At 39.8% G+C, this 529,698-nt stretch overlaps 1 protein-coding gene across 13 annotated transcripts; it reads left to right on the forward strand.

The window, feature by feature from the left end:
- Window positions 1-209,857: 209,857 nt before the first annotated feature.
- On the forward strand, window positions 209,858-486,595 carry HDAC9 (histone deacetylase 9). 13 transcript variants are annotated; one of them, XM_086468227.1, is made up of 26 exons: window positions 209,858-209,963; window positions 262,360-262,601; window positions 263,557-263,707; window positions 266,280-266,406; window positions 268,499-268,620; window positions 283,633-283,761; window positions 286,504-286,619; window positions 292,263-292,385; window positions 294,307-294,354; window positions 294,788-294,998; window positions 295,414-295,631; window positions 304,055-304,324; window positions 343,869-344,046; window positions 350,434-350,567; window positions 358,316-358,436; window positions 363,992-364,041; window positions 377,977-378,084; window positions 390,330-390,385; window positions 390,628-390,715; window positions 395,073-395,192; window positions 395,523-395,620; window positions 430,771-430,889; window positions 462,507-462,640; window positions 471,980-472,064; window positions 477,210-477,363; window positions 486,556-486,595. In XM_086468227.1, exons 1-26 carry the CDS (start codon window positions 209,858-209,860, stop codon window positions 486,593-486,595), a joined length of 3,348 nt encoding a protein of 1,115 aa, XP_086324353.1. The 13 variants fall into 13 exon arrangements, with proteins under 13 accessions (XP_086324353.1, XP_086324354.1, XP_086324359.1 ...); XM_086468228.1 differs by lacking the exon at window positions 294,307-294,354; XM_086468230.1 differs by lacking the exons at window positions 209,858-209,963; window positions 294,307-294,354 and having other exon boundaries at window positions 262,416-262,601; window positions 263,566-263,707.
- Window positions 486,596-529,698: the final 43,103 nt, after the last annotated feature.

Genomic DNA, 529,698 nt, shown 5'->3' on the forward strand with positions numbered 1-529,698 from the left:
GGACAGACAATTGTCTGTGTGAGAAAGAATCAATAATGATCGTGATTTGAGTGTAAGAGAGCCTTCACTGGCACTTAAATAAAGAATATGGTGTAGAGGAGTCTTGCAATTAGGACTGAACAGCTGGAGAAAGTTACTTAATGCAAACTTGTGCCCTCACTTGTCCAGCAAATCTTTTTCTTGTGGCTTTTCCATTTCCAGGTCAAACTCCAGTCAAGAGGAAATGTTCAGTACATTTACTGACTCCTCTAGCCAACAGAGGAAGAGTTTACCATGTTCTTCCTCAAAAGGCCCACGGCAGCACAGCACAGACAGGCCAGGTGGCAAACACTTCTCACCAGCAGTGCACCTGGCAAGGGCAGGCCAGGCAAGCGCGAGTAGGTCTGGATCCGGGGACTCCTGTTCTTCGCACGCAGTCCTGCTTCTGTGTCCCTGCTGCATCCATCACGTACAAAAACGTTCCAGCTCTAGTACCAACGCTCTCCAAAGCGCAGATTGTTGCTTAATTTTGTGAACATTCCTGTGAATAAAATTTGATTGCTGGATGGTTTTCAGTAAATAAACACAGAAGAACCATGAATGCTGCCAGAGCAAATTAAAGCAATACTGCTGGGGAGTGTTCGCTCTAGTAGCGGTGACTTTCAGTGCTCCGTACGTCAAGAAAGCAATTAAGACATAAACTCTAAGGCCTGGGAAGAGTTTGTGTACTTCCGAACCATCAGGAGAGTTAATTGGTTATGCATTAGGTGCAGTCCCAACTATATAGACCGAGACAGGTCTTATTTCCCTCATCCATAATGTTCTTTCTGCTCTCATGCCAACAGCTCCCATCATGGGATCGGAGCAGACCGCCAACAGCTCCCACCTCCACCCTGCAGCAACATTTACATATGCACCAGACTAAAACTACGTAACATTTATTCAGAGTGACAAAATGGCAAACACTAGGATAGTCTTACCCCTTATTCACCTTGGTTCCTGTTGTGATATTGAGCAGAGAGCCTGTCAAAACCAGCTTGACATTCAGAAATTTTCAGTGGTGTCGGTATCTTAGTAGATGTCCTTACGGTATTTCTGTTAAATTGCTATTGGTTTCCTCAAGCTAATCATTCTTCTTTTAATCTGAAAAGTTCCAACTTCTGTCATTTAAAAATACTGAAAAGAAAAAAGGAACAACAACAACAAAAAAATCCTTAAATCTGACTTGCAACCCCTAATGAGAAAAGAAAAAAATAAAAATCTGTCATCTCATTCAGAAGAAAGAAAAAATGCTAGGTTTTTTTAAGTGAAATAAATGCTTTCCCTAAACATGATCGCAGTTGACAAAATGCTGGATGTTTAGGTGGCAATTATAGCTCTTTCAGAGACTGTCAAATCTTGTCACAACACATGTTATAAATGAGGACAGATTTAGACATCCTTTCTGACAGTTATGTGTAGGATGTGGATGGTTGGCAGTTAAATTTCAAATGCAGGGAAATTTTCCTTCCAATAGATCTTTGCTTGTTTATTAAGAGGGAGTTACCGTGCGCTGAATCTTGTATCTACCATGTGCAGCTTTTCATCCTTACAGCTTTTGACATTTCACTTCTACTGTCTTTGTGACAGCCATCTGAACATTGTTTTAGGTAAAAAGTAACCTATGGTGCTCTGGAGATGTGTGAAATTTTTAAAGCTCTGAGTGTTTTCATACCGCGATTGGAGCAGGAAAGGTGTCATATTATACATGGATGGATAGATAGCAAGAAAGCAAATAACAGAGCCTGCAACAATGCTGATGGAAGGGAGCAGCGTCATGATGCGCACAGAAAATGGGATAACGCACTAGCCCACGTTCATCATGTGAGACACGCAAAACGTTGACGAAGTGTTTGCAATAATAATGCGCATCACAAAGCACGGTTCATGGGACGATAAACTGCTCGGGTGTCATTGAAGGCCAAACCTGACATGGATTTCGAACCGATTCTGATGTTAAGAGGTCGAACGGCACGGGGAGAAGAGAGAGAAGAGGAATCGCACTACCATGGGCAAGAGTCCTGGCTGGGTCAGGCAGAACTTTTTTGGAAGCTCTGAGGGCGAGCATGCTGGAGCAGCCTCACTATCGCATTTGATGAGTGCAGCGTAAGCCTTTTGGACTGCAACAGCCTCAACCTGCTGACCAGCACAAGTAGTGACAAGCTTTGCATTCACCCTTTCTGCGAAGGTCACTAAAGAGGTGGGAAAGGGAGAGGCAGCACCTCCCCGTTAGGTGATGTCCCGCATACATCGCATTATATACAGCCAGTGGAGAGAGGGGAGCTACAGCTCCTTTGGCCCCTGCTCCAAAGTCTAGTAATCCCTTCAAGCTCCCAGAAGCATCTCCTCCTGGAAGAAACTGGCAAGAGTGAAAATAATCTGTTTACCCATTTTGTAGTCCTCTCAAATTTGAATACAGCAATTATAGACTAACTTTTATGAATGGTGGTGTATAAAACCCCAGTGAATTAGGTAAGTGTAATGCTAACATTTCGTAGAGATAGTGAAGAAGAGATGTCAACTATGATATCAGGACCTTGTGACTCTTCTATTTAGCTATAGTAGCAGTTTAGCATAGCAGAGGTATTCACGTGCCTACTGTTAAGCACATATTTGAGTAGTTTTCTGGACTGGGACCAAAGTGCTCGTTGCGTTGGAGGACTGAACCCACAAACTGGAACACTGTGGGCAGCTATACCTTTTGCGGAGCTGAAGTTTTTGTACTTTCTATTTTTGTAAGAGTGACAGTGTTATGTAACTAGCAGAGAGATGAACTTGTGTTCATTCCTAAAGATCATAAAATATTCAGAAATATTTGTGAAATTCTATCTTGAGTAATACAGCTTAAGCCCTTGAATTCTGAATGGGTAGCTCTCCTGTTTCTGTCTGGTTACAGACCATTCACTTAGGCCTAATGACATGCATCTAAATAAATGCTTGCTATTTCCCAAATGTGAAAATAAATGTACTGTTTCTGTGCTCCAAGACATCAGCATTTATTGCCTCATTTGGGAACGCAACAGACTTCTTTGGTTCAGTTATACTCTGTTCAAACACTGTTTTGAGAACAGGGGCTGGCATCTTGCATCTCGGAGCTCTTCGCGAATAGGGCTATCTATTCCCAGGCACCTCCCCTTCTATTCACTTGTATGGAAAAATCTTAAGGGGTAAAAGATTACAGATGTCTCAGGTACACAGAATTAATTTGCCCATAAACTACTAAAGTGTAACATATAGACAATTCTGTGTCTTATTTGTTCAGTTCCTTACCGAGCTGAGTTTTTATGTCTCTTCTTGATTTAGTGGTTGATTTCCTATGTGTGAATAAATTCTACCTGACAGTGTCTCATCTCTCCTCAATCACTTAACCAATGAAACCTTGCTGATAAAAAAAGATTACAAAATGTTTGTCTATTTGAGAAGTATTTTTGAGTATTTTTAACTTTAAGGAAATGTCATATTTGTGTGTATGCATTCAGAATAAAAAAAAAGAATTAGCTACTTCAAAAGTAATCTTCAGGTTACTGATTCGTTATGGGAGTGCACCATTTAATTTTACAGCTTTAGGCAATAATTCTGATTGTGATGGAGCCTATCAGAAGATTAGAAGCACCATCAATTTCAGCTCTTTTACTGTCAGAAAATTAGTCTTTGGGATTGTAATTGAGGTTTTGTTAGATTTGTTCTCCTATTTGTATTCACATATTTCTAATTACAGGAAAAAAAGGGAAGATATCCCCCTTAAGAATAAAATAAGCAACATATTCTCAGATACTATTTGTGAGGAAGACATTGACTGAACTTGAGAAAAATTAATATGCAATAACAAAACATCCACGCTTAGATGGAAGCACTTTAAGGCTCCTTGCAATAAACGGCTTTCCTTCAGGGCAAACAGAACTTTTGATGCCCAGGGATATAGGTATTTCTAAACTACACCCGTTCAAAATCCTGATCTCCAAATTCTTACGTTAAAGACACCTACATGTCCTAGATAACGGCACTGCCTTTGATGTTGGGGAGGGGAAAGGCTATCGTGCCATTCTGTCACTATTTCTGCTCTTAGTGTTACGGTGGTGACAGAGGCCATCTGGCACACAACGGTACTCTGCAATGACAAGGAGAAATTTAACCCACGTGGGCACAAGTTGCTTGAAGTTAGCGCTAAAGTAAGTGAAGACACAGATATCTGGAAGCCCCGTTATATTTTCAGGGTGCTGGGGGCGCTACCAAGCCTTACTGGCCCTGCCTGCCCTCCCCTAGGGCTCACCCCAGCCTGACCAGAACCCCATTTCAGCCCCCTTGGGGCTGTCAGTCCTTGCTCCAGCGAGGTGGTAGGGTGCAGTGCCGCCACAGCCCTGCCCTGCCCCCCTCCCGGGGAGTCCCTGAGGTCCCAGCCCCAGAGAGACCCTGGCTCACGTATCTGGAAGGTGCCCTGCATTAGGTAAAGAAACCTGAAAGGTGAAGAATCACATGAGGAATCACATCTGCTCTCTGGAAAGCTCTATATGAACTGCGTTGTGAAACCAGAGCAAAAATGATCTCATCTAAAGGCGCTGTATTTCATTGAAGTCAGACCGAAAAGCATGTAACTGTAGATTTGTCTGCTGAATTCTGTCTACCTGTATTTGAAAGGATTTGGTGTAAACCACAAGACTAGTGCTCCCTATAAGCAATGGCTGATTAACTCTTCACCCTCCAGCTGCCCACAGCTGGGATTTGGAGGTTGCTTTGTATTTCAGCTTCTCAGCCTACCACTAAAAACCACCTGCAATTGCTGATGATCTGCTTCTGCATCACTGGCCAAAGCGCTGGCCCAAAAATCCCCAGGATGGCTGTGAGATAGTCATGCCCAGTATGCAATCAAATCCCAACGAGTTGCTTGATAGTTTTCTTCAGGATCTGGGTGAAAATATAACAGCAGTGTATTGGGACAGGTTGACAACTTAAACTTCACAGGATGCTAGGTGATCTCAGTGAGACCGTAAAGAGCAATAGAGAAAACACCAGAAAACCAGATTTAGGAAGCTTGGTTTTAGACAGAACAATGGCAAAACAGTGAATTCTTTGGAACTTATGACTGCCAAAGATCACCATGTTTGAGCTGTTCTGTTCAGTCATCGTCTGAGGAGTCACAAGCAGACGTGACATATTCTGGGTATTTTTGCAAGGACTATTATTGATCACTTTTTCATTAATAATCAGAGGTAGCCACCAGTCAATAAAATGAAGAAGCACCGAGATGCTAAACTTGATACCAGTCCTCAGTTTCTGCTAAAAAAAAGTACTGTTCTGCTTTCAGAGTCCCAGTGTATGGACCAAAATAATCCTCATTCAGACGGTTTTATTGGCACTGGGGTTCTGATGGGGTTCTAAAGGAAATGATTTTTCCATGGACTGATAATAAGGATTTCCCATTCTTTATCATCCAACAAGGAACAATGCTTCATCATTCTGTTTCAATAGTGCTGACAATATTTAGCTTTGTACTAGAGCCTGCCAGACATTAGCCACGGGTACAGGCACAGACACAGAAGAGTAAGAGCATGACAATTTTTATAGGACACAATACTGAAAAAAACCTTTTAATTCCAGATTACCAAATGTTCAGTCATCACTGACCGTACAGCAATCCACACCGCCACCTCTGAAGACAAAACGGGTTTGAGTCATCATCATGAAATAGTTTCTTTACAGGTTCTTTTATTATGCTAAGAATTGTCTGTACTCTAAAATTTTAATGGTCTCATACTATCAGAACATAAAAATAATGTGACCATAAAACACATGTGTAAATACCTTTGTAAGGCTTTGAGAACTGGCCAAAATCTGGCTTGCTAGGGAATGGACAACTGTCCTTCCTTGTATCCTGGTCAAGAAACTGTACAAACCCAGACTTATTTGAGAAGGTGTGGAGGGAAACAACTGAGGACTGGAGTACTTTGATTTTCTCTCATATATATGCCACTGAAAATAAGTAAGATAATAATTGTTATATTTAGCTATAGCTTTGACAGTTTATGTGATACATAGGCTGAACACTCACATAGAAAAATCTATGTATCGGGTTTGTACAAATAGCAGTAAATGAATAGAAACTTTCCAGTCAATAAATCCTGGCTTAATACGAAACTTTACAGACGAGTTTAAGATTTTCTGGAGCTTTAGTCAGAGTGAAGTTACATGGTTGTATTCCTCAAGAAAAAAAAACACATAACACGTTTCATTTGAACAGGCTTACACAAATAAATGTGGTAAATGAATTCTGTAACAACTAATGCTACTGCTATTTTATTAGTGTTACTTTTTAAAAGACTGGACTATTCTCTAGTAGCTATATTGTATGCAGAAAAGATTTAGAGCAGAGAATAGGAGTTTCAAAGGTTATACACAGGTAAATGTTGTTATACTGCTGAATTCCTTTTTTCCTGGAAAAAAGACTCCAGGAAGTTGAGATAAAATCTCTCACTTCGTACTGGGGGCGGGGGGGGGCAGGGTGGAGAGAGACTTTCCAGCTCTCAGTTATAACCTGGAATACATCCATATGTGCATGCTTTAATATTATAAATACATTTTCATATACTTATGTATAAATATTATATATATACCTATATGGTAGAGATCACATATATGTTACATTATATATATGATATATATTATAAATCTTATATATAAGATTTTATGCACTGCGTAATTCTTTAATAATCATTAGCACAAAAAATACATAAGCCTCCAAAACCCAGAATATTTTACTCCTACAGAATAGGTAGCATTCAGTGAGCAAGTACATTTTTCTCTTCAGGGTACTAGACATTGCATGAAAGCTTTCAGAAACCGGGCATTCATGCAGTACAGCGAGTATGTGTGACCTCTACCAAGTTATTCACTTATGTGCAAAAGAAGTGGTAGGCCGATAAAGGCTAAACGTGGGCCTCTTGTGAGCAACGTTTCCTGAATTTCTTTAGCCGAGAGGCAATAATTGTGGCAAATGAGCAAAAAGAAAAGAACGAAACACAGTTGAGGACAGAAAAAAAATGGAATATTTAAAATCAAGTAATTCCTAATGGGATTTGTTTATATGTAAAAGCCACCCCTTGTTAATTCCCATTTCTGACTTTCCCCTGAAACCATTTTGGCCACTCTCAGATTTGTCAGGAGCCTGTCAATGTCTACTCTAAATCCACTGCATTAATACCGTCAGTGTCCACGTCACCCTGCAGTGTTAAAATTGCAAACGACTGCAACTGTAGAAAGCGTATCCCTTTGATAATCTCGAACACAATACATCGCCTCGCTGGCACGTGCATTTGTAAATGAGTATTAACTTCACAAATCCGGAATTTGTGTAAGAGCAGCCATGTCTCTCCTTGGCGGTCTGTAAACGAGATGGGCTTTTTTTCTGTCAGCTCGACTAATTAAAATTCCCCTGTAAGACTTCATGTAATATAAAGAAACCTCGTATAGAGTGACTAAAAGACAGCAGACACCTCGGGTGGGATCCATCCCACCTAATTTTCAGCACCTACATTTGAATGAAGAGTCGTTTTCTGGAGGTATTTCCCTCTGTCGCCTCAACAGGGAGCCGAGGGTAACGCAATCACCTAAGTTGGGGCAAATGAGTTTCTCCTCTTGTGTGAAAGCAGGATGCCGATACAGATTGCTGCTCGTGGGATGCATCTGTTGGAGGATGCTGGTACAGATAGAGAAAGAAACGTTTTTTGACATTCATTGGAGAAGGAAAGGCTTGATGCTGGAGGCACCAGAGCTCTGTGACTCCTGTTGCCTTGGACAAGCACTGATAGTGCTTTGTAGCTCACATGATTACAAGTTTAGCACGTCGCCTTCCTCCTGCGTGCCGAGTGCCTGCTGTGAGGTGCTGAGCAACCTCAAGCCTCATTAAAGTCGTTGGGTAGAGCCCTGAGCTATCTCATGAGATGAAGTTGCACTATTTATACTCTGAGAACATATGCATACTGTACTATTAGTGCTAATATTTTTGTCAGAACACTTTTTTAAAGGAAAATGTGAGAACATTTGTGGGCAGTAATCACAAAACAGAGTTGACAGCTCCTTCCTTCTCTTCCTCAGTCACAAACGTTTTTCCTTTCAACAGATTATGAAATGTAACTGGAACTGGTCATTTTCAGAAACTACTGTTACTTGGTTGGCAATACGTGAATACCAAAAGGGAGCTGCCAAGGTTATCGCCAAGTAGAACAGATAAAAGCAGGGTGCCTCCAGCCCTACCTCCAACTGAAAGAGGAGCTACACAGCCCGACAGCAATACCTCTGAGCGGGGAGCACGTACTGCATTTGCAAAAGTTCCCAGAAGACAAGGGGGTCTCAGCCCCTCTCTTCCATCGCCACCTGTCTAGCAGTTATACGTCAATTTTTATTTCACCAATAGCCTTCCATAGTCACGGAAGTCAATCAATGATAATAAATACATATTTCAGCGTTAATATCAAATGTTATTACTAAACTATCCCATGTCTGTGTAATTATCTGTTTCACAGTGGAGCGGCCATGACAATGGAATTTATCTTTAAGTCAACGAAGACAACAGAAACATCTGCAGCACAGCTCATCTACCCCAGTCGGAAAAGCCAAGACCAAGCCAATGATAACCTTTCCTCACGGCTGAGGACTGTGCAGGAAAAGCTCTTTCCATGGACGTCACGGTTCATACTGCCCTGGCACTAAGCTACGGGATCTCAGGGGAGAAAAACGACTGGATATTGACATTTCAGAACAAGAAGTAAGAAATGGAGGAAGGAATAATAATGTCACGAAATTGTTTTGTCCCCCAGAAGATGACTTGCTCGGATGCTCACATGGAGCTGTTCGTTGCACTTGATCATCAATGAATCATCGTCAGGCCCAAGCTGCCTGCATCAAGCTTACTGACAGAGGCTCCCAGCAGAAACTTCTGCCTGTTCTCCATCACAACTCTTGTCATCACTACAGAGCATGGGATAATAAAAAAAAAAGATAAAGCAGAAAGCAGAAAAAAACCCTACCTGATGAATCATTGTAGTGAGAAAGATTTGTGTCATTTCAGGCTCACTCTTTCATTCAGCATCACAGATTATCTGCTAATGCAGTTAACTGTAACAAGGGCATGACAAAAGGGGATGCAGCCATCCACCTGGACAAGCATGATCTGGTCAGGTTTAATGACAGGGTGTTCCTCAGAGAATTCTTCTTCTCAACTTAAACATAGCTTGTTTTTACAAGAGTAGTTGGGTTCACTAAAGAAATTCACCTATACCATTCTTTACCTTCTAACAGTGAATATGAGCAACAAATGACACACCAAGTGCAAAGGCCACGCATTTTACTTTTGTAATTATTAAGCACTTTTACAAGGACTAATGCATCTGGAATTTTGTAAGCTAGATATATTTATGATCTGTGGGCAGTCCTTGATATAGTTACGATCTATCCTTGTTTGGATAAAATCCATTTTCTATTCCGGGCAAGCGAAGGAATACTTTAGTGCCTGCTAACTTAGTAATGGCAGAGAATAGAAACTACCTTCCAAACAGTGGATCAGCATGACAAGGCTGAAAAAGGTGCTCAGTCCTGTAAGCTGAGGTTTGTACAACGAGCTGCGAATACAAATGCACTCCTTTGGTGGAACGGTGCGCCGCATGCCAGGAAGAAACAAGGACATCTGAAAATCAAGGAGACAGCGAGGAAACACCAGGAATATGTAAACAGGGCACAGAGCGAAGGAAGTTGCCGCTTGGCCGGAACAACCGCGGGGATCTCTCGTCAGATGACTTTGTGAAAGACACCTGGTTCAGAACGAGCAAAGGCCAAGTCAGAGATCCGAGCAGGGACACCTGAGGGGTCACTTGCACCAGTATAACGGGACATACCAATGTCTTCAACACAAAGTTCAGAAAATTTGGCACCTCAGCAACAAAAAAAATGGGAAAAAAGGATCCGGACAAAAACAGGGCAAGACTGCAACAGTCAGAGGCATTTAGGATCAGGACAGAGGAGGATTTGGGATCAAGAGTGAAGGGCAGTGTAGGAAAACAGGGACAAGGGCTCAGCTTCAGCTCCAGTTAGTCCAAAGCTAACGGGAAATCTTTCGACAGACATCCAAGCCTTGTACTTCGATCCCCCTTTTACAGGAGTGATTGTAAGTTCTGCACAATTCACCACAGCACGAGGGGGCACTTAAAAACCTTTGCTTCGTGTGGCTGAAAGAGCCACTTTGGGGGCGCAGTGCTGCTGCAGGACGGCTGTGGGCAGGCTCGGCATTAAAAGTGAGCAGCCCAGTCCGGTCACTCCTTTCACGGCTTACTGTGTTCAAGGAAACAAGATTTGTTTATGTTCTCTGCATACAAATAGGTCAGGATCAGAAACCACTTGACTCGTATCACGTTTCTGAGAAATAGCCCACACATTTCCAAATATTGGCTAACCACTGGCACTAAAAAAAAAGGGTAGTAACAGGTTTAATTTTAACCACCTGAATAATCCTATCAAATGTAGGTTCGTGTACCCATTCCTGAAAGCCCAGGCACTGAAAGAGCTCATCACACATGAAATTATCTCCAGTGTGCGGGAAATATATTTTCATAAGACATTAAAGTATATACAAAATATTCTCTTTTTCAGTGTTAGTACAAAAATCCCTATTATCTTTAAAATGTTGGCATATGTGTTGATTTATTTAGATTGCTTACTTCTGTAGCAATTAAGTGGTTATTTACAAATTGCGTAAAACTGTCTGATCAGCTAAACTGCTGATCTTTTTTCAGGAAAAAAGCAAACACTTTCTGTAAATAAAATCAACAATTATACCCAATCTGAAACATGTAAAATGTTAATGGTTATGAGCCACTGAGCAAGAGACTCACTAAAAGGCTAGCAGCTTTACCCAAAAGACCTTTTAACTAATCCTCAGTCAGACTAAGACATCGTGAATAAGTCACACCCTTCCCCCCACCAAATTTCAATGTTTTTCTTGAAGAAGACAAATCTTAAAATTTCAGAGAAGGATTTAATGCAAAGATTCTTAGTAAAACACAAATAATTGCAACAGCAGATACTCTTGCAAACATTAACACAGGTATAAAGCATACACAGGGAATTGCACACCACTGGTTAGAAGGGCCACATTTTTTACGTACGTGGTGCACGGATGATCCATGCAGCATGCTAGGTATCGGTCCATTAATGCCATTAAAAACCAGAAAGTGATCCAAAGCCTCGGAAAGATCTAGCCCTATAAGGTGACATGATGAGAGGCAGCTAATATTGATTTCTAGAGAGGAGTACAGCATGACTTGAACTTCTCTGAAGTCAAAGATATAAAGCAGAGCCACGAGTTCCATTGGAAACTGGACAGGAACTTAAGGAACAGACACCAGCTAAGTTTTGGGGTGTTTATTCATCTTACTGCCTCCTTGAACTCCAAGCTGAATTGAAGAATCATCTCTGTAAAGTACGTCCTGTCAGTCTGCTCTGGATGCGACTAGCAGCATAGGTGTGTCGCAAGATTACACCCGAGAAGAATAATTGAAGCCTCTTGACTGCCAGAGATAATGAAAAGGATCTGCTGTCTGGCAGCTGAGGAACAGAAATACATGCAGAAGGACTGAGGGCTTCAGCAAAGAGCTGGCATATACGTATCGGCAGCTAACGGGGCAGACCGAGGTTTTGTTCACTCCTCAACGGCTTCCGCGGACCAGCGCGACTTCCGCCCGATTCCGAGGCACAAGAGGACAGGCACGTGTGCGCTGGAAGTACAGTCTGGGCCTGGGAAACGTTACGGGGTTTTTCTGTTCATCTCAACGGTTTCCCTGCTTGTGAAACGATGGTTTGTGAACTGGACGGGAAAGGGACACGGCTGAGTATCACCTTAATTTTAACGGTCACACAGTACAGAACATCCCACACGTTTCCTTACGGTATCATAGTGAGGGAATTGCTCGCTGCCTGGTAAGTCTGAAGTACTGCTTGATGAGCTGTTACACCTCAGTGCCTTTTTAATACCTAAGCTAGTTTCCAGTGAAGGCACGGAACTTCTCAAAGCTATTTTTCCACAGTATTAACACTACTGAAACATGTGTCAATGTGAGAAATGGCTTCCTGAATGCTAGAGGTTTGTACGTATGAAGTTTTTACAATGTTTTCAATATTTTCAGTGTTTCTGTTTGACTGAGGAAAAAAGAAAAGAAAAAAAAAGTTTACATTTTTTCTCCCGGTGCCTTCACTAGGCACTACCTTACGTGAAGAACCATGGGGAAGACAATTTTTCTGTTCCAGTGTGTTTTCCAAAACCCTTTGTGGACCTCCCAAAAATGACTTTACTGATCTCCTCTGTGATAAACGTGCAAGCTTTCTCCATTCAAAAATCCAGTTATTGTAAACTAGAGAGTATGTGAAGGGCATCATAGCCCTAATGGGCAGCAGACACCACAACGTGGCAGAGATGAAGCTGCAACGATGATGCAAGTCTCTTTTTAGGGATAAAAATGCTTTAAGGGTTTCAGCACCTCATCTCAGGTTTTATAAATTAAACTTATAATGCAGGCACACCACATTCTTTTTTCACCCCCATGACTTTCAGTAAATGCTTGTAATAACTCAGAAAGACAGTGATAAAATGGGGAATGCTACATTTGAAAGAAGAGCTACACATATTCACTCCAGCAAATCAGCCAAGTCAATAAATCATATTTTGGTCAGTAGGATTAGGAGTAGATAATGCAGCAACAGAATAACAATAGCAGATCTAGCAAAAGCAAGATAAAGGCTGCCTGAATATTACCACCATGCACCACTTCATTATAGTTATTAGCACTGAGTCGAAAGGAGCAGGGCAAGCACAGCATCAAGTAAAACATAGAGGTGTCTGTTATTTTCCAGTATAAATTCAGGAGTTTCCAATAAAGCATTAGAACAGTAACTAGGTTTTTGGAATGTAATTATAACGCCAATGGTTCCTCTGAGTAGACAGAGGACAAGAGTACCTAACGAAACGAAAGTATGCAACAGTTTGAAGCGTATCGATCTGTCAGAGAAACAGCGCTGATTTCATTAGCCAATTTGGACTTAGATCTGTCACATGGCACTCCACGATTTAACATCCAGCAACACCACTGAAACTGACTCCCAAACTCAAACACAAACCAAACTAACTAGATTCCTCTCCAAGTTGAAACATATGCAGACACAGTTTTATTTTGAATTTTAAGGAGTGAGGTTTATTTTGAGGGTCACAAAAAACCACTACTTACCACAACTGAGTTTTCGTCCATTGTATCCCTAAAGCAATCAATGACATTCAGGCCCAAATTCCAAAAACCTCTTTCTTTAGCCACCAGCTTTTAGTCTTAACCAGTTCTTCACCAGTCTTGGAAACAACAGTTTAAACATTTGTTTCAGAAAAGCTTACATCTGAAAACAATACAGTGGAAATAAAAAGCACAATCAACAACAACAACAATAATAATAAAAACACAGCATGAAACTTCTATGCTAATAAGTGGAATATATATAAATACAAATGCAAACTCCAAAGCCTTTAGGTGGGAGACAGCTAACGATTTTTTTTTTTTTTTGATTGCTTAGATTTCCAAGAACTGAACTGCTTTGAGGCTAACCTTTACCTGGAAAGGGAGAAATAAAAGGAAGCACTACTCCCTTCCCTGCCAAGTAATGAAGAACTCCACCCATAAATTTAATTAGAAATAAATGTGGTTAAGATTCCATAGACTAAAGTGCTTCATACGCCTTATAAAACCGCATTAGGAAAGGGGAATCATGGAGACTTAATCACTCCTGAAGAGACCTAATGCGGGCTCAGGAAGCTGGGCATCCTCTAGTTGAAGATACTACGAAATACCAAGACTGGTAAGAAGACGAGGAGGGGAAAGCAGCGCTGGGGAAACGCGCAGTCCCCTGAGGACCTGGGGAACACAAACACCCACCACGCCAGGAGCACCCAGCACCTTGCACGCCCTCTCCCTGCAGCGAATGCCAGAGACCCGGCGGACTGTCTGTCTGTCCCCCGGGCCTGTGCTCACCCCACCCCGCCGGGCCTCTCCTCGGGGCCCGGCACTGCGCTCCCGCCGCTGGCGGGGAAGCCGGGTCAGAGGCAGGTGCACCCCCTGCCCTCAGAGCTGCCAGAGGGTACCGAGGGGTGGCAAGGGCCGCGGAACAACCGCACCCGCCCGCCAGCCCCGTCCCCGCGGGGAGGCGCCGAAAGCCCCGCGGGGGCCTAGGCCCAGCCCGGCGCTGCAGGGGCGCCGTGCGGGGCCCTCCCTTCCCCAGCCCGCGGCGAAGCCCTTCCGGCCGCCCCTGCCCGCCGCGCCGGGCTACCGGCACCCGCGCAGCCCCGAGGCGGCGCGGGGAGGCAGGGCTCCGGCGGGGGCCCGGGCACCGCCGTCCCCCCTCAGCGGGGCCGCGCCCTCCGGTCGCCGCAGCGCTGCCTGACCCCGCCCGCCCCGGGAAGCCGCAGTCCCTTGGGTTTCGTGCCCGAAACGCCCCCCGCGGAGCCTCCCTCGGCGCTGTCCCCCACCGCGGCACGGCCCGGCCCGCTCGGCCCCCAGCGGCCGCGGCGAGGAGCGCGGCGCAGCCCGGCCGCCGCCTCCCCCCGCCCCGCCACCCCCGCCGAGCGGAGCGGAGCGGAGCGGCTATTTTTAGTAAATCCTGCTCGCGTCGCCACGGGCTGCGATCGCAGCGCTCAGCCCCTCGCCAGCTGCCGCCGCCGCCGCCCCGCCCGCCGCTCACGGCAGAGGCTCGCCCCGCCGCCGGCTCCGCCGCCCGCCGGCGCTATGGCCACCTAATCCCCGCGGCAGCCGCCGTAACTTTTTTTTTCCCCCCCTCCCCGCTCCGCTCCTTCCCCACGCCGCTCCGGTGGAAGATGGCAGTTGGGGGAAGGACTGGAAGTTGCAGCCCGCGAGCGAAGAGATAAGGCGGAGGCGCGGGAAGGTGAGTGGCACCGGCCGGCAGCGAGCGCGGGGCCGGGGGTTGGGGGTGGACGGCCGGTCCCGCCGCCCGGCCCTCGGAGTCCTTGACTTGCTGGGGTGGGTTTGTTTTTGGTTGGTTTTTTTTTTTTTTTTTTTTTTTTTTTTTTTTGGTGGGACCTTTGGGAAGGTTTCGGGAAGTTGGGCCGTGTCAGGGCGGGCAAGGTGGCGGTGGGTGGGGGGGGCGGCAGCGCGCCCCCCGGCAAGTTTTGTTTCGCCGGGAGCGTGTGTGGCGGAGGAGTTTCCCGTGCGTCCGCCCTGCCTGGCCTGGGTGTGCGTTACTTGGCCCGGGAGGGGGGGTCCCTTTGCCACCCCCGCCTCCTGCGGGGGCCGTGTGGCGGGGTGCCGGGGGCACCCGCGGCGGCTCGAGGGCTGGCTGGAGCCTCAGGGGCGCTGGGGACGGTGCGAGCTACCGGTTGGGGAGCTGGGGGGGGAGGTTCGGGGGAGCTGCGCCCCGTGGGGGGCCGAGGAGGTGGGAGCGGAGCGGGGCGGGCGGCGAGGAGCTCCCCTCGGGCAGCGCCCGGTGTCCGAGGAGCAGGCGGTGGCCGGAGGGGCAGGTACGGGCGCGTCCCGCCCCGGGTGGGTGGCCGGAGTTTGGGGCGCTTGGATTTTGGGTGGCAAAGCGGTGTGTGCGCATCCCGGGGAGGCAGCTGGCGGATGAGCAGCGCTGGGCGTCGGACGGGTGGTTTCCAGTGAGGGTACGGTTGTTTTGACTTGCCTAAAATGTCTGAATTTTGATGTGAAATGGACTGTAATGTAGCCATCAGTAATCGTTCGTGCTTATCACTGTTAGAGAGGAAAAGCAGCTGTAACTTGTAATGCACAAAATGCGTGTTTATCTTTGACAGATTTACACTGAGCTCACGGCAGTTTGTGTTTTTAAGTGCTCTGAAGAGGTCTAAAACCACTGTTAAACTACGTGAGAATTAAAGAGGAGAGAAATGTTTAAAACAAGCTGAACATTGAGAAAGAAGTAGGGAAGCGAACTGTGGGGACCTTTTGACATATGAAAATGCATGAATGTTCATTTCTGATGCAAAAGCCGTTGAGAATCTCTGTCACAAACAGCCCAGAACAAGCACCGACACAGAAACGGAGGAATTTTAAACATATTTGTCTTTCAACATTGTCAGCTTTAGTTCCTTGACATTTTGTTTTGTGTGGCAGGAGAATAGTTTTGTGACAGTTACTCAGGATTTAATTTGCAAGCTCACAAAGGCCTGTAAGCTCTGCTGAGAACTTATGAACAAAAAAGGAAGGTATTTCACACTAAGGTTTTCCAAATGCCCTCTCCCTCTCCTATCTCCCCTCTCTCATCTCCCCCCTCCTCCCCTGCCCTGGCTCCCCAACAGCTTCCCTGAAGATATTTAAAATGATCTTTTGATTGAGTGTTTCTAAATTTTCTCTCGTGTCCAATGCATTCCTGTATCAGTGGCCCCAGCCCACACATGTTTTGTACCCAGAACGCCTACTTTGTTCAGAGAGAAGTGCAGGCTTGTTCTCTGTCATAATACCGGAGCAGTCTTGGAAGGCAATTCCATCCCTTCATACACTGAAGTTGCATCGTTATTTATGTAAAATAGATAGGTCTCAACTACATATAACTTTCCAGCATCGATGATGCAAATAATACGCTATTTTAACACTTCTTTTTCATTATGGTGGCAGAGACGTGATCCAAAACATTGGGAAAAACCATGTCACGGCCCCAGAGTAAAGGTGCAGTCAGTCATGTTTACCTACTACTGGTGCCAGCTTCTTCATGTAAATATTGAAATAGCTCTCTCTTGTATGAAATAGCTCTCTTTTGTACGAAAATACCGTTGTCTCAGTTCAGAATCCCAAAAAAGAGAAAAAACACACGCTTGTCCTTGGTTGACCAAGTTGAGGCAGGTGCAGCACGATAGTTGAGCCTACCCAAAACAGTGTTCTCGGTGTGGGATTCCTTTGTATTTTGGTGTCAAAGTCTATGTGAATGTGTAATACACCCAAATATTTTCAACCTGACATAAAAATGCCAGTTTTGAAAACAGCAGTGTTTGGTTTTCCATTAACCTGCTGTTCCACAAATGAGTAACAGTCTCCAGGATGAACGGGAATAGTAGTTTGTAAGCTGTTGTGTGTCTGCAAATGTTTCTGAATTTTTCTGGGAAAAAAAGATAAAATTGTGATTGAGTGGCATATGTATTTCCTAATTTCTTAATAGAAGATAACATGAAAAGAGAGTCAGTTATAAAAACGATGTACTTTCTGAAAAGCATTTAAAGTGGAAAATAATTTTGAGTTGTTTATCTCACTACTTGAGATAGTCCCACAGAAGTTGCTGTTAAAAATGTAGCTTGCGTACTGAAAATACTGATCAAATTAATGTTTACCCATCATGAAATGATACAAATCCCGGTATGAGTTACTGTGAATACTGAGGGTGCCTAAATGTAGTTGGAATAGTTAGTTTCTTAGTATTCAACTAGTGCTTAGTAGGAGAAATGTCGTTTTGAAAAGAATCAAATCCTGTCTTGCATGGACAGCTATAACCGATGAAAAATGGCAAAAAAGTTGGGATGTAGCCTAGTCATCTCCAAAATGGTAAATTAAGCACATATTTACCAGACTCCGTTACTATTGTCATTTTATTTTCATCAGTATTCAGACTAGCTAATTTAAAGCTACTTAGGGTATGTGTATACAAACTGCAACAGAAAATACTTCTGGTTTACAGTGTAGTCATAGCTGAATCATGCAGCTGAGAGAGCTTCGTATATTTCAGGAGTGAGGGTTTTTTCCCTTCTACAGAAGAGGTTTGGGCCAGATTTGCTCAGAATTATCTGCTACGTCCTGTATGTGTAACGTTTACGTGAAATTCACTTTCCGTAGAAATTCAAAGAATGAGTATTTGTCAGGGTTTTCCAGTCTCTTCGAGACTGTGTAAGAAAATGTTCTGTTGCTGCATTTAAGTAGGAAGGTACCTAATATATATTTGATGAGTTAAATTAAAGATAACTCTCATGTAAAGACAGAGCATTGGACTATTCCATGATAAAAGATACTTGTCATGCTTCAAGGTTTCAGCAAGGGTTTCCAGAGAAGTAAGCATTCTTTTCCAGAGAAAGTTGCGTTGCTGAATCACTTAAGGTTTAAGTCACTTAAACTGATTTGTGAGTAGGGCATTTTAGAGCTAATATTACTTGATGAAATCACCTTTCATTTGCTCCTTTTGCTTTTGAGTTTTTAGATTGGGATGATCATATATGACCCTGTATTTGATGTAGCTTACTTGGAATGAACACATTATATTGTGAAGGTCAGTGCATGCCGGGTAAGACTGCACTAGTGTTGACTTTATTATTACGACTTCTATAATATTATGAAGTTTATTTGTACCTGCCAATCCATAGCTGCTTCTTCAAGCACCTTAAAAATTTCAGTAAAACAGTGCTTAACTACTGTTCAAAAATAATGTTTTGATACTTTGAGGCCATCTTAAAATCCATTCAGCTACAAGGTATGATCTAACTTACCTGTGGGGACATGCCCAAACTTCTCCATGCTTCTCCGTGTTTATACAGTATGTAGTTATGCAAGTTTTTGCCAAAGACGTGTATTGATGCAAAAAGTTAACGTGAGTTCAAAAATTAGACAAATTCCTAGACAAAAAACATATAAAAGGCTAGAAAGCAGAGAGATAATGGTTCTGGATCAGGACTCCAACCTGCAGATATTCTGGAGACTTCAAAGTATTCCAAGGAGGTACCGTTACGTGGTTGCATTGCGCGTCCTCACTATTCCTTACTCATCTGCTGTTGGGCATCTGGGGACAAGATACTGGGCTATCTTTGATTTAAGTAGGTCTGGCTGTTCAAACATTCTTACACAGTCAAGATTGGCGAGGTGAAATTATGCAACTCAGAAATTCCTTTATGGGCAAAAGTGTTTGAAAACTTTTGTTACACAGCCTTCAAGATCAGATGTTTACTTGTCTTTTTAGCATTTATTCAATGTGTTACATAGATTATGATCTGGGAAAGTAGTAGGAAGCAAATACTTGTTCTTATTTTCCAGTAATTTCTTCTTAATGATGTTTTTCAATGTAAATGTTAACATCACTCACAAATCATGCTGCATTCTCGAAGTTTCTTTATAATATCTAATAACTATCAGGATAGTTTGGTTTTAAAGCTATAGCATAAATGTAAACTATTTTTGTTTAAGGAAATGAAACAATTTTCAGCAAAGGTGTTTCAGAAGTGCCTGTAAGAAGATGGCTGCTTACAGTATGGCTTCTATTTGTCCCTAGTTCTTCAGTCTTGGAGTAGAAGATGCTGGATTCTGTATCTCTTCATTCAATTTCTGCTCTGAGACTCTGAGTCTTTGTTTTAAGTTCATTGATGCAGCGTGCTCTTTCTCTAGAATGGATGACTGTCCCTCTTGGGGTTTTGTTCAGACTTGAGTCCTGTATCAGGCTCAGGCTGAGCAAGTGTGAGTCTCTACCATCGTGTTCACTGAGTCCAGCTTCTGTTGCCATGCTGTTTTAACCTGAAAGAGAAGGCCTTGTCTAATGAGCGTCTTGAAAGGGTGGTGCCTGGTCCCCTGGAGAAATTGGCAGCCCTGAAGGGTAAGTCGGTTTCGTGTGCTTGCGAGATAGGAGAAGACTTGAGCCTGACCTTACTTGTACAGAAGGTGGTGTGCTGCACAGTGCCTTTGGTGCCTTGACCTTTTGCGATGCCGGGGGTCTTTGCAGCTCTGTGCTCTGCCTTTCCCTTGCAGCTCCGTAACCTTTCACCAAAGGTGCTGGGGCGGTGTTTCCTTTGCTGTCCTCGTGCTGTCGTTCTTGTGCTGTTTTTCTCATGGCCTTGCAGCTTCCCACCCTGATACTACTGTTATGGCAGGATGGGAAGTGGTTGCCACTAGTGTAAGAATCACTGGTTTTCACCATCCTTTTCTTGCACCGTTTTTTGCAGCTTTTAGTTTGCACTAGGAGAAAGACAAGTATCTGGTAGGTGTTACCCCGTAACACATGCAAAGCTTAACAGCCAGTTCGCTTGCAACACCAGCCTCTCATCAAAGACTAGTCCAACCAGTGCTAATAGCATTGTAACTGGGGACAGGCAACAGGCAATTTGAACAGATCATGAGGAAATCTGCGTAGTTTCTATGGGAAAAGTGGTGTGGCAGACCTCGTGGTGCACTGGAGAGGACACCTGGGAGAGGGTGCTTGTTGGGGAGACCCTGTCAGTTCTCTTCCTGACTAGCCACTGGAGGGATGGAGGGAGTTTTGCCCTTTCCATTTTCTCCTTTCCAGTTCCCTTTCCCTGTGTTTTTATCTTTTTACCCCTCCCTTTTTGTTTTCCCCCAAATAAGCTTTTATTATTAGAGTTGATGCACGTCGTCAGCTATAATCTCTGCGAGTAAATCAAGAAGGGATGTAAAGATGCTTACAGACTTGTGATGAGAAGTCTAGGTAAGTGTGCTAATAGATTGGTACACGGTCAGTTTACACCCATTAAATACAAAGTATCTGGTAACTTGCCTGGGTTTACTTTTCGGTCAGACAGAAGTCGTACATCCCCTGAGTCTTCATTTACTCAGTCTGAGTTTACCCTTCTGGTTTATTTTCATGTAAGAATATCTGTATTTGTCCAGATACCTTTTTGCCCTTCTCTGTATCCTTTTCAATCTGAATTTATCTTTCTTCAGCAAATGTGACCAGAATGGTAGTCTGTGCACGTAGAAATCTCATTAGGGCCTTGTCCAAGGGTAGTAATACTCTCTTTCTTCTTTAAAAAGCTTGACTGATGTGTCCTAGGATATATTTGGGTTAAATGGGAAGTTTTATTTCCTGTTACTTTTTGTAGTGGTCATGATTACACTGAATCACAGAAGCGTTCAAGTTGGAAGGGACCTTAGGAGATCTGCAGTCCCGCCTCTTGGTAAAAGCATAGAATTCAGCCCATGTTGCTTAGGAATTTGTCCAGTTCTGTCTGGAAACCCTCCAAGGAAAGAAATTCCACAACCTTTCTGGACAAACAGACCCAGTACTTAATTATCCTCATAGCAATTTCTCTTCTTTTATGTTGAGTCATAACCTCCCAGTTTTGATTCGTGACTGTTGTCTCTTGCTTCTGTGCCATGCATGTCTGTGAAGAGCCTGGCTCCGTCTTGTTGGTAACCTCCTCATAGGCACTGGCAGGCTGACGTTAGGTCTGTGCTAGAGCCACCTCATCTCCAGGCTGAACAAGCTCGGCTCTCTCAGCTTTTCCTCGTAGGACAAGTGCTCCAGCCCCTGACTGTCTCCATGGGCTCAGGAGGAGGCATCTTTCTGGATGCAGTATTCCAGATGAGCTCTAGTGCTTGAGCAAAGGGGAACGCTAGAGCTTCATGTCGGTAAGTCTGCCAAATAGTAAATAGCACAAGAATCTGAAAAACCAGGAATAAGGGATTGAGCAGAACTGTACTGGCTTGAGACCATAAAATTAATACAAGCTATTATATGCTTTTAATAATGCTTTAGTGCAGCTTACATAGAAACACAGTTTATTCGATAGTTCTTTTCAGAAAAGTTCTTGAATCATGTTATTTTGGAGTAGAGAAGTAATGTGACATTGAAATCTTGTTTTAAAACACTTTACATGCATTAAAATGTCTCCTTTATAGAAGCATATGAAGAAAATGACATGACACAGACATTCTGTACGTCTGGGCCTTTAATTATACAAAACTCTAATTATTCAAGTTTTTGACAGTTATCATTAAGTCTCCAGGGTGCTTAACTATTGAACTGAAACTTGCTTTGACAAGAGGTGGGTGAACTGCAGGCGTGAATGTAAGATTTCCAAGGAAAAAAATTGAAGAACTAAGTTCCAAATGGAAAATAAGCAGCATGCACATAGTAACGGTGTTTAGTGTGTAAAATATATGAATTATTGGCATTTTACCTGATTCATAGATAGGTAGCTATTCAGTTGTTCATGTATAGCTTAAAATGAGAGGAATATGCAGACAATATGCATAGATACAGTTACCACTTTAATCTTTTACGTTTCCTGTTTTGGTAGACACTGCAACCAACATTGATTAATAAGCCATACTATTAGTTAAGTGGACTTTTGATATTTCATGTTGGAGTTGAAGCTCTTTTATTTGGGATATAGATAGTTACTCTGTATGTTCTCTGAAAACATATTATGAATTGAAAAGTCAGTGGCTTGAAATGGAAAATAACATTCAATAGATAAAACAGATCATAGAGAGTCTCTCATGTGGGTTAGGTCTGCCCTGCTGACCTCCATCATCCACACCAGGGTTCTAGCTGGAGGGTGCCATAGGATCCTTTTTGGCCTCTGTGTAATCAGTTTTCCTTCCGTAAAAATCAGAGTAAGTAGAGGACAGCGGGGAACTGAAGTTCAAGCTCATCAACAGCAAGAGAGTAAAGACGTGGTCAAGATGCAATCCTGGGCCACGTTGCTGACAAGAGTGAATAGTTTGGAGGGGAATCCAGACCAAGATAGGAGTCAGAGGAAAGTATTTTCATTTGTATGTGATACATGTAGGTTTAATTTATGGATATGGTCTGTAGTAGCAGCCTAGGAATCCATTCCTCTTGCATGTGTACGTTCCTTGCTGGAAGGTGGACATTTGCAATGAACACAGAGGCCTGTTGAACATAATAAAACAAATGAAGAGCTGAGTAAAATCTTTTAGAAGTGCTAGTTCTGTTTCCAACATGTTAGTCTCTTATGAAGATCTGGGAATGAAGTAAGCATCAGACAGAATATTCAACTGCTCTCAATAACTCAGAGTTTCTTACACAAAGTTTCTTGGAATACGGTGGTGTATCTGTGTTTGTTGTATGCTGTCACATACTCCTTATCCACCTTGTCTCCCACTCCATCTGAGTGGTTTTGGTTTGTTTTTTTTTTTTTTCACTCCCTGAAAGAAAGTTAGAGTACGGATATGAAAATATTACTGAATATTGTTACCTTCTAATTATTTGTCGCAAAAAGAGTTCAAAGCTTCCGTTTGATTGGAAAATGAAGTTAGTAAGTGCTTTTTTTGGTCAAGAAGCTTTCATCAGAAACTAGTGAAAAAGGTACAGGATTAAGGGGATCGATAGGTGTGTAACCCTAGGTTTTTGCTGCCTTTCAGTGAGATACGTATGACTGGAGCAATACCAGCCTATTAATGTGATAAGGCTTCTTTTAAGACTCAAGAGCTGATCAGCTGTTCTTTTCCCTTGTGCTAATACGTGTCATCCGCACTTATTCAGATTATGAAGAAAATGCAGGTTTCAAAAGAAGGTAATAGGAATGGGCATCTTCTAAGCAATTTGCTGAGGAGGACACTGATTTTAACAGTGTTAGGACCTTGATTCAAAAGATCAAGGATTTTACTTGCCTGTGAGGAGTTTTGCCCTTGACTATAGTGAGGACAAGGTGTCACTTGTGCTCATGAAATTTTCACCTCTTGATGGGCCATTTGTATTGAGAGAAACAGAGAAGATTACAAGGAGAGCTTGTGAAAGCCCTGTCCGAGGTTCAGATCTACTGAAGACATTCACTGTGGAAAGACTGTAGTATAGTCATCTCTTTCCTAGCCGGGTGCAGAAATGGCAGGGAGCAGGGAAGGTGGGATTGCAGCTGGCAGCAGGTAAGTGCTCATTTGGTCTTTAGGGCAATGCAGAGAGGCTGATACAGTTTAGACAGACTGTCAAAGCAGTGGAGGAGCTACAAAACTGTATCAAAAATAATTCCTGATGATTCTTTGTCATCTTTTGTTAATTACCTTTAAATAATTTTAACAGATTTTGGCATGTGCTCTAGGTACACTTTCCATACATCAAAATACCTGCATGCTTCTGTCCCCTCTATCGCTACTTTTCCTTAGTGATGCCTAAATATGGGTTTGTAGCTTCTTCAGTCTATTCCGATTACAGGCAAACAGAGTGTGCTGGTATGCGTAGGAGATTTTTTTGGGTGTCTGGCAAATGAAATCCTTTTTTCTTTAGGCCATGAAGTAGCAACAGAGCTGCTTCCAGAATTGCACAGCAAATTTTATGGAGAGTCTGTATACCTTGCAGGTGAGAGATGTGGAAGTGCTGATTGACGTTGTAGTGACAAACTGAGCGTTTTTTCTGACCCTGCTTCCCGTTTACTTACCCTCTGAATGGTCATCTGTACTTTTGGAGAGAGCTGCTGGGATGTTTGTCGCCTGTGAAGTCTGTGTGTGTCATTTCTCCTCACTCCTTTCGTTCCTGTGGAGTGTTTGTATCACTGTCTTTGTAGAAAAAGACTGGGCTGGGAGACAGGACAGGAGACACAATGGAGAGTCTGTCTTTTTCAGGTGACATTTGGACCATAACTTAGGTTGTATGCATAGAAATATCAGAAAGATCAAAATACACTTCTCTGTAGGTAATGAGGCAACATAATAAATCCATTGTTGTGTTAAGAAAAAAAGATACATATTCTTTGCAGTGATTTCAGTCAGAGTACTTCAGGAGAGAGAATGAAGAGGCATATTTTTCATATTTTAAGGCCACAGAAATATATTAAAAACAAATGAAAAGTAGGCGAGATTAAAAAAAAATAGTTTAAATTCTGCTTGCTTACTCTGATGGAGGGCGATTTTCTTCCACGAAATTGATTAACTATGTGATATGTAAGCTAAAGTATTTCTCTTAAAGCATCATGTGATAGCTTCTTTTTCAGGTCGCTATTGCTGTGGTATGTATCCAGTGATTTTATATTACTGTCCTTTGTGAAAAAGAACTCTGTATAGCTTCCTGCTACAGATGTGTTAAAATCAAGGTAATGAGAAGACTAAAATGTGTCATTTATGGTACATAGTTACATTCTAAAGTGAATAGGAGGTGCATAGATGCTAAGGCCAGAACTGGGATCTAATCTAATTACCTTGTTTTGTTCATATTTGCTTGTTTGTTTGTTTGTTTGTTTTTTTTTAAGTCATATATCACAAAGGGATGTGGAGTATGTGCTAAGCACACACAAACCAAAGCAAAGGCAATGACTCTTCATCCTTAAAGCACTTACTGAACATCAGTGCAATGATCCATCAGATTTTCATATGCAGGCTATTATTCTCTTATCTACGGACTTTTTCCACTAATGTTGCTGCTTCAGTTAGGCAAAGTAATAAACAACTATACTGATATTAATGGAGCTGATATTACTGCCACATACCAAGGTAAATAAAATGAGAATCTGACTTGCATCACATTGAAAATGTGTTAGCTAGCAACTCAGTCTAATTATACTGAATTAAATCTAATTGCATATCATCATCAAGAACCTAGAATGTTAATAGTGATCGGATTCTCATACTTTGGGTGATTTTTAAAGATCTGAAGCATAATATAAATTCCGTGGAACTTTTTATGTTAAATTTAAGGAAAAACGAAGCACTGCTTAACTAAAATTACCCATTTTGGTCAGGAAGCTTTTGTCAGAAACTGCGAATAAAGACATAGGATTAATGTGAATAATCAGTGTGTAACTCTGGGTTTTCCACCTGTTTTATTTTATTATATATTACAATACTTCATTATGTAATATGGAATTACAGAAGTTTCATATTTTGTTAGGAAGAGGGGGAACTACTGCTAATATTTCCGTTTTGAAAGATGATTGCTACATCTGAATTCTCTAGGTTTACCCTGGTGTAGAATAGTGTTGGTTGTGGCATCACTGGAACTACAAATGTAGGTATATTTTTTGTGTAGAGGATAGCTGAAGAAGTAATTGTCTCCGAGTCAGGAATTCATATGGTTCTAACTGTTTTCCAGCTGTTTAATTGCTTGAAGTCAAAGTTATGCTGCGTGTATGGGTGGTAAGCATTGATGCTGCATAGCAAATGGTACTTGAAACCAGTTATGTTTCATTCTGTTTCCTTTCAATCTTTAAAAGAGGTATTGATTAGACACCAAGAACAGTGCTGCCAGAAGAAATAAAGGGAAGCTGAAGTGAGTGAAAAATATTTTTTTTAGTCTGGAATAGATGAGGAAGCTCTTTGGTTTAGTAACTGCAAGGTTATTCAGTGCTGTGGTTCCCATTTCCTAATAGTAATAAATTGGAATTCTGTCATTTCACTTTACATCGATTTTTCCTTTTGCAATGCATCCGAAAATTAATAGAAGCTTTGCCTATTTTATTGCAGTTCTGTAGTAAAAGGAGAAAAAATAACTTTCATCCTAAGAATTGCATGTGAGAATAAAGCCAGTAAAATCTTAATGATTTAAATGGAATGAATATTTCTGGGAAGCAAATGGAGGCTTTGGACTTGGATATAAGGGCTGACACAGGCAACTGGTTTAGTCAAGATCATGTTGACTGATGACAACTAGAAAATACTCAGAGCCAACCAGTGTCGCTGGCAGAAAATATCATCTGGGAGCAATAGGAAGTGAATCTGTAATCAGGGAACTCTTCCTCTCCGTCCTGCGTCTAACCTCACCCTGGAAGCCGCAAGAAGAGGTCACTGCAGAACTGTTCTCTGTGGCATGGTATCTTGGATCTGGTCCAGAGAGTCTATTTTTTTTTTTTTTCTCTCTCTCACTCGATCAAGAGTCATAGCAAGGGTCATACCAACACCTTATACACCGCAGAAGGAAAGTGTCCTTTTCACATAGCTGTAAGGTACGTTATGAGTCAGGTAAATATTGAAAGAGATAATGAAGAGAGTCTCAAATAAAAAAAAAAACCAACACCCCACCATATTTTTCTTTGGTTTGAATACCCGTATTCCCATTGTGCTGGAAATATGTGGAATGTACAGAGCTGAATAGTTTATGTCTGGATAGGCAGTAGCATCAAATAATAGCGAAGGCTGATTGTTTCTTGATTTTTTTTGGAGGCCAACTCTATTTTGGTGCTGAGTTCTTGGACAGGAGGAGTCATCTTTCATGTCCCAGTGGAAATAAACTACATTTTATAATACAGTGGAATTTATTCACTATTCAGTCCACAATTCCTGGAACGAAAAAGAATCGATAGAAGAGCCCTCCATTCTGTATAAGATTGTAAAATCTGCCATTTTATGCCATTTTATTATAGAATGGGGTGTATTTTCCTTTTTTTTTTTTTTTTTTTTAGTTACTGACACACGGAAGGTAATTGCATAATTGCAGCTTTGTGTATAAGCACTGAAGACAATGTGGAGTCAATTGAATAACTGAAGTAAAGAAGCTGAAGGAAAGGCGGCACTTTCAACACCTCATTTTTTAGGATAATGAGCTATGAAGAAGCTGTGGCCTCACCTATCAGAGAAAGCGCTAAACTCTGCATTCTGCTCTACAATAAAGTTAAATCCAGTCGATTTCAGTCCACTGTTTCAGCAGCAAAGGAGGACATTTTCTGCATGATTCATGCAGAAAGAATGTTTGTTTCTTTATAATCTCTTATTCAAATTTCAGGAGCCATCTAATTATGGTGTCCAGTGGGCATAAATGCTGTTTAGATAAAGCAGAATACTGTGGCTATGTCTAAGCGCAGAGTTTTATCCATGATGGCTCATGAAGGCTGGGATTTGGCTTCCTGCACAGAGAAATGTTAGATGCCACTCTAAAACTATGAGTCTGATTTTCATTGTGGTGAAATTGCTCTTGATTATAGGACTAATTTCCCTATGTGTATAACTTCATATCCTCTAGATGCTCAGGCCTACATCCCAAGCCGTTGCATCTCTCTCTAGGCTCATCTAGATATCTAAGCATTCTTAAGCATGCAGGGTGCTGGCAAGGTTATCCAGCAATCCAGTCAATTTTCTACTTCTTTTCTTCTGTCTTCTGACTACTGCACTGTATCCCGTAGAGAAGAGTCTGGAGTCCAGGAAGATTGCAAAGTGCCTGTGTACATTGTCTCTTCTCAAGCCCATCGTAGACTAGCTGGTTGAAACAACAATGAGAGGGAGCATGTTGCCCAGGGGAAACAGCTGGCCAGTTTATTGGCCTAGTGGCTATGTAGTCATGGGTGATCACAAAGGTATTATCTATACACGCTAGAGGGCACATACTGAGCCAATATTGATACGTTCTGTGGTGGTACAAGACCTTCTTAAACTTGATGGTGCCTCCTCTTGTGAGTAAGGATGCTTTCTTTCCCTATATTTTTCCCCACAGCTTTTTCCCAGTCTCCATGGCAGCCTGAGTCCCAGTCTGTCTCGCAGCTCTAAACAGCAAGAAAGCCTTCTACCAACCGTGGACAAGTCTTACCCTATTTTTTTTTCCCTCTTCTTGGTCTGAACATTTGCAGAATTTTGGATTACAGGCCTCTTAGTGACTCAGAATCAAGACGGACAACTTGTTTTGGGAGGAGAAGTAAAAAAGAAGAGCTCATCTTTTCCTGAGACAAGTCCTGCCATACTCAGCGTCCAAATCACAGAAAGCCTCTGGATAATGAGTGAATTCTTCAAGTCACAAGACATGCAACAGCCACCTTTCATCTCTGCTTGAAACTTCTAATACTTCTTGTCCAGCTTTCATGGAACTCCAGCTATAGGCTAGGAGAATGTCTGTGTGTAGCCAACCTTTAATGATAGGAAGGAGATGACAACCAAAGCCCCACAGGCTTGACAGACTGAAAACAGCGAAGCTTGAGCAGCATCCCTCCATTGTTTAGCTTACAAGTGATTACTAGCTCATAGTACACAGTTCTGGACAAGCTGAATGCAAAACTTGGGAGACCATAGAGAGGCATGAGTGCCTTCTCAAGCATCTTCAGCACTTGGTGCTCTAAGCCTAACTAGAGATATCAGTGGAGTATGCTTAAGCAGTATGAGTATGTGCTCCTAGCATGGACAGTCAGCAGTTTTGGCCAGGTCCCACCCATGTTACACATGCAAAACCAGCTTAGGTTTACGATTTATTTCTCAAGTCTCTGGTTCTCCAGGTCAGTAACTTCCCACGTGATTCTGATCCTTTGTCTGCTCATGACTGGGAGAATGGGTCTAAACAATGTCTATTGTGTTTATGATACAGGGGAGTGAGCAGGTGTCTAGAGATAGTAGTTGTGATCTGTGGCTTTGCAGACTGTGAAATACATCCTGGATAGGGGACCTAGAGAAAAAGAATGGTTTAAAAGCAACTTGGTAATGCTCCATCTTTATTTTGCATGTTTCTAGATTGAGCTGAATAAGTGAATCAAGACACTCTTGATTCAAGTCTCCCTACTTCAGACTGGAGTGGACACTTGAAACTACCAGTCGTGTGCTCTCTCTGTTTATGACAATGCTGCTTCACTTGATGATCTGTCCCAGCCATATCCAGGAGAGAGCTGACATAGCAATGCTAGAAGTGGGACAGCTGTGCTTGGTCTGAAATCCAGCCTGGAGGTCCTGCTATGTTAGAAGTTTTCCTGTTTTGCATTTTTTAAGTAGTTAGGTGTCTAGTGAGCTGCGGGCAGGCACTTCCAGTAGAGAACAGGAATGCTGGGAGAACTGGGGTCTCTAGAGCTGTACTCGAGGTCACTTCAAGTGGTGCTTCAGTGCAAGGCTTTGTTGCCAGCCTTGCATGGTGAAGTTACAAGTCCTTCTTTCTCTCTTGTTCTGCAGCTGGAGGATGGTGGTATGTAAAAGCTCACATCATCTCCTCCTGTCAGATATGGGTAGTAAGAATGGTCTGAATTCCCCCAATCCTGGGGGCTGGCAGTTGGCTAGGATATATAGCCTATCACATCTGGCTTTCTCTTCAGCTTGAATCAGATTAAGGTACCTGTACATGTCTCTAGCCTAGAACTTTGGCTTCTTTGAGGTGATTTTCATGTCAGAGCAAGTTTTGGGGTGATGAGTGGGAAGAGACAGTTCTGACTTCTTCAGGTGTCAACTTCAGTGTTTGTACTGCTTGGGCAGGTTGTGTGGCAGATATCTAAAAGACCCTATGTCCTCTAGGCAGAACCTATATATCTTCATCCTTGAACTTCCTTTCTGTCCAACTGGCAAAATTAGTAGCTGTAAACACAAACTGAATCTGGTTCTTCCTCAGTACCTTAGGGGAAATCAGTGAGATCCAGGAAACTTGTCTGAGGGATCTGAGGATGTTTCTAGGCTGTGCCTCTGGTATGGGTCTGGGAGAAGGTCCTGAGACAGGAGAGGTTGTCTGGAAATCATTCTGATGCTTCACTGAAGGTGCCCCTAGGGTACACTACCAGGGTTGGTGGCAGCCTCTGCATGTTTTATATAGAGCTTCACCAAAGGGGCAGATGCTGCATGAAGCCCAGGATAGTGCTTGCAGTTTCTGGATACTGACCTTTTTTAAACTTCAACTTAGAATGTTTCCTTCTCCTGAAGTACCTGACATTGTTAGTGGTCCTGACGATTGACCACAAAATTTTACTGGTAGCACAGTTGGAGTCACATATGGCTCCCAGATCTCCCCATTGCTCTATAGGCTGTACCAACCTGACTTGTGCCAAGGGGTTTACTTTAGAAATGAAATGGCTGTTTCTCTTAATTTTCATGCATAAGCTTTGGTAGAGGCTTGCTGTGGGGAGGGTGAGATACGACGGCTTGGCGGTGTGGCAACAAACTTCTTTTAGCTTGTTCCTTGAATGTTTTTCCTAGAAAGTTGCCTTTTAAGTGAGTACAATGTATTTCTTCCCAAATTGAACATTTGAGGAAGTAGGTGAATGCAGAGTGTTCAGCAAGTGCTACAGAAAGTCTCACATCCATAAAGACATTAGTGAAAAACTTGTTAATAGCACTGCTGCGTCTCTGCAGCTCTAAAGGGAAGTACACTGCTATCGCTGGAAGAGGTCACTTTTCTGTGTTCACAGTGATCAGACCAATTCATCCTTCCTCCTGTGGCATTTATGGATCCCTTCTGTCAGATCTCATTTAGATTAGATACACCATCAAATGTAGACATGAAGACAAGTTATAATGTGAAAAATTTTGGATCTTGATAAGTGACAGCCCAAAGCTTTCTGGGCTTAAGACAGGCTTATGCATCTAAATCATTTAAGAATCTTAAAATAACCAGTAATTCATGATTGTTAACTGTTTTCACACATTTGTAAGGGAAAATTCACCTACAGTTGCTATGAAATGAACAGTAAGCATACAACCAGATGGAAAAAAAAGACGTGGTTCTTCACCTCTTTCCTCCAAGTGAGCTTTTAATTTTCTGGATGAATGCTTTTTCAAAAATATAATTTTGTCTTTAAAAATCTGCTTTAGAAATTCTCTTTCTTCCAACTCATTTCTCCTTCCCGCTGTGTAGTTTTTTGAATGGATTGTAAAAGCACTTGTGCTGTGGTCACTCTTCCCTAGAGCAGTTTCCACAGCATTTTGTCTTGATATCACAGTTGTACCTCTGATGGGTCCTTGTTGCACTGAGTGGGATTACTTTTTCGCTGTTTGTGGCTTAAATGCTCATAGAAATTGCTCTTTTCTCTCCAGGTGCTTCTATGAGCCATCAAGATTTTTTGTCTTAGAATCTTAAACACAGTATTTTCCACAGAAATGTTGATACCTGCAATTTTGAATATTACTCCTTTTTCACTTGATTTATTTCACAGGGCTTTAAACTGAACTTCTTTCTTTCTAAAATACCTGTCATACCCTTTTAAAATCAAGTTAATGTAATTGAAAGTCATGGATTCGGTACTAAAGTATACTTAAAACTGTTCAGCAAAGCCACTTTTGCTAAATAAAAATTGTAAGCTGCTATTTATTGAAGCATGTGGTGCGACAGTTTTGTTATTACAATACGTACATGCAATATTGTTGAGTACAATATATTTATATGTACGTACATACAGTATGTACAGAACTTTATTTCTTGTCTCTGCAATTTATTTTTCATTTATTTCTGCATTTGTTTTAAATGCTTACTAACGTAGAGGAAAGGTGTCACACACCTAGCGCCAGCAAATGGAATGTAGTAAGCAAGTTATAGTCAGGAGCTAAATTTCATATATAAATTCATACTATGAGTTGATGTTATCAGAAATACATATGTCTTAAATCTAGTCTTATACTTTGAGGTTTTTTCCTTTCAAATTTCAATTTTAGAAGACAGAACTTGGTCCTGCAAAACATATGCTGAAGTACTTCAAGTAAAACCAAGGACTGATACTTTCCAAAGTATCCGTGACAGATACTAGACTTGAGAGCTCTATAGAGCTAGTGCTGTACCTGCATGAATTTAAAGATGCTTACCCTGTGCTTTTGATCTTTTCCTGTCAGTTTGATTATAGTAGTATTCTTTGAACACTTATTCAGTGATTATTTCTTTTTTTATTTTTTTTTTTTTTAAAGTAGCGAGGTTAAATACATTTTCTTTAATAATCTTGGTAGAAAGCTGGGGTTTTAGCTCAAAGCAAAGATTGTCCAGATTGAGAATTTTATCTGTGCTTTCTATCCATAAAGACCTTTTGAAGAAAACAATGATGACACATTACCTAGATAGCAAAGCTCTTAGATTTATTTTGTGAGTTTCAATTTCCTTTTATGCCTTTTCTTTGAGTTTTAGCGATGAATATGACTCATATGAAATGAAGGAACCCTTTGACATTCTTGTGTTTCAGCAACAGTGGAAGTGCTGTAGTCAAAGAAAAAAAGATGTAGATGGGGGAAGGCAAATCATAGAATTTGATGATGTCAGTGGGCAGTGTTGAAAAGAGGATTTCTGACAATCAGAATAATTGGATGGGTGGCTGGGGAGCACATCGAAACAGGACCATCTTTGTTGTCTTATTAACAAATAAAAATAATTATACAGACAGATATCTGAAAAGAAATTACTATGAAAAAACTGTTTTTAAGTGCCAGCAAAATGTAATTGTGTTTAAGCATGGAATTATTTTAATTATTTTTGTGGTGTGTTTGGTTTGGTTTTTTTTTTTTTTTTTTTTTGATACTAGCTAAGTTCCTTTTTTGGTGTTGTTAGCCAGTATTTCAGATATAAAACTTGTCCTTCCTCTTCTTATGTAACACAACTGCGTCATCAATTACTTTTCTGTTTCCTTTTAGAAGCACTTAGGGGCAAAATGGGGGTCAAATAGTGCACTGTAACTGCGTAAGAGCCTGGCTTTTTTTCTTTTCTGTGATTATGCTGTGCCTTTTTTTTTTTTTGGTGAAGACTAAGGTAGGTGCCCAACTTCATGTTCATGATTAGTTTCATTGATTGTATTTTGAATGACTTGGAACAAAGTTCACTGTGCTAGATCAGGTCTTTAAGTCTTACAAAGAACGTGCATTGTAAGTGTGTTCACAGTTGCATACATGGAGCTAACGAGTCCCAAGAGGCAGATAAAGACCATACCACTGTGAACAGAATAAACTGTAATAAGCACACTGACCCTTTCCAAAAATTAGTCAAATTTGAAGTAACACTAGGCAAACTCCTTTGAAGGGCTAAAGTAAGTCAACACAACAGGCAGTATGTGTAGTATGGAAGATGATGTGGGAGGTAAAGCAAAATGGAGTACAAAAATAAAGAGATTGAGTTTAACTTACTGTGCTGCAAATGATTGGAGCTTGTAAGAGTAATGTAATTAACCAGTAATGTATGAAAAATGGATTTAGTGTGTCTGAACAGGAGAACCAGAGTGAAATCTTTCATTCCAGGCTGCTGCACTGTTTGTGCTTTTGGCACAATTCTAGTCCATCTGCTGTTCTACCGTAATCAAAGCAACCTGCATGACCAACCTGGTGTTCAGTTGGGTGACGTGGCAATCCCAGGCAGAGTGGGTTTGATCGCTGGAAGAAGTGGTGTTGAAAAAGCTTTGGAACTCTTGATAGCAGTCACTGAACACGAGCTACGTCTCGGAGTCTTAGCCATAGCTCCGGCTTCTGGAGCACCTGATGTGGCCAGTGAAAGGAACTCAGAGATCTCTATAAGCTATTGTTCAGTCATATTTGTGCAGATATTCCACTGAATATTCCTAATGGTATTTTCAGAGGAATTGGAGGTTGGAAGAGGGCTGTGACTGCAGCAGATTATCATGTAAGTGACAGGAGACTAGGAGGTATGGAATGAATGAAGAGGATTGAAAATCAAAAAGCCACTATGATTTTACAGTGGGTGAACTGGAGAGGAGACAATGCTACAGAAGAAGAGATGGTTAAGAAAAACTTCCTGAAAGTTGGCCTAAGTATGGCCAGTATTCTGTTGTGTTTAATCTCAAGAGGGCTTTTACGTAGTAAACTTGAAATGGCATTAGAACTATTTTCAGCTTCAAAACAAATGGATTGCTGCTGAATACCTGAAAGTCATACGAAAGCCGTATGTTACTGAAGACTGAAGGCTGCTATTCCCCGTAACCTTTTTTTTTCTTTTTCTGCCCCTCTTCTATTTTTTTAAGAAACTTGTATATAACACTCCTTTTCCTTGAAGACATGAGTTCCTCTTCCAGTCTTCAAGTTAATTAAGTATTGACTTGATGTAATGATATACTAAGAAATTTAGTATTTCAGATAGTTGACCCAAACCACAAGACACTTTTCAAAATACCAACAGTAAAATGTAACTCGTTCAGTGTATGGAACTTTTATTTTAGTGGTGGAAGTGTTTGAACAAGAGGTAGCTCTGCTGGTGTAAATGCTGCTTGCTCAGTGCTGCCCGCGTGTTTGAAGGGATGGCGGAAGGGAGCAGGCTGTAGCACAGGTGGAGGAATGGTGCCACTCAGTGTCCGAATTAACCAAGAAAACAAAAATCTAAATGGTGCTTTTTCTGGACCAAATTGTCCGAGGATGGTGTGCAAACCAGAGGGAGCATAATTTTTCTTTTTGGCGTCTCTTAACATGTCTTTGTAGATGGAAGATAGAAGTCTGTTAGACACACGTGCTGAAGGTTGATTTCCTTTGTGTGTCCTATTCTTGCATTCTTCTGCTTCTCAGCTTAACTATCCAGACCTGCTGCTTTCACCTCACCAGAGTTAGGTGATCAGCCTTCCTCCTGCTATGGGCTGCGCACCACAACATTCACGTGTCTAACAAGCACAAGATCTAGGCCACGGGTACTCTGGGAGTGGTTTGCAGGCAGGAGACAGTGCTGGTTGCGTTGGGTCCCACCTACCGCTTCACTGTAGGATGTGGCTGATTTGGAGAGGGTGTGCAGCTAGACTGCAAGCTCTGTGTCGGCAAACTGTGCTGTTCTGCTTTCTTCTATAGCTGGGGGATTCTGCTTGTGGGCGCAAGGACTTCTAGAAAATATGAGAAGACTCTTTAAATTTCTTTGCTCTCCACACCCCAGCTTTTCCACAGTGGGAACCTAGGGGCTTGAGTAGTGTCAGTGAAACCTTGGCTTGGTGTGAGTGAGGTTTGGTGTTAAAGTTTCCCAACTTTAATTTTTTGTCTTAGTATTTCACAGATTAATTTCCCATAAGCTGCATTTGCAGGTTGTGTTTTATATCTTTTATCATCAGGAATCCTCAATTTCCTTTTCTCTTAAATGTTACTGTAGTATTTTTTTTCTTGTGCAATCAATAAGAGACGCTGCAGATCACTTCTGACATAGTGTGTGGGTTAAATTTCCGATGTGGGGGGAACTCTCCGCCTCCAGCAACGTGGTCTTTGGAATTGCATGTTTTTAGTGTGCAACCTTAAAGCAATTCTTTTTGCTAGTTTGATGAATGCACCTTAAGGTATGTGTAGATGCAGCTTTTTGGTTTTATTGCTAATACCCGCACGCTCTATTATCACTGGGAAAACAGTGAGGGGAAAAAGATTAAAAAAATAAAGCAAGCATGTGAAAGAAGCAGACCACTGCAAACACTCGTTGGACAACACTTAACTGTCTGACAGGATTGCTGTCATCGTCCCTTCTATGTTTGTACAGGCACCAAAAGGAGTCTCTTGTTCTGGTGAGCAGCAGGAGGAGAGATGGCTTTTGCTCTTTGATCTGTTTTTTACCAGGAGGTGAACAGACAGTAGAGAGTTTTGTCCATCGAAGTTATTAATAGTAACAAGCTTTTGTGGTGATTAGTTTATGTCAGTGTGTATTGATAGGGTTCAGGTGTTGCTCTCTGGAAGTCTGAAGTGGGATGCAGGCAGGAGTGCATGCGCTGACACGTTAAACACAACTGTCGGGGTGAGGTTGAGAAGCACGTACCTTCCTCAGCCACATGCGTCTCTGACTGAAGTTTAGTATCCTCATTTGGAGGAAGAGAGGGGATTGACACATCTAAAAATGGCTTTTTTGACTTTTTTTAGTGGTGCCATTTAGTAATGAAGGTTATAACCAAAAGAAAATCTTTAAAGGTCTGCTTAGTGCAAGAGACTTCTGGCTTGGGAAATCCATAAACTGTGAATCACTGGTAAAGTAAACTTGGGAGACGTCAGCGTGCACTTTTATACACTTCGTGTAAGCATCAGATGCTGTGGGAGATGCAGTTCTGGCTGAGATAGACCCACAACATTTTTCCTTGTCTACAAAATGATTTAGAATTAAGAACTTGATGAGAATCTACGGAAGTTGTAGATCTACCAGAAATAAAATTGTGATGTCCCTTTTACTTTTCTGTCCTGAGTACACGGAGTGGCTGCATGTATTCAAGACCTACAGTTTGACATAAGGTAAGATGCAAATGCCCACTGAACAATGGGGGTTTTAGAGTGAGGTAGCGATCCAGAGATGACAAAGACAACCAGTGTCTTTCCATAGTATATACTGATAGAATCAGAAAGAGGTTATTTCTTACTCTAATATCCTAAAGGTAATAGTGGAAATCCCATTTCCACCAATGAAATAAGCTCTAGAATTCTGTATTGTATTTATTATGGGACTGACCGATCTCATGTTGAGAAAGCAGAGCTGTAGCTTTAAATGCCTCTCTTTCTTAACTGAGGTTTTGCTGTGGTAGGGAAACAGTAACAGTACATGTTTTTCACCAAAACAGCTGCTGTAATGCATTTTCTTTGGCAGATGCCTGCGTTTAATTGTGACTTCTGTGCCTAAACATAGGTACGCAAGCCTCTCCGTCCCGCGGAAAAGGTGTCTTTTTTACTGACAGTATTAGCAGATAGTCCTGACTTGAAAAAGGTACTGTATTATTTGAGAAAAGCCTATAATTTTTCTTTCTGAACCTCTTGCCTACTCCTCTTGCTATATGAAGTACGTAATGAAAAAACCCCAAATTTCTAGTGAATTATCAGTGATTTTCCCTATCACAGTTAGTCATAAGACTAGAAAAAGAGCAAAGATGGAACTTTTTCCTGGTCTTGGCACATTGACTTTTTTGCCTGCATTTGAAGATCTGTTATTTTTGTTAAGGATAAAAAAGCATGAAACTTTGAAAGAGGCAATAGATACCACTCTTTCGTTATTGTCCAGAACTTGAATCCTGTCAATAAATATTAAGTGTTGCAAAACTGAAGTGGTAGAATGTCAGAACATTAATATAGATTTCAACAGGATCAAATTTTTATTATTGCATTAATATATATATTTTCCACTTCCCCTGAAAATGCTGAAATGGAGATGTTTGCCATCTTGCTCTATTTAAACATCAAAAAAGTACATGAAACTGTGGGTTCTTTGATTTGCTTACTGCATGAGTTGCCTTGCACCTCTTTTTTAATTTTTTTTTTCCCCCCTGTGTTCCCCCCCCCCTGCAGCTGATGCTGTCATATTTCCATTTATTTCTGAATGGAAAAATCTGCATTTCTGAACACCATTATAACTTTTACTTACTGCTTCTTTTCCTTGTCTGTTTATCATAATGATTGACTATTTTAGCTGAAGACATATCTTGGGATGAAGCTCAATTTCTTAGATCATCTTCTGGCAGCCTAGCAAATTCTCGTAACCTTTTCCATGTCCTCTTCTGTCTCCTGTTCTGTTTCTCAGCTTCGAGGTTATTTTTTTTCTTGACTGGTTGCAACTGGGCCTTTTCACCTGCCTCTAAGAAATTTGATTTATTCCTAGTTATAATAAAACAAAAAAGAGGGGTTGAAAATGTAGCATAGCAGCTTTATAAGGCTTTGTCAGTGATAATGAGAGATGTGTCTTTTTGCTCTTTCTAGGCATTAAAAACCCCACCAACTTAGTAAGGTGATTAAACTGAACAATGTTAATGGACTAATGCAACACATATGTAGCTGCAGCATCTGCAGAGCTATTTCTTAGCCCTGAAAAGTCAAAAGGCTGCGTGCTGTTAACTTCCATCAGCAGAGGTTCAATTGTGTGCTTACTGTATTATTTATGGAGTTTTTTTGTAGTAGTATTAGAAATACTACAAATTACTGGTAAGGCTTTTCTTTGGTTCACACTGGTAGCTGTTCCATCAGTTTTTAGCTTTTTCACCAGTATTAAACCTCACACCAACATCTGTAACGACTCTTAAATTTTTAGCAGAAGTATCAACTAATCTTTCTTTTAGCATACTCAAAAAAAAATATGTAACTGTGAACTTGGAATCATCAAATGGTTTGGGTTGGAAGGGACCTTTAAAATTCCTCTAGAACAAGCCACCTGCCATGGGCAGGGACATCTTTCGCTAGATGAGGTTGCTCAAAGCCCCTTCCAAGCTGAGTTTGAACACTTCCAATGGCAGGGCATCTACAACTTCTCTGGGCAGCCTGTTCCAGCATCTCACCACCCTCATTGTAAAAAATTTCTTCCTTATGTCCAGTCTAAACCTACCCTCTTTCATTTCAAAACCATTGCCCCTTGTCCTGTCACTATAGGTCTTGGTTAAAAAGTTTCTCTCATCTTTTTTATAAGCCTTCTTATATACGTTGAAGGGCTGCGATAAGGTCTCTTAACTTCTTTGTACAAGATAATATCGATTCCATGAAACCAATTCTTTGTTTTACTGGGAGGTCAGGTTGTAGACTAGTGCTGAAGTAGCTGAACTATCTCTATGGCCAAGCAGAGGGTTACTTTTTATTTTTTTTTCAATCACTTAGCTACTTCACTTATTTTCTTAAATTTTATAATTGACATATTAATCAGAAAAATCTTCAGTCATGAATCCTGGATATTGCTTCTTAGCCTTACTCAATCTTCAGCTAGACTAGAGATCCCTGAAGAGAAGGCTTACGCTACATTCGCCTGGTTGTTGTTTTTTGAGCCTGAAATGACCTGAGATTTGGCTCACTCGGAATTTGAGTGGGTTTTGAAAGGAGATGACGTCACTACACTCATTTCTCGGGAGACCTCATCCGGTTTTGCACAGGGTATTTTAGCCACAGGTTTATGGTTAGGGATGTTTATGTTCATGAGGAAAGTAGCTTCTTCCAGCTGTGGGACAGTGTAGTTGTTCTATAATTACTAGTTTTAAGCTCGGATTTTATATTGCCAATAAAGCATAGTTGAGATCGAACAAAGAACTTTCTCATTGTGAATGCTGGTGCCTATATTTAAGGTCTCTGTGTCTTTATTAAATAATTTTAATTATTTAGTAATTAGTTAGGTTAGGCATTTTCCACTAGCTACGGCATATTTTTTTGCTGTTCTGCTTGCTTTCAAATTTTGTGTGAGGTTTTATTTTGCTGTAACTCTGTTTAGAGAAATGTAGCCACCATGTGTCCTAAAGTCAAGAGGGATTTGATTACCATGCTATTAAATTTTAAAAATAAAATAAAATAAAAAATATAGTAGCATCTTTATACTAAGTTGAAAAAAGCCCTGGATATACTGGAAAATATTTCACGCTGATGTTTGTTTACCAGTCTGTGGTATGGCGTGCATAATATCCTCCAACATAATGAGGCAGCTTCTGTTGAAACTTGTTTCCAGTTGAATTTGCAATATGGTTGGTGTTGTAACAAAACAAAAGGAGCTGGGTATCTGTGATGAGGAGTCTGCAGCAGGAAATCTGCAGCCATATGAGCCATCATGGACTGCGGACAGGTTGTTGGGACTCTGCCAGTAAAAATAACATAAAATCTATTCCTGTTTGTGCATCTGGATTTACTTGCTACAAGAGTTTGGCAGTAAATCCAAATGTTAACACTAAAAATTTTAATTATTTTCTCTTATGCTTCTTGCCTGTTGTGGGAAAAAAATCTGGGTCTGCTTTCATTAACTTTTCTTTTTCTATAGAAATTGGGTTGCCAAAGTCACATGCTTGAGTGGCAGCTGACAGTTTGGTTGGATGTATATGTAATTTTTATACAGAAAAAAAAAAAGATGCAAGTTATATTTCTATCAGTTTAAAACCTGAGTTTTCCTCAAAGTGGACTATTGACTTCTGTATTGAATATCTTTTAAACTCCTAAATACCCTTTCCTTTCTGGCGTACTCACAAACCCTGCATCTGTGCTTTTATCTTAATTCCAGTTTGTTCAGAATGTACTAATATATGTGTTAGGAATTACAATGTGCAACTCTGGATTTTTTTTTTTCTTTTTTTTTTTTTTTCTTCTTACTACTGGAAGATCCATCTTGCTGAAAGTTACACAGAAAAGTTGCTTGTCACATTGCTCCCCCCCCCCAGAAGTGTGCTGGAAACCTGGTTCTGTTCCACCTCCCCCATGTATTGTGTCCCTTCCTGCCTCTGTGCCTTTGCTAATCAGTCTGTGCACTTTTCTTTTGGGTCCCAAAGGCTTAAGAAATGTCCTATTTTGTTTGACATTAGTTTTGTTTACATTAGTTTGACAGGTGACGGTTTGATTTAGAATTGCTTCTGCAGCCTGAAAATCATTTTTTAACGATGACATATTTCCCTTCCAGTTTCAAATTCTATTGGCCTCTTAAAGTTATGCAGCAGTAATTAAAACCATTGCATTACCTAATGTTTGTGATTAACAAATAGATCTGGATAAATCACAGGGTAAGTGCTGCGTTACCTACCAGCTAATACAGTGATGAATACTCATTTTTATGGTGTAAGAAAATAGCTTTTGCTATTCTTTTACCTTATTTTAGAGGCAACAGCAAGAGGAATACAGTCTCATTGAAGCACAAAATGAATTCTGTGATTCACTTTGACTGGCTGACATCTGCATACCTGTTCACCTGTACAGAGTAACAAAAAAACCCAGACACCTCAAAACCTTCTTTCTCACCTGAGTGCTCCAAGTTCATATGCGTAACAAACTGAGGGGCACCAACTGAACTGAACATCTCTGTTCACAGATGCAGTCTCTTCCGTGGGTATTCAGTTTGCTAATTATGACAGAATAGGAAGGAAAAATTAAGCTTTTAATGCATTTAAACACCATCTTTTTTTTTAATTAAATTTTTTTTTTGGTGGCAGTTACAATGTTCTGCAGTGCTCCTTCTGAAGTGTTTGCCGAAACTGTTGAGTTTTAATCCAAACTGCTTTCATCCAGTCAGGGTTGGCTGTTTAAGTGTTGAGTTGTCTTTAGCTCTGGTTTTGCTTGTTGTGCTTTGGTTTTCACCTGAACCAAGTGGGATTTTCTTGCATGTGCATAGGCATTGTTTTGGTTGTTTTTGTTGTTGTGTTGTGTGTGTTCATTGCTTCTTCCCCCCCCCAAGTCTTCATGAAACTTGGTGGTTTTAGCTGTGATCTTTCTTGAGGTCTTGAATCTATTAAATCTGCAATTCAAACCTGAATTCTAGTGTTGAAAGAACAAGCCCACAGGGTTGAAACTGAAATGACTGGGCACTTGAAGTCTTTCAAATTAGAGTCCTTGCCACAGGTAATCCTAACAAGAAGGGAAACTGAGTAACTTGGTAAGAAGCCCATTGGGTTTTGTACATATGTAACTAGATGCAAAAGTGCGTGGATACAGAATTCATTTTGCTAAATGAGGAGATTTACCTGTAGCTTGTTGCTAGATAAGTTTTTTAAACTTTTTCCTTGGAACCGATACCTGAGCTGATACTTATATTTGAGATTTACAAATGTGTAAGCTTCCTTGTAGTTAAGTTGCTGTACAAAAATTAAAAATAGTTGCAAGTGTATGTGTATATCCATGTATATGAATTTTGTTAGCTTTTCCCATTATATTGCCCTAGTGCTATTGCTAAATGACAATATGCACCTGCAGCAGAGGCCAGAATTTTCTCTTAAGTTCTGCTTTATGAGTTCAGTTCATCAGCCAGGTGCATTAGTAAGTCTCTTGTATTGTGGCTGGCAAGTTCCTGTATGCAGGATGTGTTATAATACTGACTTACAATGTTTATTTTTTTTCCCCAGTGACATTGGTGAAATCATAGAAAACTAATCATGCATGAAAATAATTTTCAGACTTCTACCTGCAATGTGGTTTAACTGCCTGATGCAGAAAGTCTGTTTTCTTGGTTTGTATTTCACTGCTGAAAATGCCGCAGTATTAATCAAATTTCCGTGTATCGTTTAAGCCCTGCTGAACCGTACTCTTAACAAATGTCAGTTTTAATCCTGAACTTGTCTTGTGAAGACAAGTAAAGCTCTACTGTAAAGAAATCCACCGTCAAAGGACATTCAATGTAAATGTTCTTCAAAGCATCGGCTTTAGTGAAAGGGTTTTTTTTTTGTAATACAAGCTCTTCAAAATTTCTTACTTGTCAAACAATGCAAATAACTGCTTGCACAATTAAAGGCTCTGTGATAATAGTTCTTTAGCCATTGAAAAGCCAAAATTGAAGCCTAATGCATGTAGAAGCTAGTGTAAAAAAAAAATTGTCCAAGCTTTGATAAAATTCAATGACAGCAAATACAATTTTTTTTATGGTAAGCTTATATACAAAACCTCAGCTTATATCTTCTCTGGCCATCCATGTGCTTTTCTTGAGAAAATTGACCGAAACTTGTTTTCAATGACCAACAAAACACTTGGATGTTAATTAAGGAACAAAATCTGAAGGATTCCTGATGATAAAAACAACAAAAATCCTTCTGCTGCCAAGCAGATAAGTCCACTTTTCCGTCATAGATTTAAATGGAAAACTTTGACTCATCTCAGCTACTTTGGATGCATGAAATAATATCGGACAACACCTCATGTATCACAGCTATGAAAAAATTCCACGTAGAGGTTGCCTCTACTTCCTACTAAGCTTGTTCACAACTTTTATGTTCCTGTAGGCCCCCTCCTATGTTGATTCTCTCGTTAGTCTGACTGTATCACCTTATACAAATCTTTCTTAGAGTAAAGGTGTCAGTCGCCACTCATCATTGTGCTTGGTGCCTGTACCAAGCCCTGTGGTCCCCCTCTGCCTGGTTTGCTGGCACAGGTTCCAAGTTCCTTGCAGGAGGATCTCCTTCAGGTGCTACGTAAACACAAGACGGTCTTGTTCTCACCCGGGTCTCTCAGCTGACTGCTTCTGTGGGTGATTACTGTGGTTCTTGGCTTGTGTTTTACCTATCTGTGGATGCTTCTCTTTGTATTCTGGAGACTCTTGACCTACAATGAAGTTGTCATGAGTTTGTATTTTGCGTGCCTTACTCCTGTGTCATATTTATTTTTGTGGACAATTCTTTGCTAGTGAAAGTCAGAATTACCAGAGATCCAAGTATGCCTGCGGATTTGAAGTTCTCTGCTTTATTTTTTTTTTCAATTGCTCATTTCTCAGGTTAATATTTTAAGGCTAATAAGCGATAAAATTCAGAAACGATTTTCTTTAAATTGTATTTTATTTTTTCTAAAACAATATCTTGTATCATAAGTGGCTTAGACTTCCACAAAATCAGAAATAGATGTACGTATAGAAGAGGACAATAATTTAACTGTGAATAAGGTAACACTTGTACTGCTTTTGAATATGCCTGTGTCACTGAAGGAATGCATCCAACACTGGATGCTATTTCTTTAGGGGGGAAGGCAGTACCCATGAGACATCAGAAGGTCATGTTTGAGACCTGTGTTCCACAGTCCGCATGAATGTACAAATTCAAGACCATTGAGGCATGGTGTAAGAGCTTTCTCCATCTCTTGACATTTCAGAAAGGTTTTGATAACTTTTAAAGGTTCGTTAAATAACAGAGTACTGAATGCCTTATTAAGTGCTTTGAATCCTGGATGTGACATCTAGGTCCTAATTTAATGGAAGTAGCAACCGTGGTTCTGGAGAAACCATGGACGGCTTTGTAGCCTCTGTGGAAGGGCTGGAGAGCAGTAGAATATTGTGATGATTCACCTTGAGGTTTGTCTGGATTCATCCAAACAGCGTGTCAAAGCAAAGCTCACAGAGGCATATTGTGCTCTAAAAATACAAACTGTTTGCAAATCAGGTTCTGTTGAATATGATTATCTGTGCTAAACGTATCCCACATGAATTTGGATTTTTCAAGGGTATTTAGCTGGAACTTCACTCTAGCCTTTTTGAAGGCAGTGGTGATAATCCCAAGTGCTTGTCTGTATGATCATACCAAAGTGTTTAGTTGTTACATATTGAGGAGGGTTTCAGTGAGGGAGAGAATGTCCTTCTGTCTTAAAAACAGAAAAACTTTATTGCGGCAATAGTGTGTCTAAGGAAATGAATCCAAACAATTGTACTGAAAGTAAATTTCTGGTAGTTCCAAATAAAATTTTTAGAATGTCTGGGGGAGTTTATACATGAAGCTGCTCTTTTAAAATTTTATGTTATTTTTTTCCTTTTGACTTAACGAGCACATACCCTTATGCTTCCTTTAAGAACTGAGAAGGAAAGCAAGACCGATTCCTTCAGAGGCCATTTCAGAGCCCAGGTCAGCCGTCTGAGGTTCCCTTTGGAGGCTTTATCTTCTGGATAAGTAGTCTCTTTCTGTAGAGTCTGTCTAAGACAGGCAGACTCTCACAGGGAGGCTAATTCTTGTTGTGTCACAAGATGCATTCTGTTATTCTAAATAAGTATGATGTTGCAGAAATGCAAAAGTGCGTCTCTGTATGAAGCTTTGGTATTCTGACATGTTCTAATTACCGAGTCCCCCTGCTGTAAATGTTCAGGTGCTGTGCATCTCAGATTAAATTTTAAACACAATAAACTGCTTGTTATGCTGTCCTTTGCTTGACAAGATAGAGTCAATAAGGAATAGGGGAAAATGGTGTCACTGTCTAAAGTTCTGTGTCGGTAGCTATGTGTTAGTTACCACTCTGCAATAAGGTTCAACAGCAGCTGAAATATGGTTCAGTTTAAGAAAAAAGAAGGGGCAGTGGCTGAGAGAAATTTAGTTTTCAGCTCGTGAAAGGACAAATGTAAACCAAAGCTGAAATACTGTGGGCCACACGTTATAGGCTCAAGGGGTTTCAGAAGTGCTCTATTTACTGTCTATTTCTTGTTCTTTTGAAAGATTGTTTTTAGTTCTAATGCTCAGAACTAGGTTGGGTTACCTGAACCCATGGGAAAAGTCATATTGTAATGATATGAATGGTGAAAGTTTACATGTTTACTTTTTTCTTCTTGTGTAAGAATGTTTATTAAGAAGGTGTGTTGGAGTGGTTTTATTCTATGTGTATGCATACGTAGAATAAACAGACCATCATCTTCCCTCCTTCATTCTACTGTAAACAGTTCTTAATCATTTTCATGGGTTAAAATCACATTTAATCTCACACATATTTAGGGAAATGGATGTTCTTGGACACACAGCAGGCAGAGATGGGTGAGAGTGTGCTTTCCTGGTTTCAGCAGAGTTGTTTCCTCTCACATAACTCAAAAGGGTTTTTTGTGGTTTTTTTTTTTTCATTATCAATGAATAAGTTATTGATGATGATTGATAATAAATTATTGATTAATGAAGTCTTGCCTTCCTCAAATATCCCCTAAATAAAGCACATTTTAAGTCAGTAGTGCAGAGCTCACAGTCTCTGTACTGCTGTCATTTAAATTTGCCTTTGCTCTCCACAGAAATCTGCTTAAAACTTTTCAAAGGCAAATTTAAGAATTTTGGAAGCATTTCTAAATTAGGTGCTTGAGTCCTGTCTAACCTGGGCTCTGTAATTTCTTGTAGTGGCTCACCCACTTCAAACTACCTACAAGGGCTGTTCTTTGCGTGTTTTGGAGCAGAATGACTAAGGCTGGAGAGCATCTCTAGAGGTTGTCCAATTCAATCCCAATGCACAAAGCACAGTGAAGCAAGAGTGGGCTGGTCAAGGCCGCATCCACCTGGGTTTTGAGTATCTCCAGGGATGGATACTACACAGCCGTCCTGGGCAACCTGTTCCAGGGAAAAAAGGTTCTTGTTTCTTTCTTTCCTTCCTTATCTTTAACTGGATTTCTTCAGGTCTCTGGTGGTATTTTTTTTTCATTGCTAGCCACCGAACTTCAGTTTAGAAGTAGTGTCTTCCCTTGTGAGCTACCCTTAGGACACAGAGAAGCATTAACTTCTGATACATCCATCTTCAGGCTTTGTGAAGAATCTGAGAAGTCCATTACGTTTCCCTGGCTCCCACAGAGTGCATTGGCAGGACTCTGGGAATGCAGGAGAGAATTCTTCCTCTCTGGAAGTGCCTGTCTATGTTGATTAGTGATGCGGTCTCGGCAGTAGTTATGTTTCACAATGCTTCAGGTGGCAGAAGTGCGAGAGGTCAAATTTGTGCTTCAGTGACCTCCTACTTTTATGATTAATTTTTCCCTAGCAGAAGTTCTTTTTGTTTCCAAAATGTTTTTAAGCGATACTTATTAAAATCTGGCATAATTAAAAAAAAATAATAATCAGAATGTGGACATAAAGAGGCCAACCTGTCTCATATTTTTCTGGTCCTGCTATGAAAGTATCTTACAGGCCAGTCCCTCAGCTGGTGAGGTCCCTGCTACTGCCTGATAGTCACTTGATGCAGGCTGAGTCTTGCACCTCAGCTCTACTTTGTGAGGGCACAGCTTGATGTGCGCTCCTCCTGGCCCAGCCTAGTGGCTAGCATGGAGGAGGGAGACAGGACAACCTAAGCTGCAGCAGAAGTATTTCTGTAGCTGTGAACAAGTTCAAAAACCTGATGACGCTGAAAAAAAAGGTTGTGTTTAGCTAGATCGTATTTCCAGCTGCCTTCACTGGGAAATGGAGCAGAAGCTTGTGCCAATTTGTTGTAATTGGCATAGCAGAAGTCCAGCCACCTGCTTAGCAGCACGATATTGAAACTGATGACTGAGGTCTAAGATTCATTTTTGGTGGAAGGGGTCATCTCATCTTGCTTTTTAGACATCTTGTTTGCATCATCTCTGTAGTAGATGATGAGTGTAACAGAGATTGACCAAATGACTGCCTCTTTTGCTTGCTGAAGAAAGGTTCAGAAAGGAGGATTTGTCTTACTGGACAGAAGTCAGAGCCTTCCCTCTTACAACAGCGGGAGTAGCATGCTCATGGCAGGCATGAGGATAAATTATTAATGTTGTGTATGAGTCATTGTAAAAGTGCAGTGATGTAACTTGCTCTTCAAAAGAAATAGCTATGTGTTAGTAGCATAGCTATATGTTAGTAGTGTAGCTGAGGATTCCTTACAGACCCTGTAAGACATGCTCTTCTGTTAGGCCCTTGTCAAAAATTACTTTGGTGGGGAAGTATAAAGAGTGTGACAGTCCAGAACTTGTGGCTAGAGTAGTTCTTTACTGCCGAACCTTCAGAGATATGTACTGCAAAATTGTTACAGACTTCAAAAAGTTTTTAAGTAGATACCTAATTAAGAATCAGATACCTGAATACCTTACTGTAAAATACTTAGTCCTGCCCTGAGCTCTGGATACTGAAGGCTTTGCTGTGGAACAGCTAAATTCTCACTGAAAGCAGTTATATACTCCAATGTCTATTGGACTAGGCTTTGATAATGCTGCTAGTAGAGCTACACTGTACTTGCATACAAAGGTCACTGCATAATAGCATTATGCTGCAAAATGTCCTGATTTTAGTCTGGCTTATTCTTATTTTACATTTGTAAACCAAATAGAATGGAAAAGGAATAAAAGAGCACATAGCCATTTGCTGTTTGGGCTGACGTCTTTAAGTCCTTCGTCTTTAGAATTCACACCGATGTTTCTTAACAAGTCTGATCTTATTTTTCTCCTTTTCTGCATGCCAGCTCAATTCCTAATCGAATTTCAAAGGTTCATGTAAGGTTAGAAGGATTGGATTTGGCACTCTGGATTTGGCTTACGTGGGTGAAATTCACTTTAGTAAAAGTTCACTGTAATTTGTCTTCCAGTCTTCATGTTGTCATGCATTTATTATTTGTTTTTAGGATCTATAGCTTGATCATTTTTTTGTTTTGCATCTAATTTTCATCATATACAGTATGAATACCTATTCAAAATTTTTCCTGTAAAATTCCTTTCATTTGAAAGACGTATTCTTTTTAACCATCAAGTTTTTCATGTGCTGTAGAGAACAATTATTCTTGGGTTTTTTTTTTTTAATTTTTTTTTTTAACCTTTCAGATTTCTTTTAATTGTGCTTTTTGCTAAACTGCTCATTGGACAACAGAGTTTGTACCCATTCTGACAGCTGTTTCAGATGCTTAGTTTTTTAACACTCAAGCTGTTGTGAGAAGTGATTACTGTTCTTTTCTTGTGACACTTGAGGTGAAAGGCCTCCGACATTTTGATCTCAATTCCAAACAACAATCTTGTCAATAAGTAACTGAAAGCTATTTTAATACAATATATGCAGCAGAGAATTGACTAGATGTGTTATTAGGGGTGTCAGCCTGTCATGTTCAGAATTTATACGCAGTGTATCATTCTGTATTTTTATCTGCAAAATCTTTGCATAATGATTTTCTAAACCCCTTTACAAATAGAGATATTTTGGAGTTGGGTAAAAAATCCTTCTGGAAAAGATCTGGAAGATACCTCCAGGATGTAGTTTTGAAAAACGTGTGCCTATGGATTCATTTCAGAAGTTCTCATGAAAAATTCATCTTGGGGAAGGGGGAAATAGAAGTAGAAATATCTATTTCATCTGAATTCGGTTAATTTGTATTCATTGCGTCCTATTTCAGAAACTCAACTCCCAAAAGAATTTTGAAGTATAGGCACAAGACAGGAAAAAAAGGCAGTCGGTTAATATAGTCTTGGGACGTGTCGCACAGTGAGAGATGACAGTTTAAAGGCATGGTATTAACTTGAAATGCTTACTTCTGTTTGAAAATGTTGTACCTATTTATAGTCATGAGAAACGTAAGTTTTAGGGTGGCCAGTGGGGATGAAGACCTACATTCCATCTTGTGCTGTTTCTCTGTAGCAGTTTCAAAGATGCATCAGTCCTTGGAGCACATGAACTGTTGAATTCCCTTTGAAGAAAAAGAGGAAGGTTCATTGTTGCTGGGTGAGCAAATGCAAGTCACTGATGTGTAGCATCACCTCCAGTGATATATCTGAAGGTAGAAGTTAATTTGCTGTATATTGTGCTAAAGCCTAATATGCCAAGTTGATAACCAGTAAAGGATGAATTATCATCCAGTTAAAATGGAATGCCTTAGGAAGTGCAGAGAGTCTATACTAAATCCTGGAGACACTTGCTCTACCTTGGTATCTTCAAGATTTGACCAGGAACTGTCTGCTGGTTTTTGTGGGTGGAGGTCGAGTACAAATGCATCTCCTGAGGACCGTAGTACCCCACGTGAAATTAGAGTGTACTGTGGCCAGCACTATGCTTTTTTCCTTTGGTTCAGTGCTAACATTAAAAAATACGTAAAAAAAATAGTTCATAGTGTCTAATTTACACTATGACATTCCTTCAATAAAGGAAAGAAATTAAGCATGTCAGCTTATCAGTAGAAGTGTATTTGAATGAGAGTATCTGTGTTGTGAATATAATTCTGTATACGGTGATGTGGAATTTTTCGTGGTTCTAAATGTGAGCTTTGACAATATGAGCCTTGTATCGTATTTGCAAGGAGTTGTTAAAACTGAACCTGAACAACATCGTTCAGCTTAGTGAAAGCTTTGCATTTACAAGAAGTATATGGAAATAGAGTGTCAGGCAGGATGCCAACCGCCGCTTCATAAAATTTAAGACTACCAGTGTAGTTGAATTTACAAAATTCCTTAACAGAAATCTTTTTATGGGGATCCCAGCAGAATGCTTTCTTACACAGGAGTTATTCTCAGTAGGTTTAACCACAATGAATATTCAGTGCTGATGCTGTCTATGGTGATCTGGAAAGGGAAACCCCCTTATCTTCCACATCATGTGATCATGGAGTAGCTGAGGTTAGAAGGGTCCTCTGGAGATATCTAGTGCACACCCCTCTTCAAGGCTGGGTCAGCTACAGCAGGTTGCCCAAGGCAGTGTACAATCTCCAAGGATGGAGACTCAAGAAACTTGTTTGGCAGCCTGTTCCCGAGATGTTTGGCCTCAATAACAGTGAGAATGTGCCTTCTAATGTTTAAGTGGAATTTTCCATATTTCGGTTCGTGCACGTTGCCTCTTTTTCTGTCACTAGGTGTCACTGAGAAGAGTCTGTTTCTGTCTCCTTCACTGCTCTTTACCTGGTTGCTCTGCGATGGAGCACCTCATTTTCTGCTGACCTTGTTCTTTATGTTTCTCAGTTTTCTTTTCTTCCCCCACTTCTCCTCTCTCTGTCTAGTGATTTCTGCCCTTAAATATGTTTTGATGGAGGCTCCACAAACTTCTCTGATGGGCTAATAAGCTTTGGCCTGTGGTGGGGCCGTTGCAGGGCCAGCTGGACCAGCACATGGCAGCCCTTTGCCTTCTCCCACAGAGGCCACCTCTGCAGGCCCCCCACCCCTCCCAGACCTTGCCACGTACATTCAGTAGACCCATTTTCTCTAGCTCGTTGAAGTCCTTCTGAATGAATGGCAGCACAGCCATGTGCTCCATCAAACACTCCTCCTGATTTTGAATCTCTGTAGAATTGCTGAGGGTATGCTCTGCGCCATCAGCCAGCTCCTTAGCGAAAATCACTGATACTGACCCCTGGGTGCTCCATTGAAGTGGCTGGCCTCCAGCTGGACTTTGAGCTGCAGATCACAACCCTCTGAGCCTGGCAGCTCAGCTGATTTTCAGCCACCCTACTGTCCACTTACCTATCTGTATTTCACAATTTGTCTGTGAGGATGTTACAGGAGACAGTACTGAAAACCTTGCTAAAGTCAAGGTAAACAACGTTCCTTGATCTCCCGTCATCCTTATTGCTACTCATTTCATTGTAGAAGGCTATTAGGTTGGCCAAGCATGTTTCTCCTTCATAAATACATGCTGACTATTTCGCATCACCTTCCTGTCCTTCACGTAGTTGGAAATTGCTTTCAGGATTATCTGCTCCATCAGCTTCCTAGATACTGGGGTGAGGCTGACTGGCCTATAGTTCTCAGTATTCTTCTTCTTGTCCTTTCTGAAGACAGGAGTAATGTTTGCTTTCTTACAGCCTTTGTGAAGCTTTCTTGATGATCAAGGCCTTTCAAAGGTCATCTGAGAGTGGCCTTTCAGGGATACTGTCCAGCTCTCTCAGCACTCATGGAAGCATCTATCCTGTTGGGTCATGTGGACTTCTGTATGTCTAACTTATCTAAGTCTTCCATAACCTGATCCTCCTCCAGGGGTGAGTGTTCCTTGCTCCAGAAAAGCGTGGAAGAGCTATGAAGCAGCTTCTTTCTACAGAGTTTCAGCAAAGCCGGTGTTCATAACCCAGTAGTTCGGGATTGGTGGGACCATTGTTTTGATGGAGTGTGGAATGTCAGGATTTGCACTGACAGGAGCGTGCTGCTAATATTCGCCGATGTCTCTCTCTGTGTCACACACAACTATCGCAATTACTTGCAATTATCTTTACTGGGAAAAAATTGAAGATTGTGAGGTGAAAGCTTGGCCATTTGAGCATGCAGTCTGAACTGACTGCATGTTCTCTGGTCATACTAACTTCAAATATTCACTTAGATGGGAGGGTCTACCTGAAGTGAAATTAGACAAAATTACAATTTTAGCTATGGTGATCGTGTTTTCTTTAGAATACTGTCAAATCCTAATACCCAGAATTTTCTATTATGTTTATTTTAAATCTCTGCTGAAAATGCACTCTAGTGAAGTCCATAGTTAAGCATTAATAAGCATTTCTTTACTTTCTGTGAGATACCGCAAAGTCACAGCTGAGGTTGGATAGTGAATGAATGGACATTGGATCCACTGGAAAATGTTCTTCATGATCTGTGTAGCTAGATAACAATGATCTCTCTGAAATTAAGTAAAATCTTAAATCCCGTCTAGCCTGAGCTGTGCATGGGTTGTACTTATATTGATGAATCTTGGAGCTATATGGGAGAAGTAACTCAGTCAAGGTAAAGATGTGTCCAAATAGAGATTGTGGGTTAGATTAACAGTAGGGGCTGTTCAGTTTAATAGTGATTCCATCTGATATTTGATGAAATTTGATGCATGAGGTAAGCAAGGGAAGGTAATTAGGGTTTTCATGAAGTATCATGAATTTTGGTTTTACAGATGCTGTCTGCTGGAGTATTGAATATGTCCAAATATCATTTCTGTTTGAGCAAGCTTATTTAGTGGGCATAAAAGCAGAAGTTACTTATCTAAATGTGTGATTTCCCTTTCTTGAATGATAATGATGCTAAACTTAAATGATTATACTTGGTTAAAATATAATTTACTATCTGAAATTTGGCTGAGCTCAGCTTGAAACTAAATGTGCAGTTGGTGGTTTAAAAAAAGTGACAAAAGCTGCTAAAATATTCAGCACTAAGAATATCTTTGACTACTTAGATGCTTCAGGAGCAGTGGCTGAATAGAATATTCACAGTTGTTGTAATGCACCACAACCTTCTTCTCTCTCCCATTATGCTGTTTATATCATGCTTGAATGAAAATACATTTTAGTTCCCTGAAAGCCTCTTCTCTGCAACTTTAAACTTCCAGCAGAAGGGAGTATTAGAGGAACATTTTTGCCTCTGCTTCTGCATAGAACCGAGGATGCCCCAGGACTGCGAAAGGATTCAGCCAAATGGCAGAACCTTCCTTGCCCTACTCTGGAGCAGCCCACGCTATCTGCAGCTACCTTCGTGGTGTCAGAGATGTCATTAGCTAGTCGTGGGAGATCCATTCAAATATGCTAATTATTTCAGCAAGTTCTATTCAGGAACTGTGGAGAAGAAGGAAGTAGTAGCTATTCCAGAGAGGCTTTTGAATGCAGATCTCTTTCTGCACATTCATGTTTCATTGTCGACTGCAAATGTCTTCAGTAAGAGTAAAACTATGAATTGGCTGCTGCTTAGCCGTAAGGATATAATCCAGCTATTTCTTCCTCAAGTCTGTCCAACTCTAGTTCATACAATTCCCTGGTCTTAGCAGAAAGAGAAAGGATAATTTTGTCCTTTAATTTCTAGTACTGTTATGTGGCTACAGATGGGCTGTAATGCAGATTTGTCTCTGAATCTGGACTGCACTGAAGCTTGGGGATTTTTTAATTTTAGTCTTGTTTTCAGTGGTCATCAGCTTTTGAGTTTACAGGAAAAATGTACGTGAAAGAAAGAACCTTTAGTGTGGGAGATTTTAAATTATCTGTTTAAGTGTGCTTGACGTAACTATAATCTCTTAAAAAATAGTATGTTGTTAATGTATAGTCAAAGGTATTTTTTCTTCTTTATTTTATTCAGATTTACCCCACCTCTGGGAGAACGTCAAAATCTGAACAACTTCTGTCACAGTTTGGCTTTACACTGTCAACAAGTTACCATTCCATCAAGAGCAATGAGCTCCACAACACCAGGTCAGTTTGTTTATATCTATACCTCAACTCCTGCAGAACGCTGTCCTGTATTAGGATGTTGGTAATTTTTTGTGTTGATGAAATGGATTTGGCATTACGACTGATATGCCAGCTGCACTTCCTAAGATATAATTGTCTTATAAAACAGGATAGTGGCTATACAGGCAGAAAAGGCTATTTTGGGGATACTTTATCTCAGTTGAATTATAAAACCAGCATAATCCTACAGTGCTTTTAAAACATTTTCGTAGAGTTTATTAAGAAACTGAATAATTGTGATTGGACATGCATAGGCATCTTAAAACATTATAATTCTTAATATTTGTGTTCAGTCATTAATTTATCGTCTGCCTTTGCCCAATTGCTTCATTTAAAGAAAGACTGCAAATGATATTCTGTTGTTTGTTTTTTTATCTCCTAAGTGGCATTTGCCCACATTGGGCATCCTCTGCAGAGCTTCCTCCTTTAAGGATGAGTAATTAGCAGTGGTCTCTGAACCTGCTTTATCTGATGCCTGCAAAATGAGTTCCTGCAGGTTCACCTGATAGAAGGTGAACTATTAGTAGCTGTACCCGGTGTTCAGACTTCCAAGAAAACAGGGTGCTGCATATGGAACATGCCTTGACTTCAGTTCTTTTGAGGAGTGAGAGTCCCCAATTCAAATCTGTGGAACATCCCATATGGTTCGCACTTTGTTCACCCACACTTGAAGTATCTATTTCTAGTGCTGTTGGTAAAATAACCCTTTACAGGTGGCTTTTTGATGACTGCTGTGGTTTTGTGCAGTCAGCCTGTAAAAGCATCAGGGAAAACACTGTAAGAGTTAGAGAGCTGTATTTATCTGCTAGATGCCCTTACAGAATGTAATTCAGCGAGGGCTTTTTGAGAATCGTTGATTGTACTGTTGAAAACTGGCAGTAACTGCTTTTACATTAAACGGAGTCAGGCATAGCTGGGTTTCATACTCAGCCTCTTTTTCTTATAGCGCAGTTCGGTGCATGCCATGAATTATCCATACAAAGCACGATGGGGCACTCGGTCAGGCACGCCTTTGTTCTGTCTGTATTGCAGTGGTGACTAATATGAAATGATCTTGTACTTTTGTAAACATGCAGTTCAAATTCCAAGATACTCCAGTTGATTGGGCATCTTTCTAATGGTTCTTATCTTGCATTAGATATAGTCTGCAGAAATAGCCAAAAATTAAATTTGCTCTTACAAAAAGAAAGTAAATTTTCCAATACTCTTATTGCTGTGAAGAAACAGGTTGTAAATATGCATTCATGTTTGCTGTCTTTCCAAATCCAATAAAGGAGAAACATTCACTGTAATCAGATTACCTGTAAAGATATTTAGACACTTTAGAAACATTGCTTTCAGCAGGATGTAGGTGCCTAAATATCTTTAAATCTACTCCTTAGTGTCCCCCATCATTAGAGTTTGCTTATGAAAACTCTGAGTTGCTTCACCAACCATGTCAGAACATCTCTGTGGCACCTACAGAGTTTCAGTATTCAAGGATAACATCACCTATGGGATCCTCATTTTTCTGTCCCTCGGTGAAGGGGAAATGAGGCAGGATTTATTTGGATTTCAGTCTCGCATCCTGCTTAAAGTAAATGCTGTGGACTGAAGGAAGACGAGTGGCTCCTTGTGGCATCTCTTCTGTCCCCTGATCCAGGGAGTCCAAGATGTGTTTTGTGTAGTGTCCTGTCATCTTTTGGGAGTCACTCACATTTCTTTCAGTGCAGTCACTGTATTAGACTGGTAGGGAATAGAGTGGTAGGAAAGGCCTTCCATTTCTGTGAAGAGTTACACTTGATGATTTGAATTTTTTAGAAGATAGAAATTGCTGAATTTTCTTATTGCATCCATAGTAACTGAGTTCCCCCTTCCTGGTCTTTTTCAAGCGTGCGTGTCTATTCATTAGAGGCCAATATGTCTTTGTCCCGTTGCAATTGGTTTTGCTTCTTTTTGTTTCTCCTGGAGTTTCTTGCTATGAGATGAAGAGATAGAAGGGCAGTTCCGTCCAACCTTAAAGGTCCCTCCTGACCCAAACTATTCTATGATTCAACTTCTAATTTGAGGTTAGAAATATATGCCAAGATGTACTTGTTTCACTTGTAAGACACTGCAACAGTTGAGGAAGTACCCCTGGTATTCCAAAGGAAAACTAACTGGATTGGAACTGACATGAGCTGCTTGTTCCTGTGGTGGTGAGCCTGTGGAAGGTGGTTCTTGCATTTATGGTACATAATTTAAATGCAAAAGCCTGATGGATATGTGTCAAATAGTGTTAGAGTAAAAGCACTTGCTTTTTTACTTCTGAGAATCTTTTGCTTCTTCAGGGAATGGGTTGCTATACTCAGTTATAGCCAGTGGTTAGGGCAGTTGAAAATAATTTCTAAGCAGGAAATTTTAAGCATTCCCATTTACTACAGACAGTATTTAAAAACACTCTTTTTCTGTTGTGTAATATTAGGATGCTACCTCATTTGAATTCCAATCCGTGTGTCTTATACATAAGACCTGTGAAAAATTTCCAGAAGATATTGTAATTGTCAATATTTTAAATCACGGTTGTAGGTTACCGCAGGAAAAATGGGAGATGTGCTTTTCCATTTTACGGTTTATCTAGCCCACATATATATAGCTTGTGTATGTACGTTCATACATGCTGTTTACACAGAAGCTAAGTATACTTTAAAAAAAAAAAGGGAAGAAAGAAAACAAGAAGCAAACTGGTAAGGCAGTGCTACTCTGTAGATGAGTGATGTAGGCCAGCCCACTTCATGGGTAACTTGTTCTGTCAATGAAAAAATTCTGAAATGCTGTAGAAAACTTCAGGTATTGTGTGCTATGCTAAATTTCTCTGTACTTTTACAATGTGATATGCTAAGTGGAGAAAATACTTATTTCCTTAGAACTCATTTCCCTTTGTACCTAAATTGTCAGAAAGACCATTGAAAGACCTGATGTGGAACAAGCAAAAATGATGCATGTTTTATTCAAATACTATCTGAGGAACCTCTTTGGATGGGGTTTGTTTGCAGCACCAATGCACATAAGTATTTCCTTACGTTGCATGATGCAATGAACAAGTCTCCAGTGTAGCAACATCTACTTGCAACAACACTGTAACCTATTAAATTGATCTCAGCTCTTCGAACCTTAAGGGACCAGGCTCTTGCTAATTTGTAGAGCTATAAACTAAATGCTGAATCCCAACAGGGGAAGGTGCTGATGTTTGGTTGTTTGCTTTGCTTGTTATAAATTGTAAGATCATTACGGAAATGTTTACATCCTGTTGCCATTGCATGTTCTGAACTGATCTGTGTGCGTAAAAAGAATTGGAATGAAAAAGAAAATATTTAGTAGTTCTTATAGGGAACAGTTAAGCTATTGTTTTGAGTGAGACTTTTTTTTTTTTCCATACTATATACTACTAATGCCCAGTTGTGAATTAATACTCACAGACAGATTTTGGATTTATTTGTCTCTAACAGTCTAATACTTCGAAATACATCTTCTATTAACATGGTGGCATGGCTGGGGACTCTGTCTGTTGGGTGCCTACCAGCTCAGTTTCCAAGGGTTCCAACCCTTGCAAAGGATGTTACTCTTCTGAACAGGAGATCGCTTCATTTAGAGCATGTGTTGATTTAATACAGTATGCCTTACCTAGATTTTTTTGAAAGAGAAACAACACTTCTGGGGAAGGGTGGACTACAAATATTTACTCTAGAGATCATGGAGGCATGAAGACCCTAGGTTTTCTTTTTGTGACCTGAGAAGGGAAGTACGTCCAGAGAGATCTCGTCTTTTCTCCCTGTTGCCTCTCTTGCCACCCAGATCTTTCAGATTTTGTGCTTTGCTTTTCACCTTGAAATTAAAAGTAACAGTGGAACAGTTAAATGAAATCAAATCTATTAAAAACCAAAACAAAACGCCAAAACCTCCGAAGTTGTAGTCATTGCTGTTAGGGAAGAGGAGCAAGTGATATTAATAGATGATGAAGGAAGGTACCTGGAACTCTGACCTGTCCAGCAGGTTTCTAGATGCTGCAAAATGTTGCTAAATTAGCAGTGGTTGGTATCACAGTCTCCCAGTGGTAAACCACCAGTTTATCCAGTTTCTTTCTTTTACTGTTGCAGGCAGGTGAAACGCTGCTAGGGAAAGCTGCAGTGATTAGCGTGAGTGAGTTTTCACTGTCCTTCGTTTTCAAAAGCTTGTCAACGTGTCCCTGCTGCTGAAGAGAACAAGTTCAAAATGTGTGCAGTTTACTTACTTGCACCCAGGTGAAATCAGCTCTTCTATCTCTAATTACTGACTTAAAATGCCAGTCTAATATACCTTATTTTGGACATCCATATTCAAATTTCTTTCTGTTCTTCAGCAACATTGTTTATTTTTCCAGGTCTTTAGTATCTTGTAAGAGCTGCCTGTTGCGGTAGTCAACCAGAAAGTGATTTTTGTTTTCTTAATAAACTGAGTGGGAAGAGAGAGGAGCTGTGTGCTGAATTCTGCCAGTGCCCACTTTTGGATCTGTTTTCTGTCATCTTGATTCTGAATTTCTTTAATAGGCATTTGTTTGTTCCTCTTGAGGAATAGCTTGTTCTTCCTCTCTGCAAAGCTGACTCCGCCTGTTTTCTTGTTCTACTTTGCTCTGCTTTTTCTTAGGTTTTTTTCCTCATATTAGTAAAGACTAAGTATAGAAAATGCTCCAAAACAGTATTTCCACTACTGTTTTAAAATTAAAATGCAGTGAAAGTTGTGTTGCAGTCCAGTAACCATCTCTGCGCCAGCAGTAGATGCCGTGAGTAGGTCAATATTTTGATGAATGATCGTGTGTGTAGTTACTCTAAAATATATTTTGTCAGTCTCTTTGTAAAAAGATTTAGGAGAACTTTGAGTCCAAAACAAAGTAGTAAATGAGATACCAGAATGCTAAAACCTCTTCTTCATACAGCAATAGGTGTGTTTGGGTCGGTGTTTCAGTTCCATTGAAGCTAAGTGCATGAATGCTTTTCAGGCCTCTGACTGGAGACTGAAGGAATGAAATGCATTTGTTCCTTGTGATGGCTTTTTGATGAATTTTCCTTTGATTTAAAAAAAAAAAACAAACCCCACAACAAAAAACCACCCCAAAACACTTACAGAAAGGCTGGATTAGGTATATGTTTGGTGAATTCATGGAATGTGGCACAAGAATTTAGGATTAATAGGTATGTTATCTATTAATAGATATGTTATCTAAACCTATCTGTCTATGTGTGACAGAGTACTGCAGCTCTTTAAGATATGAGAAGGAAAAAATAATATCTATAAGCTCAGCTTTAACAAAATGTGTAAAAGAAGGATTCTTCCCCCACTGCACCCTCTGCTTTTTTTAACTTTCAGTGCAAAGCACGACTCAGATGTGCAGCTCAGATTTTGACCCGTTGAATCTCCCTACAGAAGTCCAAAATAGCCTCAGTCTGCTATAAATCTTGGTTTTGCCCTTATGAAAAGAAAAAGAAGTTGGTGTTTATAGACTCTCTTTCTGTTTCTCTGTATTTTTCTCATACTAGTTTAAGCCTGACATCCCTATCTGGGTGTTTCTAGTAAAATCTCAATAATTCACAAGCATGAATGAAAAATTCGGATGCAAAATGTATTCTGCCACGGGGGCTTTAATATACAAGACAACCAAATAATGAATAAAATGCTCTGTGCATGTATTAGATGAGAAAGGATCATCTTGTTCACTTGTTACTAAGTAAAGTTTGTAAGTACATTGAGCTACTTCCTATGTTCTTTTTTTTTTTTCCCTTCTTAGAAGTAATTTACGCCATTTACCATTCAAATTGATAATCAAAGCATCAAAGTGTCATGGTCCTGCTCTCATTTGTGTGTTTATACTTGCGCATGTTCAGGGAGGTCTGTCATTTTGTGTGCTAACTCCTCAAGTTTTAAGTAAATGACTAATGACAACACAAGTCACCTAGCCAGAGTGGTGTAGGATTAATTACTACTTACTGCAGATTCAGGTTAACTGAAGAGAACAATTCTGGAGAATGTTTTTTTGATATAACCTTGCGGTGCTTTGACGTCATATATGCATACAAACTTTAACCTACTCATACCTAAAAAAAATGCCTCTCTTCAAACAGATGCTGTACTTGAAAATTACAGTTGTATTGCTTTTTCCTTTCAGGAATCACTTGTTAATATTGGCTTCCAGATGTTTTTGCCTGGGAATTTCTCTTTCAAAATAACTGTTTTGTTGGTCTGTGTAGCCAAAGCACAGGTCTTGCCTTTTGAGCAGTAGCGCTTTTACAGCTAAACGAGATCTCTAGGAATAAATCTTGAAGGTTTTTTTTTTTTATTTCAATATGGTTTAAAAAACCTGTAAAGGTTCTTCAAAATGGCTTTTTTTAATTAGAGGTGCAAACTTTTTCTCATTTTAAGTATATAATTTATCCTCAGTGTTCACTTAGACACTTAAAACCTTTAGAAACAGCAATCACATTTATTGTCCATTGACAAAACAAAGTATTTCACTGTCCTGTCAGAATTATTAGAATTTTTACTTTGATTAGTTCCTTAAACCAAGGTGGCACAGTTACACTTTCACTGGAGTCTAGTGAACAAGCCCAGCTAAATTTAATTTAAGTCAATGTGGCAATATAAATTGAATAAATTACTTCAATGGCTTTTGGCTCCCCAGCCAGTATGCTTTGGTATATCCTGAAAAAAAAAACGAGTTTACTCACAGAACAAAGCTCTGAACAGCTCTCTTGTTATGGGAGATCGGGGCTTTCGATGCAGAAATATTCTGTGAACCATTTTCCATGCCTTAATTTTTGCTGCTTGCCAAAGGCTTTGTTTTCAGTGTACGTAAACTGAGACGTGCTGGTGGTTTGCTAGGTATCAGGATACAACTGGTTCTGGATAAGCATCTGATTCCACATGGGTGGGAGACCAGCGGTACAAAAAGACAATTCCAGACTGAAAGAATCATCCTCAATGAAATATGATTTATTCCCATTGTATCTTTTTCAATGGCATTGGCCTGGGGTGGTGTTCACTGTGCATAAAGGTGTTAACAGTGTGGAAGGGGCAATAAATGCTTCTCTGTTAGCTGTCGGGGGAAGTTAGGTTTTTGGTTTTGCATCTCAGAGCAACAACAACAAAAAGTTGTACTTCACCAATACTCAAATATTAAACATTAGGTGTTTATTAACACCTTATTAAATATTAAACATCAGGTGTAATGCTAAACATACAGACGTGGATAACTTGCATACAAGAATATTAATATAACCGGATAAACGGATTTTTAAATGTTCTAAACCTTATTTCAGAATGCTATAAAGTAACGCTAGTGCCCTATTTTATGTTTTAAGTGGGTGTCTATGTACTTTAAATAGGTAAATATATATATTTTGTGTGACCTTAGGAAAGGCAACTCAGAAGACTGCGTTCTCTATAGAGTGAAAATATGGTGTTAATAACTCATGTTGTCAGCTAAGACGGTTCTAAGAAAAAAGTTTTCAGACAAATGGTTACTGTTTTTCATGATAGAAGGCTTGTTTGATAAAGATAATTGTTGAGGAATATAATTAGACTTCTGTGGTATGTGACAATCTGTTAAAAATAACACTATCCAAAGTCATTACAGCCTTAAGTGAAATAAAAGCTGGTGAACAGGTTTCAGAAAGCATTGTACATGGGGAAAATTGTTATCCCCTGAAGTTTTTCCTAGTAGATATCTGTAGGAATTTATTATTAGTTTAACATTACTCAGTGTTTTTATCAGTTTTCTAGAGGAAAAGAAATATTAATTCTAAGATCAGTTATACTGGAATAAATTTTGTTATGTAAGGTTATATAACCCACTTGACAAAGTCAATTCTTATGAAAAATATGCATTTTAATCAAATAAAAGTAACAAAGAATGTAGCACTTAAGAAGACTCAGAATATTGATTAGAGGAGACCTCTAGAGGTGCCGTAGGGCTGTTGCCAACAGCAGATCAGGTTAGGCATGGAGTTCTGTACAAGAGTCTTGAAACCCTCGAGGGCTGGAGATTTGCAGAGCTTCCCTGGGCATCTTGCTGGAGACACCGTGCTGTCTTCCTGGTGAGAAGCCTGAGCCTCCACGTTAGAATTTGTGGCCTTTGAGCCTTTCACTGTCATCTAATGCTGTTGAGGAAAACGTGCCTGCATGATGTTTGTAACTCCCCTCGACCACCACCATAGTCATCTTCTCACCAAATTAAACAAGCTCTTCTTCCTCAGCTTCTCCTTGTACGTTGTGTGCTCTAAGGCCCTGACTCGATAGTCCTCTCTTGATAGCTCTCCACTGTCAGTTTTTCACTGTCTATCTGTACATGGGAATGCTTGATTATGACTTGTAAGTCATGATAAACACCCTGAATCACAAAGCGGGAAGCTCGTGCCCTGCGGTAGCTAATAAAGCACATGGGCTTCGTTATGACATGAGAGCTGAATGCCGAGAGTAAGTAATGCTTCTGCTTTGGTGGCCAGATCCAGTGTTGGGGATGGAGTAGACAGAAGCTTTGGGTTAGTCAGGAATGAATATGTTTTAGTCCCTTTCAGCGCAGAAAAGAGACGAGGTTAGGGTCAGGCAAAACTTTTCCTTCTGTCTCCATTTAGACTAAGTGAACAAAACTGTTCTTGGAGTAGTGGTTCTGATAGTGACACTTCAGAAAGGGCTTTGAAGAAGAGTTTACAGAAATAATACAAGGTCTAGAAAATACATCTTATTGAAAGAAGCTTCAGGAATTCAGTCATTCAGTCTCTTTGCTGAAGGTTAAGAGACAATGTGTTTGATGATTCTTTTTATATATATATGAGTGCCGATGTGCAAAAGATTTCTGGTGCATAAGATGCTTACTCCTAACAAGAAGATTTAATGCTATCCTGTGGCTGGAAGCTGAAGCTAGACAATTTCAGATTAGACATGGGGCTCCTTTTCCAACAGTGTTGGTAATTAACCATTGGAACATGCTAGATAATGATGGGAGGGCTAATTCCTCATGTGGCTCATCCTTACAAGCTATAAATCCCAACAGCCACCTAGAAGTTGCTTCGATTGTCACCAAAAGTATGACAAAATATTCGCATGTTTTTTACTGAATAGAAGTCTGCCATCACTCTGTGTGAATTTGGGAAGCCTCCAAACTTAGAAGTTTGGATTTAAGTCTCCCAGGAAATATTTAACCAACTCTACTTCCACTGCTTTACTGCCTGTAATCCTAAAGTCATTGTGCTTGCTGGAAGCTTACACAATGGGAGCATCCTGTGTTGCCTTAGAGAAGCTTGGCTTCACTTGGTGCAAACACTTTAGTATAACTTGTAAAGCCTTCCCTGAGTATACAGATTTGCTCTGGGAACAAAAAATATCCTGTAATTCCAAATCGAGTCAGGATCTGAAGCAGCTCAACCAAAAAAATGTCCCTGCTCCATCTAATTTCAGCAGTTGCCACACACCATCCTGTGCTCCAATTCCACCCGGTCCAGGGCTTAGATTTTTATGTTATTGGGAGCGGTGGGGGGTGTCACTACCATCTTTGAACTTCCTACCTATGCCGCTGGACTTCCACGTATACGTTACCGATGTCATTATTAGCAGGGTCCTTTATGTCTGAAAACAAGAGTGGTGTGGAAGGTGATGTGGTTCCTTGCATCCCTGCAAACTCCCTTTGCCTCCTGAGTGATTTTACTCATCAGATAGCAGTTTCGTTCCAGTCACTTACTAAATGAGGCGGTGTCAAGCCTCATTGCTGCGTGCCTGTCTTAGAGGGGGGAGAAGACAGGACAGAGCCACCTCTGGTGTGGATGAGCAGGTGGGAGGCTGTGAGCCAGGGAACTGCATGATTCAAAAAGCCACCAAGGGGAGGTGACATTTTGAGAAAGGGCTTTTCCAATGGCAGCGCCAGAATAAGCAGCTGTAGTGACTGCCTGCCTGTTGTTCTCACTCTTCTCGTTGGCTGCTTGGTCATGCCAGGTATATTTATTCGTGTGGCCACAGGGTGAAACAGATTTGGGAACTGATCCAGGCTCAGCTGTTCCCAGGGAAAAAAGGGTTGTTTTTAGCCTGGATCGGTTCCTCATTGTGGTTTACTACATAGCCACACAATCAATGGTATTGGCAAGGTGAGGAAGGAAGAGGGAAGAGAAAAGAGTGTTTAACTCATGTGCTCCCTTTGAAAGAAAGCATCACGAGTGGTCCTTGAGCAGGAGACCTGTGGTCAGCCTCCAGATCTGTGCGATTACTTAGCCCTAGGTAAGGCTGGAGAGAAATACCGAGGACTTCTTCACAAATCTTCGCTTCACTGGTCATTTCTGGTTTCCAGATGTTAAGAGTTCCTAGTTCTGTCCGTTCAGAATTTGGAGGCTCAGTGAACATTTTTGTTTTTCAACTCTATAGCTAAAAGAAATGACCAACAAGGTCACATCATCTGTCATACAGCATACTACTTTAAAAGTGATATTTCACCATCTGACCACCAGGCATCCTTTCATATTCATTAAGATACATGCAACACAAAGCAGTTAGAAGTATGTGAAATATGCTTTGTTGAAAGATCGTGCAATTAATATTTTCCTCTGTGAATTTGTAACATCTACATTTTTTTATTACAATCTGTTTCTGAAACGTTACATTATACAGAAAGTTAAATAAGACACAATGAATAAAAACTTTTTAATTTCTTCCTTCATTAGATTAGATACATGAATATTGATTATATTGAATACCCTAAAAAAAGATGTGTTTGCCAACTTTTAATTTTTTCACACCCCCACACCACCTCCTAATTTTGTCTCTAGCAGCCCAGATGTGTTTCTGCAGAATAAGTGTTTCTGCAGTGATAATTATAACATTTATAACTGGTAATTTTCAGATCAGGTGACTCACAAAAAGCAGGACTATTTTCTAGCACCTTAATTTTGAAGCTGGTGACAATATCAAAATGTCATTACAAAGTCTGAAATGTTATAGTGTGTAGAATATCTTAAACTAGGATTTAAATACTGCTTTGTAGCATTTAGCAAATGAAGGTCTAAAGGGACGTCAAAGTACGATTTAAATCAGGGGTGGGTGGGTGCAGACTTCACTTCAGGCAATGATGTGCATGTTATGGGGTGGATCCAAGTTCTGCTGAACTAATGAAACTCATGGTTTGAATGTGCCTCAGGGTGTATATTTAAAAAAAAAAAAATTATCTCCTAGAAGACTAGGCAAATGCCTGTTTTAAAAGCTAACAGCGGAATGAGTTCCACAGTCCCCCGTGGCGACCTGTTTCCATGTGTGATTATACTTAGAAACATAAGGTTCCTATTCTTTCTATTTATTATATCTATTTCTAGTTCACGTTGCAGTTTAGATATGCAAGATTTGTAAACTGAGAATTTTTTTCGAAGTTTAATGTAGTCTGAAACAGATTAACACCAAAGATCTGAAGATGTTACTTTGGACTGTTGCTCACTGTGGGGGAGGATTTTGAAATCATATAATACCTAGATGATGCTTTTTTTTTTTTTTTAATTTTCTTAGTTTTGACAAAGCTGTCAGAGCTCCTGGGGTAATGCCTAATATTGGTGAGGCCTGTAGTTGTTTGGGCAGTGATGTGTGATGTTGGTGTTGTCATCCTCAATGTCTGTTCCAGAGTTGAGTCTCCTACAAGTGTTGGCTAAATCTTTTCATATTTTCAGTTTTCTCTTAGATTCTTAAGGTGCCACCTGGAAGTGACCGGAAAATTGTTGTGTAAAAGTAAAATTATGCAAGTAATTATTGTTTATTACTCTCTCATTGCTTAGTAACCCTCAATTTGCAGACATAGCCACTCTTAAGTGTCTGGATTATGGATAACCATGTTCTGTGCCCTGTAGTACTTGGACTGTAGGACATTGCCATGGCAGAGTGATGTAGATGAGAACGGCTAGCACGTGGTTTCCTCTCTGTACTGCTGTTGAAGGCTGCATCTGTGCTGTGCAGAAATGAGTTTACAGGTTTTTCAAAAGCTGAATGTCCAGGTCATCCATTTCTAGAAGTTTCATGTTGTCTGTATTCTTGTTTTTTCCTATATTGGGTAACGGAGAATGATCTGACATGAGTGGGAAATTCAAAAAGGATTACTGATCTGGGGCGTGGTGGAGGAAAGAGATGCTTTCTGTAAGTATGGAGACCTGTGAGTTATTGCGTATGCTTTGTGTTGTGTGACTCGCATCACTTGCTAATCAGAGGGAGGAAAAGATATGTGAACCATTTCAGGAGATGGTCAGCTCTGACTCGGGAACAGCATTAGCAATCCTTTGTCTTGCTAGAACATGCAGCCCATATGCTGTCTGCCTTTACTCAGGTCAAGTTAACTCCTTGTAAAGGATAGAGGGAGTTGAGTCTCAGTAGGGATGCCAGTACTTTATTTCCAGAGAAGGTAATTAATAAGAAGAAGCAGAACAGAATGCCCGGAAAAGGCAAAACCAGTGTAAAAACATACAGCTACTCTGTATTTTGAGACAGTACTGTTTTGAGGGAATACTCTGCAATAAAGGCCAGTGCACGATACATACACTTTGAGCTGCATGAAGAAAACAGCCATCGGATATCTTTCACAGCTTCCCCTAAGGTGCTTGCAGCTGTTCCTCTAGCCTTGAGGTATATCTTTAGTGACTTAGAGTGAATACAGCTCATTTAGATATCCCCAACTCAGCTTTCAGTAGTTGCTGTGGGCACAGAGAGCACTCTTGTAATGAAATCATAGAATTGTTTAGGTTGGAAAAGACCTTTGAGATCGATGAATCCAACCGTTACTGCTCAAAAGCTCCCTCAGATCCTCTTTTGGTATTGAAACATTCAGTGGTTGCCCTCGACAATTTTTTTGTGGATGAATCCACAAGTAAGTGTGAGTTAAGACAGGAAAATCCCAAAACAGCCACTGAGTGCTTTGTCTTTTCTGTTCAGCTATTTTGTAAAACATAGAAGAAGAGGGGGGAACTCAAAACGTGGTGCTGCTGTATGAAATACTGCATCACCTTTCCCTGTGTTATTTCTGTGACTCCATCAATGTTTTACCTTTCCAAACTGGTATATTAAACCGTGCCTTTCATGCCATGTCCTTGGATGCGCTTGAGGGGTCTACTTGCCCTCCCTCAGCAAACGTGGAGGACAGGTTACTCCTGTGAGCACTCCTTAACCCATTGCCGTCCAGGGAGTCTGTGGTAGATGACAAATACTGTTTTGGTTTCACTTAGCTGATTAGGAGTACCTATAGACTTATGGCAGCACCATTCATTTCTCTCACAGGGAGACACTAACAAACGGCAGCAGTAGCTGTCTTTGGGGTGCAGGTCTGTCTATACATGGGAATTTCATAGTATGGTTCTTTCAGTGATAGTAAGAAACTCCTCAGCCAATCATCTGAATAATGAAACTAGCGTTTGCATGTAGAGGAGGAAGAAGGACACTGACACAGTGACTTGAAAGCAACATAGAGTAGGGAAAATGCGATAGAATGGAGGCCTTAGAAGCTGTGGAGGGAGGGGAGAGATGAATACTGGACTTGGCTTAAAAGAACAAGGAATAAGGGCATAAACAAAAAAGGTATGGAGACAAGACATACACAGAAACGTAGGAATACATGAGACTAAGTGTGTCTAAAGAGCGAGTAAGGAAAAGAAATTTTTTACAAGAACTTCCTGGGGAAATAGCCTCCCTTCCGCTCGGCACTGGTCCTCAGTGTCATGAGGGAACTGGAACCAGCTTCTCTGGTGCTCTGCATGCCTAGCTGCTGAAATGGAGATTTATTTCAAAGTTAACTAACACTTCACAGCTAGTCAGGACTTTACGGTGCTGAAAACATTCCAGCTGATGGGATTCTAAGGTATTTAACTACCACTAGTTTCAAAGTCTGTTACATTACTGAGGTAGCTCAGTGGATATGGACTGGAATACCAATTCCTTTAATTGCATGTTCAAGGGATATCTGGATTACTTTTGTTATGTTTTGTATTTTCTTACCTTTGGGAGGGGTTTCTGGAAGCAGTTAAAACCTTTGGCTTTCAGGATTAGTAGTCCTTTCTGTATAAGTTTATCCAGAAGCAAACTCTGGCGGCACACCCTCCCAAACAGTGCTAGCGGCTCCCTTTGCCAACTCATGCTTTGGTTCAGAAGAGTAAGGGACCAGAGGTGGAGGAGGTCCATGTACTGCACACAGTGGTCTATGCAATAGAATAAGTGGCAAGTCTATGCTAAATGGAATTCATGTTATAAAATTGTAGCGTGGATTAGCTTAGCTTAACTATGTTTAACTTAATTATAATTATAGCTGGTTACTGGTCTCTCCCTGCCCAAGAATGATGTTGCAGTTCAGTTGTACCGTGGAATGAAAAACTGTGGACCTTAAATAACTCCCAAAACAACCTCCACAAAAAAACCCGACAAAAAACCACACCCCAAAACGTGTCCTACCTTTAACCTTTCTGGTGCGTGTATTCAACATCCTTGTGAAAGGGATGTTTTGATGGTACAGGAGTGAGCTGGTATTTTACAACCAAAGATCATGTGTAAAACTGTGTGTGTCTGTCTGTGTATAAAAAAAAACATAAATCAGCAAATAGGTCTGCTAATGCTTCCTGGACTTGCAACATCCACTGTTCTGACAGTTTCAGGGCTTCAGTAACAGATTTCAGTCATTCCAAATGGTGCACTGTTTCCCTGTTCAGCATTAATGCTCTTAGATGACAAGGGTGGTATTTCCACTACCTTATATGTGTCACTGCGTAACATACAGAGAAAAGCTGTCTGGGCAAACTATAGGTTCCATATGGAAAAAACCCAAAAAACGACTTTTCTGCGGCAAGACTGGGCCAGGAGATATGTACTGACCTCCTAGGACATGCCACCCAATGTCACATCTGAAGTGAATCATCCTGTTGTCTAGCACCTTCTTCTTCCTGCCATTCAAGCTCTCCGGAGATGCTTTCTGCAGTCCCGTAAGGACCCGGGAGGTGGGTAAGGTCTCTTTAATTAGTACATACGATGTTTTATTTAACCATCCATCTATGTTGCGCAGTGACTGTGCCACAAGAATTGCACAAAGCTTTTCTTAACTGTAGGCGGTTGTTCATTTATTAATGTAAACACCATGTGCCTTGGATGTGTGAGCCCTAAAAATAAACTTGCAGAGTTAAAAATAGCTCTCTGGGAGTACTGAGATGCTGCTTAATCAGAACCAGCTGCAAGCTGTCTAGAAAATCTAAGTTATATGGAGCCAGATGGCTTTTGCCCTTTTTGCTTTAGACAGCATGTAATTTGGGTAACTACAGCTACAGTGATGTATTTTCTCAGTCAAACTGTTTGATAAACATTTTTGTTTCAAACAGACACTTCCAATTAGAGAACCAGTGAAATGTTAATTTATTTTAATATTTCTCCACGTGGGTAAGCCGAGGGAAGGTTACATAATACTAAACTCAAAGGCACGCACAATAACTGCTCGCAGCTGTATTCGGCTGGAACTAGATTATGACTATGCATCTTTGTACAACGGGGCTCCTTCTCGGGCAACAATCCCCCTGAAAGCAAGGGAAGAACGATTTAAATGAAATTAATGACCTAATGATCAGTGGGACTTGTGTGGAGTAAGTTTGCCGGGGTAAAGCATTGCACAAAGTATAGGAAATGTGTCAGATTGATACCTGGCAAGTGCACATCTAAACAACAGCCGGTGTGATTTCAGGAAGGCTTCCTTGCAGCTCGTTTGCTGAACTGATGGTATTAAAACCAAACGCTGTTCTGAGGCTTGGCAGTTTCTGCAGTTCACCAGCCTGCTGCTGGGGACTTGTGTTCAGGCTGTATTTAGGAGTCTCGGTGACTAGTCTAGGAAGTGGGAAACTGAAGCTGCAGTCTACTTGATTTGATTTGGAGCTGCCTGGGACCAGGAATTCTTCTTTGACTGAGAGGCTTGAAGGTGAATATCTCAACCTGCAGTATCATCCTGACTCTGATTTGAATCATAGAATCCTAGAATCCCAGGTTGGAAGGAATGTCAAGGATCATCTGATCCAACCTTTCTTGGGAAAACCATGGTCTAGATAAGATGGCCCAGCACCCTGTCCAACTGTATCTTAAAAGTGTCCCATGTTGGGGAATCCACCGCTTCCCTGGGGAGATTATTCCAATGGCTGGTTGTTCTTGTGGTGAATAATTTTCCTCTTGTGTCTGATTGGAATCTCCCCAGGATTAACTTGTACCCGTTACCCTTGTCTTTTCCGTGTGATTCCTTGTAAAAAGGGAGTCTCCATCTTCTTTGTAGCCACCCTTTAAATACTGGAGCATGCTGATAAGGTCTCCTCTAAGCTGCCTTTTCTCAAGGCTGAACAAATCTCCGCGTCTGAGGGAGCGTAGTGTGGAATTGCACAGCCTCTGGACCACTGTAGCTGTGTGCATATAAATTGCTGTTCAATCTAGTACTTACCTAATGAGACTTGTGTTACGATTATATAGAGAAACCTGGGGGAAAGAGGTGGAAGTGTCCTCTGTTAGGCACTGCAGTAACAAAAGCCAAGCTCTACAAACCTGAAGGGCAGTGGTCAGGTTTTAAAGCAATGATGTCAGATGAAGACTGTTGTGCAGAAGATCCAGAAATGAGGCTTGGTTTAAGCAAAGGCTTTTGAAAACCAGAATAGGTTAAAGGGCCTACTTTACAGGCAGACGATACAAATTACATACAGCTGGCATGAAGCAGTCATCTTGAGTGATTAAATGTCTCCATGTCCTTCTCCCATCAGTGTTTTACATTTTCTGTGATAACTGGATTTAGTTAAGATTTCGATGTTCTATTAATATCTTAGCTGTGTTTTAAGCCTTAGCACTATTTCCTTTAATTAAATGAGTAATTACATTTTTCTGAATTAAATGCCTTTTTCTTAATAAAATTTGCTTTACATTCAATAAGGATTTTTCGTTCTCTGCTTCATCTACTCTCCCAGAATTCCTCAACTTCCATGTCTGCCATGCAAATTGTCATCATCTTAGAAATTTAAGCCTCCTATGAGAAACCACACAAAAATTCCAGCCTGTCTCTGAAGGTAGCACTAGCTACCTGAACTAGCTCAGTGATGGGTGGGTAAGATAAGGATTTGTTTTTCTTTTCCCTAAATGCTGATATTTAAATGCATTTACAATGCAAAGCTGTCTGAAATTGGTAGTGTGGCATTCTCTTCTTGGCTTTAATTCTTTTGCACCTGTCATGCTCATGAGTCATGAGATTTTTTTTTGAACTGCAGGAAGTAGATTAATCAGTCTTTTTGTGGCCTGTAATTTTTTATACTAATTGATTCCAAGCAGAGTTTTAGGTTACAAGCTTTTTTGGGGAAGCATTTCAATGTTAAAATAACTTTCAAGAGTGCTTTGAAAATGCTTTAATTTACTTTTTTTTTTTTTTTAAATTGCACTTGTTTGGTCTGTTTGATTATTGGCTGAAACAACTAGTGATTTAAGGACTTGCAAATCTGTCTTTGCCTGAACATGATTGCAGGTTCAATTTACAGGTGGATCTTAAAATAGTAACACTTGTAGTCAGGTTCTAAGGTGTTTTAGGTTGAAATCAAATTATAAGAATTTACTAGTTTTTGACAGCAGAAGTGATAAAGCTCTGCAGATGAATTTTTAAGTAGCTCTACACATGACATGCAGTCTTAAACTGATGAGTGTCTGGATTTAGATCATCCCAGCTGTAAGAAAAGCTCTGTGATGATTTGATTGCTCCAGGCTTTCACACTTAAAGACATTGTCAGTGACCTAAAAATGGTTCCCAGGCTATTTACCATAGGATAATTATGACCTGCTCCTAAACAGGAGAACAAGAAAGGAGGGGAAATGAGATCCTTCAGCTTCTTTGGTTGGGATTTCAGCATTTCCTTTACTAAGAATCTGGTAGAGGAGAGAAATAATGCATTGCATATCTACTGCTTATCTCCCTTTCCCACTGATCTGGTGAGGAGATTAACATGAGACATAGAATTAGCTTTACGTTGATTATGCTGTTCAGCAGGTCTGAATGTGTACAAGCCAAAAAGTATGCTGTACCAGTAAACGTATCTGCAGTAAATTATTTGGGCCACAGGAGCTGGTTACTTTTAAGGAAAAGAACAACAAGAAGGGATGATTTTGAGCTTTAGAGCAAACAATTGACTTCTGAATTTTGTGATTCTACTCAACTTTTAAAAATTCAAATAACTTCCTTCTCAAGCTCCACATGAAGTATCTAAATCTTTCACTTAAAAGGCATCACAAGAAAGATTTTCTCATTCCATGCATTTTTGCTGGAACAACTCAGTTTCGTTAAAATTCAGAGAAACATTTTAATTGAACTGGTTCTTGATTGTTTGAAACCTCTGTAGTTTTTGCTTAAATCCAGGTCTAACACTGACGGCGTTCAGATATAGACCAAGGTGCATTCAGCAGGAAGCTATGCTAGAAGAGGTTGCTCTCTCTTATCAGTCTTCAGCTCAGTGTTTTTTTCTTTCTGCCAGATACCTCTGAGTATACTGGTATCTCAAGTGCCTTCTCTAAATGCACTGGGGTCTATTACAGCAACCAGATTGCTGTCAATAGTTTAAATATCAGGGCTTTGCTAATCTGGTACATTTTGACTGAAATACCCTTGCAAGCATTTGCAGGAGCAGCTCAACGGGCAGCCTTTTAGAGGATGGAAGCTGTGAAAGGCCATGCTGATGCACAAGTGAGGCCAGGCTGGGAGAAGCAGCAATGCCCTACCTTGCAGGATTTCTTGTTAACTGAATTAAATGTGCTCATTACCAAATTTAAGAAATTAGGACCTGCTTACTGAGAAATACTCAGTATCTCCAAGTATTTAGGTATCCATTCAGGATCCTTCCTTGTTCCATTGTAGCAGAACCCAACCTCTCTTCGTGTTTTTAAGTGTGTTTTTCAGACACGGTTTCTACGGAATAAAGGCAGCTGAAGCTGAGAGAGTTGGGCCTTAGTTGTCCAGCAGTCAGGTCATGTCCGTAGACCTCTGTGTTTAGATCAGATTTTTGTTTCTCCTTTCCTTCTTGCTGTGCATGGCCTGAGAGTTACTGTAAGTGAGGTAGTCTTGGTGTTTCCTGTGAGTGATGGATAGTTCAGAGTATTTTACTACCTGCTTGAGTTTGGGCATGAAAGTCAGTTAACATGTTTCTTTGTAATGTTTCAGGTTGGTTTATGCCTAGGTATAGATAAGGTTAAACATTGAAAATAGCAAAATGACCAAAGGTTTCACGTAGTGCACTACTTTTTAGATTTTTTAGAATAGAAACCTGTGCTGTTCTGGAAAACGCTAAATTTCTTTCTTATATAAAAATAAATATTCACATATGTGGAAATGCCTGTTTATTTTGACTGTTTCTAGACTTAGCTGGGAATCTCCCTCTTTGATTACTTTTAGTATCAGTCTAAAAGTACATCCTTGTTCTCATTTTGACATCACCGCCAGAAAAGCTAAATTGATTTATTAAAGAGAAAAATAATCTAAATTTAATAATTTAAATGCAGATGTCCACTTTTAAAACAACATTAAGCAGGAAAAAAAGAGAAAGCTGTAATAAAGGCTAATACTTTTAATAGAGGGTTTTACATACATTATAGTGTGTGCTCTTACAACTATCCGGGTCTTTCTGCATGATGGCATTTCCAAGATCTTTGGGCATTTTTACACAAGGACACTCAAAAAATTAATCTGCGCTAACTAGACTTGAAGTGGATTAGTTAAATTGCATTAAATCCTTGTTCAGAATGCTTTCAAAATTGGTTTCTTTAATTAAATTTATATTAATTTATTTTGGAAGTGAACTAAACTGCGTGGAATTAATTTAATCCTGAATGAATATCCATAATAGAGTTGAACTGGTTTAGCCAATTGTCTTTAAGCATAAATCTGGATTGTTTTAATATATTTTGATTTTCCTCTGAATTTCTTCTTTATTTAAGATGAAATTTCTGAAAATGCTATTACACATGGATTTTTTGGGTTTGGGTTGTTTGGGTTTTTGTGGTTCTTTTATACTCACTGTGTTGACACAAGCAAAACCATTTGGTCACCCAAGTTTGGCTCTTACTCATGTCTCAGGAAATCCACAGTAACTAAAATCATTAAAATTACTCTGTTGTAGCCTCACTACAAAACCATCCTAAGCCACTTGAACTGATTATTTGTAATTCATAATCTTAACTAAATTATAGAACAGTCTGTAAATACAATTAAGAGCTGCCAAGTCTTTCCATCTTTTGGTAATAGGAAGTCAAGCTGAAGTGCTCCAAAAAAAGTGTTTTTCACTGTCTTAATAGATGTGGCAGAGCACTGGGAATATCAGGGCTTGCCTGGGGTGCATTTTTCATTGGGGTTCTGTGAGATCTGGCTCCTTTTCAGTTCCCCAAAAAGAGCCTCATTTGAATTGCACAGTGCTCCCGTATGTCCTTTTATTGAACATGATTTTCCAGTTCCTTTAAAGTGATTTGCATTTTCCTTGGAGATGGGTGTTTGCGAGATAGACTGCAACTATGATGTTTGTGATACACGGAAGAGCTGGATCCTCTTGTTTTTTCCCCTACTCTTGCAGCTGAACGCAGAGCAGTTTCATAACCTCTCTTGAAGATGATTGTTCCATTTGAAAATAGCTCTCAGACCTCGTATACCATCCTCTTCATGAATGTCAGCTGTGCTTTACAGTTGCTTAAGCAGTTTGTGCCACTCTTGCCTTGAAAGGTGTAGGCACGCAGGTCCTTCGTGTTGCTGTTGCTTTTGGTAGTAGAAGAAGGTCCAAAAGAAGAGGATCTTTCCTGTTGGAAGTTGTCCCCTCTTAGATCTATGTAGTTTTCTGGCTAGCTGTATTTTAAGCTAGATTTGTGAGATATGTTGGGTTTGTTTCTTTCTGTTTGACAGAAGCCAACACTTCTGGCAGTTTCCAAAAAGCTAGTCATTTCAGCCACCATGAGGAGGCAGGATGAGCCAGAACAAAGGAATGGAAGTGTCTAATGGTGGTTGGGGAAGCAACAAGTCACTGGGAATGGTGGGGAGAAGGGTATCTCTTATCAGATCTACCATTGATGGAATAGTAAATTTGAACTTTGGTCTTCTCTGTCAAATTAATCAGGTGTGACTGACAGGGTTTACATTCTGTGCAGACCTGCTTTCTCTCATCAAATTTGGGCTGGCCTGTTGTACCAGCAGAAGGATATTGTGACACAATTTGTACACGTTCAGGTTCCTTTCATGATGAACTGTGATATTAAGCCTTTCAAAAGAGTATTGTCATGTCACACCCAATCATATTGCATTTTAGAGTAAGCACGGCTCTTAATCAAAGCCTTTTTGTCTTTAGAAGATGGTAAAAGTCAGATACAGTGTTCTCTTTGGCATGCTTTTCTGATTTAAAGTATGTTGGTATTTGTAAGGGAGAGGACTCATTATATCTATTCATGTTTAGTGGCCAGAAATAAGTTTAGTCTCAGGCTAGTTCTCAGAAAAGAGCTGAGATTTTTATGCCATTTGGTAATATATTCCCTCCTTTTGAAGTGTACTGGTTACTTTTTTTCTAGCTTCCCTTACAACCTTTCAAGTGATAAATGTCCCTTTTTGTATTTGAAAGGATGTTGATCTTATGGCAGAGTTTGCTGAGGGATTTCTATATCATTTGCCACAATAAATTAAAGTTAAGGAAAAGGTCTATAAGCTTCAGTAAATAAAACTATTTTAATATTAATTAGGGTGGATGAGTAGCTATTAATTACTATTCAAACTAGTCAACTGGAACTGATTGTTAATGTAATTTGAGTTTTCTTTAAATATACATTTTTAAGCAGTATAAAAACTATTTTCTCCATTCTTCTTTAATACTGTTAAGTATTTTAAGTAGCAAAATGCTAAAAGAAATAAATGCAGATTATTTCTTTGTTACCTCTGAGAATCAAGGGATTATGATGACAACAGAAATGGAAGACAAAAGGGCCATCCCTTTTCTGGTCTTTTCTTATACATGATAAATAATTAAATTTTCAGTAGTTTTGTTTTGGTGAATATCTAGCTGATTTCATTAACTGTGATGGTCTATGTGGACATATTCATTCTGTGTGTACTCTGCAATAGTTTTTAGTGCTACATCTGATTATAAGTGCGTGCTTTTCCACTGTCCGTGTATGTATATAAAGCTTAATGTGTTTGAATAAGTATTTGTTGTCACTCTTCCTCCCAGACAGAAGTACCTGATAGAACTCTTTCCTATATTTAGATGAAATATCTTGGGGAGGAAAGAGGCAAAAAGAGGGTGTGTAAGAGAGAGAAAGATCAGACAGTTGTACCCGAAACAAGGTCTTCTGAGCCTCAAGTGACAGTAAGACATACTACTGGCTCTCATATTTCTTACATTATTATTATTTTTTTTTAAACTAACCTATGTTATTGGATATTGGCCTTTCCGATGAAAGAGTTGTATTATTTTGCTGGATTTTTCTGTTATTTGTTTGAAAATACTAGTTGCTACTCATCGATTGAAAGGCACTGTGAACCCTGTTAGTGCTTGTCTAACGGCTGTATCCTTAGAAGGTCACTTTTCCAAGCTGCCACACTAATACTTCTCGCCATTTCCTCCCATGTTATAATAATTATATTGAAGTCTCATTGCAATCTTCCGAACTCAGTATGTGTTTGAAAGATTTATTTGCATTTCTATCCTGAATAAATTAAAATAATTTTGTTGAAAATGGCTTCACAGGGCTTGAGCTTCCATATCTTTCAATTCCTGCATACTGATATTCTAGTCTTCTGGAAACGCTAACAATTTAAAGGTAAAAGAAATGCAAATACTTCTTATACATGCATTCAGCATGTCTCCTGGATGCTTGAAGAGATAAAACTACTTATTAAATTCAAAGAAGTTACTAAGATTCATAATCAAAGCTTAAAGTTCTGGATTTTGGTTCACTACTGTGTTTTATTTTCTATTGATAGAAGATTTCTTTACCAAAAAATGCAAAACTTGCAGGAGTTAACAATATCAATCAGGGTTATATAACAGTAGGCTGAATATGAATCAGGTTTGTTTTCTTGTAGCTGGAGAACTAGATCTGGTTTGTGACGTAGAAATACACACTTAATATGAAGATGTTCACATTTTACCAATAAATGTGGCATTCAAACTTCTTTGCATGTAAACTGTCTTTCTGGTATCTGCTGAATAGTTTGTGATTGTCAGATTCTTGGGTTATTTCAATATGAATGGAGGACTGTGAGAAAGATGCTTTCCTTAATAAGCAATATTAATTTCCTGAAGCATTTATTTTAAAGAGAAGCCACCTCTATAGCCCTCCTGCCACCAAAACCTTGCCACACAAATCCAATACACCATCGAAGAAGTGGACCCCGTGGAAACCAGTAGAAAAAATCCTCCCTCTACTGGACAAGTCAGCAGAGCCTGTGATGAAGAACAGAATGGAGGACACTAGCTAAAAAAGATGCTCTTGTAAGAAAGATAGCATGACTTTAATCAATTTAAGCCCTTTTGAAGGGTTCAGCGGTCGTGTGGAGGAGAGTCATTTGGGCACCATGGTCTGTTTGGATTTTCAGGAGGCCTTTGTGAAAGACAGCAGTGAAGGTTTGTAAGGAGACTAGGCCTGAAGTGATATAGGAGGGAACATTCTTTGTGAGTGAGATGGGTAGGAAAGGAAACTGGATAAAGGTAGGAAATAGGCTGAAATAAATGGTCAGCTGTAGTAGATGTTGAAGGTCAGAAGGGGAGTTCTGCAGGGAGCTCTGCTGAGACCTATGCTGTTCAGCATTTTATAATTAACCTGGAAAGGGGATGAGCTGTAAGGTAGGAAAGTTTGCTGATAATACTAAGCTCTTTAGGTTAGTCAGGGTGAGAGACAGCTGTAAAGAATTGGACAAAAAGTTTTTGACTTTGAGCAATGAAGTGGCAAATAAAATTCAGCACAGGTAGATGTGAAGCAATGCCCACGAGAAACAGCAATTGCAGGTTCATATAGGATGTGCTGGGCTCCAAAAATACTGCAATCACTCGGGAGTGAGATCTTGGGTTTTTAGTACTCCCACGCAAATACCTAATGAATAGCACTCAGTAAGGTGAGTTAAGTGTTTGGAATTATTAGGAAAGAAATAAAAAACAAACCCAAAGATATTATTGTGTTGTTATATAAATCCAAGGTTTTTCCTACACCTTGATACAGTGTGTGGCTTGGTTTCTTTCAGAAAGAATTTTGATATCTCAGAAATTTAGTAAAGATTGGAAGAATTTAAGTAGGGCAAGACCATGATCTGTGTTGTGGAAAAGGCTCAGTATCAAGGAAGAGAGAATTTAGTAGGACTTGGTAGAAGTCTGCAAAATAATAAATAGCATGGGAGAAGGTTGATTAATTGTTCTCTGTCTCTTCTGGAAGAACTAAAAGATATCAAATGAAGGTAGTAAGAGACAGGTTCAAAATAGAGAAAGGTTTCTTCTTCCTAGCAGCGGTGGTGGAATGCCTTGCTGAGGATTTTGGTGGTGCTGATTTTTTTAAATGTGGGTCTAAGTAGAGTCTGGTAAGTACATGGGGAGAAACGCATGAAGGTTTCTTCATGTACAGAGATCATGTCTGCCTTGGAAAGTTCCTTGAGTGGAAGGGATTTGGTGTCTGGAAGAGTTTTCAGGGGACTATCATATATGTCCTATTCTTACTTTTCCATGGACATTTGCTTCTGAATATTGATGAAGACAAGATATTGGTCTTACCTTATACTTCATCTAACAAACATGTTGTCGTGTGTTATCTTTGTTGACTTCCTAATTTTTAAATTAAGATATTTTTATAGTTCATTCCTGTTTAAAAAGAAAAAAAAAAAAGTAAACCGAGCTCAACTCATCATCACTTCATAGAGTGAAACTCCCAAATTAGAATCGAGAAATTTGAAGGCTCTCAGATGTACAGCTGTATTGCTTTTGAATAGTTTCAATAACTGAATGTTAGCTCTTTCAAACTGTGCACAAGGATGCTTTTAAACAACATGCAGTCTAAACTTTCTGTCCAGAATTTCTGTTGATTATGTTTTGAATTTTTTTAATCAAATGTACTAAATTCAAATCAAGCTTTGTTTCAAGCATACCCAATGTGTACAGAGGTCAGATTGCTTAATTGTTTTCCCTATTACTTTTTCTTCTATTATTTATTAATGTACAATTGGACCCATTTAAGGCTATGAGATCATTCACATCCATGTAGACAAACATCGTGCTCTTGTCTTGCTGCTAATTGTATTTTTGTTGGAGTTCCCTTTTGGTTGGTAAAGTATTTCTTCATCAGAATATGCCCAGCAAAGACACTACAATGTTAAAGAAGTTTTTCTTAACTATCCATTAATGTCCAATACTGAAAAGAATGTTTCTGGTAGCAAAACCATCTTGTGTAGGCTTGACTTCCATTTGAATTTGTGATTGTATTGTGCTTCTTTGAGAATGGAACATGCTAGTTTCCCAATATGAGATTGGTACAGAGAGGCAAAGAATACTCCAGTTAACCATGTCCACGTGGCTGCAACTGAGATGATGATGATGATGATGATGAAGTGAGAAGTGATAGTGGCCCTGCTGAGCAGCCGTTATCTGACTCGGAAGCAGATTAACTGTGTGTATAACTTGATAAGAGAGAGTGGATTTCTGATGACTAAACCAGCGTGGCAATTAGGCTTTTAGCTTTTGTTCTGCTCATTTTAAATAAGCCAAGTAATTTACTTACCAGTAGCACGTGGAATGCAGTAGAATATGGAAAAGGGAAAACAAAAGGTCAGTACGTTACTGGTGTTCTCTCCCTGCCTCTCAGTGAACAGCCGCAACTTCCTCCTTAGAGCTCTTTGCATCCTGCTGAGTTGTGTAACGTGGAGCAGTCCTTAGCAGGAGATGTGTAACAAATATGGAAAACTCTGCAGAAGTAGCTTACAGGGTAGTTAATGTTGACAGGGCAATGCTAACAGAAATATATTTCTAAAAGAGTAGTTTCATTTCTGTTAGCTAAATGTGGGACTAACACCCTAAACTGGTCAAGTCTTCTCTCTCGTGGTTCTGCCTGGAGCAGCTGAAGTTCTCAATTCTTTCGGTCCTCCTCAGCTAGAGGTTCCCTCACAACTCATTTGTGTCCTGGAAGTTTTACTTATGATGACAAACAGCTTAGGGTAATTTTTCTTAGGGTGATACTGTCAGCTGTGACAGGTGTAGGGACAATAAATAAAAACCCACAGAAATTAAGAAGTGGTAAGACTCATGTAAGGGAAAGTAAGTTCACAAAGTTTTGTAGATTGTTTATTCTTGTTGGATGTCCAGAAACTACCCAGTGAATTAGGACTCTACGGGACTGGAGCTGTGCAAACAGCATGTGATGCAATCGCTGTGTGATGAAGCAACTTTATTTGCACTCAGTTTTCAGAATTCTTGTGTCCAAGCCATTTTTTTCCCTGTGGCTTCAAGCAATTCTTGAAAGCAGTGTGTTTCCTCTTAGAACATCCCCAAACAGATGGAAAATTTCTGACGATTTAAATGTTAGTTCTTCAAAACGTGCTGAAGATCTATCAGGACAGAGAGTTAATAGCTTCCTCAGGGAGGAGTTAACAGAGGAAGATCAGTGGCCCAAAGTCACTATGGTTAGCAAGGCCTTTTTAGGCTTAGTGTTGTAAAATCAGGATTCAATAAATTACTTGGGTCAAAATTATTTTAAGTTGTAGAGTATAATTTTCTTTTTTTTAGATTAGCAACTACTTACATGCCTGTATGATAAATTTCTGGTTCTGTAGACTTTGGCAGTATCGAGTAGGATATGTATGAATTATGTGATTGAACAAATGAGATGTTTTGCATGAGGATGTATTATTTTATATGATTAAACTCCACATAATGTGGTCTAAAATAGTCACGTAAGACAGGAAAGAAAGCATATAGCTGGTGAGAAACGTAGGCATACTTAGAATAGAAAATAGTCACTGCCACAGGTTGCCCAGAGAAGCTGTGGCTGCCCCCTCCCTGGCAGTGCTCAAGGCCAGGCTGGATGGGGCTGGGAGCAACCTGGTCTGGTGGGAGGTGTCCCTGCCCCTGTAAATGAAGTGTGTGGGGTATCTGTTTTTAAAAAATACATGGCAAAACCCACATAGCTCTGAGTGCAATAAATTACTTGTAAAGATAAAATAAAACTTTTTGTTGCTGACATATATGTCTTGCACAGGCATATTTGTGACGGGGGGGGGTGTGTGTGTGTGAAATGGCAGTGATGTGCTAATACGACAGCTAGTGCAAAATGTTCTGGAAAAGGTAGTATGTGGTATGGCTATTAAATTCAAAGACTGTGTAGCATCTGAGTAGCAATTAGTGAAGCAATGTTCATTTATCGAAAATATTTGAAATTTACGTTGCTGTGGCTGAATATATCAAACGAAAGATTTAGAAAGATACTTAACAGATTGGTGAACAGTTTTATTAAGTCTTGTGGATGCTTAATGTTCTCATTCATCCACCCTTTAATGGGATAACCTTGCAATTTGAACCGCTACTGTTTTCCATTCAGAAACACTTAAAATAGCAGAAAATGTCATCAGAGTTACTAAGACATAGGATATGATACTGTTCCTGTCCGAAGGACTTCTACCAGAGGGGCAATGTGGAAGAATTTGTCCTTTTTCCACTCCTCCGTCCCCACCAGCCAACTGGGGACTGATAAAGAACTGATTTCGTTGCCCTTGCTCAAAGCAAACTCAGCCTTGGTGGAAGGGGTAGAGGAGCGTGCTTCATTAGGTAGTCTTTTTTCTGTCGTTAAAGTAACATGGAAACTAGCCAAAAAGCCGCTAAGTTTATCTGAAGTAACACTTGCAGCTTTGTGGAAGTATGCGGCTGAGTAATAGTACAAAAATAGCAAGTTATTTTGAGGAAGAGCATATGTTCTGTAACAATGAGAATTTGGTATACAGATAAAAGAAATTACAGATCTAAATATAAATTTCAGATGAGAAAGATCTGTGGCTTAGTGCCACAAAGTCTTCTGTAGACGCAGCCATTAAAAGTTGTTTCATGCTCATTCTTCTAACATAGTTATTTAAAGAAGCACCATCATTGGTAAATTGCTGTACTGCCTTGAAGGTGCACATTTTGTAGTCTGTAACGGTACAGATAATAGGCACTTTTTTTCGAGTGCACACTGATATGCAGGGTACCATACAGTGATAATTGCAGGCTTCCTTTTTTTTTTTTTTTTCTTACGAGAAAGGTACATTGCAGAGCTGTACTATTTGCTTATTATTTAAAGACCCTGACAGACAAATGCAGCCATCTCCTGTTAGAATTAAAAATGAAGACAACATTGGAACAGATTCTCAGGTTGCTTGAGAAAGCAGTTAGGTACGTGTGCTTAGAGACTGGAAAACAATTCCAGTACAATCTCTTGTGCAATATCGTTCAAAATTCTCCATGCTTCAGCAGATAATAGCAAAGTTTATTTTGCTTTATAAAAAAAAAAAAAACCAACCCCAAAAAAAGATATGAAGTACTGCTTTGAGGATTAAAACTTTCCCCTATAGAAGTTGCTCTGTTTCATGAAAGAGATTAGTTTCTATATAAATAGTGAGGAGTGCGAGTTGGCACAAAGTCCCTCAAAATCTCTGCCTTTAAATGTTTCTCCTTTGCTTCTTTTTTTTTTTTTTCCTTCTTTTAGGCTTCTCCTTAAACAATTAGGGATTGGCATACGTAAAAGTCATACTGATGAGCAGAACAAGAGATTAGAAGATTAAGCTGCAGTAACTAGAACCTAAGGCATTACCAAATAAAATCCACGTAGAGCTGCTCTGTTCGTCAAGCCCTGCCGTGTAAAGCTGACTGAGTAGACTGAGCTGACTGAGCTTTGAAAGCTTCAAGAGTAATTATGCAAAATAAAATCCTATTGTTATAATTTTATTTTTCAGGAGGTGCCAGTTTGAAAATATTAGACCTCAGGACAGTCTTGGCAAAACAAAAAGTCAGTTCTCATTTGATTTGTGGGTAAATATTTTTCTTTTCTGAACCACTTGCACTTCAAAACTCTACACAGCCCTTGCTGTCATTTGCTGTCTGTAAGAAAGCTGTGATTATGCAGGACTTCCCTTTCAGAAGAGGAATAAATGTTAGCAAAGGAGAGACATAAAGAATTTAGAGAGGAAAATCAGGAACAGGTTAAAGAATTCAACTGGCATTAGACATATAATTACTCAATATATATATTTTAAAACTATTTCTCTTTCTCTCTCTCTCTCCCTCTCTCCTAATCATTGAATAACCAGCCTGATCTCATTAGTGCCTGTATTATAAACTACCTGTGTTGCTACTGTTGGGGAGAAACAAGGAGAAAAAGAAGGTTCCAAAACTGAGATAGAAAATTATTGAGAAATTGGGAGAAAAGAGGAGAAAAAGAATCCTTATGACATTTTCCTCCTGTGTTCTTTCAGATATTTTCTCTGTAATGCTGAAAGTATGAGACAAAGTAAATATAGTAACTTTAGCTCTTGCATTTACCATTCCCTGAAAAAGGGAGGTCCCTTTCCTCTGAGCCAGCAGTCATCCCTGTATCTAAAGTAGTGCCAAAAAGGGAAGTGTAGGAGATAAGATAGTCTTTCTACTGTTAAAACTTTAATGCACAAGTGTGTATTTGGTGTTTGGAGGTGTCTTCTAGTAATAAAAGATAAAGTAAAAAAAAATAAATCCTTGTGAATTTAATGATCTTCCTGTATATCCAGGATCTGTTCCATGGGTACTTACTGGTACGTGCTGCAGTTCCTGGCTGGGCTACATACCCAGTTTTATTTTCTGTGAAAATAAGTGTGCAGAGGAATAGCTGATATGTGTCCAGATCTCATCCTAATAAAGATTTCAGATGCAGACTGGAAACTTAAATGATAGGTAAATTATTGTCAAAAAGGCAGGAGAATACAAAAATATCCCTAGGCATTATAGCTGTGGAATCTGGGCAGTTTGGGAGTAATCCTGTTGAGGTCTTCTGGCCAAAATCAACACTTGGAATGTGCTCTCTGACCATTTTGATACCTCATTTGGAGAGAAAATGGAAGATACTTTTCTTTGATAAGGGGGAGCAAAGTGTTCTATATGGTGTTCCCTCTGTAGAGACACTCCTAGTACTCTATTTTACTTGTTTATTCTTGTGATTTTAAAAAAAGCTTCATCCAAAATGCTCCTCGTTTGGAGCTTTGTGCATCCATGCCATATGTTAAAAACATGATGAAGAGTAGTTGTAGAATCTATGCGGCAACACTTGTCCTTTATCTCCCTTCCCACCCACACTAAAATAACAGACTTGGAGTCTGTTACCCTCTGCACCGTTTTTTCCTCCTGCAAATGTCATTTTCCAGCTATAACAGGTCAATGTTCTTCACATTGACCAGGGTTTTCAAATTTCTTTTTTTATTTTTCTGACTCATATTCTGAAGGTCTGTTTTTAGCTTCTTTTAAAACACTGGGCTGGTTTATCTGGAATATATAAGCTAAAAATTGAAACCTTAAAAGCGACTAAGGGCAAATACAAAACATTGCTATGAGTTTTTTGAAGTACTGCTGCAAGCACCCAATCTGTAGCATGTTTTATGCCATTTTTCATATTTTCAGTATATCATCTAGAAGTTAAAGGAAATTTGAAAAGGGTTTTGGAAGCCAACTTTGGTATTTTTGAACTCGTTTGAAGTGTGTCGTCTTCAATGAGGAATTATGCCCATTTCGACATCTACGTGCTAGTATTTTGGCTTATTTCCATAGCTGCTGCGTACTCTGAAATGTGCAGAGTGAGAGGGCAGAAGATCTCATCCTGTCTGATCTAATCTTGTTTAAAGTTTTTTCACTCTCAGCATCCTGTGGCAGTCATTTTTAGCAGTGGGATCATAAACAGCCTTTAATGCTTGATTTGTCTTCTTTCACACCAAGAGTAAAGGAAGCGTCTAGAATGTATCATGAAGTACAACGTGTGTGTAAGCATGGAGAGCACAGAGCTGTTACAAGAAATGTTACAAAAGGAGGTACCATTTCACACGCAGATGCCTGTGGACGAATGTGAAACTCATGGTTTTCGTGGCGTAAGCATTTTGCAAATGAAATATCAGAGCGTGTTAGATAGAAAACCGTTATGCTTTTGTCATCAGTGCTTTGATCTTGTGCAGAAGGTGCTGATCTCTCTGGGTTTTGACAGGTGTATGTAAGAAAATGTCAAAAAAAGGTATGTTTTAAAATGCATAGTAAATTTCACTTAAGAGTTTTACTTCAGATGTGCAGTCCTTTCCGACAGCTTCACATATCTTGCTTTGGTCGTCTTTTTTTTTTTTTTTTTTGAAGTCAAACTGTGGCCCAGATCATATAATCAAAGGTAATGGGATATTGGATCATAAGAGAAAACGTCATCTAGGAATACAACCTAAAATAGCTTTGGAAGTTCCAGCACGCTCAGAGTCTGGGGATCTGACGATATATAGAGTGAGGATCCATGATATAAGACCAAATATCTACAAAATACAGTTTCTTTTCTGGCTGTGGAATATGAGTAACATAAGAACATAGAGAGACGCTGACTTGTGACTGTGGCTGCTGGAGGAGACAGTGCTGAGCCTTCTTGGAGTGGCTCCATCCAGGAACAGCTTGAGGGACCCGGACCAACAGTCATGCAGACACAAGTTACATTTGTCTTCTAGACTCTGAAAATACCCTGTCTTTGTAAAGTAAATTTGCTCCTCATGTAACCTGAAACAGGATAAAGAGGGTTCTCATCTAATTTAGTGCTTGTTTAGTCTCAGAGGCTTCACGTGTTGGAGAAGCCTCAAGGTGGTCCGAAAAGGGAAAGCTGGGGCTGATTCCCCTGCAAGGTGAATAATTGTCAAGCTTTTCTCTGACAGAGCTCTCGGTCTCGGGAAGGGCTACTGCAGGCAGTGCTGCCTGGACCCTGGGAATGGGAAGAATGGAAGAGTTTTGGCCTTCAAAAAGTCTTCCAGAAAACCATAGCTGAGGGCTATGCTGCAGCACACACTCCACATGTTGGGATGCGCAGCCCTGGCATTCTAAAATTAATTAGGAGTTTTTTCAGGCCATTGAGCAGACCAAAACTTCGTAGTGAAAGGGCAATTTTAAAAAGACGCCATTTCTGGTTTGTGCATATGAACACCTTTTTCTAGATTCTGCTGGTTTTTCTTTCCCCGCCCTTTAGGCAAAGATATTATAAAAGAAACAGCTTAGGGAAATGAAACAAGCTGTCCAAATTTGTAAAAGTTGCACTTCCTCAAGGAATTTCAGTAATGCATAACAACTGGTCTAAATGGGGATTGGAACAGTTTAGGTTTTTTTAATTTGTTTTCATTTTAAATAAGAAGGAGAACTGTAATGATTTCTCAAGAGACCAAGGATGGTTTCTAGAAATTGGCTTGGTACTTGCAGTTAACAGTTACGCTGGAAGAAAAATAGATATTTAATATATAAACCAAAAGTTTTTCTACTTTATCATGTTTTGTCTTTCAAAATGAAACATGTAGCTATATTTTTCTGCTGTGGTGGTGTTACTGTAGTAGAACCATCTGAGCAAACACAGCAGTGTTCGCACATGTAGAAGTAGAATGAGTAGAGTAGTAGGCACTATAGTTAACTATACCTAGATGTGTGGGGTGCCCTGATGTCTGTTTGCCGTGTGACATACATACAAGTTACGTCTGTCGTGACTGATGAAGAAAGCTTTATGTTCCTGCACTATCTCCAGTACAGTAACTTGTATCTGCTGTCAGTTTTTAAAGTTTACTGTTTCTTGATCAGCCACTGTGCAAATGAATGCTGAAACTTCAGCAGATATTGAAAGGATTTTTTAATTTTCTTCTAGAGCAGAAGATAGTATCCTCTTTCTATGATGCAATCCCTAGCATTGGTAATTTAGCTCTGGTCTTGTTGTTTAAGTAACTGCTCTATCTCATGCTGTCTCATAATCTGTAGAAAAGCACAAGCAGATACACAGGAAAGTCACGCAGGGCATAGTGATAGGATCTCCAACTTTGTTTCTCTGATGAGAAGATGTTTCTCTGTTTATCTTTTTCCAGAGCCCCCAGATTTGTGGATCTTCAGAAAAATGTTGAAAGCTTTTCATGCAGATTTGAATAATAGTTTGTTTATTTAGTAGCGAGATAATCTGAGAGCTACTTTTTGGGGGGCAGTTCTAGTGTAGGTTTTTTCCCTTTGGGATATAGTTAGCGTGCATAAAGCACTGCTCTTGTGTGTTTATAGCAATTTTCAGTTGACTCTTTGATTTGTTCGAATAAACATAACTTGAAAGTGTGCAGTAGTGATGATGTTAATGTAGGTAAGCACTTATGTGGACTTCTGTGATGATTCCTCAGTTTTCTCCACCTAACACCTATTTTGAGTTAAATTGGGTGAGTTAATGTCTGCGTCTAAAAACTATGTTTATTATACTGACTAGTGAGTAGGTAAAAGTACTATAAGAGGTCATCTTCCCTATCCTTCATTGATGAGGCTGAATCTACTCAAGTCGGTAAAGGAGTACACATCTACTCCAGCTAAGGGTCTTACCCTTTGGTTAAACTGAATTCTCTTCCAGGTTCTACTATAGACAACTTTCTGTGATACATTACAGCTGAAATGTCTGGATCATCCACAGCTGGAAATCCAGGGAAGACTGTAAAGATGCCTAGGTGATTGTCTGAAGTAGAAAACTCCTGATTTGCTTGACTTCTTATATATGTAGAATGTTTGTAGTAGCACTGCACTGTAATTTAGCCAGTAGTAGAAAACCCAAGTGTAGAATCCTTGGGGCCATGCTATCACATCTAGCACTTGGTTACCTTTGGGTTTTTTATCTATATTTTAAACACCTGCTTGTCCAGCTGTCAGCTTGCACAATGGTTTTCTTGCTTTTTAAGCATGTGAGGTAAATGAAGCACCATTGTTAGAATATTTGACTTGCAGACAAGTGCCTGCACAGTAAGCATGACAAACTCTTGGAAAGTAGCAAGACAATGCGTCCTCAATAGAGCAGATACAAAAGGGAAACAACATAATTCTTTATTGGAATAACATAAATAATGTGCCATTCATTTCACAAATAATAAGCAGAATATGATGTTGTGCATAGCAAGGAGTTAACAATTTGGTATACTTTTAAATGATGATGAAAGTCTCCTACATTAGGAATTACTTGCATTCAGCAAGTCTATTAATTCAAATATATAGGTATATATTTTAAAGAACTAGGTTGACAGAAACTCTCTAAAGTGTGGAGGAGAGGAAAATTCTCCTCTTCAGTGGACATACAAAACTTCTAAATACCTTAGGGCATAAAGGAGAAAATTGTTTGTATGGATAATGGTAATTTTACAGAGTGCATATGGCACATAGGTATTGCAGTACATGCCGAAACATAACTTCGGCTTTGGATGAGATAGTGTAGAAATTCCTTCAGAAGTGACATGGAATAATTAAAAAGCCTTAAAAGAACACGTTTTCTTGACACGTGCAGCACGGCTAAAGACACACCCACCTGCCCACCCCCAGTTTCCCTGAATATGTGTAGTGGAAAGCCGTCAAAACTGCTCCAAACCCATCAGGCTCAGATTTCTTTGCACCAGTGAAGCCGTTACGAGGGAGGGAAAAACTGTCCTTGAGCTTTAGTGTTAAGAAGCAATGGTTACAGACCAGCTATGAGTACATGTATGTTAGAAATCCCATAAATGTTTTAACCATCAAGGAAATGAAACTATGGGACAGTATTTTAATAGGGAGATTGGGGGAATGCACAGCAGTTGTGTGATGTGTTTATGAAGGTGAAATATTTGCTTACTGTACGAAGAAATTGCTTCAAAACCAGGTACCATCCCTTAGTCCACATTTCTGCTCCTACTGAGTGAAATCCTTTTTCATAACCTCCACAAGTTATGTTTTCACCAGGTTCTGGAGGGTCTGTCTCTTTTCAGACCCTGTCGTCTTCTCCTCCCAGGAGAAGGGAAATGATTCCACAGAGGCTGTTTAGTAAGTAAATATGTAAGACGTTAATAGCACTATTATAAGGTCTTTTGCACTGTCACACTACAGCAAATGAGGCTTGGCAATATCCAACTGAACGCTACATTACTGGGAAGATGCAACCAGAATGCCATTAGAATTGTCCTGCCGTGAAAGAGGTTGGTGTTGTATGTGTGATGGACTTTTGGTGGGTACATTGAAAATTCTTAGGAAATGTAGATTCTCCGTTGTGTTAGATGGGCAATCCCTACGGATGGAAGAAAGAAAGAAGGAAACAAATGTTGGGGAAAGTGAAGTATGACAGTATCTCCGCTGGGTGGTGGCCAGGTCATTCTTTCCAGAGAGCAAGAGAGTTTCTGCCGGCTGCTGGCTTGGGCAGTGGTTGTGTTGCAGAGGGAGGGATGCAGAGAGCACAGTTCCTTGTCCTCAGTCAAGTGTTGTTTTTTTGGTGTAAGGGTTTTTTTTTTTTGGTAGGGAGAGAAGTTGAACATTGATCTGGTTTATAATTTAGCTGAAGTACTCAAAACACCCAAACCTCTGGATTGTTTAGGCATTAAATCTTTGATGTAATTTACGAATGCCAGAGGAAAGCATTGAGTAAACCATGAGACCACAAATGTAAAGATAAACTTGGGCTATTTCTGTGGCTTAGCTTTAACCAACTTGTCTTAATCTGTTTTCTATTATTTTAATGCACAAAACCAAAGGGAGATGTCTTGTTTTTTTCCAAATACTGTTGCTAAAAGTGGAAATTCTTTTGTGTTTAAAGGAGCTTACTAAATCAGGACACAGAGATTGTGTTAATTCTTTGAGTTCTTTTTATATGTGGTGGTAAACATTGTGTATTAGAAAAAATCATGGCTCAGCAGTGAAATAAATTCCAGAGAACCAAATTGTTACCTGAAATGAAGAAGTGTGTGTATGAAAATATGTTTACAAATGTGGCTTTAAGGCAGTAATTAAATATATTAATTAAAAAATATTTTTAAAATTTTTCATTCTTTTCTGTCTCTCGTTACCATTGGTCACTTTGACCTGTTGAATTGACTATACAATACTAATATTTTGTTAGATAGCATCCCCTGTTCATGTACAGATGCATAAACACCTGCATAAAAATTCCTGTCCGTTGACTCCAAATCAGCTAGATCGAGTCTGTTGGGTAACTTGACTGATGATAGAGAATTTATTCTTCCATCCCGACGAATGCAGAGTGGCTCACATTTTATTAGCTTCAGTTCAAAGCAGCAATGAGAACGGCTACTCTTAGGTAGATTTTTGATTCCTTTTTTTTTTTTTTACCACTGAGAATATCACTGCTTGGGTGTTGTGTCTAGTGTCTTTTGATGGCTATAGTTACTGAACAGCTGGTTTCAAACACTGTAATAATGCTGCAAAACTGGTGCAGCACTTCTTGTGTTGTTTTTTTGTTTTTTTGTTTTTTTTTAAAACAAACAAAAGGAAGAACTGGGATGGGAAGCTGAATTAGGAGCCCACAGAGTTTAGGTACTGCTGTAAGAAGTGGGAGGGAATAACAGAACCAGCTAGTTGACTAACCACTTCCCTTCATTGTTGCTTTTAATATCAGAACAGCCTTGCTAGCTTTCTGAACCACCATGAGTTATGTAAACGAGACCATGTACGCTCTCACTGGTAAGTTCCTCTCAATTAAGATCTAAATTGAAAATTGAATTGGAAGTGAACCTCAGTGATTAAAATTTGAATAAGATGTATTTATTTATGTTATTTTTTTCATAATCATAAAAAAATGTGATCCTGTGTGTTGTTCATTGTAAACAAATCTAGACATATTCCTGCCTTAGCAACTGACTTCGTGCAGGGTCAGAAGGGTATATTCCCTTGACAAATTAAAATTACAAGCTAACTACCAAAATAATAATAACAGTTGAAAAATCGATGTAAGCCTGTAATGTCTGAAAGGTGGTTTAATTGGTATTGTTTAACTGAGTTGAAAAATGAGCTTTGATTTCTTTCCCAAGTACTATATCGTATGCTATGCTGTCCGTCCTTCACAAGATAAACCATCTGTGCTGGTTGCTGTTACTGCTTGGTGGTTGGAAAATTCTTGTTTCAGGGTTTCTGTTGCAGGTCGTCTTAGTGATAATTATTATAGTTCAAAATCCTAAATAATAGGCTAAATAAGTAAGCACATACTTTTCAGTACCTTTACTTCTAAATACACTCAATAACCTGAAGTGGTGTTACAGTGGAGACGTATATAGCTACAATGAGCTGGTTTTATGCCTGCTGTGCTCAGAAAACTGTCAGTCAGCCATAAAGTCTGTATGAAGTTCAAGCCTTGTGTCTCAGCAGCAATTAAAGGCTCTAGCCTGTTTTTACTGATCTGAATGGGAGTTGGATTGGATTCTTAGTCTGCAGCCAATAGTCATAATAGGTTACAGCTAGTTCTCTTTGTCTCATCGATAATGTGTCTGTGATGTGGCTGAATAGACCCCAAAACTAGGGAAGGGCACATCAGTTCAGAATCTATTTTATGGCAGTGTTCATTTAGTGGGATGCGCTAACTCCTGTTGTCAGCATATTTCTGTACTTAATAGCTTTACTTGAAATATATTATTAGCAGCTTTTTAATGATACTTTTCCTAGCACCCTCCTCCCCCCCCCCCAACATAAAACAAACAAAAAAACCCAGAAATGGATGTTTTTCCTAGGGAAGGCATCATTAAAAGTTGACAATACATTTTAGGTTCTACATTCAAGAAATGATGTCAACACCTTTATTAATTTTATTTTATTGCAAGCTGTCTATTCACATTGATACTTCATATTTTCTACAAGATGTATTTCTGCAAGATGTATTTGCAAAGTGACTTCTATGTTTTCTGCTCATATTTGGATATTTACTTTTGAAAGACAAAAACATTCAGCCAGGTGTTTCAGGAGTTTCATGAGGTTGATAAAAATAAGGCTTTGAAATTATTATGTATTTATTTATATTCTCATACTGAAAAACAGTAGAAGTAATTCCATTTGAATCTTGCACAAGAAAACGTGCTGGACCTTGGAAAGTTCAGCTAGAAAAGACCTTGTGCTTGCCAGCCACTCTTGCCCTAAAATATGGGTGTACTGTAATGAAAAGGCTTTCACATAACTTACTTTTAATACTGATATTTTCTGGAGAGCTATGAAGGAAACCATCCAGTAAGTCCTGTAAGGAAAAAAAAATTAAAATCTAACAGTAGTGGATAAGTTGTGGAGTAGTAATAACGGCAGAATGTGTTGCTTTTTGAGGCCATCCATATTCTTCATCTGAGCAACGTGAAGGGAATTAGCAAGTAATATGTTCTTAGTGAATTGACACAATAAGCTTGTTTTGCAGACATCTTAACCCTTAATATTGCCCTCTGCTTCTTTACATTGAAGTTTATTATTATTGTATTTATTCTTTTACCCAGTTCTCCAGCTACAGGAGATCCTCTTGGAATCCTTCAGATTTTTCCCTCATTCACGTCAGTAACAAACCTCACCACTTCAGTCTTCATTGCAGCTTCTGATGCTGAATCCTCAGCAAATCTACATTGTTCCTAAAAGTTTTGGTGGATCTGTGACAAGATGAGTGAGGGATTTAGTCCATGCTGCTTTCATTTGCAACTGAACTGGAATTATGTAAATATATGATCATCCCAGCTTTCATTAAATCAAACAAGCCAATGAAACAAAACCAGCCTTATCCTTTCCCCCCTCTACCTAGACCCTTGCGCCACACAGCTGCAGCAGCCTGGTCTTGGAGATGGCAGGGAGAAGCTCCGGGGTGTTCTCCATGCCTAGCAAAGGCAACCCCACAGTGGGAGCACTAGTTAAATTCTCTTTCCTCTCCCAGCTGCCATTTTTGGGATCTTAACGTGTTTTACACCCTGTCAGACCTGGCAGAAATCATTCTATGAATTCAAAAGTTATTGTGATGAGGGCCTAACGGATAAGTTTCATTTCCTTAGGAAACGAGGCTAAAAATAAGTTTTTAGCTCTTCTGTGTGCAGAGGAAATTTTTCAAAATGTTACTACCAAATTCGTTGCAAAACGAGAGGCAAATGTGCTTGTTTTAAAAATACGACATTTAGCCAAATAGTGCAGGGGACCTGTTGTTTAATTGTTAAGGTATTGGGTTGTCAGTTCTTTTCCCTCTTCCCCCTAGCCCTCAGATATGCTTAGTGCTGTTCCTGAGGCCATCTCTTTTGGTCTTAGAAATAGACATTGTGGCTCAGAAGTCTTAGACTGTAATTATCTGTGTTACCAGAGCCTAACCTCCGGGACCTCAAAGCTGTCCAGTGTTTCAGACCAGTGTTCCCAACCCAGTATTACATCCATTACAGTTCCAGAATTTATGGTATTAATTATCATCACAAATGTAGACTTACTGTTCATATTAACTGTTCAATTGACCGTCACTGAAATTAAGGAACTTCACTGGATTCTGAATATTGGGGGGGGGGATGGGGGGGTGGGTTCTTTCAAGCCAAGGAACCTACTTTTTTGATATCTGTCTCCAAGTACAGCTTGCTGCTAGACAGTTTTCCTCCTCTAGTTCATTTTTTCTTTTCTTGCAGTTAGTTGTAATTGAAAGCGTGTGCAAACAAATGTAAAATAATTCCAGGATGACTTTTTCCGTGCCATTTCTGTGCTACGCAGTGTTAATCTTACGGAAAAGGTTGCTGCACACCCCCCACCCCCTCCCAAATACACTTTTCCAGTTTAAAACAGTACCGTTTCTGCATCCATAACACAGGCAAAATAAATAAAGTTACAAAAAGTCAGATCAGGTCTTAAAATCAAACTTATGACTAGGAAATATGTAGCACTCAAAGTATTCTTCAGTTACTGAGGTTTTTTTAATACATTAAATGTAATGCAAATACGTAGGATATTTTAAATAATGTTTCTAAATTCTGACCATGTGATACTTCTGTAGGTGGGAGGAGGTCAGAAGGAGGAATGGTGAGGGAGGGTCTTTATTATTGAACTATCCATGTAGTTGTTTCTGGAGGTAGGTGGAAGAAATGAAGCTCTCTAGGATTTCACAGTTCATAGGAGAAGATACTTAGGAGCTCCATCGGAATGTCTCTGTGGCAATTGCACATTCCTTTGCTTCATCAGTCTGTAATCTCCCTCCCCATCGTAGGTATTTGGAAAGTCCAGCTGGCATTTGTCATCTTCTGTAGTTGCTGTGGAGAGTGAATGACATGTGGGTCATGATTAGAGTTTTATACCATTCCCACCTTCCATGCCTGAGCATTGCAGGACATGTAACTTCAGTCGTGTTTAGAATAAAGGCGGGGTTTTGATAATTCCCAGCACTTTTTTTAATCCAAAAGGAAGGGATTGTGCTATGAAGCCCAAATCAGATTTGGAGCGTCTGTAGCTTGTAGGAAGTAGTAATGTTTTAAAGATTCTCTGAGCCTTCTAAGTAGCTTCCTCTATATCTGAGATAATGTCAGCACATCATTCTGGCAGTATAAGTTTCAAGAGTTAATAGTCAATTTTGAATAAAACAGTTCACTGAGTAATGTGATTGATTTTGTTGATCCAATTTTCTAGCCAGTGTTGGTGGAAGATGAAATGGAACAGAATTAGATTGAATAATATACAGGAATTCTGTAGGAACAGAGTTAAAATTGACAAGTAACGACTTGAGAATATTTTAGTAGAGGCTGGAAGACGTTTGAGTTTCTGTCTAGAATGGTACCACTATTGTCATAAATGTTGGTAACTCATTTTATTCTCAATCATAATTTTTTTTCATCAAATATTTCTGTATGAGACATGATCATTGCACATCTGAATTTGAAAGCAGAGGAAGCAGGAGAGTGTACAACTTGGTGAGAAAGCTTAAAAAGCCCTGTATTTATAGCTGGATTTGATGTACTATTGCAGTGAAATAGCAGGTGCTGAGAATTATTATCACTATGACCACTCTTCAGTGCTGTTACATTTTTCGAATTATGCTCAGCTCGCTATTTGATACTCCTAACCAAGGCTGTTAGAGCTGTCTTATTTCATTATTTGTAATTACTTTTGGCTTTGTAAATGACAACAATGCTGCTGCTGATTCTGTAATTTATAATCCTGGTAATTGTAGATTTTCATTAACTTCTTATTTGTCAAATCTTTGTTGTGGAAAAGATTGTTATTGCTGCTGTTCATTTAAGAAATAGTCATATGACTTGGGAGATTTCTTTTTCTTCCATTCACATGGGGTCTATTTGCAAATTGTATGCATTTTGTACAAGTAAGACACCGAGATTGCAGGACTTAATATGTTGGTTTTGTACAGCAGAAAATATTCACTGAATAAATCATTTGGAAGTAAACACTACAGTTGAATAACTGTGAACAGCATTATTCATTCCATGTTTGATATTATGATTCCAATTCGTTTCATCTCTGTCTTCATAGGGAGAGGAGCGAAGAAAAGAAGGTCCATAAGCCAACTATTTTAGGCAGATGAACGCAATATTTAAGAATAAACAAACCTACAAATTTTAAGGTGTGAGGTCATAAGTATGTTTTGGAGATTGCAGCCGTTTTTTACTCTCTTAGAGGTTTCTGTTTGCAGATATTCTAGCAAGATTACTAGCTTAGTCTAACATGATGATTTGAAAGGATGAACTTTTATATCAAAACGTATAGCAAAGTGGGAGTAAAGTTTTGAAGTTATGCCAGGAGAATCTTTGACTGACAGATGAAGATTTTTCTTATGAATTTTCTTCCCTGTTGTAGTATTTTCCCAGACTGTGAAGAAGATTTTAGACTGTGTGAACCAGATTTATCCTTTTATGTACTCACTTACTCCGAATTGCTGCTTTTAGAAATGTTACATACATTTGAATGAACAGTTGAATGCTGTTTAATAATAAATTGGCAAAAATTCTGAAGAATGTAATCTTTTCTCAGACGTGTATTTGCCTGAAAAGGCCATGCAATAGTTCCTTAAGGAATATTCATGGTTTAAAACCAAACCTCTCTCTGTCATGCATGTCTACTAAGAATACTTAGTGTGGAGATTGAATTGAGAGAGTTACTTTATTTTCCATGAAGGCATGACAAAGCTTGGAGAATGTCTGCTGAAGACTGTTCTTCCTTAAGTTAGTTATTTGCTAATTAACTTAGGTTATTTTTCATGCTTGAACGCATATTTGTAGACCAGAACAAATGTGTGGAAGCTTACATACTATTTTACAAAACCATGTTTGGTGCCTTGAATTAACTCAGAGTAAGTTAACTTGAGGGGGGAAATATGGAATCGTTCCAGAACTTGATTTGGGCTTAAAAATGTCATTTTATGTTAATGCTATGTGACTCTTACACATAGCAAACAGCCATGTATAGCCTACAGAAAATAAACAAAACAAACCTTCACTTGGACAGTAATGTTGTGTATGTAGGTAGGATCCTCTCATTGTTGAAGAACCCTCTTCCTTCAAGTACTCTTCACTGTCATAATCTGTTCCTTCTACAATACAGCATCCTAGACTCTCTCTTTGATTTTATGTAATTGTATAAGTGTCTTGGTTATCTACGGTCTCATTTGCAAGGAGTTACATTAACAATTCATAAGAAATGGTGCCCCTGCCATGGCAGGGGGGTTGGAACTAAGTGATCTTTGAGGTCCCTTCCAACCCAAACCATTCTATGATTCTCTGAACAGGAATGCAGGCTATATGCATGCAAGTACAGTATTTTATTACATTTTTCATAAGACACAGGAGCTTATTTGACAAGCTATTTTCTTTATTCCCTTTTAAACCAAAAACCCCTCCAAAATTATAGAGCAAACCCTCCAAATTATAGACCAAAAAAAAAAAAATGCTCAAAACCCATAAACGATTAAAAAATACCTTTCATTTATGTGAAGCTCTTGCTGAAGCACAGTGTGAAGCAGTTTGGCTATAGTGCATTACTAAGCTGGGTTTTTGGCTGGTAAAGCTGCAACTTCCCCTAGAGCCTTTCTAAATCTCACCCAGTTCAGGAAACTACTTTGGCTCTGTTTTCAAGTAGTGCACCCACATCAAGTTACCCACTTCTTTCCATCCCATTTTAATGAAAATAAGTCATATACCACATATTTTATCTGCTTTCAGATTTGATTCAGCTGCTTCCAGTCACCTTTCCCATACTTCAGCAAAAGTCATAATCCTAATTCTGCGCTTACAGCTGTAACATCAGTAAGTCAGTCTGTCCTTTTTAGACAGATGTGAGTTTACTGTTTCCGTGCTGCAAACAGCTGGAAGATGGTTCTTTCTGCATCCTGAGACTACAGAAAGCTGTGTTGGTACCGTGCCCAAGCTAATTGAGCCTATTTCTTAGCAACAAGGGTTCTGTGCTGTCCTAATTGCGGTTAAACAGCTTTCAGTTAGCCCAGGAGGCAGGCAGAGCTTTATTGCATATGCCTTCAGAGAAGTTAATAGTATTTCCATTTAAATAAATATTCTGTTAAAGAGATATTTAGTTTGTGAGCTTGCAAAGTCACGTGTGGTACAAGACAGTACATAAAGGACAGTGTGTGAGTGGTGTTTGCCTGGAATATGAAGTCAGAATTGTCTCTTCTGAAGTTTGGCAGTAAAGCTATTTCTCCTTAGTTTTGTTAGTACCTTCAGTCTTTCCCCATGATGCCTCATTCTCAGTCAAAGCTATTCCAAGATATAATATGCCTATTGTAAATAAAACCAGAAAAAAAACCCTATCTTGCCTTGTTGATTTTCTTCTAAAGAAAGAACATATTCCTAAAGTCTAAATATGCCTGACCGTTTGGAACTGGGGATGTTTTGATTTCAGAAAAAAAATTAAATGTTAAACAAGTCAATCTTTGTGAAGTTAAACAACTATATATGCAAATAAAGTCATTCATCTAATTAAAATTCAGTTGGTTATTAAAAACTGAATTAAAATGACAGTGAAAGAACAGCCTCAGGTGTATGACTGTGCATTTTAAAGTGCTACATTTAATGTTTATGCAGAGGGTTTTTTATATTTTAGACAGTGATTAGCACCTTGGCTCTACTGCTTTCAGGACTTTTAACAGTGCGTGAGATTTCGAGATTTTGTTTCAACATTTGACCTACTTAGAAAAAAAAGTTCTGATTAGTGCCGTGTAATATACTCCCTAAGTTTTGGAAGTGCCTTTGGGTAATGTATTGTAGAGAAAAGTAATCTCATCTAGGAGCGTAAATGGGCCCTATCACATTTTAAGATATAGATTTTTTTTCTTCCTTCTATTTCCCTATGCTTAATTTAGTCCTCAGATGCGGCCCTGTTTAATGAACCCACATTCAACTGGCTGCTTTACCGATAGCTTAATTCTGTTTGCATACAAATTCTTTCCTTCCTTGGCTGATTAAAAAGAATCCCTCCCTTTGAAGTCAGGTGGCACAAAGAGAGGCTAACAAGTTGTGTGTTACGAAATTAAGCTTTAGGTTATTACTCAATTTCTGAGTTCTGTAGAGCACTTCATAGGTAGCAGGGCCTAAATGTCCCCAAAAGGCAAGGGTGACTGATTGGTACGGGTGATGCTTCTAGTTAGGGAAAACCCGTGGGCAAGCAGAACACAAATTAGCAGTAGCCTTCCATCCAGGCTGCAGCAGGAGCAGGATAGTTTGGAAAGGACTCCACAGTTCCCATTTCTTTCCTTACCTGCCTTCCCGTGAAGTGGAGCGTTTGTTAGTGAGACAGTATCCATTCATCTGGGAATTGTTGAGTGGGTTCCTAAATATTTCTCATTCCAAGTAGTCAATAGCTGCAGGAAAGACAGTGCTTCTCTGAAGATAAATTTCAGCAGCAAAAGTTGGCAGTTTTTCCATTTCTTGCCTTGAATTTTGGGGCTGGCAAGAGGAATAGCTAATGTCTTAGGAAAAAAAAAAAAAAGAAATCCTCTGCACTGCTTCAGCTGGGACTTAGAGTGGTGTTGGTGGGTCAGACCTGTCTGTTACCACCAGAGTTTGCCTGAGATGAGGATGGATAAATCCCAGTTGGTGGGTAGATTAAGTAAAGAGTCATAAATATTTATGTAATAAATTCTTGATGGTACCTTTTGTAATTGAAAGTACCTTCATGGCTTTGTGGCTTTAGAGGCTTATGAAGGTACAAAAGTAAAACTAATTTTTAATGGTTTGGGATTCTGCCCAACACCTTTCTGAATTCAGGTGCCGGACTTGCTTACAGCAGTGTGACGCAAGGGTGGTAAATGATGAACGTGTTTAATACCAAAGCTAGACCGAAGGCTGGGCAAAATTGAATAAGCAGAAGTTGATGAAGTCAAATAAAATGCTGTCCTTGTAGAACAATGCTATCACTTCAGTCTTTGGTCTGTTTAGAGTAATGGTTCCCAGTTTTGCCTGAATCGTGACTACCAGTTCTGAATGAATAAAGCATTGTGGGCAGCCCTGTGCTTTATTCTCTGTGTTAAGCTGGTGTGTAACTTCACCAATTCCCCGGGTCCCCCACACGTCTTGGGTTTGTGTCCTGCTGACTGAGGTCTGTCTCTTTTCTTTGCAGCATCACTTTAAATGTATTTTCTTGTCTATTCAGTGTGGCACTTACGAACTTTTTCCATAAATATTTCAATGATAAGAAGTACCTTTTTAATGAGACATTAATTCTAATTTGTAACAGTTAAAAAAGGAAAGTATTTTCCAGTGCTGCAAACAGTAAATTTTTTTTTATTTTTTTTATTATCGAGTCAGAAAATTCAAAGTTGATTTATTTGTACTTTTGGTATGGCTGTGTATTTGTATGTGATGAAGAAATACTTTTAGGGGTTTCTAGATCATACTCCCTATGTGATGTTTCTAAGAGTGACATCTTTCAGGTTTTTAAAGGCGGTTGATAGCGATCATACATAGATATATTTTGCATTTTTTCCTCAAAGTTACTTCTTGCACTACTGTGAACAGAGTCAGATGGCAAATGATTGGGATGCATGCAGTTGGGCCTTATGAGAGCTGTCTTAATCACACCGAATGACTAGAAGCCAGCAGAGAAGTTTTTTTATTTTTTATTTGCCCTCTTTCTCCTTCATCCCTCCTCATGTATTTATGTAGATAAGGAAGGCAATACTGGATTACAGTTATTCATACATCTTAATATGTGTCATCTGTGTTTGACTAATACTTGCCTGCACTGCGTTTTATCTGCTCTGCAATCCGAGAACAGTATTACAAATTCGGTCATTGACACCACAGACCCATTCCCTGCTTGGTAACAACAAAGAACAGAATGCTCTTTCCTAAATAGGGCTGTTCTGGCATTTCACTGTGTCTTAATCATTTTTACCATACTTAAAAATACCACTTTGGGCATAACTACTTATGTTTTCTTCACCAATCTAATTGCCTTTAATGGAAATTTATATTGTAAATGATTGTTATTTGTTGATAAACTGGACAGGGAGCAACAAAAAATCTCTGATTTGGAGAAATAAATGAGCACAATGCTGAAGCATTTAAAATAATATTATTTGCTTCATATTTATATTACAAAAATATTCTGGACAATGCAACTGTTCCCTGGATTTTCCGAAATGGTTACTTTGGTGAAATAATTTGTCATTTAGTAAAACTGTACATTTTCCTTAATAGATTAACTAAGTCCAAGCCAACAACAGAGAAATATGTGAACTGGTGTCCAGGCCTCGAAGTACATCTGAAGAATTAGCTAATTAAATCTTGGCTCTTGTAAAATCATCTTCAGCCATAAATGTCTTAAGCGTCAGGCTTTATCAGAGAAAATTTTGCTGTAGCTAGAGATTCTTCTAAATGTGGATCCTTGCAGCTATTGCAGTCATTTGGGAAAAAAAAAAAAAAGTGCACACAAATTCCATAATTATTTATTATAATACTATTTCAACATTCAGGGTTGCAGTTTCATAAAGCAATTCACACAACTGAAGAGTTGAAATATTGCAAGAACCATCTCAGTGCTGTCAAAACCACTTATTTTTGATTTATTGGGGTTGTACAGTACAAGATAAAGATTATAGTGGAAGCAGGTAAAGAAATTGGAATTTACATAAAGATTTTCTTGACTGTATCAAATTTGTGCATCTTTGGGTTCAGTGTGTGTGAACAGTCATTTTTATTCCCTACAGTATTTCACAATGTAGGTAGTTGCACGTTTTTTACATATTTTTTTTGTCTATAATTTCTTTTCAGTTCAGGTTTGTAAAAGAAATGTTAAATTGATACCAAATTATTTCAATGAATATACTAACATTATCAAAAATAGATTACTACAATTAGACTCTCCTCAATTCTTTTGTAAACTAATTTATTACTCAGATATTTATTTGTCAGAAATGGAGACCTGAACTTTGTATGGAGGGCTTTTCAGTAACTTAAAACTTACTAATAATGAAATAAAATAACTTGGAAAGTCTAAATGGCCATGTATGGCAACCCATGCTGAAACCTGTCTATGTACTCTGCTGTCTTTTGTAAATACATGTAGAATGTTTACAGAATTATTTGTTATGCAACTTTTCTTATGTGTCAGCATTGTCAGGAGTAGAGAAAAGAAAAGGCTGGAAAGATGCGTTTGTAAAAGAAATGGCATGGTTTGCAGAATTGAGTACCTTTTATGTACATATTTGTGTAATAATTGCAGTGTTCCTCTAGTTACCTATTTTCTTCATGTAGTCACGTATCTATCAAGTTATTATTCCTGTCTCAACACAGATGCCAAGTCGGTGGCTCTCTATGAGGCTTTTTTATAAAGGCAGTGATCTGCTTAGGTCCTTTCATCGCAAAATGAGATTTGAAGTATTTGATTGTAAGTATATGCTTGAAGTGCTTTGTACGCATATCTTGTCAGAGTCATTTTTCAGATCTACATAATAGTGCAGCAGTATAAATACGTAATGCAGAAATAAGTGTTACGTTAATAGCAGGAATGCAATTAATTCATTATAGATGCAAATCCTGATCACATTAATTTTTTGGTCTGGCTTACTGACTGCACCTGTAGCATATGCCAACAGTAGCAGTTTCTGTATCAAGTGGCTGTATTTCGTTGGCTATGTTGACATTTCAGGTGCCTACAAAATACTGATACGAGTAAATAAACAGGAATCATAAATTATGAAGTGTCTGTGATTGATGATGGCTTTTGAAGGTATGGACTTAAACAGTGATAAGAAACAAATACAGTGTTGTAGTGTCCCATAGTAGAAGTATGTTGCACAGACTCCCGCAGCAATCGAATCTCTTGAACGAGGCCATTAGTTGCTGGGCTGAATGGGTGGGTCTTGCAACAGTGTCTTCATCTGGATTGCGTTGAGACTTCCCAAATCACAGTTCTACTGAATTCTTAGACCTCAGCTGACTCATGGTCTTGTGTGACCTCTTTAGCAGATCCGTTGCTCTAAAGTATCTTCAACCATGTACAAATCATCTCCTCAATAATCTTAACTACAGAGACTGTTGTATGTGACCATTTCTGCATCTGGAGGAACAGTTCACTATTTCCAAGTCTTTTTCTATGTACAGTTTGATTAATTCTGCTGCAGAAAGTGCCTCAGTGTCTCCCTGGAATGGCCAGAGACTCCAATCAAGATGTTAATCAGCACATTGAAGCAGATGAGTTTGTCAAGGCACAGCAGGACCTGCCTGGGGGAATCGTTAGAATCATGCAAAATTCCCATGTGGCAAGCTCCTTTAGCAATTAGTCGAATACTGAAGTATTTGCAACTGGAGTTGCAAATAAATCCTTTTATCTCATCTCTGTAGAGAACTACCTGGGGAGTTCCTGGGCCACCCAGGGAATTAATGACTTCTGTGCACTGAGTGTGCATGCAGGCACAGCCCTGATACCAAGCTACACCACAATTAAAATAGATACGGTCCTGGAGAGAAGAGGGATCAAGAAGAGCTGGTTGATTTCTCAAGGTTCTCCTCATCCAAGCTCAGGAACTATCCGTCCTGATGCGAGACAGTCAAACAAAAGTGCCGGGAGGCCTACAGGGAGGAACAAGGAGCTCCTAACAAAAATCTGCCATAAAAAGGAAGCACACAGGAAGCTGAGGCAGGGACAGATGACTGGAGGAATAGGGAGATACCGGGTTAGGAAAGCAAAAGCTCACTTGGAGTTGAATCTGGCAAGGGGTGTTAAGAACAAGAGCAGTGAGAAGGGCTTCTGCAGATATATCAGCTGCAAAAGGGAGACTGTGGGACACTACTGAATGGCACTGGGGATCTGGTGACAGGAAACATGGAGAAGGCTGAGGCACTCAATACCTTCTTCAACTCTGTCTTTATTGATAAGACTGACCTTCAGGAATTGCCAGCCCGTGGGACTAGTAGAGAGGTCTAGAGCACAGAAGAATGGCCTACAATAGAGGAAGATCAGGTAACAGAAAGTGGACACATACAGGTCTGTGGGAGCTGATGGGGTGCACCCATGAGCGTTAAGGGAGCTGGCTAATGTCATTGTGAAGGCTGCTCTTGATTATCCTTGAAAAACTGTGGTATTTGGGAGAAAACAAAAGTCACTCCTATCTTCATGAAGGACAAGGAGGAGAATATAGAGAACTACAGGCTGGTCATCTTCAACCATGGGGTTATTCCTCCCTAGGTAGAGGACCCTACACTTGCCCTTATTGAACCTCTTTAGGTTCCTCTCCGCCCAGGTCTCACTGAATAGCAGCAGAGCCTTCTGGTGTTTCGGCTGCGCCTCCCAGTTTAGTATCATCAGCAAACTTGCTGAGGGTGCACTCTGTCCCTTCATCCAGGTCGTTGATGAATATGTTGAATAGGACTGGACCCAGTACTGACCCCTGGGGAACACCGCTGGTTACAGGCCTCCAGCTGGACTGTGTGACATTGTTCACAACCCTCTGAGCTCTGTCTTTCAGCCAGTTCTCAGTCCATGTCAGTGTCCACTCATCTATCCCAAGCTTCCTAAGCTTACCTATGAGGTTGTGATGGGAGACAGTGTCAAAAGCCTTGCTGAAGTCAAGGTAGATAATATCCACTGCTCTTCTCTCATCCACCCAGACAGTCATGCCATCATAGAAGGCTATCAAATTGGTCAAGCACAATTTCCTCTTGGTGAACCCATGCTGGCTACTCTGGATAATCTTCTTTTCCTCCATATGCTTAGAGATGCCATCCAGAATGAGCTGTTCCATCACCTTTCTAGGGATGGAGGGGAGGCTGACTGGCCTGTAGCTTCCCAAGTCCTCCTTCTTGCCCTTTTTAAAGATTGGAGTGATATTGCTTTCCTCCAGTCCTCAGGCACCTCTCCTATCCTCCATGACCTTTCAAAGATGATGGAAAGCGGCTTAGCAATAGCATCTGCTAGCTCCCTCAGCACTCATGGGTGCATCCTGTCAGGGCTCATGGATTTGTGAGTGTCTAGTTTGCCTAACCCTATCCTCCTCGACCAAGGGAAAGTCTTTCTTTCCATAGACTTCTTCCCCTACCCCCAGGGTCTGGGATTCATGAGAGCGAGCCTTAGCAGTAAAGACTGAGGCAAAGAAGTCATTCAGTCTCCCCCCTTACCAGGGCACCCACCTCATTCATCAGCAGGTCCACATTTTTCCTGGTCTTACTTTTGCCACCAAATAACGTATTTGAAGAAGCCCTTCTTGTTGTGTTGGACATCCCTAGCCAGATTTAATTCCAAGTGGGCCTTAGCCTTCCTCGTTGCATCCCTGCATATGCTTCACAACATTCCTGTATTCCTTCCAAGTGGCTAGTGCATTTTTCCACTTGCTGTAAATTGCCTTCTTCCCTTTGAGGTTCTCCAGGCCTTCTGCCTCCCTTGCTCAATTTCTTCCTCATAGGGATGCACTGATCTTGATCTTGGAGGAAGTGCTGCTTGAATAGCAACCAGCTCTCTTGGGCCCCCCACCTTCTAGAACCCTGGCCCATGGGATTCCTCCAAGTAGGTCTTTGAAGAGGCTAAAGTTAGCTCTCTTGAAGTCCAGGGTTGCAATCCTGCTTACTGACCTGCTTCTTCTACGCAGGGTCCTGAACTCCACCATCACATGGTCACTACAGCCAAGGCTGCCCCCAACCTTCACATCTCCAACTAGTCCTTGAGGCACTTGGCCTTCTGGTTCTCATCTGGGGAAGTAGCTAAGGAACACTTGTTGCTGCTCTGCTTGACCTGGTTTGTTACCCATTGGGATGCAATGACATGATCATTGCCACCTTGGACCCCACACCCTGATTCCTTCATTTTAAAGCCCACCTCACCAAGTTGGCCACCCTGTTGCCAGATACCCTTGCCTTTTCCAGACAAGTGGATTCCATCCCTTCTTAACAGGTTACGGTCAAAGAATGTCTCTTTGTCACAAAATGCAAAATCCTCATGACGGCACCAGCGCCATAAGCAGAAGTTGATATGCATTATTCGTTGCTTTGTGGCTGTCTCCTTTCCTTCTGGTTGGTAAAATGGAGGAAAAGCTAACTTGGGCACCAGAATTTTTCACTTTCAACCCCAGGGATTTGTAGTCTTCCTTGATTCTACCCAGGTTGTGACTTGTAGCATCATTCATGCCCACATGAAAGAGTAACAGCGGATGGTAGTCCATGCTCTTAACAAGCTGTGGCACCCTCTCAGCTACATCTTGGATCTTAGCTCCTGGAAGGCAGCACACCTCTCATGACTGACTGTCAGGTTGGCAAATGGGCCCTTAGTGCCTTTTAACAGAGAATCACCCACTACAAGCACTCATTGTTTTTTCTTCCAGTACCCACTGTGTGCTGCTGCTGCAGTTTCTCCATGCAGACCTTGCTCGTGGGTGTCTATACCTGTTAAAGCTTCGTATCTGTTTTTTGTGGAAATGCTGGAAGGTGGAGACTGAAGGGGAATCCTGTGTTTGTGGGTCCCCAGGGTCCAAGGTTCCTCATTCTCAGTAGTGTCTGCTGGAACATGGTTCTGAAACCACTCATCAATCTCTCTGGGGATGCCCTTGCCCACCTCGGCCTGGGGTCAGCCTGGTGCTTACCTGCACCCTTGCCATGTTCCTCACCGACTGAGTGTCCTGGTGGACAGGTTGGAAGAGGAGCCAGCAATGTGCTGCTGCAGCAAGGAAGGCCAACAGCCCCTTAAGCTGCATTAGGCAGTTAGTTGTTCAGCTATCTGGCTCCCTTTTGAGAAGAGTTCAATGTATCGTATTTTAAAAAGCGTTTAAATGTCTACATAAGCAGATTTTTTTTTTTTAAATAGAGCTGAGACAAACGTGCTTGTCTCTATGTTGTTTTAGTCTCCTTAACTGCCTTTTTTTTTTTTTTTTTTTTTTTTAAATGAAATATATAGCTATAAGCAGCTTTTCCAAGAGCTTAAAAATCTGACCGCTTTCAGGGAAATGAAACATTTTAATTCAGTCAGTTATATTTCCCGTTTCTCTTCCTCCCTCAAATATAATTCTCAGAAATTAATGTGTAAGAATGAAAAGGTTTAACAGAAAAAGAAGTATTTGTTGGAAGTTGCAAAAACAGATTAGCTTTATTAAGTGTGTCTTTCAAAATCTGCTGTATTTGACAAGTTACAGTTCAGTAGCACAATCCATGTCATTTTTCGTGCTATTGTAATGATACATTGGGATAAGGCTCATCTGAAATATAGCTTCCATAGCTCAAAGGTCAAATCCTGCTTCTATGGACCTTATGGTGTGTACTACAGAGTCTGTCTTTCTACAGTTTCTGGAAATTAAAACACTGTTGAGCATGTACTGCTTTCACTGGGGTTCTCGGAGTACCTATTCCTATCCTAAGCCTTGTTTTGTCTGTCTTAACATCTTTCCCCCACCTCCTCAAATTAAAAAATAAAATACAGCACACCGTTGGCACAGAGGTTTTGTGGAATGGTGCATGTGGAGTCACGCACCGTTAGATGTGCTTCTGAAGAAGGGTGCTACATAAGTTGTATCATCCCAGGAGCTTCTTTTTGATAGTGCCATTAAAGAGGATTTCTCCTCGCTAGCATTTCTTAAGGCCAAACCTGAGAGTCGAGCCTTTTTTGTTGGCAGATATTTCTTTACCCTTCAGGTGCTTTCACAGCATGTTGCTAGAGAATCTGAGTATGTAACTATAGCGGGAAAATATAGGGGAAGTTAAAAACCCTATGCTTTTAAAAAGAAGAAAAAGATTATGTAGGAGATCTCGTATTGTACAAAATGGCTGGGAGCTCTCTGCATGGAGGTTCAGGGAATGACATTTACATCTATCCTGCCCTGCTCCTCTTGACACACGGTAGAAGCTTCTGCAAAGCCCAAACTTAAACGTGTGGCTGAGGATTTCTTTGTCTTTTACGAAGCATAAAAGCAGTTCTTCAAGGACTTTTTCAAGCTCCGGTTTAGTTCTGCGGCGAACTCAGATGAAGCGTACAGATCGAAAAGTGCTTCAAGAGGAGGTGGTGCAGGACTTTTATACAATTCTAAGATATATGAAATCAAGCGGGGAAGTTTCTATAGCTTGGAAAGGCTCTTGAGATCTTTTCAATTGCATGGAATAACTCCCAACCTTGCAGTGCTGTGCAGAAATGACAAAGTTCCTGCGGGACCCCAGGCTCCACACAGCACCCGCCTCAGGCAAGCTGGGCAGACGCCGAGGCGGGGGCCAGATCCAAGCAGGAGTTGTAAGGCAATGCCATGGTGACGAGACACGTCGTAGTTTTAGGGCTTTTGTTTCTTTTTTTTTCTAACGGATGGTATTTCCCAGCTTAGCAATGACTCACTGGGGAAGCAGTAGTCTGGGCTGAGTAGAATTTTAATTGAAAGACGGGCAGGTAAAGACACGGTATATTAACTTGACACGCTAACAGAGCATCCACAGGGGACTGAAGCAATACCAGACAGATGATAGGGGTGTTAGTTTTGGGAGTTGGACTGTTAGAGGTGCTGGCTAGGCAAGGAGATTGGCACAAAGGAGAAGTGTGGTGAAACTGGGGCTAGAGGTGAGGGGAGCTTATGGGCAAAAGGCCAGACTGGGAGAAAACTGGTCTGCGAAGGAAGCTGGTGACTCCGCTCAACATCGGTAGTGTAGAGGATTTTCTTGTACTGGAGGGATGTTGAAAAGTTCAAACGTGTTTCAGTGTGATTTTCTTCAACGTGTTAGGGAGCTCATTGAAGAAGTGAATAATGTTGATTTCAAAGGAGCCTGTAGATAATGTTCCTTAAACTGAGTTTGCAACCTTAGTCACTGAATAGGGGAAAAAGAACACCATAAAAGGTTTTTGTTAAATGAGTAACATTAATCTCTGATAAAAGGATCCTAAGTAACATACGAACACTTAATTAAAATTTGTGCTGTACTGCGTATAAGAACAGCAGCCAAATTAAAATGTCAAAGACAATCCTAATCCGAAATTTTGTAATTTCAGAGTGCTTAAGTTTGTAGCCTTAATATTCTTGAAGAGTTTTATGTTTGTAAAATATGTATATCAACAGCATGGAAATAGTCATGAAATGGTGTATTTCTGATTTTTGCGTTTTCATGGTGGATAGCTGTTGAAAATCTTAACGGATAAGTGTTTTTATTTGTTTTGTTTTCTGGGGCTTTTTGTTTGTTTTGCTGTTTTTTTTGGTGGTTTTTGCTGTCCTTTTTTGTTGCGGGTTTTTTTTGTTGTTTGTGGGTTTTTTTCTAAGGAGATGTAAATGAAGAAAGCAAGCCTGACTAGTGGTGTATATATAGTTTCCCTGGAGCACCTATTGTAATTTTTGTTATCTTAAGTTATCTATGGTAAACTGTAGCTTTAGACAAAAAATTAAAACTCAGTTTTCACTGTCTATATATTTTACTACTTGCATTAGTCTTTTGCTTCAACACTTCTATCATGAATATAGCAAAATCTTTCAGATTCTTCTGAAAACATTTTGTCTCTTTGACAGCTGATTCTAAGTAGCTCAAGGAATTGGGCTTGATTTTGAGATCATTTTTGCAATTAAATATTTTGACAAATTACTACCAGCTTTGTTCTGCTGGCAATATTTTGACAGATGGGAGAAAATGTTTCAAGCCCGGAAAAGTGTTTTAAGGTATAAAAAAATTAGAGAAACTTAGAGGTTACTTCTTTGAAAATACCACATTCAAACTGGAATGAACTGGAATTAGGACTCAGTGTGCTCATTATGTTGTAGGCATGTTTCGTTTATTCATGATAATTTAAAAAGAAAGAATGAAAAAATATTTCTAAAAACCTTAGATCTAAGTGAACAACTTCAGGATTTATAAAATCCCCTGTAGTTGTTGTTTATGTCTGTGCATTTGCTTTTATGTTACTTGAGCTAGACAGTGAAGTGTTACCCTAGAAGTATTACCCTGTTCTCACGCACATATTAATTATACATCACATGGTTTTAATTTTTTAATTAAAGAATCCTGTTATTCTAATATACCACTGTTGAAAGCTATGCTGAATTTATGCCTAGAAGTTCTTTAAAGAGGTCTAAAGCACCTTCTGCAGAGTGGATTTTTTTTTGGGTTGGTTAATTGGTTTGTTTTCAGACTTGCGATCATGTCTAGGGACCCTTACAAAGCCTGCACAAACAGAAATAAGCAATGTATTCTGATTTGATTGAAAGCTGGGGGAGAAGATGGGGCTGGGCCTTCATTTTTACATGATTAGCTGCTGGTACTTTTAACTATAAACAAAAAGACATGACCTATCATAATTTACTTTCCTGGATAATCTAAAGAATGAGAAAATCAGACTTTTTTTTCCTGTTCATTTGGTTTTTATTTGTTCTGACTGAGTAGTGCCTTGCTCTGGTGCAGTCCTTCGACCGCAGTGAAGTTACTCGTGCACCAGGACATGGTTCAGCTTGACAAGGGATGTCATAACTCTCTTCACGTAGTGCCGCTGTCTGCTGAAAGCGCTAGGGTCACACCAGCGTGCTGCTCTGCTGGGGTCGGGGTGTGCTGAACTGCCAAAAAAACCCAACCCCAGATGTTTGTTTTGCACGTTTTATTATTAAGGTGAAAGCTTGGCATGGGGAAAGCAGAGAAAGGAGAAAAAATTTATTGCTTTATAAGTGCTGAGACTTCTTTGTTCCTACTCAAGCTGATCTTTGCTTACTTCATAAAAAATTTGACCACTGCTGCTAAAGTAGCAGCAGAATAAATGCCCTTACTTGTGTATTCTAAGTTGTGAATGTTATTTCCTGTTTGCTAAAAAAATCAGGCTGAAAATGACATTTACTTATGACATACTTATTTTTAAACAGTTTTATTCCCCGCAGTTCGTGTACAGCTATTTCTGATGCATGCATTAGATTATCCAATGCAGTAATTGGATCTGTATTCCTTGTACACATTTTTCCTCTTCCTCCCCCCCCCCGCCTCGCCATGTGGATCTATCAGTATTTTGTCATAACAGGAAACTTGAGAAACTTCACCTGACTTTAGTTGCATGGATCCAAGGGAAGGTACAAGCTTGCAGTGACATGTTCTCTCTCTGCCCATGAGAAATACTGCCCTACGGTGGCTGCCCAGCAGAGGGGCCATGTTGCAGGCGCTGGAGCAGGCAGCGGTTGTCCTGCTCTGGAGGTGTATAGACCTCGTGAAGCGCGAGCATCCTCTCCCTACATCTGCTAGATTTGCACAACTGGCTCTGGTGTCTGAAACGTGTCAATATGTGCTTGTAGGACCAACTATTCTGCTACTCCCACAGTAAGTCCTGCTCAGAAATGGTCCCGTTTTGTGCGTGTGACTGGGGAAGACGTGTTTTAAGTGATGAACAGAAGTGTTTCGAGGACCAGTGTTTTAGATACGTAAATTCGTGGAAATTGAGTAACGCAGTTTTGTGAAACTTTGATGATTTTAAAACTATGAACACAAGAAAAGGAATCTGCCTGCAAAACCCCTTGACCTAAGGTGGGTTTTTTTCTTAAATAAAAGACCGTAGTTTTTTTAATGTTAGTAAAAAGTTTGTTAGTATAAAGAAAAAAATGCTGAATGCATTTTTACAGTTTTGAATCTCTTTTTATGTAGGATTCATCAAAAAGTAGGGTATATATGTAAACACTTCCAGTTCCAAGGGGTATTAGCCTAGTTTCTAAAGAGAAATTTAACATTTCTGGCTGGTAGGATTAGCATGTGTGTGTCTTTACACCTTGTCAAAGGCTAAAATTTTTCTTCAAGTTTTTGTTTGAAAACAGCACTTCACTTCTGGCTTTGTGCAGTGTCTTTAAGGATTGCAAGGCACTTACTTGGTTTTAATTACCAAAGTGATCAACTTACGTTAAACAAAGAGATGCTTTCCTGGCAGCAAGAAGATTTAAAAAAACCCCAAAACTAACAGACTAAACATATTAAGAACTGGCACAGTAGTAGTTCTCCAGCCACTTTTCTGCCTAATTCTAACTTCGTGTAATTAAACAAGTATGCAGGTGGTGGTGGCTAGCTGCGTTTCAGTTGCACCTAAAGATTTCGGTCGCAGGCCAGGACGTTGTTAAGCATGGTGTGAGGTGAACATAGAAATGAATGGTTTCCAAACAGTGAGCTCTGTAAGCACCTTTGGGCTCACAGGTCTGTAAGGAATGGCTGGAATTGCCATGTTGTCAGTGTTCCTATTTACCGAGGTGTGGAATAAGGAATCTGAAAGTGGTGTAAATGTACTACTGCTCTTTGATAAAAGTATTTGCTGTATTTCTTGCAGGTACATGCTGTATAAGTAGTTGGTATATCTACTTCTTTCCCATTCACGGTAGATATACTTTCCATCATGTATATATACTTCTCATTTATGTGGCAAAAAACAGCTGGAAGGAACCAAAGTTTTCTGTTATTGCTCCACACTGTGTCTCGCTGAGGGGGAAGAATTTTTAGGGTGCAAACTGGAACTATGTTAGGAACAGCAGAGCTCAGCAGTGCTGGCATTTTCCTTCAGCTGAGAACGTGAGAATGAAGAGACCAGCTCTGTATGGGATGCTTGCTCTGAGAAATCACAAACCAAATGGAATTCCCAATGCTTTGTATCCCTGTCTATTACTACCTTCAAGCAAGAGCAAGGCTACTGCATTTGTTACTGTGTAGTGACATGGTATGAAAGTCTTGGGGCTACGGCACTAGACAACCTGGGCGCAGATGTTCATGTGTGAGGTACGTTATCCCATGTGAATATCCTCCAGCAAGTGAATAATTCAGAAGAGATTAGATGTCATTCAAAGACAAATCTGTGCTCCTTTGGTCTTCCATTTGAAATTGGAGCCTCTAACGATGATGGTAGCATAACAAAGATGTAACAAAACAATTTGCACTTGGACTTTCAGGACAAAGACAGTAAAAGCGTATTATTTGGGATGTCAACAGTGGATACACTGCAATACTCAAATATGTCTGTCTGTATGTCTAACTTCAGTGTTACTCAAAACATTTTTTTTCTAGAAGTATCGTATGTGTCAGACAATCAGCTACTTACAATGACTTTTCAGATATGCAGACATTTTTATTTTTATACTGGTATGTCCAGCACTAATTTTTCAGTGGAAGAACCATTGTGTTGTTACATGAAAAAACACCTCTGCATATCAGCTTGTAAAATATTTGGATGTTATGAATTTTTACTCTTCCAGGTCCCAGCCTTATGTTTACTTACTCTGTGTTACAGAGAGACAGACCAACGTTGGATTATTTGGCACTAGTGACTGTTTCTCAGTATGATTTCTCTGAGCCTGTTGGCTGTTTTACTATCAACCTTCACATCCCAAATATTTGCAAAATAATAATAAAAATAATAATAATAATAATAATAATAATAATAATAATAATAATAATAATAATAATGATGATGAAGAGGCTGTTATAAAATTACAGCTTTTTTTTTGGGGTGCTGTTCTGATTTTGCAAGGAATGGTGGAACAAAAAAATGTCCCTCTCTGAAGAAATTTAGATTGTAGATGTTAAAGATAATATTGCAAGTTGTTGTGGACACGTGTATAGACCAGATACAAAAAAATGCCTTTGCTGCTCTTCGCACAGGTATCGCTATAGAAGCCATGTTAGTTTCTGTGTGTATTTGGTACACTGCTTCTATTATTAGAGCTGTCTTTTTATGTAGCACGTGGATTTTAACACTATGCTGTAAGCAGTCAGCTCGTGTAACAAAAGACAGATTGGATATTGTCTTTTAGTAAACTCCTTTTTCTCTGAAGGGAGACTTTGCCAACTTCTAGCCCTGAATTCAAGAGTCCTTTGAATCTCAGTTCTAATAGATGCCGTGTTCTTGAACTTGTTCTGTTCTTTGTTTTGAGATTGAGCTACCATGTTAGGACACAAGGTAACAGTTGAAAAATCTGTTTTCTGTGTCATGTCTAACTAGGCAGAGTTTTGTCAGCTTTTGCTGAGCATTGTGAAGTGCCTTGAGACTTGTAATATGACAGACCCCATTTGTGTTGTACTATATTGAAGAAGCATTGTTTGGAAAAAAAAAAAAGAAGAAAAAAAATCACATTTTTGTTCCAGAGCTGTTAGAATGCTTTTTTTTTTTGTCAGAAAGCAGACTAGAATTGTCTTCAATTTATTTTCTCAATTTAAAAGTCATAGTGCGTAAGCATTCAGTGCTGTCAAAAGACGTGCATGTTCTAGGAAGAGTGAAAGCTACTGAATGTGTCTCTGCCTCTAATGGGTGCTGTAGAAATATGTTGTGGTCACAGGAGTCTACATCATAATAGAGAAGAAAAGTGGATTATGAGTTTTGGGAGGGAAATAGGAGATGATAGTGAGGTCTGTTAACTGAGAGAGTAGCGTATTAGAGTGGAAAACCAAACTCGCTTTAGGAAATGAAGACTGGGAAATCATCTGGATGCGCTTTTTTCTCTGTTGTGTTTCTGTCGTTCGGTGAGGTATTTTCAGTATTTTATCAAAGGGTACAATTTAACATAAATGTGCTGTCCTGTATGTGTATAATTCGCTGTGTGTGTGATGAAGCTACATCTATATTCATTTATGCATTGTGCAGAAACAATTTCCATAGCTTATAATCGTTCACTAACCTCAGAAAACTGAAAAAAAAAAAACAAACCAGACTGACAGCTGTCAATTTTTACTTCCAACTTTCTCAGAGATTTAGTTTTTTTCTAAAAACCAGTCCTTTAACTGCCATAAATTTAATCCAGTTTAGAATAACTTGGCAAAATTAATCCTCTTCAGGCTGTTACAGCCTTAGACTAGAAACCTATACGTTTTTGCATTATCATTCTATCAAAGCACATTGCTTGTAGGACAAAGATTCTGTATGCTGACATGAAATCCAAAACAAAAAGACCATTTCTGTAATTTGTTAATAGTAGGTTAATTAGTTAATAGTAGCTAATTCATTAATAGTAGGATAATTTTACATAACTTGAATTTTTAATTTAAAACTCTTACTGATGAGGGTTAAAGACTAGGCAAAAATATAGTATTATTTAAAATAAAATATGTTTAATTTGGAGCACTAACAAAAATAATTCTGGCACAGTCTACGTACAGAAAAAGAAGCAAATTAATTGGTAAAAGGAAATATTTTCAAGCTTTGTTTTAATGATAATTCTAGTAATAACAATATCTATAAAAATAATAGTTAATTTCATAACTTAACCTAAGCATTTGAAATAATGAGGAGAGAAAATTAAACTGTAACATATTTTATATAGTATTAGTGAGACTCAGATTATATAGTCTGTCTTGATGCATTTAAAAAATAGGGTAGAAAGTATCAGATTGCTTCCAAAATCCTCCCAGAACTAAAACTCTCTTCCCGAGGCCGCACTGGGAAGCCAGACCTAAATGTTAGTGTAGCCTTGGCAGCTAATGGCTTCCTTTTGCTTGGACCCCTGCTTCCAATACCGGTGTGTAACCCTTACGTAAAAGCAAACACTGGAGCATCACCATTTCTTGATTTTTGTCCTTTGGTCTGGCCGGCGGGGAAGGTCTTGCCAAGCAGAATGAGCACACCTGGGGTTTGTGCGGCTGCATTAAGCCTTGGTGGCTGAGAACGGCAAGAACCTTTTCCACTAGCTGAGGTGACCCAGTGTGGCAGTAGGGGCAGGAGTCGAAGTAGACGTGTACAAGGTTGTTTCTTTGTTTATTAAAGCTGTGCCCAGAGGTACTGCCATACTGGGGGAGGTTATGCCTTGCTTGCATTTTTAGTTGTAAACGGTTTTCAGATCAGTTGCTAAAACTTCAGCTGAGTTCGCTCTTGCAAAGTAGTCTGTGTCACAGTTCCCTGAAATTTATTTGAATATTCAAACCTTTCAGACTGTCAGTTTAAGTCTGTTATCAGGGATTTCTTTTAGACATACAATTTTTACATGAGTAGAAAAAGGCATTCATGTGTCTGTGCAAAGACCTCAGTCCTGCATTTTTTAAAAGACTCAGGGGAACTTTTCTGTCCTAATTATTACAATATCAGTGGCTAAACAGTATATTCAGCAATCTGTAAATCTGCAATCTAGCTTACCCTGCTGTGGTGTGCACCTATGTCTGACTACCTAGAAACTGTCTGTTCCTTTGTGGCATTAAATACTTGAAAATTTTCCCCTGGGTATTTGATTTCAATCTTTCTGGCCTGAGGCTTTCCCATGTTCTGTTAGCTTTCCAGAAAATACATGCCTGAAATTGGTATGAGCTGTCACTTCCCTCCTTGGCCTAAGCAGTACTGCAGAAACACCAATAGGTAAGTAGGTGAAACATTTATTTTGAGGGCATTTTGAGTCCACGTGAGCTAGGAATATTTTTCTCTAATATCCAAGTATTGTACAGTTTATCCGTGAATGCTTACTGAAAAAAAAGTGATCACACAAAATTTAGTCTTCAGTTGTCTGGATATCTGTTGTAATACTAGGTTAACTGAGGAGACGCACGGTTGTTTTGTATGAAGCTGCTATACAGTCATGTTCTTATTACACAGAGAGAGATCTCTTGAGAGCCAGTTAGGTGTTATAAAATATTGTTTTCTTCACTTTTTTGTTTTTTTGGTGTGTGTTTCCAGAAGAGGTTTTGTTTGATGTGAAGAATCAAAATCCTTTGCACAAAATGAATTCCTGTCCTCAAAACAGAGAGCCTCTATCAGTGTGGAAGTCCTACCAAGAGGTTCCCTTGTACAAAGAAAAGGAAGAATAAACCCTTTGTGAGGAAAAATTTGTCAATAAAAATGGAGTACACCAGAGCATGGAAACAAACACTACAAAACTGTGCGTGCACTAGGAAATGCAAAGGAAGAGAGTTGTGCAGTACTAATTTAAAAGTTTGGCTTCAACGGTGAACAGCCAGAAAATGTATTTAGTACTGAAAGCTTTTTCTTAGTATACTGTGCTGCCAAATTCATAAAGTTACCTGCTTCTCAAAGAATCAGATATATTCCATTAACTGGTCTCAGTGGGATGGGGTGGTGAGTCTCGTTCTTTACAGTACTTCCTTTCTGATGTTTCATGTGCTAAACTCTTGCTGTTAAATAACTTTGTACTATGTTTTTCATACCTTCAACATTAAACTACATTTAAAACATCTTTACAAAGTTGTTGCTAGTGAGAAGGCTATTTACAAAGGGTGTGATATTGCGTTTAAAATCTCAGAGCTGGCAAACTTGCTTGCCAAATTTGAAGTAATATACTGTCTTGTGAAGTCAGGGTTATTAACTCAGACTTGACATCACACTGACGTAGTTCAGAAGCAGGGTGAGAAGGAGGTTTGTCCATATTATGCCATGTGAATGTAGCCTGGATTTGTAACAGAAACAGTTGTATCTTTGTAATATTTTAATTATACATTCTAAATGTGCAGGTTGCAATAATAGCTGAATTATTTACATCACATTTCTTTCAGCTTTCCCACTTTTTCCCTAGTCTGTGCAGCAAAATTCGTTATTGAAGCACACTGATTTTCTGCTTTGCCTTAGATACAGAGCTAGATCAAAGCCTATGAAAACCATAAGCAAAATTTAACTTTCAACCCTCAAGGTCGAGGGAGGGTAAGCATTTTATTTAGTCTTTCTCAGCGACAGAAAATGTCAGGGCCCTGAGCTCATTGCCCTCTCCTGGGGTCTGGCTACCTGGGCTCAGGGCCAGGGTTGATAAGGGGGTTGTCCAGCCTTGAGAAGTGCTAGTGAATCTGGAAGCCTCGCCAAGATGTGGGAGGAACGTGAGGTTGGTTGGTTTGTTCTTCTCAAGGAGTCTTTCTGGGCATGTTTCCTCTTCATTAAAGCTCACTCCTTTCAGTGGCAGCACTGGCGAGGGATTGGCGTGGACCATCTTCTCAGAGCGCAGAAGACCTTTGGGGGCTGATCAAGAATTAAGGGGCCCAAGTCACTTAAACCAGAGCCACAAAAGGGTTTTGGCATTTTAATCAGTGGAAGTTAGTTGCCCTGTGTGCCTGTTGAGTCTCAATTTCCCTGGTATTGAAGAAACACTTTTAAAGATTGTGAGGCATGAAGGTAATTCAGAAAGGGGTAGTATATAAGCGATAAACAATCTGTAGGTCCTTGCTCAGGTCTAGTGGCAATCAGGTCAGAAAGTATTCTTGTGACACTGATAGTATTTTAGATTTTATAATCTCATTAACAGGTGATCCTTGTGCTAGCAGCTCTGAAAACTAGGTGGTTTTTTGAATGGACAAAACCCTATAAAATAGCTCCATTTAAAAAAAAAAAAGTCCTGATGATGTCTTTACCCAGTATGTTAAGTCTGACATAGAAAATGAACCTTTCTATACACAGTATTAATTACCAGTTTCAGTTTTTAATTCTTAAGCATCCCAAACCCAAAGGCAAAATTCTACATTCATTATTGTCCTGAAAAACAAAACAAAACATAACAACAGATTGTTTATCTCTAAGAAATGCTCTAGATATCTCTATTTTCTGTTTGTGTTTTGAATTCCTATAGGTAACTATCACCAAACTGATTTTCCTCCTGATATTCTGTGAACCGAATTTCCTCCGAGGCATTGTTTTGTGATATATGCTGTATTTTAGCTCAGAGCAGATTTTTATATGCAAACTGTAACTCTCAGAAGCACATGCTGTTGACACTGCTTAAAGTACAGTTGCACTGGCGGTAATATATCTGCATGGGAAAGATCTGCTAAACAATAAAATTATGTAAATTAGACTATAGGAAGATTATTCATAACCAAATGCCTAGATATAAGCTTAGCATCATCTATGTGGTTCATGGATTTTGTTAAAGTATGACAAACAATCCTGGCAGAAATCACAAGAGAAATTAAGATCAAAGCCTAAACATAAACTAAAGAAATGAAGTATTTTCTGCTGATCAATTAATGATGTGCTTTGCTGCCAGCCTGCAGTCATAAACCAAATAGGAAATCATATTAGGCTGCTTTTATAATCAGGAATAGAAATGGCACTTACGGCTAAAAAGAGAAGAACTCACTGCATTTATCTCTGTGTTGTTTTTTAATTGTTTTTTTCATCATTGTTATTTTTCATCGTTCATATTCAGATTAGTTACCTAATTTTAGATGAGCAACCAAGTGTGTAATGAATGCATGAATTCCATTTGGTTTAAATATCCCCATCTAATTATCCTGTGCTTTTGTTATCAATCTCAGATGTTAAAGCCTAATGGCAAAAAGAGTTTTTAGTAATTAAATTGTTAGTAGAATTATTGTGGAGCACATTGACACACCAAACTCACTTAATTGTAACTATAAATAGTCTGTAAAGGCTCTTAGTAGGAATGACATTAAAAAGCAAAAGAGTAGCAATCTAATACTATATTTCCTGTCCTCTCTCTGTAGTTGGAACTGTCTTATCCTTGTCTCCGGCATTGTTTGCCATTTTATAGGGTGTTTTCCCTGTCTGTATTTGGTCAGCTACTCTTGGTTGCTGAAACCAGTACAGTACTGCTGGAAATCACATAGCAGAGCACCGGAACAGAAGACACTTTCCTGTTTGCTCCTGTAAACCCATGCTGCAGCAGTGGTAAATGCAAGTAGTAAATGACAGTTGCTTTCACAGTGTTGCTTTTTCCTTTCTCGGAAAGTATTTCATCGAAAGAAAGATGTGGGAAGCTATGCTGTTGAATGGACAGCCCTGGTGTCCTTTCATGTAGGACAGTGAGGTCAGTACGGGGTTTTGAATGACATGTGTGGAGTTGTGCCCAGTTATAAACTGTTGTGTTGGTTTCCACAGCAGGAGGGAAGGATGAATAGTGAACAAGATCATTCCTTCCCATCTTCAGAATGAATCTAGTCAGTTGCATTGTGTCTTAGTTTTTCAAGTAGGATGTGTAAGGAAGGAAAAAATAATTGTTTGAGTGTCTTCAGGACAAAGTAAATAGATTTTTTTATCCCCCCCCCCCCCCCCCCCCCCCTTCTTGCTGGGCTGTAGGCTGGCTTTTCTGCCTTCCCCAGAGTTAAAAACGAAGGAGAGGAATGGAGAAAAAGGGTAAACAAAGTGCCTGTGTTTCAAAGACTGATATAAAGCCACTTCCCCATCTGCTGCCGCTCCTTTGCCATGTAAAGGTTCTGTAGGTGGAACTGCGTGTCATCTTGAAGTGCAGTCTCGCTGCTGGTGTTTTGTTCTTCATGCCTCCCCCCATCCTGCACTGCCTCCCGCCGTGCCTCTTCTTTTCCTCCGAGGGTGTTGCCTCCTCGTGTCGCTTGCCCCTGACTCCCCTTCCCTGCTCTGACCTCAGTCCTTGCACCACCAGTAGCCCGAGTCAGAAGGCCCAGTTTAGCGGGCAGCCTCCACGGGGTCAGAACTGGGTAGGAGAGGTTAATGCCCAGGCTTTGTGCTGTGCCGTGTTTCATGGGATGGGAACTGGTGGTGTAAATCGCGTGGGGTCCAGAAACGTGGCGGTGGTTTGAGGCGCCGTGAAGCAGATACACCGAGGTGCTTTGCTGAAGCAGGGGAGGGGAGGAAGCGCCAGGATCTGAAGAGACTTGGCGAGTGGCACGTCGTGCCTGCATGTTCGGGTTAGAATAATGGTTTGATTTTTAGGATAGGAAGGAATTTTCCTCTGAGTCATATTGGCAGGAACGAATGCGGTTCTTTTTCCTTCCTCTACAGCATAGAGCCTTGTTCATTTGCAAGGGTCACCGGGCGTGTTTCACCAAGTAAAATTTCTGCAAGACTACTGCAGGGTTCCCCCCCGTCGCCCCACCTTGTCCCTCTTCCTGTATCTCTCTCTCCCACTTTCTTCTTTTCAGCGTACTGCTGCTTTTGAGGCTCATGGACTGTCGTCTGAAAAGTCTGACGCTTGTTCTAAGTATTTTGAGGAATATTCTGGAAAAAATTAGAAGAGATTAGAATTTTTTGGCTTTTGACATTCTGAAGGGCTGGTATCAGTTTTGGTGTGCACCTACTTGGGATTAAACTTCTGCCAAGTCTGTCTTTTTAATTGTGAAGAACTGAGCCAAGCGACCCAGGCAGAGTCTGTCTGTCTTGCATTCCTTTTAGGTACTTTTAGGCTCTTTCTTGCTCTCTGCACCAGTTTTGTGGTTTGTCCTCTGAGGTGACTAATTTTTCTGTGACCTGGAGTGCCCTATAATGGAAGCAGAGGTACTTAACATTGTATTTTGCATTGGAGTCTGTTTACCAGACAAAATTTAGCTGTTACAGCATTAATTTCCTTTATTGAGTTAGTCCTTGAATTTACTTGTATTTTCTGAAGTGCATGTGTAAAGTAACATTGGAGAGATGCTACATTACATACCCGAAATCACAGGCTTTTGATTTTGAAGATTTTGTTTCACAAAGAAATGCAAGGGCTACATTGCTACATTTTTGCCCTCTGTTTTTTTTCAATTTAAAAAATCTGGTGTATATTGTAGGAGTTGCTTGTGAGTATGTAGGAAATGTACTATAACATACACCAAGTCATAAATCTGTCATAAATCCTAAAATCACAACAGCTGTTGTTGTTGACCGTAATGTTCCCTCTGTTTTTATTAAATCTTCTTTAGTTTTGTATTTCCTAATTGTTCATCACTAATGAGGTTCTCACATCTTGTAGGGGTCACTTCTATGCCTGTATCAGAAGATATTCAAATGGAATTTGATCGTGCTTGTCAGTGGGCTTTGAAATCTAATTAGGCAATTATAGCTTAAATTCCACAGCTCAAAATAAACAGAGCTCCATCTTTCCTGTGAGCTATTTTCTAACAATGAAACCTGCTGAGTGCAGACTAACTACAACAGGCAACGCACAGATTTTGTTCATCAAGAATAAAAGTGATGCTGAAGAACGCTGTTACACTCTGAGAAATGTTACGGGCCATGTTTTGAAAAATTGGCATTTAGCAGTAAAATGTACTGTATATGTGCAGCATATATGGAAGCCACGTATTTTGTGCAGACTGCCGTTAATACTTGCAGGGGAATTACTGTTTGTCATGAAGAATGCACTTACAAGTTCAAAAGAGTGTTTTGCTTGCTCCAAGCAGGTCTTCAGAGGGATTCACTTAAGAAATTAACAGCTTTAAATGAAACAATCTGTCAGGAACGTGAAATAGTTGATTGTCACGCCTTGACCTATAAATACACAGAAACTTTTGCTTCTGACGATACTTCTTAGCATTTTTTTTTAAAGCTTACGCAGGTGCCAGGATAGGCATTGGTGTTCTGGCAAATGAAAAGCCTGTTAGGGTATCTTAGCACGTGTGAGTGTGTGTGTGCATTGCACATATAAAAGCACGTTGAGCCTTTGCTGGTTGCTGACTGGACAGTCACAGGCAGGCCTTACAATGAGCCCAAAAATTCTTGCGTACAGTTTGTACACGTAGAGAGACCTGCAGGTGAAAAGACATGCTGAACTCTGTGTTAAAGGAGGGGATCTGTCTGTGGCACAGTCCACTCCGAAAGGACTGCTCTGCAGCGAGGCCATACTGGTACAGGGTGTGAACACTCCAAGCTGGGCACCAGCTGCATTTCCACGCAGCAACACAAGGCTGGGCGTGCTTGCCTGTTGAGAAGCAGTAGCCTTTGGCACTGCCAAGCTGTTAATCAGAGCAGCCATTGCAACGAAGCGGTTTTTCAAGTAGAAATTTCCCCTCATCCTTTTGAATAATCTAACATCATTTCAAGGTGCACAGCATTAACATCAAAATGGAACTTGGGGGATAAATAATTTAAGTCTAGACTAGAGTTGCGTTGGCCCTGAAAAATCCTCGGATCTTTTTCCAGATGACCTTGTGCAAATTTTGAAGAGGAAGAGTTAACACAGACAGTTTTCTAAGCCCTCTTTTCCATATTTCTTTAATGTATTTATGAAGTGGTTCTTCGCTTGTTCCTTTGCTGGTGGGTGCCACTGAAAATGAGCAAAACCAACTTGGTGCAATTTTTGGCTTCTTCTAACCAAGCTAGTCTCTTCTCTGACAGCTCCTATTAGATTCAGCTGAATGCATTACGAAAGCGTATTTATTTCTAAAAAAAAAGTACATAGAGGAACAGATAGCATCTAATTCAGTGTTTCAGTATACTGTAAAGCTATGCCAGTCTGAGTAATGGCATTATCTGAGAGAAAGTAGAGTCGTGGTTTGTTATATTGCTTCTTACTAAAGGTGTTCCATGGGCTTTAGTTATATAAAAGTGGCTTAGCCCTTCTCATTCTGCCTAAGTGCTGTGGTCACATAAGCAGACTATTCATTTTGGGTGTAATAGCTTTTAAGGAGAAACTCTTCACACTTCTACACTCACCTGCATCTTTTGACCACCTTTGTCTTTCCCATCCTTAGTGTCTTTTTTTGTTTGTTTGTTTTCCTATGGTACGTCAAGCTCTCATTGAACTATCTGGGATGTCAAAGCAGCTCTGCCTCTTGATTCCTTTTTAGAGTATGTTGGTCCAGTCTGAGAAATTAGCATTTTATTCCAAATCTCTGATCATTGACTCGGTTGAAGTATGGCATCGTGTTGGACATAGTTTTGTGGATGACTGACTGGGAATTAATGCTTCTTCAGCCTTCAGCAAAATCACCAAATAACAGAGTGAAACCTACAGATGGAGCTTTAAATTAGTATCGATATGATATTGAAAAAAAATCTTGAGTATTTTTGAGGCTACTCATTATCACCTAAAATCTCTAAAATTACAAAAAGACACTTTCCTTTTCTTTTCCCCTTTTCTTCATAACAACATCTACACAGATGATCTAAAGGTGAAACTTAGTGCCCAAGTGGCCAAGAAGGCCAACAGCATCCTGGCCTGTATCAGCAATGGTGTGGCCAGCAGGAGCAGGGAGGTGATCGTGCCCCTGTACTCGGCACTGGTGAGACTGCACCTCGAATGCTGGGTGCAGTTTTGGGCCCCTCACTGCAAGAGGTGCTGGAGCGTGTCCAGAGAAGGGCAACGAAGCTGGTGAAGGGTCTGGAGAACAGGTCTGGTGAGGAACAGCTGAGGGAACTGGGCGTGTTCAGCCTGGAGAAGAGGAGGCTGAGGGGAGACCTTATCGCTCTCTACAGCTACCTGAAAGCACCTGATCTTGTGATTCTATGAAAGGAAGCTGTAGCGAGGTGGGTGCCGGTCTCTTTTTCCAAGTAATAAGTGATAGAACGAGAGCAAACAGCCTCAGTTTACGCCAGGAGAGGTTTAGATTGGGTATTAGGAAAAATTTCTTCACTGGAAGGGTTGTCAAGCGTTGGAAAAGGCTGCCCAGGGAAGTGGTGGAGTCGCCATCCCTGGAGGTATTTAAAAGACGTGCAGATGTGGGGCTTAGGGACACGGTTTAGTGGTGGGCGTGGCAGTGCTGGGTTAATGGTTGAACTTGATGATCTTAAAGGTCATTTGATCTTATGATTCTATGAAATATCCATCCCAGTAGGATGCTTTGATTTTAAATGTTTAAAAAGTTTTTGGATTAGTCCTTCTTACAGCATGAGTTGTATGTGTCACTTCAGTTATTCTGATAGAGTAAGTTAAGTAGTTTGGTGATGGCATATTTTAAGCTTCTTAAGAATGAGTGAGATGATGTTTGCTAGCTAGGATCTCGAATACTTAGCTTTAAGCCCACAGTGCCCTGTAAGCAAAGATAGTTTCTTTTTCTTATACAGTAAACTAAGCAACTGTCTTATTTCCCCCTTCCTGAGAAAATTCACAAACACTTTTCGTAAGTAGCTTTTCATATCATGAAATTTCGATCCCCTCTGAAATGACTACTGTGGACATAAATTCTTAGCATATCTCATCTTGCTTTGTTTAAAAGAGCTTAATCTATGGAGAAGGAAGCAAGAAGTCCTGAGGTTTTGTGAAGGCTCTTTCAGTAACTTTTAAATCCCTTTTCAAAATAAAGTCATAATATGGTAGTAATAAGTTAAGAAAATGCCTGTTCTTTATGAGACTGTATGTTTCAGCATATTTACATTTGAAAAACTTTTGCTGCATTAAGATGTTGCTGAAAATAAAAGTAGTTCCCCAGCTTTTTTAAGATCACCTCACTGAACCCTCTTGCTGCCAATACCAAGGTATTTGTTTGTTTATTTGGTAGTTTCATCTCTTTGGCTTCAGGACAGAGCGTTACTGTCAGGCCTTGTGCTCTCTGGTTATCACATTACACATTTAAGACCCCCGCCTGCCCCGGAGAAGCTGTGTTAGGTTTTGCCTGCTGGGCTCTGGCTGCTTGGGACCCTGGTAAGACCATGTAGCAGCACACTGCCACCGTGGTACACACTGTATCGAGAAGAAAAGCAAAGATATGATGGGCCCAGAGTGTTTGATGTCTTCTGCTAATTTTGGAAAATATTTGCTGAGGAAGACCTTGCCAGGCCTTGCAGCTGACTGTTTATTCCTTGGTTTTATTTCCATTGTTAACTTCTTGTCATCTGCCAAGATCTTCATATCCTAAAAGACAGATGAGATCCAATCTTCTCTTTTCATCCCTCTTATGTTTTTCTTTCCACATACCTTTTATTTCCAGACACTTTGGAAGATCTTTCCTAAACTGGTTTCCCAGCCAGTCCCCTGTGGTCCAAACATCTCCTGACTTCGCCGTCTTTATAGCCCAATGTAGATTTCTGTGCACTAAATAAAACAAAGCGAAATAACATAGTGCCCCCCTTGAAAGACTTCTCTGTTATCCCAGTGGTCAAATGCCATCCTGCTTTTCATCTTCCTTTCCTTGTAATTTGTTTCAAGAGATCGATGGCAAATACCATAATGTGGGGTTTTTTCCCCTCTTATCTCCAAAATCTCTTCTGATACAGACTCCATCCATGCCCTAGCTTCTTCTAAGGAAGGTCTCTTAATAGTGCCAGAAGTCTTTCACTTGCTTACTCTTCTGCCTGCTTTTTGGTGCTGTGATTACTCTTTTGGAATTCATTCTAGTATGTTTGTATGCAATGTTTTTTATTTTTTCTCCCTTTATTTTTTTAATGTCATTGAATATTAACTGAATGTTTACATTTTGCTTACATGTTATAATTACACCTGGTTTTCCTCCAAAATAAAATGGGTTAGATGCAGCTTCCAGTCTGAAAAAATGGCCTGAGTAGCATTGGATGGAAATGTTCTATTGCTAAGAACCCTCTTCAGGTAGTGCATTTTCAATACAGACCAGTCCCCTCTGCCACCTCCCTGGCAGCAGGGTCAAGTGAAGTGGCAGCAGCCGTAGCTGTGGTGATGGCGCTGCCAGATGGATAGTTTTCAGTCCTTACTCCAGAGAAGAGAGAATGCCGCTCCACGAGGAGTCCCAGTACGGCTTGGCCAGCCGGAGGAGTTGTATGATAGACTTCAGAGGGACCTCTCAGTAAAGAAGAAAGGAGGAGGGGTAGGAGAGTGGGACTGTACTGTGCTTTAAAGTAAAAATTTAAAAATCCCTTGCTTGTGCACTAAATGTCCTGAAGCCAAGTGGTAAAACGGCAGCCACGCTTACTATCTAGTAGTCATAGATTGCCATAGGAACCGTAAGTGTATCATCTCTTCTGTTCATTTCAATTGCCATTCATAGTGTTGGTTTAGCAGTGAGTATCAGAAACTACAAATGTAAGTGTAACTGTAAGTATTGTGACCTTGGAAAATGCCCTTTTTTTTTTTTTTTTTCCCCCTTCCAGTCTTTTTATATTTTTGTCAATGTTGACCTTAGGACGGTAAGAGCATCTACACAAAATAAATGAGGGGACCGCTGCAATCGTTCTGCCTGCTGCTGCCATCTCCCGGCTGCAGCCGACCCCACAGACGGACAGATTGCTTTTCCTTCTGTAGTGAGAGAAAGCTGAGACAGTGCAGACCCCTGTGTTTGAGGAGCTAAAGGCTTTTAAAGGTATTTCCATACCATATGGATCTGGGCCGTTGATGATCGTGGTGTAAGTACAGCCACAGATAGTTCAGTTGCATTGCTGTACATACAGACCACCCAATTCTGTGTTTTATTAAATATCCAAATGAAAAAAAAAAAAAAAAAGCCAGATCCTTCTGATTTGCTTGCATTGCTGTAGTCCTTTCTTTGAACATAAGCCCTGATTTAACAAAATGCTGTCTGCGCGGTTTTTCACTTCCACAGTTCACATTCCCACCGACAAACTTTCCCAATTCATTCTGCGGAGAAGGTCATCTTTATCAAATATACGTTTCTAGGATAAATATATATAACCTTCTGTGTATTTATAACTGGTATGTAGGAGTGTTTTTTTGAACAAAATCCTGTTGAGGCAGATGTCTGGAACTTTCTTTAGTTTTATGTCAAAGACACATGGCTCATATCTTGTCTAAATTTGCTCTATCCAATTTACACCGAGCAAGGATCTGGTCAGAAGTAGTTTGTTACTAGAACTCACAGTGGCATTACTCTGGGAAACTTCTGATGGGTATTAGTCCTGGGATCGCTATGGTGATTTAAGGCAGCCAGATAGATGTTACAGAAAAAAACTACAAATTGATTTCCAAACTGTCAGTATCACTTTAAAAAGAAATTAAGATCGATATTATTCAAGGATTGTACCAGGAAGTGTTTAATGTTAAACTCCACTAATGCTTGTGACAGTAAAAATGGTTAAGAGTGAATTACAAGTCAGTTACAAGAGGTTAAAATCACAAAATAGCCTGTACATCATTGCTCCCCTCTCTTTGTCATTTATCCCTCTTTTTGCACAAAATGGTGGAGTTTTCTCTAGTGTGTCCCGAAAATGCAAAATCACTTTGAACTGGCTGTCAGGTGCCCTAGTGTTTGCAGACTCTATTGGTAAAGTGCTCTGTGCATGGCTGTTTGGATAAATTCCAGTGTCCAGGTCAATTCCAGTGCAGGATGCTGTTTCAGTTGGTATTTGTTAACCCAAAACTTCTAAGAAGTGATATTGTCCTGAGATTAAAGGCTGGTTTTTAAAATACTGTGAAGATGTCATTGTTTCAAAAGGGTAGGAGCATGTTCTGGGCTGTGCTTGCAAGCAGGCAGCTAAAAAGTCTGTTCTGCCTCTGTAAGACTCCTTCCCTTAAACGGCTCATGTGGTGCTTTCGTAGTTTTATCAGCTGGCTTGTTATAAGCGTAATATATGGTTCTCATTCGGCATAAATATCTGTGAACATAATTGCTTTGATAGTGATTATTAAACAATTTTCTGTTACTTTTCAACAGTGTTCCAAGTCCAAGAGTGCCTTGAATTGAGTATCGTGCCAAAACAGGAGGACAGTAATTACGGGTACTCCATATGAAGCGCTGATATTTTTTTTCCCCCTAGCTGTGGTTATGTGCATAACATTGATATATGAAGAAAACACGGTGTTTAATAAGTGTCTCAGAATTCAAGTGTTTTATTTTGGTGGCAAGGTGGTTTCTGTACTTTCCTGATAATTCTGTTGACTAGAGGATTACCAGATGTTAAGGAACACTGTTTTTCAGGCCTGTGAAATTGTGGTTATGATGGCATATTTATGGGGTGGTTTTGTTTGTTGATTTGGGAGGAGTTGTTTTGGTTTTTTTTTTTTTATTGTGAATAAAGGAGGAAGTGTTGATCCTGATTTATAAAAGGTAGTGGTATTATAAAATTAAAGCACGTTAGTAACAATTAGGGGTGCAGGCTGAGAACTGAAGCAAAAAATGTTACCTAATACCTTGCACTGAATTTGTCACAGCGAGGTGACAGGTCTAACAGTGTGGCTAGAACTGCAGATTATAGCCCTTTGTTATGATACAGTAAGGGAGTATTGAGGTCGGTCTTCCTCATGCTTACCAGGATGTCTTAATAGCTTGATCTGATTCGTTGTTGCTTTGGCTTGACAGGCTTGTTGAGTCTTTGTGCTGTGTTTTTGCCTTCTCATTTGCTACGGAGCTGCTGTGAATGCATCAGGAGAAGGCTGCTGCCTTGTGAGACTGGTGTTACCCAGCTGCTCTCCTGCACTGACCTGTGCTTGAGGAACACCGGGGCTGATCAACGGAGATAACGGCGGTTAAGTTTGGTCATCCTTTCAAGAGCAGTTGGAACGGAGCTGGTTCAGAGTGGGTGACCGACTGCCTGACCTCTTCATCTCGTACAAGGCAGCCTGGGGAGGGGGCAGGCGCTTTGTCCTGTAGCCAAAACTGCCAGGGGCCAGCAAGTTGCCTTCCAGCCCTCCTCAGTCACCCTGCTTCCCAGGCTGGCTGGTGAAGCGGGAATGGCAGCAGCGAGGGAGAAGAAAAAACCCATCCCTCTTCAGGAAATAGAGTGCAAGGAGATCTCTGTGCTGGGCAGTGCACTGAAAGATCTGCACACAGTCTGTGGGAAGCCCTTGGGAAGAGGGCACACAGTGCAAAACTCTCCGTACCCATCCCAAAACTACTCTCTGAATGGAAATTTCTCGCGATTGTGTAGCTGCGCGACTATTTCTGCCTTGCGGGTCCCTCTGCTGGCCTCGCTTCTCGGTTGAGTATTTTCAAATACAGTTCCAGTTTGTCCTCCTGTGTGTTACCCTCGTTAGCGCCACAGGCATGGTGAGAACCAGCCCCAGCGTGCAGCTCCCCAGTCTCTTCTCCGGGTTCGGGTCCCTGGTAGTGCTGCAGAGCCTTTTGGGACTGGGGAAGGAGCAGCAGGTCCGAACTGGTCAGAGTGGTTGAGTGGTGGAGGTAACCTACTGAAACACATGAGGCTTTATTTAAGTACCTCTGTGTGTTAGGCCAGGAAGAAGATACAGTTTTCTCAAAGCAGTTCAAATGGGTTTCTCTACGGTTTAGAAAAAAATGTGAAATACATTGGAGTTATTGTTTATTATAGTTTAAGCGTATCATGTTTGCCAAATACGTATCTGTGTGAATGCACATAGAGTGTCTGTGGCAGAGAAGGATGGAAATACTCTTTTAGGGCTAATTAGATTCTGAAGATGAAAAAATGCAGTTCACAATCTGGAGTGTTTCTGATAGGTTTTGGGTGGGGTTTGGGGGTTTGTTTTTTTTTTTTTTTTTACTTCCTTTTGTTCTCTTTTTATACTGATGATTATTTATTGGTTTTACATCTCAGTTCAGGAGTTGTATGCTTCTTAATTTTATGTTTTTTATTATTTTGCAAGTTTATATCCAAAGCTTGCATCATAAATTCTGGAATCTTCAGTTTATGGAGTTTTGTTTACTCTTTTTTCACCATCAACCTGGATTGCATTCCTTCTTTTCTACAGCTGAGCAAACAGAAGGCCATATCCATCAAAAGCATAGTCTTGAACCAAATGAGCTCATATAAATTATATCCTAAACAGTAGTGAATTAAAATTGATTTGTACTTATGGAACAAGAAGTCGTCTCAGATTTTCTGCTCATCTTTTAGTTTAGTTTATGTTACCTAAATTTAGAATGGACGTAACAAACTAAGTTCTAAACAAGAAACTCCTGCAGGAATTAGTGGTGCTGTTCATTGTGGGTTTTGTTTGTTTGTGTTTTATTTTGGTGTTTTGTTTTGTTTTCTTTTAAATCTTTCTATAAAACTGGGGTGAGGGAATTGTGTGTCAGATTTATCTTCAAATAAGAGTACTAGGAAGAATCTGGTACTCAGTCCCACTGCTTTTGGCTTCAAAAACCTTTTGCGTGTCTATTACTTTTTTCATTTTTGTCAGTAAGTCTACCATCTGAGCATTTCAGTTGCCAAATTCTGGTTAAAACCCATTCACGCCTGAAGCTAGCTTGAGATTTTCAGGTTATCAGATATCCTTGTGCTTTTCGTTGTGCTAAACCAGATTTTTCTATCAAGTCTTTACTTTCAATCAAATTTAAAGGAAATGATGTAGAGGGAAAGAAGCAAAGTGGAAAGCAAAAAGCCTGTGACATGAAGTTGGTTTTGACTGAACAAGGTAGGTTTTAGTGAGGTAATGAAAGGTCATATTTTATATATACTGTTTATTTATCCTGTAAAATAGAAAAAACACGGCCTTGTGTTTAAATCCGAAAGTGCATTAGTGTTCCCACAAATGCTGCAGTCCGGTAGGATCTCAGACAAGTCATTTTACCTCTTCATACCAAATCTCTCGGAATTCTGGATCATGCACAGGTTCGGGCTCCCCTCCTTTGTTCTGCTTGCAGGGAGGATCTGGTCCCTTTCTATAAGCCATACACTGTCTGCTGCTTCTCTAATCCAAGGTATTGTGCAAGCGAACTTCGATAGTCCTGGAATTCAGGGTGGATTACTAAACTTCAAAGTGGAATTAAATCCCATGCACAAAAGAAACCTGGATATATTTTATTCCAGTCTTGTTTCACAGCTGTATTTTCATAAGAAAGCTGAATTTTTGTGGGTTAGTATGGGCGTTCAAATGCCTTGACTTTGAAATTAATTATAGCAATGTTACACTCACCTTGGTGGTACTTTGTGTCGTTTATGCACTTTTGTTTATGAAATTATATAGCATATTCAGTCTCTTTTTACAGCATAATTGTGTAGAAACAATAAATTACATTTTTTTCTCAATAGAGAGTTTTGTCAGTTTGAAAAGAAGCTAGAGTTAAACTTTTAAAGCAGCCTTTTAGCTTTATTTCTAATTCTTAAATAATTTTATTCTACTACCTAATATAATGTGTTAAGTATTTTCTATAATTTATATTTTAATGCCATAAATATTCTGGCTATGTGAGAAATACACTTGCATCAAAACATATTATTTGTTTATTAAACACCAATAGAACTGATTATTACAATTAATGGATTTTTTTTCCTGTTCCTTCCTGGTTAGATCGTCAGACCCTCTTAGTATTTGAGGTTGTTTAAAATCTCTTATATGTCATAAAAGGATTCTACAGTTAGCGAGGCACTACACCATGTCCTTACCATACACTGCAGTATGCATAACAGAAAAATAACAGGATAGTTATTTTGTGGACATACACCCAATTATTGTGTGGTTTCTTGAACAAGAAAAAAACCTAACCCCCTGCCAGCCCTGTCCCCCCACCCCTCCCAACCCCACGAGCTATTTTTCTAGATGCATGGCTCACAAGATAATGACTTACTGTAAAATTAGGGTTCAAAGAAAACAGATTATTTCAATGTGATGTGTTTGTTCTGTACTCCCCCCATTAAGATTAAGTATTTCTTCTTAAGACTGTCCTCTAAGGAGAGAAGCTATTTGAGAAACTATTGCCATTTTTATGGTCTGGTAAATAGTAAAGGGTTCTAGTAACAGTTCTGTCTGGTTAAGATAATTCCATATATTAAAAATACAGTGACTATGCAAACATGGCTATATATTTGGTATTTGCAAGTTTCTGGTAAAGAATAAGTAGCTGTTTTTATAGTGTTTTGCATAGAGACTGAACCTGTAACTGGGAGCTGAGCCTGGATTTAAATGAACTCTTGAGTAGACTTAGGAGCTGTGGCAGGCAAAAATTCATTCATCTCTGTCCTCGTATTATGAAATAAGATCAAAAGCTCATATGCTTCCTGAATCGGACTTATGGTTTGGACTTTTTCTTGTTTGTAAATGTCTTGCGAGGTGTTTCTTAACTGTAGTTCTTGCTGTATAGTCCATATATGGTCTACTATATCTTTTAAAATTTCCTTATTTCACACTTCTTAAGCTCCCTTCCACTTCTTAAGGATTAAAACCAAAAAATCTTTATGGCTGTAGCCGCTTTGAATTTCATTTCTGCTTAAAACAGCAGAGAGACACCCTGCCAGCAGTGGCTAGCTGAGCGTGGTCTATCGCCATAAAGATAAACTGCACAGGTTTCCCAGCAAGGAAGGTCAAAGGACACATGCACAGCTATTTATTTGCTTTTAAAACAGAAGGAATATGATTTATGCAGGATATTAGCTAATGTCATAGTGTTGAGCTTTGCAGGTGCGGCCATGGGAGCCTGACCCCCCACTAATCCCCCTAAGTGCAGCGGGCACGCATGCGATAGCTTTGTTGTTGCCGTGCTGCTTCTTGACTCGCTTTGTGCCGCGGTTGGAGAGGTGAGGCTGCGTTTCCCTGGGCAGCCTTCCAGATTTCTGGTTAGATTCGAATCAGGCAAGTTACAGACGTTTGGACGGAGTTTCTGACACCCGGGGTTGCTTTTATTCCTGTTGCACGTCTTAGCTTGCTTGGGTTTGACGTGGATTTTGCTCAGTTTTGTGTTAAACTTTTGCTGGAAGGGCTTCCTAGCTTCTCGCCCATCTGCCAGCGCGAAGCCTGCCGAGCGCCCAGGAAGGGATCCTTCTGCGAGGGGTTCACGCAGATGGGCCAGGCGTGACACGCACACGCCTCAGGGGAAGGAGCCAGGGCTGCCGTTCCCAGATCTGACCGTAATTGTTAAAAAAACCCTGATAATGCATCTTCATCGTTTCTTTTAATGATGCCCTGTCTTACCTGCATTCCCTAAGAGGCAAAATAGGGATTACCTGCCCAGTAAAGGCAATGGACACTGATTTTGAGGCCTTGTTACCTTGTTCTGCGTATGTGTAGAGAGCAGAAGTGTTTTCTAACAGAGTACGAACAGCAATCTTACTGCTTTTCTTTTTGCTGTTTTTTCTTATGTTACTGTTTGGCTTAATTTGAAGTGGTGAGCTTGTTCCTTGTGTGCTGGGAGTGTGTAAGATCCAGCTGACGTATAACTAGGTTACAATCTTTAGAGTAGGATTTACAACAAAGTCATTCATTCCTTTGCTTGATGTTGTTTGATAGGTTCCAAACTCAAATATAGGCTGTAATTTTAAAGAAGAAAAATTTAGATAAATAATGCTGGTTTAACATGGTGCTCCAATACTATTCAGACTAATAAGAACAAAACATGGAAGTGATGAGGTGCAGAAAAATGACAGATGATTGTACTTGAAGAAAAAATAATTAGTGATGGTTCACATTAGAGTTCGTCTGTGAGATTATTAGCTATGAAGTTGTGGACATAATTGCATATTTACTCACAAACAAGTAGGAGATTGTGGCGATTTAAGAACAAGTGCACTTGGAATTTTTGCTCTTAGGGTACAGAAAAGCAGGGCTTATTATACCTGTTAGCTTTTCGACACAGGGGGAAAAAAGCATCTCTTCCCCAAAATTGTAAAATGTATTATCGGCATGTCTCGTTAATCAGAATCACATAGTTCTTCTCCCTCACCAGGATGTATGAAAAATAAATGTTTTACAGGGTATGTTAAAGAAATATGTTTTGTAAGGGGCAGGTAGGAACCCCTAGAGGGAGCCAGAAGTCTTCCTTCCAGCTGAAATGGCACACTTACGTGGAGTTGAAACTGCTTGGTAAATTACTCTTTTTCCTGCTGGTATGGTATTTATTCCTACTTTTTTTAGGTTTAAACATACTGTCATGTGTACTACTCAAAAATGGATTTCACAATTGACATGTCTCTCCTGGTTTGGCTGGACAGAATCCCAGCCCAGCCATGCCAGGCAGGCCGTTAGCAGTTTGGTTCAGCCAGGGCAGCTGACCTGAGTGAGCTGCAGGGGTAGCCCATCCATCATGTCATGGTCATGATAGAGGGGGAAGGTTTGGTGAGGGGAGAGAGCTGCTGTGGGGTTCCTGCTTCTCTGGCTTCTCCCGAGGACTGCTCTCTGGTCAGTTGTGATGACTGGGTATTCGTTTGGCTGAGTCTAACTATGCTGGTATTGGTGGTGTTTCATAAAATCTGTTTCTTTTCAACCCATGGGTCTGCTCTCCTTTTTCTCCGATTCCCCTCCCTGGCTGGTGAGGGATTGTTGGGTGACAGAGCAACTGGTGTAGTTTAGCCCCAGGTACAGGCTAAATGTAGCCACTGTTAAACTCAGTGGCTGTTGCCCGTGATGTTTCCAGGAGGGAAGCGTGTAGGGGTGCTACGCAGGGGTGATGGTTGGGCTGTGAGTGTGTCCTGCTGCCTGCCACAGCGCTTGGAGAGGGGTGAGGGGGGGTGCCGCTTTGGGCAGTGCTCAGGGGAATGAGGAGATGTCCCCTCCCTACCACAAATCACAAATGTTTCAGTTTTGAAATACGGCATTAACAATTTTCCTTGATGCCTTACTTCTTCTTGAAAACGAAAGATACTACAATTGGTGAATGTTTCTATTTTCTGTTTAGTCAAATCAGGAAAAATCCTACTTTTCACCTTTTTTTCCCTCTCTCTTTAAGTAGAAACAGTGGGTGAGAAAGCAGTTTCATCCTTCTACTCCTCTCCACCCTTCCTCTTCTAGTCTTAGCACCCCAATCCCTACAACCTGTTCATACACCCTTCACTTTATAAGCACCAACCTTTTATCCCACAAGCAAATTTGTTGACAACTTCACTATAATGTATATCTCCTTCTGGGAATGTCATGCTACGCACTCAGCAAAATGTCTCCCAGTACCTTAGCAAATCAGCAAAATATTTTAAGAAACGCTTTCTTTCTATGAACCAAATACCCTGATGGTTATTGGATTTGTCACAGCGTATAGGGTTTCTCCTGTAGCCCTACTGACCTTCATAGGCTATTGTGTTGCAGACCAACTTTTTATGTAATCAAATCAGGAAAAGAATGCTTAGTTAACCATAAATGATCCCATTTTAAAAAACAAGTAACTAATTTTGTGCACTATCCTTAAAGCTTACTTTTTTAAAACTCTGCTGGCTTAGCAGTTTAACCCATGTTTTGAAAACACAGGAGCACACAGAATTGTTTTTAATCGAAAGGCTATCAAAATGCTTTCAGCTAGACTCCACACTTATGAGTGGACTTGGATCTGGTTAACTCTGGAGTGCCACAGAAATGAGCAGGTTAGGGGTTATGAAAGGCTTTCCTCCTGAGAAAAATATATGTGCTATTTAGCCATAAATCATGATATACTCTCATTATACCACAAAGAATTAAAGAACGCTAAGTGACTCGTCCCGTGTGCTCCTGAGTCATGTTGTAAATGCTGGATTCTGTTGCTGAGTGATGCAAAAGCTACCGTTGCAGCCTTTTATTCCCTGGGTGCAAATTAATCCTTTGGAATGGAATTGAAGGAAATCAATGACATTATTTGCTGTATCTTGGGTATTGAGAGCATGCAAGCACGAGGGAGTGCAGAGCCAGTCACCACTCAGAACTACCATTGTGTGAATGCTTAGGTCAGCAAAGATTTAAGTGATTATTTAGTTTGTGAACTCCCTTGCACTTTTTTAGTATTCTTCTAATTATCTTTATATGTTTTTCTTAACATTATACAGTGTGCTTCTGTGCTGTGTGAAAATAATCATGATGTAAGAGAGAAAAAGTTGTCCTAGCAGTTACTGCTAGTGCTGTGATACAGTTGACCCGTAGAAGTGAGCCAGAGCAATATGAATTCAACTGTATTTCATTGAACGAAGTTTAAACTTTATAATGGCTTTCAATATGATGAAACCATTAGTAATAATCTGAGTAACTGAAGTTCTGTCTCTTGCATTAATTGCTTCAAATGTTTGATACCAGCTTGGAATAAATACTGCCTTGTTTCAGTGGCTGGCCTCTGCTCTTTGGCAAACAAACTTGTAACAGTTGATGTGGATGTTAGAGGGGAAATAGTCGGATTTGAGGTATATGAAGGCAGATTAAAAACTACCATATAGTAAGGAAAAAACGCCGCACAAAACCAAATGAGAACAAAACGCTGTGATTTATAAAGTATGTGTCTTACAGCAGTGCTTCTGAGTTTCAAGTGCTAAACACCTATTCTTGACCTTGAATTGACCTCGGACTTTATAAGCTAAAGGTACCAATTATGCAGCAGCTAAAATATGCAGACAGGACTTCACTGCCTAAAAAGAACTGCTGTCCTGTGTTTTGTTTGAATTAACACACTCTGCTGTTTATGAAACTTAACTTTGCCCAGTTAGAAAGCAGGGGGAAAGGAGTGCCGGTAGCTAACGTGCCGAGATCTCAGAACAAAGTGAGGGGCGAGCGTAGGAGGGTGGCAGATGCATCGTGTTAGGTCAGTTCTGCAGAAGTTAGTGGCTCTTTCTTTGTGCCGTTTCTGAACGAAACGAATTTGCCTGGTGAATGTCTCTAGCCAGAAATTTAATGCTGAGAAAGCTCAGTTGCAATATAGGCTTTCAGCGAGGGTGAAATGAACCTTTGTCATCTAAAGCACTTGCTCAAAATAAAGTGGCCTTGTCATAGACTTGGTTTTATTAATTTTAATCATGTGTTACAGCCTCCACAGGGTGTCATCAAACTTTAGCCTTCCGGGCGTGGTGCATTCATGAGGCAGTAAGGTGACTGTATTGCATTGGCTGCACATTACAGCTCTTTTTCTGAAGACAGAAATGAAATGAGAGGGATAATGTGTTTAGACAGTAATCTGGAGAGCGATCTCAGGTGTCCTTTATAATTTTAATGCTATCTCCATTTCTTATCCTTCTGTAAACAAAACAGCCCCTGCCCTCCCCAAATCTATTGCATTGTTCTTGTATTCACTCCCTGAATGATGCAATAGACAATAATTCCAGGGCATAATGACATTTTGAAAGTAGAGGCACCCAGACATACTTTCTAGCAACATGGAATTTCAAAACAATACAGGTGGCTTGTGACATACGTTCAGGTCACTCATTTTGGCAATGAATGAAGCGTCGCTTGGAGCCTGTTTTACTCTTTGCATCGGCCACAATCTGCTTTTTCGTGAGAGAACTGCTGAAGGTGTAGTTTCAATTTTCCTCTTGGTTTTCATACACTATTACCTTGCTTGGAATGAATCACACAGTGTATGCATCAGGTGCACAGTGATATTTATATCTAATTGTCTTGCAGATGTTTTTAGGGAAGGTGCTGATGTTTGGAGAGTGTTTTTAAGATAAAAAGGCTGGAACCTTAAGCGTTCCTCTCAGACAAAATCAAATGTACTCTCTGTTGTGCTGTCCTATCTCTGCAGCAAGGACTGAGAAAACTAAGGGAATTCCAGGGCATTGCTTTGAACAGCAGGTGTTGGGGTTGCTGTGTCTTTCCCAAACAGATGTTTTAGCTGCAGAAGAAACAGACCAAATGCACATGCACCAGCTCTGGAAGCATTTAAATCTAAATGTTGAAATGCATGGACCTATTTCCTTTATATTAAAACTGCAGTGTTGTCATCATTATAATATTAGCTAATGATAAAACTGTTCTTTGGATGCCTTTTCACAACATAGAGGTAATGAATATGAATATCATGTGAAAACGGGGCACGTGTTCCCTTGAGAACTAGTTGTTATGGATGCTATGAACTCTCTTGGGCATAATACACATCTTTGGTGACAAACTTCTCTAAAAGCATCAGAAAATGTTTTCTTTTGTGTTTATGCTTTAATGGAGAGGCTTCTAATGACTACAAAATCCTCTAAGTAATAGTGAAACCCTGTCGTTTTATATTTTCTCCAAAATTAGGTGTGAATTCTGTTCTTCTTTTGGAAATTATAATAAAATGAGTTGCTTTGCCCAGCTGGCTTTACTGGGAGCTACAGGGATTTTTTCAGGCAGAACAAAACCAATCTCTTCAGCCAGTGTGAAGTACAGTTTGTCCTTCTTGCTACCTTAAAATTTGTTACACTGCTGTTCTAGGCTTCATGGGCCTTAAGGTAAATTATGACATCTCAGATATGATTCTTTTTCCCAATTTCTATAAAAATAGCTAGTTGTCTATGCATGAAAGAATTTCTAATGGGGGGGGGGGGGGGAAAGAGAAGTTTTTTCCCTGAGGCTTGTGTTGCAGTGTATTCTAATGAGCTGAGAGACCATTCCTGACCTTCCCAGGTTAAAGAGGCTCCTCGCAGTACGACGGGCATGCTTTACATCAAGCTGTGCGAGTCCATTTTGCTGTAATGGAGCACCTAGGAAATAATTTTCTTATTATGTAACATATATCTTAAGTGCTGTGATGATTCCCTGCGTGGTTTTCATGACGTTCTGCCTGTGATCTCATTTGGAAGATCCAGTAGGAGACTTTCCTCCAGAGCTTCGTAAGGTGCTCTGAGTGGATGCAGTAAAGAAGCTTTTTATTGCAAAAAAATTAATTTGACCCAAAACAAAACTTCAGTTGGAAAGTTTATGTAGCCTAGAGAACTGACACCTCCTGGAGCATCTGGGAGCCCACCTTTCCCTGACTCAGCTTTCACCCTGGTTACATCTGGGGCTGACAGCGGAGTATCCAGCTGTGCAGCTGCTCAGCAGTTTGAGGATGAGTCTCTTTCTTGTTTTCCTTTCAAATGCATCCATTTCATCCGCAGAACAAAGTGGGAAATTTTTTTGAAGTCTAATTATTTGGTAGTATGGCAAAAAAATCTTTTTCCCCAGGAGAAGGTCTGCAAGGCTCTTCTGGTTTGGAAAGGAACTGCCTTTCAGAGAGGACCCCAGAGCCCAGTAAGGCTTCAGTAAGGCTCAGAAGCTGTTCTGCTGAGCCTTGGTCCTGTAGTGTGTCACTCATGCTCTCTAAGGCAGTCTCAGAAATTAATAGTACACTGCATGTATGGGATGTTTCTTGTCCCTAAATCTTTAGGTCACTTACTGTACTGGCTCTCCAGAACACATCACATATTTTCAAACTCAAGAGTGGGAAACTTAGACGTGATACCAGTATGTTGTACTGAGTTTTATTAATATTGAAAAATTGATGTATGGCTTGGACTAAGAGTTTAAATTAGTACTATCTACGGCAAAACGCAGACCCCAGGAATTAAGAGCTGTTGCGTGTTCCACTTGAATGCTGCAGCCTTTCTTCACGAGGTCAGAAAATCTTTGCTGGCCCTGGGGGTAGCTCTGTCGGTTTGCTGAGCATGATGGTAATGAAACTCAACCTGCTGTCCCTTATTCAGAGTCCTGCCTCTTAGGGGAAGGTGCTAGGCAGTGGGATTTAAGATTATGAATGGTGTGTGAAAAAGATGCAACGGGCTGAATGAGGCACCGTCTTGCAGTGCATCACCTGCTCCAAGGTAAATTGTAGTGGTGTCTGCTTATCCTGGCGGGGAAAGGCAAGAAAGTGCACGTCGAGACACTACTGGGTAAGAACGTGTGCATAGGTGAATAACGTTCTGTTGGGTTTTGCTCTCATGCCCCGTGTTTTTCACAGTAGTGTTTTCATCTGCCAAGGAGCAATAATCTTAGTGCTTAAAATGGCATTTGTGATGATGAATATAGATGAGGGTTTTGGGGTTTTTTGCTGTGTGTGTCAACTTGCTTTCTCAGCTTCACATATAATATGGCCTCAGTTTCTACTGCATGTTAATATCACCATATGCAAGAAATAAAACACAGAGAGAGGGTAAGTACCTTTTCCAAGACCACACAACAAGTCAGTAGCAGAACTGGAATGAAACCACAAGAATTCCTGGCTCCTTATTAGATTTTTAAGGCATTTTGGAGGGCCTCATCCAGACATGTAGTTTCTGTAAAAAAGTAAACCTTAAACATGTCCGAAGGTTGATTTACACTAAGCTGTGTTCTATAGCACGGTATAAACAGGTGTTTGATGGCACTGCTCTACCTGCTGGCATTCTTCTGATTGATTTTTCCAGCCATTTGGTGGTACTGTGCTTCTGGTAATAAGGAATAGCTAAGGTAAAGAGGTCAGCAGTAGCTGCAGCAGATAGTTAAACCACATGTCTTGTCCTTAGTAGCATTCTTACAATTTGGTCCTTTAAGAGAGCGACTGTGAAAGTTAGGACAAAAAACCCAACCATGGTTTTGAGTAGATGCTATAGATAAAAAGTTCTTTTGTAACTAATTTCAGCAAGTAATGGGCATTGCCTCTCAGGGGCAGAACAGAATGTAGACGTTGCTGTGGGTACAGTTGCTCATTGAGACAAAAGATGATAAAACCAATTTATTGAAGGGTTTGTATCAATTCCTGTCTCCTTGGATGGGAATAATAGATTTGGGAGAGTGGGGAGGAGTGGAAGGAAATGCTCAGCATCATATGCTTTCAGAAAAATATTTATAGTGTCTTTAAAAGCCTGTTTATCTTTATCCTGAAACATTTGCATTCATTTACATCAGTACAAAATCATAAAAGTAGGTGTCTTTTACATTCACTCTCAAATGGTGTAAATGACAAAGGAGCATTAGCCCTATTATTGCTTTCTTTTCAGTATGTTCTTATAGCAATGGTATATGTTAGACTCCTCTAATTAAAACCAAATAAATACACAGAGAACTGAATTGATGGCATAATTTAGAGGACCCATGTGATTTGGAGAGCAGATTGTTTGTCACCTAATGGAAAGTTTAACAAGCTGGCCTCTTCCTCGGTCTGCTGCACCAGCAGCCTGGGAACTGGCAGGCTGTCATGACAGAACCTGGCACTTTTGAATGCTTGGCCAGATTCATTGAGTATTGAATTTATGCCTTACAGCTACGTTTCTTTTTGGTAACAGCAGCAAATTGAAACTGCATCTTTCAGTTCAAGACGCTTAAGCATGAGATTCTTCCTGCTGCACCTTTTGCAGACTCTCAACTCGGATTCCTTTGAACTGGGAAAAGGAAATCGTGTGTTGTTTCTGGCCTGGCCTACCTGGCAGCAATCAAAACGAGGTCAGAGAACCCAACAGTTATAATAATAGATTGATTTTTAAGTGGTTGATACCTACTTTTTGCTTTTCAGCTGAGTTTTGATTGTTAATAGGGCAAAAGAATTTATTCAAGCTACTAAAAGCAATACTGCCCCCAGGATTTCTAGTTATCTGCATTTCACATGGGCATTTTAATGTGCCACTTGCTTTGCGGTGCAGAGTGAGAGGATTTTTTTTGTCTGTGCCAGTCCTTTACTGGGAGAACTCCTAGCCAACTGTTCTTTATTCTTGAAAGACTGATTCCCTTCCCCAGCTGCTTTGGTCCTAGTGCAAATGCTAACTCAGCACTGGCAGGCTCCCTTAGCGGGAATGCATTCCTTCCTTTGCAGGATTTGACACCGGGAGAGCAACTGGCGCTCTGGGCAAGTCCCAGAGGATCGATAGCTCTTTCAGTGGGATGTACTTTGATGGTGAGAGAGTAGCCTGCTTTGTGAAGCCGTCCAGATGATCAGGTCGTAGTCTGGACTGCACAGCCCACTGTTGTTTGCCAGGCCAAATACCTGTTTCTCAAGACCCTGACCAACAAAGTGGAAGGATTTTTTCCTATCAGAAGAAAAATTGAGACACTTATGGGAAAGTTGCTATGAGAAGTAATTTGGTATTGGTGTGTATAAAGCTGAGCTTTATCATTTTCTCTTCAAGAGTTGCTTTTTTTTTTTTTTTCTGACATGTGCTGATCTTTTACAATTTTGAGATTTTGTGGGTTTTTTTCCTTTTTAAAACACCAACAGAAAATACTGTGAACTTCATGCTGGAGTTGTGGAATTATGTAGTCACTGAAATGACAAAGAGTTTGCTTTCATGAATTTGGGAAGTTTTTATAAATTTTAATCTAGAAATGAAAGGAAAATATAGGAACTATAAGGAACTGCTATAGCTGAAATGTCAGTTGTTCCAATTATTTCATCTTAGAAGAAGAAAATTCTGCACATCCTTCACTTAATACCAAAGTATGGCTCTGAAATGTTTTTTCTGTCACTTCTTTTTTTAATTGGAATGTCAAGTCAAGAGTCCCGTATGACTGGAACAAACTGTTTCAGTATAGTCACATTGCAAGCTATATTTATCAGCTTCTTTGACTGTTGAGATTTTATAGCAACCAAAGTTTCCCTGCCCAGAATCCTAACGCATGTTCAGAAGATGTGTGATACGGATGAAGAGTTTAAATTTGTGTTATAATAGGGCTGTGACTCTGGTTTTGAACTTCCTGTGAAACAGTAAAAATAAAAATAATCTTGAGGGCAGGCATCGGGACCTTGATCTTCCCTCTCACTGAGCCAGAGCAAGGTGCTTTCTTTTGCTTACTTTTTACCTCCTGCTGCCCTGACTGTCCAACCGTCTGAATTCAGGTGCCGCCTTGGAAAGCAGAAGTTACATTTGGGATGTCCTCCAGCTAGGAAGCGAACTGGATCTAGGTCTCCCACTTCCTTCTAAACTGTGCTTTCAGGGGAAAGTTGGCTGGGATCTTGAAGCCATACCACTTTTCTGGGACAGCTATGCTTTAAAAAGAAAGCCACCATGACTGTCTTTTGAGAGAAACCTAATTGTGTTGGTACAGGTTAGTTATGTACAGAGCCCAGCTACTGTTAGGGTGATTGGGGTGCCACTCTCCCTAGTTTCTAGGTTAGTCAGGGGTCAAGCTCAACCAAAGCACTGCATAGCTTGGACCTAAGAAGTTGTGGTTTACACAAAGACTGGCTTTTGGGCACCTACAGCATCCTCAGGCCCAAAGGAAAGCACTTGGTGAGTTGTGCTGCTTAGGCTGTCTGGGAGTTCAGGAAAACTTTCTTTGGAGATTTGGAGTTTGAAAAACTTTGGTTTATGTGTATTCAGGTTTGGATCTCGTCTGTGATGTGACCGAGTATTTGATTCCCTGTGTTATGCAGGAGAATTACTCATGGAAGTATTTCCTTATGTACTATGTACTCCCTTAACTCTTAAGTAGCTGATCTGTCAACCTGGGCATGAGTAGCTGCAATTGCTGTCTCTTCGTGACCTAACATCCTTTCCAATGATACCATCTACAGGTATCTGCTGAGTTCAGAAGTTGTGCTGTGCCACTGGAATGGCTTTTTGAAGCAGACTTGAAAATGTGTTATATGATTACTCCAGCTTTGTTTAATGCTAACATTTGGGAGATTTTTGTTCCATTCCTCATTTTCTATAGTTATGGAGTTTAAGACTAGGTGGGGCAAGCTAATGATCACGTTCAACTGCGGGAATATGAGAGTCAATAAATGTTGCTCTGAAGCATTTTCTCCAGCATTCCTATCATTTTCAGCACATACTGTGTACATATTGCCTTTCATCATGAGCTAATGCTGGTTTTGCTGTCAGGAAATTATGTGACCGAAATAAACAGAGGTAATCATTAGGTTGAGGACGGGTGTTCTGTTTCATAGGATGATCTCTGTCAGTATATTATTCACATTTTTAGAAGGAGAACATGGGAAATGTAAGTCATTGTGCATCGTGCCAGTTAGGACAGAAGTCACTACTGAAAGAAAAACCTTGGTCACGTTTTAATTCATGGCACACCTCTGCATTGTGGTCTTTAATGCTGCTGTAAACATGAATTGAGAAGGCAGGCTTGACTGTGGTGGGCTTTCTTGAGTGCAGAGTTGCTTTGATCTTTCTCGAGTGAAGCACACACAGACTTGCACTGTCAGTTCTTGCATCTAAGATAGGCTGGATAGAGCGCTGCTTCAAAGCAAGCAGAAGATGTTGTCTTGCAATCTGTTGGTAAGCCAGAAACGCCTTAGTTGACTTTTACTTTGCCTTTGCCGGCAGTGCACCTCAATGTTGCTTGGCCCATTTTGCATAAACATTGTATTTAGCCTGTAACGCTTCGCCTAACAAACCATTTGTCCTCTAGTAGCGTTAAAACCTTTAACGGGATGTCAGGTGAGTTGCAGTGGTTGGCACTGGTGGGTGGGGATACCAAAGTGCCGCTGCAGGGGCGCTAAGGTAAAGGGCTTGTTCACAGCTTCCTCTCGGTTAAGCAACCGAGCTGTAATTACATAAACAGAACCGCTTCAGCCAGCCCAATGTGTCATTATGGATTTTCCAGCTAATCTGTCCATTCATCTTAATGGTGCAGAACTTGTGCTTTGTGTCACTCTCTGCCTTTGTTCCACTCCTTCATCTCTTGAAACGTCTGTCATGAAGAAAGTGTTTATCTTGAATTATGTGTTGAAGAAGGTTAGAGTGCACACTTCTGAAGCTTGGCATGAAATTTCCTAAACAAACCTTGCTGGTTGCTTTGTGAAAATAACTGAGGTATGGATTTCAGATTAACATTGTGCATTAATGTTTTTGGAAGCACTTTTAAAATAACGGCTGTGGTGTTGGTGAAGAAAGGAATCCCGCTAAAGTGCATGTGACATCCACATTATTAACAAATCAGCTTATTCATTGTAATGAATATTATTATGATAAATGTTATCTTAATGCACAGTGATTAACAGTTATTACAGAGACTTTTTATTAGCTGAAACGTTTACTTGTATTACATTTTAACTTAATACAGCACAAGATTTAAACACTTTTCTACTTGGATGTTTTTGTATTGGGCTAATGCTGGTATTGTGTTGCTGTACAAACACTTGCAGGACGTACATATGGGGGGAAGTGGAGAGCACAACGTGAAGGCTCAGGGACCCGCCGGAGCTTGAGGCACTAAAAAGATTACACTAGGAACTGCAGAGGGTCTCTTGAGTCACAAGCAGCTCACTGCTGTGGAATGAAGTGATTTCACATCAGCCTCTCTGCTTTTTTTTTTTTTTCCCAATGGCTATCTTTAATTTAAGCTGTGATCTTTTCCGTACCCTTCAGTTAAGAGATGGTCTCTGATGGATTTCTAAAAGTTATGCATAATATTCCAATTCTATTCCTGTAGCCAGTTGTGCCTATTCTTATGTGACACTTGTTTTTCTGAATTTAATATTTTTTTTTAAAAAATCTGTATTAGCTGTAGTTCTGTGTCTTTATACGTATAGTATTAAGATCCCTGGAAAATTTCTTAGGGGGAATGAACAAACAGGCAAAGTACACTTTTAAGAAACCGAATATTTTCAGGAGGCTGTTGGGATTCTCAAGGTTTCCTTTCCCTAAGTTCATGTGTAGAAACAAAGAATAGAGGTTTATTAAATGCATCTGACTACTTTGCTTTCTTAGAAGTGAGGATGCTGCTTTGCCACTTCATTTAAAATCTTTGCTGTTTGATTTTCAGCAGCTTATGGGTGTATACTAAGTCTTAAGAATATGACTACTTCTGTATGAATCAATGGGATTACTCATACTCAAAACTGAGACTATGTCTGTGCACCGTTCTCGCTGAAGCCTAAAATGTGTTCTGTAATCCAATTAGCAATCCTCTACTCTTTTCCTCACTTCTTTTTTTTTTGTATTTCAGAAATTGCACATTGTTATTTTTCCTGTGGATTAAGGATTTCTGAATGGCTGATACCAATACTAAGGTGAATTTGGAAGTGCAGGTAGTACTCAGTAAAGCAGCTAGACATGGTGAAATTCATTTATGTGATTAAAACAACACTTCCAGTTTAAATTCAGTTAAAAATCTAGCTAGCAATTTCTGCTTTCAAATGAAATTCTTGCAATCCCATTAGGCTCAGTGGAATTGTCACCTTGTATTTGAACTAAGGGTTGGTTTTCTTGAAGGTCCAATATTAAATTGAGCAGAGTGTCTGTGGGTACTGCACCTATTCGAATGTTAAGGTCTTACAAAGCCTCTTTAAAAGTAAGTATAAACTTGCTTGAAATGTCCCCATTCTTTTCCAGTCTTGAAATGTGTTATATTTGTTGTAGCTTCTATTTATTCGAAGTGTGAAGTAGAATCCGCTGTTTTAAATCAACCTTCTCTTCTATGTAGCTTTATATGCATAAACAGCAGTGGAAGACACAAATAATTACACTCCTTCTGGCAAAGGAATGGTATTAAGGAAGACAGAACCCGAATGGTTGTCTGCAGTAGGTGTTAGTTAATACAATACCTAACAGCAGCGTCGCCGATATCTAGAGCTACACAGGAAGTGTAACGGTGTACCAGTTTGGGGATTTCAGGTTTATTCGGATGCTATTATGTGACTTCTGCTTTAGGAACTGGGAAGGGCAGGAACAGATGATTTATATGATGCTCAGGTGCTAACACTTGTTGAGACTTTGTAACACGATTGAATTTCTCACCAAAATTTATAGATCTTTGTCTTGTGCTATGTGATTATTTTTTTGCTTGTTATTTCTTCCAGGAAATCAGTGCGTTGTATAATTGCTTAGGAAATAAACTTCTGCTGTCGTATTTAAAATGCCAATTTGTGTTGCACTAGTTACTCTCATAACTGAAAAGTAAGAGAGAACTAGAGTTCCATAAATGGCATTTCAGTAACATAGGTCACTGTCACAGAACTAGCTCTGTGAAAGGGTTGTATTCGGTACGGCTCCCAAACTTTGAACTGTTCAAGTAAATCTCTTTTATTGATCATTAACATTCCTCAGCTGTTCCTTGAAATTCTGGTTATCTCTGGGTGACAATGTTAGGAAACACATTATTTCTATTTTAGGACCATGGAACTTGCAAATAAACTTCTAAAAATTTTAACAGATTTATTCATACTGTTAGTGTTTTCTGCTGAGATTCCGCTGGGCTACATTTTGGAATGGAATTTATTTTTCACTTTAAAAAGTGTGAAAAACTTCCTGGAATTTGACACTTGTCGGCTCCTTTCTTATTCTTAGTATGAAAATCATGCTAGTTACAAATGTGATATAAACTAAAACCTTAGAAATAAAAAAAAAAAAAAAAAAAAGAAAAGGAAGTCTTTGGCAGGCTTCATGCTGCAGAATTCTTCTCCGTTCTGCCTGCGTGTTGCAGCTCTTATCACTGAAATCCTTCTCTTGGCTGCCGTTGCATACCAGATTAGATCCTCAGCATAGCACTGAATTCAGTGTTTATTAGATGAGATTTTCGCCTAGGCAATTAAGCATTTGAGCTGAACTCCTGACTTTGTTAAAATTAAAGCCTGATTTTGAGTACATCTTAGAGTTGTTAGGTTTTTTTGCTTTCTATTTTAGTCCATTTTTTGTGGTACATAGTAAATATGCTGGTGGCAAGTGCCAAGTCTCTGTCACGAGGAGCGTGTGATGGAAGTGCCAAGTCCATGATGCTTACTTATTAAAATAGCTCTTGTACATGAAAGCAGTTCTGTTGAAAGCTAGATTATTAATAAAATCAGCCCCATTGATAACGGGTCTCTGACACTGGCTTTGCTACACCCTTGCCTGGCGCTGCTGCCTTCATTGACTCTCTCGGATGGGGAGTTCCTGTGTGTTTGGGAACGTATTTACATTGAATAGACATCTAGCTTTAAATTCAGGATTATGAATAGTAAAAGCTGTCCCCCACTGTTGACCTAGACTAATCATGCTCACGTAATTACCTATTGTGAAATCTTCTGGAATAAATTATATTTCACCAAAACATGAATGTCCAATTTAGTTTATGTTTTATCACAGGACAACAGATCATACCATCTGAAATGAATTTCGAGTTTTTAAAATGCTTTTGTTAATGAGAGAAAATCACTCTGAAAAGGGGTCATTACGCAGGTGCCTAATGGTGGTGGGCAGGGACTGAGCCGGGGGGACACGAAGGCGCAGCACGCTCGGGGGGGGCGGTGACAACGCTCTGTGGCAGTACCAGCAGTGACCCAAGCGCTGGCCATGCCTGTGCCCAGCACTGCCAAGGTGCCTGGCGTGAAAGCCACCAAAAGAAACCTCTCCCTAGGATGCCATGGGCTCTTAACAGGGTTATTGCCTGAGAGGTTATAGGACTTTACGTGGGTTCCTGCCGCCAGGGTGTTTTGGGATTGTATAAAATTTGTTTTAGGGTATTTTAATGGGATTGTGCGAATGTGCAAGGTTTGGTATGGGATATTTGGGGGAAGGATCAATGGTTGAAGAATATGGGGTCAGGGAAGAGAAAGCATGGGAAGATGGAGGGGAAAAGGGTATAGAAGGAGCTTGTCACTTGTAAGCAGGTTGCTAGTCGTGACACTCATCTGAGTGAGTGCTGTGCCTGATTGCTGCGGTCTATATTCTTATAACCTCCTATTTCCAGCCATCCCCGATGTACTCTCTCTGCCCTGGCCCTGCCTGTATGAACCCTAAGAAACTTGGAGGTGGGCTAGCAGGCCCGAGTGCCAGCCACTGGCCCGCGAGGCTGTGGGACTGGGGCTCCCAGCGCAGGGGCTGGCAGATCTGGGCTCCCAGGGGCAGCTGCTGGAGCCACCGAGTGCTGGGGCTGGTAGGGCTGCTGCTCTGCGCAGGACTTGGGGTGTTTGTGCTGTGGCTGGTTCTTGCTGCTGCTCATTCTTATTTGGTGTTTGGAAGTGGGGGATTGCAAATGAAACTGTACGGTTAGAGATGGTTAATTGTCTGCGTGTTTGGTGTATGAAAGTAACTAGCAGGTGACTAGTCAGAAAGAAATGTGTTCTGTCCCTCACATTAAGTTGATTTACTGTTATGATTTCCTCTCTTGTAGACTTGGTGCTTGAGACTGCACACAGGGTTTTGTACAGCATTCCTGAGATGCCTGAATAAGCATGTGGACTCTCCTGTGTAAATAGTCCACATACAGTAATACGTAGTATATAAGAATATTTTTTTGTTTGTTTGTTTAATTCTACACGGATTTTGTGAAAGACAAATAGAACATAATGCAAATGCTGGTGGAGAACTTTGCTTTTTTGGTGAAAGACTTTAAGAGCAAAAGGAGCAGAAGATAAAAGGGTGTCTAATCAGAACAGGAAAAATTTGTTGATGGTTTCTGCCCACAGTGGAGTTTGCCAAAAGATAAAGTAGATAGCATCTGTCTATCGATACATGATGAAATAACTATTTGTAGTTATATATAATATCTTCCTTATACTGTTAACAACTAGTGACTTGATAAAGGTTCTCACAGTAATTAGAAATGTTTTTTTCGAGGCGCTGCATTTGACCGATTTAGAAGCGTAAGTCAAAGTGCAGTAGGTTGTTGTCAAGTGTCTTTTGTGCCTGGAAAAGCTGAACTGTAACATCTATCAGTGATTCACTTATGTCAGTGAGGAAAAGGTTCTTTTCTTAACTGCACTTGAAATTGGAGATTTTCAAATGGTATGGTTTAGCCAACAACATCAATCAAAAATGTTGTGTGAGTTGAATGAGAAATGTAAGTTCTGCTTACAGGGAGTGTCTAACATGCAGCTCTACAAAGATGCTGCAGTACGTTGCTTTTCAGAGAAAAGAAAAAACAAGAAGTAAAAATGGGGTCTATTAAGCTGTTCATTCTCTCCAGGATGGCAACGTTGAACACTGCCTGTGCTTTTGCTGTGATGTGCTTGTGAAGGCAGCGATGCCTTGCACATACGTGGGAAGCCGGGAGTCGGTTCTTTTAGGGTTATAATTATGTGTCAGTCTATGTTGTATAGAAAAGGCATGTGGCAGTAAATGTGAATCCAGAATCTATGCACAGGATATCCAAGAGTTGTTTTGGAGCACAGGTTTCAGGTATAGGTATGCTTTTTACAAGAGGAAAAGCAACAAACAAATTATACTTTTTTTTTTTTTTTCCTTCTAGAGAGCTATTAAAAACTTTAAATCACTCCATTTCACAATTGAGTATTTTATATACTCACCAAGTATTAGGGAAACCAATAAACATTTTAGAGGGCTTTAAATGGTATTAGAGGTATTATTTTTTGTGCTTATATAAGGTATAAGTACTTTATTTCAAAGGTAGGGCTTAGAGAGTGTCATAAACATAATCCTAAATGAACTACAATAGATTTCTGACTCATAAGTATGTCACTTTTAGGATCACCATAGTGGATCTTCTTAAGTATTCAAAATATGTATTTAGATGTTTCACTGGGAATTTTGGGTATCTCATATTTTCAGATGTGAATTCATGTTCTAGGCCCGCTGCTGTTAAACTATACTATTAATGTACCCTTTAGAGTCAGGGGTATAACCATATGTGGGTGGGTAAGGGAGATGGTCAAAAACAGAGGAAAACATGTTGATTAAAAATTTCAGTGTTTTGTAGAGCTTTTTTGTTGATTTTTTGTTTTGTGGGTTTGTTTTTTTTAAGGAAGGAAAGCAAGTGGCTATTTGAAGCTGCTCCGAATGTTGAAAGCTGTTTAGGAAATGAAAATCGGTGCACAAATCACGGGTGAAATGCTTTCAAAATAAGAGATGCCCTGTTGGTATGCTGGCTAGATACGCGTGCACAAGGCAGGTGGATTTATCGCTGTGCTGTGTAACATGCATAAGCCAACTCGGATGTCTGGAGATGTCTGTGTGACTGATCACACAGCCTCATGATAAATGGGTTCATTCTGTGTGCGTAGCTGAATACGAACAATGTGCGTGCTGTGGGTCCAAGAAACATTGTAAGTTGCCCTTGAGACTTTGCTGTTAGTTGAATGGTTTTCACAAAGGTATGGCTAAGAGTGGGAATAGCAGCCTTCTGATATATCTCAGAGGATGTTGCCATGAAGGTGGAGCTAGGCTTTTTGTGGAGATGCCTAGCGAGATAACAAGAAACAGTTGTCATAAATTGGAAATAATAGGGGAAAAAGTCTATGTGAGGATACTTAAGCAAACGGATTACTTGAGGATGTTGTGGAGCCCTACCCCCTTGGAGGTTTTCAGTCCCCAAGGGGATAAAGCTGGAAATAACGTGATCCAAATTCAATGTTGATCTGACAGGGCAAGAGTCTGGATGGGAGATGTCCCAAGATCTCCTGGAACCAGAGTGCTTCTGCGAACATAGCGATGCTTGCGGTGATCTCTCTTAAATTCTGCCTTCAAGTGTATGCCAGTTCCTACTGCAGAAGTTGATGACTGTCATCATAGCTGTAGTAAAATTTGTCTCTCATTTTATAAAACAAAATAGAAACCCTTTTTCTTGTAGGTTTAAACATGGCATTACAGTTAAGTACAGTATTTTTTCAGTGACTTGCAAGATGCTCTCTGTGGTATAAAGTTCCTTGTCATCACAGAACTCTGAGCGTGAGCCTCTGTGCTTGTATTAAGATTTTCCTGCTGTCACTGGGAAACTTATCTTTTAGTTCACAGTGCCTTTGAAACCTAAACTTCACTTTTTGCTTCTCTTGATCCTCTCTGAATTGGCTGGTAGGGGGAGCTGTTGGTTGGAGTTCAGTCCATCCGGTTAATATTGTTTTTCTTCTTTATTATTATTCACTAGAGGACTGACTGTTTAAATGCTTGAGTGAAAAGACCATTTTTTCCAGTTACTGTGTTCAGAAAATATTCATTTGAGTACAGAAAAGGAGAAACCAGGAAGCATGAACAAGATTCTCTGATGTTCCGCTCCAAACTGCGACAACTTAATCCTTGGGAAGAAATAATTAGTAGCATGTATTTACCTAGTATTGCCACAGCTCTTTAAAGGCTTGAGTGCTGTATTTGTAAATAGGATGTAGCCTTGAAGTGATACTTTGATAAACTTCATTGTGCAGATCATAAAACCAGCAGGGTTCATTTCTATTTGGGATTGTGCTCTGTTCTAGCGTTTGGAAAGTGTTTGATTTGGCTGCAGTATCCGTCTCGGCTCCCCCCCTCCCCGGTTCAGATTGTGCTTTTTCTCTCTTCCTTTTCTGTGCTGGATGGTGTTGCTGAAGCAGTCCTTCGTTTTCCATGCTGGGCTAAGAGCAGAATGACAGAGTTGTTTCTTCCCTGGGGGCTGGTGTGGGAAGGAGTCCGAAATGTCTTTCAAAGAGTCTTTCCAAGTCAGGAGTAATTGATGTTTCTTGAATTCTCCAGACTGTGGTCTGTAGCTTACCAGTAGACGTGTTATGTGGTTTCGTCCCCATCTGCTTGTTCCTGGCAATTTTTAGGAGTCTGTACGATCTTCGCCACCAAGAAGAGTCTGATGTCTTTTAGGAAGACCTGGAAACCAGAAGGCGGCCAAGTAATGTCAATGTTCAGAACTTATAAAATAAAACTCTTGCTCGGCTCCTGTTCTGGTGCTGTTTCCAGCATCTCTCATGATTTAAAGGCAGGTCTGGAAGAAGCCCGAGAGCTATACTTGAGGAAGGCATCTAAACATGTGAGATGTGCCTCGCCAGGCTTTTGCTGTGGAGCGCGAAGGGGGAACAACCGGTTTTCAGGGGTGCTGTGGAAGGTAGCTCAGCATATTCATTTACAAACTGCTTGTGCCATAGTCAAGCCACCAACCTTTGTTTCAGGGTGCAGATACTTCTTAATGTACTCTCTCTTCTTTAGGGCAAGGATCCAAACTGCAGCCACAGTTGGACACTCAAAGCCTAGGCACATTATTTAAGATATTACACCTAGGTTAAAACAAACAAACAAACAAAACCCTGTTTCTCTTAGTCTTCTTTCCCAGCCATTAAAATGATCTGCCCACTTGCGCATTTGTTTCCCACTCAGACACAGAAATTACGTACAATGATAAGCTCCGAGGGTGAAATCTGCCCGCCAGGATTGCAGCCCGACCCCTGCAGAGGGAGCTGGCGCAGAGGAGTTCCCCTGCTCTCCTCCCTGCTACCTTGGGCTGCTGGAAAGATGTGGTCTGTGTACAGATGAGCCTTTTCTGTTCCCATTTCCTCAGTTTGAAATGTTGACTCTTTGCTTGCAGATGATCTTTGATCCTTCTTTGTCTGGCCCACAAACTTGTAAATCATGTCGTTCATGTCCTCATGGTTGCCAACAGTATTAATGTTTAAAAATAAAGCAAGCCAGTATATTTTCTTATGGCAGACATCCTGGAGCCCTCTGTTTTGGATGTTATAGGCATCATGCTACACAAGGGCCAACAGAAAATTCCTGAGCATAAAGTGATGGAAACAAATTTATATATTAGCTATCCAGTTTGGGGGGGAATAAAAAAAAAAAAAAAAAGGCTTTGCAAATTAGGAAACATTTTGGGGCAGCAGATTTTCAAATAAATGGCCCTGATTCAACCAAAACTGCAATGACTCATAATCGTATCAGTATAACATTTCTCCCTCCCACTGTGCTGTTTTGGCTTTTCCAACTGACTAATAAGAGTATCTGACAGTCGTCTTTATTTCTGATATACTGGAAGTGTACTCAAGGATTTCCAAAACATTTTTAATAACGGCATAGTATTATCGAAGAGCTCATGGGATCCAGGTGCTATTTGCTAGATTATTTCTTTTCCCCTACTGTTTAAAAAAAGTCAATAAAGTATTTGAAATTAATTTCAGTCACTTAAAAGCATTTGTTAGGCACTCTGCTGGTGAGACTCGGTTAATTAGTGATGGCTTATTTTCCAGGTACTGTTTCTCTTCAATTTGGCAACAGGTAGATATCAAAAAATAATCATAACAACACATTTCTCTGTATACCTGAATAGACACACGTGGTTTTAGATTTGTAGTTCTAGAGTGAACTGTTGCAACCTCTGTTGTTGGATTGCCGTACTCTCCCTGTTGTACACAATTCCACAATTACGTTTTGCTTTGAGAAGCTTATATTCTTCCCTTGCTTGTAACATGTTTTAAGCTGTGCCAGACACAAAGATTCTTGTTTTTATTGAGCATTATTGGGAAAACAAAGTATTAAAAATTACCACTTTCTTTATGCCAGCTGGGGAAAACTGTGGGTGATTGATTAAATGATAATTGCATGTGAGCATTCCAGAAGCTGCAGCTCAAACTGCTCAAGCAGCAGCAGAAAGAGCAATGGGAAGGCAGCGTTAGAAAAGTGTGGGAGCTTAGAGCAGCAGAAATGCTTGAGGAAAGGGAAAGACAGCTGGACAGCCCGCTTCTCTGACTACCCTCCATACCTGAGCGTATTAGAGATCTACCTCTTCTTAGAGGGGACCGCTCGGGGCATGAACTCTTCTGGGATGTGAGCAGAAAGCCATAATAGGCTTCCTGCTGATGGTCCCTTCCAATTCAGCAAGTCACAGATGTGGTGCCTCCTCTCAGCTCTGTCAAGGAATGGTTTTCGGGTGCAGGCCAGTTTTCTGTTCAGCAATGGTGCTGCTGCTTGGCGGTGCAGTGACGGGCTGAGCAATGTTTCTTCATTCAGCTGTGGTGATATTTGATGGGGTGGGACAAGCATGGCTGCATAAAACAGGAGTTACTTTTTATTTCTTTAAACACATTCTTACACACTCCATTTTGCTGCTTTAAAGTTGTGTTGTTTGCATTGTGAACTCATGCATGCAAATTCAGGATATGCAAGTTTTCAGGGGCTTGCAGAACCTTGTATGTGTAGTAGGTTGGTCTTTAGATGCATAAATATGCACTAAGATTTCCAGTGGAATTCTGCTCTATTCACAGCACAGAGGAATGTAAATAGCACTTACACGTCTTTGCACGTCCTGGTAATTTCACTTACATAAATATCTAGCAGTGGACTCATCATTAACAAGCTAAACTTTCCAAAGTGTGCAAGCTGTTCCTGCACAAGTGAATAATTGCAAAGCAAAATTAGCAAATGTGCATTTAATTTAACCACTATACGGTATGTGCACAATTGAGAATTACAGGAGAGGGGAATATCCCTGTGAAAGTTTGTTTCAGCAAGCTGGGATATGAAGCATAACTGGTTGGTTGAATCAGTCAGGAGTTCATCAGATCAAAACCGTACTTGTAGGATGTTTTAGTTCAAAGAGCACACAGTCCTGTACAAGAGAGGCTGGAGGAAAAATATTTCCTAAATTTACTGCAATTTTTGTTTTCATAATAGCTTACATTTGGATTTTGGTCTTATTTTCATGCTCCCAGAGTCAGAAAACTTTACCCTTAGGGAAGTTTTTACCCAGCTGTAAAAGGTGCTTTTTCTGAAGCAGCATCTTCCTGTCTGTGACACTGTGATATTTGGTTAGAGGATTGAAAATTGCAGGTTACTGAGTGTGATATTTTTAATTAAAACAGGAGCATAGTCTAGCCAGCTTCTGCTTCCAGGTTCTTTGCCTGGCATCAGTGGAAAACTTGGGCTGGCCCTTGGTAAAAGTGCCCCTCTGCCCACTGTAGATACTTAGTACTACTTTAGACAAGTTGCCTCATCTCGGTGTTTCCGTTCTTTATTTATATTGCAGAGCTAATATGCTGCTTCTCTCCTTCTTTGACTTTCACATCTGTTTTATCTACACCCAACAGAGCCCTGAGTTGGTCTTTTCCCTCCTGCCTCTGTTTAAAAAGAGCCTTGCTTGGTGATATTCCCATCTCAAGTGGGGCCCCTAACCATTGCCATAATAAATCAATCTAACAATAAATAATCATATTTTAAACCCACAATCTCCTATATTTCTAGAGGATTTTACACTGTATCTGTGCATCCTATAGTGACAAAAAGATCCTGCATGTAATATTTCAACTCACTCATAAACATTTAATCAAAATTTATTGCGATAACCATAACCCTGATGTAGTCTCAGACCTTTCTGCTGTGAATTCATTCTGTTCAGTAGTATTTCAATGTATGTTTTGCAGAAGTTTTATATTCTTTAGAAATGGAAGTTTTAAATTAAATATGAAAATAGAATAAGTTCAACATATTAAGGTTTTTTTTTTGGTTTAACTGCCTGTGCAGTTTCTGTTTCGAGTCTGTCGGTCTTTTCTCTGACTGTGCATAAGTACTTCAAACACGGTGTTGGAAGGCTAGATGCTTTGATGCTGTTGACAAAGCCTTGAGCGATGGACCAGCATCCGATCGGTACGGTAACTGAGGGCTGAGCCTGTCCGACAAAGCGACGCAGGGGGCCAGGTTTCAGGCCGCTGGCCATCTGCAGAGCGGGGCACCATGTCTGCCCCAACGGCTGCTGAAGGCCCACGTTGGCAGTGTTGCAATGAGAGCAGCTGCCCGGGGCTGCTCGAGTGCTCAATAACATGCCGGGGAGTTTCCAGCAAACTTTGAACAGGTGGGGCAAGCAAGCAAGTTAAAAATACTTAGGTTTTTGGTTCAACTCTGCATGTTCTGATGGGTCAAAGAATGCTCCCTACCAGCAGGGCTTTCCCCAAAGGACACTGACAAACGGCACGAGTGAAGGCAGGAGCTGAAGCGTACATAGCAGGTAGAGGAGCTTTGTCCTCCCATGGAGAAGGAAGGCACGTCGTTCCCCTAAGCTGGTTGTCATTCATGGTACTCCTGGTCAATCCCAGGAGCCTGCTGGCCCAAGATGGAGGCCTTGTGTAGATTCAGGATTCTTTGCTGGTCCAAAAGACCTGCATTATCAGGACTCTGAAGATGTCCTAGAGACTCCCTCTCCTCCTGCCATCAAAGGTGGTTCGGTTCCTCTTGAGCTCGAACCGGGGAGTAGCGCTACACCTGCTCCCTGCAGCAGTGCTTAGTGTTGTGGCACGATGGGGTGGACAGCTCTACTGAAGCAGTTCTGTGCACGATGATTTTATTAGAATTTGCTTTTCTGGTATTAGTTGCTGGGTGCTTATTCATTTCATTGTGCCGTGATGATGGCAGGTTGCATTTTTGCCAGTGCAAATCATTTTTAATAGCCTTCTGAAAGACATGTGGTGAAAAATAGCGTGATGACATCACCAAGGCTTGTTTGTTATCACTAAATAAATGAAAGAACAGCAAAACAGATTTTTTTTTCTTAATTAGTGATTTCTTTTTTCCACAGGCTTAATTAACCGATCAAATCTAACTGCCTTTTCATTTCTTGTTTAACCTCAAACAATGAGATGCAGATGCAATCTGTAGGGTAGATGAATTCTCGTTTCCACTGACATCAATGAACTTCTACTAATTTAGTGAAGACACCATATGGTCCATAGTTCTTTACTTTCCTTCTTAGAATAATGTCATTTCACAAAAACAATGGAGATTTCAAATGGATGGAAGACAGCTTAGAGAGCTGAAGGAGTAGTAAAGTGTTCAGTGAATTGTAATGTAGAACTGAAGAAAAATACTAAGTTGAGCATGCATTGAATATGGAATTCCTTTAAAAAAAATAGATGTTTTCCTAAATAGTAGCAAAAAGGTATCACGATGCTTAAAAACCTCTAGTCTTTTATTGTCAAGATTTGTAGGGCAACCAAACTACAGTTTTAAATCCAGGACTTTTGGCCTTCATTCCTGAGGCAAAGAGGCTAAAATGATAACACTCTCTGCCTTTCCCCCTCAAGCTTTAAAACACGTTGGAAAATTTCAGCCAGATTTAGCAGAAGAGCAGAAGTCTGGAATTCATGACAGACAGTCTGCTCTACAGGCAGTGACTGTGTGATAGCTTGGCTTGCTAATTGCTTACTAAAAGCATTAGCATTTGTAAAGCTATTAAGTATTAATTTTGCTATATGATTTCAATTTGTGTTTGTTTTTCAAACAGAAATTTATTTTCCCTGGGCTTTTTTAAAGTATGTCGGTACACACAAGCCAAAGTAGTATGTACTGTTCAGTACAATTAGAATAGAAACTAACCTTGAAAAAGAAAATGATTTATATATATTTTCTCACAAGTGGGGACCTGTGTTCCTGTTTGCTCACAGTGTTTGGAATATGTATATTTCAAAAGCTGAAAAAATACTTTTGAGGAGTCACATGTATGAAGAAAGTATTAATTCTGTCAATTTGGGTTTTTTTTTGAATTTTTGGTAGAGAATCGTGCTGCTGTCTGTTGACTCTGAAGTACACTTCAAACTCAGAAATTCAGACCAGTTAACAACCTGAATTAATCTTGCTTGCCTATATAAGTTCCCTCCTGCTACTTTCTGCTGCTGAGAGCGGTGTGCAGATGTTCTTTCATGCTAATCATTAAAGAGAAAATAATATGCTTCATTTCTTCTGACCTGGGTGTTTGTCAATTTGAATAGAAAATCACTATTGTATGCCTAGTTTCTAACTCAGTTTTAAGTGCTCCTCATTCTCATCCATAACAGTTGGGTTTTTTTTCTTGAAGGGCATTGCTTAGGTATTTTTTCTGATGTAGCGCCCTAGCTCAGTCTGCAAGGAGTTAATTTTAACGTCACTATTAATGAAAACTATGAAACAAAGGTTTTAAAGTATTTTTCTCAGATTTTAAGAATTTGCCTTTTTATTTAAAAATTTTTTTTTTTTTTTTACACAGTAGGTGTTCCACACAGCGTTTGTCATAAATATATCCCAGTACATCTAAACAGGCAGTCCCAGTCACTGATTTGCATCGCTGCAGCCAAAACATTTCCAAGTTTTGTACTGATATTACTAAGCAGTATCGCTCCCTCTTATAAAAAAATATTTTGTTGCTATCAGCTGACATGCTCCTTCTGCTGCACAGATTCCTTGTGGAAGCTTCTGTCTTTCTTACTTTCAGTTGTATGATGGTTTTTCTAAACTGTTGCTGATAAACTGGACAGTATTGAAGGATTAAATGACTGATATATAGTAAGATACAGTATTACTTTGTGTTAATGTACTTTAAACTAGATGATAGATGTAAATTTTTAATACCAGTGATGAACCGCAGGATAACTAGACTGATGCAAAACAATATACAGTATGAGGAAGTACTTACGCTTTATTTTTACTTCTTACACATGTTTCTCTAAAGCTCAAATTATCCCTTGACTAGTGGAAGACAATCTGTTAATTGAAACCTAGGCTGCTTTTTTCTTTCTCAAGACCCAATTTAGACTAGATTTCAAAAACTAAATAAACAGCAGTCTGCCTGCCCATTTAAAAGGAGTGTGTCAGGTTTCTGTGTAATTAAGTGTTTTAAATAATCTCCACTTAACTGTTCACAAGGGGCCATGTAATCTTTAAGGACTTACATTGCCGTCGCCTTTTGGCCCAGAATGATGGTGATATGCTTGGGTATTGCAGGGTGGGAAGGATTTGCTCACTGAAATACAGATGCAGGTAAATCACCAGCGTGTACTGTGCAGTATGTACATTTAAAAGTGGTGGGGGAAAGGTTTTGATCTACGCTGATGCTTTAGTTTATATGAAACCTGTAAGAGATGTGCTGACTAGTTAGATACAGGTTATAAGTGGAATAAGCTGTCCCTCTGCAGTTTGTATTGCAAAATTTACTTTAGTAAAGGCGTTTCAAAGGTTGGTATAGAGAAGATGTGCATGACCCCTCTGCGTTACAGCTTTGCACTGCTCTGGCCCCTGAACCCTCGTGTGGGCTCTCCTGCCCTTGTGCTCCCACTGCCTGTGGTGGCCATTCCTGGTTGTCTGGATCAAAACTGATACTGGAGGTTTACAGGTAGAAAAAACCAGTGCAGGGCGGGTTTCTGAGCACACTGGCACTTCTTGGGAAAAGAGCCCAGAGCAGGGAAGGTTAACAGACCTCACAGTGCACAAGGAGGAACCCAAAGAGTCAGTAGTAGCAAGATGTTTGAAGGAGGGGACCTACGTGGTGGTGTCACAGTGATCTCCTGGGCAGGGACACTGGCACTGTGACAGGAAGCTGTAGGATTGCAGCTTGGGGCTGGCTAGGTGAGGAGAGTGGGACAGGAGAGAAACCCACTGCAGCACTTTGCTGCAGGTGAAGCGTGGAGTAGCTGTGCTTGGATGGCTGCAAGTGCTGTGCAATGCTAACCACTGCCTAAGGACAAAGGTGATGTCTCGGGTAACGTCCCAGATTGGCAATGGAGAGGAATGGCTCCTCTCTACTTTTAGTCTTCTAGCACTGCACTTCTGCTTTGGTGGATCAGTAACCTGCTGCACGTCTTACCAGGCTTTGCAAGACTCAAAATCGAGCATGTGGCTGCAGTGTGAATCGGAGGAAAACCTGTAAGGAAATGTCAAGAACCTGGAAAGAAATGCCTTTATATCTGTTTTGCTATTTCATGCCAAGAATAAGGTGTGAGTGAAGACTACATAATGATTGAAGAGGCGAGTAGAAGATGTAGTAGAGCAGTCACTGCTGTAGGCAGGTATGTTTTGAGTTCTGTAGGGAAAAAAAAACCCAGCACATAGAGGTGTGGTTAAAGAGTCAGTTACAGCAACCGTGCACGAGGGTATTAAAATGAAAGTTGTGCTGTCAAGATTAATCTAGTATTTCCTGCCTTTTTAATCAGACCTTTTAAAGTTTGAGTTGCTCTGTGTGTGGTGTCACATACTGGTGCGCAGGCATGTATCATTCTATCGCTGCATTGAATCACTGTAAATCATTAGCATTTTATGTGCTAAACCCAAAGAATGTTCACAGTCTCAATCTCCAGAGAAAATTACAGAATTTCTACATGAAGTTTTTACCCTTGCAATGGTTTAAATTTATCGGAAGACGTGTCTGGCTCAAGATGTTGTTGAGCTGAAAATAGTTGGAGACTGGGAAAACAGTATGTTTGTTCTGTTCTTACTCTTTCCTAGGTACCTCTGCCTGAGTCATTGCATCAGGCTGGGTACAGAGATAAATGAACCTGTTCTCTGACCCAGGACATCCATTCCTATGTCACCAAAACTCAATAGTACAAAGTAAAATGCAAATTCATTCAAATATTTTTGAATTTTTAATACCAGCACTACTGATACCTTAAAAAAAAAAAACAACCCCGCCATGATAAAATAATTATTTATGCTTGTCAGTTAAGTGGAGCATCTTGCATTTCTTTTTCAGGAATCAAATGAGAAAATTATGTTTTAATTATAGTCTTGAAAAATATACACCTACTAGGAGGAAGATTTGAGAGAGCGTTCAAGTGCTCATGAAAGGGTGGAATGAGCAGTCTGAAGACAGCCCTATTGGTATTGCTGGCTCTGCTTTGCCATGGGGGAATACATGGGTTGGTCAGGCAGATGGTCAGTGAAGAGATTATATTTGGCATTTGGGGTCAGTACTTCAGATCCAGACTCAAATCTTTGCAGGTGTGGAGTTTCTTTGAATGGCATTTATTTAAAAATAGCTAACCAGAGGCTGGGTGTGTGGGTTGGGTTTTTTTTTTTTTCTTAAATGTTCATTGAAAAAAATGCTGCTGAACTGAGTCTTTACATGCCATATTTCAGCCCCAAGCAGATTTTTATGGCTGAGTAATAAAACCCTGGAAATGGGGTTTTATAATGGAAAATGCAACTTAACCTTAAGTAGAACAGCGCCTTACAATAACACATATTTGGAACCTACAAAATCCCTTGGTCCCAAGGGTGGTGTTATAGTGAAAAGGAGTGTAATAACAGTTTAATTTATCATAAATACATAACATATTTTATGATGATTTGATTGTGTTGAAAAATTTCACCTTATAGATTTTAATAAAGCAACCTACTGGTAAACTTATTGCAGTTGGCTTTCTTTTCCTTTGACTAGAGGTCTCGGCAGAGTGAAGCATGAATGACATAGTTTTAGAAGCTGGTTAATAAAAAATAGATTTCCTTTGCCTTTGACTTGTTTATGAAGCTGAAAAATGACTAGGCGGGTCACTGGTGTGTGGCAGAGCTTATTTCTACAGTTCTTCAACTGGCAATGAGTAAAACATTATGGTTAAGCTGAATAATCCATTTTCCTTTGTGAACATGAAATGCAATAAATGATCTAAGGTGCATATATCAAAACCAGGAATATTCCCATCTTCTGCAAAACGGAAGAAACAAATGTGGACTGTGCTATGGTTTGGGCAAACTGGTCACGAGGAGTGCCCCATACCAGGGATAGATCAGTCTTGCTTTCTTAGTTTGCAGTGGTATGGCGAAAGCTGAGTTTCTTGGCAATACTCTGCCTAAATTGAAGTGGCACCAAGGACTGCCACAGATCAAAGCAGAGTTCATGTAGACAGTTTCCTTGCCCAGTAACCAACCGAACATTCGTGATACCTTCCTAATGAAATAAGGATTTTTGAATTTTCAGCTTTGTTTATCTTCCCATCCTTCTATGAGAAGTAGAAGTTAGGTTCTTATTTTACTGTACATTGTTGTGTTTCACTATTGGTCTTAAGTAAGTTATGTAAATTAGAGAAAAAAATTATCGTTTGACTTAATTTTTTATTTGGGGATCACTAGGATTGTTTCAGTTAAACTTGAAAGGACTTTTGAATCAAGCATATGTTGTACACTGGCTCTATGTACTGATGGTGATGATGCTACTACTACTACTACTACTAAAATTGCTTTGTATGTAAAGTTATGGTGCTTATAGATGAAACTTAATACTGTATGTCACACCCTTAAAACTTGGAAAAAGTTATCTAAAATGACTTGAATAAACCTAATAGTTCTGAATTAAAACTCCTATTCTAGCGAACCAGAAATAAAGAGTATTGCTTGTTCCTTTTCAACCGTTCTTCAGAGAGCTCTTTCCTGAGAAGCCAGGAATCTCTCAAAGAGATTCTTAAAATGCCATTCCCAGAAAATGTGAATGCAAACTGATTTTTACTGTTTTTATTGGAATGTGAATTGGATTGATGACTAGGGATGGAGTATGTGCTTGATGATACAGTATAGAACTAGAACCAAGTGAATGATAAATTGGGTATTACCAGAATGTCCCATCTTTGCATTTTTGTTGTAAAATATTTAGGCTGCACTTGTAGATGATTTTGATCCCCTTTCCTCTATAATAATGAAATGAAAGTTACGGTAGATAAAAATAACGTGAAGTCAGAATGTTTCCAATTAGGGTTTATAGCCTATGTCTGAAAACGCTTGGCCTATGGGCTTTCATAGTGGTTTTTTGGTTTGTTTTGGTTGGTTGTTTTTGTCAGCATGGTGATCACGACCTTTCTCCCTTGACTCCTACAAATATTGATTTTATTGTCATTCTCACAAATAGAGACACAAGGAATTTACTGAGAAAACTGTGTGATTAGGCAGAAGCTGGATTTTTTTTTTTTTTTTTTGATAGGCTGACAGATGCTTTGAGTGTGCCATAAAGCCCACAGCTATTTCTTCAGTCAGTTTGTGATCAGGTGAGGGAGCACAAATGAGTCGCTGGGCAGTATTTCAGTTACTATTACTTTTCAGTGGTAATGGATGGCAGTATCCCAAAACATGATCTTTTAGAAGACACAGTTCACAGTAAACCTGCAGACCTAAATTGTAACTTGACAAAAATCGCAGCAGTTTGAAAAATGCTAATAATGCTTCTTTGAAATTGCCTGATGTTTCATCGTTGCCTAACACTTATCAAGTTCTAAAGCTTTTCATTACAGATTGCAGAGGCAGAAAGATGGGAAAAAGGGATAGACAGGGGAAAAAAACCCAAGTTGAGATTCCTGTACAGTAGAATCAGTTCAAAGCTAAGACTCTTAAGACAACTGCTTACCCTTGCACTGATACTGGACTTCGTGATACAAAACCCAGCTCTTCTATTATTAAAAAGTTGTTATTTTTTGATCAATAATATTCATATAAAATAAAACCTGTTGTCTCCGAATTCAGTGCACCTTCACTTCATCGAGTGGACTGGAGCATTAGAAATTACCTGAACCTGCAGTCAAGGTTTCCAGGACTTGTCTAGGGCTATTAATTAGCTCCTGTAAATTGCCTTCTTTTCTCTCTCTTAGCTCCCTTTTCCTTGTTTGCTCTCACCCTCTTCAGACTGACTATCTCTCCAAATAATTTGTTTGCTTTAATTCCATGATGTTCCAGGCTTGCAGTTCCAGCCGTGTCCCACTACCTTTGACTTTCTCCTTCTATTTTCTGCCGCTTATTCATGGCATCTGCTCACTGGTAGCGAAGATGTATTCTCACTATGTTTGCTCAACAGCTTGCTTTACCAACTTGTCACACTTTTTACATGGACATCTTTATGCTTTCTCATTATGTTTGTCCTATTTAGGAGATCTGTATTCACCTGCAAAGCTGTGTGGTGCCTACAAAACCTTAGCACTGGTTAATTTGATGGCTATGAGTTGGTGCCTGTTATAGTTGGTGGTTGATAATATCTATGATTTCTTTCCTGCCAATATATCTTAGACTTTCTTGCTTTATAATTAAATCTCTGCTCTCAGAGGTGGATATGTTTTTGTTGTTCTTTTTTTGTTGTTTGAGCCTTAATTGGGAGTATTGTCAGTGCCTAAGATCCATGATAATCAATGGTAAAGCCAAAAAAATGTATACTTCGGGGTGCACCTCCCAGTCCAGACCTACATAAATGTAACTGTTTTGCACATCGATTTGTGTATTCCTGAAAATGGTTTGAAAGCTCATCCACTCTTACCTAGTTTTCAAAGAATTACTGAAAACCAAGATAGTGTTATTTTACTTCATTATTTCTTTGACGCAGTATCATGAAATAAAATGAAAACTATTGCACCATGCTTTGTACCTTGATTAACCTATATTGAATAACTGAACTCTGCCCTTCCTTTCTGTGTCCCTTTTGAGAGGAAATACTAGAATAAAAGCCTTTTTTTTTTTTTCTCTTTATTTTTTCACCCCTTCCCTTAACAAGTAAGTGCTTTTTATCCAGAGTTGGACGGGTCTGCTGTCATGCATAAAAGTTGATGAATTTTTTTCATACACAATACATTTATATTTTTCTCCTACTACTCAACTTGTAATAGATCAGATCAAAACTTTGGCTAGCAATTTTGTGGAAATATTTGCTGTATTTTGTGAAAAGCTCTTGGAAGCAATGAAAATATTGTAGAAGGCTGGAACTTTACCTAGTTGTTAATTGGCAGGTTAAACTTTTATGGGTTTCTGGTACCCTGGCGATACACGACTATTAAAAATTGCAGGTGGTTCAGGGGAAAGGGGGAGGTGAGTTCCTGTGCTAGTAATATATCATAAAACTATATATTTCATGAGCCTGTTGTGAAAGTGGTGACTTTAATACTTTTTCACAGTATAAGCTGATTAAAGAATCTTTATGGATCTCATTAACTAAAGTTTTTCTCTGTGAACATTGAAAAATGTAATGCTTCTGGATAAGAACAGCAAAAATAATTAGCTTCTGTGGTGCCTCCTCTGGTTTAACAAAAGCAATGTGATATCAAAGGTGCTTATTTGTTCTGAGCTGAAGTTTGTCCTCTTGCACAGAATTCTGTTGATGATTTGGCCATTTTCCTTAGTTCTGGCATGATGGAGCATTGGAAGTGAAAGGGTATGACTGTTGCATACTCCAACTACAATAAAATACTACAGTGTGTTTCACAGAGTAACAAAATCGTGGAATTGTTGAGTTTGGAAAGGGCCTCTGGAGATCACATACTCTCACCTCTCTGCTGAAGGCAGGGCCAGCTACTGCAGGTTGGTCTGGGACAAGTTTAGTCAGGTTTTGAATGTGTCCAGAGGTGGGGACTCCACAACCTCTGTTCCAGTGTTTGACCACCCTCACAGTGAAAAAAGTATTTTCTTATGTTTAAAGGGAAGTTCCTGTATTGCAATTTGTGCCCATTGCCTCTTGTTGTTTCACTGGATACTATCGAGAAGAGTCTGTCTTGTGTCTTCTTTACAACACCATCCCCAGTCAGACATTTGTACACATTGATAAGATTTCCCCTGAGCCATCTCACCTCCAGGCTGAACCCTCTCGTGTGAGAGGCCCTAGTCCCTTCGCTGTCTTTTGTAGACCTTTGCTGGACTTACTCCAATATGTCCCTGTCTCCTCTACTTGGGGAGCTTTATCCCCAGAACTGGATGCAGCCTTCCAGACGTGTCTCAGCAGTGTGGAGCAGAGTGAAAGGATCACCTCCTTCAACATTGTCCAGCTCCCTCAGCACTCCTGGGTGCATCCCATCAGGTTTACCCTTTCCCTAATCTGATCCTCCTCTATGGATGGTCAGTGTTGAGTGCTCTGGACATCCCCACTGGTCTCAGTGGCCTGGAATTCTTGCAGATGAATGTGACCAGTGAAGACAGAGATGAAGAGGGCATTGAGTATCTTGGCCTTTTTCATGTCCTTTGATATCAGGTCCCCTGCACCATTCAGTTGTGGGCCCACATCTCCACAGATCTTCCTTTTGTGGCTGGTGTCTCAGTAGGCGGTCTTACTGTTGCCTTTCAGGTGCTGTGTCAGGTTCACCTCCAGGTGGGCTTTGGCTTTCCTAACCCCATCTGTGCGTGCTTGGATAGTATCTCTGTATTCCTCCAGGGTGTCCTCTCTTTGCTTTTGCCTCTGTTATGTTTCCTTTTTATGTTTGAGTTTTGTCAGGAGCTCCCTGTTTGTTGAAGGCCTCCTTTTGCCTTTGCTTGTCCTCCCTCAGCTGGACTGTTTCTGAGCATGGAGAAGTTGATTCTTGAAAATCAACAAGCTCTCTTGGACACCTCTTCTCTTTAGGACCATGCCCTATGGTTTCTTCCAGGCAATCCCCTGAACAGGCCAAAGTCTCCTCTTCTGAAGTCCAGGGTTGTGATTCTGCTTATTGGTCTTGTTCCCTCCTCTCAGAATCCTGAACTCCACCATGCCATGGTCACTGCAGCCAAGGCTGCCCATTACTTTCACCTTCCCAGCTAGTTCCTTCTTGTTTGTAAGTATGAGGTCCAGCAGAACACCTACCTTTATTCATTCCTCAATTGCCTGTGTTAGGAAGTCACTGCCAATGTCCTCCAGAAACCTGGATTGCTTGTGCTATGCTGTGTTGTCCTTCCAGCAGGGAACAAGTCGTTGGAAGTACCCCCTCCTTGAGGATTAGGGCACGTGAATTTGAGGCTTCTTGAGTTGTCCAAAGAAGGCTTCATCTACTTCTTCAACTGATGATTTTAGAAACTATTTTGTTCTGCTTGAAGTGGACAGAGACTTAAGGCTTCATTCAACTTTGTCTGTCACTCAGATTTTACATCACTTGGAGTGCTAAAGGAAGAATAAAAATACAATTTGCAATGACCTTACTGGACCTTCTTCCGAATAAAATGTTTTTTCTTAATACTGTTTAATAATGATGGTTTCCCATTAAGAGATAGTTTTGTGTCTGTTGCACCATCTTTAAGTCATTTAATATGTACTTTATTAGTAAAAAACATAATGACAATCAGTCAGATGTATTGATTTTAATTAAGATAGAACAAAGATAGGCATTCGTCTTTAAAAAAAGTAAGGATTTTTTGTTCTTCTCTAAAGTAAATAGCCTTAGAGATATTTCCTTTATTAGGTACCGTATATATGCAGTGAGAAATATCCCACACATTTTTTTAAAGACTTGCTTTTATTATCTTATCATTTAATATTTTATTATTTTCTAGTAATCATTTTGTGCTGGTATCAAAACCGGCAGAAGGACATGTGGAGGCTTGTTTGGAATAGTCCACAAAGGCCAGAATGGTTTTTCTAATATTAGCCAGACTTCAGAGGAAAGGTAGGTGGTTACTGGTAAAGGCAGAAGAGGTTTATGGTTGGATTTTCAGCACATTCTTGTTCTGTTGTGTTAGTCTTGGGGCTGCACAGTCTCTTTTGCAATACGCAGGATGTTTCTGCTTGTGAAGAAGGTGCACCAGGAAGTGAAACACAACACGGAGCTTTGGAGCTCAAAGCACTCTCATCGGGTCAGGGCTATGCTAAGCCCTGCTCATCTAACTTTATCCTTTTCCGAAACCCAGAGCAGGTCCTCCCTAAACTTTTTCACTGAGATGCTTTGCCTTCTTGGCATCCCTTCAGGGCTTTTGGGGTATAGAAGTACCCCAGACTATCTGAGATGGCTGAAAGAAAAGCAGTCTAGAGAAGTATAAGTGTTTTGGCTTGTATAGGGAAGATGTCTTCAAAGCCAGCAAAAGTGTTTCGTACATGTAATGTATAGGTGTGCATACGTATTCATCAGAACAGCCTTTTTAAAAAAATATTGAGCTTTGTACATGTATTTCTTTCCTCCCTCCCTAATGACATTGAAATAGGCACCCAAAATCCTAACATGAAAACTTAAAATCCTGGTTGTTGTTAGTACGTGTCACTCTGCCTGCCATAATTTCTAGGAATTAATTCACTTTTCTGATTACTCTAGAGACAGTGTCACTGGAAGTTTCTTACTGGGGAGACTTTTCGTGTCACTGGGCAGCTGTGAAATTCAGTCTGTTCCTTCTTGTCTGTACTGAAATTCTAACAATGAATATTGGAAACAACTAGGCAGGAACCTGGAATGTGAAGCATGGCAATTCAAGAATGAAATAAAAATATTTTGTTAGAAATATCAAAGTATTTTCTTATTGGAAAGATCTTGATTTTTCTCTCCTTTTCAAAGATTTTATTATTACGTATACATCAAGGAGTTGAACTGTGTGTATCCAAATACCCCTTGAAAACAGAAAAATTGATCATTTACATTTAACAAATAGCTTTATTTATAAAGCATAGCTTTATCTCATACAATTCAAATGCAAGATTAATACCTTGCATTCATCATTTTGATGTTACTTAGTAGTTTAAAATTCAATGGCTGCAAACCAAAAAGCAAAAGATTGGTTGAAACATGTCTGTTCTGTCACTGTACTGGAAGAAAAGATGAGTTCTTATGTGTTAGCACAAAGAATTTATACAAAGCATATCTACATATTATTTCTTCCTCTGTGATCTTCATAGAACTTCAGAAAAGCAAGTGCAAGGAATACAAGTAAAAAAAATAGAAAGATTTGAGGTCGAAAAACAACATCTCAGTACAGAATAATATGCTTGTTAACAACTATGAGGATACGAAAATATGCAGAATTATCTCAAAACAAAAATACTAGTTGCAAGGATGGCCCCCAAAGGTACCTGTTTCTTCATGCAAATAGAAATTTGAGCATGTTGGTTTTCCTTCAGTAAAGAAATTTTATACTTTTCATAGCATGGAAATAAGAACAACTCCCAATATTACACGAATGTGTTCCAGAAATTTCAAGGAGTGCCACCAACGAAGCACTGGCTTTCAGACACAGAAAGAATAAAATGGCTATTCAAAAACTGCATGCTCCTCAGCTATATTTAATACTAGAAAATAGAGTACCACTTTTACACTTATTCCATAGGGCCTCATTCCAGAAAACACTGCCATGAATAGAACTCAGAGGCACTGCTTATGTGCCTAAAGGTACTTATGGGCGAGAATGTTTCCAAGAATTTTATTTGCTATCTCTGTATTTGAAAAGTTGCAAGAGTTTAATTTATTGAGGTTTAAATTGCAGTTATAAAAGCCATGCAAATGCTCCTAAAGCCTGCTTAATTAAATAATTAGCAATGCAATTTTGAAGTATAAAAACTTTAAAATTAGCCTTAAATGAATATTTTATTTAAACAATTTAAGTAATTATTAAAGAAGTATTAAGTGAGAATGTGTTATCTATTATTTGCATGAGTTTCACCAGGCTTAATTTAAAAGACTTGTTTGTTTTGTTTTTTTCTGGTTATTTTTTATAAAATGGAAAATTTAATAAGAGATATGTATTCCATGTGTGCTCATTTTCACTTAATATATGTTGAAATTATAAGCCCTGTAAAAGGGATGCTGAGAATTTCAGATATGGCTGGTGTTGAAATGGGAGTTAAAGATCTAGGATCCTTGTAAGTGCTATTATTTGAGCAGTAAAATTTGCTCCTCAAATCATAAATGGCTGCATAGAATATGAAGAATGCATTCGGATCCTGTTCTTTCAGTATAGCTTTCAGCTTGTTGTCCTTCAGGTTCCCTGCAGCAGCATTATCATAATTTTAATAGTATGTACAGTCAGTCCTTGATTACAAGAAGGCTCTCGGGCAAGTGCAATGACATCTGCACATTACCAGCAATGAACACCAAGCAAATCTGTAATGAAGGAGAACTTCATGTGCTGCCACACATCAATGATCCTGGCTTGTTTCTCTGATTCGTTTTGCTGCTTAAATTTTCAGCATCGAGTCCTTTAATGCTCTTGTTTCCTCATACCCGTGCAGAAATGACTGCTGTTGTTTCACATCTCAGCGCTGTGAATTTAAATATGCTCTGAACTAAATTCTTAGCTCCTTTTGTCAGCTCACTCCATCCTGTGCCTAATGAACAGTGCCGTTTCTACGTGGTGGACTGCCATACTGGGGGACCAGGGGAAAAATAATGAAGATCATCAGGGTTTTCTGTCTCCTGTTTGGCCCTGCCACGCGTGAGTGTGGTGTGTGCACAACAGGTTGCGCATCTCACTTGTACATCTGCTGAGCCATCCAAGGAATAGGCAAAATTTTTGCTGAGACCTTATTATCTCCACGCTGCCCACTATTCCACCTGCTGCTTAAGTGTTGAAAATGGAGGGTCACGATTCTCCTTTTCTTTGGGAAAAGCTAGAAAAAGTAGACATGTAAGACACAGCTGATGTTCAGCTCATGTCACTGGGGTAGGCTCAGTCTGAATGTGCATTCGTCACGTGTAATGTCTTTCTCACTGCTCAGTTTTGGTTTTAATGTGGTTAAAAAGCAGAGTAAGCCTGGCCAGTGATACCTTTGTCTCCTGAATCAGAAGAATGAGTTAAAAGAAGTGGCATTGAGATGCACAGAGCATAAATCATCTCATGTCGCTTTATCCATCTAAAAATCCGGCATCTGCTCCAGGATAGTCCTCTATGTTTTCCAGCACTACTCAGTTGAAACTGGCGGTCTCCAGCCTGAGGGTGCCCGTCTCAGCTGTCTTTCCTCTAACTTGTGGAGGCATGCAGTCAGCTTTACGGTCACCCTTTTAAACTTTGTGTAATTCTCTGATAATATCTCCCTAATTGTCCTGTGATATGCTTTCATTCCCTTGATTTTCTGACAGTGCATGGTTCTTTGTTACCAGCACAAGAGATGCTCAGATCCTGACTCTAGAGATCAGTGTTTTAATTCTGTGCAATTCATTAATAAACACTGGCGCTTCTATGAAGAAAGTAAAGAAATTCTCCATGTTCACCGTACCTGTGCTAGGTCCTTAAAGAGATTTTTCGAGCAGATTGGAGTTGGTGGTCTGCTGAGGAAAGGCGAAGGGTCTCTGCACCATAGGTATGTTTGTTAGGGAGCGCTTGGAACAGAAGAACACTTTACAGGGACGTGGCTGTGATGGAGATCTCAGTCCTGAGTCTTGAGAGTCTCCAGATTTCCACAAGAAACTCGAGTCTAGCATTCCTGTTTATATCTTTAGAAAACCACCCGTCAATTGCTGCCTGTATTTTGGTACCTCCAGGCAGTTATGTATTATATTAAATGTTAGAACAAATGTTGGATAAAGCCATTGACATTCTGACAATCTTGGAAGAGGAGAGCTCTTGTGAAATTTAATATCCTCACCCCAGAACAGGAAAAATAACCTTACAGGTTTCAGTAGATGGATGGATGTATACACTATTTTATTTTTCTACATCAAGCTTAACAGTCCTAACTGTCATTAATCATTTCAGAATCTCTGCATTGCTATTTTTAGGAGCATAAAGAATTTCAGTATTATAACATGATCTGTGCTAGGAAGAGGTCAAATAAATGGTCTGCAGTGGAGATTTGCTGCTAGAAATACATTGGTATGAAGTCTAAAGTAACTTTATAGTGCAGGACTACTGGGTGGGTATACAGTAATTTACTAAATTACAACAGATTTAAGCTGCTGGAACATTTTTATTAATACTTCTATTTGTTTTTACAATCCAGTTACCTCAGAACACAGCAGTTTATTCAAAACAGGCATCTTGGATTTCATTTCTAAAAATATTTTGATATTTTTTATGAATGTTTAAAACCCAGAGGCTCTGTGGGCTAAAAACAGAACATAGACATTTTATGACTTTCTCACTTTTTGTCACCTATTATAAGACTGCACGTATGGTGCCAGATCACCGGATGGAGGCAGCTCTGGTTAGGAGCTGAGGGACCAAGTGCTGCTTCGTCTGTGGGAACTGGTCTTTGCAGGACCACGTACAAGATGTGAGGAGCTCAACTGATGTCCCTTATTTGCATGCAGATGTGTACGTTTCTTAAGAAATGAACATCAGCCAGAGACAAATTTAGAGCTCTTGCTTTTATGAACTTTCTGAAGAGTGTCATGTATGTAAAACACATTATATATAATAAGGTGAGACTAAGCATGTTCTGATGGTGTTGTAAGGCCAAGGTTAGTTCGTTAAAAACATCACCGGAGCTTAAGTTTGAGGATAAAGGCATCTTTGCAATGCAGAGATTCCATGCAGAAAACCTGATTTTAACTGAAGCATTGGCAAGTTGGCTGCATCTCTAGGTTCTTTTTGTGCAGTTTTAGCAGCAAATACAAAAACACCTCATAGAGATACAAAACATGCAGCCTAAATTTCTGGCTTGGTAACAGATGTCTTTTGGGTTTTGGCACAGCCCAGCTGACCTGCTTTCTGTCTCTTCTTTCAGTCCAACTTTTTTGCCTCAGTACCAATCCTGCTACTTCTGTCACGTTGCCGTAAGAGGCAGTGGAGTCTGCTAGACTTCAGTGGAGCTGGGTTCAGACTTATGCTTATGTGAGTTGAACGCACAAGATTGAGGGGAAAAAAACCCCAACACCCCCCCCCCCCCCAAAAATAATAATCTGTGCATATTGTTATTATCTTTATCAACTTTACTATATGAACGCTAGGTAAGCATACAGATGTACCTGTTTTCCTTAATAAGTAAATCAAAGGTATTTTCTCCTTGAACGCAGTCCTTGGAGATTCTATGTATTTTTGCTAATGTAATAAAAACTAGAACAATACTGGAAAGATGAACATGGATATAGACAGAGCTCTGTGTGTTGGAAGAGCATTTTCTTGACCAGTGTATATTCTGAACGACTGTGTAAAACATAAGTAAAGCAAAATGCAGCGATACACACTTGGGCCGTGATGCTGTTAGATGTCGTAAGTGGATGTGGCTTGGGACTGTACACAAGTTCAGGGGCTGATGTAGGAATTGTTTTTCTGGAAGATGGTATTTTTCTCTTTTGAGTACTCACTAAAGCAGTGTTTGGTCACGGCATTATGGCTGCAGTTCTGGTGAACATCCTTTTAGCTGTTCTGTAAAACAGAAACAAGGGGACAGATGTTTGTGACAATTAAACGATCTCAGGAGTTGAAATCCTGACACAAAAAAGTAAATAGCAGATCTCCCCTTAACTGTAATGGGGTCTGAATCATCATTTTGGAACTTTGATCAAGAGTCATGAGATTGAACCCTGTTTTCAGAGTAGGTAGAGTTACTGAGAAAGAAGGTGATTCCTTGTCAGTAATTGTGCAGAGCACTGTTCAAGTAAATGCTTATGGCTTGGGAAAGTACCAAGCGTAGGTGTTTCAAGGATCTCATTGAAGTCTTTATATATGTTCTCATGTTTTGAGATCTTTTGCTAAAAGGTCTTACAGGGGAAGAGACAGAAAGCGGTTCATTGTTCCCCGTATTGTTAGCAGCCTATAACTGCTATGATATATGTGCAGTAACATACAGAAATAGTATTTTAGAGTTAATGCGTGTGGGGTGGTTTCCCCCTGGAATCTCATGTATTACTGCTTTCAAGCTCAGATATTTTAAGTGGAAAAATAAAAATATGTCACCAAACCCTACTGAAATGGCAAATCATATGCTGCTAGAAGTTTTAAGATGCTGGGAGTTTTAGTTCTAAAAATAATAGAAAAAGTCTTACTATTCTCTTTGTTTACCACCCTTGTCTTTATTTCAAGCGTATACTTTGTGAATCTACAAATTATTGCCTTTATTGAAAAGTTTGTGTGTTATTCAAGATGACTTGTAAACTTGACTCAATCTTCCCTAGCAAGGGAGACAGGAAATACCAGAGAACACTAGACTCAGTAAACCTATAAAATTTGAGAATGCAGCCCATTATTTCTAGAGACTTTTCACATAACACTTTGGGAAGCAATGACTAATTAGTTTTTGGCTTTAACAATAACAGTTTGAGGGGTTTTTTTGTTTTGTTTTTATAGCTTTCATATTAGGTAGAGGAGGGAAAGTGGCTCTGAATGATGAAATATTGGCAGTGTATACACTTGCTTCTCAGTAGGAGCTCAGCTCTTTGATCCCTAGTACAATTACATTCATTGCCCAAGTTTTATTGCTATGCCAGAGAGTTAACAAGCAGCCGCTATGCTCACGACAGCATCCTAATAGATTTTTGCTCAATGGGTAATTGAATATTTAAAATTAATGTCTTAGATTCTCTGGATTCTTGGTAATAATTAAACGTTCACAGCATTTTTTCTTGACTACTTCACAGCAGTAAATAGAGTATTTACATTCATCTGATCTGTCAAACACTCCAACAATGCTTCTGAGTGTTAACCGTAGCTAGAACAATGTTTCAGTTATTGTTCCTTTTTCCTGCCTGAATACTTTGAGTGTTATTCTCTGAATTAATAAAATGGCAAAGTTTGACTGGCAGAAAGCTCCACAGCTTCCCGATGAATATGTAAATTTGTGCTCGCTTTGGGTTCTTACCATAAGAATGGACTTCTTATCAAGTACTAATGAAATTGAAAAGTTGCAAATATGATGGAGGCATATGTAAAATAACATTTCTTGTTTTCTTTTTTGTTATTCACTGCTATTATTCACTTATTCCTTAAAGATCCTTCGAGATTCTAGCTGGTGTTTCAGCTGATTATGGATAAGATATATTCTTTGCGTAGCTTTCTGAAAGGGAGTTGGGGAAAATGCTATTATCCAGTGATTAGAACAGGCGACAGGAAATCAGAATGGCCTGATTTCATTTGCATTTCCTCCACTTTTGCTAAGTGGCCTTGAAAAAGTGACTCTACTCATAAGTGCTTTAAGTGTTTCTCTTTATCCTTCTATCTTCTCTTTTTAGATTTAGGGTCTGATTTTTTATGTTTGAAAGGTATATTACATATCACTAGTAGAAGTACAGTCTCCAGCAATCAAACTACAGTCAACATGCAGTATTTTTTTTAAATATAGCTTCACATCACAGAGTATGTTAAAAAGTTCTAACGATTTTCATTTCTGTTACTAGCTCTTAATGGGATAGTGTAAGAACATGGACATGAGCTAAAATATAAATAATTACCCATGAACCTGAAGGGTGTCAAGAGGACAGGGGCCAGGCTCTTCTCAGTGGTGCCCAGCGACATGACAAGGGGCAACAGGCACAAGCTGGAGCACAGGAAGATCCACCTGAACATGAGGAAAAGCTTCTTTACTCTGAGGGTGACAGAGCCCTGGAACAGGCTCCCCAGGGAGGGTGTGGAGTCTCCTTCTCTGGAGACATTCAAAACCTGCCTGGATGCAATCCTATGTGACCTGCTCTAGGCTAACCTGCTTTGGTGGGGGAGTTGGACTAGATGATCTCCAGAGGTCTCTTCCAACCCCTGACATTCTGTGATTCCCATCTGCCAAGTAAATGGAATGCTAATTAACATCATACAGAATAAGGTGCTAGAATTTATGCCCGAAGTTATAACTTGTGCCATAAGCAGAAATGCAAACCAATACCTTTGTGACAGTAGGTTTTCACATCATCCTAAACCCACAAACCTTTCTTATTTTCAGGTTCAGCAGGCCTCACTAGTATAACCTTCTCTGCAGATAGTTTTCATTTTTGGGGTTAACTGGTAGTCTGAGACGTTTAAAACTAGTTTCTGATCAGTACCTAAATCGGTGACTTTAGTGCTGTACTATACAGTGGTTAGAGCAGAGCCTACCAGGTAGGGATGCCCTAAATCAGTGGTGCCTAAGCTCTGGTCTCCTGCAGAACCCCAGTGCACAGGTAACGAGCTCAAGCTATCACAGTTTCCTTTTCCTGTTGGCTTTGATTTTAAGGTCTTGATTTAAGCGATTTCTTGGTCAAGATATTGTCCATGTAGTATGACTGAGGTGTGTAAAATTCCCTGACAGTAGCACTGTGACAGGCCATATCAAAATTAATGTGTTCAGCCTCAATGATTGATATCTACCTTACACTCATTCCTCACCTCTATCTTACCCATTTAAAAATAAACACTTGTAGTGCAGCCCGAGCATCCCAATTACTGAAATGAGTAAGACTATTACAAATTGCAAGTGGTTTTGAAGTATTTTTTGAAGTTTGATAGTCACCTGGCATGGAAACATAGAAATAGCAATTTTGGGGATGACATATTTTCCGATTTAGGATATTGTCAAAACGAGGTTCTCTGGGTGACAGTAGAGGTAACTAAAGCAGTAATAAAACTTTAAAAGTGCCTGTTTAGAAGAACATTGAGGGAGAAAAATGATTAAAAGGCATTAGTTCTTCAAAGGATTTGTGGTTGTAATTTGCCCATAGAATTATAGGAACAAGAGTACAGGATAATTGAAAAGTCAGTATTTTTTTGGAACTACTTTGTTTGCAAGTGTGAGGTATCCCCAGTCCTGAGAGTAGGTCTGTCTTGTAATTCAAAACTTAAGTGGTTGAGTTTGATCTATGGATGTTGTCTAAAAATCCCTTCCTGTTTGCTGTATGAACTTGTTGAAATGCAGTATGTTCTTATGAAAGGTGCTATGTGTCTAGAGCAGTTTACTCAAGAAACCAGCGGGATTGGTTTGCAGTATTTATTTTTGTGGAAGGTGAAAGGTAAAGCTGATGTGATGGGAATGACTGGCTCCCTCACCCTGAAACCTTAGACCAGTTTGCGCTAATTCACTGATGTATGTGCCTAAACACATTAATAAGGCTAAAATAGACAGAGGCACTTAATGACGCATGCTGGGCTGGGGATAATGGACTAGCAGAGGGGTTTACTGAGGATCTGTTCCACTGGGAACAGAGCCTTTATATCCTAATTAAAGCCCTGTAAACCTCCATTTAGTACTGGAAATCCAGTATCAGGTTTACTGAGCTGATTTTAATTAAAGCTGATGTTAGCTTCAACTTCATGTCAGTTTGTGACCAAAATAGTCTTTTGTAAGTAATGCGTGTGTGCATATGTACGTATACATGTACGTGTGTCTGTTGGGGTGTACTTGTGCATGGGTTTGTATTCTGTTGTGCTTGAATCTTTGGCAGTTAAGAACAGATCAACCTTGTGTTTCAACCAGTAATTGTCTGACTTTGGAGGGAATACTGACAAGTTATTTTTGCTTCTATGTTATCACCTGTCATGTTAAATCTAGTACCAGGTGAGGGCTCTGTGACCCTTATGCTGGGGGAGGTGGGAGGGATGTTTGTGCTTCCCTGGTCTATAAATAACCATCTTTGTGTAGCCATTGCAGAACCAGATGTCATGTTGTAGAAGAATAAAGCACTACTCCTACATATAAATAGGACTGTAATATCCCAGTAATATAACAAAGGAAATAGGGCTTTTTAAAAAATTTTTAGCTTGATTTTAGAAACCTGGTGTATCAACTTAGATTTTAAAAAAAGTACATTATAAAATCTGAGGGAAGTCAGCCGCCTTTTATTTTCCGGTCAGGTGGAAAGAGATATTCTTAATTAGAAAACATATTACATATATTTCTGTATTTAAAGACTCTGGAAAAAAAAAAGGAGAGAGAAAGAGGTGGGATGCTAAAACAGAAGAGCTAAACTGTAATTTGATTGTTCATATACCCTTAATTTTCCTCCTTTCCCCATACGCATAGCCATTTAACTTTCATTATATGATTTTTTTTTCCCCTCTGTGCAGAATCTGGCTTGTTTGGTAATACTTGCTAGATGGTCTAGCTGTATAGGTTGCACTATAAAGATGTCTAATTCTTTCTCTTTTCAGAAAAGCTCTAACTTTATTTTCCACCTGCCCTCCAACCCTGTACTGGCCACAGATTTTTTTTGTGTCCTGTGGGATTTTTGTCACAGATTATTTTTTTCTCAAGATATCCTTAGAAGACAAGATGGTGTTGTTTTTATTTTATAACTAGACAACTCAAACTCAGGGCACTGCTGTGCTCAGTTACTTCATTTCAGCTTGAGCCAGGTAGTCTATTAGAAGCTGCATAATAAGATGCTCTGCATTGTGCTTCCCAAATTAGCCTGAGTGAAGCACTGTGGTTGTGCTATATTAAGACAGGATATCTCTGACTTGCAGAGCATTCTGCTGTTTAGACATATCCTCAGAGGTTATCTAAAATAGCAATATAGCTACCCAACTTTAAAAATTCTCTTTCTCAAAGTACTTAGTCATGTTATCACTGTGTATCGGGTAAGATCCATTCAACTTCAATTGCAAATATAACTCTTTCAGCAGAAAATCAACACTGAACCCCAGGCCAGTCATACCAGATCATTCAGTTAGAAAACAGCAAAAACACACAGGCTGCTTGGCATAAATTTGGCTTAGGCGCTGTATCCCAGAAAGGTCCCATGCACTTAAGGGTGATTACTCTTGGGCTTCTGCTCCCAGATATCCAGTAAGAAATACTGAGGATAGAAGTATGTGCAAAATCCTGTTCCTCTCTGCTGCATTAGGGGATTCAAGAGCCTGCCTCCAGACACTGGGCATCCGTGGTGCTAAGGTAGATGTCCAGGCTATGTCCTTCACACAACTGAGGAGAAACTGTTGTTCTTTCAAAGCATGGCCACAGGAAATGTGTGATGTTTTACATAGTGGAGTGGCAGCTTTCCTGGGGAAAAACGAGCTCCCTTCCTGCAAGCAGCGTGGATAATAAACCCAACACAAACCACGACAATTAACAGCTCAAAGGCAGTGCTGCTAGTTACTCCCTTCTTGCTGTGTGTTAATGGTTGTGCAAACAGCTAGCTTAAACCGCCTGTAATTTCTTCTAAGGGTAGGCATCCTCTCCATGATAGGGTGGAGAAGAGGTGCTGGTGGTGCCACCACCTGAGAGACAGTTGGCAACAGGGAGGAGAACTGGGCTCTTGATTGTCACGTCTTAGCTAGAGACTATTGTATGTTACATTAGATTTTCACTCCACTTGGTGTCATGCCAGTGTGAAGAGTTGATGGCTAATTTGGTTTCCTTTACCCTCAAGGGGGAGAAATTCTCACAGCTCGCTCCACTTGGCCGAAAGGCTGCAGGGAAGCAGCACAGGAGAGGCTCACCAAGCCCTGGGCATAGGCTTGGGCCAAATGAGCGGTTTGAACATGCCTTTAGTCTTTCACACAGAAGGAAAATGTCTCATGAAGGCTGTGACCCATAGCACTCATCTTCCTGGAGTCTTCAGGAATCATTGGTCAATCACTTTAGCTGCATAGAAAAATGAAGCAATAGCTAAGTATTGCTGTTTTATTGCTTCTGCCCTGCTGATGACCTCTCAGTTCCAGTCCAAATCTAGCTTGTAGTCACTTTGTGCCAGCCAGCACACCAGATGACTGGCCTGTGGGCATGCAGGTACTGTGTCAGGGCAAGGGGAGAATTCAGGTCTTGGGGAGCATTCAGCTTCTGTAATTGAGAGGAAGACTTTACTTACCTCATTCCTTTCCTCATTCACACAAAACTTCCTAACCCTGTGAAAACCAAAGAATTATTCCTGTGGGTGACAGTCTCCAAGCTGAGCATGCGTAATGTTGAAATGTTGAATGGAAAAGAAAAATACTGTCTGGCACGATGCACTTGCTTTAGACTGCCTAGACCATGCCAGGGTCAATCCCCTTAACTACATTAATTTACCCATGCTGAACTCCACTGGTTGACGGCCAGTAGACATTCTCATAGTCTGGTTCATATTTCTGGCAGAAATTTCTGGCGTTGTCAAATACTGAGGTTGAGGAGAGTCTCAGTCAGCTGTGGGCTGGATTGGCCTTTTTCAGGTAACAGAAACAGTGAAAATTACAGGTTGGAAGGGACCTCTAGAGGTCTTCTGGGCCAATACCCTTCTTAAAGCAGGTCTACCTTAGTATTTGATCAACAAGGAATTTTCTTATTAGTCCCTAGAAAACGTTTTTTCTTGCACAATATTTGAATGGTGCTCCTCAGATTCCTAATTCAACAAAAGATTTATTATGGGGAACAGTAAAAGGCACTTCTCTGGTCAAGTGATATCTTCTCTGGCAATTTTTGATACCTATGTAGAAGTCTGGATTCTAAGATACTGCAAGTGTTCGTGGTAGAAATTTTGCATGGGCAAAACCATTTTCCTCTCTGCCCAGATTTCCTCTCCAAAAGAGCTGTCTTAGCTGGCTCTGTTGTTTTACCTGCAACTTTGCTCCCCTGCACCTTGAAAATGATGGGAGGCGAACAGCCGAGCTGAGGAAGTGATTAAGTTACTTTGCAACTATGAGGAACCAATTACAGGATAATATAATGAAACCATTGGGTAACGTGAACGGTAGCTTCTTCTCTTGCTCCGTCCCTATTCCAAAAGGTGGAAAATCGTGGTTTGACTGGAGTTGTAGTCGTTTCCGGTGAAGTCATTGGGAGCTGAAAGGGCTGAAGCCTCTCTTTCTTGATATGGGATCACTTCACCAACAGCACTAGGCAGCTTCTCTGGTGTCGTTGTGGGAGTAGCAGTCTCACAGCTGTGGACAAAGAGTCGCCCACCTCATCTTGGCTTCCTCGATGTGACTTTGCTCTGGAAGGTTTGGCGTGCTGAAGTTGAGGAGGTCACGATGCCCACGCAGAAATTTTGTCGTTTTTTGCCTTTTCTAGTCCTGCCAGTGACAATTCAGCAGTGAGCCTGGCTGGGCACCAGGAGTGACACTTGGCATGTTTGGTAAAGGAGAGGTCTGGTTTTGTTCGCTGCAGTCTGCATCGTGCCTGTAAAACCGATCCTGAAATGTATGGCTCAAAGTACATTTTCACATGACACCAGTGCATACAGACTCTTTTACAGGAGGCTGCAAGGCGTATGGGTAGTATGCAACAATCTTACTCTGAAACTTGTTTTTGACACTTGTTTTTAAAACACAGAGGAAAATAACTAAGGGTCTGGACTCCATTATAGATGGATACATCTCAGGTAACTTCGTGTACTATTCTGGAGTGACTGACCGTGTGTTGTGAGAAAGGCTAGTGTTTGGACCAATAACTTTAATGCTTGTTTATTGAAGGGCCTGGAAGAATTTTATTTATTTGATATGGGATGCTGACCTAACCGCTATATCCATGATCAAAGCTTGCTTGCTGTGCTAGATCAACCTGATAAGAGTACAGTGTTCTTCATGATCACCTGATTATACATCTGATTTATTTTACATAACAATAATGTTTTCCTTGTGGTGGATTTCAAATGTTAGAGTATGGTATGTCAGGGTTTATATTGTCGGGCTCCAGCAGATGGCAGAGGAGGCAGGCTTTGAAAAGGTGAAGTTTTCAGGTACTGTTAAATTCGTAAAAGAAGTATTTTTTATTTGAGCTTCAGCAAATCTACCAGTTTCACTTCACTCTGTTTTACTGAAGTGGAACCAGCGTGTAGGGTTTATGGGGGCTCACGTGCCCTTCATGGTTGTTGGGCCTTAGTTTGTGAAAATAACACATGCTGTAATAGAGGTTGCCCATTTGGGATCTGAAAAGATTACAAAGGTCTTTTTCTCCTGTAAATTCAGTCATTGATTTTAGAATCAGCGCCTGAAGGGAAAGCAACCTATGGGGACAGTCCTGCTCTCTAACTTAAAAATGCTTCATAAAAGAGGCATAAATATAAAGGGCTCTGATGTTTGTAGGTAGGAGCCAAGGCCCGTCTCTGTTCTTATTTACATCACAGTAAACTCCAAATAATAAAACTGACATAGTCCATATGCATTATTAAGAGACTCAGTTTGGATCAAGATCCCCTGTGTAATCCCATAGAACACTCAATAAAGCAGCTGTAGAAATCTCTAGGTAAGTAAGAAAATGCCATGTGAACTAATAAGCCATGCACAGCCCTAGGTAAATCATAGTGAAGCTGTATTTTTCCTCTTCCAAAATGGTTTTGTAATATGCTCTGTGCTCACCTGAATGAGAACTACAGACCTCTCAGCTGTACCAAGAACAGCACAGGCATTCGTGTGAACATACAGCTTGTGAACTGTGGTTTAAATTCACTGAAACTTAACATAAGGAGATGTGAAAAAGGGGAACACAACGAAGGGAAAAGGAACAATATTGCAACAATCATCGTATTTTTGTGGAAGGGATGTGAACATTTGTTGGTGAGGTAAGGGGACCCATATTAGGCCATGCTGATACAGGAATTTACAGCCTCAGTGAATCTCCTGATGTACCTTCCCTTTCTCATTGAGCTTCCTCCAAACTAAATATAGATGGTTCTGGATCTCCTGTGATCCCTTTTGCAAAGCAACATCTGTGGCTGCAGCAGTGTTTCTCTGGCGAGGGAAATTTCTTTATGCATCAGCTTGACAGCAAAGTTAGTAAGTTTGTCCTTGAGAAATTCTGTGCTCCTTTAAGAGGAGATACCAGAGCACAAACCAGGCAAAGGTTGCTAATACTAACCCTGCCTTAATGGTAGCGAATTCCTGGTGATGTTTATCTGAAGAAATAGATGTGCCGCCTGTCACCATATAGTGAAAAAATATATGCATAGGTGAGGAATTTAGTCAAAAAATCAACAGCTACCACCTCCTTCAAGAGCATAGTATCTCGGTTTCTAAACTATTTAAAGTCTGTCTTTTCTGTGTTACCTCTGGCTAAACAAGCAAGGACAAAGGCTAAGTTGCTACATTTTTGCTAAATTTCTGTATATGAAAATTAATAAATTTTTGATCCTGTGATAGCAGGAAACAAAAAAGAGACTTTTCACTTTTTAATTATGATGAAGTTTCATTTCTCATTTCTCAGAAAAAAAAATTGGCCTCTTTTCTTTTGAAATAATAGTACCCATCACTAACATTTATCCAGTCCAGAATACAAATCAGAGTGTTCAAATAGATGTTTCAGGTCATGTTGTCGTTCTTTTACCGGATAACCTACAGTTCATATTCAGTGAGTGAGGCCACTTGTGAGGCACTTCGTTGGGTGTTCTCAATGGGGAATTGCTGTCTAGCCACTGTGGGATGTCAGGCGATTGTCAAGATCCATTGGACAACAGATGCCTTGTCAACCTCACCCGCACTGCTCCAAGTATCCAACTGTCTCCTATATCCTTCTGCTATGTCTAATCTTTATTTATGTTTCAGTCTAGGCAATCAAATAATTTGTCACGTGGGAATTAAATGGGAATTGTGGCTGGATAACTTCACCATTACCATATTTACCTACATCTTTAGCAATGTCTTAATATCAATGGAAGCCTGTGAAAGTTTTAAATTTAATGTATTTTTGTGGTATTATTGACTGGGACTGTGAGAAGTGTGAGTTCACTTTATAGTTATATCTCTCTTATCTCTGAGAACATAGATCCTAAACCCACAGTTTCTCAGTCCCTCACAGAATTCGGTGCATACGGAATGACAATAAAAGCTCCTGAATTCTACACAAGAGTCTTGCATGTTATAGGAGAGCTTAATAACATAGGAGAAATGGAATACTTGCAGTGTTGCAGACATGCCTGTTAAGGAGAAATTTGTAGCTGCAGCAAAACTAATAAGGCATTTTTTATAAGTCAATAATCGTGTCAGAGCCAGCAGATAACATACTTAATTCTAATCAGCTTTCACTAATCACGGAAGGTAAAATTAGTTATTAGTGTTGAGTCACAACTTTCTTTAAGTAGCAGTCTAAATCTAATTACCGTAAGTTACTTTACTTTCCACTTAATACTTTATTGTTGTCCACAAAGGTTTTGGTGAAGTGGAGGCTATTTATACCTGAGTTGAAGAAGTGCTGTCTTTTTCTTCAGTTTTTTTTGTACGATTGATATGGTGTGATCAGATACTTATTTGGATACTGATTTTGCTGCTGAAAAGTCCATGACTCTCATTAGAGCAAAGTCTGGTATCTTGATTAATCATATGATGGATGATGAAGCTGGTTTCAAATTTGTGTAAACTGACATGACTTCATGACCTTCCCAATTCTGTAAAAGTCATATCTACATTTGTAGGGAAAGAGGGTTAAGAGGAAAGAGAGGAAAAATAATTTGTTCTTACAGTAGGTTTTATTAAAATATAAACCAGTTTAATGTTAACAGTGTAGTTAATTTTTAACAAATCAAGGTGTCACAGTGTAGGATAGTATGTTGGCTTCTACCAGGTTCCCGTTGTCTTAAATGTATGACTGTAGAGTCTTTAGAATAGTAGAACTGAAATCACTGGGAATAGAATTAAACCAATGCTGAAGGCTTCCAAAAATTCTGTCCTAAAAATACGCATGCTGTCTTATGAGTTCATTCATGTGGTGAGGTCATACATTTGAACTTGAACTCATTGCTCGATGCCTTTAACTCTTTAACTGGGAACATCTGAGGCCCCAAGAAGTGACTGCCTGATGCACCTGCTGGTCTCCACCACACACACAGCCCGCAGGACGGGTGGCTCGCTCTGGCCTGGAGAAGCCACCATAGCTGCAGTCTGGAGGCTGGAGCATGGAGTTTGCAAAGGAGCATGAAAGGACTTGGGCTGTGGACTGTGCTGTCCCTGCCAGTATTTGGCGGTCAGCTGTAGTGATGAAGGCAGCTTTGCTATCTTGGGTGCTGCAGCGTGTGTGTTGGACTCCAAGTGGCATCCAAAGCCTGTAATCCCAGGGAGTGGAATTCAAATAGAGGTGTCTGCTGCCAGGTCTGTGTTCAGGTCTGTGAGAGCAGCTCCAGGCCCTTTAGCTGTGGTGGCTCTGGAGCAAAGTCAAGATCCCTGGTATGTAACAGAGCCAGGGCCTTGCATAACTCTGCTCCTGACACGTTCGGACACAGTGAACAGGTCCAGTTCTGACACTGAGGATTGGTGGGGCCAAGGGGCATGACCGCAATACTGAGGTTTTCAGTCTTCTCCCAATTTTCATTTCGCCTGTGTCACTTTAAAATAACCTCGTATGGATTTGTAGTTCTGACAGCAAGCGCATCATTTATCCCTGGATGTTGCAAAGCTATAAAGTAAATAAATGAGAAGAATTTTTCCGGCTCTTAGGATGACTATAGTAAATATTTGCTATGCAAAATTTAGAAAGAAATTAAATTTTAAGAAAAACAATTTTCTTTCCCCAAAATTGAATTGTATATAGAAGTTCCAAAACAATTTTTAATATTTCCCCAAGTATTTAATTGAAAATTGTTGGGTTTTGTTTTGTGTTTGTTGGGTTTTTTTCTAAAAAGCAATTTCCACTTTATTTTTGAAAACTATTGATGCCAGCACTTCTATAAATGAGGATTAATATTGCTTCTGAGCTGTGAGAGCAGATTCCCTGCATCAATTCAGAAAAACACCAAGCTTTTTTCCTCCATTGTTATTCGATTGTACATTGGTCAGGTAAGACAGCAAGCTCTGGTCCCCACACCTGGTTTATAAAAGCACATGTCCACCCAGCTCAGGAAAAGTGATTATCCCTGTGAGAACTTTTGCACTGAAGTGCTAAAGCTCTGTTTTTAAGGCAGTAGAGTTAAGCCTGTCTTTAAACCTGAACTTATCCTGAATTTAAACCTCTGAGCGATTATTCAGTTTGAATTGAGTTGGTTTTGGTGTAGCTGATGGCCGTGTCTGCTCTATGAGTAGCTGTGCTAGTTCAAGGCCTTATAATCTGTGCCGGTGGCTCGTTACTTTCCATCTGGGGCTTATTGTATCCAAAACTTTGCCAGAAGAATGGCTTATGCAACTTCTTCACTGAAGGCAAAAGCATCTAAGACATCCAGATAGGTCATCTGACTGGTGGTCTCTTTGAGTGAAAATGTCTCCCGCTGCCAGGGTTCTGCAGGCAGTGGACTCCGACTGCTGGATTGCAGTGGGAACACTAATACATTAAACGAGCAGAGCTAGATCTGGAGCAGGTAGTCTATTCATGGCTTGAATTTATTAGCTCTGTATTTAAATTAACCAAAATAGGCTGCTTATTAAATAAACCTGTCTATGCTTGACACCCACCATTGTAAATCACTTACAGAATAAATAAATAAAGTATAAACCCCATAAAGTTGTATGTGTAGATCTAAGGCCTAAGTCTTGCACTGAAAGGTGTTCAGGTGGTCTCCTTACTCATGTGAGGCACCACAAAAGATGGAGGATCTCTATGCAAGAACAAAGGGCCGTTCATGCATGATATGTTGCTGGGCTTGGTCTCAGTAAGTTCTGGCTTCTCCAAAAAAGCTTTATTTTTCCCATTGTTGGAAAAAAAAATGTTGTCAGCTACAGCAGGTTCCCTAGGAGCACATCCAGTCAGGTTTTGGGTATCTTCGCAGGCGGAAGCTCCACAAGCTCTTTTGCCGAACTGTCCTAGTGTTTGATAACCCTCACAGTAAACGAGGGATTATTTTTTTCTTATTTCTAGACAGAATTGGCTGTTTTTCAGTTTGTGCTTATTGCCTCTTATCCTTTTGCTGGGCACCACTGAGAAGACTGTCTCCTTCACTGTCAGGTATTTACACACATTCGTAAGATCCCCCTAAGCATTCTTTTTCTCCGGGCTAAACATTCTCAGCTCTCTCAGCCTTTCCCCATGTGACAGATGCTCCACTACATGACCCAAAATCTACTCGAGATAGCAGGCGGTCCCTTTAATCAGCTGCTAGGTAATTAAGCAGGCCAATGTGGTTTTACCTAAACTCTGCTTAGAGGACAAGGACTTGCTATTTAAAAATATTTAATTTAGTCAAAATAATTTACATTATTTGAAGAGCAGAAAACAGAGTCTCTGCGCTATTATTCCTCTCAAGGTTCTTTTGGTTTTGTTTTTTAAAGTTTTTATTTCATTTAGTTTTAGCTGTTGGTAAAAACCTACACTACATGGCAGGAAATTGTGTCCGTTTTGCTGGCCCTCACCCTTCATTCCTTGCAAAGTATGAAGAGTGTCTTACGTTGCTCAACTCTGACTTCATAGTCCAGTTAAGGAAATGCATGAGAGACAGTGAGGCTATATTGCCAACCCAGAAAAAAAATTGTGAGTCAGCCTTCAAAAACCAGTAAGCTCAGAAGCTATTTACTGAGTAATTATGTATTGTTTAAGTATCTTTAGGACAGCCCTATGTTTGCCTTCCGTTTTGGTTCTTTTTTAGTCTGAAGATTTATGTCACGTTCTCAAGCTTTCATGTGAACCTTGTGGGATAAAAATATTTATATATAAAAAGCACAAGTTTTATAAGCATTTCATTTTTCATTTATATATATTTATATATACATATGTATGTGCATACGAAAAGGTAAATTCTTTACTAAAGTTCTAACTATTGAATTCAGATACTTAGAGAAAAACAGAGGTGGTATACAAGGGATCTGTGATAAGCTTGTATGACATAGTAAGTACTGCACGATGGGTGCAATTCCATCAGCCAAAAGACAATAACCAGATGTAATTATTTTCCTTGGAGATTATTTGTGATGGGACATTCCATGGAAATTATCTTTGTCTCCGCTGTGGATTCAGTAATGCACCAAGTACAATTTTGTGCACTTTAGCCTTTGAGAATAGTTTTGTTTACTTCCATGTTCCTTAGATTTGATTATTTAGAGGTGTATATGAGGCATAATTCATCCCTCCAAACTCACTAGTACAGCTCTGAGCAGAATAAAAAGAAATGGTTTCTCTGTCGTAATCTGCACTATCTCCTTATCTCAGAATGTTAGAAAACACGCCAATACTTCACAACAAAGAAATGCAGGGTAAGAAGAGAATTCTTTACTACTGCCCTGTAGAAATCCAACAAGTTCCTAAATTACATTTAAAGGATCACAAAGGGGGGTTTTATTTGTTTTATTTTTCTCTGGCCTTTAATGTTTCCCCTGCAATTATTTTGCAGCAGGTGTGAGCATCCTTGCTACCAGGCAACTACTTTCCTGGCTAAAATGTGAATACATGATTCATTGTCCCTGTGGAGCCCTAAGCATAGGCCTTTAATGGCATCACAGTTAATTATTAGTGTAATGTTATGGGGACATATTTCTCCTTTAGCTGGCTGGGGATGCTATTAAATGAATGGCGATGGCTTGCTTAGCGAAACTTGTTAGCTATTAGCTCACGGTGTCTTAAGGCATAGCTTGTCTGAGAGATGACGTTGCAGGCATTTCATTCAGATTACATTAGATTTATTATATTCATGAGGTTTTGAATCTCTTGAAGATTTACAAATATTGACAAATAGGTTGAACAAACAATGTCAAATGTAGTTGAAATTCAGGGGGAAAAAAAGCATATTCCTTTCTTCTTTTCTTGGTATGCAATATATTTAAGGGTTTGCATTTTTTGTCACACTGTAAATGTTAAGTCATCAGTCCAGATGCTTTGGTTTTGGGGTTTTTTTTTGCAGCAGCAGCACTCCCTTCCCGCCCTATGGCTGGAGTGAGGGTGCCTGCGCAGTCCTGTTCTGTGCATTAGGCTGGTGCTTCCATGAAGTGGTTTTTACAGTGATGGGGCATTTCAGCTATAATGTTCATGTGCTGTAGGTTTGTTTTCTTGGCTCTAGCAGATTTTTGCTGCACGTAGACCTGTCCAGAGCCCACTGCCCACCTGTGAACAAGGATATAGGGCAGGTGGGAGTGGGCAGTCTCTACTGGGGTAAGTTATCTACTGAGAGGAGCTGCAACGAGCCCCTGGGGTGGAGAGAGGCTGAGCACATCTGACCTGGGATGTGTTGTATCTGTGTCTTTGCTTGCTTTGGTTGTGCTGAGGCACTGAAGCAATCACCCGAAAATAAGACTTGTAAGGAAGATATGATTTCTGTTTATTTTTGACTGAATACAAACCCCAGTGAACTCCACTCTGTTTCAACAAGATTCTTCTAACAGCTATAACGTGGCTTTGTCTGAAGGTCTTTAAATGCCTCGTTCAGATGTCACCCATCTAACCGAGACAATACTTTCCAGAACGGTGTTGGAAAGTATCCTGCTATAGTGTCATACACAGCTTCCTTGCTATGCCGTGGTGGTACACCTCCATGAAGAACTAGGTATCCTGTCTCCAGGACTGGCTGAAAACAGATGTCTGGGATGAACTTGGGGATACTTCTGCTCAGTAGTCTCACAACCTCCAGGTGTTTTCACCTCAGGGGCCTTGTTTTGGCATCCATAACATCTTTTTTCAAGGAGTTCCATGCGTCTGTTACCTAGTCTGTGAAAACCAGCATCATTTTGCATCATTTCAGGTGACTTTCTGTTGAGTTTCTTTTTGATGACATTTAGCTCTTCTACTTGAAGACACTGAACCATTGGTCCCTGTCTACCATCTCTATACTGCTCATGAATTTGCAGACCTTTATCATATCCTTCCTAGGATATGATACCCTTTTTATCCAGACTGAAGAGTTCTAAATTACTTAGTAGTTCCTCATCCAAAAGTCATTTTATATCCTTGCTGCTCTTCTCTGGACCTTTCACAATTCTACTGTATCCTTTTTGAAATGAGGGGACCCAAGCTGTACCAGGTACCAAGGTAAGCTGGGGATTTATTCAGTGGTGTAATGATGCTTTCAATTTTGTTCTCTGTGCCTTTCCTAACACAATTTTCAATTATTTGATACCCTTTTTCTGACCTCTGCTGAGCATTCAGCAGATGTTTTCTTGTGGAACTGTTTGCAAATCTAAGATGTCACTCCTGAGTGGTTGTGATTGTACCATGCAATTGTGTACGTGAAGCTAGGTTTGCTGTTCTTACGTGCATCACTTTCCCTTTCCCTTCCTTGAATTCATTTGCCATTTTATTGCCTGTTCAGTCTCAGAAATCTCTTTTGCAGTCCTGCATTGTTAGCTCTTGTCTTTACTATTGCAGAGTTACCGTTTCACCACTTACCCCTGTTTCTGAGCAAGCCAATGTTCACTGTGCACGCACAGTATTCATTTAGCATCACTGCAAAGGCCTTGTAAAGATGCTGTTATCACATCCTGAACATCAACTGCCCCTACAGAGTCTCTCTGACAGTCTTTTTGCACCTCACGTGTTTAAAGACAAAATTATTAGTTAATTTGATAGCTGATTCTTACACTTCTTGGGGTGGGATGGTGGGTTGTTGTCTTCCTGTATTTAATTTACTCCTCTCTGTGATTTTCATCTGGGCGCAACTTCAGCTTTCTGAAGGATGTCTTGTTCTCAAGCTCTCCTAACTAGGTGAGATTCATTAGTACTCTGTTTTCAGTTGGGTGTTTTTTCATGTAATCCCTCTAGACCCTCTGAGGATTTAGCACTTTCTAGTGTCCTGTTTCTGTTTCAGCTGTTCTCATCCTTTAACTTATATATAACTTTGAAAGTAAACAAAGGAAGAGTGAGAAAAAAAGAAATCAACTTCCTACTTTGTTGCCTTTGGCAGTAGTCTTGCTGGGTCAGGTCCAGCCGGGACCTGACTGCTCGGGTCAGACAATTACTGTTTGTAGTTACATCCATTTTTGCGAAGTTACGGTGTATTGGACTTTATACTTCTGTGTTTGCAAAAGCCACAGCTTTTTGTATTTAAGAGTTCATAATAACCTTACATGGTGTTCCTCAACAAGGGATTTCCGTGCAATGAAACAATTCATGTGTAAGCTCCAGCGGGACGTTTTTATGAGAGGTAAACTCTTAGATTACTCGAGTGAAAGGTGGACTTTTTTTGTAACACCAGTTAAAATGGTGCAACACCAGCTCCTACCTGACATTTGCATCTATGCTGCTTGTTACGCAGGGCTGAGAAAATAAGCAAAGCATGCAAAAAATGCTAGAAATAGAATATTCGATTCATATTATCATTAGGGATAGGGGAATGCATGAAGTTCAACAGATTGGTCAAACGGTGAGCAATCCTGGGCTTTAGAGGTCCTTTTCTCATGGTTGGGGAATGCTGAAAGCCTTTTGTGAAATTAGAGACTGCATTGTAAAAATATGAAGGAGATCTAGTTCTGCAGTTTGGCAGGTGCTGTAGGTCTTTGTCTCCTTTTCCCAGCTTCAGGGATCCACCTGGTAGTGAACTGGTGATATTGAGGTTTGCTCACCGGCTGTAGGTGACTTCCTTGGCTTCTGTGGCGCATCATGCCGACAAGTCTATCCAACCGACCGTGTAGCCACCCTTGAATTCGAGGCTGCAGGGCTGTTTACCCGAGCGGGTATCACAGCCCCCAGCAGTGTGGCACTAGGTGCAGGGTCACTCTGGCCGCTTGATAACAGAGCTCTGTGCGCTCCTTACGAGGGCCTGCCTGGCACCCCTGTGAGGTAGCACTGTTACGGAGATGGACCAAGAGCACTTGAGGGACACGACACCTTCATCTATCTTCTCTGTTAAAGCAAAATCAGACTGTTATTGCAGCGCTGTTTGAGCTAAGAAAACATACAAAATGAAATAACTTACAGCTTGTAGAGCAGTATAGTTTCAATAACTTAGAGCTTGTACAGCAGTATAGTTTCAATTACAAAAACAATGTAAAGATATGTTACGCCAAATAGAAAAGGAAATAAAGATCTGTAAGGTTAGAAGACTAGAATATATTCATTAGGTTAGTTTTAGATTGCATAAGTAACTGGTTATAGCTGGGATATAAAGACTGAAATTGTAAGTTCAGTACCAGTTCTCTGCCAAATACGAAAACCCATTTTCCGAGACACTGATGTAGATGTTGGTGTTTCTCCGTGGGTTGAGGCAACACTGCAGAAAATGATGAATATCATTTTAAGAAAATAATACATATTTGGGAATATGTGTTTCATATAACAAAGGAGCATTGTGCCTCATGCTTGTGTTATACTTTCTTGCAGTAAGAAGGCGATTATACCTGACACAAACAGCTGTTTCTACCCAGATGCATACTTTTCCCCAGTTGTCCTTTGTGGGATTTTGACATGTCATAGTATGGTAACACCGGGCTCATAATATGCTTTCTAATTAGTTGTGACAATAAGTTGCTAAGCCGCAACACTTAATTTAGCATAATGAAATTGGGTTTTAGTGGTTTTGATAAGCTTTTGAAACAGTAATAGACAATGCAGCTTTTCTTATTTATAACTGAACTGTTCATGGTGGCAGATTTTATTGAAGCAGTAATTCTGCTAACAATTACATTGTCAAGTCTTATCTCCAGGTGGGAAGACAAAAAACATTTCATATTTCATAGCTAAGCGATATGGGAATTTTGGTTTGTAACCTTTCAAAGGAAGTAAATAACTTTTTTCCCCTTTCTGTTTAATGATTTTTGCCCCCCTCTCTTAATCAATCAATTTTTCCCTTTGAGATCAATTTTACTCTATTTTTGGAGCTTATCAGTCGTAGGTGGCAGCAGGCAATTTCCTATGGATTGGACAGATGTGAAGTAAAGTCTTTATCCTTCAAATCAGATTGCAGGTGAGGGGAGAGGACTCTGAAGAATTTGCACCTTTGCCTTGGGAAACCTCCAATACTTGATGCTTGATTCTTCACTTGATCTTGTCTGTGCCCCTTTTAAGCTGGAGCAGAAACCTCTCTGCCGGAGCTTCTGTCCTGCAGGTGGTTCTTCCATAGCAGTGAACACCATGAGTTCAGATACCTTCTCAGCTGTAGTACCAGGAGCTTAATAGTTTGAATGAAAGCTCAGATCTTGCCGTAGCTGGAAGCCACATTCTTTGGAGAATAGATTTTGTATAACATAGCTGTATGAAATATGTATTCTGATTAGTAAGTTTGGTGATTTTTCAAGTTTTCATACTTTGTCTGTGTGGTTCATTGCACCAACTTTCAGGCACTTGTCTCAAATCGCTGTGGTAGCTGTTAACTTAAATGGCTCACTAAAGTAAAATAAAATAAGGAAGACGTATACTGATACATTTCACTGTACATTACACTGCGAGACAGACACCTATGTTTCACTTGGCTGTATTTTCTGTGTGCTCTTTTGGATGGGGTACAGGGGTGGACTCCAGAGCTGCTTGAGCCAGTGGCAGAAAATCCCATTGGCTCTACCAGGAAAAACAGCTCAGCCCATGTACTTTACTTTCTTGAGGAATATGATATACATTTGCAGCTCTCACAGTCCCTGTTGGAAGTCAGACATTCTGAGCTTTGGACACCTAATGTTCAGCGTTTGTCAGAAAGTCTATAATAATTACATTTGAAAGGTTTTGACGCAGTGTAATCTGAAGAAAACAAGCTTTTATAGATGGTAAAGTGTATGTTGCACATCTTATTTTGTAGAAATGTTGTCTGTCATAATTGCTCCATCGATGTGATATGTTTTCAAAAGAGATTTCATACTTCACGCAACCACATATCTTTGCCATGTTTCCAAACTTGAATGGAAATAAATCAGATTGTGTGCCAAATAGCTGTAGACAAGCTAACTTGCATAAAAATTGATACTGTTAATGATTTAAATTTAGAGTGACATACCGGTCTTCCTTGATTCATGACTTTGTTGTTATAAGTGATTATAATAATTTTTAATCTGATATATTGACCGTACTGAGTAACTTACAAATCAGGTTGGTTACTGAGCTGTTTGGAAAGTTTGCACTTGAAGTGGAAAGACAACACAAAAGAATGTAAATTGTAATTCAATAACTGGCAAAGAGGCAGGAATTAGGAAGTGTCTTGTTAGCTTCATAGTTTTCGCTTTGCCTTTTTTTCATATTCCAATTTTTTTTTTTTTTTTTTCCCACACACACACTTTCGTGGTCTGGGGCAATTTAGAAATAGCCAGTGATCTCATCGATCCCGTCAGGTGGTATACTGAAGTAAATAAGGTCATTTAAGGCTTATCTTTAAAATGCAATGTCGTTATTTTTTCTGTGGGTCTGATGACCCACAAACCTGCAGGGCTTAATATAATTTGAAGCAGGTTTAGTCCTGTCACCCACTGGCTTAGATTTTGAGTTGAACTTTAAAAATTAAGAGCATGATAGTCTTTAGAGAAATATTCTCCAAGTATTATATCTAAATGGATAGCATTAATCCTGCCACTTTCTATTCTGTTTTCCAGCACTACCTATTCTAAATCTATTTCTTTTTTCCTTATTTTGTTTTTTTTCCCCCCACTTTACTTTTGTCTTTTGATTTGCTGTTCTGCAATCAAAATCTGTATGTTGCTGAGAACCCTTGAATCTATTTTCCTGTACCTCTTGGAAGGCACTTAGCATTTCTCAAGGTTAGGCTCAGTGTTAAAATCATCACAGTTGAGCCTTGTTTCTAATTTTAGATGTGACACTATGTTTTGTGACATGATGTGACCATGTTTGTGGGGAAGGGGTTAGGACAGCAACAGTCATATCTTTAGCCATGTATTTAATAAAAAGGCAACAAAGATGAGGAAATCTCAAGGAGGCAATTTTGCTGGACTGCTGTCTTCTCACCCTCATATAAATAAGAAAATATAAAGCAACCCAGGAACTTTTGCGACTAAACTGTCAGAATATTTTTAAAATAAGGACAGAGTGGAAAATTGAGTTATAATATTTATTAATACATGTCAGGTGTGGAAAAGAAGGAAGCAGCTGGGGTGATGCAAGATTTTACTGATGATGCTCTTCTCAGCAGCTGTACTAGTGTATTTGTAGAGCTCATAAAGGAGATCTCAGGGCTGAAGGCAGTAAGTTGTAGGTGTGAGCTAACCTAGTTCATTGCATACCTCTAACATTAGCTCACAATGGTTATTTAAAGGTTTTCTTTTAATATAACCTAGTAATTTCGTTGCTATTTTTTGCTTAGTTGGTATAAAGCACCTGTAAACACCAGGGCTGAATGTCTTGGTAGAATGATAGATCTCACTCTGTTTTGTTATTATTACTTCTAGAAAGTCTGTTTTATCATGAAAACAGGTGTGAGTCACTCAGATGAGCTTTTTTAAAAATTTGCGTGCCGCTATTATGTCTTCTTTTTGAGTAGCTTAGCTTTCTACTGTTTGGCATAGTGCTTCATGATAGTTATCAATATTCAACTAATAAAGGAGGGCTGGTGCCAGTCTTGCAGATGCTCAGGTGATGAATTTTGCGATCTGTGTTCAGTCCTATGGGAGTGGAAGCGCAAGGCGGTAAAGTGCTTCCAAATAGAAGTGTCTTGTTTCTGTAGCACCATCCGTGTGCCTTGTTCCTAAAGAAACAAATGTGAAGTGCCCCTCCCCACGAGAACACCTTTTGAAATGAAGAGTAAGAATTTAGGAGATCCTTATCAGATTTAACGTGTAAGACTGTCAAGGCAGGACGTGCATGACTGATATGGATGTGGTCTGCCCAGCACGATGCAGACTGAGGGGAAGGAGAGGAATAGTGAAAGGATGGTAGTGAATTTGCAGATGCTATCCTGGTGATAGTCAGAAGATATGCTGAATTACCTAAATGAACAGTGTTACGGCATGCCGGGTTTATTTGCCTGCCTTGAGCCTGTTTTAAGCCAGGCACAGGAAAGGATCTATAGACAGCTGAAGAAACACTAGAGATTTGGTCATCTCTAATTTTATTATTATTTTTTTAAATGGATCCTAGGGATATTCGCAAAGCTTTGCAAGCCTGTCCTGTTTGATGACGTTGAACACATGCTTCTAAGTCGTTGTATCTTGATCCGTCTCAGACTGATAAACAGTGTGGTTTTACCCAAACTGCCATTTTTCTGTGTTTGTTTTTCTAGCAGGCTTCCAAGTTGCATGATAACTACCCTTCTTCTGCAACCACCTCCCCACTCCTCCTCCTTTTCTATTCAGGATGCAGCTCCCTTTCTGTGCACTGTGGGAAAGCAGTGTTTTCTCTCACGGAATAAAAAGACTATCTTTGTTTCATGTTGGCCAAAAATAGGGCTTTATACCTCTGTTTCCCATATAGCAAAGAATAAAACTGGCTCTGGAGAGATGATTACAAATGATGAATATTCAGTATACAAACCTCATAGTACATTGTCAGTGTCCTTACATCAGTTTTGACATGATGAGTCTTTGTAATCAAAAGGAAATGATGCTTTTTGGATGCTTCCCCTTTCACGTGCCTATCCATTAGTATTGCACCAATTTATAACATGAAACTGTTGACGTTAGCAGCAATGAAACTTAAAACATGATGTGGGATGATTTCTGAGTGCTATAACCACCACTGTCCTCTCCAAAAAAATGAAATAAGACTTGACAAAATTGGCTGTGTTTGAAGTTTTCTTTGAATTTGAGGATTCAAAGGAAGAATTTCAGTAGTTGAGAAAACAATTTCTGCAGCATCTCTATTGACAGAGGAAAGATGAGTTTGCAAGTACAATAAGAAAACAAGTGGTAAGGAGCACATTCTGAATTGTATTTGATGAAGAATGCTCAGGCTGTTAATAAGAATAAAGAAATTGCAGGGTACAATGTCTATTAAAGGATCAAAGAGTAAAAGACTGAGTTGTGAAATATAGTGATAAATATAGACAGAAGAAGATTAAAACAGAGAATTAGTGATCAGAAGCTTCTGGGAGGAGAGATTGTGGAGGGTTCTTTGTAGCAACTATAGAAAGCAAATACAAGAGAGAAACCAGTAAAAGAGAGAGGCATTTATTTATGCATGAAAAGAATGGGAGACCTGATAAATGTTTGACGTGAGCTGTTCTTTGAGGAGTGCTTTGCATCTGCTTTTTGAGTTCAACATTCAGCAGAGATTATGGCAGTTAAAACCCTGTGAAATGAAGTCTGGATTAATGTGTTTGGAAAAAATACCATTTCTAATGATTGCGGGATGTTTTCTTAGCTGGTAGCAGGTCAGTGGAAGAGCTTTTCTTGCAGGCGTCGGCTGTTCGCAAGTCTGTGGAGGGTCTCCAAGCCCCTGGAAGAACAGGAAAGCAGCAATGGCAATGGTAGTACAATTGTACTACGAAGCCACAAACTTCTTTTATCTGGTGGAAGGGGACATTTTATGTTCATCTTAGGACAACAAGGCCTCTTCCTAATATTTTTTTCAGCCTGGGTGGAAATATTTTGGCTGTATGTATAATCTCCATACCTATTCAGACATGGAAGAAAAGAACCATACCGCCTGGTGATGTTAGTGGTTTTCTGAGCACAGGAGCTCAATTCCTTGTGCTGACCTAAGGAGGAGGGTTTTAAGCCAGCTGGTGGAAGACCAGTCATGTGTGTGGAGACTTCTTCACAAACAAGAGACTAGCAGGGGAGAAACACCAGAAGTGTGTTTTGTCTGAGATTTTAGTAAGTAAAGCGTGGAGGGAGTCAAGGTTCCAGTAGTGGATGAAAAATGGAGTTAAAGGAGGAGAGCAGGACAGACAGTCGGTTGTCTGCAATGACTGAAATGAGACTAACAGCAAGAAAGGAAAGACATAGAAAAAATGGTTGTCGTTACTATTTTTCTCTTGGAAAACACCATCCTTTTTGGTGGGAGCAGTAAACAAAGAAGGAAAAAATGACATTTCTGAACACAGGCCCCACAACAATACGGACTGTGCTAGTGAGTTTAAAAAGGAAAATCCTACAGAAATATTTACCCCTATTTGCAAACAAGGTTTCCAGATTCATGGGAAAGGGTATAAAGAGGACTGGCTAGTTTCGTGTTGACTAGAGCAGTGGCAGTTTATCGTGGTCAATCATTGTTCAAATATCCTCACGCCAAAAATAGACCGAAAGCTAACTGACCGTGCCAGGTCTGTGCTGGAGATGAAATAAAGGGAGCAGGTGTGTGTGACCACAGCTTCAGCTGAATGGGGAAAAAAGTCCTTCAGCTGATCACAGTAATTCATCAGTGTACAACAGATTCAAAGACAAAAATGTTTGCCCAAAGGCATGTATTTGTTTTTTAGGTGGTGGGTTTTTTAATGCATTGTTTTGAGCTAAAGTAGAGAATTTTTTTCCTTAACATCAAGCACTTAGTGTCTATATGAGTGAGATTCACTGCTTGCCACAACTGTTGCTAAGCAGTCTTGTTTCTCCTTGTGAATAGAAATATCTCGAAGTTGTAAGCCTGGGAACCTAGAGAGAGACATAAGAAACTTTTTTTAGCCATGTTTTTTTGCAAGTGGCAATGTTCTGTTTACAGAACTGCATAAAATGTTCTGAAAAGAAGAACAAGATAAGGGACCAGGTATAAACAAAAAGCTTTTGAAATACGAAAGAAAGCACAGGCTTTTTGTGCTTGTCTCTAACTTTGGAGGGAAAACCAGCTTCTCTTGTGATTTGGGGAAATCGTATGCAATTTTATTTTGGTAATAATCAGCTATCAGAAATACTACAGGCTTTAAAAAGCATTGACAGTCATTGATAGTAATCAGTGTTGCCAGTCCCCTGAGGAAGGGGCAGGTTACCCGTTCCTAACTGACTGTGTGCTGTAGAAGTAGTTTGGCAAAAATATTTTGGCCTAAAGAAAGTGTGAGTTCTCCACTTCCACGATGTTTAAGCACCCTTTAAGCAATTGTCCCCTAAATAGTAATACTGTGAAATATCCCTTGTTTATTCCTGTTTGACAGATGGGTTGGAACACAGAGTGTTATGGGGTCTCTGGAAATCTGTGATTGGCAACTTCAGCTGAAGAGTGCTAAATCCCAAGTGCCCTAAAAACCAGCTAGACCATCTCTTTTTTTTTAAAAAAAAACCAACGTTCATTAACTATCTCTCACAGGCACTTTTAAGAAATATATGATGAATACTTAGACTGAAAAAATGCCACATGATCTTTTTCAGTGTTACCAGAGGAAAAGTAGAAACCTGTAAGCAAAAAAAACCAACCCACCACCCCAAACAAAAAAAAAGTACGCTCATGTTTTGTATGCATCTAGCGAATTTCCCTCTGCAGGTCTCACTTTCTGCCAGTGAAGAGTGACATTACTTCAGGTAGAGGGACAAATGTTACCTTGTCAAATATGGTAACAGGCCATCCGTCCAAGTCAGAAATAGATTTTTGGCTCCACATGACAGTGAATGGCACGAGGTGTGCTCAGGCTGGTTTGCTCCGTTGTATGTGAAATCATCTAATGACGCGGTACTTTCCCAGAGGACACGGATTCCATCCCCTTTCAGATTGGATAAGATATTATCTTATCTTGGCTTGAAAATGAAAATTTGAAAACTGTATTATTGTAATGAGCAAAATTAGTTCTCTTCAAGTCTGTGTGTCGAGCAGAATAACGTCTAACAAGCCTTACTGTGTTTCCTTTTTGTCTTGCGTGGATGATAAAAATAAATGGGGTGGCCAAATGATATGGATTGTTTCTCAGCCACTCCTGTGACACCCCAGAGTTGAGAACGTCCCTTTGCCCTGTCAGTGCACCTCTGGGTGCTGCCTCCACTAGGACAGGAAAATTACGGGGGGAGAGTTATGCACCTGAGCATTGAAAGATGGGGAGGAAGCAGAATCTGTTAGCTAGTCTTAGTCTTAAAGTAGCCTAAATTTAGTCTGAAATTTTCTGAAAAGTAAAGGCATCAGCTGAAGTCTAGTAGAAGCTACTTAACCCAATACTCCATTTGCTGCATCATCAGAAAATGCAGTTTGTACAGTACAGAAACTAATTGAAGAATGCAGTTCTCCTTTTCAAAGGAGACATTAATTTCTTTTTTAACTAATGCAATTTAGGTCTATAACATCATGACTACAAACTGTTAGAAACTTAAGTTTTAAAAAAACTTAGTTTATGGAGTTCTAAGACTTCTTTTTTCCCCTTAGTGTTCAAAATAGATCTGCTGTTGGCTTTGTGCATACCTTTAAATGATGTTGGCTCATTTGGGTAGTCAGTTTTGTTGATTATATGTATTGGCTTGGCCATATAGATTTTCTGTGATTTATCAATCTCTTCAAGATGCAAGTCCCCTTGAATACCTGTCATGCCACTGGTGAATAGAGTTCTGGGGTAGTATAGCACTGTCAGGAGTACCTTGAACTCCTGTCGCTGCACTTGTGGCTTGAGAAGGCAGAAGACCTCATGATGAGAAAACATAAAATGTACTTGCTTTTCTGGCTTGTGCTTTTGGGGTCTTGCTTTTTTCCTTGTGCTTTTTGAGCTGCATTGGGAAACTGATCTGATTTCCTTTAGAATGAATGAATAAATACACACAAAACTGTGCCGCGCGGGATGAGGACAGGAGAGGAGCGGGAGCACATCGGGAACTCCTTAACATGGTGTTGCCAGTGAAGCCCCTGTGTCCCATCCAGGCAAACATCATTCCACTGATCAGCAGTGCAGCAGTGCCAAGACTGCTGCAGTAGCTGTTTTGATTTAGACATTCCATAAATTTGTTGTTTAGTAAACATGGTCTTATTTAGGACCATTGCATATGTCCTAAATAAGAGCATTTGTGCTGGAGAAATGGCTGTCCTCGGATTCATGCTTTGCCTAGAAACACGGTGTTTCCCAATGCCACTTGAGAAGAAATGGCTGAAGGTGTTACCATGATCATTCAGTCCAGCCCTCCGCAGCTGCAGGTCTTTCTGTAGGGGATATGTAGCCACTAAGGGTCTACTGACCATCTCTACACCTTCTTTCTCTCCTCGCACTGCAGCAGTACACACAAACCCCTTTAGCATTCCGTGACAAGCTTATGGTCTTTGGATCAGAAGACGAAGTATCACAAAACAGATGAGTGCCAGAAAAAGAGCGTGAGAAACGAAAGCAGTTACCAAACTTGTTGGTTGCTGGTGTCTGCAGTGCTAAATAACTTGGCAAAAAACGAGATGGGAGCCACAGCTCTGTAAAAGACTGACTGATGAAATATTTCTGTTGGCAACCATCCTAGTGTATTTCTAGCCTGAAATTCTTGTTGGTAGGTATGCCTTGGAGATTTCCCCTTGCAAATATAGTTAGTTGCTCAACTTCTCAGCTCATTCATTTTCTGATGGGTCCCAGAATAGCATACTGCCTCTCTGAATTGCTGGAGGCTTTCTGCTGCATCCGAGAGGACACTAAATGAACAAAAGTGAATGTAATGATTTAGGCCCCAAGTCAATAAAATACTCGATCATCACATGTTTTAAGCTAGATGCTTGCTTGTGTACCTTTCAGCTTTATTTTTTTGTTTGCGTCAATGTATGTGCACTTTAGTATTTTCAGCTGTGGTGCGTGACATCAGTAGCTGGAGGTGCGTTGTTTACCTGTTTATATTTTATACACACACATGAGACGTATGCGTATGAGGTCTGTGAGATAAATACCCTTTGCATGCCTGTAAATAGTGATCGAAAGAGACTACTGTGATTAGAGAGCTTACAGTAGCATTTTCTTTGAAGTTGTCTAAACAAAACCAGCTCTGCTGTGTTACTCAAGCAAATTACTCCTTAAATGTAAAGTTGTCACGTTTGTGTATAGTCTGAAAATGGAGACAAGTGCTTGTTTAGAATGGTAAGCAAATTAATATTATAAAGCATGCGGGTGCTATTTATAGAAGCATTCTTTCTGGCAATTAAAAAAGAAAAAAATAAAGCTTGACCAAACATAAGCCTGTTTCATCACACTAGTAATTTACTTACATGGGGTTTTTTCACCCTTATTTTTACAGTACATCTATTTTTGGTTAAGGTGGTGCCCAATTTTGCTGCACGCCTTTATCAGATAACAACCACTCATAGCTTTAGCTGTCTTTCTTTGTCTTCTGAGACGTAGGATGCTGCTGTAGTCATGGCAAATAAACCATTTGCGAACCGTATGTGCACTTTTTAGTTGTCCAAGTTTTCTGTCTCCATCTTGTCAGCTTTTTCTTTTTTGCTGGAATTCTGGCAGAGGCAAGGAGAGGAGATGGAGAATACAATTAAGGTTTAAGGTAATCTAGGTCGTGATTTATTTATTCATTCCTGTCGATACACACAGGTAATACCTGCTACCTTGAAAAGTCTAGCTTTTGTCGCTGGTTACTTTTAGCCAAACCTGCCACATAGCCTGCCTACAGCATTATTTTGTGGGCTGCTGGAAACGCACTCAATTTTCCATTGACTAATGATGACACTTTAGTTGCATTAATTTCAGATTTAAAATTAAAAAAAATACATTCCAAACCTTATGGAAATGTTCTTAGCAGTTTATTTCATTGGCAAGTGCTTTAGCAAGTGCAGGAAGGGGCTGGAAATGAAGTGCAATCATAACATACACAGGCCAGTCCCTCCGTGATGGCTGACTTACGTGAGACCTGACTTGTGGTGGTGTAGAACCCCTGATTTGTTGACTGAAAGCTTTTGTTTTCCTTGCCATTATCACCTGTCCTGCCATACTGTTCTCTCGACTACCAATCAACAGAATATGAAGTGTGTAGATGAGTGCTGTAGAGCTACGCTATTTTTAGAGCAAGCCCTAAGCCCAAGTTTGATCCTACATTTTGAGCGCTCAGAAGCTTAAGCTCATCTAAAATAGTCTGTCATCTCTGCTGGTGGCATTGGGATTCCAGCATTTGTGAGTTACTTTTCATTTATTCATGCGTTTTCGGACTGCCCTTTCCCAGCAGCTTTTTGGGTGGAAGTGAATGTAAGAGCTTTCCCATCCCAGACTCTTGGCAAAATCTAAATATACCTGATTAGAGTTGATTAGAGTGTGAGTGTTGTCTGAACATGGGTTCAGTGTATGCTTTTCCTGGTTCCCCATGCTTTCAATGCAAATTTTCATTTCTGTCCTGTGCATTTTTTTAGCCATTGCAGAGCGGTTTGAGGCTCAGCACAACTTGGCAGGGTTTTTTTTGTCAACAGATCTCCTTCCAGAAAACTGTGGGGCTTGGGACCAACCTTGCCCCGTTGTCCTAGAGAGCTTGAGCACTCACCTCTTGCTCCTAAGAGCCAGAGATGGGGCAGTTGAGGGACACGTTGGAAGCAGCAGCTGCCCCCATCTGCCTGCTGAGGCGTGACTTTTCTGGGCACTTGCTGTAGCCGCCCTCTCCATTTCTTTCATTCCTTCTATGGGACAGACTGCCTAGCAAACTGAAGGTTGCATGATTTGGCTAAATGAGCTTGAACGATGGATAAAAGCCGTCTTGAGGCTGATTTTGGCCTTAGGAATACCCGTTGGATGCCTGTATTTACAGAAGTCAAGTTTGTGACGCATTTTGGCAGTATCATAGTATATTGTGAAGGTATTTTCACTTACAGTGAGTAACTGCATTAAAATTTTCAAGGTTGTTTACTTAGCTAAAGGGAGAGGTTCTATTTAGTTGAAATGGGTTGTGATTTTCCTTTCAGAATTGCAAAACCTTGCTTTCAATTGTATTTTGCCTTTTATTTTTCTCTTTTGCAGTCTATAAATTTGTTGCTTCCACAAGGCAAATTAAGATCATATTGCTCCTTGGGATAAATCCTGCTTCTACTGCAATTAGGCAAAATAATTACAGTTCACTCACTGAAGTCACAGTTTCATCCTTTAGCATTGCTCCAAATTCACCGGCACAGTAAAAACAACTCACGAGCTGGTGTATCGGTAACCTGTTGGTTTGTGGATCTGTTCCTTATCAGAGTTCAAGAGGAGGAAGAAAGATAGATGAAAACTGGATCTGGGTTCACTGAAACATTTTGAAAAAAAAAAGCAGGAGACGACTGGGACTGAACTTCGCGGCTGCCCTGGTCCAGCTGAGCAGGAAGGTTTTGTGTGCTTTCATAACAACGTTATTGACCGGCATGAGAGGTGACCTTTTCACAGCACGGTAGCGGTCACTTTGTTACTGCTCCCAGAGGCATGTTTGTGCATGTAATGCTGCTTCTCCGTGTGCTCGGATGCTCCCCAGTGAGGGCTGGAATTGCTGGGAGAGGAAGGAGATCCCAGCAGGCAGGGCAGCGGGAGAGACTGGCGTGTGCCCAGCACATGGCCTGGCATCTCAGGTCCATTCCTGGGCCCGCACGTTAAAGGCAGCCGTTTTACATGCTTTATGTAAAATATTTTTTCTCGCCCAAGCTTCCATTGGCTTGTAGTGGCAGTTCTCTAACTGTATCTGTTGTTTGGTATTTAGGAAAACATCTTTCTTGCTTCAAAATTTAACAAAGCGATTGTTGTCCCAGTCTACGTGGGTATTTATCTACTATAAATCTACTCTAGCTTTGTAGTGTGGTTGTAACACGTTATGTAAAGGTGCCTCTATCTCTGTGAATCCAAGCCTGGATTTAGAAGGACCTTGCTTTTGAGATCTAATTATTTGACTTAAAAGGGCAGCTTAGAACAGCAAAACAAAGCAAACACTTTGTGGTTTGTTTTTTCTCTTTCTCAAAGGGTTTTTTCCTCAAGATGTTTACAGTGCACTCCATTGTGCTACTCTTGTAAAAATTATGAACTGTCTTAGGAAAAGAAACGGATTTTGGATTAAAAAAATACCAAACAAAACCCCAAAAACACACCTCTGCTTTTAAGGAGAGGGTGATTTAAAAGAAGAAAACCATTTCTAATGTAAGAATAATGATTCTATTTAGTTCTTATTTTTCCTACCATGTAAGCAGTAATCCTTACTAGCTCATAGTAGCTTTGGAGGTACCTCCATGATCACTAGGTCTGACCTGTCTAACTTGGAGTCCTACAACAAAATTTGCCTTAAGTTTGCCCTGTAGAAGTGTTAGAGCTTTCTTTCCAGAGACATGGCCATATTGATGTAAAGCTCATTTGTAAGTTGCTGCAGTGGTTAAAAAGTGTTTAAAGTGTGTGCCCACTTCTGGCTTGAATTTTTCTGATAGATGGATTTTTCTTGAAGCCTTGTTTCTTAAAATAAAGAACATTTTACTACACCACTGGACATCTTGCCCTTTGTGTATCTAGATAGTGCCAAGTTACCCTTGAACTTCTTCACTAAATTTAATATCACAGGTCTTTGAGGTTCCAATTTCCAATGATTTTCCAAACCTATTTTATGCTTATGACATATCTGTTCATCCTCAGTTTTTCAGCATTCTTTTTCAGGTATCTATACTGGAACAACTTAACAGTATCCCAAAAATATTCTGTTTGGTATATGCATGTCACCTCACTACTGTTACTTGATATAACCTTGTTTATATGTCCAAGGATTTTATTAGCCTTTTTGGTCCCGGTGTAATCCTAGGAGCTCATATTTAGTTGGCTGTCTTCTGCTGTGATCCTAAATCCTTTGCATAGCCATTGGTTTTCACAGTGCAGTTCTTCAGACAGCAAGCATGGCCTACATTTCTTGGCTTAAATCCAAAAAAGCACTTAAACCTAGGTATATATTACAAGCTAGAGATGGTGTTCCTCTTGGTTCTCCAGCCACAGGGATTTAGTGGGCTGTCGTCCAGGAACTCTCAGTGTCCAGGTTGGTTGATCTGACCTGCCAGACTACCCAGCATCAGGAAATCCTGTGCAAAACGCTGTATGGAGGTATGGATCATCTCCTCAGTAGATGGGCACCAATGCCTGCAGTACGCTGAACGTGTTGCAAGCTGCCACAGGTAACACATAGGTTAAGTGCTCCAGGGTTCCTTTAGGTATGTCCACCCAGGTGGGGCTGGTGGGGCTGGACATGGCAGACGCGGTGCGCTCTGCACCAATGTCTCTAGGAAAGCTGGGCATAAACGTGGAAGACCCAGTAAATCTCGTATTGCTCCTATTTCTACTTGCCTCATCAATGGCATAAAAGGGGGCAAACTCCTTTCCTGGTCTGAGGTATTTATTTGTCAGTATCTGACTTTGCTTTTGGCTACGTGGCTTGTGTTGTTTGTGTGTGGCTTACCTCAGCCTTGCCACAAAATACGGAGATTTTGGTTCCAACCTGGTAAATCAACTGTGTCAACAGAGTAATTGAATTGTGTATGTATTTCCTAACCTAAATATTATTTATTTATTTGATAGCTCTCTGTGGTTTTTTTATTTGAGCTTTGTGATTCAGGAAAGTACCTTTGAATTTATGAAGCCCTTAAGCATATGCTTAGTTTAAGCCTTGTGCTTATAATCAAGTATGTGTTATTGAGGTGTTGTCCTGAATCTAGGACTTAATTTCAAGTAGACTTCCATGTGTGAATGGAAAGGCATATTTTAAGAGGAGAAAGGAGTGATAAGTCATCAGCTAGTTCCAAAAACTCTGAGATAATTTGCATGTGAAAGATGCAAGGCTCTCTGTATTGTCGTATGAGAGAGAGTAGAGACCCATACATTTATCTGGTGTAGTGCTCCTTATCCTCAAAGTGTAAAGTTTTATTCTCCCATTGTTTATCACAGAATCCCCTAAAGCTACAGATACGACTGACTTTCTTTGTCCCGTAAAATGCCTTTGAAGCTTGAATTGGGCTTAAACACATTTAGAATCACAGTTTTCTCCTCACTTAAAAAATGCTCATCACGTCGTTTCATGGCACTGCAAAGGAAAGGCAACATGTATTCCTGCACTGGCAACACCAAAGGCTTGCCCTACAGAAAACTGGTCAGCATTCCCGCACTACATCTTTCCAACCTGAGCACATGGATTAAACGATCCATTTTAACTCCAGGGGCTTGGAATATGGTCCTTTAGTACAAGGAGGGAGCAGACCAGACCACTTGAGCATCTCCCCTGATTTTTTTCTGCTCCCAAACCATCTGCTTCTCTGTGGTAATAGTCTTCTGCTGTTTATTAACCTACTTAATCCTTTAGCATAAGCTGTAGTAATTTATGCTGGCTGTTTGGGTTTCACATGGTACTAATGGTATCTAATGATCTGTGGCCACAGAAACATCTGTTCTATCAATAGTTAATTTTTTTTTTCCCTTTTTTTAATCCCAGTGATTAGATATACAAAAACTAGTTAGGAGCCTTTTAGGCTGCAAAGATTAGAACTCAAAACCTTTGGCACTGAAATAGGCCAGATTTAATACTACCCATGCAACCTTAATTTAGCTCCCACTTGTTTATGCATTGTTTGATATCGATGCACTTTATTACTTGCTGCCTTTTCACTTGCCAGATGAAAGTAGGACTGAAGGAAGGTTGAATGGGAGACCTGTAAGACCGCGGTATCCTCATATAAGCGTAGGACTAGAGCCTAGAGAACATCTCTTTATTTAATTTTGTATGTAGTGTTTTTATGATACAATTGAGCAATATGGTGGAAAAATCTATGCAAGAATTCATTTACAAGTAAGAAAACTGCAAAAGTTGAGACTAAGCTATTAATATGAACGAAGGCTATGCTCCAGAATAACATGAGTGAGAAATGGGATGTGCTAAAAACAACCAGTAATATACTGTTTGTACTTAAAAAGGAAAGCGAGAAAAGTGCTACTTAATTATAATGTTGCAGAGTTAATAATGCAGTAGAAATACTAGCTCTTTCTAATTTGAGTGCTTAATTTCTCAGTCTTAATGTTACAGTAATGTGGTTTCCAGATTTAATTTCCTTATATTTATTTGTTTTTAACAACTCAGAAGGAAAATAAGAGAAACACATTGTGAAACCCCTGTAATGAGATCTTAGTGCTACTAATGTGCCTTACATTTTCTATAAAGCTGCTGATTGCATTTAGATTCACCTCAGCAGCACTAAATCATTTCAACAGTTTACTCTTACCTCCAGTGTCATTAAAGTTCTCCAAGTTTAGGAAACACATTTGAAAAAAAAAAAAAAAAAAAGGAACCAGAACAAAAAAACTCATGTTCCTGTATGAAAATATCACCTTATAACATCCATAGCTTTCAAAATAAAAACCAGATTTTCTTAAGGCCTGAGCCCTTTATCCATCCCCTGCGGGACACTAAAGGAGCTATTTAAACTCATGCGATCATGCAGTTAAAGGCTGGGCTGACTCAGCAAAGTGTTTAACTGTGTGCTTAAATTCTATTGCGATCAATAGAACTTGAGCATGTGCTTAAATATTATGTTGAAAAGGGATGGATTTACACACGTGTTTTAAAGCTAAGCATGTACCAAAGTAGGCCCATAATACGTCGAAGCAATTCAGAAGAATTCAGGTTGTAAAAGCTCTACCTTTGGGCTGACTGACTTCATAAGTAAAAAATTTTGATACAATTTTTATATATCATCTAAAATATAAAGCATAATGCTGTAGTTATTATGGTCTGTGAATTAGCTAACACAGGATCGTTTATGTGTCTGTCAGTTTAAAATACGCACGCCAAGATTAAGAACGCTTGCAGCTAAATATTGGAATGTACATTTTCTACTCTTGAATATAGTTTGCTTTTATTTAGTTACTGAAGTATTTGAAGTCGGTTCGAGCTGTGAATGCTATCTTTAAAAATGCAGCTGCATATATAAGAAGTTATAAACACGTATGGGTACCCAATACCAGGATCCCACACTCCACGATTTTCCATGTTCTGACCTGTTTTTAACTTATTCCTCCAGTGTTTCCCTGTAATATGAGACTTGATTATTTTGAGGCACTGAATCACTAAACAGGTCATGTTCTGGTTGGCTCAAGGGCATACGCAATTCTACTTTTTTATTTACTCCTGTCTATAAAAAGCTTTTTCCGTGTTAGAGAAAATTTCTGTTTCTATTGATGATCTCCTTGCACTCGTGTTAAATGTCTTCTGCCCTGTACCGTGAAAGTGCCGCGTTATTTCCCACAAAACATGTGGGTATTTTTATTTTCAAGAGAAAATGTTCATGATACCAAATGGTCAGCTCTCAGATAGGATGTGTCATGCTCACCCCCTGTCTTGCACTGTAACACCCTACCTGTTGCTGCGCTGCCCCTGCCCCTTTGTGGAGCTGGGTGTATGCCGTCTGCGGAGCTTCGCCACTTCCCCGGGAGGAGTGCTCCTGGGGAAAACTGGGGGAGGGAAGAGAGAAGGCAGGGGGAAGGGGTGTCGAGCAGCGCCAAGTGCTAACTTGAGGATGCTGTAGGGAAAACGCTATTGTCAGAGATGCTGCAGTCTCCATCTGTCCAGGGGACAGATCCTAACTCTGAGCAGGACCAGGTCATTTGGCACCTGCAGGACGCAAAGGTCTGGGACGATGGAGGAGAGTTGAGCCACAGACCTCCCAGGTGCCATCGAGTATCCGAATGTCACTGGAGGGCCACAGTACCTTGTTATTGTGCATGTTCTCTTCAGGAACACAGTTGTGAGAAGTTTAAAATAAAAAATACTGCCCTTGGCTACCATCTGTCATGTTAGCTGAAGAGCAGACAGGTCATCCTTCACCAAAAGGCAGAACAGAGCCTCAAGTATTGGGCAGATTCTTGTGTCTTCAGGAGCAAAAAATGCTGGAGCTAGTTGAGAATTTGGTGGATTTCTAGAAAGCTCTGAGATGATCTCTGTGTTGGCTTCTTGATCAGAGTGAGTAGTCATGTCCCTGTGGCTGTTGTTGCTCCCCTAGAGCAGGGACAGGGACTTGTAATTTTGGTAGGTGAGTGGTCAGGCTGCTGTATCATATATGTGGGTAGTGTCAGGCTTTGGTCCCCTGTGTAACAAGTGCTCTGAGGCAGAGCAGGACCGAGAGAAGCAAAGTACCATCTGTAACAGTGAAATGAAACTTACCTACGTGTAGGTATATTAATCAGCAAAGAAGATGCACAACTTCTGAAATATCATTATGAAGAATGAACTTTACACAGCGTGTGTGAACGCTGCCAAGACACAGAGGGGCACAGCGCTCTGGTCTGATACACTGTCAAACGCTGCTCTTCTGAAACCACGTCGTCTTGTAAAACTGAGAAAGACGCCGCACAAATTGCCTAATGCTTCTAAAAATAAGCGTGAGCTGCTCAGCCCCTCTCCAAATTTTAGCAAGTCAACCGAACGGCGCAGAGCCGGTGAGCGTGTCTAACAGGCTGTGCCACAACTGGTGACTTACTATAAGAATTATATCACACGTGCTAAATACGGAAAGGCTGCTTATAACTGCACGCACAAAACCCGGTCCCTCATTAACATCTGCCCCCACCTCCTGCTCCCCCCCCTCCCCGACCCGATTAGCTTCAGAAATCGCCTCTCCCGAGGCGGCTGCAGGTCCTGCAGGGAGCGGGCAGCAGCCCGGCTCCCCTGCCAAAGCCAACTGCGGCGTAGCCAGAGAAACGGGCAGCAAAAATAGAACAGCAGGATGGCTGCGCGTGGGCGAGGCAGAAACCACACTGCCAGCGAAACCTCCCGGCGTTATTTTCGGAGCGATACAGAGGCCGTGGCGGTTGGCTCGCTTTTGACAAAATACTCCTGGGCCGGGGGGGAGGAGGGCAAGGAGGGAGAAGGGGCCCGAGTCCCAGGCCAGGAGCGTTTCTGTCCCGCTCCCTGCCTTCTCTCCCTCCCACCCTGGCTTCTCCCCACCGAAACGGGCCGGGCAGGGGGAAGGGGTTAATCACGCTCGAGGCTGAGCGGCGGTTTGAAAGACAGAGACTGGACAGCTGTGTTTGCTGTGGTATTTTTAAACGCATTAATGCAGGCTCCAATCACCCGGCCATGCTTGACCTATTTTTGGCTCAGGCCGGCCATTGTTCTATTTCTGCCGCCGCTGGGCCACGCGGGTGTCGATTCAAATGCAAATGAGTTATCGCTGCTGCTCCCGCCAACTTCGCCCGGCCGGGAGAGGAGAGGGACACGGGCACGGCCACACTGGTCCCGGGTTGGGGTAACTCGGACTCAAGGGGCTCCCGATCCCTGGAAAAAGGGGGCTTAATTCAGTTTGGTGGGTTGTAAGAGGCTGTGTTTCTCCCCCGCCCTGCCAGAAAGCCCGAAGCGCAGAGATATTTCTTCATTTCTTCTTCCACCTGCCGTTGGCTGCCCGAACGCAACTGCTCCAACTCGGCGGCACGCAGCCCCCCGCACGCTCCCGGCTCCCCTCTGGCAGGCGGGGGCTGCCGAGAGTGGATTTGGGGTGGTTTTTGTTTTTTTTTTCCTCTCCTCTGATAGATACTTGTGCAAACGCTTAAACGTTGCTAATTGTCGAAGCGTATTATCTTACAACCCTCGCTGGAGGAGGTAGGACCGCAGAGGGTCGTGCCCGACGCCCCTGTGCAAGTGCAGTGATGACTCTCTCGCGTAGCTGAAGTGCAGACCAGTTGGAATATGCTGCAGACAATTTACGAGAGTGAATCGTGTTTTTCCTCAGATGGGGTTTCTGGACGTGAACAGCTCTTGGCTCAGCAAAGAATGCACAGTATGATCAGCTCAGGTAAGAGACAGCTCCGTACCTCAGACTTCAGTGGCTGACTGGGAAAATACAGCCCAGCCCAACAAGAAAACACCCTTCCTTTAAAGAAGTGACTTTATTTTTTGTGAGCTATATGTGCGTTATTGTTAAATAATTATGGTAGTATGTTAGAGAGCAGCTGCTGCTTCTGCGAGGAGTTTGCCTCCTTCAGTCTGCTGCGTTCCAGCCAGAGCAAAATGCTCACAACCGAAATCGAGTTCGGGATTCCTTGTTTGTTTTGTTGCGTGGTTGCAAAATGGGGCTCGCGGTACAGGCGTATTCGCAGAGAGAGGCTTCCTTAGACAGACCTTGTCAGGAGGCTGCAGTCGGAGCCCCTCATGGGCAATTCTGGTCATACGTCTGTTGTAAACAGGATTTGGTCTTTCTGTGAGTTTCCTTTTCTCCAGTTTGCATACAAAGGGAGTTCAGTATTAATCCCTTTCTCTTTTCATTACAGTGTTACTTTAAAATGTCTTTAATATGCATGGCTTATTTTGTTACTTTAAAAGTATTTGTGAACCTGGTAATGCCTCACTGAGAGATAAATTGGGTGTGTTTTTTAATGAAGATATTTCAAAGCTGTTCTGAAACAACACTCGATGTTTCTTCATGTATTTGAAGCTACCCTTGTATTTTCTAGTTTCTTTGCTAGCTGTGTTTGAGACCTGCAAATGATGTACTGAGGATGAATTAAGTTGGAAGAATTGCTGCCATTCAGATAAAGTGTCAATTTCAGCTAAAAAAAGTCAAAATTGCACGGGTTTTTTGCCCATTCTCTCTTAAACTTTGTGAATTCCAGTTTTGTTTTTATTGGGCTGAAAACTCTGTCATTTGAGGCACAATGTTATCTGGTTTATATCTTTTTAATCCTAGGTTTCTGACTTTGTTTTTTGTAAAATTGGCTTTAATGAAGACCCATGTGCAGAATGTAGGGTGAATTGTTTACATGTACTTTAGTCTTAGTTTGCCCCTCTTTCTTTTTCTCTTCTTTTTCTCTTCTTTTTCTCTTTCTCTTCTTTTTCTCTTCTTTTTCTCTCTCAAACCTTGGCACTGCTTCTCAGTTTTTAAGATTAATTATGTGTGTAGACCACAGGTCTCTTCATGTATTCCTGTTTTGGTACACCTGTTGAGCCCATGTTTGTTTGTTTGTTTGTTAAAAATACCCACTGTTTCTTTTCCTGCTTTGCAGAAAAAGAACTTGAAGTTTTTCTTGTGTTTCTTTCATACAATTTTAGACCAGACTTCCAGTTTCAGATACGAAAATAAGTTGTGAGAGATTGTGTCAAATGGTAGTATCTTTCCTGTTAGAAAAGACTTAGATATGTCTTAATATGATGATTAGTGTTTTTCAATATAGAAAGCCAAGGCTACCTCATAATGATTATAGACTGAAGGAGGGAATGAGAGATTGAAAAGCTGTTATGTCCTGGTTCAAGAATTACTGTTTTTCTTTGGTTTTCCTGAACAGCTCAGCAGGTGTCCAGTGCTTTTGTATTGGTAAAAGAGATAAGACTGGCTGCTTCCCCTCCCTCCTTTTTTTTTTTTTTTTTTTTTAAATACTATGTCAAGTTCAAGTTAGCAGTACACAAGTGAAAATCTGGAGGTTTTTTAGCTCACTGTGCTACCTTGTAACTGCCAACTGATGTTGCTTGATTAATAGCAATTTTCTCATTTAAAACACAAGGAAGAGAGGTAATTTTCTGTAAGTTTATAGCTCTGCTTTTCTTTGCTGGAGACAAGAGTATCATGTAACAGTTGATTTTATCTGGTATTACATTAGGCCCATATAACATATACAATTTCCCCTGTAGTACCAAGTAGAATAGAGGGGGGGTTTAGACATAAAAAAACCCCCAAACAACAAAAAACCTTAGTCAAGAACATATCCAGGTAAAAGATATTTAAATCTATATTCTGTAGAACACAATATATTCCTCCTCAGTGTTTCTCTTGGCCTTTAAAATATATAACTACACTGCAAGTAGTTGACACTGTACATAGTCTGCAGTTTAATTCATGTCACATGAAACCAGAAAGCCTGGTGCTGCTGTTGATTACCTTCAGTTCCCTCGAGTTCAGGGTCTTGCGGGATGAGGCCTGGTAACTTTTCGGGTATTGTCTCCCTCTATGCTGCTTGTAGGGGAGAAAGAAATAGCTAGGGCGTGAAGATGGAATGGGCTCTAGTGTTTGGAGTAGCTAGAATCAGTCCTTTGAATTTTGCTTACGCAGTGTCCTTACTTTAAAGTTATGTTCACTTACATGTTTGTGACTTCTGCTCAGGTTGAAAAGTTGCACATGTTTAAGAGAAGAGCAGATCCCTGAGCATTTTACACTCTGCACCCTTGATATTCTTGAAGTCTTTGAAGCAAGCACAACTTAACACTCAATGGATTTTTAGGTTTGCTAGTTTCCAGATGCAATGGCCATGTATTATGCAACTCTGATTTTAAACTGGGCTGGTGTTCTCCCCAAAGAGGACAGATTCACTGGCCAGTGGATAGGTATTTGCAAAGCAAACCGTGTAAGGAAGTTCTGACAATAATAGCAGGCAGAAGAAATACGTGTCATGTGAAGCCATTCTTCTGGTATTCCCTCAATTACTGCTTTGCTTGTCTGTCTCCATCCCTGCTTGTAAGTCATACTATGAATGAGACGATCTGGATAGGTACCAATCAAAAGTCTAATTATGAATGGAGCAATCTAGATCGGCACTGACTCAAGAAGCTGTGTAATTTGCAGACACCTACACCTTACTGCAGAGAGCAGTTTCAGCTATCTTGAGAAGACTGAACTAGATTCTCCCATATGGTACTGTTGCTCTAAAATGCAGCGGTAAGTGCTGTGCATCTTTAAAAATTTAAGAAAATTATTCTCATATATTCTTATTTGATGCCATAAGGTTGGGGGTTTTTTTCATGTTTTAAAAAACAGATCTGGAGTCTAAAGCCTGTTACTTAGCTGGAATTACTATTTAACTATGCTGTTGCTTTTATTTTACCCCAAAAGTCTCAACTTTCATGTGTGTGCAATGCCACAGCGGACCCTAGCATTCAGCTGGCCTCTTATTTTACCACAATAAAAGTAATGAACTATAAGTCCTTGAAAAAAAGTGTTCGGTGCAGCACAGTCCATGGCAAGAACGCTCATTAAAATGTAGTCAATAAGTAACTAATGCAGGGTTGCATTACTCAAATAGACGTCAGTTTTGTGAAGGAGAAGAAAGAACCTACCCAGCCATGGTGTCTGTGTTTGTGGGACTTTAAGAAATAATGCTGAATTCATTAACTTCTGGTGATTTAATATATTGTGCTGTTTTCCCAAAGGGTAAAGTCGCTACGTTTCCTTTGCTTAGCTATATTTTGACACACAGGCTTTCACTGGCCTACCTAAATTCCACCTTGGCTTTTATCCGATAAGGCATCCTCTGCTTCCTGCCCAAAGCTGTTGTGTTGAAAAATCAAGAGTTCAAGGAGATCTTGAGCTTAAAGCTTTGGCTCGTCACCGAGTTGACAGGTGACCTGAGCAACTTACGCAATCCTGCTTACGTCGGCTAACCCTTCCGTGAAGTATGGAAAATGATACCTGTCAGGCTCAGGAATCTATAGAGCAAAACTATTCTAAAGGGAATATGATGATTCAGAATGATTAATTTGATTGACTTCATCTACCTACAGGCTTGCAAAACACCTGCAATTTCACAAATGTAGTAAGTGAATGTAGTCGCAGTATTTTATTCACTGCACCAGTCAGGAAATTCAAGCTGTGTCACTTGAATATAAATGACAGAATCAAATCTACACGCATCGTGTCGTGCGTGGGCTGACAGGTCCTCATGAGCTATCTTCCCTCAGTAAACCCCGATGTACGAAATTTATCTCTCGTGTTGCATCTGTCATGTGGCCGCGTGACCACCTGTACACGTTTGTACACATGCATTTATATTGCCTTTGGGGAAAATTCTTTGGTATTTGCTGTCCCATTTTTTTCTGCCCAAACAAAACTTTCACCTTCTCAACTGTTCCTGTGGAGAGATTACAGAAGGCAAATTAATTTAAAGGTTTGCTCTGATATTCATTAAAAACTTGACATATGTGGATATCTGAATCAGGTAGCGTGAACTTCTTTACAGATACAAAATGTTGCATATGTGGTATCTCAGGCAGTAACTCTTCAGAAGGAGTGAGAATAGATGTGCTGTGCTTTTGCTTTGTGTTTCTCTTCAGAGTAATGAAGAAAATTGAGTGTGAAAATTCAGTTCAGGGAAGTTCTGGATAATGGCCGGAGAGGCTTTTTTCAGTGGCTGTCATAAAGGCTAGGTAGAAAAAAATCTAGTGCTTCATGGTAGTAGCTGAACTATTTGAGTTAATTGTTGCAGAAGAGTAAGGCCTTAGCCTTAACAATTAATACAATGAGAAGAGATAAGCAACGCAGACCTGCAGGTCTTACGTAGTTAAAATCTCACTGGTTTTGAGTAGAGGCTCTGCCCAGTAATGTGTGCTGGACAAGACATTGGTTATGGATTCGGTTGAACGAAAACATGGAATTAAGCTGCTTTTTCTCTTTTACATTATTAAGACATTGAGTACAGACCAATGTTGCCAATTTCATGCATCCCCTAATGCTTGTAACATTGCTTTTTCTTTTCTTTTCTTTTTTTTTTTTTTTAATTTAAGACTCAGCTTCTGGAGCCATGTGATTACCTGACGGTCTTACTTTGTATTAGAAGATATATTTATAGATTGTGAGAAAAGCCTGGAATAAGAATTTCAGTCAAGATTGACAAGAATAGCAAGCTGCAAAAGCTGGAAAGTAAATAAAAAAGAACGTAGAACATAATTCTAAGACTTCTTTGAGCATCTTTCCTGATACCATTAAACACTGCATTTAATACAGAGGTTCACTAGTACTGGCACTAGGACACTAGCCCCCCTCTCTTTGGTGTGTTCAACTAAATCACTTTATTGGCAAAGAGCTTTTCACTTCAGCTGTTTATTATTTTAGCTGTTCAGTAAAACCCGTTGGTTTGTACTGCACTCACAAAGTTTCAGCCAGAGTCTTCCCTCCTGTAACGTTGTGTGTGGAATCCATTTACTTCATTAAGGTTTGCATTGTATATGCGCTTGTAACTCTCCTTATTACCAGAGCTTTGATCAGACCTGTGTTTCTGTTCCAGCTGCCCAGCCCCTTTCTTCTGCACAGCCTATGCAGAGAAAGCAAAAGCTGTGACAAAGCAGAATAGATACATAGATAGCCTGCAAACATTCCTGTGTATTCACGTGAATTTCAGGTTTTGGTGTAGGTGCTTGGGAACGTTTCAGGTGTCGTTGCATTTTAAACTTGCCCAGCCACTGTTGTGGATGGGTTTTGATATGGTGGGTACAATCCAAAATATTGTAGAGAAGCTAATTGGAAGATATTGTTGTTAAACACATGAAAATCTAAAATGCCCTGTTCTGTGGATCTCTTTAACAGGCTGGCTCCTCTGGGTCAGTTATTCTTAGCCTAGTTATTTTCATCTTATGGCATTACAGGTCTAAGATTAGCCTGTTAGGCGTTATCATGCCATCTGAGTTACCTCCTAATATAACTGTACACCGGAATGATTATTTATAGCCAGAGCATTCTGTCATTTTTGCTTTATTTCTGGTAGTTTAAATAAAGAAGAGCAACATTCAAGAAAAACCACGGATTCCTTCCTGCTGCCAAAACAACATGATAACTGCCTGCTGAGGGGCAGGGATATTTGTTCAAAATGTGTTCTAGAAGCAGATGCAAACATCCTCTCTATCTCCCCCATTCCTACTAAAACGAGGTACCTCAGGGTGCCACCGCTCCTGTCTCTTCTGGAGGAGGGAGAGAGGTGCCAGATCGATGCAGCAAACGACTGAGAAGACGGGGTTGTGGTGGTTGATGAGAACAAGGATATCCAGGTGCTATTTTAGGGGCCGGCACCATCAAGCTCCCTGTTCAGTGTGAACATGTCACATATGCACACGGCTCTTCCAAAATGGACCCCTCTAGTTTTGTTACATAAAGGTGATGTCTGCTGTTCGGTTAGCCTGCTAGGTGCTTTTCACAGATGTAGCAGGGAGCCTCAGCAAACTGACACATTTTAGGCAAACCATTCTTTATGGCTGCTTCACAACCATTTCTGCTCACCAGAGGAACTTGAATCCTAAAGCAGAGCTGGCATTCAGAAACACAGTGAGGCACATTCTCTTCCTAAGTAAGTTCACTGGGATCTTTGGGCTTGCATGCGTTTAACTAGGAGCAAGCTTTTAGTGGCAGTTTAGTAAAGTGCAGCAAAAGCAGTAAAGTGGCAGATCTTCAGCTGGACATCAGTGCAGCCTCTGACTGTAGTTGTTGCTCCAGCAGCTGGCAATTTATAAAGTAGTGAAATATTAATGGATTACAATTATCTAATGAACTCTAGCTTTTCTTGTTTACCTTTCTCCTCTAAAGAAATGTCTTTGTGCACATTCTGGGTGTAATCAGGGGATACCTGGTTTGTTCTACTTTAAAATGTTACCGCTGTAACAGGGCTTGCAGAATCAGTGGCGGCCTTTGCGTGGTTGAATGATGCAGTGCTGGTTTAACTCCCATTATATAATAAGCAGCTCGATTCTTCTTGTCAGGCTGGCAGTTCTGTGCATGACTGTAAAGGTACGTTGGCATTTAGTGTAATCTGAGCGTGGCCAGCACATCTGTTTTATTTGTTTTGTGTCTCCCGGTTGTAAACTCCTTCCAGCTTGTAGAGTATACAAACACAACGAGAGCTCCAAGAATTCAAGCCCTTTGTGGATGAATGTGCTTGAAATGCAGGATGCTTTATTCTAATGATAACACGTTCCTTCTAGTAATGAGACTGAGTATCATCAAAGGGAGACAAGAGAAGGAGCAGAATGAATTTTTTGAAAGTGAATCATGCTTTTACAATCAAAGACTATTGTTCTCTTTCATGGCCCCTGTGGTTGAAGGTATGCGTGCCACGGGGAGGAACCGCAGCTATTCAATTTCAGTGAAGTCTGGAATGGAATAATGAGGGAGCTTAATGTTAATTTAATAATTTCCCCCTATTGTTCTGTTCTCAATCCAAGTTTCCTTTTTCTTTCTTGGTGCCCAAGGCCACCACCTCGCTGATGTTGGGCAGTAACAGTATGAGAGGGAGTAGGGAAAACAGTCTGTTAGTGCTTCATCTTACGTAGAGATTCTCTGATGTTTGCTACTCCTGTTTACATTTAGTAAAATGATAGTGATGCCCTTCTGTTTACCTGTTCACAACTCCTTTTCTTGCAGAGACAGTAAGTTCTTAGTTCTCGTCATCTACTTGTTTGACCTCTAAGTTGACATCCCTATTGAAAACCATGTATTTTTCCTAAGCCTTGTGAAGTCTTTTTCCTATAGATACAGTAAAACTCCTGGACTGTTCAAGTTTTTGATATTCTAATTTGAATCTGACCTTGAAGTTCTAAAATACATAAAAGAATACACATATTACAGTATCATGAAGAAACATAAAATAAAATACCCAGATTTTTTGAGATTTCATGCTGACATGAATAGTGATGGAATTAGTATGAAGCGCAGAATGGTGTAAGAGATAGCAAAAGGAAATCATCAGTATGAGTCTTTATGTTAACATACCTACATTTATATGTAGATACATATTGTTAAAAGGACTGTATAGAAATTACTTAGATACCTCAAAATGCTTATCATCAAAATCCTTGCCCAGGAGCTGCTAAAATCTAGTGGGACCTCAATTCAGGAGAGCACTTTACCTTGGGAGTCCGGTAGCTGCTCCCCAGCCTGCGTCGTGCATATGCTCAAAGCTGTTCCAGGCTCCGAAGACAGATCCGCTCATTCCCACGCACACGTCAGAAAGTTGGCATCCTTTTATTTGCTGTCACTGTTTTTCCTACAGGATCTGTTTCAGAAGAAGAAGAAGAAGAAAAAAGTTTTACTGTGTTGTTTCTTTTAAGAATTGGCAATAGTTACCATAGAAGGAATTCCATAGGAAACCGTAAGTCTTACCTAGGTTTCTTCAAGTATGAGGGAAGGATGGCAGGAGGGAAAGAGGTTTGAAGAAAATATGAGAGCGCTTTGTAACTGGAGTAGTAGTGCAGAGATGAGCTATACAAACACTTCCTATGTTAAAATGGTGTTGTGAGGGAGGGTGAGGAAGGCACTGGAGATGCAAGAGAACTATGTGGGAGGTGGAAACCAGCGGAGTTTGGAGTGCAGTTCTAACTGTCCGTGAACAGAGGAAAAAATATAGGTGAAAACAGTTATGAAAACAATCAACTTCCCCTGAGATGAGAGAAGTTTCTGGCAAAAAAACCCTCCAAAGCCATGATGAAGAATTCATGGGGAAGTAGGACTATCTTAGAATCGACAAGAGTTGTTAAAAAGAACTTAGGACTGTGTTACTCTTGTAATCACACAGTAAGCTAGTATTCAGGGATTTCTTTCTCCATTGTACAGACTGTTTTTCTGGGGGTTTTTTGTCTGAGAATGAGTAATTTGTTTGGGAGAGGGAGGGGTGTAGGAAACAGTCTGTTTATGCACCAACTACAAATTCTGCTGCATCTCACCACCCCGAACTCCCCCGCCAAATGTAGCTCAGCTTTCCTGGAGAACCCGCAGAGCAATCTCACCAGAGCTTTGCCATAAATTCCCGTCACTGTGCCATCTGCACCATCCCTATCTTGCCTTTCCTGCTTGACCTAGTAGGCAGTTTTCTGAGCTCTGTGCTTATTTTCTGGGTTTTTTGTTTGTTTTTTTTTTTTCCTCTTGTGCTGGTGCATACAGGGTGATCATGGGGGCAGCTGGAGAACTTGCTAGGGAAGGAAGGGAAATTAAAAATGACAACATCAAAGGGCTATAGGCAAAGAAATAAAGAAGGAATGCTAATGCAGCAAAATTAAGTAATGATGGTGCTATGTATGATTAAGGATGCTAATACTGACACAGCTATTTTGTTTAAAAAATAAATGGTTAGAAATGGAAATATTTAGAAGAAATTGTCCTTGGGCTAAAATTCTCAAACCTCATCTAAGAGTGAATGCCTCTCTCTGGGCACTGGTCATGCATATGTGCTTGTCACTGGTATGAATATACAGTTATAGAAGATGTATATGCATAGACTTCTCACCAATCTTACTCTGTCCCCCCTCACTGAGGACATTTTGGTATGGCTATATTAAAACCTGTCAAAAATTTTAGGAACTCTGGGTTTCACAGGTTAGTTCAGGTAAGCTCGAATGAGTGCCTAAGGCAAAGTGGTTTTCCTCCTGCAGGCCTGGCAGCCCACAGGAGGTGGACGTGCATCCCATAAACCTCCCCGTCTGTCTGCCTCATCTGCAGATATCCAGAGGTCTGTGGCAGCACGCATTTATTCCCAAAGACCTCAGGGATTCATTCTTAAGGACTTGTTTTTGTTATTCACTCTAGGGAATACTATTGCTAGGTCTGTTCTGGCAGTGACTAGGAGCTCCAGGTGCAGGAATAGGCTTTAGTGTTCTGCAGATTCAGAAAGATGTGCGTGAGTGTAGAAATCTGGACTATTCCTTTCTTCATTTTCCTCTTTTTTTAAATTTATTTTTTAATTTTTCTTATCTGTGAATGCTACGTGTGTGGTCATACAGATGTAAGGCCTCAGTACACAGGGGTGAGGGAGGTCTGTAGAGACGGCAGCTGGGGTTGCTGGGAAGGAAGAGCTGGGGTCCCATCCTCTCCCGGGACCTGGGCTCTTACCCCTCTCCTGAACAGCCTCACCCCTTGTACCAACACAGGTATTCACGTCTCCGTTGGGACTGATGGAATGAACAGCCACCCTTGGTTGAAACGTCCCCCCCCGGCTCCCTGTGCCACCGCAGGTGTGTGCTGCGGTGTGGGGAAGGAGGGCGTCGTCCCGGGGGTTGGAGGGCCCACGGGTGGGGAAGGGACAACCGTTTCTCTCAATTTCAGCTATGGCATAGGGTGGCCTCAAATACATGTCAAACTGCTGCCTGGGAAATCTTTCGTGTCTGGAGAATACACCCCTTGCTCCTCTCAACATTTAAAGGACAGAGCCTAAAATTTCACACCCAATTAGCACCTTGTTAAACTCCAGTTAACTACATAGCACTTTACTGTTTAGTAGGTTTTATGCTAGTACTGTCCCTATGAAGCTGTCAATAATTACCTTTCATCATCCACAGGGCATATTTCATCTGTTAGTGTGAAAGGAAAATAACAACATACTGGAAGCAGTAGCCACCTGCACCTCTGAACCGTATCGGTCCTGGTGCAGTGCCACGTGAAGAATCTGCGCCGTGAAAGCCTTCATGGCTCTTGCATTCAGTTTCTGCTTCATTCTTTTTTGAATCTTTGTGGAGAAAATGTTTCGTCAGACTTTCTCACACTATAATCCCTCCTGTCCTCCTTTGTTTTTGTAAGCTAAGAGTGCTCCGGTATGCCCTTATCCTTCCTAGACAGCCTGGAAATCAGTAGAATTGAAGTTACTGGAGGAAGATTTGGTTTCATGTGATGGTGTGCCCTAATGGCTACCTAGGTAGTTGTATCAAATACTTACCTTTGTAAACCAAAACCGTAACATAACTCTGACTGATGCTGACATGCTAGCAAATGCAGGTCAAAAGGACCATATAGTTGTCACGGTTGCTGCTGTTCATTTCTTACCGAGTGCCGTTTCAAGCTGAAGACACAGTTTGACTCTCGTGGCTGGCACCGGGCCGTGCTGAGCCGGGTGACACGAAGTGCAGACGTTTTTTGGGTCAGAACCCTTCCAAACGCCTGTGTTCTCTACAGTAACACCCTAAGCAGAAGATGCCAGATCTGACTAGAGAGATTTTCATTGCTGTTCCTTTGCTGTGAAAGTCTGTACATCTGAACTGGGGACAGACACAGACTGTGTCCCCAGTGGGACAGAATGGAAAACCAGAAGCATTAGTAAAATTTATGTAGGAAATAACGAGTTGTGTCCAGCTGTCAGGACTTGGTATTTGACTAATTGTCCAAACCCCCAGTAGAGAGAAGAAAACTCAGCTTTCTCCTTAGGTAACATGTTCAGATGTTTGAACTTCATGACTATGAATGCAATTATAAAGTCTACCTGGAAAACAGTAGTTGCTTTCTGCAAAAGAGAAAGGCTGTATAGATTAATCTCACATTTCTGCACTAAATCTACTTTGTTGTTATATAACCCGTACTTGTACTCCCCAGAAGGCCCGTAGTTATGCAAATAATTCTCATTTATATATGGTTTTCTTCTTCCAATATAGATGGATGGATGCTTAGGTGGATATAAATAGTATGTGTTCCATGCAAAAAAACCTGTAGTAGTGCAAATGAAAATCAGACTCTGTACTTATGGAAGTCTTTCCAAGCTCTTAATCATCTTAAATCCAATTAGCCTTTTCCTGTTTCTGACATGGCTCCCTTTGAGATAGGATAACTGAACTGGAATATTCCTGATGACAAAGCCTCGTTGATGAATGTGAAGACTTACTTTTATCCTGCTTTCTGTACTGAAAACAGGAGTTTTAATTTTTGAATCTTGCTGTACATTGACCACATGTTGTCACTGAGCTGTCTGCAATGACAGCCATCTGGTTTTGAGGTTATATTAAGGTTAATGAAGCCCGGTAAGGTATATTCCCCTTATTCCTCCCGATAGAAATTACCGTGCACATACAAAAAATGAGTGAACTCTTTTATTTTTTTTCCCAATCACAAAGCTTTATGAGGACCTCTGGCATTCCTCAGAGCCTTCCATGAAATATCCTGAAGAGATTTGTTTCATCTGTGGTTTTAACCCAATCAATCTTTTCGCCATTATTCTTCTTTCCAGACCTCTATTAAAATAGCAATTACTGTTGCCTCGCTGCACTATCAACCTTTTCTAAAATTCAAAAAGAGTATTTATTTCCCTGCTGCTTTTTATCTTTAAAACTGTTTCTGATCAATGATAGAGTTCTTGTAACTTCACGTAAAGGCCAGAGCAGGACACGAACTCCAGTGAGGCACCTTGTGAAGGATATTTTGCAAGTCCAGATAAGTCTGTGGACCAGATCCTTAACTGGTACCAAGTGTCACAGCCTCACTGAAATCCAGACCCCTTTTTAGTCACCATTTTGTTAACCCTTTGAAAGGATTTGTTATGCTTTTTTGTCTCAAAATATTCATGCAATTATAATTCAAAGCTCATAACTGCATCCTACGAAGTCAGGTTGCATTAAACTTGATTTGTTTCGTAAATGTCGAATTTAAACAAAAATTGGCTCAGTTGTGGCTGTTAACAGAGGATATAGTTTCTGAGAGAACATATGGGGAAAGAATATCTCCCTGCCTTTTTTCTTTTAAAATTACATACATGGCTCTCATTTGGCTAAAATAATTTTTCCTACATCTTTTGTAAGATTAATCTGTAAGCTCAGACAAAACATTAGAAATTTTTTAAATTCGAAACAACTTAAAAAAATATCAGGAGATTAAAGCAATTATGATAGTTTATGCATTTCAACCTTGAATAGTGTGTTCATAATTGTAGTGATATAAACAGATCATATTTAAAATGAACAAAGTATTTTTGCTTCACCACTCATTTGCAATACTGGCTGTAATCGTGGTCCAAAGAGTTTAAAATGAAAAGAAAATATAAAGATTACAAATCTGATATAAATACTAGGGGATAAAACATACGAAGAGGGATTAAGGGAGCTATATTTATAGTCTATAACAGAGAGAGCTCGAGGGACATGGGCACAAGCTATAAATAACTTCAAGGTAACAATATAAATGAAGGAAGGGAATTATTTGTTCTCAAAAGATGGTGAAGCATGGAATAATAGCCTGAAGCAAAGAAAAGAAAAGTTTAGGTTAGATGTTAGAACTTTTTTCTAGCAGTAAGAGCTGTGGAGAGTAGAGACATAAATAACTAAGGTAGGAGGCTGAAGCAGTACCTAAAGCACCAACTACAGCTATTTGGCTGCAAATTAAATTACTGGTAGATGGAGTCATGTTACAAAATTCATAGGGCTAGACTTAGTGACACACTTTTTTTTTTTTTTTTACTTTCTTACCTGTTATGTGTTTATATTGCCCACATTTCATGGTGTGCTTTAATTTCTCATGAAGACCACAAAGATACAACATTCCTTCTAAGATTATTGTGCAGTTTTAACCAGATTAAGGGTAAAAAATATCAATTATAATCTCACTTAGTAGTGGGATTATAAAGTCGTATTATTTCAATCAAAGCGGTGGAATCTCCTGCTATTATTTGTTCTGGCGAGACGGAAGAAGTCCTCTATTCTCGTCAGTCCCTGGGTGAGATGGTGGCTTTTGAACACTGTAACCTTAGGTTACTGGTGAGGAAAATAGCTTGTGTGAATCGTACATGGTGATGTCATAACACTGGCCGATCGCGGGGTACTGCTGACTTCACTAGAATGAAAGGACTTATGTAGGTTGGGTGCTGGCCTGCTTCAAAGTGAGCCCCGGTACAGCCATGACAGAAGGCAAAGGGTGGAGAAAGGGCACGAAACCTGGAACAAATTGGAGTGTTGTAACCATCCCATTGCCCCCTGCCATAGACCTCTCAGAACATGGTTCTAGTCTAGGTCATGGCTTTGCTTTGTTCTTCCTTTAGTTCAGTGTCTGGGGGAGCTTCCTAACACTGGAAATTTTATTTTGCAATTTAAATTTTTTACAGAAAATGCTTTCATTGTAACCCAGCTAAGAGAGGTCATGTCACACCATGCCCTCGGGAGCAACAGAGAAGGTTTGGAAGACCAGAGTTCTTTCAAGGTGGTGTCAAATATGTTTAAGACTCTGTGTGTGTGAGAAAGGGAGAAATCAATTGAGTAAAGGTGAAAAACTGCGCAGATATATTTGGACACCTACAAACGACATACCACTTGGTCATTCAGCAGATGCGTGACTTTTTGCAGGCTTTTTATATGTCATGAAAGCAATACGACAAAAATGTTGCAGTATGACAGTGCAAATGTTGTGGTATTAAATTAATATGGCAACTGATTTTGTCTTTGCTTGTCTATCATGTAATCCATTGGGTAATAATAGTTTTAAGGGACTTTTGGCTTTAGTTGTTAACTAATATAGAAGTGTTCGGCTTGCATAGTTTCCAGAAGTATGTGTATTTGTACAAGGAGAGGGATACAATTTCTGCTTATTTCTGCCCAAGATTTCATGCTCAGTAGCTTTATACGCTTGAGCTGTTAGCACCATCAGACGTCTCTGCTGCTGTTAAATCAGGCAGGGTTTGCTCTTGAATTAGAGGCTTTGGGGCACACCTGAACCTGAGATTTTTAACCAGTAGTGGATTGGATCCACTGTATTGTAGCTCAGAACATAGACATTTAATCTCTCAGGCATTTAGTTAATACTTAGCTCTTTTCCCTGTCTTTCCTCTGTACCTCTTAGCTGTTAATTTTCTCAGCTTTCAAAAATCTCTGTCTTAATAAGATAGTTGATAATATTATTTCATGTGGATAGTAGACAAAAAATTAAAATCCAGTATGGCAGAGGACAGCAGTGGTAGGAATTTGATTTTATACTCACTGCCTCTTTTTGTCACCCCTTCTTGGCCACACTCAAAACCACGTTTCCTCTTCAGCCAGATGGCAACCCTGGAAGAACAAGTTCTTCTCACTCAATGGCCACTCTTTGAAAGACAGAGTGCCCCAAGTGCAAGGCGGCTCTGGTGGTATGGTCATGTTAGGTGGACTGGATACCTCTGGTCCTCCTGGATTTGAGGTGTATTTTTAAGAGAGTGCGGGTTGTAGCCTTGGAAATCAGCAGTAGTAGCCTGTTGTCTCTCTCTGCAGAGCAGGCACCGGCTACCTCCTGGAGTAATTTGCCTCATTTCACTCCACAGTCTTCAGATCTTACATGTTGGTGTCCAAATACTGATAATTTTTGAGGTACTGATAATGTCACTTACATGAAACAAATGGACTTTGGGAAAGCTCCAGTCTTAAAGAGATTAGACTGCTCAGAAATGAGACATCTGGTTTAATTTATGAAAGCTTTAATATAGAGCCGTGTGTTTGCAACCTGTATAAAGCATAGTATTTTTTATTTTTTCTTTCTTCACAGGGCTTGCCATGATCTTTTCCTCTGTCACCTGTGAGTTTGTTTTCCTCTAAGCTGGGGAGGTTGTGTCTCATGTGCCATAAAAGGCATTTCTCATGGGTTTCTTTTTAGGGATGATCCATACAATATACGGCAGAGCTTGCTGATGCTTCTTCTTGGAATTCCCTGAATTGCACTGCTTTTACACTGGCAGAAAAACTGAAGGGTGTTGGGACATCACCGCTACACAGTGGTCCTTGTACACACAAATGTACTCTTCCCGTCACGAAGGGAATAAGGTGAAAGTGTTTATAATCTGCCTGGCTTGGGATTCTTTGGCCTGAAAGATGTCTTATGTGTGTGAAGTTTGTTTATATTAGTTATGAGGCCCCCATGCATTAAAGGAATGAAGAACCTTGGGGCATGCTGAAAATTAAAATTGACTAAATTTAATTAAGAAAAATAACTGTTATTTCCCAAGATTATTAAGATGGCACTTGCATGTTTACTTTGACTTTTTAGATCAAAGAATAAAAAAAGCAATCTGCAGCCTACCAGTTTTCCAATGAGTGAAAATGGCACTATGGTGAAAAGTCTAGGTATTTGGCATGCATAGTGGCACATTTCACTATTTAATGCTTGTTATATTTTGAATGAGCTGTCCATAAATACTTTAATATATTTTTCTGCCAAGAGGCATCTGTCTTGTACTGTAAAAGTCCTTATCACTTCATTTATTTCACTTGCTTGACTGACAGCATCCTTGTTTCATATCGACCTTTCCCAAAGTTAAAGAAGAGCAAGTCAACTTTTTTCTTATTTTTTATTTCTATTGGCATTTTTCCCTTGTTCTTTCTCATTTCATGCAAAGCTATGGATTTAATCATAACACCTTTGGAATGCTTGATTTTTCCCTTGGTGTGGTGAAACCTGTCCTTGTGAGGGGAGAAAGCACTAAATAAAAAAAATTCAAAGACTTTAGAAAATAATTTATAGTTTTAAAAAAAAATTGCATTTTGTCTATGCAGATTTTAGCATTCATTCAAATTACATGGATAATGTATGACAAAATAGGAACAGCTCCAGTTATACTGATAACAGGCACTTTCTCAGTGTTCCTTAGGATGTGTTTGCTTACTTGATAAAATATATAGAAAAACTGTCTGTCTAGAAGGTTTTCTGTCCACTTCATGTTGTGACTTGGTCTCCTAAAGAATGCAAAACTTTGATCAGTTTTTCACAGTGATATGAACAGATATCCCACATGCCAAAATCTAAAAATTTATTGTGGTTCTAAAATTAATGATCTTAATTTACGTCTGATGTCAGCTGGTAAAGTCTGGGATTAAATTGCCATTTTTTTTCAATCGCTTGTCTTTATATATGGAAAAATATTCAGAAAAAGTTACCGTCTGATTTGAAATTTCGTTTGCTTGTACTTAGGCCAAAAGCAAATGCTGTGCATGCGTGAAGGCTTACATGCTTTCACAGACTTGAAAAGGGAAGCATGAAATTAAGTATTGTTCTTACTTATTATAGAATGGACAAAATCACGTGCTGACCTTCTTCAGTCTTTCAGGAAATATTTTATCTTTAGAACAGAGGCCCCAGGTCTGCCGTGCACAGCTGAGCCTGAAGCCTCTGCAAAACTACATATTTTAACGCATTTCTTCTGGCACCTGTGCCTACACTGCCGTTGTTGTTGCTTGAGAAGTGAGAAAATTATATAGGCGGTTAGGCTATGCTGAGCTCCCTACTGCTGAAGCTACTTTGCTGTAAGTAAGCAGAGAAGTAAATGAAAGCTGTTGTCCCAGTTTTATTACTGCAGTGTGATCACACCGTGGGTAAGAGCCTCAGGATGTGCACAGAGGTCATTGTGAGGAAAGAGCCATAGCTTATTCATTTTTCTAAGACTGGAAATAAATTCTCGATAAATCAAGTTACAGATAGAAAAATGTGTTATGCCTATTTAGCACTGTATGGACTGTCTTCTGCAAGCTGTTGAATATTCTGGTGCTGATCCAAGAAGGCAAGTACCCTGTGTTTAAAGCCTCTGATGTTGAGAGATCCATGAATTCTTCATCAATCTGAAATGGTATGCGTTATACCTGGACATCACTCCATAAGTCTATTATACAGAAAACCGTTTGTTGACAGATTCTGAGAACATCAGGTTAAGAAAAAGTTCTTTATGTTTAAAGAGTTAGGCGAAATTAAAAGACTGTATAATCATTTTTTATTATTACTTTCTATGAATGATTACAATTTTTATGGTAAAATGATGAAGTCCTAGACTTTCTGCTGTCTAGTAAATGTCACCAGATCTTTGACTCAGCAGATTGAAAAGTTTTGTGTCATAAGTATTTAAGACTTCAAATTAAGGAGGACTTAGCATTGCTAACTTGGTTGGGTGTTCATCGTCATCTTAAACTTGATTGTAGCCTTTGAAAGTGCTTTTTTAAAATGTGTTATCCTTAAAGCAGCGGCAAATGTTTTGAAGAAGTACCTTTGGTGGGAGGGGAAATGAATTTCTGGTTTCATGCTTACAAAGAACTTGGTGACATTATTTGAGTGTTTAGGAAACAACAGGACTCACAAGTTTAGAAGAGGTCTTACGTTGGATAGATAGTTGCCTGGAATTGTTATACCCGAGCTTTTCAACGGGCATGGGAAAATGCATTTTAGGGTAGCAAGGTGGAATGATTATCAAATCCCATAAGCGATATGTTACCCTTTATTTTTAACCATCTGTTAACAGGAAAGGACTAGTAGGTCCTTCCTTTCATTGCCAGTAACTGTTTCATTCTTACCGTTCAGCTTATCAGTGTATTGGTTTTTCTTACCTGTTAAAGCCACATTTTTTGTGCCAGATTAGAACAGAATCGTCATCGTAGCAGTGGTCAAAAATGGTGAGGCTTACTTGTAAACAAGTTTATCTTTGAGATTTTCAGACTAGGGTGATGTGCTACTAACAGTTATGGTTTAGAAGGAAATGACACTAGATATTTGTGAGGCTAGTGAAGGTGCCATTCAGCTGTCTGCTAAAATGTGACTTTTTTTTCCCCCCTCTGTTATTTTTGGCCAAAACACTTCAACCATTTTTGAGAAAGGAGGTAGACAAAAATAAACTATTCTGTCCTTGAAAAGTTCCGTCAGTCTGCCTTATTCTGGAGCACAAAACTCTGGTGCTTTTAGTCCTTTAGATCAGGAACTTGGCATGTGATATTTGTGGCTGAAAGGCGACTTTTCACTTTCACTGTACACGTCTATTTTTGTTGGCCAGATTTAAATCACAGATCAAGTTTTACTGTTGTGTTGTTGATAATGCGTCAAGGTATTCTGTTTGCAGTTAGCATGTTGTAATCTCTTTAGCAGTCTTGTTTTTCAAGGCAGGGCAGCTGAAAGCAGCCCTGGTGCAATTCCAGGTGCCTGAATTGAAGGCAGGAGCCTGTTGTATCCTTAACTGTCTTGCAAACCCCTCCCCCTCCATCACCAAGGGTGGAAAGGAGTAGACTTTGATGAAAGGCCGGTTGGAAACTGGAAGCGTAATGGAAAAGAAGGGGGAAAAAGAAAACTGAATGGGGAGGAAACCGACTGGTTGGCCAAGGAGACTGGGTCTGGTTGAGGACTGCTGAGAAGCTGGGGCATGTTGGAAAGGATGGGACTGGGTGAATGACAGGAGCCAGGGGCAGCTTGGATGGAAGTGGCAAACCATGGATAAAGAAGCTGAGAAGGGACAAAAGTGCGAGAAGTCTGTAGGAATAGGAACTGCATAATCGCATCACGTTTTCTTCCTACAGGACTTCTGCCTTATCTATCTCCAGAGTGGATGAAAGATGAAGATGTTTCTATAACTTCAATGCTCCATGCCTGGCTGCCGGCATTAACAACTTCACCCTGTTTGTACCCTAGTCGGTGGGCAAAATTTACTCATTTCTTCATGAGCTCACCTTTGGCAACTTTCCTAAATATTAAAATATTCACACAACACCTTTTGTGAAATGTGGGAGCCGGTTGTTGCTGTGTTATGGATGGCAACTAAAGCATAGAGCATCTAAGATACCAACATACCAAATATCTACAAATTCATGGTGCCCTCATTAAACAGAGAAGGGCTTGAGGTTTCAGCATGCTTTCTTTACATAGTACTGTTATTTAAGGCAGAATTTGGGGGGTTAATGTTGCAGTCTGAATAGAGTTCTATTAAAATAGTCAGTTAATATAAAGATATTTAACTCATCTTATTCATCTTTAAAAAGCCAAACATTTTTGTGAGGCAAAAGATGATTTATCTTTATCCAGAGTGAAGTGAGCTTCACTACAGGCAAGGAATAATTAACTGATCTTTCTGCTCTGCTTTGTGAAAACATTATATATGATTTCTCGGGGTGATAACATTTTCTTCCAACATAACACTGGTTTGGATTTTGCTAAAGCCTGTTTAGGTAAGAATTGTTGAGAGTGAGTGACTGGTACAAAAATAACTGCATAATATAATATTTTCAAGAAATGCTGTCAGTTCTTGTGAACTATCTTTAGTGGTTCTTTGTTTCCAGTGGCTTTTTTATAACATGCAAGCTGTTACTTTGCTGACTCACTGTTATGATCTCAGAAAAATACTGGAAGCAAATGTATCCCTCTGTATCCATTATCATGTTCTCCATTATTTTAGATTAGCTTTGGATATATTTTCAAAATGCCTATGGATATTTTACCTTTGAATCCATAATTAGCTGACAGTAGCAATGAAACCACCTAAAAAGGGTTCTTCAAGCTTCTGAAGATTGCAAAATTGGGAACTGGGGGTATGTCAGAATTAAGCTACTTGTGCAGGTGGTTATAAATCATACACTTGTTCTAGGGAACCCCTAGAGCTTGTATAAAGGAGAGAAAGCATTTGCTATGCTATGCAGTTTGAGCAACGCTTTGCACTTTGATTACAATGACCCCAGGCTTATTATTCCAAACCTGTTACCTCAGGATAACAAAAGCTGTCCTTTCCAGTGGTTTTGGGGTCACCACCGACTCTCTAAATCTTTCTACAAGAACATGGGAATTACAGAATTCCAGTCTGTCAGTGGCACTTCTTGGTGGCTTCTTAAGTTAGGACAAGAAGGAAAAGCAGCAGCTTAAGTATAGTATCTTGCTAGCTGACTCCAATAGCTGCCTGGGCAGAGCTCTAATGAACAGGATAACGCTGAAGCGGAATGGATGAGGAAGGGAGGAACAGAGGAGGAAGCTGTAATGTTTCTTCTGGGAGTCTTTGGGGAAAACTTCCACACAGTCATGAGGAAATGATTTACTGTCAGCCTCTCTCCGGTTAATCAACTTGGTTTTCAATGTAAGCCTGATTGTGTTCGTAACCATACGTGGTTCATGTCACTCATAGTCAAGAAAACTGAGAAACAGTGGTTCACTATGTGTGCAGGTCCAACAGGTAGGAGGATTTTTTTCTTCTTTAGTAAATTAATTGGCAGTTGCCTGCATTATAAAGATGTAGATGCTGTTTGTACATCTGAGTTAGAATCCCTGATCAATGGAAGTTGGACCCTCTTGAAATCTTCCTCTGATGCTCTGCAGTCACTTAGAGCGAGGCAGAGTGGAGGAACTTGGAGTGTTTCAGTGCTCCTCCCGAACGCCAAGCTGACACCTCGCTGTGCATCTCTCCCTGAGTGCTGTGGCAAGATCAGGCTTTCTCACAGCCAAAACATTGGGTACATTTAGTCTTGCATGTATAAATGTTAATGTGTTAAGGAGGGGTAAGGATAGAGAAGTGCATCCTCATTTTGCTTAGCTGTTCCTTTTTAAATACTTCTGCTCTGTCTCCTTAGCTTCTGTCTAGGAAGCAGAACTCATCGCCTTCAGCAATTGTCATCTCATGCAGAACATCGAAGCTTTGGGCTTATACAGGGCTTACCTAGAGCCAGGAATGTACTCATTTGAACGGGCTTGAGTGAGTGGAAACTCAGTGAAGTGTTTCGTATTGGTGGTGCTCGGATCAGGGATGACAAATCCATTTGCTTTATAGCCACAGTTTCTCTGTTGTGGTCACTGTTCGGAGCTGCTTTGCTTTCTGAATTAAAATGAGCCATGCAGTGAAGTTACCAAGTTAAATTCACCCCTCTAAATTCTCTGCTCACCTACTAAAAGCGTTAACCAAAGGCAGTGAAAGTGAGGCCTCTGATTAACCAAGTATATGATGTGCTGATACGGGAAGAGCCTTGGGTCACCATTTGCGCTTGCTTGCACTTAAAACGTTTGCATTGACACAGGGATTCCTGTAACGGGAGTGACATGAGAATGACTATTCCACATAACAAGCTTGAAATCAATGTAATATGCAAGTCTACATCTAACTTAAGCACACAAATAAGCAGTTTTGCAGGCCATATACTAAAGTGTCTTTCTGACACTTGGACTGTCTTTTGCAGGATATCTTATAGCCTCACATAGGTCAGCTTCATTTAGGGAGCATGCTACTCTTTTGAAGTAAAGCTATCATACTGATAGAGATCCTTTTTTGTAAGCTGGAGCTGGAATCATTCATGACTTGGGGAATGCATTCGTACCTTTATACCCCATCTCATTAGATTTTACAGTTTTCATTTTTGTAAGTCCCTGATTTTTGTAGTTTTAAAGAAAGGATTTCGAAAGTCAATTTGTGACATGAACTACGGTCATGATCCCTTACAATACCTACAGCTTCTGAGCTGCAAAGGGAGGGTGAGTGATATGGAGAGAAGGAAGCCAAATTTCTTATTTTCCTCCCTTTCGTGTTCAGGTAACTGCTAATAGGGATGTAATCTAGTTATTAGTTTATAAAGCTTTAGGAATATGCAACTATTTAGTAATAGTAATAATAACAATATTAATTACCACAAAAGTAATAGTAATAGAAGTAATAATAAATTCAGACTATGTTGCTTCTCCCAGTGGTAATAAGCCGCAGGTTTGAGAGCTAGATAGAAAAACAGGAGAAGAGCATTGTTAGATTCTCACTGGGAAGAGCAGTATTTTATTCCCAGAGCAGTAAGCAGTTCTGTTAACATCAGTTCCTTTTTGTTTACATGTTGGTACATGATGCAGAATGGAAAGGGAGCATGAAAGATATTAAAGGTTAAAAGATAAAACAAATGTTGGGAGACAAGTTTCATTAGTGGGGAAAAATGACAAAGGGGAAGTGGAGAGAAAGAAACACTGCAGAAAGTCGTGTGGTGTAGGTGGAGGTAACTGGTTAATGCTATAAGCAACCTCAGGCTCTTTTGAGGAGAGTGAGAAGACATTAAAGAAAAGCAGGAATGATATTCTATCGAATTACAAACAGCAAACTGGCAAAAAAGAGTTAATTAAGTTATATCCTGGTGATAGAAAAATCAAATGTGAGATGACATTTTAGCTGTGAGCTCCACTTTAGGCTGCTGAAAAGTAGTAGAGTACTAACCATGTTCTATTTTTTCCACAGCCTCAAGAAAACCTCATGGCTGCAGTGTCGCTGCTAATTTGCTTTTACATTTCATCACACGTTAGTTTTGTGAAGTTCATTGTGTGTCTTCTCATCTTCTCAAAGCTTTTGTTAGATTTTTTTTTTTTTTTTGCATTTTAAAGGTAGGCAGTTGTGAAGGATGATTGAACGTTCTTTATACTGTTAGTATAACAGCTTGCATCATGATTAAGTGTCTTAGAATTAAGAGTAAATAGTCTGCCTCCGCAGTATTAATTCTATAACCTACTGGAATTTTACTGAAACAAATGCTGCTAACAAAGCTGAAGAGCTGAATCGAAACACATGCTCTGAGCTTGCTGTTAGGTAGTTTGAGGGCATATCTCTGCTGTTACATTATCTCTTCTCTTTCATTTGGGTACAGGATTGTTATCCTTATTCATTTAAAAATGAATGAGAGAGAGAAGGAAGTGGCCACACTAAGCCTATATTGTTTCTACAAGGGTAGCTTATAAACAGATTATCAAAACAAACATTTGTGCCACTCTTCATTCCACAAATAGAGAGCTATCTGATAGTCGTCAGCATGGTGCATCTCGTAGAGAACTTGAATTCAATACCAGTGTTAGGCTTTATGTAAGAAGATAGCCTATAAAACTGGAGCCCTGCTTGCTGTGTCGACATGTCTGGAGCTCAGAATAAAATTGAGTTTCCTGCTTTAGCTGTAGCTTGGTCTTAAAATAACCTGAAGAAATTATAGTTCTGATTACAGAGAAAGTGAAGGACTTAGAACATTCTCCTAATAAAGCCACGGAATGACACAAGGCTTAGTCATCTGTAGTCTGTCTGTAATGGGCATTTCAGAGAGGGAAACAAGGCTTTGAAATTGGATAATTTGATTTGCAATCAGGCCTAATTATTTTAAGAACACAGAAAACCTTTGTTTTTGGCAAAAATAATCAACTGGAATCCAATTAGAGGAGAACAAGCCATTTTAAATATAATGGATGCCACACAGCATCCATAGGAAAACTGATGTCTTGAGGGAGAGAGCTATGTTTGAAATGGACTCCACCTCTCATTTTTCTTATTGCCTTTTCTGAAATAAACAATTGTGCTCAAAGGACACATCACCCTAAAGGATAAATAAAATGCTTGTGACTGAAAGTACATTCAAAACCAATGCATGACAGACAGTAATTTAAAAGTCCTAGGGAAGTCTTTCTGCCATCTTTTGAGTGTTATGTAACTCTACAGTGGCAGAAAACACTTCAGAAAAGTAATAACACCAGAAGAAAACATGTCCATCCTCTTAAAAAAATGTAGATTTGAGAGCACCACTAGTGAACTGAAAAACAGTGTATGATTCAGAATTAACACCGTTTGGGTTAGCTAATGTTATTAAAGGTCCTTCAGCTCTTCTCTGGGGTTTCTTTTTTGCATAATATAAGTTTGGTAAATCATTATAAATTACTAGTGATATTTAAAGGCTTTGTCGTTTAGAATATTGAGCTTGTAAATGAGTGTGTGTCATATGGAGAAGTAAGACAATGAACTGGTCAATTGATACTATTCTCTTCATTATTCACCATGTGAGAAAGCCAATACTACTTTGTGCCTATATAAGAGTCAGAGAATATCCAGAGCAAGCCTAAAAGTTTGTCGCCTATATAGTTTTGCTGGAGGGGGGCCAAAGACATACTGTCTTATTTACACAGTGAATAAGCTTTCCTCATTTGCTCCACTAAATGTGGATAATTATGACTCATTTTAGGTTTTTCTTTATAAATGACACAGATGTCCAGACAACATATTTATAATTTCACCCCATCTGTGCTAATTTTTCTATAAATGTCCTTTTAGTGCAGCAGTCATCCTGTTTTATCAACATTATCCGCAGTGTTGAACAACATGCAAAGATGTGACTAATATTCAGCCCTCATTAAAAGAAAACATACCGCCCCCACCCCCTCCCAGTGTCACAGCACAGTTGGAAATTTTCTGCGGTGTCTTGATTGGCTTTTCCTTCATAGGTTTCTGGGGCTGGCTGCCCTCAGTCCGGGGCATCCAAGGCTGACACGGTGGTGCCGGAGGGTAACAGACAACAAATCCCCCCAGCTTGTGTTCAAGGCATTATGCAGCTGCGTGCATCTGGTTATCCATAAAGAGCTCACAGAAGTATGTGTGTATCTCTTCTGAAATTAAGGACTTTGCTTTAGAGCCCCCTCCTTCTCACGTTGCTGGGTGGAGTGAGATAGCTAACTAGAGACTTTTTCTTTTTTAAATCTTCGAACTGGGACCCGACTTTGTATGGTACCAACAGGAAAAGAGCCTAGCATATGGGGACTGGTCTGCTGTCATTTGCTTCTGATGTGCTTGTCTACATTTAGCCCGTACCCAGGGCTAAGCTATAGGAGTTGCTCTGTCACCTGATGACCCCTCTTCAGCCAGGAAGGGGAATCAGAAAAAGGAGAGGAGACCCGTGGGCTGAAGTGAAAACAGTTTTAATGAAACAGCACCAATACTAACAAAGGTGCACAGAGCTATACGCAGCAGTCACAATTGACAGGAGAGCAGTCCTGAGAAGCCAGAAGAGGAGCAGGAAGAGGAGAAACACCAGCCAGAACCCCAGCAGGAATGCCCCAGGAGCTCTCATTGTGGTACGACGTTATGGGGTGGGCTACCCCTGTAGCTCACTCAGGTCAGCTGCCCTGGCTGACTCAAACCTGCCTAGCATGGCTGGGCTGGGATTCTATCCCAGCCAAACCAGGACACTGTTGTAGGTGGTTTGTTTCCCCCTCTTCTTAAAAATTCCCACAACTCGCCACTGCAGAGGCAAGCTTGCCTTGGAAAAGACCCCACAGTGTTTAGCATAAAAGCTTTTTGAGGACTGTTTCAATTAATCACCTCAAATTCATCAACTTTGCTCAGACTCACCCGTACAGATGTTGTGCGTATATAATTATTAGGAAATTTATGTGGTAAGTAATTAGTGGTCATTCAGAGAAAGTGTATTTCTAAATGAAACAACTTGGTCATTTATAATATGTCCTGTCATGTCCCCCAATTCCTGAAAGCCACCACTGCAATTTACAGTTTAATGACCCGGAAAAAAAAAAAAAAAAAATTTCCAGAAGCATGGTCATATTAAACGATAGGAGCAAAAGAAAATACTCCAGAATCATTAAACAGCTAGGTATTTCCAGTCTCAACCTCAAAACCTTTTCTGTTAAATTAGCAAAATCAATTGAGAAAATGGGGTCAAGACCTCCAAATTCAGTCTTATTTAAGAGCGAAATATTACCGCAATGGAAATTCTAAGTAGGGTAGAGTTTAAAATGGAAACAACGTTATTGGAATCACAGGCTTCTGAATGCCTTCGTACTTAACGACGTATTGAAGTACTTAAAAGTAGTATTAAAGTAAAATTTTCGAGAAAAGTAGTATCAAGCTTCAAAAGGTAAATTTCTTCTGCTTCTGGAATTTCTTGAGTTATTTGATCGATTGTGTATACTCCCAGGTTCACTATCACTAACTTCTGTTTCCTCAGGAAAGAGTAAACTGTATATGATAGTGTAGATCAATCTGGTAAATGATGACTACACACAAATGAAGAAGTAGCAAAGAAACCACTGACATTTTTCCAGTTTTGGAACCAAGGTTGTGCTTGTACGTTTCCAGTGTAATCCGAGCACTCGCAGAACTGTACCTGTACCACCTTTGAACAGTCCCTCTGGAAATGGAAGGTTGTAGGAATTCCTCCTCTAGATGTATAGGCAAGTGGACAGCTGACCTTATTGACGTAAAATAGCGTTTAAACACTGTAGTTTCTCCATTTCTTAAGATCCATATTTCAGAATTATTTAGACATGAAGGAACTTGTGCATGAATGAATTTAGGATTCGCAAAAGCACTTGGAACACCAATGGCTGCTGAGACCTGACACTGGGAGTCTAAGGTCTTTCTTAAGGAACTGAATGTTTCTAAAACCTTCCCCAAGTTCTAATATGTTTTCTCTGTTTTGCTGTCAGCGAGTTAAAAATCTTACTTCAGAGAATCAAACTTTTCCTACTATTTTTCTGTAACCTGGTAGGATTCCTGTATGCCAGTGTTTGTATACCAGTAAGATATGCAGCTTCTGCTCAATCTAGGTGCTAGAAACATATTGCTAGAAGGGTAAAACTGCTTCTTCCCATTTTATCAAGAAAATGAGAAAGTTTTGGTCTGTAACGGGGTCAGAGGAAATTAAAGTAGCCTTTCGTTCTGTGTTATAGGAACTTCCTCTGAAGTTTCAGACTACCAGACTAGCAGGCTAAATTCAGCAGCAGGGATGCCTTCAATTAACTGTATCTGTTCTATTTGTAGTACAAAGGATATGAACAGCCTACATAGCTTAAAAGAAAGGAGGCTAAATAGAACTTAAAGAGGTACCCTGCGTATAGCCCTCTCAAAGGAAAGCAATGGGATCTCTGCCAGTCAGCAGTTTAAGATCATAGCTAATGCAAAGACTTGGATTGAATTTGTACAGGTGTGCTGTCTAGTCAATAAGACATCCAGGAAAAATTCCTGTAGAAGAGGTTGCTCATTATGTAAAGCCCTCTGCTGAAAACAGTGGAAAAGTGAGCAATGCAAATGAGTTTTAGGCAGAATTAGCAAGTTCATTTTAGAGGAATGCATGGTTAGCTCAGGGGATTGGTAATAATCTTGAGATCTTCATCTCTAGAGCACCACTTTGAATTTAACCTGGTTGCTGATGCCAATCAAAATACATTGTCCTTGTTATTGATCTCTGTGAAATGACTTTCCAGTGTCCGTGGAAGAGAATCCAGAACCTGCAGTTAGCACATAAAAACAAAACAAAAAAAGAGATAAAAGAATTTGGCATGAAAATAATTGACATAAAAGAATTGAACAAGCATGATGATTAACTTACTGCTTACCTTCTTCAGACTGACTCAGCTGGAATTCTTTACAGGGAACCTGGCAGAGAGCATGGGGAATATCATATTCCTTGCCTCTCTCAACTAGCAGAGGTCTTCAAGCTGTAATGTGACAGTGGAGTGAAGTTACTGCTGAGCTCTCAATAACAGAAACAGGAATGAAAGGGGTAGCCGATATATTTTGTCATTGTTGGAATATCTAGAATCACCCAGAAGTGTGAAACTTCACTACATTTCTCCAGGCATTGGATTTGATCATCTCAGGCTGCGCTATCTTACAAGGCCAAATTCCTGAAGAATGAAATAGCTGGGATATGCCTCCATGAGACTGAAAGGATGGCATCATGGTCCCAGCCACATTATTTACACAGTCTGAATTTTAGCAATCAGTCTGCCTATCCCATCTACATGCACAGTTATTTACTCCCCATAGGCAGTGAGGAGACTTAATGAAGTATCTATCCTACTCAGAAAGCATAGATGATACGCACAGAGAACCAGTGGCTGGATTTGACTTTCAGTGACTTTTCAAAATCCCCTTGAAAGCGTCTCCAAATTTGAGACTCTGGGGGACTCTGTCCCTTTTCATATCAAGAGTGATTTTTGAAACAAAGTTCCTTGGCTTCCAATGGCATTAATACTTAGTGTAGTAAGGATATTAGTGTTCGACTGTCATCTAGCTTTCTTAAGAATGTGGCAGAAGTAATTTTTCATTATTTAATAGTGTTTGCTGGTGGTTAATGTAGATACGGAAGACAAGGGAAGAGATTCGTTTTCCTTGGCTACTATACCCCAGAAGGTCCAAAGAACAAGGAAAACTCTTAATTCGGAAAGCAGAGGAAAGGCTGGCATATAGTCAAAGCACTGTAGCACTCAAGCTTTGAATTTGTTTCGTATCGTTAGGAAATCGTGCACCAGCACTAGTGGTTTCACAATCAATCCATTTAATAGTGCTGGAAAGCACAGAGATTGTGGAATCCAGTTTGTTTTGCTTTATCTAGGAAACTGTTAAAGGTGGCACAGATTAGCAAAGTTTCTATTTCAGTCAGCGGAGCTACCCTGTCATCTGGCTCTAGGCAACTATATATTCACTGATGTCATTAGTTCAGACACATCATAAATATGCAGTAAATTTTCTGTGTATTCAGTAACTGAGTAAGGTAGGGTTTCACTCCAGGGAAGAATGAGCCAAGATCATATTAACTCCCTATCAGGAAAGGTAAACCACTTAACATTTCTATTAAAACAGGTTAATATGACTACATTTAAAACAATTTTGCTTAGGACAAATATTGGGAGTGTATTCCAAGCATAGTATCATGAAGGGAAACTAACATTGTGTGTCATCTTGGTAGAGAAACTGCCCCAGAAGAATTTTGTCCATAGGAGATGCTTACTCGTTCCAATTAGAACAATAATCTTCATTGGATTTTTCTGGATTGAAGGGCAAAGGACTTCTCCCAAAATTCTGTTTTTCACTAGGTCTCTGTTTTTCAGAAGTGCAGGACTTTCCTCTTTCCATAGGAGGAGGAAGGGATTATCCATATCTGCTGAAAATACAACCTCTTACTGTCAAAGTCTTAAAAAGCACTGATGCTGCAAACTTTCAAGTTTTGATAGAGGCTGATTCCAAAGATACATGCCAGCTAAATTCTCACTAGAAAAAATGAGAACTTTGGCATCATACATTGCCAAACATTTCATTCTTATAAACAAAATTGCATGTGGGAAGATTTTGTGCCTTAATGCCATGTATGAACTGTTGTACTCACAGAGCTCCTATAGATGTTTCTTAAGAGCAGCATTGCCTCAATTGTGTTACCACAGAACATCTCCTCTGTATTATTTTTTTTAGTATTAATGTTTGCTTTAGGAAAAAAAAAGCTTAGTTTTTCAGCTGAGGATCCTTGAAGCATTTAATTGTGTTCTAAATTAGTTCAAAAATATCTAATAATATTAAGGGAGAATATACATTGAGATTTTAATCATATTGGGTTGAGTTTCTCTGTATCATGCAGGAATATATTTTTTTTAACCAATGTCAAAGATTTGCCCAAAGGAATAAATTAATGTATCTTTCAAGACACTTTCAGGAATCATGCAAATTAGATTTACATCTAGATTAAGCACATCTACCTCCATATAACAATTACTAAATTCTGAAAAAAACAGCAAATATACTTCTTGGGTGTTCTCATCTCACCCCACTGCACAGTTCACCTCTCCCAGTGAAGGGATTTCACTGAATTCCATGAAGTGTAAGTTTTATAACCTGCATCCTTGCCAAACTGAAATCTCTGTGACAGCTGAATTATATTCTCGGCTCAGTTATTCTGAGCCTTCCAAGTTCTTGTATTCTATTCCTTGATTTCAGATCATCTGCTTAGTCAAGGACTCATTTACAGTAGCTCACTCCCACTGTTCAGGAATAGTACAAACCACAGATGAGCATAAATTATGATAAGCAGCTACTAGAGGTTGGCGATATTACATTGGCAGGGGAGAAATAAACAAACCTATAAAGGTTTTCCAGGGCTTTAATGTTTTACCTTTTTTGTTTTAGTTCCGGAAACTAAAATTAAAATATTGAAAAATCTCCTGTGTATTTAAAAAATGAGAAGATAAAAAAATACCTTTGTGTTACGCTTCAATACATGTAAGTGCACTGGAAATTTTAAGACTTGTAATTGTATGAAGTAATTACTCGGAGCTCACGGAGCTCTGTCTCAGTGGCAAATCGCCTTCCATCCTGAATTGAAAATTATTCCTCCATTTGACTGTTAAAATAGAAGTTAAGGAAACTTCCGTAATTCACTTCAATCGGAAGAGAGGGCCATGGATAACGAGATAAATCTGAAAAAACATTGAGTTCTTACAAGTGTGTGTAAAATTCATCCCTGTCAAAGTACATGTGAGATTTTATATTCGCTTCAGTGTACACAGAATGTCTCCCCAAATTTCCAAAGTCAGTGTTCACAGATGTGTGACCTGTGCTGCTTTGCCTATAGTACACCAGACTGGTAATGACCTTACCAGATTTTTCCTTTCCAGCTGAAGATTTTGAGGGTGAGTATCTTTTTTTTTGACCGTGTTTCTGATAAATTTCAGACATACGTAACAAAACCAAAAAAAAAACCCCAACACAGAAGGTCTGATGTCAGGCCTACTTGGTCGTTGCCATTCAGTGGGGTTTTATGTGCCGTCTCGTGGACGTTGGGTTCCTGAGGCTGACTGACTGTTTTATAGCTACTCAACTGAAGGTACGTTGAGCTTCCAACAAGGCATGCCCAGGTAGTCTTGTGCCTGTCACAGGGCACCTTACCTGCTTTGCTTCTCTGGCTGGTAGAGAGTGTTCACACAGTCATACTAGAAAAAAGCATTTTATTTACTTATTTTGGTAACCGTCTGGCCAATATAAAGCCTTTGGTAAAACTGCATGATAAAAGTTGTAGAACTGTGTAGATAACCTGAAGATTTCATCTGCAGTGAACGTCCTCCATTTCAGAGCTCAGCTGTTCTTGTTCTTGGCTGCTGTAGGATGAATCTGAACCTGGATCCAAGTACCGAAAGGACATCTGTCATTCCTGCGCTCAGTTACTCTTCCTGCTTTCCCAGGGTAGGATAGAGAAAAACCTGACAGGATAAACTGGAACGCTGAGCTTGTGTTGATGGCTAGGAGCTGAGACTTAGGAGCTGAGTGTAGGGACTGTGGCAGTGAGCTGGAGAACAGATGAGAGGGAAAAGCCGTTTGGGAAAAACAAGCATTTGTGATTCAATGTTTGATGTAGGCTAACAGCCATAAAACTACTTTTTCCTGTTCTTGGATGTCTACTTGAAGTTAGTGCCAATTTAAAATCTTAATTTAATAACCATATTCTATTTAAATATACATCTATGCAGTTGATTAACATTTTCTCTTAAATTCTGTAGACCAGTTCACTTCTTACGAAATAAAACGTTAAGACGATTAGCAGAGTTCTTAGTAGCAATAGCCAAAAAAGCCTATATATTGCATTAAATGGATTTATTACAGATGTCTAAGAATTCCGTTGAGGAAAAGGCTTTTAAAGCATGTCAGTTGGATTTTCTATGAATGAACAAACATTTCTGAAGGAATAGTTTGTCTTGCAACATTTTTCGACTAGCAATTGATCTGTGGTAATATTTATGGTTTCTGCATTTCCCTGCTTGGTTTCTGGCTGAAGAACATGGCTGTGGCATCCTGGCTAGTGACTGAAAACCACGTGGGGAATCTTTTTACTTCTTTAAGAGGTGTGTCTAGTGGGGACCTTTCTGTGAATGCGTATGAATCTTTACATATAGCAATCAATCTGGAACTGATTTCAACTGTTGATTAACAATTCGGGCTGTAAATTAGAAGTCTCTGTGAGATTCAGTTTTCCACAAAACACTGATTTCTTGACTTTCTGCATATACTCTCTGTGTTTTCTTCCTGACAAAACACAGCGGGGAATTAAGTTACGTTATACTTTGAGTCCTAATTTGAGCTTCAGTTTCTCCTCTGTAAATCTGTCTATGGATTTTCACAGTGGACATATTACCATGGTGGCAAGTGCTGTTTGGACAGGTTTTCCACTCTTCTCCATTTCTTTCTGCCTTATGGGCAGGACAGAAAGCAAAAGCAGAAGGAATGAGGAGTAAGTTGCTAGCTGCAAAGGAAGAGCTGCTATTTTGAAACTGTATGACTGAGAGAAGCAAGGGTTTGATACCTGTCATATATTCTGTGATAATTAATATATTGAACTTCATAAGATGGTAAGATTTTATTAAAATATTAAAGAAAGTGTCACCTGTATGAGGCTTGGCAGGTATGTGACTGCTTTCTTCTTGTTGATTTGAGTCCATGCTCTCTTATGTTTCCTTTAAAGAGAACTGGCAAGACAAGGACAGAACAATGATGTGTCCAAAAAATGCATCTTGGGAGGAGGTAGACAGGATGGTTCTTATTTTGTGCCTTTTAGGAAAGCGGTTAGGACTCTTTGGTGGATAGTGAGGTGGCCATAACCCACCTAGTGCCCATCCCACTCCAGATAGATGAGGAAAAGCTGTGCGGACAGGGTTCTCAAGAGCACCCAACCATACTGTGCTCTTTGCCATTCATAAACAAGGTTTCCCTGGGGAAATTTGCCTTAGAGGCATTGTATACCTGAATTGCCCTAGCTGTGACTGTGTTTTCTAGGAATGGCAAGTCTCTCTTGTCTGTGTAATTCTCTGTAGTCTCTCACCCAGTACCAGCAATCTTAGTTTATTATAGCACGCATCACAGGATTATTCACACAACCCACATTAAAAATGTTTCTGTTTTCTGACTTTTTACTCCCTTGAGATACAGAAAGATCTTACAGAAGGCAATAGAGCTGTGTCAAGGATGCATGCTGTGCTCTGCAGTGACATGAGCTCATTCAGCACTGGCGGCGGTGGATTTGTACTGATGGAACTTCCCACATGTTGAACACAGATGTGATCTGTACTTGTGCCAGAAATCGTTGTTTCCACCTGTACAGTATAATCTACTCCTAATGCCTATGACCTATTTTTAAATCTTTGTCTTTATAGCTGCTTATCTGCGATATTTATAGAAACACCACTGAAATGGTCAGTAGCAGAAGCGTAGATAACAGCGTGTAGCTCTCTCCATTTTGTATATTCTTAAAATAAACAGTGGTACAGCTATTTGTTCTGCATACTTACTACGCAGTGGAAGAAATCATACCTTTCATCATTTATCCACAAAGAGCTGTTGTGCTCTGAATTGTACACAGCTTCTACAGTCTTTTGCATGCCTGTCTGAGCAAAGGGTATCTGCTCTGTCTGCTTTCACAGTAGAGCTGACTGCTGTTATCTGTAGCTTGCCATCAAAACTGCAAACAAAAATATGGTGGGAAAATACTGTCTGCAGATGAAAGTGCTTATAAATTAAACATGCCATGCAACAGGACATTCAGATTACAGACCGTTTTTTAAGCTTTAAAAGAGTTTTGTAATGGAGATCATATTAAGTTGCACACAAATTACACTGAAGTTAGTAAGACCCAGCTGTTTGCTAACAGCATAACAAATAACAAACCTTAGCAGTTTAATCCAATGAGGGATTAATTAATATGATCTGAAAATACGGTGGTTTTCAGAAGGGAAACTGGCATTAGAGAAGACATTCATATGTATAACACTGCATTGTAGAATTTCTGACTAAGGCGTTATGCAATAGTCACAAAAACTGCTGAGGGATCACATTAATAGATTAAACTGGTAATTGAAAGGTGCAGTTTAAAACCCAGACAAACATTTCATAAGATCGTTTCCAGAGACTGCAAATTCTTGTTTGTCAGTCCAAATATTATGATGTAGTAGCAGGGAAATGTCCAGTGTAATCAATCAGTTTTTAGCGTGTATATGTGCAAAAACATACATGCTCAGATAAGAGAGACTGCAAAATGTCCGTTTGAGGGAGATTGCACTCTCGGTGTGAATAAATATGGCACTTGCCGGTAGATTTGTCACTGCCATTGCTCTGCTCTGTTCCTGCAGAGAGAGGGAGAGCAGAAAAAAGGCTCCAGCTCAGCCGTGTGGTACACGCCAGTCACCGTTTCTGAGCACGCCGAGTAGCGTTACTTTGAGGGGCCTGCCATAGCCTGGAAAGTATTGGCTGGCTGACTCTAAGCAGGACTCCACTGAAAGCGTGGGTCATTGGGGGAAGGAGAAAGGTTAGGAATTAACATGAAAGGCACAGATTTTCTTTGAAATGCTTTTTATCTCCGTAAATACTATAAAAACTTCCAGATCTTTGTACATCTGCTTGACTGAGGGCCTGCCCCATTTTTACATGAGATGGGGTTAAACGCATGACTTCCCTCAGTGCCTTTTCACCCATTTAAGCTTTTCTCTCAGAAGAAATGATCTGCTGTATGAAACTGTGCCTCTCACAGTAGAATCATAGATCAGCAAAACTGTGTGAAATGGCTATTGGGCTAAGAGGAGTGTTGTACTGGTGAGTACTCTGGTAAGGGTTAATAGCCAGCTGAAGCTGGCCAAAAGATGTGAGCAAAATCTGTAGGAATTTCAAGTGAAAGCAATAGGTATTTACCTGTGATCCTAATTTACGTCTTTAGGCTGAAGGGAGACTTCAACCTCATTGTCCTTTAAGATGTGTAACTGTCACATCGGAAGGATACTGGCAACAGGTACATCAGTATAGATAAATAGTTGGCAGACATGGGTTATTTCAGTCCACTTTACCCGGTCTGCCATTGTGCAGTGGTTCGTCAGAGCCGTCAGCCTTACACCAGCAGTTTGTAGTCCATTACCCTGTCTTTAATAAAAGTCTGAAAGTTCTCATGCTCTGTTCCTTCTTCTCCAGCTCACTTATGGGAACTGCTTCTACTATGTGCCCTTTATGGATCTCAAAGGAAGACATCATTTCAGTTATTCCCCTGTCTACTGTATGTGCTGGTGCCATGAAGCCAGCTGTAAGCAGGAAAGTACTGGCAAAGGACCTCAACCAGTCTTAGAGTCACTGCTCTTTCCTTACCTGACTGTTCCTGCTCCATACTGGGACGACTCATCCAGCAGGAACTGGCAGAAAAGAAGGTGCAACAGGGAAACTGGTGTGTCAGTGAGGGAGCAAAGGTTTGCCTAGCAGTGCAGACCCCCTCCTCACCCCATTGCCCCTAGCACACAACCCCAGTGGCAGCCAGCCTCAGCAAAGCAGTTTAACAGCCCTGTGGCCGGCTGGCTGAGATTTCTTGCCAGATGGTTTTCTTTACTTAGATTGAAACTAGCTAAAAACTATCAGCTTCATGTTGGTGGCTCGTGTCTTTCACAGGCTGCAAGAGCAGTCACTGAAGTGGCTGGGAGGTTGCTACTGGGAGTTGTCAATATCAGTTATCACGGGCTATTTTTTGATCTCAAGTGGTGCTCCTGTGCTGTAAGAGTTCTGCTTAATGTAAGAGTGGTTTTATCATTGCTGAATGAAGGCTGTTCCCAAGGCGCTAGGCAACCCAAGTTGACAAGTTTTAAAATAGTGTTCGTATGGTGTTAATTGGCTTAATTGTGTTAAATACAGGATTATGTTTTACTACCTAAGTGTTGGATGGAGGATTCATATTCATCCCTTACAAGAAATAATTCCTTGTGCTCACTGCTTACACAGCTCCTTCTTGTTTTGCAGCGCTCACACTTGCTTCTTACAGGCTCTGATAATACATATTGGTTTATTAAGGCAATCGGGGCTATCGCTGGGCGTATCTCACGTGACTGTCATTAAGACTACCGCCACATGTAGTCAGAGTGACTTCAGCCACCGCCTCACCTCACTTTTGTAAAACAAGACTGGGGAGCTCCTCCTTTTCTCCGGGGAGAGGATTACGACAGCAGATCTGTTATGGCCTGCACCCTGCTTGGGAGGGCTGGCGAGAACTGCTGGGAGAGGAGATGTGCAGCTTATGCGCAGCGTGAAGCAGCTTAGCTCCCCGAGGTGTAATTTTAAGCTCTTCTCAGATTTAGGAATAATGGTTGTACTTGAGCCATTTTTCCCTAGCTTTCCTTACTAACCATTGACTGGAACATGATGTAAGAAGAAATACTCTCTTCTAGTATGATCAAATGGTGCTTTGTTTTGCAACTCTTGGCATAGCCTTCCAGTGTCCATTTCTTAGTTCAACCCTCTTTTCATATAGGAAGTTAAAATGTAAACTTGAAATAAAGTTGCTGTTACTTTTTTCTTAGTTGCTCTTCCTTTTTAGCTTGATTGTTTTACGATAGCAGACCCCAATGCTTCTGCAGCTTTCAACTGAATTGTGTGCTTATAGTGTGTTTTCGTAGTAAAATAATATTTAAAATATTAAAATTAACATGAATATAAAATATGTATATTTATTAAAATATAACAAAATTGCAAGAATTTCATTTTTAAGTATACTTTTCAAATAATACTGCTTTCAAGTAGATTACTCGTTGCAATGGCACACAAAGACATGGTGGAGTTTATGTTACGGCCAAAAAAGTGTTTTGAGAACAAACCTTCATGGGCTTGTGTTTTTATTCTGTTCTTTTATGGTAGTGCAAGCTACAGATTCCAAAAAGCCTACGAAAACGGTTGAGAACATACTGTGCTAGCAAATACAGGTATTTCGATGCATTAATCATTTTACTCAGCAACTCCGGTAGCATGTTGATACTTCTGTACTCAAGAGACTGTGGTCAGTCCCTGGTGCCCAAGGTCGGGCTGAGGACTGGAACCACAGTCATTTAGCAGGAAGTTTATACTGGTTCAGCCTGTGCCTTGGAATATTGGGTAGCCTACTGTGGAAAAGGAAACCGCAGGGAAGGGATGAAAACAGCTCTGCGTGCCCAGGCCAACGTATACCACTGGTTCAATGACCCTACTGGTAGAGTTTCACCGTGGGAGGAGGTACCAGCAAATGTTACATAGTCAAGAGTAGTACCTGGAGGCGATGCTGAGGAACTTATAAAGAGCATGGGAAGGGAGCAAAATACACAGTATCTGTTCAAAACACACAAAAAAAAAGTAATCTGAATTTCACTACATAATCCCCTTAAATAGGGTTGTGTTTGGGTAGTTCTTTTCTGACGCAGCTCCTTTGCTCTTTTTGCTCTGTGCTGTGGTTCTCTGTATTCTTTCAGAAGGTTTATATGTATTTGAACATTTTTTTTCTGAAAATATTGCAGTATGAAATAGGACATAGGTGGGTTAGTTTGAGCAGAAAAATAATGAGACAAGAGTAATAACTATGCACAGAGTGAATTTGTGGGAAGTGGATTCCCCTTTGCTCTGCTGTTTAATTTATTTTTTTTTTCAGGGGCGGGGGGGAGTACATTATATTATCTTGAAATTACCTTAACATGGAATCCGCCATATTACAGGAAAGAAGTGAGTGGTGCTTGTAATCCAATGCGACAATAATAGGTGGACAATCGTTTATCATAAAATAGTTGCAGATCTGTTTCTTGGAAGAAGGTCAGTTTTGATGTTTATTTATGAACAGTAAATTGGAAACTGTTCATAGTGTAATACAATTATCTCCAATTATTCATTTTATCTTAAACACCTTTTTACTTCTCTCCTTTTTTGCCAAGTTCATGGTAGGATCAGTAGGTCTGGAAAGTGTAACTGCATTGATGCCAGTCTTCGAAGGTTCTGGGGTTTTTTCCCCCTCTGGAAATGACAGTGTACATACATCATAGAAATCAGTCTTGCTTTCTTAAGACATGTTTGTGTCTTTTTACTCTTTGTTAATATAATTCTCATTTAGAAACAGGAACTGTGAAATGTGCTGGGGAATAAATAGATCTTTTCTAAATAGACATTGTCAAGGAAGAACAAAGGAAGTGAATTGTGTGAAGTGTTAGAACCGAGTAACGTTTATTTCAGAAAAGACATATTTCTCAGGTCAGAATGGCTTTTGCTTTGCAAGTAAGTTACGTTTTCTCTCTCTGTGTAGTAATGGTAACTGGGAAATTTGTGATGGCAGTTTCTGCAGATGGGAGGTTGCAGAAGGTAGCTATTTGAGTGTATCCACCAGCCTGATATCAATATGGGAGAAGCCAGCAGAGTTTTAAGCCTAGATGGGCACTTCATTGAAACTTGTGTCATGTGAGCCTCTGGCATTATCAGGCTAATCTTATTGCTGTAGCAGTGTTTTGAACTCAGAAGCACATGGAACTGAACACACACATGGAAAAAAACATGCCCTGTAAGGTCTCCTCAGAGGGCTTTATTTAAAGGACTGGAAAGTTTGGTGGCTAATTTTACATCTAGTCTCCCTGTTTGGGGGAAAGATGATCAGCAGGTCCACGCTGGAAAGACAGAAGGTAGCCCTGAAGAGGATTAATGTTGCTCTGAGATCTCAGCAATAATTGAAGTGAGCACTAGTTTCTCTACCTGCCATGCTCTGGAGTAGTTACATGTGGGCAACCATTTTTCAGGAATCCACTGAATTCTGAAGATCTTTGGTGTAGTTTGCACGTAGGTACTTTCTTAGGACATTTATACTGTAGCAGATAACTGTACTGAGCTGCAGGACTTGGTCCACTCAGTCCTGGAAGTCTGGGGTCTTTAGTCAGATTTCTGAGTGATTGGGAAGATTTCGTGTGTGTCTTCAGATGGTTGTGAAAGGCCATCATTGGATGGAAGTTGTAAGGTGCTGTTTCAATGGGTTTCATTGAGGGTTTGAATGGTAGAAGAGCCGAGCTCACTGATTTTTTTTTTGTATTTAATTTGTTGTGGTATTAAACTGTGTATCTGGATATATATGTTGTGTCCTTTGGCTGGCATACAGGAATCAAAAGCTGCATATCTTCTTGTCAGAGATCATTTCCAGTCAAAAACTGCGCTTTTCAGTAAGCTAATTTCAAGTGGGTGGCAGCAAAAATTATGTCAGATGGTTAAAAAAAAGGGGGGATTTGAAGTGATCCCTAGTGATATTCTTGTTAACTGTTCACTCTGTTAGTTTGCCCCTGTCAACAAAAGGGTGATCCTACCCAGTAGCGTTGGTGAGATCTTCACTTTATGTTACAGTAACATGCTGTCAGTATAAATGTATTTGCACAAAATTGTATCGTGTGGCATACGGCTATGCATTTGGTTTCCATACCTTTTTAGTGGTGGGTGATAAATATAGCACAGCACTGTCTGAAATCAGCCTCCTTGTAATTAGTGGTGAGCTCTCGGCAACTTCATCCCAGTCTACAACTAGTCTCCTCTTTATCAGAATGTCCTCTGAGATGAGGTGAAGCAAGCTCTGTAAAAGATGGTGCAAGTTCTGGAAATGGATGAATTAAGAAGATAGTGGGGAGTGACCTTTGGTCATTTCCCATTTTTTAAAAAAGATCCTATGGTAGTTTTTTATCATCTCTGGCATGGAAGTTGAGCCATCCATTTTACCTGTATTCAAAAGGCATTTAAGGTAAATCCTTGAGAAGCTCTTTTGCATGTGTGTTGAGTATCGATTTCTTTTTTCTTTTTTCTTTTTTTTTTTTTTTTTTGTCTGGCAGATGTAGGTGTGATGGGAAACGAAATGGAATTTTATGGGTGTGTAAGCAACCTCTTTCTGAGCCAAAAGCTAGTCAGTTTGTCACTTTGGGACTCGAGTTGTGGAGAAAGTGAAAGGTAATAGTATTGAGTATCAGCTTTGCTTTGTGGTGTTTCATCAGGTGCCTAGCTCTCATTTGACAGAATAGGGCTCACATACTTGGAATGAGTGAAATCAGTGACCAATCTCCATTGCCTGTATTTCCAGACCTCCTTTCCTTCAGGTAGACTGACTCTTGGTCATTCTCTCCTTATTTATCCTACGTCCAGACCCTGCTATTCTTGTACTTTCTGCAGAGTGCTTCTGTTCACAGTGATGAGTAGCTAGTGGTTGTGTAGATTCTGTGGTAGTTCTAGGAAATGGTATTTTATGTTGGTGAGTGGAAGGAAGTCAGCTTTGCGCAGTATATTCATCACCTTCGGTTCCTAAGACATTGCATGAAACATGCTTTTTTGGATATACTACCATGGTCTCAGAGTTCATTTTAATTAACGAAACTTTACAGTCAGCGAGAGTGTGCTGTGCCAAGGCTGGCTACAGGGAAATCCATAACAGTGTAGAAGTTTCAGTTCAGGTATTAGCTATCAGATCCTAATTAAGGGGAGAAAACCAAACACAATCGATACCTAGAAATTAGTGTAAGTAGCCTCATTAGCCAAAATAAATTCCTGTTTCCTAACAGCATAACTCTAAGAAGTAGAAATATACATGGCATAAATATGAAAAGCTATATAGAAAATGAAGCTGTACTTTCTGGATGCATCAGAAATATTTTGCATTTTGTTCTTAATTGTTTTAATATGCTTCATTATACTATTTTGAATAAACTAAAACTATTGAAAATCACTTCCTGGTAGCTTTTGAAATACTTTCAGTAAGAAAGAGGAGAACTAGAAATTAGTCAGATTGCTTCAGTCAGGAAGAATTTTTAAATTTCTGAGAAAGACAACAGTTTGTTCTGAACAGAGGAACCAAGCAAGGGATGCTGCTGCTGCAACTAAGATGCTCTGTTGAAAATCTGGTCTTCTGCAGTGCATTGATAAGAAGGTTTCAGGCTGGATTCCAGTTTGTCTCTTGTTAAAGTGAACATGTTGATGACTTCTGTATGGTACCAAGCTCTCTCAGTGCTTTGCCTTAAAAACAGCTTTACCGCCTTTCCATGGAAAACCTTAAATTAGTTGCGTTGCCTTCTTTCCCAGTGCTTAATATGCAATAATTAATGAATACGCCAAATACGGTAATTCCATAACATATTGTTAATGCTGTCTCATTGGTCACAAAAAGTTCTGTTTAAAGTGCAGAAACTCGGCACTGACTTACATGTTACTTCTTGTATTGCAGAATTTTGTAGTGACATTTCCAGCCATGTTCAAAACCTCAGTCAACAGGACTGAATGCACATCTGCACATCTGACTGCAATGTGCTAAGATTTGTTCATCTTGGGTCTGATGAGAGGGAACTTCTAGTCTGAATGATTACTGTGTTAAGTGGGGGGCGGGGGTTTCAATATGACTAGGGTTTATTTAAATGATTAAGCTGAGATTCTCAAAGGAGCCAAAGAGTTTCTTGAAGAGTAATTTTGAGTGCTTAACTCCATTCAAGCAGTCAGTCTAGTGTGCGTGTTCCGGGCCTGATCTGCAGATTTATAGAACTTGAGTTTGAAATTTGAGAAGAGTTCCCACTGATTTTTGTAGGCTTCTTAATAGGAAATTTAATTTCTGGAAAAGCTTCCTTGAGAAAGAATCTCTTGTTTGAGGCTGAAGAAATGCCCACTGGCTTGAGAGACTTTCTGCGGGTCAGATGAGTTGAGATGAAGAAAGGAACAACCAACCCACTAGTAAGAAATGGACCTACTGAAATGCGGAAAACCAAAAATGGGTAATAACTTTTTGGATTTCCAGTTTTCTGAACAGCGCTTGCTAAGTGGCATCAGAATTGTGCAAAATTTTTCTATGGCTATTGTTTCTTTTGATGTAACAGATGAATTTCTTAGAAGTGTTTCGTTTCATTAGTTTCTGGATTATTGCAGAATTCAGAACCATTTTTCAGTATTTATTTAGAAGTATAAAAATGGAAAATATCTTCATCTAATGTACTGAGAAAGTTGCCATCATCTTGGTAATTCCTATAGTTTGCTTTTCCAATGCTGAAAAATTACAAATATTTGGCAGAGTGAGTAGAAATGTGGATTTCTTTCCTATACTCACCATCATAAGTTCATAGCTCTATTTGCTGGTTAACGTGATTAAATCATAAATAAATTGAAGAAAACCTGCTGTATTTACAGTTTCGAGTTGAGACAGCGTATGTCTGAAACAGACTTATGAGTATGGTAATGACTTGAACTCAGATAAAGAAAGAGTAGTAGATTGAAGTATCGTTCTGATTGTGCCAATTGTTATTTTTTGATTCCTTAAAATCTTATTATTGTGAAGCCATACAGGAAAAGTATAGTAATAGGGATTTTGTTAATGAACACTGAAAGCAAAAAGGGTGATTTTCTTATCTCAATGAACAGAATCCCGATTAAGCTTTGTTTCATTTTGTTTGGTATCCACATATATCTGGATATATACTGCGTTATTTGTTAGTGATTTCTTCCCTTCTCGGTGCTTTTTCTGTTCATTATGATTTTTTTAGTTGACCTGAAAAAAACAGATTGACCCCCTCTGGTGGTTGAAGTCATGTCTCTGCCTTCTGGAGGGAGCCCTTCAAAGATCCTTTTAGTCTGGAGAGCACAAATCATGAATAATATTTTCTAAGTTTAGTGTTACATCATTATCAAAAAATAGCAATAGCTTTTGTTTCTGTCGTACTGGGTGCAATGTTAGTGGTAAGTTGCTTTTGCTATCTGAAATCTGTTGAATTTAGGGCAGATATTTACAGCACATGTTTTCAAGTAGGTAGTCAAAAGAAAGTAAACACACATACGGACACGGTAGGGTTGAAGTCATTTGGTGTGGTGAAAAGAGAAAAAACAGGAAAGGAGGAATTTAGATAAATAGTGATGATGGTAGGTATGTCACAGAGTTACATGAACAAGATGTTATATACCTAGCTTGGGATTTTTTCAGCTCAAGAACTTTATTTGATTTCAGAAGTAAACATCTAAAAGTTTGCCTTTGCCAAGACACCCTTGTGTTATGAAATGGAAGAGTTCTGCAATATTTAGATTACAGCTGTGAAACTGAGACGTCTGTCTCCTTTTTTCAAGTAATCCCCCCAAATCCCAAATAGCAGAATATGAGAGAGAGACTTTTTGTGATTACTTACTGCAAATGATTATGGTTTGGATCTATATGCTGTAAAAACACAACTGTCTTTACATTAATGAGACCAAAATATAAGAAAGCATCCAGAAGATTGGCATTTCCTTGCTTGTGAGTTCATAATGCTTTTTGTATATTTTATGTAATCTCTTTTACTGGAGTGCCTGCCTTATGTAACGTCTTAGTAATGGAAATGAGGCCATCTGCATGGTAGTCAAGGTTGTTCCCTGAAAGACATACTCTGTCTGCAGCAGAAAAATAGATTAAATCAAGACCTTTAAAACCTTCACAACCCTGTATCAAGCTGAGAGAGGGATCTTCCTCAGAAACTCCTCCTGACTTTCTTCAGAGCAGCCCATCTTCTCTGCTTGGGGCTTGACTGCTGCGTAATATCCCTATCAGCTTTATTGCCATTGTTTGTCTCTTTTCATATTCTGACACCCCTAATTCAACTCTGCAGTCTGATAAACTCTACCTTCTTTCCTTTGCTTTGCATCATCTTTGGGACCATATCTTTCCCTTTCATTTTCCCTGCCTTACCCATAGTGTTTTCTCTATGCATGCTGTAATCTCTCCTGCTGCTAGGTATCAGTAATCCAACAGGAGGACTTCTGAAAAATGGCAAGCCAGCGATCTAGTATTATTTATTCATTTTATTTCAGTCACTATGCAAATATGCTAGGTGTTTTATGTGAGCAGAGGAAGACAGGCTCCCCTGAGTGTGCTGCAGTCCAAGGCAAGGTAGTACAAAGGGGATCAGAATAGGAAAAAAATATAATACAAACAAATACATCTTTGCTAATAAACATCTGCAATTGTTAATTTTGCATAGGATTTGTAAGACTTTTACTTCTGAGTTAATCTAGTAAGTAGTATTTTGTTGCCAGTCTCTGACTGGCATCTCGTTTACTCTATCATTAGAAAGATTCTTTAAAAGGTATTGTCATCCTTCTATTGGGTTTTTCCCCTCTGTGGGAGATTTCAGTTTGGTCCTCCCATTTTCCACACTTGGGCTTAAAACCATTTTTAGCCCCATGCTTGTCAAAGATCAGGACGTTCCATATTTATTACAAAAAGTGGAATAATAGAAAGTCTTTCTTGATTTCCTGGGTATAATAAAGAGGTTGAGAGCTTAGTAAGTAATGTGTTCTTGATAGTTTTTGCTGTGCAGTCAAAAAGAAGAAAAAAAGAAAACCCTGAATATTACAGCATCCTGGGGAGCACATACAGCTACAAAAATTAAAAAAAAAAAAAAAAACACTAGAAACCGGAAAATACTCTTTTCAATGCATTTTTAAGGTCAGTCATGTTTTTCCCTAAAATACAAAGTTGCCAATAGTTCCTTGAAAGACTTCTGCTGTATTGTGCCTTCCAAGGGTTTCGTTTGGAGCCCTGGCTGTGCACGCCTGAAATAGCAAAGCCATTTGGGGACAGTGGTTCAGCAAACCTCCACCCACTGTCTAATTTGCCTGGAGCATGCTGCCCCGTGGTACTTCAGGATATACCTGCTGGCATGTCCAAATGGCAGCTATTTACCTTTGATATCCTCACTTCAAGGAAGAGCTTTTCCCCCTCTCCTCTTTCTCTATGCCATCCACTTGGGATTAGAATAGTGGTATCCCCACTGTTGGGAATTATTCAGCAGGTGTAAACTCTTTGTTGCCACCAACGTGCCTGCAGCATTCACAGGAGGAGGAGAGAGGAAAGAAAAATAAGTGAAAATCGTATGTTCTGGATGTATTTGGGACCACTTGTAGCAGCCTCGTATTGTCTCTGGATGGGGGATGAGGCAAAGACTGTAGCAGGTCTCTAGAACCCCTCATGGTGCCCCTTTAGTCATCTGTAGCAACCTGGGGGACTTTGTACGCTGTCTTTTAATGTGTCATAAAACAGACACCGTTAAAAGCCTATTACCTTTCTCGTTTGTCTGTAGCATCTATCATATCTGTTTTAAAAAGGGAGGCGAGAGGAATCTGTTGTACCATGTCTGCTCTTTACTTTTCCTTAGCATTTCAGGATATGATGCAAGAAATAACGTGTGTATGCAAGCACAAGCACACAGATTTATATCACACATGCTTTCATGTTAATTAATTTTGAGGCTTTATTAAAGTGACCAGCAGATAGTGATAAGCTGACACCTGCTGATTTAGAGACATTGTACCTACTAGTTCTGCAACCGCTAAGTGGTGCTGCCACCAAATCAATTTGGCATCTTCGATAACGATCTCGCTGACAGTGGTACTGATCCGTGCACAGAAGATACACAGCCAAAAGAATGCTGGTTTACATTCTCCCCTGTCATTTCTTGTGCATGCCTGCCACGGGGTGGGCATATTGTGGTCAAGTAGGCTAACCTGATACCATGTATCAACAGCATAATTAACACTGATATATTATAATTATTAATAGCATCACCAGTATGTCATAGACTTTGGAACTGAGAAGAAAGTTACATAGAAATTCGAGGGTTTTAAGTGTATGTCCATTTATCTTTCTCCTGTTTTTGTCTTGCCTGCAGCAGTAGTATCCAGAATTGAGGATATTCTCATTCCTTATAGCAAAAGGGCATTTTCCAGAGAGTGAAAGTATGCCTGTGTGCGGATGGGTGTGGAGCGTGTGTAAGTAAGAGTTCTCCTAGCTGAAACAGAAATAAAGTAACTCAGAAACCCAAATAGAGCTCAGCTTGCATTTCTTGATAACAGATCACCCCAGGTTTGAGTTTAAAAGCATTTCACATTTTGATGTGATTTACTGGGCACATTTGCCTTTGTTCCTGCAACAGAAGTGGTTGGCCTGATATTTGCATGAACTCTGGCAGGCTCCTAAGTGGAACTTTTGCTCATGTATTCAGCAGAGAAGAAACAGCCAACACTATACCATTTAAAAACTTCTTCGCTATAACAAATTAGATGGCATTTATGTTTTTGTTTGTTGTGACTCTTTGACTCAAAAGCCTATTTGCAGAGAAGGAATCTGATTTTCGTAAATCAATGTAATAAAGCCTTTGATTTTTTACAAAAGCCAGCTAGCTGTAACTTCAGTGTTGGTATTTCAAGGCCTCTCACTGATATTTTAGAAGTTTGTGGTTGTTTGAGCTTCCTTTCCAGGCCCTGGGGAAATAAGAGAATGCTAAATCAAAGCCCAGATCGCTGTTTGCATTTATTTTACTTCTCATTATGACATGTATGCAAACACTTAAAAGAAATAGGGAAAAGGTATAATCAGAGTAAGATCCCTTTTATAGAACAAAGGGGAATACATTTCTAGTCTAATTTATTACACTTCTCCTTAATACTATAAATTCAATTGAGTGCTTCATCAGGTTTGACAGTTCACTTATACTTCTAATTCAGTGATAGTACTGTTTAAAATAATTACTGACTCTTGAAGGATAATCCAAGAAAATAACTGGGAAGTATTTTTTCTGATCTGAAATGTGTCTTAATTTCTTGTGCTTTTCCATTCCAAGCAACGAAATTTTAAAAGTACAAATTGCAGTCAAGTACTTAACTGCCATAAAAAGTCACCGTTTTGCCTTTGAAAAAAATCTTCCATTTGCATTTGTGGTCTTCTTTCTGCTTTCGTTGCCTGTGACAACCAAAATCCAGAGTATGATTGAGGATACATAATTAATCAAAAGTATTTAATAACATTCAGTGAAATCTTAAGTGACACTGTTTTCAGCTTGGATGCATCCTTCAGCGTAATTGTGAGAGTGGAAAAAAAGTGCTGCTGATTTTAAATATTGGAAAATAATTTTTGTGTCGTTCTAAATCTAGATGCTTTTGTCCCCATATTAAAATGAGATGCTCTCAAGGCTGTCTCCTTTCACCCCTAGACTTGTGAGAGCGATTCTGCATCAAGCTTCTCAGGTGGCGCAAAGAAGCTTTGCTTATATTGAAGTTAGCAGAGGAATGACAGTTTATACCAGCTGAGAATTGAGGTACAAGATTTTAGCCACCAGCGCTGGGATGATAAAAGCATCCCATAGGAGGTAACCTAACCTTTCACAGTTTTTTGATCATCTGACTTGTACTTCTGATGTCACTAGTTATTCTTAAAATTTCATCTTCTCGCTCCTGCAGTCTGCTGTGCAGGGTTTGCTGTGGTTCAGCTTCCCCCAGAAAGCCACGAGCCACCTCTCCTCTGGGGAACAGGCTCCAGATTAGGACATTTCTCTGCGAGTTTGAACGCTGAAGGATTGCTGTAGTAGTTTTCATGCCAGACCCTGTCCTCTTTAATAAGGGCTATTCAAAACCACGTTGCTCGCTTAATTTCCCAACATCCTCACAACGGACACGTTGTTCCTCTGTTAGCTCTTTATTTACACTGTGGCCTCACTGCCACCTTATCAGTGTGCCAGGGCTGCTCTTAGATTACGGAGTGAGCAATGTTCCTGTAATGCTGCTTCTCAGCGCAGGAAGCTCAGAGTTTTTAACTCCTTTTCCTGTGCTCTATCTCTGGTCTGCTGCTCATGTCTTACTGCCCGACCAGTCCTTTTCTGCCGTGTCTCCTGCCGGTGACTTTGTGTCTCACCTGCCTGCCAAAGTTTCCCCCCTACCCTCTGTTCCTGCAACTTTCAGCCTCCTATGGTATTTCATTTTTTTCAATCTTTTCAAAGATTTTTTCCATCTGTGTTCAAAGACACTGTTACGGCTTTTTCTGGTATCAGTGCTTTTCAAGTCCTGAATGAGGTGGCACATAAATCTGGAGAATTCTAGGTTTAAACTGCAGAGTAAATTTAAAGTATTATCTTTATTGAGGTGAGGGGAATCTTCCAGTCCTTCCACCATTTAGAAATCTTTTCTGTAAATTCCTAGATTATGTCATGATTGACTGATGGCTAATCCTGCAAAAAGGAAGGTTTTTCACTTTCTTTGGATGAAGAGGCCAAATGGAGGCAGTTTCTTTTACGCTAATATGGGCAAAACTGTTCTGGTTTGTTTTCAGTTTATGAAAAGCATATGAAAACAATGGAAAGTACTATACAAGTTAATAATAACTTTAGGTGGGCTCTGTTGTAGAGCAGAGTTCAAAAGAGTACCACTAGTATAAACAGCTCTCCCATTCTCTCTTTTCTTTGTAATACTTCACTGATTTGATGTCTGGGGTAAGGTGTGGCCATTTCTTGGCAGAACAATTCTTCCAGATTTTACTTGTTTGGGTGTGTTTTCAGGAATATGCTTTTATTGCCTATTACTGAAATTGCTGGTTGGAGGAGCTTGTCATCTGTCTCGTCACATGTAATTTTAATTTAGCATTCCAACTTTTGTAGTCCTCCTTGCTCACTTCATAAACCTTAACTGCTTCTCCAGTAAAAGGCTGCCTTGGATGACCAAGGCAGGAGAAAGAGCCTCACCGGCTTCATGCCCTGTTCCTCTCTCCAGCCTTCCCTACTATTTCAGCCCAACAGCGTAACAGAGAAATTCCTTTGGGAAGGGTTAGCTTGATTTGCTGCAGTCCCAGCAAATTCACACGGTTTCTGTAATTTAAGAATCATAAATGTACTAGGCGAGCTGTTCTGGTAAGCAAGTCTACTAGAATTCTTCTTCACTGCATCTCAAATGAAGAATGGTGACTGTTCAGCTGATGGCAACATACCTTGTCTAAGTTCCTGCTTTTAAAGATGGCATAAATGTCTGCCAAGAAAGGTATCTGCCAACAAAGAAAAGAAGATTGCCCCTCTTGGGAGGTGATGGTTAGAAAGTGGGCTGGTTTATTTTCTGCTATTTTCCTTTAGCACTTGTGATTCGGAAGATTTGTGTATTTTAATACACCAGAAATTGAAACTAGTCATGAGAAACAAAGCTTGAAATGCCATCTCTTAGTGAAAGGCTCACATTTTTGCAGTGATTCCCGTTTTAAAGGAATGGTTTCAAAAAGCAAAGACTCAGGGTTAAAACAAGCGCTTTTACCTCCTTTTGTATGTGGTCCAAGCATCGAGTTGTACTCAACAAGCGTGCCATTTTGCAAGTATCTTATTTTCTTTCCACAGAATGTCAAAAGCACTGCGGGAGGTGCGGTCTATGGAATATAGTTGATATGGACGCTCTTCTGAGACTATTTTTGTTGTTCTGTTTCAAGATAAAGGCAATTGAGTATTTATAGGAAAAATAAATACATATGCCTTTTGCAGTGTGTTGTAGCTGAAAATTAAATATTTTTCTACTCAACTTTTGGCATATTTCCTGGAATCACCAAGCTTTCAGTAACATTTTTAGTTAATATTCTGCAGCCTACTGTTGTGTTCACCGCAGCCAACATGAGCTCAGAGAGTTTGTCTTTATTTAACCTTAGAGAGGAATCCCAGGCTTACTCTGTAGTCGGCAAAGCTGTTGGGCAGGATCTGCTCCAGGCCACAGTGGAGAGAGTGTGGAAGGGTCCCGCTCTGAATCGTGCCTGCTACAACCTCACTCCATTGGTGATACTGGAAATCCTGCAAAACAAGGCTCCTTAAAGTGAAGTTAGCCTTTATCAAGCTCTGATATTTTCTTTCATTATCCATCCTTTTCCTTCTTTGGCTAATACCTTGATGGATCCTGTTGTTAAAGTCCTGCCATCCCCCTGCTTCTCCTGATCGTTGGAAGTTGAGGGCATTGATTAGGACATTCCTTTTCTACCTGAAAAATACATATATCTGTGTAGAAAGGGTGAAAAAACCTTAAAAGCCCCAATGAGCATAAACATCCTGCATCACCTTTGTTCCTTTAAAATTGTGTTGGGGTGGTGGGAGAAAAGATGCCTCAGCTAAAAGTCAAAGCTTTTAAAGACACTGATTCTGATTCTCTGCTCCATTACACATTTTTCACACTGATGTAGCTCCACGGGGCTGCTCTGTCTCTTTCTTATCAGCTGGTAACAAGTAAGGAGAATGTAAATGTCCTGTGGCGTTAGGATGGCCTGACAGACAGTGTCAAACTATTAATTTATAGTTACTTCTTTAGAATAATTTTGTTGCTGAGGTTGACTGTTATCCAGCTAACTATTAGCTAATGCACTTTTAAGACAGTGATTACCCCCAGAAGTTAGTGTTTGCTATGTCAGCAGTTATCGGTAGCGTTGGCGGTAACCTTACTGTTAGTAATATTTATGCCAGGAAATAAATGCTTGTCTTTATTTGTCAGTAAATATTGGCATTTAAATGACATTAATTGAATTTCATAAAAGATCATGTATGAATTTCTATGGATTCAAGTCTCTAGAACTAACTTAATGTTTATTTTCCCCAAATTAAGGAATGAGGTAAAGTTGAACCTGATGAAGTAGATACTCCAGCGCTAGATTTATTATTTGAGTGTGTGAAAATTCTTGAAAACACGTATCTTACCAAACTGAGCCTGATTTCATTTGTACGTATTACTAATAGAGGAAGGAAATTTCCATTGTTGGAAAAATCCGGAGGCCTCCTCTCACGAGAAAGTGCTCTGAGAACGAAGAAGTGGGATGCTCGTCAGAGATAGGAAGCGTAATCAGCCTGAATCGCCGTGCAGACCTGTAGGGGCTGATTTGTAGCCAGTATCTGCAAAATAAACTCCAGGGTTCAGTTTGCAAACGCTATTGTGAACCAAACCCTGCAGGGTTCAGTTTGCAAACGCTATTGCGAACCAGCCCCTGCAGGGTTTGCCAAGCTCCGGTTACTATTATTGCTCCTAGTGAGGGTTATTACCCTGTCACAGAAGATGTAAGAAAATCCATCTCTCCACTTTATACATGATAAGCCTTTGTCACCTACAATGCAATTAATGTTAAAAATAGAAGAACGTGGCTGATAAGATTGTGACTTACAGGCAATGAGCCATTGTCCGAGTACCGGCGACTTATCTGGAGGGCCAGTCAGCCTACACGGTTCACTGTCAGTTTGCTGATTGCCATTTCTCTCCGAGTTTGATGAAATATTCATGTCTTTGCTCTGCTCTCTGCAAGCACTATTGATTTCTTGTATAAACGCGGCTATATTTAGTCTAGACAAATGGAATGTGGATTGCTGCTGAATAAATGGGATGAAAGGCTGGGAGTTTGCCTGTCCGTTTCTCTTGGTCTGTAGCAATTATTTATAATCAAGAGTAGTTTTTGTAAGTTAAAGGTGATTTTTTTTATAATTTGGTGATTAGTCTCAGAAGAAAAGTAAGCACTTAGACACAATCATTCTGTTGGGATAGCGAGTTAAGAAGGCAAATTATGCTCTGAGGTTTACAACAATGACAAAAAATAAAGGCCCAGATTATTGGATGTTTCCAGAATTTTGAGAAGAAAAGAATATGATCAGTAGAAGAGATTTGGTGCCTTGTCTCTTCCTTTTATGAAAGATTTTACTAATAGATTTGATCCTACAGTAAGGATTCAGTTCTCTCCATTTGCTGCAGTTTCAACTTTTGCTGCTTCTATTTTACTGCTCCTGTTTCTGTTTCATTTTGGTTTTCTCCTTGAAAACAAATACAGCTGTAGCAGAGCAAAAGGAGAAAATATGCTTGAAATCTTTCTCCCTAGTCATTTCTGACAGCATGTTTGTTTTCAGTTAATAATTTTAGTTTCCAATGAAGATAGTCGAGCAGTAGGAACAGGAGTGAATGTGTTTGTATTCCACTGTCCTCTCGTGGATGGAATCAGAACTGCTGAGCTTTAGCAAAGCCCCTCGGCTGCTATTTGTTTTCCTTTTGTAGAAATGTTACTTGCTAGTTTCTTGTTCTTTAGAAACAGATAAAGGTACACTCTGTCTCTTTGCTTACTGTGGAAACCTGAGCTTTATAAATATTGTAGTGAAAATCATCAAATCTCTCTCTTCTGCTGCTTTTTAGTCACTTCAGTTTAACTAAGGAGATAGAAAACCACAGAATTCTTCATGAAGTACTTCAATGCTGGATTAACAATATTTACCATTGCTGCAGCAAATTGGAATAATTTAAGATATTTTATTTTCCTTATAAGCCACGTATAGTGTATTTTGTCTAATCCTCTCCAAGCATGGTGGTCACTTTTAAAAAAAAAAGTATTAAAACTTGTAGTTTTTTTGTGTCAGGTTATTTTTCTGTAGTTTTATATGTGTTATTCCTACCTGTTTGCAAGTTGTGTTTACATGCAGTAGCTATGTAGCATTTGAGTGGCTGTTCATGTGTAACACCATCCTCTGAAAATCTACACGCTAGTTTTGGAAATGCAGTGAGTACTGGAAGGCCTCCATCTTACGCTGAAGAAGTGCCCTGAGTGTTTATTGTGTGGCATTAGTAGTGCCTAGGAGATTCTCACTAACTATTGCTCCATTAGGCTGTGACATGGTTTTAGAACTGGGTTGTTTGTTAGTCTGTTTAGCAGAATATTAATCTGGGAGTATTTTTGCAGAGCATGGAAAGAAAGTGATAAAATAACTTGTAACATCTCCAGTCGCTAGTTGGAATGTCTGAGGTTTGCATTCAGTAAGATTGCATTAGTGTTTTCTTAGGTCTGTACATTGAAGCAGTCTTTGAGTGAAATTGGTCTTTTCCCCAGTAGGAATGATCTCTATTCTCCTTCTCCAGTTATATTTAACGTATATACGTTTTGTTGTTTTCTTCCCACAGTGGATGTAAAGTCGGAGGTTCCCGTGGGATTAGAGCCTATCTCACCATTAGACTTGCGAACTGATCTCAGGATGATGGTTCCCATGGTGGACCCAATTATGCGTGAAAAGCAGCTACAGCAGGAACTACTTCTGATCCAGCAGCAGCAGCAAATTCAGAAACAACTGCTGATTGCAGAGTTTCAGAAGCAGCATGAAAACCTCACCCGTCAGCATCAGGCCCAGCTCCAGGAGCACATAAAGGTAGCAACATTTTTCATTTATCCCTCACTTTACCTGCAAACTGAATATGCTTAGGCAGGCATGAAAAGGGAACATGCCTGGAAGGTTCACCGTGAATGAGAGATGGTGTTTCAGTGGTTATTTCTCTGTATTTGGGTGATAAAAGCCCTCTCAAGCAAACCTGCTAGCACCTACCAGTGAGTTGCTCACAGCAGACCAAGGCAGTACTATGAGAATCCTCAAGCTCGTGAAGCCACCACATCCATAGAAAATCAAACAACCTATTTTACAAAGCTGGATTTTCAGCCAGACTTCAATATGGCTGTCTTTTCTGAATGTGCACTTTTCAGTATATTAAAAGACTGCTTTTTGGGGCTGCTGTTTGAGTTTGTGCCCACAAATCAAATTGATAGGCGAGCGCATAATATTTGCATTTGTAAAACGGAGGCAGGCCCTAAAGTGTTGTGTTTTCACTCTTCTCTGAGCTGCCTCATATAATGTAAAAAGTAAATGATTTATGGGATTACATGCACTTTGCAGGATTGCTATAATGGATTTTGACGGGGAATTTATGATCTTGCCTTTCTTTTCATTTTTTCCTTCTGATCTACTTGCCATTATGCTACTGTGCTAAGCTTCCGCTCGATGGAGCTGACAAATGTAGCGGAGCACAGCAGCCAGAGTTGGGTGATGCACTGGCAAAGAACCCCGTGCAGTTTCCAGGCATTTTTGCCAAAAGAGAAAGAAGTGAAACCAGAGCAGCAGGCTGCTACCTGACATTAGAGTTCGTTTTGGTGACAGCCAGTAATGCACTATCCAGCTTAAATGACTGGGGAAAGTGGGTTAAGAAATGAAAAGAAGTGTAAGCACTAAAGCAAGCGCTGATACTCAGTTATTCAAGGGGGTTGTTTTAGCCAGGACTGGCCTAGAAAACAGGGCAAACTGCACTTTCTCATGTCTGTTTGTTCTGTGCAAGTTACAACAGGAACTCCTAGCCATTAAACAACAGCAAGAACTTCTTGAAAAAGAGCAGAAACTGGAGCAGCAGAGACAAGAGCAGGAACTGGAGAAGCATCGCAGGGAACAACAGCTTCCTCCCCTCCGAGGCAAAGAAAGAGGCCGAGAAAGTAAGAGCCAATGTACCATGAATCCTAATAAGAAATTAATCTATTCCTCTTTGCCTTCTCCCAGCCAAAATGGACCATGAACAGGAACCTGAAGCAAGCCTATTACTGTGCGAAATACGCAACTGGAGAAGCCGAGGCTGTGCTTGCAGAAAGGCAGGGCCACCTGCTGCACCCACAGGAAGGCATTGCTGGTTTGTGAGCAGACTTGGATGGCTGTAGGAAAGCGCATTTTGACAGACCTGTGTATATGCTGCTCAGGAATCTAGGTCTTCTTGTAAAAAAGGAGGGAATTTGAGAGCCTAAAGCTTCACTTGAGAACTTCGTTAGAATATTTTGGGCTGGAAGAGACCTTTAAAGGTTATCTAGTTAAACCCCCCTGCAATGAGCAGGGACATCTTTAGCTGGATCAGGTTGCTCAGAGCCCCGTCCAACCTGGCCTTGAATGTTTCCAGGGATGGGGCTTCTACCACCTCTCTGGGCAGCCTGTGCCAGTGTTTCATCACTCTCATTGTAAAAAATGTCTTCCTTGTGCATAGTCTGTCTGCCCTCTTTTAGTTTAAAACCATTACTCCTTGTCCTATCGCAACAGGGACTGCTAAAAAGGTTGCCCCCATTTTTCTTCTAGGCTCCCTTTAAGTACTGAAAGACCACAATGAGGTCTCCTCAGAGCCTTCTTCTCTCCAGGTTGAACAACCCCAACTCTCTCAGCTCTTTCTGAAGAGCTTGTTTCCCAATACAGAAAGCAGTATAAAACAGCAAAAAAATCAAGTTACTTGCTGATTAGCTAATTTGAGCATTGTTTCAAGATTGAAAATATAATAAAATACTTAAGAATTTCTTTGGCTGGGACTTCTGAATACTTTTGCTAGTACTTTTTCAGACTGCCTTGTGTTTGTTCTTGGTGCCATTTCATGAGGCCCAACCAAGAGTTATTGCTAACTGATATATAGCTGACAGAGGATACTGTTGGAATTTGGTGCTCACTAGAGGGAGACAGATACAAATAATTCTTCTTAGTGAGGTCAGTTTAAAAATCAGGTTGAAGTACATTGTGAAGGTATTCACAATGAAACTGCCATGAGCAGATATTGTTACCTGCCCTGCTAGATGACCACAAGAACTAACTGACAAAGACTGAAGCAGAAAAAAAAGCTGTACGTTGTGCTCCTGCCTTTTTTTCTTGGGTGGAAAAATTTATCTGTTCAGCAGTTGTAGGTGTACCATGTTGTAGGCTTTAGAAATTAAAGTGTCCATGGTGCTTCCAGTACTTCAGTGAATGGTGAATCCATGAAAGCATCAGCAGCCTATTGACCCAGCAGTGAGAGAGTGGCAGAAACTTCAGGAACAAAAAGTTCCTGTAAGTGGTGTGGAAAATCAGCCTCCATATAAACAGTTGGGCTTATTAGTGCTCCCACCAAAGGAAGAGCAGCAATGTGAACTCAATGGTTCCCTTCTCAGTTTGGCTTGTTGGGTGGCTCTTCAGTATGGAGCAGCCAGCCAAGCAGCACTTGTGACACCCCCTCCAGGCCCAGTCACAGCATTTGCTGCTGATGATGATCTACTTAATGAGTAGAGGAGGGAAGGAAGGTATGGGGAGGGGAGTTAGGGTCTGAAGTTGAGAGGTAGTAGAGGTATTTTATGGGAACTGGACATGCTCACCAGCTAGCTATGCCATGTCAGGTTTGGGTAACCAAATACTTAGAGTATCAGTATGCCTTAGGGCTGCTACTTTCAAAGAAATGGGGTTTTTTCTTCCCTTTTTTGTCACTGTTTATGGAAAACTGGAAGAAGATCTTTCTTTTTCATGCTTTTTTTATGAAGAGTATTATGGCTGTGAGTAAAGCAGCACGTGCCATGCTGCAAGTAGGAATTGGCAGTTTAACCTGACATTGACATGCCCTCCTTGTAGTACTGTATTGAGCTAGCTACCAAGAGAGGTCAAAATGCACTGCGTCTTCCTGGCGTTTTGGTCTTTCTGGGGTTTTTTGTGTCCTAAGAGTAGAGTTATCAACTGAGACTCATGTTTCATACTGTGGTCTGTCTTCTAGACATCACAGGTACAGGCTCTTAAGTGGCTTGGATGAAAAGACTCACTGCTGGCTCTTTCTGTGGCGTTCTGCTCATAACCAAGACAGTGTTCAGTGGGCAGTTTTGCTGTGCCATTACTATTATTTTACTAAAAGAAAAAACATTCTTTACTGCAAACTCAAAGTGACCTTTTGTCACTATCTTTTTAGTTCTATCCTTGGTTTTGTATTAGGGAATTATTAGGAAATAATTTAAATTCTTTAGGTACATCTGGCCCTGGATAAATGGCCTCATCTACTGTTGAAATATTCCTTACGACTTCACTGGATTTCTGGGTTGTGGCCAATTTGATTCTTCTACAAACAAACATTTAATCCGAATGTTATCTCATTTTGACTGATTGCCACCATTATTTTTTATAGTTCACAACACTTTCAGCAACGAGTCACAGGCTCTTTTTCGTGTTTTGGGTTTTGTTTTGTTGGGTTTTTTTTTTTAATGTAATTTTTTTAAGTAAAGATAAGTTTAATTCTGTGTTTCTTAGGGGCAGTGGCCAGCACAGAAGTGAAGCAGAAACTTCAAGAGTTCCTGTTGAGTAAATCAGCAACAAAAGACTCTCCAGCAAACGGGAAGAATCATTCCATGAGCCGCCACCCCAAGCTCTGGTACACGTATGTTCAGTATTAAGCTGTTTCCTTGCCTCATTGAGGTATCTGTTAAAACTTGCCAGAATGCTTGTCCAGCAGGCGTATTGAGAGTCTGCCTCCAGAACAAGACAGAAGTTCAACAAAGAAGTTAGCAAAAAGCCAGAAAAGTAATATTTCTGGTTGAACTGGGGAGTACTCGGTGTTCAGTGATGAGTTGAGAACTATACAGAACAAGATGCTGTCAGAAATTTGTATGAACTTTTTATTTTGGCTGCGTTATCTCTTGATGCTGTCACAAATTTTGCAACTATACCTGTCATTTTTCCAAGTCTTGTCAATTTTTACAGTTAGAACAACTTCGTGTTTGATTGACTTGGATTTCAAATCAATCACAAAACTTGTTTCTTCTTGAAGAGATGCTGCTTTTAGGTGAAGTTACTTGAATGGTGAAACTCACAAGGATTTTGAGAATCATGGAATCATTAGGTTGGAATAGACCTTTGAGATCATCAAGTCCAACCCTTGACCTAATACCCCATGCCCACTAAACCATGTCCCAAAGTGCCAGATCTAGACATTTTTTGAACACCTTCAGGGATGGTGACTCCACCACTTCCCTGGGCAGATAGAAGGATAGCCATCATTTAACTTCTCTTACTCTCATGGATTTTAGTATCCAAAACTGCATGTTCTTGTGATGCCTTGGCTTTGATAAGAATCTTCTTAGACAGTTGAAACAAGTGATTTTGTTGAGTCCTGTAATGGGCCTGTTTTTAAGAGTTTACAGTTTTTACTCCTTATTTTTTTAATACTAATTAGTTCCTTTTTAACTTCCAAATTACAACAGACACATAAGTCAATCTAACAAAATGAATTCTGGCTGCACTTTTAAAAGACTTCACTGTTATGCCCAAATTGACCTTCAACAGGACAAACAGAAATGCATATGATACACTAGATTTCAGTCTTGTACTTGCTCTTTTAAAAAAGAATTACTGAAGGCCTGCCATTGGAGTTTCCATTCTCAGCTAATCAGAGTGTTGTGGTAACATGAGTTAATGTGTAGTTACAGTGTTTCTGGTGGAGATACAGTACTTTATTTTTTTTCCTAAATAGTATATAAAATTCTCTTGAGTATGTAAGATTTCTGGACTAATAATCCAAGCTTAGTTCTGAGTCTTCAGATGAGTGAGAACGAGAAGCTCTGCAGAGGATGTCTTCTGCTACGCTAGCCCCTTTTGACAGAGACATATTATTGATTGACCACACTACATTGGAAAAATAGGGAGAGACAATGTAAAAGGCCAAGAAAAATTATGTTTCGATAAACACAACTTTGAAAGTTTCCCTCATTTCCCACTCTCCCCCTCTAAATAGAAAAATCAACTTAAAAAAAAAAACAAAACACAACCCTGACTCTGGGCCAGATGATGCAATTTCTTTGCAATTTGCAGTCTCCGTGTTCAGAAAGATCTGCCCACACTATTTCTTTCATCCAGCAGTTGTCAGAAAGCACTCCTCAGCTTGGAGCTTCTCTGCTGACGTGAGTGCTACGTGCTGCAGAGCGGTGTGCTTCACAGAACTTACAAACTGAACTTAAACACTAGGGTTTATCTGCCTTGTCCTAAAGAGTTTGCTTCTTTTTTCCAACAGATAATAATAACTCAATATTTCTGGTTAGTTTTATACAAGCCCCCCCCCCCCCCCCCCCGAAAATCCCCCACATTTTGGTAGAAGAGGCTGGACCAATGTACCTCTATTTGTACGTGATAAACAAGACTTAAATGTCTTTTACTGTGCCTCAGCTGGTTCATATTACAATGCAACAATCTCAAATGGTCAATTCCCCAAACTGGTGACAGATCCTGTCTGTAGGTCAACATGACTGTTATCCTGTGTGACTTTTATAATGAGTGCAAAAAGCGCGTTCTTGGGAATCCCGAGGAGTTCCGTAACTTACTGTAAAAGTGAAATTGGTTACATGAGCCTGTGGTTTGTGCACACTTGGAGGAACAAGAACATAAACACAGCTGAGGCATGTGTACAACATGTGTCGATAGTTACTGCTGGTCACCTCAGTGACTGCTAATTTGTGACCTCTCTGTGTCTGCTGCAGGGCTGCCCACCATACCTCACTGGATCAAAGCTCTCCTCCCCTGAGCGGGGCCTCGCCACCGTACAAATACACTTTACCAGGAGCACAGGATGCCAAGGATGATTTTCCACTTCGTAAAACGGGTGAGTTAGCGTAGTTTATTCGAGTCCCTTACCCACCGATTCTCCCACCCTTTATTTTAACCAGACTGTTCATCAGCAAGGCCGGTATCATAATCCTCAAAGCCTGTTCAGGATGATACTGTGGGTAAGTTCAAAGATCCTGACTGCATCTTTACAAGGTCAGACTGACCACATGGTATCAAGAGTCAGGGTTTCCCAGTGGTAACAAGTAGCGCAAGCTTCAACCCTGATAAATGTCGTTTCTAAACAGGCCATCGTTCCATGGATCTTTTATGTCATTGTTTTCTTTGTCTCAATATTGCTTCTGGGTTTAATAGCTCATCCTCTTTTGCACAGTAAGCACAGCATCTGTCTTCAGACAGTATGCTGCCCTTAGACAATGTTTTTCAGGACATTTTGAGGGGGATTCATGGAGAGAGGAGGAACTGGATTAATGCTATATTTTGCATCATTGGTTGTCAAAGTTTGTATGCATATGTGCATACACACCCATATACACGCACGCGTTTGTATGTGCTTTTTACACATAGGAATGTGTCATATTGTACAAGAAAACAGTCATTTGAAGGCCTCAGAATGTTTCAGAGGATTTAGCAACTGAATCTTTTGTCTTGACAGCAGGTGAACTGTAGACTTGACTTTTCCTGCACCATAAAGAAAGCTAGAAGGATGGTGCTGGAGTCCATGTGGCTGTTGCCTCGGGTCCTTGGTGCAATGACCGGTATCCAGGAATGCAGGGAGACACTAAGAGCGGGGGCGGGGGGGGTGGAAGAAAAGAAAACATTAGATCGCTTATTGCATGAGTCTGCTGTTGAGTGATATAGTTACATTTAAAGAGAAAGTCTGACCCCCTACTGTGCTAACAGCCTTTGAATATGATTTAGCCACCGGGAGATTGAAAACTAACTGCAAAACTGGTACTGACTTGAAAAGAAGTGGCATTTGGAACCAGCGTACATTCAGAAAGAAAATCCAGTCTGTATCTAATACTTTGGGGCAGACACTCTAAGCTCGTATTATATCCCCAAATATTTTCAAAGGAATGAAAGCATGAAAAGCAAAATGCTAATTTCTTCTAGCTGAATTTATACTCTTTATACAATATGGTGGCAATATAACAAGATTCTATAAAATTGTGTTCAGGCTATTCAGACACAATAAGCCCTTATGTGGTTCTCTGCTTAATACCACTCTACAATTTTTTTGTGCCAGTAGAATATACATTTTCATTTTTTAAACAAAAGGATGCACTCTGCATCTTGTAAATGCTGTCAATTCATCTACGTGTTTTTGAAATGCAATTTTAAATTTTTCTTCCGTGTTTATGTATCTTAAATGTTATGATTGTTATTTATGATGTGTCAGACTGTTGATCTGTAAAACAAAACATTTTCAGACATTGTAACAGTAAAGTTCTCGTGCAGCTGCTAATACTTTTTATATCTCTGTGGGGGTTTCAAAATATTCCTTAATTCAATTCCCATTGTCTGCATAAGAGGACTATAATATAATTAAATCCAGATGTTTTCTATATGTTATTCCAAATATTTGGGCATGCAATGCATCAGTTCCAAAATGGAACAAAGGACATGATGACTCTCTGAAAAGATATCTACAGAATAAATAGACAAATACTAATATAATCATTAGCGTAGCTGGTTCTGTGACGTTTACATTGTGATTCTGATAAGTAAATAGAAATGAAGCGTACAGCATGTTGTATGTTAGCCAGGGAGTGTATTTGATAGCTCTCCACATCCGTGAAAACAGCGACTGTTAAATATCCTGTTTACACGTCCCATCTCTCTGTATACTAGAGTTGCTTAATTCCAGCCTACAGCAACATCCTCACAAAGGTTGCAATGATTGTCCGTCAGGTTGAGAGCAAAAGCAACAGGAACCAGATCGACACAAGTCAAATGACCCTAAACTGATCTGGGTGGTTGTAGGGCCATCCTCCAGGCAGAGGGGACATTGTGGAGCCTGTGTCATCCTCATGGGACCTTACTAGACAAAGATGTCCCACGAACACTCATGTATATGGACAGGCTATGAGCCTGAAGAAATCTGACCTTTGCCATGAGGGGTGAACCTCTTTTCCTTTCCTTTAGGCTATGAACGCTTATTGCCACTGGCTCCTGGCAAACCCTCTGTGGTGCTGAACCTGCATGAAGTCAGCAATTCATACGAAAGCAGACCTCGCATTCCTTTCAGCCTTAAGAAAGGAATACCTGTTGTGGGTTTTCTTCACAGCTTTCTTTTGCATCTCAATTCTATTTTCCATATTCATAATATAAGATACAAAGGTATCTTTCTCTTCTCCAACTTTAATATAATACTCTTGGAAGATAATTCTGATTAAGTCTGTTACTCTAAGATCAGATTTAATGAGCAGCAAAGCTGGATGATTCTCTCCTGACATCCTAATGTGTTTTTCAGTGCTAAGGGAGCACCGAGTGTCACACAGGCATTGTAAATCACAAGTCTTGCTTGAACACTTTCTTGTTCAGTAATCTATTTAACCTTTGCTTAATTAGTCCTAAAGTGGCATCTCCTTATTAATCTTTTAAAAATGAATTCAGAGAGACTATGGTAAAGAGGAAAATATTCTGTGCAGCAGTTATTCTTCCAGCATCTGGAATGATGGGATGTGTAGATAACTAGGGAAAGACTTCAGAGTCTTGCTCTTTCGGTGTTTACAGTTAAGTACCAGAGTTAACGTCCTAGTGCAGTGACGGTGGTTACTCAATAACTCTCTTAGCCGTGTGGATTATTCCTTTCTGTATGAGATGCAGCAGAACGTGTCAGCAGTGGGCTTCACACAGCTTAGCTGCATGGAGGATTGGGACTGTCCTAGGGGCTAGAGGCCAGGTTATGCAGCTCTTTGCACAGCTGCATTCAGATGCTCTGTGTTGACAGACTTTCAAAAGAGCAGAGCAAGGGGAGCTATTGCTTCGCTGGACAGATAAATATACCATAAGGAGAAGCTACACATCTGTCGCTAAGAGCAGAATTTGGCCTAAACAGCCTAAGATCAAATTTTCAAAATGCCCATGACTTTCTCCATGGCTACCAGTCGTAACGTGTGTTTTCTGCAAAGCACCCAAAAGGCCGAGCAGCACATGGCTCATTAACTTTCAATGAGACTAATGCATCTAAATTACCCAGAGAGGTCTGAAAATTCCTCCCTGTTACTGAACACTTTTGAAATTCATACTGACTGTTGTAAGAGCTCTGATGGGAGCTGTGTGCTTTTGAAGACCTGGTCATTTGATATGGGGAACTTTTGATGGTTGATCTCCATAATTTTGTGTCTGTCTATCCGGGAAAATATTATCTGCTTGATGAGGTTACTGTAAAAGGAACAAAAATGTAGCGAACAACATGGGTTTCATAGAGTAGAAGTTCTTTTCAAAGAAAGTTTTTTGGGGTTTGTTTGTTTTTTTTTTTCACCTTGTCGAAATAAATGCAGAAACTCAGGTAAATGGCCATAACATTTGCGTTTTCTTCAACTTGTAACATTTAATTTTCTGTGTGCAAGTATGGATGCAAACCAGCAAAAGCCAGTAAATTCCAGTAAAGGTTTGCTCTCTAATCAAGGCTGCATGCTTTTTAAAAATATTGCTGTGGATGGGATTTCTGCGTTTTGCCTCATGTTTTGGCTTTTGTTGGAAGAAATTCCTGGGGACATCATCATATCAAGCATAAACTGCTTTTTCTTTCCTGAGTTTAGCACAATCATAGCAGAATGGGAGTGTCAATCAGTGTTCCTATTTATTTTGGTTTTATGCCAGTTGAATCCTTCCTTGCTGATGGAGCTGTAAGCTTACAACTTAAATTTTGCTTTGGGATCTGAAGATCACTCACAGTAATACTTTTTGAGAAGATGTTTGTAGGTCACTTTCTAAAAATTGGAAGCATGCTTGGTGGAAATATAGCATGGGGTTTTTTAAATAGCAAATAGTACAATGTTCTTGCTTGCAGGGGGGAAATTATGTAATTTCATAGAGGAAAAAAGAGGAGATGAAGGATTGTTTAATGTTGTGATGAAAGAGAGGAAGAAGGCTGTGCTGCATAGTCATGAAGATCACTTTGTAAAAACCATATTAAGTTAACCTGATTAGTCAGTAGAATAACAGCATAGCTCTTGTGTAATGGGAGTGAAAGATTCCTGAATGAGAACTCGGCAGATGTAATTTTTTAAAAAAAGAAATTAATTAGAATATTTCCTTACCATTATTCTTTCTCCGTAATTTACTGGAGCAGTTGAAACTGAGAAGAAAAACATTCCATGTGTGAAAGTTTTTCGCCCTTTCCCTTTTGTGCCACCAAATTCCATTTCTGTTTGCATTTTCTAGGAAAACACTCTCCTGTGAAGAAACAGTATATGAAAAAGCTGGATTTCTTTTGGTCTTTGGTAAAAAAATAAAAAGTCTTAGAGGACCACAAACCCTCAATTACCATGTCTGCCAAAATGAAGAAGTCAAGCTCAGTGGAGAGAAGTGTTATTTTTCTCTGAGTTTGAGTAAGCACAATAAATGGGAGAGGCACTTTGTTTATTGAAGCAGGGAAACAAGGCAAATGTGATGTGATTTTCCTCGTTTTATCGCATTTTTCAGTGATGCTAAGCATTCCTGCTTCTCAGAGTCCTTGTTTCCCTGGGTTAATGAACAGTCTTGACAAATTTGAACTAGATGATGTGCCCAAAGGAAACCACCCGTGCTTATCAAAGAATGAGAGAGAAGAAAAAAAAAAAAAAAGTGTCTCGATTCCCAGCCCTTCTGTTTCTTGACTTCTCTTCCCATTAATCACCAGACTTTTTTAGCCTTCCTAAATTCACTGTCAATAACTTGAGAGGGCGTAATTAGTAGTAAGAGGTTTTAGAAAGAGAGGAATCTTTCCTTTGCAATTGAAGAGTGAATCCGAAGCAAACTCTTGTCAACAGCATCTTTGAGATTCATGCAATGAACAGGCCAAAACAGAGTCCAGCCCCCGGGAGCCACCAGCTCTAGGACAATGTAATACCGTTGTAGCTACTGTGCGGGGCTGCCAGCACCTCAAGTCCATCAGGGTTCTGCAGCCCCTAAGCTGGGGGTGAGGAGGGGTGCCCTGTCACTCTAATTTAGCTGAAGTTTGAGGGGAAAATTTTTTGAGGTAGCTTAAAACTAAGTAAAAATGAACGCTGGGGTAGGCTTAATGTCACTGTCAGAGGGAAAAGGACTTGTGTGGGTGTGCTTTGGTATCATGAACACTGCCAGGGCCTGCACCAGGATTCAACAGGAATCCCCAGGATGCTTCTTGCAAAGACAGTCATAGTCTTCCCATCAGTGCAAGACTGTTCCTCTAATGTATTTTATTTAACGCTTACTTTTAATCACAGGAAGTGAAGGTGTTACACGTGGGTGATTCTGACTCAGTTTCAAGATGACCTGGATAAAGGTTTTTCTCTGTATTTCTGTTTTAGCAAAAGTCCAACTACTTGTATATACATCACTTTCTGTCTTGCCAGTAATTACTCTGTAGTACTAGATCCTGAACCTTCTTGATGGCTAGACTAGTTACACAACCTTGGTCTAATACTATCTTAGTTCTCCTTTTACTGCCCAACGCATAGCCAAAATTGAATTACAAAATTCTGCTTCCTGTGGTTACGTAAAGGTTTTCTTACACAAACCGTGTATGCTTTCAGAAATGTTTTATAAATTAGCATTAACAAGTAGCTTGTATAGCTTTTTGATAAGCAGGTAATCAGAGACTAGACACCTTTTTGACTTTGGAACCTAAAGGAAACAGATTAAATAAGGAGCAGGGAGCAGTCCTGAAATCTAAAGCATTTTAAGAGCATAGTGTCCATTGAAAACGAAGTGGAATGGTTTTAATGGGCATTTCAAAGTCTATTCCCTCTGGATAAATAAGTTACAAAATACTGCATATAAAATCTGAGACTCTTTGAAGTAAGTGGAAACTGTCCTGTTTGATTTCAGTGGCACTAGGATTTTTCTTCTACTGTATCTAGGGCAGGGACAGTTGAAAACTTTTAGAAAAGTAAACAAGAACCTCTAAAAGATGGCAAAAAGAGAGAAACAGAGAAGTGAAAAGTGGAAATCACATGGTATCAGACCATCCAAAATAGAAGATGTTGGTTAGTAAAGATTGCACTTCTCCAAACTCCTGCAAAACAGTTTCACTGAAAAATTTGTTCAAACCCACAGCTCTAATTAAGGGGTTTAACTGCCAAATAACATGTTCTGACTAAAGCCAAGTAAGTATTACAGAGCCATTCATGAACAACGGCATAAGCTTTGTACTTTGCTTTTGATTTTCTCATGGGAAAGTAATATAAATGAGAGTGATACCTCCCTGTTGGCTTTAACTGTTAGAAATGCAAAGCATGCTGAAATTGTACATAATTCTCTTCCAAAGGAAAGGAAATAGCATTTCAATGGTTTTCCTCAGTGTCTCGTTGAGTTATGGTGCTGCACAATTATTCCTGTTAAATTACTCTACCAGATGGAAGGTTACATTGTGTATTTAGCTAATTAAGTTGTAGGGGACTGGAATTATATCCCAGAGCATAAAGAACCTATCTAAAAGTAAACTTGTTTTAATTCAGTTTCGTTGTGAAGGTGCAGTGTCAACGTCTAACTAAGGCTTTAAACAGGTGGGGTTTTTCCCCTCACTTCTTTTAACACGGAGGGATCCTTTCACTAAGTCAACCTTGCCAAGAGAAGTTAGACAAACTTGTTTTGAAAGTCCAGACAACTTCAGGGCCGATTTTATCTTCATTTGTCTCCAGTGGCGCTGAAATGCCTTCCTATTCTTGAGCTGAATTTGGCCCATAGTTCTCATCCGCTGGGAAAGCAAGATGTACTGTGTTTTGCTTGCTTTGTTCTCTTGGCATCCTGTACTCTGAGTTGCCTTTGAACCGCTCTAAGGAGTACACTTCAGCAACCTAGACCTGCCCAGCTCTCATCTGGTGACACTGATGCCCCATTAAACTGGGGGAGAAGGTGGTGGTGTTTCACCGTGAATTTCTGAAGGTTGATGAAATATTAGTTTATACTTTTTGCCTGCCATTAGTGAGTTATCACTGCTGGATGCTTTCCTAGATTAAAATCTGTGGGATTTAATCACCCTATTAACTAATTCCTTCTTTTACGGGGTTTGGGGAACAACATAACCATGAACATGATTATTCAATAAGAAATAAATCGTATATCTAGAGGTCAAATTGTGACCCTGCAAAAGCCTCGACTTTTGGGGCTGGGGGATTATCTCTGGCACTTCTTCACTGAAGAAAATATTTTTTCTTGTGCAAAATTCGTGAGTCAGTGCATGTTGGAGGAGGATTTAGGCTGAACAGCGGAATTTGCTATATTTGCAGAATGTGTGGTGTTATATTCCCATCACTTCTTCCCAGCTAGAACCTACTGGCGTACATGGTCAGAAGCGAGGGCAAGAATAACAGTGGAGACCTAACCAGAAGGACTGCCAGTCATGCATGTCTAAATTTGGTTATTACCATTCAAATGAGGGATGCTCGCTATTAAATGCCCTGTTTCACCTTCTTCTTTCTCCTCTGCACTTCCTGAGAACTCAGATGTGACTCGGCTCCTGTAAGTGCTATAAAAGTGCAAAACAATTACAGAATTTGAAGATGTGCAGGGAAGATGAGAATTACTTTTAAAATATCCCTGTTCTTTTATTCTATGTTTCAAGACAGTATAGTATTATTTGCTTTTGAATCCCCTATATATTATTGGAAAAGAATATTAGTTTACATGGAAGAAGATTAAGATGGACCTGACATAGCAATAATATGCCATGGTTTCAGCAGACTTGACACGTAATGAGGACTCAAGAGGCCCAGTGAAACTGTGGCCTCCTTGAAACATGGGCCTCATGTAGCCCATGCAAGGAGAAACTATTTCTGTGCTAAGGAATAGAAATTATTAATAGTTCTATGCAGAGACCTGTTCTTTTGCCTCACAGGTTACATGCAGAACAAATATGAACAGGAAATATATCGCACTGATCAGCTTTTTATTAAAAATATAAAGATCTCGAATTCTGGCTAAATGCAAGCAGTGCACTGAGTAATTCCTACATCTAACTCAATCATTCCTAGAAAGATAACACGTGTTTACATAGATAATAAAACAAAAATTTTAAGTTTCATACAGACTGCAATGAATAACAAGGAAAAATTAGATATTTAAAACAGCTTCAGGGAATATTTCATTTTTGAACCTTCTTTAGGAAATCAATGAAAATTTGCTAATCTTGTTAGATTGGCTTCCTTAGCCTGAAGAGAGCTGAAGGGCTGCGAGATCCCCCCTCTAATCTAATTAGCTTTTTTACCATGTGTTTCACTAAACCTGTTTTTTTATTTAGGGAATGGATATTTACTTTAGTCTGAATAAATAAAGCATTCTACCTTTTACAAAAGTAAAATAAAGCAAAGGACTAAAGGGTTTCACATATGACCAGCAGTCCCCTGAAAGCGAATGGTTGTACAGGAAGCAGGTTTGGGATATGCTGAAAACACATTAGGTGATGCAAGCCAGAAAAACAAAGTGTCTCCATCCTGTACCGCTGTATCTGGGGCTCCCGCCTCGTTGGGACCACCCAGCGGTCAGGTCCGTGTAGTTCTTGGAAGAACTTTAGAGGGCATGTGAAAATAGCTTTCAGTCTCATGAATCTAATTTAAAACTCTTTCAGAAATGTCTTTTTAAATTACCGGTATTTAGAAGTCGTTGAACCTACTGAATTGTACTATGTGCTGATATCTCCCAGTTGGTCAGCCAGTGGGGAAGATGTCCACATGTGTGTTGTCCAGTGTTGGGACATGGCCTTTTACAGCAAATGTGAGTCAGTCACGTATGAAAACAAAAAGTCACTGCTCATCTTGCCTGTGCCTAATATATTCAGCTACGTGGAGGTGGCTGAAACAGTCTGTGGCTGCCTACGGGAAGCCAGAGCAGAAGTCAGAAACTCCATGCAGAGCAGAGACTATTTACATGACTGTGAGAACCACGTGTGGCAGAGGAAAGGCTGTGAGGCCATTAAGTCTCTCAGAAGGACGAACTGATTCGCAGCTCTCCGTAAAGCGGATGAGGAAGCTGGAAGCAGTTCTCGTCCTTGACCTGTGTTCCCTGCCGTTCTAGCTTTCTGCCTGGCTTCGGTTGCATTCACAGTTCTGGTGAGGAAGCCCAGATTATCTTCTCATTTATCCTTTCTGGTGGTTCACAGGGCTATCTTGTGCCTTTCATTCTGCCTACATCCCTGGGGAGGAAACTGGGAAGCTTCTCCCTAGCCCACTACCCTCAGACTACCATCTTGGGACCTTAGATATGCCTCTCTTGCCTGTTTTTGTTGGTGCAGTTGTAAGGTGGGATTTGACTTTTCCCTTGATCTCCAGGTCCTGGCATGGCATAGACAGGCAGGCTGCTCTGTGACTTGTGTGTATGACCACAGTGACTGGGACCCCACGGCATGGACCAGGCACTGGTTGTGCTATGCCATGGACCCAACAAAATGAGGATCTCTTCACAGGATGTTTTCTCCCATTCTGCTCCTCCAGCTTCAAGTGAAACCATGGCAGAGATCTCAAAGTTAGGTCGTTATCCACATGCAGTATCTCCTTGAAAATTCTCAATTGCCGCAGTGCTAGAAAGAACCTTGACAAAGGATATGCCAGTGGTGTGCTGGCAATGCCACCATCATGCTAACTGGTACCATCTCGTTATTTGCTCTTGTACCTCTGATGGTCTATACCCATGCATCATCCTTTTGTCCTATAACTTAGGCTTTAAGCTGTCTCAGGCATGGACTGTCATGTTTGCATGTTGTAAAGCACAGGATGCTTATCTGTGCATGGGTCTCTAGTACAGTAGTATAGAAAACCCCACCTATGTAGTGTGAAAAAAGGAAGATTCCTTGACTATGAATTCCTTTTGTTGGTACTTTTTAGACATAAGGCAGGAAAAAGCAATGACTCCTGCATGGAGTACAGCATAGAATATATTAAAATCAGTGTAATATATGACCCTACACAGCTTAAAAAAAAAAAAAGACAGCTAAAGAAATAGAGAATAGCAGAGAAGATTTACTTCAAGATCATGAAGTCTTTGTTTCTTAATTGTTTCCGCTGACTTAATTACATTGGAGAAGTCCAAGTTATTGTTTCAAAACACACTTAGTGATACAGCTGGTGCCTGAGCAACAGGGAACAATTTATCTTTCTCAAGTAAGACGTGAATTTTGCCGCTGCTGCTGCCTGTGCTGTTGCTGGGATCTTTGTAGCCAAATTTAGCATCATTTACCTCAACTGCCCAACAGCTTTTCTAAGCCAGCCTGCCAGCGAGGAAAAGGAAATGCTTTCACTTTAGAGCCTGTCGAAGTCTGGACAAAAGCTCACTTTCTGTTCTTCAGGTTTCCTATATATGGCTTTAGCCTCGAGATGAGGACCTGCTCGCTCTGCACCCTCTCCCATCCCCCATTTCCTGCCTGGGTTCATTAAATGCTGATTTGAAGTTTGCACATGCTCTTCTGATACAAAAGTAGTACTGTGTTCTAGGAACCATCAGAAAGTAGTGCATTATTATCTTTTACATTCCCTTCATATATATGTCCTCTCCCCATGCGTAGAAAGGATTTTAATCCCTTCTTCTTAAATATCTCTGTGTGTTTAATAGAGTGAAACAGTGAAGCAAAGCCCTGTCAAAAAAACCTCAGCTCATTTGGGAGCAGTCTGGCCCCAGGCTATATTCTTTAATGCTAGTATCTGCAAATTGCTCATGGTAAGCAAAGTGGAGTGTAGGACATAATGACTTCACCGAATCGTTTTCCTATCTCTCATGCTTGTGTTTCAGGATCATGTTTCTCAGGAGAGAATAGTTTTCTTTCACCTGAGCAGCAATGGTTGTTGTGATGAAATTAATGCGTACCTATATAGAAGCCTGTATATTTTCCATTTTAACAGTACAGTTACTTACTTCTTTCCTGCTAGATGAAGCTGCCATAAAAGATGAGAAAATTCATTGAGACGCTCTCTTTCTTCTTCACCTAGAACTCAGGTCTGTAGAGATAATTACAAGTCATGCCAAGGAGTTAGGTAACCAATCCTTGGGTTGCCAGTGGTATCTTCTGTTGTTTAAACTTATACTTTTGGTCTCTTTCATACCTGTTTCCTACTTATAGTCATTTAAAGGGTAATACCAGTTGATTATTACCAGCACTAGAGAGACAATAAGCCGGGTAATAGCAATGAGACTGAACAAGCCATATTGCTGCAACATCTCGTTATTCCCAATTATGGTGCAGTTACATAAACAAAGTAATTTTCAGGCTAGTCTTTCCTGAATTCTGCTCAAGTGAGTTGCTCAAATGGGTATAAACTGATTTCCATCAAGATCAGTGACATGGGCTTTGATGGCCTTCAGAGAAAATAGCTGTGTCCTCTGGTTTTCTTAGCCACAAAACACTCTTAAATAATATATTTTCCTTGTCTCCAAGTGGGAAGTGATTATTATTTGTTCAAAAGTTCTAAATTTAGTAGAAGTGCAAAGATTTGTGGAGGAAAGAGGCTAGGCTAATAGTGACCAATTAGACCAGTATCAGAGGTATACTGGTTCTCAGCAGGATTTTAGATGAATAGCCCAACCTGCCAGCCTGCTGCCATGAAAATGCGCAGTCCTGTTTTCCTCATCTGCCACACTTCTGGCCACGTGCTGTTGTTTTCCTCTTGTCTCTGGCATTCTGACTCCTTGTTCAGATCATTCAGCCTGCTATAGTTGCAGGCATCCTCATTCAGCACCTCCAGTGCGTTAGAGGCACCCTGTTTCCTCAGGAAGGTGAGATACCAGACATATCCCGTATGGGTTAGGATTAATCTAATTTTGAGTCCTGGACCCCAGTGGGAGGATGCTTGGTGTACAAGAAGTTAGCCACATGCATTACTTATCGTGCTGAGTCTGAGTCTTAAGTTTATGGTTGGATCACCACATAAAGTAATAGGCCTACATGAAGGTCTTTTCAATGATTTCATAGTATTAATGGAGCAAAAAAGGTTAATTCTTAGGGGCTTGTATCTGCATGAGGAAGCTACTCTGCAGCAAGCTGCTGAGTAAAGCTTTAGCCTCAGAAACTATTTGGCACTGGCTCCCCATGTGGCACTTCTTTTCCACATGGAGAATGCCTTTGGGTGATGAACATAGTCAACCGTGGCAGTGGATTAATTAAGCTGAGCAAAGGTGCTAATAATGTGCAGCAGAAATACTTACAGGGGTGGCTAATGCAAAACTGTTCTTTTGAGCATCATCCCTCTATAGACCACTTCTAAGGACCACTAGTTAAAGTATTGAACCAAATGCTCATTTGAAACGTAAGGCAGATAATAAGTCTTCATCATTTGCCACTAAGGCTTTCCAAGTGCCTTGCAAATACCAAGGGAACAATTTAATTTTAAAAAAGATGTTTGAAAAAGTGATGTTTTCACTTTTTGCTCACTTGTTCACATTTCAGAGTTTAAAGGTTTAAAATAATTTCTAAATAATCTCATGCATGTGCTTTGGGGCAGTCTGTGTGTATATATATATATATATATATGGGTATATGCATTTCTAATTTTAACCCACAGCTCTATCCTTGAAGCTTAAAATACTTAATTTAGCTTTTTTAACTATTAGAAGAGATTTAACAGTTGTAGATGTGTTATTACTGCCTTCATGTAGGAGTGCACGGAAGCACATAGGATGGCTATTGTGATCCATACCTGGTGCAGTTAACAATAATTCTGCCTTAGCTTCGGTGTGGCAGGATGGTGCAGTGACCTCTACAGTCACACAGCCAGTCAATGCCTCAGCCACAGATGGGTATCAAGAAACTACTTTCCAGTTCTGTGTTCTGTCCGTTGGAAAAATCCTCAAATTGGTCAGATGGATATATTTAGTGAACTGAAACCTGAATTCTCATTGCCAGCCATCGAGTCCTAGCTGGTGCTCTGTTAGGAGCTGGCAGTATCTCATGGGAGACGTTCAAGAAAGCCAGTATTTGAAGCAAACACTCTTCAAACCTTGACTTTGTTTTTTATCGAGAGGTTTATTTTACAATTTAAAACCCACTCTTCTCCATGCCTTTTCATTTTAAAATTGATTATTTCCATTTAAAAATTATCTTTGCCTTTCCTGCAAGGGCTGTCTTCTCAGGTGGCTCATAAATTCAGACATTGACATCGAAGTCTTCTTTCTCTGCTTATATGATTGATTCAGATGCAGAACGTGATGGGAATGTGGTAAAAATAGAAAGGCAATTGGTGTGACTGAGCATGAAACATTCATATAGAAGTGGAGCATTTCTCCAAGTGAGTGTTGCAGAGGATTTGTATCAAATCAGTCTGTCATGGGTATGGAAATATTCTCCTAAATTTTAAGAGTACAAAATAGTGCAGATCAAAATATCTGTGAGTGCAACAGGAGTGAGCACCTGGTCTTCCAGATGTCATCATACCTGGTGAGATCATTGATGGAAGCGTGCGCTACAATCTTATCTGGTTGTTATCTTTTATATTTTCACTTTCATAGCCAATGGTATCTTAGGCAGCAAACAAGTCATCTCTAATCCGTCACTAGAACCGTTGGTCTTAACAATGGTAGTAAGTGATAAAAAAAAAATTTCTTGTTCATATTTGTATTGTTAAAGATTTCCAGTATTGCGCTAGACTGTGTGCCTTGCCTGAATGCACTCAAGGCACAGGCCACTGAGAAGGGAGCGCTTGCCAAGAGTGATGTCGTCCGTGACAAAGGCTGGCGCGTCACTGCGGGTCCTGCGGGTTACAGCAGCGCTCCGGCGGAGGTGCAGCCCCTTTGCCCTCATGTGAGCATTTCTAATGTCCCCATCCCTGAGGAACCAAGTGGGACAGCCGGAAAAAGATATATGCTGTTACACGCTGGGCAGGGACTGGAAGTACAAGGGTAGGATTGTGTTCCTGCCCCAAAGTGACAAGTGGTGTAATGCTGAACTGAATGAAGATTTCGTTTGTTTTGTTTTTCTGCTAACTCTTGCTCCTTCTTTGAGCTGGGCTTATGTCTGTGCATAGGAGAGAGAACTGATTCCAGCTTCCAGCTCTCTCTATTTTGAGATACTGCTTAGCCAAGCCTCAGTTCCAGAAAGGGAAATGTAAACAAATTCTGTTCCGCAATTATCTTTCACTAGCTCTTAGCAGTCTGTTTGATGGAGGGTTTACTTAGGAGAACAGATAAATGAGTATGTGAAGCATTTTATCATGCTAAAAATATCACAAAATAAAAAGCCCAGCAGAGCTTCATCTCCGGCCTTCATATGAAAAGACTGTGCTCACTTAGGAAACAGAGGTGGAACTTGCCCAAGGTGCATTAAATATAATCCTAGGTTTTCTGGGAATCAATCCTACTTCTTCATTTTCAGAGCATATATTTTTCTGTGTAAATGTTCTTAGGACACTGTCATAAATCTAGTTGTTTGGTGTGTTACTCAGAAAACATTGAAGTTCTAGGCCGAAAATTGCTGACCAAGAAATGTTCTGCCAGCAGGGCTTGTCGTAATTTATATTTCTAAGAGAAATCAAAAGGCACCAGTGGAGGCTTCTCCCTATTTCTGTCATCAGACCATAATCCAATTACAAGTTTCCAGTTCCAAGCTGTATTTCCATCCAAGTTTTCACCTACAAGAGAGAAAAATTACGTAGAATAAAATCTACATTCATCTCTAATAAATACTTATGATATTAACGATAATTAATGGGTAGCTTCAGAGCTGAAATAGGATGAGATAAATACTAGGATCTGAAGCTTGTCAGCTCTCTTCCTCTCTTTCTCAGTGTCCAAGCTAAAATGGAGTTGTATGAGGAGCAGCAGGATCCCTTTCTCCAAGCCCTCCTTGGATCAGATGAAGTCCTACAGGGAATGTTAGTGGTGTCTGACACAAAGTAGTAATTTGATTTGTAATAGTTTATTTTCTTCTCTTCATTTCCAGCTTCAGAGCCCAATTTGAAGGTACGTTCAAGGTTAAAACAAAAGGTGACAGAAAGGAGAAGCAGTCCTTTACTCAGGCGGAAGGATGGAAATGTCAGTTCATTCAAGAAGCGACTCTTCGAGGTGACAGGTAATTAAGAATGGAGAAATTCCGTATCAGCTGCGACTGCTCACAGAATAGTGATGGTATTTTGGAATTGAAACTGTTTGCTAAACGAAAGTTTGTGTTTTTATTTTTTTTTCCTGCTGCTGAGAGGAAAACCATATTAAATAAATGGTTGTGTATAAATAGCTTGTAATCCAGAGCTTTCTACCACTTACTGAAAAGTTATTGTCAATTTGAAAGCCGTACTTTCAAACCAGCTTGGAAGCCAGTACTTTACAGCAGTAAAGAATAAATAAATGCTAGACTGTTGGTGGCAAGGGACATCAAAGGAGAAAACAAGAATAGCCTTTTTCCGTGATTTGTGTCTTCTGTACATGGACAACATTTTGGGTCTTGCATCTCCCACTTCCCGTCTCCCATGGAAAATGCAGATGCTAATAGCAGGCACAAAACTCCCTATCTGGTATTACTTCAGTTGATCAAGGACATTTTGGCCCTATCCCTCTGGTTTCTCGTGTTTGAAAATGTCAAGATTAGTTGGTTTTGATGTAAGGTTCACTAAGCTGTTTTTTGAGAAGAATTGAGCATTTAAATATCCAGTGGCATATTGTTGGTCATAGCAGATAGTAAGTATTCTCAGTAGTTGAAAGGGAACTTTTAGCATGTAAAAATACAGAATTAGACATGTAGGGGGGATTAAAAGGGGGGCAAAAAAGCAAAGTAAAAATTTGTCATCTAGTTATTTGTTTTCAATATTTTTCCTGCCCTTGAACTTAAAAAGTGACAGGGTGGATGAACCATGAACGCTGAGGCTTTCGTTCACGTTTGGTATTACAGAGTAGTAAATTTTGCCGCACGGAGTGTTTTGCAGAATTGCACCCGAGTTGCCAAACAGCCTGAAGTCCTCCCATTTTCAGTCCTTAGCATTAGTATGCTGCCAAGGCCTTACCTGTGGTGTCATTTCTTGCTTTGACTTTGCATCGATATTTGGTAGTTTCATGACTTATTCAAGTGATGTTACAGTCAGGCCATATGTTCATGCAACCAACTGTTACTAGTCTGTCAGGCATGTATCTGAATTTGCTCGGTGTATGACTATTGTGTCACCCCACGATGGAAATACCACACAACATGAACAAACTCACATCAGTGTCCCCATACACGCAGTTCTCATGACAACTTTTCACAGTGAAACTGGGACATGGATGTGAATGTAAGTGTGAAAGTAACTAAATAAGGTAATTTCCCTACAAATTATTTCCAGATTAGAATTTTTTACAGCTGATTTATTATTTCCATTTGCTAAAGCTCTTAGAAGTTTCTTGATCTCCACTGCCTTAGTTTTAGCTTATTTCTTTATATTTTGTACACTTACAAATAAGGCATAAAGCAAAATACTTACGCCAGGGTGTTTTTTCTGGAGCCATTGGAAGAGCAGTAACCTGAATATAAATGTGTTCTCTTCCTAGCTCTGGCAATAATTTGGAGCCTTACACATTGCCATTGTAGTTATTAACATTGGCTATATGACATTTTGCACCTTTCATTATGAAAACTTCCCTGATCCAACATTTTTGGCTGAAGCCTTTTTTTTTTCTTTTTTTTTTCTTTTTTTTTTTAATTCTTTTAACTGAAAATAGCACTTTATTTAAATGGCTGTTTGTACAAAAAGTGCTATTGTAATTTTTTAAAAACTGAGAAAAAAGAATAAGTTCGTGTTTCTGCTCTTCTATGAAAACTAGTGAGAATAAATGCAAGAACTTTACGTGAGCAGTTAGTACAGCTGGGTACAGATTCACTTCAGTAGATTGTAGTCCGCTCTAGTAGGAAAAAGTAAGTTCCAGGAAACAGTTAGGAGATCTCCCAGTAATTTCAGTCAAAGCAAGAATATATTTTTGCATGTGAACTGAAAGAGTGAAGAAGCACTATAGAATATTTACTGCCACATTTCGATATTAATTATTTTAACTTCCTGAGTACTTTAATTTGAAAGCAATCCCGTGAAATAGGCTTACCTCTACTAATGCTTCCATTTTTAACCTTGTTTACTGTTTCCATTACATAAATTTAATATGGATTAGAATAACTCAGTATAACAACACACAATGAGATCATCCTCTTCCCCTTTATCTTAGACAGAACTCAGGAAATTTTGAATCAAGATAACATATAGCCTTTCCAATGCTAAGATTTTTGTATGCTGTAAATATTCCTTCATATTTGTGCTAAAAATGTAGTGAAAGCGGTGTATATTTTGTCATTATTCCTTGCATATTTAATGATTAGTCCACAATAGGCTCATCCTCCTTCTAAACAGACAGGGGATGGCAGTAGGCCTCATGAATTGACGACATGTTATCATGACCTTTGCAAGCCTGCTATCTCTGTCATTTTGATCTCTTACAGAGGCAGAACTCTTTGCAATTAAAAAGAAAAGACTTTCTTTTCTTCTTACTCATTACAAATTCTATGTCTGTATCTCTGTCTGATATTGAGTATTATACCATCTTTGTGGGAAGAATAAATAGTAAATTATTCCTTTGTGAAGCAGACAGGTCAGAAGGGGAAAGACCAAGAGTATCTTTCCTCATTAGCACTGTAAAAGGAAAAGCAAAAGTAATGGAGGACGAATTAAAAATCTTTAACGTATCAATAGATATTTTTCAACAGCAAATACAAAAACCTGCGCCGTAAAGAGTATACAATTAATCCAGATTATGTGCTCCTTTCCGTTGTAAAATTAGTGTATGTTTTCCTGTTTTTCAGAATCCTCAGTCAGTAGCAGCTCCCCTGGATCAGGTCCCAGTTCCCCGAGCAATGGTCCGACCAGCAGTATAACAGAAAATGAAACCTCAGTTTTGCCATCGAACATTCAGGCCGAGGTAAGACCCTTTATTGGGTAGGTAATTGCTCTGATTTGTAGGCTGGAGATTTGAAACTTCGGTTTGATCATGCAAGCAGAGCAATTGCAGAAGATCAGGAATACCAAGATACTGCAGGCTGACGTCAGAGTATGTTATATACGAGATGCATGTTCAGGAGACTCTTCTGCAACAAAAGGCCGAACAAAAGCAGCAGTAATGCTACTGGAAGAGTGGGAGGGAGCTATGGAAGGAACTTGGAAGCATCTGTGCTGCAGAATATTATCTTCTGGGATAACCTGAAGAGGTGCACTGTGCTGAACGCCGATGGAGAACTTTCATATGCAAGAGACTGATATAGGCATTGGTGACCCTGACACATAGGAGTTAAGGTGGTCCCAGGTTCAGACGGCTGCTGAAGTCATTTGTTTGATTACAGAATCGGAGTTAGGTGACTGGATCCTTGTTCATGTCTGCCTTTTATTTTGCTGTACCTCAGTTTCCTTATCAGGGCAGTACTTACCAACATAACTGACATGCCAGGAGTCTTGGGTACTTGGCTTGTAAAGCGGGACTGTACGTGGAAGGAATCTTAACTACTCCTTATACTGTTTCATACATACGTGCTTATAACAACAGGAATGCAGATGGTAAATCAGTTGTGATAAACCTCGTTTAGCATAGATGACATGCCTGAGTCGTGCTTCCCGTGGCAATATTGTAACGGGACTATAAACTAATGCAACTAAGAGAGAATCAAATTGCACAATATTCTGTATCCAGTGTCTATACTTACAGCAATTCCTGCTTTGGTGGCAAAGTTTTCTATTAATTGTTGGTTTATACCATTTGTGTTAGAAAAATTGCGTAAGAAAATGTGATTTAACAGAGTTTTAGCTAATGGAGGTATTTCTCCAGGTCAGTGGCAGGACATTCACCTCAAAAAAACATGGAATGGGCAGTTCAACCTCCAGCAGTGACTTTTCCCCATAATGAATTAATTGTGTGTGTGAACTATGATCCAGGGGGCAGGTGGGTGACCTCTGCACACTGATTAGTAGCCTCTCTGTGGCCCGTAACCAAAAAGAAAAAAAATTGCGTTGATGGCTAACATGTGGTCTTGCCTCATAGCCCCCCTGTATGTGATCGCAAAGAAATTTAAATGATGCAGAGGAAGAGCCATCATTTGGCTTAGGTCGGATCCTAGTGCAGTGGAATTAAATGGTACATTTTAATACTGAGAATGTTTTAGATAGACGTTTGTAATATGTGGGTGTTAATGCTTTATTAAACAGGAAATTTTGTCCAATTAGATCTTTTATTGACTTGAGACTACTACAAAATGCAAAGGGAATAATGTCTCAAACTGGTGCTTGTTACTTTCATGTTGTAGTTTCTGGACATTTGCCCACAGTGTTGAACCACCATCAGAAATGCATACAGTCTGGTCAGGCTGGCCATCTCTGTTTGGGGAGGTTTGGAAAGGTTGTAGCAACAACCATCAGAGTTATACGCTGTTTATTAATAGAACGCCACATTGCCTATCATTTGCCATTACTGTGCCAGACATCAGAAGTTATAGCCCCACCATACAAATCACAGATGCTCAACCGAGCCTAAAGTGTTCCTTTAGAAATTGAGCTCTTCTTGCTGCAGTTGGTCACTTGGCTCGCTGGAGGTGTGCTAAGAAGCTGAAACTACGGACTTCCATTTCTGGATCCAGTTGGGGATTTCTTTACCTCTCTGGTTACTTGACTCTTAATACTGTGGTCCTGAGGGCTCAAACATTTTTCCATAAATCTCAGCTTCAGTGCATTTTGATTTCAGTGGGATTTTCTTTGGTAGTTTAACAGCAGCCAAACTCCTACATATCTCTTTTCTACTTTAGCATTAGCTGCCAGCTCTCAAAGGCTATATATCTAATCAGTTTTTCATCAGATACACAAAGTACTGAAGTTTCTAATAATAGGATAAGTGTTCAAAAATCACCCAAAATATCACTTGTTTTGCTGTAATCCTGCATGACTCACATCGTTGCTGTTGTTTCATAATCATTGTTGTGACATTTGCAGTAAGTGTTGTGCTCACATCTGAGTGGGTGGATAGCCGCGGTTTTCATGGCAGCAAATAAAACACTTTTTTGCTGGGGGAAAACAGGTTGCTATGACAGAGGGCCATTTACCAGTAAAACATGAGTCAATACCGTAACTGATTACACTCTAGTGCATAGACAGAATTAGAGTATTATCAGTATTGAAACAGATTTTTAGAGTATTTTTGCTGTATCCATTTGAATAGCGAGACTTTTAAGTGGTTTACCCTCCAGAGCAGACGAGTCTGGTGGGTAGACATTTACATTTCTTTGAATTAACAAAGGTGCGCTGCAAATGCTACATTTTTGCAGATAATCTTTTACTATCACAGTTCCCTTAATGGTACTTTCAGTACCATTTGTAAAACACTGGTCTCATTATATGAAACTTGAAAGTTAAACTCTAGATTTTAACTGCACCTTATAAATAAAACACTGTTTTTATTAGGCCCAGTTGTCTCCAGTATCATCAAGGTTCACCTCAGTAGCTATTTGTCTCTTGTAGCATGCTGTACACTCTCAGGTCACCTGCTGTGCTGGGGCTAAATCTTACTTGCATGAGAAATGCAAGCAGGATTGAGCCCCTGCAGAGCACGTCCCTTGAGTTCAGAGGGACAGCCTGCCTTAGTCATGTGAAATGATTAATTTTAGGCGTTGATGGCGTGGTCAAAAGCCATTGAAGGCAATGGAAAGTTTCCAGTTGGTGTAAGTGGGCTTCAGATCGTTTTCTTTCTCTCATTTGTGCTTTGGAGAGCAGCATTTCCTAGAATATCACCTGATGATGCAGGAGACATAAATGACAGGCATGGCAGATAAAGACATACTTGATTTGTGCAGCCTCACAGCACTGTGATACTCGACTCCTCGAGGTGCTCTTTGCAAGTGGCTAGTGGAAAATGTGTAGGTTTCTGACCAGCTGGTTAGGTTTGCCGCAAGTGTGTGTAAGAAGAGTCTAATTAATTACAAAAAAAAACCCACCCCAAAAGCCTTAAGAAACAAGAGTGTAGGTAATTGTGAATATTTAAAGCTAGGCAACCTTACTGTAGCTCCACAGTTGAGAAGCATTAAAGCCAAATCATTTCCTCTTTCCCTCCTACTGTATAAATGTGCATGTAAACGTGCACACATGAAATAGGTGTCCCTGCTTCTCAGCAGGTCCCTGTAGCACAGCAGACGTGCAATAACTAATCATGGTCGCTTGCTGGTCGTTGTGCACTGTTGCCTTTAGTTATTGAACTCTGTTTTAAGAAAGAGGGTACCTGTTGACAGGCTGTTCTAAGCATCAGGAACCAGGATCCATGGACCCAGTGAGTAAGTATATAGAGGAGCAAGCAGGGCAAGTTGCTCTTTGGGGTGGTTTAGGTGCCAATCCAACCCATCAGGTCTGCACGTAAGAGGAGGACCATGGCTTAGCCATTGTGCTGCCAAATGGCACTGCTGGCAACTCCAGCTTGTGCCGCCGTTTCGAGGTATTGTCCACTGTGTCAAAGGAGAAGCTGCAGCCTCAGCATACGCAGGACCCTAATCTGTACAGATGGGCTGCGGAACTTATTTTGGGAGATGAGGTTTAACTGGCGCTTGGGCTAATATTACCTGAAAATATTTTGAAAGATCAGTTACTTACCAAAATGAAAATGATTATTAGTGGCATTAGAAATCAGATGGAAATACTCATACTAATAAACTCCATTTTTCAAGCTTTAACTCCCATGGTACACAATGTGACTGATTCTGCCTCATGAAACAATCATGCCTTAATGTGGGAATGTGTTTTACTGCTGTACAACCTGTCACTGTTATGTTTGTTAATTCAAATCTAAGAAGGCAGTAGGGGCATACTGAAAACCAAAAAGGAAAGGTCCGTTTTCAAAGTGGCTTTGTATAGATGCTGCAGTTGCTATAATTTTCGTTATATTCTAGAGGCACGTTAAAGCTGCTGCAGTGTCCTTTTTCAGTTAAATATGTGTAGTCTTCCTCAAGAATATCTCCATAGTCATGACATACTTGATTTTATTCATGGTCAAAGGTGGATGTTATCAAGGCAAGACACTGTTAGCCAGGAATTGATGTAATACACAAGTGAAGCTTCTTTGTTTTGTATGCTATCTGTTGACATTCCCTAGGCACCGAAAGAAAATTGCAGAGATAGACTCCTACTGTTATTGTCTCAGTGACAGGTCGTATCTCCAAACAAACTGTATGAGGAAGGTTATGTTTTGGAATAACATCCTGTGTTTTTGTGCTTAACCACTTTTCATTGATGCTCTGAAGTCGCATTGTATTAGCACGAAGTATTTTACAGAGTTAATTGATATTCCAGGTTTGTCCAGGGGAAAATCTACAGCTCCCCACAACATGCTTGACAAGTTATTATATTTACTTTAGTCAAAACCCGAGTGTGCAGTATCCCTCTTGGAGGTGGTCTATTATTGGAGTCCCATATGCTTTTTGTTTGGGAAGAAAGCAGTCACTGTGTCATACTGTTACACAGGGTATTCTTTTTCAAGGATGTTGTTCCCTTGGGGACCATATCATGCCAGAGTTCCTAAGTCTAATAAGACCTTTGTAGCTCTTATTGTGTTAAAGTTCTGGGAGGGAAGCAAGAGTTAAACAGAAAATGTAATTCAAGCAACTATACTAGACCACATGTTGAAAAACATGACTGTTAAAGCAGAAAGGCAACGGCTTCAAAAAGATTCCTGTTGTGGTAATGTAACTTTTTATGTTTCTTCCCAATGAATCTAGAATGGAAAGACAGAGGGTGATCTTTGTAGAATGTCTGGTTTTACTTGACAGTGATTAAAAATATATCAACAATTCCATGTCCTTGAAAATTATATCACAAGGCTTCAAAAGAAGTGTTAAGGATTTTAACTTGAAGGGAATTAGGAAGGCTGTGAGGGGTATCCCACCGTCAGAGAAGGGTAGGACTCTGGTTTTGTATATATGCATATATAGAGATAGACGGTACTTTTTTTTTTTGATGGCAGATGTGGCACTCTGCCTCACTTCCTGCCCAAAATTCCCGTGTCAATGAAAGTAAATAATATGCCTGAAACTTCTCCATATCACAATCTGGGTAAGAAAATATATAGACTAGGTAGAAACTACATTTCATACCTTATGACAAAAATTATAACCACTATGGTAAAGTAAAGGTCTAATACATGCATATTCATGACACCTTTGATTTGGCTAGATATACTCCTTAATTCGTTGCCTAAATTCCCACTGAGTTTCTAGTGGCGAATGTGCAGTTGATGAGAAGAGCTGATGTTAAGCTGATGAGAAGTTGATGAGAAGAGATGGTCTAGGAATCATCAAGATTTACATGGAAATTTGATTTACTAACCAAGGAATAATCCCAGACATGTATCAGTTCTTTTCTTGAGAAAAGAAATACCAACAGCTTTTTCACAGGGACCGTCCTTCTCCTTATCTGGAACCCCATTGGGATGCAAACCAATGCATGATGCAAAACTGGTTTTCAATGTAATGGGATAATGAGGATAAAGTAACCAAGATAAAAAAGCTTGGAGATTATACTCTGTTGTTTTTCCTCTTTATTCCAGCATCTGGTTTCACAGCAACGCCTTTTGATACAGGATGAATCAGTGAACTTGTTGAGTCTGTACACATCCCCTTCTCTGCCCAACATTACCTTGGGACTTCCAGCAGTACAACCTCAAATCAGTGTAAGTGACCGGTCTCAAGCCTTCCTGTCTGCTCTTGCTTCCAGAAAACCTGCTTTCTGACTATTCTCTTTTTTTAGCATTTTGGAACGTAAGCACTTCAGAGTAGGAACCAGACTTTTCCTTGCATTGGGCAACACCTGAACATTTAAGGGCACAGCTTTAAAGCAAATAAACAAGTGCCAGTGCGGAGCTTAGCTAAGCATGGGCCACATGTGTTGCGTTTATGTCTGCAAGTCAGGGAACAGATTTCAGACATGGTGAGAAGTATATGAGGAGATCATTTAGTATAAAAGTTCAAATTATATGATCACCCCTACCTGGTAAAGTACAACGCCTGTAACTTTTTATGACATTCCAGTAGCAACCGAAGCTGGGCTGGAACGTAGTAGGGGAAGAATCTAGTATTGCTGCAGCTGGGTTTGTTATTTGAGGGGTGTTCTAGCAATCAGACAAATAAAATCTCTTTGCTATGTGAACAACGCTTAATTTTTTAATGACAAGTTATAGTCAGATGCTCTTGGTTCAGTCTGCAGCAATCACCTTTATTTAGAGCTAAATGTTAAAATTAATATGTGAAATGTATGAACACACAGACATGGTATGTATGGAAATCCATGGTGATGGATAAGGATCTTTAGATCTAGACCAAGTTACAGTAACCTAGAGGTGCAATCAGATGCTCAATAAAATATCTGAAAATCTTACTTCTGGTCAAAACTTACTTTTCTGATGTCCAGAAAAAAATCTAAAAATACTGATACAGGTTATACAGTGGTTCTGTACAACAGTGTATAAATTCAGAAGACATTTTAGCAATTTAAATTTTTTAGAACATGAATTGTTAACTTCTATAAAAATACTAGGGGTGTAAGTACAGCTTTCCATGGTGGAAAAAAAGAATCTGTATGATCCACTATGGTTTGTAATAAGTGCTACTTAATTCCAGTGCTAAATGTAATTTCCAGTTAAAGTTTCATGTTATTTTATGGCTTTTTCAGTACATTTAGTGTTCTTAACAATAATATATTGCTGAAATCCAACATTTTAACATCAGACCTAGAATTTTGCAAAGAAAATTCTGTAAGCTTTAAATCAGTTCTGTAGAAGCCTTTCATGAGATATTTATAAGCAAATTATGGCTTTAAGGGATGGAAAAATTGAACTGATTGTGAAAAATAGTGCTTACTTCTCCAGACATCGTAATCAAAAATTTCTTAACTGTTTCACAAAAGATATAACTAATGTCAGAGTAATTTTATAACATTAGAATGGAAATGAAAGTATGTTTTGTTTTGTCACTCAAATCATACGAGCTTTTGATGTGGCCACCTAGCACCAAATACTACTTTTGGCAATAGAAAAAACAAAGAGCTTGATTTATGCGAGTAATATTTATTTCTGTTACCAGAACAGGCAATTGCAAATTGAATATAAGGTTTACTTTGGTGTTTGTTTTTCAGGGTGCTTGTTTGTTTATCACCCTTGATAGCAGAGAGTGAAGTAAGCATAGGCCTAAAAAATATTAATGAAAACCTTGGTTTGCCTCATTAGAATTTATGAAATTTAGATTATCAGAGATACTGCTTTTACCATGACATTCCATAAGTGGTTATCTGCAAGCCTCAACATGCTTTTTACTGTTAGGTTATTTTTCTTGCTATAAAAATTGTTGTTCCGCTTTGATTGCTCTTTTAAGAAAAAACTTTTTTAAAACTAGACAAAGAACCAAGAAATGTAAAGTACATTTGCAATGCTGAAGGGCCAAAACTTCCAAAAGCTTTAAATCAGTAACTGTGCAATTTGTAAGGGCACTTCAAAATGCCACACGCATACAACAGCTCTAGATGATTCCATAGATGAGAGTTTTACTACACAAATTTACTTTGCAAAGGGTAAAACTTACATTTGTGCTGTCCTTCAGGGAGTCAGGGAGTGCTCCAGGAAAAGTAATAGCTTCCCCCTGCTACAGGTAATTATTTTGTTTTGCTGATTGGCTTGCTGTCTGATGGAAAGTTATGTGAAAAACCAAGCCTTGCTTAGTCCAAACTCAGTGGAAACTATTTGCTCTGATCCCCTGTGTTCCTGTGCAGGAGACTGTGGGAAAGTCTTTAGGAATTTTAAGGATAGGTCCTGTCTTTTCATGAATAATGTTCTAACTAGTAGTTCCTTATGCTATGGCTTTTATTACTGATTTTTTTTCAAGTGGTTTCGTTACTCAGTTTCTCATAGTGTTGCATTTAACTGGCATGTTCTTCTTCCCTTTTCATCTCACAGTGTCAGTGAGATGTTAACCTTTCTTCTGTGTGTATTCATAAAGTATGACGTAAGACCATCTAATCAAGTGGAGATATAAATGGCCAGGTCTATGAAAAGCGGTTACCAGTGCCGTTGTTCTTTGACAGGCTTCATCATCATTCAAAGAAAAGCAGAAGGGGGAGACCCAGTCGCTCAGACAAGGAGTGGCCTTGGCTGGACAGTATGGGGGGAACATTCCTCCATCCTCAACTCATCCTCACATTGCGTTGGAGGGAAAGCCAAACAGCAGCCACCAAGCTCTCTTGCAGCATCTGTTACTGAAAGAACAAATGAGACAGCAAAAGCTTCTTGTGACGGGTAATGATCAAGGCTTCAACACAATAATAATTTCAGATGTTTTTAATGACATTTGCATTCACGTTAAACTAAATGTAGTGATACAGATACTATACGTCCTAACCGCTGGGAAAAGGGGAAGGGTGGGAGAAAAAAGGACAGCATCTTTGTTTTCCCCCTTTAGTGATTCTGCTCCAGTCTGTTAGCCTGAAAGAATTCAGTGATTACAGAAAAGAGAAAATGATTACTTCATCACATTCTTTTGCAGCTGCTGAGCTTCCCAGCATGGTGAGGCACGTGGTACACATCCCACTGCATCAGCGCTGATGCAAAGTTCTGCAATATACACCCCTCTTCCTCGCCAAAAGCTTTCTCTCCTATTAGAACTATTAGTTTGTTGTTCTTCACATGGGAGTGAAATGTCCCTGTTTTGCAGGAGCGGTTCCCCTTCATCCACAGTCTCCTTTAGCAGCAAAGGAGAGAGTCTCACCTGGCATAAGAGCTGCCCACAAACTGCCTCGTCACAGGCCACTGAATCGAACCCAGTCAGCTCCTCTTCCTCAGAGTACTTTGGCCCAGCTGGTCATCCAGCAGCAACATCAACAGTTTTTGGAGAAGCAGAAACAGTACCAGCAGCAGATCCACATGAATAAGGTGAGTTCCCAAAGAAATTTCCAATAAACATAAAGGTTGAAAACTAATAAGGAAGTTTAGGTATTGGTGACATGTGGTTGTGGACAGGCAGACAGGTTCTTGAACAAGTGTCTTGTTTATGCATAGTTGGTGTATACATTTGTATATAGATCTTCATTTTCAGCTTCTGAACTATGTTACAAAGGTAATTTGTCATTCTTGGCAGCAGTAAGAATACAAATCAACAAAATAGGGTTCAAAGCCTCTTATACATTTAAATTACAGGTGGTTTCCTGTTGAATGGTAAATGATGCCTTAAAGATTACTAGGTTTGTATCCAGCTTTTTAATGTGTACTTTTGAGCTTCAGCAATCGTTCCATTCAGCTGCCTCTGAATTGTATTTTAAGCTTTCTCACTGTGGACCAGTGTTTGGAGTAAATACCTAACTCATTTGAACTCCATCAGCTGATTAAATGTATCTTTTCTGTGTAAGAAACTTAATAAACATCTGGGGAAATTTTTACTCGGCTTTTATCAAACCAACTTTTTCTCTGTAAGTCAGTTAGTAACGCGAAAGTTTGTTATCTACATGGTGATATTAAATTACCATATAAGGAGAAAAAGAAGAATGAGCTGTTGCTCACATCAGATACACAGTTAAATTGTGCCCCTTTCCCTGTAGAGTAACACCTTATTTTGAGGGCAGAAAAAGAAGAAAAGGGATCATCCATTAATAAACAAAGAGCAGCAGAATTTAAATAAATTTTCAGGAGCTAATACTTCTACAACAAATGTGAGGCTGTTCCCTGCTCTAAAATGAAGACATGAAAGCAATTAAATGCTTTCCTCTGGAGAATGTTTTTCTGCTCTTACTAGATAGCTTTCCAAAAGTTGTTTGCTAGAGCTCCTCTAGCAATTCAAAGATATTAATCATGCATCTTTAGTTGTCCTCTTTTGGTTGAGGGTTACTTAATAACTATATACGAGGCAACGACAAAGAAGAAAAGATGAAAAGCGGGCGTTCAGTCCTTGTACCTAAGAGAAAAGAAATTAAAAAATCAATCCACCTTACTGGGTGAACTTCCCAGGGGGTACTGATTCTTTGGAATCTACTAAGAATTCCCAACAAAATTAGAAACAAACCTAGAGTTTAAGTACATAGTTTGTACAGTGGTTTGGTTATTAAATCTTGTCTTAATTAGGAAAAATGAAGACCAGAAAACTTCAAAGTTCAGAGCTGATCCTTGCATGTTAACCCCTCTCAGCTTGGGTGTTTTGATTACTCAACTAGGACTCCAGTTGGCTTTTCTTTGAGTATGCATTCCATATGTTTAATCAAGATGGCATATGTATATCTCGTAGCCTCAGGTTTTGAAAATATTTCACCTGCCCTCAATTGTCTGAAGAGAAAAGAATTTTTACTGGTAAAGTACTGAGTCTTTGTGCTGTTTGTGGGTATTCACTACAAACTGATCAGTTCATGCATTCCTTACAAAGCAAAGAACCCCACTGACATGTTTTTGTTAGATCATATGCTTATTGACATAAATTCTACCGTAGCATTTGGGGATATGTGCTGTGGCATATAGGTACATTCATCCTGAATGTGAAAATTAAACTCGAGTCACATAAACATATTCCTAGTCACATAGGATTAGGAATGCAGTGCACCTCACAAGAGCTAAGCTGGATAAGGAAGTAAGAAGACTGCAGTTGGTTTGGGATAATGCTCGTTTTAGTAACTTTTTTCTTTTTTTTCTGAGTTAAACTGCAATGAAAATGTATGTTAAGGAGAATAATTTCCTCTCATATTTGAAATACACTTTCATTCTTACGTGGTTATTTGTGATAAAGAGACAAAACAATTCCTTCTTTTAAAACCTAGTGAGCCTAGCTTTTGTTCTCTGTGGCATAGGCTATGCACATATGCAGACAGTAGAAATTGAAGCTTATCCTAGGGACTTCTGCTGCCTTGAACCTCCATAACCTATTTCTTCTGCCCCAATAGCTTCTCAGTCTCCTTTATCCCTGCTCCCAGAGCAGCTAGCTTTCATCTGGAGCACAGCAACTCATCAGAGCAGCAAACACCTAAGGAGGAATAGGATCATGCTGCAGCCACAGCAGCAGTGGGTTATCTGAGGATGCAGGTGGTTTACTAGATTTTACAGTTTGCAGCATCTAGGCTCTTCTACAGCATGAAAAATGTCGGTGCTCTAATCATATATCTTCCTCTGCAGGCATACAGAAAGCCAGGGGGCTTTCTTACTTAAAGGAAGAAAGCTGATTTTTAAAAACTAAAATTTAAGGGTAGCCCATAGACAAAACGAGTAAGAAAAGATCAAATCATGGAGTGGCTTTTAAGTACTGAATTCAAAACTATATTCTTTAACCCTTTAACTTAAAGGTTCAGACTGAACACCTGTGCCTACATCAAGTTTTTGAACTCTGCTAGCTAGGTGGAATATATTTCGTTCATTCTTAAAACTTGCCTCTATTCATGGTTGAAGTTATTTGTTCATTATATAATTTTAATGGACTTACAATCAAACTTAAATGCTGCAAAGCAGTTATTTGAACCTTAATATTCTAGACCATGTAGCAAAGCAACCCAGTATCTTCTCATTTCTTAGGACAAGTTTGGGCATGTATCAAGTGAATACATACACTTGTTATTTTCCGTTGTTCTGTCCCTTAGTCTTCTGTCCATAGGCTGTATAATGAAATCTACACAGGGGTATAATTCCCTCCTTTTCAGTCATGAAAAATGTAGGGTTTTTTTTAATACGGAATACTCAAACATTCTCTTCAAAGTTTTGGTGAGAAAGACCAGAACCATTTTAAGCTGACCAGACAGTCAAATGCCCATCAATCAAGAGTTTAGAGCAAGTTAATATCTTCTTTTTCTTTTCCATTTCTCTTCCTTTTTTTTTTCTTCTGTTTAGGACTTCAAGTACTTAAGGTTTTAATATATTTCAGCTGAACGCAGTATTTGAATGTTTGCCCTGAACTAAGATGATATGGCATGTGGCAGCACACCCTGAAAACTGGTTTTGGTCCGATCTTTTTGGCGAACACATAGGTGAATCTTGCTGTAACAACAAAAAGAGGAAGAGAGCAAGTTTCTCCCCACCCCATTGATCTTGTATTTATCTTGTATTAAAAAGCCATTTCTTTTCTTTGAAAAAAGAATATACTTCAACAGCAAGCCAGTGCTGCTGCGAGGGTGATAACAAGCCAAATCTAACATAGGTCAGAGGTAAAGAATTCCCCTGGATCATTTCCATTCTGAAAAGAAACAAATCATTGCCAAGAGGTGTGCCTCTGTCCTTAGTAACAAAAAGAAGATCCCCTATGGATTATTTCTGGTCAGCTGTCAGATGCCAGGCTTTTGATGTGGGAAACTGTATACGCCTCCACTGAAGTCTGACATTTATACCTGCGGGATCTAGTACGCTGACCTTCTGAAAACATTCTGCAAATGTTGACATCCCATCCAAAAGTAGGTAGAAACCCTTGTCCCAGCTTTCTGGGGAAAAAAATAATTATGAAAGTGAAGTAACCTGAACTCCGCTTGTCTTAGGGAAGATCGGCTTTGCTGTTGTCACCTTTAATATACTTCTGTCCGAATGACAGCTTATTTCCTCATAGGGCCTTTGATCAGCATTGCAGATCTTCATTCTGCTCAATAAAGGGAGTCCAAAGTCTGAAACACCCAGTTAAAATTATTTCATTTGGGTACCAAAAGACCACTAGTACAATAAAAACGTTAAAATTTTGATGTTATTTGTGTATCTCTATATCTAGAAAGCTTTGACCCTGCCACTTGCAGGAAAAAGGGTGATTTTGATGTAACCAATGTGAGTGCAAAGGCCCTGGAAGAAGGCTGCTTTCAAGAAGATCTTAGAAATCGTAATGTGAAGAGTACATGAACAAAGCCCTCTGTCTTTCAAGGTTACTTTTTGTCACGTACGATGAATAAAGGCCTGCCTCCGCTGAAGCTAAACTAGCACTGTCTTCACTAGGACCAAGAATTTATTTGGTGCTGTGGGAACCCTACATGTGTTCTTAAAATGATGTAGTCATAGGATTTTGAGAATTTGCTTTCAGTGGTAAAATCCTCCCCTGTATTGGAGTACTAAAAGCTAAAATAATGGGGCAGTTGGTAGTGTGCCCTGAAGTGTGGGAGCAGTGTGGATAATGTTAAAGCTTACCAGGAGTACCTGAATTTCAGTTTTCGTCCGAGGTTGTTAATTGATTTAAAGCATCTTTGTATAGGGAGCCAGTGACTGGGCAAGACTGTGAGGTAAAAGATCCATGACAAAAAAATATATAGGAAGTGAAAATTCTGTTAATAAAAACTGAAAAATAATATGGAAGTTTCTGATGATTTATCGATATAAAAATAGGAAGATTATTTGTTGTCAATAGGAATATTGAAAAGATACAGTTAAATCCCGGATTAATCATTCTCTAAATGATATTTAATGAAATACAGAAGACTGGATCAGGTTCACCTGGAGTAAATGCATGTAGTTTCATTAAATGTGTTACAACTGAGGTTTTGGCTTTCCAGCTGACCTACCTGACTGGCATCTTCTGAAGGTGAGAGGTAGCGCATTTCTTCTTTCAAATATTCGTTATAGCGGGGGATTATTTGGACAAAATGAGAGCAACAATTGACTGTGTGTGGAACTGAAAAAAAAGCCCAGAGCATTTTCTCCTTTGTTGAGAATTAATGTTTAAGCCGTAAGGCAGAAGAATGATTCTGAAAGATAAATACATCCCTTAGAAATGCTGTACCACATGAGTAAGAGAGACAACAGTAAGCAGGTGCCAAGTTGTTTCAGTACAACTAACAACATGGTCAAAGGAATCTCATAGCCATAGGAGAGAAGGAGAAAAAGCGTGTTCCGTAAGTATATACATGAGTTCTTAGAAGCAACTGCCATATATTTAAAATGAACAGTTAGTTAAAGAAAGAAATGTATGGGGCGGCTGTCGCAGGATTTTGTGCTTTGTCTCTTTGGAAAGGCGTTTTATTTAAAATACTGTATGTTACAAGAGCTTATTAGAAAGGAGAAACAAAGGCAGGGGCTGCAACTGACAGACCTATAAAATGGTCTGTTGTAATGGCCAGATTATTTATACTTAGTCTTCCATTTTTCCATACAAGCAAGCAGGTTAGGTGGTGTTTGATGTCTTTTTTTGGTTGGACTCTCACAGTTATACAATGGAGTTGATGTCTGTAAATGCTTCCTGTCCTGCTGCCACTATTTACTTAGGCTCATGCATATCCCTTACAGTTTAATTTCCTGAAAATAAAAAGAAAAACAGAAAAAAGGTTATATTAGCATGAAACCATTTCTTTGAGTGACTCCTTTAGTTGGAATAGCGATAACAGTAAAGTGTACTGGTTAAAGAAGACCAATCCGCACGACTCCAGTTTGTAAGTGAAATAGACTATGGTTTTATTACTGTTTTTAACTGTTGTCTAATTAAAAGTCAGACTAAGCAATCGCTTTTTCAGAATCAAAAAGGTGCATTAAAATTAGCAGAAAGTCCTGAAATAAATTCAGAAAAAAAATTTAAGCAGGGATTTAAAGTGAAAGATTGAAACATTAAGCGTAAGCAGAAGTATCCAGCTGCTCAGTGAAAGGACTTGAGCAGTGTTTCACTCAGGACTCATTTTCTACTACGCAATCCAGCTTTAGATAGAGAGATAAGGTGGAAATACTGACTCTAAACTGATATCTTTGCATGTCTCCAGCTATGTAATTTTCCACAGTGGTACCAGGAGATATAATATAAAATAAGATGTTTCTGACTTAGGAGAACTGAACAGTCTCCTGGCACTGCTACTAATGTAATTACTGGAATAAGATGGGGCCAAGCTGCCTTTAAAAACCACGTTAATAAATAGGAAAGCCTGGTGGTGATGCAGGGAAAGCAGTCTGCTGTGGCTTAGCAGACAGAGCAGCAGGACTGGTTTTCAGGTTTGGGGTCCTGTCCCCTGCCCCGCATGCCATCCCCTCATTTTTATCATGCTCTGTCATAAGAGAGGACATGACGATAATGCCTCATAGCCCCTTGCCTGAGGCTTAGTTAAAGTCGCAGCGTAAAGGATGTTTTTCATAAGGTTTTGCAGTAAAGATGATAAGATGAATGCACTTTGTAAAATCTACTGTGTAAATACATGAAGACTTTCATTTCACAGAGTTTTAGAAAGTTTAATTTGTTTAGCTCCTCTTGTCGCTGAAGTCTGGGGCAAATCACCTGCTGCCTTCCGTGGCGCGGGAGCAGACCCCGAAACAGGAGCGCTGGGGTGAAATGCACGCAAATGCCGCTCTGGTCTCCGCAGCCCCCTTCCGTGCGCGTGTGTCACTCCACCGATGACAGGCAAAAAGCGTTTGAAGGTGTTCCACGCATAGATTGTACGCTGCTGTCCGTCACGTGTTGCCTCAGAAAGCTCAGCAGCAGATCTGTGCCACACAGCAGCGTGAGGAGGAAAGAGCCTGACATAAAAGTGAGAAAGCATAAAAGAACGAAGGGCGGTAATGAGCCAAATATGTGTCTTAACTTTGCTGTGGACATGCACTCATTTTCTCTTGGCTTCCCCTCCAGAATAACCCACCTGATGTCGAGTAACTGGCACATGGAATGGTTTACAGATGGCTCAGCATCAGTGATGCTCGTAGCTGTGTATGACGGTCTGTCACACAGATGTTTCGGCTTGTATTTGCTTGCTAGCAGCCAGCCCTGCCCGCCTTTCCTCGCCTGAGGAGCACAGAGGGCTCGCCCGCAGATGTTTAACTGACAGAGGAGTGTACCTGAGCTGAATAGACGTAGTCGGCTTCAGTGCTGGCTTGGTCGGCATCGTCCCCTGAGAAACAACTAGAAAAGATTTATGGGTTTGATCTGAGAAATTTTCCAGATGCTGCTCAATAGCAGGAGACACTCTGCACTCGCTGCAGCGGTGAGGAGTGCCCAGCTTAGAGCGTGCCACCTGCGGCACGCAGGGTACACGGGTTGTGATTTGCCAGTTACTACAGTGACGAAAAGGGATTTTTGGTTTGTTGCTTTTTAGTAAGCCATTAAACTCCCGTTAAGCCCCAAAACTGAAGGTATGCTGTGACCGAAGCCTGTAGACTTCCACTGTGGAATTTGTTTCTCCGCTGATGTGAGGTGTATGCATCAGAGCATCAACTGGAACTGCGCAAACAGATCTTTCAACTCTTCTTGTTGTCTTTGTGGGAGTTCCTGAATCCAGCTGTAGCTTCTTGATCGTAGTTTACATGACAGCCTCCCCTTCACCAGGGTGGCATTTTTCTATGTGCATTAGCAAGCAGAACGAAACTAGGTGGTTTGTGACAAAAATCGCTATACTGAAGTCATCCAGTAACTCAGCGTATAGCAGCAGCTAAAACCCAGTTCAAAAGAGTTAAGGGTGTGGGCAGATGGGAAGAGGAAAGTATGTAAGAGTAATGGTAAAAGGTTGGGCTTTCCCCTCTCAATATATTTGACAGTGGTGATACAAATCAGTATGTGAAATCAAGTAGGCCAGTTGAATAAATGCTAATTACTCACTTGACCCCGCAGATGCTTACTCACATGTCTGATTTGTTCCTCTTTCACCAAAGCAGGGATTTTTTTTTTTCCTCAGGCTTGTCTTTTTGGATTACATTTGGACTATTTTGGACTACATTTGTTGCACCTTAAATAGTAAAACATAACCTGGACTTCATTGCAACACTCAGGCGTCTGGCACTTCAGGAGAGCTTTACAATAGCAGTTTACGGTGTAAACCCAGTATTGTCTAGGTTACCTCATTGTTGCTGACACCGGCGTGCCTGTTCTGTGCCCGACAAAAGCTGTAGTCTTTTCAGTCAGAGCCAGACGTACTTGTGGTCTCTTTGTGCCGCAGGAGAGGTGACTGACAGCAGCTCTTTGTCACTGCTCCTTTGTCAACTTTTAGTGCCTTCATACTTTAACTGATAGAGACGCTTGTGTGCATATTCCCCGATTTGCTTGTAGCAAAATATTAACCGGATTAATAATTTTCTTATTTTTTAGAGGTTTTTTATTCTTTTGTGTTGTGGAAAGGGAACTGTAACGCAGTTAAATAAATTTCTGCATTTATGATGTTTGAAGAGTATGAAGGGAGACCAGTTTCCCTTGATTACCAGCTGTAACGTTTTCATTATTCTGCCTTATTTCTAGTTTAGTGTTGCTGTGTAGCGCTCCCTACATACGTGGTGTTTTCTACTGCAGAATAACAAGTGACCTTTTGCTTAGGAACTTTGGGAGTTTTTTCCCTGTGCGTTAATATTTTAGCAATGCAGATCTACCTGGTTTGGCTGCGGAGGCTTTCATGTTGTTGGTGCAAATCTAGTGTTTGGCATCGGAGGAAGGAGTCAATAACTGTCCCCCCCTTTTCTCCTTCCAGATGCTCTCTAAGTCCATTGAGCAACTCAAGCAGCCTGGCAGTCACCTGGAGGAAGCCGAAGAAGAGCTTCACGGAGACCCCTCGATGCAGGAGGAGCGAGCTCCCGCCGGCGGTGCCAGCGTTAGGGCTGAGAGCAGCAGTGCTGGTGTGGATGACAGAATAGGACCGCAGGTGGGGGCTGTGAAAGTCAAAGAGGAGCCACCGGACAGTGATGAGGATGTTCAAACCCAGCAAATGGAATCTGGGGAGCAAGCTGCTTTTATGCAACAGGTAATAGGCAAAGATTTAGCTCCAGGGTTTGTAATTAAGGTTATTATCTGAACATCACGTGCGTTTTCTAGGCTTTGATAAGCAATTGTGGTTTGATTCACTGATCTAGCAAATCCTGATTTACTGTTCAAAGAATCTAACAAAGGCAGAAGTGTTGTATGCACACTTGGAAACATAGTGAAGCTCATCCTTATGGCCACTAATTGAGAAGATACCTGTTGCAGCCTGTTATTCTACATAAATCTTCGCGTAATAGCTGGTAGACTTTGTATTAGCCCAGGATTACGTTACATCGCTTAGTTCTAGTGAAAGAGAACTCGTATCACCCAGCTTGTTGAGATCAGCAATTGCTGGAATTAGTTTCCAGACCTGATTGATGAAACATTCTCCTTCTCTGATTTTTAAACCTCTGACTTTTGCTTTCGGCTGTCTGTATATACTGTACCATACTGTAGTCTTGAACACTGTTAACGTTAGGGTATTTTTTTCCCCAGTAGACAGGTACTGACTGCTATATCAGTGGTCCCAGGCTGGTGTATAAAGTATAATTTAGGTGGATGTAAAGAGGCAAGGCAAGGCACTGTTTAAAAATCGCATCGTTTTCTTTTTGCACTGCTTAGTTAATTTTTCATGCTGTCTTATTCGGTGATACTGTCCGCAGAGACGTCCTTAAATGCAGCAGATGCAAATACGGGCGAGAAGCGAAACGCAGCACTAGGTTCCACTCAGTTGTTAGGATATTGCGGGAAAAGCACAGAACTGTTATCGTCCGATATCCGATCACTCCTTTGTTATTATTTTTTTTTTTTAAATAAAGACTAATCATACAATATCGCATAACCTTTACCGCTAGGCTGACGGAGAAGCACTAAAATAACGACTGTGAGTAGCCAGAACGCCAGCTGGGCGAAAGGACGGGGCAGAGGGTGGGCGAGCGTTGCCCCAAAGCTGAGCAGCCCAGCGCGGGCGTGCAGGCAGCGAGCCGGCGCCCCTTCCCCTCGCTGCCCGATCGGGCAGAGCCAGGCTGGGTGCCGTGGCAGGCCCTGTTTGTTTAAGTCGATGCTTTGTCAGGTCCCCGCTGTTCTCCTGCAGAAAAGTGATTTGGGGGGGGGGGGGGGGGGGGGGGGGGGCGGGAAATGCCTTATGGAAACAGGAAGCCCAAGTGATTCATGTGCTGAGGAATGCGGGGCGGGGGGGGACGGGGCAGCGCTCCCTCTGTTTTTAAAGGCACTCTATGAATTGATTTATTGTCAAAGAAAATAACAAAGCGAGTAGGGAAATTGTTAAGGAAGCTTTCCAGTGAAACATTTCCTTCATATTCCCTTTTGATATGTTTACCTTGTTTTATAGGTTTACTTTTGTTAAGCTAGTTAAAGATTCATTGTATTAAGATCCCCTTTAATATGGATAATCCCAAACTGACCTGGAATCCTTGTCAGGTTTTTTTTCTATTAAAAATATTTATATTTCTAAAGCTGAGGTATTTTAAGGTGCAGTATCCTGTTTCAAAAGAGATAGCTGTTTTGCCAAATGTAGAAATTGTTCTAAAATATGTTACTAGCATGTGTTGTTTACATTATGCTATAATACTATTAAATCTCTTATAAAATGTTGCAACTTCTGAAGATACATTATCCTTTTTCCTAGAAGGTCTCCAAACAAATGACTAAATAGTTGCTGTTAATATGAAAGGCCTCCTTAGATAGGAAAGACGTGTTAATTGTGTGTGCTTCATATTTGAACAGGAATCTTTCACCATCTTGGATGAAAAAAAAAAATCACATTCAAAAAGTGAAGCATATAAAAATGAAATTATATGGTTTTCCCATTCTGTATAATTTACATTTTCTTTGAGATCTAACTTCAGCCTCATCAAAAAAGGGATAGTGCATCTTTTAAAATACATTTTATTTGGGGAGAAACTTGCAAATGAGAAGACTTTTGTACGCTATCACTTCAAAGACGTGTGTTCACAAAAGACAAAAGATATTTTTATAATGTCATTCAGGTGAGAAACCCCGATACATTAGTGGACTTTAATTTCGGAATCTTTCAAATTTGGATAAAATTAAAACAGAGGAACTACCTGGAACCAGTGAAAAGGAAAACTGGGTTTAAACAACCACATTTCTATTTGATTATTGTCTCTTACATTCTAAATCTACTGTATTTATTATGATTTACACCCTTAGAGGTGATCTCTTGTTTTGTGTTGTAAATATATTCTGTTTGTATGTTCCCTTTTTTTGCCTTCTGATATAAGTCTCTTCCTTTCTCAAATAAAGTTTTTTTTTAAAAGATCCCCTTTCAGATATCTGACTTTGTGTAAATTCAATAACTTAGCGTGCTTTTGCTTTGTAGAACCAAATACATTCGCTACGTGTTGCTGAAACACTTCCAGCTTTCAGGAGCAAGGTTTTTATTACACTATTTTTACAAATACAAATTGTATTACAATTACACAAAGTCGTTTTTTGGTCTCTTGTTTTATCCTACATCAGCCATTATAAGTTTTAATGAATGTGGATTAGTATTGGTGCATGCTCATTTTCCCATCATGGCATCTGTCTTGAACATGTGATCGTATATTGTACCGTCTAGGAAAGGTGAAGGTGGCTCCTAATTATCCAAAAGTCAGATGAAGTGAAGTGATTTCCATGACATTTCTAAAACCTGCCTAGACCCCCAAAGGTGCTGTTCTGAAACAGAGCTTGCGCTGACCTCTCTGAGGTTCCTCAAGACCTTTGCAAAACTAGAGTCCACCAGTAAATATGTTGAGGAGGAGCGAATCCACAGACTTTCAGGCGTAAAAGCAATTGCGTGCGACGGCGAAGTCCTGCTTTAGAGAAGCACCTCAGCACTTCCATGGAGATGGTAAATGCTTTGGGAAATTTCCTGAGCTTCGCTTCAGATCTACAGAGAGAAATAGTTTGTGCTGCGTAACAGTCCCTGTTGCGACAGTATGTGAATAATTACTACCAAAAGAGTTCAGAAAATTGTGTTCAAGCTCTTCTGGCTGTTCACTCAAATTGCAAAGAGAGCCTTTAGCAGCTTTGATTGATTCCTGTATAATTTTAAATAACGTAAAACACTTTCAACCACATAAGTATGTAAGAATAAATATTTCCATAAATCAGATTCAATTATTTTTGCTGATAAAACAGCAAAGTAACGTTTCATCAGTAATATGTCCCCCAAAAATTAGATGAAAAGTTAAGTTTTAGCTTAGAAAAGCTTAAAAATAGCATCAACAGTATAACATTATACTGCTTGCCCTATTGTTTATTATTATGCATTTAGAATCTTGGGTCTGTAAGTAAATTGTCCTTTCAACATGGATTTTACTGAGATGCCTTTTGTTTAAGCACTCATGTCGGAATTGGAAGAACAGCCATAAATATTTTCAATTCACAACATTCCTGTTTTGGAGGCTACACCTAGAGTTTTTACTAAATTACTTGTTTACCATGCATCAAAGCACCCCTAATGAAGAAAATAATCATATGCTTGACAAGCCTTATCTTTTTCCAGGAATGATGTGCATCTCGTCTTCTCTTTTTGGAACAACAGATGTTGATTCTGTCCTGTTGTCCAAAACATGAAGACAGTATAGCTGCCAATTTAGAAGTCATTACTACTAAATGAGGGAAGATGCTTCATAATATTTACATACTCAAGACAGAACACATTACTGGAATGTAGATACTGTAACGTTAGCCTTTTTTTCATCTTTTGGCATTAACAAAATAGGATTAGAAGCTGAATGCCTCAGCAAAACAGGAGCACTCCAGACATACCACCGCTCATCCTTTCTGTTCAGCAATTCATTCGTGCACTATCGTCATTCCATCTTCATTATAATCAAGATCACTAAGACTTCATGTTACTTAAGCCAACTCTACCCTGTTTTTATCTTCACTGGCATTCTGAGGTAAAAAAAAAAAAATAATCTATAAACTTTAGTCCCAAGCACCAATCTAAAAATGTTTACTTATTTCTCCCCGTTATGAACACTTCACAATTTGCAGCCAAAATTAGCTAAGCCAAGTTAATTTCCTTATTGTATTCTGTCCCACTAGCAGCATGTCCTACTTATCCACTTAAGAAATGTTTGTTTGCTTTTCATTTATTTGTTTAGTTTCTGATTTCCTTATGCAGTTCCCATCATCTGGGTGGTAGCGGGGCTTCTGTACCTCATTTCTCAGCGGAGGAATATAGCTTAGAACATCATGTGCTGAATTGCTGTTTGAGCAAAGAGAAGAGCAGCATCCTGGATAAAATTATCTTCTCTGCACTAGAGCAATAATTGCAGTGATTTTTTGTGGAATTTTACCAGTCTGTTTGTTCGGTAGACATTTTACTTTGCATTTGGTAGACTTTGTGCCTTGCATATTTTTTTTTCTCTTTTAATTCAGCCTAATTTTGAATTGGATTAAAGGCAAAAAAGTACAGTTAGCTTGAAACTGCACAGCCAGCAGAAAAGCTGGGTTTCGTGGCCGTGCTCGCTCACTCACACACACAACCAGGCCTGGGAAGCGGTGTCCTTTGGGCGTGTGCTGGTTTCTGGTCCCCAGTTGCTGAGCTCAAGTGTCCCACTCCTCTCGCTTATTTTGATTCTGGCCCCACACCTTACCTAGCCCATACAGGATAATTTCCCCGGCTACCTGTGGGCACGCTCAGCTCTTGGAGACCCCCAAGGGTTATTTCATCAGCAGCCAAGAGATAAAAGGGTACGAGCTTAGTAACGTGAAATCATTCGGCAATGTCTAATTCTCTGTGATGACTACGGGGCGGGGCTGTAGTCACTGCAGCTGTTTTGACAGAGCAGACGATGCTTATAAGTGATTCGGTACCTTAATGGGCTGATTAAATGAGGTGTTTTGAATCTGGCTGGGGAGCCCTTGTTGCATTTGTTTTACCTTACTTTCCGTCATTGCCTTGAAGTGACTGTAAGGACCCTTGTCAGTACGTACCCCTGCAGTACAAGGGAGGCTGGCTGGAGGAGATGCTGTTAAAAGTACCGCTCTACACGCTTGGTCCTCTCAAGGTGGTTTTACATTACAACAATTTTCGCCTTGAGAAGTGCTTTAAAGGGCAGGATAAATGAAAATACAAGTTTTGAACAGCGCCAGACTGCCAAATAAACCTTCCACTGCCTCTCCTCCCGCCGAAATGAGGCTGGTAGCTCAGCTCACCTGTTTTTTTGTAGGCTACCTAACCTTGTACCTTTCTGCCCTTCCTCAAGTCTGTGAGTGCACAGTCCCAGTACAAGCCCTACCTAACGCAAGCTGGCTGTATGATTTCTGAGCCACGGGCTGTCTGGGCGGAGGGCTGTGTCGTTAGATTTGTTGTGTGAAAATTTTTCATTCATTTGCATGAGGGGACCTCGCCATATGTAGACAGCTTTCTGTCATCTACCCCTACGGGCCTGTCCATCTTTATCAAGTTTCTAACTGTGGTCCTTAAAAATGCTACAGGAAGAAAAATGGGTTTTTTGGTGCTAATTTTATGTGAAAGTGCATAATAATGAGAATAATTAAAAGTAATTATTCTTTCCCAGTTGGATTTGAAAATGATCCTTTTTTTTTCCCAGAATGTATCAAATCTACTTTCTTAATGATCACCAAGGAGATTATTATTTTTGTTTGTCTTCTATTGTAAACTTCCAGTTACAGAAGGCAATAAAACTTATTTTATCACGTAATTAAATCAAGAACTGCGTTGTTCGGCCAACGCTGTGGCATTACAACAAAATTATTTCATTTCACTGATGACTGCGCAGAATAATACTGATACTGCTTTTGATCCAAGATTTTTTTATCCTTCTTTTCCTCCTGCAAATACTTATGATACAGCACCTCAGTACTTTTGTTACTGCCCCCTTTTGGGAGAGAAAGCGGCATGTAGGGAGACTGCTGGGGCAACACCAGGCAAAATCACTTAATCAGGAGTACATAACTAGCATGAATCCAAAGTCTGTAAGTCCAGATCCCAGTAATTACCACTTCACATTTTGACAGTCAGAGGATACTACTTTCATACCGTTGGGCAATTTATCTTTTCCGGTATCAGACAGCACGGGGGTTTATTATTATTGTCATTGAAGAGGATTATGTGTTCTTGGAAAGCTGCTGCTTTAAACGCTTCATTTTTGGAAAAATTCTGTTTTGACCTCTGTATGTCTGTCTCCCTGTCAGGCACATGCATGCACACACACACACACACACGCACGTTTTCGTTTTCTTCCTTCCCTTAAAACACAAGAGCGAATAAATGCATGGCATAGCATACTGCTGGCTAAATCTTCATAAAGCTCCGTTGTTTAATGTCCTGGAAGAGCAGCTCAGCTTGAATGCCTTTGAGACATAGGTGCTCTAATGCAGAAAGCAGTGCATAATCTGTCTCCTCTCATGTTCTGGCCTGTGACCTTTGGATCCCCGGGAGACTGAGGAGGCCTTTCAGTTCATACTGCCTGTATTTCCTCAGCAAAGGGTCTTGTGAAAATTACAGCTATGAGATGGCAGCAACGCGGCGATGCAAGGGCTTACGAAGGCTTTGCTCAGGGTCTCTGTAAAGCAGCTGGGGAAGCATGGAGGATTCAGTCTCCAACCCTTTCCTTAGGCTTTGCCTTTTGCTTCCGTCAAGGGCACCGTGATAGTTTGTAGGCGGCAGCTGGCAGGTTTTTAAAGCAGATCTGTATTATTGAACAGACCCGGAATGAGCACGGGGCAGAAGCACTGTTGGGAAATGCTCTCCCCTGGTGTGCAGAGGGATAGCTACTGAGCCCAGCCACTTCTAAGGCTTGCTCTCCTAGACCTTCCTCTACTGAGAATACAAGCTGAAGAGTTACTACACATCAGAGAGCAAGGCTCCATCACTCAGCTCCCCGACTGCACACAGCGGGTGATCAGGGTTCCCTTATTTCTCACCTATTTTGATCCGTTTTGACTCCTTGCCTTAGGTCTTCAAAGGCTCCCAAGCCCAACAGCACATTGCAAAGGCTCCCAAGCCCAACAGCACATTGCTTGACATCTTCTTCCTTTCTTTCTGGACCTTTTTGGTTCTCACCATTTACCTGATTTTGTGCAGAATTTTGTCATAGTTTCCCATTAGTTTCTGCGTAGATTTCAGTTTTCTGGAGCTACTGGCTTCGTACAGAGAGCTTCAGAGCTTTTCTGTTAGTATTTCTGACAGAAAAATAAAAATGGCAGTGCCGAATACAGGTGCCATCAGCACAGGCTCAGCCCAGCAGTGCCTGACTTCAATAGCTCTGATTTGGCCATTTCTGCAGGTAATTAGGCCTTGCTGATGATTTTGGTTAAAATACGTGCAGCATTGTCCTTTGTGCTATGGGAATGAGTTTTTCCATAAGAATCCCCATCCCTTCTCAGACAGGCTCTGGGAACACAAACATGGGCAGCACAGGGCCAGCAAGAAAAAAAGGAACATGAGCAAAATTCATTCCCGCAGCAAGAGACTGAGAATGAGCATGGGGACTGACTTACCCGTGTTGATGGGTAAGGCACTAACCAAGCAGGCTGCTCATTTTTCCAAGTCCTCTCTGAGAAGCTGGATTTCAATCAACTGCTTTCAAGTTAGGTACTGTTATATGTCCCTATTACAGTAGCTTGGACCCTCCTGTAAAAGAAGTAATCCTTTCTTTCACCTCTCTGGCCCTTTCTAGCTTTTAACAAAAGCAAAAGACTTAAAGCACATTGACTCAGTTTCATTTCCAAGTTCTACTTTCATAGAAGAATCTGTAATTTGGTAAGAAGCTACGTCAGGGATGAGCTGACCAGGGGGTGTTTTGCGGTTGGCACGCTAAAGCCCATGCTTGTTCCCAGCTCCATCGGGGTCCAGCTCTGTGAGTGATCCAGTAGCTGCACTCTTGAGCCTTGTCCTGTTTCACTGGGAAGGGGTTCCCACAGCCGTTGACCACCAAGGTGCTCTCAGGCTGTCAAATCAGTTGGCACAAGGCACATTCAGTCAGAGAAGGGGCAGTAGGTTCAGTCCGGTAGGATGCCAGACCCACAGGAGCACGATGTTTGTGAAGCTGCTGTCATAGAGATGAGCTGCAGGCGGTCACCACAGAGAGACAGTTTCATAAAACGGTTTCCTTCATAGATTTGGTTTTCAGTACCCAATCTTAGAGGCCGTGAGTGGATTATTTAAACCTGAAAGGATACTGTGAACTTAGCCGGTCAGTGATAGAGAGGAGTCAGTGTTTGTTTCTCTTTCTCACAGTCATGGCCACCTGCACATTTAGTGTTACTGCAGTATTAACTTATAGACAGATACTTAAAGTATATTAGAGAAGAAAAATTTTTGGAAGCTCTTCTTACCAGGATCAGGTCTACTGTGTCTGTCTGCTCTTCTGCATGATTACTTCTGCTAGAAATTAAGGAAATCACACAAGACAGAGCGCTTAATACTTGACGCATTGCTAGTTCTGGTATTTCCTATTTTTTCTTTCTTCTGCTTTAATATGGATGCTAAGTGTTGAAAAGGAAAAAAAAAAAAAAAAGGACTTTTCAGGTGAGGGGTTTAGAAGTGGAGGAGGATTTGGCAAGAGAGAAATGAGGGACACGACCCCACTGAGTTTAGCTGTATTCAGCCTGCAGAATCCTGTAAATGCAACAGTAACTTATGTCAAGAAGGACCAATACGTACATATTTTGCTCTTCTGTGTTACCAAGTTCATCCATGGACCTAAGAGCTTGGGCTTAACAAAACAAGGAGATTCAAGTCATGCAGCTGACTACACAGCCAAGATACTCTGTGCAAAATGAGAAGCTGGAAAATACTGTCTTACAACTTGACCCCTACCAAAAACCAGACCCCCTCCTCAGCTATCACCTTCTCCACAGGTCACTCTGACAGTGCTGTTGTGTCAGCCACAACAACTACCCATCACGACTGCTGCTGTACTCGATCCCTATGCTGCGTAGCTTCTGGGAAGCGCTGTGCTGGAGGAGGCCCTCAGGGCTTGTAGCAGGTCTTTGGAACAAGGAATAGGAAGCAGGACAGGAAAAACAAAAGTATCCCAGTCCTTTGGTCTGAGTAATTCACCAAGGGCATCACTGAGGGCAAAACTGAATTACTTTCTTTAACACTGGCAGAAGCCACGGGACTGAATTTTGCATGCTTTCATAGGTCTAAGTCCACAAGAGCGTTATAAGAGCAAAGAAATGCTACAAAGTTCTCTCTATAGGCTAAACCTCCTCTGTGCTGCTGATGAAGCTGTGGTGGTTCACAGGGACGGAAGTTCCTCATAGCCTACAGCTTGTGTTCCTAAAATGGACAATGCTGGAGAAGCACCAAACGGTGAAAGGCAGAGCTGCTTTCCAAGAGCATATTTTGCAAAATCAGAAGAACAATTAGGCCCAAAGCTGCCGCAGTTTCTCCCCTTCAGTGAATAACTCCTCACCAGAAGTTTCCCCAGCCCCTTTCTCCCTCCCGTGGCCATCCTGCAGGTGTCCCCTGGTGTACCAGCCCCTCTGCCAGGTTCTCCAGATGTGCCCCATTTCTGACATCGGAAGGTGTGAGATCCTCCTGGGAAGGACCACGAGCCTTTAGTTACCGCTGCTTCACACACACACTTGCCCACCCCATGGCGGGGCTGGCTCCTGGCAGGGGAGGGATGGTGGCTGGAGGCCAGGGGCAGCCGGGAGGGGGAGCGGACGGAGGGCTGTCCTCCTCACTCTGGCACTGCTGTGGGACAGAACGGTGAGGAGAGGCAGAGGAAGTGAAGCAGCAGCCATAAAATATCTTAGAGGACACCTTGCAGTTAGGCTTGAGAGCCCTCCTCAGCTCGGGGAGCAGCTCCACCCCCTCCTGAGGATGGAAAACATTACTTCAGCCAAAGGCTCCAGATTTTTACCTGCTGCAAAGAACTTTCTCTATTGTCTTTGTCCTCAGAAGACAAGATGGTAATGAGGGATTAACTGCTTTGCCTTTTAACTGATCATTTTAACCCATTTTATAGACAGTTCAGGCTAAAAAAATTAAGTTGAAATGCACTGGTGCTTTCAGGGAATAAAAGAGTTGGTTTTCACTGTCCGGTCATTGTTGTCTCCTTTAATTATTTTGTATTCACTGTTAAACACAGGTTTTCCTGATCAAATAACGGAGATTAGTTAGTAAAGAAAGCACTCAAAAGAGTAGAAGAAAAACGTCCCAGTTCCTAATTCTCCATAATGACATCTTGTAGCTTGAGAGATACTATAACTGCGAAAGATTGAGCCAAGTGTATCAATGTTCTGTCATCTTTGTTACACTACTTTTTAAAGATAAATTTATATTTATATTTCCAGCTGGAAGCTTGTACTTTGATTTCATTGAATTATTATCAATTATTACTATCATAGTTCAGTACTGGACCTGAAATCAGAAGCACTGAAGCTGCTGTTGTTTCTTATCTGAGCATTCTGGTTCAAAGAGATAAACTGAAGAAAGAATCTCTAAAATGCTTATGAAGTTATCCAGTATATATTTCACCAGAAAATGGTGAGATACGTTTTTGATTTACTTTCATGGGCAGGTTTTCATGTGCTGAGATGGTTTTCCCCAAATTCTTAATTCTCATCATGTTAAAAGCATTTTGCAGTCTTCAGAATCATTTATGGGAAATGTTCCTATATGTCATGTCCTAAAAATCTCAAGGACTGGACATTTAAATCAGTGACCTCCGTGATTAATAGCTCCTTCCAAACGGATTTGCAGGTTTTTCCCTATTGTGCAAAAACATAACAAAACAGAAATACCAGTGATTTAATTTGGCATCATCAACCACTGAAAAATGAGTCAGAAATAGATTAGCAAGTGTTCTAGTTGGTCTTAATAGTGCAGTGACAAGTAAATTCAAGGATGACAGATGATCCCACTGACTAGTAACTCTTCTAACTGTATTATGGCGTGAATAAACATGCTGGCTTTTCTAACAACTGGCCATGAAAGCAAAGAAATTTGAGTTTGTATTGCTGTGGAAAACAGAACTGAAACAAAAATTCTTTTTTAATACGTGTTTGGATGGCCTGTTGTAAAAGACCGACAGAAATAAGTTAGGATCTCAGTTTGTAAGATACCCAAGATGTTTCTATTAACTTTTCTGTGAGGATTTTCTTTTTTTCCTCTGAATCAGAGCATCAGCACTACCCTCCAGTGTAAACCCACTGATGCTTCCTGAACGTTCACATTTTAAGCTGCACCTTTAATAAATAAATAAGGAATTAAATTGTTTGGCATTTCAGACCAATGACCAAAGCCAGGGAGCCTGGTGAGTATGCTACTATATTCCCTTTAACTTTATTTTTGTGGGCATCATGCATTTTTAAAATGGTTATACATTTCCCTGAACCAATGTAATATAAAAGATTTACTGTTACAGTTTGTGTGTGGCCAGGCAATGGCATATGGAAAACATGTTTCCTGCTATTTAATTTAATTACTCTAATCACGTGCCAGCCCCGGGCATGTCATTCTGGACCTCTGAGGCTCTTTGTCTGTCAAAGAGATGGACAATATCTTGGCTTTGTTTAGTTGCTCTGCAGGCTGCAGATAAAACCACTGAAATACTCACTGTTTGTTTAACCAAAACTTTGCATTTTAACCATTTGGCTTTGATTTTTTGTTTTACAAGAAAAGATGACATTTTGGCCTTGGTGAGCTGAAAAGGAAATATTAGGGATATGAAGAAGAACTGTCACTTTCGGGGCTTAATAGATGAAAAAGAATACTCTAGCCTTCTGGTCAGAAATCAGCCTTGTTAGCAGAAACTTAAGACGTGCATCACTGTTATTTTAGAGTTGCCTGTTAGCAAGGGCAGCTGGAAAAGTCCTGTTTGTAACTGCTCCTTTCTAATATGGTTAGCCCTTCATTCAACAGTTTCAGTCGATTTTCATTTCTTTCATTTTAATAGATGAAACTGCAAGGGGTAAAACTAATTAAGATTCCATAGCAAATAATCACACCAATAACGTTGCATCCAGGTATAAGTGAGCTTTTATGTTAACACTCTGTAGTTATTTTTAGATAAGAAATATCTGGAAGTTACAGCTTTAAGTCTTGTGACAAAAATTTAAGAGCAGATAGACAGGTTACAGTACTCCATTCATATTATAAACCCCAAATCTACAGAGAAATTAATCACACACTTAGCTTTAAGTATGTGCTTAACATGATCATTTCCTTCACTTGTAAGCAAGTGCTCAAGTCCATGTTTTCCTGCATCCAGAGGTGATACCAGAAAGCACTTTAGCCTATAGGAGGACATCATTTCTAATAATCACGTTGTCAGAAGAAGGAAGAATAAGAACCAGCTTTGATTTAAATTAGTTCCATCTTACAAGGAATTGCTACACGTATTAAGACTTGTCCATTCTTACGTTTTTGGAAGCTGAATGGACTTCAGTTACTAAAAGTTTCAACAGTAAATTAATCTAGCTCTTTATATGGTGTGTGCAGCATCCTGCCACAGTGGTTTTTAAACTATGGTGTATGGAAGAGGGTGGGCAGAACGTCTAGAAATACGGTCTCAAGGGGTCTGTGCCATCAGAGGGAAACATTGCAAAAAAAGGAAAGCATCCATCTGAGCAGAGGGTGCGTTTTTCTGATATTTCAGTGTATGGTTCTCCAGCTGGCTTTACTTTCCCCCGGTTTTCTAGCTGAATCAATGAGGTAGAGGAAATAATTTTTATTTATTGTGAGTTGCACAGTACGGCAACACAAAAAATAAGCATTTTGTTACTGTATACTGAACTACAGCTCCTGTCGCATTTAGCTTTGCGCTAACCACTAGATGACACTACTTCCCACTTACTTAACAGGTGTGGGTGTATGCTCCCGTGTCCCCATGTAGCAGTTTATATGTTTACATGCTTCTCCACTAAAGAACTTCGGAAAGAACCTTATACAGGAGTTGCCTTCAGCACTGCGCATTTGGATGAATCTTGTGTATATACACGTAGACATTTAGGGGTGTGCATGAAGGCGGACACAAGCATTACAAGCAGCACACACGTATCTTTGCATGATTTATAGAAAACATGTATTATAACTCAGTATGCGAGCCTTCAGGGTGTTGTAACTTAGCAAGTGTCGATGACAGCTCTACTTAAAAGAAACCAGAGGAACTCCAAGAAAAACTTAATAGGCTGGAGTTTGTCAAGAACGTTCCCCTTGTCCCCTACCTCCCCCGCTCCCCCCCCCGCCAATACAGGGATACTGTATTGGCCGCTGTAGTGTGATTTTGGAAAGACTGGGCGTAGGGAAAACTATCACACTGAGGAGTCAGGCAAGAGCAGGCTGCACTATTCAAGTCCAAAAATGACAAACGTGAGAGGAGAAGGAGAAAGAGACAGCAGGGCTGTCATGCATAGCCATAAGGCGGCGGCTGCTGCTGCTGTGGTTTTCAAATCAGGAAGAATGAACTTTCCAGAAGGATGTGTGGAAAGAATCCCACATTTCTAAAAGCCTGATTTTCAGAAATCCAGAAGCTCCGGGTTACTTGAAAAACAGCTCCTCCAAAGGAGCTACATTTATGCTACTAAATGGCACGTACAAGAGATGGGGGGATGGAAGTGGGACAGTAGCACCTTCGGATACACTGATTTTTGCCTACGTCAACAAGCAACTCGCTTTGTTAAGATTCATCTCAATGATTTATTACACGTTTGCTCTATATGTGCTATAACTGCAGTATATACATTGCGTGATAATACTTCATTTAAAGGGTATTTTAGATGGTGTACTAAAACATGCCTTTAAAATCTGCCTGTCATCTACTGGTGTGGCAACGTACTGCCCATACTTTTTGGTTTAGTAATCCAAATTTGAAATATTTAAAATCTTCTTCATTTTGCATCTATTTTAATCCTGATGCCCCATGACTGTGGCAATACGGGTTGGGTACATCCTTATCCTCTATCGTATTAGGCATGTGCTTCTGTACTCCTGTGGAAGGGAACGTGCGAGCAGGGAGGGTGAGCCTCCTTGCCTTGGGAGGATGCTCTGTGCTGTTTCCACGTCACATTCTATCGTAACCCATTATTTTAGCATTATTTCTTCTGTTTTAATGCAAAGTATAGTAAAGCTCTACAGTCATGTAATGTGAAGTCCATATAGCGTCTACCTAGGACTAGATTAGCAAGCAAGGTATTTCCACTAATAAGCTATTTTTGTTATATCAAGTTTGTCACAAAAGATACAAGCTCAATTGCTGATTTGTAGGACTTCAAGAAATTACATTGCCTTAAGTGTGTCAGTTTTGCTGTACCTGTGCAACAGCTCAGTTAATGTAATGTTTCCTGCAGTTCTGTTGGATGTTTGGAAATTGTTTTCATAGATAAAACCTGTCCCATTCACAACTAAATTCTTACAGCTTACAACAGTGGAAGTCCGTAGTCCCCATAAAAGAGCGATGATACACCACAGACACAGCACCATGTTTGCAAAATGGTGGGTTTAAGTCATTTGTCAACAAAGAGAGCTATGTTTTTCTGTTTGCAACCTGTTTAACTAGATCCATGTAAGAACTGAGGCTTTCTCAGCATTTTAAGGGTGCCCGAGTCCCCAGGAACAACAATGGCTGGAATCAAGGCTACCTAAATTGCAGCCATAAGCAATGTAATCAAAATAAAAAATATAGTTTTATCCTGTGCATTTGGACAGGTTGATTTATTGGGGATTTTGGATCAGAGGAGAAAAATACATCTAATTTTAAACGTAAAGGCTGAGAAATAACGTTAGCCAGAGGATTTGCTTGTTTATTAAAACGCTGTCTTGTATTTAATCTAAACAGGTGTAATTACTTTTTCAGAGTGATTTCCTCTGCAAATCTTGTGTTCTTATATTTCATTTAGACAGGACGTTTACGTGAATTGCTTGTTTTTCCACCGATTTCCTACAGTTTCTTAAATTTGTCAGTGAACATGCTTGAGCCTCCCTCCAAAGACTGCTTAGGAAGGGAAAGAGCTCTCCACTCCCTATGTGGCTGAGTAGGAGCTCCAGGAAGGTTAGCTGGAGGATACAAAAGCAGGCAAGACAAGAAAGCAGCTTATCTTCAGACCTGAATCTGGGACTTGCTGCAGTAAAAATACTGCGTTGATGCACGCGCTACCTGTGTAGGGACACGTTCCCTGCTCAGTCTGACCGTAAAGGCACACAGTGTGAGCTTTTGCATTGCTTTTGAAGAGAGAGAGTAAAAAGAAGTTTTAAGTCACTTCTCCCCTTCTGACAAAAGGACTTTTAAGTTATAGTGGCCCAAGAAATGCAGCCCTTTGGGGCCAGCCTCTTCCCTTCCTCAGGGCTGGGAGCCTTAGAAGGAAAGCAGCTTGGTTATACCTGCTGCGCTTGTGGAAAAGAAATTATGACTTAACGATGTTTCCCTCTTACCCTGTAGCAAAGGACTTCTTGTTGGCTAGATCTGAGATGGCAGCAGGAAAGAAAATATCTTTCCCCAATTTGAAAGGCGACAAAACTACCCCAAAGTACCAAGTGTGCGAGCGATCAAATGGATGCGAACTGAATTGAGAAAGTGGGAAGTAACCTGTGCAGCTTTGCACAGCCCTAGAAACGAAGTGTTTATAAGCAAATGCTTCAAAGTCCTCACTCCCATGTCTTACTGAGGCAGTAGGAACAACCATTTTGGAGCAGCGCAAATGGCGACCGAGGTAACAAACATCCAAATGCGGCCTTTGGCCTGAAGCTGCCTTGATGTCTGCCAGAGACACACGTGTGCCTTCTGACAACTGCTGTCACAGCTCTGTCCATTAATCCAAAGTCACTGCATTTGGATTATCATTTTCACCGCCTTGCTGCAACTTTTGCTTCTGTCCTAAACCGGGATTTGGATTAGAATAATCCACCATGTTCTAGACTAGATCAAACTCTCAATTCCAATGCATAGTATGGAGCAAGGCAATTCAAAACCTGTTTTAAATTGAGCGTATACTAGGGGAGTAGAAGAGTTTTATTTTCAATAAGGAGGAAAAAGTACCCTTCCATGCATAGCTCTTCAGGCAGTTTACAGTGAGGGGCTGTTAGGAGGAGTTACTACTTCCCCACACATTCAATAACATCAAGAATTCCTTTTAAACTAATCTGAAGACAAAAACATTCAGGGTTGAACAAAGTCCTATGACAAATCAGTGAGATTTTTATCTTGATAAATACAAATTTGGTCTGGCATTTTCAAATCTACCTTTTAGCTAAGGCAGCACTGGTTAGATTCTTCCTTATGTACAATCGTGTAGTGATGTTTCGTGCAGTGGGAAGACTTGTTTCTTAGCTCACAAGAAATGCGAGAGACCACACCGGCAAAAAAAACCCAAACAAACCAACCAACCAACAATCCCACCCACCAAAAACCCAAACCCAACACCAACAAAACAACAACAACAACAACAAAAGACAAGAGACAGAAAGAAAAAAAAAAAACCTAGACAGAAAAAAGCATCAGCAGATACAAAAAAGAAGCGGCTTCAAGCTTGCTAGAGGGAAGCTCTTGAATTTTGAAAAATAAAAGATGGAGCTGTATGAAGCTATCTCTGTGAAATGTGTTACACCTACAGCATAATCCCTTTCTAGCAGTTGATCATTTTACTAAAATCTTTGTAATAGCTACTTTTACGCTCTTGAGGTAGTGAGTAGTGTCCAAGGCAAAAGATTTATAGTTTGCTCCAGGTATAATGGTATGAGAGGAACTGGCTGCCAAAAGGGACTGAGATTTGAAGAGTACGCCTTGGGTTTGGTAGGTGGTGTATTTGTTCTGTGGCTGGAGTTCACTAGAAGTTGTTTGATGCACTGGCCAACGATAACTACCTTGGGAGAGGGAGAAACCCAAATCCTCCAAGTCTCAAGGAGAGAACAGAATGAAATACTTGGGTATGTGGAGGGAAAAAAAAAAAAAAAAAAAAAAAAAAGAGGAGGACAAACTCCAAGGCAACATGAAGTAGATCAATTCATGGGGCACTTTGTGGTTTATCACTTAAAAAAAATTTATTAACCCCCAAATCATGGTAATTTCTAGTATTAAATGAACCTCTTTTGAAGACTAAGCTGCTTGAGAAGAGGAGACAGTAGTTTTGGAACAGAGCCGTCAGCCTTAGAAATAACACTGCTGGTTTGGCTCTGCTTCCAATATTGTTGCCTAGTTTTAAAGCTTTTCAGCAGGACTTCAGCCTGGTGACCAGCGTGAATCACCATGGAGTAGATTAACACAGTGTTTTCCCAAGTGTCTAATCTCGTTTTAGGATCAGAATACAAACAGCAGCAAAGCATCCTTAAGACCCAAGGAGTCCTAGGAGCCAGCCTGCAATTCAGCCCCAGTCAGCATTCACGTTACCTCGGGCTCTACGGCATTGCTTGGGGTATCCAGAATTCTTCGAAAGTTCCGACATTTCTGCTCTGACCTAAAGCTTTACCTTTGCACGCTGGGTGCAGCTCTTGGCTTGCCTGTGAGAATGGTGTTATATGTATGACATCTTATCCTCTAAATCCCTCCTGCTGAGTGGATTCTTCCTTTCAAGCTCACTTTTTATTGCTAGAGGGAGAGTTTTTGGAGGAGCTGTGTCTGCATGCCTTCTCTTTTGCTTGATGGCTTTTCTGCTGTTTTAACACTCCTGAAATCAGGGAGGAGCTTTGCACTTTTGAACCAGCTTCAGTCCTTCCAAGAGGCAATGGCTGATTGAAAGTTTGCTGAACTGTCTGCATACCTCTACCTGTCCTCTACAAGGAGCCTGGGCTAGTCAAATACAGATTAAGGTCTTTTCAAGTAGTTAACCCGAAGATTCCTTTATTGTTGCTGGATTTGGCATTTTGACATCAATAGGTTGATCAATATAGTTTAAAAAAAAAAAAAAAGTTTGTGGCCCACGTGTGAAGATTAGGAGGTAGAAAAAGAATTGGGAAATGTAGCAATAAGCGATTCCAAGTGACTGATGCCAAAGGGAATCTGCGCAAGAAGGGACAATGGTAAAAAAAGATGCGTCAGGGAACAATATAGCATGCGTAAAAATAAAGAAGGACAAGTTAAGCATTAGGCATGCTTCAGCCCAGTTCAGGTCTTTGACCATTACAACATAGAGGAACTTCCGTGAAATCATTTTAAGTAAAACCATTAAAGTTCTTTAAAGGCACCTATTCTGAAGATGCCTACTTGCCTCTAAGTACGTGGGTGACTTCCTCAAAGGTCCATGCAAGTGCCTTTTCTGCTATCTAATGAAAACATTTGTGTATTTGCTTATGTATGCAAAACCACCACCACCACCAAAAGGCTCGTGTGAGAGGAGCCTACACAGCTGACAGTGGAGACAGCAGGCCCGTAGACAGCCCCCTCAGGAGGTAAGGGATGTCACAATCTCAAAGTCACTTTATAGACTCTCAGGATTATTATGGACTTCTCTTTGCATTAGAGGATGATAGGCTTGTTTAAACAAAAAGTAACAATAAAATTTGTATGTAAAATTCCTAGCTTCCCGTAAAAGACTGAAGTGAGGGTTTCTTAAAAACATATCATATGAAAAATTACCAACAGTATTTTGAACAGATTACAAATTAAAATGAGCACACAACTTTGCATGTCACTCTGCTGCCTTTTCTCGTCTTACAGTTAGGTCAGAGCTACAAAAAATACAGGGACTGTAGTAAGTGCTATAATATAAAATTATATGTTGATTTTTCCATGGGTTATTAATATCTTGTTACTGTGGGACTGTACTGGTTGGTGGTTTCTGGCTTAGTGGTGTTTGGCTTGTAGGTAAAGGAAAAAAAGAAAAAAGTAGAACAAGACCACCTCTGACAAGACTACTGACCTCCAACTGCTATTTTATGTAGCTTATTTTTGGTTATTTCCACATTTTTACCTTTAATAGAAATTAAACAGTGTTATATCTTCTGAGCCTGTAAACATTTTTGTGCGTGCTCACAAAAAATATGTACAGAAATACTTTTATCTTGCTTACAAGTTTCACTGGTATCAAGATCAAGACTTTCTTAACTTCTGGATCCTGGGTGGAATTCCAAGGGACATTCCAGTGGGTAATAGAGTAGAAGATGTAAAATTGCCAGTAAGGAGGAGAGAAGAATTTTTTCTTGCAATCAGTCACAGGAGAGGGTGGGAAAAGCAGCGTAGGAGCAGTGCTTAATGCGTTCTCCTAGGGCAATGCCTTTTAGATGTTCCTAAGCACACCGAGTCATAATCCAACCTGCTTTCGGTCTCCCCCTCTTTCAAAAAAAAAAATTGTCTTCCTAGATATCTAACAGCAAAATGTTGAAGTTCCATTTTTATCTCTAAGACAAACTGGAATTTCCCTTTGCTTGTGAAATGACTCAGAATGAGGAGACTGAAAGCGTTACCACGTAGCTTGTAAAGGTTAGTGGTATTTAGTGGTCGATACAAAAGCCTCGGTGAGGGACTGCCTTTGTAGGGGGTTGCTAATGGAATACAGAGCCTTTCGCCTTTGGGTCACTGGATCAAATCTGTCTCTTGTGGGTAGTGACCAAAGTTTGCTACAATTTAAGTTTTCAGTGCCCTATATAAATTATATATGTAGAAATTAGAGATGGAAAAGACCTGTTACAGCTTGCAGCCTATCCCCCTACCAGTACAGAACTGTTCTCTCTAGTGTATTTCCCGATTACAGATTTTCCAGTTCCTAATAGGTCCTGTCCACCCTGCAGAGCAAAGCAGCTGGTATTAATCGATATCTGAGTTTAACTGGCTCCTGGTGAACTCCCTGTGCTGGCACCGGAGCGGTAAGAGGGTTTGGCAGAGCCCTCTCTGCTGCTGGCCCCCACGGGTGGCACTGAGCAGGCAGCAGCCCGGGGAGTGCCCCTATCCCCACTGCTGCCTGGGTTGGGGGAGCAAGAAAAAGCCTCAGCTCCTTCTCACCCTGTGCAAAATACCTTATAATATGGGGGGATTACTGAATCTAATTTTCGCTGCCTCACTTATCCCCCTTTAAAGTCCTACCAAGGTCCCTTCCATAACCAAACAGCTGCAGGTCATAGTTCTAAATTGTAGGTCTGATGGATTAGTTCAGGTAGCTAAAGGGAAGGCCAGATATTAGTTTAGACATTGATATGGTCTAAAATTTTCCCAAAGTTTGGAAGAGATTTGGAAGCTTACTGGGGCTTCTTTTTGATTAAAATGAAAAGGTTTGAACCCTATTATCTTTTACAACTTCCATTTGCAAGTGATTAACTATGTTGCAGAATGCCCATTATTAAGTGGTAGGAACTGCGTACTGACAATATTAAGGTTAGTCTTGTAAGGTATTTAATGACTACTGCTGGCTATAGTGCTACAGATACACACGGGCTTTGTAGGCTTAAGAAAAATACAACAAAAAAACACACCACAAAAGACCAAACCAGTAACAGTGGCCCATTCCAAAGTAATATAAACATGTAATAATTAAAACACTTCTCATTCTCTAGAAAGGAGCCCGAGTGGGACTACTTTAACTTACCCACCTTTGAGTGCCTCAAGGTGCAAGTTACAACACTGGGACACTGTAGGCTATAAGTGGGATTTCCTCAGCGCTTCTAATTTTGGCCATATGTGCCCGTCCCACAGACTTTATAATCCAACGCTTCCTACTAAAAATGCTAGAAATACAAATGTGGCCTTCAAAATATCAGAGTATTTTTAAAAAGAAAACTGAACTTTGTTGCTGTTGCTCCCTCAGCACACGGAAAGCTCAAATGCCGGTGAGGGTGGTGTGTCGGAGCTGCCCCACGCACCCCGGCTCACTGCTGGCAGGTGCTGCTGGGGGAGCAGAGCTTGCTCCTGCGCGGCCACAGCCCAGGACTCCCAGGTACCCCATAAAATGCACATTTCCCCATTCGCAGTGCAGCTAACAACTGCAGTTAACCAGAGTTAACTTATTGCTGATCTTCATAGTGCCAAAGTTTCAGCTGTTGAAAAATTCAAGCAATCGTAAAGGAAGATCCTTTGGGCTTCAGAAATATTACAATCAGGTGGTTTAAAAAAGAAGGAAAGAGTTTAAAACAAAAGAACAAGCAAACAGGAACACAAGTAGTACCAAAAAAAGAATTGCAGTGAATCTGCAAAGGGGACACTCCACGCTTTTTTCCAAGGTAAAAAACCCACAACCCTGTGTTGTGAAATGTCTTTTTAAACACAGATTTAGAGAATGAAATTGAGGGTTATAAACTAGTAGCCAACAAAAGCAAGAAAGGCTGGAATGTTGGTAACCAATTGCAAGCACAGGATCCAAGCAAAACATCTTGAATTGCTAGTACTGTAATAAATTACCGTTTTCACTTTTGTGTGCTGCAAGTGGAAACAGCACTAAGTCAAGCTTGAGAGAGGGAGAGTAAAGGATGACCTTTTTAATTCACCCACACCCATTACAAGTAGAGGAACTGCAACATGGAGCAGCAAAAAATGAAAATACAACGCCCATCATTGTGTGAAGGGACAGAGCCTACTCCCATAAAATGGGGTTCCTGTGTCGCTGAAGAGTTAATTGTCAGGTAGCAACAGATGAAAGCCAAACCAGACTCTGGGATGGTCTGCTATGGTGGCTGTTATCTCATTTTCTTCCACGGATTAATTTTCCCCTCTTTAACTTTAATTAGATAAAAGTCTAGGGGCTGGAGGTGGCCCTGGAGTGCGCAAAGGGCATGAAGTGGTCAAGAGCTGGTTTCTCTCAAACTTTGATTAGCCTATTTGATAAGTGATACTAAGCACCCCAATTGGTTAATGAATGAGGGGTTCCCGTGAGGTAAGTGGCTGGGAAGTTTAGCCTCCTCCACAAGGACAGCAAATATGTAAACTTCTGTCCTTCAGTTCGGTGTCTACTGTGGTTAGGAGTAAGGGTGATTTATATTCTATCTGGGTCCTGGAGTGTATCTACATTGATTGACTCCCTTGATCTTGACATCAGTCACTTGGGCTTTCAGAGAAAGGGGGAACATAGGAGATAATGAAAGCTACATTAAAGAAGACCTTAACATTTATGTAAACGTTATTCTATCTTCAAAGGCAGAACGATCTGTCAACAAAAAGATTTATTTCCTACTTGAAAATATTAGAAAAAAAAAAGTTGTGATATATTTAATATCAAATCTCTAGCTTTGGTGCTGGTCTCAGCCTTTGGGTTTTGTCTCTTATTTGTTGACTGAATTGCATTATAGTTAAAAAGTTTTACCGCACACTGCTTGGAAACACTGACACAGACGCACTAATGTCTTGTGCAAAGAGGCATCATCCTCTCCCCATGGGAAGAAGAGAAAGACAGAATGAAGAGTAGAAGCAGAAACATAGAGAAAACATTAGGAAATCTCATACATTACTATGTATTAAATGTGTGGCTTTTATACGTGTAAATCCACGACAGTAGAAACCGGAACATTTAAATAAAACTAAAATGCACCTTTTGAATGCTCCCCTAGTGAATATCTGCTACATAATCAGATTTCCCCGGCTGGCTGCCAGGGTCTCCTTGGCCTGGAGAACAGGGGGCAGATTTGGGGCACGCTGGGGCTGGGAGGGAGCCGGCAGTACCCTCTCTCCGCTCAGCGGGTGACCCACCAGGCCAGCTGCAGCACAAATATCAATTAAAGCAGCATTTTCAACAATGCTGAGCAGAAAGGTACTTTGTTCAACTGAGAAGCAGGGCGATGTTACCACTTGTGGAAGGCTGAAAAAGTGCCCAGGCTGTCCTGGGTAAACATCTCTAATTCTGCTACAGAATGCCTTCCCTCGGAGAGACTTACACAAAATCACGAGGGCAGCAGGCAAAGTGGATGAAGAACTTTTGTTCACCAAATCCTGCAATATTAGATTTGAGAGCTTTTACTGAAGTTACGAGGAGATCAGTTTAAAACAGGCAAGACTCTTTCTTTGCACCACGAGTAGTTAAATTCTGAAATTTGTTGCCACAGGAGATTGCAGAACCAGCAGTTTAGAACAGCATTAGACAAATTCGTGGACAGCAGGGTCATAAGCAGATACTGAAGGGAAGAGATAGGGGTATATCTCTATACATCTGTAATGCAAAAATTCTGGGTGCTAGGAGAGCATCAATTTGCAAAGAGCAGCCGTGCTTATGTGCTCTCACTAAACAGCATCTCCTATTGTCCAAGACAGTACTGGGCACGATAGACTGGCCTCATGCAGTAAGGCATTTCTTCTCATCCTAAATGTGATTTGGCTTTATCTAGTCCTTCAGTCATAGCCAAATTTAGATTCTTCTATTTATGTATTTTTTTCTGTCTAGCTTCAGGGTAAAGCACATTTTAGCTTTCTTTTTCTTAAGCCATGAATTATTGTCCCCAAGACAAGTGATCAACAACACAAGCCTTTTTCCTTTTTAGCTATGGGTCCCAAAAACCTTCAAATCTGTCTTCACGATATGCAAAATGCAGTAGTTGTATTCCTGAGTAAAAGACTAACTGTTGTTAAGGACAGCCTAAAAGTGCAATAAAGTGGTAACTTACAAATTATGAGGTGAAGAATTTATAGTCCAGAATCATCTTATTAAATATGTCAAGAATTAGGGCAACGGTGTAAGGCTGAGTAATTAAGGTAAAAAAACATGCGGGAAGTCTTTGTTAACTAGTGTTAACTAGTATGTTTTTAGACAGAGGACATGCAAATAAAGTCTTAGTTGCTAAGTCCTCTATGGCATGTTTGGTAACTAGCAGACATAACATTTGCACTCTTAAATGGAATATGATCCTCTGTCTGGGAGAACTGGTCATTAATATGTAACCTGGAGAGCTGGGATATTCCTGTGGTAATGAATGGTTTCTTTGCAGTGAAAACGTCAGCATGAAAAATATATGTCAAGGAGAAAAGGGAGAGGAAGTTTTCATCCTCTTCATCTCATGCTAAAAATCTTTCCTACTCAGAACGTAGAAATGTAGATTTTAACAATTGGAGTGAAAAAAACCTTTATTTTATCAGCAATATGAGGTCACTGAACTGTAAGTATGCTAATCAAGTGAAGGACCAAAGTAGGGCATTTGTAATTTTATATACCTTGTCTCCTACTGATATAAAAGGAAAAGGAAGGGCTGGCATCTTGCCTAGGTCCAAAACGAAGTGACATTAATATACCTGGTCAGAGCAAGGTAGCAAGAAGTACCAATTGTTCTTGGACAGTATCTCTGGACAGATGATGTCCACAGAGTGATATCTCTAACATTACACTAGTTCTGCTATATTCCTTGACTCTTTTTTTCTGAAGTACTAAAACCAGGCAAACCTAGAAGTGTTAACCTCCCACCTAAAAACACCTTTTGGAAAAAAAAAAAGAAAAAAAAAAAAAAAAAAAAAAAGAGGAAAATCAAAGTATCAAAGCACAGTCAAGACAACACAAAAAAGCCCTCTGCAAGGAGCTGTTGTTGAGGTGTCTCACCTGTGTTAAGGGGGTTGAGCTGTACTTGACTTGGAGGTTTCAGCTCTCCCACTTCTTTACTCTTAAATAACAATTTCTAGCAAATCAAAGAAAATCACACCTGAACTTAAATTTATACCCTGATTTCCTCAGGTCCACAGTGTTATTCTGAGAGAATAGAGAACCCATAAGCAGAATTCCCTAATGGATTTATTGGCCTCTTCTTACAGAGATAAACAAGCGTGACTCCTGCACTGGAGCTGCTGAGCTGTGAGATATCTGTGCAGATATTATCAGCTCTAGATCAGATTTTGAGCTCCTCACTTAGTGACCAAAAATCCAGACCCATAGAGTTATTCCCAAATCACATTCCAAAAGACTTAATTGCTCACTACAGGGCAGGCAAATCCCTGTCACCAGCCATCAGAACATCCACTGGGCAAAGAGCCCAGCTAAGCAAATAGTTTGGCCTAACATACGCACAAGCCCGCAGCGTTAGATGAGAATCACATATGTGCATAAAACCTGCTGTAGATGAAAATGTTGCCTACAGAGCACTGCATTCATGCTTTGTCAGGGTGTAGCGTATACGCAAGGTGATAAATCATCTGTTTCTCCACCCTCTCTCCCCCAGCTACACAGTGACTAAATAGCTCTATCAACCAAGTCTTTTAAGTCAAATCAACCTTTTAAAAATTCCTCTTTCTTAATGCTTTAACATGCATGAGTTCACAGAATTAAATTACAATATTTTTATCTGTTTGGGATCAGTACTGTTTCCTCCTCCTTGTGTTTACTTTCCTTCAGTAGCTGACATCAAAATGTTTTCTGGAATGCTGGGACTAAATAAGTTATGCTTAACTCAATATCTAATACAAATAGCCCTGGGGAAGCTCCAGCAACGCAATCATAAAAGCTACAGTTTCTTTTAATAGCTTGCCACACTTTGCTGATATAGTATTTCTCTAATCACCAATCTTTACGTGCCTTCCTGACCTTGGAGCTCTCTGTCCAAATGACTTTGTGGTATCAAAGGCTTGTGTCATTGGAAGAGTGAATGGCTTTCATTTTTCTCCCTGAAACTTCCGGTTCCTGGCATCTGCAAAGAATTATTCCAAGCAGTGTTTTGCTGCCTTGCGGCCACTGCCCTGTAGTGGCCCGACTGATGGAAGTGACTTTTCCCAAAAAGGTTATTGTGGTCAGCGGTGGGCGGGTGCTGCAGTTGGTGTGCCACCAAGTCCTGCTTTCTCAGCTGATTTTGTCCGACCATCGGGCTACCACAACCGTACGCTGCTACAGCAATTAATTACTGTGGGTTTTTGGAAGGCATTGAATAAATAGGGTATATACTATTTTATAGTAGAACAGAGCAGTAAATGAAAACCCTCCAAAATAACCACAGATTTCAAAAGCCTTTGTGTTACAACCAAGGTGAAGTCCTAAGTTTAAAAGCTTTTAAAGAAGTAATCGTTGCAGGAGGATATAGGGGATCAGGGTTCACTCAACAGAACCTCATACTGTATGAACGTTTAAAACTCACTGTTGTGATGCTCTGACCATTTCCAGGCAATGAGAAAGTCAGTGCTTGGATCCAGAGTCTCAGTTACTCATTATTTGTCTCTGTTAAAGCTGGATTCTTGTTCTCTCCACCCTGCTTTCCCATATTTTCTCTAATTTTGGGGGGTTTTGTTCTAGTTCCTTATATTTGCCTTTTTTTCTTTTTTTTTTTTAATATGAAGTGCAATTGGACCTGTATGGGTAATTACTATGCTGAAACAAACAAAATGAAACTCATAGCTTTTTCCTTTTTTATTTTTTGAGGAGTGGGCAAGGGGTAAGGAAGAGGATTTTCAAGATAAGCTGAAATACACCTACAATAATGAAAATTTAGCTCCACAACTGTAGTCAGGCACCCTTAGTGTTGAGCACTGAACTGTCACATTGCAAAGGACAGAGTGCTTGAAATCTCCACGGTTAGGATAGGTAAAGCCAGGATGAGATAAGGTGACACAAAGGCTCAGAAAGGTTAGAAGGCTGGTATAAGCTCATACAACTGATCAGTAACAGATAAAATTTGAAAATCCTGCTTTTTCTTCTAAGAGACAAGATTAATACAGCATTCCTCAGAGACGGATTATGTATTTCAATTACTTAAATTAAATTTTAATTCAAAGAATGAAACCAAAACATCTTCAGAGATCCAAATCCTCCCAAAGCAACCTAACTTGACCCAAACCTCTCTTGGGGCTTTCAGCCCCTGATGCAGCTCTTTTGGTAGAGTGGCCCTGTAACCCTTTCTTAAATGAAAAAGGGAGGCTCTTCCACCCGCTCTACCCCTGCGGAGAGGACAGGCACCAAGGACACAGACGTTTCACAGCTGGATGGATGCAGCCATGGCCCCCTGCTCCGGGCTTGTCACTCCTTCCCTTCATATTAAAATACAAAGATTAGGGGAGACAACTCACACCTCTGGTTTAGGTCACCCCAGTGTTCCTCCGTGGAAGGCAATGCTTACAACAGCCTGCATTCCCTCCCTTGGCTGGAGTTATGTAGGCACAAATAGATGCCTGTGATGTGAATGCCTAATAACAGCAAAGATGCATTTACCAACTAGCTTTTGTCTCAGATGCTCTCTGGTTCTTTTTGGTTAAGATTCAATGGGCTTAAAATCTCAGTGCCTTCGGATAGCAGCTACTCAAAAATTAGGGCAGTGTTTTTCTTCCTGCCACGTGAAGCTGGAGTGTGTTATTTCCACTGTAACAAGATGCATTTTTCTCTTAGCAATCCTTGCACGAGCAGCAAAACTTTGTTTTCTGAGGAGTTTGACCTTAGCTTGGGGAACTTCGTGTAACACTTTTTGTCCTGAAATAATACATTGAATCTCCAGGTATTACAGATATTACTCCAGAAACAGGGCCAGCTCTGAAAGGGAGCTAAGTAACTTTGCTGTCATGCACACAAATGTGCTACAGATTAGATGAAGTAGCAAATGCTTCAGTCTGAAGTTATACTGAACGCAAATTTTCAAAGCATTATATGGAGTTTTGTATCAGGACCAATTCCTGGATATACCTAAAATCAGGAGAATTCTCTGGCTAATTTATAAGTTTATATAAAATCTACTAGAAGTCTTGCAACTTCATGATCCCTCCCCCCAAATGAATAAACCCAGGAACTTCTTTAGGACGTACCGTATTACGATATTGGAGAATATTGCTGTGTGACAGAAACAATTACCAGGGTTTAAATTCAGGTTAAAAAAAAAAAAAAAAAAAAAAGAGCCTGGTTGTAACTTTGATTGATGCCTCACAATGCACATGAAGAAAAGAGACTGGGTTGTTTTTCAGTTATTTCCAACTGTATGGTAAAAGGCTCCTAAAATCTCTGTAGACAGACTGAAAATAAGCAAAAAAGGCCAGGTAGCAGCAGTCAGATTCTTCTGAATTGTATCCATGTATGTAGCACACTTCAATGTCTAAAGAGCCACTTGGATGTGTGAATCTGAACATTTGTGATGAAAACCAGGGTTACTTCTAAAATTATCAGTAAAAGCCAGGAGCTTGGCCACAATCTTACATTTTTTCCCCCTTTTTGAATGTCACTATTAAGTGTTTAATTGCTTTAATTAGGTTTGTCTACTGAGAATAGCAAAGAGAAACCCCAATACCCATAGTCAGAGGAGGATTTGGAAGAGAGGGAAGGAGCAGAGAAGGCCATTGCCTGCAGTTGGGCCTCTGGATAGCCTTAGGTCTTTGGTTGGGCTCAGGGCTAAATCTGCCGTGTTTTAGCATATCTGTTGGTCCTGCAGTCAGAGTGGGTTTAACCCCCTGTGTTCCTGGGAAGAAACTTTCAAACGTGTCCTGTCTCGTAGAGTTCTGACAGGAATGTGCTTTGCTGGTCTGGCAGGACCCAATGCTTTGAACCCAGCCCCAAAGCTTTCAGCCCACCTTTGCAGCTCTGCCAAGGGTCTGAGATACGTTTGACAGCATCCATTCTTTTTCAAAAGGTCCCCTGTGGCCAGCAGGGTTTGCAGGCCACCCCCGGTGGTGGTGGCGTGAACAGGGGGTGCCAGCTATTGGGAAAGCTCTGCACTGCCTGGCTTGGAGTGCTGTCAGCACAGCTCTCGGGACTTGCGGCAGCCCTGAGGGTTGCTGTGGCACCATGTGTACACCACATATGTTACAGGACTACCTTTGCTCCTGGTTTCTCTAAGTAGGTTTAATCCTTCCAGAGGCTGGAAAGAAAACAGACTGGATATTCCCAACAAGACCGGGGGCAGCGATGACCCCAAAGACACAACAGCTGAGAATTTTCTGGGGCCCCTTCACCACTATGGCTCCATGTGGGTTGCAGGGATGATCAGCCCAGTCTGTCCAGAGACCTTTTGCATCCAGCTTAAAGCTGTAGAGTGGTGATGCTTTAATTTATTTGTGCGGTGCCTAAAAGCTGAGGTATTTTATAGTGCCCATTGCTCTGACTTTTTTCTCCTACCCTTTTCCAAGTCCAGCACAAACAAACCAAAACAACTTCTGACTCTACCTTTAGTACTATCTGTTATAATAAGAAACACTGAAAGCCTCAGTGCTGCATTATTTCATAATTAAAACAGTCAGAAGTACTGAATATTATTGATGCAATGCAATTATTACTGATGCAGTAGTTAAAGGAAGGACTGGAAATCAGGATTTCTAATCATTTTGGATTCATAATCTCTACAGCTCGGTTTCACCACGCAAAAATTCTCTCTAGGTAGCGGATGAATTACAGATTGGTTTCATGATAGCCTTTAATAGGATGGCATCAAGCAAGGGATATATATGCATTATATACATAAAAGTTATTACAGAGGAAGAAAGACGACGTTCTTACCAAAAAAACAAGAAGTGCAATAGAATATGTAAACACACATACCTATTTTAACAAAAAAAAAATAACCCAAACCATCCTGTGTGACATTGCATTATATATCTATCTGGAGACAAAAAGGACATCTGAGAAATGCTTGTGAAAAGATTTGGAAACTAATAATCCCGTGTCAGACAATAAGCAAGCACAGCTTTGTTTTCAGCATGTTAACAGCTATAATTCTGCAACATAAGAAAAAAAAAATCCCAAGCACTAGAAGATTTCATTTGTCACAGGCCCCAAATCTAGAGCATTTGGGGACAGCTCTAATGTTATCTTGAGTGAACACAGGGCCAACATAATTAGGAATAAAGAGGTAAGAAGCAAGGGGAATTGCCTGGGTAACTTCACTTTTTAAAATCCTCCCCTGGAAGGTGGCAGGTAGGAAATCTGCATAATAACAAACTTGTCACAAGACAAGGCCAACTAAATACAACAATTAGAATTAAGATTTTCCTTTGACTGGTTCTCAGGATTCCCCCTATCCCTCCTCCCAGGTTTCACTAGATGTTGTTAAAGTTGTGGCTGTTGATTTAGCACAATATTTTCCTTGTTTTTTCCAAGTGTTGTGTGGCTGCAAGAAGATTGCCGCTCTTCTTTGTGGGCATTGCTTTAAGAAGCAGCTATTGCAGTGCCAAACACTCCTCTCTGGTATCCCAGTGGAAACCCAGAATAAATTTCTTCGTTCCCCTCTAGTCTACTTAGACTTAGATCTGTGTAAATAATCCAGTCTGGCCCCAAAACAGAGGTACAATGTGTTGTAAATTATAACTCCTTATTGGAGGAGATCACCTGCTCCCCTTACTGTCAGGTTCTTTCTTTTGACGATTACTGGAAGCCCTCTGCTCTTTGACTGCACCCACACAGCTCTTCGGACGCTGGATTTGTGCTTCCCAGCTGTCTCATCTGCTCCTTCCCAACTGCTTGTGGTCTTCCTGCTCAGCCATTGACTCCGAGACAGTGTCCAGCATGTGGATGCCCTCCCAGGGCACCACCAGGCTACACTCAGGGAGGTGCTTTAAGGGCCTGCACCAGCAACGCAGCTGATCTTCAGGGCTGCCTTCCCCAGTATACAAATTGAGACACCACTATGTCAGCCAGCCTTTAAAAACAGAGGGAGAGTGATTCTGAGTACTAAGCAGCCATCCTCCTTAGTAATTTTCTAAATTAGGAAGTTATTTTTGTCCTATATTTAGGCAGTCTTGAAAACTTTCATTAATATACCCAAGATTGTTGTGTTTTCTCTTGCTTCAGGAAGGACATGGATCACAGTAAGGAGTGAAAGAGCCCAGCTGAATACAGACTAGGGTTTGGTCTCTAATTTCGTGCCCTTTGGTCTCTTAAGAATTCATACTTCTTTTTCCTGTGAGTTACTCCTGTATATTTCGGATAGAGATCTCTTCTAGATAGAGACAAACTATCATGTCTGCTGGTACAGTGATAAGATCCTTTTATAGTGTGATCAAATCAATGAGCCACCTTCCAGAAGTGCTCCACTGGGGCAAGTGTTCTTATTGCCCTCACTTCTCCTCCTCAGCTAGTATTCTTTTTATTTTTTCTTATTGTTTCCATTTCTTGTAATTGTTATAATATCTTATGACCTTTGAGGATTCTGAAGGTGTGAATACATGGAAAACTCAGCTTTTGTTGGAAGAATAAATGCAAGAAAGGGCTGGAAGATAGTTGAACATACAATCAAAATAGCTTTCAAATTTTAAGAACAGAAACTAAATGGAGAGCATTACCATAAAGAAGAGAGAAGGTAAGAAGCTAAGAGGTTGGAGCTTATGATATTCAGTTGTTTGGATTTTCTAATACTGCTCCCTCTCTCTTCTCCCTTTTAGTCCCACACAGTCTTCCACATCCCTCCTTGCGACAGTGATATAGTCCCTTTTTTACTTTTTTAGGTGGGACATTAGAAAGACATTGTGATGAAGCAAGTTCAAATAAACTCATTCATCCTTCCCATGAAATACAGCAAGTATTACGGTCTCTTCTGAACTATGCTTTCCATTTTGAGGGCCAAGATTTCCTGAAGGAATAAGGAATAGTAGAACTGATTTTGCAGTCTGCATTATACAATTAGCATTATGCCAGCACACATTATTTTCCATGTTTCTTTTTAACTCTGTAGTTGTTCCTAAAAATCAGCAAACATAAGGGGGTTTCACCCCCCATTTTCAATTTGCCTATTCTGTCAGTTCTCCCACTTGTTAAAAGCAGCAAACCCTATGCCAAGAAGCATATAGTAGGAAAGTCTCTCATTTCACGAAATACTTAAAAAGTTTCTTTAGGTGTTCAGTTCAATTTTGTTAAGATTACAAATAATTTTATCTTATCCCAAAATAATTTAAAAAAAAGTACAACAAGCTGTACTTGTTTGTGGCAGAAATATATTTATTCTGTATATAGAGCATTCTGAAAATATACAGAATACTTCATAGGTATATAGAACAGATCTTAAAAGATTTATTTTGTGATAGTTTCTCGTTTTTCCCCCATCCACAGCATCCTTCTTATATTCAAATCCTATATTTTGTAGGATCTCAAATTATATCGCCATTTCACTATATATCACTATTTCTTGTGTGCCAAAATCAACAAAGTGAAGAGCTGAGCACTAGAGAGAGAAACATATTTTTTAAAATACTTTGGCATATTTGCAAATCTGTGTGTATATGTATGTATTTTTTCAAATAACTGTATAACTTTTACTACAAGTATGTTGGAGAAAGGAAGTCTGTTGACATTTTAACCACACTGAAGTAAGGTGTGAGGTTTAGTAACATATCTGAAATCTTCAGAGGGGCAGAAGTCTTGCAGCCAAGGGCTGGAACCTGGTATCCATCAGGTTACAACTCTGGTGTCACACAGGCGACAGCAGAAACGGATGGTTTCTGCAGAAGAGCTCTGGTGCGGGCAACGGCAGTACAGACACCTGTTGGAGTTCGTGCATTAGATACAGTGATCTAGAGAGACAGAGTTGGCAAAACACATTGGTTATGGCTCTTATATTTGCTGACCATACGGTCCATTGATGCTCCCTGTTCTGACCTCGCGTACCTCTGTACAAGAGAGAAGGCAGCCACAGATGGCTTCTATACACCCTCACGATTTTATGCTTAGACACCAACGTGTTAGTGTGCATGGACTTTATCTTGAAGAGCAGGATTTTTCAATGTTTTCCCTTTATATGTCAGACCCAAGTACTTTCCATTAATTCTGCAATAAATCCTGAACTCAGCAGAGTTGCCTATAAAAACCAAAGCAGAATCTGTTGAAGTACACAGAAAACACAGACCTTCAGCAGGGCTGCTGCTGAATTTAGCCTGGAGACTATTAGTTCTCTGTGTGATGGCCAAACTAATGATTCTTCACTTAAAAAGAAACCATACAAGTCTGCTAAGAAAAATAGTTCCAACGAACAGCAGGAAAATGGAAGTGGTTGAAATGTTCTGCATAAAGTGACACCAAACTGATTTGCCAATACTGTTGAAGAGAGTTGGGTCATAATTCCCAGAACAGTGAAACAGGTGGGACAGGTGATTTTTCATTAATTAGTTTTGGCCAACTAACTGAATGACTGCTGGAAAGCTGCTAGGATTAGGTGGTTGTAACCATTAAATGCTGTTATAGAGCCTATTTGTTCTTCACATCAAAGTAAAAGAAGCAAATACATGTTAATACTGAAAGTTAGAGCAAGACATGTGGACAACTGTATTTTCCCATTACACTTCTCTGTATTCTTTTTTTGGAAAGCACCAAACGACTTCAGGAAAGTCTTGTGGTATTTCTAGTAAAAGTCATAAATTAACAAGAACCCTCTAAAGATGTCTTTTTTAAAAAAAAAAAAAAAAACAACTAAAAAAATGTACAGGATGCTCAGATGGTCCCTTTCTCCCCTTCATTGTACCCCAAATTATTTGTATATTTATATTAAATCTCCAAGAGAGTCATAAAGTGAGGAAAAGATTAAGATTCAGACGGGAGTGCAAGCTTTTGAGGAGGTGCTGCATTTACTTTGGACGCATGCTGTGCACACCGCAGAGTCAGCACTTTAGCAGAAGTGACAGAAGTCAAGTATCTGCCAATGTCAGGGGCGGAGAAGACAGGTCTTGCAGGAGCGAGAACTGGGAGTGAAACTAGCAGCTCAGCTAGACTTCTGGAATTTTTCTCCAGTAGAAAATATTCTGTCTTTAGGGACCTCCTTGCTGTCACTCTCAGACACCATTTCCCATCACTCCTTTCTTCTTAACCATGCCAGGCTTCAACTTAGTGACTACCTGGTTCATATTTTTTCACAAAGATAGCTGAAAACTTCTCAATCCATGTGGCCATCTTGATTCCTCACATATACTAGACCAGGATGGCTCATGTTTAGATGCCCAGGTTTTTCGAAACTCTCCATCTAAGGGTTTCTCTCCTTTCAAAACCACAGGTCAGCAACCCACCTTCCACCCCATGCAATGGCAGGGTTTAAAGGTAGGGTCCTGACCCTACTGTTATGTCCTACAACCAGAGGCACGGGGTATGACCCCAGCCCTGACCTGCACATTTGGTCATGTGACCCAAGGCAGGGAACGTGTCCTCTCCTGCATAAATTGACAAAGGAGCACACTCTTGCCACCCCATTAATAGTCTGTGCTCTTCCCTTATTCTGTGGCCCACTAGACCTTGGCCCACTTGCTGCTCCAGGAACAGAGGGGGGATGACAAAGCTGGTTGAGGGTGGTGACCATGCCCTGGGCAGTCACTGCAGTAGGGCCACCCCAAGTACTAAGTTCTGCCTTGGCAGTAGCTGCAATAAGCCCTTCCGCAGTCCTCCAGAAGGCAAGGGGAAGGCAGAGGTCACGGAGATGTTTTGCTGTGAGCAACAAGTTGCTGCCCAAGGCAAGTCCTCTCTGCCTAGGGGCCTAGCAGTTCTGGGGTATAGCTTTCATCCCACTTTTCTGTATCTACACCCACTATTCAGTTGATAAGACTTCATTTTTGTTTACCCATTTTCTAGTCAACACTGTGCTCCTTGGATTACAGTGAGAGAAAATCAAATTCTATAAACATCCTGATAATATATGACCCAATATACCCAGATGCCTCAAGGTTACCTGCCCTGTCTATGCTTTCGCTTGCTCTAAACCCATTTCTACCTATTCAATCTATGTGTCTGTGTCCATACTTGCTATTTATTCACTCTTCATGAAAATGCTGATTCTGAATTTGTGGCTGACTATATTTCAGATGGTGATACTGATTTTTTTTTGGAAGTGATGACTATGGAAGTTTGTGGCTTTGCATGTGGCTTTGTCAAAAATAGCATTGGTAGAGTTTCTTGGTCATGTGTTTTCTCCAAGTGACGGAGCAGTTTAAAAGAAGATCTTTCAACGTATTCATTTTCAAGGTATCTTAGACTAATTTCTATTTTAGATTGTATAGATTGACAGAGATAAACCATTCCTGCACTTTCATGTTTGTTCACACAAGTATTTTCAGAAGACCTTGTGACCTATTTTTCTTCAGTTCCTGAGGGCAACGAGTTATGGTTTTGTTTGAGGACAGTAGGCAGAACAGTAGTTCACAAAACTCCTGGGTTAGAAGTGCTACAGCTTCTGCTTACCTACAGCTCTTTTTGTCCCACTACTCCTTGTTTAGGAATTCATTGCTCTCTGTTTTTTTTCTCCTGTCACTTCTAGGGATAACCAAGGTCAATCCCATTAATATTTTCCATGTGGTCCACCATTTCTGAAGCGCTGTTAACTAACTACATTTGAACTGTACAAGAAGTTTCTGGGTGCCCAGGATTTCTGACAGAATCAGAATTTAGATGATGCCATCTTGGTTTTTATTTAGCTGGGATTAAACTAAATAGAAACATATCAAACTAAGTTGAAAAGCAGACTGTTGAGAGGCAAGAAAAGTTTTCATGAGTGAACCCCACGTAATTTTTCTCTGCACAAAACGTAACAGCTTGAAGGAACGTTAACTCATAGTCAGTTCACCTATACTTTATCATCCAACATAGATCATCTAGCAATCCAACTGAATTTCTCACAGCCAGACCATCTAGCAATCCAACTGAATTTCTCACAGCCAGCAGAAATAAGGAAGCAGTTCTCATTAAAATCCTCAGAATATACAAAACAATTAGCACCAAAATGTACAAATCACTCACCTCCATGAAAGGAGTATTCACACCAACCCAAATTAACTCCAGCTCCACCTGAACAACAAACCTTACAGTAGTACTAGGAGAATAACAAATATTTACCTTCCATGCCTCTAAAAGGGTCATCTTCTCTTTAGATACTGATTCTAAAAGTCCTCTTCAAAATAATTGCTGGGGGCCTGAGCTGATTTCTGGGGAAGACGACAAATGGCCCTCCACGCGCTCTGGCAGAGGCCCTAATTGCCTGTCTCTACTAATGAACTAATCTCAGGCACCTGGAACTAGCAGGCTCCATGCCGGGCAGGCAGGGCTCAGGTTACCTAAGAAATGCTCCAAATACATTCACACAAATCACTAACCCTGCAGATGTGCAAATACTGCTTTTGTCATATTGCTGGAGAGATGGGCATGTGTTTGCAGTGCTGTAGCGCATAAAACCTGAAGATGAATCCATCGTGTTGCTTTAATCCCTTCCAGAGGCCAGGTGGGCATTTGGGGAGCCAGATAAGTGTGTTGATTATCCACATTACTCATTGTGTTAATCCGCTTGTCTGTGTGACGCAGTATCTCAAATGCTCACAGCATAAATATGTAGGTGGCTGGAAAAAATACATGTATTTCATGAGTGCCTGTTGTCTGTAAAATAAAACCTAATCAGGAAGTTAGCCTAAAACTTTGACTGAAACCTAAACAAGTCCAAACTTTGCTGATGCCTAGTGTTTTTAAAATTACAGTTAAAGGACCTGGAAGTCACCAGACAATATAAGCAAGCCTCAGTGTAAGCCTTGTGAGACAAACTACTGCACTTTTAACAAATATTAAAAGGTTTTCACAGGCAAACATTTTTTTCTGTGACCTCAGAAATTAAAACAGGTGTCATGCGGCTTTCCATTCAACCATCCATGGATTTCTTCTCCTTCACTGGACTGGTTATTCTGATAAACATGTGTCAAGTTTTAGGTGTGTGTCTGGTTTCATTTGAGGAGGGAAGAATGATATAAACAAAACAGTTTAGCAGGAAAATATTGAAGAGCAAGAACAGGCTCTCTTCTCAGTCTTTGACAAATTGCTGAAATACATGGCTGTCTGGCTCTTAGATGATGTTCATGACAGTTGATTAGCATTAAAAAAAATTACCTTGATTTGTTCGTATGCCTGAAAAATAATGTTACTTCTATTGCTTACATAGACACCATCACCAAATCTTTTTATAAGCAAAGGTAGGAACATCTTCCCAGATTATCTATGTTTTGTAGTGTTCCAGACTTTTTTTTTCATCTTCAAGTCACCATAAAAAAACCCACCCACAAACCAAAAATCACTTAAACTGACTTTTTCAGGTCAGAGGTCTGGACAGATTAGATTTTAGATATTGATTGAATGGCAAACCTACAGCTTCACTGAAAAAAAGATTGTGCAGGTATTGCACAAGTGAAGTTCAGGTCTGAAAGTAAGAGCGAGAGAGACAAGGCAGCTCTAAAGGCTCAGAGCTTAGTGTCTACTGGCATTGGGAAAAGTCCAGACAGAAACACTTGTGCATATTGTGAATCCCCCCTCACTGGTAACTGAATTTCCAAGATTTCCTTAAGAAGAATATTTAAATAATACTGTTTAGTGCAAACTGCCAGAATACACTGGTGCATGCTTACTAGCTTGAAGAGCATTCCTACAGAGAACAAACCCTTTTGTCTTCTGTACTCTAGTAATTATCAGAAAAGTGAACTCAATTAATGAATTATCATTAGTTAGTGTGAACATTGAAAGATAGTAACAAAAATCCCCTTGATCAAAGAACAACACAGATACCAGCTATTTGATTAACACAATGAATGCAACCTATGTGGTTGAGAACAGCAGAAATAACAACCACTCTGCTGATGCCATGTATGGCAGTAAAGCTCTGTGTGAAGAAAGGCTCCTGCAGGTAGGAGTTTGGCTTCTTTCAAACTGCTCAGCTAGCTCTCATGCTTTGGAAGAGTAGGCAGGGAATGGTGAATACCCTAGCATCAGACAGACAGCGCTGCTGTCACCATCAGACCCTAGGATGCAGGGAGTAATCATGCCACAGACAGCAAGATACCTCCTGTGCCTCCTTTATTGAGCACTAAGCCAGCATTGAGGAATGTAAATGCTAAATCCTCACAAAAGGATTTTGTCTACTTCTTCTGTTCTCCATAGGGAAAGTATTCAACACAATAGCGTCCATGCATTCTACCCATCTCTTCAATCACACACACTCCCAACGACAGTTACAAAAGATGTGTATGTCTAGGAGCACAAAAAATATCTCCTCTGAAAATTTATCAGAATTAAAATAATTGGTGAAACTAAGTAACAACAAGGCACTTAGGCATTTCAGGAAAGAATTGCTAAAAGTTAAGTTATGTTAGATTCATAAGGAATCGTAGAATCATTTTGGTTGGAACAGACCTTCAAGATCATCAAGTCCAAACATTATCCTAACACTACCAAGCCCACCACTAAACCATGTTCCTAAGGAAAGGGGATACATAGACCTCTTCAGATACCTCAAGATATTTCCTGGAATACATAACACCGTCCCGCCATCATACAATAAAAAGGCAATAGGAAGTGTTGGGGACTGTATTTAAAGAAAGGGAAATAGTTTAATGATCCTAAACCAAGACAGTTCTTGTGAAACCTCTTTTTGCTTATTCATATTTTCTTTCTTTATTTGGGCACTTATGACAAGGTCCCAGGTGATTTACCCTTCCATGACCTCATGTGTTTTCACTGAAGTGGTGACCCTAGATCTTAATGTGGGTTTTGGGTCTACCTTTTAAAGCATTTGTTCACATTTCAGCTGTTATTGATGAGCACTCGTTTTCATAAAGGTCTCCTTTTTTACATGCAGGGTAGACATTCTCACTTCCCATGAGCTGCAGATTTGTTTTGCAGCACACGAGAGGCTGGTGTACTCCTGGGCACTCCATTCTGGCTTCCTGCACAGCCTGAACTTGGCTTCACCTCTCTGAGCACGCAGCAATCCCTTCTTGGCCAGGCCAGGCCTCTGAGCTGCTGTCCCAAGCAACAGCGTAAAGCACTGCTAACAGTTACCATATATACACCATATCACAGAATCACAGAATCACAGAATGGTAGGGGCTGGAAGGGACCTCTGGAGATCATATATATATACCTGCATATGTGTATAGCGAGCCCAGGTGAGGATCAACAGAGTCTGCAGTTCTAAGACAGAAGTGTGAATTTCAAGTGAATTTATACTACAAAGTGGTTTGAAAATCTCTCATATTCACTTTGTGTTGAGGTTCTAGGACTATATGCACAAAAAATAAAAACAGGACGACAAGGGCTTGCGAAGCAATCCTACTCTGTGGAGTGAGTGAATGCCAAGGTTTCTAGTGACTTCAGCAGGGTTTCAGCCTTTGTCACGTCAGCAAAAGTCACCATCTGTTGAAAACAAAACAGAGGAGGAACATTCCTTTCTGCTCTGTCTCAGGCTTTTCATACTTCCCTACCTTTCCTGAAGTGTTTGTCACTGTCTACAGCCAGCAGCAGTTATGACAAAAAAGGATGGTCCCCAAGTGGGATCTCATGTAACAATTCCTGAATTTCTAAATGATTTGTGAAAACCTATGTGCAAATTGTTGTGGGAACTGAGTTCTCTGTAGAAACTTGACTCACGGTTGCTCAGCGAATTTGGTACTGAGTAGTAAGGACACTGCTTTTCACTTTCAGTGCTGTAGGAAGATTTTATTTTTATTTGTGTATGGTCATAAAATGCATATTCTAACATCATATTGTGTATTCAACATAGTAGAAAAAAACTTTGTCTTTTATAAGCCTCTGCATGTGAAGCCGTCTTTTCCTCTGTGAGGGAGAACTGACAGGTTGCCTGCCATCACCTACACTCCAGCAAAGTCAGCAGCCCACATTGTCAGTGTGAAAACATCTGTTGAATGGATTTATTGACTAGGTCTTAGGTGCGAGTTGTTGGATTGGGGTTTTTTCCACACTGTTTATTACAGCCCTGACCTAGTGAACTTAATTTGTTGACATGTTTCCCTCAGTGTCTTACTTGATCCCATCTCACATTTCTTTCTACTGTGCTGTTTTCTTGGAAACAGGAGTTCCTGGCACATCGGCGTGTCCACCAGTTGCAAATCTACCAGGCTCAGATGGCTACAGTTGGCATGGCGGGATTAGATAAACATCGGGCAGTGTCCAGGACCCCGTCTTCCCCTACTGATTCCACATTACCTCACCCAGACGTGGACCAGCCCAGCCAGCATGTCTACACAACTGGTAGGATTCCCTAAAGACTGCTTTTAATAGGCAGGGCAAATGCGTTTGTTCATGTAGGATCAACAGATTTAAATGCCTCAAATACCTCCTGCAGCAACACATTCAGCTTTAGCCTTGCTGTTCCTTGGTTTTATGATGCTGTACTGGCATCAAGTCAGCCAGTGCAGCTGATAAATCACAGGGTTAATATTCACACAGTCGTAAATTATTATCATTGACTGGCTCTGGCGATATAGCAACAGGTGCATTTTTGGTGCCTTTAAGTCATTTATATCTTTTTCTTTCATTTCCCTATCCTCTGGCTCTTTTCTCCATGTTCTTGTTGCCTGTTTTATAAAGAGACCACCAATAAGTTGAAGAACGACCACCAGCAAGTAGGAAAGCTGCAATATAATTCTCGATGTCTTCATTTGACAAGTCAGTCTGTGGTACAAGGTTGCTTTCCCTACAGAAAGAGAGAAGTTGTAGCCATGACTAGAAGGTGATGTTGCCTACAACTCTGGAGTCTTTCAGCAGTTGTGTGGAGCCTACAAAGGAAGGTTTTATGGTCAGGCCCTGAGCAGCCCAGTAACTCAGGGAGCATCTCCTATTGGTATGGCCTGGGCTGTCCAAAACCTTCAGTGAAAGGAAGAAAAATGACCACAGAAAGCCCATTTGTCATTATGGGTAATCTAACCTCGCAAGAGGGTCCAGCTTTTTAAAAGACTGAATCTCAGTTAGTATTACAGCATGGTTAGAGGTGAAGATTCACTCTCTGCACAAGAAAGGGGAAATGAATACTTGGAGATACTGTATATTCAGGTTTCTGCCAGAAGTATTAATTCCTTCACATTGGTTGGCAGAACTTGACATGTCCTGAAAGCTTACAGCTCTTCAGGTCATGACCATGGATTGATGTAGGATAGAGTCCTTAATGGACACTGTATGTGATTGTGTGAGATCACATCTTTCACACTAGAATGTGAACTTGGAAAACAAAAATTTATTGTTTTAATGGAAAAAAAAACCTGCAAAAGAAAAAGAGATGTCCTTAAAGCACTGCAAGTAAGTGGGTAAATGGATGCAAGACGACATTTAAAGATGGAAGACATCATTTCTTCTTCTTTAAATACACCATCAATTTAGGAATTTCACTTATTGGGTAACAAACATTTGGATTGTACAGAAAGAAACATGCTGATTCACTTTCCATTATTTTCTGCAAAAAGACCGTCTGTGTATAGGGAGGATTGCTAAACCAGGCCACTGTTTATCTAGTTGTGGTTCACAGAGACCCCGAAACATTGTAAACTTGTTCTAAAAGATCCACAAAGCACACCAAAAGCAAACTCACTCACCTCACTGAAGTGTAGGTTTCAATGTCCTCTTCAAAAGTCTTCAGTTCCACTGGAAAAGTTGAACGGAGTTACCCATGTAAAGGCTGCTGTTTCAGTCTGATTGCTAAGGTTTGCTGACACCTCCCTTTATAAGTCTCCAGAAAGGGTCTCGGGTCTCGGGGGTTATGTATATCTGGAGACATGCGGCATCAGTGGAACTGATCAAGAAAGAAAATGTGAAGTTGAGATGGAAGAATATGAGAAGCAACGAAATGCTGTAGGACAAGCACTGAATGGAGAAGGTGTTGGGAAATGGAACATACCAGGCACAAAGAACTTGAGATCTGACACAAGGAAGCCAATGGAAATACGGGTAGGCATATGCAGAGTCAGGGTGTAGTAAGACTGGACAGACAGTTTAACCTTCCCCCTTTAGTAAAGCATTACTACATGAACAATGGCAGTGGAAAGAGAAAGAAAGAATGGAGGAAAGAGAAAGAAAGAGTGAAGGAAAGAGGGAACAATTGTATTTTATTCCATCTGAGATTCTCAATCCTTTGCTGAACTCCTTTCTCCAAAACCAAAAGATCTTTTTCTTGAATCCTTGTTTCTTCTTTTGTTGAATCTTTTCCTTTTGCCCCTCCACTGCTCTTTCAAGAAAATAATCTTTACTTATTAAAGAATAAAAATCCTCATATTTCCACTTTCTCTACAACTTTATGCTTCTGCTTATCTGGTTCTGCTCTGTACCTTCACCTCTTTCATATCCTCTAAGTACTGACTGAAGACATAGTGCAGTGCTGTAGCTGCTTCCAAGCTGTATCTGTGCTAACAGCCAGTACCTCACCTGATTGACCAGTTTGCAGGTCCAACAGAGCACACACCTCTGCATTCACTATGAAACCTTTCCTTTCTGCATGAAGAAATCCCTTTCCCCAACATGTCTACAGGCTTGTAGGCTTATATGTATATACCCTTTTTTTGCTGCAGTTTCTGAGTAGATTGAAAATAGAGCTATTTTCTGTATCATGAGATTAACACCTTTGGAGTGACAATGAACAGAGACTTTGCAATATGAACAATTCTAATACAGTTTCTGTGAATAACTAGATCAATATGTGTATTATTAACATATGGTATGATGTGGTATGGTATGGTATGGTATGGTATGGTATGGTATGATACGGTATGGTACAGTATGGAATAAATGGCTTTATTTGTGCATCGTATTTCCTGGGTCTGGATGGTGCCCTAGAGTTTATTCATTGGTCAGTGGAAAGGAAGAAACCCGGACCCAGTTTTTATCTATTCTTACACAGCCTTTCCAAAATCCTTTGGGATGTAAGCCCTGAGAAACCTGGTCCGATCACAGTGCTGACCTGCTCTGAGCAGAGGGTTGGACTGCAGACCTCTGGAGGTCCCTGCCAACCTGAGCTATCCTGTGGTTCACGATTTGCTCCTTTAAGAGAGCACAAGATGCAACCAGCCTTTGGCCACAGCAGTTGCAACACTGCTGTTTTTAAAAGCAGGGAAGGAAGGAATGGGTGGGTGGAAAGGGAGAAAATTGTAGTAAAACATGAAGTATGGTCGGATTCAGACTTCAGAAATTAGTGTAAAAACACCTCCCTGCCTTGCATTATTTCTTACTGGTTTGTTTTTTTTTTTTCCTATTTAAAGATGATATATTCTTGAAAGAGAAAAAAAATAGAAGGAAAATGGTTGTGGCAGAATATTACACAGGGATCAAAATGAGCCTATATTTTTGTGAGTCATGAGAGAAAATGCTCTTAGCCAAATATCTGAAGGGAATCAGAGTGGTGATGGTTGTGAGAGAGCTATGCAATATGTAAACATTATATGCACAAGATAATGAGTTAAAGATGGAAAAAACCATAAAGTCTACTTGATGTTCATTTAGATGCTTTACAGAATATTTGACATTATTTAGTTCAGAATTTTCTTCTGAATAATTTATTAGGTATTCTTCCCTTGGGTTTTCTTATTGGTACTGTTGTTTTTCAGGGTATTTCACCTGTTTCAGAGCATGTTGTTAGCCAACAATTTTCAGGTCTCTTGCTCTCCCCTCTGTTTAAAATATTATTAAAAGAAGCTGACCCAAACAAAGTATTTTGGAAAACAATCAGTATTAGAGAGTCCCCACCAGGAAGACCTTGTTTTTTCTGACTTAATACAAATCCAGTTTCTTTTGTCCTGTGTCCTCTATCATTATATAGTTCAGTGGTGCCACCATTCTGGTCTGTCATCAGGGCCACACTCTGACCTCAGTAATATTGGTGTAAATCCAGAATAAATCCACCAGTCTCAGTGGAGCTGCTCAGATTTACACGAGGAATCCGAGAGCAGAATCTGGCTGTAGGCATTTGTTCTGGAGAGACAGAATAGCCATCTTTTATTAATATTTCACAGCAGTCTGCAATTGGAAACAGTTGTCTCTCTCTCTCTCTCTCTTTTTTTGTGGGGGTGGGGAGATTATTGGCTGAATCCTGTTAGGGAAATCCTACAGGCTATTTTTAGCAGTAAGCTCTACTGCTGCATTGTGGTATTGTACCAAGCACATGTGCTGTATGACCAGCAGCCACACATCTGAATTACTTGCACATCCTAAATCAATTTAGATGCTTGCAATAAATGGAAACATATATTTCAGTCTTTTCTTAAGTCAATTAATCCTGCTAGAAATAAATTTTACACTCAGCGGTGTGAAAATCCTAGTATTTAAAAGTTTGGAGCAGATGCTTCTGTGATGCAATACTGACCTGACCCAATTAAACTGATTTTTGATTTGGACAGAATAATTCATGTAAAATAAAATTGCATTTTTAGTTATATTCTATTTTGGGAAAAATACTAATGCACTAAGAAAGAGGTGTTTATATCTATGTCAACTAAAGGAGGCATCCTGAATATACAGTTTTAGCATTTCACTTCAAAACCACTATTAAGTTGCAATGCTGACATAGGTCATCGAAAAGTGTCATTATTACATTATTGATTCTGTACAATTAATAACATAGTAAAAAAAATATATTTTATTTCTATTAACTGCAGTTTGGACTATGCAAACCTAAGCCTGTAGGGAGCACTGGTAATTAGAATAAAACATTCACTGAAAGAGTGGCAGGCAAGAGATTCTTTCAGCTTTTAGGTAATTTTGTTAACATTTAACAAGCATTTCCATTCAAATCCGTTGGATGTGACTGCCTACTCTGCCTAAGAGCTTCTGAAAATCCTAATGCATGTACATGGGAGGAAAAGTTTTCTTATCTAATGGTATAATCACCACTGGCAAACTGTACAATCTGGGGATGCAACAGACTGTAGAAATTAAAACTTTGGGTGCCAAGAGCATGCACTTATTTGTGTGCACACTTGATATTTCAAATAACTTAGAAGACCTGATGATAGAGCAGCAAAGCTTATAAATGGTACAGTGCAAATAACTGCAGAGAAAGGAAATTATTAACTGCTTTGACAATGCCAGCAGAGATTTTAAGCTGCATTAGTTTATTAGCTCCAGATTTTCACTTGTTCTTTTTTTTTTTCTTTGAAAGAAAACAAACCAAGAAAGTAAATACAAGAATTTATTGCTAATGCGCTATTTTGTTTGTTAGATAATCATTTAGCATAAACTTAGTCATGCTGCACACAGGTATCATATTTGTGTTCTCCTTATTCTAAACATGATTGTTGTATTATCATTTTGGCTTAAATAGCAAGATCCCAAAGGATCGGTTCTGAAGTACATGAGCTAAGAAATATGGCAGGATAAATATTTCTAGAGCAGCATAATTCCTGGCTGGCTTCTAAGTGAATTATCTCAGAACCTTAACTTTACATTGCCCACAACGCATACAGACTCTTATTCACAAGAGTTTTTAAACACTTTATTAAAATTCAATATCCATTCAAGAACTTTGCTAAATAAAGGCGGTATTGAGCATGTTGTTGAATCTGGACTTTAATTTTGTATTTTCTTCACTGGCTAACTTTTCAGTAGCAGGATAACACAATTTTCCCAAAACTATGTCGGCACCCCCAGTAGTGGTGGCACATAAGAAAGAGGTTTTGAATGCCAAGATTCGCAGCTTGGAGAAACTGTTAATTTGAGCCCCTTTCAACTCTAAGGGGCAGAAAAATCCAAATGTTTCCCAAATGAAAATTGTTCACAGGGGTAAGGAAAATATTTTCTATTCCAGACGTTTCTGAGGCAAATGCGAACAACTAAATAAATAAAAGCATTTTTCAGTGTTTCAGACTTGTTTTGAAAGCCTTGAGAATTGCGTTTAGCTCGAGCCTACTTGCTGAAATTTCTCATTTGCTTCCAATACACAGCTACAGAGCAATGTAGTAGATATAGCTGTTCCGTATAAAGTTGTTCTGTCCTTGAATAACTGAGTGTGGAAAATTCAAAAGGAACCTTGCATTGCAGTCTAACAGGATTTGATCCTAATTGAGTAGTGGGTGGAACTTTTCTTTTTAATGAAAAAGGACTCTGGCTGCCACTGCTGCAACTCTCTGAAACTTCCGTCTGATACGCTTTGAGATCTGGAATTAATATAGTATCAGTTAAGCAGTACAAATACAGAGTGGCATTGACATTTCAAAATTTCTTTTAAAAGGTTTTTCTGAATGATTATTCCTTACACTGCTATGAATATATAACCTTTTCTTGTTATATATAGGTTAACAGCCTTGACTGACCTTACCCACTAGAGAAAGAGCAAACAAGTCGTTCAGGAATAAGACTGAATTTTTTCTAGCCATAAAAGCTTTAACAAGACACCACCCGGTTTCCTTTCTTCTTTACAGTTAATTGTATTTGTTATTATAATCTCTTAAGAATTCATTTTTGCCTTAAAATATCACAAGACATACCTTGTAAGTCAAAATTCAGAGTCTCACAGAGGAAAGGGGGATTAAGATCCAGAATTTTCACCTTGCTTTGACTGTCAAAAAAAATCCAATTGTGCTATAGGATGCATGACATGGAACAGTCTAACTTGCATTTGTTTCGCTTACTGTTTCTTATTGTGCTGTCTTTGTGCTGAAGGTGTTGTGTATGACAATCTGATGCTGAAGCACCAGTGTATGTGCGGCAACTATGCTAACCACCCTGAACATGCGGGAAGGATCCAAAGCATCTGGTCAAGGCTGCAAGAAACTGGGTTGCTAAACAAGTGCGAGGTAATAAAAAATAAAGACCAGATACTCGACTTGTTAAAGTCAAGGGCAAATCTATTAAATCCTAAACCTGTCTTACTTCTGTCATAAGAGAGTAATTTGTTTTAGGAATTATTTAGACTTAACTGACAATATTAAAAGGATGCATTTAGGAAAACACACTTCCCAATCAGAAAACAAAGAATTTACATGATGAAAGGCATTTATCCGCATGCATCAGGATATAAAATCCAGACATGACTGTGTTCCTCGTCTTAATATGGGAAGGTAGACAAGCAGTAGTCAAACAGCAAGTGCAGTCCTTCCAATAGCTTTAACTTTTTCAAGCAGCTAACGATTTCTCTTCTGTGGTAGCATAGAACACTGCTTTTTTTCCAGGTAGTTTGTGTCACTCCATAAGCACATTGCATCTTGTCTTATTTCAGACTCTAAAGTCTGTTTTCATAGCATTTTCATTTGCCTGGTGTACAATGGGTACCACGACAAAAGCTGAGATGTTCAAGTGCACTATCAGAGCAAATGTAGAATTTTCTGCTGCTTTGATTTCCCTCATGAAGTTGCATAATAAAACATCATGCTTAAATCAAACATGAGCTCTGAGGTTCATATATATGACTTGGGTTGCTGAAAAACAGCCTTTTCCTCCCATTCACTGCTTCCCATGAGTTGTGCAGCACTGTCAACTTCTGCAGGAGCCTGTGGCAATTGAGGGTGCTTACTGCATTGCAGCACAAGTTAACAAAGTTCAACAGAAATTTGCTTGTGATTTGCCTGGTCCCAAAATTGCTGGGGCTTTTATGCTCTGTTTTCTTTAATTACTTTTCTTTATATGCTTAGGTTTTTACAAACTCAAAGTAACTGCTACAACAAGTCCCCGTGATTAGCTATTAGTGACTGTCCACGTAGATTTTCTGCAGGTAGCCTAGCGTACCGGGCAGTGAGCTATTGCAGGCACTATACATGTATTTGTTGTATACACTCATCTAACTAGATGGCAGCACTCTAACAGGCTAATTCTTTTTTTTAGCTTGGATAATTTTTTCACTCTTCAAGAAGACTTTTTTTCAGCAAGGCCCTTAAGGCCATATATCACGAGTGGTTTCACTGGTGGGATCACATACTGAAGGGGTAGGTTAAACACGCAGCTGAGTGCTTTACTAAAATAAGGCCCAGTTACCTTCTTGACTCAGGGCCTGTATTATAAAGGAAAGACAAAAAAGAGAGAAAATAAATAAAATGCAGTGTGCTACTATGTATTGCTTTCTTCAGTACTAAACAGATACTTGCTGAACAGTAAATTGCATGGATCTGCAAAAGCCATAAGTAGGAAAAGTGGTGTAAGTTAGCCTGAGGTGCATGCAGTCCAATAGTTTCCCAGAAGATTTAAAGTTTCCTCTTACAATTCTGCAATTTAAAAACCTGAAAAATAGCCTATTAGGTCTTGCAAAATCCAGTGAGTGGGCAGAGAGGAAAGAAGTCACTTCATGACAACTGGCATTAATTGTGACTCCTATTGTGTGTTTTGAAATGAGGCTGGAATGTGAAATGAGCGGTCGCAATGTAAACTCTGATAATAAAACTTTAAGGAACCTCACTGTGAACCTGGTGTGGAGATCTGGCATTTATTTTGATCCTTTTATGTAGCTAAAGACAGGGTTGTATTTGATAATTCAATCTGTCCTTTGCTTCACTGAATTCTCTAGCACTTGCTTGACATCAAACATGTTCTTAAATCTGCTCACTTTTCAAAATAAGGAAGGCTGTGGCAATTTGCTCTAAGTCTTTAGAAAAGTTATTCGGCTGAATATATGACTTGTGCCACTAAATGAGCAGTTATTGAATTATTCAAGAAATAATAGGCCTCCATTAAGCTGCATTCTGGAATATACCACACTGAGGATGCAGAGTTGAAGCATCATGGGCAACTGCTCTGTCTCTTTTACTGACTTCTGAATGCCCCCTCATGGACATTAGTGTTTCTTAATATAATTTCTCAATACAATTTTCCACGGTTTCTATCAGAAGAAGCAGGGAGATGGATGGTCAGGTTTTTCCATGTGTGCTGCCTCATGCACCAAGTCTGAAGGGCAGCTTAGGAATAGCAACCTGCAACAGGCACTTAGGAAATACTTCGCAGTAACTGCAAACCTTCTTTTCTTCTCTTTTACTAAAACAATAGGCCCACAAGAGGGCTGCAGTCCAACCTTTTGTCTGGTGAGGGGTTTCAGGATCCAAGCTAGTTCAGGCAGAGGTAGCTCAGATCTTGTTACCTTGCAATGTGTGTATCCTTAGCCACAGACCTGTCCTGGGGACCCTCCCTGTTTTCTTAATCTAACAAGAAACCCTTATGAAAATGAACAATCTATATCTAGAAGATCTTTGTTATCTATAGCAGGCAGCAAAATGTGGTTCCTAAATCACGTGGTGTGGATTAACCCCTCTCACGCAGCTCAGGTCTATGGCCCTGGAGAGATCACTGGCCAAGTGCACAAAGGACTGTCGTCTCTAAATGGGCATGGGATGATGGAAGTCACGTATACTGGGCTGACACCATGCTTGCTGCAGTTAATAGACTAATCTAGGTAGATTAATCTAGATTTAATCTGTTACCTATATATGAGTGATACTGCCCCCATATATAGCATTTTAAAAATACAACTTGGTAAAGTCGTAACAAGGTTTGACTGGGGTACTCAAAGCTGTGTCTTCACTAGAAAATAAAATGTGCCTAGGACTGTTCTCCACCGCTGAGGCCAACTGGCATGGAAAGACCTGTGTTCATACTACCAGGAATGCTCCCTGGCCCATGCCAGTGACCAAACCATGTCTGGGAGTTGTTTGGGAGAGTGCTAGTTGCTGCTCAGCCAAAACGGTGTGAAGGACCGCTTTAGCAATTTAATAGTACAGATGATTGTGTTCCTCTGCCTGGGAATGTTTCCTGGCACTGCTTAATTTGCTGCTGCAGACTGTAGCCCAGACTGTATTTTGTCTTTCTGGCCATAGATATCTGAGCTCTAGATTTATTCGAACAACAGTTTAGAGGATTTTTACTAAATTGAGAAACTAGTTATAGCTTTCGGAATCTTTTTAATCACATCACTCTTCCAAACAGATAGATTACTTCCCCCATCAGCTTCCCCAACACAAAGAAGAAACACATTCAGACCATGGCCAGCCCTGAAGAGTCAGATTTGAGACATGAGTCCCTGACTGAGTCCAGGGAAAGAGAGTGGAGTGATTTCCCCCGGTAGTGGATTTTTTTATAGTCCTGGTATTGGAAACATAAAATTCAGACACAGTATTTTTGCATTAGTTTAAAAGTTTTGTGTATGTTTACTGAAATACCTATTCTGTGTTCATTAAAGTCTGACAGATGTAGAGCAGCCAGTTATCAAATGCAGCACCAGAACAGGACAGCTAAAACATGAAAAGATTGGCATAAAAATGTCCATTATCTTTTTTTTTTTTTTTCAATTTTCTCTTGGCAAAGAGCAATGTATAGCTGCCCTGCCTTTGGGACAAAAAAAGGACTGAATTGTGTTTCAGTGGTGGTGTCTACTTTCTACTTGTTCTAGGGAGAGGAAGTATTTACAGAACTCCTTTGGGGCCATAATTTACGCACACATGACTGACAATAGGCTACACTGATCACCACACTTTTAGAAAAGAAAAAAAGAATGTAGACACGGTCACACTTTGTGCCCCCACCTCTACTTCCTCTAAGGTCCATGTTCCAGCAACATTTTTCTTTTCAGCCTGGAATTTGATCTGAATTTTGGTAGTTTTCTGGATCAGGGAGACATCTCTCATCTCCTGCTAGCCACAGCTTATGGACCGAAGGGAAGAGAAGGAAAGAATTTAGAGATTTAAAAAATCTTTGAGTCTGCTAGATTATATTGAATGTAATATATGAAAAAATACCACCCTCTGAACCTCAGTTTATCACTGAATAAGAAATAATACAGGAAAAGTTAGTCTTTAAGAGCAAAAAATCTTTGTAGTGTTGAACATAGTCAGGTTAGGCACCAAAACACACTTAGAGAGTAAATGTATCTCTATGTGGGTGCACGTATGTCAGAAATATGCTCGCAATTCCCACGTAACGGAGAGAGAGCAAGCGACATGTGTGTACTGACTGGCAAAAAATCCATGTTATCTATGTATATTTTAAAAACAAGAGAGAATTTAACAACTATGACAAATCCCAGAAAAGCAGAAAAAACGCTTAAGACCTTGTTTACAGACTAGATAGCCTAAGGGAATTTCAGAGACCCTATCTCTGTACAAATAGCTGCAGTAAAGGCAACGGACACCCTACACTGAGAGACCCAACTGAGCAATGTTGCTTCAGCTCTGTCGACAGTTCCTGTTAGTTTAGCAGAGAGAAACAGGCAGTGCCACTTTTGTCTTTTTGAATCTCTGACTGTGCAAGAGATTAGCCTGCTGAAAGTCTAACCAAAATCTTCAGGTTGATAGAGGTATCTGTGTGGAACTTTAATGGTCTACTTTAAACAGAAGGCCAAATTAGACAGTCCTCTTTGACCTTAAGTTCTGTGAAAGGTGAAAGCATTTTCCTGTTGTGGGGAGAATAACTTGCTGATTCTAGATCGATTTTTCAAAGGACTCATGTGCAGTGTTTTTGCTCTCCTGAGATGTAGAAATGTCTCTGTTGATGAGGGAATTGCGTATGTCAGAGGAGAAAGCCAACACACAAATCGTCGTGCACATTGGAAAAGGATGATTTGCCTTCTACTAAGGATGTAGTGGATGGATGGATGTAGTATTCAAGTCCCCCTGAATGAAACAAATACTGTTCATAAGTTCACCTATGATATTTCTTCTTTTTCACTGGCTTTATGCCAGTTCTCTGCTTTCTGCTATGGCTTTTGATACTACCACGGCCAATGAAAATTAAGACACTTTAAAATAAAAGATATGGATAAAATTGTGTGTGTAAAGTTATACAAATGCCTATGTTATGTTGTCTGATAACTCATGCTCGTGAGAGCCAGAAACTATTGCTTTGCATAACTGGACTTACGTGATTCCAGATTCTAGCAGCAGACTTATGACATGTGCTTTTGTAGGTCTGCTAAATCCTGACATCATTGTGTAAGAAGAACCATTCTAAGTAATTATTAGAGATAATTTTTAATATCAATTATTTTTTCCTCTGTGTAGAGCCTTAGATAGTTGGAATTTTAATGTTATTGAAAACGGTTTGACAAGCAGAGATTCTGCAAGGGTGGGATGAAAGGAACAGTAAATGAGGAGACGGGAATGCAGGAAGAGCACAGACATGTGCGCTGTTTACCCTTCCCTTTCCTCCTGCCATTTGCCATGTCAATGTGCGTGCCAATGCTCAAGGCTAGAGCTGGAGAAGCCGTGGAGAAAGAGCAGCTCTGGGCTGAGCCTGGCAGCTCAGCTGTTGGCTGCGCTCCGAGGACCTCACTGTTGGGAGCAGCCTGGAGTGGGACGTCCTGTTCGGTGCTACTTGATTTCTGCACCAAACCTGTTTCTGGACAACCTGTTTCTGCCCTAGAGAAGCTGGCTGGCAATGTCGGGTAGCGGGTAGCTCGTTGGCAAAGTGTTTTGGGGAGGCCACTTCCAGACCATACCCTGTTAGTGCAGATCACTATATTCCATAGGACATCGCAGAGTTTCCCATTGTGAGAATAATGTCTAGCTGTGGGTCTTTTTATAGTTAAAGGGATATGGCATTTAACAGCACTTTAAAAAGAGCCAGACAATTAGCTGTCTTAAACATCTCTTAAAGAGTTTTTGTATAACGTGTAGAAAATATATGACCAGAGAGTGAGTATTTTACTCAAATAAATAAATGACCTTCATAAAATACATCTTATACATTTCTTTTAGCTGTCCTAAAAGCCAGCCTCCCTTCCCAGTTCTGCTGTAGAGAATTTGGCATATAGAATTTAAAGCAGCTTATTAGAAACATAGACCTTAATGAGAATGGATGAATGAATAAATGTTACCAGTCACCTCACCTGTGAAGAAAAATGTTTTATCTGACCCAGAAGAACCATTACAGAGTTTACTGACTCCACGAAGTAACATAATGTGCTGATTTTGATTGTGCAACTGTGTGTTAAAAGGATGTGAGTGCACTGCTACAAATTCTCATGTGAGACTGGGAGAGGCTTGAAGAAATCAGAGATGAAAAAGGGTTTATTAAGTCATTTAGTTCTTGGATCATTCCCTAAAATGTTTTTTCCACTGCTGTGTCCAGTCAAGTTTTAAACACAGCAAGAAATAGGGCTTCCACCGTTTCCCTGAGGGGGAACTTGTTCCACAGTCATCTAGATCTAACTCTTAGGGCATTTTTCCTCATTAGTCAGAAAAAATTGCCACTGCTTAACTCAGTATAAACTGTGCATGGTTCTTCTGAGCCCCCCTAGGCAGATCCTTTCTTCCACAGTGCACATTCTCTTTGATATTTCTAACATTGCTTTCTTCTCCTAGTGAAAATGTTGATGATTTCTGATGTGCATGAGTAGGTGATGGATATAATAAGAATTACAATTTGAGCTCTAAGAAAACAAGAACTGAGTGGCATGTCTGTAACAGGTTAATCAGTCTATTAAAAATAGGACAGTCTATTTAGATAACTGCTGTGCCTGTTTATCTGTAAACCTTGACAGTCAGACAGATCCACAGCCTAAGTTGGGAGAGATTTTGCCCCAGGTGTTCGTAAGGACCAGATCTGCAAATAGAGTGCAATACCTCAAAAATAGTCTGTTTTCTCTCCACATTACCCAATATCAACAGGAAAGTTGATCCTGGGACCAGAACTTTGTTGACAGTGCTGTTTATTATGCCCAAACCTGAACAAAACCTCCATGCTGCTGTGTCTGCAAAAGCTGTGCAGCACTAGCCCAAGCAGAGAAATAAATGTTTTTATGACAAAATGTAGCTCCAAATACATACAAGGAACAGATCTGCTGAATAAGAAAGTGTTAGTTTTATCATTTCTTTCCTATCTTCCTTGCTTCCTAAACTGATTAAATTGCAACGGATTTATAGAAAGACGTCCCAGATTTTTTAACAGTGATTTAAGTGGGGAGAATATAGGCTGGAGAGACAGTTAAAGAGACAAACTTCACTTACAAAAATGTAAGCAAGCAAGTCAGCATGTGTAACAGCAAAAATGATGCTGGGATATTGAACATACATTAAAAAATATAAAGGCATAGAAATATTTTATTGAAGCATTTAAACTTTACTTTTCTTCTCTCTGGCTCTCCTCACTGTGACCATGTTCTTCCTAGCAGCATAAATCACAAGTACTACTAGTGATACAAAACCCATTAATCCTCATTCAGAACACATCTGCAGCTTACAGGTGTGAGTAAGTTTTTGATCTTTAAACCAGAACTTTTGTAGCCAGATTTCTTACTCAAGAAATATTTCGCCTTTTGGTTGGTATCTCTTATTATAATGTAGAAAAAAGGCAGAATCTTTTCTTTTTCTTGTATGTGAAAACCTGTATTAAGTTAACTCTGCTAAGACTTAAGTGAAGCACTTGGGATAAACCACACATGCATTTGTTTTTCATATAGAATTACTTTGATAAACAAATCAGTGTCACATTCCTGCATGACGCAATTTCAACCCATTATTAATCATACTAAATGTTATTTCGGACCTTTACTTTTTCTTTTTTTTTTTTTTTTTTTTCCTCCCTAAATATTGTCAGTGGAATATTGTAGGCCTCTGCTGTTTTCTTTCAGCGAATTCGAGGTCGAAAAGCCAGTCTGGAGGAAATACAGCTGGTTCACTCTGAACATCATTCACTGCTGTATGGCACCAGCCCCCTGAACAGACAGAAGCTGGACCCCAGGAAACTCCTAGGTCTGTACAGGCCTCTATTCTACTGAGAACAGCACATTCCAGCACTGTCATTAGTCATAGCTGGTGTCAGTTTAAAACACTTGGCAAGCAGTGTGACAAAAATTCACTTTTTCCAAATGCATTGCTATGTGGAAGGAGAATGTTACAATGGAAGCCAAATATAGATTAGCAAAATGCACAGGCTGGAAAGCAGCGATAGAAGTTTCTCCTCATTTGCTTCAAAAATCATCGAAGTGTTAACCCTTTACTGTAATTTGTTCTCCATCGGACGTCAATGGCAATTTTGAACACGGTTGGTCTTCTATCTCCTTGTGTTTTTGATTTGAAAATGAGAGTTTAAGAAACACTTGCTTGTCAGAACTGCTTGTTTGCTGTTCTCATTTGCTTTATTTCAGTTATTTCAGCCATGCTGAGTGCAGATACCATGCCTAAGTCTTGCTAATAAGTGAAGTTTATTTTAATGCCTTCCCATTATGCAGGATATGATATCTTTCTGAAAAACAGGGGGGAAAAACACAGTAAAATGTGAAATGGACCTATGGATGCATGGAATAGCACAAAACTGACAGGATTTTCACATCAAATACCTTCATGCATAGTCAATGCTCAGTGTAGGCTTTTTATAACGGGGTTAAATTGAACTCTGCCTTGAGTGTAGCATGAAGCAGTTCTACTCTTCAGACCTGCTACAGAGCATGTGAAAGGAAACACACAGAAAGTAGTGCATTTTGAAAATAATCTGTGAATGAAATCCTGCCCTTTATGTCCCAGCACACTGGATGCAACACTAATTCTCAGCTATTTTTATAACACTTATTCTGAGATGTGGAGCTTTTCCTAAATGTAATGGAACCCAACCCAAACAAAAACAATACTAGTCATCAAAAGAAATTGCTGCCACAGTTCTAGTAATACATAGCATTTATTTTGCTTTGGAAACTAACGCTAAGAGTCTCTTCTGTAAGACAGACTGTTGCTTCAGTGAGTCATGAGTAGATAAGAAAAATGTCTTGATCATAATGTTACCTGATTTTATACATCTTCTTAGCCAAGGCAACATCAAAACTGGAAAATACTTACAGTGTGATACATTCTCAGGAGCTTGAATTTCCAAGATAGGAAATCCCCCTTTAAAATAAAAACCCAAAACCAAAACCCAAAAAGTGTTTCCAAGAAAAAGCTTTAATTTCCTGCTAAATGAAAATTTGGAAACATTTTGATTTGAGTTCATCAACATTGTCAAAATGTTCCATTTTGATAGAATCAACCTTTTAATTTAAATTTTGTTGGTTTTTATTAATTTCATTTTAATTTTCCCATTATTAACTATACCACACATTGATATAAGATTTTGTTCCCATTTTGGATCTCAGTGGTTGACCAGCATATGGGATACAGTGTGTAGTTGCAGCTATGAGGTGAAGAAAGGAACAGACCCAGGTATCTTCTCCATGTTTCTGCCTGCGTACAGAGGATGCAGAAAACTTTGTTTAACCAATCTCAGAAAACCATTTCTTTACCCACAGTTCTTTACTTGACACTCTTTACCTTTTTTATTTGACACTTAGTCCAAAACATTTACTCTCTAAGTTTATATCAAGATCACACTCCTAGCATATATTCTGACTGTATCCTTGGCTTAATGCCCTTTTCTGTCTCTGTTTCTAGGATGTTTTCTTGCTGCATCTCTCATGGCCTCTTTACCAAGACAGCAGTCAATGAAACACCCTTCCCGCATGCTTTTGCATGTGCCTGTGTTTTGGTTGGAAGCTCTAATCATTTGGGCTTCCCCACTCTTGTCTAAAGAAACTTAATCGTCTCTTACATTTTTCCAAAATGCAGTGTGACTATTCCACCTTTCGTTGTTCCCAGTTTGACAAAGTTGAACTTAACCAATCCTGACATTGAAATTAACATCTTGGTATAGTATAGAAATTCAGCATGATGTGTAGCAAAGAAGAAATATTTCTCATCAAAAAAGTCATCAATAACAACATTGTCTCATAAAACATTCCTATTTCAATAAATGCATTTTTTTTTCCTACGGAATTAGTTCCATCAAATTATGACTTTGCATCCTAAAGAAAAGGAGGACCTAACCATTCCTTTTCTTACTCCTCTACCCACCCAAAAAGACAAAGGCTCAGTTTGTTCTCTACTTGTGCTCCAGAAAAACGTTTGTTCCCTGTCCCTGTTCAGAAGAGTACTTCTGCTTTCTCTGAGGCTCTCTTTTTCTTTCTTTTTTTTTTTTTTTTTTTTTTTTTTTTAAACAGAAAAGAAACACTTGAAGGAATGAAATTTAAGTATGACTGACTAGGGCTTGAAATGTGCTACTTGTCAATAAATGCTTATTTCAGTGCTCCTGTTCAGGAAAAAACTCTGTTCTGGAAGACCTCGAGGCAAAATGGCGGTAAACTACTGAAATCAGTGAGAATTATGCACACAGTTATTGTTCACATATTCTTAATGGTTTCAGGGCATAAACTGGCTTGAACTCTTGGCTTTATTTTCCCTGCATCAGAGCCTACAAATGCAGCTATTGCAAATGATCGCTTCAACTTCTGCACTATTGCGTAGTTAAGCTTTTGACTGATCGTATTTCAGTGCGGTATGTTAAGCAACATGTTATGTTGCACTACATTGTCTTGACATGAAGGAAACTAATATGCAAACTATGTGTCACATCATGTTACAGTTTCATGTGACAGAATACAACCTTTCAAATCACTTTGAATAAGATGAAGGGCAGAACAGTTATCAAACAGGTCTTATGAATTTGTTTGCTTTTTCCTCCAATCAAAATTAAAAGAGTGTTTCTAAAAATCACATTTCCAATGATTACAAATTTGTAAAAGTGAGAAATATGCTGTCAACACATCCCTGACAGTGAGCTGGTATTTAGAGTACAACTAAAAGATGCATTCACAGAGCATCTGTGCAATTGCAATTTCAAGTTAATGAAAAAGGGATCACTTAGCAGAAATGCTTTTGTTCTTGAGTGATGATGCTGAAAGCAATTAAGTTCTTCAATCTGTGCCTTATCACAAGTGAACAGTTTTTAATTTGTTTTTTTTTTCTTGAAAGATGGTTTTTGCCCATCACTTTACCTGCTCATCAGTCTCTCAGTACCCAGCTGCCAACCTCCTAAGCAGCTTCCTTCACTTCTGTAGGGACCCTGATCTCAGTCAGTGATGGGTGCCTCAGCACCTAATTTGACTAATCAGCTTCTACTGCCTTTATGAGGTGAAATTCAGAAATTTTGGATCATTTTTCTAGCTCTATCAATAAACTGTTGTACTGAATCTTATCTAAAAGATCTTTTTATTCAAGTGATTTTCTGGTGATGACAAACTCTGCCCTGATGGAAAGCCAGAAAAAGTATGGTTATTTAAAATTTGTCTTCTGTCTCACTTGAAGTATCCAATTTATCTTTTTCATTATTATTCTGAAGGTATCCTGGGGTGTGGAAGGGTGTTTCCAGAAAATGACTGTTATTTACCAAGTTCTGCTGGGACATCAACTCCAAACATCATGGGAAATTCTCACTTCGATTCATTTTCAGGGTTTGCTTTTTGCTACTAATTTCCATTTATGGCAAAGAGTGTTGTGAGCTCTTTTCTTTTTGTGAGGCTAGCTAAGTGATGGTATCATTCGCTCTTAGTAGAACCTTTCCCACCATTGCTTTAACGAAATCTCAATGTTTTTCTTGTTCTGCAAAGTCTGTTATCTGCTTTTTTTGACTATCATGAAACAAGAAATGAGTATCCTGGCAAGTTTCTTGATACACTGAAAAGGCTTCATGCTTGTTTTCCTCATTTTAGTACTATCTGTTGATTGATTTTAAAGTCCTTCCTCACCATCTGCTTTTCTGTTTTTACTTTGTGTTTGTTGTTTTTAATAGTGTTTACCATGCACGATATGCCTGGCCACAGGGAAATAAATGAGAGCTCATCTGTTCTCTCTTATGTCCCAACTCTGCAATGGAATTTAAGAAAAAAGATCTAGCCATTCAATATTCGAAAAATGCCTTCTTTTATCTCGAATTACAGCTTATGTTTCCATTAATGTCTCCTGGCACTTTAACAGAACTAATATTTTAGTTATCTACTCAAGACTTTTTGATCTTCCCCACAGTAAAATGTGAAAAATTGCTGTTCTCATTGGTCCCTGGATCTGCTTAGCCAGAGATCTGGAAACTCCTCCTGTACCTCTACTCTGACAAACTCCTGCAGCCAACATTTCCTTGCCTGTCTGGGGCCATTAGGACTCACAGTATGAGAATACTCCTCATAGCTGCTACACCTGCATTTCCCCTGGTAGCTCCACAGGAGGTTTTGTTTGACTTCTCTTGCACATTGTGCAACCTGATCAAAGGCCTCTAGCCGGTTAAAAATGGATCTCGGATTTTACTCAGAGTGTAAAGCACTTTCTTCGTCTCAGACCTTGCAGTCTGATCTCTTGTACTTCAAAGATGATGGCTTATAATTGTCTTTATGCATTTCATTGGCACCTGCTAAACATGAGTAACTGTAGCGTTCGCCCCTTCCATAACAATGGGTGGCTCTTCTTGGTAACTTGAGTGATTCACTATCTAAGGCTTCCTCCAGATGGCAAAGATGCAAAGCCCGTTCTGTGATAGGGCGGGGGAAAAGCTTGTGTTCTCTTCGGCAGCTGCCTCAGGATCAGATTACATACAGGGACAGGAACTGCATCAAATCCTGAGATCCTCACCCGGTTTTCATGTTGTCCTTATCAAGACAAACAGTGAGTTTAGTGGTACGAAAAAAAAAAAGAAAAAATGTATTAGTAAAAAGTGAGTATAAATATTAAGACAAACCCTATCACATTATCTAATGTATAGAGCAGAATAAGCTAGAAATTAGATTCTAAAACCTATTAAGTTTTTGTTCCGTTTAGTTGAATACATTTACTGAGTAATACTGAAACAAGTAGTGTTTCATTTTATGTTTTTAAAATACATTCAATGTATTCATCGATGGTATGTTAACGAAAAGAAGAGCATTTTTGTATAGATAGGAAGACTAAGGCTTTGATTTTCAAGGGAGAAACTTTTTTGCAGAAATGAAGTTAAGAAATTAGTTATCAGTTTTGTGTAAGTTTAATGAGGTTCCCTGTCTTGTCAGTGAAAAGAAACAGGCGCTTCTCGGGTATAATTCATCCCATCAGGCACCTAGGCTGGGCAGAGGTGCCCTCCTCTCCCCACTGGCTATAGACGAAGCTGAGATGACTGGCTTAGACAAGCTGCTTATCAGCTATAGATATCGGGATGATTAGTCACCCTAGTTCAGAGTGATTTTCTGTGGAGATTCAGTCATTATGCTCCTTTGAAACTACTGCTTACCAATCTTGAGATCTGTCATTGTTGCAAAAGATTACCTTAACTACCCCATGGCTGATTTGCTAAGTACTATTAATATTTTTCATTGTGTGATACTGAAATCTAAATTACAGTAAAGAGTGATTACTGTTCCAGTATTTAAATGTCTTTTTGATAAGTGATGCTTATTGTTTCTTTTTTTTTCTTTAATATATAGGAAACGTGTCTCAAAAACTCTTTTCCTTGTTGCCTTGTGGGGGACTTGGGGTAAGTAGCTGTTTGTTTTTTCGCAAGAAGGACAGCACGCAGCATATGTATTCATTCATGAATTCTTTAGCACTATTGCATTATGAATTCAAAGTCTTGAGAAGCTGATAAAAAATGCAGAGATGAAACCTGAGCCAAAATCATAATGTGTGTTCAAAGACACAGAAGACAGCGCGTTACAATAAGCATATGGAACAGTTAGGTAGGAGCGTATTTTGTGATAACGTGCACGTTTCTCAGTTGTCCCACTTTGGGCTTTTTACATGAGCTCTATTTTTGAGGAGAGTAACACGGGTGCAATTGTTATAGCAGAATGAGCTTTGGAGGAGCTGTTATGCTTACTGTTGAAAAGTAAATATAGCTTCACATTTCTCAGAAAGGACAAAAAACTTTACCAAAGCTAACATTTAGCATGAGAAGTGCTCACTAGCTGCCAGCTAATAACTTGGGTGTTGTTAAACTAATAAATTATTGGAGCATTTTTATGTCCTGTTTTGAAATGGATTCATTCTGAAATACAAACTTATAAGTATTAGGAAACAGTAGACAAAAATCTGTTGCAACACTAGGTAAAAGAATTAATCTGAATTATTGAAAAAACCATGTAGAATGGAGATTTTCTACTGATGTTGGTATCCTACTCCTATTAAATTCTGGTGAAGATAATACCCGGGAGAAATCGTTTTTCACATACAGGATTTTTTCACATAAAAGTGTTCTGTGCTTTTGGTCCAGCTGGGTCCATTATTTACTGGTGTCAGCAATATCAAAGCACAATGATGATATCACTAGATATTGATGGGCTGGCTGGCTGATGCATATGTATTTTAGTTTCTTTTCACTGTTTCTGAGTATGCAGGAATAAAACCACAATCTCTGGAGGGCAACTTCCAATGCAACCTTCTGAAGTTTTATTTACTTTTGTCCTTCACAGAGGATAAATTCCATACCATACTAGTCTTGTTCATAGTGGAGGGTTTTATGATGAGATACCTGACAGAAGAAATACTCATTTTGTAAGGTTTTAATACATGAAAAAAAAAAATAATCCATTTTAGCTTTCAATATTTAGTAACTTTTGAGGGTTTCTGAACTATGAGTTAAGGAACAAAGAATCAGGAAGTGGTAATCATTCCAGCTCCTGTACTGTGGACTTAGCTTGCTAAGGATTCTGCCTAAAATTTGGAACTTGGTAACTAACAACTTGCTAATTTTGAAAGCTGGGAGTCAGCTGACATTACACATTGACATGTAGACATGCATGTCCACGTGACCTCTGTGCACTACTGTGTGCACATATGTGCATGCGCATGCATGTATGCACACATTTCTGTATATAAAAAAAAGGTAAATTTTCCCACTGTTTTTGCAGTTACTAAGAATTTTAGAGAAAATGGAACAAGAGATGAATTAATTTGAGAAAGGATATTCAGGCTTCTGAGTAAAGAGGAGCTGATGTAAAATTTCTTGACAAATCTTTCTGAGGGCTTAGGAAAGTAAATAGGACTGCAGTATGCTTTGAAACTTAAAATATAGGATTTTTCTGTGAAATAAGTTATTGTGGTATTAAAAAATCATGAACAGAGATGTGCTTTGAAATCCTTCTACTAATGAAAGTATGTTGCCCATTCTAAAGTTAACACAAGTCAGAAATACTCAGTATAACTTCATTTTTTTAAGCATTTAAATTTACCTACACTTTTTTGGAACTGTTGGGTTTATTTCTTATTTAAAATAATGGAAATTGGATTAAAGAACATGTTGTAGAAATGGATCTTTTATTTATTTTTTTTCTAGTTGGTTTGCCTTTCTACATGTTATTGTCAGGCTTGCTGTGGGGCTCTTTTAAAGGAATGGGTTATGACCTTTTTCAAGGTAAATAATCAGATTAGGAGCTCTCTTTCAGTGATATTAACTGTCTACTGGTTAAGATGAGCTCTGGGAAAAGGAACAGCTTCAAACTGTGTGGAAGGAGATTCTTAAGTTTACTTTCAAAAATGATGGTGGAAAGAAAGAAGCATTGCTACTTAGTAGCTTTCAAGTATTTTGAGGGTTATAAACCAGTAATCAACATAAAGCAGTGAGAGTAGTTCAAGCTAATATTTTAAGGAGGAAGGGAAGAATTAATTTTTTTAAATTTTTTGTTCTTATTTATTTTCTTGCTTGCTTGATTACTTGTTTGTGAAAGAATACAGTGAGAAAGTATCACGAAAAAAAATATTCCATTCTTGCAGGAGGCTTTATAGCTGCCTCTTGAACAATGGTTTTCAGAGCTCTTTGATCCTATTGTTTTCTAACCATATGGGGGCCTTGCTGGCTGTTATTATGCAGCTTTTCTATTATTAAATAGATTAGTGGTTGAACTACTCACACAGGGGATGGGAAATGCAGGCTCGTTTCTCTCCACTGCCAGGCTGGATTTAATATCAGAGTCCCCATCTCTTAGAGGATGTTGTTACCACTCAGGAGGTCATAGATCTGTTTCTGGTTGGAGACCCTCACACCATGCACTGAAGCTGTGCCGCTGTTGGAAAGAGCACTGGAGCAGTAAGACAGAGCTTAAGCAGGATAAAGACCGTGTATCTAAGGCTATGATCTAGCTATCATACATTTCTAAATGACGTGAACTCCTATCTCTGAGCCCCTGCTCCACAAACAGCTTATGTATTTCACATGAAAGAATCAGTGAATAAAATGGAAACTGCTCTTGGAGCCTGGACTGGAACCCCGGACTTCACAGGCATTGAAGGCATGATCAGCTGATGGGCTATAAAGACTATATCGGCATGAATTTGAGATGGCTTGCATTGTTCACAAACAAAGGTCCAACTAACCTCCATAACCCTATATTATTAATTTTATTATCTTCGTTCTAACAGCACCAATAAACTGAGATCAAGATCAGGGATCCTCTTCTTTGGACAGTACTTACAATTACAGTAAAAGAAAGCTTCTTCAAGAATTTTGAAAAGCAAACAAGAGGCAGTGTCCATAATTAGTATTTTCTGGTCCTGTTCCATCATGGCTCTCAATCTTCTGTACCAGTGCAAACTGCATGTAAAGTCACTGTTTACTGATTTTGTAAACATTTTTCATCCATGAGAGTTTTCTTTCAAGTAGTGATAGGGACTGATTACGTCAGGGTCATTGGCAGATTTGGTATGTGTTAGACTTTCAGGAGAAATAAAAAACTTTATAGTTTTATACGAAACTATTTAAGTAATAATTAGCTCTCTTATCTAAGAGCACATACTGTTTCATACTGACAGCCAAATGAACGGATCTCACAGAGAAAAAGAGAGTCTAAATCTAACCTCCTAAATTTGCCTGTAACAGGCTTTCTTTCAATGATGGTTAATTTTTTATCAGAGGACTATCCAGGGTCAGCAGTATAACATCCACTGAAGTATTGCTCCCTCTTGCAATAATGCTTTTTATTCTTCTTTCAAGCTTAACATTGTTCTAGAACCAACTGTTGTTAAAGAATTCTAATATCAGGGGGATGAAATTCCTTGTGTTGGAGAGAGACTAGCAGCTCTACGGCCAGCAGTTTTAATAATAAGAGATGGTTTCTTGCAGCTGGTCAGAGGTTTGGAATGTGAAAAGTTCTCCAGGAGAGATGGGTAGATTGCAGGTGAAGTGGCCAAATGGGGAGAATAATCACAAATTGCTTTTTGGTTCTGTGGATTATCAGACCATTCCACAATTTTTCATCTGTAAACGGCCACTAGAGCTCTGGCTGATCATTTGATCAATGCATCCACCTATTGAAATTCCTCCCTTTCTGTTGTGCTGTGAAAATGACAATAAAAGAAGCAGAAATCTACTTTTAATGGGAGCAAGTTTCATCTCCTTCCTTCAGTCTGTCACTAAAAATAGTGATTGTTTTCCTGCCTGTTTGACCTGCTGCTGTGTGAAGAAATCTTGAAGTCATTTCTCAGCCATATTTTTTTGTCTAGTTGATAGGCAAAAAAACCCACAAAAGCAAAGAAGAGCAGGCTTTTATGATAATGTCATCATCGGCTCCCAGCTTCAAACACTTCTGCGGCTTTTGAATTGTCATTTATAACTTGGAACTGAACCGACCCATAATTCCCTTGATGCATTTAGAGAAATTGATAACAGACTGCTTCTTTTATGGCTCAGAGGAGGCAACTCCAATCACATCACTATTGGCAGTCAATATTATTTTCTGACATGGTTGTAAAAGTATAAAGGGGCTTATGGCATTTGTTTAGATGAGGAATGGGCTCTCAAGCTGTGCTGGGGTTTATGGGTCCAGATTACTGAGAAGCAAAGGGAATATGATGTTTGCAAACAGGATATGATTTTATTTAAGTTTGGGTTTCATACGTTGTTCCCTGGGGATTGTCCTGCAGACAGAAGAGAATTTCACTTTTATCATATGAAATTGGGCAGTTATCCAATCCCCCCCCACTCTCCCCCACCCTCAAAAGACACTGCTCCAAACCTGTAATGTGTAAAGTCAGACCTTTAAATTGCTAGAGGAGGAGCTGGGGGAGAACACTACCCTGCAAGAAATCAGACTTCAGCAGAATAAACATTTAGTGAGCTGAACAGAGTGGTTCATGGGCTAAACATTGACCCATCTGAATGGCTAAGAGTAGCTTGTACATATTACGGAAACTCCATTGCATTTCCTCTCATTTTGCTGTTATGGCAATTTTCTCCTGGGATAAGCTGGTCTTGTTTCATTAACTGCTGGCCTTGTTTCGTTAACTGAAGTGTAGCTTAGATCTTCCATATCGGAAAATAATTTGGCCCGTAACTATCAAGAAAAGAAACTTGAAGCTATAAAATCTCGCTATCTTTTTACAAAACTTAGAAAATATTAATATTTTCTGAATGTTGAATTTCTTTCTGGCATTCCTTGCTGTGGTAGCTGGACAGTACTACTTTTTGTCCTGACCACACAGGAAGAAAAGCAATAAGAAAGGCAAGATTTCCCTCATATGCAACTTTAGTAAGTCATCCAGGCAACAAATTGTTTTCTGCTGCTTCTCATTCTTCCCTTGATCCTCTCAGTCTGGGCCCAGGAAAAATCTTCAGCCTTTGCACATGATGACTCTTCATTCCTCTTATTTGTATAAGAGCTAATGGTACCAACCTAGTTCCATTACCAGGTACAATAGCGTAAAAATTAAGAAAGTATTGGCAACAGTGTTGTCTCCTTGTAGCAGATTTTAGGCTCCAGGCTGCTCAGGGATCTCTCCTTACACCTACATGCAAATCTGGCTGTAAGGAAACCAGACTGCCTATTGTTTGAGTACTCAAATTAAACATCACCTCCACACAGATGTTAGAATTAAGTTGTGTACTTTCCCTATATCCCAGGCTGTACCAAAATAGGTATTGTCCTTTCACAACATCAACCAAAAAAATGTCTGTTTCCTGGTTTGGGGAAAGCAATCTGTTATTCCTAGAAGCTCATCTACTCAGTATGATGTTTTCGATTGTGAAATCATTAATATACCATGCTGCCAATATATTCATCTATTAATTTAAACTACTTACCTGAGTCACCTTATTAACCCACTGGAATTTGCCAGTTAGAACATTTTGGAGCAGATTGCAGGAAACTTCTGGGAATAAAGGACTTGTTTACCTCCTAAGCCTCTCTGGCAGCTAAACCATCCCTAAAGAAATCCCAAACAACCTCACAGACACATCATGCTTTGATATATTTTGCATGACTATTTAGGTGTCACAGTTACATGCTGTTGACTGCGTGATCTTTTCTGCAGAGGTCATCAAAATACGTGATCAAAAAGGCCATCCTGGTACCACCCCACAGCACAATTTAAGGCTGGTGGCGATGGGACTGGAGTGAGGGCTGGAGGTTTGTCATCCCAGAGCATTCAAGGGCCTGCACACTCAGTCAATTTGTGCAGCCTCAGATAAACCTATTTAGACTATCCACAGGATGGGGGAGTGAGGGTGTAATGTACTCCCCGCTGCGCTGGTGAACGCACTCTTTAGATGGCATATCCCATCAGTTCTGGCAATTCATGACAGCCGGCTGTTTCAGTGGTCTATACTTTGTAGGAACGGACCAATTAACACTTTAGTTGAGCTCTCTTATGCATAGAGAATTGTAGGCTTTCTAGCTGATAAGCTCACAGCTTCCTTGAGTGGACAATCTAAAGAACAGGGAAATTAGATAAAACCTGCACATTTACTTACTTTCCATTCAGAACGACAGTTCTCTGAAGACTCATTTGTCCAGCTTCACGTTCCAAGAATTTAGGCACTCAGCTAATTATTTTCGTCCTTTCTAACAGAGGAGCTTTTTTCCTTGGTACTAGACCAGATTAAAATTGTAAACAAAGATACAGCACACGGAACATAGAAAATTATTGTGAAGTTATTGGACTACCATAAAGTCAAATCAAGTCTTACCTCATTTTGCGCATTTCCTAAAAATTATTCTCTTGCCAAAGGCCAGCATTATGCAAAGAGGCCTTCTTGTTCACCAGAATATGAAACATTATATATATCTATATCTCTCTATATATCTGTATCTCTTAAATGTAAATAGTGGAATAGTACCATAAACAACTTACTAATACCATTCACTCTCCCCAGACTTAATCACACACACACCTATGGATTTGATGGGAATTCCATAACTAAAGCAGAATTCACATTTGCACTTTAAAAATACACCATGTGTTTATTGATAGAATTTAGCCCCCAAGATGGACAGAAAAGCTCTCTGAAGAGGAAAAGTTCATGTGTTGCTTGTCTGAATAAACACCAGTTTCTAGCATAGCTCCATAGCAGCCTCTAACATAAAGATCATCCAAGAAGAAGCTGAAATGCTGTGTGTTGCTGAAACATGTTCACCAGCAAATGATGAAACTTTTAAAAAACAAGGCTTGAATTCTGCACGTGAAAGTTGTGTTTTCTGTAGCTGTATGCATTACGACCAACTACATATTGTTCTATTTGCCCATGAACCCCTGGAAACTGTATGATCAAACATAAGAAGGCAGTTGCACAAGCATTTTCACACACTAATCCATTAAATACTAAAACAAATGTCAAGTTGAATTAATAGAGTACTCAGGGTTAGGACTGAAAGTGCAGTAACATTTTTTACAAGCATCTGGCGATATATACCACATATCTGAGACTTGAATCTGGGCCTAAGTGTTTTATTTATGAGTTTTTTCTAAAAACAAGTTCTAATCCACATCTAATCCATGCTATCCTCCCTCCATTCCCCCTACCAATGATCCACACATCAATGTTTCACTAAGGTTTTGAGATCCTTTAGGATGTCTAATGTATGCTTTATGAGACCCAGAGAGTAACCAAATCAAACTATTTCTTCTGAAGATATTATTCTATTCGGGCTTCAGCTTGACTTAGGGTGATTCTCATTTTGAATACAAAGCTCTTCATTTTTTAATACAGATCTCACATATTTACTTGCTTTTTTTACAAACCTTAAGGTGAATTCCGTTTATATAGAAGTAGGGGTGCTGCGTTTTTATCAGCGGCTGACTATCACTATCAGTACCTCTGCTAGGCATTCAATTATTAATTTTTACGTAAATTTTTTTTACTGAGACTTTTCTGAAAATTGGCTTTGATTTATAATAGCTTTACAAGTTAGATCACTATTGGCAGGTAAAACTTGAAAGATATTAAATATTCTACATACAGTGGGTACGTGTACTGTCCACATTCCTTGTTCTTGCCCAGAAAGAGGCTTTTAGGGTCAGAATTAATAGCCTCTAAAATTCTTTTTAGATGTCCATTTCCATGAATATTATTGCTGGTAAATTCTCCTACTGGAATTATTTAAACACAACCAAGGGAATGCAAGCCCAGGTGAATTCCATGGTTTTTGTTTAAGCAATGATTTGTGATGATCCTTTGAACTATGCATCCCACTGGAGTCTAAAGATCTCATCCCCTCCTCAATTTATTTGTAAACCACGCTGGTAGCTAAGAAAGCATGAGAAGCTGATATTCTGGGTACTCTCTATGGCGGGCATTTTAGATTAAAGCAGCTGGAAATGCCTTTGACCGAACAAGTCTGATACAGCTGTAAAATAGTAGTAAAAATAAAGGAAGCTCACTGTACATAGTTTCCCTAAAGTAGCCTGCTTTTACACGCTTCCTGTACGCTGGATTTATGGAAGAGACGTCAGCCATGCAAACTTTTTCTCCTTTGTTCCTTAACGAGAGACATGGCTGACAGGCCATTCATTAGAGGTTGTTCCTCGGAGATGATGTGCACACCTTCGCTTCTTTAGTCATGGTGAGATGAAACAGCAGCTGAGAAACACGTTGCGGACCTTTCGCTTCTTAGTGGAAATCACGGAGGTGATGAATGATCGCCAGGACATCTGTAGGAGTGGGAGGTGAGAGCTACGAGCGTGGCACCTGGGAAGCTGCACTGCTTATGGTCGGGAGCAAAGTATTGCAAACCTATGCGCTAGTGTTTGCTGGCACCAACTGTCTCCAAGAATGACGGACTCCTTGCTGGAAGCGATAGCAAAATGCCACACACAATTTTTAGAGGTTGCAACACTTCAGGAAAATATTTAATTTCTATTTTCGTGCCAGGGAACTAAAAAAAAAAACACAGTGAGGGAAACATGTTTGCTCTGGCATAAGTGGAAGAGTTTAAAGCTAAAGCACAGGAATTTGCTCTGCAGTACACAAGTTTTATTAAATTGCAGTATCACTGAGGAGGTCTGTACTCTGATATGTTATTTCTCACAGATTTCTTTATCGGTTTGTTTACTGTGTATAGCTACACTGTTGTTAGCTGACTAGATTTTATTTACTTCTTAGTTTTATAACCACTTATATCAAACAACAACCTTTTTTTTTCATATAGTAGTTTTTCTAGATTTGTATTGAAATTCGTCCATCTGAAATGCATACTGGTTTAACTTCCATCCAAGACCAGTTGAGCCCAACCTCTACTCTTTAAAGAAAAGGCAAAGAATCTTTTTAGAATGCTGTAAAGAACTGCTACATTTTAGCTTGTTGTCTAGGATATTTGTACACATATAACACAATCACTGCTATCAAAGGATCATTAGAGGTCAAAATATCCATGAACAGGTAGATGACAGACTGCATTTTTGAACTATTCTCAGAGAACGAGTATCTCTGGTAGGGACATATGGTAACTCTAGGAGCACTGGTTTTGATTTTTATGATGGCAACAGTCGTGCAGAGAATCCAGAGCAGGATGAGTGATTCAGTATATTTTTAATTTCTTTTAGGAGGGAAATCAGAATTCCACTGTGGCGGCTGGATTTATGTTAAATTGCAAATTGTGTGTACATGTGTGTGAGAGAGAGAGGGGGCGAGCTCTAGGATGCTTTGTCAGAATCCATTCCAAAGCAGTAGTCTGGGGTCTCTTTTATATTGCCATGTAGTAATGTTTGCAGTAATTATTTAAGAAAGAGAAATAACTCACAGAGATGAATACACCATGCAGGGTGTGAAAAATGGAAGGGTATGTCAGACTGTGAGCAGCATCTCTGGTCAGCAGAATTGTGATCCAGTGACCATTAGGCAGATCCCAGGAGGTTTCTGGAGGAAGGACTGAAATGATGAGGAGTGAAGAGGTTCTCTAGCAGGGGAAGGGATAGGTAAAACAAAAGGCAGTTTAAAAATGCTTTAGAATAATTATTATTATTCATGCTGCTTTCTTCGCCTCTCTGAGGTAGGTTCCAGATAAATGTAAATAGCAGGACAAGTATCATTTCCAGTTTCAGCAACTGTGGACACTTCAGAAAGGCCTTTAAGTAAACAATCTCTCGCTCAGATGCATTTCCATATCCTTCCTCTCCGCCTTCACATACACATGCCACAACCTGAGCACGGTATGAGTTGGTAACTTTCAAACTTATAGTCAGTCTTCCTTAATATGAAATATTCCTGCCATGAGTGGTTACCATTCAAGCTTTCTATCTGCTGAAACATCTCTGCTGCAAGGCTTCTGGTTTCTCAGTATGCTTAAAGTCTTCGTTGTGAAAGTCATCACCGATATTTCTTGCAGGAAGCATTCACATCAAGTTCTTTTTGTAGTGCAAAGCAAGGGATTTCTGCACACGGGGCTTGAAACATTAGTTGCGTCCAGTCAGGAAAAGTTACCTACATTTCTTTTCACTTAAGTCATTCCCTTCCTCTTTAATGCCTCCACATCCACTTCAGGGACAGGTAGCTTAATTTCTATCATCTGTAGCTTTACAGAGTATTAGCTTTGCTACACATGCCAATGATTGAGCTATACTAGATGTGCTTGAAAAAGCCTACAACCTGCAGTGCTCGTTCAGGAAACTCGGAGTGAAGTAAATCCATATGTGTATTAGAAAGTCACTGTTCAGATAGGACTCATGTTTTCTGGCTCTTGGTGCTATCATGCACAGTCCTTCTTTGAAGAGCTGCAGCAGGGATAGGGTTTTTGATAACGAAATGTGTAGTATGCTCATAGATTAACACCAACATTTTTGTGCTTTAAAAAAACCGTTCTTTTTTGTTTGGTTAGACATTCAGAACTTTTTGCTACCCTGATTTTTTTTTAAAGGACTCTTAAATGAAAATAATGTATATAACTAAGCAGGAAAAAAAAAAAAAAAAAGGCTAAGATTCTGTTTTAGAATTGATCTACAAATGCTGTATTTTCTGTAAATTTTCTTTAACATTTTCCAAAAAATTTCCTAGTCAAGTAGGGTTTTTAATGAATTCTGCTCTAAAGCACTGGCAGAACAAAAATTACCCCTTATAAAATTCCATCTGACTTCTTCATAGCCTGTGATTCAGCAAGCATCACGTTTGTCACAAATTCATGCATACTCAGCATCTAGATAGACTGTCAGATATATGTGATACATACATGAGCTAGAACCAGAAACCACAGTGTCTAATCCTATTCCCTTCACTTGTATAAAATCCAACCATTTCATCTCACAGGAATAAAGAAAAGCGTATCTAGTAGGATTTTACATAGCTGCTTTTCACATACAGCTTGACAACTGGGCCAGCTAGTAGCTGTAATTTTAATGGTTTTGCCATTTGTATCACTGTATTTCAACAGCAATTTAAAAAGTAAACATTGAATAACACTAAAAGAAAATCTCAGTTTAAAGACCTGAAACACTTAAGGCAATACAGCAAACTAATAGAGATACAAAATAGAATGAGATGGCATTTTCTAGTCGTTACAGCTAAAGCATTGGCTGTGTGACAGAAGTTTTTCATGAGATGTTCCTCAGAAATTCAGTCTTAATTTTACATGAGTATGAAACAGAATTTGACATCTAAGTTTGGAATACTGTGCCATTTCAGGGTAATTATTCATATATTTATTATATATTCATGTATTATAATCACTGTGCACTAACGTATGCAGCCTCAGTTGGCCACCCCTGGCTTCGAGAGTTTACCATTCGTTACATGTACCATGCCCAAGAGATCAGCTAAAAATATCCTGAATTTCCTGTGTGCTTGTAGGTGATCACTTTTGAAAATTCCTCCGCAAATGCTGTTTGGGTTCCTGATTGCCCATTTTTACTCCCAGTCCAGGTAAAATTAGGTAGCAGTCATTCAAGTGGTCTGGGGGAAATTTTTCAGTGGAAGATATTTGGTCTTATTGCCCCAGTTCAGTCTCCTCACACTCAGTTGAAAGCAGAAAGTGATAAATGCCGCATCCTGGCCAAGACTCAGCGTTTGGTGGTTGGAGAGACTTCTGTCTCATGTGTCAGAGCAGACAACTGTCTTGAAGGGTGGGTACTCTCAAGTTGTGGTTACAATTTTAACTTAATCGGCCTTCCTGGAAATGAATCATAGTCCCTTTGAGCACTCAGGCTCCTGCTCGTGCCCTAGTGTACTGAGCAGCTGCCATTGAATCATTTTCATCAGCCACTCCTTCATGTTAACCTTAATTTGCTAGCTGTAAAAATGGTAAGAAAGTACTCCCTCCCAGCCCTCTTGTTGATACTTCTTTATTTAAAGTACTGCACAGTATTTTTCAAACTTTATTATGGTTTGATTACATTGATTTAACCGGTGACCTCTACTTATTTATCTCCTTGATTGTTTTAAAAATGAAAATTGATTCACAGTTGCTTTAAAGCAATAGTGAGACAACCTGAAGGTCTGCCTAATGTTAAAAACCTCTCTTTTTTTTACTACTTGTTTTCTTTTTTATTTCTTGTTGTAATTTCCTATTTACCTATTGATTTGTGTGCGTCTTTGGGAAAGCTGCTTAATTTCTTCAAATCTTAAGCTACCAATCTGCAAAACAAACATAATAAATCATCCCGTACCAAGCTGATGATGCTTAATTATGTTTGTACAACATTTTGAGTTTCTCAGATGAAAACACAGTGTGCTATTATCACTGTTATTCTAAACTTTGCAAGCAAAATCCCGTCTTCTTATTCAGGTCTACTGTGAATACCAACTATTTGCATTAGTTCTGCTGCATGAACACAAAACTGATCAAAATGATAGAAAACTCAGTTCCAGTATATACTGAAAAATAAGTTCACTTTAGTACCTTGAAATATAATATTGTAACAGTAATGACGAAGACATTTGACAGGTGTAGAGAAGATCAAGCTTCTTTCTGTTTCAAATGACTAATCAGAGAAATCCCTCAGAACCTCCAGAGTCGAGCAGCAGTTTCATCCATTTTCAATTACTTGATTTCTTTCTTTCCTTCTTTTTTTTTCCTTTTTTCTTTTTTTTTTTTAAGAAATTAGGAACAGAAGCTTCTGGTTCAAACTGAAAACATGTCTCAGTGTGCTTGGAAGTCATCCAAATAACATCTGCCACAGTATTTTGTCTATCCCTAAACGTTTTTCTTTTCATGATAAATTTCTACAGTATGATACAATTAAATGCACTTCCCATGGAGCATTGAGGAAGTCTGGCTGTCTCTTTGGATGACTTTTTCAGACTATTTCACACCACCATATCTGCTTGGAATAATATCATATAAGTGATATACAACATTTCACCTGATTTTTTTTTTAAATAAATAGTTACTAAAAATAGATTTCAAAGGTAAAATTTTAGCATACTGATTGAAGGTGTAGAGCAGTGCTGCTTAGCCATCTTTATAACATTTCCTTCATAATATTTTATCTTTATAATATTTTATCCTTCTATTTCATATGATATTCGTGTAATGTCTTACATGTCACCCTTGCTCATTTAGAAGGTGAAAAGACAATTTTCTCTGCTTTAAATAACCACTTTCATCTGTTACAAAGGGGGACCTAAAGCTTTTCAGCTGAAACTTACTAGTTTGTCAGAACTGGAGATGCAGCAAGGGTCGTGCTTTATTTTATTTCCTTTTATTTTCTGTTTATGGCAATAGTGACTACTGAAATTAATCCAAAAACTAATTGTTCTGATTTCAGTCACTTAAAACCAGCTCCTGCCTGGGTAGGAAAGACAAGTGCTTACTGCTTCTTTTTTTTAAAAGAAAGGGGTAATGACCCGAGCCACTGGCGAGTTTTGGTGGCACGGGTTGCCGGTGACGGCTGCTGAGGCCACACCGATGGACGCCTTGTCCCAGTACTGGCGGGTCCCCGTCCCCCCGCCGGCGCGAGGACCCGGCGCACGGCGGCTGGCGAGCAGGCCCGTCCCGGCCGATGTAACACTGTTTGTAATGAGAAATCTAAACAGGGAATGGCAGCGAGGCATGACAGGAATGTGTTTCCATTGGAGAAGCCCGTGCAGAGAAAAAGCATAAGCAAAGCCATGTCCAGAAGGCCTTTCAGCTGGCCGGGACGGAAGACTGATGTTATTGTACGCGGGCTGTCACGCTGCCAGCCCTCCCTCACGGGTTTGTTTTCTCTCATGCTCTCCCTCTCCCTCTCCCTCTCCCTCTCTCCCCTGCCTTCCTCCCGGGGCCGGCTGTTTGCTCAGGTGGACAGTGACACCGTTTGGAACGAGCTGCACTCGGCCGGGGCGGCACGCATGGCGGTGGGCTGTGTCATCGAGCTGGCGGCCCGCGTGGCCTCCCGGGAGCTGAAGGTGAGGTCCGGGCCGCGCCGTGGGTGGGAGAGCCAGGGCGGTGGAGTCGGGGGGCGGCGGAGGGCGGGGGGGAGGGGGGGGGGGGGGGGGCTGAAGGGAGGCGTTGTTCAACCGCTCCGCTCCGGCAGGGTGGCGGGAAGAGGGCTGGGAGGATGGCCACGAAGGTGTGGCGACCTGGGTGACTCTTCCAGGCCTCGTCCGGGACGGCCTTGCCGTCGATACGCTGAAGCGGCGGTGGGCACTTACAGCGCAGGGTGGCTACAGCCCAAGGTGAAGTCACTCAGAAGAGCGCACCGCTCTGGCAAGGGGCTGTGGCACTGCCTTCTTGAAATAAATTTTACTATTTTTTTCTAAAAAAATATGGTTGTTCAGTCATGTGCGTAACCTCAGGATACCACCCAGAGCGAGGGGAGGCCAACAGCGGGTGTGCAGGCTGGGGGGAAGAGGGAGGCAGCTGTGGAGGGGAGCGGTGACCCAGGAGGTGCCTTTCCGCCAGGCTGACGGCCCCGCGTTCTTCTCCCCGGCCCCTTTTCCCTTCCTATCTCTGTGCCGCGCGATCTGCGAGGCATGATGTACAAAACCCAAATTATCCCCAGTCTAAACAATTTATAAAAGCTCCAGACCTGACAGACTTTGACATTTTATTTGGTATTTTAACAGCCCTATTTAAAGGTACACCATATGCAGCCAGAATGCAGGCTTGCCCCAATAAACATTGTTGGAGCTAACATGTCTCCTTAACGAAACTGTTTATTCTCTTTCCAGTTGAAATACTAATGGAATCCGTCCTGCTTCCAAAATCAAGACAGAAATAAATATTTTAGAATTAGCGTTGCACCATGATTTTTAAAATTCCAAATTGTATTTGAACTTGAGAATTTCGTTCTAGTATATCTGTCTTATTTCAGTCAAAATACATTAGCTACATATTTGGGGATTAGCACATATGTTTGTATGCATATACACATAGATATAGTATATATAGGTACATAAATGACAGCTTACTCAGGTGAAGTGCAGTGCTATAGCTCTGACCCAGTCGAATGCAGTTACCAAACTTTCATGTTCAGCCACTGAAATGATTACCCAGGTACTACACAAAATGTACAAATTTTGAAATCTCAGATCAAGAACAGGGCGCATTGTATGAGATCCTGCTGTGCATCCTTTCTGAGGGTACACTTCACCACATTAAGCTTTTTGGTCACAGTAGGATTCAATACACAACTCACTGTGCATTATTCCCACCCAACAGGACTGATGAAAGGGAAGGATTTTTTAGCTAGTTTTTACCTTTGGTGACTGTAGGATATACATCGGTCTCTAAGACAACATAAAAGCAAGTTTTGATAAGAACAGTGAGATCTGTCCTATGTGCAGTTGACATGAGCAGGGTCCGCTGCAGAATCTTTACCTCTGTACATTTGCGCTGTCTTTCCACAGTGTGAATACTCTTGGTTGTTTATGTGTATGTGATGGACACCTGAAAAGAATCAAACATCAGCCACTGTGAGACCTTGGTTGTTACTGGTGTTGCAACAGTCTGTAAACAAATATTTTAAATTTAGTACTAGTTTGTAGTTTACTGTAAAATTATTGTTGATCCTAAATAGAATCTTTGTCTACAGTGCAGAGAATTGAAGCAGTCTCATGCAGCCTGCAGTTGAGGCATAAGAAAGGTAATTGTTCAATAGATGTTCCAAGTAGTTGGTTTATACCAAATCATCAAAAAAAAAAAAAAATAGGAATGGAAAGGATTGTCTGTGAAAGAGAATTGGGAATACCCACACCATTCCTGACAGGTGTTTTTCTAACCTGCTCCTATACTTCCAGCATGAACCCCAATGACTTACATGCCACCGTGCTAACTGTATGAACTAACAATCTGCATGTGGTATTTATAATTTAAGGTTATGGAAAGGTTATTAAGGCCTGACTGACAGAAGAAAAGCATGCTAGAAGAAGTTCTGGAAATGCACAAATCCTGACATTAGCTATTTTGGCAGAGTCCTTCTGTGCTTGTTCTGTCACTGCATCCCTACAAACCTGGGTTTTGCTGCAAGTTACTCCCAATATCCTCATATGGTAAATGACATTAGAGGAATTTTTGCAGTGTTTTCTATGCTTTTCTACATGGTGTTCAGGATGAGACTGTAGGTAGCTGTAAGTTTTTAGCCCCACAGATCTGTATGTTCCAATCTACCTTTATGACTTTATACGTTGCTTTTCTATCTTGCTGCTATTTTTCATCTAGAAACACATGTGTGGCGCTGATCAGCTGTTTCTAGTAGAGGGAAAATGCCAGTTCTGTAGCTTACTTGTGAAGATCTGAGGGGAAGTAAGTGAAGCTGACCGCTTCCATGTGCATTCATGGAGCAAATATGCATGTGAAGCAACCATTTGGGGCCTGTAGTGTGAGTGCTGAGTGGGAGGATTAAGCTCTAATGGGAACCTGGAATGATCTGCCACAGCTTCAAAATCTTTGGATGACAAAAAAGTGCCTTCCAAGAATTGTGTGTAAGCTGTAACAGCTCTGCAACATGTAAACACCAAGATGAGAGCAGTAGAGAAACACGTTGTAGTGATTCCCTGGAAGTTTACCACCATGGATTGCTATCAGATGGTGTGCTGTCAGTTTGGTGTCATCTTAAGAAAACAAAGTAAATTATGAGACAGGGTGTACTGATTTATTCTGAAATCCCACAGTTGTCTGAGAAGAGCTGCATGTCCTGAAGTTCACAGTGGCAGACTTAAAATACACAGCAAGGACTTCCCATGGGGCGGTGTTCCAGATTGCAGCAGACCCACTGCACTGGAGAATCGCAGATGCCTTTTTCTGAACTAGCCATGGCAACATTAGGATAACGTCAGAGTAAAACTATCTAGCATAGACAAAGTCTGAGACAAGAAGCCTCAGGAATGAGAAACTGAAGTCATTCATTTAACAAGTGCTTTTCTGACACGAGAATTATCAAATTTGTCCATGTAGTTGGGTATGAGCAGCACAAATATTTCTTACAGTTGAGGAACCAATAGATATATTTTGAAAAGGTCTAAGATGGTTTTTCTAAAATTAAATAATAGTTTATTTTATGCACATGTATTCAATTAATTTAATTAAAAAATTATTTACGATACTGGAGGTAAATGTCTTTACTGCCAAGCTAGAGTGTGGAAACTAACAAATATAAACTGCTCTGTATTGTCTGGCATCTGATATTTAAAGTCTATTTTAGCAAGGACAGGACATTTCAATTTCTATGCTTATTCCACAGTCTCTACCGCTATTGCTTGCTATTGCATAGAGTGATAGTAATGGGTTAGAACCTGTTATAGCATAGGTACATGCTGCTAAGAAAAGGGTTGAGACTACAAAATAAATTATGAAAGTCTGCAGAACAATTGAGAGATTCACTACAGAGTTGGGCATGAGTCAAACTCGTACGCAAGGCAAAAGGTTCTTTACTTTATTCTGAATTTCCTGAGTATCAGTCCCATTTCACACAGGTCTCGTCTGAGAACAGCAACATTTTGTTCATCTCATTTGGACAGTGTTCAAAAACTGACCAGGAGTTAAGAGTTCTCTTCACTGTAGTTCAAACCCCTTGTGAGACATCAAATTTCTTTGATCTCCTTGACTAATGGGGAAAACATCAACATGACAGTGCTAAGGATGTAAAACAATAGGGTTTACTGAAATTCTACTGCTGCTGTACTACTAAATTACTGTGGTGGTGGTTTTTTTTTTTTTAAATCAGGACAAATTGTCTCTTCTCTAGGGAGTCTTAATCTGGATGTTTTTTATTTGATTATATCAAACAATCAAAATTAAGAACTTTTGGGGTTTGTTTAATGATATAATGAGCACTCATTGAGATCCATTTGAGACAATATTTAATAGAGAATAAAGAATCACACCACTGAAATATATAGTATGATAAATATGGTGTTATACTGAGATGAATTCTATGCTTTTCTTTTTTTCATGAATTTATATATATGTATGATGAATGTCATCTTGGCAATATAACAATAGGAGACAAGCCTAAATATTGCATGAAGGTCACCCTTTTTTAAACTTTTTGATTTAGAAAGCCTGCTGACGCATGAAGAGGTATTTATGTTGTATGAAATCGGTGCCACAGCTCTCCTGTCTAGCTGTTTTTCATATCTACCTTTGCTCCTTTCTGATTTCCCCAACAGATTTATGCAGATGGCTTTTAATAATCTGCTGGCGAACCACAGATCTTTAGAAGAGTAGAGTATGTGGAACTGGGTGAATATAATTCCACTGCGGTAATTAGCTATTTCCAATAAATAGTTTTAACAGATAAGGGAAGTCTTACGATATATTCCTTGGGACTTGGGGAAGAAATACAGGTAGTGCCCTGCATATGATCTCTTGTGTGCAGTATAGCTCATGAACATGGAAATCATTGCCTCTAGTCTCTACCTAATGACTGCACCTTCAGAAAGAGGGCCCTAAAAGATCTGCGTCTGCAGAGAGAGCATTTTGTTCCTGGAAGTGTCTCCTAAGAATTTCCTTCCTCTCTTTCATTGCCACAGGAAAATAGAGATGGGCTAGAAGTATGTGGCAAAAGGAACGCTCACAGTGTCCCAGTCACTGCTCTGCGATAACAAGGCAGATTTCAGGAGTGTGTGGTCTAGTGGCTTGGTGGCACTGGGAGGTGCTGTCCCGCCCTGCCTTCCCATTTATTTCCCAGCCTGGTCTGGCTGATTCCCTTACATCGACTCTGATGCTCAGCTCAGTTCACGTCCCCTCCCCGCCAGCAGACTATTCACTCACAGGCAGCCAGGCACAAAGAGCCTCTCCCCTTGCCTGCACCCGGCCATCCTGCGCAGCAGGCACTTCCCTCCTGCTGCTGAACTGGATGAGTACACAGCTTGTCCAAACCCCGCATTAGCTGACTCTCAGAGGAAAATAAGGAGGGTTTCTGCATCTGTGGTCTCTCTTGAGTTTCAGATTTCATCTGTAACTCTTAGAGCCTGCAGAGAATCTCACCTTTAGGACTTAGCTTGACAAATTATTGTTTTTTCTGAAAGAGTTTAGGTTGCTGATATTTCCATTTTGTTAATCAAATTATTCATGCTGATCCTGCCATATATTAGATGTTTAGTAAATGATTAATATTACTTTCAAGAAGTTGGGATTCAGATAGTTGATTATGTTAGTATGATAATTTTGCAATAATTATACTTTGTTGAATAATGTCCTTCAAAATATTATTTCTTCTTGTAATGACGGTTTTATTGTGTGCTGTTTTGTGAACTTAAACGTGTCTTGATTTCTTTTCTCAGAATGAGTTGTAAATGTTTCTCTGGCTGTCCCTTAACATCTTACAACTCACTGGCAGGAAAAAAAAATTGTACCAGCGAAAAATATGACTTTAAAAGAGCATACCTAGTAAAAACCTGGTTTTGTAATGAGAGATGACTTTCCATCATCCTCCTCAGTGCCAGAGGAGACCATGCAGCTACTGAAAATCCAAAGGAACATTTCTGAAATGGTTTCCTTCAGCCTCAGATGACCCCATTCAGTACTATTATAAGCTAGAATTAATTACTTTAAGTACAATACCAGTAATAAGGATTACTGTCTAGTTTACTTTGCATAGCCTTTAAAAATGTCAATGTTGGTGATGACAGCGCTCTTTTCTGTGATAGAAAGGTACCATGTATTTGTAATTTGACAAATTTGAAACAGAAGAGACATACACAATAAACTATCACGAGCTGGTAGGATTTGTATGGTTATTCCCTATTTTAAAAAAAGTTTGCATGAATTAAGAAGCAATTTTGTAAAGGAACACTCAAGAGAAAAGGCACAAAAGTGTGGTCTGAGACTGTCTTCAACACTCACTTCAGCTGAACCGAGTGAAGCGCAAGCTCTTTCTCTGCCTTATCATATGTATGTGTGTGCACACACACACATGTGTAAAGTTGCCCTGTTGGTAGTTAGGGGTCATTTAACAGAATGAAAGCAATTGAAATGAGTTTCCTCTGAACCAAAATCTGATACGTTCCTGGGATGGTTCTTTCTGATATGTCAGGTTGAATCAATACCAAAATAAACCTCCTGCGTTTGGTCATTGCTACTCTGGTGTGTTTGTATAATCCATGGATAACTTAAATTGAACTTGAAACTCTCATTCCAAATGAGCTCAGTTATTACCGCTCTCAAGGTCTTTTTCACACAGGGCTATGGAGGAATCATCATATGGTAAATTGTACTAATCTAGTGAATAAGCAGAATTAGTTTAATCACCCCCCTCCCCCCCGCAAGCTCTTAGTTTTCTAGTCTTAAAAGTATTCTGTATAAAAATCACTCGGATATCTTTCACAGCTCTACTGCTGTGCTTTCTTAGAACAAAAACCAAAATGAAGTACTTTCTGAAGATATAATAAACAAAAAAGAGCTGAAAGCAAATGTCTCCCTAGTCCTCCAGTTTCCTTTCTCCAGTAAAGCTTCAGGCCAGCAGATTTCCATGCCTGCCTGAACAAGACAAAACCCCAAACAGCTCCTCTGGTTACCTACAACAGTCTCCTTTCCTGGGAAGTGCTCTGTGCTCAGGGGCCTCCTGGATAGCACTCCTGCAGGCTCTGCCCTATCCTACCCTTGATTCTACCTCCCTCTCTCACCCCCTGCCCTGTAACAGTTTCCCTCTGCCTTAAAAATATTTCTGAGTGATGTGTGGCAGCCACAAACAGAGGCATTCTTTCCACGCCCAGCACAGCATTTATCACAATGCACAATGTGTAAGAAACAGTAACAAATGAATGCTTATTTTACTAGTGTTAAGGATATGATTGACAAAAGCCGTCAACCAAAGTTACCAACGAAGCCTTTCAGATAGTAGTTTGTGTTCTTTGCTTTTACAAAGTTACAAAATTACAAATTTTCATATGGAACCATCTCTTAGATACTTTATCCCAGCAATTATGGTTGTATTTATCTCTAAATGACTGTTATTATTTCATATAGTAGTACGACTCTAATTATATGTGTGGTACATTGCTTATCTTCATGACCGCTCTGTTCTTAAAACTCTTTGTCTGCTTTCTTTCCCAAAGTACTTAACACTAGTCGTGGCTAAACAGGCCATCGTGGTTGTATATAAGTTAGCCTGCAAGCCCCAACTTTCCATGTGTATTTTCTGGTGCTATCCAACTAGACCTTCAGGAAAGCAGACAGGGAACTCTTTGTTTCCATCACAGGGTTAAATGTTTAATGTCCATTTCTGTGTTCTTGGCCTCTACTGCTTCCTCTGCAAGACAAAATGGTATTCCCTTGTGTCCATTACTGTTCTCTTGGCAAATCTATGTGCTGCTAATACCGCTCGGTTAAATCATGGGTTCTTGTTCATTGCATTCGTAGACCCCCAGGGCCAGATACTGGCTCCCGCTCTGGCAGTATGAATAGCTTGTAAAATTGTCCTACTCAGGTGCCTGAGGGTTGTCTCGGCCTTGCACCACTCACTCTTCCGCTTACCCTCCCTGGCGGATGGCATAGCTTGGGATCCTGCTGCAGTGTGTGACGTAAGTGACGCTGGTGCAAACAAGGTTATCTTCTCCAGGGTACCGGTTGGAAGGGGATTGTTGTAGGTGGCCAAGACTTAAAGCAGCCCTGATGTTTGTCATTGCAGGATTCACCTAAGCCAGAGAGAGCGGGGTTAAAGATGGCAGTGAGGCCGCTTCAGGGGTTACGCCCTGTCAGATACACTGTATGGAGCACCTTTTAAATTTAAAGAAATAGGGTTTTATATAACTTTATAACGATATAAATTTGTATACATATAAAATGTAAGAAACCCTCAGTTCTGACAGAGGGAATGGATGCATTTCTGTATAATAACTGAAATGTTTCTACAAAGAAATGAAGTTTTAGCTTCAGTGACTTGCTTCTCATTCTGAAGCCTGTGCACACTGAAGTAAAACCTTTCCATTAAAAACAAGTGAATGTCCAAGAATGCAATGTTTAAGCACTGCTCATTTTAAGAGCTGAGGTCTAGATAGGTTAAGGGATTTAGACATGTAGAAAATTGAAATGTTCACATCTGACTTTAGGATGATGTTGAGCTTTAAGTGTGGAATCCAGACCCTGAGTTAGGTACCTGGTCTCCGTGTGAAATACAGAGGTTCCTGGGAAAGCTATCCTTAGCACGGTGTACACAGGACAAAATTCTGCCAAGAAATTTGCTCATCATTAGGGAATACACCCAATTTTCTGAAAGCCTTTTTTGAAGATTAGGAATTTCTGAATAGAATCACAAAATCACAGATCAGTTGACGTTAGAAGTGACCTCAGGAGGTCATCGGGTCCACCCACCCTGCTCAAGCAGGGCAACCTAGAGCTAGTTGCCCAAGACTATGTCCAGATGGCTTTTCTATATCTCCAGGGAGGGAGACTCCACAACCTCTTTGGGCAACCTGTTCTATTGCTCGGTCACCCTCATGATAAGAGAGCATGTTCACATGTTAAGACGGAGCCTCTGCCGCTTCAATTTGTGCCCATTGCCTCTTGAATAGTTGGGATAGATGGCATTGCTCCTTCACACAGCAGTTTACAGCTTAAAATACAAGAAGACCTTCAATTCCTTATCTTTTCAGCTAAAAGTAATCCATTTTTAAACTCCATATAAAACAGTCTTTTCTTAAATTTGAGATTCAGTGGTGGTGTTTTGCCCTCTGTAAAGGACTGCTACTCTGCAGGAAAGAATTAAAGTTTCATAAATTTGAATAAGAGCTGAGAAAGAGCATGACTCTAGATCTAGATCTACTTTATGGACCACATGATCTAAATACACAACAGGTATGGGAAGAATATTTACAAATTCATTGCCATGTTCAAGAATGTGTCGAACCTGAGTCTTCTACTGCCTCAGTAAGTGCTGTTGGAGTGCCTACTAGGGTTCATTACTACGTCTTGCACAGCACTGGCTTTTCTGAGAGTCAACAAAAAGACAAGTGATTTTACTAGAGTAGCACCAGGCTGAAGCTAGTATGCACTGCTTCTCAGCACACCTGGAGTGCCAGATTGGCTGGGTCGCTTTCGGCCCACTTGGAATCCAGGCAGAGCAAGCTTCTCACTTCCAAGCGAAGGGAAGAGTGATTCACACCTTGTTACAATCACCACCTATTGCCCTACAGAAACATTCCCTACCTCTAGTTTTACCTCCTTGTGTAACAGAAACACCAGCGGAACTCTGCTGTAGATGGTCAGTCCCAAGCCCTGGAGGAACCACCCAAGTTACAGTATTGCCTTGAGTGCTTCTTTTGAAAGGTTCAGGGAGAGGTATAGTAGATGCCCAAGCATGAAGTAGCCCAACACTCTAACCCAGCCACAGTAGGATGTATACCTCTGTTCTTTGGAAATCAAGTATCCAGCTACCTATTTGGTGTCACGAAAGAAGAGAATACTTGGCTTATTGTGGAAAAAAACCCTACATTTTTTCTCAGTTTTCATTAAAGATCTAAGTAAGTGGTTCTATCTGCAATGGATCTTCTTTGTAAACTGAGTTTGGGCAGACTTCTCTGTTTGTTGTTCAGATATGTACAGATTTTAGAGTATCTCTATTCAGGCTTTACTCTTTATCCTCAAATTTGACTAAAGGTAATCATATAATTGCACAGACATGAATCCTTTTTCTAATGATCGTGTCTGTCAGGCAGTTTAATGTTCTGTCTACATATAAAGGTGTCTATATCCTAGTATAAATAAGAGTCTGTACACAAATGCTTTGAATTTATGTGTGTTGGCTTCATTTTTAACATATTTCTCTGTGTTAGTCTTTCTGTCTTTAAAGCAGATTTTTGCCTTTCTGTCTACTGTTCTGAGCTCACTGTCTGGTGTTTAAATATTGCCTAAATAAATGAATTCATGTTCTGTTGTGCTAATGTACACTGCGTTCATACAAAGTTTGAAAGTAGGAGAAACGAAGTGTTTTACGAATTGCACAAAAGTTGCTGTTAATACTGTGTGGTAACTAGTTTTCAGTGTTTGGTAAAATTTGGTTATATTATATGCTTTGTCATCAATGTAACATATGCACTGTATTTTAAAAAAGATACGTTCCCATGTGAATACCAAAATTCTTGTAATGTAAAAACGTAAAAAATGTTCACAACTGATGTGAATGTCGTGCATGCTCATGGAGAACTGTAATAGGTAACATAATCTGTGATAGCAGAAATTAGCTAGCTATAAAAAAACAGGGCTTCCAAACAGTCTTATCAAAGTCAGGGAACAGAAAAAAGAAACCTGTACTTTAACTGTCATGTCAAAACCAGCAGTGTTGATTTTTTCTGTCTCTGTATTGCCCCATGAAATCCTCCCAGAGATAATCATCTTAATTATATTGATCTTTTGGGAGTGCTGATAAGGTTAGATGATAATGAGCTGTGAGCTGAGCAGGGACAGCTGTAAGCCTTGCATGGACTTTTTCCAAATTCTTACAAATATCGAAAGAACGAAATACAGGTAGCACAATGCTCTTCTCTGAGTCTTTTTTCACTTTGTTATCTGTACGTTCCTCAGCATGCACATACTTTGTTTTTTCATAAATGCTACAAAATTCTTCTTCACAGAATTCTTCTTGAAGTCATACTTTATGTGAAAACAAAATGGTAAAAAACCCTCAGAAGGATAAGGAATTGGGTTTTAGCTAAGAGTGTAAAGCTGGTTTGGTTCTGAAGATTAGTGCAGTCCACAAGGCCTTTTTTTTTCTGATGGTGTATTTGAGCTGTAAGCAATTTATATTCCACCTCCAGGAAAGCCTGCCTAAATGTGAACGTATATATTTGTTCTGTCTTTAGGGTTTTTTTTGGGAGGGTTGTTTTTCTTTTTTAAACGTGGACATTTAATGCAAAATAAGGCATGATGTTAAAGCCCCTAGATTCTTTAAATGGTGGCCAGAAGAACCACTCTTACAGATGTACTCCATTTGCAGTACAGTTTAAGTTTGCTCTAGTCTGATAGAACTTTGGCCGCGCTCCACAAAACTTTGCAGCTGGCTGCTTGGATTACATTTAGCAGCAAATTATATGAGATAGCCTGGTAGTATTTATAAATTAATGCCAGTGAAACAACATAGGTTGACGATTGCACAGGTAGACACAAACATATATTCATAGGATTGTAAATAAACAGATTTCACAGGCACCAATGCAACTGTTAACTGCCATGTTGTTCCTCCTTATTTACACCTATGTGAGTGAAAGATTAGTGACTGTGGTGTTTGCTTCAGATGAGTAAAGGGTAATATTTTTATGCATGTGTTAATTGTCTTTGACAGCAAACGCAATGAATAGAAGTGACTAACTGTCTTGAGTAGTTGAAATAAAGAGTAAATTTGATGAAGTAATGGTGTTACTCCTGAGTCTGACTGTTGTAAGAGAAATTTGGTATGTTATACACCCTTAGGAGACACTGCTTCTTGAATACATAGTCTGACTTTCTGAACAGAGCTACCTTGCCATCACTTCTACAATCTCCCTTTACCTTGCCCACACTGGAAGGAGGGAAATTTCTTTTTTCTTTTAGCTCCAGAGACTCTAGAGGCAAATTCCTTGATCATCACTGATCCTAGTGCTGCACTTCATGAAATTTATATACAATTCCAGAAAGTGTGTTAGAAATTGACTTTAGGGAATCTATTAAACTTGCAATTGTGGCAGGTTCCCGCGTTTGATTTATGGTTTGTAGAAATATGGGCTATTCATTGTTGTCCTTTTTCTACTGTTAGGAATTACATGTATGTGTGCATGTGTCTGAATTTCTCATTTAGTCTACAGGGAAGGTAGGGTCAACACTGACTAATCATGTAAAATATGTGTCTCAAGCTACTTTTATTTTGAAGCATCTCAAGTTGGAGCGATATAAGATTACATGGGCTTAGAGCAAGAATGGATCAGTGGTCCCTGCTTCCTTTTAAATGTGAATTCTAGACAGCAGAATTGATAACAACAGCTTTCTCATCCTGCCTTTTTCCTCCTCTTTAGATCATGTTGTGTGTATATGTGTGTATGTGCATGTGTGTATTTATACAAGTTTATATGCCACTGTTCTCAAATATATTATTCCTGGCAGTGCTATGAAAGGGTGGTTGGACAGAAAAAGTACTCCAGAGCCCCTAATAGACTTCAATCCAGTCTGCCTGCTGCTCTGTTTTGCACTGAGTCAAGTATTTTTTTAAGCTGATAATTGAAAACCTATCTTGTTCTTACAGAATGGCTTTGCTGTTGTAAGGCCCCCAGGCCATCATGCTGAAGAATCAACAGCCATGTAAGTACCAGGGAATATTGCCCATCTTGGAGCACTAAGGTTACTGGCAATCACCTGCGTTGTGCATGTCTCTGAAGAACTGTAATTGTTAGCAGATGACTGAAAAGGCTTTCTAGGTACTCCCAGAAGCAGATTTATGGCCTCAGAGATCATATAGCATTTTTTAAAATGCTCTGAACATTATTTATAGCTGTTTTCTTGACTGATTTGCTTTCTTATTTCTGTTCTTCTCTATTCCACAGGGGGTTCTGCTTTTTTAATTCGATTGCAATTACTGCCAAATACTTGAGAGACAAGCTAAATATAGGCAAGATATTGATTGTAGATCTGGTATGTATTCTTGGCAAGCATCGCATTTTCAGTGCATCTAGATAAAAGATAATGAATTTGTATTTATATGTCAGACTTTCCTGCTTTTAATACCTACAAGTAATAAAGGTGTGCATTTCCTCTGATTTTGGGAACTCATTAAAGCCAGGATGGCAGTACTGAAGCTATAAACATCTATGTTTCACTTTAATGGTGTTAACTGCAATTTAATGAGAAGAAGGCACAGATCAGGGCAACTTTTATGGTTCTTAAATGAATTGATACTTCCATCGTTAAAATAACCCTACAGAACCCAGGTTTACTTTTCCCTACAGAATACAAACTTTAAATAGTCAGATATGCTTTAAAGAATGTGGTTGCTTTGGTAACTAAATTGGCCACTTCCCCCAGCTAGCAAGGATTCGACTAGTTGTGTAACTGGTATTATTAAACAAATCAACAGGTCATTCACTCTAAGAAGTTTTCAAGTCATGTATGCCAGCTTTTGATGGTTCCCTGAAGGAAAGCTACATGATTAAAAACCAACTTTATTGGATTAGTCTTGTATTTTAATAGGAGGCAGTCTTACACAATACTTAATATGTTTAACAAATGGATTATTTAAATGCAGATGACATTTGGCATGTTGTCTATATTATTTTCATGAATAATGAATTGGAGCTCTGCCTTGCACTTAAAGGATTGCCCAATGCACAGCCCAAGGAAAGTTGAATGCTGATTTATGAGCACCATTTTTGTTTTCCTACAGTTCAAGAGGAGGTGTAATAGGGTGTCTGACAAAGCATAGACAGGAAATGAACCCTGGCATCAAAACCTAACCTGTTACATCTGCACTTAATTAATTTTTGCAGGTGATAAAAGATTTAAAGACAAAATATGTTAAAGGGTTTTTGAAGTGCAGGGCTTAATAGTCTAAATCTTGTTCATATCTGCACTCATAATTAAATCTTATTGTGAAGTCATGGCCTTACCATCTAGCACTTTTGTTCAGTTAAACATGCGTACTGGCTGTTGAAGAGAAGCAGAGAAAGCGGGAGTGTGGGAGAAGGAATGGCAAGTGAAAAATGAGTGGTAGAATAAGTATATGGGTAGGTTAAATATTCCTAGAATGGTTTTGGATGTTTCTCAGAGTGTACTACTATCACTTAGAAACATAATTACAAACTCCAAGAAACCAGTGTTTTTGAAAAATTCACTTCCACTGTTTGTTGTATCTGCTGACTTGAATCCTACAGTTCATTGAGTTTTAGTGCTGCAAATGCTGGCCAAAAGTGAACTCTATGTTTATTCTTGTTTTTTGGTTTTGTTTTTGGTTTTGTTTTAATAAGAAAAGCCTATCCAAATTTTGCATTTTGTGAATGTTTTTAAGCCTTTTTGACTGTAAGTGTTACATTTGCCTTATCAGGAAAAGAAATCATTTCCATTTGACCTACTTAGCCAATAAGCACTTAGGAATTTAGCTTTAACTTTTCAAGGCAAGGTTAAATGTGCAAATCATTACCTGTGCAAATGGTTACCTCTGAAGCTGCCTATCCTTAACCAGGAAAGTAGATAGGGAACACTCAGCCTCTCTCTGACTTTATCCCATTGGCCAGAATAACTCAGCTGGTGAAAAGGGAGAAATATACGGCTGACACAGATTACTTCATTCCTGGAGCAGTTGCAGTCCAGTCCCTAGTCTGTTCCATGGTCAGTGCAATGATGTACAAAAATTAATGTGGAAAATGTCTTATGTATGCAAACTATGGAAAAATCCCAACCCAAACTGAATGAATGAACAAGTTAATAGTGATACCCACCAACAGAGAGTTTTGGGCACCTGAACGAACGAGTGGAATTACAGATGTTAGATTTTAAATTAAGCTTTAAGATTATATTTTGATAGTGACTAGCACAACAGGACCCCATGCAGTTTGGCAGCTATACATGTTACTACAATGTAAATATTAAAAAATAATATTAAATCCCAAGCATTAAACTGTACTCTAGTTACAAATTAAGTGTAGTCTTTATAGCTGCTATATGTGATCATATATAAACTTTTTAATTTTTGATCTTTCCTTCATTATTGCTATACTAAAATAGAAGACCTTTCTGTCAGCTTTTCTTCCCTTATTCCATCATTTGAATGAATCTCCATTTTTGAACTGAACTATATACCCTGAATACATTTGACCTACTAAGTGCAGAATATGAACGTATTTCCCACATGGTAACATCCGCAGTCTTAAACAACACATTCCTTTGTCTAACCAGAGGCGTTACTGCTCTTCAAAACAGAGCAACCCTTGGTGGAATTAAAATTTAGACAATAAAGCTAGCTTTGAGATTTGAATACTCAAAGAAACCCCAAACAAACCACTTTCTATGCCCATTTAATATTTTTTCTTCTCATTGGAAAACTGTTACAGCAAGATGTATGGAAATAAAGACTAATTAAAATCAACAAATAAAGTCCTATTATGTTTTTAGTCATAGTGTCTGCAGATCTACAGAAGCCAACACATCTTCTCAAGTTGTTATTGCAATACTTGTTCCAAGATCATTCGTACTTGCATGTATGTTAGCATGATCTAGGGTTTTTTTGGAGTAAACCAATAATTCTGTCACAGTTGAAGACTCAATGGGATTCTGGGGTTAGCCTGCATGCCAGACTTTGCTTTATTTGCCAGTCGGAACCCTTTCACACTATGCTGGCTGCCTTCAAATCTCCAACACCCTCACACTAGTGTGTTCTCCCTCGCACCTCCAACATGTGTTACATTTAACCTTGGCATTAAGTCACAGTTGGGCTGTAACTTCATCCTCATGTTACTTCAAGTATTTTCAACTGAGAAAATAAAAGTAACCATTATAATATCACCTCACAGAGGTCCCAGAGGAGGTCCAAGTCAAGCACAATGCAGCACAAGTAGGACTAAATCAATGTAGAGAGTCCTGAACAATGTGGGTGAAAGTCATGGCTACATCAGCTGGCAAAAAGCACAAGCAACGGGCGGTGCTGGCTGTGCCATTGGCAATGCACACCTAACTTGAACCTTCCTGAAGCCAAGGCATCCTGAGGAAAATACGGCCATTCTTTCTTTCATACTGAGTTTGGTTCAGACTTCACAGTGTTTGTAAAATAAATACAGTCTGGACAATTGTGTTGCCATCCAGAATACTTCGTCTGTCTCCTTCTGAATTCTGTCTTTAAATCAGAAATTTCAAAGGGATGGATTAAAGGAGGAGAATCAATAATATCTATAATTTTTCAGCTTCTTACAAGTGCCAGTGGAAAAACTTACAAAAAAGGCTGTTTTCTTTTACTGAAAGGCAATTGGATTTTTCATTTTCACTTGTAAAATTTCTTGTGTGTCTAACCACACAGTACAATAGTAGAGCCTTGAAAGCAAAACTAAAAAAGAGGAAAAGTCCACCTCATCAGCCTTTGTTATATAGATCTACTGTCAGCATTTCTTTTTCAGTATTTTATTTAATGACAGAATTTCTTTTCACTGGCGTTATATAATGTTTGAAATATGGAGACTGGCCAAGGTCACTCCTTGATTGTGGAAGGCACCATCCTATCCACCAGATGATTTAATAGCTAATGAGATCATATTCCTATGTCTTCAACTGTTGCCGTCATGATTTTGCAAAAATGAAGTATGAAGTCCTTTCCGCATCTGGCATCTCTTTTGATGTGGATCTGACTGCTGAGGGACTGCTAACTGAACTGAATGTTTCAAGAAAGCCAATTTACTCAGCTGGTCGCAGAGCCTTTGACCTCAATAGTGGAACTTGGCAAATCAATGAATACACTTATGTTTAGTGTTCTGTCAAGAATTGTGAAAAAGCTCTGTAAACCATAGATCCTTCTGCAAAATACTAGTTTGTAGTTTAAACATTAGTCTTTCTTCAGAGGCCAATGAGGCTAGTTAATTAAGCCTGAGGGGTTATGAACTGTTGGCAGTTAATAAGTCATAAAATTCCTCCATAAAACAGGATGCTAGATTCCATCACTGAGGCAAGGAGTACAAAGAGCCGGTGTATAAATATCTAATTGTACAAAAGGACTGGGATTTCTCAATGACTGCTCATCTGGAGTCTCCAGGGCACGCTCGCTATGGTTTCCTGATTTTTAGAAGCCAGTTTAAAAAATGAGTGCATTAAAGAGTAATTTGCCTGAAAGTTCAGGAAGTATGGGGTGGTGAAGGGAGGGGGAAAGGGAAAGACAAAAGGAGGGCAAGGGAGAGGGAGAGAAACAGAGAGAGAGAGAGAGAGAGTGAGAGAGGGGGTAAAAGAAAGCAGAACTTAGCTCTCTGCACTGAGTTGGACATTATTACATTTGTCATCTGTTTTCTCTCTCCTTTAGGATGTTCACCATGGCAACGGTACACAGCAGGCTTTTTATGCTGACCCCAGCATCCTGTATGTTTCCCTCCATCGCTATGATGAAGGCAACTTCTTCCCCGGCAGTGGAGCCCCAAATGAGGTTAGGTTTATTTCTTTAGAGCCCCATTTTTATTTGTATCTTTCAGGTAATTGCGTTGCATGATTACCCCTAATTTTCTTGTCCTTCTCTGGTTCTTTAAATTACACCAGATTACCAAATTGTCCACTGGGAGCAGGGGACCAGCGGAGAACAAGTGCATAACCCAGAGCAGTCCTTGTCAAACAAGGCTGGGCTGATCTGACACGTTGTTTGATGTTTGTTTCTAAAGCACACTTGAGAAATTTTTTTCCTTTTTTTTCCTTTCCCTCTCTTTTCCTCCTCCTTTTTCCTCCTCTTCACTCCTTTTGGCATTTTACTGTTGTTTTTCAGGTTGGAAGTGGACCTGGTGAAGGTTATAACATAAATATTGCTTGGACAGGTGGCTTGGATCCTCCTATGGGCGATGTTGAGTATCTCACAGCATTCAGGTTGGTGCCTTTTTCTTTTAAAGTTATGAAAACTGATTGTAGCACATAAGCACATGAATAAGAGCTAATGTAATCTTGCAAGACAGGAGAATGACCCATGGTGAAACCAACTTAATCCTGGTATCCCAGTATACAAAAGCTTAATAAATAATAAAAATAGGTAGTTTGATTGTTGTGATCATCCACTCAGAATCAACAAAAAATAATGTCTAATGATTTAATCAGTCACTCATTGTATCATTATTTTATCATGCCAAGTAAAATGACTTTGAGCTTGCTCACTTTGCTACCAACAAAATTTAAATGTAAGCATTTATATCAGGCAGAAGAAAATTACTCTTCATGTTCACTTTGATTGCAGTTATGTGCAATTAGAGCAGATAGAAAGCAGTATGAAGTATAGTCCAAATCCAAGATTCCTCGTTCACTTAAAAGTCTCATCATAATGCTCACTGATTTGACCAACCGGATTTTTCTATGAATTGAAATAAAGTGTTATTTACTTAAAAGTAAATGTGAAATGTCTCAGTAGGAACGATAGGAAATGTTGCATACTGTATTTCTTTTTTTCTCTCAATAGCTCATTCTAAATTAAATTTTATTCTTTCATAGGTGATGCGTCATAATCTTTAGTCTTATATTCATGGGACCAGAGGAGATAAAACCAGTTTAAAACACACTCTTTTAGACTTTCAGTAGTCCTGTCTTAAATGCACCATTTCCCTTCAGTCCAGTGGAAGGGTTTAGTGAGCATTCACCTCTCAAGATTGGGCAAAAGTACAGAACTCTTTTTTTTTTTTTTTTTTTCTGAAGCAGTCCATGAAATAATATGCAGAGCAGCTGATAAACAACGCACCTGAATTCAAAGTCTAAGCCCTAGACACAGAATTAGCCTTACACATTCACAATATCACACTGTTATTGTGGAAAAGGTTTTAATTTTCTTTACATTTGCCTGTATTTAAAAAGAGTCAAAACGAATAGTGGCAGACTCCAAATTTCTACACCTCAGTGTTGCCTCAAGATTTTCCAAGATCTGTTTTATCCTTTGATGAGATTTTACAGAAGTTAGGGGACTGGATTTTTCAAATCACTGGTATTAGTGTCTGATATTAATATATCTGGTATGATCACCTCAAAATTCTTGGTTTGGATCCAGCCTGTCCCAGTAATGATACAGGAAATATGGCCATCTAACACTGCGGAGAATGGTGACCCCAGCTTATTGAACAGAAGACTCACATAACTGAGATTGCAACCATAATTGGTACCCCTGCTATTCTGACATCAAATACCTGGGCTTAGTAATACACTTTCAAATATATACATTGCAGTTCTAGTTTAAGGCACACTAGTAAATAGTTTGGAGCAGCCAATATTGCTGCTGTACCTGTAACTCTGTTTTAGAGTTGGAATTTCAATGTCTGTGCCTGAGCAAACCAGCACTATTCAGGAAAATAAAATTAATGTAAGCTACTATGCACTGACTAGTTGTTTGCAGACATGCTTGATTTTATTATTTTTTTTTAATGCAGATAAATTCAAAGTTTGGGGTTTCCCTTAAAGGAATTGCTGATGGTGCAAAATTTAATGCTGCTATTTTAAAGGCACCCATTTAACCTTGTGATTAATGTTGTAATTAATGTGAAGGTTATACACTGTGTTAAATAGGTAATTGGTTTGGTTTGGTTTGGTTTGGTTTGGTTTGGTTTTTAAGGAATATAATGCTGTTGACTGATTGCAATAGATATTGCTCTTTTCCTTTTCTCCAGTAGAGTAGGAATGACACTCTAACCCCCTTTTTGCCTGGCCACAGTGTTTGTGCCCACTGTAGGGCTTTTTGATATGGATTTGGTATGATTGGTATGACAGTTTTGAGTGGGGATCAATGAAGTGAACAGCATGGAACTTCAAAGGGCAAATACAAAAAATCTGTAAATTATGTAGGATAGACCAGGTAGCTATTTTCTATGGATCTGGTCTGAACGGTAGGTAAATTTACAGCTCCTAGTAAAGAGAGACTTAATCTGTGGAACAGAATCTATCCCTGCTATTATCCAAAGTGTTACACACGATGTAGCCTGCCTTCTCAGTTTGGCCAGGACAGAATTGTGAGACAGTAGTCAGGAAAGACAGATAACAGCTCAGACTTTCAGCCATAGATAGAAAGGAAGGTACAGTCTTGGTGAAAATCAATAGAAGAATTGCTAAAAAAACCCAGCGAGTCAGCTATTGTTCTGGAGTTTTGACCTCCAGATTTTGAGAAAATAAAGGTCAGATTTTAAGAAAATAAACAGCGAGTTTTGTAGATAGGAAAATGGGCTTGATATTTTTTTTAGAGACAGAGTTACAGAGAGGATCCTAAGGGGTGGGAAAAAGGTTAGACATCCTCAATTTTAAGAGAAAAATAAGGGAAAAAATTGAGAGATTTTCTCTTCATACCTACTCCCCAGTAGACAGAGAGGTTATGAAGTATTAAGTCCCTAGCAAAGGCAGGAGAGGATGTTGGTGAAGGTCCTCTCCTAAATAGCCAAGGTGTGAATAAGTTTGCAGACGGGTGGAGCCTGTTTGGAAAGAAGCCGAGGCATCCTGCTTTCTAGCTGCCTCCAGAGTCTAATCCTTTGAGTTCTTAGGAACTGAGAAATGTGTATTAAAGTCATATAAAGCTCCCTAGAGGGTCCACATGACCTTCTCTTTCTCACCAGCAGAGCCCTAGTTTCTTCCCAGAATTGCACCAAGCAGCACGTATTTGAAGTGTCAGCAGCCATGACACTAGGTAGCTTGTTACTGCTTGATTGACTGTCAAATTTCACAGGAGAGACACTTCTGAACGATAATGTCCACAGAAATCAAGACCAGAGCGTTTTTCTGCCTCTGGAGTTTTGCCCATAATCGAGTATTATGTATGATGATATATTTGATACCAGGTGTATGGTTCTTGGGCCATAATTTGTTTGTAGAACAGTGTAAGCATTTACAAACATGCTCATGTTAACTACAAGGAGGTAGTAGAAAATGTAGGAGGGAGAAGTTGCTGTAGACGGAGAGGTGCAGTAATCAAATCACTATGCCTTTTAATTTTTCCAAAAAAGTTTTATTTGATGTTTACCACACTTAAGGCTGGTCTAGCTACAAACATCCTTGAAATAATGTCCTTTTTCTACAGGTCAGGCTTCTCTTCTTTTCCCCCTATGATAACAGAAAAGCACAGCTCTTTTCCATTATTTTCAAGGCCTGATATATCATTTTCTCTAGAGAGTTTTGTTTCATCATTTACTTCCACCTATTCAGGTTAAATATGTTTTAATCTCTCTGAAAGCAATAGAAGATCATGGCTATTTTCTAAGAGCATGATCCTACACTTGAGTTTATGAGGATGTAATCCACTCTTCTGCCAACAGTTACAGAAAAAATAAGAGCAATAGTCGACTACTAATGTTCAAATAATTATTTTCATAAGCTCCACGTTATACCAGATGTGCTCAGTAAAGGAGATAGCAGACAGAGGCTCAAGCCTCTGTTGTGCATGCACACATATATACGTATGTACTTGGAGTTTACAGAGGAGAGGAGAGAATAGACGTGTTTCCATAGAGCGGGGAAGACGCAGGAAGCAGTGGAAACAAATGTGAGTGTTCAGAAGAGTGATGGAGAAGCAAGAGACAGAGAGAAACTGGGATGTGCCTTTCGACTGCTTTGCACTGTTTTTATTCAACAAAGGAGCTGTAAATTTAGCTTAACCAGCCAGTATGCTCTGGCTGCTTTGCTCTACTCCAGAGTAGCATAAAACAGCCACAGCATACCAATGAACCTGGCCATAAAAGCTGACATAAAATGAAACGTGTGTGTGTGTGTGTTTCTTGGAATTATTAGAAATAGCTCGTGATAATGTTATCTTTGAGTTCAACTTTTAGCAGTCACATGTATGATTTCAATTTAAGAAGGTGAGCAAATTCAAAAGACATAGGTGACATTAAGGCAGAGTTAAGGACGAACTGTATCCATGATTTAATTTAAAATTCATCACAAAATTTATAATTACCCCAAAATAATGATTTTAAACAAAGATAATTCAAAATTAAAATCATACTTGAAACCGCGTATGTTAAAGTGTAAAAATGAAAGAAAATGAAGGTGTGCAGACAATCTGCACTCTGTCTTACAGTTCTCAGTGCTTGTTTTGGGAAAAAAAAATGTTTAAAACTTTCTGTATTCTAATCTCTGATCAAAAATATTAAGATATATTCATTGTAGTCTTGTGGCCTTAAAGTGCATAGTTAAAGTTGTTTGAGAGATTGCAATGATGTATATCAACCCCTTTTTTTTGGTCTTATTTTTGTATTTCCTGATCTGATGGCATTCAATTTTGACGTTTCAAATGAAAAACTTTATAAATGTGGTTTTATTGTTTTTCATATATATTCTTCTTGTTAACTCTGCTTCAGCACAGGTACTGACTATGAATTTTTTTCACTTTTTAATTTACAATTTCATACATAAATGCTAAAAAGAACACTCAGAGTAAATATTGCTATGTTTTCCTTATGATTTTTCAATTAAGTATACATAGATAGTATATATTTTAACATATTAGCATGTATTAATCCAATCTTCCTGTAAATTTTGCTTTTATAACTTTTTGTTCACTAAGGAATTGGAGTTAACAACTTCAGTAAGTTTTGTGTATCCTGTTGGTATTGAGTTTCATGGTCTTAAGTATGTGTCTGAAAAAAAAATTTCTGTATTTTAGCTCAAATCACTAGTCTTCTACTTTCATTAAACACCCATTTGTTCATGAACTAGATGTGCAGATGAAGTGCACTTCCTTGCCTATCCATATTTTATTATTTTAAATACATTTGCATTATCTGTGTCATGTCCCTTCCTATTTTTCTACTCTCAAAATACAGTATTTCTGGTCTTTTCAATCTCCCTTCATTTAGAAATGTATTCAGTTGCCAAATCATTTTAATTGCTCATCTCTGAAGCTCTGTTATTTTCTAGAAATGAGCTAAATACACCACATGAGGGCGAACCATCAATTTATATTATTTTGAATATAATTGTGGCTTGCTTTGACATCACCCTTCCGCAGTTTTGTGTAAGTCTCTAGCTGAGTAGAAACCTTGGTTTCTGATAAACATAGCAAAAGAATGTAGGAGACAAAAATCAACACTTTTCCTAACTGTACCTAACTGAACAATGATAATGTTTAATGAATTCCACCGAGAATAGCTTTTGAGCAAGTTCTTTTAAACAGTAATTCTAAATACCCATAACTTAATTCTATTGGGTTTTTATGGCTGTAATGTCCAGGGCCTGCTGCTGAAGCTATATTATGCTAGACTGAGTCTAAATATATGGGAAGACTCAGTTTGTGGTTCAAATGTGAAGAGACAAAAGGACAAAATTGTGGGAGAGGAAATGAAAAAGCCAAGTTAGCTGCTCAGCCTCATGAGTCAATAAAAGAACTAGAAGTAGACAGAACTACATCTTCAGAACTTTAATATATGGTCTTATCAGTGAATTCCAGTGGCAATAGCCTCAGACTAGCAAGCGCTCTGTTTATCTTCACTGACAGAAATAAATTATTTATTTCTCAATATTTTGCTTTGCAATAACTGGTGAAGATTATCCCAGCTACTGTTACCTCTCTTGTCTATTTGCTGACAGCAATGTGTTCAGCATATCAGTGCTTAAAGAGGAAGGCAGAATCTCTGAGTCATATGTATGACAGGCATGTAATGATTTACCCAAATGGACATTATTGAGAGGGCTAATTATCCTCAATCCTTCTGTATTGTCATGGGCATAATACTGCTTTTATGAAGAAAAATATAGCTGAACAGATCATGGTCATGGAAGCCCTAGAAAATGTATACAATGGTTTCTGTATGGATGTGTGTAGTTTGCTTTCAGTCACCCGCAACATTCTGCAATTTCAATTAGTTTTAATTTCTGATTTTGTACACTTCTTCCAAGTATCTTTAAAAGATGAGAATTTCAACAAGAGATGTCTTTCCCTTCTACCATAGAAAATGTCTTAGGAGAATTCAAAGGAAGGTACACCAAACAGCTATAAAAAGATGACTTAAGAGTGCTTGAGCAGTTCCTTTTGAAGAAGTTTGAAGAAGGTAGAAGTTTGCTTGGAGTATTATTTTTTAAATCTGCATAAAGTATAGATTTCATATGTAAATATTGAATAGACCTTAGGATCTGTGGCTTTTGAATATTTTTGTGTGTGTGGTGGAGGAGGTTTTGTAATAATGATAAATTTTAATGCTTTTTTTCTTGTTTCTTGACAAATGTTCTGAGCATTCAGATAATTAGTATCGTGGGGATAGGGAAAGAGTCCTTAGGAAACGGAGAAGCAGAGTTAAAAGCATTTGAAACACTGGTATAAGCGGCTTTTCAGCATTTTGTTATGCTTCAAAGTTCACCATAAAACTAAAACTAGCAACACTGTTTATAACCTACGACCTCTTGTTCTTCCTACTTGTTTATTTTTATTTGGAAAATCTAGTTTCTTCTCACCAAACTACCCTAAATTTTCACCTTTACTGTACCAGGATTTTTAAACCTGTATGTGACACTCCTTTCATTCAATGAAACTGCAGAAATGAAACCTTTCATTACAGAAATTAATTAGCATCGGCTTACTTTTCTACAGATGCGCAGTTTCTTTTATTGACATGGCAGAGTAGGGGGTGGAGGAGAAAGGATAATAAAATATGGCATGTGTCAGGTTTATGTGGTTCAGGTTAAAAACTATTTTATTAAAACCCCAAGTCATACATGGTCTGTAGTTTCAAAGTACTGAAAAGTACCTGAGCTCTTTTCCAATATAACCATTTTCCAATTTTTGTCAAGCCAGAAAGATGAAAGAATAGAGGTGTATAGAGAAAGAATTGCCATATTGTGGAATACTTTGATGGAAAGGTGAGAAATATCACCAGAAACATCCTGGAAGAAATTAAACAGCAGCAAGAGCAGAAGATATTTTCATCCTAAAAGTCAAAATATCTGTGGCATTTAGATGGAGATAAATTTCAGGCCTGAATTGAAAGTCCTATAGCAACACTGAGCGATTGTATAGATGTCCAGCCCCAATTTAAATTTTGTTGCTTTATAATAACTTTTGAGAACTACACTGTAGCCTGTAAAAAATATCCACATGTTCTCTGCTGGAACAGCTCCAGACTGTAACAGAACCACTAGATTGCACCCTGGTGCTTTATGTATTGTTTAATTGTTTTCCTTTGGTGGATATTTTTATTAAAAGCCCATTATCCAAAATCAGACAGAAGTGTTGTTTCAAGAATAGCAGAAACAGAGGCCTTTCAGCTACACTGCTCTTATTCATGCTTTCTTTAGCAGCTTAGCTAATGAGACCTCCACTATTCTTCTTTTAATACTTAAAGAAGAAAAAGAAATGGGAATTTTTATTTTGCCCCTTTCAAACATAAGCAGGGTTGCAAAGAAGTATTGTGAGGTTCTGTGTCTGCTCACGCACCTGTGTCTCAGTGTAAGTTTGTGTGGGTACCTCCAGGGCATGCCTGGGCTCATAGATGTTCTTGTGCTTTTGCACCGATAACTCCTTGGAGATATTTTTTAATCCTAAAGATTTTGTGTAACTGTACTCTTTGCCCATAAAGTAATTGAATGAAAGGAATAAATATTTTTCATAGAAAATACATTCTAGCAAATAAAGCCCCAGTAATTCTGAAGAAAAATAGAAAAATCTGGCAAGAGTCAGATTTTGAAATCCTGAATTATGCTGAATAGCACTGTGCTCAGTACTGCAAGATCTTATGAGGTTTCTTGTTACTGGATATTGTTGGAGCCCCAACTCTGAGTATTTTATTACTTTTTAAATTCAGCTATTAGTCTTGTGGAGAGTTGTTTGAAACTATGAAAACACAAATGTCTCAAAAATAGATATCTAATGAATAAGTTCAGGGAGGTCTATGACTCATGATTATGTGGTATTAGCAGTACTGCTTGGGCCACCAGTAATCCCATTAAATCAACGCAGCTTCTTGAAGAATAAGTTGCTACCCAGTGTGAGGGAATCCATCAGACTTCAAACTCCTAGACATTAACTCTTTTTTACAGGCAGTATAAGAAAAACGCTCAGTCGTAGAGTGACTTACCATGCTTGGCATGTTTGCATATTTTTTTCATGCAAAGTGGCATCTTTGTTCTGTGATCACATATACTAGGGTCGGGACGTAGAAGTAAATCGATGATTTGTATCGTTAACTAATGCAGGTCTCAGTCCTGCACACCAGCATAATTCATGGCTAAGATATAGTGTTGTTACTTTAATGAAATAGTAGTTGCTTGCAAAAGTCATTATTAAAAGAGTTCAGGAAAGCAGAGGTTCTTCACCAAGCACATGTAGCGGGCTATTATCTTAGATCCTGTGACTACATTTAACCTAATTAAGCAATCCAATATTCAAGATTATATACAAGCACTTCCATGAGTCATTACACTTTGAAACAAAATAAGCTTTTGAAGTATTTAGTTAGCTGTTTCATGTGTTTACCTATCACAAGCTTTCTACTCATTTATATCAGGTATTAAATTTATTAAAAATATATAAATCTATTAATTTATAAGAAATCCACGAAAAATTAAATCAAACAAGTTACAACACGGTATAACCCAGGCAGAAAATAGCTATGTCTGGGGTGCATTTCTCCTGTGTCATGCATAGGAGTGTACATGCATATCAGATGATATAAGGTGGAGGGCTGAAGGGAAAATGCAGCTTATTTCGTTCTTTTCTCCCTCACAGTAAATTGACTGGTCTTGGCTGCTTTGTCCCTCCTGTGCAGGGTGTGCACTACTAAGTAGAGATGACTAAAGACAACAGTTCCAGTAAGTAGCAACTGTCCGTGGTTTTGACATGTGATTTTTCTCCTACACTGGAACAAAATCAAAACTGTTTGAAAGTTTCCAAGAAAACAACTAAGTGTGTATTTCAAACCCTTTCATGACAATGTTCATCTCTAGCCTCATGGTGAGGACATCACTCTAGGAAGCAAAAAAACCTTAAGAGAAAAATCCTATTCCTTAATGATTGGAAACAATTTCTTGTCCCCCATTCTTACAAATCAGGGAGTTGAACCTGACCTCATCACATCCAAAGTTAACGCCTTTGCTGTCAGACTATTTGGAATGGGGTTTTTTCCTCTCACTCTTAAAAGTCTCCCTCTGAAAAATATCAAAGTGATGTACATCTACAAAAAGATTGTATTTTAGTAAAACAGTACATTTCTCAAAAAAAGTATAGTTCTAATCCTACATTATTTGGCTGATGGGAAAGTGGGGGCTAACTACCTCCCTGTCCAATCCAACCCTCCTGCCTCTCCGAACAGGATGTTTACAGATTGAGTGTTGTTAAACCTCTGCAAGTGCTTCTGTTCCTGTGTCACAGGGACTTTTCACTCCTCATGCTTTATTAATACCTGCTTCACTGCCTTTTTGATGAACCCTCTGTGGAAACTGATTCCCCTTGGATCTGAAAAAGAAAATTTATTATCTGTTTTTTACCTCATTTTGTTCTACAAACAAAAAGTTTTTCAAAATATTGCCCATCATTTTCAATATAATTCTTGTTGGAATCTGCAAGCAAAGCCAGCAAAAGAAATGGAGTTTGTAACAGCTTAAAGACCCTGTGATTTCTGATTGATCAAGAAGGCAATGTGGTTTCATTCTCACTCTGTACAATCAGATAGGCCACTGCTAAGAAGTATTAGCTACCCCTGAAAGTGAAAACATGCAGTGGACAAGCATTCTGTAGTTGATTTTGACCTGCTCTGTGTCAAGTTCAGTCATTGGCCCTTATATAAGAAATCACAGAACAAACCCAGGCATTTTTATGTTGTGTTTTGTGGTCTTGCAAAGCAAATTTAAGAATATCAAAGCATTGGAAGCACTTTTCGATAGGTACCAAACAGTAGAAATAATTTTCTGATATTGGAAATACTCCCTCTTTGCCCTTTTTCCTTTCACATTTCTCTCTTAGAGTCATAATTTGACCACTCTCCAAATTCTTCACAGCAGCCCTAACTCCCTTTTCCCTCCCACAGCTCTGTCCTATGCCTCTGATCACAAAGTTGCTCCTCATCTGTTCTTCTCAAACTCCTTTGCATGGTACCAGGGCCTCATTCTTTTTCATCTTCCGGTCATCATCTTGGACACAAGCTTTTCTCTTCCCTTGTTCATCTATTTAACCTCTCAATTCCCTCACAAGAGGCTCTTGTCCTTGTGATGCAATCATGTTTCTTTGAAAAGAAAAAGTGCTGTTAAGCTTGCTCTCTGTCGTCCTCTCTCCTTTCTCCCTCTCTGTCCCCAAGACCAGTGCGAGTATAGATTGTTGTCTGTCCTCTGATTCAGTTCTAGACCTTCTCCAAAATAGCATCTCAGCCTTCCTTTCATCTGACACCATTCTTAGCATAAACCCCTCCTAGCCCAAAACTCCGAGTCTATATTTTCCTTAGCCTGTGTGTCATCCACTTTTATTAACCCTGATGACCTTTGGCCTGAAAATTCATCCTTCCCTGGCTTCCATTCTTGGTAGTCTGCGGCCTCCACCCAAGATTTCAATCAGCTTCTTTATCTTGTCTTTTGGAAGAACCAACGTTTTCCTCCTTGAGCCTTCTTCAGTGATTGCATGGCATTCTGCTTTTCGTCTTGATCCCTTCTCATGCCTCTTTGTGTCTGTCTAGAGGACATTTAATCCACAATGCAAATCCAATTATTGTCTGTCAGCCAATTCCTTCTCTGTTCTAGGTGTGTCTCCTCTGTGCATCATGAAAATTTATAGTAACTTTATGATATAATGGTCTAGGAAATCTGCCTTTAGTTCAGGCTCGACCTTACCAAACCTTTACTCCCAAGCCATTCCTACTGCCTCTCTCTATAGGCAAAACAATCTGTCTGTCTGTCAGTCAGACAAGTTCTTGTGTTACCTTTGACCTTCTCTGTTGGAAGTCAGAACCCAGCAATGTCTAAATTTTGCAAATTCTTTCTGTAGCATGCCTCTGAAATACAGAATATACTACCATTCTGACCAGCTAAGGTGACTTCTAAGCTGCTGTCATTTTGCTTATTATTGCAATGCCATTCTCAGAATGCTCCTATGAATTTCCTTTTCCAGATCACGATACCAGGTACAGGTTTTCTGCTTTTTCTGGTGATAATACTTGTAAGGTATTCTCATAAACAGTTACAAAACTACTTAATTAGCCTCCTTGAAATCTTTTGTTACATTTCGGTTTTCCTACATTGCCTCCCACAAAACTGGACAGTAGTTAAATTCCTATACTGCTAAGATGGCTTCTAATTTTCTGGCTTGTACAGCTTCTGCCTGTAGATCCCCAAGTCCCCATAGAATATACAGACAGGAGCCATCTTTTTATTCCTTCTTTGCTATGCAATGGGGTTTTCATTCATGGCAGTACTTCCAATGTATCATACTAACATAAATGTGTTTGTTATTATTAAGGATAATAGTAGCATGTAAGGAGTTAAAAGGTTAATCTGTGAGATGTTGTAAGTCGTTCCTCTCCCCATCACTTTGCATGAGAGGTACACGTCCCGAATACTGGTGCCAGTGGCTGCGTGCGAGACATGAGGTCACACGTGCTGATGCACTGTCTGGGACCAAGGTTAGAACTGGGCTAGTCAGGTCCCCTAACCTGAGGCAAAAGGGTATTTCTTCCCAAGGCTTGAAAGAGGGTGACGGAGGGATTGAGTCCTCTACCCCAGATGAAAGACATGGAGTTCTTTGTCTTTTATGCAAATTTTAATGACTAGAATTTATTTGGGACATGGTGACACAGACCTGTATTCTGAAACTGTTCTTTGTCAACTGAGACATAAGTATGCTACTGGTAGGATTCAGTCCTTCCTCAAACTGGCTTTGGAAGTGTGATCCACTCTCTGTCCATCCATCTCAGGAGCACAGATATCGCTCAGTATCACTTCCGCAGCATCTATGATCTCAGTAAGCCCATGAGCATACGTATCTTGTTGACATCTGAGGAAACATGATGATTACCAACAAAATGTAGGGCCTGTTATACACTGTATCACTTCAAACACAATGAGGTTATTAAGGCTTAATTACATAAGAAACAGTATACATGTTTTGCAAGCTCGTAGAATGTCACTTGCAGAAGTTAAGCAAGATACAAGAGTTTCCTAAGTTTCTATTATAGTTTTATTTCCAACAGTATTCTTTGACAAACTAAATAAATTACTGCGTGTATTGGACCTCTGAGGCTTGGGGCAAAGAATGGAAAAATTATTTACAAAAGCTTGAAAATATTTAATCACTAGAGGCAGGGGGCAACTGTGTTTTAATTAGCAGTTCCTCAGGCCATTGGCTGGCTGGAGGCTTTCTCAAACAACCACACAAACGCACTGAATAGCTGTTTGCCAGCCTTAGGGTCAGGCCTGAGATGAAACAGATAAGATAATTGGCTCTAATGAAATCCAGAAGGCCTTGGCTTTCTTGTTTGAGCTTGGATTTGAAAAGTGCGTGTGGAAGTGAGGCTTAATTCAAACCAGTCCTGAACTAGGCCCGTTTTTCAGTGACTTTGATATTGTTTGAAGTTCTGAAAGTGTTCGCCACACCACTAGCCTGCTGGGCTGGGCCTCCCCGGTCACCTTAATTACTGAGCTTTATTGCTGACTTTACTACACAGGAAAGGAGCCATTATATGTTCCATCAACATCAGCTCTCCTCAGATTGGAGGAAAGGGCAGGGTGAAAGGCCACTGTAGGAAGGCAAAAACTTCACTTTGAGGTAGTCAGATCATTTACCCGTGTTAAATTTCACTGTGCTATGCGTGTACATTCCTCACAACACAGAAGCCAAATTTCCATTTTTTTTTTTTTTTAGCAAGTGATTACTTTTCAAAACATTTTGTTTGTGTCTGATTAGCAGAAGGGGACATTTATTCTTAGAGGTGGAAAGAAGGCAAATTGTAACAAACGCCTAATTAATCATCACAGGGGAAAGAAATCTAGTTAAAATCTGTAATAAAGAGAAATTGTTCTTAATGCTTCTTTGAAGTGGGAATAAGTGAGGAAACCCCTATGGTGTGTTTGCAGACCTGACACCCTACAGAACTGACTCCTTACAGCCAGCCTGATATCTTGAGGGTGACTTGCTCTCCAAAAACAGAAAGGCTCCTGTGAAATACTGTAAGGGCAAGCAACAACTGAGGTATTTTAGCAATGTTAGTTGTGAGTTATTCTCTTCAGGATAATTACTTTCAGAGTTTGGTCCCAATCTCTTTAGCTGCTCCAGCTGGTGGTGCTGCTGGAAAAAAAAGAAGCTGTACTTGTGAGCATGAATGGGTTTTCAGATGTAGACACTCTATAGCAGGAGAGGTGTCTCTCAGGCTTCAGGATCCAGTGTCTGGGGCCACCACGTACCTGGGAAGACTGCTGTCGGGAAACCTGGGACAGATCCTGTAAACGCTTAGACGTGTGGCTGAGTATATGTACATGCTAACTCATTATTAGGTCAATCAGGCTACTAGCCTGAGTAAAGTTACACATGTGCATTTATGTTTGCAGGATTGGGCCTTCCGAGACTAATGAAAGTGTATAATATTGTCCAATTTGGGCCAGATCCCATATTACCTACACTAGCACATAATAAAAGAAATATTGATGCATATTGCTTTCTAGTGGGACCAAAACTGTGAAGTTCAGATCAAGGTACACAAACATTTTTTCCATGAGCTCGGGAGGCAAATTAGAAAGGGCTGAAAAATCAGTTCTGTTGCTGTATACTCTGTGAGCATTTCATTTTTTTTTTTTTATTTCCTTTGTGAGGGTTTATTTTTTTTCATGGAGCTAATATTTCTACTTTTCTTAAAAGCTTGAAAACGTCTTGGATTCTTTCATAAAAATTAGACATGTCATGAAGATACGTTCTGCAGAATACTCAGCCCTTTTCTTAAGGCAACAGTATTTCACAAGAAGGCTTCTGTAATTAGAGATCATTCCACCTTATGTTGGTTTATAAATAACATGCTATAATGCAAATTGTATGTATGCATAGGTGAAGATTTTTTAACACAAAGGACTCCTATTTAAGAAGCCTGAAGGCTTCTTGTTTTTCTTCCTTTTCATACAGCCTGTCATTTTAACGTGTTTTATGTTAATAGAATGGCAAATTGGTTATATGCTTTAAAATGAAGCAGCAGGATTTAATGTTTTTATCAACATTTTGTGAAATTTTAACATGTTCAACTCATAGGCAGCATCACAGGGAGCTGGTAATATCGTGATGCATATTTTGTTAACACTAATGAAACTCTCTCTCTGAGCTGAGAAAATATATTTTGAAATCATCATAATTCATTATCAGAAAACAATAATTTCCCTTCTAATACAAAAGGTTGTTTTGTCAGAAAATAGCAGTGTAGGTGTCATAGCGTGAGAGTTCCTGTAAGTAATATTTCCAGATGGGCAGATGTTCTGCTCTTTATTAAACAAAGATTTTGTTTGCTCTCATTTTTTATAACTAAATAACAAGACACAAACTTCCTTTTTGATACTGTGCTTCCTAAATTATAGTTTGGGCTATTAATGTTGTAAATCATAATCCTTGTCTGATTGTACTTTCAGCTATATTCACATTTTGTAGAGGCTAATGTGATTTAGAGGAGCATATATGATGATAGAATAATATTATAGTATATTAGAAAAGATTTATTGATGGAGAAGTGAGATTATATAATCTTTTAGTGATTTAATTAATACTTTGCATATACACCTAATTGTCTGTTCAATAGAAGGAACAGGGTTATAAAATCTGCTGGTGTTTTAATTTGACCTTTGCATATCTGTCTACAAACTTTATAGAGTAAAGTTAAGCTTGGGTGGGTGGTGTAAGCCAAGCCAGGGCATAGTGACTGAGGAAGCATTTTTTTCAGGAAAAAATTCCTGGGTGCTTAAACCACTTATTTCCAAGGTTTCTACAATGTTTTTAAGGCAGTACAATGCTTAATACTAAAATGGGTCTTTTTTTATGTGTGGTGTTGAGGGCTACACAGTTTCATAATTTCCACCTTCCTTACAATTTCTTGTAAATCTGCTATTTAATAAAAGGAAGTCTAAGAAAAATATTCATAAAGAAGCCATTATCTGATGTAATGGTGTTGTGTTTTGTATTTTCAAAACACTATAGAGACCACACAGCAAATCACTGGCTGAGCCAAGAATGAATGTTGGGTTTCATTACTTTCCTGCATCTTTAAAATGACAGATCTAAAAAAAATGACCATTAGATGTCAGCTTTCTATGTATCCGTCTGCTCTCCTGTTAAAATTTGAAGGTAGATTTTGATTTTGCTTTTCATTATTCCTCCTTTGTTTCATTTTAGAATGTGTAAAGATGAGGTAAATTGAACCACTTGGGTTCAGTAAGTCACTTTTAGATGCAATGACCATGACATATGTTTTGGCAGCACTGCATTCTGTTGTTCATTACATGGTTTTACAGTCTTTGATAACAAGAGGGTAACTAGAAGACAAATGCCATAAAGGACATTTAATTGGATGCTGGATGCTTTACCTGTTTATATAATTATAGATTGCTTTCAGGCATCGTTTACTCTGGTGAAGAATAAAGAAAGAGTTAAACAGGACATTACCTACCTCAGGTATATACATGTGGCTTTTTGGCTGTCACATTTCATTGATGTACACAGTAACAACAGCGGGAATAATTCACTGCAGAGAACATTCACAGAGGATGCCATAGGTATGTAGTTCTTTTCACTAGGGAATTCAACTGGGATACATTTCTCATATCATGGCATATGCCATATTCTCATAGATTACTTTTGTGTGATGTGGGAGATCAAAGGATTGTACTCTTATTTCCATGACTACAATAAACTTGAAAAGAATAAAGGGGAATAATGGTGATTATCGCATAAAACAAATGGCAGTTAATATGATTTGGAGAAAAGAACAATTAGAGTAAAAATGAGGACAGCATGCTTCTTTATTGTTCTTGGTTGTAGTGTGAAGTCTTGCACCTGCTTGTTAACAAGGTCAGATTTAGGATCAAGAAAAAACAGGGAGTGCTTTTAGTTGCATATTTTCTCCTAATAGCTCTGTTTCCTTAATTTAATTCATATGTACAGTATTCCAAAATAGCTACAGTGATTGATAGTGCTGTAATAAAACACAGGAAAATACACACAAATTCAATGTTTTTTAAAAAATTTAAAAGACTTCCCATTGCATTCTATTTATTATTGTGTTTAAAACATTTTTAGCAGAAGTGAAATTCTATTCTAACAGTAACATGAAGCATTACTTTGAATTTGCAGTCAATCCTATCTTAGGTGTCTAAAAAACAGACTAATAATTCATACATATTAAGGTAAAACCCAATTCTTTATTTAATGGAAGCTACTGTGTAACTGCAGTTCCACACTATTTGTGGCATATTACGTTGTGTAAGGACTGGAACTAACAAAGTGCTAAGTCCTGTATTGCCCATGCTGCTTATGAATAATATTATTCTTAGTAAAATCTAGATAATTATTGTTCTAAGTTATTATAACAGTATTAGCTGCCCAGATGAGACTATGATTTTTGCACTGAAACATCAGCAATGTGTGAGCTGTTGAGAGGAAACAGAAGGTTCAGCCTGCTGTGTAGAAACAATTTGTATTAGTACCCTAAAGGAAAATGTGGAAAGCAGACTTACATTTTCAGGTCTTAGTTGAAAAATTTGATTGTACAGATGTGATTCACTTCCTCATGTCCTCTCTGCTTTGAACATGAAGAGAGGTGACTTTATATTTGGAAAAAGAAGCTTGAGTTCCTCTGCGCTCTACCGAGGAGACCTTCTCTGCCCCAGTATGTTAAGATTGGATGGAGAATAGTGTTAATGGAAGGCTTCCTAGTATGGTTTCTCTGCTGGAGCTTTTAGCTTGATTGACTGAATAATATTGAAGAAGTTGTGATTTTTGGCTTCTTATTTCACACTAGGTTACGGTTAAAAACCAGCATATAAACAGAGACAAAATTCAGGATCAAATTCAGAAATCCAGCTGTGTTCCTGCAACGTAGGCGTCCGCATGTGAGCAAGGTGTCTACTTTCCCATTGTGGAGCTCTGGGTGATACAGTCAGCCGAATCGAGAGAGCGGTGTGTCTCACCCTGAGTCAGGGATAGACGTTTGTTGTTTGGATAACTTTCTAGACTTCACCACCTGTACTAACTAGGACCTTGACTCAGTTCTCAAAAACGTACAAGTTCAGTGCCACATGAGATGCACTGAAGGAGCTGAGGATTACTGCTGTGGCTGACAGCTATAGCACAGGGTCTCTTGTGAGATTGTGCCTTTTTGGAGAGTCAACAGGTAGACGTGTCCCCCTGCCTCCCAAAACCAGCTGGATATCTTCACGTAGGTAACTGATCTGAATCCTCTGTCTCCATGAAATATAATGAGAGTTTAGACCCTCAGCTTGCATAAAGACTCCTACAGTCTAAGGTTAGGTGTCTGCATCTGGATTTGGATGCCATTCCTGGTTAAATTAATCTCTATTCTAGGTAATAGTTATTTACCTACTTCTGGGAAAATTCTGTTAACCATGATTTCATCCATATATGGTTATGGATATTGTTCTAAGACAGTGTCTCATATGCCTATACTTCTATACCTGCTAAGAAAGTGTAGACATGTTCAATCCAGCTTTAAGGTACCTGGGAAATGTCAAGAATTCTCATGAAACACCCGTGCTAGTTGACTTTGTCTTTACTGCACAGTGTCAAAACATAGACACACACACTGTAAGTAGTTTATGTCTATCTCCAAACTAATCTTTCATGCTGGAAGAAGCTTTAAAGGGGCTAATACCCTCTGCTGAGTTAAGTTACCTTTTCTTAGCAATATGAAATAGCCTGTAAAAACCAAGTCCCTCTGGCAAAAGTTTTTCTGTATCCATGCTGACTCATTTTAAAGCTACACATCTTTGTGTCTTGCTGCAGTGTGCACTGTAGACATATCCCTAGGCAAGGTATCTGCTTCAGTTTATTGATGAAATGAGTGGGAGTTTTACCACTTTGGTTGTACACTTTCTGTTTTATCCTTGTACTGAACCTTCTGTAGCCAATATTGTTGGCTGCACTTAGTCCAAAATACGTGAGAAAAAGAACCTGGGATGAGGTTGTACTTTATTCAGATTGCACTGTATACTCCTGAAGGGACTACCTCTCAACGGTGACCCCTTCCAGAAATTTAGAGCTGATAATATTTATGAGAGTTCAGAGCAATTGAAACATTGGCTAGAGATCTTTTAAATGGCTAAATTTCAACACACTCCCTAAGGAGCCGAGATGGAGATCATTTCAGACCTGTCAGAGGAAGATCATGCCTTAATTGTCCTTCATTGTACTATAAAAAATGAGACCTCTCCACTAGATTTAAGAGCCTGTGGTATTGTGCTCTGTGTGAAATCTTAGGGGAACTCAGCTGGGATCTTACACTGTGTATGAAATAAGCTTGTGTCACTAACAAAGGCAGAAATAATCACATAAATGTGATGGTTTCTGTAATTGATCTTTTCTAAAAGTATCTCCAACTTGACAGGGAGCACCTTTTTGTTGTGATTTATTCTGTAATACAGTACACTCCAGTGGCTGCCTTCCAAAAATGCTGTCTTGAATACCTGCTTATAAATAGAGCAACTCCAAATCACTCAGGTTCATGACTCCAACATTTCACTGAAAGATAAATACTGCTTTGGCTGTGGCACAGGTGCCAGCTCTCAGAATGGAGCCTCTCTGAAAGTGCGGAGGACTGGTTACCTCTTTCAGCAGCAACCCTTACTCTGACAGGGCTCCACATTAGCGCCTCAGCTTTAAAAATTTTCATAGTCTTTAAAAAAGTGTATGATGCGTCATGGAGTGTTGAATGACATGGAATATCACTAATACTTTTGTTTGATAAAATCCAAATCAGCCAACTTCTGTCACTTGCCTTTTTTGCCATTCAGTGGAGAACACTGCTGTCAACAGAGGAACGATCCTTTCTCTTGTCTGTGTTTCAAACGTTTCACAGTTTCACAATCATTGAAAAGAGATAGGGACTCTGTAATTAAGGCAACGTGCAATCTACCTTTCTAAATCTCATTTGTAACCTCTGTTACAAGTTGTAGAAGTCTCTGGAGTTTCTAGAAGTTTCCTCCACAGCAGGGCACTAATTTGTAGTGATTTTCCTCCTCCACTGACACTGGGAAGAGCAAGAACATTACTGTTTGTCACTCCGGTGCTTGAAAATATTCCCTTGGACAGTATGAGGAGAAGAGTAGAGTTTGGTGAATGTGAAAACTTTGACCAACACAGATCTGTGCTGCCACAAGGGCAGAGGTGGTCAGTCTCAGAAGATAAATAGGGCTTTCCTACTTCAGGGGTGTTTATTTGGAGAAGGTGCCTTTTGCTGTAAATGGGAGCTGTCCCAATGAAAAGGGACACACAGCACAGCTGGACTTCGCTAAAGCTGTTGATTAAGTGTCCAGCCAGCATTCCCAAGCCCAAGACATAGAAATGTGCAGGTAATTCTGTGGATTATGCACCAATGCACACTTTAAATGATGGACCTGATGCTGAGGTGATGATCTTGTCTAAGCCCCTTTGGTGTTGCACCTCCAGACTTCCGTCACAGAGGACGGCACTGGAGAGATCACAAGGTAAAGTGCACAACATGAGAAACTAGTGAAGAACCCGGCAGGGAGACCATGGGCACACTTCCAGAAGGTCAGTGCTTTACTGAACAGTTTTGAACATTTGTGAAGTCTTGTTCTTTATTAGGAAAGAAAAAAAACGAGTTTCAAGCTGGATGTTCCTGACTGGATTCAATGTAAGGATTAATGATTACCCCTGATCATCAATGGCTAGATTATGTCTTTAGAGCAGGGAGGTGTGACCTCCGTGGTGTCACGGAAGTAGCTGTAGAACATTAAGCCTGCCATGTTAAGCCATTCTCAGCGATAGAATGATGTATGTATTTGGGTAAGGATCCTAAAAGTTTTTAAATGCCTGGCTATCTTTTTTTTTTTTTTTTTTTTTTTTTTAAATTTGAGATACTAAAATTTTTGCTTGTATCACAGTATCATTATCAAATTAATTGTATTAACATTAAAATGAACACATTCCTGAATGTTCTTTAACAGATACAATAATGTACAACAATACAATACTTACAGCTTCCCTGCAGAGATTAGTAAAATATGCACCATGATATTATGTTAACCTGTGTGCAGGTAGGACAGTAGAGTGTTATAATTTTCTATGAAAAGTACAAATGGGTCCTGTAGAAATTAATGCTTCCAGGAATAAGAACACAACCTCAGACAACGTTTAGAAAAGTGACACGCTTAGCTCAGAGAAGACATCCAGGACCGCCTGTAAAAATAAATAAATAAAAAAAGAAGTCCCAGTTGGCAGGTCAAAAAACTAAGTTAAAGAAGTCAACATCTCAGAATGGAGCTCTAAGGCTTCATGCGTTCTCCACCTTTGTGAGATAACTGGGAAGTAAAGGGGAAAACAGAGGGCTGGACTAATAGTAATGAGCAAGCAGATGAGGGAAAACAGAGTAGAAAGAGAATGTAGATGAGACAGGGTAGAGGAAAAGATGAGAGAAAACAGATGGAAGCCAAAAAGCCAATGAAGTGAGAGAGAGAAGACTATAATGATTTACACAAGACATGATGGAACTAGTCTGGATAAAATAAAAAACCGAAACTTATACCCTTAGTCCAACTTCAGAATAAAACAAATCTTTAACAGGATTTTAAGGTTAAGGCAAAACTTTGTGAATCTTTTCATCCTGGAATTAGAAACAGAGGTTCTATAACAGGATATTCTGACAGTATTGGTGACCTTGCATAGATAAGATTGAAATAAACATCAAAACATTTACATGTTTGTATGAACCAAACTTCGAACCCCTTGAGGTCTATCCTTTGCTAATATATACTTCCTTTTAAAGCTGTGCAGAGCCTAAAATTGAACGCATGGATAACAAGATAAACAAAACCCATGGGTTTGTCTATATGTCCCAGAACACAATTTTTTCTCGCTTTAGCCTGGTCTAATAATAGTCTTCATTCTCTTAATAATAAATCATTATTTACACTTATATGGGATTGTGAATTTAAAAAGTTCTAACTGAACTTTTTAACTTGTGGAAGGAGAAGGTAGGAACTGTTAAAGACAACAACAAGGAACTGCATATCAGGATTTGGCTTCACTTGTGACCAGAAATAGAACCAACTTGGAAGATGCATGTGTACCCTGTAGCTGTTGAAACAACATATGTCTTTTTCAATTGTAAATGCCTTTTATCTGTACAGTATATGCATGAATTATAGAAATATTTAGTGTTCTAGAACTGCAGCAGCTTCTTTAAGATATTCTTGAGCTGTATTCACCAACGGTTAGCAATCCTGCTAAAAGGAGTTCTTCTTAGATTACAAGTTAGAGTACTTCTCGTTTGTTGATTTAGTCACTGATTTTCTTTTTTTTTTTTTTTTTATTTCTTTTTTCCATGATCAGGCCAGAGTTCTCCTTTGGTGATTCAATGGAATTTAAAGAGAATGGAGTAGAGCCAGAGGGAAGATGAAAATATCAGCCTTGGCAGGATCAGCTTATTTTTAAGTACTCTTTGCTCTTTGATACTCCTCATCTCTATCATTGCTTTTTTGGTGAAGAAAGCAGTGCAATGAGGTGGTGGGAAAGCTGGCTTGCTTTGTGTCATAGCAGGAAAGACTTTACCAGTTGTCATTCCACAGTCAAGTCTCTTCAAAGATAATGATTTCCTTCCTGACTGTGGGTTTCCACTTGGACTGACAGGTTGCTGGGATTCCCAATGTCAGGGCACCAATTGCTGTTTCAGTTTTAGTAAAATGCAAGGTATAAAAATAAAAATAAAATAAAGAGGTTTTTTAATGATTTACAGGCTATGACACGAATTTTCAAATTATATTTGTGCTACTGCAATGCCTTTTTAAAGCTATATCAGGTAAATAATATAAAAATTACAAATAGTTTATTTGGCACTAGATAAGAGAATTCTATGCAAACTACTTGATTAGCAGTGTCTGTCAAGTATGCAGAGCTGGACAAAAAAAGAAAAAGATATGACTTGCCCAATAAGTAAGAAGAAAAAAGTCAAATTTTCGATATTATTCGATTAATCTTATGTATTCAAAAAAGTCAGAAAGTGTTGAAATTAGGACTATAAAATCAAAATCACCTTAGATGATTTTACATACAGCCCTTCTGTAGTTATCCTTAACATTATATCACTTAGGGTTCTGGTTTTTCTTCCAAAGACTGAACTATCTCACAGAAAAAGAATACAAAGATTACAGATTTTAATAAGTAATTTTTTCCTTAGCTGTTCATGCTGAAGGGCTGACAAATTGTTTTTGCTTAGGTGCCAAGAATCTTCTAACCTTTCTTGAAAGGGCCACAACTTAAAAATCTATTGGATCACCTCCCATGTATTAGCAATGATAAAAACTTCCTCCTATTCACTGTAATTGCACAACTGCCTGTGACAAGTTTGGCAATATTATGTTGGAAGAGTAGTTTTAAAAAAGAGTAGATGGGAAAAGTGTGCCAAGTTTCTCAGCTGGTGTAAAATTCCTCAGTTTTAAATACAGATTGGCAACTGGAATTAAAGGACTCGCAGCAAAAAGATCTTTACAGAGTTTTGGGGACTGTTGGCAACCCAAAGATAGCAGCATGAAAAGTGTTGCTTTTGAACTAGTCCTTTGCACAGTTTACAAGCTCTGTTGGCAGTTTTAAGTAAGGAATTTAAAATGACAAAAGATTTTGTAAATAAATGGTAACTTATTTACAGTAAGTATGCTAAATCTGATTACAGTCAAATCCTTAGGAGATAAATGATTTTGAACTGCTGAAGGGGTCTGTGAAATACTTAGAAAATGAATGCATTATCAGATATATTTGGGCTTCAGTAAAAGTTCAAGTTCTTGGACAGAGTGAAGAATTTGAATTACATGATACCTAGATACTGTGTCATGTAGATATCAAATCTGGAAGAACAACTTTTTTTTTTTTTTTTCAAAGAAGTTGATTTAAATGTACATTTGACTCACATTTATTACAATATTTTCTGAAACTTCACAATATTTTACTGATGTATCCAATCTAAGTTATTATACTATTTTGACTGTCACTCTGAGAGATAAGTGCAACAAAAATAAAGCTAGAAGTGGAAATCATGCTTAGGGATTTTTTGTTGCTACTTTCAACATTGTGAATTGAGACAGACATTGAAAAAGGAACTATGTGATTCAGTTCCTTCTTGCATTTTCTTGAAATTATAATCAATCTCAGTTTCCAAGGCAACAGACTACATGAGGATGGACCAGCCAATAATAGGAAACAGCTTTCTCTTTATTACTGTAACATATGGTAGAAAAAGTCGTCTTTGTTTCATGCTGTTGAGGACACTATCCAATTTATCACTTCAAATAGGATCCAAAAATGATTGAAAGAGGTGTGAGCAGTTCAGTTCTGTAACAGAAGTGCAGAGACATAAGTTCATAGGGGAAAGGCAAATTCAGAAATACCAAAATGTAGTTTTTAGGTGCTTTTCAGTTAAATCCCAAACTTCACCTTGATTTTTCCTCTGACCTTCTTCAGGGGACCTGGCAACATGAAGAGTTGGTGCAAGTGACTGTATTGGCAAACAGATTAGCATTGTGTCAGTATGATTCTCTTGGGGTGAGTGGAATTGCCTTTCTGCTGTGAGATGCCTGGCACAAATAAAAGGCTTCTTCCATGTGCACCACTGAAAGAGTTATGATTGATCTAGGACCACAATGCTTTCTACATTTATTTTGCAGATGCCACATAAAATCTATTAGGAGAAATGTTGGCTTCATGAAGTCAATGGAAGCTTAAGTAAAACGTTAAATCACATCACAGTATATCTGCATTTCCACATTTTGTTTCTTGGGCTGAGATTTCAAGTGCTTTGCTATTTACTATAACTTCTCGTTAAAGAAAAAGCTGTGAAACATTTATGCAGGAGTCATGTTATTCCTGAATTCTGTGGTGTTGTCTTCAAACCTTATTTTTCAGAGCTCTTTGTATTTCCTTTTTTCCCTTGTCTTTCCAGATGTGCTTAAGAAAAACCTTTTGTTTCCCTCATTGTGTCTGTCAATGGGAATATATCTCCTTTTTTTTTATATTTAAATTTCCCTGAAGCTGATACAATATCTCTTGACCATCTTGTTTTTTGTTTCAGATGCTGTGTTAACGCAGATTCTTTTGCTACTTTCGTGTTTTATTGAACTTCCTATTTGTGACCTTGATTCCTTAATATTTATACTTCTTTCCTGTATGAAAATGCTTCTCTTTGAATTTCAGGCATAGAACCCTATTTTTTTTATACTACTGAAATCAGAAACAAAATTCCCATTGTCCTCAATGTGTCATGTTTGGCTTCGTATTTCCCTATGCCTTAGTTCCCTCCAGTCCTTTCTTTGACTTCACTCTTTAAGTTATTGGTGTAACTCTCTTGCAGGAGAGTGTTTCGTATTTTAAAACGTTAGCCTACCTGATGTTGCTCCCTGAACAAGTCTGGTGCTTTTCTTTGTGAGTTGAGTCCTTCTGGTCACGTTCAATTCGGTTAATTTGTAAGCACTGAAATCCAATTTTCTCTGTCTTTGGACTCTATCATATTTCCTTTATTTTGTTGAGCAAAATGAGTGTAAGGGAAGAGAGGGGCTGGCATAATATAAAAGAGACAGGATTCCTCCAAACTACCCAGAGCCAGCACCAGATCACATTTCTAACCAAACAGTAGCTGAAACTGCACCAGAAAAAGCTGTCATTTCCAACACTGTGTGGTACCTAGGGATTAGTGCTTTAGTGTGAGTGTTCCCCTTGCTCCCACAAATATCTTCTCTCTTTCTCTCTGAGAATTCTGCAGGGAGGGTGGGAAAGGCACTTGAAAAGTGCTTTTCTGTCTGGGTTACCTTACATTATCTGTAAATATTTCCTCTAAACCCCCACTAAAATTGTATCAGTATGGCTTCCATTAAGTGCCATTTGATTTAGGTAAAGTGAGAAGACTTGAAGTTTCTGTACTGTATAAAACCTTGTTATATGAGGGATCCTGTATTTTTGGCAACCAGAATGAAGCCCAGCTGGTCTGTTTAAATATACGCTAGAGTAATGGGATGTTCTCAAGAGGCCTCAATTCCAATGGCAAAGTTCTGTCAAGCATGAGACAAACAAATAGGCCTGTATTTACTAACACAGAGGGGTTAGATGCTATTGCTGCCTGTAGCATCAATACCTTCCTGTTTGACATCAGGGACACCTCCTGTTGGTTACTTTGGTTCGTGTGTAAGAAAATGTCCATATATTCCTTTTCTACCAGTGTATGTTGTTCTCCAGTAAAAAACAAGAGAAAGTGCCACATGTCTGTATCATTCCTCTGAAAGAATAACTCATAAGTGCTGAAAAATAAGATTAGCCATATAAGCAATTTTCTGAATAGCATTAGTTCAAAGGTATAGTGACAACATATATAATAAAATAATAATGGCTATCCAGAAACCTGTGAAATTTCTTTTTAATGATAAGCCAGCAAACCACACACATAGAAAATACCTTTAAAATTAGTTATGAGTATGTGGAAGGAAATACAAGACTAAGCAAGAAAGCATCTGCAAGAGAGACTATGTAGAGACCTCTGAGAAAAAATTGAGACAACTTCGTGTACTTTGTATCCATGACCATGTTGATGAATACAGCATGTGAAAAATTATGCTTTTGCAAATGGCCGTGACCTTGATGAATAATTTGATTTCTAGAAAATATTTGTTTTCTTTTCATTTAAAAGGAAAGGAAAAAAAATCCCCTTCTAGGCAAAATGCACTTTTCAGAAATTTAGCAAATTTTGTGGTAAAACTATTTTTTCCAAAGGATTTCTGTATCTTTTATCCACTCAATCTATTGCTCCCATGAAAAATGCAACCCCTCCGATTCATCTCCCCAGGCATTTTTTAAATAAAATTTACCCTCCCTCCTTCCCCACATCTCACTTTTGCAAGAATTGAAAACTACTTTAAACTTCTCTAGTAATCACTTCAGTGGTGACATAAACAGACTGTTGACATGGCAAATGGTACTGTTGTACAATCAATAGAGTAAATTTTAGGTAGTGTGTTTTCCCCATTCCTGCTGTTTGTCAACATGTATGTATGGAAAGCTTTTCTAAAGTTTTTTCATAAAGGAGAAAGGTAGATTTTGGACCTAGAGACAAACTTCATGCTCCAGATCCCCTTTCTTTTTTAAATTTATTCAGAACACCACCATTTCCTTCTTTTCCCCAATTCCACCATTCCTGTGGAGTATAAGTAAAATAGGTACTACACTCTTTCTCTTATACTGTTCTTAGATTGCTATTTAAAATGTCAAGTACTCTAAAAATACACTGAAATGTAGAATGTGCTCAAAATCATATGCTTTTTCATAGACATAGAAAATTCCTCAGAGCGGTTATCATGCTATCATTCATTTTGTGAATTTTATAAATGCAACAAATTGTGGCAAGTTTTTGCCTCCGTATTTAATTATTTCTGATATTATAGCACTTTTATCTTCTTAGGAGCAAACTTATTACTATGTAATAAACTTTACTGGGAGCAGTGAACAGTTTTAGTAGTATTATCAGTTTATTATGTCAATATTTTAGGCCAAGGCCACTGATATTTTGTGATAAAATACTGTTGAAACAAATTACTTATTAGAAAGGCAAAATTGATAGTTATTTTTTTGCAGAAAATACTGTAGTGTACTCAGGCTTGGTAGAAATGTAATATGTTTTCTAAGACGCCATGCAAATTTTAAAACAGAAAACTTAAAATATCCCCAAATGAGATTATTGCATTTATTGCATAAAGGCTTCTAAGGATTTAGTTTTCCTTTTTATTTTTTTCTGTAAAATAAAGTAATAACAAGAAAAGGGCACCAAATTGAGTTTTCTGATAGGAACACGTTGCACCACGAAAGCTAAGTGCTATCTTTAGTAACACTTGAGAGTAAAATTTGGCAATATATATATACATGTGTCAATACCGTTTCCCGTACATGTTAGAATGGCTTTGATAGAAAAATAACTGAACTAATCTGGTGGGATTCCATATTTATTGCATTTTACTTCCTCAGTGTTGGTGATACTATTTTAAGTCATGCTGTGTTTTATTTCAAGACCCATCTTTGCAAATTAAACCTCTATTTCCTCCTTCTCATATATCATCTTCAGTTGTCTAGCTCTTGGAAGCCACATCAGTCCTTTAGCTACTAGCTGGAACCTAGTAAATAAACTTTATTTATGTTGCGCAGGATGGCATGGTACCAACCAGCTTTGTTTGAGATCTGAGAAATAAATAAAAGGTTAAAAGATAATAAATTTTTCTTTCATCATGCCAGTGCTTCCACACATAAGACTCTAAAAAGACAGAGGATTATTTTATTTTTTTAATAAAAAATGCAGATTTTTTTACTCAGTCACTTTTCAGGGTAAAAGTGTTCTGTAAGGAGATATCCTGCTATTGCATGGGCTAGCTTAGCCTGTATTTCCACGGAAGGCTTTATATTTGTGGAACTGGACAGCTGGAAGTCTTTGATCCTTCCAAGGTAACCTCTTCTTTCCACGTATGTTCGTTTGACACATGCTTAGACCCATAGCCTTTGAGCAAGCTTACTTACTTACCATAATTTTTAGCCAGTCTCTTTACCTAATACCACTGAACTTTGAATTTTGCCCAGTTCTGAATGGGGATGTGAATGTGCATTTTACGTGTGTATATGCATTTGCCCATGTTTCTAGAAGTTGGATGATTATATCTGACTATGCTATTAATTTTTAAGTGAATTCTGAAAACCACAAAACAATATTTTTCTCATACTTTTCCTGTTTGGTAACTTTTTCTGATTCCAGTTCTTTTTGTACCAGTTCAGAGACTCTGACTGCGGCATACTGTAGACCAGATGTGGAAGAGTCCTGATAATTACACTGAAAACACCTTTCTAAATAATAATAAAAATGGAACGATCAGCAGATAGTGTAGTCAATATTTCTTATGCTTTTTGAGTGCTTAAGATGTCGCAATTCCAGCTGTAGTAGAACTGAGGAAACTTGCATGCAGGATGCCAAAATAATTATTCACTTAAAAAGGAACCCACAAATAATAGCCTTAGGCTCTGAAAATGTCTTCAAAAGCCAAAAAAAAAAAAAAAAAAAGAGCACAGCATTCATTCAGTGGCGCTTAGATACTCCTTCAAATGCAACATTTGACATTACTAACTTGGGTGCACCCATGGAAGACCTTGGCCCTTTAAACACTTTGGCATGTGCTTAAATTTAATACCATGTGTAAATCCGAGTGAAATGACCATGATTTACAGTAGTGAGGATTTTGTATTGATGTGGTACCTTTTGCCCCTTGAAGAATAAAAGAATATATTTTGTATCTCCAGAAAGCAAATAGGGTAACTATAAAATAAAAGTAAGGACAAGAATATTGGCTGTGCTTATAAAAAATAGAGAAGAAATACAGTTATTAAAAAGATATAAAAAGAAAACCTATAAGGATGAAAGAAAAGATATGAAAAGAAAGACTCTAAAGGTAAAACTTATATAAAAAAATATAACTTATAAACTAACACAGATAAAATCTGGAGAATTTAGGCATGCCTTGGAGGGTAAGTCCAGGACAAAGCTGAAGGTCAGATGACAGTCAGCAAGGAGTTTCAGGGGAAAGTTCTCAGGTTTGGCCTTGATGAACTTGGCCTGACAGTAGAACTGGTATAATGAAATGTCATGAAGGTAAATCAAAATTTTAGTAAGAGGCACTAGTATGAACTCAATTAATACAGAGAAAAAAAAAAAAAATCCAATAGCTGTGTAGAAATGCTTTGTAGATTTCTGTGAGGATAGACATTACTTGATATTGTGTTACATTAAAACATATGTGCAAACAGCGCATAAAAATAATAGACACCATAAGTTCCACATACCTATCAGGGCAATCTTTTAAATACTTCTGATCTATTCATATCAGGGTGCATTCAACAACGTACTTAAACTTGTGTAATTTTGAGGTAGGACAACATAGTGATTGTTTGGAACAATATTTTATGTGCAGGATGTGAAACTGAGAAACTGTAGGCAGACTTACATTCTTTCAAACAACAGTCTGGGTCTCCATTTGGTGGCAAAACCCCCACTCTAATAGCACTGTGCATTGTATATATATTTCTTGCAAAATATAGGTCTGGCGCAACTGAATAAATAATAGTGCTTTTATAGTGTTTTCTGTGAGTTGAAGTAGTGGACTTAGAGTCTTCTGTATTTTCTTTTGAGGTTTTTTCCAGGGACAACTAAGTAATTTATTCAATTCTTTTACCAGCTTTTAGTTTTAGCTGATTCATCTGTGAGGTGGGTACAAGAAACGCTTGCTTTAGAGGACTGTGCAATCAGAAACAGCTACACTGATTTATACCAGCTGAAGATATGAGCCTTTCCATTTATTAATGTTCTGAAAGTACTTTGAGATCACTGGATGAAAACACTGGAGGATTTTAGGGAAAGAGCAAATAATTTATGTTACTAAGCCATTCCAATCTGCAGTTTTAAAACTGTGGATTTTTTTTTCTCGGTTACATAAATTACTGTCCTGGGCTGGTATTCCTGCTCGTTTCCTTTTTAAATTACCAACACAGCAAAAGAATTGTAGCTATTAACTTTCTTTGGAGATTTCCAGGTCTGTGTGATGGTACTTGCAGAGTCATTTCTGGGTTGGGTACTTCTCTGCAATCTCTTCTGAGAGAACAAATGTTTGGGAGCATCTTAACCATGTGCTTTAAATGTACAAAAATAGAACGGAAGAATAAAAGGAACAGAGTCCCTTGGTAGAATCTCTTTAATGTCTTGCATCTGATGTTCAGATTGGTGGGGAGGGGAAGATCACATGCCTGATGTTTTCTGTAGGACTACACCCAACTGGAAGCCATCCCTTGGCTTCTCTGCAGACAGCAGCATACCCAAATGGAACACATTAATTCTTTGGGGAAATCTCCTTAGTGGGACAAAAAGGAATCTTTTCAGCTTCCCAGACACGCTCTGTTACCAGTACCATCAGACTTAAAGGAGGATCTGCACTACCTTGGGCTGGAGGACACAGTTTCATTGTAACTGCAAGGTTTAGCATGGATAAATAACTCCTGTGATCCAGCTGCTCAAGCTTTCAGTCTTTGACATGTTTATTAATGAAAATACGAGAAAAAAGAAAGAAACAGTCAGCCAGGCAAGATGCCCTTGTAACTCTGCTGTCATCGTTAGGTGAATACAGTATACCAAATATTTATGCTTCTATATGATTCAGGATCACAGAAAACAAATATCTCTTTTATGTGTTTTATTTTTTTTGGAGAAGTGAGTAGAGGAGAGTGTGAGTCATAGTGGAAGAATAAAATTCACTTCTCTTCTGACAAAAATCACTCATTTTGTTGGAGAAAGATCCTAGCATTAAATTCTGTTTGCTGATAACCCCTACAGCCCAACTGCCTTCAAGCAGGGAACTGGTGGCCTGCCAGTCCCCAGTGTGTACCTGTCTGGTGACCTATGGCCAGAAGCCAAATCACATTTCTTACTCCTGCTGCGGGTAAGATACGGACTGTTCCTACCCAGGTCTGAGCGCAGGCTGCCTATGCACCCTTGCAAAGGATTTCTGATGAGCAGGCTGTTGACCCTTCGCACCATAATAAATCCTTCCAGCTGCAGCCTGACTTCTGAGCACAGGGTTGGTCTGAGGAATTTGGGAATGTTGACACGAATATCTATTAGTATATGACCAATGCTAGTTGTATGCTTTAAAAACCCCCCATATTTTCTGTTATGGTCTGATTCAGAGGATTTTGTTCTTAGGCAATTGAGAAGGGAAGTGCTATGGTTATGGAGCTCCTGAGGAGGCAGTTGATGGATGATTGCTCTTTCTTGCACCTTGCTCTGCCCTCCAGAGGGTAGATGAGATGGGAAAGAAGCAAGGTACAGGGTCTGATGATTCTCTACTCCTGAGAGACAGTGAAGGGTCAGGAGCTGTCCCTGCCTGTCCAACTCTTCTCACTCCACTGAGGTAGAAGCCTCTTAACAAGAGAGAAGTGAGCTTCATGTTGCTTTTGGGTTAAAAAAAAAGGGCTGGAATCTAGTGCTTGTTGTAGGCTTTCTTTACAGCTGCCAACCTCAAAACATTTTTCTAAAAACAGTTATTCAGGGATAATGAAGGCACTGAAGCCTGAGAGGTGGCAGATGCCAAAAGGCATTTTTTATGGCCTGGGTAAATTCAGTCCATATTGAAAAATATATGTATATGATTCCTTGCAGCACTTCATAAGATAGGAAAGTATTTGTCGCTTTTGTGAAGGAATTTAAACGTGTAGTTTGTGCCACAAAGGACTTCCTGCCACGGCAAGACAAAGGTCAGACAGGCCCTACCTACACAAAGTCCAAAACCAAACGCTATGATGTTTTGCAGACGTTAAGCTGCTGTTGGTTAATGTAGAGAAAGGCTGAATAAGAGATTTAGGAACTAGATGTCTATATGATCCTCTCTGCAGAGAGGCTTGTGGCTGTCATTTTTTGAAAGACCAAATAGTAGTCTTGGCTGCTGTAACAAGGACCATGGACACCCTGAGACATCTTAGAGAAGAGTCAAGCTTGCTATCCTAGTAACCAGATTACATTTTCCATAATGTCCTTTTTAAAGAAAAGTCCTTAGAGGTTCTGTTCAGTATTAAATCAAGAACAGCATAAGATGGATGAACTCTGACATTCCAAGTCCCTCGGTATTATGGAGGATGAAAGAGAAATGAACAATGACAGAGGTCTTGTGGGCACATAGGTTAGCTCTTCTGATATGTGGTATGCAGAGCAGCAGCAGCAAAGTTCTCTCATACATTGTGAGACAGTATTGTAGCAAAAGTAGGGTGTTACTCTTCTGGTGAAATTTAACAGACACTGTATACTTTTCAAAAAGAAAAAATTCTTTCTTTCAGAAAAACCCTCTTTGGTTTTTAGTTATGTGAATTCAGTTAATACCAAAAGCAGTAATAGAATAGCGAATTCTAAATGCCACCTCTGGTTATTATCCTTATATCCCTCTCCTTCCTTTAGCTGAGAATCCTACATATCATTTCTATAGAGATTTATAAATATGCTACTATTTACTGTTCAGTACTACTAAAGATGGTGTTAATAGCTATTCTTGGTGCTTTGTGTTGAAAGACCTTGCATTTGGTATTTAATAATTTTACTAATGTTACCCAGTGTGGCTGGCAGTTTTCATGTCAGACATATTTATTTCACAAAAATTTTGAAGAAACGATGGCTAAGCAATTTTTACTACTTCTAAGAATGACATTAAGGGCCAAATGCATTGTTTTACCCAAGTTATAAAAAAATGTGCTGACATCTTTACGCTTTGGAGCAAGGTCTTGAACTGTGGTAGAAGTGTGGTAGATTTTCCCAATGTTCCAAATTATAAGACTCTCAAAAATCTCAGTTTGTGTTAGCCTGGTTAGGTTTGTTAGTGCTCAGCAACTTGAGTTTCCAGAGCTTCTGTCTGCACTGAACACACTCCATCCTCTGACTCCCGAGCATTGTCTATGCTGTACTCCATGGTTCTGCCACTTTATTTGACATGAAGAAATAAAAACCAGAGCCTGACTTGAATTTGAGGAAATGTGAATGGAAAGGAGGAGGGCAAAAGCTCAAGTGGCTGCAAACAGGGAGGGTTCTCCATAGGATCCCTCCTTCTTTCAGTGTGTAAGATTTATGGTTCTGTGAGGACAGATCAAGATTGCATATCAGCCACAGTCCTCATCTCTAATCAGGATCCGTGCCACGTGTGTTGCAGACGAGGGGAAGTTTGGGAAGTATGTGTTGCTTCAGACAATGAACATATAATTAGAGTATCAGAAGGTATGTACATAAAAAAGATAAGATGTGGTTACATAGGAGTTCTTTATTCCTGATGTTGTTCCTTAACTTTGTGGAGATTAGCCTGCAAAAATATTCGGTCACTGTGGTGTCTAATGCAATTATTCATATGTGTACTTTGTGTGTTATATAGTTACATGCCATGGAACTATAGGAAAAACACCTAGAAGAGAGGGAATCTGACATCCTGCCTCAAGGCCATGTCAGCTGGAACCTGTAGCAAGCTTGATAGATATTTGTTTCACCTATTATAAAAAACTCATAGAGATGGAGACTCTTCAATTCTCTTAAGTAATTTATTTAATTTATTATCTATCCTTTCTATTAAAAAACTTTTTCCAGTCCAGACCGAACTACAGCTTTCCTGCTACAACTACTTCATGTCCTATCCACAGTGGAAATGCAGAACAGGTTGTTTCTTTCCTCTTGCAAAAACCACTTCCATATTTGTAGACTTTTATCATGTTTACTCTCGTGTTATGTGAATCAAATAATTATAATTCTATTGTTTTATCCACTTGTGTCACAGTTTTTAGAAATTTTTTCTTTCCTTTTGTTCTCTCAAGTTGGTCTAGGTCCTTCTTGAAGTGCAATGATCAATACTGGAATCCATACTTCAGCAGAGGCCTGCTAATGACATGTAAAAAAAGGAATATTTCACAAATTATATCACTTTGCCTGCAAATATTCATGGTGTGATTTCAGCAATATCAGCAGAAAAATGAAGTTTCCTCTGTCCCTTTTTTTCTAATGTAAAATGACATTCATTCAAATGCTGTATGTCCTGACAAAGAGTTTTACTTAGTCTGGTTTCTCCCTTTCTCTGACTAACAAGTAAAAGGAACACTTTCCTAATATTAAAAATATCTTTGCAGAAATCAGAACAAAATAAAATTTAGAAAACACAGATCGAGAACTAAAGCAAAGAAAAACTTGAAGAGTTCTTAATTTTTTTTTTTTTTTTTTCCCACAGAAATCTTTCAACAAAAACATTATCTTTTTGGACTAAGTTGATGAAATAATAAATAAATAAATATTGAACTAAGACGGATAGTATTACACATGCGCAAAATTGATCTTCAGATTTTGACCAGTGTAGACCAACTGGGATTTCCTTGAATTAATATATTTGGAACAGAACATTCATTTGTGTATTTGCCTTTTAATGTTAGTAATGTCCCCCTGAATTAGCACAGCCATTAGGCTCAGCATTTGTCGCACCAGTGTAAAAGCCATCCTGACACCTTCCCTTCAGAAAGTCAGCCTGAAAGAAGCCATCTGAGCGTGCTGAATGCAGGGTTTTATCTTCTCCTTCAACACATCTTTAATGCTTTGAGTTTGAGGAAGAGCGAAAACAAAGAAACAAAATGTCCCAATGGAAGTTTGTCAAGGAAGGGGTTAAAAAAGTGGAATCTTTGTGACTGTGAAGGGCTGAATTATCTTCCTGACACCAGCAGGGGTTGCTGTCACTAGTTTGTGGTTGTCACATTCCTGTTATGCTTGACCTTGGAAAGGCTTAACAACATAGTCTGGATTTGATTAAGGGAATTTCATGTTTTTCCTTTGCTAGAGTCACCCCCCACCTCGACAAACATTTAAAAATGTTAAGAAGAAAAAAAAAAGAAGTTTGGAAAGCAAACATTTTCCCAAAAGAAATTTATAGTTCAAATTTACACCAAGTTCGCACTAACTGGAGCAGTCCAGGCTTTGAGTGCTCTCTGTAAACCATTAGTCACTTCCCTGGAAGAGGCAGCTTTTTATAGGCAGCAGGATAAAACAGGCACAGATGTGTGTGTAATATTAGAGGCTTTCACATGTACCTGCATTTTTTTTTTTTCCCCTCAATCATAGAAAAGAGAAAAGAGTGACTATAGAAAGAAATTAATTGAAGCCTTGGACTTTCTTCGGTTTTGGACAGCTACCATGAAGATTGGTTTAATTAAAAGAAAATATCTTGTGTTGTGGATTTTTGAGACTGTGGCAATTTATATCACAAAGAAAGGAGTTCTTTTAATTTTTAACAGGTTCGGTTTTTTCACTCTACAGGACTGTGATTATGCCAGCTGCCCATGAGTTTGATCCAGAGATTGTCCTGGTGTCAGCAGGATTCGATGCCGTGGAAGGCCACGACCCTCCGCTGGGCGGATACAAAGTCACAGCTAAATGTAGGTATCGTCACAAGGTGCATGTTTCTGAGTTGGTATTTTTTCTAGTTAGGAACCTTGTTTGAAGTCCAGCTTACGAGCATATTTATGTTTTGTGAGATGACATCCGTGCCGCTGAGGGCAGGGTCTGTCCGTCAGTTAATACCCAGAGATGCCCGTGGAGCTGCAGGTCTCTCCCAGCTCACAGAGTGTGGAAATGAACATGTCAGTGTTTCTGGCTCACTCCTGTCTGTTCCTCTTGGCATTTTTGTCTTGGCTTTTTAAAGTATTGCTTTTCTGGCATTCAAATAACATTTTAGAGGTTTCATGCTTTTCAATAGGCCTCATTTTCCAAATGCTGGAGTAAGTTATTTCTCTTTAAATATATATTGAAGATTTTAGACTTTGGAGGCCTAAATCCAATTTCATATTGCTCTTTTGTTATTGTAATCTTTTCAGCTTGATGGCATTAATCCTGAATTACATCAGTGATCATGAAGGCCAAAGTTTTCTAAAAGATTACTCTGTTGGGTCTCAATATTTGGATGTCCATTTCAGTCCTGCAAAGTGTGCACTCATGGCAGAGATTTAATACTTTCTGAAAGACAGGTCTGTGTGAGGTGTCTCATATGTAGCACTCCAAAGTCACTAGCTCTTAAAGGATACTGTGGCCAAACTGATTCTAAGCCCAGGATGTTAAGCAAGGCTGGGTAATGTACTAACGCTCTGTACAGTAACGTGCGCTGTAACATCGCTCTATATATATCGCTTTCCCTGAGACATCACAAAATGGTTTCCTAATGCAATGCTGTGCATAATTTTCTTCAGTATATCTACTTTTCTTCAGTATATCTCAACAAATACCATAATAACACTGAAATAGTTATTAAATATGGATCTCTGCTGCTAATGAGAAATGCCTTGGGAAATGTCTGGAGAAGTTGATGAGACCTAATGACATTTAACACACTGCACAAATGGACTCCAGCTCAGAGGATTTTTGTCCTTCTGACCTCTGCATTTTGTTATAGGTCACTAGAATGAAGTTGGTGTTTACCTCAGGAGGTGCAGAGAAAAGGCACATATTTTTTATTTTCTTTTTAACTGCGAGCTGCACAGGGTCCCCTGATTACCACGGACGAGAGGATAGATGGAGAGCTAGAGGGACTGTCCATAGCGGCGTGCTGTGGAAAACAAGAATGCAGAGAGCAGTGCAAGGGCCTACCCTAAGACGCTCACACAGGTGCTAATGCATCAGTGGACTGGAAAGGGAACATCCTTGTGGCTGCAAGCAAGGCATATCGAGTTCTAGCACAGCTTTTCAGTCTGGCACTAGAGAGGAAAGAAACATAGCAGCCTGTATGCATGCTTGAGTATCACTGTGTATAATGACTTTTAGCAAAATATTGTGCATGAAAAAGCCCTTTGTAAGAGGTTTACTCACTATTTTTCTCCGTAAGTGTGATTCCTGGACAAGGAGATGAGCTTCCAACCGGTACAAAATAGATATTTTGTTGAGAAACATTGTATAATAATCTGTATTAAGCAGCTGAGAATGCATGCACATGACCCTTAAGTACATACGATGCTCTAATAAGATACTTTGGCATACATGAGGTTCTGGCATAGCAGCTTCAACAACTTATCTAGAAATTGCAATAAGACTCAACTTTTCCTCTCAGGTTAGACTGAATTTCACCCTGACAGCAAAGAAAAGCTGTTTGATATTGGAATCAATCTTGATTTTCATTCATAAATTAATTAATTAACTCTTCACGACTTTTTTAAGAAACTGAAATCTTAAAAAGTAAAAAAGAAAAGTACATTTTTTAATATAAAAAGCTGCACATCTACAAATTGCACATGTGTCTGTAAGCAAAAAAAGGTGATTTACAGTAGATGGCTCTTGTTTAAATTAAGGGAAAAGCCAAGATAGACCCAGATAATGATCATGCACCTGAGGGATGAATAAAGCTTTTGTACAGAGCCAAAGGAATTTATTATTTCCCCAAAACAAAATTCTCCACATTCCACCATACTATTTCAGAACATAGCATACTATACGTGGTATGTAGAAAAAGGAACAATGTATTAAAAAAAATAAAGTCCAAAGAGAAACATTCATATTAAAGACTAAAAGTATATATTCATGCAAATTTTTAATATAATTTGTTTGTAATATTTAGAAATTATGCCCAAAATAAGTACATGACATTAAAGTTTAACCTGTAAATATTCTTTCTTTATAAATCTTTAGCACTCTGTGTATACTTAATACATTGATTTTTCTGATTTCTGTGACCAAATACAACCTTTACACATATGAATTAGGAAGATATTGACATCAAAAAAGAGAAGATGTGTCCTTAGCTACTAACCTTGCTGTTAAAGAGATTTAGGGAGACACTAGATTCTTGATAAGAAATTATTTATGCCTTTTCTTCAGAATACAATCAAAGAGAAAAAAAAAAGTAAATGTATTGACAATCAGCATCCCCAAGTAATAAAGTAAAAACCATAGGATGAAGATAACAGATTGGACTAATTACAGCCTTGGAGTAACCATATAGCAGGCAATTACAAATATTGGTGTACTAAATCTACACAGTTTGAGAGGTGTAAATTATAACGTGCTTTAGCCCAGTATTTTGATTTTTTGCTATATCGACATACAATCTGGTTTACTGAGAAGTTGCCATTTCTGATTAGTTAAAAAACCACATCAGCAACAAAATAGTCGTATATATTTTCGCAGCTGATTTTAAATGAATAGGTGTGATGTGCGTGTCAAGATTTCTCACAGTGAGGTGACTGTCAGCTCCTCTAGAAGGGTGTAGGATGGAAGGCCAACCAAGATGAGAGATGACAGCAGAGCTAGGAGATATCCCTCTCACTTGTCTAATTTATCTCCAGTCCCATTCAGTAAGGAAATCACTAAGTCTTTTTCCATTGAAAAAAAAGAAATAATATTTTAAAAGAATTGAAAGGGAAGTGTGAATTTTTCCTTTCTTACTGCATTTTTCAAACCACTTTCCGTAAGTAAATCTTTTTCTCTGACTGCCTTTGCACTTCGTCCTTGTCTGTTGATTTTTTGAGGAGAAAAGTTTTCACTAAACTAGTGAGTATTTAACTAATTTTTACCTGGCCCCAAAACAGATTTTGTTTGGTGCAATGTAGAATTGAGAATAAGCATTAACTAAAACATTTGTTTCAATCCCAACTTTGAGGATTTCACAGGCACATGTTTCTTTGTGTTGGCTCTTTTTTATCCTTTGTTCCAATCCCCTCACTCAATAAAGTGCTACCATTTCAAAAGGTGCTTGTGTGCACACCTAGGTACACATGCACATATTGAAACATGTACTTAACCCGTATGCATAAACTTTGTGATGGATTTTATATTTTGTTAAGAAAAAAAATGGGCTTCAAAGACTCGAGATGACTGGTGACGTATGCAGAACATTCTGCTGCTGGGAAGTCCTCAGGCCTTTGGTACCAGCTATATTCCTAATATCTTACTAAGAAAAGGCAAGCTTTATTGACAACACCATTCGTAAGACCACCTAGCATAATTAGAAACAGTAGTTATACTTTTGAATGCACAGCCGCTTTGTCCTGAAGAAGGTCTTCCCAAAAGAAGGGGTTGTGTCTGAAAAGCAGGTTTGCTTTCCAAATATAACTCTTTTTTCTGATAAAGTTCTCATCTCCACTCACAAACTTGAACTCGCCTGTGTCCTTGTGCTATGATAACTGCACCAAGTTTAACATCAAAAACCAAAGAATAGAAAGCAAGGCACACAGCACGTTAAACCTTTCTGGTAGTCCTCTTGGCCCAAGGTCTTGCATCAGTTATAGGTGCCAACTCCTGCTCAGGAGTTTCTCTACTGTTTTGTAGGGTCATCGGATTGTCAGGGATGTTCAAGTATCTCAGATTTTCTTCCTATGGCCCTTCTCTTATGACTCAAGCTTAACTTCATGAGCTGAAATAGCAGAATATCTTTCATATTGTCAAGTCCGTCTTTAGTATTGGCATAGCTCTGTCCACGTCACTTGGTTAAACCAGTTCCCCAAGCTGTGTGCTGAAGGTGGATGCAGCAGCGGGAGCTCTCGCATGCACAACTCTGTTGTGCAAAGTAACTAATGATGTCATTGGGATGCTTTGTTTAGATCAGGGTTTATAAAGGCACTTTAATTTTACTGTAAACTATACTCAGACAAGAGGAAAACATGCCCCAGTTCCTGACTAGCCCAATGTTTCCTTTTTAATACTAGAAATATATTACTTTTTCAATTAAGTAACAGATAAAATATCAGCACAACATATTATATATTATAGAAACATAGCTGTATCAAATCCACATTTTGTACTGGAGTAGTAAAAATTGTATTGACAATAAAATATAAGAAAAGTAATGGTGGAAGAAATAAAAGGGATAAATGAGCTTTATATTTAGAATAGTAAGGAGATGCCTAAAAATATGACTCTACTCTTCCATCTTATCCTGGTGGTGCTTAGGTGGAACTACTGAAGATAGAGCTGATATATTCTGTGCTTTATTTTATAGTTACATTTTACAACCTCTGCTAAAATGTATTGTACTATCACACCATTTGAATTCTGCAGAGTGAACAGGTCTGGAAAAAAGCTGCCAGACCTGATCGTAATTTTGGAAGTTGTAAGATCTTGTAAGAAGAGCACTGTTTCTAAATTTAGCTGTGCTGACTGAAGTTCCCCCTGTAACACTATCCTGAGGTGAAGTACTTTCTCTTCGGTTTATAGAGCAGCCCTTAGAATAATGCTTGCATTAAAGTCACTGAGATCACTTTACTGTTTGAGTAAATATTGTACATAATTGCTCATTAAATGGTGACTGTTCCATAAAAAGAATAAAGTAAATAGAGAAGTGTCAAGTAAGAATGGAGATTTTTTTCAGGGTACTTATCTCCCTGAAGTACTGGGTTTGTTAAGGGCTATGATGATTTACTGGAGTTTTCCTGTTGTTTTACGCTCTTGTTCCAAAGATGCTATTTGACACCAGAGTGAAAATAAGATCAGCAATTAGCAGTAGGAAAAGATACCACCGCAGGCATTTAAAGAGTAAATTATATTTTGTCAGTTTGGATACCTGTCTACCGTTATGCCAAATTTGTGACGCAAGGTTGATGCAGTGTCTAGAATATAATTGACTCTAACTAAGCTGATTTGCCACATTTAAAGTTTTTATTTGAGAAAATGGCAATAACTCCCTTAGCTTATCAAAAGCTGCATTATGCTGCGATACACTTCATTCAAGTGGGACCAATGAAAAAAGTGCTAAAGTTATGAACAGTTTCCCTCCTCATGGGCCCTTGGCAGGTAGGGCTTAGAGGACTTCACTCAAACAGTGCACAAGCTGTCTGATTAATCACAGCAGAGGAAACAATTAATGCTCTAAGTTTATTCCCAAAGGATATGTCAGCCTAAGTGGTAGAAATTAATGTGTAAAAAGGGTTGCTGACTTACATGTAGCCTACAGGTCTTGCGCTGAGGAATCTCTTCTCATGGCTGGAACTGGTGCTTCTCAGAATACAGAAGCAGCCAGCTTGAACTGGTGCCTGTCCTGCTGGTTTCTGCTTTGCCCTTCACATTTCAGTTCCAACTTCCCACTGGGAGTAATGATTTTTGGTAGCAAGATCTCTGAATGTAGCATACATTGCTGTAAAGAGAAAAAATACCTAGCATCTCGGGACAAGCAAATTCAGAGGTAATGTGGACAGTTTTAATAATGGGATGACTGATCACAGAAACAAAGGATCTAGCACGGTGTATTTGCCATGGAAGGCTTTAAATGAGGCTTATAAATAGATGGCTTACAACATCCTTACAAAGAGGTATGCCACAGCACTCTCAGCCATTAGAGGCTTCATGCAATGAATGAATTCAATGACCAGTGTTTTCTTGAGTCTTCACAATTGTCCTACTGTATCTCAGAATTCTTTCCAGTTTTCCACTACATGTCCTGTGTAGCATATATGTTAGAAACAGAACAAAGGAAAACGCTAGAACTGCATATCACTGAATTCAAATGTAGAACTGATCTGGGTCTAAGCCTGGTACTTCAGATATGTTTCAGAGAAAAGGTTTCCTATGTGCCAGCCTCACTATTTCTAAAATATTCTGTGTGACTATTCTGAGTATTTCAGCTACTGCAAATGACAGATGTTTGTTGTCTTTTTTTTTTTTTTTTTCCTGGAAGCACTTAGTTTCTAAAGGAGTCCCCAAATAATATTGTAACTATCTGCTGGACAGTACCTTGGACTGACTGTGAGTTGTTTAGGGTAGAGTGATCGTAATGTCTTTGGGTACTACACTTTCCACATTCTTGTGATTGTCTGAAAGACTTCCCTGACACTTGGCTCCAAAAATGAGTCCTGAATGGGAATACTGGGGCCAATGTAATTGGTAAATGTTAAAGGAAAGCAGGCAAAAAGAGTCCATGCAAATTGACAGTTGATCAAACAGAATAGTAGTTTTGACTTCGTAGCTGTTTAAACACAATTCAAGTCTCTAAAAATAGCATTGCTGTGCCTAATTTCTTCTCGTCACAAGCAAGAAAGACTTTTTGACTCAACTATCAGCACAAGAAGCTATGATCGTGGAAAGCCTGGCGCTAACTGCTTCAGAGTGCAGTTCCCATAGATGGTGTGAGCTGCTCCAACAGCTCATTACTGTAGAAAAGGGTGTTTGCACATCCCTTCCCTTTCTGAGTTGTCCGCTACTTGCCTTGCACTGGCTCTGGTTCTTGTCAGATCTCTGTATAAACACATGCAGCATTAACTCACCAACCCACCAGAAAACTTAATCAACCAAAAAGTGGGGAGATTTCTACTGGGCTATGAAGCTGAATCAGATGATGGAGGGACCAATGTATGCCACAGCTAGTGGAAGAGGGGCAGGGACAGTAGAGAGTGATGGAGTAGGATACCTTTTGGCAGCAGAAACCTGTTAAATTAACTCGGTTGCCACATCTGCCTTCTTGTCTGAATTCTTCTGAGGTCAGATTTTAATGTAATCTGGTTATCTTTGCAGTGCTGGAGGTGTTAAGATGGTTATCCAGCAGGATGGATCTTGAGCTTTTGACTCAGAGCTAAAAGCATTGGAGGTGGGGTGGAGCAATGGTAATTCATATAGTTTTTCACAGGGGAGTCTCCTGATTCATATTAGAAATTCTCGTTTTTTTCTTTTGTCTCTTTGGAAACTACCGGGTATTCAGTGACCGGCAGCAAGAAAATATGGCATCAATACTTTGCTTCTAGTTGTTTGCTTTGGAAGGCAAAGTCTGGGTTTTCTCTAGGGTGATTTCTTGAATACTAATTGAAGGGTTGCTTGGTACAATACAAAAGGTACAGTACATCTATCAAAATAGATGACAGGTTCATTGGTGACTCACCCTCAGACACGAGTATTTTCTTAGGATTGATTGAGAGAAGGAAAGCATTATGATTTCTTTTTCCTCCTAGCCCACAGCAGTGGTTGCCATAGCATCTCCTATGGCTTGGCATGGCCATTGGATTGTCCAGCCTCCCAAGTCAGATTATGCTGCATTTACTCCTGCACTTGTACTGCTTAAATTCACTCTTGCACTGCAAATATCAGTGAATTATTTGCCAGAGACTCCAGGATCTGGTACACTGCTGGCATTTGCATTACATGTACATTTCTCAATATGAAATGTAGAGTATTCCTTCTGTGAGGAAGAGTAGTCTGTTGGATCCTGTGGAAATTGAGCAGAGATTGGAATTCACTGTATAAAATCAGCATCCTCTCTAGGACATAGCATAGTAAAAGGCAGAGGTGAAGATATAAGAGAACAAGTCCTTTTTTTTTTTTTTTTTTTTTTTAGATTTCCATTTAAAGAAGGGATTCATGTTTGGAGAAATACAGAGAAAAATATGAATGGACAATTCTAATGTTGCCTTCACATGCTGTCGAGTAAGCATGTGTCAATGACTTGGACTATGGCTTTGAACCAAAAGAAACAGATTGGTGAACAATTCACCTCATTTACTGAGGCCAGGGAAATCCTCTTCTTCAGACTTTGGGTCGCTCATGTCTGACAGAATATGTATTTAAAACACACATGAAGGATTCAGAAATCTTAGCACTGATTTTGTTATTGCCCAGTGTTTTCAATGACTGGCTGGTTAACTGGTGTGCCTTCCAGAAAGGGTCTACCTAAGCAGGAGGTAAGAGCAATTAGAAATATTAATAAATAAGCGCCGATCTTACCTGCTCTTTCACTTAGCCTTTCTTTCTGTAAATCAGCCAGGAGAGATTTCCATTTTCCACTCCTGCTCCTGCCCCTAAACAGAAGATCTGTCTGCTGGCGAGTTAACGAACTCATACAAGTGAAAAACCACCTGTATACTATGTTCCAGATACTCACTGCTGATCCATCTGCAGAATGCATCAGGTGCCAGTTCCTTGATTTAGGGCAGTTGCTGGGGACAGGGCAGAGGATAGATTACAATGGGAAAAAAGGGAATCTACAGAACCATTAAGAATTATTTTCCCTTTTTGGTCATCTTCCCTTATCTCTTCACCTACTTCTTGTCATTTTTTCTTTCATGCTACAGCGGTGACATTGGCTAATGGCAATAACTGATGTGGGGAGTGCAAAAAAAGTTAAAATTGGTGGCATCTTCTCTCAATTTTGAAATTTAAACTTAAGAAATCTTTTCCTTATTGAAATCAGAAGACTGTCATTTAGTAGAAGAAAAGGGAAAATATTTTTTTTACTTAGGCTGTATTAAACTTGTCAGATTACAATTTAAATACAGAAAATTAAATCTAAGTTTTTAGGGCTATTTTGAAACTGATGGAGCTTGACACGATGCTCAGCAACTTGCATGTGTCTTTCACAGGATTGGGTCCTGAGAGAAAATTGTTGAAAGGCATCTCCAAATGTGGATTTCTCCATAACAAAGTGTCTGATCTTTTATAGCATCGTTGCATTGGGAATTAGGCTTGTCTTTGGGAATTTGTAAAGCCTTTAGTGGAAGAGCATGATTTATGTCTTAGAATTTAACTATTCTCTGTAATAAATAGAAATGTGCCACAAGTATTTACTTGGTTGCGCCATGGGAAAATTTTTAACATATTGTTCACAGCTTCAGAACGCCATAAAAGAAGACATGTAATTTGCAGACCGGACTATCCTTTGTGATTTCTAACCAATATATTTGATTAATATCTTTCAAAAGAGGCACCAGCCAAAATGTTTACATCTCATTAGGCAGAGAAGAAGGGAGCACACACAATTTTGATTATGAGCTTGGATGGTTCATTTCTTTGGGCTTCACATCCCTACTACTTAAGGCAGACTGTAACTTTAAGATGTTATCTCTCGCCTGCGCAAATAAACAGCCAGTTATGCTTTTTATGGTGGGTAGTTCTCAAACCAACAGGGGATTAGAAGATATTAGCTGGAGTTTGTGGTTCCCTGCTGAACTATCACGGGGTCCATGGATTCCTGTCCTGAATATTTCACAGAGCAAACACCTCTTATCTGGGGTGATATTCTCACACTGGCCTCTTGGCCATGGACTTCAAAAGCTGATCACAGGGAGGGCTAGAGAGGCAATAACCCTTAATATAACAGTCTGTCCTGATAGGGACAGACAAGGTAAAGGTAAGGCGTCTCTGAAGTTTGGTCTTGTGTGTTTAGCCCCATGGGGTGATAAGGGGCCATCTGTTTTTTTGGTCTGCAAACTCATCTTTTTCACACTATCCCAGTATCAAGTACACTTCGGGTCTGACTGGTATCAGCACCAGCAAGTCTTCCCTGATCTGAAGAGATTTCCTTGGTATTTTTAGCTTTGATCCCAAGCAATTGACTTAGTTGCTGTTGTGTTGGTTTTTTTACTCAAGTAAACACATACAATAAAATATAAAAGTTTGGCACTATTGGCTCAAAGAAAAGAAATTATTAAAATAGGATTTATAACAGGTATGTTAATTATTTGTCAGTAAAGGGAAATGAATACTTACCCACGTGATTAAACTCAAAACATTAATTCATGGCAGTTTCACAAAGCCACATATTCTTCAGCACCACACGGGACGCTTGCACTTCTATTAATTGTTCAAATAGCATATTGATGCTACCCACCCATTCTAGAAGTTAAAGACCACTGATTCAGACCTCAAAAAATATTGTGAGAGTTATTAAAATACTACACAGTTTTCTTTTTGTTGTGAAGCTCCCAGGACAAAATTCCTTCATACTTTAAGCTTTTCCCCGCAGCCATTTCTGTGTCAACTGAACAGTGAGATTCCATTGCCATCTCCTGATTATAATAGCTTTAATGCAAACACTTAGTACCAAGAAATCTGCAATAAAATGGTGCAAGTTGCCAACACCGGCACATTTGAAAAAAAAACATCCCTACCTTTTTTTTCAGCACTTTAATTACCTTTGTTTGTTGTTTTGGGGGTGGGGGGCTGAGGGGGTTTATGGAAATTGTTCTTGCTTGTACCAACTAATTGCCATAAAATTGCTGGAAATGCAAGAATGTAGGTCCTAATCTCACAAGCTTTTAGTCACTTTGAGCAGTCCTGTTGATTGAGACCACTCCACCAACCTGATTAAGATTTACTAAAACATGTAATGTTTATAGGGACAGACCTTGCATTGTAAGTAAAAATATGGTACAGAGACACACGCTAAAAGCTCTTCAGAAACATATTCACATGAGAAAGCTATTATTTAAATACTTCCTGAAGTTTTATAGAGTTTACTTGGAAAGGAAAAGGAGTAGTTCTGCTGTAAAATAAATACATTTGAAATACATTTAATAGTAATCTATTTACTTCAGATTCCTTCTTTTCTCCCCATCATTGATTAGGATTCATATACATTAAAATGGACCAAGGGACAGATCTTGGAAGATCTTCTTCTTTGGAAGAAGAAGCTAAAAATAAGTATGTATCCAGAACAACAAAATATTGCCAGTTAATCAAAATTCAGTTACTTCCTGGTTTCTGTTTATGATAGTAAATGTCAGCTTGAATTAAACATTTGTTTCCTTTGACCCATAGTCTTATCCCTTTTCCTGAGATTGCTCTCTGTAAGAAAGATTGGCTCTCTACTGAAATGGTGTCTGAAAACTTTTCAGTATCTGGCATTGCATCCATTTAGGTGCAGTTTGGTTGTGAGGGCTGGTTTCTAAATCTGTTTTTCACTTTCTTAAAATGGATTAGCATTCTCTAGAAGCAAAATAAAACAAAGCTGTTCCATTTGATAGTGGAATGTTTACTTCAGTAAAATATCTGGGTCTTAAATGTGCTAGCTTAAAAATTATTTTCCTAACGTGATTACTTAACATCGGATATGAATTCGGTGATCCTGTTGTATGGAAAGATGATCACTCACATGTATTGCCACATAATTTATGTTTTCATTTGTGATTGCAGTTAAGGCATATTGTGTATGGTCTGCATCTTATTATTAAGCAATGGTCAAGGTTAGCAAGAAATAACGTACCATTTTTTGTGTAGTATTTTTATGCTGCCAAAAGTAATGATCAATTTAAAAACTGAGTTATACAGAAACACCAATTAAAAAAATTATATATTTTCACAAATGTGTTTTATTTTAAAAATTTTCCTATTAATACCTTTCTTTTTTAAATTAAAGACAAAAGGTGTTATTATTTCTTTCTGTTAAAAATGTGTACTTTCTAAAAAACAGTAGAAAAAATGAACAAGAATCTCTTTAATTTATTTTTTGTAGAAAAAAGGTGTTGACTAGTAACAAATCAAATCCAGTTTTTATTCTTTGCCTCTATTTTCTTTCTATTAAAAAAGCCAGTATCTGTAGCCTCAGATATCACTATTGCAAAGAAAGCCTTTATTTTCAGTTCCCTCCAAGTACAGGAAGCGTCTTTTATGATTCCTATGTTGCAGGAACAGCTTTGCCGTAAAATCCTGTTTGAATATGGTTGCTCTGTGTACTAACAAATTTACAAGAAATTTTGTGTAATCAGCTTTAAAATAGGTCCATATTTATGCCCAATATTTCAAAGCATCTTAGCACACAAGGAAAAGTGGTAAAGTGGAACCTAGTATTGTTGAAACTTCAGAAGCCAGCATACACAGGTTGAAAGTAATTTTTCGTTCACCCAAACTTTCACATAAGCAACCTTCTTAAACCTTCATCAAGCCCTGGGAAAAACAGTAAGGAAAATCTATTGATCAAATGATAAGGTGTTATTTCAAAACTTGTAATTTAATTAACAAATATGCTACATCAAAGGAGATATCAAAAAACCTGTGATGTTTATATGACCTTGTGAACAAAACTTTATTTTTCTAGTGGTGTCAACTGCGTCAAATGAAGCTTTGTAGAATATACATGAAGAAGGTGCATATGTTCTGAACCATCTAATTTTTTTCTTTTGACGTTTTTTGGGTGTATACATTCCCGCACACAGTGCACACCTCTGGGAATTTCCCAGCATGCCTTTTGAGGAAAAACATAGAGGTCACAAAAGCTGAACAGAATTACTAAGCCAAGATCTTTAACGGATATGGAAAAAAGTAGTCGATCTGAAATGTTTGCATCCACCAGGAGTTTCAGTCCTTCCACTTCATTGAGAGTTGCTGGTTTTTTTTTCCCAAATCACGTTACAAATTTCGAAATTATCTAAACTGGCACTGTTTTTTATAATGTTTTAGGTTACTGGTAGGGAATAAAGAAGATTAAAAAACACTTAAGGGGGTCTGTGCAGTTTTAATAGCTTGAGTGAAACAAAACACCAAACAGGATGTCTTTGTCCCCTTTGAACTTGAGGCATCACATGGACATGAAGCTACTGAATTGTCTGATTAGTTATGTGGTGCTGGACTCCCAGTGGCACTTAATGAAGATAAGTTTTTATGCAGTCCTTTCAAAAAAGAACGGGAAATTGAATCTGCCTGATCAAATTTAGTACTTTATCACAGACATAGTGAAGTTGGGAAATGGAGTGAAAAAGAAAAGAAAAAGGGAAAGAAAGAAGAGAAGAGAAGAGAAGAGAAAAGAAGAGAAGAGAAGAGAAGAGAAGAGAAGAGAAGAGAAGAGAAGAGAAGAGAAGAGAAGAGAAGAGAAGAGAAGAGAAGAGAAGAGAAGAGAAGAGAAGAGAAGAGAAAAAAAGAAAATTCTAAAACATGAAATAAGAAGAGTGTCTTTCATTCAGACCAAATGAGACTTTCCTCATTGCAATCTGCATTTCACAGTTAAAAAAGAAAGGAAAAGCAAGAAAGACACTGCTAATTTTAATTTTTTGCATAAAATTTTCACAAAGACTTACAGATGATTGGTCTGATTCTTTTATTATGTTCCGTTACATTCAAAGAAAAAATTTTAATTGATTTTAATAGAACTAGCCATCTGGTAACGTTACAAGGGTACCCATAGCAGAATTACTTTACTCATATGGCCACCTCTAGCACGGCGTACACTGACCATCAGAACTTGTCACATCTAAACCCAGTATTTTTAAGAGAAAAAGTGGAAAGTATCTTCTATTCCAAGGTAGGACATATACTTCAAGCAGAAACTGAGAGGATATATTTAGTTGAGTAAATAGTCAGCACTGTTCTAGATATATTTCATATGAAAGACAGTAGCAGTCTTTTGTGTTTGGCTGACTATTGACAATTAGAGTATCATAGACCAGATGTCAAACATTACATCTTGAGTAACCTGCTTTTTCTTCAAAACCTGCCCATCCTTCTTGTTGTTGTGACTCAACTACTTAATTTAGTTCGTTGGATAACACTGTCCTTGCTCGTTATCTGGTTTTATTTTTCATTTTATTAAAATTCTAGTGAAAGACTGAGAAATATATTGGTTTGCTCTGAATGTTTCCTTAACATTTAAGAAAAATGATACACAATTAGTAGACCCTGCTTCAGAAGAGCATCAAAAATAAGGATATAATCAAAAAAGTTCAGAGAAAGGGCTTATCAATACTGCAGGAATGTTCCCTAGTCTATTTTGTTATAATTATATCACTATGTTACTGAACTGTACCTTCTGTGTTAGTTTCAGATCAATGACTTGTACCACTTACTACCTTTGGGAGGTTGATCTGTGCAGATTTCGCTCTTGGAGCATGTCCCTAGAGATTTGATTGTCATTTGCTTCAAATTGTCTCTCTAAGCAATCATTCCACTCTTTAGAATGTCTCCTTTTGGAAGTGATATAGATATTTATGGTGGCACTGTTTGGAGATATGTCAACTGCTAACCTGAAAGAAAGGGCCTGAGAGCAGCAAATGAATTCATGATGGCGGAGAACGTTTTCCCGAGTTTCAGTTGGAAAATCCCAGGTGTGAGGATGGCAAGGCTGCATGTCAGGCATCCGAGCTGGAGCCATTCTTTTGACTGGGAGGTTAACTTCTAAAACACCTGGACAAATGGACAAATTCCTTTTTTTCTGGGATATCTAAAAGCCACCCTGGTAAATGCATACCACTTACCAAGTTTTTATCATGTTATTAGCAGAGAAGTGCCAGTATATTCAAGGGAAAAGGAGAGTGGAATAAAAATGCATTCAGGGAGATTGAGCTGATTACTGAGCGGACCTTAAAAGAGCTGACGACGGATGTCTTAGCCAAAGAAAGCAAGGCGCAAAGTGGGTTGATAGGATAACAAATATTTTGAGTCAGAAGAAGTGTAGCGTGAGGAATTGTTACTGGGAGTAATGGAACAAATTTGGCATAGAAATCCTCTGTCTGCATACAATTATTTTCAAAGTTTATGAATCTGGAAATATTCTACAAGGTATTCATAGATGAATAAGCTTTAAAGCTGAAAAGATTATTAGTACAACATGTTAATACGATTTTTCCTTGTTAAAGTAGAACAACCATAATTTCTACACCATTTCCATGATTTCTGTATAAAAATACCCCTGCTAGCTGGAGATTTGAATCATTATTACAAATATATTAGATAGTATTATTAGATATAAAATATTTTGTAAACAATTCCCTGATAACTATATGATTAATATAGAAATATTTCATTATTATATTAATATTATAGCTAATATATTATAAAAATAATAATTTGAAAGCAGGGCTCTGTAACCTACAAAATCTCTAGCAAAAGTAGTTTGTACTGAGGTGTTAACAGAGGCATAGTCTATTTATTCTAAATGCATTTGTCTCTCATTTCGTATATACCTGAGAGGTTTCTCACTGAGCATACGGTGCTCACAATGCCAAAGCATGACCTTGGTAGATGACCTGCCTTGATGTAAACAGTCTTTCAGAGCCGTAGGTGAGCTCTCCTTCTCTAAGTTCGGCTTTCTGAACGTTATACATCTTAATAAGAATGGATTTGTCCATGGCAGTCAATACAGAGGGGTGTTTGATTCCAAAGAGACCTTCATCCTTTTTGAAAATCGGTGCAACAGATCTTCCTGGGGAGATTCCTCTCTCCCCGCTGAGTAGTAGCTAGCCTGGAGAAGTAGCAGGGGCAAGACAGCTAACATCTCCTTGGCTAAAGGTAGGGGAGAAGAATCCTGATGAATGTTAAAACCAAAGGGTTTTTTTTTCCCGTCCAGCAGTGTTTGCTCCAAGATGTAGAAAGGTCATGCATTAAATGAACTCATAAGCAAGTTTTCTGTTAACACAGCCCTAGTTGCTAAAATTAATAGTTAAATTCCATTAAAATAAAATAAACTGCAGAACCTTCTATGCCAGTCAAAATTTTACACAAGTTCTTCATATGGATTTTAAGAGAGGTTTTGTGGAACCCAGAGGTGTCTTTGCAATAAGCTTACCACTACACTTCACAGGGAAAAACTATTTTGACATAAATCCAGGTGTCAATGCTGGTGATAGGCTATTCTGCTGGTTCTGTTATTTTGCAATAACCCGTGAATGAGCTGGAACACAAAAAGAACTTTCTCCTTTGATGCAGCTGTCATTGTTTCACTGTTAAGAGTAAGCAGTATTTTAGAAGGCATGCAGAGATCAAGCATATGGATATGAGATGGTGAAGGTATGGGAAGAGCTACAGTGAGTCAGGAGGTCCCCAGTAAACTCCAAATACATAGCTGTTAACCTTCCTGCAATGCCTCAGACAAAGTCCAGCTCCCTCGTCAGCCCCTACTTCTGCAGCTCCCCCAGCTATTGTAAATGCCCTGCACATATCCTACATGCACACTGGTACTGTATACATATATATGTGGGCTGACAGTTAGGAACTACGTGGTTTTTTAATGTTCTGCTTCAAACGTCTGGACACTTTAAGGACTTAGTCTCTCTAGAAATCATTTTCAATATGTTCTGAAGGTAGACTACAATTAAAACCAGTCTCAGCAGCACATGGTGTTGGTACCTTTAGATGACACTAGTACGCCTAAAATTTTCCAGGCAATGGAAGACCCTAAGGAGGAGAAAAATTATAAAGCCAGTTGTGGTGTTTTTGTTGTTGTTTCAACAATTTAGTCCTTGAGCTGAAAGAGAGAGAGAATAACAAGAAAAAGCTGGCCACAGAACAAATAAATATGGCATTGGCTCATATTTATTACAACACATTGGACAAAAATGAACAACGGCAACTATCAGCTTTCATGCACTTCCTTGGAAAATGCCAGCGTTGTGTAATCAACCAAAAGGACCACGTATACCACTGCACATGCGCAACCCAGAAGGGGAGTCCAGCAAACACTAGCAGAAAAAAGACATTTCACGTGGAGGTCCTGTTTACTTGGAATATTTATTGCTTTAGTCCAAAAAAATCAGTTTAGCGTATCACTGTGCATTTTCTACTCTTTCGATTTTCAGAAGAATTCCAATAAACTCATTTTGCTACTGAATGGGGATGATATTAGAAAGCACTGCTCAGAGACTTCGGGGGATAGGAAGGAAAAAAGAAAGGTCAATGCAGAAGAAAAGGCTTAGATGAATAAAGGTATGTCAGAGCAAAGCTTCCCATGAAAGATTATTGAGAATAAAGCTTTTTTTAAACAAACATAAAAAACAATATATAAATCAAGAGCACAAAAGCCCTGTTTTATGATTTTTTTGGTGCTGTTTAATTTCTTTATATCTTTTTTTGCCATTGTTAAAAAACAGCCAAAACTTCAAAGGCAAGCTGCATGTGTTCTAAATCAGGACTTCAGCGCTGATGTATGACAGCACAAAAATTAAAACTAAATAAATGTGCTGTCTAAACTCCCATATTTCTCAAAAAATTGCTTTAAAGCCTTTAAAAAATTAGAATTATTGCTTGATCGTACTTTACCAACCATAATGTTTTCACCAGAGTAAATGACAAAATATTATATTAAAAAGAGAGAAAGAAAAAAGAGTGTTCTCTGAATATATCTGAACACCTGTATTTGGCTGTCTTGTAGTTTTGTCAGACAGGCAAGGGGGAAAATGAAACTTTGCAGTGATTTGTCTGATAGTGGATATGGACTGCATAAATTCTCAGCTTACCCACTGTTTTCTGGAAGGCTCCTTGACAGTCAGGGTAAATCAATGAAAACAAGGCAGTATGTCTATGAAGGAAAGAATAACATTCCTGGTTTATCACATAAAAATGGTTGAAGAATGGACAGATTCTCATGAAAAATTGTTTGTGCAAGTTTTTTACTATTTTCTTTTCAAAATACGAACTTTGTAATAGGTCAAGTTGCCATTCCATTTTACTTTACTGTCTTTGGACATGATCTTGCTGTTTTCTCTCCTTAAGTGAAATGGCATGTCTGACTAAAGGTGTCTGGCCACAGCACACCAGTTAAATCTGCTTGCAAAAAAAAATGCAGGACTGGGGCCTTTGTGGCGTCCCTTTTCCTCTAGCCTTTACTTTTACAATGGCCATTTGCTGTTCTTCTACTCTCGTCTTGGTTTATATTGACTCATTTGTTTTATCAGGTTGCAAAAGCGGCAAGTGGCCCAGGCAAAAAGGAATGCAAATGCTGTTCTTTTTAGTAAACATTTCTTTGACTTTTCAAACTAATTCATCCCATCCCTGCTCATGTCACTTTTTCATTTCTTATTAAGAAAGAGTCACAGTCTCTAATTTATGTTCTCTTTTAAGTCTGAGGAGTGGTACTTCTTTGCAAAGATTCCTGGATATTTCTGTGATCAAGAGAACTGGTTATTTAGTATTTATCACTTTATCTTAATTAATCCCTATTCTGTCATATGTAACATTTCGATTACACAGCAAGAGAGCAGATACTATAGGATGCCATTTTATGAGCACTAATAAGAAATGGATAATTAAGGTTAGGAAGTCAAAGTAAACAGTGTGCAGGGAGCCTCTAAGCTGAACATAACATTTGGCAAATGCTAACATATGTTTACAAACAGTATTATGAACAAGAAGCAGAGCTACGCTATCTGAATTATTTATTTGTAATTAATACTTCAATCAGTTCTAATAACGTATAAAAGATTTGCCATACTTACATATAATATAAGGACAGGGATAATAACCTCCTAGTGAGTTTGAGATACTCTGGACTGCCCCAACTTTAACCACCCAACCTTGGTGTCTGGATTGAAAGCCCAGATCCCTGAGATGGCCAGTGAAGCCTCCAGAGGATGACTCGAGAGTACCAGACCTCTCCAGAAGGGGCTAATCAAAAAAGTCTCTCAGCCTAAGAGAGATTTGAAGAATCTCTCAGGGTTAATTGTAGCTTTTTGGATATTTACTAAGTGCTAAAGTTCCCTCTCCCACATATGGACTTCAGAGTTTGCCAAGATTCATCTTGGAGCCAGTTACTTTGAGGTTTTTAATGCACACTACTGATATAGATAACACATTTTCAGTTTTGGTAAATTTTCTAATAAAGGCTTTAAGATGTTTAATCGAGGAAAGAGTTTGTCACTGTTTCCATACAGATGTCACCTAGAACACATGGATGGAAGTGACATGTGTGCTTTGCATATTGAACTTTTTAAATATGGCCTGAAATTTTCTTTATAGGAAAAAATAATTATCAAGACTTTAAGATGCTGAATAGTGGAAACAAGTAGAAGTTACATCTATGTTGCCTATGTTTTCTCTTCTGCTTTTTTTTTTTTTTTTTTTTGAGAAGTCCTCATTTGTAGCTGTCTTTTGATAACTGACAAGGGCTGGCAAAGTGTCATTAACTTTTCCTATTATATTCTCTGCTGTTTAATGAGCTGCTTTCTCTTCTCCTCATTTCATTCCTAGTTAAGATATCAACAGTATGTGAAAATAAATAAATGAAAAATTTGAATCTGGATCCACCAAAAGTAGCATCAATAGAGACTCTTTCCAAAACAAGTTTTCCAGTTTGGCGCAAACTTTCATCCAGCTGTAGGACGAATTAGTTGCTCACTTTAGGCTCAGCTGAAATTGTTTACACACTCTTTCTTTGAAACTGTAAATCTAGAAATTACATATAAAAACTGTGTACAAAGGAACATTATTTGGGTTGTAAGGTCAATTGCTCTGAAGTTAGGCCAAGTGAGATTTATGATTGCATGTACAATGGATCCCTTTTGCATATGCTTTAAGATAGAGTTGTTAACTAAGTGAACATCTACTATTCTAGACCTTTGCTTTTCTCAGTACAGAGAGGACCAGGTTCAGATTGTAACTATAAACCACCCATAAATGTTAACTTCAAAGTTTCTGCCTAAATCTTAAAAATAGAGGAAATAGATGTTACTCTACCTTTCTTCCGTATATTAGTTTTTTCTGTTATCCTCATTTTTGTAATGAAATGCAGGCTTAAACATCATAAGCTCTGTTGTTAAAAGTGAGTGATACAAAAATGGCACCGTGAAGCCCTAGAATTCTTGTTTCCTGAACCTTAATTTCAGATTAAATAAAAATGTTTTTATTTTTCTAATTGTCCAATTTGTGACATCAACCAGGAGGTCACTTCTGCATTGCAACTGGCCGTGAAAAACCACAGCCACAAATTCAGACAAAGCTCTGATCCAAATATTAAATTGCATGCCCTATATAGTGCTCCCATAGAACAGATGATAGTCATGTTGAATCAAATTACTCTTGAGCATTTCCAGGCACTGAGGATGCAGGAAGACCCAGTACAACATGTACAAGAAGTACAAACATCCTAGTCTGAAGGGGTCACAAGGACTATTCCTGCCTGTTTCTTGGGCAACTGAAACAGGATAGGATAAGAAAAACCCACGTTTTTCTACTACCCCCTCTGCCTCCAACCACACATCTGCTCATTCACATCTATATCAGTCCAGTCATGTTGGATTTCACACCAAGGCAACGTCCAGGTCTTACTCTGATTTGTGTAGATTTTAGCACTAATATGTTTTTTATTAATAGCTAGCACCATCAAAAACCATCTTCAGTTTGGAAATTACTTTTTTCTTTATCTACCAGCAAGCACTTGTCCTCAGGCATGTATTCTACTCGGATCTGAGCACTCGGTGCTTGCAAGTGTTATAATAAATACATAGATTTACTGTTAGAGTGCACAATGGGCATGAGGAAAAGAAAATGAAAGCTTTTTTTTTTGTGCTCTTTGTTAAAAAGACTTCCAGGCCATCTTTGAGCTGTTCCAGGTTGGGCTAGGTGTATGCCAAGGCTCATCAGCTTGAGACGGAGTCACACATCAGCTGGGAGGGAAACAGAAGCTGCCTTTTCCACTGCGTCTAAGGATTCATATATATGGAAAGGTAGTTTGAGTTTATTTGTGATGACCTGTTAGAATAAGGCATGGTCTGGTAAGATATATACATAGCTAAAAGGTTAGAAGGAACAGCTTCTATTGGCTTCTTGAGTCCAGATGAGTTCAGGAAACTGTTCCGCATTCACTGTAAAATCTCTGTTCTGGTTGTAAAAATACAGATCTCCAAATATGTGTTTGAACTTTAAAGTGGATTTCATTCACAATTTCTAAACTTATTTTACTACAATTAATAGAAGGGAAATGTTTTACTTACTTGCCAAATTTTGCTTACAGTTCCAGAGGTATAAATCCATTGCAGCCATGGGATTACTTCAGATTTTGCCTCTGTGACAGTATGGTAGTATGTCTGAATAAATGGCAAGTGATGTGATTGGTCCCAGGGAGACTGGCTTATTTAAATATCTTATTTGTTTTGAGTATAATCACTAACATTTTTGCCTACACATACAAACCTGTAACCTGAAGCACGATATATTTTCAATTTAGTGCCAGCTGCCTATGTTTAGACCTTGTTTGAGTTAGTAACTTGTCACTGAGGAATCCAGAGTTCACTGCAGACAGAATCTGAACCATTTTCACATCAATATAGCCTCACCTTTCTCTGTGTATAAAGGATGCAGAAGCATATCCCTAGTGAAGAATTCCAAAATGCTCTGTACCCCTTTGTGGAGATAAGAACGTAAGCCCTCTCTGCTCTCTTCACTTTCTGCCCATTCCTGACGGTCATAAGAAAATCTAATTCCTTGAAAATGTTTAGTTTCATATTCACATCCATTTTTGTTCTGGCTCGTCCACTCAGTCATCCGGTAATTTTGCTTACACGCCTTTAGTGTCTTTTAGTCACAATGTATTTATTTGTCATCTTATTTAATAACAGTCTCTTTTATTAACCCAACATACCTTTTATCCTTTTCCCAGTTCTCTGATGTCTTATTTTTGTTTTCTCTCTCATCGTTAATTAATATTAATTAATTCATTAATTCCCTCTAACATACTGTCCAGCTGTAAAATTTAGGTAAAAATGGTAGGAAGATGCTAGAGTTCAGGTCCATAACCATTTATTTTATGAAATGAAATCAGCACTTTGGCCAAAACTGAGAATGACTAAAAAGTGCATCCTTCTCTGCAGGAGTGACCCCTGCACGCTCTGATTATTGGAGCTGTTCTGACTTTGTTATTTTTCCTTGTTGATCTTCTCTATTTATCTGTAGTGAGACAGTCAAACACCTTTGTTGCCAGGGGTTTTCTAAGTGGCTTTGCTATGAAGTTTGGATAATTTTTGCCCAAGCTTTCAGCTGTTGTGCCTCTTCAGCTTTGTCAGAAGGAAGAAGAAATGCCGTCCTTATGTTGCAGTTTGGTAGATGTTGTTTGCTAAGTTCTGGGAGTTTTGAGCTCTGGCATCAGGTTGTTTCACTTTGAGCTGATAAAACTCTGGAGGGAGAAACAGTAGCTGTTCTGGTAGTAGACTTTCAGCGTCTCCATTTAGAAAAGCCAGTGTACTGTTTTCCCTTGAAGAAAAAATTACTAACGTTGCTCAAGAAACAGTATCTTAACAGTGAATGAACGATTTTTGCCCTGTTACGAACTTCCCACTTTTAAGGAGAATGACTAAGATGACTGTGGTAATGCAGCTGCAATAACATCTGGAGTCCTCAAATTACCTTGATACTAGTTAGCTGGATTTAAGTCTGAGTGTAGCATAGAAATGTCATTGTTTGTCTTGATGTTTCTATTGTTCAATGAAGATTACCAATTATTTCAGGTCTGCCAGGTTCCCTTAATACTGCTGTCATGCTGTGGTAACAGCATGAGATAATGATCATTTGCTTACTTACAGATCCTGTAGAATCAGGTCGTTCCTGAGTGTCTCTGCTCCTCACTCTGAGAAAATCCAGGAAGTAGTACTCCATGACTGCTCAGCCACATGAAGGCATTTTTCACCCAGGCCTTGTTATGATCATTGTTTTAAGTTTCTTCAAGAAAAGGTAGAAACCCACTGGATAAAGAGTTCCATGAGGGTTTCTGGAAGACTAGTTCTCAAGGGGTGACTAGTGCGTCATCACTCAGCTGCAGAAGCTCACAAAAGGGCTGTTTCTGAGAACCGTATCTCAGAAGACTGGAAAGACAGGGATGAGATATATGATATTCTAAGAAAAGATTTTATTTTCATATGTGTTTCCGGGGGGAAGAATTTCTGGGTAAACAGAGGACACTCCTATTCATATTAACTTGTTCCAGATCACGAGTTACATTGTGCAGGAAGGCCTCTCATTCACCGAGCAGCTGAACCTGGCCCCAAAGTCTACAAAATGAAAAAAAAATAAAAAAGAACACCTTCACTCTTGTTCTTTAAAAAATTTATGTTCTGTGATGAGGATGAGTCACGTATTTCATTGTGAGGAACAGCAAATAAAAATATCTTCTACGTATTTCCACCTCCTGTGCATCAGAAAAAAGTGGCATCAGTCCTGCCTTCACCTGAGGCCCACGTGATTCCTCGGCACCTTTTCTTGTGCTCCCAGCAGGTTAAGGCTCTTGCAAACTCTGCCGTGTAATAAGACGAGCGACAAGGTTCTGACATGACTTCTTTTTGCGGGAAGAAGGCTGGATAGAGCCACCTATGTCATTCAAATGGTAGCTACATTTTCTTTTACTCTGTGGGATTTTACCTGCCATTTCAAGGCATCTGTGTGTCCTTTTAACAGTATGAAAAGGGACAAAGAGGCTGTTGTATGGGTTGAAATCACATCCTTAATTCTTACACATTTTTGTAATAGAACAGCATAATAGAAAGTTTCTTAATGTAATTTATTTGGAAATTGCAATTAATCAGAAAACTGTAAGGAGTCAGACAACAAACCTCGTTTCAATACCATTTCCTTTAGTGAGTTTTACACATTACCTTTTCAATAAGTGGTGACAGGCAGTGCATTTCTGGGTGATTATAGCATATGTCAGGTGGGGTTAACGGGCACAGGGCCAGAAGGAAAGTGAGTAACTACTTGAGATGTACAGTAATCCCTTAGAAATGCACTGCCTTATTCCCTCCTGATATTACAAAATGATGTTTCTTAAACAACGTGATCCAAATCCTGAGGGGTGCTAGACCTCTGATACTAATACTGACTTCACCAAGAGACGTTATGCCAAATTGGTCAGGAAATAGAGTATTTACCTCAAGTCTATCCACCTACAAGAACCCGTCCCCAATATGCTTATTGTATCTATGTCCCTAGTCTTGGAATGATGAATGATCTACATCTGGAGGCCAGGTCTTGAGATAATGGTATACTCTGATTAGCACTGGCTAAGGAACTAGCGCTTAATTTAATGCGGTATGTTGATGTGGCAGGGTCAATAAATGACTGCAAACGAAGTGAGAGCCTTAATTTGTAGACTGAGAAACTGTGTATGTTGGAAAGATCATTTAGTCCATGCTGCTTTTCTTGGCATAATTTTGTAGACCATCTTCAGAAAATGGCAGTCAGATCTCAGCTTCTGAGTGATGGGCTTTAAATCAGATCCTTTGTGTTAGTCTCTTGGGTCAATTCAAAATTAACTGACTTGGCTTTTCATCAGTTAAAAAAAGAAATAAGGCTAGATCTTCCCATCAGATTGTTTTCAGTCATAACTCAGTGCCCACATTTCAGCTATACTCATTTTCAACAGCAGAAACTTTGCCCCACATACTTTAAAATTGTGTCAAGTTGATTTTATAGGCAGTAGCATTATAATAAACTCTTCCAAACTTAATCAAGCTTACTGATTTATTTGTATAGTCAATAGTAGTATCTGATTTTCATTCCAGTGTGGATTAGAAACAAATTCCTCATACTTTGAATTATTTTTTTTTATCAGATGTCTTGTTTTCTAGCCAACCCCTTACTGAGTCTAGACTCAGATTTGGAGATGTAATCTTCTGTAATTTGTAACATCAGATGCATATATTGTATATCAGTTTAAAGCAGGCAACCTGATCAGATTTGGAAGACGTTATCATGATAACAGTACTACCACTTGCAATACCAGCTTGGCAGATTTCACAATATGTGGGACAGATTTCCAGTAGACAATTATCAGTCTGATTAGACTATCCCTATTAGAATCCCTTTATGCCTTTAAAGGGAAAAATCTCTGGGGGGAAAAAAAATTAAGAAAGAAAGAAAGTAAAAGAAAATAAAAAAAGGAACCCCCCCCAACCCCATGGAGAGTCCCCTCATCACCCAAATGAAGCAACAGTCTTTTTCCAAGATTCTGAAATGCCACCTTGCTGTTTGCAGTTCTACATTTCCTCTCTTGGCTTCTGCTTTCTGATGCGGAACAGTTATCTGTTCCTGAAAAACACATCGAAGAACTCTGTGAGATGGATAATCTTGCTTCCTGGCCAGCTTTACTTAGTAGAGATTTACCAATAGGAAGCAAAACAAAAAAAAAGAGGGGGAGAATGGCAAGACAGTGGAGAAATTACTTGAGCCAGGTGTGAGATGTGGTAGAGAGGAAGAGAATGTGAGGAAACTGAGAAGAAAGGAAGGCACAGAGAAAACAGCTAGTAAGGACAGGGCTAAAAACATCCAGGCAGTTTGGGGAATATCCAGAGGTTCCTGCTTTGACTCTGGAAGCTGAAATCTGTGGTTGAATATTTTCCCTCTGAATCCACATGACACCGCTTTAACAGCTCTGAAAACATCATCATTATTTTGTGCATCACCATGACCTTTCCTGGAGGATGCGGAACGCCTACTGCTTGATAATACAGGGTACAAAAGAGATTCTTCCTTTTTTTTTTTTAGCATGAAATAGCTGGGAGAAAAGTTTGTGGGGGTCATCTTCCTCCATGTGCTTTCTCTGAGGAATGTTTTGTCAGGTCCTGCCATTGTGTGGTGGAGGTGTACACGTTCCTCCTTCCCTGAGGACTAAGTGAATGCAATGGACAGTATGACCCGCTTGGATACATACATACCTCAAGAGAGTTGAAGATGCCCAGACCATCCTACTGAGCATTATCAAGGTGGCCTTTTCCTGTAATAAGACAGGTTTGCATTATTTGGCTTTCAAAGAGGTATCCTATGTATCCTTGAATACGTACTTAATAGAGATTTAATAAGTTATGTTCAGTGTAGCAGCTAAAGAGCAGCTAATTATGAAAAACATATTACTGTAGAACTAACAGGCATGCAATAAAAACATCTATTACATAAATTGTTAATCCATAAAAAATGTGTTCCTGAGACCATTGGTATTTATTTAACGTACAATTACTGTCTAATTTAATCTAAATTAAATGCCTGCTTGAGACATGTAATTTGAAGTGTTACTAAGCTTCCTTCTCTGGTATTAAAAGCAAGAAATCAGCAGCTAATGCCTGGAGGCCAGATCTCTACCATTTAAATTCAGGTACCTCAACACTAACATTCACAATTTCAGCCGTTTGGAAAATGTTTTTCATAAGAATGTGTTTGGCATTAAAATCTCCCTTTCCCCCTCACTCAGGGCCACATCCTGCCAACTGAGTCAAACTTCTGACTTAATCCAAAGTTTTGATTGAATAAAAGGACCTGAATTAAGACCTGAGAAGAAAATATGTTCACTTATCATAGAACACAAGCTTTGCAAAATGTTCTAGCTCCTGCCAGTGCTGGAAGGGTAAATTATCATTTGACTCCTGTGTGGACATATTTATTTAGGACACGTAGCCTGGTGACTCAGGAAGTTATGTAAAAACTGACCCAGTTAATTTTAGATGCTATTGTTGGAGGAATATCAATGAAAATTAATCAAATAGTCACGAAGGAACCACAGGGAAGAAGCACAGAACACTGGTGGGTAGACTTTTGGCAGCAATCATTGCAACAGTTTTAATGAGAGGAAAACACATTCTCAAGTAAATTAGAGAGTAATGGCATGATTAAATGGTAAATAACAGTTAAATACACGCTTGGAGGTCCAGGACAGAGACTGTGGAGTTTTTGTGTTTTGTGTGTATTCCTCTCCAGGCAGCTCCGAGTAGCCAGAGGAGCTCACCAGAACTCTGCCTGTAATTTAGGGTCGGATTGTAGCTTTTAAGACGCTGAGGCCGAAAGATTGGTTGGGGCCCTGCTGCTGAGGCTGAGAAAGCTGAGGCTTTCTCCATAACTCCAAAGCTTCGCCAGCCTTTCGGATGTTGACGTGTCCTTGTTCCTCCACCAGCCGCCTCCCTTGAGCAAGGGCCAGTGTCACGGCTCTGCTCAGCCTGCTGTCACCCCAAAAACGCCTGCGCAGGAGACATCTGCTCTCCTTATGCACCGTGGGGGGCAGGGAAGGAGTCTGTCTTCTGCTGAGGCAGGTTTAGTCCCCACTAACCGGGTGTTTACGCATTTGCTGGCGAGCAAACTGAGCTGCATATATGACTGTTTATGCAAACAAGGAGTGCTGCGGTGCTGGCTGGGAGTGCACCCCGTCCATATGGTTCCTTTCCCTGTCTGCTGAGGAAAGGATGTGAAAAGAATAACATTCACAAGTTGCACAAGTTGTCTTCGTTCTCAAATGTTTCTTTCTCAAAATGGGAGGCTGTACATACAAACTCTGACTTGTCAGGTTTACTTTGTCTAGCCTTAAAACACAACACAGTGGTGTGATGGGTCCATTGGAGGAGAACTGGCCTGGTTAAGAGGTGTTTTACCTGCTCTCTGTCTGGCACTTTCCATTTCAGGTTGTCAGAGTAAAGATACCTCAAAAACAAAACCAGAAAACTGAATAACTCTGGATTGCCTTTTTATAGGGTTTTCTTGGTTTTCAGTAAGACCAGGTAGAGTATAGTTGCTCTAGCAACTTTGGTCAAATGAGCCAGGAACCTCACCTATGTCATTCCGTGCTCTTTGGCAGAACTAGGAGCGCACGGGGAGCTTGTCTGTTACAAAGGAAAAAAAAAAACCAAACCCTAAGGCCCTTACTGGGGCATCAGTCCACTAAAAGCTGAATTATTTGCTTAGATAGTAACTGGAGTGATCAGCACACTGTGTCCGTCAATTAACAGCCTGGCAGCTTGCTCATAAGTATAATACAGTGTTAATTTTCTCTCTTTCTGTCTTCCACAATAGAACATTTTCTTACATAAGGCTGAATATTGTATCTTCTCCACTAACAGCACTGGAGGAGGGGAAAGGGTATAATTAAAAAGAACATGTTTTGGGTTTGTTTTAAAGTCTATATATTTACTTCAAATGTCAGCAAATAACAGCTCATATACGGCTTATTTCTCTGGTAATATGGTTTATAATGATCTCAGTTTTAATCCATTTTTTTTCACTTAGAAGTACAATTGTGCACCCACAGATTTTTTGTCAGGAAAATGCAAACCAATTGGTGAGTAGGATTTTCACAACTACTTAGTAGTGTTTTAATGTTGTTTCTTGTGTAAATCGAAGGCTTATCATTATCTTTAATAGGATCGTAGAAAATTCTAGCCAGGATCTCTAAATATTTGATCTATGAAGGAAACGGGTACTTCTAACATTTGAATTACAGAAATTACAAAAATAATAGTTGGCACAGAACCATGCTCACAATTTCCTGGCACACTGCATGAGTCTGATTTTAAAAAATGTTGCTACTTCTCTGAAGTGCAAATTCTCTGAACACATTTACAAGATGATTTGAGAAACACCCCTGTATGTATAATATTTTCTCACTTAGTGACTGAAAATATTGGATTTTTAAGTACTATTTCTTTTTTTTATTATTAATATGTGGCATATTTACTCCTGTTTATAAACACAAATAATTGTGGATACTGCCAGGGCCATTTCAAGCCCTAATTAATAGATGTCTGTCATTGAATCCGGCTCTCAGACTCTAAATGGCCTGAAGGCACCTGCAGCCTCAAAGAAGCAATGCCTATTTAAGGCTGGACTGAAAATCAAGCACTGATGTTTTAACATGACTTTCCATTTTATAACCAAACTTTCTCTGTTTCTACAAAACGCCACTAATCTATAACTGTTATGCATCACTGCGAAAGTATACACTTTCAGAATTTGGCAAATCCAAACCAAAAACATCTTTTAGAGCCAACATCACTGCTGGCACCTTTTTCAGCAGGCACAGTAGAAGGGCCAAGAACTGCTGCTGATTTCTAGAAATTCACGTGAGTTGAAAGATCCAGGGTTTAAAATGCTTCTCTGACTCCTTTCTCACCTTAGAGTTGGTCAGCAGAGTGGAATAAGTAGTGATGACCATCAGTAGAGCAATTAGAAAAGATCAAGTGGAAAAATTAAGAACAAGATGTGATGGGTATTAAATGTCAGTAGTTTCAAGTTGGTCAGCGGAGTGTCAAGTATGTGCTTGATCTCCTTATATCAGGGAGACGACTGATTCTTCTCAGGGTGCTTGTTACTATTTTCTTCTTGTTTTTTTCTTAATTATTTGGCATGAACTACAGCCCATCTTAAATCCATTACTTGACTGGGATTCCTTTCTTTCCATTTTGTTACTTCTGCACTCCAGGGGATTTCCTTGAGGAAGCTAATGTCTTTCCTAGGTTGCTGCAGTGACACAGGATCCAAGTTTCTTTGTTAAGAATTTCCATAACTCATTTGGTCACCGGCAACGCTGGTACTGTTGGCTAAAGCTATTTCCTCCCTTTCTAGCAAGTCACCTTTACTTTCTCGGGGTAATTACACTGTTGATTTGGTTTGGCCACATTTTATCTTGTTACCATGATCTCTGCTGGGAAAGATGCTTTTTGTATGGCTCATTGCATCCTGACTCAGACAGGGATGATTATTATAACATTGATAGTAGGAAAACTGTTAGGAAACTGAGCCGACAAGCTAACATTATAACGATGCCTACAAGTTGTAGTATGTATGGTTGCCTAAAAGAAGAAAACCGCATTGAGATAGTGTTTACATTTATTGCCGTACACACCTCAGAAAATTACGATGTGGCAGTAACAACATTTGCAACACACAAAATTTTCAAAATGTGCAGGGGAAAGAGAACTTTCCCCTGGTAATGGTAGAGCTTTCCCTTCTTCACAGAAGCTGTGTAAAATGAAGGATAATATTGTCTTTAAAGTGCTGTTGGATTTCTCACAGACCGAAAGGGTGGGTTGTAGACGTGGGGAGTCTGCCCCTGTTCATTCTTCTTCATTTCCTTTAGATGCTGCGTGTACGACTCATTTTGCGCTGTTGGCACTCTCTTCTTATGAATCCAAACATCGCATGTGTAACATGCAGACAGAAATAAATCCTGTAGGTAAAAGAAAGTAGAAATTGGCTAAAGATCAAAGGTTATCCTCATTCCACTCCTTCCTTCACTTTTATTATCCTGTCTAAATTTGGTCTTTTGTAGAGAGGATTGGGTGGGTTTTTTTTTTCATCAGGAAAGGTTGAGCTTAAATGAGAGTTTAAGGTTTTATTTGTTTTTCAACCCTGTATGTAATTTGAACCACAGTGTAGTTACTTTGCTAGAATCAAAACCGCAGTTTTTAGAGGGTACAGAAGACTGTGGATTGGCTTAAGGAAGCAATATTTCACCTCAAGTGTTCTGTGATCATCTATAGATTAAGTGGCAAGTAGAGGTTTCTTAATTTTTTTTTTCTTCTGCACAGCTAAACCAAATCTGGTATCATTAAAGTCCCTATTCTAAAAACAGTTGGGCATGTGCTTAGCAAAGTCCTAAGATGTAAATGGAACTAATTGTGAGATTGCTTGTTTGCCAGATCAAGCTTAAGTCTGTGTCTTGGAAAATTTATCTAGAAAACATGCTTGTAATTTTTGTACTTTTTAGGTTTTTATGACCTTCTTCACTCAAATATAGTAAAAGGACGTTGATTTTCCTCTCTTAATAGATTCCCAGGCTTTAGCAGCTACCTTCTAAATGCTTTATTTAAGGTTATGAAATGCAGTGGAATAAGTAGTGATGACCATCAGTAGAGCAATTAGAAAAGATCAAGTGGAAAAATTAAGAACAAGATGTGATGGGTACTAAATGTCAGTAGTTTCAAGGCTTTACTTATCATTACTTACTTAAAGGGGATTAATCAAAAACAATAGCTGTCCTAGGAAACTACCACGAAACTTCTTTTCAAAATCTTCTTTCCAAATTAACGTTTTTTCATGCAATTTTTCTTGTCATTACAAACGAAATAAATTAGTTTTATTTGAATCACAGATGAAAGCTTTGTGGTAATGTTTATATAGTTATACATCACCACATGAAATGAAGTACCATCTTTTTTGGCTGTGGTGCAGAATTACTTAGAACATTGTTGGTCAGGAGTGAGCGGTACTTGTCGAGATATCTACAAAGTTCTGGACAGTTTCAACTTATACCAAAACCTTGAATGAAAATAAGTGATCTAGTTGTTAGTGCTGCTTCCAAAAGTGCTTCAAAACGGAGCTAAGAGGTAACATATGTTTCCACTATTTTTCAGGCCATGGTTGTATATCATACTCAAACCACAAATACAAAGGAAGAAGCTATTTGTAAACAAAAATTTCATCGTCTCATTTGAAAAATATGATAATTTTTAATTGTAGTATTGTAGCTTATCTACAAATATTATTTGTCATATCAATGCCATAAGTGACCAGGGTTACGTCAGATCTCTCTAAGTAACATGGGTATATGTTACATTGATGTGCAAATAGGAAGAGAGTCCAGGGTGACAATGGTTAATGATGGTAAGAAGAGACAATCTCATGTTTTAACTAATCTCCAGCTATTAGGGATCAGCATGAGGGACATTATCTCACATCTGCCTCATACAAAATTCCATGTACCTAACTCCAAAGCATCTGGTGTGGGCCATAGTCAGAAACAGGATACTGGACTAAATATATCCCATGCTCCCTGTGCAATATCCGTGAGCTTTCTACATTCTTATGCAGCAGATGTGAAATATGCCAGTAATATCTGTTCTGCTTTAATTATTTGCACTACTGTATTTGAATACTAGGTTTTGGTCACCTAACCAAGCAATTGCTGAAGCTAGCGGAAGGCCGTGTTGTGCTGGCACTGGAGGGAGGACATGACCTTACTGCCATCTGTGATGCATCTGAAGCCTGTATAAACGCCCTTTTAGGAAATGAGGTAAAATATAAATCATAGTAGGTGGAGAGAATGATCCAAGTTTGCTGAAACTCCTATCTTTTTGATTTCCTTTTAGTAACAATGGCATCAGTCCGTTTATCATTTGGTATAAAAACCATGCAATTTGAACATGTCTCAGAAATGAGCAGACCTCAGATGAGCTGGTTTGGATAAATACCTCTAAATTAGATGATTATATCAACCCTTTAGTGATTGCCTAAATTATTCCCAGTTCTGAGTAAGATTTAATACCTCAGAATCGCTTTTGCTGATGTGCTGAATACCAGGCTTGACATTATTGGTAGTCATTGGTGTGCATATCATCTAGCAGGATCGGACCTTCCAGCCAACTATCATGGAAAAAAATGGCTTTTGCAGGGTATCTGGTAATATTAGGAACTGGATATTGCAAAGGCACATTTTTTGCAGTATTTTGACACTTCAACCGGCATGTGAAAGAACATATTTCAGAGGCTTTTGAAACTGAACAAAATTAATAACAATGTGTCCAAGACTTTAAAAAAAAAAAAAGTTTTAGGTTATAAATGAAGATTCAGGTTGATCTATGTGTAATTTAAATGGAATGTCCAAGATTTATCAAACACTGTATCTATTATTCAAGAACTTTTGAGAGTGGACTATCAGACAAAGTAAATATATGCTATTTATGTACACAAACACAAGATAAGCATTCATATTAGTGAAAACTGTTCTGTTGTCCACTAGAAAACATCGTTTCTCTTGTAAATATGGTAAGAAGGAAAATAAGTTTGCTGAAGGTGGATCAAAAATAATTTATGAAAGGACAGGAGCCTTTACCATAAACTGAATTTTGCAAAATCTTGTTATAAAGAGCAGTGTGCTACTTTTTTTTTCCCCAAGGGAAGTGGTAATAGCTATATAATCTCTCCAATCAAATGTATTAATGCCAAATTGCAAGTTAGTCTGCCAGTTCCCTTCCACTTCAAGACTTCATACATACTGAATAATATGAAGTAGTGTGTCTTCTGGTGAATAATGGATAGAAGGATTTTCTAAATGTTCTTTTAATCCTTTGCCTGTCATTTTTATGACCCATCAGAAAAAATGTTTATATGCTCCTTATTTTTTACATTATACATACAACGAATAAAGTGATAGCTTTTTCGAAAATATTCTCAGAAATGTAAAGAAGCAGAGATGTCCACAAAAAGAAGAAAGCTTTCATTGCATTTTATCTACTGTCACCTTTGACAATCCCATAAGGAACGTTTTCCAGTGTGGTGACATACAGTCTTGAAAATGATGCTCAGCTCAGTGTTGGTCCTTTTGTTTAGGTGCTGAAATACGGGTTGCAAAACCCAGCTTGAGGCATTTGACAACCTCAGTGAATGCAGTGCTGCCTTCCTGACCAGCCGCCATTCCAGGGCACTGTCATTGCTACTCTCTGTCGTTGTCTTCCCTGTGGTAGTATCTTCTGGCACCAGTGCTTTTCATAGCTGTTCTAAACCTATCCTCTGAAATTTGCACCTTTGTGGGACTGGTGAAAATGGCACAACGCTGATGATGTGATGTGCCTTCCTCTGTGTAGGTGCCTGGGTCCCTCTATCCAGTTATGACCATTTGGTGGTGCTACCCATTTATAAAATCTGCCTTGTTTTGTTTTAACACTGTATCACACCCAACTACTATTCCTCCTATCACAGACTAGCCATTATCCGAGAAAAAATACCGATTGTGGGAAAAAGGGATTGGATAAGTGCACAGCAACAGAGGCTTTATCCCATTTTCTTTTAGAGTAACTAAAGTCTGGGAAATGATATAAATTGTTAGTCGATCTGTTTTCAAAATATAGCAAAGCAAATTTCAGGAGAGACAAAAGCTCAATAGCTGAGAGTGAAGACAAACATAACCATGCAGCATTTTTAATTCACTTGTAGAAGAACATGATCATTAATAACATGAAACATCTCATGCGATAAGCATTATTCTCTTGTGCTCGTACAGTATTGTCTTCAGGGACATGCATTAAATGGTCTGGTGCAGCAGAATTTCAGAGAGAAAATATGCTGCGGCTGCTAGGAGAAAAATACTCCAGAGAGGATGCTGTTACCAACACTACCATAAGAAACTGATGTTTGCTTAAAGGAATAAGTAAAGGTGTTGCCGAGGAGCAGACACTAATGAGGAAGTCTGATACCTAGTTAGCAGTTAGAAATCAGCACGTCTGTTGACATTTATAGATTTATGGCAATTTACACCACATGGCCCATAGCATATACATTGCTTGGTTTCAGCACAGTCTTCCTGAACTTGCACAGCACACTCCAAGTATGTTCCTATCAAGGACAGAAAAAAAAAGGTTTTTCTTCAAACAACCAATTATTGCAATTTGATGATGCATTCTTCCTTGAATACAATTCTTTACAGGTGATTAATAGGATAATTATAACTTATTATCTGCCCTTCTCTTTTACAAATTATGGTATGTAGTGCAACCCTAGCTTAAAAACATTGGGAAGACGAACTTCAGTTTTTAAACACTACACACGTAATTGAACTCAAATTAGAAAGGTCGGGAAAGGCCTCTGTAAGGTACTCTGCAGTTTGTCAGATGTATTTATTCATGTGCTGAGGATTAGAATTCATAAACATTTTGCAGGGTTTTTGACAACTTTTCTTTTGTTGTTTTTGGCCAGGACTTGTCAATACAATTTCACTGCTTCATGTGTTCTATTACCAGCAGAATAACATTTTTAAAAAAGAGTAATTGTAAAACTAGCCGCAACTTCCAACGTACATGGAGGGCTGATCTGATATGTAGAGGTAACAACAAATTTCTAAGTGCGAAATACTTTCTTTTCTTAATTTGTCTCTAAACACTGAGAAGGAAAACAGGTTGACATCCAATATATATATTTTTGCTCTTATTTTTATGCAGCCTGTAGCATAGTGACCTGTTTAGCGAGATAACTTCTTGCTCTTCTCTTAACAAATGCAAGTGGAGCTACTAGGAAAAGAATAGACCATCAAGTTAATCTTTTTAAAATCATTTGAGCACAGCACAGGAAATTCCTGCATACAGTCGTTGATTTTGAAGACTAACCAAAAGAACTATTAAAAAGGTCTCTTATTCTTGGAAGAGGTCAGAATTTAAATGAGCTATCAGCCCCATCTCTGTATGGTCAATACTTCTGAACTTCTTTCCAGAAGTACTTTTGAACAATAATTTCAAATTTTGACAGAAACACAAATGGGATTACGATTGTTGGTTTTCTCCTATTGGAGGTACTTATGTTATTGTATGCTTCTTTCTAAGACCCAGTTCACTAAACAGAGGCACCCAGTGCCTTTTTAGATACCTTAGGGTATCCAGGACACCGGGACAGGACTCGCAGATCTAACACAGAACTTAGAGGAGATCCACAACCTTTCTGAGCAGCAACTGGAAATCAGGCAAGACACCCTATAGTATCTCAAATGGCTCAATCAAGATCTCAGGTTTTCTTGTCCATACTTCTGTGTGCAAGCAGAAAATTTCTGTGTCACTTGGAGAAAAATCCATTTGACCATTTGCAAAGCTAATTAGGAACACTGCAGGTTATCTCCTTGGAAGGAAATCTTCCTAAGAGGTGAGAAGAGATTAAGCAGCTGGAGTCCCTTGAAATCCAAAATGAAAACATGGAAATCCTTCTGGAAAGGCAGGATGAGCACCAGTTGCTTTAAAATATCCCTGAATTTTCTCAACATGATTTGAGAACTTGTCCACTAAAAGAGCATCTGTCAAAACAAAGGAAATGATGGATTCAGATAATTAGAAAGGAGACATTGCTTTTAAACCTAAGCATTTCGGAGATGACAATGTGCTCTTTTGCTTAAAATTAAATTCTTTCATTTATTGTGATGCTCTTTGTGTAATTCTACAGTTTTTCAGATTAGTTGTATAGTTTCAAATACTTCTTATTAAAGCATACATATATATATACATATTATTTTAATTAAGAAAACCATTAGATGTTAAGATATCTATGTTATTCCAAGAAGTGTGTGAAAATTGGGCTCAACATTAGGATTTTTCCCAAAAATCTTCATCACGGAGAATGGAAATTCCACACTATTTCATCCCTCGTAGCTTCGGTGCTATAAAGACCTTGGCTATAACTTTCGGTGCCAGGTGGAGGTGAGTAAGGCTGCCCTATACATGCAAGGATATGTTCTGGTTTCTTTCCTCCACATTACTTTTGAAGGGGCACTGCCTGGACTTAAAAAGCCCTCAGGGATAAACTTTCCTTGAGTTCAGTAACCCAAATCCTGCAGTTTATTTCCAACATAACTGCATTCAGTTGGGGGTTCTTCTCCAGCCAGAGAGAGTAAGGAAAGATTCCTTCAAGAGCAAAACTCTTTGAGTCAAAAACTAACGAGTTAGCTCTTCATCCCATCCCTTTCCAAGCATCCAGGTGGGGTATTTCCATGGGATGTAGAAGTCAGGCTAACATCATGGTCCGTCTACAGGTTTGGACAGTGCCTCTCAGCCCTACGTGGTACAGCGGGTGGTTTGCCGTGGTCTATAAGAAGTGATAATTAGTCGCAGATGGGGTCATGCTCTTCTTTGCATAGAGGAAACAGAGAAGTGCAATCCACAGTGCGCTCTGCCCAGCGGGACCCTGCAACAAAGGCACGGAGAGGATGCATGTCTGCTCTCATTGACTGTGGCGGCCAAGGCTGAATTTGGCCCTAAGTGCAAAAACATTTTTAAGTGACTAAATTTAACATCTTCTAGTAAATATTCTTCTGGCTTGAATTTCAGTCTGAAGCAGAATTTGACAAAACATTGTGATTGGTTGGCTCCCAAGCTTGAAAACTTATACCGGACAATTTTCTTGCAGAGTGTGAAGTATGTGCTTCTTTCTTGCAATCTGTTGAGCTGGCATTTAGGAGAGGATGGTAATTTAAGTGGAAAGCTCGTACTCTGCAGCTTTCCTGCTGATGATGAAAAGTTGGCATTTTCTCCTTTGTGGAATTCAGTGTGAATCTGGGGCTGCTTGCCAGCTAGGCAGTGAGCTCTGCCAAGAGGGCCTGGAGTGTGTTAAAAGGGGTTATTTACCAGAACAGGTAAGCATTTCTCTCTCCAAGATGGAAATATTCATGGAAGTGAATATGGCCTGAAATCAATTTAAAATTTCATGGTAAACTTGGTTACAATCTCACATCCTTATTGTTAATCTGAGTCTAATACCAGAAAATAATTAACACTGAATCTAATTAACGCTAAGCCCCCTGCCAACTGCTGCTTTCATAAACCCAGAGTCCAGAAATTGGCCCAAAAATAGAGAATTAAATGGGGTAGGAAACTGGAGCAATGTATGTGCCAGAGGTCAGCATGGTGACATCAAAGTCCCTGAGGTGGGCAGTGCTAATGAGGAAGTGGTTTGGCCAAAGAAACAGAATATTCTGATTCCAAAGTTACATAATTCCAGGGCATCCTTTATTTTTCAGGGACTGGTAGGTGCTAATGACCCTTTGTGCCCTTGAACATATCCCTTACTGAAAACTGACTCATTTATATACCTCTTTGTAACAATGAATCACAAAAACACCTGCCTGAAGTGCTTTATGTATAAACAGAAAGTGCAGAAACTTTGAGAAGATTTCTAATATAAGACCACAGACAACCTGTGAGATCTTTGAACTTAGTCCTCTGTAACCATAGGCAACATGAAGAGCAGCAAAATCCAGACTTTGTGCTGATATGCACAGTGTATCCAGGAAAGGGAGGTGGTGATTCTTCCCCCTGCAGCCTAGGCATCCCTGAGGAGCCTGCCTGCCTTCTCCCCTTCCTCTGCTTCTGTCAGGACTCTCCATGCTCCTTAACTTATACATGCAATGGCCTGACTTGTCAGTTATCTCTAACTGAGCTCTGCTACAATTTTCACTGAAGCTAATCTTGGTGCTTTAAAACATGACAGTGCTAAGGACAACGCGGATATTGCTAGAATTTCCAGCTCAATACAGACTGCTGGAGTTTCAGATTCTCTCCACGTTCCCAAGGATCAATTCAGATCACCTTCTGGGCACATGAAATCATTAATTCCTTCTTCAAACATTTGTTGATATGCCTCTGGCAGACTTCAGCAGCCCAAGTGATTTTTGCCCATTTCATTGTTTTTCCTACTTTGAAAATGATTAGTGGACACAGTTTCTACTTTCATCTGCTACTTTGGGCACAAAAGCCCAATTCAGCCATGAAAAAAGCTTTGAAAATATGACCCTTTGTGTCTGGTCCAAGCTGTCTCTCCAGTGGTTTGGTTATTTCTGCAGACTTGAGCTGTTCTTCTCTGAAAGATTTCTTTCCCGACAGTGTATTTCCAGTGCTCTTTTCAGCTTCCTTTCTGTTAGCCTCCAGATTTAATAGACTTCATGATCGGAATGCCAATAAGGGTAGGAGGGAAGGTGATGGTGCCATATATGCCAGGTGCAGAGTAATTTCTTTTGTTCACTGTTGGGTCTAACTGCTGGTATTTTCCAGGGGCACCCCTATGTCTATGGAGCTGTATCCAACCAGTGGACAGCTGCCAACAGAAATCATTCTTTCGAATGCAGACATTCTCATTTCGAAGTGTGTAGGAATAGCTGCCATAACCCGCTGACTTTATTTCTACAGTGGTTTTGTGATGGGACTGCATTTTGGGCTGAGCAGGGTATATGATGTAATGAACTAACTTGTGGACCCTGATAAGATTTCCCTGATATGGAAGAGGATCCAAGGTCTATCTGGCTATTCTTAAGGGTGAGGAGGCAGAATATCTCCGGAGCAGAAGCCAAGCTTGGGATACCAAATGAAAGTTTAGTGGAGAAAAGAGTCAAGGAGATGGTCAAATATGACTACTATACTCACATCACCTGCAGATCTGTTAGTAGAGCTAACAGATGGAGTAATGATTGGGATATTTGCTGGAATATTAGTCCTTTTTCATCTTTTCTTTAATGATTCATCATCAGCTTATCCTGATTTCTAAAAACACACCTGTCATTTCTAAATATTCTTCTGATACATCTAGATGTTCAAATGCGGCCTACTTGTTAAAAAACTTATTTTTGTACTGATAAATAAACAGGTGACATTGATACGTTACGAAAAATCAAGACTTTTTTTGGCTACTGCAAAAATGCAGCTCGGAAGAGGGCAACGTAGTATCCACCTTTTAAAAGGAAATTTCCTCTAGCTATCTCTACATCAGTTGCTCCCGTCTTGATAATTAGTACAAGAGATCTGCAGAAAGAATCTCAAGGTGCTCGAAGGGCAAAGTGAGACACAGCTCTCACGTCTTGCAGTCTGACAATTCCATACCTTGTACTACTATTCCTACTGTTATAGCCTCGAGTTATTTTGTCCTACTTCAAGGGAGTGAATTAGTCAAAGCCTTAGGAATTAGGAAATTGTCAGAAGAGAACCTTAAGCTACTGTTCGCTTCTCCTTCTCTGTTTTTGCACCCAGTACGACCAAACAGAACTTCAGGATATTGTCCTCTTCCTGGCCAAATTATACATTACTTTAAACAGAAAAGAACAAGTGCTATTTATCTACATAACCCAAGGTATGGATTATTAAGATTATTGTACAGATTATTGTTCTAAAAACCACGAAGCTTGATCTGCTGGTGAACATGTTTGTAAATACCAAATAGAGTAACCTATGAAGATCATGAAGTAAATATGGTTTAAAAATTGCAGATGTATCTGTAAATATTATTTTTATTATAATTACTTTCTTTGTTCTAATCCATGAGATATATGAGATAGCAACAGCCTTCCTACGTAGTTTGGCCTCCTCGGTAACGAAGTAGAGCTGCAACCCAGCCAGGTCCTACCAGCACTTCTCTGCACACTTGCTCACTGTGCAGAATGGAGTGATTTATGCTATTTGAAAACAAAACATAGTGCTATTGTTTCTAGACACAAGGAAATCTTCCAGCTGCAATCCCATATGGAATTCTAAGGAAATAATGACATGAACAGCCCTATTCATTTCAGTTACCAAGACTCCAAAAGACTGGTGGTATTTGCAATGTCTTTATCACAGGCAGGCATTCACTGCTGATCGTAATGGTAGGATCCCAGAAGTTCTGGGATTTGTAGCTGAGCTTGCTTAAAATAGCACCGCTAAGGGAGTATTGACACTGCGGTTACTTCCCACTTTGTGCACTTGGATCAAAGCTGATTTTATCTAGTTGGTGGGCAGCAATGCAGCAGTAGCAACCCGGAGGACAATGTATGATGGCTACTAAGCTACTAACTTCACAGAGGAAGCTCCTTGGGTGGGCTTCACTTGACCTAGTTTAAAGTAGACTCAGGCATGCTTAAGAAAGGAGTTCTGTCTGCAGTACAGATGTCTCCTGTCAATGGTGGTCAAACTTCCTGAGCTCGAGAGAGGAGAGATTGGTATTGATGTTGCTCTTCCTTGTCCACCTTCACACAGTTGCTACTCCCAGTTCTGCAGGAAGCACATCTCCACACCCAGCCTTAGCAGCCTATGCGGGGAAGCAGAAAAACTGTCTGGACTGTAAGCACAGTTCAAGCATTTAGCCCAAACAATCTTTTACCCTTTTTCTAGGAGAAAATGTATGAAGGTGGACAAAAAAGCACATGTGGATGAATTTCAAAATACAGTTTTCTTGGTATGTCTATCCATTGCAGGGCAAAAATAACTGCAGTAACTGAATACTTCCTTCTGTTAATTTACTATGATGCAGCCCTACTCAAAACATATACAACTAAAACTGGCTAGTTAAAATGCAACCGAGACTATAAAAATCTTACTTAGAGAACTCTTGCTGCTAATCTGCATCATCATTTTTTAATCTTTGATTTTATTTGAAATTAACGCAAAACTAGTAAAAGCAGCTGGTTTTTATGGTTTTCCCCTATAAATCTTAGAATGTGTAAGATGGTTAGATGTAATAACACCAGAAAAATAGAGTGCACACTTCAGTTCCAGTGTGGCTTCAGCAAGGTTTTGTTTGGAGTGTCCAGCTGCGTATACAGACGCAGTGGAATTTGGTTTGTGAGGAACCTGCAAAAATTACACAAATAACTAGCATTTTTTTAATGAATAATACACAGACATGCACCTGCTTCAGAGACTACATAGATTAGTCTTGCAGCCAATAGAAAAGCCCCTTGGAATTCAATTACATGGCTGGAAAACAGAAAACAAAATCACAGCTATGCTTTTAGAACTGATACCAGCAAATCGTTAACCAGTTCTTGGGCTGAGCTTTTCCTGCGGATTAGATTGTTTCAGTTTGTTTTACTTCCTTGTGGCTTATTGAAAATTTATATTATTCTATTCTATTCTTGCAGCTGGAGCCTCTCCCGGAAGATATTGTGCACCAAATCCCCAATATGAATGCAATAGCTTCTTTAAAAAAGACCACTGAAATTCAAAGTATGTTTCTCAGTTTGGGCTGGTGGGTTGGTGGGTTTGGGGTATTTTTTTACTATTAATTAATGTCATAGACATTAAACTATTGTTTCAGAGAAAAGAGCGGGCAAATGTTTTAAGTATAAACAAACATACTGTGTCTACTGTATATATATGTACACTTTTATTTTTGTCTCTTTGACATCTCTTTGTTTCTGCTATGTATTTAGCCCTGAAAAACTAACCCATTTAAGTTATTTGGAGCTTTCTGATTCCTGAATATTCCCAAATCTTTCCATTCCCGAGCAGCTTGGATGAAATAGGTGTTTGTCAGTGAGGGAGAGGAACAGGTAACTACATTAGAGCTGTAACAAATAGTTTCTTCAGATTCTGTTTGTGCAGTCCTTCACAAGTTACTCACTTTGAGATGTATAGGAGCTTGAGACACAGTTTAAAAGCTCAAAATGGGCACTGATCCATGGAACACTGCTAACAAATACAGGATTTTATTCTGTTTCTGCTGCAGAGGGTGCTTGATTGCTTCACTTGTGTGCTCTGACCCCAACCCTTTACTACCCAGACATTTTAGGGCATTTGCTCTGTCTCACTGAAAAATTTTCCCTTTGCCATCAGTTGCCTTAATCCAACTGAGCAGAATTCCCTTAAATTCTCTAATCTTCTGCTTTCTGCCGTTTTATCGAGGCAGTGGGAGCTTCCTGACTTCTACTGTTTGCTGGCTCCTTAACAATACTAAATGGATAACAAATGTTTCTCTTCGTGTTAGATGAATCACAAATAATTTGGATTCATCTGCATAAAATAAATGCAGTTTTTAAAAGGGACACCATGCGTTGTCCATCGATCATGCAGTAATCATCAAGCTGATTTTAGTTGTAAAGTGATAACTAAAATTCATTGCAGGTATATAATTCATCCTTCATATCCAGCAGTCACCCAGATATGCAAATGTTCTGAGAAAATCAGCTGTATATGATAAATTCCAATAAGTAATTTTTGTTGGGTGGTATGTCCTAGGGTAGCTCATGAGTTAGTATCTTCCTTAAAATTCCGTGTTAATGATCTGGGAGGAATCAGCAAGTTAAGGAAATTCATGTGCTATGCAAGACAGAGCAGATTTGCAAATGATAATAAGGACACAAAGCTGCACACAGGCCACAGGCATGAAGAAAGAATATAGAATTCTGTTTGAAATAAGACTTGGGTATTTAATGAAAATGGATCTGAAACAAAAAAAAAAAAAGGTGAATTGAGAAAAAAAAAATTAGTACTGGTTCCAGAAAGGCTTAATGTCTTCCTAGAAATACACACAAACGACGGCAGTTCAGAAAGAAGGAATGGATTTAGGAACAAATACATAGTGCGTGTCTAAAAACATAGTTCAGAGCTTGGCAGAGTGGCTTAACTTTGCTTGTTCAGCACAAGCTGAGGTTCGAGCTGAGCTGGTTCAGTCACAGCAGTCCAGTGGGCTGTTCTTCTGAAACCTGATTTGGACTACTGAGGGTCTGGAGTTGTTTGTGCACAATATTCTGTCTTTTCTCACAGCTATTACCTAAAAGGTTATGCATACATCATTTTATCCGGAGAGAGACCAAGTATTGGAGAGGAATACGCTTGGATGATGGAAAGGAGCATTGAGGAAGTTTAGTGCAGCTACATGGAGGACGCACATTTAGCTGGAATTAAGGGAAGCAAGTACATGTTGAATATTACAGGGAGTTATGCAGGCTGTGGGGTAAAACCTCCAGAGATACTGACAAGACCTGATCTGTTTGGATGATTGCTTGCATGTATATTGAGTCTGTGTTTCCATGATCCAACTTTGATCATGAATATTAGCGATATTCTAGAAAAAAAAAGTCTCTCCTCTATGCTTGCTGCAAAAAAAAAAATGAAGATACTATACTTAGTTAGACAATGAGAGGAAACAACTTTTTTCTAACTAGAATGGAATTTGCATAAAAGTTTTGTTTGAGACAGTGATCCAAAGCTCCTTTGGAAATGTAATACATTTGGAAGTAGTAGTTCCCACACCCATGTAATATGCTATTTCTAAACAATCCTGCTCGCTAGCTTGAATACCACCCCCAAACTGTTTTTTTCAAGCAAACCATGGTACGGCATGTCCAAATCTATTTGTGAAAGGCAATTACAAATGCATGTAACAGTGACAGAAACATTCACTTTTATTATTTCCTGGTAATAATCAGTGCTCCCACAAACCTTTGAGGGAGACTTAAGACCATTTTCATGCTGAAAGCCAAAGCATACCTAGAAGACTGATTTGATTTCACTGTTTGTTCTTGCAAGCCGTGATTGCTCTTCAAGTTTTGTATGAATGAAACCAGCAGTCTGCTTCATTCTTTCCCCTGAACTCCACCAAGTTCTTCTCAATGAATGTAACAGGACCGGTAGAATTTCACATTCCAGTATAGCACAGTAGAAATGGCATTTTCAGAGATGTGAGCAGTTTGAGGCAGATGCATTTTGAGCTCGTTTAATTGTCAATCCACAGCATACCTAGGGTTTCTGACAAAGCTCCTTTGCAGCTGCATGCTGTGATTGCCTCTCCGTCCCACAAGACTTTGCCTGCAGATCTTGTGGTTGCGCACACATGCAAGCGCTGTACGTTTTGTGCGCAACACATAAATGTCGCTCTTTATAAAAAGAAACTTGCAAAGCTGTTCTGCTTACCACAGGTGTAAGGTACAGCTTTCTGATTTTAAAGAAAAAACTACCATTGCTTTTTCACGAGCGTCAGAAAGCCCTCTTTGCATGAGGTACCCGCTGCTGCCTGGATGCTTTTCCTAATTGGGACTGCTTTAAAATTTCCTCCCACAAACCGCAAACACCCTGGGATGTACTCCCCTTCTCCAAGACCCTCCACTGCTGTATAGGTGCTGCCACCTGCTTCCTGGCCTGACTCTGCTCTCCCTCTTTATCGCTGAAGCCCCTCTCAGAGCAATTCTCAATGCAAGGAAGCAAGGAAAATCACCCATTGCTTGGGAGTGAAGGGCAGTTAAATGGGCACAGAGCACCCACTAATATGCTTGAATTGGCCCTGAGTTTTAGTGCTCCAAGAAAGTCAGGATTCAAGGGGCAGCTGGTGTGCGAGCCTGTGTGTGAACGAACGAACGCGATGTAGCGAGCCTCACTGATGCTGTTTTATTGTTGCTGCAGGAGAGCAACACAGTGGTAGCTGGGTACTAATATTTTATTTTATGAATAAGAGCCCTTGAAAACTCCAGCAGTGAACATGGGTTCATTTCTTTTATAGGCAAGAGGGGGTATTATTCCCATGCCAACAGATTTGATTTTCTTGCACATCTGTTTCTGCAACAAAAACCCCACCCACTCTGCGAACATTTAGCTCATAAATTATAGGGTTTGAATTGGGTGTATATTGCAAAGACTGACTTTTGCACATATGATCTGTGAGAACACTGTGGAATGCTCATATAACTTTTTTGTTTGTTTTTAGTGTATTTTTTTAATGAACAGAGAATATGGTCTCCGAGCACAGTAATAATAGGGAATATTTTTGTCTTGTTTTTATAAAATTTGCCAGGCTCCAATCATTGAGCCTACTGTTATGTACATAACTTTTTAGCTGTGTCTTTCATGCTTTTGGAGCAAAGCCAACCTCCTAACACTTAATCTCAACTTTGTAGGATACTTAATACACTTTACATTTTATCCCCAGAAGGTCCCCGTTATTTAAAGATTCTGCTAACTACTCAAACGTGCACACTATTAGAGTTCAAAGAAACACGCTGGCCATGCTCGCTGGTTGTTCTTGCAGATTGACTTGGGCTTTCATCTTGCAATGATGTTTTTGAATAAAGACATTTTCAGGCTTTATTGACAGCTGCTTTCTCACTGGAGGGAAAAGTTCATCTTTTGAAAAGCCTGAAACTGTGATGAGGGCTGTGTTACCAAAGAGGGAGTTTTCAGCAGCCTTTGTGCAGCACAGGCAGCACCGCTGCTGGCCTGGCCTCCCAGCTGTCAAAGCCTCCAGCTACCCTCTGGATAAGCACCTCGACTCAGCCCGCTGCCCAGCTGCCAAAATCCTCCTTTTAGCCCTCGGAAAAGTCCCCTACTTGATACCCTCTCTTTCACAGCTGTTGAAACCCTTCGTCTAATTCCCAGATAAGTACCCTGACCCAACCTCTGCAGCAGCTGCTGGAAGCTTCTTGCTAAACACTGGATAAGCTCTGGTCCAGAGCTCCCAGCCTTCCCAAAGCTCCTGATTTCCAGGTGTCATCCACCTGGCAACTAGTGAGTGCTGGGTGGATTACTGGTCTGTAAGAAATACCTGTGTAAACTCTTACTTCTTCACCAGGTTACCAGTAATCAACCTCTGTTTCTTGACGGCACTGCAGTAGCAGACCATTTTGTCTGTTGATGGTGGGTCACCTGCCATTATTGTTTGTGTTGCTTGAGAAGCTTCTTACTGTCTCTTCTGTTACAGGCAGAAAACTGAGAGTACTCAGGCTTTTAATCCACTGCTGTGTTTTTACACAGCAAACCAGAAGGCTCTATTCCTTATGATATCTGGCCGCTTTCCAGCAACAGCCAGTTCATATATGAAAGTTTTAAATAAATTATTGTTCTAGCATACGCCCTGAGGTTGGAGGAGAAAGAACATCCAGGACTAACAAACCTGATTGTTCTGGCAACATCACCTCAGTCCAAGCTGGCATTTCTGACTTCTTTCCTTTTCAAGACAGTGCTGTGTGAGCACTTTGTACAGCAATGTTCATTTTTCTAGTCCTATTTGCCGTATATGCATCAACTGTCTGCCATATCAGAGCTTCTAGGTATTAACCCTGCCCTGAACTCCCTTCACCTTGTGTAGATAAAGCCAACAGCCTGTCTGACAGTATGTGTTCATTAGTCTGTGTGTTACTCCTCCAGTTTATTACCTTCTGGGGAAGGGTGTGACACAGCCCTTGGAATGAAAGCGCTTTCCAACTTGGCATTCTTAGGTTCAGAAATATACCTCTTCACTGCAGTCTGAAATTTCAACTGCACTGCTTACACCACAGTGATTTTAAATTATAATCACTCAGTGTTGAACTAAGTGATTACTATGCTTGTACCACCGTGCTAGCTAAAATTCCCATAAATTATTATGTGTGTTTTCCTTAGGCAAGTACTGGAAGTCAGTGGAGCCATACTCTGTGCCAGTGGATTGTGCTCTGGCTGAGTCTCAGAAACGAGAGAGGGAGGAGACAGAAACGGTATCTGCCATGGCCTCCCTTTCGGTGGATGTTGAGCAATGCATCCCTCAGGAAGGCAGCAGGTAAGCGTACGCAATTATCGTAGACAACGAGGCTTTCACTCTAGTCAAGTGAGATGAAGAAAACAGCTACACCAAGGGTTGTTTCAAAACTGTCTGCTAATCGAGGTACTTAGCATTTTTCTTCCCTGGATTTGAGTTCTCTCACTTAGCCATTGGAAGCAGAGGTGTCCTGCGCTAGCGGGTATTTTTTTGGCATGTGTAATTCTTGATTTCATGATTAGTACAAGAACCTTGTTTTCTCCACATGTCTAATGCTTTCTACTACATAAACAGTGCAATATCCATATTAGGAAAATAGGCATGATCAAGTGTAATCAACCATATTCTTTTCATTGGAAGCTATTCAGACCTGGTTTAGTTTTAATTTTCTAGGAAGGCATTTAACACTCAGTCAGATAAATTTCATAAGGATGGACTTAAATCATTATTAAATGCTATCATACAGGCATTAAATGTTACTTCCCTGGAAGCAATGGAATGGTGCCAGCATGAAACTTAAAGCAATCCTGACCAGGATTAGGGCCAACGTTTTCTGTGTACCAGGATGAAGGTACACCAGCAGAGAACAAGAACGCTGGTTTTTCCAGTTTGTCAGCTGCTTTTTACATTAATAAAGATTGCTTTCAATTTTACAAATTGTGAAAATTATACAGTAACTGCTGTTGTGTTTTTTTGCCAATTAGAGACGAAAAAAAGTGATAGCCACTGAATACTGTGTCATCCACAAAACAGTATTTCTTCAAAGAGCTGTTAGGAATCAGAAAAGCCACTGCAGAAGTTCTTGGAGTTTCCTATTTACTCATTTTAAGGACAAACTTTCCTGGCCTTCACCATCAGAGGAAGACCCAAAATGCAGTGAAACCTTTCAATTTCCATCACACAGAGAAAACAGGGGAGGGAGGAGGAAAGGAGAAAAAAGCCTTATAAGGAGACTCATCAGCTCCCTGCAGGCTGTGGAGCAGAGCTGTATAACAACAGGAGAGAAAGGAGGGAGCTGTGGGTAGGCAGAGCGGTGGCGGGAGTGGAGCCAGAAGGATCCACGGCTCCTATGTCATGACAGCTGCTTGTCTGATTCGGTTCTTGCCTCTCGTGTGGGCCCTTTTAATCAGAACTGAACTGATAGGCATCCGGGGGAACAGCGCCGTGCTAAAAGCCAGGGATGCGTTTGGGAGTGAGCGTCTTTCACAACAGTGGGAGCACTCATCTGTCAATGAGGGAACAGACATGCCTCAAAGGGACACACAGGGAGCAGAGCTAACTAGTAAAGTTCGCAGTATTCACATAATTACCTTTCCAATTGTCATTCTGTTTTAATATACTATGGCTATTGTTGTGTTGGTATTATTGCAAACAAATCCATAAAAGCTTAGGGAAGAATCCATGACAAACGGGAGACACACTTTAGATTTGTGAAAGTGCTAATCAGTGCTCAGCTAAGGAATAATATCAGGTTTGTCATATAAATTTGTGACAGTTATGAGACACTTCTACTAGCCAGGGACAGAAAAATACCTGCTTGTGTGTACATAGCTCTGGAATATGAAGAATTTTAGTTAAGGTGCTGGAACGAATGCAAAGCTTTGAATTTTTCTGAAAAAGGGTGTGGTTAATTTTATGTATTTTTACATTGCTCAGAATAACCAAGAATTGTGTTTGTTATGCACCTCCACTCACCTAAAGCTACAGCCTTTGAGATCAACTGCTGATCCTACATGATTTAAACAAAATAATCCTTTGACTAACACTGCACTTAATTATTGTATTTATTACCTACTTACTGATAACCTGAGACAGTTTCCACCCATTCTGAAAACAGAATTTCAGGGCGGAGCTGAGAGAAATGTTAAAAAACGGATGTGCTGAAACGTACACAAGTGGAATTCATGTGGCTGCCAGATTCATTACACTTCATCAGTTCTGGACTCTTATAGGGACGAATCTGTCATGATGAATTGTTCTGTGGAAAAATGGCTTCATTTGAAATATCTTCTGTGGTGCTGCAGGGATTTTTCAGCAGCACGAAAAAAATCCCTGTGCACGCATGCGTTCCTAGGTCTGTTTCCACATTTGCAACCCACAAGGAAGTCACCCGAAGCCAGACTGTGATCAGAGAACGACAGGACAACGTAAGTGCTGTCCCACTGGACCAAAATTGATAGTTAGGTTTTCTGAGGGTTCGGGACATCGTTCTCTTTGTTTTCTTCCCGCTGGATGTAAGGAGGAATATGGAATCAAAAATGGTCTGATTTTGAGGGTCCTCTGAGCTGCCGAGAGACCTGAGAGGACCTGGCTGCACTTTGAGCGTGAATGAAAGTCCAGCTTGGGATCATAATTCAGGCACTGATTTGACATTGCACATTTCATGCCAGTACAATTTCATCCGTTTCACAAAAGCATGCCGTTCATTTCATAGGCACATACCAACACAAACTGCAGAAATGTAGTGATGAGTCCAACTTTGCTTTTTGCTTTTTTCACATTCGTTATATTTGTCGTAATTAAGGACCAAGTGTATATGGCTCCTTCTCCAGCCCCTTTCTATGGCAACCACCAGGGCAGTGGGATGTGACAAGTTATCCGGGCTCTCAAGCCCTCTTGATAAGGCCACTGTAGGTGCGTCCCTCATCCCCCCATTGCAGAGAGGGGCCATCTTCTCAAGACCTGCTGCAAGCCTTTGCATTGAGTGTTTGTTTGGGAAAGCTGGTTGTGATGGGAAGGGCGGGATCAGAGCAGAAAACGCCATGGCTGACAGGGCAGCTGAAGGGTTCCTTCATTATGAAAGAGGCTGATTTTCTTTCTCTTAGTTCCCACCATGGTCAGCCAGGCTGATAATTCTGGCCTGCATCTCTAACCCTGTTTCACTGAATTGACGGTAGAGATCCTGTGGATGGTCAGGCCTCCAGATGAAGAGAGCGGCAGCAAGAGTCTCTTTGCGGGAAACTCTTGCCGGTTATGTTGGAGGATATATTGGTGTTTGGAGTGAGATGACTCACTTTAAACTCAGATTTTGGGTAAAGCAGCTTTTTTCCTCGCCAACTCATATCTGACTCATTTACCACTGATGAATAAAGGATAAAATGCTCCTGGCTAAGGCCCATCTTAAGTATTTCTCTTTCTTTCTTCTCTCTCTCTTTCTTTCTTCAAGTGACAGTGCCAATTATTTTTTTTATTTGATTTTCTCTGGCAGGCTAAATGAAGAAAATCATGAAAAGCTGCTATGCTTTGGGTGTTTTATTTTACCAAAGCACAACTCTGCATTTTAAGATCCAATTGAAACTTGATTATAGACTTCAGAAGAGAACAGATATAGAAATAAAGAGTTTGTGGATAGGAAAGAAAACATGCATAATGCTAACACGGATTTAAATACAGATACAATTAAAGGAACAAGCATGCCCTATAAAACATTTCTAACTACCGTAACTTTTGTGTGTTGATAACTGCTTATTCCTTATGTGATATACAAATTTAGCTGATAAGAATCTGTCTTTGGCCAGACATCCATTTCAGAAATCATGCTGTGAAAATATCCAGTACAGTGCTCTCCCTGATACACTAGAGCTTCTGTATGTTTCTTCTTAAAATGGAAAAATAGAAGGGTGTGGAGTGAGTTCTCTTGCATTTACTATTTTTACAGCAAACAGTAAATCTTGAGAATGACATTTATCAGGATTTGACTTTATGGCCCTCATTCAGCTGAGCATAGATTTTACTCATATGGAAATGAAAACAAAGTGTAAGTTTTAGATATTACTCTTGATATTACAGAGATACCTGTTGCAGTTTCACTCACATTGCATTATATCACATACCTTATATTATATACTAGAGCAACTGGTTGGATCATGGGGTACAGCTAGCCATCATGTAGGATCACTTGCTGTGTTTGTGTATCAACCTATACAGCTTCACTCAGCATTTCACTATTTGGGTATCCACCTCAGCTGCGCTGAGTAACCTGCACCTACCTGGCCATACCCTGCAGGGTCTGCCATCACAGCCAGGCTCAGGAGCTGAAGAAGAGCTTCCCCAGGTCAGGCGGCAGCCTTACCTTGCCCTCCGTCCTCTCCTCCCCCAGTGGTGGGTGTGTAAGGAAGAGAATCAGGAGAAGAGGAGTTTGAGACCCAGCCTTGCCCTGGTGAGTCGGTGGATCTCAACAGCTCTATCTGATCCGTCCTGTGTAAAAGCTTCCAGGCTACCTACCCAGGCATAAACTTTTCAAAGATTTTTGTTGAACCGAGTTACACCTTTGGCACTCAAGTAGCGAAACTCACAGCCTCACCAGGCATTGCACTTCTTTTTCTTTGCTCTGAACTTGTTAACTGATAAATTCACTGGGGAACTCCTAGTTCTCGCGCTGTAAGAAATCAGCTCTTTTCTTACTCATAGTCTCTGCCCCATTTCTGATTTTAAAGCCTTCAGCTGTCTCAAGACTCTGCATTGCTCCTGGTGTGAAAATAATTTCTTACTTCTGATGATTCTTGCCCCTCTCTGTGCCTTTTGTAGTTTTCTTTGGGATGGAGTAGGAACTGCATGCAGGACTCAAGGTGTTGAGCACATTGTGGATTTACACCGTAGCTTCACGTCAGTGATTTTTTCTTGTTTCTTTTGCTCTCACCTCTTTTACGATTAACTCCAAGCTCTCAGTCATAGCTGTCACTGTGTAGAAACAGTTAAAGCTGTCCTCCCTCCTGTGTTGTGTATTGTGTGGCAGTTTGTGTGTGTTTACCTTCTTTGCCACTCAGAAATGATGTCATGGGCTTTAGAAGTGACTAGTATCGGTAATTTGCCGTCATCAAAAAACATTATCACCTAGATCTACTGACAGTCTGCCAAGTCTTTTTGAGATGTTCTGGAGAATCCCTCCATGGTGAAAACTCACCAATATTACTGCTTTCGATGGATTGTTAATCTCTGAAAGGACCTTCTCTCATAACCTAGGTTCCTCAAAGCATTTGGATAAAATTGTTGGAAGACTTTCCTTGCACAGTGATATCACTTGATCCCTCTTCCTTCATTTTCTTCAGAAACTTCTCATAAATTTGTAAGGCTCACTCTGTAAGTGCTAAGACATAACTCTCACTGTTACCTAAATACCTACTAATTCTATCAATGATTATAGCTGCTTTCAATTTCCCCATACAGGCTTACTGTATCTCCTGTAGTTTCCAGAAGGGAAATTGCATTTCTTACCTTCTGTACATCTTGCATGGATGCTGAGTTAACCAGTAGAATACTCTCAATAATTATTTGTTTAGCAACATCATAATTGCCTTGCTCTAGAACTCGGTGGACAAACGTCGTCTGCTCCTAGTAATTTGCCAATGTTTAGTATATCAGTTTGTTCTAGCGCTGATTCAGTTTAAGATAGATCATCTGCAAATAATAAAATCTCCCTGATGCTTCTCTAGTGAACACAGATATAAATAGTTCATTTCAGTTTTGCGGTTTACCTTCCTTGATGCTCCTTTTATGCTTTGATCATTTCTTCTGATGTACTTTGAAAGATCTTTTTATTATTAGGTTTTATGCCTTTAACATGTTGCTCTTCAGACACTCCTTTGGTGTCCCTCATTGAGGGTTTACATTTAACTTGCCAGAGTTTATAGTTTATTTGATTTGCCTTATTTGGATATTGCATGCTCTTTGGAGAGTATACGTGTAGTTACCTTATTCTGCTCTTAAACTATGATGGTTTTTACTTTTCATTCCCTTTTCTTTGATCCATACAAAGTCCATTTTTGCTAGGGTATACACTTACTCAGGATCTCTTATATGGTGTCTTCCCCAAGTCATCTCCATGGTATAGCAATGTACCTCTTTTTCCACAGCTCTCTGCTACCAGAGGATCACTTTTCAATTAAAATTATCTTCCCTGAGACAGCTGAGTTATATTTGGAAGAGATTATGGCATAAAACAGCCATACCATGCCAGAAAATCTATCTTTTGTTCAGCAGTTTCTGTGACTTGGAAACATACCTTGAATTTTTATTTTTATATGTGTGATGATGTAGCTGTGAGGAATCTCTGTAATTCTAATTTATAAAATCAGGTAAGAGAAACATTTACCTTTTTTGGATGATGTACAGGGTTTATCTGTATTCTTAAATAACAACCTTTTTTTTGAAGTGTAGATAGGAACTATTTTAAATAATATTCTCATAAAGAATGTGGTTGCCATTTATTCTCAACCGCCACAGCACAGTACTTATGTCGCACGTTTTGCCAGATTTTATCCATATGGTAGGATTTTTGCCTCATCTATTGCTTTTGTTTCAAGGTTCAAACTAAATCATTTTGCTCAGCATTAACTGCAAAGAGACTACTTTATTCTGTCATAGTGTGAATTGCACATATGGAGAGCTATAGGTGAGCACTCTTTCCAGCATGCCAAAATTAACAGAGCTCTGCTTCTAGGAACTTGCAGTTTAAATGAGCCACAGTGAAGCCTTAATGAAAAATCACAGTTGTGGCTCTACAACCCTTACAGTCCCAGCCGGTGTCCTGCTGAATCTGCTGACCGCATGGAATCCGTCCGGATCAGACCCAAGCTCACAGCTGCACCTCTGAGGAACCACTCAGAGCACAAAATACGGGATGGGGGTTTTTGCCTGTTTTATGGTTTTATGCCAACTTCTTGTCAGCTGCAGGCTGGCTGACTGAACCGACGTAACTAACAGTGACATAACTGAAGTAATGTAAACTTGGTCTGTCAGACTCTGCCCCCTCGATTTTTTTTTTGAGAACTTTTGGTGTCCGCAGAATGGGTAGATATTGATTCACCGCTCGGTGTTACGGGACTGCAGTGTTTTTCTCTCTGTACTAAGGGTCCTAAAACTTTACTGGCTCCCTCACAAAACACTGGCCTAAGCCATTATCCCATAAAAATGTATGTTTTTAGTGATAAACCATTGAGTAGATCCAATGACTTCTCTGACACTAATAAAATCAAGCTAAGGCAGTCTTCCAAAGGAGACTGGAGAAGGCTGTGAGAGTACCCACACTGAGAATCAGCAGCTGGATTTGCCAGGGCATTCTAACCTCCTCTCCTTTCCAAAAAGGACCTTGCATCTGGTACTTCCAAACAAAAATTTCTATTGGTGCTTAGGCTCTGTCTCATGTAGAATATTGGCATACTGTTGGAATATATTGGAATACAGCAGAATATAGTACTCAAGGGCAGCCCTGGCACTCAGAAGTGCCCTTGTCAGTGAAAAATTGTCCAGGGCTAAAACCCTGAATAAGATCATCTCTCAGTTGTACTATGGCAGTCCCAGAAGCCAAATACATGTGAACAGACTGTTGCACGTACTGCTTCCCTAGATCCTTAGAAATAACCCAAACTCCCACTTCCAGAGGTTTTCCAAAGCTCCACTCCTTCCTGCTCTGCCAATCTCCAGCTGAAATCTATTGACCACTGTTCCTTCTCATTCACTTACTCACAGCAGAACATAAAAACTGAACTGTTACCTGTATCCAAATTATCCCCTTCCCAGACACCCCCATAAACTCCTGGATGTTTAACAAGGGCTTATTGCACTTTTGTGTTATGCTGGAGGACATGCAGGTCTTCCAAAAGTGGCTGGAGGAAGTGGAAGCGTGTGGTCAGCACAACAGCAAGAGACACCATCAGTATGAATTCCCCACGTGGTGTGCGATCCTTTGTCACACCTAGGGACCTCAGCAGCAGGCTGGGCTCCATCCCACCCTGGCTGCCGCTGTGCGGTCTCTGCTGCAAGGCAGAACAGTGTCAGAGGGGAAAAAGAGGGAATGCAAGAGGGCTTCACCTCGCCTCTCGGGAACGAGGGAGCTGCAGTGGTTGCTGTACGTAGGAAACATTCTCCACCGTGTGGTGAGGAACAAAAGGTTTGAGATTTATAGATTAATAATCTTTTAGGGTCAATAACCCTTTGGAAAGTGATTAGTCTAAAAAACATCTTCTTTTTCATATATCATTCATCTGACATATTTTTCAACATATTAGCTGTGATCGTTCCAAATCATAAAGAAATAACCTGTATAAAATCATTTAAAGACACGCTGCTGAATTTTTCACTGGGAAAAACTTTAATAAATTCCAGATTCGTTTAAAATTCTCTGGCTTTCTTGCTGAATAAACTAGCAAAGCCCATGCAAACCCCCATTAATTACTTTTTTTTCCATGGGATCTCATGAGTTTGTACTTTCTGAGGGATGTTTTACTGAAGCCAGTTATTATACTGGCTTAGAAGATTTAACTGGTAAACGTCTCATTTATTAATTTGCATTTACTTTCTACTCTCCTCTCATTTCAAAATTGCTTGAAGTCACTATTTTCAAGGAGGTCTTAAGCTCATTTGTCATATGGTATTCTGCCAGACTGAGGTGAAAAAGTGGTTTATGTCCAGATTCTTATGCCCTTCAATAGTGAGGTCTCGCTGTGATCTCAGAAGCTTCCCATTTTATAATTGCCAGTATAATCCTCAGGTGTGGTAGCTTGTCAGATACAAGGAATTATGACACTTTACACCAGCTTGGAATATGTCCCTGTCATTTTCTTACTTAGTTGTTTTAAAGAGCTTATCTTGCCTAACCTGACTATTTCCCAGAGGCTTTCAAATAAAAGACATACATATAATCTGATTTGATATTATAAACCTTCTCTATGCCAGTGATCTGCTGATCAAGTTCAGAATTTGGTCTCAGAAGTTGCAGGCAGGCAGGCAGGCAATGCATTTATGAAGGCACAGAATCAAAAATCAGAAGGCTGAAGAAGAATCCCAGAAGAAACACTGCTAACTACTTGGCTACTAGTGAGCTATTTTGCTTTAACGGTATGGGCCCGCTTGAAAAAATAAAGGCATGTATTTTTAGTTGAAAAACCTTTTAAAATAAAAGTATCACAGCTATTTTTTTCATGAAATTATTTGACTGTTGACACAAAGCATGTACATTTCTGGACAAAAAGTTATAAAATATTCTGACATATTTTAATATAAACAGGAACATTTTCAGTGATTGCTTGGATCTAAAATGTTTTTCCACTTGACATTTGTTTATACTTCCTAGGAAAGAAACTCTATTTATGGATAACTGAATAACACAAATAAACATCAGAGCGAGCTGAAAAATCAGCTTTGATTATGCATGAAAATCTACAATGTCATTGTGTACTCTTGTGCCGTATTCTGATTGCCTGTTTATTTTTACAGAGCTGCTGGCGAGCCCATGGAAGAAGAGCCAGCCTTGTGAAGTGCCAAGTCCTCCCTGATATTTCCTGTGGGTGACATCATTGTGTATCCCCCCACAGCACCCTCAGACATGTCTTGTCTGCTGCTTGGGTGGCACGGATCAGATGGAACATAAACACTGGGCACAAAACTCTGAATAGCAGCTTCACTTGTTCTTTGGATGGACTTGAAAGGGCCCTAAAGATTCCTTAAATGTAACCACTACAATTCTAGAGTTACAGTAAAACGGGCTTGGGAGAAAGAGCCTAGAGCATGCTTTTTATATGCCGTTTGACCCACTCACCAACAGAAATTGTGAAATCGAGTATTACAAAATTCTACATGATAGATTATAGATACGAGAATTGCAACAGCCAGCAAAATACTCGGTAAAGTCCATGAATCACTTTTTACTGGGTAATTTTTTTCATACTGTGTTAAATTGTTAATAGAATTTGTTTTCTTTGCTCTGTGTCATGAAAAAAACACCGCCACCTTTATTTTACGTGCCATTTTTTAACCCCCTGTAATGAGCTCTTAGCTGAATAAGTGAAAGGTGTGTAAATTATGATGAGGAATTTTAGCTAAAGGGAAAGCACTTCTTATTGTACTATAAATGTCCCGAAGTACTGTGCTTGGTGGTGCTTTATTTTCTTTTCCCTTCTCCCGGCCATCCCTCCCCGTTTCATGTAATCTTCTCTAGCACAAAAACACACTGACGATTCTCTAAAATGAGCGATCTTCTGCCTTTAAAAAAAGTGCTGTACCCTCCGTAGTTGACAGTAGCTCTCACCATATGTGCAGCAGAGATCAAGTAGTCTCTGAAAAAATGGATGGCTTTTCAAATGTGTTTTTAGTTTGTTCTGAAATGTTTCTGCGTCCTGACTCTAAGAGCAGCGATCTTCAGTAACTGCGTGCAGCTCATTTGAAGCTCAGGTGTTTCTGTGGACGTTGTGTTGGGGGTGTTTTTTTACAGGTTGTCCTGTGAATACGAACTGATTCTCTTACATAGCCCTGCACCAAGACAACTGGTGCTGCTTAAGAGGTTTCAAAGGGTTTAGGCTTGATTTTAGATCCCCAAAGTGCAGCAAGATCTCCCTGCAATGTGACTTTAGCTGTTTAATTCCGTGTTTGAGAACGTAACATAGAGTTGTGCCTTTAGCTGATAATGAACGCTTAAACTGTTACACGTGTTGCCTTACTGTCAGAGAAAGAGATGTATGGGCATGTATGTAGGACTACTTCAAATGAACAAAACTCTGCTACAGCAACTTTTATTTTGTTTACGACTTTCTCACCTAATGAACCCTGGGAGATACCTTGAAGTATTCAACTTGCAGTGTTTGATAGCTCGCTCAGCTTTTAAAAGCAAGTGATGTTCATTTTTATATATTTTCCAAACTCAAAAGATATATTAAAGCCATAAGTGAAGACTGTCATGCTTTTTATTCTGAAATCTGAAAGGAACCTTAATTAAAACAAGATTTTGGAGAAGGCCGTGATATGAACGATATGGAACAATATGGTTTCAGTTATAGGCAGACTCAAACCTGTAAATCAAAGATGAAAGATTTCACTCAAATAGAATTATATAATTCTCTTTTGTTATGCAGTCAGACTAGATCTTTCATGCATTTGGGTTTGTTTACGATTAACATTTTAATTTTAAAGACTTTTATTACTTATACAAAATCTCTCTGCTACAAGTTAGAAATCTGAGGCATGCTTTGAAAAGGGAAATCTAAAAAAAGAATGTCATTTCCTATAATGTGAAGTAAACTTTTATTCTGAAAGGCTTACTCTAAAATGGATGCATGCCCCTCAGAAAGTGAAATAAAATTCTACCCCCCATATACAAGCCAAAATCATGCTCGTTTTAGTAATGCAAAGAGTCCCAGCAGGCTAAATTAACTCCTGGTGTAAGCCACCTTGCCTGACTTTGGGCTGTTCTGAAGGGGTTGTTCACATGACTAAAGCAATCAGGAGTTCATCCTGAATTTCCAGCAGGCTTGTGATGGCAACCTTGCTTGCCACTTACTGCAATTTTCTTGTGGTCATCAAAGAAATTTCCCTTCAAGGAAACCAAGGACCATAGCTGACAAGTTGGGTAATTTGTAGAACTTTTCACATTTTGAAATAATGGCTGCAAAATTTTAATTGAGTGCGTAGTACAATAATTTTAAAATTAACCCCACAAATGCAAAATCTTCTTGTGTCCTTAGCTTGCATATAACTGAATATGAATTGCAGCCTGGAACGTGAGTTACAAATTTAACAGTTAAAGTCTATATTCTGGGGCGGAAATCAGCTAAAGCTGTAGCTGGAAATGCTTTTAAAATGCCAGAATAATTTGAATTAAACCACATTATAAACTCACACTTATGCATTTGTACAGGAGTACTCCCAGACAATCTAGACACGCTATTGGTTAAAGTTCGGATCATTTGGATAAGCAAATGTGCAAATAAACTGCACACAGATTGTGTCCAGAAGCCTGTTGTCACTGAATTCAATAGCAAAAGGCTCTTTGATTTCAATGGGAGACGGATCAGGCCCTGCTATTTTTTTTTTTCCTTTAAGTCCAGAACACCATTACTTTTTGATTATGTCATTACAAGGCACCATACAGCCCTCTGGGAAATGATTGAGGCTTATGGTGAATATCAACACTTCCTTCAAAGCAGACCTGGGCTTTCTGAGAGGGCAGTTTCACTTGCTGCTGTTTTCTTCTCACAGTATTTTATATTACCATCAATAGCTCCCCATGGATTACAGTTAAAATATCTCCCAGCAATTTTAGACATACTTCCAGGGAAATATTCACATAGACACTCTTAAAAATGCCCAGTTTTAGCTGGATTCAACAACAAATTCCAAGAATTTCAGAAAGAAGAATGAATTGCGTGTTTCTCCATCTCCAGTGCCCAAATTCAGAGGGTTAGGAGCTGATTTTGAAGAGATGTCATGCTCTCATGTCTCCCATGGACCTCAGCTTAGGTTAGGGAGATTGATACCTCTGAAAATTAAGTCCTGGATATTTCAAGCTGGCTGCCAAAAGATCTGCATCTGAGCTTAGATTACTTCCAAAAACTTAGCCGAAATGCATAAATGAGATGGGGTAAATGGTAGTTTCTGTGTGTGAGTCCATGGAGAAGGCGAAGCTGAGAAGGTGGCAGAGAGCCCTCAGAGCCAGAGTGACCCTCTGCCCGGTGCTGGTGGCACAGGGGCTGCAGGCAGGCGGGAGGGTGTCCCCCAGCACCGCCACCCCAGGCTGCCAATGCCAATAGCAGCAAATCTTTGCAGGAGTTTGCATTCTGCCTCTGGATCAAGGTGTCCCTAAGCCACCAGCTTCCAGAATGAGAGATGCCTCAGCAGCAAGTACTGTTAACATGCTTGCTCCAGTTCATATTCTTCCCTACTGTTAGGGGCTAAATATTAAGCTCAGTGGGGCTTTTGTTGTATTTTTCTTGTATTCTTAGGCCATTATGTACTTTTCTTGTATCCTTAGGTCCTTAAATTCATAGTAGAAACTGAAAACTAAAAAGTGGTATGACTCAGGATATCAAGAAAAGAATGATTTTTCTCTGGCTTAATGCTTTTACCTGGGCTGGAGTGGGAACTGTTTGTCAGTCATCGTGTCAATGACGAACAGTAAATCTCAGAACTGCTAAAACCTAAGAGTCTCTTGCTCTTCATTTTTGGACTCTGTGTGCAGCAATTCTGTATGTGCTCATTTTACTTTAATATAATCTGCAGCAATAAATTGCTTGATCATATGATCCTTTTCCAGGCAAAATTCCTAGCGAGTAATCGAAGTCCATGGGAATTTTGCCAGTCTAAAGATGACAGAATTTGCCCCTTTTGTAATTATGTACTTTCCTAATTTTACTTGAAGTAACTAATGAAAATGAAGTAACTAGTGAAAATGAAGCAACTAATTCCAGGCAAGTGAATCTGAGGAAAATAAAATCATTAAGCTATCTTAAATAAACATCATAAAAGAAAAAGAAAACATAAACAGCTGTTATACAAACAAAGATGGCTGTTTCTTTACTTTGCAAAAAAGTGAACAACATGCTGCCAGCTGAAAAAAAGTGGCAAAATGAATCCCTCCCTACAGCTCGTGGTATTCGAGTTGGTGTCTTATCTAAGCACAGCCTCCCTGAAAAGCTGAGACTCATAACCGGAGATGAAATATTAGAAAGGTTTTGCTGCAGCCAACACCAGAGGTCCTGTAGAGAACAAGAATGTAGAGACTGACTAATTTGTGTAGACAGACAGCGGGACACTTTCGGGGCAATGTGTCTGGGATGAAGAATTAGAGGGAACTTTTCCAAAGGCACTGATGGCTGTGAGGCAACTAACTTCTATTAGCTTGCGGGGGCAAGGAGGTGCCCGGCGAGCACTTATTCTTTGGGGAATGCCCCCTCCGTCCCACAAGCATGCCCACACACATGCAGACGTGAACCTCGCTGTACAGTGTTTTGTCCTCAGCAGCAGCAGCCAGGTGTGCTGCCCGGACGGGTGAGCTGTACAGTCACCCAAGAAGCTCTCAGCCCCCAGCAGACATTTCGTAACATGACTGATAGGGGAGATTTTTGTAATTTTTTTTGTTGTTTTTTCCCAATAGTGGCCTTTCCAGAAGTGTAGCAGTGCACGGTTGTTTTATTTTAAAAGGTCACAACAGAGCTTTGTGGACCATTGTACTTTTTTTTTGTTGTTGTTTTACAGACTCCATATGGAAGTAAAACAGAGTACGTGCATGGGGGGGAACCTGCTGGGAAAGAATTTCTCTTAAATCAAGCTTCTGCTACCTGCTTTTCATCCTGTATTTGGAGGAGTTTGGGTTCTTAATTATCATTTAAGCTTTTACTTTGTCGTGTCACTCGCTTTGGTTTTTTACCTATAATTTAATTCACTCTTGTAGCACATGTAAAACCACCAAAAATAAGTCTGCCTTTTCTGACAGATGCCCCTGCCCTTGGTGTGGGAATGAGAATAGCTTATCTTTGACACTTCTAGCAGCAATTAAATGGTTCATTTTTGTGACAGATCCAAACTGGAGTGGTATTTTATAAGTACGATTTAGCTGGCTGTCTGCTGATTGTTAAAAAAAGAAATTGTGAAACTCGCATTCCACTCTAGCCTCAAAAGGGACCCATTTTGATTTTAACAATGTAATATTTTCACTTGATCCAAAAGGTTTTTGTCCCATGACATCTTGTTACTAGCTCAGTTTTAGTCTCTAGCAAATAACACACCACAGAAAGCGAAGACCAAAAAGGACATTCCAGCAACTATTAATTATATCTCTTCTGCACAATCCTTCATCCTGCTCTAGTGCCATGTTCTGTGGTTCAGCATATTAGACTAGTTTGCAGCAAAATATAAATTGTTCCGTGGCATCAAAGATACTACTGTTCGGATGTTAATTAGCACACTGTGAGTTGGGCTGTAATTTATAAGGAAGACATGCTCCTGCGTGGATGGTCTAAAGGCAAGTGGTGCATGAAACCAGTGGCACTGGTACTGTGCAGTGAGAGTGATTCTGTGCTAAGATCTCCACACCTTGTCCCCTTCCCAATGGTACTCCTGCACGGCCAGAGGCACACTGGCAATAGAGGTGCCGTAGGATGCCCCGATTCAAAGACCACTGGAATCTCTTCTCTGACAGGCTTTGGGTAAGACCCAAGAGGCAGCTAGAGAAGAAACCTTAACTTTGCACTCAGCCACACACGAACTGTCAAAAGAAAAATGCAGATACAGATCTGAACTTGGCCGCACATCCCCATTTCTGATATGAAGTGCCAGCTCTGCTTCTAGAAAAGTCTGTCTAAAAGAGCATGGACAGTAGTGGATACATTCTGTTGGCTTCAGGAAGGTGTATTCGTCATGTGTTATGGGAACAGGTTCATACTCATGTCTCTTGCTGCTTAGTTTACTGCTGTTTTAAATTTCTTGATTGGCTTAATATTCCAAGTTAGGATGCAGTAGGAAAGCATAAAGCAATACCTGTTGAAGTCATAACTAAAGCTTTCAAAGCAAACTTATTGCCGTGGGTTTTTACAACACTGATTTTTTGGTCTAGGGATGCACAGCTGAAATGTCTATTTTTTTTTTTTCTTGGGAAATTGATGTCGCTATCTGTTTCTATGATAAAAAACAGTCCTTTTGCTCAGAGCACTAGAAGTTTATCTGTAATTTGTCTTTCCAGGCAGGTCAGATTCTAAGGGATAAAGCATCAGTGGGACCGAACAAAGGGCAAAATTTTTAAAGGTCAATAGTAATACTTCCATAAGAGTAAAAGGAACCTGTGGATTATTGTTATTATTCCTGATACATTTTTGTATCTGAAAGCATCCAATGAGTAATGTTAAGTAATATTGTGCTCCAAAACTTTGTTGATTATAGATATACGAGCATTGGATTGGCGTGAAATAGTCTTCAACCAAGTTGTTAAAATCCCTTTTTTGTGTTTTGTATAATTCTTTGGCTATAGTCTTGTCCTAGTGTGAATAAAAGCTATTTGAAGTAAGCTTGTTCGGTACTCTGAGCTTTTTTTTTTTTTTTTTTTTTGCCTGTTTGTTTTTTTTTTAGTCGGCGCTAAAAAGAAGTGGAACTTTGAACATGCCACCCTGGTTGGCTCATAGGAATCTGACTGTTAAAATGTAAAGGGCGGAGCACGGTGAAGCTGGAGTGCATAAAAAAGGAACCACAAATGTTAATGTAAAAGTAATGTTACATAGCAGGCTAAAACGCACACAAAGCAGAGCATTGCAGAGCTCCAGCTTTAACACCAAGCTCATATTCTATAGTTCCTTTGGCTCATTGTCCTGAGGCGTTGCAGAACACATAATTCTCCTCCCAGTGAAACAATTTAAATAGTACATGTGCTGTTTTGAAAGCTGTAAGGCCCCTACTTTGTGGGAGGTGGGGAATATCCAGCACACTGCGGCAATACTCCGGACCACTGCTGCTGTAAAACTCGGAGTTGTTACGCTGATACAACAGACCTGTTTTGAGAAAAGCACCCTGCAAAAGCAGCGGAGTAAGGAACGGCTGTGTTTGCTGGGAGCACACTTTGATCACTTGCACATCGTCAAAAGTAGCTCACAGATTGAAATTGCTCCCGCGTGTGGAGCTTCATGAACCTCAACTTGAAAACTGAGCGGGCAGAAGGGTAGCTGGGAAGTACAGGCACTTCATTTGCACACGCAAATCCCTACCTCCTGGTACGTATCCAGAGCTGCTCCAGAGGTGGATTAAAACAAACAAAAAAAAAAAAGAAGAAAAACAGCATCCTATAATTTTAGCTTTATTTCATTCTTCAGAATAACGCATTTTTTCCTTTCTGGGGAAAAGGACCCGAGCGCCCCAAACACATCGCTCCATTCCAATCAGTAAAATATTGTTTGAAAATTTGGATGCATAACATGTAATTTCCTTGGCATATTTCAAAGAAGTTCCATGCCCAGAGGAGCTTAATCTATCCAGTCTATCTATCTGCTTCTCTGCTTTGCTTGTTTCCTGTGATTCCATTGTGATAAATTGCAGAGCCCTGTGATAAATTGCATTCATCATGTCTTTCTGGCTGCCTCACCTGCATTTTGTACATTAAACCCTCTCTCCTGGGACTACTTCTAACATTCCAACCTTGTGAGAGGTTCCAGCTAGACACCGCTGCTGCTTTAAAATCAACCTGCCACAGAAATGACCCTGCCTTTGAGAAGTGGAGGGGGTTTTTGGAAACCTTCATGCTAACAATGCTTCTAGGAATCTCCTGTAGGTGGGTGGGAGTGAATTCTTCCAGATTTCTTCTCCCATGCTTTTTCACTGCTTCCCCTGGAGATCCTCCTCCCCAGGAAAAATCTTTCTTTCCACTGGCAGCTTTGAAAGGAGTAGTCAAAGTTGGATGGCTCCTTGTCAGAAAGGGTAAATAGTGAGATAAAAGCTGAATGAATATGTGTTGAGCCATTGCTCTTCTTCCTTATTTCTGCCTCTTTGCCCTGCCAAATGAGAGGAAAATCATGCTAAAATTATTGTTTCAGCATGTTATTGAGATTTTTTTTCTCTTGATTTTCTTTTTTTTTTTTTTTTTTTTTAAAGAGAAGGATTTTATTTTTCCCTTTGCTATCACAGTGGCCCAGGTACAGTATTTCACTCATGCAGGCCTCCTGGAGACTTGGAAAAGAGAGTTTCAGGGTTCTTGTTACGTCCTTTTCTGGGCTTGCCTATAAAAGGGAGCAGCTTCAGGGAAAACCCAAAATGAAGTTCTGTGCTTTACCAGAAGCTGAGTAAGGGCATGGGTCCAGGATTTTGTGCAAACTTTAGCTAATTTCCTACTCTCAGCTTGTATGCTGCTTCAGGCTGAACTTCTCTGTCCGCATAACCCTGAAAAATACCCAGCCTGTTGTGACTGCCACATTAATGTCTTCATAGATCATTAATAACTGAATAGAGCATTGCTGGTAAGATCCCAAATCACCTCTTTTGTGGTATATTTTACATACAAGCAACTGCATTTTACAACATTTAGATCACTATAGCATTTGAATCATTGTTCTTTAACTGTCTAATCTAATTAAACATCCATCTGTGCTAAAGTTATTAAGTGTTGTCAAAACAAAATATCCATCAATCAATCGATCAAGGTAAAAGCGTGCATTACAAATATTTGTGTTCCACCAAATCAGTACAGGTTCCCTTTCCATATTGACAGTACCTGATCTTAGCTGTGACAGAGGCCCAGCCTAACTACATACAATTCTACCAGACTCTGCAGAGTCACAAGGGTAGGAACACAACTGGAGCCGTTTGTAATAATTTCTTCTCAACTTCTCTTGCCTTTCATTATCTAAATTCTGCTCTCTGACTTTGGCTGTGTCAGGCAACACAACCCGTCAAGGTCTAACATTTTTCTCACTATTTGAGATAATCTAGTCTTGAGACTCTTATTGGAACATCTGTAGCTAGTCTAGTATAGAGGCTATAATTAATCTAGTCTTTTTATAATTAATTTGATCTATGAGCAGGGTCAAATTAGATGATTCCTGGTTCTAGCTAGCAAATGCAGCACAAAAAATAACAACTGATTCTTAGGAAACCAAACCAAAATTAATTCTGCAATTGATTTCTCTCATTCTCAGCCACCTCTCCTCCTCCCTTCAAAATAATCTTTAATAAATACGTATGATGTTAACCAAAAAGCAAATGTGTACTGTCTGTCACTAGATATAACTTGTAGCAATTCTGTCTCTGCCACCTTAGCCAGAAAGAACTGGTCCTGTCTCCCGAGCTACTGCCTGCAGCGGGCATCTGGGTTCATACCAAAAGTTGAGTATGTAGTTTAAGAACAGCTGCAACAACATCTGTAAACAATGAAAAGAACAGAAAAACATTAATAATGAATATGTGGACTCCAGTTATCCTTTAAAATGTCCAGCAAATTATTTCACGGAAAGTATTGTGACAGTGTAGTATTGCCTTGCAACGAAATCTTTGGAATTTTTAGGAAAATTTGATGCTAAAAACCTCTCCATCTTCACTGACCTACGATAGCTCATGTTGCCTCCTTTAGAGCCTGTAACTGCACTGGGGGTATAAATCTAGAGTGGTAGGTGTAAGTAGCTGTCTTTGGTTACTGGTTGCTGGCACAGTATGGAAGGAGTGGTCCTGGTCACAGCTCTTGTAGACCTTGCTGCTTCTTGGTGTTGCTGAACATGTCTCCCATGGGAAGGTAAGTGGGTTATTGATTGAGCTGGTAAGGTCTACCGAGAGTTGATGGTGACTCGCAAGCACTTGGCTGCACACAACTTCTTGGGTTTTTTAGGTTAGGTGAAAAATATGCCAGAAAATATATTATTGCTGTTACTACCGAAGTGCTGACGAACAGTCAGTACTAGTGCAGACCACATCTTTCTCCTCCATTTCAGTAGCAAGTAGACCTACTGTGAATGGCAAAATGGCCCAAACTCAATTACTTTGTTAACATTTTTAAAAAATGAGTGGATTGAAGAAATAATTTTATTTCAGTGGCACTCAAACTGAAAATCCAAGACCCTTGTAAACATCCAGGGTTTCACCCCTGCAACCACCACAAAAGCATGCCAGTTGTGGCCTCTTTCCATAGATAGGATTAAAAGAGTTGTTCAAGGATCCACAAAGAGCTTGTAGCTGGTGGAGGAATCTCCTGATCTACAGTCCTAATGCCAGCACCCAGAAAGTCCATGTGACTCTATTTCTTCCAGATGCGTTCACACTATAAAGTAAGTGTGTGTGTGTTTGTGACTTTAGACGCTGAATCTGCCTCTTCTAATTTTAGCTCATTGTTTTGAGCTTGCTTGTTCTCTGGCGTGTGTATTATTTACTGGAACATTGCTAAAGAACAAAAAAATTAGTTTTTCAAAGAAGACTGTATGAGCATATAGAGGAGACGTGGGATTTTTATGAATCATATCCTGTAGCTTCCTTCTGTTTTTTTTTTTCTTGCTCATTCCCTGTTTTTCAGTGACCTTCACAAAAGAGAGAACTCTTCGGTTGTGTAAAAATCCGTGCACAGGAACGAGACCTTTCCTTTAAGCTGCTAGATGTGTTGACTGTTGTGATTTGAATATAGATTGCAAACACAAAAATATCAATAAATATTGCACTTGTGTAAGGGATAATAACTGAACCTTTTCAGATGAGTCTTCAGGGGATTTGAAAAGAAGTTTCCTCAAGACTTTCACTGCTCCTAAGCATAAGGTTGTTGTTCTTATTACCAAACAAAGAAACATCAGCCTGGTCCCTATGCCCCATATTAACCTTAGAAGTTCAAGGAATGGGGCAGGTCAGAGCAGGCATAGGCTGCATGCACCAAGCCCTCGCAAACAAATGTAAAGCAAAGCCCTACCTCACGTTGCAAGTTGAGTCAGGAATTTTGGAAAAACCTGCTTCTTGCTGAACAGGCGATTTCTCAAATCAGCTTCTATTTTCTGCCTGCTTAGAGTTCCTCTGAGAAGCGTTAATGACTTTTCAAGACACATTTTGTTCAATCCTCCTATGCACAGTTGTCTGAGCATCTTCTTGAATGCATGAAGGAAGCAGAGTGGTACACATTATGGGATAACCCTTGTTAAGCTGTAACTTTGGAGTGCATCTTCCTGTAAGGCTCTCTTAGGAAGTCTGAGGTGTTATGCTCAAAATATATACTCTTAACTATAGGCAACCAAGAAGCTGGACACAAGTGTGTGTATATTTCAAGCATAATGAGTGAGACCTGCATGGGTACTGTGCACCACATACCCATAGGATCTGTGGTGATGGGACCTTCACAGTGTAGAGCCCTAGGACACGATTCAAAAGGTCTGGGGCATCCTTAATCCCCTGGCAGAATCAGAATAAGCTTATGGAGACAACTCTGTAAGAGCCCACAAATGGTCTAAGCCCAGCCTCACACACTGTGCATCTCGGAGATGAGTGGGAAAGGATGAGCAAACTCCATAGTTGCACCTGAAAATGAATCATTAACTGTGATGTGGGCACGAACTGGTATCTGAGGAGCTCAGAGCAAAGTTTAAAATGAGGTCACAGCAAAAGGTGTCTGCTGAGCTCCAATCTCATGTACCCATCTTTGGTTCAAAAAGAATGAAGAAGCAAGGCATGATATAGAAGGAATTATCCCAACTATGTGGCATCTATCACCTCCTCGTGTTATGCACATATCTTTGTTAAAGGGATTTTAAGGACAGTGTGAACTACATCTAGAAACTGAAAGGAAAATATACTCCAGGGAGAGACTACATTACACGCACTGAATTCACAAGTGGCACAGCATTTGCTAAAGAGGGTTTGCTAAATCACACGAAAATGACAGAGGAGAACAGACACATTGATCACGTTGGATGTCCCGTTTCTTCTCCATACGGTAACATCTGTATAAATTCTCCATAGAAGTGTGCTAATGCTGAGCTTCCTGGCAGCAGCCTGTGAGAGTTGTACATGGAGTCAGGCAGTCCCACAGGTGACAGAGCTGGGGTGGCTGGGACCCTGGCAGGAGTGCTGGCAGCAGCACATTTTTGCTTTGTAGGCTTTTAGGCTGAATTGAATGTGTACATGAGGGATAGTATACTGACTGCCAAGAAACTTACTGTGAGATTTGAGACACATGCAGTATGTTTCCTGCTGCTATTATATATCTCCTCAGGCTTCTGCTTTTAATTGTGTCCATGCCTACAGTACCTGTATCTAGCACCTATTTACCCTGCTTATAGCAGGAACAAACCAGTGTGAGGTCTGGTGTGTGCCTATATAATCACACACCAACCATTATTATAATAGATATAATGGTATTAGGCTGACTGAATCATTGTCCTAAAAATGTAACTAATGATGATTATTGAGGAATGCTACTCTTAGAAACAGAATTAGGCTACTGTTAAAATAAGGAAACAGTATGTCCTGTTGCTGGCTCTGAGCTGCATAAATTTTGTGATGAACATTTCTCTGCTCCTTGGTTCACCGGTTGCAAAAGGTAGTAATAATTACCCTGTATCTAGATATGCTGTGAAGTGCACTGAGGACAGCAGACAAAACACACTGAATTCTTGTTGGCAGACTTTCAAAGGCCTGGCTTCTTCAGTCCAGTGGGCAGGGTCCTCTGGCATCCCCAGAGCTGCTGCTGGGCTGCTTCCTAGTGCTGTGAGCATCGGCATTGCCTGAGCCCTGCTGCCTGCCAGCTCCTGGGCTCCTCTCCTGTCCCAGCTCCGTTATGATCTTCAGGGTAGGTATTTTCAGAGGATGTCACCTTGCTCATGACTCATCAAGGGGGGCTTTCGTGATAAGGCACCTTCCCTCCTCTCTGCACTGTTTTCCTGGGAAGTTGTGCCGCTGGCAATTTTAGACATGTTCCTCCCCAGCCTGCCTGATTTGGTAGAGGTGTCCATCCTTCTCCTGCCCAGTCACTCCCATTCCTGTAGAGAACCCTAGTCTCTGGGACATTGAGCAGAGCTGGGCAGACTTCAGGCGACAGGGGAAGCCAGCTTTTCAAGTGCTGCTTTCATCTTTCTTCAGAACAAATTGCTTTATCTTTTCTTTTTCAATCCCATGAGATTAAAACCTTGGGGAAGGGGGACAAAGGAAAATATTCAGCCTTTTTTCATCGTTATTGTTTTTTCACTTGGTTTTGGAAACATGACAATGTGGTTATTCCCGATATGGAATACATTCCCCAGTACCCTGTCAGCTGCTGATTGCATCCGATAGTTCTGTCATCCTCATAGCTGCTGTTAATAGCCATACTCTGCTTGCTGTGGAACTGCACTCCAACCTCCTGGGGCAGTGTCTAACCGCTGAGTTACACAGTGATGCCTGCTCTCTCTCTCACTCTCCCAGTGGATATTTAACTAGCATGCATTTAACTAACACATAAGTTGAAGCTGCCTTCAGTGCCCCCAGCTTCAGCTCCCTTGTGGCTGCTTTGAGTTGTCATCCCCCTCTGGGCAAGGACCAAAGCTGTGTCTGTCTCAAAGCCTGGCTGATCTAAACATGGGAGAAAAGGCAGAAGTGCGTCGCTCCAGCTGGTTTTGTGCATGGCCTAAGCCTGGAGGGGTGCTTGGAGAAAATCTAGCAGAATGGGCCCTGTGGGTAGTGTAGATTTGGGTCAGTTGCCTGGGGCTGTGGGTCCTAAAACAGGGTGTCACCCGAGACTGGAATGGTGAAAGTCAAAGGCAGTTTTGAGGAAACAGCCTCAAGTTTTCTTCCTGATTTTCAGCAGCAAAGTCTATCTTTAAAATGAGCCAAGCACGAATATTTATGTAAACTCAATTTTGGCCTGACTGTAATTCAGATCCATATTCAGAGCTGCATTTAGACTGTAATGTATCTCTAACATTGCTATATGCAAGGGGAGCAAACCATGCCCGAGGACCAAATGGTTACCACCATTCCAGTGTTCTCTTTCTGTTTTCCAATATATCTTCAAATGTGTTTTATAAAGCAGCCAGAGAGGAGCAGGACGGTTATTTGTGAAGATGTGTATAACCGCCTTCTGGGCAGACTGCAACTCACAAAGCATGAGCAATGGCCAGAAGAGCCCTGGCTTCTGAGGTAAAGGCTACTACAGCCGATATCATCCATGAACTGGACACCCAGGAGGGCCATGGACAAATATATCCTGTGCTGTGGATTAAAACAGCTCTAGGTGGGATTTGTGATGGCGTTTTGGTTAGCTCTTAAAAGACTAAAGATATTCTTTCCTTTCCCTGGGCCAAATAATAAAACGTGAGGAAAAGTCCTCACTGCCTGTTGTAGAGTCGGGTTTTTTTTTGTCTGCAGAGTTATTCTCTTTCTTACCCCCTGCTACAGCATCTGCTTCCCCCTTATCTCACACATTTTCTGTGTATGTTATAGCCCACCCAAATAAAGATACTAAAAATAAAATTCCTTTAGCTGTATATGTTCTGAGAGGATAAGTATGCAAAAAGAAGTTCATAAAGCAAACAGAAGATATAATTTAACAGTTCTGTTCCTCTTAACAATTAATTGAGGTTAAGAACGAGAATAAAGCACACTGCTTGAAATTTGTCCTTCTAGCTATAGCTTTTATTCCCATTTGATTTAATTTATTTTTCTACCATAACCTTTGCCTCATTTGAATTATTGTTTCCCACAATCAAATATGTTAGTGTAATGGTAAAGATTTCCAGAAGGACTTTTTTCCCCTCTGCTACTTTGGGAAAGGCTCTGCATGTAAACTGTTATGTGACTGCATGTAAAGTACACACACTAAACGTGATACGTTTATTTTATCATTTGTAGCTAAAGAGATGTAATTATTTAAGTGGGTGTAATTTAATGTTATGGCATCCCTCAAATTGCAGTACTGAAATTACTTTAATCTATACTTTGGCTGGGGAAACGCACGAGAAATTTAAAAGCTCACAAAAAAAACCCTGAAACTCAGGAAGGAGCTGTTTCTATGGGTTGCATAGAAGTCCTCGTGATATCTTTTCAGGAAGCAATCCCGCTTTTTCAAGAGCTTTACTATATGTTGACCTTTTTATGGACTCTTTATCATGTCATCATTGAGGGTGGTTTGCCACTAGGGTGCTTATGTGTCAAGCTAGAAATGGGCACTCTAGGCAAGCTACATCACATACTGTGCCTTCTACAGTTGCCTGGGCAAAGAGAGAGGGACTAAGCTGTCCATGTTTTCAGGGACACCGAATGTGGAACTTTTGCTGCTTTTAATCTTAACAAAAGTCTCTCAATTAGAAGTTGTGATTATATGCATCTTTCAAAGCCAGCAGCAACAACAAAGCAGCAACAGAGTTGTGTGAAAAGAGCAATAAGAAACTTCTGTGTTCAGGTTCTTAAATATTGCACATTTTGCAACAAAACCTCTCTAGATTCACATCTGTGCTTTCTAGCAACCGGTACTCTCTGTGAAAATCAGTCTGAGTTCCTTCAAGAGTGGCTTCATTAAGAATCTGTGCTTTATAAACTGGGTGTGGTATCCTGTTTTTTTTTAATGACTTAAGCACATTTTGAGCTAAGTAGACTAGCTGTCTAATACTTTTGCTAGAATGGAAATACCAAAGTCAGCTCTTATTATTACCGGAATCTCTTCTATGAGAAGCCACCACAAACAGAATTTTGTCATATCTGGATTTAAATAAATTTAGCTTCTTAGCAATTCTGTAATGTACGTGGGCTACCTCCTGTTCCCATTGAAGTCAGTGGGAATGTTGCCATTGACTTCAACGGGTTTGGGATTTGATTTCCTTTCATCAAAGATTGTTCTAAATGAAAAGCCCTGCAGCTTCAGTTAGGTATATGCATCCCAGTGTAGCGTGAAGTTAAAAGGACTTCTTGCAATAAACTAAAGCATTTGACTTCCTTTTAGAGCCACCTCCTGCTACCACCCATTGAGACTAGGAGAGCTGCCCTGTTTTTTTGGGTTCATGAGTATGTTTCTTTTTCCACTGTGGATGACTATGTTAGCTGCTCCGAAGTTATTCCTCCAAAAACCCAGAACCTCTGTGGGAACAGAGGTGGAGTGGTTTGTTCGTAGTCTGTCATCCTGCCCCTACAAGAATCATGGGGGGAAAGTTACATTTTCATTCTGGATGCCTGGCACCAATAATAGCTAATGCAAGCTGGGGCTTAAAACAATAAGCAAACCCTGCGAATATAAGCTGAAGAGCTGTGAGCATTTTACCTACAAAAACAACTTGCTCACAATACTGTGTCCAGTTCTGGGCGCCTCAGTTCAAGAAGGACAGGGAAGTGCTTGAACGAGTCCAGCACAGAGCCACAAAGATGATTCAGGGGGTGGAACACCTCCCTTATGATGAAAGGCTGAGGGAGCTGGGTGTCTCTAGCTTGGAGAAGAGGAGACTGAGGGGGGATCTCATTAATGTTTATCAACACGTAAAGGGCGAGTGTCAGGAGGATGGAGCCGGGCTCTTCTTGGTGACAGCCCATGATAGGACAAGGGGCAACGGGTGCAAGCTGGAGCGTGGGAGGTTCCACATGAACAGAAGGAAACACTTTTTCCCTGTGAGGGTGAGAGCGCCCTGGAACAGGCTGCCCAGAGAGGCTGTGGAGTCTCCTTCTCTGGAGACATTCAAAACCCGCCTGGACGCGTTCCTGCGTGACCTACTCTAGGTGGTCCTGCTCCGGCAGGGGGGTTGGATTACATGATCTTTCGAGGTCCCTTCCAACCCCTGACATTCTGTGATTCTGTCATAGAAAAATCTTCTGTCAACTTAAACAGTGCTGGAACAGAAGTTATTTTTTATTACTTTTATTTTGTTTTGGTATACACCAGAAAAGAAAAGACAATCAAACATTCGCTTAGACAGTGAAATAGCAGTTAAAAGAACCTGAGTCCAGAATCTCTACCAGGGCAGCTTTGTCCATTGCTACATTTCTGTAATTGCAGAAGGTACTAATTATTCTGTCTCCCAACTCCTAGTTTGTTCCAAGTTTGGATAGAGAAAGAGATCCTTAAAGAACTATTTCTTCAATTGATGCCAGAGAGGAAAGACAGTTGCCTCAAAGTTGGTGAAAAATAATGTGAGCAACAATAGCAAACAGGAAGAAAGCAGCTATGCAAACTGATCTTCAAAATAGCATGTGGCAACACCCAGACAAGGTAAGCCAGTCAAGCAAAGCAGGATGAAAGCATCTGAAAAAGGATCTTATTCAAACTGCTGCCTTCTTGCAGTACTGGTAGAGCACAGCATCCCATCCTCTCTGCATACGTGCAGTTCTTGAGTGCTTTTACTATGATCAAAAGAAATCCCTTACTTCTTGTATGAGGTTTGGGAGGTTCCTACCCAAACAGCTCCATTACATTCCATGAGGTAGCTTGTCTGCAAATAGGTTTTAAAGGAGCAAAGTTTTAGTTAGAATTAATGTTAAATGAGTTTTAGTTAGAATTATTGTTCATGTATGCAGTATGTCAGAAGTCTGACCAAAACCTACTGAAAAAGAAATAATTCTGTAGTTATTACACTCTTCTATGAATAAGACCTCCAGAGGACTCAGACTTTAAACATCCAGACTCTGAAGATACCTCTCTCTCCCACAGGGATTTATTACTGAAACAAAAATGTACTACTGAAGACAGCTGTCACTGACATATTAATATGCTTGGCTTATTCCCAAAGGTGTTTGATTTGCTGTTCGTATGTGTGTTGGTAATAAGCGAGTGTTTTTAATGTGTGTAGGAGAGAAACGAGTAGTGGCTCTTAGCATGTGAAACAGAAGTCTCCATGGGAATTAACAAACCTGGCAGAAGAACAGTGCTGCTTACATTTCTATATATGTATCTGTCTCTTGCTCCATTTCTGTCACCCTACTGCTTGGATTATACATTCAGTTGCACTATTAGCATCATTATCGGCCCACTTTTCTGCCTGCTTTCTTCATCTGATCTAATTAGAGTGATAAAATATTCCCATACAAGCTAGATTTGTGCTTTTGCTTGTTTATATCTCAGTGCAACATTTTGCCCCAAAATGTATTTAGGATGGCTTCAGTGTTCTATTGCAGTAAATGTGAAATGCAGACTTCAGCCACTTTACATTCAGTCAAATGTTATTTCTCAATTGAAATTGCTTTGAAATTGTTTTGAAAATGTAAAATAAAGATGGGAATGCAAAGCATACTGTGAGGTCAGGGGAGAGTTCAGGGGTAACAGAATGGTAACTCACAGAGATGTTCTGGAAAATGTTCTGTGCTTTAAGAGAAGACAGATTATTGTCTTTGTCCTTTCTGGTTACTGAACCATTTTATACTGTTCTGCAGGCATGGGGTGACTGCTTATTGGGTTTGAAACACTGTTTTACTCAGAAGTTATTTACCACTGTCACTTGTGGCAAGCACACCTATGAGTTAGGGAGCAGCATTCTCCACACCTTTGAGCATTGTTTAAAATGTTGTTCGTGGTGCTCAGAGCAGAGCAGAGTGCAGCCCTATAGGTGTTTTAGCCAAGGGCTAGACTGTGATCACTTCACTCTTGCCAAGGAGCGGTTTCTCAAATGAGAAAAAAAAAAAAAAACATTTAAAACAGCAAGAGTGTGAGTAATTTACTTGTGTGAGTAATTTTTCACATTTTTTGTTCTGAATTGGCTTTTCTCCTATATATGATCCACGTGCAAGAAATAACAGCTTTAGTTTTCACATAAAAAAGCTGAACCTGCAGGGTAATGAGGTGTGTGGAGGGGTTTCCAATCACTTCTGAATTAACCTGGAAATTACTGAGCTGCAGAGATCTTCCCGGAATGTTGCTTCTGCAAAACCGTTTCTTCCTCAGAGTGCGGGACTGTCAAAAACATGATTGATAAAGATGAACTTCAGTCATTAAAAGAAGCAGCTAAGCCATCAAGTACCCATGGAAGATGAACTTGTTGAGTCAGAAGATGCTACTTTAATGAAGTAATTTTAAAAAGCAGAATTGTATTTTAAGATAATTTAGGTTAGATGGATATCTGCCAAACTACCATGGCTGTATTTAGGTTAGCTACCCATCCAAATGCCAAATTATATGAGCGCAGAGTACTATATTGCACCATATATGTCTATCTCTAGCTCTGTACATACCACAGCTATGAATATATGTACCATCATGGAATCGAAACAATAGGGGAGCTGATTCTTAGCTGTATATAGTGTTTCAGCTCCACTGAATGTAAAGTCTGATGATGATTTTCCTCCAGGGAAAATCATGGCCTCCCTGAAGTTAGACTTCAGTAATCGCATGCACCAGCCCTAGGAGAGTCCAGCCACTCTCTTGGGATGCGCAGCAAAATGCAGCAAGCTTCAGCTGAGGGGTGGCCATGCTGTGTCTAGACCACGCAGAGACCTCTCTGCTGAAGTGCTGCTGGCAGTTTAGCATGTCACCAAGTACACGTGAGGCTGTTCAGAGGCAGGCAGGTGTGAAGAATGGCAGTCTTACGGTCCCTATGGACTTTTCAGCAAAAAGGCATCAGCCACAGAGGCTGTGACTTCACACTTCAGCATTTCATTTTTTAATCCAGTCTCTAATCCATTTATTCTATGAAGTGAAACATTCCAAAATTACAAAAGGGTTTATGTTTCTTGAACATGTGTGAGCTGGCTAGAAAGACTTGTAAATTCTTCATACTTTTTCTTACAGCTAACTTTTGGTCCATCTTCATGGCGGAGCTGACTAACCTGCATTTCATAGACCCCTTTAAAACTTTCCATTTCAGGCTGCATTCTGTTTCTTTAGAAGAAAATTGCAGTAGAAATGTCAAAACACGTGGATAACTACAGGGGGAAAACACTCTTAAATGTGTGCCAAACACTAACCCACAGAAGCTCACCAAGTTCTCATAAATGACTGTTGAACCTGGCAACAGGGTGGTGATTTTTCTCACTGCTAGCATTAATGAGAAGTCCATAAAGTAGCAATAATAATGAAATAAATACAGAGGCAATGGTGTTAACCAGGTTAGGTAGTGGTAGTCATTGTGACCATGCTTATTGTGTTACATTGGTTTAGCCAAGAAAAACCTTATCTGATGAAAACAATGGTTCCCAAAATGCACTCCTTTTAGAGAAATAAATTTGCTTCAACATGGGTTTCCAAAATAAATATTACACAATATTTTAAATTTACTTATGCAAATCCATCAGGACATGCTAGCCAAGCAATAACCCAAATCAAGATAACCTTAGTTAGTATGGTACCCCTTAGCTATGAAGCTGCTGTTAGTTCCACTTCTGGTATGGCTTCATCTACATATGTTAGTACAACGTGGCTTAGACCTCTCTCTTTGAGTTTTCTTTTTTTCTATAGCTGGAAAGAATGTTTTTCACCAAATGGAGTGCATTCCATGAGTGATGGTTTTCTGTTATGAAGTTATGAGTTTGAAAAGGATCACTACCTCCCATTGAACAGGTCCCAGAATTTATGTACTTTCTTTGGCCAACATTTGAATCTGGCTTTGATGCCAGATATGAGAAACAAAGCATGCTGGAAGATTTTCTTTCTTTTCTTGGTTTCTTAGCCTATGCACATACTGCATAGAGGAAAATATATGCAATTTGTTCATTTGACAGCTTCCATCCCTTTAGATGCCTTTCCTGACCTCTCTTCGCTATCTGTACTCCCTTCACACACCTTCTAAACAGCTCGGGATGTGTGCCATGTGGTAAAAGGAAGAAATAGATTTTACATTATACAGAGAAACGGTCCAGGTTCTTTTTCATCTGAATCACATGAAAACCACTTCTTTCCCCATCTGCCTCCAGCCTCCCCCAGCCTCTCAGAAAATACTAAAATATTGGTTTTGTGAGGTCAAACATTGACACAGGCATCTCAAATTTTTGGACTACCTTTGGTACAGGAAAAAAATGTTGATCGATTCTTCGTTTTCTTCTGCAATCAGTTTTTAGTTCCAAATGCAAGATAAAGAGCTTTAGAGAAACTATCCTATATCTCACCAGAAAGACCCTTACCGCTGAAGCTGGAACAACCTTTCCTCCTGAAACTTTCACTTCACTGTAGCAGAAGTTGCCTTAATTTAGTAATTCTGATGCTCTCTGTACTTTCAGAAGGACCTCTGGAGGTCCCTCAACCCTTGAGGAAAAGAAAGAACAAAGAAAGAAAGAACAAACTGAAAGTGGCCTTTAATCTTAAAAAGATTAAAGTTACATTTTAAAAAAAATTAAATTAAACTTTCAAAGTCAGCCACAAAGTCTTGCCTCCATTTCATGAGTTATGTTTGTTATATACGACACCTAGAAACATAGCAAATAGCTGATGAAGTTTGCAGTTTCCGTACTATATCTGTCCCACTTACACAAATCTCTTTTATGTATTTCTTCTCTGTTTTCTTGTATGAAAAGTACTTTTTTTTGTGGTAGGACACAGTAACTGACAATGGGTCAGAATTGGCGTGAATACTTGTAGCAGTAGTTAAGGCATCCGTGAGATGGTCTCAGCACCCCACAAAGCCAACCCATCAGAGGAGCTTCAAAAATGGTATTTACGGTTTTTCCAGATTAGAAATACCCCAGGGTGCAACAGTACAACTTGTTCTTCCTCAAAGATACCTCATCTGTTGAAGTTGCTCCATGGGTTAATGAGCAGGGGTACAATAGAAAATTTGGGACCTAAAAAGGTGATTGTGTTAAAAGGCAAAGTGCAGAAGGAAGTAAAATATACTAGGTTATTAGAGCTAGAGCTGGGATGGTTCTGGTTCACATCAGAGCAAAACCCCCTGGGAAGCAGCTATGCCCGGCAAACCTTCAGGCTGGTCCAAGAAAACTTCACTTCTACAAAGAGTTCAATGCATTCAAATTCTTTCCCATGCAAGCAGTGGATCAAAGCCTCTGCTGCTCTGCCACACAACAGAGTCACCAGGCTCATGACACAGGCCAAATGAAAGTAATTTTGGGTGGGGTTTCATGGAAGGTCACACCCCTTGGCTAGTTACAAAAGCATTGGCTTCTTCAGCAGGGCTGTGGAAAGAAATCCTGTGAGAAGTTTGCAACCCTCTCGGACACACGTGTGCCTAGCTCACATTCAGGCATTAGGCTCCTTCATCACTTTGCTCCCTGTGACTGAACACAGCTTCTCGGTTTGTGCCGTCTTTTTGTGCTTCAGGCTACACTCCCTCACTTCAGTTATGTGATGTAGAGATGGAGGGGGATCAGCAGTAGTAATGGTGCTGCTATCCAACTTCGTCAGGACTCATCTTGGCTCTCCCTGTATTCCCAACTCAGTGCTCGGACTCCTCACATGCTGGGGTGACAGATGTTCAGTTGTTCAGAAGCACGCTTGTCCTTCGTTACTGGATACCCTACTGGGTACCCTCGCAGGGTGAGACCACGATCTTTCCTTAGCTGGTCTGCCTTAAAGCCACCGAGCTTCTTTTGGTAAATAGCTGGAGTGTGACTTTAAAGTCAAAGGAAATCGCAGACTTCTGCTCTGGGTATGTATTTACGGCAGTGAGAGGAGATTCAAGTGTTGGTGGCAGCTCCGAGCAGACCAAGGAGATGGGCACTTCAGAAGGATCAGAGATGGAGTGAAGAGATGAGAACTTTAAAAAAAGGAATAGAGTTTTAATCAGGATTTCCACTGTCTGAAAATAAACAGAAGATATTTTCTCATGGCATCCTCATTTGATAGGTAAATGTTAAGATTTACTAACTAATAATCCTACAAAACAGTGATCAATAAAATAATATGATAAAAAGGATTTAAAATTTTATTATTCTACAGTTAGATACAGCTTTTCCAGTCAGGGCTATAGGGATGTAAGCTGTCAAGTAAAATGATTCATCTTCAACACCTGTTTCATTTGAGGGATTCCTTTGCTTAAAGTGAGTCTCCAGAATGTTTCTAGCATCTCTAATACCAAGGGGGAAAGGAAGGTTATTGCAACCTCCAAATTTAGCCAGATGCATGAGCAAGGTTGCTGCAGCAACCTCCAATAAAAGTGGACCCCAGAGTCAGAGATGTACTTACCCGCTGGCAAAGAGCTGGGGAAAATGTAAATCTGCCTTGCTGTATAAGCTTGCATTTCCCTCTTTTTCTGTTTATTGCATTCATAATGGTTTCTGTCACCACTTCAGCTGAATATAATATTGAAAAGGCTTTTCTCAGTTTCATCTGCAGTAGATTTATGTATAATATCACAGCTGACCACCAGTGATACCCTAGATTTGGCAGATAAATGTTTCAAGTGAACTCTTCAGTGCATGCTTGGCTGTTTCCTCTCCAAGAAATTTTCCATACCACAAAGAAAACAATGCAGAACATTAACTAGTTTTGTTACAGCAGTGCTCCAGAGTTAGGAAATTATTTCTGTTTCTCTTAGAGTTTTAACATTCACCTCTGATCGCTGCGAAATCTAGTGTGAACCCAAACAGTTGTGAGATGGCGTGTGTGGGCATTTATAGAAAGGAATTAGTAACAGGAAGCTCTTACGCCTCTTGATTTCTTCTCAGGCTAAGGTGAGTGAGAAAAGAGAGTCACACTGACTACCACTAAAACATTTGAGGTCACCCAGTGCTTATGTCATTTAGTGGCTTGGTGCTGCAGCTTCCTTGGGGAAAGAAACAGAAAATGGTATTCCAGTAACACTGGGTCTTGCTAGGGAGTGAGTTGGGAGGCTTACCTTGTGCCTGTATAAAGTGAGTAGGCAACAAGCTGTAGTCTGTTTGCATTCATGTGTCCTGTGCATCTCAGAGGGATAGATAATAAACAGGGCTTGCAGTTACTACCTATTCAGGGTCTGTTTGAATACTGGGAGAAATCTGAACAAAACAAGACGTTAGTTAGAATAGTAAAATAATCTACGCCCAGCAAAAACTCAGAGAATGAAAGGAAAATAAATGAGGCACATGACTGTTCTTCAGCAAGTTAAAAGTTGAAAGGAGAAGGGCTTGCAGCCCAGAGCAAGCAGGATAAACGGGACATGAAGAGGGCTTGTGGCAACCCAGGGCACAGCAGGGAGGATTAAGGCTGAAGGGCGTGTGAGAGAAAACTTGGAGGGTGCCAGGGTTCAACAGTTAACAAAGCGGGGATTTATGGGGGCTGATAGCTGTCAGCCCTACGTTCTTCTCTTCCTAAGGGCACTGCCTTGCTCAGGGGAGGTTTTAAACCTTCTAACTTTCTGCTCCATCTGGTTATGCAAAGTGTGAAAGGTCCCAGCTCCAGTTCTTACTGAGGCACACATCCATATTCCTGTCCTCTTCATGTGGGGAAGGGAAGGGAAGGGAAGGGAAGGGAAGGGAAGGGAAGGGAAGGGAAGGGAAGGGAAGGGAAGGGAAGGGAAGGGAAGGGAAGGGAAGGGAAGGGAAGGGAAGGGAAGGGAAGGGAAGGGAAGGGAAGGGAAGGGAAGGGAAGGGAAGGGAAGGGAAGGGAAGGGAAGGGAAGGGAAGGGAAGGGAAGGGAAGGGAAGGGAAGGGAAGGGAAGGGAAGGGAAGGGAAGGGAAGGGAAGGGAAGGGAAGGGAAGGGAAGGGAAGGGAAGGGAAGGGAAGGGAAGGGAAGGGAAGGGAAGGGAAGGGAAGGGAAGGGAAGGGAAGGGAAGGGAAGGGAAGGGAAGGGAAGGGAAGGGAAGGGAAGGGAAGGGAAGGGAAGGGAAGGGAAGGGAAGGGAAGGGAAGGGAAGGGAAGGGAAGGGAAGGGAAGGGAAGGGAAGGGAAGGGAAGGGAAGGGAAGGGAAGGGAAGGGAAGGGAAGGGAAGGGAAGGGAAGGGAAGGGAAGGGAAGGGAAGGGAAGGGAAGGGAAGGGAAGGGAAGGGAAGGGAAGGGAAGGGAAGGGAAGGGAAGGGAAGGGAAGGGAAGACCCTACGTTCCAGTGGCTATTTAAGATGCTCTTTGTAGTCCATCTTGTATGAGTTCTGGGTCCCTGCTCAACAAAGTGCTGTTTGTTTCTGCCTTCTTATGTAGTCTCTTAGACCTGAAGAGGGTTTTAGTCATCCTTTCTATGCCTCCTTCTGCCTCTGAAGCTGGGACTGAGATTGCTGAGAGAAAGAGACTGCAGGGAGAAGCTATTCATGGTCCTCAACAACTCACCAGAAATAGGTTATAACATATTCCTTCTATGCAAGGAATTGAGGAAAAGCACCCTCAGTGTATGGTAGACACTCTAAAGTATTGGTGCTAGCGCCAAGGAATTCAAACACCCACTAGGATGAATAGTCTCTTTCATGTCTGGGTAAGCTGTCTTTTTTATTGAAAGGGTGATTCTTCTATACGTTCTAAATTAAATATATTTGGGCAGGTTTCTTTGATATCCAAGATGCTTACGGAGGTTCAGAATAGGGTTAACGATCACAATGTGGCAGCATTTAAGCCACAGTAATGCAAATATAACTATTCAGGAAAACATTCCCAAAACCAAGTGAAACCAAACCAAGCAAAAGCAAGGAAACCCAAGTTTTCTCTTTCATTTCTTTAAGTTTCTTTTGCATAGATCCAGGCAACTAAATTCTGGCTCTGCAGAGAATCCAAGGCTTTACCCTAGCTAGTGCTACCCTTTGGGAAAACACCACTGAAACTGGGATTCTTGAAAAAGCAAGTTCTAAGAAAGACAGAAGTCTAATACTTGACATCTGGGATGTTGAACCCTTTCCCGGGCAGGCTGGATAAAGAGAGGTAGCAGATCTTTCTAGTATTTTCAGCAGCTCATTCTACCATTTTAAAATGCACCCAGTCCTCTGCCCTGGCCCTAGCCCACCCAGGGGGTTTTCTCACCTTCTACGGGCAGTGAAGAGCCAATGCTGGTGTCACAGACTGGCCACAGGTACAAAGGTTGCCCGCTGCATACCTAAAGAGCATCTGCATGCAAGACGTTGCATCCAAACACCTTTTGCAAAGTGGGGTCAGAGTGGCACCATCTTGTCTCCAGAGAGGGGATGTCTCAAGCACCACTGAGCTGTGTTTGGCTTCTTTCTCTGCCACATATTTTCTACTCTCTTTAGACAGGTATATTATGGTTAGATCTTTAAAGCCATGTCACTGCTCTTACCTGCAGGTGATAGACTCTGAATGTGCTAGACATGTACTTAGTCCAGGTGTTTTATAAATCTATCTAGGTATCTCTTTTGATGCTTAATAGCTTTTCTGATTCAATTTCCTCATAAGGAAAAGCAGGCAGCAAAACCGCAAAGGATTTGGGATGCTCACAAATAACAGGAGCAGGATCGATAGACTATTCATGACTGATCTGCTTTAGGTGACATTCAGTTCAGAAGAAACAAACTTTTTCATCACAAGAGAAAGATAGGGATAGAGTTCAAGTTTTCAAAATTAAGTAGCAGTTAAAAAGAAAATGGTGATGATCTTGGAAAGAAGGGACAAAATGTTTAACTAAAAATTGGTGAAAGCTTCAAAACACAATAAAGGAAAGGTGGATAAAGTTTCAAAGGTGTCCAACCTCACAATGAAATTTAAGTGTGAAGGGTGGGAGCCAAGCACACATTGGGGTAGCAACATTTAAAATTTAAAAAAAAGTAAGATAAAAGGGTAACCAAGATCTTTTTCTGCGCCACCCAATACGAAGCACTATTATGAACCTTTTTCCTTAAGCTGTCATATATACATATATATATATACACACAGAGACATATGCACTTTAATCCTGATTTGAAACATGCCACTCTGTTGGTTCACAAGTTCTCATCGCTGATCAGTCTTGAAATCTCAGATAAATTTACTTTGTGTTTATTTCCAAGAAGACAGCTCACCCTAGCTCTCAAGAACAGGGATTAATATGAAGTCAGCATCGTTCACAGATCAGCTTCTTCTCCCCCTGATGTCAAATATATATCCAGTGTCAGTGTGTAGATGTGATGTGCCTTCTATAACCCTTGAACCAGAGGCTGGAAATGAAGTTTCAGTCAAGTGTGCTACTACAGCTGCTCCTTAGCCTATGCCCAGCTTCTCTTCATCCACTTCCCAGAAGTTATTGCTCCCTAAAATCTACCTGCAAACTGTGCATACAGTCTCTCTAATGTAGCTGTAAAAAAAAATACTGATTCACTTGGACGCTTTTGATCCATTATTTTTTTAACCCGTCATTTTTTGCCTCCTCCAACCACAGTGAGAGAGTAAAGAAGCAAAGGAGAATAGCACAAGGGCTGAGGGAAATGGACAAAGATGAACAGAAAGAGGTAGTCTGTGACCAAGCTTAGCTGCAACCAGAACTGCCTATCTGACTGCAGACTGAATACAGTCCCCTTCATTCCTTGCCTCCCCCAAAACGCCCATATCAAACATAATAAAGTAAAGGCAAGAAGAGCCCCAAGCTGATCTAGAAATTTACACTACTGGAAAGCTGGAAAACCTTTCCACACCATGCTTCTCATTCCTAAATGATAAAGGGGTGTATAGTCATCCCAAAAAGTTATTATATATGGGTTCTGCACAAGCAGAGCTGTTGCTGTCCCCACAGCTAGAGCTAATTATGCAACCACTTTTAAGAAGTTGTCCCCTTTATGCCCGGACTCAGCGTAGCCAATCTCATTTAGGGATGGAAAACAAGAGCCAGGCTAGCAGGGGAGGTTCACTCCACTTCAATTTCTCCTCCTCTCAACAAGAGGGGGAAGTGGCAAATGAAGTTTGTGGTATTTTCAGGCAATGATTACTTGTCCCTCTAGGCATATTCCACTGTAAGGAGTTTTAAACAGAACAAGTGCACCAAAAAGCAAAGGACTAGTGAGGAGAGCAATGGTAGACGTGTTTCTTTCAGGTAATTCACTAAATCATAGCAACAGGCTGTTCTAGCAGATTTCAGGGGATGACGCCCTTCAGCCCAGGCTTCTTAGATGGGCAGTTTCCTTTATAAACTTTATTTCACTGTCCAATAGAAGGAAGAATACTTTCTGAAAGATATCCCTTATTTCTGTTCATTTTCAGGTAGGATTCAGGATGGTAGAAACTGCCTTCCCATCCCCTGAAGGATGGAGCTCAAAACACAGAGAATCATAGAATAGTTTTTGTTGGCAGAGACCTTTAAAGGTCATCTAGTCCAACCCCCCTGCTGTGAGCAGGGACATCTTTGGCTAGATCAGGTTGCTCAGAGCCCTGTCCAACCTGGCCTTGAATGTTTCCAGGGGTGGGGCTTCTACCACCTCTCTGGGCAGCCTGTGCCAGTGTTTCACCACCCTCATCGTTAAAAATTTCTTCCTTCTATCTAGCCTAAATCTACCCTCTTAATTTTAAACCATTATTCTTTGTTTCATTGCAACAGGCCCTGCTAAAAATATTACCCCCATCTTTCCTGCAGGCCCCCTTTAAGTACTGAAAGGCCACTCTAAGGTGTCCCCAGACCCTTCTCCTCTCCAGGCTGAACAACCCCAACTCTCTCAGCCTGTCCTCATAGGAGAGGTGTTCCAGTCCTCTGATCATTTTTGTGGCACCACTCTGGACTCATTCGAGCAGGTCCATGTCTTTCCTGTGCTGGTGACTCCAGAGCTGGACACAGTACTCCAGGTGGGGTCTCAGAGTAGAGGAGAGAAGCAGAATCACCTCCCTCAACCTGCTGGCCGTGCTTCTGTTGATGCAGCCCAGGATATGGTTGATCTTTCGATCTGTAGGCACACATTGCCAGTTCATCTCCAGCCTTTTGTCCACCAATACCCCCAAGTCTTCTCAGCAGGGCTGCTCTCAATCTCTTCATCCCCCAGTCTATATTGGTACCAGGATTGCCCCAACCTAGGTGCAGGACCTCGCACTTGGCCTTGTTGAACCTCACGAGGTTCACACGGGCCCACTTCTCAAGCTTGTCCAGGTTCCCGAAGTGGCACAAACTATATCCAAGAATAAGGAAAACGTGGGAGAATAAAGCCCAGCAACAATATTTCCTTGCACTAGAATATTCATCAACGCTTCATGCTGTCCAATCTCTACCAGCTATTGGAGTCCTACTAGTGACTCTCGTTAGTTCGGGATTTCATCCATAACCTATACAACTGGACATGTCAAGTAAAAACTAGGGAAAAGAGAACCATGTAGTCACAAAGTATTTACTGTGAGCATTAGACACAACTGTTCTTTCCAAGCATACTTTAACAAAAACAGCCCTAGATGGCTGATTTCCAGCAGCCAAACTTGAAAATGGCAAGTTGGAGTTTGGGTTTGGAAGGAAGGAGAGAATTGCCTTCCAGGAGAGTTCAGAGAAAGCGCTTGAAGAAAGGGTTTCATGGAGGCATGTACAAAGCTATTTGCGAATGAGTGGCGCTAACAGCGGTCAAGGTTGTAACTGCAGGCTGGTCCTCTATCTGTGTGAATTCAGGATGAATATTCTCTCTGAGAAACATTTATTTTTCAGTATGCGTATTTTTTTCAACCAAGGGTTATTTTCAGACAGCATCAGTTCTCACCTGCTGTCATATTGCTCTTCCACTTGTAATTTAACTAGGGGCAGAGACAGTGCTCTGCCAGTGCCATGCGTTCCTTCAGAGGTTCCACCTCCACATCTGTTGCCCTGCTTAAATCTATCAGCTAAACTATTGGCTGAGGTTCAACAGAGTCTATAAGTTTCCCCAATTAGCCCATCAGTTAGCAATTCCCAATTGGTGACCTCAATGTGCCTTGGGGATAAAAAGCTCCAAATCTTTTTCTGATCTGAGAAAAATGGGGGTGGGGGGTGGGGGGTACCCACATGAAACAACGCTAATAATCTTCCAGCTGTGAGTAACCATACATTTGCAGAGCACTGTGAACATGAGCCTTTTACAATTATATACAGTTATTCCATATAACTAGTGCAAGTTTCTATATGCTAGTGCATCAGCCAATTAGTTGACATCCACAATTACTCCTCCTTTCTCTCTCACCTAGTTAGCATTGAATGAGGTCGGTGCGTACTTGAATTCTCATGTGATTCTTGATTGCATTGTAGAATATGATCAAAAGGCTCAGTTTGAATGTGAATGATTGTGTTGCTCGCTGTACTTGATGATAATTTACTTAAATATGATACTCTGCAGGAGAACTTGTTCAAAGTAAAGTCACAACAAGCAGTTTATCGTTTCCATGCGTGGTATTTAGGATTATTTCTTCTTGAAAGCCTAAAAAAAAAAAATGCAGAAGATAATGCCAAGAGGAAGAGTTAAAGCACTGGTGTGACCATACTCTCTGTTATAGTGTGTGGCAAAATGTGTAAGCCTCAATTTAATAATGTGAATACCTTCACCCTAATAACGAGCAGCCTCCTAGTCTGAGGGAGCACAGAGGTAATGTCATTGGTAGCATAAGGTATTACAAACTCTTCCAGCCTGGCTACATTCCATGCACCAATCTCATCTGATCTCAGCAACTAAATTGTCTCAGCCCTGGTGACTTGCATGAAGACTTGCAGTCTGCAGGCAAAAGCCTAGGAATTACTGTCAAACATCTGGCAAATTTACACTATTATGGTGAAAAAGCTTCATGCAACTTGATGGTCACAGATAAGCTGCTGGAGTGTAATGACAAATATAGTATAGAAGATAAATGCTGTTAAATACTGGAATTTTGGCTAGTAGTTGTCATCTAATTCTCCCACACTTCTCACTTCATTAATAAAATAATCCTTCACTGCAAATTAGGCCATGGATAGAATATTACCATTATAACATTCCACTGGTCTAGACTGTGTTCACAGCATAGCTTTTGCCCCTGACTTAACTGATTATAGGCCTAAATAGATACATATGTCATTTAACAGCTTTTGTTGATACTGAAAAAAAGCCAGTGAGTCTCAGTTGATTTCACAGTGACATTTCCTTTCCTATATCCGTATTTCTTAGGAGGAGCTTTCTACCTAGTTGAGACTTTACTGTCAGTTAGCAACACAGAAAGGAAAGGTGGCTGCAGTTCAGTACCTGTTCAAGATTCCCAAAACCATCTCTTCATCTTTCAATGAACCTACCCAATTCATCTGAACTATCCCACGAACTAGTGAGTTTAATCTGAAAAAAAAAAAAAAGATATATGAGCAGCACTATCTTATTATCAGGTCCAGACAAGATGTTTTTCTGAAATAGCTGTCTCAAGTACTCCATGGTGGTTCCCAAATTGGTTCAGTTTTCCTCTGGCTGGCAAAGAAAGAGAAGCAGCAGAGTTCCACTTTCTCGCTGCCTCTCCCCTCTCCTTATCTGCTTGCTGGTAGAGGAGAAAAGCTGACGCATGCAGCAGGACAGGACTGTGCTGTACTTAGGTCTAAATACAAAGTAGATTGAGCAAGGTAGTGCTTCTTCAGCAGAATAAGAAGCACAGGCCATTTGGTCTTTTCCTCGTGGCACAGCTCCTGGGGCAGAGCAACGCTATGACACCTCTTATTCAGCAGCTTTGCCTGAGGTTTGATCTATCAAAAAGAAAAAGTCTTTCACAAAGGAAATTAGAAGAATAAATAAGAGTTAATGATGAAGCTGTCATTTGTTACCATTTTGGACAGTTAAATAATAAGAACATGAGTAAAGCCCTGTCGGCTCTGCGCAGTGGTCCATCCAGCCCACTTTTGATGTCAGAGGCAACAGAACAGTGAATCTGGCACACATATGCCTTGTACACCTTCAGCATCCACAGCCGTTATTAGAGATCTCAGAGGTACACCACTCATCTGTGTACCGGCATACTGTCCGTGAATTTGTCTAATCCTTTTGAGCCTCCTGATGGCTGTCTGCTCCCACAGCCTCCTGGGCCAGCAAACTCCAGAAGGCAAGTTAGGCTGTAGTGACAAAAAATACTTGTGAAGCCGAAAATTTCTTAAGAAGTGACCTTGAGCTTTTCCCCTCCTTTTTAACAATAACCATCTGTCCTGTTAGAAAGTTAAGGTTGTGCCTAAAGGTACCACCTAGTCAGGTACCTACTGTTGACTGATAGTAGTATTCAGATGGTGAGAAAAGCCAAGGACAACACCCATAAGCATCCAGACAACCAAGATTTGTCTCTCACTGCCCTGCATTAACTTCCATGGTTTCATCATGTGTCATTCCAACAGTTCCTTAGACCCTAATGTTATGGTTTACAGATCTGTGCTTTGGTTATTGCTATTAATTCTACATGTACCACTGTGCATAGTTGTTCTGGGTGTTTTCAACATTCTTTTCTTGCAACCTTTTGTGGTTGGTCCAGAAGATTCTGTTGCATTTATTGATGGAACAGGGTTTCAGTCAGGTTGCGGAGCACACAAGGTACGGTGGAACCAGTACAGGAGAGAAAGGTAAGAGCAAACCCAATCAAGTGATTGCTGAGATCTTCTTGCAAGCACCAAAGCAAACCTTAGGAGTAGTTCATCAATTGCCCAGCAGAACATGTCTAAAGTTAGGAGAACGCCCTCACCAAAGGCTCTGTCAGGCTAAAGGAGGAAATTTAGGCAACAAGCTATGAAGGTAATGTCAGCAGTGGCTGTGGAGAGGCTCCATGTGGCCATTCATCCTAAATTAACCTAAGTATAAGAAGGGGTCGCCCCTATCAAATTTACCCTTAGCACATTTGTATTTCACTTAGGCTGTTGCATCTAGGTGCTACGGAAAATGCTTAGTGCTCCACTCAGCAGCATTCACTCCTTCACTGGAGACACCAGCTGTACCTGTACCCTATGAGGTAAATTAGGGCTGGAGTATCAGATCAGAGTTTCAGCTTTAACTCTCAATTTCCTGGCTTTTTGTGGGTTTTAGGCAGACCCTTAATGTTACTTTAATGTAGGGGGTTTCTTGTGGTTTAGTATTTCTAAGGGCAGTAAATTATTTCCAGCATACGTAAAAAAGACAAATTTCTCCTGTGGTTAGTGACCACAAAGCAAAACAAGAAACAGAAATACTCAAGAGTAGGGTTCTTGAGAAAAGGTTATAGAGCTTTAAACCTCCCTTTTGATGTTACACTCAGAAAAAGAAAGTTCAGTACAAGGCTGATGATTAATACCTTCACAAAGCATAGTCGCAAATAAACACAACCTGTGTCCATCATCTCTGCATATCAGTACAAAAAGATTTTTGTCTGCTGAATGAGCAAACACTTTGAAACAATACCCCCACTCCCTTATATACATCCCATAAAAACAAACTGCTGAGTAATAAATGTATCCCAACATGTGAGGAGAGGTCGCAAACTAGCAAGCAATGAAGAAAATGCTGCATCAAAAAATGGTTTGTTTCCATTAGTGAATTGTTATTCCTACTTAGCCTTTCACATGGAGGGGAAAGAGAGGTGAGCTGATGCCTGAAATTGCAGTAGAATTGTTACTACAGTTAAGTGGAGAGAAGTTGTGAAGAGCTGACTGATATTGTCAGGGAAAATCCGTAAAGCTTAGGAGGTCACACTCTGTGTGGCTGGACAATAGCTATCCTCATTATCCCAGACCAATCTCCTCCAGAAGCTGTTTTGACCGCAAGGTTTGAAAGCACCGGTTACAGCCCTCGTGGGACAGATGACCACCCAGGCATTAGGACGCTGGACCTGTGGAGTCCCTTCTTCAGCAGCCATGAGCCCGCTGATGCCTACTATGCACCCCACACAAAGCCAGCGGGTCATTTCTCTGCAGGTCCCCAAAGGCTTGGCTAGCTGACTTGGGGCAGGTGGCCCTGGCAAACCTCCTGCCCATGTTTCTAAGCCAGGCCTGTGCAATGAAAAGAAACTATCGTTGGTTCGTCATAGCCCCAGGGAAGAACTTATTTTGCTGGAAATAGCAAAGTCTCTGTTTCCTTACTTGTGAACATTTGGGCAAAAAGAGTAAATGTTGAGAAAACAAGACTTTTTTCAGGAAGCAAGATCTTTGGCAGTACTGACAGTCAGATATATTGAGGATTGTTCCTACCAGCTTTGTTCTCAGCACCATTTAAAAACTCTGGTTGCATCACTCCCAGAGCAGATTTTCAGAAGCAATTGTTTGCTTCTAGCTTGGGAGAGAGAGGCTTTGTGCTGGCATGATTTACCATGTCAGAAACTCAGAGGGTCACAACGCACTAGCATTAAACTGGAAGACTGAAAATTAATTCGGTCGGATTTCTTACAACATTTTCAACGTATGAGAGAACGCTACTAGTTCAACAACATCTTCAGAGGAAACTCTGTAGGCTACTCACTCCAGAAACGTTACCATAAATTAAAGGAGAGGTAAGAATGGAGGAAGAGATTGTTTACTCCATTCTCCCAAGCATTCTGTCAGAGCTGAATGAAATAAAGATGGGCTGTGTATAAGAAGTCAAGAAAACTGCACATTGCCCTGAGATTGTGATCCTTCTCTTCACAATACAGCTATTCTTGGCCCTAACAATAGTGATGGGAAGAAGAGGTTTAAAACAAACAAAAAAAAAAGTGGATGGTGTATCAAATAAACATCAGCCCATATCTCTCAGCTACAGCTTTTGAGAGGAAAGTTCTGTTAACACAGCTGTGAGATCTATAGTCTGCATCGGAAAAGGCAAACTCGCTGTATTTGACAAGGCAGCAAAATGTCCAGTCTAGAAAGTTACATAAAAGTTACTTCATTGAATTATTGAAGATTTCCCAAGATAAATTACTAAATTAATTAAAAATTAACAGTTAATTTAAAATTCATTTCATGGACAATTAGTTCCAATGGTGCTAACTGACAGGCCATATTCTTCTTTTGCTGGAAAGAAATTTAAAAAGTCACAGTCTCCCTTGCTACATCACAGTTTGCAAAAATCATTCACTCCATGCTATGACTGGAAGACATATTATTACTGGCAGCATGTGGTACAAAATTCACTCAACGAATCGCGTTCTGCTTTGTGAACCTTTTTCCTCAGTGACATGTGAATTCCATTCTTCCTTGTCAAAAGCATACCGTTGCTTGCAGATATTAATACCTTTTTTTAACACAAGAATTACTACAGGCAGTTCTGGGATCCCATCTCACAGTGAGAACCTCCTTGTTTCACTAATGGCTCCATTGGCTTTGGTGGGACTATTTACAGAGTGAAATGCCACTCAATGTGAGTAAAAGGGTCAGTGCTTGACCCAGTAAGTGTAGCATGCAGCTTGACTGTTCCCATAAAAAATCTAGGCATAATAGTCCATGCTTTCTTGGGAGCGTTAGGTTATATTTAGTTTACAAGCAATACAGATAAAGGCAACCTTAACGGTCTACTTGGTTCAGACTGAACTAGCTTTTATTTTGTTTTAAGACAAAAGAAAGAATTAAATATTGCAGATTTTAAGGGGGAGATGTGTTTACTATTGCTAATGTAAATTAATATACAATATTACCCAAATTCTATAATGATGGGGAATTAAAAGCAAAATTTCAGAATGGCAGTCACACTCTTCTCCATGGTCTGCTATGAATATCTATTAAGATTGCCCGGTTTAAATCATCTTCATCTATTACACCAGCGGAAATATAAATAGTGTAGGTGTATATGTATTCTATAGAGATGTAATTATATGCAGTTAAACAATACGGTATAGATAACGCTATACATTGAAACAAAGAACTAAATACGCTGTACTTAGGCAACATCTTGTGTTTGAGATATGCAGAATATTTAGAGGTTAACAAAGTAAGCCTCCCACAATCTTGTAAAGTGAGCATTATTAATCTGTAAGAACTTGCTTGTGTTCTGCAGAAAGTATAGGACACAGCTTTGAAAAATCTTGCACTGCCTCATTTTCCTGGCTGCGGTTAACTGTTTTCTCTGACATTATAGAGCGTAAAACATACATAACCTTATGGCATAGTGATGGTACTGGCATTCATCTGGGATGCCAGCATTACTTAGCAATGGCAAAGCTGTGTATGAATAAGGTAAAAAGTCAAAAATTAATACCAATAAATCCTTTAAACTATGTTCTAACACAAAGCAAATTTGGGGTGGAGGAAAAGAGGGGATTAACAGTGCATGGGGGGAAAAAAAAAATATTTTTTAAACCTAAAAGACTAACAAAGCCCCTATAAAGCCAAAATGTTCTAGTTGCCCTGCCTCCTCACACTGCACAAGTATCCATGGAAAAGAAATTTGCTAACCAGTTAGTAACCAGGCAGTAGCCAATGTCCTGTCCAGATAGACACCATGGGTCAAACACCTGCTATTCAAGACCTATGAATACTAGAAGCAGGTGGTGCATTTGGACAAAAAATGGAAAACTGTATTTTTTCCCTCACCTGACCCAGATCTAGCTTTGCTACAGAATTTTCTTCATATGCTGTTCTGTATTGAGACAGAATAAAAAGGGAAGGCAGAAGAAGAAATTTATTTCACATATAAAGGCAGGAGTAAGTAATCCTAGAGAAAACAGATTGGCAACCAAAGGGTTTGTGAGACCAACAAAGGAAACGAACAAAGGCTGAGTGCTTGAATATATGAATGTGTCGGATTAGATAGACAAATAGGGTGTAATTCAGATGTATATTGGTTTAGGTATCTTATATAGCTACAAGTACTTTATATAGTTATTCTTCTTAATTAAAACAATGAAAGAGAAGGCATGGATGTGCGGTTTTATTTCAGCAGATTCTGGTGTGTATCACCTGGAATGGTGGTTCTCATGTTTAATGCTGTCGCTGCCTAGATCTGGATTGATGGCAAGTCTTGCTAAAGGAGTGACAGTGGACAATAAGAGAAAGGCCTTCTCAGGCTGTTCCATGGCAGTCCCCTACCTCTGTCAGATTGAATTTCCCTTTGTCTATCACCTAGTTTGGGATATGCTAAAATAACTCAGTCGTAGCCTGCTCCATTGCTCCAAGAAATGAATTGAAGGACTCCCACAGAGTTGATCCCGTTAGATCAGGCCCTACAAGGAGCATTCCTCTGCCTGACATTGCTAATAATTGATATATTGAGGCTATTTTTAACTTTAGAATTGGGGGGTTTCCCTTCTGTTTCTTCAGAAAAATGTTTGGGATTTTTTTGCTCTCTTCCCATACCCACACATACAAGGGGAGATAACTCATTTCAGACAGCAAGAATCTTATCAATACAAATATTCTTTTTCCTGTTGACAGTAAGAAGAAATGATAAACACATGTTTTTCCCCTGCATATAGACATTCAGCACCACTCTATCATTAAGTGGTGTGCGGGTAATCACTTCCTTGATCACTGACCTGTTATCTGCTAGTTTTAGAAACTCTGTCAGGATTAATTGCAGTTTCAGGGGCTTATGTTGCCTTTTGGTGGGGACACTGTCTTGACCAGCCAATACAAAAGTATATTGTTGAGTTTCTTCCCAATACCAATACACAGTATCACATTTTTGGTCTTGTAAGTGCTCCCATATGCTACAGAAATAATTAAATTTTTATTGACTTTTTGGCCTGGTTCCTAAAGATGAATATCCTTCAGATGCTAAACATTTGATAGGTTTGAAGTTTGGGGAAGTTTCTTTTCATTCCATGGAAAATATGCGTACAGGACAAAAGCAATCTTAAGTCTTTCGATATGGTTGGCCAACAGACGATAGGAGAGAGGAGCAAGGTTGTCTTTCATTAAAAGAGCAGATTGTCAAACTGCCAGTCTTACATATATTAACTTTTCTGTTGGGGTTCTGATTAGGGTTCAAAGCAACAGGATCAGTTCTGCACAAAATGATAAAAAATAGGTTTGACCCATTTATCATCCACAGGATGCAGATACACTTGTAAATTGAAATAATGTGGATATAAGCAGAGGGGTCTCTTTTCCCCTTCCCATCAACCTTGCACACAGGCAACAAGTATTACCTGGGAATGTTCAGAGAAATGCTCACAATCATGTACCAGACACCACTAATTCTGTATTCAGGAAAATCTCTTAAAAGCTTGTCTTCTTTCTTTCTTTCTTTTCTTTCTTTCTTTCTTTCTTTCTTTCTTTCTTTCTTTCTTTCTTTCTTTCTTTCTTTCTTTCTTTCTTTCTTTCTTTCTTTCTTTCTTTCTTTCTTTCTTTCTTTCTTTCTTTCTTTCTTTCTTTCTTTCTTTCTTTCTTTCTTTCTTTCTTTCTTTCTTTCTTTCTTTCTTTCTTTCTTTCTTTCTTTCTTTCTTTCTTTCTTTCTTTCTCTCTTTCTTTCTCTCTTTCTTTCTCTCTTTCTTTCTCTCTTTCTTTCTCTCTTTCTTTCTCTCTTTCTTTCTCTCTTTCTTTCTTTCTTTCTTTCTTTCTCTCTTTCTTTCTCTCTTTCTCTCTTTCTTTCTCTCTTTCTTTCTCTCTTTCTTTCTCTCTTTCTTTCTCTCTTTCTTTCTTTCTTTCTTTCTTTCTTTCTTTCTTCTCTCTTTCTTTCTTTCTCTCTTTCTTTCTCTCTTTCTTTCTCTCTTTCTTTCTCTCTTTCTTTCTCTCTTTCTTTCTCTCTTTCTTTCTCTCTTTCTTTCTCTCTTTCTTTCTCTCTTTCTTTCTCTCTTTCTTTCTTTCTTTCTTTCTTTCTTTCTTTCTTTCTTTCTTTCTTTCTTTCTTTCTTTCTTTCTTTCTTTCTTTCTTTCTTTCTTTCTTTCTTTCTCTCTTTCTTTCTCTCTTTCTTTCTTTCCTTATTTCCTTCTTCTTTTCTCTTTCTTCTTTCTCTCTCTTCCTCTTTTGTTGGTTTTTTTCCGTATGGTATGATTTGATCACAGCAATGAACAATCTTAGAAAATGAGCCTTGTTGGATCATACTGACATCCCATAGAGTGATCAGATGACAGTCAGCTGTTGTTGCAATGCTAACTCTAACATGGTGATAGTCCTTTCCCCACCTAGTACCAGCCAAGCTCCATGTTAATTTTTTTTGCTGATGTATTCAGTTTGGGAGGAGAGGCTGTTTCAATCTCAGATGGAAAACTCTCTTAGTGAGATCAAACATCTGAGTCCACCTGCCAAGAAATGCAAGCAAGAAGTCATCACATAGTGAATTTTGATCTATTTTTGTTTATATTTCCTGCTGTTCATGAGAACCAGGAATGCAGATCACGCTCCACTGTCCATCGAGAGGCATGTGTTAGCAAGGCTTCCGCTACTTCTTGGAGAACACCCCAATCCCTTGCAGTTTTTGGCCAAACCTTTTGTTCTCTGTGGGCCATTGGTGATTTATCTGTGACTCATCTCTGGCAAGGGAATCCCAAGCCTGTTGGAGTAGCCTGGGAGAGTTCATGATGATTGGTGTGCTCTGAAGATGAATGCCCCCTGTTTTCCTGTCTCAAATTCTCACTCCATATTTGCCCTCTGTCTAGAGAAATCTTTGAAAAGCCTTGTGTTAAAAGGATCTCCAGAGATTCCTGGTGACTCGGTTGGCCAAATGACAAACAGAGCAGAGAAAGGTTGACAAGCCGACTGAAGGGCAACCTAAGAAGTCAATCTGAAAGAAGGACTTGGGGGGAGAAGGGATGTCCTGCATTCCTCTGATTGGATAGGACAGGTTCAATGTTGCTTGTCAGTGAATAGCCTGGATGTTGAAAGGAGGTAGAAACCATTGTAGAAATTATTCAAACTATTGGCAAATCTCATAAAAAGGTTCCTTACTGGGCTTGCATGCCATCTTATTACCCCAGAGCAGCTGTTTTAAAGAGCAGGCATAACCTCACCCTGGCTATTGCAAGCACGTTTTCTGCAAGGTGAAAGATTTGGCATCTGGAAGTGTCAGAAAGGAGCCTTTTGCCATAAATCACACCAAAAAGCACTCAAATTTGACAAGCACCTTGAGACCACTTGTAGGTTCACCCCTAAATTCCAATATCAAAGAGCAGCCCCTCAAGCTGTAAACTCCTATAAGACACCAAGTCTGACAGCCTTAGTGAGGAGCTGAATGGTGGGACTGTCCTTTACACCCCAGGACTCACAGGCAGGGGCTGGTACACACTGAATTGCCCTGGCTCCAGTGTCCTGCTCCAAGGATGAAGCAGCTTTGCCTTCACTTAGCTGCAAAACCCTTTTTCCTTCTCTCCTTTCCCCTCCACCTCTCCCTTTCACTGCCCAGGTCCTAGCAGTGGAGCCAACTGAGGGTAGAGCTAGGAGCTTTTGGGCATAAGTCCCCTGCTCTGCACTCAGGGCTGTCCTGGGGCTGAGGCCAGCTCAGAGAATCAGACATCTCATGCTTCATTCTTAAGGATAAGGAAATATTTTTGTCACTATTTCCCCAGCACTTTTTTCTCTGATCAGAAAAGAAAATTCTGTGGCACCTCTGCCCTTGTGATAGTCACCAGTGGTCATGAATTCCCTCCATATATTTTTTTTTCCCTGCTGAAATGCCTCCATAAATAAAACAAGCCTCCATAAAACCAGCATGAAAAATCCACTCCCGGTGAGACTCCTCAGAGGCAGTAGGAGCGGATGATAGTGCCCGAAAGGTGGGACAGGCAGCTGCCCCCTGCTTGCTCACACAGACAGCTGTCTCTGACCAGCTCACTTCTCCTGGGTGATTTATGAAGTCCTTTGATCAGAAGCGAATTTTAATTGCCTGAACTGCAGAATCTGACACGTGCTTCATCAAGCCAAAAGCTGAGCCTCTTCCCCACGCCCTGCTCTTCTCTTCTCCTTCCTTGGATCCAAGCCCTGTAGCATTTCAGGAATCCACCCAGTCCCCTAACCCCATCTTTTCAATCTAACTGGCTATCGGCTCAGTTGACAGAGGAAGGAAAAAAGAAAATTAAAAAAAACAACCCACACTTCTCTGCCTTGAAGCACCGTTGGGTTCCCCAGCCCATCCACCCCAAGGTCTCAAGAAGAGGCCCCCCAAGAAGGGGAAGGGCAGGAGAACCCTCCTGGTGGGGGCATCTGGGGGGACACCCCCCCCCCAGCAGGGACAGGTCCCAGGGGAGCCTGAGCACCCCGTCCACTGGAGCCGGGTCCCCTGTGGGGAGTGGGCCTGCCCATGCCGGGCCTGGCCATCCCTGGGGGAGTGGGTATCTACGTTACTGCTGGGCAGGCAGAAGAAAGGGCGAGTGTCAGGCACTGTCAGGTATTAATAGGACTATTTTCTCCCCATTAAAGCCATGCCTTTGAGCAAAGGGGTCTCTTTCATGTTCTCCCCCACCAATACTCTGACAGAGCTCCTAAAACTGAGGAATTTTCCAAATCAAAGACATAATCGTTGTCCTTCTGTCCATTTCCCTCCTCTCTGCCACACACACTACACCCCAAACTGCTTTTTAACTGTCCATTATCCCCCAGCACAGATGCCTGTTTAAAATTCTTGATTCAAGCCGGAGGACATTTAATAGCTGACTGGATTAAATATTGCAGACTTCGGCTCAGAATCTCTTTGAAAATACAGGTCGAGGACTATGCCTAAATTCACTGGATGAAAACTGATCTATGATATATGTTTTAAGTTCAGATCTGAGGACCTGCAGGGAAGGGGGAAGGGAGTCTGTTCTGGATCTGGTTTATATTGGTGTAAAAACCTTGAAGTTGAAAGGTGTTCCAGGATGCTTGGAGAGGGAGAAGGAGTAAGAAAGTGAGAGGAAGAAAAAGAAAAGAAAAAGAAAAAGAAAAAGAAAAAGAAAAGAAAAAGAAAAAGAAAAAGAAAAAGAAAAAGAAAAGAAAAAGAAAAAGAAAAAGAAAAGAAAAGAAAGAAAAGAAAAAGAAAAGGAAAAAGAAAAGAAAAGAAAGAAAAGAAAAGAAAAGAAAAGAAAGAAAAGAAAAGAAAAGAAAAAGAAAAGAAAAGAAAAGAGAAATGAAAAGAAAAGAAAAGAAAAGAAAAGAAAAGAAAAGAAAAGAAAAGAAAAGAAAAGAAAAGAAAAGAAAAGAAAAGAAAAGAAAAAGAAAAGAAAAGAAAAGAAAAGAAAAGAAAAGAAAAGAAAAGAAAAGAGACAAGACCTAATTAATTTAGTTAATCTTTCTACGTGGGAAATGGATATATTTTCCATCGCAAGTAATTAATTATGAACACAGCAAAGCACTTTGAGAGCGCTGCGGTTCCGTGGAGGAATTAGCCGCCCTGTTTGAAATTAACACTAATTTGGCATCCTACATCAACAGCCCCTCCGTAGGCAGCATCTCACTCAGTCACTAAACATGTTTGATAGCTCCAGGTTCAGAAGCGAGTGTGTGTGCTTGTGTGCGCGCCTGTGTGTCCGGAACACGCACACTTTCACACGCGAAGAGAAGCCTTACTCCTTTCCAAATTCTGAGACAAATGTAAAAACCGTTCCTCCCCCGTTGTTTTCTCAACTGCACGAAGAACACAAGACAAAATCGGCTTGTGCTGCAAATTGTGGTATCAGCTGAGTATCCAGAGTCCGTCTTTCATAGCGTCAATGGATAAGAAAAGGAAAAAAAGACTCCACAGATAATCTTTTATTTAAAAAGGCTTCCATGTTCATTCATTTTCAACGTTTTTAACAAGATCATGTGATTGGGACTCAGAGGCAATAATCTAGATTAAGAATCCCTAGGGATTTTCAAACCGATGCTATAGAATTATGCGTAGCACCTCAGTCTATTTATCTGCTTTTTATACGCCTGCATTGTCATTCTCAGAACTAACGTGCTTAGTGCCAGCCCTTTTACCTTTGAGAACATCTGCATAAAAGGAAAAATAAAGGAGCGAATTAATTTATGTCCAGCGAAGTTCAGTGATCACTCTCCTATTATTTAACACAGTACCTACTATAAAAGCCCCCACCACAGTTCAAAATTCGTATCTCAAATCCACGTGCGTAACTAGACTGGCAGAAATAATCAAGGCACATTTACGGGTCATCGAAACGCCTTTGTGAGTGGAAACGTCCCTGAACACAGGCAGGTGTCTGCAGGGGTCCGAGATGCCCCCCAGCCCGCCCCCGGCTCCGGCGTGGGTCCCTCTCCTTGGCCGTGGCTGCGTCCCACCGACCTGCGCTGTGCCCCCGGGCTGGTGGGCTTGCGGGGGGACCCCCCTTCCTCCCCTCCTGCCCGTCCAGGCGTGTCGGCGATAGCCATAACTACGAGCACCCTGGATGTAACACACAGCCAGGAGTTGTTTGTTTGTATTGTTTTTTAACTAAAAACACTTCTGGGAAAACAGCACCAGTGGTACAAAGGGAATAAAACCCAGGCGGGAGCGCAGGGGCTTGCGGGCAGGACTGGCTGCGCCCTTCGGGGACCGTCACACCCAAGGGCGGCTTTTAATGTCCTGGGGAGCCGCGGCGCTGCGCTCTCTCCCCGCAGGCCGGGGCAGGGCAGGCAGTGGCAGCAGGACAGGGGCAGGCAGGCAGGGGGTCCCTCCGCCCGCGGCCCCGGGGCCCGGCGAGGCGGCGCGGGCAGCAGCGGGCAGAGTCGGGCGGCGGCGCCCA

This window comes from Leptosomus discolor, chromosome 7, assembly GCF_034619465.1.
Source record: "Leptosomus discolor isolate bLepDis1 chromosome 7, bLepDis1.hap2, whole genome shotgun sequence".
In the NCBI taxonomy this organism is placed as follows: domain Eukaryota; kingdom Metazoa; phylum Chordata; class Aves; order Leptosomiformes; family Leptosomidae; genus Leptosomus; species Leptosomus discolor.

Excerpts from the sequence above, each read along its gene's own strand:
- HDAC9 (XM_086468227.1), top strand. The coding sequence starts at position 209,858 with ATGCTGCAGACAATTTACGAGAGTGAATCGTGTTTTTCCTCAGATGGG. Across the intron at positions 266,407-268,498 it reads CACCCCAAGCTCTGGTACAC|GGCTGCCCACCATACCTCAC; the intron begins GTATGTTCAGTA and ends TGTCTGCTGCAG. Across the intron at positions 472,065-477,209 it reads AAAGACCACTGAAATTCAAA|GCAAGTACTGGAAGTCAGTG; the intron begins GTATGTTTCTCA and ends TGTTTTCCTTAG.